Source organism: Gouania willdenowi, chromosome 17 (assembly GCF_900634775.1).
Source record: "Gouania willdenowi chromosome 17, fGouWil2.1, whole genome shotgun sequence".
NCBI classification, from domain to species: Eukaryota; Metazoa; Chordata; class Actinopteri; order Blenniiformes; family Gobiesocidae; genus Gouania; species Gouania willdenowi.
Genome location: NC_041060.1, coordinates 9,521,652 through 10,098,367, shown reverse-complemented (window position 1 = coordinate 10,098,367; position 576,716 = coordinate 9,521,652). Strand labels below are relative to the sequence as shown.

At 37.0% G+C, this 576,716-nt stretch overlaps 17 protein-coding genes and 1 pseudogene across 30 annotated transcripts in view; 9 read left to right on the top strand and 9 right to left on the bottom strand.

The window, feature by feature from the left end:
- Positions 1–59,566: 59,566 nt before the first annotated feature.
- Positions 59,567–63,538, bottom strand: tmem53 (transmembrane protein 53). Its single transcript, XM_028472217.1, has 3 exons — positions 63,294–63,538; positions 62,994–63,097; positions 59,567–60,652 (listed from the first exon to the last, which is right to left on the bottom strand). The coding sequence occupies exons 1-3, from the start codon at positions 63,346–63,348 to the stop codon at positions 59,951–59,953; spliced, it is 861 nt and encodes a 286-aa protein (XP_028328018.1). The 5' UTR covers positions 63,349–63,538; the 3' UTR covers positions 59,567–59,950.
- Positions 63,539–65,371: 1,833 nt separating this feature from the next.
- toe1 (target of EGR1, exonuclease) lies at positions 65,372–73,356 on the bottom strand. The gene is made up of 8 exons (XM_028472202.1): positions 73,058–73,356; positions 72,495–72,535; positions 70,247–70,343; positions 69,988–70,146; positions 69,768–69,881; positions 69,422–69,570; positions 67,727–67,889; positions 65,372–66,352 (listed from the first exon to the last, which is right to left on the bottom strand). Exons 1-8 carry the CDS (start codon positions 73,187–73,189, stop codon positions 65,654–65,656), a joined length of 1,554 nt encoding a protein of 517 aa, XP_028328003.1. The 5' UTR covers positions 73,190–73,356; the 3' UTR covers positions 65,372–65,653.
- A 246-nt stretch (positions 73,357–73,602) lies between these two features.
- LOC114478886 (THAP domain-containing protein 1) lies at positions 73,603–78,360 on the top strand. The gene is made up of 4 exons (XM_028472216.1): positions 73,603–74,020; positions 75,145–75,304; positions 76,511–76,686; positions 77,786–78,360. Exons 1-4 carry the CDS (start codon positions 73,871–73,873, stop codon positions 78,167–78,169), a joined length of 870 nt encoding a protein of 289 aa, XP_028328017.1. The 5' UTR covers positions 73,603–73,870; the 3' UTR covers positions 78,170–78,360.
- A 3,830-nt stretch (positions 78,361–82,190) lies between these two features.
- Positions 82,191–86,529, top strand: selenop2 (selenoprotein P2). 2 transcript variants are annotated; one of them, XM_028472218.1, is made up of 5 exons: positions 82,191–82,300; positions 82,897–83,149; positions 84,834–85,046; positions 85,224–85,332; positions 86,140–86,529. In XM_028472218.1, the coding sequence occupies exons 2-5, from the start codon at positions 82,920–82,922 to the stop codon at positions 86,251–86,253; spliced, it is 666 nt and encodes a 221-aa protein (XP_028328019.1). In that variant the 5' UTR covers positions 82,191–82,300; positions 82,897–82,919; the 3' UTR covers positions 86,254–86,529. The 2 variants fall into 2 exon arrangements, with proteins under 2 accessions (XP_028328019.1, XP_028328020.1); XM_028472219.1 differs by lacking the exon at positions 82,191–82,300 and adding an exon at positions 82,744–82,799.
- A 2,794-nt stretch (positions 86,530–89,323) lies between these two features.
- Positions 89,324–98,723, top strand: elovl8a (ELOVL fatty acid elongase 8a). The gene is made up of 8 exons (XM_028473347.1): positions 89,324–89,329; positions 92,105–92,162; positions 92,252–92,439; positions 94,708–94,788; positions 94,964–95,020; positions 95,141–95,255; positions 95,377–95,504; positions 98,553–98,723. The coding sequence occupies exons 1-8, from the start codon at positions 89,324–89,326 to the stop codon at positions 98,721–98,723; spliced, it is 804 nt and encodes a 267-aa protein (XP_028329148.1).
- A 16,638-nt stretch (positions 98,724–115,361) lies between these two features.
- fabp6 (fatty acid binding protein 6, ileal (gastrotropin)) lies at positions 115,362–116,428 on the top strand. Its single transcript, XM_028472220.1, has 4 exons — positions 115,362–115,522; positions 115,801–115,976; positions 116,082–116,171; positions 116,289–116,428. Exons 1-4 carry the CDS (start codon positions 115,456–115,458, stop codon positions 116,337–116,339), a joined length of 384 nt encoding a protein of 127 aa, XP_028328021.1. The 5' UTR covers positions 115,362–115,455; the 3' UTR covers positions 116,340–116,428.
- A 34,687-nt stretch (positions 116,429–151,115) lies between these two features.
- zswim5 (zinc finger, SWIM-type containing 5) lies at positions 151,116–224,532 on the top strand. Of its 2 annotated transcripts, none has more exons than XM_028472192.1 (16): positions 151,116–151,819; positions 201,205–201,392; positions 202,255–202,423; positions 205,662–205,810; positions 206,500–206,650; positions 208,078–208,254; positions 208,350–208,526; positions 210,797–210,943; positions 211,035–211,172; positions 214,487–214,635; positions 216,162–216,264; positions 216,401–216,536; positions 217,742–217,899; positions 218,011–218,174; positions 218,612–218,693; positions 219,757–224,532. In XM_028472192.1, the coding sequence occupies exons 1-16, from the start codon at positions 151,171–151,173 to the stop codon at positions 220,617–220,619; spliced, it is 3,600 nt and encodes a 1,199-aa protein (XP_028327993.1). In that variant the 5' UTR covers positions 151,116–151,170; the 3' UTR covers positions 220,620–224,532. The 2 variants fall into 2 exon arrangements, with proteins under 2 accessions (XP_028327993.1, XP_028327992.1); XM_028472191.1 differs by having other exon boundaries at positions 214,484–214,635.
- A 10,523-nt stretch (positions 224,533–235,055) lies between these two features.
- urod (uroporphyrinogen decarboxylase) lies at positions 235,056–246,395 on the bottom strand. The gene is made up of 10 exons (XM_028472210.1): positions 246,238–246,395; positions 244,855–244,967; positions 242,847–242,926; positions 241,259–241,321; positions 240,254–240,451; positions 240,018–240,179; positions 239,730–239,864; positions 237,131–237,231; positions 236,184–236,250; positions 235,056–235,238 (listed from the first exon to the last, which is right to left on the bottom strand). Exons 1-10 carry the CDS (start codon positions 246,258–246,260, stop codon positions 235,074–235,076), a joined length of 1,107 nt encoding a protein of 368 aa, XP_028328011.1. The 5' UTR covers positions 246,261–246,395; the 3' UTR covers positions 235,056–235,073.
- A 1,340-nt stretch (positions 246,396–247,735) lies between these two features.
- Positions 247,736–257,533, bottom strand: lyn (LYN proto-oncogene, Src family tyrosine kinase). Of its 2 annotated transcripts, XM_028472367.1 has the most exons (13): positions 257,381–257,533; positions 254,023–254,075; positions 253,549–253,591; positions 252,648–252,753; positions 252,460–252,558; positions 252,266–252,369; positions 252,015–252,164; positions 251,032–251,184; positions 249,814–249,996; positions 249,645–249,721; positions 248,800–248,953; positions 248,262–248,393; positions 247,736–248,127 (listed from the first exon to the last, which is right to left on the bottom strand). In XM_028472367.1, the coding sequence occupies exons 2-13, from the start codon at positions 254,071–254,073 to the stop codon at positions 247,925–247,927; spliced, it is 1,455 nt and encodes a 484-aa protein (XP_028328168.1). In that variant the 5' UTR covers positions 254,074–254,075; positions 257,381–257,533; the 3' UTR covers positions 247,736–247,924. The 2 variants fall into 2 exon arrangements, with proteins under 2 accessions (XP_028328168.1, XP_028328169.1); XM_028472368.1 differs by lacking the exon at positions 252,648–252,753.
- A 4,902-nt stretch (positions 257,534–262,435) lies between these two features.
- pkia (cAMP-dependent protein kinase inhibitor alpha) lies at positions 262,436–267,165 on the bottom strand. Its single transcript, XM_028473151.1, has 3 exons — positions 266,892–267,165; positions 265,846–266,035; positions 262,436–264,080 (listed from the first exon to the last, which is right to left on the bottom strand). Exons 2-3 carry the CDS (start codon positions 266,006–266,008, stop codon positions 264,007–264,009), a joined length of 237 nt encoding a protein of 78 aa, XP_028328952.1. The 5' UTR covers positions 266,009–266,035; positions 266,892–267,165; the 3' UTR covers positions 262,436–264,006.
- A 12,192-nt stretch (positions 267,166–279,357) lies between these two features.
- On the top strand, positions 279,358–482,176 carry ctnnd2b (catenin (cadherin-associated protein), delta 2b). Of its 9 annotated transcripts, none has more exons than XM_028472673.1 (25): positions 279,358–279,610; positions 323,838–323,974; positions 345,543–345,655; positions 374,281–374,315; positions 377,262–377,375; positions 384,612–384,757; positions 384,858–385,028; positions 387,301–387,425; positions 391,566–391,807; positions 393,130–393,261; positions 399,303–399,546; positions 405,322–405,378; positions 422,207–422,339; positions 427,942–428,155; positions 446,408–446,594; positions 453,512–453,629; positions 455,152–455,334; positions 463,160–463,333; positions 464,377–464,527; positions 470,522–470,792; positions 473,392–473,485; positions 473,623–473,749; positions 478,110–478,238; positions 478,563–478,639; positions 480,295–482,176. In XM_028472673.1, exons 2-25 carry the CDS (start codon positions 323,843–323,845, stop codon positions 480,556–480,558), a joined length of 3,633 nt encoding a protein of 1,210 aa, XP_028328474.1. In that variant the 5' UTR covers positions 279,358–279,610; positions 323,838–323,842; the 3' UTR covers positions 480,559–482,176. The 9 variants fall into 9 exon arrangements, with proteins under 9 accessions (XP_028328474.1, XP_028328478.1, XP_028328472.1 ...); XM_028472677.1 differs by having other exon boundaries at positions 387,280–387,425; positions 391,566–391,801; positions 473,401–473,485; XM_028472671.1 differs by having other exon boundaries at positions 387,280–387,425; positions 391,566–391,801.
- A 6,144-nt stretch (positions 482,177–488,320) lies between these two features.
- ankrd33bb (ankyrin repeat domain 33Bb) lies at positions 488,321–495,008 on the bottom strand. The gene is made up of 5 exons (XM_028473391.1): positions 494,518–495,008; positions 492,723–492,852; positions 491,087–491,227; positions 489,366–489,529; positions 488,321–488,977 (listed from the first exon to the last, which is right to left on the bottom strand). Exons 1-5 carry the CDS (start codon positions 495,001–495,003, stop codon positions 488,321–488,323), a joined length of 1,578 nt encoding a protein of 525 aa, XP_028329192.1. The 5' UTR covers positions 495,004–495,008.
- A 2,828-nt stretch (positions 495,009–497,836) lies between these two features.
- On the bottom strand, positions 497,837–518,175 carry atpsckmt (fATP synthase c subunit lysine N-methyltransferase). The gene is made up of 4 exons (XM_028473759.1): positions 517,381–518,175; positions 500,235–500,372; positions 499,364–499,414; positions 497,837–499,236 (listed from the first exon to the last, which is right to left on the bottom strand). Exons 1-4 carry the CDS (start codon positions 517,654–517,656, stop codon positions 499,012–499,014), a joined length of 690 nt encoding a protein of 229 aa, XP_028329560.1. The 5' UTR covers positions 517,657–518,175; the 3' UTR covers positions 497,837–499,011.
- Positions 518,176–520,222: 2,047 nt separating this feature from the next.
- LOC114479592 (neuropilin and tolloid-like protein 1) lies at positions 520,223–534,657 on the bottom strand. The gene is made up of 9 exons (XM_028473346.1): positions 534,600–534,657; positions 533,588–533,722; positions 532,433–532,681; positions 527,940–527,981; positions 527,665–527,792; positions 526,532–526,760; positions 522,507–522,620; positions 522,295–522,439; positions 520,223–520,993 (listed from the first exon to the last, which is right to left on the bottom strand). Exons 1-9 carry the CDS (start codon positions 534,655–534,657, stop codon positions 520,501–520,503), a joined length of 1,593 nt encoding a protein of 530 aa, XP_028329147.1. The 3' UTR covers positions 520,223–520,500.
- LOC114479905 (uncharacterized) lies at positions 521,773–521,890 on the top strand (annotated as a pseudogene).
- Positions 534,658–547,714: 13,057 nt separating the features above from the next.
- Positions 547,715–567,974, bottom strand: crispld1b (cysteine-rich secretory protein LCCL domain containing 1b). 2 transcript variants are annotated; one of them, XM_028473304.1, is made up of 15 exons: positions 567,736–567,974; positions 566,971–567,273; positions 558,834–558,952; positions 557,696–557,828; positions 557,398–557,513; positions 556,056–556,156; positions 554,685–554,858; positions 554,551–554,611; positions 552,860–552,926; positions 552,636–552,766; positions 551,430–551,473; positions 551,265–551,337; positions 551,028–551,097; positions 548,496–548,629; positions 547,715–548,413 (listed from the first exon to the last, which is right to left on the bottom strand). In XM_028473304.1, the coding sequence occupies exons 2-15, from the start codon at positions 567,235–567,237 to the stop codon at positions 548,362–548,364; spliced, it is 1,542 nt and encodes a 513-aa protein (XP_028329105.1). In that variant the 5' UTR covers positions 567,238–567,273; positions 567,736–567,974; the 3' UTR covers positions 547,715–548,361. The 2 variants fall into 2 exon arrangements, with proteins under 2 accessions (XP_028329105.1, XP_028329106.1); XM_028473305.1 differs by lacking the exon at positions 567,736–567,974 and having other exon boundaries at positions 566,971–567,314.
- LOC114479591 (uncharacterized) lies at positions 567,159–575,361 on the top strand. Its single transcript, XM_028473345.1, has 4 exons — positions 567,159–567,263; positions 569,864–570,324; positions 570,772–570,861; positions 575,301–575,361. Exons 2-4 carry the CDS (start codon positions 569,864–569,866, stop codon positions 575,359–575,361), a joined length of 612 nt encoding a protein of 203 aa, XP_028329146.1. The 5' UTR covers positions 567,159–567,263.
- Positions 575,106–576,716, top strand: part of LOC114479061 (solute carrier family 12 member 7-like) — a 39,134-nt gene continuing 37,523 nt past the window's right edge. For both annotated transcript variants that reach the window (XM_028472505.1, XM_028472506.1), the window contains exon 1: positions 575,106–575,856. In XM_028472505.1, the coding sequence (XP_028328306.1) occupies positions 575,703–575,856 (154 nt within the window). In that variant the 5' untranslated portion in view covers positions 575,106–575,702. The remainder of the gene's footprint in view (positions 575,857–576,716) is intronic.

Genomic DNA, 576,716 nt, shown 5'->3' with positions numbered 1-576,716 from the left:
TGTTTGCCGATCTCCGTATGTGTGAGATATGTCTGTGAATGTCCGCATGTCTATATTATATCCATATCTTCTTATATATATCTTCTAAGGCTCTTTTTAAATAGTCTTCGCTCGAGTCCAACGCTTGCGCGGGCGGCCATCTTGTATTATGTCGCCACCAGAGCGTCATCGCGACAGTACGAGCATGCGCAGAACGACTGGAATTAATTTAAAGCGGAAATATACGTATACAAGATCGAGAAAATTTTTCATTTGCACATAAAATCTGAATAAACCAGCCACTTAATTAACATTAAAATTCAATTTGCAATGTACATTTTCATTTGGATTAGACGTTAACAAGGTCAGTTTAAAGAGGATTACATTTTTATTCTGAATTAAAGGGGAAGTAAAGCTCTCATGTAAAGGTGGCCATGGTAGTTTCTCTGAGGCCATAGAGCAGCAGCTGTGTGCAGACTGATAATGTACTGTAAACTTGTCTGTCCTGGATCTATACCTTCACACAGTGGATCTATTCCCGTGCACCAAGATCTGCCATAATAAATGGCTTATCTATACACTTGGTGGATCTATATATCCAGTACATGGCTGGTCGATAGTAATGAATCTGCAGCTCAGCGGACAGACAAAGAGATGTCTCCTCAGAGATCCAGCTACAGGGGTTCTTTACGTCAAACTGACCAACAAAGCAAAAACATACCAATATATTAAGTTAGACCAGCATGGTGAATACAAAGGAGTTGTTCATGTCAGCACTGGATTCTCTGTAATTGTCTGATCGATTCATTATTTGTATCTACCCTCAGCATGTTGGATCAGAAGTGGAACAGCAAAGTGTTTTATGCCAAAGCAACACCCACAAAGCAGAAAACTGGTACAAAAAAAGATAATAATCGCTACTTTCCCATGGGGTCAAGTGTTTTAACATGACAAATGTTGGTGATGGAGCTTTTGCAGAATGGGATGTGCATGTTGTTCTTTTTGCGTAAAATGTCCTTTTATTGTAATATATATATGTATGCCTACACCGACATAAACCAAAGAATAATGAAAACTGAACATACCATAAAACCAATCAAAGGAGCACACAGATAGGGCGGATGAAGGAAAGCACGACAATACAATATTCCGCCAGGCATTGAATAACAGAGGAAAGGCAATCATAAGATTGGGCACACCTGAGTGGAGACAGGAGGGGGTAATGAAAACAACTCACTCTGGCTGTGTACGAAACGGTATACTTCATATACTATGTACTACAAACTCAATGAGTATATAGTGTCTACTATATACTATACGTATGGTTAGGCAGAATAGGATGTTTCCCACTGAAGTTTAGTTCCAAATTTCCCAAGATGCATTTTGAACCTACAAGAACTAAAGTCTACAGCACATTGAGGCTAAATATCTCTGTTAATTCTTCCCCTTTGAAAGTTCTGAATGCATTTCAAGTGAGAAAGTGAGGAGGTAGAATATCAACATGTGGTCATTTGATCCATAAAACTCATTACGACATTTCATGCCGACATTTCGGATATTTTTGGAGACCCGCCATTGTGCAACTGACAAAACTTCTGTTAACTTCAAAACAAGAGCCCTATTTATAAAAGCTTTAAAAACTAATGGAAAACAAGAAGAGATGCTTTTGTTTTAAAATAGGGATGTTTGACTTTTAGCTTGAAGCTGGTTTCAGGACAATGATACGTTCAACTCACAATGCATCATGGGGTGGTTGAGTATGTCCCGATATAGTATATATATTCGGGTATTTCTCGCTTACTCAATCTTTTCATGTGATCTAATGTGAACGTACCACATTGTCATTTTGACGTCAGACTTAGTATGAGTAATATATTAGTATGGTTGAACAGGTTTGGCATTTGATGTAGAGCCTAGATTACTAAATTGGGGTACGCCAATTGTCATTGGATGTACAAAAATAGAGATTAAAAACAGTATGACAACATTGGAAACTAGATTATAGCTAGACCAGCAGTCAGGAGCCTCCATGCATTGCCACAAATGCATTGGCCTACAGTGCATCCGAAAGTATTCAGCGCTTCACTTTTTCTACATTTTGTTATGCTACAGTGTTTTTTCCGAATCGTATTACATTAATCTCTTTCTACACAAAATACCCCATAATGACAATGTGAAAATGTTTTTATTTCGATTTTTGCCAAATTTGTGAAAAACAAAAAACTAAGAAATGTTTTTGTTTAAGTGTGCAGGAGTAGGGGGTACATGGCTTCAGAGGGGGACAGGACTGCCATGCAAGGCGCTAGTCGACCACTGGGAGCAACTTAGGGTTCAGTGTCTTGCCCAAGGACACTTCGACACAGAGTCAGGTACTGGGATCGAACCCCCAACATCTCGATCAGAAGACGACCCTCTACCACCTGAGCCACGGTCGCCAAAGTTTGGGAACCACTGATGTAGAGGATTTACTACTTGACAAAAAAAAAAAGAGCAAATATGCAAAACAATAAAAAGCTTGGATTGTATTTTTCTTTTAACGCTAGACTATTCAACAAAAAAAATAAATTATTCCATTTTTGTATATTACTGAGAACATGTAGTAGCAGTTCAGCATAAATTGTTCACATTTTCCATTTTTTTAAATAAAGAGATACTTTGTTTAAATATGTCCTTGTTGTGAATAACGCAAATGAGTTGCTTGAACATCTTGCAGATGACTTATCTGCCTAATTCATAATAATAGTTTAAAAATATATTATTTAGTAATGCTAAATACTACAACATAAGCAAAGTAGAAGAAAAAAGAAAAAAAAAACAAAATTGCTGCTTTGATTAAGTTGGGTTGCAATGACTTTCTAACCACTGCTGTGGTCAGTCGCTTCACTGACCGACCACACACACACACACACACACACACACACACACACACACACACACACACACACACACACACACACACACACACACACACACACACACACACACACACACACACACACACACACACACACACACACACACACACACACACACACACACACACACACACACACACACACACACACACACACACACACACACACACACACATCCTCACAATCAATACCTATATTAATCATCCAAATTATCTATTTGACAAACCAATTATTAATCTGCAAGACTGAGTCCAATAAAGTGATAATGAATTTAGTGCGAATGCTGTGGACTCCATCCATTCATTAACTGCAGATGGCTGCTCTAATGACAACTCAATGTCTCAAGCATTTTCCCCCATTTTGGTCCAAACTCAAAAACCCAGATATAAACGAACAAGAGGAACGTACACAATATGATAAATGCATACAAGGAAGGGAGTTTAGATACGACGTCCTTCATTCGTCCATTTGCAATTTTTCTTCCTTATATCATCATCATGTTTGCATTTTTTTCTCACTCTGGACTCCGTCCTGTCTTCCACCTCTTTCTCTTTATATTGATGTCCTGGCTCGTCGCTCCAATAGGCGTCTAATCAACAGCAGAGAGGATCAGATCAAAGCGGATAATGGATCTAAAATTCATTTACTCAGGCGAGGCCACTCAGCTAAACATGAGCAAAATGATTTCCAGAAAATATTTGCAGAAGGAAGGATTGATGAGTCTGATGGCTTTCATGAAAGATCCTCTTTGGAAACTTTGCTTGTTAATGCTTATGCAAAAGAAAAAAAAAAGAAAAAAAAAATCCTAGAAACACTGATTTACAGTTGCATAAAAAGTAATCGCGTGTAGATGATTTGCTGGTATCGTCATGCGTCCAATGGTTTTTAAAAGGGGTGCGCCGATACACGGAGTTCAGGCGATAGACTATAATGGGCTAGCGAAAAGACAAAAAAAAACAAAAAAAAAAAAAAAAAAAAAATCCATTTAAAAAAATAACCAGGCTTAAACTCTGGGCATATTTCTTTCATCCTTTAAGTACGACATTTTCAACTCAATAGTTGAACTGAAACCACTCACCCTCAACGAAACAACTTGTGATGTTTTAATAAAAAAATAATCTTGTCGCAAGTTATATCTTCGTTTAGTTTTTATTGCAATGCCATATTTGAAAGCAAGGTTTGAAGTGCTCAAAATGTCATTGTTTATGAACAGCATGGTTTTCCACTCAGACGGTTCATTTACGAGTAATATGGGATCCCCCCCCCCCCCAGTCTAGACGGGGTGAGACGTGTTGAGAGCGCCCCCTCCTCTCTTCCAAATGACCTAAGCCCATCTGTGGGTCAGCCTGGTTGCGCTCCTGGACACCCACCTCTTCCGCCAAGTTAAAAAAAAACCCTGCTTGAATGGATGCGTCGAGGTCCAGGGTGATCTTCCGCTCTAGGTCAGATAATCCATCGTCAAAACATTTAGCTACTAAAAGCAAACAAAGGTATTGTCAATCTTACTAAAAATACAATATTTGTCTTTGAGTAGTAATATTTAAACACAATGTGTGCCTACAATCGGGACATAATCAAAGACAATTTCGAGTGTTTACGGAAAATTCTGATGAATCATGGTCTTCAGTTTCTGTTTGCTTCATGTGTTGGTCATTGTTCACCATTTTCTCTTCTCCATGTTGTGTGACGCCAGCCCCTCTTCCAGCACTCACTACATTTGCATACAAATGAACATCTAAACGGGCTCAATGACATAATTGACTTGCAATTAGAAATTTTCTTGAGCGGGTCACTTTGTCCTGGACAGACCGAGTGCTCAGAACGAGGGACCCAGCGCGCACACACACACGGAGAAGGGGAGAAAAATGGCTGCTAGTTTGCATATTAATAAGAGTCATTAGCTGTCGCTTGGCAATGGCTGACAAGGGGACTTGTTTATGCCCTGGCCCTCGTAGCCCGACTAGGGGAAAGTGTCCACTTCAGCGACCAGCAGCTAATTGTTTTTGAGCATTTTTGTCCAGGCGATCATCATCATCATCACGGGAAATTAGGCTTGCTTCAAAAAGACGACTTGGCTGACGGTGAACTTGGCCTATTACGATAACTCTGTGTATGCTTTTAACTTCTGGTGTTTTACAAGAGGCCCAGCTTTAACTTAGACACACGAGGCACTTTGTCTCATGCCGTTTCAAAGTAATAACCTTTGAATTATAGAAAGCTGTGATGCGTTCAAGGGAGACAACATATTGAATTAATCCCCAACCCAACCTTTTTTATTGTTTAGCTTTTTCTTTCTGTTTTTTTTTATTTCTTAGTACTTTTGTTTGTTGGACTTCTACTTTTTTGGTCATCTTAGGTGTTAGGTTATGTTATTAGATAAACTATTTGACCATTATTCCTGCCTCCACCTCATCCCCTGGCATTTGATCCAACACCTAACCTCCCTGACAATGAAAAGTTGTATAGTTCTCTCCGTGCCAACATGTATCATTTCTTTCAGGTCAACAATCATTTTGAGTATTTTCCTTTCATAATCTCTATCTAAAGCAGGGAATCAAACTCATTTTAATGTAAGGGCCAAATACAAACCAGTTCGATCACAAGCGGGAAAACAAACAATTTGAACATTAATGCGCCCAAGTTTGCATTTTCAGTTATAAATTAAAACAAAGCATGGAAAGCATCAACAACACCTAAGCAATAAGTGACAGATACTTAAATTGATCAATTTTTATTTAATTTGGGGAAATTTGGTGGAACAATTTGAGAAAAATTGGGGAATAAAAATTTTGAGCTCTTTCAACAACAATTTACAACTAAATTATTTGGTAATTTACACAATGATTCATGTATTTGCTGTCATTTTCACTTTCTCCTGCGATCAGATGCTCTGCATGGCCAGATTTGGCCCCCGGGCCTTGAAATTGACACATAATAATAATAGCTTGGATTTATATAGAGCTAGACTCAAAGCGCGTACAGAAACCATTAGTCATTCACAGCAGTCACTCACAGTTATACAGGTGGTGGTAAGCTACAATGTAGCCACAGCTGCCCTGGGGCATACTGACAGAAGCGTGGCTGCCATTTCGCACTTAGTCCCCTCTGACCACCACCAACATCCATGCACAATTCCTACCCATTCATACAAGGCAATGTAGGTAAAGTGCCTTGCCCAAGGACACAACAACAATGACTTGGATAAAGCGGGATTTGAACCCCAACCCTTCTGTTACTGGACGACCCACTCTACCACAAATATATTTCTATCTAATTTAGGTTGGCTGTATTGTGTGTATTATTCAGTGTTAATAGCTTGGAAAAATTAACAATAAACACATAAATGGTCTTTGTTTTCTGTGTTTTTATCGCTTTATTGAAATCTGCATACATTGTAATATTTTCCTGTTGCAAATTTTGGGAGTTGACCGAAGCTACAGTAGTCAAAATACCTTTATTTTGGAGGTATATTTATATTTAAACTGTTTTGGGGCAGGTTTTTTTTTTTTTTTTTACACAAACATTTTAAACATGTCAGTGCAAAGTATCTGAAAATATCTCAGCTAACTCAGATGTTAAATTGAAAATTCACAACATCATAAACCCCTACGTAATTTCAGCTTGTTTATTATTTTGTCTTGTAACTTTTAGATCTATAGGCTTCCTTATTAAAAATCTGTTTCTCCTCATCTTTAAACCACTCTCCAAACACACAGTTGGAGAATTACGCCGCTCTGCAGTGATCCAAAAATGTGGAGTGTGTGACAAAGAGGTGGAGGACAAGAAAATTTAGTACACACTATACACACACACACACACACACACACTCAACAGTGTGTCGTAGTTAGGGTCTTGACAGCTTCAGCACCCCCTTATCGTAAACATAGGGGTGGTGACCGCCTCCTTATGCTTGTTAACATCATCTCCGTCATTCAGCAGACGCGCCACTGTCAGCGCCTCGCTGTGCTGCGACACAATCAGCATTAACCATGACATGCACACACACTTGTGCAGAGACACTACCGCACATGCACTCGCACGTTCGTTCAGAACAATACACTCATGGGCTCGCTGATAGATTTTTCCATGTGTAGTCGCTTTAATTTGCGTGTGTACACACAGGGCGACGCATACTGTAGGTATGGAGATGCACACAAACACTTTTAACATGTACACCCACACACAAGCATGTGCAGTCCAACATGTTTTTCCAGCACCCATGCAATTAGCATTATGCATGTGGGTTCTTTAATGAGCACCTTGTAAAACAGATGACAGTTATGATGCTGCAAACTGCGTTCACACACACACACAAATATGTGTGTACCATCAACAAATATCTAGATTTTGTTGTTTTTAAGATCCCATCAAGCTTGACTAAAACTCATACGCAGTTTTTTTTTTTTTTTTGGGGGGGGCGGTTCAAATATTTTACATGCCACATAGCACAGTGACTTTACAAAATATACGTTAATTCATTTGTTGTAGATTGTGTAATGCATTTAATGTAATGGTAATGGACTTGATTGATAAAGCGTTTTATCCCCACACTGAAGTAGTCTCAAAGCGCTTTACAATATCAACTCATTCACCCACCAATATGAATGAGCTGCCATGCAAGGTGCTGGTCAATTTAGGGCTCAGTGTCTTGCCCACGGACACTTCGACACATAATCTGGTATAGACTGAGATTGAACCCCCAACCTATTGCTTAAAAGACAACCCCGTCTACCACCTGACCCATGATGGTCATATACACAAGGCGCTGTGTTTGAACAGGAGTTTGATGTTGTAAATGGCATCGATGTGAAGTTAGCACTTGCCGATATCGATGCCAGCCTTGTAATGCCATTTCGAGGCCCATCCCGATACTAGTATCGGTATCGGCACAACATCTGGCACAGAATTAGATCCAATACAAAGTAAATACAGGGCCAGTATTGATCATACAGTCCCAACACCAATATTTTTTAATAATTCAAGTAGATGATTCATCAAATATATTTTCTTAGTATTTTGGGGATTTAAAAATATTTTCCCCATACATTGTCAGCTTTGGGTTTCTTTTTCCAATAACACATTGGTTAGTTTTAAGTTCGCTCTTGCAAAGTTTATCAAAAAGAGAAGCAAGCAATCAGTGAAGATGGAACACCCTTGATGCTCTGACATTCACACCACACGGCAGCTAACAGAAGAAAAAAAGGACTGAAACTGATGGAAACCTAAAGCAGTGAAACACTTCAAGGCTCAGTTGATCTAAAGATGCTATCACGTAAAGCTTGTGTATTGCTACCTGGTGTTTACCAGCTGGTGTCCGTGAGTGGCTGAATGTGGTCTCCGGAACAAAGAGAGAGAGAGTACACCACCCGTGTCAGATATGCTGCCCTTTTTGCTAACGGCCTCAGAGGCCACAGAGGCTAACTGCTATCGCTGCCCCCACCTCTGCACCCCAATTGCCCCCACGTTCTTCTATTCACATGCATGCTCATGCACACTGAGGCCTGCTGATCACACAGCAATGGTCATCCTGTACGTCTCCAGCCAGCTAGCGGCAATGTTTTCGCTACAACTGCCAATGCATTTGACCTTTTCTATCCAGGCCTAATCGGGTTGTGGCTCTCTTTATGAAATCAGACGTTAAAGGTCAGCAGGCTGTTTAACATGGGCTTGAGGCCCTGAGCTATGGAATTTGCTTTAGCAGTAAATTACCTTTATTATGTTTGGTCCCTGTGATTCCATACCCTGCCAATGGCAGTGGGTGTGGTGATACATAAAGATAGACCACATGACAACAGATTTTTACTTTGACTTAATCAGTCACCAAAGCTCAACCCTTGACCTTAGAAAAAGCTTCAAACTCTAAGAACAGTTACTGACTGATCTCTGAAAACAAGACGATTCATTGGTACTGATTAGGGTCATTTTAAGGAAGTATAAATGTATAAAATCCATCTGACATGAAGCTTGATCCTTTCAAATATTTTTTTCCATCAAGCATATTTAAAAAGAACAGTTTATTATGGGATTTTATTAAAATTATTTTTTACAACTACCAACTTTATATTGCAGCCTATGCTCTTAAAAACCACATGACAATGCAAAATGGACCTAAAGCCATCTGTGTTATTACAATACCTCAATTAACAAAATTGGGTTCACAACCAGCCAAAGGGAGGTAAGCCACCCAATGTGGCAACTAGAGCCAATTTGATATGGGACTTTACTGATATTAGGGTTTTTAAAAAGCTGATACTGGTTTGGACCAGCTAATATTCAATATATTGATCAATAGCAAATAACAAAATTGATAAACAGAGGATATATACACTTTACATGAAGCCAAATTCTTATATTACCCAAATATGATTAAAAACAAAGCAGCAAAACATTACTAAATGAAAATAGTGTAACTTATCAATGTTACCTGTCTACATAAGGACTGTAAAGCCACGGATAAATAAGAAAAGGCAAACTATGTTACAATTCATGATTTGCATGCCAGAATACAATTTATCCCGATACTAAATGTAAATTGCCATATATCGTAATATCAATAATTATACGTTTCACCATTAAAAGTACAAAACCGTATGACAGAATTTATTTAATTTTGTTTAAACTTGTGAGAACTAGTAAATGGTAACTAGCTGTAATTCAAGTACAAATATCGAACACAATAGGTATGTTTTTCAAACTGTCAAAGCATTTGTCTGCATAATACCAGGTGATAGATAGAGGCAGCCTTGAATGGTCGATTCAGGCTAGGTCAATTTCAAGTAGCCTTTTGTCCTGGGTCTCTCTGCATTAATCCAATAAGGTGGCCTCAACTTCTCCAAGTTGGTATCATTTTCGTGTAAACGATTCAAAAGCAGCTCCTGCTGGCTTTTGAGCTCATTCATCACATGAGTCTGAGTGTTGAAAGCCCTGCCCCATCCTTCAGAAATGACTGGCAGCCTTCCCAAAACAGTTGCCAACGTATTACAGACTTTGCGATAGGTCAGATAGTTGCCAGCTCCAGTCAACAGCATGCCCGCTACCATAATTCCAGTCATGTAGATATCCTCCACGTCTTCCATGGAAAGCATCGACAGTCACAACTCAAAAGTGCAATCATCATCCAAGTTTAAATGCATCGAGGAGTGAGATAGTTTAACAAGGTCTGATGTGATTCACTGACACCTAGTGACTGGGCATTTACGTGCTATGCATGTTTGTACAATTGAATGGTTTTTTTCATTAAAAAAAACATGACTAAAGAAATCGATTTGGATCAATATGATAATTGCATGGTGAAATATTTGCTCAAATGTCAAACAGTAAACACGGATAAATCAAAAAAGCTAAAATATAACTATGAACAATAAACTTTTGCACTTCTCCCAGTGTTGTTATTTTGTAATCATTAGTGCCAATTCAAAAGTGGATAGCTAAAAAGAAACGCAACATATCCATATGATTTGCCTACAACTTTATATCTTCATAAATAAAAAGTATAGCTGTGGTGTGAAAATAGATGCGTGTAGAACACGTGACTTTTTAAAAGTTGTAAAAATGATAAATATATATATGTTTCTGTTACAATGTAAATAAGGATAAACCAACATAGAAAAATTTTAATTTTGGGATATTATTTTGGATATACTAAGGATAATCCAACTCCAAACTTTAACCAAATCACGCTGGCTGGAACACACAAGCTTTGAAAACTACGGCAATGGTAAGAAAGTAAAACTGTCCCACTGATTTACTTGAATGTGTCCATGCGCGTTTGCGCTCATCAGAGAGATGATGAAGATACAGGCAGACAGAATGACCTGAGATGAAGAAAAACAAATCATCTGGATACTGGACGCTGTCTATTCTTGCAGGCCGATCGCTTTCTCCCTCACAGAAGCACGCACACACACACATCATCTCTGATATGTCTTCCTGTCGGTTTGAGGGATGTTCCTGTCAAGGAAAAAAAAAACCCTTGCCTGCTTGTCATGAAACCCTTTGATCCGTCACACAAAGCCAGTTTCTGATCCTTCACCCTTTCATTCCAAGTGATCGTCTGTCAGAAGACGTGTTTGCTTATACGCTGGGCATGTGCGTCGTGGCACGGAGCACGTTTGTGTCACCGATGGACAGAAAAAGCGGCTGTACTGTGGGTGACATCTGTAGCTCCTGGCTACAAACAGATGATGAAGGTGAAACTAATAGGTGCAGACAACAAAGGGGAAGCCATTGGCTGCTCTTATCTATGCTGTGACTATCATCAAACAAAGGCAGATTCTGATTGACTTTATATGACAACATGTAGCGGTAATTAGACGGGTTACGTTTAAGAATAATGACTTGTTTTCTTATGAACAGAAAGATACAGTATAATCCCACTTTGATAGAACATGGTCTCCTTTTTCGTAAAAATGACTATTTCCTGCAATAAAATTTTGGGGTGACCTCCAAAAGTCCATTTAACTCCTAATTATATTAAAGTCCAAAGACATACTAAAACCTGAAAGAAAAAGGGGAAAAACTGCCCGTGGTTTTCTAATAGAATCCTAAGTCATCTCTCACTAAAAGCCTCCTCCAGAAACAATTACAGATAACAAATGAACATTGCCTTTTTCAAACGGAACATGCACACATTCATAACCCCCTAAACCAATTGTAAAAATGGCTCCTTCCCGGGATGAACCACAATTGTTTTCCGACTAATACCATTTTCCTCATCAATCGGCCACTAATGACTGCAGAGCTTTAAAGTTGATGCGAGGGAAGGGTCGGTGGAGCAATACTTTCTTTCAAGCTTGCTGTCAGCAAACTCTGCGACGGGATGCTTCACAGTGAAGGTGAAGTTTATGAGGTTCACCTCCGAGACTCCTATGATCTACAGTGTTTCCTGAATTTTGACTATCTTCAATTGATATGGAAAAAAGATAAGATGTGTTTTTATTTAAAGCTGCTGGAGATGATTTTCTATTCATGAGATAAATCCATAGTGTAGGCCTCAGATCAATAAATCATATAGTAATTGATTGTGTTTGCCCCCAAAATGGCTCCCCAACACATTTTGGCTGTTTTTGGCAAAACAATGTTGGATGTATATCTTGAGGTTATCATGGAAAGATCCAATCTGGCCAAAATTGAATTTCTCACGGAGTGAGGTGATATAATGGGGAATACCGCAAACCATCTAGAACAAAAACGGTATCAAATGAGTTACTGTTCTCCTTGTCTGGTTTAGAAGCACAAGAAATCACGGCAAGAATGAAGTAAAAACACTTCTATGCATTCATCTACGGGACTCCACACTTCCCACAATGCAATGCACAAAACCTGACAGTATTAAAAAAACTGGAGTGTTTAACCTTGCCATTTTCTAGGTTTAAATACAGTAATTTAATATTTTACCTTAAAGTGGTTAATTAAGTTACTGTTTATTGTAAGATGAACTTGTTTCTTTTTGTGGGATTTATTTATTTGATAGTTTGCACTGGGTAAATTCTAAAAGTTGGTGATCCTTCATTAACGGGGCAGGAATGTAGTAGGGGTAAGCACCAGGAAGGTTAGAGCCAACCGAAATATCGTCCATATTAGTATCGGTCGGAGAGTATTTGTCACCCATTATTGTTTTGTCTCTGATGCCTGTGTATATGGCGACCATTTTGGACAATGGCCACCAAAGCTCATGCAGACAAGATTTTGGGTGGCTCCATAGCTCCTATGAACATGATCTAGACCAGTGACGTGCCGTCAGGGTAGGCAAGGTAGGCAGTGCCTACCCAAGGGTGAATTGATATTTTGATAATTTAATTATATATTTTTTTTTTTTTTATAAATTATTTATTTTTCCATTTCCAGTAGCCTACAGTACGTATAAGTTTGAAAGTGTCCGCATTTTGTGTGTTTCATTGCCCAAATTACTAAACAGCACTATTTCCTGGAACAGCTGCATAGTCTTTTTTTTTTTTTTTTCGCTCCACTGTAAGGCAGAGGGAGGCCACGCCCCCTCCCAAAGGCACGTCGCTCTTCTGCCTCCATTCTCATTGCGTGATTTTACGTGTTTGCGCATGCGCAGTCAGGTCCCCAATGTGACATCAATTTACGCTTAAAGGCAGCGTAGAGAGCTGCCTTTTCACGTAACTGCGCTATGCTAAATGCTATAGGTAAGTTCACAGCACATTAGTGAATAGATGACACGTGACTGCTGCTGCTACGTTCTTTAACTAGTGGGCGGGTGACAGCGCTAGAGGTGATAGAGAAACTTTTTTTTTAGGAAAAACAACAGCTTTTGAAAGATGGAGACCAACACCTGAGTTACCAGACTTTCAGCAAAGGTAAGGTCAGAACAAGTTTCATACTTTTCACAGTGAATGGAACAAAAGGAAGGATTGGCTTTGTGGATGCTCCTCACTGAGGCTGTTCTAAGTTGTTGTCATTTTCTCTGTGTTTCCAACACAAACAACAGATGTGCTGCTGTGTCATGAGATATATCTTGTTGGGAGAGTATGGAGGCTATATTAGATAATTGTTTATGTTTCTTTAATGGTGTTTATGATGTTGATTTTGTTAGATGGCTAAATGCTTGTTCATGTGGGTCTTGTTGGGTTTTTTCTTTCTTATTATGAATTTTATATTTTGATAAGCGCATTGAGATGACTGTTGGAAATTTCTTTATACAAATAAAATTGATTTGAATTGAATTAACACTTGACAGCAGAAACATATGAAATTGTCATTGGTGGTCTCAATTTGCAACGTGCCTACCCAACCCTAGTGGTCACGGCACGTCACTGATCTAGACATATGCCATGCTTCTATGTATAAACCCACAATTGTTATATGCTATATTTCACATAGCTGCCTGACTGTAATGGCTCCTAATCAAGCGTGTTTTCATTGTCGAGAGAAAACCCCATGCATGCATCGCGAAAAGATCATCCCAGCACTGTGTGCTTAGCGACAAGCTATTACAACATCTTTTACTGTTTCAATCAGTCTGATCAGTTTGTGAACACTGGCATCAGCCTCAGTGAGGGAGAAGTTTGGCACAAACACCAAATTATCCCATTCATTACTTTATTTACACTTTACAAAAGCATAAGCCCAAGACTTTGACAATAAAAATCTCATTTGCACATGAAACACTCGACACGTGTTAAGCTCAAACTCAGTTATCATTACTAACTCCACCACTTAAGCCTGCTACATAAATACCACTGCAGCAGGCTGTACAGTAAACACACTTAGGAGTGTGCATGGCTTCCATCAAAAATTAACTCCAGTTGCTTTACAATTATACTATGGTGTTAAATATTTAACAGGGAGCTGGATGAGAGCTGTTTGGAGGATCCTGAGTAAACACCAACTTCATCCAGAATAATTACAAACTGCTGAATGCTCTTTTTGCCACGGTGGCTTTTCAGTGGTTTTACTTTGCTCGTCTCACACTCTCTTTCTTTGTGGTTGGTTTGTGGAGCCATCTCTTTCCACACTTTTCTATTTGCATCTCTCCCTTCCTCTCTCAGAAGTGATGGGGCGGAGGAGGAGGAGATGATTTAAGGTAATGAGAGGAGTAAAACATCATTAGTGGAAATTAACTTTTGTCAGCTGAGGTGATCTTGGTGGGGGCGCTTCTGCCACCGGCGGCAGCTCGCATAATGGCAATTTATGCATTAACGTGTGTTATTGTGTGTGTGTGTGTGTTTGGCAATGGCCACCAAGGACGCGTCCAGGCTTAAAGGGCAAGTTCAATTTTTCATCAGACCCGTTTTCAGCCACTTCCCATGTTTGTGAATCCAGGCTTCCTCCCAAACAATCTCTACTAAGAATCTTGAGTGCGATTTGTAGAATTTGTAAAGATTTATTGTATCTACACTGAGGGGCAAATTCCAACCAGTAATTGAGGGTTTTTTTTGTCGGCCTGCATGTTGCGCTGTGATGTCAAGACTCAGAACCAAATAGAAAATGTGGATGTTTCACATTTCCCAAGGTTTGTTGTCGAATATAAAAGAAAAGTAGTGGCATGAAAAATATTAATGGTGGTGGCACTGATCAGGACGCGTGAAGAAGAATGCTTTAGCATTGTCGTTTTCAAAAAGGAGCATTTCTGTTGACATCAGTATCGTTTTTCCCACCGATATTCAAAAACCAATGTGTTGTTGTTTGAGACAATATGTTCAAAATTATTACTTTTTGTATCACTAAAGTTAATTAAGTTTTCTTATTTTGAGCTACAGTAGTACCTTGTTTATCGCGGGGGTTACGTTCTAAAAATAACCCTTAGGGCGAAATCCGAGAAGTTGTCAGCTTTATTTTTTACTATTATTATACATGTTTTAAGGCTGTAAAACCCCTCACCACACACTTTATACACTTTTCTCAGACACAAATTAACATTTATCTCCTGTTTAAACACTCAAAGTTTAAACCTTAGTAGATTTTAAAACATAAATCTGTTTTCAAACATACAGCACTTCAGAGTCACACTGCTAGTGATCAGACATTGATGCCAAACGCATTCAGAGTCTTTGTTGACGATGACGTCAGGCCGTCAACACGGACACCGTTCTGTTCACCTATTCAATCATGGAGTAGAAGCTGTGTGTGACCACCTGGACCTGTATGACACGGCCTTTATAACCAGGACCGGACTAGGAAGGGTTAGGCGTGGAGGAGAATCAGTGAGGAGGTGGTAGTAGCAGGTAAAAGTTCTCTCTGTAGCACTGAGCTAGGATAGCATTAGCCGCTAATCACACCGGCTTTTTTCACTGGTGGTTTATGTTTATGAGAGGAGAAAAAGGAGCACAGCTCCTTGTTTAAGCAGGCAGTGAAACTCATCCAGTTGGATGTGTTGGTGGTGGGTGAACGCAGCATTAGCCAATCAGGACACAGAACACAATGCGCGTTCATACGCTGTAAAAAAAAAAAAAAAATGCATCCAAAATTGCACTGTAAAAAAAAATCCACCAAACGCAGAGGCCGCGAAATGTGAACCGTGTTATAGCGAGGGACAACTAAAATTAGGTGGACATGGAATGGGTCTGTGTATATATCAGTGTCGGTTAGGATCGGATATCGCAAAATTAGTGTTGGACAATATCGGTAGATCGGATATTGCAAAATGCTAGTATCAAACATCCCTATTTAAAATGTAACTATAACCAAGTTTTTAGTTGATGTAGTTAAAGAGCTTGGTGGAAATATTTCTTATGCACTGGCAGCTCAGTCTACGTAGACGGCAACACAAGATGCTCAATTAGAAGAGTTTGCAACATGTTTAGTCTTATATGAGACTAATGTTTTTATATCATGTACTGAGAAAAGGAATTTTGTGTTACAATATGCCTTTTTAATCATTGTGAAATCAACCATGCATTCTTGCCTAATTTAACTGTTTTCTCACTAAAAGAAACAGGTTGATGTCCTGTTCTCAGCGTCCTCTGCCCTCTCTTGCTCCCTCCATCTTTCTTTCGTCCTGGCCCTGGCAGCAGGGCTGAAGATGGTGATGTTTAATGCATGGGGTTTGTGTTGCACTCAGTGCTGGCGAATGGGCTTCAGTCCATTAATTAGTAACAAATGGCTGCTGGAAACAAGACAGGCCCAGCACAGGTCAACCAGCTCTAAGGTCTGAAATGATGTGGATACTGATGCCTGCCCTTGGCCATCTACTGCTTTACAATACCTGGTACACATTCCCACTGTCAAAAAAAACAAATGAGCTGCCAAACATCTGAACGGATGTCACAAGAATTACCTGCAAGGAATTTCCAAACAAGTTAACACTTGTCCCAAACCTTTCAAAAGTGATACCTGTAGACTCCTGTATTAGTGGAACTCTCTATTAACTAATGTATCAACTACTTCCAGGGGATTAGTTGATATTTTTTGATAAAAGCAGGACTAGGTGACCAAGAGACTTTCAGAGCACATGGAGAATTTCAGAAGTTTCAAAACCACACAAATCCTTTAATGAGTCGTGAATGTGGGGGATTCATCACATTACAATATCTGTAGAAGCTAAACTATTAAAATATATGTGCATAGTGAGCATTAATTATTTATTTGCAAGGAATAACACTGTATAACAAATTAGTTAGAAATATATCATTAAAGCTGCTGAAAACAGATTTTTTTTTTAATCAGATAAAGATATTGTTTAAGGCCTCGTGGCTCTAAAAAATATGCAAAATGTTGAGAATTTACCTAAAAAGTTTGTTTTTATCTCCAACATAAACAATGTCTTATTGATATTGCTACACACATTGCATTGTGGGATGTCAAGTCCTGTAAACGGATGCGTAGAAGTGTTTTTCCTATATCCTTACTGAGATTTCTTGTGTTTCTTCACCAGACAAGGAGGACAGTGATTCACTTGACACCATTTTTGTTCTGGTTTGTTCCCACCTTGACATCTCTTCACTGCGATAGACATTCAATTTCGGCCAGATTTAGATCTTTCCATGTAAACCCCAAAATAACAACTGATATTGTTTTGCCGAAAACAGCAGAAATGTGTTAGGTCACTTTGGCAGTGTTTTGGGGGCAAACAAGAAATCACGATAAGAATGAATTAAAAACACTTCCATGCATTTATCTATGAGACTCCACATCCCATAATGCAATGTGTGAAACTTTTCTGACAATGTCAATAAGAGTATTTACGGTGGAGATGAAAACAAACTTTCAGGTGGCAATTTCAACCTTTTTTTTCTCAAGAAAATGATCTATGAGACCTACACTATTTCTTTAACTGACAAAAATCAAATATAAACAGCACTTCCCTTCAGTGAAGGTTAGCAAAGCCAGTGCATCTAACAACCATTGGCACTCTGTACCTCAGGGGCCACAGCATCCCTTTTTAATCCAGGATATATTCTTACTCTGACAAGCTTTGCTGAGGGTATCAGCTATAGTCAGGGTCAGCCTATGGTTTAGGGCAAGGATGTCCAGAACCAAGTCCTGGAGGGGCCACAAATCCGACAGGCGTTATATGTCCCTCAGCTGTGTTGGAGCAGGGACACATCGAAAAGCTGCTGGATACGGATCTGGACACCCCTCACCTAGAGGCCCCAACAAGTTACACTCTATAGCTTTTAGCTCACATTGCAACAGAACAAGGAAAACAATGGCACTGTAGATATTTCTAAAACATCTTAAGTAAGAACTAAAATATATAAGTTTTGAAAGCCAGATTACAAATACTCATACTTTCTTAATTAATTGAGTGGGGTTAAGACCATGACTTATACCTTATTTCTATGTATTTGATTTATTTCCTTTATAGATCAAAAACCTGATAGTTTTGGCACATATTTCACTACCATGAGGCAGATAAACAAACTTAGCCCTGCTCTGTTTTTTAAGTCCCCGCACAAAGGATGTTGCTTAATTAACCGGTAAGAATAAATTATTTGTAATTATCACCATAGGAGCGGCGCAGGGAGAGAAAAAGGCGAGAGGGAGATAAAATCTTGTATGTTAATCAAGGCATGATGAATTGTCCGTGTTCATACAAACACTGCCTCTTCACGAGTCCCCTGTGCATTTCTCACACACCTAAACTGCACAACAGAGTGGGAGGAGAGGATAGAATTAATTCTATGAAGTGAGGTGGCAAGAGAGAGACTGGATGTAGATAAGTGTGTGTTTCATCTGTGTGTGCGCGTGTGTACAAGAAATGTATGGAATTAAGTGCCCAAAGATACGAATGTCCTAATAACACGACTCACTCGGCCAGGAGTCGTACACCATTTTGCGTGCGTGTATCGGAGAACATGAGTAGCTGTGCTATTGTCATCGTGGTTGCGTTGGCCATGACATATCTTAATCTACTTAGTTAGTGGCCAGGGGTCTTTAGCTAACGGATTATCAGCCAGATTTGAGTAATAGACTCCTCATTTGGCTTTAATGCGTTTTGCATAGAGAGCAACCTCCCCTCATCACTCTTTAAGATGAACCGGCTACCCAGCTCCGAGATAAAAAAAAAAAAAGGGTGGGGGGGTAAAGGATATTATTCGGCTTGCAACTGCATAAATCATCACATTTTGCTAATGCAGGCACAGTTAAAAGACTAACAGAGCATTTGTAATCGCCTGGCCTTTCAAAGTTTGGTGCATACAGTGTGCAATACTTTTAACATTCACTTCTTAGATTTAATCATATCAAATTCATAATCTTTCATTTCTAAAATTCGTCACCGGGGCTTTACATTAACACCCACCAAATGCGGGTAAAAATGAACTTTGTTGGGTAACACTGTAGCATAACTTACTAGCCATTTTGGCTGCAAGAATGAAACAAATACCTTTGCGTCTGTTTTTAATGGCAGACTGCAGAAACAATGTTGCAACATTGTTGCCAGATTGTGCTGTTTTCTGCCAAAAAAATATTGAGGGGTTTTGTGTGTGTTTAGACTTTAAAACACTGCTCGTTGTACTAATCCTACATTTCCCATGAACACTATGTCGTGACGCGTCATTCAACAATTGGCTACGTGCTTACGTTAGCGTGACTGTTATGGTTCGTTATCGGAGAAGTCAGACATAATAATGATGTAACATTAGTTCAAAACAAATAAACATGTGAAGATATTTATCTGGTTTATCAAAAAAGGAAGGCTGCTGCTGCTAATTTTTCTAACTTCAGTGTTCCAGGGTTCCATTTTTTTATCTGAGTTAAGTTTGTTTATTAAGTTACGAGAATATACTTTATAAAAGGTTCACTTCTCCGACATATCCAAAGTCCCATATTGCAAGTGTTTTTAAATTAAATGTAATTTTTTTTATTTTACCATTTTAATGTATTTCCGTAATCAACTAAATTAATAAACGATTAAAAAAAAAATCATGAACGCTCAAATCTATTCTGTGGCTCATAATGTAGTTTATTTTCCCTGGAAAAAAAAAAAAAGGCTGGTGGAAAATCTAGATGGCTGGTAACTTTAAGAATCTACTAGTCATGCTGGCTGTTGATCTAAAAAGTAAATTTAAAGCCCTGTTGCTAATTTAAAGCGCTGATGCTACAGGTGTTTGATACATGCATTTAACATTGCAAAAGTTGTTTACATTACAATACGGAAACCATTTTAAAAAATCATCTATTTCCTCCCTATCTCACTGACGCTATATAAATGCAGTGGAACAATGCTGGCATCTATAAAAATGGTATCTTTTTAAGTTTCTTTGACATCTGCTCAGGAAAGGGACTTCCAGCCACTCATTTGTACTGCTACATTCAGATTCTGCATCTATTCTTTTTCCATTCCATCCCTCTCTCTCAACTTCCCATCCGTTAGAAGATCAGCTGTTCCTCAAACCCAACCAAAAGTCAATTATATCTGTGATATACAGGCTGCAACTCATAGACTTTCATATACGTTTGACAGATAAAATTAGAAGATTTGGGGAAAAGGAGTGAAGTATACGCTTTTCTGATCAACAGTAGAAAAAAAAAAAAAAGCGATATCTGCAAGGCTACAATTACTCAGTTCAAGATATTACATATGGCTCACTACTACCCAAAAACCAGTCTGGAAAATCAATGTGAGCGATGCCATACCAGCCCATGTAACCTGAGTCACATGTTCTTTAACAACGTTTGGAGCCATTATTCCACAATTCTATCCAAAGTTCTTTAAATTAACCATTTCTTGGCTTTTTTTGGGCTTCCAGTCATCACTTTGCTCATAGATTCTATTCATGTTTTACATCACTAACAGCTAGGCGTGATGGTTTACTTCTTTGGAAATCTTTTGAAGTGCCTTCAATATCCCTGTGGCTACGAGATTTTTTGTTATTCATCAAACTGGAGAACATTTTCTCAGCTAAAGGAAACATAAAACAATGTGGGCAACAGATGCGATAACCAGACTCAATCCATGCTTTGACTCCACCCAAATTACAAAGACAGTTCAACTGAAAGACTATTGTGAACATGTTACTCGTAGGAATGAGAGACGATTTAATAGCTGCAAAAAAAAAGACTCTAAACGTACACTTGTGGAGGTCAACATGTTTGACAAACTGTGACATAGAGATGAAGGAAGAGCTCCATTCAAGTAACTCCAACTGCTTTGATGAGGTAAAAGGTAAAAAATTGTTCAATCAAAGCATTGACTTACCCGTTCGTAAAGGCTGATAGCAGCATCCAAGTGAGCACACGCTGGTGTTTTTGAAGTCTCCGTTATGTCCCTGCTGGTCTTAGCAATAACGTCATAACATCCAAGGAACTGGATGATATGCAACTAAGCACTAAAACGTCAGATTTAACAGCTATCTCTTCATGAACTCATCCTGACGTGACGTCAACATGCTATGCTAAGGCTAATTGACTGGAATCTCCAAAATGGAGATGCCGACAGGGTGACGTCCATGGTATCATGTGCTGATTGCTCAGCGTTCCAGCCTGATTGGATGATGTCACACACCTGGGCCCAGTGTGTTGAGGTTCCTTCAGGTCCCAGACTCCTTCACTCACTGTCTCACCAACACCCACATGATCTTCACTCATGCACATTTTACACTATGATGTAAATATCTAATTTGGTCCAATCCAGTTTATTTTGATTTTATTTAGCATAATCTGATTTAACTCAATGGAATTTGGTTGAATTTAGCCTAATCTGGTTTAACTATTGATATTTGGTTTCATTGGGACAATCTGGTTTACCTAGATGGAACTGAAGTTAACTTGGTCTAATTCAGACCAACTTGGTTTATTTGATTTATTAACTTGAATGTAAACATTAAAGACCTCTTGAATGTTGGCCATGGTCTTGTCTCCCTTTCTTGTTGTTGTGACCTTTCAAGCCGGGTCATGACACACACACACACACGTCACTACGATGACGAATAAAGTTTACATTATTATTATTACATCAAGGGATATTACACGCTTGACGATTAAAAGGTGATATAAATGAATCCAATGACATTTCTTACTGCAGTTAGTAACAAGGTTTTATTATTCAGCTTTAGACCAAACATTTTTGGTGCATTCATGTGTGTCACTTTATGTCGGAAGTATTTAATGTAAATGTGTTTTGGCTTCATTTTACTTTGAAAGCCTGGTCATGGAGTCTATCTTTCTCGTAGGTGTTGAGGGTCAGGAAATGGATGAATTATGAACGGTAGACAAGACAAAACACTTTAATAAATGGTGATTGGAGTAATTGTAATGCTTTATTATATTTGTGTAATACTGATTTGTCAAACTCATCCAATTCCAGGTTTCAATAACAGCTCAATTTAGACAAAAAAAATATTGAACAACATAATTCCCTCTGTTTAAGTGCAATAAAACTAATTTTAAAGCCCAATTATTTACTGATTTAAATTGTTTCCAAACATGACAGAAACGACACTGGGACCTGTGCATTATGATTCAGAATGGATGTATCTGAAGGCAAATTGTCAATTGAACAATACAAAAATGGTGTCAAGCTGTCAATTCAAGGTAGAAACACTTCTATGCATCCATTCATAGAACTCCACATCCCACAATGCAATGTGCGAAAAAGCCAACAAACCAAGTTATTACAATGAAGCATACACTATAATTTTATCTGATAAAAATCATCTTGGTTAGCAGCTTGAATATTTTTCAGAGAAATTTGCTACATAATTCAAAATCCACTTTCTATCATTGTATTCTATATATTCTATGCCAGGGGTGTCCAACTCATTTTAGTTCAGGGGCCAAATATGGACCAGTTTGATCTCAAGTGGGCCGCAGTTTTTAGGTGGTAAAAAAGAGCAAATTGTGCCCTGGTTTTCAATTTGAGTCCCTGCAGAATCTTCACTTCAGAACTTCTTGATTTTTGTCACCCATGTTTGTGTTGTTTGTGAGAAATTGCCAGATTAAGGAAAAAAATTGAGTTCTTTCCACAATTTGCAATTAAAAATGACTGCATTCTAGTGATACAAGCATGGGAAAACTGCAAGCTCCCATGGAGTTTCACTAAAATTGTGAATCTACAACTGAATTATTTGGTCATTTAAACACTAATAATTGTTTTCTCATTTTTACTGTCTCCTGCGGGCTGAATTGAATGCTCTAAAGGACCAGATTTGGCCACCGGGCCTTGAGTTTGACATTGGTATACTATACAATGTTATTACTCTAATGAAAACAAAAGAGATTAATTCTGCTCTTTCCAAAAATAAACCCTTGTCTTTCTTATAAATTGTGAAACCATGAGTTGTTGGAGGACAGGTTTGACCAACCTGACTGTTATAGTCATGTAATGGCTTTGTAACCCAAAGTCAAACAAAGAGAGAAGGAGGACTCTTACAGGATGTGTCAACACAGACTTGGCACAGAGCATTCAAACACACATATGGATGGATTATATACAACACTTACTGTATTTGCATTTATGAACGTAGTTACAAAACACATAATCTAGCATTTATTTCATCACGTTGCTGTAAAACAAGACGAGAGAGAACTTTCTTCACAGAAATCTTTTTGTAGGAGGAACATTTTCATCTGTGAGTCGACGCAGCTCCGTCTGTCACCTCCTGTGACCTCCAGCGAAGACAGCCCAGTTGGCTTTGATCACACACTTGTTCCTTCACAATGTGCCTCACTCACACACAAACACACACATACGCACACACACACACACACAGGCAGACAGATCAGACCTCTGAATAGCTCAGCCTTCTTCAATATATGCACCATCAGGTTGTGCTTGTAACAAAAGCTCTGCATTAAATTACACGTGTCTGTCTGTGTGTGTGTGTGTGTGTGTGTGTGTGTGTGTGTGTGTGTGTGTGTGTGTGTGTGTGTGTGTGTGTGTGTGTGTGTGTGTGTGTGTGTGAGGAGATCACCTTACAGAAGATTGATGTGGGTGAAATGTTATGATCAAACTGGCTGATACAGAGACCAGAGGATGACAGTCACATATGAGAGAAGGCATTCAGGTTGTTTAAGTGATCCTCAAACAACTTTGAAGATCCTCAAAAAGAGAATGGAGATGACCCCAATGTCTGTGAATGAGTTTAGACTCTTTGATGGCTCTCTGCCGTCAATTCAACTTCATTTATAAAGAGCCAAATAGAACAATAGGTCAACACATAGCGCTCATCACAAAACATCAGAAAATGCCCATAATGCATTGTTTTCTACGATAACTGTTACTGTCAGAATTTTTACATTTCGTCATATCACCAGTCCTTTAATAGAAACTAGTGCAGTGCCCCGTAGGAAGTATGTATTGCTATAGAATAGTGGGAGGGTAAGTAACTTTTTCATGGATGTTCAAATGAGGTTGTGTTTGAAAATGGGACGTCATCGCTGTGGAGGTAGGACTTATGACATCATCACTGTAGTGCTAGGACTGATGACATCATCATTGAGTCCGTCGACTCAGGAGGTTGGGCGTCCAAACAAATGCGACGTTGCACACCCTTGAACCAAGCAGCAGCCATGTTGAAACTCTCAGGTCAGTCTGATCCAGATCCACAGAGATATTTGAGGAACACACACACAGACACACAGAGATTCCTTGCTTTTATAGAAAGATAGGGTAAATATTGAAAGGGATCCTCAACCTAAATGACAATAACAGCTGAATTGAAAGACTTTTACATGTTTAACGCACACGCTCATGGAGGTCGACTTATTTGACAAACTGTAACATTGTGATTACTCAAAAGAAGTGCTCAGTTCATGTAACTCCAACTGGTTTTATGAGGATAAAGGCGTCCCATCATTCCGGTGTTAGCAAAGACTTAGATGTTTTAAGGTGTCGTCCTGAAGGAGGCATGCATTTTCAAAGTCCAATTTCTCATTTCCTAAAAAATGTAAATGCCAACATCTATTCACTGTAATGTCACTGGCCTTCTTAGCAGGAATAACAGAATGTAACTAAGCCCTAAAGGTGCATTCACACAGACAGATGTGGATGGTCAGGAGAACCGGCAATGGTATAAAACAGGGAGGCATTAAAATCACCAGAAGCTCAATAACTTGTTGCTACTCCATTGTTAAATGTTGTGAAAGAACAAACGGAAAAGGAAGAAGTTTCTGCGCACTCTTAGTCGCTCGCTTTGACCCATTGATGAGAGCCTCTTCCCTGGGTTTCAATTTCAGTAAAGGCGCCCTCAAGTGGTTGGCTCATGTAACTGCACCAGAGGCTGTTTGGAGCGGATAGTAGTTGCGGTGTGCACGCAAACCGAGCCAAACCAAGATGATAAAATAATCACCTATCCTTCACCCGTTCGGACCGAGTTCAGGACTAACTAAAGCACCCTAAAAACACTATTTCTATACAGAGTAACACTGGATCAGAAAAACAAAGAGAAATCCAGATATGACATCATGATACATGAACACTGATTGGCTGAAGTCTACAAAATAGCGATGCACACATGGGATGTAATATCATTTTATTTAAAGGCTAAAAGTTCATATAAGTGACTCCAAAGACATTTCTTACACAAATTACTAGTCAAGTTTTATTTGCATTCATGTGTCGAGTTAGCTTCGCTTTAAACCAATTTTATGTCATTATTCAGATTATGTTGTCTTTATTTTAATTTCTTTTTTATGGTGTAGAATGAACTAGTTCTACAGTAAATAATGTAGTTTGCAGTATTCTCTCTCTGTATAAAGAGGGATGAGGGTATTAAATGATATGTCCATTAAGCCAGCACTGACACTGATATTTCAGTAAAGTCTGACCACTACAAAGGACAGTAGAGCCTTTTTGACAGCTCGAGACATTTGAACAACATCCAGTACCATTATATGTACCATTACATGTATTCATGTAAAACAGAAGAAGTTGCTGCTTTGTGTGATTTTTTTGATGTCACTAAATTTTGACTTATTTTCTCATGGTTTACAGTCAGTTTCACAAAATTTAGCTCAGACTCAGATGAAGCAACAAACAAAAAATCATTAAAATGAGAAAGTCTGCACTCGTTTGTTTAACAATTGAAAGAAAAGCCATATTTTTTGTATGTATATAAAAAAAGAATAGGACCAAGGTCCCTGCTGTAATACAAGTTGCCTATCTTTGTTTTAAGTGGTTAAAAACTCATTTTTCTTTTCATTTTCCTTTATATGATACAAATGTTATAATAAAACCTTTTTAGAGTAAAAAAAAAAAACCAACAAAAACATTTCCGCCTCAATATCAACTATAGTGAGTTATGGCGTCCTCTGCTATCCACTCCATCAAGCTCCATTAAAGATAGTTAAACAAATAACTATTTAATCACAAAAATAAAAATGGTATATTCCACTTTTTTGCATTTCTTTATTCCATATATACCTAGAGTGAGATAAAAGAGTTGACTGGATATAAAATCTGATCTGTAAACTTCATTCTTGAACAAAACCAGAAGTCACTGCTGCTCAGTGAGTGTGACAATAACACAAATGGTTACCATGGTTACCTGGCTAACTTTGTCCTTACATTTTTATATAAAGTCAGAGTTAAAGTAAAACTGTTTTTGATGTAGTGTTTACCAACGGCATTACTCTGTAAACGTTTGGTTTTAAATAAGTTAAATATGTCTTAACCGGAAGCTACATCCTCGATGCTAAGGAAGTTAGCAATGTGTAATAAATATGCTCAGTACAGTGTTATCATTGAAATAGTGTCCATTTCAACTGGTGAACTAATATTGATTTCAGTTTACTATGGAAACTGAAGATACTGAAGTCATTATGCATATCTTTATTTCATGTTGTGTATTTTTATTTTTGTTCTGTGTGTTTTGGGAGTAGTCAGCCTTGTGCATCTTTGTTGTCAATTTGTATATTTTTCTATTATTTCATATGTTTTTGTTGTCACATTGTATATTTGTCCTTTATTTACCATTTATTTGTTGTAATTTTGTATATGTTTTTCTATCATTTCATGAGTTTTTGTTGTCATTTTGTTAATTTTTCAAATATTTTGTGCTTTTTTGTTTTCATTTTTGTATACTTTTTTTATTTAAAAAAAAATATATATTTTCTGTATTTATCCTGGGTGTCTGAAATGTTCCGGATCAACATGTACATTAACAAATGTCACATTTATTACATCACAAGCAAATTCTCTAAAAATAATCCAGAATATTGATTTTTTTTAATTTAGTAAATAAACCCCATTTCCCTCTATCCTGTTCAAATGTGTCAAACCACAATAATTTAGAGGAAATAACGTTATTAAAGGAAGTTACACGGGAATGTTTAATGACATTTTTTCATAATTGTGAAAGATAGAGATCAATTGTCTTGTAGCAGAAATTGTTTTTGAAATTATCTTAAAAGCTTTGCATCCTCAGTGAAAGGAACATTTGTTTTTTGTTCAGTCAACCTTTGCACATTTAGATTTTTTTTCAATATTTAATATTTACATTTATTATTTAGATTTAACATTTATACATACATTATATTTTATAAGAAATGTAAAAGATTTAAATGTAAGATTTAGATTTAACATTTAATATTCAGATTTAGCATTTAGATTTAACATTTATATTGAAATGTAGCATTAAAATTTAGATTTAATATTTTGATTTAATACTGACATATTTTTACGGGAAAAGAAAATTTCACAAACACTGCTGGAAACCTGGTCAAAGGCAATATAAATAAATGTTTTTTAAGTATGGTTTGTTGCTAAACTTGCTGCTTATTTTAGTAAAATCTTTACTTTTTTGTCTGTCTGGTTTTTTTTTAGTTATTTCCATTTACAAATGTTTTCCTACTTTTTCTATCTGGAGATACGTGTTCTTTGTGGATTTTTGCAAGACGGAAATATGTGAAATACATTTGATATTTGTACTTTTGAAGTACGGTGTTAAACTGCTGAAGTCAGCATCTAATTTTAAAATCCAAATAAAAAAACTGAGAGGGATACTTTTCATTATTTTATTTTTTTTAATAATGTAAAGCACATTGAATTCCCTACACAAAAACATCTGCCTTGCTTTGCTTTAAGGAAGTTTTATTGTGGTGGGAGAATCTGGAGAAAACAACTCAGTCTGCAGTGGATCTTCTCACATTTTGTGCCGAGCTAAACAGCTGAAGAGTTTTTTTTAAGTAAAACCAGTTTTCACTCCATCTCCCCGTCCTTCGTCTTCTTCTTCTTCTTCTTCTTCTTTGTCCTGTTCCTTCTCTTTCTTGGCTTTCCACTTGTGGTGGCGAGCACTTTGAGTTCAGCGTTTTCCTTCACTAGAAGCTCCATTTCTTGTGTTTTTTTTTCTTTTTCCTCGATCAGAGTGAGATGTTGGGTCTGAAGAACTCCATGCTGAGTGTCCCACTCAGCGTCTTTGTTCCCCAAGGTGGAAATCTGTGTCAGGAGCTCACAGTTCTCATTCGTCAGGGCTATAACTTGTTTTGTTATTTCCTGGCGTTCGTTGGTGAGCTTTTCCTCATGTTCCTTCTGAAGGTCAATCATTTTATCCACTGTGTCTTCCTCCAGAGGAGGAGGAGACAGTGGAACGATCCCATTGTGGTGTTGAACATCTATTAAAGAGAGAAACTCCTTATCTTTCTTTTCCAGCTCAGTGTCTGTTGTCTTCTCCCTTTCTGCTCCATTCAGAGACACATTATCATCAAAGATGCAGTTTAATGCATTCCTAATGTGCTCCAGTCTCCTGTTTCCCTGTTGGAGAGTTTTCTTTAAAGAGAGGATCTCCTGATCTTTCTTCTCCATCTCAATATTCTTCTCCTTCACCCATTCTGCTTCCATCAGGGACACAGTATCCTGATGGTAGATGTTGAGCCTACACACTTCACGCTCCATGTTCTCCACTCTACTGTTGGCCTGCTGGAGAGTTTTCTTTAAAGAGAAGATCTCCTCATCTTTCTTCTCCAGTTCAGTGTTTATCTTCTCCCATTCACACTTCATGTTCTCCACTCCACTGTTGGCCTGTTGGAGAGTTTTCTTTAAAGAGAGGATCTCCTCATCTTTCTTCTCCAGCTCAGTCTTCATCTTCTTCTCCCATTTTGCTTCTATCTGGGACACAGAATCCTGATGGTTGAGGTTGAGAATACGCACTCCATGCTCAATGTGCTCCAGGTCACTGTCGGCCTGTTGGAGAGCTTTCCTTAAAGAGAAAATCTCCTCATTTTTCTTCTTTCGCTCAATGCTCGTCTTCTTCCCCCATTCTGCTTTCACCTGAGACACAGTATCTTGATGGTCCTGGTTGAGCTTACGCACTCTATGCTCAATGTGCTCCAGGTCACTGTCGACCTGTTGGATAGTTTTCTTTAAAGAGAGGTTCTCCTCATCTTTCTTCTCCAGCTCAGTGCTCATCTTCTTCTCCCATGCTCTCATCCGAGACACAATACCATCTAAGATGCTATTGAACTCACACCCAATTTCGCTCATTGAGCTGCTAGACCCGTTCTTCCCTTTTTCCCTCTTACTGCAGACCCCCTGCATTCCACCTCCATCTTTGACCATGTCATCCATGATTCTGATCCAGTCTCCAAACTGTCCTCTTTAAGAAGACTTCTACCAGTCCTTTGTGCAGTCAAGCAGAAAATCTGATACACACTCAATGTGCTGTTGGGTTCTTCCACAAGAATCTCTCCCTTCCTGTTAAAGGATATAAACTCAATGCAGTTTAACTTGTAATGACTTCTATTCTCACCGATTATCAAAGTCACACTGAGCAGGCTTTGATATTTTAGAACATTTATGACTCAAAGTTCCTTTCATCTTTTAGAATACTTGTGACTCAAATTGCCTTTCATGTTTTTAGAACACAAATGCCAGAGGCAGAATGTTCCAAATGTTCCACATGAACAGGGGGATAAAATAAAAGGTTAAGGAGGACAGTACCATTATATGTACCATTACATTTATTCATGTAAAACAGAAGTTGCTGCTTTGTGTGATTTTTTTATGTCACTAAATTTTGACTTATTTTCTCGTGGTTTACAGTCAGTTTCACAAAATTTAGCACAGACTCAGATGAAGCAACAAACAAAAAATCATTAAAATGAGAAAGTCTGCACTCGTCTGTTTAACAATGAGAAGAAAAGCCATATTTTTTGTATGTATATAAAAAAAGAATAGGGCCAAGGTCCCTGCTGTAATAAAAGTTGCCTATCTTTGTTTTAAGTGGTTAAAAACTGTCATTTTCCTTAATATGATACAAATGTTATAATAAAAACTTTTTAGAGTAAAAAAAAAACCAGCAAAAACATTTCTGCCTCAATATCAACTATAGTGAGTTATGGCGTCCTCTGCTATCCACTCCATCAAGCTCCATTAAAGATAGTTAAACGAATAACTATTTAATCACAAAAATAAAAATGGTATATTCCACTTTTTTGCATTTCTTTATTCCATATATACCTAGAGTGAGATAAAAGAGTTCACTGGATATAAAATCTGATCTGTAAACTTCATTCTTGAACAAAACCGGAAGTCACTGCTGCTCAGTGAGGGTGACAATAACAAAAATGGTTACCGTGGTTACCTGGCTAACTTTGTCCTTACATTTTTATATAAAGTCAGAGTTAAAGTAAAACTGTTTTTGATGTAGTGTTTACCAACGGCATTACTCTGTAAACGTTTGGTTTTAAATAAGTTAAATATGTCTTAACCGGAAGCTACATCCTCGATGCTAAGGAAGTTAGCAATGTGGAATAAAGATGCTCAGTACAGTGTTATCATTGAAATAGTGTCCATTTCAACTGGTGAACTAATATTGATTTCAGTTTACTATGGAAACTGAAGATACTGAAGTCTTTATGCATATCTTTATTTCATGTTGTGTATTTTTATTTTTGTTCTGTGTGTTTTGGGAGTAGTCAGCCTTGTGCATCTTTGTTGTCAATTTGTATATTTATCTATTATTTCATTTGTTTTTGTTGTCACATTGTATATTTGTCCTTTATTTATCATTTAATTGTTGTAATTTTGTATATGTTTTTGTATCATTTTATGAGTTTTTGTTGTCATTTTGTTAATTTTTCAATTATTTTGTGCTTTTTTGTTTTTATTTTTGTATACTTTTTTTATTTAAAAAAATATATATATTTTCTGTATTTATCCTGGGTGTCTGTAATGTTCTGGATCAACATGTACATTAACAAATGTCACATTTATTACATCACAAGCAAATTCTCTAAGAATAATCCAGAATATTGATTTTTTTATTTAGTAAATAAACCCCATTTCCCTCTATCCTGTTCAAATGTGTCAAACCACAATAATTTAGAGGAAATAACGTTATTAAAGGAAGTTACACGGGAATGTTAAATGACATTTTTCCATAATTGTGAAAGATAGAGATCAATTGTCTTGTAGCAGAAATTGTTTTTGAAATGATCTTAAAAGCTTTGCATCCTCAGTGAAAGGATCATTTGTTTTTTGTTCAGTCAACCTTTGTACAATTAGATTATTTTTCAATATTTATATTTACATTTAATATTTAGATTTAACATTTATACATGCATTATATTTTATAAAAATAGTAAAAGATTTTAATGTAAGATTTAGATTTAACATTTAATATTCAGATTTAGCATTTAGATTTAACATTTATATTGAAATGTAGCATTTAAATTTAGATTTAATATTTTGATTTAATACTGACATATATTTACGGGAAAAGAAATTTTCACAAACACAGCTGGAAATCTGGTCAAAGGCAATATAAATAAATGTTTTTAAGTATGGTTTGTTGCTAAACTTGCTGCTTATTTTAGTAAAATCTTTACTTTTTTTTCTGTCTGGTTGTTTTTTTAGTTATTTCCATTTACAAATGTTTTCCTACTTTTTCTATCTGGAGATACGTGTTCTTTGTGGATTTTTGCAAGATGGAAATATGTGAAATACATTTGATATTTGTACTTTAGAAGTACGGTGTTGAACTGCTGAAGTCAGCATCTAATTTTAAAATCCAAATAAAAAAATTGAGAGGGATACTTTTCATTATTATATTTTTTTTAATAATGTAAAGCACATTGAATTCCCTACACAAAAACATCTGCCTTGCTTTGCTTTAAGGAAGTTTTATTGTGGTGGGAGAATCTGGAGAAAACAACTCAGTCTGCAGTGGATCTTCTCACAATTTGTGCCGAGCTAAACAGCTGAAGAGTTTTTTTTCAAGTAAAACCAGTTTTCACTCCATCTCCCCGTCCTTCGTCGTCTTCTTCTTCTTCTTTGTCCTGTTCCTTTTCTTTCTTGGCTTTTCACTTGTGGTGGCGAGCACTTTTAGTTCAGCGTTTTCCTTCACTAGAAGCTCCATTTCTTGTGTTTTTTTCTCTTTTTCCTCGATCAGAGTGAGATGTTGGGTCTGAAGAACTCCATACTGAGTGTCCCACTCAGCGTCTTTGTTCCCCAAGGTGGAAATCTGTGTCAGGAGCTCACAGTTCTCATTCGTCAGGGCAATAACTTGTCTTGTTGTTTCCTGGCGTTCGTCGGTGAGCTTTTCCTCATGTTCCTTCTGAAGGTCAATCATTCTATCCACTGTGTCTTCCTCCAGAGGAGGAGGAGACAGTGGAACGATCCCATTGTGGTGTTGAACATCTATTAAAGAGAGAAACTCCTCATTTTTCTTTTCCAGCTCAGTGTCTGTTGTCTTCTCCCTTTCTGCTCCATTCAGAGACACATTATCATCAAAGATGCAGTTTAATGCATTCCTAATGTGCTCCACTCTCCTGTTTCCCTGTTGGAGAGTTTTCTTTAAAGAGAAGATCTCCTGATCTTTCTTCTCCATCTCAATATTCTTCTCCTTCACCCATTCTGCTTCCATCAGGGACACAGTATCCTGATGGTAGCTGTTGAGCCTACACACTTCACGCTCCATGTTCTCCACTCTACTGTTGGCCTGCTGGAGAGTTTTCTTTAAAGAGAAGATCTCCTCATCTTTCTTCTCCAGTTCAGTGTTTATCTTCTCCCATTCACACTTCATGTTCTCCACTCCACTGTCGGCCTGTTGGAGAGTTTTCTTTAAAGAGAGGATCTCCTCATCTTTCTTCTCCAGCTCAGTCTTCATCTTCTTCTCCCATTTTGCTTCTATCTGGGACACAGTATCCTGATGGTTGAGGTTGATAATACGCACTCTATGCTCAATGTGCTCCAGGTCACTGTCGGCCTGTTGGAGAGCTTTCCTTAAAGAGAAAATCTCCTCATTTTTCTTCTTTCGCTCAATGCTCGTCTTCTTCCCCCATTCTGCTTTCACCTGAGACACAGTATGTTGATGGTCCTGGTTGAGCTTACGCACTCTATGCTCAATGTGCTCCAGGTCACTGTCGGCCTGTTGGAGAGTTTTCTTTAAAGAGAGGGTCTCCTCATCTTTCTTCTCCAGCTCAGTGCTCATCTTCTTCTCCCATGCTCTCATCCGAGACACAGTACCATCTAAGATGCTATTGAACTCACACCCAATTTCGCTCATTGAGCTGCTAGACCCGTTCTTCCCTTTTTCCCTCTTACTGCAGACCCCCTGCATTCCACCTCCATCTTCGACCATGTCATCCATGATTCTGATCCAGTCTCCAAACTGTCCTCTTTAAGAAGACTTCTACCAGTCCTTTGTGCAGTCAAGCAGAAAATCTGATACACACTCAATGTGCTGTTGGGTCCTTCCACAAGAATCGCTCCCTTCCTGTTAAAGGATATAAACTCAATGCAGTTTAACTTGTAATGACTTCTATTCTCACCGATTATCAAAGTCACACTGAGCAGGCTTTGATATTTTAGAACATTTATGACTCAAAGTTCCTTTCATCTATTAGAATACTTGTGACTCAAATTGACTTTCATGTTTTTAGAACACAAATGCCAGAGGCAGAATGTTCCAAATGTTCCACATGAACAGGGGGATAAAATAAAGGGTTAAGGAGGACCGTACCATTATATGTACCATTACATTTATTCATGTAAAACCGAAGTTTCTGCTTTGTGTGATTTTTTTTATGTCACTGAATTTTGACTTATTTTCTCATGGTTTACAGTCAGTTTCACAAAATTTAGCTCAGACTCAGATGAAGCAACAAACAAAAAATCATTAAAATGAGAAAGTCTGCACTCGTCTGTTTAACAATGAGAAGAAAATCCATATTTTTTGTATGTATATAAAAAAAGAATAGGGCCAAGGTCCCTGCTGTAATACAAGTTGCCTATCTTTGTTTTAAGTGGTTAAAAACTGTCATTTTTCTTAATATGATACAAATGTTATAATAAAAACTTTTTAGAGTAAAAAAAAACCAACCAAAACATTTCTGCCTCAATATCAACTATAGTGAGTTATGGCGTCCTCTGCTATCCACTCCATCAAGCTCCATTAAAGATAGTTAAACGAATAACTATTTAATCACAAAAATAAAAATGGTATATTCCACTTTTTTGCATTTCTTTATTCCATATATACCTAGAGTGAGATAAAAGAGTTCACTGGATATAAAATCTGATCTGTAAACTTCATTCTTGAACAAAACCAGAAGTCACTGCTGCTCAGTGAGGGTGACAATAACAAAAATGGTTACCATGGTTACCTGGCTAACTTTGTCCTTACATTTTTACATAAAGTCAGAGTTAAAGTAAAACTGTTTTTGATGTAGTGTTTACCAACGGCATTACTCTGTAAACGTTTGGTTTTAAATAAGTTAAATATGTCTTAACCGGAAGCTACATCCTCGATGCTAAGGAAGTTAGCAATGTGGAATAAAGATGCTCAGTACAGTGTTATCATTGAAATAGTGTCCATTTCAACTGGTGAACTAATATTGATTTCAGTTTACTATGGAAACTGAAGATACTGAAGTCATTATGCATATCTTTATTTCATGTTGTGTATTTTTATTTTTGTTCTGTGTGTTTTGGGAGTAGTCAGCCTTGTGCATCTTTGTTGTCAATTTGTATATTTTTCTATTATTTCATGTTTTTGTTGTCAAATTGTATATTTGTCCTTTATTTATCATTTAATTGTTCTAATTTTGTATATGTTTTTCTATCATTTTATGAGTTTTTGTTGTCATTTTGTTAATTTTTCAAATATTTTGTGCTCTTTTGTTTTCATTTTTGTATACTTTTTTTATTTAAAAAAATATATATATTTTCTGTATTTATCCTGGGTGTCTGTAATGTTCCGGATCAACATGTACATTAACAAATTGTGAAAGATAGAGATCAATTGTCTTGTAGCAGAAATTGTTTTTGAAATGATCTTAAAAGCTTTGCATCCTCAGTGAAAGGATCATTTGTTTTTTGTTCAGTCAACCTTTGTACAATTAGATTATTTTTCAATATTTAATATTTACATTTAATATTTAGATTTAACATTTATACATACATTATATTTTATCAGAAATGTAAAAAATTTAAATGTAAGATTTAGATTTAACATTTAATATTCAGATTTAGCATTTAGATTTAACATTTATATTGAAATGTAGCATTTAAATTTAGATTTAATATTTTGATTTAATACTGACATATTTTTACGGGAAAAGAAAATTTCACAAACACTGCTGGAAATCTGGTCAAAGGCAATATAAATAAATGTTTTTTAAGTTTGGTTTGTTGCTAAACTTGCTGCTTATTTTAGTAAAATCATTACTTTTTTTTCTGTCTGGTTGTTTTTTTAGTTATTTCCATTTACAAATGTTTTCCTACTTTTTCTATCTGGAGATACGTGTTCTTTGTGGATTTTTGCAAGACGGAAATATGTGAAATACATTTGATATTTGTACTTTTAAAGTACGGTGTTGAACTGCTGAAGTCAGCATCTAATTTTAAAATCCAAATAAAAAAACTGAGAGGGATACTTTTCATTATTATATTTTTTTTAATAATGTAAAGCACATTGAATTCCCTACACAAAAACATCTGCCTTGCTTTGCTTTAAGGAAGTTTTATTGTGGTGGGAGAATCTGGAGAAAACAACTCAGTCTGCAGTGGATCTTCTCACAATTTGTGCCGAGCTGAAGAGTTTTTTTTCAAGTAAAACCAGTTTTCACTCCATCTCCCCGTCCTTCGTCTTCTTCTTCTTCTTCTTTGTCCTGTTCCTTTTCTTTCTTGGCTTTTCACTTGTGGTGGCGAGCACTTTTAGTTCAGCGTTTTCCTTCACTAGAAGCTCCATTTCTTGTGTTTTTTTCTCTTTTTCCTCGATCAGAGTGAGATGTTGGGTCTGAAGAACTCCATACTGAGTGTCCCACTCAGCGTCTTTGTTCCCCAAGGTGGAAATCTGTGTCAGGAGCTCACAGTTCTCATTCGTCAGGGCTATAACTTGTTTTGTTGTTTCCTGGCGTTCGTCGGTGAGCTTTTCCTCATATTCTTTCTGAAGGTCAATCATTCTATCCACTGTGTCTTCCTCCAGAGGAGGAGGAGACAGTGGAACAATCTCAGTGTGGTGTTGAACATCTATTAAAGAGAGAAACTCCTCATCTTTCTTTTCCAGCTCAGTGTCTGTTGTCTTCTCCCTTTCTGCTCCATTCAGAGACACATTATCATCAAAGATGCAGTTTAATGCATTCCTAATGTGCTCCACTCTCCTGTTTCCCTGTTGGAGAGTTTTCTTTAAAGAGAAGATCTCCTGATCTTTCTTCTCCATCTCAATATTCTTCTCCTTCACCCATTCTGCTTCCATCAGGGACACAGTATCCTGATGGTAGCTGTTGAGCCTACACACTTCACGCTCCATGTTCTCCACTCTACTGTTGGCCTGCTGGAGAGTTTTCTTTAAAGAGAAGATCTCCTCATCTTTCTTCTCCAGTTCAGTGTTTATCTTCTCCCATTCACTCTTCATGTTCTCCACTCCACTGTCGGCCTGTTGAAGAGTTTTCTTTAAAGAGAGGATCTCCTCAACTTTCTTCTCCAGCTCAGTCTTCATCTTCTTCTCCCATTTTGCTTCTATCTGGGACACAGTATCCTGATGGTTGAGGTTGAGAATACGCACTCCATGCTCAATGTGCTCCAGGTCACTGTCGGCCTGTTGGAGAGCTTTCCTTAAAGAGAAAATCTCCTCATTTTTCTTCTTTCGCTCAATGCTCGTCTTCTTCCCCCATTCTGCTTTCACCTGAGACACAGTATCTTGATGGTCCTGGTTGAGCTTACGCACTCTATGCTCAATGTGCTCCAGGTCACTGTCGGCCTGTTGGAGAGTTTTCTTTAAAGAGAGGTTCTCCTCCAGCTCAGTGCTCATCTTCTTCTCCCATGCTCTCATCCGAGACACAGTACCATCTAAGATGTTATTGAACTCACACCCAATTTCGCTCATTGAGCTGCTTGACCCGTTCTTCCCTTTTTCCCTCTTACTGCAGACCCCCTGCATTCCACCTCCATTTTCGACCATGTCATCCATGATTCTGATCCAGTCTCCAAACTGTCCTCTTTAAGAAGACTTCTACCAGTCCTTTGTGCAGTCAAGCAGAAAATCTGATACACACTCAATGTGCTGTTGGGTTCTTCCACAAGAATCGCTCCCTTCCTGTTAAAGGATATAAACTCAATGCAGTTTAACTTGTAATGACTTCTATTCTCACCGATTATCAAAGTCACACTGAGCAGGCTTTGATATTTTAGAACATTTATGACTCAAAGTTCCTTTCATCTTTTAGAATACTTGTGACTCAAATTGACTTTCATGTTTTTAGAACACAAATGCCAGAGGCAGAATGTTCCAAATGTTCCACATAAACAGGGGGATAAAATAAAGGGTTAAGGAGGACCGTACCATTATATGTACCATTACATTTATTCATGTAAAACCAAAGTTTCTGCTTTGTGTGATTTTTTTTATGTCACTAAATTTTGACTTATTTTCTCGTGGTTTACAGTCAGTTTCACAAAATTTAGCTCAGACTCAGATGAAGCAACAAACAAAAAATCATTAAAATGAGAAAGTCTGCACTCGTCTGTTTAACAATGAGAAGAAAATCCATATTTTTTGTATGTATATAAAAAAAGAATAGGGCCAAGGTCCCTGCTGTAATACAAGTTGCCTATCTTTGTTTTAAGTGGTTAAAAACTGTCATTTTCCTTAATATAATACAAATGTTATAATAAAAACTTTTTAGAATAAAAAAAAACCAACAAAAACATTTCTGCCTCAATATCAACTATATTGAGTTATGGCGTCCTCTGCTATCCACTCCATCAAGCTCCATTAAAGATAGTTAAACGAATAACTATTTATTAACAAAAATAAAAATGGTATATTCCACTTTTTTGCATTTCTTTATTCCATATATACCTAGAGTGAGATAAAAGAGTTCACTGGATATAAAATCTGATCTGTAAACTTCATTCTTGAACAAAACCAGAAGTCACTGCTGCTCAGTGAGGGTGACAATAACAAAAATGGTTACCATGGTTACCTGGCTAACTTTGTCCTTACATTTTTATATAAAGTCAGAGTTAAAGTAAAACTGTTTTTGATGTAGTGTTTACCAACGGCATTACTCTGTAAACGTTTGGTTTTAAATAAGTTAAATATGTCTTAACCGGAAGCTACATCCTCGATGCTAAGGAAGTTAGCAATGTGGAATAAAGATGCTCAGTACAGTGTTATCATTGAAATAGTGTCCATTTCAACTGGTGAACTAATATTGATTTCAGTTTACTATGGAAACTGAAGATACTGAAGTCATTATGCATATCTTTATTTCATGTTGTGTATTTTTATTTTTGTTCTGTGTGTTTTGGGAGTAGTCAGCCTTGTGCATCTTTGTTGTCAATTTGTATATTTTTCTATTATTTCATATGTTTTTGTTGTCACATTGTATATTTGTCCTTTATTTATCATTTAATTGTTGTAATTTTGTATATGTTTTTCTATCATTTTATGAGTTTTTGTTGTCATTTTGTTAATTTTTCAATTATTTTGTGCTTTTTTGTTTTCATTTTTGTATACTTTTTTTATTTAAAAAAATACATATATTTTCTGTATTTATCCTGGGTGTCTGTAATGTTCTGGATCAACATGTACATTAACAAATGTCACATTTATTACATCACAAGCAAATTCTCTAAGAATAATCCAGAATATTGATTTTTTTATTTAGTAAATAAACCCCATTTCCCTCTATCCTGTTCAAATGTGTCAAACCACAATAATTTAGAGGAAATAACGTCATTAAAGGAAGTTACACGGGAATGTTAAATGACATTTTTTCATAATTGTGAAAGATAGAGATCAATTGTCTTTTAGCAGAAATTGTTTTTGAAATGATCTTAAAAGCTTTGCATCCTCAGTGAAAGGATCATTTGTTTTTTGTTCAGTCAACCTTTGTACAATTAGATTATTTTTCAATATTTAATATTTACATTTAATATTTAGATTTAACATTTATACATGCATTATATTTTATAAGAATAGTAAAAGATTTTAATGTAAGATTTAGATTTAACATTAAATATTCAGATTTAGCATTTAGATTTAACATTTATATTGAAATGTAGCATTTAAATTTAGATTTAATATTTTGATTTAATACTGACATATTTTTACAAGAAAAGAAAATTTCACAAACACTGCTGGAAATCTGGTCAAAGGCAATATAAATAAATGTTTTTTAAGTATGGTTTGTTGCTAAACTTGCTGCTTATTTTAGTAAAATCTTTACTTTTTTGTCTGTCTGTTTTTTTTTTTTTTTTAGTTATTTCCATTTACAAATGTATTCCTACTTTTTCTATCTGGAGATACGTGTTCTTTGTGGATTTTTGCAAGACGGAAATATGTGAAATACATTTGATATTTGTACTTTTGAAGTACGGTGTTGAACTGCTGAAGTCAGCATCTAATTTTAAAATCCAAATAAAAAAACTGAGAGGGATACTTTTAATTATTTTAATTTTTTTAATAATGTAAAGCACATTGAATTCCCTACACAAAAACATCTGCCTTGCTTTGCTTTAAGGAAGTTTTATTGTGGTGGGAGAATCTGGAGAAAACAACTCAGTCTGCAGTGGATCTTCTCACAATTTGTGCCGAGCTAAACAGCTGAAGAGTTTTTTTTCAAGTAAAACCAGTTTTCACTCCATCTCCCCGTCCTTCGTCTTCTTCTTCTTCTTCTTTGTCCTGTTCCTTCTCTTTCTTGGCTTTTCACTTGTGGTGGCGAGCACTTTTAGTTCAGCGTTTTCCTTCACTAGAAGCTCCATTTCTTGTGTTTTTTTCTCTTTTTCCTCGATCAGAGTGAGATGTTGGGTCTGAAGAACTCCATACTGAGTGTCCCACTCAGCGTCTTTGTTCCCCAAGGTGGAAATCTGTGTCAGGAGCTCACAGTTCTCATTCGTCAGGGCTATAACTTGTTTTGTTGTTTCCTGGCGATCGTCGGTGAGCTTTTCCTCATATTCCTTCTGAAGGTCAATCATTCTATCCACTGTGTCCTTCTCCAGAGGAGGAGGAGACAGTGGAATGATCTCATTGTGGTGTTGAACATCCATTAAAGAGAGAAACTCCTCATTTTTCTTTTCCAGCTCAGTGTCTGTTGTCTTCTCCCTTTCTGCTCCATTCAGAGACACATTATCATCAAAGATGCAGTTTAATGCATTCCTAATGTGCTCCAGTCTCCTGTTTCCCTGTTGGAGAGTGTTCTTTAAAGAGAGGATCTCCTGATCTTTCTTCTCCATCTCAATATTCTTCTCCTTCACCCATTCTGCTTCCATCAGGGACACAGTATCCTGATGGTAGATGTTGAGCCTACACACTTCACGCTCCATGTTCTCCACTCTACTGTTGGCCTGTTGGAGAGTTTTCTTTAAAGAGAAGATCTCCTCATCTTTCTTCTCCAGCTCAGTGTTTATCTTCTCCCATTCACTCTTCATGTTCTCCACTCCACTGTCGGCCTGTTGGAGAGTTTTCTTTAAAGAGAGGATCTCCTCATCTTTCTTTTCCAGCTCAGTCTTCATCTTCTTCTCCCATTTTGCTTCTATCTGGGACACAGTATCCTGATGGTTGAGGTTGAGAACACGCACTCCATGCTCAATGTTCTCCAGGTCACTGTCGGCCTGTTGGAGAGCTTTCCTTAAAGAGAAAATCTCCTAATTTTTCTTCTTTCGCTCGATGCTCGTCTTCTTCCCCCATTCTGCTTTCACCTGAGACACAGTATCTTGATGGTCCTGGTTGAGCTTACGCACTCTATGCTCAATGTGCTCCAGGTCACTGTCGGCCTGTTGGAGAGTTTTCTTTAAAGAGAGGTTCTCCTCATCTTTCTTCTCCAGCTCAGTGCTCATCTTCTTCTCCCATGCTCTCATCCGAGACACAGTACCATCTAAGATGCGATTGAACTCACACCGAATTTCGCTCATTGAGCTGCTAGACCCGTTCTTCCCTTTTTCCCTCTTACTGCAGACCCCCTGCATTCCACCTCCATTTTCGACCATGTCATCCATGATTCTGATCCAGTCTCCAAACTGTCCTCTTTAAGAAGACTTCTACCAGTCCTTTGTGCAGTCAAGCAGAAAATCTGATACACACTCAATGTGCTGTTGGGTCCTTTCACAAGAATCGCTCCCTTCCTGTTAAAGGATATAAACTCAATGCAGTTTAACTTGTAATGACTTCTATTCTCACCGATTATCAAAGTCACACTGTTTTTTTTTTTTTTTTGTTTTTTTTGCATTTGTCATTTTATTGTGAAGGTGAGAAAAGCATTTTGAAAGGTAAGTAAGTAAGTAAGTAAGTAGTTTATTTATAAAGCGCTTTTTGCAGATAAAATCACAAAGTGCTGTACAGAGTTGTGGTAAGAGTACAAGTGCAACACAATAGAATAATAAAACAAGAGTGCATAAATATCATAAGAACAGCAACATTAAAGGACGAATAAAAATTAAAATCCAGTAACTAAAAGCTTTACTGTAAAGTGTAGTCTTCAGCAGTTTTTTAAAAGTGACCACACTGTTGAGCTCCCTGAGAGACTGGTGCAGGTTATTCCAGAGTCTGGGAGCTACAGCCTGGAACGCCAGGTCTCCTCTGGTTTTAAATTTAGTTTTTGGGGTCTTTAGGAGACCCTGACCTGAAGACCGAAGGCATCGCCCTGATGAGTAGGGGCACAACAAGTCCGAAATATATTTAGGGGCCTGACCATGTAATGCTCGGAACGTGAAAACTAATATTTTATATTCTATGCGAAACTTAACTGGAAGCCAGTGCAGAGTAGCAAGAATGGTGGTGATGTGGGATGTTCTAGAAGCACCAGTTAAAAGTCTGACAGCAGCGTTCTGAACGATCTGGAGTCTGTTTAGGGTCGACTTATTAAAACAAGTAAAAACAGAATTACAATAGTCAATACGAGATGATATAAATGCGTGTATGACCAGTTCCAGATCTGATTTTGATAAAAGATGCCTCACTTTAGAGATATTTCTCAGGTGGTAAAAACAGTTTTTAGTCAATTGACGACAATGTCCCTCCAAAGACATGGACTGATCAAAAACAATCCCAAGGTTTCTGAGGCTGGTTTTAACAGATGAGCCCAGATCACCAAGAGAGTTCTTAATCAGAGGATGTTTCTATCAGGAGCAATGATCAGAGTTTATGTTCTGTTTGAGTCATTAAAGGAGCAGTACAACTGGATATCATCAGCATAAAAATGAGAAGACACATTTTTAAAACCACGGATCAACCGACCAAGAGGCATCAGATACAATAAAAACCAAACAGGAACCAGAACAGAGCCCTGGGATACTCCACATGACAGGTTGGACATATTGGACATAACATCGTTAATAGCAACATTAAAGGTTCTTCTATTAATATAAGAGGTAAACCATTGGAGAACAGTACCAGAAAACACATCTCAGATTTGAGTCGATCAACCAGTATACTGTGATCTACTGTATCAAAGGCAGCATCAGATCAAGTGAAACTAAAACTGTGTAACGGTCCAGCTCTTACCATTTCCAGCCTATCTTTGAACGTAGCCACCGTTTGAACTTTTTGAAGCTGCCTTTCTTCTTCTTCTTAGAGGTCAGTTCTCTGAGCTTCTCCTCCAGGTGTTCTATCTTCTCCTGATGCCGTAGCTGACACTGCTGAATCTCCTCCAGGAAGAGGTGGAGCTCCTCCTGGGCACATTTCAGGTTCTCACAGTAATCCTGGAGATGGTGGTCCTCCAGTTCCATCTTCCTCACCTCCATCTGATTTTCCTCCTCAACGTCCTGAAACTTCAGCTCCTGTTGCTGCTGCTGCTTCTTCTCCTGATTTTGATGGTTTTCCGCCAGTGAGAGGGACATCTCTGGCAGTGTGATTCCCTCCTGCTGCAGCTCCTCTTCCTTCTTGATCATCCTCTTCTTGGTTTCCTGATGAATTATGGAGAAATCAAAGACCTGCTTCTGCTGCCACTGATCATCCCTCTCCTTCATCAGTTGTTTGAAGTCCCTCTCCTTCGGTGATTCAAACACAGACTTAAAGAAGTTTGTAAAGCCGCCGAACTCTCTTTTAGAGTCTCGATCTGACTTCGGGACCACGCAACCATGAGCCTTAAAGGTGTTCCTCAGAAGCACCTGTCGCCTCAAACTGAGGGTTTTTTTATGTTGCTTTGGCATTTTAAATGTTTCTTTTCTCTGATTCTCTCCACTGAGCTCTGAACACAATCTGCGGTTTCTGACAAAGAAGATCAAAGGAGCCGTAAAAGCTATGTGATGATGTCTCCAACACTTTGTCAAACACACTGAGCAGGCTTTGATATTTTAGAACATTTATGACTAAAAGTTCCTTTCAACTTTTAGAATACTTGTGACTCAAATTGACTTTCATGTTTTTAGAACACAAATGCCAGAGGCAGAATGTTCCAAATGTTCCACATGAACAGGGGGATAAAATAAAAGGTTAAGGAGGACCGTACCATTATATGTACCATTACATGTATTCATGTAAAACAGAAGAAGTTGCTGCTTTGTGTGATTTTTTTTGATGTCACTAAATTTTGACTTATTTTCTCGTGGTTTACAGTCAGTTTCACAAAATTTAGCTCAGACTCAGATGAAGCAACAAACAAAAAATCATTAAAATGAGAAAGTCTGCACTCGTCTGTTTAACAATGAGAAGAAAAGCCATATTTTTTGTATGTATATAAAAAAAGAATAGGGCCAAGGTCCCTGCTGTAATAAAAGTTGCCTATCTTTGTTTTAAGTGGTTAAAAACTGTCATTTTCCTTAATATGATACAAATGTTATAATAAAAACTTTTTAGAGTAAAAAAAAAAACCAACAAAAACATTTCCGCCTCAATATCAACTATAGTGAGTTATGGCGTCCTCTGCTATCCACTCCATCAAGCTCCATTAAAGATAGTTAAACGAATAACTATTTAATCACAAAAATAAAAATGGTATATTCCACTTTTTTGCATTTCTTTATTCCATATATACCTAGAGTGAGATAAAAGAGTTCACTGGATATAAAATCTGATCTGTAAACTTCATTCTTGAACAAAACCAGAAGTCACTGCTGCTCAGTGAGGGTGACAATAACAAAAATGGTTACCATGGTTACCTGGCTAACTTTGTCCTTACATTTTTATATAAAGTCAGAGTTAAAGTAAAACTGTTTTTGATGTAGTGTTTACCAACGACATTACTCTGTAAACGTTTGGTTTTAAATAAGTTAAATATGTCTTAACCGGAAGCTACATCCTCGATGCTAAGGAAGTTAGCAATGTGGAATAAAGATGCTCAGTACAGTGTTATCATTGAAATAGTGTCCATTTCAACTGGTGAACTAATATTGATTTCAGTTTACTATGGAAACTGAAGATACTGAAGTCATTATGCATGTCTTTATTTCATGTTGTGTATTTTTATTTTTGTTCTGTGTGTTTTGGGAGTAGTCAGCCTTGTGCTTCTTTGTTGTCAATTTGTATATTTTTCTATTATTTCATGTTTTTGTTGTCACATTGTATATTTGTCCTTTATTTATCATTTAATTGTTGTAATTTTGTATATGTTTTTCTATCATTTTATGAGTTTTTGTTGTCATTTTGTTAATTTTTCAATTATTTTGTGCTTTTTTGTTTTCATTTTTGTATACTTTTTTTATTTAAAAAAATATAAATATTTTCTGTGTTTATCCTGGGTGTCTGTAATGATCTGGATCAACATGTACATTAACAAATGTCACATTTGTTACATCACAAGCAAATTCTCTAAGAATAATCCAGAATATTGATTTTTTTATTTAGTAAATAAACCCCATTTCCCTCTATCCTGTTCAAATGTGTCAAACCACAATAATTTAGAGGAAATAACGTCATTAAAGGAAGTTACACGGGAATGTTAAATGACATTTTTTCATAATTGTGAAAGATAGAGATCAATTGTCTTTTAGCAGAAAATGTTTTTGAAATGATCTTAAAAGCTTTGCATCATCAGTGAAAGGATCATTTGTTTTGCACTTGTAGATATTTATTGTGAACTCATTTGTTTTTTGTTCAGTCAACCTTTGCACATTTAGATTTTTTTTCAATATTTCATATTAACATTTAATATGTAGATTTAACATTTCTACATACATTATATTTTCAGAAGAAATGTAAAAGATTTAAATGTAAGATTTAGATTTCAATCAATCAATCAATCAATCTTTATTTGTATAGCGCCAAATCATAACCAATGGTATCTCAAGGCACTTTACAGTAGAGCAGTCTTAAGGACGGACTCTTCATTTTATGGATACATACATATGCATATATACGTATATGCACATACATATGTATCCCACACCCAACATGAATTCATCATGGCGGCAAGGAAAACCTTCTGTTAAGCAGCAGGAACCTTGTGTGGATCCCATTCCTATGATGAACAGCCATCCACGTTATGCTGTGTTGGGTGTGTGCGCTGAGACTGTGTAACTCCACACTAAGGATCCCACGGACCTGCAAGACAAAAGCCAGAAGGAGTACAGGAGCAAACACACAAGGGAAGAAGCAGACATAAAGGGAGTGTTTGAGAGAGGAATGGGACCCTCTCCGGTCCCTCTCTAACCTAAATGACCTCTCTCTTAACGCCCTCTCCAACCTCTCTCCAACCGAGCATGCCAGACCCCCCCCCCGGCAGTCTATGCCTATTGCATCTTAACTATGAGCTGTGAGCTGGTTCCTAACTAAAAGCTTTACCAAAGAGGAATGTTTTGAGCCTAACCTTAAAGGTAGAGAGGGTGTCTGCCCCCCGAACCGTGGTTGGTAGATGGTTCCAGAGAAGTGGGGCCTGATAACTGAGAGCTCTTCCTCCTATACTACTTCTAGAGACAAATGGAACAACGAGTAGTCCAGCATTTTGAGAGCGTAGTGTTCTGGGGGGATTGTATGGCACTACAAGCTCCTTGAGATAGACTGGTGCCTGTCCATTTAGGGCTTTATAAGTGAGAAGAAGAATCTTGAATTCTATTCTATATTTTATGGGAAGCCAATGCAGAGAGGCTAATACAGGAGTAATGTGATCTCTTCTCCTAGTTTTAGTCAGTACACGTGCTGCAGCATTTTGAACCAGCTGAAGTGTCTTAAGCGACTTGCTCGGGCAGCCTGCTAAAAGAGAATTACAATAATCCAGTCTAGAGGTAACAAAAGCATGGACTAGCTTTTCGGCGTCGCCCTGAGACAGGATAGATCTGATTTTAGCAATGTTACGGAGATGAAAGAAGGCAGTTCTTGAAGTTTGTTTTATGTGAGAGTTGAAGGATAAATCCTGATCAAATAGAACCCCAAGGTTTCTAACAGTTGTGCTTCGTGCCAGAGTAATGCCATCTAGGGCAGTTAGGCTAGCATAGGTTTCTCTAAGGTGTCGTGGGCCCAGTACAATGACCTCAGTCTTGTCTGAGTTGAGAAGAAGAAAATTTTGGTCCATCCAGGCCCTAATGTCTTTTAGACAGGCCTCAAGTTTAGATAGCTGATTTGTCTCACCTGGCTTCATTGATACATACAGTTGGGTATCATCAGCATAGCAGTGAAAGTTAACAGAGTATTTTCTCATAACATTACCAAGGGGGATCATATAGATACAGAAGAGGATTGGACCTAGCACAGAGCCCTGAGGAACCCCGTAGCTTACTTTAGTGTACACAGAGGACCTATTATTCACGTGTACAAACTGGTACCTATCAGATAGGTAGGACTTAAACCAGTTTAGGGCAGTCCCTGTGATTCCAAGTAATTTCTCTAATCTCTCTAGTAGAATATAGTGATCTATAGTGTCAAAAGCTGCACTAAGATCTAATAAAACCAGCACTGAGAGTCGTCCTTCATCTGAAGCCCAGAGTAGATCATTAGTTACTTTAACTAAAGCAGTCTCTGTGCTGTGTTGAGCTCTAAAACCTGACTTGAAGTCCTCGAACAGGCTGTTGTTTTGAAGGAAGTCACAGAGCTGAGCCGCCACAACTTTCTCAAGAATCTTTGAAATAAAAGGAAGATTAGATATAGGCCTGTAGTTTGCTAAAGTGCTGGAATCAAGAGTAGGTTTTTTGAGAAGGGGTTTGATTACAGCTACTTTAAAGGACTGTGGCACGTAGCCTATTGATAGGGATATATTTATTGTCTCCAACAAAGATGGGCAGACTAGGGGAATAACTTCTTTAAACAGCTTAGTTGGGATCGGATCTGAAAGGCAGGTCGATGGTTTGGAGGATGAAATAATAGAGTTAAGTTCCTGAAGTCCTATATGTGTGAAACAGTTTAGGTTAGGCTTATTTACATTTAATGGTACAGCAGGCCCAGGTGAAGGCAGGGAGTGGCTAATTTTATCTCTAATCTTATGAATTTTATCGTTAAAAAATGTCAGAAAGTCCTCACAGCTGAGGGCTAGAGGAATCATGGGCTCAATAGAGCTCTGACTTTGTGTTAGCCTGGCTACAGTGCTGAAAAGGTACCTCGGATTATTTTTATTTTCTTCAATTAGTGATTAATATTCAGATTTAGCATATAGATTTAACATTTATATTGAAATGTAGCATTTAAATTTAGATTCAATATTTTGATTTAATACTGACATATTTTTATGGGAAAAGAAAATTTCACAAACACTGCTGGAAATCTGGTCAAAGGCAATATCAATAAATGTTTTTTTAAGTATGGTTTGTTGCTAAACTTAATGCTTATTTTAGTAAAATCTTTACTTTTTTGTCTGTCTGTTTTTTTTTTTTAGTTATTTCCATTTACAAATGTTTTCCTACTTTTTCTATCTGGAGATACGTGTTTGTGGATTTTTGCGAGACGGAAATATGTGAAATACATTTGATATTTGTACTTTTGAAGTACGGTGTTGAACTGCTGAAGTCAGCATCTAATTTTAAAATCCAAATAAAAAAACTGAGAGGGATACTTTTCATTAATTTATTTTTTTTAATAATGTAAAGCACATTGAATTCCCTACACAAAAACATCTGCCTTGCTTTGCTTTAAGGAAGTTTTATTGTGGTGGGAGAATCTGGAGAAAACAACTCAGTCTGCAGTGGATCTTCTCATATTTTGTGCCGAGCTAAACACCTGAAGAGTTTTTTTCAAGTAAAACCAGTTTTCACTCCATCTCCCCGTCCTTCGTCTTCTTCTTCTTCTTCTTTGTCCTGTTCCTTCTCTTTCTTGGCTTTTCACTTGTGGTGGCGAGCACTTTTAGTTCAGCGTTTTCCTTCACTAGAAGCTCCATTTCTTGTGTTTTTTTCTCTTTTTCCTCGATCAGAGTGAGATGTTGGGTCTGAAGAACTCCATACTGAGTGTCCCACTCAGCGTCTTTGTTCCCCAAGGTGGAAATCTGTTTCAGGAGATCACAGTTCTCATTCGTCAGGGCTATAACTTGTTTTGTTGTTTCCTGGTGTTCGTCGGTGAGCTTTTCCTCATGTTCTTTCTGAAGGTCAATCATTCTATCCACTGTGTCCTTCTCCAGAGGAGGAAGAGACAGTGGAACGATCCCATTGTGGTGTTGAACATCCAATAAAGAGAGAAACTCCTCATCTTTCTTTTCCAGCTCAGTGTCTGTTGTCTTCTCCCTTTCTGCTCCATTCAGAGACACATTATCATCAAAGATGCAGTTTAATGCATTCCTAATGTGCTCCACTCTCCTGTTTCCCTGTTGGAGAGTTTTCTTTAAAGAGAGGATCTCCTGATCTTTCTTCTCCATCTCAATATTCTTCTCCTTCACCCATTCTGCCTCCATCAGGGACACAGTATCCTGATGGTAGATGTTGAGCCTACACACTTCACGCTCCATGTTCTCCACTCTACTGTTGGCCTGCTGGAGAGTTTTCTTTAAAGAGAAGATCTCCTCATCTTTCTTCTCCAGCTCAGTGTTTATCTTCTCCCATTCACTCTTCATGTTCTCCACTCCACTGTCGGCCTGTTGGAGAGTTTTCTTTAAAGAGAGGATCTCCTCATCTTTCTTTTCCAGCTCAGTCTTCATCTTCTTCTCCCATTTTGCTTCTATCTGGGACACAGTATCCTGATGGTTGAGGTTGAGAATACGCACTCCATGCTCAATGTGCTCCAGGTCACTGTCGGCCTGTTGGAGAGCTTTCCTTAAAGAGAAAATCTCCTCATTTTTCTTCTTTCGCTCAATGCTCGTCTTCTTCCCCCATTCTGCTTTCACCTGAGACACAGTATCTTGATGGTCCTGGTTGAGCTTACGCACTCTATGCTCAATGTGCTCCAGGTCACTGTCGGCCTGTTGGATAGTTTTCTTTAAAGAGAGGGTCTCCTCATCTTTCTTCTCCAGCTCAGTGCTCATCTTCTTCTCCCATGCTCTCATCCGAGACACAGTACCATCTAAGATGCTATTGAACTCACACCCAATTTCGCTCATTGAGCTGCTAGACCCGTTCTTCCCTTTTTCCCTCTTACTGCAGACCCCCTGCATTCCACCTCCATCTTCGACCATGTCATCCATGATTCTGATCCAGTCTCCAAACTGTCCTCTTTAAGAAGACTTCTACCAGTCCTTTGTGCAGTCAAGCAGAAAATCTGATACACACTCAATGTGCTGTTGGGTCCTTCCACAAGAATCGCTCCCTTCCTGTTAAAGGATATAAACTCAATGCAGTTGAACTTGTAATGACTTCTATTCTCACCGATTATCAAAGTCACACTGAGCAGGCTTTGATATTTTAGAACATTTATGACTCAAAGTTCCTTTCATCTTTTAGAATACTTGTGACTCAAATTGACTTTCATGTTTTTAGAACACAAATGCCAGAGGCAGAATGTTCCAAATGTTCCACATGAACAGGGGGATAAAATAAAATGTTGAGGACCGTACCATTATATGTACCATTACATTTATTCATGTAAAACAGAAGAAGTTGCTGCTTTGTGTGATTTTTTTCATGTCACTAAATTTTGACTTATTTTCTCATGGTTTACAGTCAGTTTCACAAAATTTAGCTCAGACTCAGATGAAGCAACAAACAAAAAATCATTAAAATGAGAAAGTCTGCACTCGTCTGTTTAACAATGAGAAGAAAAGCCATATTTTTTGTATGTATATAAAAAAAGAATAGGGCCAAGGTCCCTGCTGTAATACAAGTTGCCTATCTTTGTTTTAAGTGGTTAAAAACTGTCATTTTCCTTAATATGATACAAATGTTGTAATAAAAACTTTTTAGAGTAAAAAAAAAAACCCAACAAAAACATTTCCGCCTCAATATCAACTATAGTGAGTTATGGCGTCCTCTGCTATCCACTCCATCAAGCTCCATTAAAGATAGCTAAACGAATAACTATTTAATCACAAAAATAAAAATGGTATATTCCACTTTTTTGCATTTCTTTATTCCATATATACCTAGAGTGAGATAAAAGAGTTCACTGGATATAAAATCTGATCTGTAAACTTCATTCTTGAACAAAACCAGAAGTCACTGCTGCTCAGTGAGGGTGACAATAACAAAAATGGTTACCATGGTTACCTGGCTAACTTTGTCCTTACATTTTTACATAAAGTCAAAGTTAAAGTAAAACTGTTTTTGATGTAGTGTTTACCAACGACATTACTCTGTAAACGTTTGGTTATAAATAAGTTAAATATGTCTTAACCGGAAGCTACATCCTCGATGCTAAGGAAGTTAGCAATGTGGAATAAAGATGCTCAGTACAGTGTTATCATTGAAATAGTGTCCATTTCAACTGGTGAACTAATATTGATTTCAGTTTTGTATGTTTGACAGTATTTGTTTGATGCTAATTGAAATCTTGAACCAAGTAACAACTGAAAGAATGAGCCTGTGTTTAGTGTTGAGCAAGAATTAAAACTATATGTCACCCACCATCCCCAAACAGAGCTGGAACTCCTATAAATATTTTACAGTCCATATGTAAGGACTATTTGTTCAAACACTCCAGTCCGTGCTTTATATTATAACTATCATCCATCATTTGCAAAATGTTATATCAACAACTTTAATCTCTGCCCTCCAGCATAAAAAGGGAAGCCAACAACACTATTTAACTTAAACTTTATTTTCAAATGTGCATTCTAGTTTTATAGTTGCATTTTGTGTAAAATTACTGTTTACAGATTGATATGTAAATCAAATGTCAACATTTAAAATAATTGATCTTCATTGATTCATTTAAAATCACTCCAAAAACACACAAATGATGGTGAAATACACAAAATTACTTTTAATATATAAATAAAAAATTACAGTCAACTAATGGAAAGCAAAAATACACAAAACGACAAAAAAAACCACACAAAATTAGAGAAAAATGTACAACAAACTATACAAAATGACAACAAATATAAACAAGATTGCTTCATATGCACACACAAGACAACTACAAATAAATAACTAAAATATATACCAAACAGCAACAGACAAAATGACTCCAAAAAACAAAAGCACGCAAAATGAATCAAAATACATCCAAACTCACAACAAAAATACATAAATGTACAACAAAAATACACAAAATGAGGGAAAAATATACAAACTTCAACAAAAAATTAAAGAGAAATATAAAAACATACAACAAAATTACACAAAATGAATTCAAAAACACAACAAACAACAAAAATACACATAAAACCATTTGTTCTATTCTAAATGACAACATTATTGTTAATAACACAACCCTTGTATCAGACAATCACATTTTTGTGGCCTCCCGTGTGATAACAGTTGCCCATCTCTGCTAAAAACAAAAAAAATGTGTCAGAGTGTGTGTGTGTGTGCGCTATAATATACACTCACCTGTGACAGTATGTAAAACACACAATACACACGAGTATTTGTGTATTGTAAACAAGTGAGAGACACAAGCACAAATAAATAAATTTTGCTAACCTTGACAAACACACACACACAGGCACATACACACACCTACACACACCAACGAAAAAAGACAAAGCAGCCCCAGGCCTACCACTGCCATCATACACAGGACTTGGCCTGTCTGTGTGACACGCACAGTTTGTTTGGTACTTTTAATTTGACAGGGCTCTGAATAGTGACTCTGAAACACACACTCCTTCACACACACACACACACACTGTTTCAGACCCACAGACACACACACACACACACCTTTAATTTGACAGCGCTCTAACAAGAGCCTGCTGCTTGTCAAATGTTCTCCAGTGGCAGCAGGGATCCGCAAAGCCGAGGGGGTTCTGTTCAAGGACATCTATGAAGAAAACACACACACACACACACACACACTCCTTCACTAACCCACACTGGCTTTGAATAGGCTGAGAGAGGCACCACACGATGGGAGAAAGGCTGCACACACGCTGAGGGGCTTCTACACTGCTGTTCATCTCACTCTCCATCTTCCGTCTTTATCTAACATTCCATCGCTTTTGCTTTTTCTTTTTTTTTTTTTAACTCTTTTGCTCTTAAGTAGAGGGCTGAGAGGCTGAGATAGACCAGGGGAGATTTTGATGATGGTTTCCTGTCTGGTCCAACAAGCCGATTCCCTCACACACACACACACACACACAGGCACACATCAATTTCTTCCTCATTCTTCAATCCAAACACCATGAGACCTTTAAAAGTTAGTCAAAGGCTGACGGGACTTTAGTCCTGATCCACTAGATTTCATCTCATTGAAGAGGCTTGTGAGGCGTTTTGTGTGTGTGTGTGTGTGTGTGTGTGTGTGTGTGTGTGTGTGTGTGTGTGTGTGTGCGAGCACTCATGCTGTCATAGACTTGGTTTCCTCAGGACACTTTGCTCATTAGAGGGAAGAGAAGGTTGACTTGAGTGACTCCTCATTGGCTCCCTGCTCAACTTGATCACAAGGTTCATCCCGTGGAGCGAGAGAGAAAAATAATCGAGATTTCCAGACACTGAACAACACAGCGTGACACTGAAGTGTATGTGACTAAGGATGTGCGGGGGCAAGGAGGGGAAAAAGGAGCACAATACAATCACTAAAATTAATACAATACTGCACCAAAAGTTTAAAAGAAACCACGACTTTTCATTCTTCCTCTCAAAGAGAAGTGTCAAAACGTCGAATATGGATGTTCGGGGGCGAAAAAAAGAAAAGTAAAGAAAAAGCACATTACAATGGCTAAAATATTTTTTCATTTAATTTAAAAGAAACCCAATTTTTCAATTAATGATTGATTGATGCCTTTATTTCGAACATGTAAAATGATAAAAGAACAACAGTTTGGAAAACAAAAAATGAAAAATTATGAATTACAACAGCAGAAATAGACCATTGATATGATCTTCTCAACTTACATGTGCAAAAAAAGAGAAAGAACAAGTGTAAACATTGTCAATCCTACCCCTTTACTCACTACTTATTTAGCTTTTTTAAGTACTATTAATAATACAATTAATTACCCATATATGAATCTACATATTCACAAATAGTCCATAGCTAATCATTCTTTTACAGACTTTTAAAGGCCTCTTAAAGAGAACTATTGTGCAGATGTGAACCAGAAAATTACGTCAGACTTTAAAAAAAAGAAAATCTAAAATGTCAAATATTATCCAAAAATCAGACCAAACCAAGGATGTGCAGGGGCAAAAAAAAAGCACAAAACAATCGCGAAATTTAATACAATACTGTACCAAAAGTTTAAAGGAAACCCAACTTTTCATTCTTCCAAACACTTTTAAAAGCCTTTCAAGGAGAACTATTGGGCAGATGTGAACCAGAAAATCACAATATGTCAAACGTAAAAAAAAAGAAAATTCAAAATGTCAAATATTATACAAAAATCAGTCCAAACCGCCGGAGACGAAGGCAAAGAGATTTTGCCATTAGATATCCTATATACACGCGGTGTATCAGTCTGTGTGGGTCTGTCAGATAAAATATTGCACATCCTCATCCGATGAGTTAGAAAGTGCAGGTTCAATGGGTAGCATCCAAAATGTCAACATGTTCCAAAAATACAAACATGCCTCTTCGATTTGGATTGACATTAAAGCAAAGGAAAAATGTTGCAGTAAAAAATGAAGTAAAAAAAAAAGGTATTTGTCGAAACAAAGTTTACGTGATACCCACAAATCTGGAGTTTTTTAAAGGTAAATCCAACACTAATGCAACTCTATGGTGAAAAGATGCTCAAAGGTCTAGTGATGATGAATAGCCAGTGGGATTATTTTAATCTTATAAATCATCGCTAAAAGTCAACGCATAAAACCAAGGTCTATGAAACTATCAGAGCTGGCATGGAAAAACATGGACGATATGTTACCGCATTGCCAAGTGCTACCACTTAATACTATTAATCTTAGTGCACACCCCCAAACCCCTCCACCCCTCATCTCTCACATGCTCCATCTCTGCGTTGGAGAGCTTGTCGTCCTCTAAAAGTATGGATCTTGACCGCAGCCATTTTCATTGGAGAACGGAAAAGGCTAAAGAGAAAGCGCTGACCCCTCTTCACAGCAATTTTCCCCTCATCAACTTGTGAGACTTCATTAACTTCCACAGGGTAATTTCTTCATTCAGCAAGTCTCTGAAAGGAGGGGCGTTATGACGTTTTTCCCCTCATTGGTTCAAACCCAGCTCTTCCCTTTACTGCGTCTCCTTTTAATTTGAAAAACAGCTTTGGGTGTCCTGTAGTGGGTCCATGTTTGGTCTTTAGTACAGTAATACTTTGCTTTGTGTCTTCTCTTGGTATCTATTAGAGGATTTTAATTTATTGTAGCATAACAGAAATAAAAATACAATCCACTACATTTGGAAACCAGGATAATAATATAAAAAACAATAGTTTTTGTTTCCTTTTCATCATCATCATCATCATCAGTTTTTAATGCAATGTTGAATCATTTAAACTACAAGCCAATGCTGCCCTCCAGAGGAAAAAGTGTGTTACTGAAGGGACAAAAACATCTCCAGCAGGTTATTAAAGGCCCTTAAAATGTTTGCAAAACTTGAAATGAAACCATAAAAACTAATGTTTAGCTCAGTGTCTTTCCCCCTTGGGGTCGTGACCCCACGTGGGTTTGCCTGGAATTGAAATGGGGTCACCTTAAATGTCTTGTAATTGAATTTAAAAAAAATACTGAACTTATTTTAATTCTTCTTCTTTTTTGAATAAAAACACCACACTCAATCTCAAACAACTGTATTCTATAATTTCACAATATAAATCTATTTCAAATATAAAAGTTTTTTGTTTTGTTTTTTTAAACATTTGAGACGGTGCATCTTGTCTCTTGTCACTAATCCTGTTTTTTTTTTGTATTTGTAACACAGTATAACAAACATGAAAAACTAATTCTAGAGAAAAATTGTTTGATACAAAGATGGGGTCACGACCCAGAAAAGGTTGGAAACCAATGGTTTAGCTGCATTGAACAAACTCATATTCATTTTTATGGAGGTGGTTTTTTGTTTTGTTTTTCTTTTCTTAAAGCAATCCTTATCAGTCTCTGGAACTAAAATGTCTGAAAGTATCTTATATCCGATTTTTTTTTTATAAAACAATTTGGTTTAAAATAGTTTTTTTGTATCAGCTTTTTTTTAAACAAAGGAAATTTTAACAGGAGTGTGGAATTGGATGAGGCATTACCAACACATTTTAATTATCTCCTATACTATCACAGATTCAAAATGGAACCTGAATTGTTCTCTTTCATAACGTTCTTTTGGATGTTGCACTATGGGATATAATGCATTAATCCGCCACAGGTAGTCCCTTCTCTTATGAGTAGAGGGGGCGGAGAAAACAGTGCCATTCAAAAACCTCTAACTGCTGACACACCTGTTTTCGGCTCGGCTCACAGCTTCACTTGACACCACACCACAGCTGTCGAGCACCGGTTAGCGGCTCGGTTACGACACCGAACTCACTACTCCACGTGGTCGCCAGGCGCTGGGTGTTGGTCCTCGGTTAGCTTAGCGGCTAGGAGCCACATGCCAGCGCTAGCTAATCACTTCTTCCTGCTTGCCTCTGCAGGTGCAGGAACAAAATCCCGGGCCGAGACACACACCAGGTCTGGTCAGGGTGCCTCGGGCTGGAACACGCCCAGCAGGCACTGAATGCCCCCGGTTCCTGCTGCCACTGCGCCGTCTACTCGGTGAAGAGCCTCCGTAGGCGGGTGGTGAGCCAAGTCAGCTCGTCTTCCCCCACTCGGCACTAAGGCTGTTGTGGTGGAGATGGAAGCAGAGACCTGTGCGGAGCCTGCGGTGGGACGCGATGGCTGCAGTGGGACTCGTTTCCAGCTGGGGTTCCCAGCCCAACCTCGTCTTTGTTCCTCCACCAGGGGAGGACATTCTAGACTTGGACTGTGGGAACGACGATAACATCACCTCTGAATTCCTCATTTCAGAGGACAAAGAGGAGAACTACATTTTTGTCACCCTGGCGAAAATGTCGATGGTCGTCGACCTGTGCCTCCGTATTCAGCGCAGCATGGTCCAGGCCACTGGGACAGCGGGAGAGCTCCAGGAGCAGGCCCACTACCTTGACCTGGCGAAGCTGGCGAAAGAGAGGAGCGAAATCCTGAACATGCCTTTCGTTCCAAAGGGGATCTTTGGCTCCGCGCTGGCCTCTATGCAGAGGCTGCAAGGCCAAGAAAAAGGATGACAAGGCCCTCTGCCTCTGCCTACCCAAGGAGTCCCCGATCCTGTCTCCACCTGCTCGCTGCAGGGCATTCCGGATCCTCAAGTCCCTCCCAACCGTCAGGTCGCGGTTCCTTAGGCTGGCCTAGGAAGCCTTCAGCCTCGGCTGCGACCCTGTCGGCGTACCCCGATTTTCCTGACGCAAAGACTGCCTATGGCCACCGTCACGTCCAGGAAGGTAATTACCAAGGACGCCAGCCTGAAGAGCTGGGACGCGGTGCACGAGGGGCGATCTGTAAGAGGTCGCTGGGATGTGAGCCTCCAGCTTTCCCACATCAATTACTTGGAGCTCTCGGCGTGTTTCCTCACGGGCCACCATGTCCTGGTGAGGACGGACAATACCACCGCGGTAGTGTACATCAACCGTCAGGACAGATTGCGCTCCCATCAGTTGCACCTGCTGTCTGCTACCATATCCCATAGTGAAACATTGAAACAAATGAAAAGGGAACTATAGGTTATTTGCATAACCCCAGTTCTCTATCTGAGTGATCTCACCAGACAGCCTTTCTTGCTGGGTGAGTGAGAAGAGGTTTGCTTAGTTGAATGATGCTGTATTCTCCTCCCTCTCTACTTATAGTAGGAGGGACTACCTGTGGCGGATGAATACATTTCACCAGCCAATCAGGATTGGCGTAATGAGATTGGGCTTCTGAGATATGACGCAGGGGCGTATATCCCATTGTGAGACGTCTCACTCATATTACTCAGAGAACCGGGGTTATGCAAATAACCTATAGTTTATATACTGTATATTTATACTGTCATATATGCACTCGATGTGCATCAGTGTGTAGCAGATAAGCTAACGAGCCCCCAACTGCTTGCTCTTCAAAATGTCATATGTCTTCTGGTTGAAAATCTACATTTCTTCTTTTTTTTTGGTCCCTGCAGTGGAAAAGGTATACTAAAGCTGGTGAGACTTACCGTATTTGCAAGAATCTTAAACTTTTTACTTAGATAGTAAGTTTAAGGCCCAAAAATGGAACTAGTGAGAAATCCTGTGACAGTAGCTGGAGACGGCAACACAAATTTAGTTTGACAAAATAAGACACCAAGAACTCCACTTATTGTGGTGGTGGTGGTCAGAGTAGCTACTGAAAGCAAACCAGTCATTAAAAATACAATTATGCCACAGCGTTGTGTTATTTTAATGACCGTGGATCACAGACAAATGCAAAAACAGAGTTGTGTAGCACCTTATCCTGTTCTTTTCTATTTCAGACCAACTGCGACAATAAAAAATAATCAAGTTCATGAATTTAAAAGGACTTGGAATATTATCCAGACAAATGTTTCTGTGAGCATTCTGGTTTATTGAAGGCACATCAGTTAAAAAAAAAACACATTGGTGTGCAGAACATTTACATTCATTGTCAATCGGTTAAGAATTAATTAATTCGTGACAGTAAGTAAATGAAAGAAAAATATTTGGGTAAGGCCTTTTACAGAGAAGATACCATGAATCAGTTTAATCTTAGACATTAGTCTCTATAGTTCTACGATAGAATCAACTATGGGATTCAAACCATAAACATAGTGGATATTGAAAATAATTTAACAGCCTTGCATGTTTTTTTTTTAATTCACTACTACTAACACAATGCATTACATTTCACAGCAATATCTAAATTATTTTTTAAAAAGGATTGAATTTCACTATTTCCAGTGTATATATCATGTTGGTTTTGCTATTGTGATGCGGAACAAGATTAATCCTCCAATTATCCTTGGGGTCAATTTGACCCCATTCATCAAAAAATACTAGTTTGCTTTTTTTTTTTTAATTTTGCTTCATATACAATTGATTAACCATGTAATAATCATAATAAATTTTCAAATAGCTGAACACATATTGCATGCATTGGTGTTTCTCTGGGGTCAATTTGACACCAAGCTGTTTACATCCCTGATGGTGGCGCTGCAGTAAAGGTTATATCATCACCATAACCAATAGGGTTCATACTCTTGTGGTCATTAATGTTGTCAGTAAATTTTAAAAGATTTGTATAAAAACAATTAAAGATAAATTAATTCTAATTTAAAACTTTGGCCTGATGGTGGCGCTATGTATTCAACAAATAAAACAAAGTGCATGGCACAAAAACTTGGTCAACAATTTTCTGAAAATCCTTTTCTAGAGGCAAATATCCCTGGGGTCAGATTGACCCCAAGGGTAAAATGTGTTTTTGAGGATAGTAGGAGAGTTAAACCTTAAAATCACAGGTTTTAGTTAAAAGTAAGTTACAGTGTTTAGTATCACAGGTTAGAAACACACATAATCAGATCTGTGCACGTACTATACCAAAGAGCTTTTCCTGTAAGTTTGGATAACACTGAAGTAGCCAGAGTTGGGGTCAATTACATTTTTAAATGACAATTGCGTCTTCAATTATCCATGTTCAATTACAACTCAATTACGATTACATTGACCAGCATTTTTCCCCAATTACAATTAAAATTAATGTTTTCCCCCAAAAGTCAATTACAATTACGTTCTGAATTACTAAAATGAAATTGTAATTAATCACAATTACTGAGCCTGAAATAAATCCATAAAACGTAACACTCCTTTTGTGTTAGCTTTCTGTTAGCATCTCTTATGATAACGGCTCAGTTTTGACCCATGTCTTAAATCAGCTGTAAAATACACTAAACAATATTATCACCATTATCATTATCTAATTTGTTTCTGATCTCTTGATTACATTGTTAGGCTTCCTAATCAATGAAAATATCCATATTAATATTTTTGGTGTGGGCGTCTGAGCTTTTATTTTTCAAATTTCAAAGTATTTTTAAAAAATTGATCCTCAAGAGAAGTGACAGGTTAATGGGAAAACTTGATCTGAAACATATTTTAATAATTGTTTACGACATATGTGTAACACAGTTCCCCTGGTTTGTGTTTAATTAAATTGTAAATGAGTTTTTATAGAATGTCCATGGCGATTACAAAGTCAATTATATGAACTTAATTACAATTCAATTACGATTATAACAGCAACATATTTTTTACAATTCTAATTACGCCATAATTGTAATTAATTACCAATTATGCGATTACAATTAAAATTGACCCCAATCCTGACACCAAAGACATTAAATTATTGGTTGAAAATGTTTGCAGAACACCCAGTATTATTGACTTTCAACATGTTGTCTCTTCTTGGTTTCAGCCATTTTGAACCCTTCCATGCAAGCGACCAGGAAACAGCGACACTTCAGCGTGTACTGCTCAGGAAAATCCCGGAAATGACCGACGTGGGGACTGGAGATGAAATCGTAGCTGTCCACGGGGACGTTTTTCTTCTTCACCTCCTCGATGAAGAACTCGATGTCACTGTGTCTGATTATCTGGTCTGCCCTTGAGTAGAGGTAGAGGTGGGGCCAGACGGGGGGTTTGTCCCTCACGGCGTCGTAGTGGTTCTTGTGGATGAACTTGGTGAGCGGGTACAGCACGATTCGCAAAAGGAAAACAGTCACGGCGAAAAGCGCGAGGAGGACGTACTTGAGCACCGGGCTGATGTTGGGCCCCAGCGTGGCAGTGAGTGCGCGCAGGGCCCCAAGGACGTTCCCGCTCCCAGGAGCGCTGTCCACCACGGCTCCGACCACGCACAGCGAACTGAACTGTTTGTCGTTGTGCAACATATCGATAATGTAACGATACAACATAAAGCCACCGTTGCTGAAAAGATGAAAGAAAATAGGACAGTTCTCCACCTCGTAGCCATAGAGGATCTCCAGGAGCCTGAGGGCCGTGCTCCTCAGCTCTTTGTAGCCGAACGACTCTGAGATGAAGACCGTCTTCAACGGGGCTGTGTAACGGATGGTGACACATCCCTGAAACAAGGGAATAAAAAGCAAATCAATAATGAAATAGGGGGGGGGGGGGAATGCCTGAGGTGATAGAGTGGAACAAATGTTAAAAATACCAGATGCCACTTTAATCATTTTAACGGATCAATCAAACTTAATTTGATTAATAACTCCCATCACACAGGTTGGTGCAGTTCAAGGTAAGAGGCAGGAACAAAAAAGATACATTACCATGTAACACAATGGTAAGTGACAAAAACAATGATATGTGTTGTTACCATGTGCATTATTTACCAGTATGTGTTTCTAAAGAGGAAAAATTCTGTATTTTGCACATAAATCAAAGTATAAAGGTACAGAAGAATACGTCTCTCTGTGTGTCCTCAACATACAAACACTTCAGTCAATGTTTAAATTATCCAACTAACAACTACCAGCACACAATTTTGTTTAAAAATGAATTTTCCGTAGATTTACATCATTGTATTTGCAACATTTTGCCAAAGAAGTAAAAACATTAAAAGCCAAAATGACGTTTAAAAAACAAACAAACAAAAACAGCGTTTCCAGCACATTATTTTGTGGCGACCCGCAAGAAATAGATTTTTAGTGAGGTTAGTAACATTCCGAACCATAAATGCAACAGTATTAATAAATGGAATAAGAATTTATTTGGTGTTTCAACCTTGGGTTTCTCATTTGTACATTTGTTCTTACGGGTCACTTTCAGTTTGGACAGCAAACAGATAGAATACAACACAAAAAACTAATTGTATTTCTCAAAAAAAAAAAAAAAAAAAAAAAAAAAAAAATCTGAATAGTGAATTAGGACATGGGGGGAAAAAAATCTGATTTTCATCAACAAATTTAACCTAGAATTTTTTTTTTTCTTCTGGTCTGAATTTATTTGAATTAAAAATATTGAAATTTACATTGTATATCACCACTTTGAGAAAAAATATTGAGTTAAGAGTTTTAGTCCATACCGCCCAGCCCTAATTAACATAACATGGTACAGGACTGAATGTGTACAACAGTGTGGAGGTCTAAAAGATGGTTTTCCGGTGCTTTTGTTGCTTTTAATTGATAAAAATCATGAGATTTAAATAGGTAATTATAATTCAAATGAAGTATGACGAGAAAAACAATTCTGGGTTAAATTTACTGACGCATAATGCTACACAGGCACGTGTATTAACAAACAGCTGGACAATATGTTCCACTTTTGGCTGTTTCTCCTATAAGAGACAGCACGTGTGAGTGAGTTCTTTAGTGTGGATGTTTAGGGGAAGGTCTGGGTTAGGACACACTCAGTGATCCATCTAACTGTGCTTTTAATGCAATTCTGAGAAGTAGAGAAAGCAACTACTCCTAATACAAGAATCTTAAACAAAACATAATATATATATAGACGATATTTTTCATTTTCTATAGGCCGTGGGTATTGATACGTATCAATTGTCTGCCAGTCTATTCATACGCAACGCCCTCATTGGCCAGTTTAGGAGACGTGATAGGTGCACCAGGTGACTTAAAGTTCTGTCAGTTTTATTTTATCTCATATTTATGTTTAGCTATCCCAATAACCCTTTTATTTTAGCCCCAACCCTAACCCAGGAAATACCCTAAAATGTTTATTTTTTTTGTATGTGTATTTGTAAAGGTGGAATTTGCCATGTTAAATATGTTAAAATGAATATATATATATGACAAAAGCAGGATTCTAACCTACATTAGAGGAAGGAAGAATCCTTAAAAGTGTGTTTCCGTATCAATAGACACTTCTTTTTCTATATCGGCAAAACAGAAAACTCAATATATCTTGAATCTCGATATATTGCCCAGGTCTGAATGTAAAGCTATGAATTATGTTAGAAAAGCAAACTTCATTTTTAGGTTAAGAATTTACAATTGGATGTCTTAAAAAGGAACTACAGTTATTAGTGTGAGAGAAAATAATCAATTAGAAAGACTTTCAGGTGTGTGTGTGTGTGTGTGTGTGTGTGTGTGTGTGTGTGTGTGTGTGTGTGTGTGTGTGTGTGTGTGTGTGTGTGTGTGTGTGTGTGTGTGTTGGTTTTTCTACCCTGGTGGGGTCCACCTCCTGAAATATCACTCACGCCGCGGGGACCGGCACAGTGAGTGTTAGATGTTTCAAGTGATTTGTGTGTTCCCTTAAATTTTTCATGATTTTAGAAGTTAAAATCAGATCTGTATGACCTTCAGAAAGGGTGGATCCCATAAGACACCATTCTGTCATTGGTCCTCACAGTGTGTGTGTGTGTGTGTGTGTGTGTGTGTGTGTGTGTGTGTGTGTGTGTGTGTGTGTGTGTGTGTGTGTGTGTGTGTGTAAAATAAGGGCAGGGACCTGTTTGTTGTAGATGGAGCTGTACTTTGAGAGCAGCTTGTCTTTACACCCAGCCCAGCCCAGCAGGATCACCACCGGCTCCTTTGTCCTCTGCCAGTGTCTCTCTGTGAACACACCACCATAAACCACATGAATGACCACCACTAACACCACCAGCTTGTTAACACAGTCACAGGCAGCCACAACAGGCCAAACACACGTCACAAACACACATTAAACGGCGTCTTTCGGGAACATTCAGGATGTAATTCAGGCTTCAGGTACACTATGTTGTACAGTAACAATGAAAGAAATGCTCACCAGATGTCCCAGCATCTGGAAACACAATGTTGTAGTCTATCTTATCCGCCGCCATGTTTGCCCTTACAGTATCAGCTGTGCTGTCTGAGCAGTGAGGGACTCATTGGGTCGATGAAACGATGAACGATGCAAAGCGAGCAACACCGGCGTGAGAGTGTATGTGACAAATGGCCACAGCACAGCTCTGGTTTACTGACTGTCGGTGAATGCACCGCCACACACTGTCCGTCCCGCCCACCGACTACGGTGTCATCCTTCTTCTACTACTGTCAGCATAAGGCACCATGAGGTCACAGCGCCCCCCTCAGTAATGACAGCGTAATAACAGTAGACGAATGTTTGTTAGCGGTGTATATCATAGACCAGCGGCTCTGGAGCCTCATGTGGCTCTTTGACTCTTTTGCAATGGCTCCCTGTAGCTTTAAAAAAAATATGTTAAAATAATGAATTGTTATTTCTTACAGAGGGTATTGATGATTAATGACATTAACTTCAAATATGATGATGATGAAACAATTGGTTAACCTAAAAATAACTCACATTGTGCAATAACTCTGCCACCTTCCTACTTCAACTTTCCCTGCACCTGTGGTAAACCTTAAGTTTTAAAGATAACTAAACTAACAAAAAAGACTATTGTGGAAGAAAACAGAGTTTGTATTTGTGTGGGGAAATATGTATGCTTGATATGTTGCAAGAAATGAGCATTTAGCATGTGTTCACCGACATGATCATGTGTTCTCAAATTCAAGTTATTTTTAGTCGCCCTTCAAATCCATTAACTCATAAAAGTGCTTGATATTATTTTAACTGTATAGAATTTTATACACTGCATTGCCTTCATTGAGATGGGTTTTTTTTTTTTTGCGGCTCCGGAAGTACTTTAATCCAGGCAAGATTAGGCAAAATGGCTCCTTTGAGAGTAAAGGTTGCATACCCCTGTCATAGACTGTAAAAAAGAAAAGTGTATATGGAGCTATATTTGTGTTTTTATTATTCAATTAAAAAAAAAAAATCACTTCAATTAAAATGAAACATTTCAATCAATAAAAAGTTTATTTCAATCTGTAATGCTGATTAAAATGTAATTTCCCTGACGGAGACTTCCCAAATGATGACTTAAGTCTATCTAATCTAATCTAAATACATATTTTCAATCAAGGAAAAAGTGTTCAAATGCAAAAAAATATAATATTGAGACCTATATGATTACATCTGAACACTTTTTTTCCTTGATTTTTTTTTTTTTTTTTTGATTGAAACGATTATTTTTTAATTATTGAATAATAAACTTTTTTTTATTGAAAAAGTTTTTTTAGATTGAACTTTTTTTTTTTTTTTTTTAGGGGGGGTTGAATAATAGACACAAATCTACTTCCATACTAGTAACTTTTTTAGATAGAAAAAGGTTTTTTTTAGATTGAAGTAAACTCTTTTTTTATTGATTGAATAAAAGACACAAATCTACCTCCATACTAGTAAAGTTGACTTTTTTTTTTTTTTTTTTTAAACTAGTTACATATTTTAAGTCTATGGAAAGCCGTCTGAGCATAAAAATAAATCATGTACTCAATTTTTGTTTATTAGTGCACAAGTAGACTTTACTAATGAAGCAAAAAGTGTCTTTGGTAAGCCTTGTAAGTTATATACTAATAAGGGGCGGGGAAAAGATAATTCAGGCTTGCCATTGGCTGTCTAAAATATTAGAACCAATCATAATCTCTCCTACCTCATTTGCATTACAGTTTACTAGAAGTACTAGTGAATCTTTTGGCCTAACTAGTAGTAGACTGAAAACAGCCTACGAGTACTACTACTGAGATTTACTAGTGCACACGTTAACCCAAAATGAGTGTTGCCTATTCTAAACTAGAGCACTAGTAGAGCTTTACTATGGTTCAGCCTCATTTTCTATTTAGTGTCTTTAAATATTGATGAGGGAAATGTGTAAAAGAAGCTGGAAAATGTGTTTCCACATCTTACTGTATTAAAAAAATACCTACATAAGGAAAAAAAAGGTACAAACAAAAATATACCGTAAACAAAAAGAAAACACAGCGACTTAGATTCGACAAGACTTTGAAGTATAGTAAGAAAAAAAGAGCAGTGTTTACTTTTATTCAAACAACAAGGTAAGAAGTTCACTGCTATAGTTACAAACTGAAGATAAAAGTATTCACGAAGACACCATTGATTATAAAAAAGAAATCCCACATGAAATAAAATCATTCACAAGCCACTAAAATCTCAAACACTGTCACGCAGATTTACGCATCGTGCAACAAAAACATCCATACTTCAGCCGTCCCTGGAAGAGATGTCGAGTTTGGACACATACTGAATGTTATTCAGAGTTTTCATTACTTTCTTCCGCCCCACACCATCTCCATCTTCTGCACGTGTGCCTTTGATGACTTGGAAAAGCTGCTTTTCACCACATTGAGTGGAGTTGCTTTCCCACTCAGATAAACTTTATTAATGCAGGTTGGAAGCCACGACTGCTCTTTCTCCTCTCCTTCTTTCATTGCATCTCCCTCTCCTTCCTCCTTGATGTGAACACATGAATAGGCAAATATGTAGCCTGTCATGAAGGCGTCAAAGCCAGCGCGATGTGTTCCTGTGTCTGTCTTCTTCTGTTTATCAGGTTTGGTTGACTTCTCCAACCCTCCTCCTGTTCCTGCACCATTGCTGTGTGCGGCGACTGAATGGGTTTCAGTTGGAGAACGTTTAGCCACCGTGCCGTCTTCACAAATCTTATCCAGCTCAGTTTTCAGGCTTTCACTTTCCTCCTCCTGCACCTTATCATGACCTTCTACCACCGACACGCTGTCTGGACACGCTTTATCCTTTTGGTCGCCTGTTCCCGGCTCTGAGTCCACCTCCATGTGTGGGATTTTGTTTTGAGGGGCACCTTCACTGCTGCCTCCACCTTTTTTCTTCTCCCTCTGTCTCTTTCTCTTCTTTTTCTTGTCGTCTTTATGTTTCTCATCTTGGAGGATGACGAGGTCAGTGTCGTGGGATAACGGGCACTGGGTACCATTTAAACACCAGCCGAAAGCCTGCAGAACAACACACGGAGGCATGTACCAACGATTTTTCAAAAATGTTTGCTAAATACTTTACCGAATTTCCTTGACTTAGTTCTGAACCACTTAGATGTATTCAAGACCATTAGAGCGCAAAAATGAGCGCACCTTTCCAGTGTACTAGTCTACATCCAGCACGGCCATTGTTGGTATTTTACGTGCATTTTTAAAAGTTTTTGCCCACCATTACGACCACTGATGCTCCCAGGCTCGTCTCAGCAGCGTACAAACTAACTTATCGAGAGGTTGAATCCGCGTAAATGTGTGAGATCTCGTGATTCCCGTTCAATGATGCTGCCAGTGTCACGGACTGAGTTTACCTCCATACTGAGATTGTCTTACAGTGCTACGTACTGATACGTACCCGTGCTGGAATTGCAATGCGCAATGTCTGATTTTAAAAAATGCTTAAAACATCACATCAGTTGACCTTCAATAAGAAATCGACCAATGATTAAAAAAATACGACAGTCATGATCAGATTGCTGATTTATATGAATACAACATCTTATTATTGTAAAGTCACATTAGGTTAACTGTTAACTGGCGCCCTGTCCAGGGTGTACCCCCGCCCAGCGCCCTATGAGAGCCGGAGATTGGCACCGGCAGACCCCCGCGACCCTGACGGGAATAAGCGGGTATGAAAAACTTGTGCTTCAGTACATTTTAAAAGATGAAAAGTAATTCATTACATTCCGACACCCGACCGTTACTGAGTAAATTATTATATTTTTGTTTGAAAAAGCTCAACGGACATTGTCAAACTACAAAAAATGAAGCGACCAGAAAACAATCAAATGCATCACATCATTGCCGACCAATCAGATTAAACGTAATGCACGCACGGCGCCAAAACAGGATTGAATGATGGTTATTTTCATGAATGTATTTATACTTAGTGCCTGGGTTGTTGTTTTTTCTAGATGAATTGTTGGTGTTATTCTATTTAAAAACCTTTTATTTTATACAGATGCCTTTGTGGAAAATAAATTAGGTCCCAATTGTGCTAGATTTGGTCTCTTCTTTTATAAATTTATACATGAGATGTTTACTGTATGCAAGGGAACCGTGGCTAGATTTATTACCAAAAATAAACATGAGGGGTAAAAATAATGAGTAACTTTTACTTTGAGTACTATTTAATTGAGCTACTTTTTACTTGTACTTGAGTATTTTATGTCTGACTTACTTGTACTTGTACTTGAGTACAATTTCAATCAAGTAACAGAACTTTTACTTGAGTAGAATAGTCAGTACTCTTTACACCTCTGCATGTACATGCACATTGAGTCAGTTTACTGACTGTAATATCAACGTTGTGTTTTTGTTAATATGGCTAAAACCTACAGAAAAGCGCTGGCAGATCTCAGTCTGTTCCTCAGAGAGCGTCACAGCTGGACACTCCCTGTAGTCCACGTAGGTGGACATGGTTCCAGAGTACACACAGAACTCAATGTAAACATGAGGTCCAGTTGCTCCGGAGCTCACACTGCGACTGTTATCCAGCTTACTGGAGAGAGAAGAACACAAATCAATCAATGTGTTAGGCAATACACACTCACTACTACATACACACATACTACTACATACATACACATTAGGGTTGTGCCCAAGACGATATATCGCGATATTTCGTCTTGCGGGACGTTATCGATACACTACCGTTGAATATCGATTTTCTTTTTTAATATATATATATATATATTATCCTTTTTACACAAGTTAAGTACGAAGCACAAGTTAAATGTTCTCAGGTTTTCAAGTTTACAAAGAACAAATGGACATTAGTATTAGCACTGAAATGTATGTGCAGTCTGCAGTGCAGGTTTAAGTTGTACTTTACACATAGTGGTAAGTATATGTTGTTTATTATTATAATGCACAGACTGAAATGTTTATTTTTCATATCCACTTTTCATAAAACATGTTAATTCTGCTTGTTAAGCAGCACTGATATGTGTCCATGTTTACAGAGAAGTTGATAATACCAGCACTGAAATGATTCATTTTGTTTTTAATGATTTAAAGTTAATTTGCACAAACGTCATGAACAATATTTTGGTGAAGCATTATTTTTACATCAGTCTTCCCTTAAAGACTTAAACATAACAAGGACATGTGACTAGTTGTGGTCAGTGTGTGTTAAGAAGAGCCACTGTGCTGTATACATTGTGTTTTACTTGGATGTCATTCATGTGAAATGGATTCAGTGCAGTCAATACGTTCCAAATTTCTTCAGTGACACAGATATGTTTTTTTTTTTTACCCTTCCTTAGGGAGGGCTGGTGATGGTCACAATTATGCAATAAAATAGAGAGAGAGAGAGAGAGAGAGAGAGAGAGACAGAGAAATAAAAGTGACAGAAATATCATAATGTATCGTGGTTGAAATTTCCCTGCGATAAATCGATCATCGCAGAATCGCTGTATTTTGATAATATCGTTATTGTGGGCAAAAATATCAAAATATATATTGTATCGCAAGGTACCTGGCAACACTCAGCTCTAATACACATCCTACTCTACACTATTAAACATTCAATTTGTAAGGCTTTCATTGACTTAATATCACCTGGGTCATTCAGGACATTTCTGACATTTTTACCAATCCTTCCTTAATAAATCAAGCAGTACACTGTACATTTTTAGTTAGATCCGATGAATACTTTATAAGATATGGCCAATTTAGTGAGGCGTGTCTGTGTCAATATTTATGCATCCTTATATCTTATATATATATATTTATATATATTATAGGAAAAAATATCCTTCATTACCATCAAATCAAAATATCTAAAAAATCTGAATCAAAGCATGCTCGTCTCATTGACGATTTACAGTATAAATGTACATTACATTAGAGAAAAATTATGATGTGAAAAAATATGAAGTAATGATAATTTAAAAAAAAAAAAATTGAGCCAATCACATTTCACTTTGCAATGAGTTTGCCTTTAAACTAAAGAGAAAAAAAAGAGAAAATAAAGAACAAATATTTAAATAGCATGACTTTATAAAAGCAATATATACAATCAATGCTCACCTTTTCTTGTAAGCATATTCCAGGTAGGAAGCAGTGAGCCGCAGCTCAAACTCAGAAACATATTTGGTATCGTAAATGCCAGCAGGAAACATCTCAGACAGGTCGGCCGTAAAGGTGGCGAGGCGCTCGGGCAAATGTGCATAGAAGCTCTAGAGGGACAATAAAAAAAACAATAAAACACAATCAACTATATAAGCATGCAGAATGATGTGAGAAATGCTGAATCATGCTAAAGTTTAGTGACTTTTTTGTAGACTTCTGTAAAAACAAGCAAATAAACCCTGCCTTAAAAAGGTTAATAAAGAAAACCAAGCAGCACTGACACACAGAGAGAAGTACTTTGTACCTGGTAAAGGTAAACCATGTCGATGAGGCCATTGTGAAGTATTAAAGGCTTCTTGGCACGGAGAAGCTCAGTGAAAAGGGCCCGAATGTGAACACCACGGTCGTCTAATCCTCCCTTACATTAGAAAAAAACGGGACGAAAAGAGAAAGTTTTAATTTATTGTTTAGTTTTAGGATTTGAAGAAATATAGAAAAAAAACACATTATCGCACCATCATTACCTTATTATTACCCTTGCAATAGGGGATGCCATGGCTGTACTGCTTGTTAAAGTCGAACCCATGCTGCACGAGGAAGTGGACTGACTGGGGCTCGATGATGTACTCCTCTGAACACAGCAGGGTGACGTTATAAACCTGGACCAGGTATGTATCTGCATCCTGGGGGGGGGGGGGGGGGGGGGGGGGGGAGATGGCCCATCTCAGATACAAAAGATCCATGGTTTCTGACCATTGTACAGTATGTTCACATGTACCACACCTTTTGCTCCTGTTTCTTGTAGCATGCGATTCCCAGGGAGATGATGGAGCGTGATCGCGCTGCATGGCAAATAGCTTTGTATCTATCCTCTATAGATCTAACACATGGTGACACAAGCCAAAGCAAAAATACCATCATAAAGAGTTGAGTGCATATAGGCTGGATTTGAAATGGCATTCAATCGTACTACTCGTACTAAGTTTGACATCAAAATTAGTATGTAGAACATTCACATTAGATAGAATGAAAAGATTGAGTATGTGAGAAATACTATATTGTATGTACACTGCATGTTGGGCACACTTCTAGTCATACTCAACCGCCCCATGATGCATTGCTGGGACAGGCTTCAAGCTAAAAATTAAACATTCCCTTTTCAAAACAAAAGCATCTCTTCTTGTCTTCCATTAGTTGTTTTTAACGCTTTTGTAATTGGGCTCTTGTTTTGAAGCTCACCGGAAGTTTTGTCAGTAGCACAATGGAGGATCGGCGAAAATCTCTGAAGTGTCAGCATGAAATGTGTTCCTGCGAGTTTTATGAATCAAATGAGCACATGTTGATATTCTACTTGGTCACTTTCTTGTTTAAAATGTTTTTAAAACTTTCAAAGGTGGTGAATCAACAGAGATATTTAGTCTCAGTGTGATTCAGGTTTTTGTCGGAAGGTTTGAAATGCATCTTGGGAAACATGGATGTATACTGCAGTGGGAACGGTTTTCATCCTATCATAATTATATAATAGTATATAGTAGATTAGGGTGTAAGAAAAAATTGATTCAGCAATATATTGCAATATTTCACTGTGTGATTATCGTATTGATCCAAAAAAATGTCCAAAACCATTGATTGCGCTAACATGCATAGCACGTAAACACGTTGTTTACATATGTGACGCTTGAATATTGGCAATGAATGAACCGCTGTTAAGGCTCGAAAATAGTTGGAAGTGTGTAGAAAGCTTGTCACCTGAGGACACAATCGTTTATTTAAGGAAACTCACTTTAAGTACAGGTGAACGATTGTGGGACCCATGCAGAATTCCCGAACGCGAGTGGTCAACAGATGTGCACTCCTGGTCCGATGTTCAATGGCCAGACATGTATACATATCTGATAGAAAAACTCAGTGTATATACAAAAGAAAACCTAAACGCATTAAGTCTCTAGATGTTTATAACTACTTGTTATGAACGGGCAGGTAGGCGGGCTGCTGTACTCCTGTTACTGAACGTTTCTGTGTATTTCTGCATATTCTGATTAGTTATAACAGATGAAGATGAGTGTCCATCTCGAGATTAAGTCTCCTCCTCACTGTCTCACGTCTGCATATCAGTCCATTTACAGCTTTTTATGGTCACTTTTTACTGGATCCAGACTGAGATAGCGCTGCATCCGCTCACGTGCACCATCGCCTCAGCAGCGATTACGTCAACACGATCATTTCTGAACAGACGTAACGTGATTATTTGGAAACTTTATGCTGTTTAATTCTATCGTAAACTAGCTGATTTTTACTTTATCCGGAATGTTTCAGCGCTCTCACTCTCTCCGTGTGTGTGTGTGTCAGATACGTCAGCTCTCAGCCTCTGTTTGATAGCGCGCAACCATAAGTCTCATCTTTTCTTCTGTAAAATTGTAAAATTCAAGTCCAGGATTGTTGGCACTCCTATTTGTGCAATCAACAACGCAACACGATGGCAATGTGTTGTTTTTATACGAAAAGAAAAGTGTTTCAATCGCGTGCCAATGCTACTACAATGCAGTTCTCCGGTTGTTTTGCACCGAGCCTGCGCGCGCACACACCTAATTTAGTAGAAAGTGTCTAGAGATACGTTAAACGTAGCCATATCCCGGGACTATGGCTTCGTTCACGGACCTTTTTGACATAAGTGTAAAAGGGTAAGCGGGGAAGCTAAAAATAAATATGAGCAAAAATACAAATGACGGAACTTGAAGTCTTGCGGTGCACCTATCACGTGCTGCGTATGCATAGAGTGGCAGACTTGGACACATTGAACGTATCCATAGCCACGGCCATGGAATACGCTAGTATTCATACGTCACATGAAATGGGTCCATTGTATCGTCCGATTCATGGCAACGCACACCCCTAATAGTACACAGTACATACTCATTGAGTTTATAGTGTATAGTACGGAGTGTTCCATTTCAGACACAGTTGATGTTGATGTTAAAATATGCCATTGAAACTAGTCACGTTAAATATTACATTTAAGACTTGGACTCACTCTGCCAGCAACGCTTTTCTATTTCCAAGGCCACTCAGCTCCTGAAACAACACGAAAGACTTACATTACGACCGGAAGTGTGTTAGAACAATGATCAGGTGAAGACATTTCCTTTGTTTAATTTATGTTAATTAGCATGTTATTATACTGCAGTCAGAATGGCCTACAACTCAATAACACATACTTTCAGATTTCATAAAAATGGATGGAAACATCAATCTACTTGCATAAATATAGACACATTAAATAACAAAATATTTCATCAAATAGTTAATATCTGACTTCACGTGTTTGGAAGATGCATTCAAGACATATTAGCTCATAACAAGTGAATCCTAGACTCCCAAGGCAAAGGAAAAAAAAACAATAACACCAATCCTTAATGCAAAAGCTTAAACTTTTTAAATTAAAGACAAATTTCTCAAAATCTCCTGTGATCTTTCATTCATTGTGTGCCACCCTAAGGCGGCGGAAAAAGAGCCTTCGAGTAATAAATGGCTTTCCGCAAACATAAAGCGTGGATAAACTCCAGATTAAGTGATCTGATTCATGCTTATACTCACCGTGTCCACTGCAATAAAAGACGATGTTTTAATGGCAACAACCATAGCTGGCCAAAGCTCTGTAAAGTTGTCATTTTGGACATCAATGACAGGAACTACTAAAGAAGATGGCATGCTCGTCTCGTTTTCCATTTAAGTGCCACTGGCAACATGGGATATTACCAAAAGAAAATATTAGTATTTTATAATCTTGCAGTTGGTTTATGTTGACGAATGATAGGATTAAATCTTGCAAAAATGAACCGAGTGTAGTACTAAGTTAAATTTTCACTGTAAACATTTCAACGTGCTGTTTTAGGGTCCTTTGACAAAGATTGACGAAAGTCTAAGCATTTGCCTGACTGGAAAATGGAATATATTTTTCCACAAATTAAGACAGATAAATTTCATTGAATAAAAACGTTTTCATAGCAGAGTTATTTTTAATTCAACCGGATTTTTTTTTCTTCTTTCGAGCATTTCTCCTCCTTCTTGTATCGATTTAAATCAGGCGTTTATACAGAGGGTGAATGTAAACAAGACGTCACTCAACCAACCTCCGAGTCCGAGAAGCTGTCCGCCATTTTGGCTCAAACAAAGTCACAAACATTCTATTGCCTTAAAGTACTGCAAACTGTTTTTATTGAACCGTGTGGTGAAAACGCGAGGCGTTGCTATGAGGTCTTTCTCTTCATTATTTATGGAAATGCACCCGTTTATTGTTTTTTACGTGAAGAAACTTGTGCGCTGAAAGTAGTGAGTGGAGTCCCATCAAATATCACTGGTCATCATCATTATTATTATTATTAACACTGTTGTTATAAAGTGTGTGCAATGGGAGGCTGTTCCGCTCCAAATTGCTCCAATTCCACCAGCATAGGCAAACAGTTGTTCAGGTTTCCCAAAGATCCTGCACGTAAAAAGAAATGGGTGGTGAATTGTCGACGAGACTTTGAACCAACGCCTCACTCCAGGCTCTGTGAAGTAAGTTTACTCTTAAATTGTCTGTGAAAAAGCAAAATGATGGAGGGGAAACTTTATTTACAACAACAACACTCAGCAAAGAGGTTATAGTGTAATATCTATCGTTCTGTGATGAGAGTTCCTTCTCTCTTGAATGAAGTGCTTTACACACTATTTAACACCAGTGATGACAATAATAAACACTGGACAGAAAAGTGTGTTTTTAACTGTAATAAAAATGTGGAAAATTGTTGCAAACATGGTATTTAGAGAATAATGATTGATCTATTAAAAAGTGCAAAAAAAAAAAAAAAACCCCGAATTGATTACTATAGGCAAAAAACAAGCAATTTCAACAATATTGTGCCCCATTTTTTATGTATAATTGATATATACAGCATATAATAAATGACAGAAATGTCCTTTTTATTTTAATGTGGAAAAAAAATATTTTTTTCCCATTTTTTCATTTATTTTTTATTTTTTTTAGACTTAATTGTGAATAGAAGTGCAAGCCCTGGCGAATATTTTGGGGTTTCATTAAATGTATGGGCTGTGATATTTATTTACAACTGAATTAGTTGGTCTTTTACACAGTAATTCATGTTTTATCTTTCATTTTTTTTTACCTTTTCTTTTTGGGCCAAATCAGATGCTCTAAAGGGCCACATGTGGCCCCCAGACATTAAGTTTAACATGCTCTTTTTAAGCATCCATGCAGCATGAAAATGACAAATAATTCAGTTGTAACTAAAAGAGACTTGTTGTAATTACTGTATACTTGTATTCTTCATGCATATTTATTCATATATTTCATTTTTTATGGTAATGTAATCTTTGTTTTGACTCTGTGTTTACATTTTGATAATTTTATATATCTTGAGTCATGATTATAATTCCTTCCTTCCTTGCTATAATTTCTATCTGGGATTATTAAAGTCTTTCCAAATTCATGAATTCAATGAATCCCCACAATATTTGGCATGGTTTGTTATTTTTAATCTCAAATTTGTGGAAAGAACTTTAAATAGTTGTAAAATTTTGCAATTTTTCATAAACAATTCCACCAAATTCAACAAAAAATTGGTCACAAAACTACTTTTTCATCCGGTCTGTTCTTCTGTCTTTGTGCTTATTTATGGAAGGATCATTTTGAATTGAGTCAATTTGAGGAAATCGCACGCTCTCCTGCTGGTGGAAAGAAGCTGAAGCCCAACGCCATCCCCACTATGTTTAACTTCGGAGAACCTCCTTACCCCGCAGTCACCAGTTCTTACATCCTGTTACCACTGAAACCTGAACCAGGTGCGTGGACAATACCTGTAAACAGCTGATGAATAATGAACACAGGTGACGCTTGATCTGTACACTGTTGTATTAATAGTGTTCATCTCATTCCTGGAGCCGCTACTTCCTGTTTGAATAATAGTTAAAACACTAATAAACACTTTTATGAGGTGAAATTGAGGGTTAAACTGTTGTAATTTCAGTACACACAGTCAGGTGCTGCAAGGTAACACAGAATATAAACATGCGCTCCAAGCTTTTCACAATAAGAGCTCCGGTTATAAGCAATGCTGCAGCTGTGGAATATTTTGGTAATTGAGTAATTCCATCGATTAATCTAGTCATCGGATAAAACAAGCGTTTACTTAATTAAAGCTCAATTTTAGATAAAAAACAGAAAAAAGGACCAACAACTAATATCACCCAATACCAACCACTTTGTTTTCTTCTTAATTTTTCTAAATGACATTTGTTAATTATGTGCATATAATGCAAAGCAGAAAAAAAGGCTTATTTGCTGTGAAAAGATTCCACTAAATGTGGGGTCAACCTAAGATGACAAATTCAAGCATGATTAAAAAAACAAATAAATATATTATTATTGTTTTAAATGAACAAGGCTTTGAGGCAGAGAAAATTAATTAATCTTTTTTTTTTTGGTTTTTTTTGTTTGTAATCATTGCAGCTCTAATATATGTTTTTTTTTTTTTTTTTTTTTTTTCAGACAAATCTTTGATATATTTATTTTTAATTCTCTAACTCACTGGTTCCCAACTGTTTTGGGTCATAACCCCATTTAAAATAATAATAATAATAATAATAATAATAATAATTCTAGAATTTGCTTTTGATTATGTTTGTTATACTGTGTTACAAACACAAAGCAGCTTGCTCCAGCTCACATGTTTTTATGCTGTATTCTGTTTCAACTAGATTTATATTTGAGAAAGTGAAAAAAAAATATAGAATACATTTGTTTAAGATTGTGTGTTGTTTTAATTTGAAAAAGATTAATAATTATAAAAAAAAAACTTTTTTTTTTTTTTTCTAAATCATTGCTTATGTTTTATCAAATATAGACTTTTCAGGTGACCCCACACTGCTGTAACTGCTACCTTTAGTATTGCACAGAACGTTTAGTTTTATACAATATAATATTTGAAACAAATAAGCCTGTAAATGGACTACAAGCTTTATCTTTCTTCTATTTTCCTGTGCGTCTAGTGGAGAAGGAGCAGAGTTTTGGTGACCACGGCTATGCTAGGCGGACTCCGCTACCTGGCCTGGAGGATGACGATGCAGAGCGGACGGCTGAAGATCAGCTGCCGTGCTCCCAGTGCCAGCTGCTGAAGAAACAGCTGGAGCAGGAGATGCAGCACACTGCCAGACTGCAGAAGGAGGTACCACCGCTTCTAGAACACAGTATCTGAATAACATCCACTGTTATCCAGGGAGTTTGTTATTATTTGGGCCATAGTATATCATCATATTAATGATGTAAATCATTGTTTTAATCAGAAATAAAATGGGTTAAACGTGACCAAAAAAAAATGGAGGAAAATGTGCTGAAATGGGATTTTAAAAACCACAGAAATTGGTTAAAATTTGCACATTTGAGTGGTCAAAAACTGACAAAAAAAGTGGTAAAAGGGTTCAAAGAGTCAATATTGGAACAATTCATTTAAACTGGCAGATAATGGGATTGAAAAATTGTGAATGTGGTTAAATTGGCAAAAAAATAAGCATTAAATATGGTGAAAAGAGGTTAAAAGTGACAATAATGGGTCAAAATTTGTGATATTAGGTGAGAAAAGTGGTGGAAAGTGCCAAAAATGTCTTGAGAGTGAAAAAAATGTCTTGAAAGTGGAAAAAAAAAATGTGCAGAAAAAGCGTTGAAATTTGATGAAGTGTCAAAAAAGGGAGTAATGTAGAAAAAATGCATTAAAAGGAGCAAAAACATGGCAAGAAAAAGTGATGAAAACAGGTTGAAATTTGGCAAGTTTGGTGTAGTTGCAGAAAAACAGTAAAAATCAGCAAAAATGGGCTCAAATTGTTAAAAAAAAAAATCTTAATTTCTTGAAGGCATCTGGTGACCCCCTCCCAGTGTCTCACAGGTTGAGAACTACTGCTGTAAATGACTGAATAGTTCAGTTGTAAATTGTTGAAAGAGCTCAAAATTTTTCCAAAAATCCTGCAATTTTTCTCAAATTATTCCACAATATCTCCCCTAATTGAATACAAATTGGTCAAAAAATAATTTAATCAAAGGACATTTAAGGTTATCAGTCTTTAATATTATTCATGCCTTCCATACTTTGTCTAATTTATAGATGGAAGTGCTAAATTATGGCACATTCATGTGGAAATAGTTTGCCTAAAAAACCTGTGAACTGGTCTGTGATTGGTGCTTGAACTAAACTGATTCTGAGACCCCTGTTCTAGAAGATAAACTTTGTGTTTTTTACGTTAATCCTCCTCCTTCGCCTTCATCTCCTTCAGGCAGAAGAGATGAAGAAGCGTCTTTATCGGCTGGACCGGATCGAAAAGGGCCTGCACCACTTCCTGTACGAGGACCAGATCCGGGCCCTTTCCCTCAGCAAACGTTCCCGTCGTGCCGTTTGGTCCCCAGAGACGATAATGAAAGCTCGGAAGATCCGCTGCGCAGTGGGAACGAAGGGCTACGAGTACCTGAGAGAGATCGGGTACCCTTTACCCTCCTACAGGACTCTGTGTAACCGCCTGGAGACCAAGATCATGGTGACGACGGACATTAGCTGTGAGGAGCTAGCAGAGCTCAGCCTGGGACTCATGGCCACATGTGATAGTCCTACTGAAGGTGTCGGAGAGAACGACGAGGAGGAACTGATCCGTGTTTTATCCTGAGCTGATGCACCACAATCCACTGGCTTTGTATGATCGCTTAGCTTTGCTGTCGTGGGATTTACAGTGGTTATGAAGATGCTGTGTGAGTTTATATATTTAAAGGAGCTTTAAATGTAAGGAGATGGTTTTAAAGTCCAGTTTGGTGGTATTTCACTGACTGTTTACATAATAAAAAAAAAAGATGTTTGAAAGCGTCACTCCTGTTTTTAGTGATGAGTTTACTCGCTTTGGTTGTTGTTGTTGTTGTTGTTGCACTTTCCAAAACCTTCACAGCACACATGCACTAGTCACCCACGCACACAACACCATGACTCGTAAAACTCAGGCTGACGACCTCCATTTGTTAGTTATTCTATGATATATTAAGGTTAAAATAAGTAAGCGTGTATTATATATTAAGGTTAAAATAAGTAAGCGTGCCCCGATCTGATATTGATATTTAATATCGGTCCGATATCAGCTAAAAAAAGTATCAGAAAATATTGGCAGACAACCCCCGGTGCTATTTGTACAGTTACCATAGTACAAGTACGTAGCGTCATATATGGTTAGGTTATAACCCAATATCGCAACAATTTTTAGGGTTAGGTTTAGTCTTAGTCACGTGACCTAAACTGGCCAAATAGGGGCGCTGCGTACAGATAGAATGTTGGTATATTGATAGAGCAACTGTACGGATAGCCACTGCCTATAATAATACATGCAAAGATTTGTATTGTACAGAAGTGGATTAGGGACAAAAATGATGAAGAAAATGATTTTGGGCAAATCAGGAATGAAGTTGAAATGTCGAGAACAAAGTTGCGATTAAAGTCAATAGCTAAAAAAGAAAGAAGTATTAAATAAGTAAATCTCCAAAATAAAAGCAGAGTTCCCACAGATCCTTAAAAAGCCTTAATTGTCATTAAAATATCTTAAATCAATGTTTCAAAAGTCTTACATTTACACAAAAATATTAATGTGATTAGTCAGACATTTCAAAATAAATTGTAACATTATTTATTTATTTATTTATTTTAACGTATAATTTGCCGTAACATTGCGCATCATAACAGCGGAACCAACTACAAAAGAGGGACTTTCAACAACATGTGGAAATGTACATTTAACAAAGATTGCCTTATGAATATTTTTGGTAATGGGTTTTTTTTTTGTATTTTTGTTGTTTTACAGATTTCTGACTATTTCTGTAGTCATCTTGTGTGTTTTTAGAGTGATTTTGATTATTTCAGTCTGTTTTAATTTACTGTCATTTTGTGTATTTTTGTGTTTTCACTTTGGGGGCCGCCAATTTGCACGTCTGCACAAGACACTGGTTAAAATGTACCCTAAACCTAAATGTAATTGATGTGGCATTTTTTTTTTCTCCCCCCAATTGTGTTTACTGTGAAGTTGGTCCAAAATTTCATTTCAAATGGCAATAAAATGTCTTAAAAAGTCTTGAATTTCATTTGACTGAAGCTGAAGTAGGAACTCTGAAAACACAGATAAAGATTTACATCCCATGAAATGGGGAAAAGCTGAATTTGCATGAATGTTATGATCAAAATGAACAATTTATACAGGACTATAAAATATTTACAGGAGGAAATCATGTCAATTAGAGCAGAACATAAATTAGAGTTTTTGAATTTTTTACGATGTTTTCAAAACGGCACTAGTGGCTAGATATTCGCACCATGACTCAGCAAATGATATGTTGACACATTAAAAATAACAGAATAAATCACAGACAAGAAGTTTATTTGGTTTTAAAATGTAATGTGAGTGCACATAATACTAAGGTGGCCTATTATGTATATAGTATATGTTTATGCATTTAAACTTTTTAAAAAAAAATTGAATGAAAAGCAGTTGGACAGAAAATGTAGGCATTACATCACTAACACGTATATTGTTTTTAATGGATACGTCAAGGTTGTTTTTCAGGGAACAGTACGGTCACCTTATTGTGAGTCGTCTCATATCACTGCAGCATATCATAGATATATATTTTCTCGACTTTGCATCATAAAGTAAACTGTAGCATTTTAGCAGCGAGCGCAGATCTGCTTTTTGATCAGAAGTTCTCTGACTTTGCGAAATGTAAACACTTTTGTTTATGTCATGGTGGCATTCACCTCTTCACAAGCTGGAGCTTGCACCCACAACGTAGAGTCAATATTAGCTGTGTAAGCACAGTAGTGGATCACAGGTCATCATAACTATACGCAGCCACGCGACATAGGATGGGATGGCATTTATAGACATAAAGTTACAGAAACATAAACGTTAGAGTGAATAAAGGAATGTTTTTGAAGTCTTTAGTTCATTAGAGCAGTGGTTTTTAACCTTTTCAGACCGTGACCCCCAAAATAAAGGTGTTAGAGACCGGGGAGCACCACTGTATCTGAAGCTGGTTGAACACAGACATGAACATTGAAGAATGACGAACAAGTGGAGGCAGACATGGTAAAAGGTGGCCAAAAATGGTCCAAAAATGGCAAAAATGTGGCAAGAAAAGAGTGTAAAGTGACTAAAATGGGCCAAAAGCAGATTAGAGTGACCAGGTGATATATACAGTAATGGCAAAGGGTAGCTTTAATTAGCAAAATGTGGTAAACAATAGTGAAAAAAAGCAAAATGTGGAACAAAAAGAGGCAAAACGTAGGGGAAAAAAGGAAAAAAAGTGGTATTTATTGGGCAAAAGTTAGCTTATTTGGATGAAAAGTGGCCAAATAATTAAAGAAAGGACAAAAATTGGATAAAAGTGTCAAAAAGATCTTGCAAAAATTGAGGAAAATAGGGGGCAAAAGGGATATTTGATGGCAAAAGGAGCTAAAGTCAGAAAAAAAAGTGTCAGAACTTTTGGAAAAGGGGCAAAAAATGGAAGAAAGGAAGTTGCAAAATGGCCAAAGGAAATAGGTAAAAAGGAGTTTAAAAGTTTCACTTTTGAAAGGTTTTCTGGGGGAATATTAATTAAAATTAAGACATACTGTAAAGAGCCACATGTTGAGCATCACTGACTTAATAACAGCTTCTACATGGTGTCACTAATAATGTAGTGGGCTGGTCTGGACAGAAAATGGCTGAATTTTGGTCTATACTGTAGTCATCTTAAAGATGTAAACCTTTGTTTTAATCAGAAATAAAATGGGTGGAAAAATAGCCAAAAATGGCGGAAAAGGTGGTAAAATGGGATTTTAAAAACCACAGAAATTAGTGTAAAGTTGCTAACTAAAGTGGCCAAAAACACACTGGGAAAAGTGGTAAAAAGGGTTCAAAGTGTCAATATTGGCTCTAAAAGTGGCAGAAGTGTGAGGGGAAAGTAGGAACAATTAGTTTAAACTGGTAAATAATAGGAATGACAAATTGTGAATGTGGTTAAACTGCCAAAAATAAGCATGAATTATGATGAAAAGAGGTTCAAAAAGACAATAATGGGTTAACATTTAGCAATGGAAAGGGTTTAAAAGGGTTTAAAAGGTTTTTTAAAAGGGTTTAAAATGTCTGGAAAGTGGAAAAATTTTGAAGAAAAGGCATTGAAATTTGATAGAGAAGTGGCAGAAATGCATTAAAAGTAGCGAAAATATAGCAGGAAAAAGTGATTAAAAGTGGTTTAAATATGGCAAGTTTGGTGTAGTTGCAGAAAAAGAGTAAAAATAATAAAAAATGGGCTGAAATTGTTCAAAAAATATTTTTCGTTTCTTGTAGGCACCTGGTGACGGCGACACCCTCCCAGTGTCACACGACCCCAAGGTTGAGAACCCCTGCATTAGAGAGTGTTAGTTGTTTTTAAGTGTATTAGTCATGATGCATCAGGGCAAGGGTTAAAAATGGGCAAAGGTACCTTTTTTGTTGTGGTTTTTTTTTTTTTTTTTTTAATTCTATTACAAACAATTTTCCTGATTGGAAAAAATAACTCAACAGATGCAACAAATAAATAAATATTTTTGTCGTATGTATTTTTTTTTTTTTTTTACGTGATCAAACTAATGTTATCTGACTTAAAGTGTGCATGTTTTTGTGTAAACTAGTCTTTGCCTCATGGCCTGTTTGATTTGGGGGAAGTGCTTGGTCATTCCACTGGCTTTAAAAACAAAAGGGCTTTACGTGTGTGTGTGTTTGGTGGAACAGAGGGACTCAGAAGAGGTAAGAGACTCACAGCTCAACTAAAAATGCTCTCTAACTTTGCTAATTTGTACTTTGAACAAAATCTCTCTATTAAAACCCATGATTCTCTCTCAGAATGTGAACCTGTCTATCCAGTGGTAATATTAGGCTAAAATTGTGGGTTATTGATTAAATTTGGGTAGATTTGAATGTATTCACGTCTTTGCACATTTGATCAGCCACTGGCAAGAAATAAATGTTCTTTTATTTGCCTCTGTGGTAATTCTGTGTTAGTGCCAGAATGTCTGAGCGGTTCCTCTCTCTGTTTGTGAGGACTTTGCTCTATTGTAAAAAAAAAAAAAAAAATCTCAGCAGATTATCTCCACATGTGATGACACAGAGACAAAAGGGATTTGATCCTTTTTGATTATGGTGAATTTTGGATAAGATTCCATTTGGATTGGACTGAAAGAAAACTGCCAAGATCTTTGTCCTGGGTCTGCTTTGTTTGGATGACGACTAGAACTATTGTTCAATTGTCAGCGCATTAGAATTCACACACTTTTTTTTTGTAAATTAAGATTGAAAAAAAGATCAAAAACTAACTTCTAGCCTTTTTTTGTTGTTGTTGCCAGGTTCTTGTACCCAGTGAGGGACAATGGGCTCTCCTCCCACAGTGCTGAGCCTGTTTGTGGCCCTTCCTGCTCTGCTGTGGGCCTCCCACACCACGCTGTTCCTGGAGGGAGACTCTGATGCTTCAAGGATCTGCAAACCTGCTCCCTACTGGGAAATTGACGGGCAGGCGCCCATGCAAGGGCTGCTGGGTAATGTGGTTGTCGTGGCGCTGCTGAAGGCCACCTGACAGTTGTGCCTCACACAGGCGTCCAAGTAAGAATGAATGACCATGTCATGTGTTAAATGAAATGCCTGGTTTATTAATTGTTCTCCTTATCCAATGGTAGCTTACTTTAGCACAAAAACACAACACTTTCACATGCTCAGTTAAACTGTCTGATGCAGAAATGGGGATTGATCACAGTGGGAGCCACAAATATGTTATCGTCTGATCCAAGGGCCACGTTATGAGAATTCAAATTTCTGCCGTTGTTTGTGTGTTATTGGTGTCATTTAGTACAATTTTCTCTCAGTGTGTTATTGATCCCATTTTATGTGTTTCTGATAATATTTTGTAAATTTGTTTTTGTATATTTCATGTTGTTTGTGGGTTTTTGGTGTCATTTAGTATATTTAGTAAGGATGCAGGAGGCATGCTATAGCTAGACAAATGCTAATGCTAGGTTAGTGCTAATTCTAGCTGAATGCTAATGTTAGATCAATGCTATTACTAGGTTAATGCTAGGCTAATGCTAAAGCTAATGCTAGGTTAGTGCTAATGCTAGTTGAATGCTAATATTAGGTTAGTGCTAATGTTAGGTTATTGCTAAGATTAGGAAAATGCTATATTAGGCTAATGCTAGGCTAATGCTAATGCTAGGTTAGTGCTATTGCTAAGTGAATGCTAATGTTAGGTTAGTGCTAATGCTAGGTTAGTGCTAATGTTAGGTCAATGCTATTACTAGGTTAATACTAGGCTAATGCTAAAACTAATGCTAGGTTAGTGCTAATGCTAGTTGAATGCTAATGTTAGGTTAGTGCTAAAGTTAGGTTATTGCTAATATTAGGATAATGCTATTATTAGGCTAATGCTAGGCTAATGCTAATGATAGGTTAGTGCTAATGCTAAGTGAATGCTATTGTTAGATTGGTACTAATGCTAGGTTAGTGCAAATGTTAGGTTAATGCTAATATTAAGCTAATGCTATTATTAGGCTAATGTTAGGCTAATGCTAGGTTAGTGTTAATGCTAGGCGAATGCCGATGTTAGGTTAGTGCTAATGTTAGGTTAATGTTAATATTAGGTTAATGCTATTACTAGGTTAAATGTTAATGCTAGCTAATGCTATGCTAAGTTAATGTAATGTTAATGCTAGCAAATGCTAATGTAATGCTAATGCTAGCTAATGCTAGCTAATGCTAAGCTAATACAGTTAGATGCGGGCCAGCACCTGCATTCTCACTTGCATTTTCTTCAAGAAAACCCCACAAACATCAAGTAAATACACAAAATAAGAGGGAAAATGTACAAAATAATACAAAAAATCCACAAAGCTATTCTCTTCTAGCTATTCTAGTTATCTCTTATTTTGCATGTTTTTGTTGCCGTTTTTCAGTAATTTTTGACGTCATCTTGAGTATTTTTCTGTCACTTTGTGGGTTTTTGGAGCCAATTTGTCTGTTTACTTTTGGAAGTTGCATGTGGCAGTATCAAACAGGTCCTACACATTCATGACAAACAAGCACTTTTGCAACATGTACTTTTCATTACTCGTGTAGCTACTCTATTTGTTCATAGCGTGCAATAATTTGTTGAACCTCTGGATGACCAATCGGATTCCAAATTAGACAGTTTTACAATACAATAAAGTGGATTAAATTAATGTTTTGGTTTAGTTGTTTGAAGAAAACATCTTCACTCAGTAGCTCTTCCCTTTCCTCTCTTTCTCCACCTCAGCATTGGACGCCTGCGTGACAAGCTGACTCGCAGTAATCTGACTGACGTGTCGTACATGATAGTGAATGATCGAGAGGCTCATTCCAGAACCATGTACTCGGAGCTAAAGAGAAGAGCGCCTGCTGGGGTCCCAGTTTATCAGCAGGCACCCCTTCAAAACGACGTGTGGGACGCTCTGGACGGGGATAAAGATGACTTCCTGATTTATGATCGGTCAAGTTAACCAAGATATTTGTTTTATTTCCAACTAATCAAATTTTCTATGTTAAGTTCTTAACCAAATTTTTGTGAAATATAATTTTTATAAAATGTTTTTTTTTTTTTTATTAAATTCATTTTTTAAAATCATTAAACGAACTATAATTTTCCTCCTGTTTAATCTCTCTTCAGGTGTGGGCTCCTCACCTTCCACATTGTTCTACCACACAGTTTCCTGACGAACCCGTACGTGGAGGCTGCCATCCGAGTCACTTATCTGACAAACATCTGCAACTGCACCGTGAGTATCCATTATGCACCAAACAAAGCACTCAATCAGATGTGTTGATACTGTCCTCGTGAAAGAACTCCTAGGGATTAGGGGTGTCCCGATCCGATATTGATATCGGAGATCGGTCCGATATCAGCCAGGAAACGAATATTGGATTTTGTCAAACTGCATCTAAAATCTCCAATATATACGATATTATATTTATTCAATTATAGAATACTGTAGATATTATGTTGAAGGTTAAAATGTATGCAACCAATTGGTTAACAATAAATGGGTCCGTTTTTCTCATACCTACTGTTGCTGACTATTGTTTTCTGTTTTTCAAGCCTTATCTAACATTCCACGCTGCAAAATAAGTAATAAAAGTATGTATGATTCATGCTGATATCGTATTGGATCGGTATCTGCCAATACTCAGGCCTGCAACATCGGTATCAGAAGTGAAAAAAGGGACATCGGGACATCCCTACGAAGGATACATCAAAGCAATCAGTAGATGCCGCTGAGGAAGACTGACAGTTGGCGAAACGTGTCTGAATAAATGACACCTTAACATATTATTTCAAATAAGAAGACACAATTAACTGGAATTAGATTTGCAGGATAACCATCTGAAAGTGTGCGTCCTTGTGAATCTGCTGCCGTTTGGTGCTCTCAGCTTATGTCATAGCGGTAGTCAAAACATGTAGTCAGAGACCTTGGTGTACGTTATCAGTGTGCTATATCTGGCCTGTTTACGGCATTCTGACCGGAGCTGACCAGGTGATAGATTTCTGTATTCCATCACATCAGTATTACTGTTTTGTTTTTCAGACACACTCGGCTTCATTGAGCGATGGAAACAGCACTGGTGTGAATGGAACAACTCTGGTTAACCAGACAACTTCAGTCACAGCGCCCACTCCTGCTACTCATCATCATCATTAGACCCCAAACCAATCAGACCATCACCATTAGCTTTAGCGTTCATCACCCTGCAAACTGCAGCGATGGCGGCGGGATGTAAGAGGATGCTGAACCCCACCCGTGACTTATCGTACATACATTAATGCAGTGGTTCGCAATCAATTTCATCCCGCGATCCCCAAAATAATGGTCCCAGAGACCGGGGACCCCCACTGTACCTGAAGGTGGTTGAACACAGACATGAAGATTGAAGAACAGTCATGTGTAGACAGGGTCATCTATAAGGGGGGATAAAGAGGAGAGATTTTTGGGGTCCATCCACAAAAGTCAGCAAAATGATGATCCATTGTTTTATGAATCTGTGATAAACACATTTATTTATTTATCTGAATAATATCCACAGTTATCCAGCAAGTTTATTATTATTTGGGCAATAGTATATACAAACCCTTTTCCAAAAAATTAGAATAGCATTGAAAAGTTTCCATATTTCCATTCAAAAAGTTAAACTTTCATAGATTATAGATTGAGGGCCCACAATTTAAAAGATTTCAAGTATTTATTTGTTTATTTTTACATAATTTGGGCTTCCAGCTCATAAAACCCACGAAAACAGGAATTCAAAAAATTAGAATACTGTTAAGAAATCATTTACTTCTCAGTTTATGCAGAACAAAAAAAAGAGAAGAAGGACTGGACTGCTGGACTATTGACTAAGGTCCTCTTTTCTGATGAAAGTAGAGTGTGTCTTTCATTTGGGAATCAAGGTCCAAGGGTTTGGAGGAAGACGGGTGAGGAACAGAACCTAAGCTGCTTGAGGTCCAGTGTGAAATATCCACAGTCAGTCATGATTTGAGGTGCAACGTTCCGTTCTGTTCCTGTCTGTATCTTAAAGATGTAAATCCTTTTAATCAGAAAATACATTGGGTCAACAGTGACCAAAAATGGTGGGAAAGGTGATGAAATGGGTTTTTAAAAACCACAGCAATTGGTTAAAAGTTGCAAATTAGAGTGGCCAAAAATGGATAGTAAAAAACTATCAAAATTGATAAATGTGGTTAAAATGGCAAAAAAAAAAAAAAAAAAAAAAAAAAAAGAAAGCATGAAATATGGTAAAAACAGGTTAAAAGTTAAAATAATGGGTCAACATATGTGACATGAGGTAGGAAAAATGGTGGAAAGCGTTTATATGTGCAGAAAATGTCTTGAAAGTGGGAAAAAATGTGCAGAAAAGGCATTAAAATTTGATGGAAAAGTGGCAGAAATGGGAGTAAAGCAGCAAAACTGCTTTAAAAACAAGCAAAATATGGCAAGAAAAAGTGATGAAAATGGGTTAAAATGTCGCAAGTTGGGTGTAGTTGCAGAATAAGGGTAAAAATAAGCAAAAATTGGCTTAAATTGTTCAAAAAATATTCGGCGACCCCCTCTCAGTGTCTCGCAACCCCCAAATGGGATCCTGACCCCAAGGTTGAGAACCCCTGCACTAATGTGTGCTCCTTCATCTGAATATTCTTCTGTATTTGTATGTACACTGATGTTGTTTTCTCTGATCAGCTGAGTGTGTTTGAAGCATTGCTCAGAGTTGCTTCCAGTAACTCCACACCCTCCCACTCTGTGTGAACCATAGCAAGATGTACTTCTCCAATCTTCTCCCATTTATGAAGTCGACAGTGAGAAAAGCTGCCCTGCAGACGCCTGTGGATGGATGTGAGTGGAGAGATGGGATTTCACTGACTGTTACTGTCATTCTGACGGAGGCAGGAGAGGACGTGAAAAAAGCCTCTGAAGTTTCTGCTTCAAGTCGATTCGCTGTCATCACATGTTGGTTCATATTTAGGTTCTACGAGGAATGTTCTGTCTCACTTTGAATTCTACTAGAATCCCTGTTTCTTTTTTTGTTTTTTGTTTTTTTAGACAATTAATGTAAATTATAATTACTACTAATGATGTATGTCATACTTTTACAAAACTGGGTGATTTATTCTAAGCCCAAAGCCAACCCTTAAGTCACCAATCCAAAAAAATGATAAAGTTGAAGAAAATTTCCTTCTTTTTTTGTTTTATTTTTCTCTAAAAGCAAAACTGTTCAACAATGATCCACAGCTTATGATAATAAATGACATATTGATTTGGATACAAATGCCTCTTTCCTGCCAATACAAACCGTGGTTGCATATCTTCAGATATGAAACTTAAATACTTGCTTAATACACCGCAGAGCTGGGGTCAATTAGAATTAGAATTGGAATTGGTAATTAATTACAATAATGACATATTTCTAATTGTAATCTTGAAAAAATGTGTTGCCGTTGTATTAGTAACTGAATGGTAATTTAGTACATATAATTGACTTTGTACTTGGCATATAAAAACTGCCATTTATAATATAATTTAACACAAAACTTACAGTTCTATAGTTTACACATATGTAGTTAAAATTATTAAAATATGTTTCATATCAGGTTTAGCTTAAATGTTTTATATACATATATTGTGTATTTTACAGCTGATTTAAGACTTGGGTCAAAACAGACCTGTTTTCATAAGAGACGCTAACAAAAAGTGAAAGTTTTATGGGGTTATTCATTAAAATCTCAGTAATTTTGATCAATTGTAAATAAACTGTAGTAATTGAGAACATAATAAAACATAATTGAATGCAGAATTGTAATTGACCCCAACCCTGAGGCATAGTCCAGTAAATTAAGAAAGACACAAGATTAGAAAAGTTTATAAATCTGGATTTTTATTTTATTTGATCTTTCAGAGAATTTTTTTTCCCTCATCTTTTAATTATTTTTATCCTTAATATTTGACTATTATTGCTTACTGCTATATACATTATTATTATTTCATTGTTTTAATTGTGTTGACTCTAAATAGTGCTTATCCTTAGGACTTGAGTAGTCTGTAATGAGTACCATATGGCAGGCTAAAGACACTACTAAAGCATGCATGCACCGTGCACACTCACACAAGCAGAAGACTATGGGTTCATGACCCCAGTGCAGCTTAAAGACATGGCTGAGGCGCAGCATGCAGTGCATGAGCAGCGAGCTGAGAGGACACTTTGAAACAATTCCTCATCACAATGAAGGTAAAGCCGCACTTTATTCTGTTATTCATGAAACTAAAGGATGATGTGGTCAGCTGAGGATAGACCTATGTGCTACAGATGTTACACTGAGCTCGAATTATGTTGTGTTAGGAAATAAAATAAAAATCTCGTTTCAAGTTTAAATCTCTTTTCTGATGTGATTTTATTTTTTTTAGATTTTTTTTAATTATCATTATTGTAGAAGAATAATGAACCTAAAAGATTCAGAGGTTATAAAAGTCTGGCTCCGTCAGGGATTTCCTTCAGTAAATCCTCACAGTGAAACAAGGTGAAGCTTATCTTCTTAGCAGAGTCCACACAGCATGTCGCTTCTACACTGTAAACAATAATACGTTGACCTCACTTAAGATATGTAAATTTGTTGCATTAAAAAAAAGTCTGTTGACTTTAATAAACAACCTTTTCAATCAAAAAAAAGTTTACTTCAATAATAATAATAATAACAAGGCGGTGGCTATCCGTACGGTTGCCAAATCAATATACCAACATTCTATCCGTACGCAGTGCCCCAATTTGGCCAGTTTAGGTCACGTGATACGTCAGTCATTGGCCAGTGACTAAGACTAAACCTAACCCTAACCCTAAAAAGTGTTGCAATATTGAGTTATAACCTAACCCTAACCTTAATCTTAACCCTTACCCTAACCCTAACCCTAAAAAGTGTTGCAATATTACAAACCTAAACCTAAACCCAAATCTAAACCTAAACCTAAACCCAAATCTAAACCTAAACCTAACCCTAAACCTAAACCTAAACCTAACCCTAAACCTAAACCTAATCCTAAACCCAAACCCAAACCCAAACCTAAACCTAAACCTAACCCTAAACCTAAACCTAACCCTAAACCCAAACCCAAACCCAAACCTAAACCTAACCCTAAACCTAAACCTAAACCTAACCCTAAACCTAAACCTACCCCTAAACCCAAACCCAAACCCAAACCCAAACCTAAACATAAACCTAAACCTAAACCCAAACCCAAACCCAAACCTAAACCTAAACCTAAACCTAAACCCAAATCTAAACCTAAACCTAAACCTAAACCTAACCCAAACCTAACCCTAAACCCAAACCTAAACCTAACCCTAAACCTAACCCTAAACCTAATCCTAATCCTAACCCTAAACCTAATCCTAACCTTAAAGATAAACATAACCCTAACCCTAAAACGCTATGTACTTGTACTTCGGTAACCGTACAAATAGACAAATAAAAAAAAAAAAAAATTCTATCACAGGAAAAAAGTGTTCAAATGCAATTATTTGGGTCTTATATATATATATATATATATATATATATATATATATATATATATATATATATATATATATATATATATTACATTTAAACACTTTTTTTCTTTGATTGAAGTAAACTTTTTTTGGATTGAAAATGTTCTTATTTATTTATTTTTTTTAATTGAAGTGATTTATTTTTTAGCACGTCTAAGAAGTTCCTGGGTTCAAGCCCTGGGGTGGACACTTGGGTCCTTTCTGTGTGGAGTTTGCATGTTCTCCCGTGGGTTTCCTCCCACAATCTAAAAACATGACTGTTAGGTGGATTGGAGTCTCTAAATTACCTAGGAGTGAATGTGAATGGTTGTCTGTCTATATGTTGCCCTGCAGTGGACTGGTACCCTGGCCAGGGTGTACCCCCACCTTGCACCCAGTGTGAGCCGGAGATGGGCACCAGCACACCCCTTGAATAAAAAAAAAAAGAAAAAAAAAGGAAAAACAGGAACAAACGGGTCTGAAAATGGATGGTTATAGACAGAATGTGTTGTCACCACTAGGGGGCGCAGAAGCCCAAGTTAAATTCTTTTTTTTTAACCAATTTCCATCTACAGCCCAAAAGGAGCTAAAAGAGGAGCCATCATCAGACAACAGATGGCAGCACTGTTGCATGTTCCTCATCCACCTGTCATCCACACCAGACAGCCATTCATCAAGAGGATTATTAGTTATTATCCATAATCAGGAGATACATTTGGATTAGCCAACATAATCCAGGGATTATAATCCAGATCATCTCCAAGTGACTTAATCAAATTTTGAATTGCGTGTTCTTCCTTTATGAGGAAAGGGACAATTATCATTATGAATGTAGTACGCAGTGATAAAAGAGACAGTTAATGTATCATGGATCACTTTTATGGGATTTATTTATTTATTTATTTATTTTTAATCATGTGATTTGATCAAAGTGCAAATGATGAACATAAATGGATCAGATTAATTCAACTTGGCTGTTTAATTGTGGAATAAAATAAATTAGTTGTTTTACCCACAACACAGTAATACTAATAAGGTCTTTATTTGTGATTAATTGTATGTATGGGTGACTGGTTTTGGTCACCCATATATGGATTTATACACGCATAACATGCATATAAAAATAAATAAATAAATAAATAAATAAATAATAATAATAATAATAATAATAATAATAATAATAATAATAATAATAATAATAACAGTAATGCACTATATAAAACCTATGTATTATTATTATCATTATTATATTATAATAATAATTATTATTATTAAAATTTCTTAAAAGTAGTATTTTCAAGTATCTGTACCATACTTGAGTGTTGTTTTTTATAATAAAATGTGACACATTGTGCATCAGTGTCACTATGTTCAAGATTTTTTTAATTAAATTCAATACTTAAGTAATTTTCCATGGAAATACTTCAGTAGTTTCAATTTTAAACAACTCTTTAATGAATGCTCTATTAAAATGTCTTTCAGGTTCTCACAACGTGGCAGAAATTCCAACTGTTTTACCATGGAATTCTGGGAAATGGGGGTAAGTGCTCTTTTTGTTCTGTATTTGAACTCATTTTATTTTAAAATAAACCCTATAGTTAGATTTTCTTGTCTCTTTTGTTTGTCCAGACAGAAGAACCAACAAGTGGCCCCTGGTTTCGTCTCCTGTGCCAATTATCAGTATCTTCTTGTGTTATCTGCTAATAATATGGGTGGGGCCTAAGCTGATGGCAAAAAGACAGCCAGTTTACCTCAAGCCTGTCCTGATAGTTTACAACTTTGGCATGGTCTGCCTGTCTGCATACATGTTCTATGAGGTAAGATGATCTCAGCATACGATAAAACCATTTTAAGACCATTGTAGTTCATTTTTTATCTGTACTTTAAGAAAATAGAAAAATATTGAAAAAATGAGGCTTCAACTGATGATTCCACAGGGCATTGTCATAGTTTTTGTCAACTTTTTTTTTTTTTTTTAAGTGACAATAAATAAAGTATGACTAATTAAAAAAATACTAAGTCAAAATATATTCATATTTTCATTAACAAATAAAATTGATACTATAATATTGTCCAAAAGGGACAAAATCAATGGGATCATGTGGTCTTATGCATTGATGTCTGTCTGTGTGTATTTACAAACATTAAAACCATCCCATATCAGGTTGATAAAAGGTAAACAAATCTAAAAAAAAAAAAAAAAAATGTGTAAACTCTTATGTTTTATATTTTAGTCAACTATATCGGTAACAGATTGGTTCGAATAGAATTTTAGTTGACTTAAACTAGACTAGTATGGTAACTGAAATGGTCCTTATGACAAAATGTTGCATTTTAGTCAAAAGACTATAAATAAAATTCAATCTAAATGTGTTTCATTTATGTTGAACATGAACACAAACAAACAGTGTTTAGTATTGAAATAAATATATAAATACATTTTTAAAAAAACAAAACAAATCCTAAGTGAAGCCCGTGTCATGTTCGAAAAGCAGGAGTAAATTTGTTGTCAAAAATAACCATGATTTACTGCAATTCTGCTAAGGTTTTTAAAGGAGAATTCGCTAAAGGTTTAGGGGTATTAAAATGTGTGCAAACGTCACTCCACGCGCTAATAAGGAGTACAAACGCCAGGAAATCAGGACTGCACGTCTTCAGCGCGTCAGAATGAGTCCTCAATCCATTTAGCACGTTTCCCTCTGATGAATATGTAAAGTTGGCAGATCTCTTAAGGGGTGCAAAAAAATGAGATGAGGAAATGCAAATAAATGAATGCAGTGGGCACAATGCATTTCATCAAATCTGGAACTATTTGCGGTGATTGTCTTAGCACTGGAAAATAGTGCGACTGACAAGCAGGTGCAAACACACACGCAGAGATCAGCTGCAGCAAATGTTGACACAAAACACAGTGGAGATGGAAAAAAAGGCTCCAGTTAACCTTTCTAGCATAATAAAATAATTAAAATAAAACAATAGTCAATATTAACAGCCACTGAATGAGAAAATAAAGTGTGAGTGAAGTGTGTGTGAGGGAGAGAAAAAGCTGCACACCCGCAGCGGGGCGTGTGTGTAGTCTGGTGACGCTGCGGTGGAGGGTGGATGCTATGGACGCACCGCTTCAGTGACGTTTTGACCGTTAAACTCTGGTGTCGCGTTAATGGAAGGAGCATCAGGACAGAATCAGCTGATCAGATGCGTAATTTACGCAGTGATGGCACAATGTTCACATATGAGAGTGTGGTGACACAGCTCTACTAAGGAGGTCAGACCTGCTGGATGATGGTCAGTGAATCAGCTTCAAATGGTGCTGATCGACTGATTGACAGACTGTGTTGCTGCTGTGTTGATCAATAGCAGATCAATAGGACGTTTCTGTCCAAATCTGCCTGTTTTACGTGGACTGGTCAGAGCAAAGTTACAGGACCTGACGGAGCAGCGACATTACATTATGGGGAAAAATATCTTTAAGTTTTAAAGTTTTTTGTTGCTGTTGATGTTGTTGTTTTATCAAAAATAAATTAAAAACATTTCTGTTCATTTAGTTTTCTACATTATCAAACGTTTGTGCAGCAGACAGAGAAGTCCATCTGTCTCCAATGTAACGTCCTCAAATGTCATTGTGTGCTTCTGTGCACTCACGTCTCCACATTGAATGAGCAAAATGCTAATTTAAAAAGGGCGGTCTGCACCACTTCTGCACGTGCACTAATCATTGCTCCAATCTTAGTGAATTCCTCGCAGCAGGTGAGGAAACTGTCACCAAAGGATTTAGGGACGTGACTGGTTTACCACCCTTTATTTCAGATCTTAGTGAATCCGCCCCATAGTCCTTAGGAATCCTTTAGCACATCAATGTGCAACCTAAAGCTTAAATTTATGGATGAATCTAGAAGCTTAAGTAGTGTTTATCACAAAAGACAGTTCTACTGATAAAATTTGAAAATTTACCTTAACAGTTCATTACTTTTCATCCTCCATTTCTTTTTGTTTCTTTTTTTTTTAAGCAATGACAATTTTAGATAAAAGGTAATTTTGTGTGTCTATAACTAACGTGGCAATAAAAGCAGCTTTTGTCTTTCCAGTTCACAGCCTCCGCCTGGTTGGCCAGATACAGCCTGCTGTGCCAGCCAGTAGATTACAGCAACAGCCCCAACGCTATGAGGGTGTGTGTGCCTACTATTACTATTACTATTACCATACATCCTGCTCTGTTTGCAAGGTTTACAACTGATAGACAGCTTTAGGACATGGGATATTTGGTTTGATCTTGTTTGAGTCTAAAAATACAAGCAAAAAAAAAAAAAAGCAAGCAAACTGACGTCTTTTCTCACACAACAGATGGCAAGAGTTTGCTGGTGGTTCTACTTCTCTAAAGTTATAGAGCTCAGTGATACGGTTTGTAACAAAGCCTTATTATTATTATTATTATTATTATTATTAGACATACTGTGATGTTCCTTTTTCACAAGGTAATTGTTTGCGCTATGCATTGCTTTGTGTCATTGTGTGGCTTAGATATTTTTCATACTGAGGAAAAAGAACAGTCAGCTGACCTTCCTGCACGTCTACCATCACGCCACCATGATCTTCAACTGGTGGGCCGGGGTTAAATATGTGGCGGGAGGCCAGTGTGAGTACAACCCACCATTCTCACTATTAAACCATGACCTTATAGAGAAAACACACTGTGTTATTATTCTACGTGGGGCCGAAAACCAGAAGAAAACTTTATCGTGTAAATGTTTTCACAGCTTTCCTGATCGGTCTGATCAACTCCCTGGTCCATGTGGTGATGTATCTGTACTACGGCCTGGCAGCGCTGGGGCCAAGTATGACCAAGTACCTTTGGTGGAAACGCCACCTCACTTCCTTGCAGCTGGTTAGTGTGAATCACTAAAGCAGGGGTGTCAAATTAATTTGAATTCAGGGGCCAGTGTGACCTCAAGTGGGCCTTAGATTTTAGGTGGGGTAAAAATAAAAAAAAAGAACAACTTTAGCATTATTGTGCCCTAGTTTCTAATATCAGTTCAATTCACTTCAAAAATGCTTGATTTTGTTACCAATTTTTCTGTACTTTTGTGGAATTGTTTGGGAGAATTTGTCCTCATGTTATTCCTCATACAGTATAAACACCCCCAGCCCTGAATGGAATAGGTATGATGATGGATGGAGAGATGGATGGATGACAAATATTTAACCCCTTGTTCTCTCCAGCTGCTAGCATACCAGTATACAGTATTAACAGCTAGCCTCTATTGCAGAGGGGCCACATGATCAGAGGGCCCCATGATCAACATTCATGTCAGCATTTAGAATAATGAGCGATATGAACAATAATGCAGGAAAGAACTAAGAGGTTTTATAGTAATTTTGTGTTTTTTCTGTCATTCTATCTATGTTTGTTGTTGTCTTGCTTGTTGTGAGGCATTTTGTGCATTTTTTCTGTAAAATATATATATTTTTTGGAGTCATATTGTGTATATGAGCTCTGTCATTTTGCGTTTTTTTTGTAGTAATTTTTGTGTATTTGTTTGTTAGTACTGTGGGTTTGCAGAGTCATTTTTGGTGTTTTTCCTGTCTTTTGGTGTAATTTTCTTGTCTATTTCTGTAATTTTGTTTATTTTCCTGAGTAATTTTGTGTATTACTGTTGTTGTTTTGTTCATTTTTGCAGTAGTTCTGTGTGTTTTTGGAGTATCTTCTGTGTTTCTCTCTCGTCTTTAACTGCATTTTCCTGCAATGTTGTAATTCTTTGTGTTTTTTTTTAATGTGTTCTTTCTCTTCTTTTATATATTTTTCTGTCATTTTGTACATTTACTTTGGGGGCCACATAAAATTATACAGAGGGCCCCCGGCAGCCAGTTGCCTATGTCTGCCCTATTGGAACAACCATTATCCGACTGATAAACAAACAACGCATCGTTTGCTGTTTTTACCTTTTCTTCCGTCTTTTTCATGGTTGCAGATTATATAGGTCACTACGAGGCCTCACTGGCATTTAATAATTGTTCTGACCTTTGCATTGACCCCCAAGCCGTCATTAACAGTTGACTTCACAAATGAGTGAACTGAAGCTGAGATATTTGAGATGATGTGGGAGACTGAAGATTGTGTTTCTGTATATGCGTGGGGTGGGTGGGGGCAGGTTGGTTAGCTATACCGAGGGGCCTCTTTTGGTAATTCATTAACACATACATTGAAAAGAGAGACATATAATGACTGGAGTGATACAGACAGTTAGGATGCACAACGTCCATCAAGTTTATTTACCCTGACTGGATCCTGGTGGTTTTTTTTTTTCTCCTGTGGCTCTATGAAACATATGGCTGCTGTGTAATACCATAAAAAAAACCAAGCATGGGAGGGTACAGATGGTCTGTACAACAACATTAGTTTAATTGTTGCAGTTTTTTAATATTATTATTTTTTTTAATACATCTTACACAAAGTTAGATTAGAAATGATAGAAATTATAGAGACAACAATTATTAGGGGGGGCATCTCGATACAACTTTTTCACTTCCGATATGAGTATTAAGTATTGGTCAATAACGAAATCACGTAAATAATTTTATTACTTATTTTCTAGTATGGAATGTTAGAAAAGGCTTCATCATTTCATATTACGCAAAACAGAAAGCTATAGTCAGCAACAACAGGTATGAGGAAAAACTAGTCCATTTATGATCAACCAATGGCTTACGTGAATTTTAACCTCAAATATGAGAATATTCTATAAATAAATAAATAAATAAATAAATAAATAAATAAATAAAATAAAAACAAATTATGTATCAAAGATTTTAGATCCAGGTCGATTATAATCAGATACTCTTTATTTTTCTGATTTCAGACCGATATCCAATATCAATATCTGATCAGGACACCATTAACAATGATCATTATACACAATATATGGAGTGAAATATGACTTTTTTTTTTTTTGTCTAGCATCATTTTGCAGCAAACCTGTTTAACAGTGTTTGAAAACTGAATCTTATTATTGTAGGTAAAATTACCTTTAGTCTTACATTTGTAAATCACATTTTACTGTATAATATTTGCAGAGGAAATGACCCCAAATTAGTTTTGTTGCGTATGGGGCGCTGAGTGTAAAGTTGTGCATGCTAAAAAAAAAAAAAACATGTCAATGTTAAATCTGAATCCAATGTTTAACATGTAAGATTTACATTTAACATTTAGATTGAATCTAAATCTAAATGTTAAATCTAAATTATATATATAAATGTTAAATGTAAATGTCAAACATTTAGATTTAGATTTAACATTGACATTATATTTTCACGAGAAAAAAAAATACCACAAATTCCTCAAATATTGCTGCAAATCTAGTCAAAAGTAACAAACAAATTCACATACGTTTTTTTAAAGGCAGTGGCTCTTCGTACGGTTTCCATATCAATATAGCAACAGTCTGTCCGTACGCAGAGCCCCTTTTTGGCCAATTTAGGTCACATGATAGGTCAGTCATTGGCCAGTTTAAGTTGCGTGACCTAACCTAACCCTAAAAATTGTTGCGATATTGGGTTATAACCTAACCCTAAACCAAACCCTAACCCTATAACGTACTTGAACTTCGGTAACTGCACCAATAGCATCGAGGGCTGTCCGTACGGCAACCGTACAAATAGACAGTTTTTTTTTTAAATGTGGTTTGTCACTAAATGTTGCAAAAAGTTGTCATTTATTTTAGAATGCGCAACTTTAAAATCGGCGCCCATGGTGCACGTGGCTTTGTTTCCAGGAAAGATAACATTTACATGTTTTTCATACATTGTCTATCAAAGTCTAAAGTACGGTCATATTTACCGTCAGGTTTCATTGTTTGTGGTTACTGTCCACATATTCTGCACATAAGTCCTTTTGACATTCCTTATTCCCTCTCTTTTTTTTCCTTCTCCTCACCAGCTCCAGTTTTTCATCGTAACCATCCACACAACCTACAACCTGTTTGCCGACTGTGACTTTCCCGACTCCATGAACACGGTTGTGTTGGCCTACTCCATCAGCCTTATTGTGCTCTTCAGTAACTTTTACTATCGTAGTTACCTTGGCCGAAAAACGACCAAAACTCAATAATGTTGTCGAAAATAAGTGTTTTGAAAAAATTCAAAAATACCAATAATATGAAAAATGTTACTTAGGAAGCTTAAGATAAGGTGACCAAAGGAAATTAAACAGTTATCTTGTAATTTGGTAATTAATTAACTTAAGGTGATACATAAAAAAAGGTAAATAAACACAATGAAAAATTAAGAGAAACCTATTTTATACATTGGTATTTCTAATAAACATTTGTAATCTATTGCTTTTTCAGTTATTTATCCTACAGCCAATCCTCATTAGTCCCCTCCCCCAGTTCCTGTTAGACAATACCTCCTAATCATGATTACTTTTCCCTTCTCCTGTTCCCATTGGCTGGCATTCATAGCATGTAGCTTACCATTGGCCCCATAGACAACACACATTCTACAGTCTATATGTCCTCCTGCATGGGTGGATCATTATTTACCTCACCAGTTGTCCCTCTTGAATCAATTTTACCAACTGAAGGACCCTTGTTCAGTCACGCTCATCCCTCTCCACTCCATCTGTTGGGAAGCAGACATATGATAGAACTGAGAAGTCAACATGTCAGCTTCCATTACTCCCTCTTGTGGACAGATATGTGTTAACTAACTGCCATTAGTGGTTGAGTTACAGCCTAGGTTCCCAAAGTGGGGTACGGGTACCCCCAGGTGTATGCAAATTGTCATAGGGGGGTACCTGAATGAAAATTAAAAACAATGACAACATTGAAAACTAGAATATAAATAGATCAGCTAATGTTAATTCTAGATTAATGCGAATGCTAGGTGAATGTTAATGCTAATGCTAGGCTAATGAAAGGTCAATGTTGATGTTAGGCTAATGCTAATGATGGCTAATTCTATTGCTATGTTAATGTTAATGCTAGGCTAAAGCTAATGCTAGGTTAATTCTAATGCTAGGCTAATGCTATTACTAGGCTAATGCTAGGTCAATGTTAATGTTAAGCAATTGCTAATGCTAGGCTAATTCTAATGCTATGTTGATGTTAATACTAGGTTAATGCTATTGCTAGGTTAATGCTAATGCTAGGCTACGGCTAGATCAATGTTAATGTTAGGCTAATGCTAATGCTAGACTAATTCTATATTGTTATGTTAATGTTAATGCTAGGTTAATGCTATTGCTAGGTTATTGATATTACTAGGTTAATAATGCTAGGCTAATGCTATTTCGAGGTTAATGCTATTGCTAGGCTAATTACAATGCTTAACTAAAGCTATTACTAGGTCAATAATAATGCTAGGCTAATGTTAATGCTAGGCTAATGCTATTGAAGTTACCTAATAAATCCTAATAAAAGTTAACTTTTATTAGGTTATTTATTTCAAGCTCAGTAATTGTCATTAATTTCAGTAATTGAGAGCATAATTGTCATTGACTTTCTAAGGATAAAGCATAATTGTAATTTAATTGTAATTTGGATAAAATGCTGGTAACTGTCATCGTAATTAAATTGTAATTGGACATTGATAATTGAAAACGTAGTTGTAACTGAAAACTGTAATTGACCTCAACCCTGACCCCCAAACATACTAATTTTGACGTCAAACTTAGTATGAGTAGTACGTTAGTATATCGTTTTTTTAATACAATGAAATCCCACGCAGGCCTTTTTATTGTCTCGTGTTCATTGATGTTCCAATATATGTGTAGTAAGTATGGCTACAACTGAAATAACCTGGGGCACACTTGTGTGGCATTATAAGCCATATTTTGCCGCTACCGAGTGCTTAATCAGCTCTCCATCTCAAACACAAGTGTGTTACGAGCACACAATATACGCACACAGCTGATTGCTAGCAGCCCCCTTTTAAAGTCTGATGTCCCTTGGCCTCGCCACAGGCACCGCTCCAGGTTGATTAATGCTGAGTGCCGCGCAGCTCAGGCTTGACTGACTTTCTGGCACATGCTCGCTTTGATCAACTCACAATTTCTGCAATCAAATGATGGGCTTCTTGTTGAGTTGGTTGGTTATGGGCCTTTTGAGATGATGCAAATGCAGAAAGACGTGCCAAAGGGCCTGTACAAACTCGTGATTGACATGCATGTGCACTAACCAAGGTTGTGGTCAATTATAATTGTAATTGCGTAATTGATAGTTATTTACAAATACGGCGTCATTATAATTGTTGCTGTTGTAATCATGAATGAAACATAATTTTTGGGGCGACCGTGGCTCAGTGGTAGAGTGGGTCGTCCAATAACCGAAGGGTTTGGAATTGTGGTTCAAATCCCGCTCTAACCAAGTCATTGTTGTTGTGTCCATGGGCAAGGCACTTTACCCACATTGTCTCGTATGAATGGTATGAATTGTGCATGAATAGTGGTGGAGACATATGCGCGAAACGGCAGCCACGCTTCTGTCAGCTGCGGCTACATTGTAGCTTACCACCACCAGTATTAATGGTGTGAATGAATAATGGTTTCTGCGCTTTGAGTCTCCTCGAAAAAAGCGCTATATAAATCCGAGCCGTTATTATTATTAGTAGTAGTAATTGTGTTTTATGGAATTTTCTGTGGAACTTCATGGAAATTCTACAAAAACTGTTTATGACAGTTTAATTCAACGCAAAACGGGTGAACCGTGTTACAGTTCCATGGCTTACATATAAGTAGTTAACAACTATTAAAATGCCTTTCATATCAACTGTTCCCACTATCTGTCAGTTCGCTTCAGGATCATTTTACCTTTACAGAAAAATTAAAATCGAGCAGTATTCTGACAGAAAAAAGGCTCAGACACCCACATAAAAAATATGAATACCTATGTTTTCATTGATTAGAAAGCCTAACAAGGCAAGCAAGAGATGAGAAACAAATTAAATGATAGATTATGTTTTTTACTGTATTTTACAGTTGATTTAAGACATGGGTCGAAAACCAAAAAAAAGCCGAAAAAATGCCGCTCAACATACTCGTAATTGAGTTGTAATTGAACATGGATAATTGAAGACAGAAATGTAATTGAAAAATGTAATTGACCCCAACCCTGGCACTAACTATCAGGGTCAATACAGACAGGATTCAGCTGAAACACTGAGCTAGCGGCTTGAAAATGCCTAAATTTGTTTTCCTGGGATATATTTGCCAACGATTTTGTGTCCCGTCTCCATGGTTACCCTGCCAGACATTGTTTGGTCTGCAGTCAGCTTGAGGCAGACTGTAATTAATAATCAGGTTAGAGTTAGAGGATATATTGAAGCACGTGAGCTCTCTGAAGCTGCTAATGCTAACTTTTCAGCTGGCCAAAGGGACAGATAGAGATACACACTAACACAAAAACACACACAGGCATAATTGTTGATCGTGGGAGAGGTTTGGAAAGAAGTGGCGGATGAGTGCGCATGAAGGAGAGCCACTTGTTTAATACAGTGAGGGTTAACAAGTAGCAGCATTAATAGTAGCCTACCTGCAGTGAATTTTAAGTGCAAGCTCTATCAAACAATCATGTTTAATACTTGAGGTTTAGTCGGGTAACTTTCTTTAAAAGTCCTTGGGGAGCGTTCAGGGATAGAAAAATTCTGCTCTTTCGGGAGATACAGTGGCCGCCATTTTGCTATTTTAGGTTAACCATATGTCCGGATTTACCCAGACAGTGGTTCTCAACCTTTTCAGCCTGCGACCCCCAAAATAAAGGTTCCAGAGACTGGGGACCGCCACTGTACCTGAAGGTGGTTGAACACAGTCATCAACATTAAAGAACAGTCATGTGTAGACAGGACCATCTATAAGGGGAATAAAGAGGTGCGATTTTGGGGTCCATCCATAAAGTCAGCAAAATTATGATCCATTGTTCTATGAATCTGTGATAATAACATTTATTTATTTACTCAATAATATCCACTGTTATCCAGATAGTGTATTATTATTTACGCCATAGTAAATAGTCATCTTAAAAATGTAAATCCTTGTTTTAATCGGAAATAAAATGGGTTAAAAGTGACCAAAAATGTTAAAATGGGATTTTAAAAAAAAAACAGAAATTAGTTAAAAGTTTCAAATTAGGAGTGAAACAGACAGAAAAAGTGCTAAAAAAAAATATATATATATATATATATATTCAAAGTGTCAATATTGGCTTAAAAGTGGCACAAAACAGTAGGAACACTTAGTTTAAAATGGCGTTGAATTGGCAAAAAAAAAAAAAACGAGGTTAAAAGTGACAATAATGGGTCAACATATGTGACATTAGGTGAGAAAAGTGGTGAAAGGGGTTTATAAGTGCCGTAAATGTTTTGAAAGTGGGAAAAATGTGCAGAAAAGTCTTTGAAGAAGTGACAGAAATGGGAGTAATGTAGCAAAAATGCATTAAAAGGAGCAAAAAATATGGCAAGAAAAAGTGATGAACGTAGGTTGAAATGTCGCAAGTTTGGTGGAGTTACAAAAAAGAGTAAAAAATAAGCAGAAATTGGCTCGAAATATTCTCCCAGTGTCTCGTGACCCCTTGATATAAAAGACCGTAACTCTGAGAAATTCTACCAGTTTCTGAAAGTTAAGGAGTTGTTCTTTACAGCCAATATGGTGTCATTATGGTAATTTTACTCACATGTGACATAATCATTAAAGATGCCGCTTTGTTTTGATGAAATCGTCACACACAAGGAAAAAAGAAAGAGATTAAAAGAGACCAAAATAGCAGTGGATTTAATTGAAAAGGTTATTTATTGATACTAGTGCAGTGCCCGTAGGGAGACATCTGCAGCTTGTTGAGAGAGAGAGAGAGAGGGAGGACTGATGACGTCATCAGTGTAGAGTGATGATGTCATCTTTGTAAATAAGCATTTATGAAAAAATGTATTAACGATATCATTGCAGTCCAAACAAATCCAACGTTGCACACCCTTGAACCAAGCAGCAGCCATGTTGAAAGTGTCATGGCAGTGTCTGATCCTGACCCACAGAGATATTTGAGACACACACACATGCACGTACGCACACGCACACACACACTCCATGCTTTAATGATTATTTACTGTTCTGTAAGCCTTGAGTTTTTTGTTATGGTTTTAATTTCTAGGAGACAATGTTTCTCATCGTTTCAATGATTGAAAGATTTTTAGATTTTTTAAAGTATTTATTATAAAGACAAATTCTTTTTTTTAACTTTATGGTCAACAGTTTAATTATACTTATTAAAAAGTGTCGGATTGGTATCTGCGATGCTGGTCCTGTATTTACTTGGTATTGGATCAATATTTATCAGTTGATGCCACAATAAACTGAGTTCTTTGAGAATGCATCAATTTGTCTTCAATTCATGTTGAGTCTTTTTGTTGTCATCCAGAGCAACCCCATCTGTCGGAGACACCGTCTCCATTTACGGACAATGGGATGAACCCACAGCCACCAGTATCTATGTTATCAGTGTTCCATGGGGGGTCAGCCATTTATCTTGACAGGCAGATAGCTTGATTTATGGGGTTTATTGTTTGTTGTAGGTCAAGCAATCCCACACGTGATGAGGTGGGGTTACTACATGGCATGAGTCCATGGTGGCATTCACTGATTTGATTTCTTGGTGCGTGAATTTCTTTCTTTGAATGTTCAATTTAAAAGTGCAACAGGATTTCCAGTTTTGAATTCAATTTTGCTCCATATTTTATTTTGAAAACCCAATCCCACATTCAAATAGTCAGAATGCACCAATGGCTTCAGAAAGTTGTTTATTATTTATTTTTATTAACATATAACATCAGATTAGCTGATTTTGCGATTGCTGTCCATAAATTATGAGAGTTTAATCATAGTGATTGCATTATATGGAAGCCCATTCCCACCAGTTAAAAAAAAAATAGTTAAAGCAAAATAATAATAATAATAATAATAATAATAATAATAATAATAATAATATTAAATCTAAGTCATAATTATGATATACTAAGTCTCATACTTAGTATTACATAGACTTAAAAAAGTTAAAAAAAATCTCATCTTCACAATATTTAATCTCAGTCATAATTATTATCCCCTAGTTTTGTTTTTTTTTTTTTTACTGGCAGCAATGGGCTTCCATAGCATTAGCCTCAAAAACCTCTCTTCTAATAAAATAATAGGCTACATTACAAATTAGTTACAGTACTAAATGAACTAACCTACTTATTAACCAATACAATGGTCTGTATACATTTCTACACAGTAAACTTTTGACACCCTGGTTGGCTAAAAACTAAAAGTCACTTTACAACAAACTGTGTGAATCCTTTTTGATGCATCTGTTACTTCAGTGTGGATTCTCGTCCTTTTCCACTTCCATGCTGGGACACTTTGGAGGCCAGGAATGACATGCATGAAGAGACTGGGAGTAAAATGTCGAAGAAAAGTGTGAAATTTGCTGATAACATGTTGTGGGTTACCTCCAGAAATGTCCGAGAATCTTTACAAGCTGCACGTGAGCCATTGTGTTTATCTAGAACAGTGGTTCTCAAACTTTTCTTTGGCTCAAGAACCCCCTTTCTCTTACTTTTGAATGCAAGTACCCCCTTTGTCCAACTACAACATTTTGCTCAGAATTCTGTGAAAACAATGACGTAATGAATGAGTGATAACACACATTTTAAATAATGTCATTTTGTAAATAACAGGAATTAAATGGTATCTAATGCATTTTTTATAATTTCCATTCATCTCCCTCCTGACCCTTGTATTTTCAATTCATGTTATGCTTAAAAAAATCATTGCTATCATCATTTTGTGTGTTTTTGGTGTCCTTTTGTGAATTTTGTTGTTGTTTGTTGGTTCTTTTATTCATCCAGTATATTTTTCTCTTATTTTGTGTGTTTTTATTGTTGTTTTTGTGAAAAAGAATTGCTGTCACTGCTTTAAGACAGACAATGAAGTCTATTCTATTCTATTGTTATTTAAATTGTTTTATCTCAGTGTGTGCGTTTTTGGTGTCGTTTGGTTGTTTCTTATGTCATTTTGTATGTTACTGTGTTATTTTAGTGTATTTTGTAGAGAATTTGTGTATTTTTCTCTCACGGAGCGTGTCTTTGTCATCATTTTGTGTGTTGCTGGTAATAATAAGTATTTTTAATATTGTGTGTGACTGACCCTTGTGCTTCATGTTCTAATCAAGATCATTTCTATCATCATTTTGTGTGGGGGTTTTTATTTGTGTCATTTTGTTGTTGTTTCTTTTTATTATTCAGTATATTTTTCTCTTATTTTGTGTGTTTTTGTTGTCATTTTGTGAATTGCTGGTAATATTTGGCATGATTATCATTTTTAACTAAAAATAAACATTATAAAACTCCATATTTTTAGTGCCCTCATTTAGTTTTTTTCCTCTCTCTCTCTTTCTCTCAAGTACCCCCTGTAATGCTATTGCGTACCCCTAGGGGTACACGTACCCACATTTAAGAAACACAGATCTAAACCAAAAGCAGGTACTAGTCACTGGATGTTAACATGTCGCTTCTTCACAATATTTAAGGCCTTTTTGTCTTCTTCTTTTACCTCATTTTCTGCCTCTCCTCTATCACCACCATGCTCTCCACCTCTTTCATGCTCCATATCTACCTCTCCAATAGGCCTATCTCTCTTCACTCTGCTCACCTGCATCTTTCACATTACTCTCTTAAATTTCCCCTTAACTTCCTTCTTCGTCTTCGTCCCCTTAATCCAATCCTGTTCCTCTTGTTGTCCTCCTCCACCCCTCCTTTTCTCCACCACATGCCCTCACCCCTCTTCTCACCCTCTGATGATTGCCAAGCACATTTCATTTGACATAAAGACAAAGGGCTGAGTACACATGTGGTTTCTCCTGTGTAATATGAAATATTAATGCGGGCATAATTTGGCTCTCTGGATGGGGGGGTGGAGGCGGGGCCGCTGGGCTTTTCATAATCACCAGTGACTGCTGTTTGCTTCCCCAAAGGACGGTGAGGCTGTCATGAAGGATTGAGAAACAGTAAAGATAACAACAACAGAATGCTTACTGTTGGAGGCTACCGTGGCCTATTTCTGTCTGGGTGTTTAATGGTTATGTTGGCTCATTGCCCGAGTTACTGAGGCAGCTAGCTCTCCCTGTCAGGCTTTTCAAAGTTAAAGGTGCAATGTGCAGCATTTTCAAACATCAACGGTAATGCTCAAATTAGCCGTGATTGGCAGGAGAATTACCATAGTCAATTGGTTTCGCTAAGCACCAAAGTGAATACAAAGGGCGACACTTGACATTTTCCATGTCACTGAAAAATATGCACCGCTCTTTTTTTTTTTCAATATTGTTGTTGTTTTTTTGCATTGATGCCATCTAAGGCATACGCGGTGAAAAGTTTTCATTACAACTTTCACAAATTAATTTGTATTAATTCATATAATATACAAATATGTTAAGTGCCATAACACACAGTGACTGTACATATTCATTTATTTGTTGTTCTTATGAAAATACAAGTTTTTTTTTTGGCGCTCAAGTCACGTGACTTGGTTCTTCTTCTGTTGCGCAATTCTTCTTCACAATGTAAATGGTGAAGCGACACTGCGCCCAGCAGTTCATGTATGGTACTGCAGCAAAAATTAGGCTGAAAGAAATTTTATCATTAATTTACAACACTAAAGCTGATATCTGGAGTTTCTGAGAAATTTATGTTTATGTATAATTCTTTTGAAATGCAAAAAAATATCTAATTAGTCTTTTACTATGGTCTACTGCCGGTGGTCATTCATATACGTTAATATATATAAGTCCCTAGTTCGTCCTACAGACCCCTATACAAATGGAAACATTGCCAAATGCGCCCAGCCAATAGGCTTCAACTTAGTGTTTTTGAGACTGTCAATCAAAGAAAATGCGGAACTCTGCACGGAAACAAGGCCGTGCGTCACAACAGCAAACAGCTAAATATGATTTTGGCTCTTACCTGACCCATAGACCTATATTAATGTGACCCGATGCAACCTTGTTATGTTCCACGATGCAGAAAAGTAGAGGTGTGGCTTCTGGTAGATTGCAGAGGCAGTGGGAGGAAGTGGAGCTGTTGAGGGCGGGACATCAAGACGTCCTCTCAGAAACTATGAATAGCAGCTTTAAACGACGCATCGAGGCAAATTTTTGTTGTCAACATTATCAATTATGTTACTAATCATTTTTGCATTGTTGTGTGTATTACACACATTGTGGTTGGCGCGAATCTCAAGACGGTCTATATATTTAATTTTTTTTTTTTTTTCTTTTGCCCCTCCTGGCAATTATCTCAAACTCCGCCTATGATCTAAGGTGTAAAATAATAGTGTTTACATTAGTCATGCACAATATTATCAGCCAATATTATTTTAAAATTAAGTATCGGACAACATCGGCCATTCTGCCAATATAATAAACCCATATAATAACAGGCGTTGCTTCCTTGATCAACCCTATATGTAAAAAAACAATAAAGTGCATCGCCAGTTTATATTAAAAAGAATATGGCATAAACTATCACATTTATTAATTTGTATTTGTTTTATTTGTTTATGTTACCGTATGCTTGCAACAGTCTCCAAACCAACTACTACAAAATCAGTTTGTTCAAACGAATGATCTTTCAGTTCCTAATCAGGACAGACGAGGCAGTGTTTTACCAGAAGAAGATTAATTTTCCTACCACAACTTGAGCATCAAAGCCAACACATTTTTCTCAAGAGGACCGGCTTTTTCCACGCCCTATCTCTCACTTGTCATGATATTTTTCTCACACCAGGTGACACAAAGGCAAGTTAACAATTCAGTTTTTTTTTTTTTTTTTTTTTGCATGCATAATTCTCACTGTATATTTTTGCAGTTTTACTTAATTTACACTCGCACACACACACGCAAACACACACACACACGCAGAGACGCTCACAGGCTGCACTTGCATCACTAGTGAATTACCATGCCGTTCCGCGTTATTAAACATGACACTCGGCCCAGATAATGGAGCCTTTCTTCATCTCAATTTGGAAGGCTAATCTTATTGCTTTGATTAGCAGCAGCTTCATTTGCATATCAAGGCCTCCCCTTCTTTAATTCCTCCATTGCAAATCCTCTCTTTATAGCTGTAGATAAAAGGAATCTATCTACACATATCTTTCTTTAGGATCTCTCCCTCTCTTCCCCTTCCTCTCTCTTGTTCTCCATTAACGACTTGTTCATTTGTTCATATTCTAGTTATTTCTCCTTTTGTGTTTGTACTGAATGTTAGCCGTTGGTCCTCTTTATGTCTTCTTTCTTCATGCATATTGGACGATGCCTATCGTAATGCAAGAGCCGTTGGAAGAGCAAAGAATGACTTCATCGGCATGTGATTGGACATTCGGTAATGGCTAGTAATTCTGGTTACTTATTCACTTACTGTCTTCAGACTTTAGCAGTCGTGAAGAATTACGTTTTAACAAAAGTTTAAACTGCGGCCATTAAAATGTAACCAAGGAAGTTACAACACCGTAAACTGGACTAGACTTTGCTCACCAATCATTGCAAAGGGCGGTCGTGTTAGACCTTGACACAGATTGAATTAATAAACTAGAGCTGCTCAAAAAGTTGAGTTAAAAGTAATTGTTTTATACTGACAGAAATCCGTGTTTGATGAATGACTTTGAATAGGACTGTCATGTCCGTGAATGGACTGGGGTTATGTTGATTCTCATGCAGAGAGGGATGTTCCTCTTCGTGTAGTGGTTCAAGTATCACTGGGTCCTGTTCTCAAGTGATGGGATTAGGCTAATGGCCAAACTACAATGAGGCAGGACTGTACTGCACAGGAACTGAGTTAAAAGCAAAGATTCCTGTCAGCCATTAATCTACACCTGTGGTTACACTCAAGGTGGAGAACTTCCCGACAGTGAAAATGTGATGTAGGTGGTTTAAAGCTTTTCACAGAGTTGTACTCTCAAATAGCCAGTCCAGTTTCTACTGAGGAGAGAGAGTGGAAGAGGTTCACGCTTTAGATACGACTGCTTTTCGGCCACCTCCCAGCAAAGAACAGACCCCAGACTTTCCCCTACCATAGCAGATATGAGTAGAAATTTCTCATTCTCTCTCAAACATTTTCTATATTGTCCATTCCCAGCAGGAAGGTGAGATGGAGGCTTGCTGTAATTGACTACAAACCAAACCTACAAATATGCCAGTGTAAAGTTTCTAAGCCCTCAGGAGACGCCATGCAACTGCCTGCCGTTGCTTCAGTACACATTACCTCTGTGACTGCAGAGCCGTGATGTAGTGTTGTAGTTTTTTTCTCTGTCGCATTATTACTCAGTTTTGTCTTGGTCTCGCCGGACTCAGGATTTTCTGTCAAGACAAGTCGAGACCAGCACCGATCAGCTATTCTTCAACTTCATTAATGTGATAATAAGGGAAACCACTTGCTGATTAATTAGTGATGTAATTTGACTTAAAACATTACGGTTGGCTCACGGATTGTTCTGCAGCATTATAAAAACTTTTTCAGTGTCTTATGAGTTGGGACATCAGTCCATCTTATTTCTATTCATAAATACATCTGAACACTTACTTTAGGCCTCATTCAACTGACAAATAAACATCTTGTTTTCAGGTAATTAAAATGATTTTGGACTTATCAGTGGCTTTTGAATACATACAAAGATTTATTTTGGCACAAATTTATTTGAAGAGATTTGACATTCTTGCATGTTGTGTTTAAAAAGAGTTGCGGACACCTTGTTTTTGTCTGTCAAATGTATTGAAAAGAAAACTGAAATTAAAGAGAGAATGCTGTTTAACTGTTCCACCTTGTCATGGTTTTTTAAATTGATTTTTCTGGTCTTTGTCTGGGCACACGGTAGCATAGTGGTTAGCACAACTGCCTCCCAGCCTGGGTTCAATCCCTTTGGTCCTTTCTGTGTGGAGTTTGCATGTTCTCCCCATACAGCATGGGTTTTCTCCAGGTACTCTGGCTTCCTTCCACAGTCCAAAAACATGACTGCTATATTGAGTGGAGTGTGGGTTATCTGTGTGTGTGTTGACCTGCGATGGACTGGCACCCTGTCCAGGGTTTACCCCTGCCTAACACCCAATGAGAGCTGGAGATAGAAACCAGCAGACCCCCGTGACCCTGAAAAAAGGAGCAAGTGGGTCAGAAATTGGATGGATGGATGGATGGATGGATGGACGGTCTTGGTCTTGACTCGGTCTTGATTCCTAAAAGTCTTGGTCTTGTCTTGGTCTCTGGAAAGTCTAGTGGTCAAAAATAAGACTAATAATGATTGGAATCATTTTGACTGACAAACTGACTGAACAAGTTGTTCCCAAACTTGTGGAAATATTTGGCACAGTTAGGGCAAAGTGGGCTGATGCCTGAACTTTTCTGTACAAAAACATGTGTATCTTTGGCCTATTGTTTATTATTATCACCAAACTTACTACAGTTGATGTCGATACATTAGTTCAATTATTTCTGTTTTTGTAGCCTTCCCTACTGAGAATTGGCTTATTAATTGATGCAAATCTCTAGGGTTTTTTGGGGCAGTCTACAGACTTCTGTATTTAAAACATATTTATTTTCACTCAATGTCATATATTTCCAAAATTTCACATTATCTGTAACCACTAAGGGTCCTTCTTCAATCTGAAAAAAAAAATAAAATAAAAAAACAGCCATGTTGGTCATGTAGAAGCTTTGAAACACAATATGTTATGGGTATGTGATTTTCGAAGAAAAGAGGCTTGGGGTAAAAGAGGTTGTTCTAGGGGTGAATTAGTTTGCTCCGAAGAATACGATCAACAATAAAACTGCATTTGAATTAAATCATGATAATCTATAATCCCTGCTGTTGCATTTACCTTCAAATGATGACTACATAGTACAATGGCCTGATACAATACAATATACAAGCACACCCACCTGCTGTAAATGCTGCTTTAAAGCCAAACAGCTAATCAACAAGAGTGGCTCACATTGAGGACAATCCCTCTTCTTCATGTGTGAATTGATTGATACATAATGAAAGAAAAGTGAAGTACAACTGCACAGCCATCTGCCAACAATGAAGACGTGTGTATCAACATGACAGATTCATGTGTGACTGAGTAATTCTGCAGAAAATGCTGAATCGTCACCACTCTCAGCACATTAGACTGGACTAAACTGAAGTCCACTATGAGATGGTAATGAAAATGGTAGGTTTAAATAACTGGAAGAAAAAAAAACCTCTTTCTCTTAGTCACATTTGTGTGAGAGTGAGAGAAAGGACAGAGGAGAGCAATAAAATAGGAGTAAGAGATAGTAGATGTTTTTTATTGGATGTTGGCCAATATCATCAGAATTTTATGTATCTGTAAAAAGCTTCAAGGCCACAATGACGTTTAACGGCTAAGAGATGCTATCAGTACTCTGTGAAAATGGGAGCATTGTGTGAGATCAAAGTTGAGTGTTGGATAAAAAGCTTTTATCTATTCAGGGTCTCTCATATTTGAAAGCCTGAGGTGCTTCAGTCATACAGTCACCCTAATGGACATTTCTTTTTAGCCATTGATTCGCACAGGTTGTATTTTATTGCAGTTGTGTTAACACGAATGAGTACTTTTTCCCTTCAAAGATGTTTGTTTTAAATGTGGATTCACTGTTTGGGATCAGCTCTCAGTAGCATTTTTGGCTGCAGGGAATAAATAGGCTACACAAAACAGCCAATATTTGCAGATGAAATGGATGGGAGCCAATGACACTTTACACAATAGACGAGTATTTGCTGATAACACGGATTGTGATATACATTTCTAAATGTCACGCCATGAAATAGTTAGGCCAACTTAAATAAATCGTTTCAATTGGTAAAACCAAAATAAAATAAGTTCTTTGTCTTGTGCATGAAAATAGAAAACAAATTATTTGCACTGAAAAATCTTTCTAATTACTGTTCTAAAAAATGTGATTGCATGTTTTATGTTAGTATGTTGAGTTTATAAGAAGAATAGTTAAATGAATGCAATAAAAGGGTCATAGAAATAAATATTTTTACCTTTTTCAATAAAGCTTACATTTTTTTTTTACCGACTTTGTTGAGTAATTGTTGCAATGGGTGGGGGGTCCATTCTTCAAACAGGGGCGCAACAGAAAATAGTTTTGAACCACTGGATTAACCCAACTGATTTAATTAACATGAACTGAATTATTTAATGGTTCTCAAATCAATGTTTTCTCAAGGTTTTCATTTTTTCCAACTCAATATTGTATAACTCGAAAGTAAAATCGAGTTCCTTTTCTAACCTGATACTATATTTTTTCTTTCCTTTCTCAAGCTCCATAGCGATGACCGACGGTGGGGTTCAAACCAGCAACCCGCCTGTTTCGATTCTGCTTCTGTAACCATTAAGCCACCACTCCATTTCTACTCTAATACTATGGTTTAATGAAAAATAATTTTTGAAGTAACCTTAAAATGTAATTTTAGCTTGCTTAAAGGTCCCATATCATGTTTATTTTTCACCCATCTCCATTTGTTCTAAGAACCCCAAAAACATTATTTGAGGTTTATTTTCCCAAACTCACCTGTTTTCCAGAGTTTTAGCCTCTGAAAAGTCACTTTCTGAGCAACTCTACACAAACAGGCTGATTTGCGGACTACTTATGCATATTCATGAGTGGGCGTGTCTATAGACGGGACACTGACTTCCGCCTCCGTAGCCTAGCTCATGCTCAATCCGCACATTCGTGGGCATGTCTGTTTACATGTCAATCACAGCAGAGAGCTTCCTGGAGGCGCGGCTTCTCCAGCTCAGTGCCGCATCAAATTCGTCATCAAAGTGGGAACACGTCATCAAAAAGCCCAAGTTAATGAATTAACAACTTAATTTAATTAAAATTGGAGCGAGGTGTTTGGGCTCGCCCTGCAGTAAGAAAGGAGTATGAAGCCCAACTAGCACTTTTATCATGTTCAAAGCACAGAAAAGTCAAATTAGCGTAACATGGGCCCTTTAATAGTTAAAATTACAATGAAAAGGTAATTGATGCAGGTTCACTCAAATGGGAAAAGTAGTTTGTGGATCTTTACTAAAACAGACATTGGAATGAAACTTACTTTGAGTTACTTTAACAAGTGCTGAAGTACAATTGTAACTATGTCTGCAACCAAGTACAGGGAAAAGCGGCGATAGATGACAAGATGAGACTTTACAGACCATTAACTTTATTGTTTTTATTGACTGAATTCACCGTTGTAGTAGTAGTAGTAGTAGTTGCACAAATGTTACAGTCACATTTTAAAACCATTCATTCATCACAAAAACAATTGTCGATGCAAATATCATTGGAATAAACCACGGCGGGAATTGTGCTGATTGTGTGGTTTCCAGGTTCTTAAACAATTTACGAAAACAGTTTGTGAGACAATGAAGAAACCACTTTTTCCAAAAACATGTTGCCATTAAATGATGTGTGGTGAGCACATCATCTCAGGGCTAATACAGAGAATCAATCACAGAATCATACTGCACTTTTGGATTCGTGTAGCACCAAAAAACCCACAACTCACATCTTTATTCTAACTTTATGGTCATCAATAAACGTATAATAACTGCCAAGGTTCTGCCAACGGTTAATAATTTACAAATCTCCTTGACTCTGTACTATAGTGACATATTGGCAATGCCAGCGCCAACTCCTGTAAAAGGAAATCCAATGTCACGTTCAAATGGCATTAAAAAAATCACCCACAAATTCACATAAAATGACAATTTGTAAATGTGGCTGAGTTCTGACAAACTATTAGAAGTTGTCCTTCTGTTTACTAACCACAACCAGTCAAGGCAGGTTCAGATGGCTGCCACCTCTGAACCTGGTTCTGCTGGAAATTTCTTCCTGTTAAAAGGGAGTTGTTTCATCCCACTGTCGTTAAATGCTTGTTCATGTGGATCTTGTTGGGTTTTATCTTTCTTATTAGAAATTATATATTTTGATAAGCGCATTGAGATGACTTTGTTGTAAATTACGCTATACAAATAAAGTTGAATTGAATTGAATTGAATCATAACTATTTCAATTGAAGTCTTGTTTTATCAAACTAAATGACATTAAAATTTTAGTCGAATAAATCTGTTAATAATATACAGGAAAACAAGTCTATAAAATTTTTAAACTTTTCAATTACCATTTATCAACCTGATATGCTGGGTATGTATGAATGTTCTGACTGGATTGTGTCCCATGCGATGGACTGGAGCCCTGTTCAGGGTGTACCCCCACCTTGCACCCAGTGTGAGCCTGAGATAAGCACCGGCAGACCCCTGTGACCCTAAAAAACAGGAACAAGCGGGTCTGAAAATGGGTGGATGGATGGGGTGTAAAATCCTTTTTTCTTTTAGATCAGAACAAAGTCGTTCTGAAGATTAAATGTCCATAAATTTGTGTTTAAAACAAAGATCTTTATCAGATTATTCACACGTGCACTGGTAAAAATAAGAGGGCACTGCTATAAATCTGTTAAAGGAGAGTTCAGCGACCTTGAGGTTAGCCATTGGCTCGCTACTATGAGCAGTCAGCTTTTTACCCACTGACTGTGAACTCTGTAAACGTCAGTTTATGCACTTTATTACCTTCTCCCCAGTAGTGCGTTTTGCTCATCATCTTCAGCTTTAATTGCCCTCTTGTGTCACCGCATGTAAATGAATAAAGTGGCGAGAGCAGGTAGGGTATATAAACAGGCAGCAGTGGCGCTCACAGTACCTCGTGCTTCCCTCAGCTTGCCTCATAAGCTTCTTCCTCTGCAGCTCCGTGTCTTCCACTAACCAATACCAAGAAAAATGGCCTTTGCCGGAAAATGGGAAACTGAAAGCCAGGAGGGATACGACGCGTTCTGCAAGCTCCTTGGTGAGAACAAATACCAAATCGGAAAACACAAACTTGGTTTTGGTTTTTTGTCTGTTGTTGTTTTGTCCATTGGTGTCTCATCCGTTGGTGTCTCGTCCATTGGTTTTGTGTCTGTTGGTTTTTTGTCCATTAGTGTTTCGTCCGTTGGTTTTTTTGTTCATTGCCGTTGCGTCTGCTGGCGTTGCGCCTGCTGGTGTTGCGTCTGTTGGCGTTTCGTCTCTTAGCTTTCTGGAAGACTAGTGTTTTTTTCTTTACATCATTCAACTGTCCCACTTTAGGCATCCCAGACGACATCATCGAGAAAGGCCGTGACTACAAGCTGGTCACAGAAGTCACCCAGAGCGGCAACGATTTTACCTGGACGCAGCTCTACCCCGCCAACGCAAAGGTCACCAACAAGTTCACCATTAACAAGGAATGTGACATGGAGACCATCGGGGGAAAGAAATTCAAGGTAGGCAATGAATGAATAGAAAAGCCAGAGCCAAATTAAACGTGAAGAGGAGATGTGGAGTAAGATAGAACAGCATAACTTTTAATGACAGATTATGTTCTACAGGCCACAGTCTCTATGGAGGGAGACAAGCTGAGCGTGACTTTCCCCAACTACCATCACACCTGTGAGGTCAGCGGAGGCAAGCTTATTGAGGTAGGCCACATATATTCAGAGTTTTACTGCAATAAAACATGAAAATACTATTATTATATTATGTTTCGTATAAGACGCATTGCCATGGTTCGTCTGACTTTCATTGTCCTTCTCTAGGTCTCCAAAGCAGGATCTGTTGGTCTAACGAGAACCAGCAGGAAGATCTAAGAAGTGCTAACTGAACTTTTCACTCTTGGAAGAGTTACATCAGAAACTGCAGCCCTGGCAAATAAAAAAAAAACATTACGCAAACACGACCTTCTGTGACTCTGGTATTACTTTATTTTTTAATTAACCTTTCACAAATTCAAGAAAAGTGAGAAGTTATTTTGCAAAAACAGAGATTATTGTATGTTGTAGCTGGAAAAAGGCTGGATTATTAAAATACTTCTTATAATCCTTTTTCTTCATAACGGAGAAACAAAATCATATGGATTTTTTCCGTAAATAATTTAAATAATGGAATTGCAGGTCTTTCAAAAAACTCTATATCAAAGAGCAGAAGTGGAGCAATGGGGGGGAGAGTGGTTTTAAAGGCCACCATTGATTAATCTACACCATTTTTTTTCCATGTGTCTTGACTGCTGTATTATATATATAAAAGATCATGTAAAATAATCTAAAAGGGCTTCATATTGTTAAAAAATATTTAAGATATTCTTACAGTATAACTCTCATTTGACATTGGTTAATTAATGCTATTATAATGCCACTGTTGGTAGATTAATATAGTGTTACAAGTCTGTCTCAGGGCCTGGCTTCACACTCTTTGGGTTTTAAACAGCAAAAACATGTTTTATGTCATATTTGATCAGGTCACATGATTAAACATGGGCAACTGGTGGGCTGGGGGCCACATGTGGTCCTCATTTTGTTTTTCCCTCAAAAGTAAATGTACGATACAAAAAAAACGTCAAATACATCCAAAAAAGACAATAAAACTACACAAAAAGTATTACAAAAATAGACAAAAATTACTTTGAAATCAAAATTTGGCAAAAAAAAAAAAAAAAAAAATACACACAAAAGCACACGAAAGGATGTCAAAAATACACAAATTGATAACAAAATTACAGAACAATTCTCCAAAAACCCAAAAGATGACTACAAAATTATAGAGAAAGATATACACAACTACATCAAAAATACACAGAAATAACTCCAAAAACACAAAACACACCAAATTACTCAAAACACAAAATACACCAAATTACTCATAACACAAAACAACAACAAAAATACATAAAATGAGCCTAAAAACAAACAAAACGACAGCAAAAACATACAAAAACCATGAATCATTCCTGTATTACAGTTTTTCTCAGTCGCTTTGGTGCTTTTCTCACGTCATTATTAACATTTGCACAGCAGTTAGTGCAGTTCTCAGAACAATTAGTGCAAACTGCAAAACCTAGTGGATAACCTGCAAAAGCACGTCACTTGCTCAAAATGGAAAGTCCATTCCTCAAAAGCAAGTATTTATGTCAATGAAACTGCTAGTGTCATCAAAATGAGAAGTCTTGATATCATCGTTTATGAACAAGATATATAGTCAAATGGTTTTGTCATGTTTTCATTATGACAGTGTATTTTCTCAGTGTTTTCCAATGAAAAAAAAAAAAAAAAAAGATCAGAACTCGGCGACACTACCCAAAAATGCTCAAGACAGCACTATACGCTACTTGTACAGTCATTTGAAAACTACAGTAAAGATACACATTGCTGTAGTTAGGGGAGTAAATGATTACAAGACACTGAATACGTACGTTTCACATTTTTACTGTATATGTTTGTTGCAATTCTACAACATTGTGCCGAAGAAAAATGCACTACAGTCATTTATTTAGATCAAAGATAAGAAACCCTTATGGTAAATGTGAACAATATACTGTATCAGTACATAATGTAACTGAACATAGGTAAATCATTCTGGCACATCCAGACGTTCCTGTCTGTCTGGCCACATATTTTCATCTACCTCACAACGGATATCATCCCTTGTTCAATTTAGGAGACTTTTCCAGGAAAAAATGTACAAAGAAAGGTATAAAATTAGCTTGGCAGTATTTGATAACTAGTTCAACAGTTTTGTATGGAATGACTCAAGCAATGAAATAAAGACTATTAGTTTTTATTGGGAACCACTATTCAGCATCCACAAGTATAGCTCATGCTGACTGACATGACGTCGGCAAATGAAAATTTTATAAAACAGCAGAGAATTGTGTGAAAGCAACTGATACGTGTCCAAAATTTGTTCAGAGGGAGGAGAAATTGCTACTAGGATGTGCACAAATGACTAAATGTTGTGGAGGTTGAACTAATAGTTATGAAAATTTGCATTGTGATCTGAGAAAAGCACCAAAGTGACTGAGAAAAACTGTATTGCTTCAAACGGTCATTTTCCTAAATGCTGCATATCTCAGTGACCTTATTCAGGATAGAGCAGATTTAAAATAGAAGAGACTATAAAATATTTGCTATCATTTCCTGTGCTTTCTCCTCATAATTGTCTAACGTGAACATTGCTCGTAGCACGATGCATCAAAACTCGATCCTGCAAAGTATGTCAAAACTCCTGCCCATCAGGGACTATTTCCTTTACAACAGTAAGTGGGGGAGAGATTATATTGTGGGTGTGAAGTAGCATACAACTATTAATTAAGCCGAGCTAAGAAAAACCTATCACTTACCACCTGTAGTTGAGCTCAGCTGTGCCGCATTCATTGCTGCCAGCGGTGGTCACAGGCTATATTACAGCAATCACTCATATCTGAATATCTTCCAGACACAAAACCAAGGGAGGCTTTATGAGAGGCAGTGACAATCAATCACTGTGTGCTGACTGATATAGGCTAACTATTGCTGGCTATAGCCATGGTGCTTTCTATGGACATTCATGGCTTCCAGAAGGAAGACAACAACCACTTTTGTCTTGTATTATTATTTTTTATTTTTTATCATTATTGCCAATGAGTAGCATGTTCTTTTTTATATTATTATTATTCATTTTAGAGTATCATGTATTTTTTCTATGATTGAAAACAAGCGCAGTTACTGTATATCATCAATTAATGGTTGGTTATAAACAGTGGTGGACAGTAACGAAGTGAAGTACAGTACTTAATTACTATTTTCTAATATCGATATCGATATTTTTGGGGGATAATTATTATTTTCACTCAACTAAATTTGAAAGACAAATATAGAATAGAAATAGTGACCAATTGGAACATTAATAGAGGAAAGCTGTTTGTGTTTTGGGAGTGATTTTGGTTGTTTTCATAGTAGTTTTACGTTAACTTTTATTTTGTGTTTTTTGTTTTTGTTGCCATTTTTTGTGTTTTTTGGAGTCATTTTGTCTGTTTTTCTGGTCATTTGGGGAAAATTTGTTTCCATTGTGTGTGTTTGTTTATACAGTATATATATTTATATATATATATATAATTTTGAGTATTTTTCTTGTAGCTTTCTCTATTTTGGTTGTGCTCTTATAAGGTTTTGTTTAAATTGCATGTGTTGAATAAAAAATGATTTTGTGTATTTTTCTGGTTGCTTTTTGTGTATTTTGGTTGTCATATGGGTTTTTGTGTTTTCCTGCCATTTTGTGTGTTTTTCAGTGATTTGGTTTATTTTTTCAAAGTTTTTGTGTTTTGGGTATTTTCATAGTCGTTTTATGTATTTTTCATCATTTTGTGTTTTGTTTTGTTTTTTGTAGCCATTTTAAGTGTTTTTGGAGTCTTATTGTTTTTTTTTTTTAGTCATTTCGTGTATTTTTCTTGTAGCTTTCTGTATTTTGGTTGTCATTGTATGGGTTTTTTGAGGGATTTTGCATATTTTTGTTGTTGCTTTGCGTATTTTTTCTATCATTTTTTGTATTTTTCTGCTAGTTTTTTTTTTTTTTTGTAGTAACTTTGTTTTATTTGTTTTGGGGGCCACACATAACTAGGTCGAGGGCCGTATGTGAGCCCCAGGACTGTATTTCAGACAAATGTATCTGTTACACGTTAAATGCTTCATGGCAGTGTTTTCTGCTTTCTAATCATTGTTTTAAAACTACTTCTTTCATGAACTGCAGACCCTTTAGGTTTCATTTCCGCTGATGTTTCCATCGTACATTCATAAATGTAGACGAGAGGTTCTGCGTATCTTCAGCGATTATTCGATAAAAGAATCATTTTTTCTCAGTTAGCAGATATCTGCACAACCTATGAACCCATGACTTTTCATGATGTAAAAACTGTCCAAGTTACATAAATATCCTTTTCCAACCCGACACTTGACCTTGGATCCTTTTCCCTACACTTTTCTCTCTTCTCTGCCCTCTGTTCTTGGAATGCACCATTTTGTCCATGCGTGTCTCTCTTCTCACTTTCTTTTGTCCTCTTTTCACATCCTCCCGTTCGTGTCTTTCTCCCTTTCTATCCTATTACTCCATGGCTCCCAGCCAAGCAAACAATCAGTTAATTAACCAGCTCATTCCCAGGATCATTCTAGCTGCTCTCAAAGGAGCACCATAAAGGCCCTTGTGTCTCTAAATTTACAGCTTCATTAAGTGGACTGGAGTAAGGTACAAATCTTTGGTGTAAAATTGGCAGACTAGAGCCCTGAGTGCGTATGCGTGTAAAGTGTGGGTGCTGGCCTCGACTCGAGAGCTGGTGACTCAATAGATTCCTAATGAAAACAAAATCTGTGTTTTTTGCCTCTGAGGTGGCAATTGTTTTGGTGTAATAATGAGACATCCTCGCTCGCTGGCACAGATGCAATCAGGATCTCGCACTCCTGCAAAATTAGGGTTGGAAGGCAACAAGCAAGGTGGCAGTGGAGCAGTGTTTGTGTAGCTTAGCACTATTGCAATCACTCTGCAATATCACTTCCTTTGTCCTCACAGACAAACAGGCCTAATTGGCTATTTCCGAGGGCCACTGGTTCTGATTGGCCATTCTGCTTTTTTTTCTGATTGGCCTCCATTCCGTCAAGAAAAGGAATTGTTAACTTGTCGGCATCCGCTTCAGCTTTTGTGATGAGCACTTTTAGGTGTACGGAGTAGAAATCCCAGAATTAACTTGGGTTTAGAGTTACCCAATAGCTAGGAATATTGAACTGATCATTACTCTCATTACAAACACCAGAATAATAAAGGATAGAAAACCATTACTCTTTAGTGTTTGGAATAACAGTGTTTAAAATAACGACGTTAGGTCACAGTGTTTTTTTTTTTCAGTAACGGGTTAATCAAACTAATTACTTTTTACGCTGTTACAACGCCGTTAACGTTACTGAACGTTAAATGTGGTGTATTACATGCACTGATTGAGTAAACTGTTATCTGACAGCAACCCTGGCTCCATACGCAGCTGTAGTGAGGAGGTGGGTTAAAAACAAGGTGAGCGATTACGATTGGCTAAGGCGGCGTCATGTTTCATGGTAGCCAATCAGAGCCAGGGTTTGTACACATGTGCCAGCACACACACACACACACACACACACACCCAGCAGATTGGATGAAGCAGCAGAGATGGTGAGCGTGGAGCAGTCCGATGAAAAGTTGTCATTTTTAAGGTGGAGATACAAACACTACTTTAAATCAATTGTGGTCCAAGACAAGAACGTGCATGTGAAGTGTTCATTATATCCAGGAGTGCAGACTTTGTCGACATCTGTTGTAAACAACTCAAATTTAATGAAGCACCTCACGACGACACACGCATCTAAAAAATCTGAAAACTTTTTTTTTCAACAGTAACGCAAATAGTTACTTTCCTTGGTAATGAGTAACTTTTATTATAGAGTAATTTAATTACTAACTTGGTTCCATTTTGGTACAAGTAGTGAGTAACTATAACTAATTACTTTTTAAAGTAACGTTCCCAACACTGCAAACTAATGTATAAACAAAACTGCTACTGAATAATGTCTGATAGAAGTCTAGTCAGCAGCCAACTACTTATTAAAAACTTCAGCTTCTGGAATATACATTCTACACCATTTTTGGGTTTCTGGCTTCAAAAACAAACATCGTTGAGAAGGAACAACAACAAAACACAAAATCCTTGCACAATATGGTGATCTCTGATGCTCGGGCTGGAGTAAATCCGGTCTAAACTTCCGATGATTTGATCGGGATAGCGGGAGATTGTGAAAGTGAGGGACAACAGTGTTCAGAGAGTTAAATCTGCCAAAAAGAGTGTTTTGGGTATTCAAGTGAGACGTGGCTTTCAGAGAGTGAGAACCATTTCATTCATTCCCTACGGAGAGATGACTTGATTTTAATGTGACTGCGGAGGGCATGAGGAAGTTGAAGAAAGGAATTGTACCTGTTTATTTCACATGGAATTGGCACAAATTCAAATTCCAGGACCAAGAGTGTGGGAACAGCGTCCTCGGAGAGTCCCGGACTCAGAGATGGAGAATGAAATAGCTTGGGATCATGATGAGCAAGGGCACACAATTTGGTAGACGTGAACAAAACTCTACGTCTCCAGGTTAAGCAGCTACAACAACAGTCGGAAGTCCTCAAACTTCGTTTGCATCTTGCAAAACTTTCATGGCATTTTGGACTTTAATTGGAACTGCTTTGATCCCCAAGATGGTTCGCATAACCAGCGCCAAGACAACCTCGGCCAGCGTCAGCACAGTCCAGCACCAACAACGGTAGGCAACAAATATGGTAACATTTGCTGGTGTCTCCTTACCTCTTCTGGACCAGCCATGAGCAATGTGTGTGTGTGTGTGTGTGCGTGCGTGTGGTGGGCATTTGGAAGCACATTTTAACCTTGCAAAGCATATTAAACAGCTTTTTTGTATGATAAGTGCTTGATAAATAAAGTATTATTACTGATACTATATAGTTAGTAATATATACATATAGTATAACTATTTACATTAACTATAGTAGTTAACTATTATTACTATTAGCATGACGTGCATATTTAGAGTTGTAGGCCAAAGAACATCGGCATCTCACTTGCCCTGATGTAAGCAACCAGACACTCGTGAAAGAGGAAGTAGAACGGAAGTGGAGTTGTGCACAGAGTGAATGACCTTATGGAAATGGAAAAGTATTTTTGTAATTTTGTACATGCAGTATTGTTCATGAGTGAGGGAAGGATGGAGCGACAGGCGTATTGGTGCGCCGTCTGCAGTGATGTGGAGTCTGCACCAATCCGTCGTGGTGAAGAAGGAGCTGAGCCAAAAGGCGAAGCTCTTGATTTACAGGTGGATCTACATTTCTATCTTCACCTATGGTCATGAGCTTTGGGTAGTGACACAAAGAACAAGATCGTGGGTAGAAGCGGCCAAAATGAGTTTCCTCCGCAGGGTGGCTGGGCTCTCCCTCAGTCATACGGGATGGGCTTGGAGTAGAGCCGATGCTCCTACGCATTGAGGAGAGCCAGATGAAGTGGCTCAGGCACCTAATTAGGATGCTCTCTGAACGGCACGTCCCTCCGGAAGGAGACCCCGAGGAAGACCCAGGACACGCTGGAGGGACGATGTCTCTCGGCTGGCCTGGCAACGTCTCGGGATCCCCTCAAAGGAGCTGGAAGAAATAGCCAGAGAAAGGGAAGTCTGGGCCTCCCTGCTAGGGATGCTGCACCCGGCAACAGATAAGCGGAAGAGGATGAATGGATGGATGTTTTAATCATATAATATTACATATATGAAATAAAGGTACATTTGTTCAATAAAATAAAATTACACTTATTGTAAATCCTGGTTTTTGATAAAGGTTTCATTAGGACTAGAATTAGTTTTTTCTCTCAAATTGAACAATAAAACTAAAAACAAAGTAAGTTTGAAAAACGATCCCCTAACTACAGGCACATTCACATACAGTACGTACGTACATATGATTGGTGAGACATTCATTCCTTCATAGAAGCTTCCTCCTCTTGCTCTGTAGCTCAGGACTGGGCCTCACTTTAGGGGACAGAAGACAGCTTTGTTTCCACATCATGCCTCACATTCCCCAGACTTGACCTGGTTCCTTTACACGCTGGCTTTGTGGGGAATGGATGCAGAAAGCATCCGTCCACCCAAGCATCCATACACCCAAACACTGACAAGCTGACTTCTTGTACCCCCAATGGACTAGAACAAGGCCTCTCTCTGGGGGACAGTAGTCAGCTTTGTTCCCCCGTCCCATACCTCGCATTCCCCAGACCTGCCCTGGGTCCCCCCTCAAGGCACAGGGCACTGGGAGGAGCCGGACTCTCTGTACAGCCCCATTTCCCTTCTTCTTCGTTTTGATATTATTGCTCTGTGAGAGCTTTCCACACTATTAACATCGTCACAGTTTTCTTTTTGACTGACCCCTTATACCAGAGGTGGGCAACTTCTATCCCAGCGGGGGCCACAAAAATGTGTTTCATTCATCAAAGGGCCACATTATGTTCTTTCATGTCAACATGTAGAATAATGGCCAATCTGAGCATTAACACAGGAAAGAACAAATAGTTTTTATAGTAATTTTGGGTGTTTTTCTGTCGTTCTGTGTATGTGTGTTGTTGTTTTGGTTGTTATGTGTCATTTTGTGCTTTTGTCTTGTCCTTTTGTGTATTTCTTCTTTAAAATTAATGTTTTTTGGAGTCATATTGTGTTGTGATTTTGCTTGTTTGCTAGTATTGTGGGTTTGCAAAGTCATTTTTTGAGTTTTTATTGTCTTTTTTTGGGTATTTTGTTTTCATTTTGTGTAATATTGTATATATTTTTAAGTCATTTTGTGTATTTTGTTGTTGTTTTGCGTTATTTGGAGTAATTGTGTGTATTACTATTATTGTTTTCTTCATTTTTGTAGAAGCATTGTGTGTTCTGGGAGTATTTTCTTAGTTTTTCTTATCTTTTTTTTTTCATTTTCCTGCAATGTTGTAATTCTTTGTATGTTTTAATGCATATTTGCTTATGTTTTGTGTATTTTTCTGTCATTCTGTGTATTTTTGTTGAAGTCTTGCTTGTCTGCTAGTACTGTGGGTTTGCAGAGTGATTTTTTTGAGTTTTTCTTCTTTTGTTGTCATTTTCTGTAATTTTGCATATCTTTTTTAAGTCATTTTGTGTATTTTGTTGTCGTTTCGTGATATTTGGAGTAATTTTGTGTTTAACTGTTGTTGTTTTGTAGTAGTTTTCTGTCTTTCTTGTCTTTTACTGTATTTTCCTGCAATGTTGTAATTTCTTGTATTTTTTAATGTATTCTTGCTTTTGTTTTGTGAATGTTTCTGTCACTTTGTATGTTTACTTTAGAGGCCGCATGAAAATAGACCGCTCCGGGCCGTCAGTTGCCCATGTCTGCCCTATACTTTCTTTCAGTTTAAAAAAAAAAAGACTGTTATCAACGATATTCCTCCTCTCTCCTTGTCAAACAGACCAGCAGAAAAATTCAAACACTAATAACCAAGCACGAAACCTTGAGACGGCTCGAGATCAGCTATAACTGTACATTCCCCAACTCCCGCTTTTAGACGTCTGATCAACACGAAACACAAAAAAAACCTGACCTCATGCCAGTGACTGGCTGTACCTACGGCCCACTCCTATTCATAAAGGAGAAAGATGGAGGCGTAGGCCATAATTAAAGATGGCGGCCCTGCTGTCACACAATGGTTGTGCACAGAGACGGCTTTTATTGCATGTATTTTTCTCAACAGGAGAGTGGGCAGTCCACCCTCTCTGAGCATTTAATTGGTTTAACAGCTGGAGAGGAGGTGGAGGAGAAGGAGAGACGAGGCGGCCGGGGTCCGACAGTGAAGCAGAAACAAAGACACACACGAAAATATGTGAGTCATCGTCGGGGCTTTCATTTAAACTGTGTCCGAGACTGATATTTTGTCAGCATCGGATTGATTTTAGATTTTATGTCACTGCAAAAATTATTCATTCGCAGCCCTGTCACATCAGATCTGCATACGGTTTTCATTATTCTGCATCCAAATTCAAACACAAGAAAAAAGAAGCTTAGCGTGGGCTGGTTTGGCATGGCAGGTAATATGCTCCCCTGCAGCATCACTGATATATTACCATTTACAACCAATAATTTAGCAGAGATTAAACAAAGAAGCAACAATCATTTTGGTTCTGTGTGTGTATGTGTGTGTCAGACTGTGTGAATATAGATGCTGACAAGTGTCTTTGTCTGGCCTTTGCCTGCAAATGAAAAGTAGAAATGAGCCTTGGGGCAAGGTGAGGCCATGACGCTCCTCCTGAGAGTTTGACTAATGGAGATACACTGTTGGGCTCCCGTACGGACCCTCAGGGCCACAGTTGGGGATTGAAAATGTAATCCACTGCATACATTACAACGTGGAGGCAGGACTTTGCTAGTCTGACTGTGTCAACAACATGTTACCACAAAACCTTATACGGCCCCGCGTCTGAAGCGATGATTCAACTTGTGTTTACGGTAAATTGAAAAAAAATTGTAATGATTCAGACATCAAGATAAACATGATCTATGGGTACATATGGAGGTAGATTTGTGTCTTTATTATTCAATCAATTTTTTGGTTGTCAATTCATTTATTTTATTTAAAGGGCTCATGTTAAGCTAAATCTACTTTTCTGTGCTTTAAACATGATAAAGTGCTATTTAGGCTTCATACACATGCCCAAAGTGTTTTTTTCATTGATTCCCTCAATCGTTAGTTAGAGGGTGATTTGTTCCTTTCTTACTGCAGGGTGAGCCCAAACACCTCGCTCCAATTTGATGACGCGTTCCCACTTTGATGATGGATTTGACGCGGCACTGAGTTGGAGAAGCCACGCCTCCAGGAAGCTCTCTGCCGTGACTGGCACGTAAACAGACACGCCCACGAAGGTGAGCATGTCAGCGTCCTTCACGCAGTGCAATGTATGTATTTTCTACAGTCTATATATGTACCGGTGAACGCCCCGCCCCCACGCTCTGTCTCGTGTTTATAAAGCAGCATTGATCGGCTACGGAGTGGGTGGGAGGAGGGCGGGCCGTCCTCTGGCCCTACGTCACCATGTGGGGAGGAGGAAGTCAGTGTCCCGTCTATGGACACGCCCACTCATGAATATGCATAAGTAGGACGCAAATCAGCCTGTTTGTGTAGAGTTGCTCAGAAAGTGACTTTTCAGAGGCTAAAACTCTTGAAAACAGACGTGTTTGGGAAAATAAACCTCAAATACTATGTTTTTGGGGTTCTTAGAACAAATGGAGATGGGTGAAAAATAGCATGACATGGGACCTTTAAGTGACTTTTTTGATTGAAGTAAAGTTTTTTTATCTAAGTGACTTTATCTATTCATGGGATTTTTTTTTTTTTTGATTGAAAATAGTTTTTAAAGCATTGCCCCCAAAGTGGTCAAAAGGTTAAATTTTAGTTTTCCCAAATTCATCTGAAAAAATACAATTCTTAACGGTGCAATATGTGGAAATATTGTGAATTTCCAACTTTTAAATATGTCTGAAATACCTAAAATCTAAATTCGAGTGTTGAGAAACATGCCCTTAGCTGTCATGCCATAGTTATATATACATGAAAAAATATTTCCGGCCTGGCCAACCTGTAGTACCTTTTTTCCACTGTTAGGGTGGAAGAGCCATCCCTGAGAGTGCCACCCGCCATAAAGCACACGAAGAAGACGCCGTCCCTGAACAAGGCCATCTCGGGCATATATTGTCAACTACCTGGATTTCACCAAGCCCACACACAGCGGAAGACCTTAAATCTTAGAGAAGTTTGTAGAGTTAGGTGGTACTAACTACATGGGGCAGCATCACCCCATGTATCCTATATAATCCCATAACACTACAGGCTGCGGCTGTAGAGGCTCGCGTTAGCAACGGATATCGGCAGATAACTCAGTCACTTTTAATCAGTTCACAGTAAACCTGCAGCGTAGTTACTGTAAAATAGTATACAATCGCTAGGCAATCTTAGATTTAGGCAAAACAAAGAGTTATATGAGACGACTCTGGACCTCCTACGGAGCCGGCTACATTAAGCGGCATGTGAAGCAGCGGAGCCTCGTACCAGCGGTGTCTGCCAGTGGAGGAGACGTAAGTGGTGTGATCAGAAGCAGGTGAGGGGCTAGCAACCAAGCTAAAAGCTAATCCTCAGAGAACGTCGCTTCCTTCCATCCAGTGTTCTAATGTCCGCTCCCTGGAGAACAAACTGGACTACCTGAAGCTGCATTTAAATGCAAGACGGGAGATTAAGGCTGCTGTGTTTGTATATACAGTAGTCCCTCGTTTATAGCGGGGGTTACGTTCTAAAAATAACCCACAATAGGCGAAATCCGCGAAGTCGTCAGCTTTATTTTTCACAATTATTATACATGTTTTAAGGCTGTAAAACCCCTCACCACACACTTTACACACTTTTCTCAAACAGGAATTAACATTTCTCTCTTGTTTAAACACTCTCAAAGTTCAAACCTTTGTAGATTTTAAAACATAAACCTGTTTTCAAACATACAGCACTTTGCACTCAGAGTCTTTGTTGACGATGACGTCAGGCCGTCAACACGGACACCGGTCTGTTCACCCATTCAACCATGGAGTAGAAGCTGTGTGTGACCACCTGGACCTGTATGACACGGCCTTTAGAACCATGACCGGACTAGGAAGGATTAGGCGTGGAGGAGAATCAGTGAGGAGGTGGTAGTAGCAGGTAAAAGTTCTCTCTGTTGCACTGAGCTAGGATAGCATTAGCCGCTAATCACACCGGCTTTTTTCACTGGTGGTTTATGTTTATGAGAGGAGAAAAAGGAGCACAGCTCCTCGTGTCAGCAGGCAGTGAAACTCACCCAGTTGGATGTGATGGTGGTGAGTGAACGCAGCATTAGCCAATCAGGATGCAGAACACAATGCGCGTTCATACACTGTAAAAAAAAAAAGCATCCAAAATTGCACTGTAAAAAAAATCCGCGAAACACCGAGGCCGCGAAAGGTGAACCACTTTATAGCGAGGGACAACTCTACATAAATAACAGCTGGTGCAACATCAGTGAGCTAGTCGCATGTCACTGCTCTCCTGATGTAGAACTACTGACTATAAAATGCAGACATTGTTCTCCTTGATTTGTTATAACTTTTGGCAGTCTATAAAACTCCACATGTTCATGTTTTTCACGGTCTGACCGATTGGTACAGTCAAAAACACGGCAATCTAGTAACGGTTTGTCAATATGCCACCTGGTGGTGGCAGAAATTTCTTGCGATTTCCACATAATGCACCTTTAATATAATGTACATAATATACAAATATTTTAGTTGCCTTTAAACACAGTGACAGTACAAAATATTTATCTACCTCAGGTGTGTAGTATAAGTTTTCAATGAAATGTTCCCAAACGTTTGAGACTTTAGGTTGGTTCTTTTTCTGTTCATGTATGGTACTACAGCAAAAATGAAACGCTGTCCTAATTTGATCATGAATTTACAACATTAAACAACGTGTTAAGGCTTTTTTTTTTTTCTTTACAACTTTGATTGTTGGAACTGTATTATATTTGCATTCTTATTCTTATTATTATTCATCTTATTTTGTATTTTTACTACTGTAATGTGTGTGTATTTAATCCTTATTTAATTAACAGTATTTTACTTAATTATGTAAAATTTAAGGTTGGTGCAATGCTCGAGACGGTCTATATATCAAAATATATTTTTTCTTGTGTGTCCCCTGGCAAGAATCTCAAACTCTGCCTATGTTTAAAGGTGTAATAATGTCCTTTTAATGACGCTTTCTGTCCACTAGCATAGCCCACCTGCTATAACATGAATGATGGGATGGCAATTCTGTGCAAAAGTGAAATTAACTTTTTTCATTTTGAAGAAGAAAAGGAGAATGTGACTGATCCTACCATTACTTTGCAACAATACAATGTATTTATAAAAATACATTGTATAACTAAAGTAACCCCTTATTTCTTAGTCGAATTGTCCAGTGTGTGTGAGAGTATCCGATTTGGTTTGCACGCGATCAAAACTTTGTTTTTAAACGTTTGTTTTTCCAACCTAAGTCTGCTCAACAACAACAAAAAAAGAGCTTCATTTTGCTGATCTGCATTGCTAATCCGCTTTGTTTATGTGCCGTCATTGATCTTGTTGTTAATTCCCTCAATACACTTATTCCTCTTAGATCATGCAAATGAAAGTGATAAATAATACACGCAAACACACACACACACACACACACATACACACAACTTTTGCAATGTCTTCTCAGTGTCTTGGAGAAGTCATTTGGGCAATAGAGTGTCTGATGAGAACATAAGGCTGCTGCGTGTCACACGCACATGCACACGCACACACACACCAAATCATCCCATATCACCATCAACAACATCTTAGAAACACACATACACACACACACACGCACACAAATACACCCACACACACTCCAATCACAACCCAATGAGCCTGTACTGAGAGAGAAATGGGCTGAAAAAAAAAAAAAAAAGGGAATGGAGGGGGATGAAGCATGGGATGGGAGACAGACTGATTACTGCAGCTCTGAAGTAATGCCCCCAATTTTATATAACGCCTTCATTTGGTGGGGCCCATTTTGTGGAGTGAAAGGAGCTGAGCGCATGGTGGAAATCAAACAGCAAAAAAAAAAAAGAAAAAAAAAAAACACATTTGGTCCTTTTGTGCTCTGTTTCAGATTTTTACATTTGGGTTCCTCTCGCTACAAAACTTTAACCTCAATCAATTGACTTATCATGGCCGTTACTTTCATTGCTGTAATTACAGGTTTCTTTCTTCCACTTCTGTTCACAAAGTCATTTATTTGGGTGCTGTTGAAAAGAATGAACGTGCCTTTACAGAATGAGTTTCCCACGCAGGCTTTGTAGGAAGTTTGAGAAAGTGTTACTGGTGACACTTCTTTTGCTGTGGAACAAGGGTTATTGGAATATTTCAGGGTTGAAACTGTAGTACGGAATAAGTGACAGTGATTTAGTTTGAATGACATTGTATAACCATTGCTTAGATCAGGGGTTCTGAACCTTGGGGTCGGGACATCATTTGGGGCCGTGAGACACTGGGAAGGGGTCGTCAGACGCCTTAAAGAAACCAAAACTATTTGAGCCCCTTTTTGCTATTTTTTTTTTTTTTTATTTTTCTGCAATTATTTAACCTATTTTTATCACTTTTTCTTGCCATATTTTTGCATCTTTTAATGCATTTTCGCTGCATTCCTCTGATTCCTACCACTTCACCATCAAAATTCAACAGTTCTACAGCTCTAGGATACATTATCTTTGTTTCTTGCTCTATTGTGTTTCATATGAATAGGCCTAGACTTTAAATATTTACGATATCTTTATCATAACTTACCAGAACTTTAAGTTTGTCTGCTTTTGTGATTCTGACGATCATTGTTACTTATTGTACTGCGCCATGAGCCTTCACTGTGCATATTATATTAAGTTGTTAGTCATTATGCTATACCACATCACCCTCCACTGGATAAGTAATCGGCTGCAATAAACTATATTTTTTTTGCATTTTAGAATGCTAGTCATACGTCTGCCGTTATTGTGGTGAAAGTAACTCAAAAGCAGTGTAACGCATTACAATTCAGAGACAGTAATATTGTAATGTAACTAATTACTTTTAAATGACAGTAACTACCATTGGGTAATGTATTACATTTTGAAAATAACTTGCCAAACACTGTTTATAGGTATTATGTTGTTGTTTCTGTGTTTGTTCTGCACATTGCAAAGGAAAAAAGGGAAATAAAGACGACTTTATCAGCAGAGAAGTAATAAGTCATTCAGTGTCTGTGGACCAAAAAAAATTGTTAAATCACCATATGAATTGTTTCCTTGTTGTGTTTAAGGCGGTTTGCTATGTTTTCGCCTGACTTGTTATTGTAGTCAAAAGTTTTAAATCGTAATGCCTGCAAAATTATCACTTGCATCTGCTATGTATTCTTCTGTAAGATGTTTGATTCTTCTTCTGTTGTCCCCCCCGCTATCTCATGTCTTTTTTCTTGTAAGACAAGTACGATATCATCTGATTACAGCTTTTCCAATTTCCCAGATGAAAGTACGGAGATACAGATGTGAATTCTTCACTCTCTTTATATTTATGTCACATTCACTGTCATTTATTAGAAGTAAAATGTTGTTGTTTCTGTGTTTGTCCTGCACATCGCAAAGAAAAAAAGGGAAAATAAAGACGACTTTCAGCAGAAAAGTAATAATAACATGTCTTTCTGTGTCTGTGGACCAAAAAAAAAAAATGAAATAAAAAAAATGGTTAAAGTGCCATATTGAGGATAGATTCTGGTTGGAGTCACACTACAGGATGAGGGACACTGGAAGATGTTTTCAGTGTGATTGAAGTCTAACGCATCATCTAACAATGTTGAGTTTTAACTACACTACATCCTCTATATTCCAGGTTCCCAAAGTGGGGTACACAAATTGTCATAGGGGGTACGTGAATAGAAATGAAAAAACAATGATTTTCTACTTTGTGTGATTTATACGTCGAGTAAAGCATGTAAGGCGCCAGCAATATCCAAGCAATAAGTGATATATCAGTCCCTGCAGGATTTTCTCTGTCACATTTCATACATTTTGAGACCAATTTTTGTTTAATTTGTGGAAATGATGTTAAATAATTGCAGGAAAATTGACTTCTTTGAAAAAAATTGAATTTAAAATGACTGCAGTCATGGGGAAAAAAAAAAACAATGGGAAAATTGCGATTCTCCAAATATTGAGGAATATACATTGAATCGGTGTATTTAGATATATGAGATATCTGAGCTGATTTATCTAAGTAAGTACATTTTATTTCTATAGCACTTTTCACAGATAAAATCACAAAGTGCTGTACAGGCACAAATGAAATTAAAACAACAGTAGCAACATCACAAAAGGATAATAAAACACAAGATCATTTAAACAACAGTAGGAACATCATAAAAGGTTAATAAAAAATTAAAAGCAATTTAACCAAAAGCATTTCTACAACTGAATTATTTGGTAATCTGGACTTTATCTTCTTATTGAACTCAAATTAAACATAAAATGATGTTGCCTTCAAGGCAATAAAAATGATAAATATAAGAAATAATATTATAGTAAACATTTGTATTATTAATACTAATATATAATGATTATATTATTATTAAAGAAAAATAATAAAGTTGAAATTAGAAAAAAAAAACAAGAATAAATAAAAATAATTAACCTGCCTGTGTTATATATAAGACATTTACCACAAAAGGAGCTTCTTTGAATATGTCCCCTTTAAAAAGGCATTTAAACTTTAAAAACAGGTCATTGCGCACACGTGTCATTTTACTGACGGACTTGTGAAATGACTGAGAATATTTTTTTTATTATCTTGGAAATAAATTCTTAAATTTTCCACATACCCCCTGCAATGTGCTCATGTATCCCTGGGGGTACGCGTACCCCTGGTTGGGAAACACTGGTCTGAAGGCCAGATTCTTTTGCTGTAGGGCTACATTGTATATGACATTACATTAACACGTTTTAGGTGTGCAGGAGTAGGGGGTACATGGCTTCAGGTTAAACGTCTGAAGGGGTACGCGAGTGTGAAAAGTTTGGGAACCACTGGTCTCTATAGGAATAGTAAAAAAAGGCAGGCAACATGTCAGCAGCATTAGCATTTGTCCTGTGTCACATCACCATCACCTGTCCTTCTTTCCTTTTTTTTTTTGTTTTACTGCTTCTCCCCTCCTTTTTTAGTCCCATAGTTTGTTTTGTAGGCCTTTTTCCTGCTAAATGCCCCACTGGGGACTGTGCCTCCACAAAGACCTGACACCCAGAGTGAAGACGAAAAGAACTGCAAAAAGAAAAAAAAAAGGGTGGGGGGAGAAAATGGTGGGTTAGAGGTCACGGGGGAAGAGAAGAAGATGAGTAAGAGAGCAAACTGAGAGTGAGGGGACGACTTAAGAAAAGCAGGGATACTGAGAAAAGTAGTAAAATAAGAGGAGGAGAGAGATAGTGGTGAAAGAGATAGAACAAGAGGAGGAGAAGGGAGGCATGGGAGAGGGGATAATGGGGAAAGGAGACAAAGATGTGAAGAAGAGAAGGGGGGGATTGGATATGACACAAAAGAGTTTCAAGCAGAGGAGAAAAGGTGGAGATGAGAAAAGGAGAAGAGACAGAGTTGATGAAAAGAAATCAAGCTTTGAATAAGGGAGGGAGGAAGAAGGGTCTGTTGCCTGGAGCCTGTGTGAGTGTGTATTGTGAGGGATGGAGGGTCATAAGTAGCTGCTAAAAGGCTTGTGCCACCTATTCTGGAGGAGGAGCCCTTCAGGAAACATCTCATCAACTGTGTGCGTACGTGTGTGCTAGTGTGTGTTAGTGTGTGTGAGAGATTTGGAGAGGAAGCATTTTTCGATCATAAACAGCTCTTGTGAGTTTGCCACAGATTAGGTGATTAGACAATTTTATCTCTACCCACGAAAGAGATGCACAAACCCCACGGGGGTCAGACCACAGCTTGTTATCACCTCAGTCCTAATCACCACCTTTGTGTCAGGTTGACAAAACGTGCTGGTCTGATCTAGTTCTATCTCACTCTCTCTTACAGGCTCGCACAGAATCAGATTATTCGGACTTTTTCCCGGTAACCTAATGCCTGGAGTGTTGTTTAAATGAGAAAGCGTGGTGTCCTAAATAAATGAGGTAAAGGTATTAGGAAAAATCAGCTGCAGGGCGCGTTTGCACCACTGAATCCTGGCTCACTTTACCAACTCTGGGATTTGCTTACCCATAAGGCCATTTTGTTTTCCTTTTGTGAACACGCAACTGTACTCCAGCACAAATAAGCGGTCTGTAAACAAAGAGTACACCAACACAGTAATATGTCAACATCCATGTTTGTATGTGCAGTTTAACACATGCATGTGTGTGGTTTATGGACAGTTATGGGCAGTAACGCGTTAGAAGTAACGAGTTACTGTAATCCCGGGGTGGAACAGTGATTTTTTTTGAAGAGATGTCCACTCTCCTCAGAACTTACATACTTGGATGTGCTTCCGCATAGTTAGTTTCCATTAAAATCCTACATGTCCCATGATTCCTAGCTGTTTTCTGTAGTCCTTGTTCTCCTGGGACATGTTTTAAAGGTGTTGCTACTGTCGTAGCTCGTCTGCCAGTCTCTCTCCTGCTCTGTTTCACCAGGAGGGTGAAATACAGGTTAGTGTTACATTTAATGCGGGTCGATATAATGCCAAGCAGTGTTTTGTGTGACACCAACTATGCGGAGAAGTGAGCGCGGTCATAAAATCTGAGCTTTGCATTTAATTGGCCTGGCGGACTCTGTTTTGCGGGTGTCCGCCCGAGTATGTGTGAGCCTTTAGGGTAGGGCAACCATCGACTCACAGTTTAGTTTATTAAATTAATTTACTAAAACCATGATAAAGCTATTATTAAGTCAGTGATACTCAACATGTGGCTCTTTACAGTATGTCTTAATTTGAATTGTTATTACCCCAGAAAATGTTAAAAGAGGGAATCTTGTTAACCCCTTTTTACCTTCATTGGTCCCACCCTTTTTTTCTTTTTTTTAAAGATTTCAGCTTCCTTTTGCCAATAAATATCCCCTTTTCCTAATTTTTGTAAATTTTTTTTAGTTCTTTTTGACAGATCCAATTTTTGTTGATTCTTTAACCATTTTTTTTGCCACTTTTCATCCAAATAAGCTACCTTTTACCCAATAAATAACACTTGTTTCCTACAGCGTGGTTTTTTAAAAAGTTAAGCAAGCGAGTGGTGATTATGTATTTACTAGTCCAGTGGAAAAGGGTCACACAAAGATTACAATAAAAAAAATTTAAAAAATGGTACAAACAGCACATTAAGGTCCTTGACTTACTGAGTGGAAGTGCTTTTTACTTCACATTGACACTGTGTACCAACATTTACAGATTGCACCTGTGACGCACTGCTTGTGTTGATTTCAATAAATGAAAAGTCAAAATTTTACTCTTTATCACAAAGTTCACATATTATCTGGCCTCTTGTTAAATTCCCAAACCATAAAAACATGCCATTCATTATTTATTTGTACTTTAATGACCTGGTCCTCAACAATCGATGAGTTACTGAGCAGTGTTAGCTTCTGTGCTAACATTACACTGACATTTTAACAGCTTATCATGTTAGACTAGTTAGTCTTATGCAGTAAAATATACACAAAATGTTATGAACTCACATCTTCAACGTTGGTGCTTGACTCACAAAGTGTTTGCAACACGTCACACTTTATCCAGAGTTTATAAGATAAGCTGGCTCTGAACAGGCCTGTGTTTTCAAAGTAGTCCCCCATGAAATAGGAATGTCCTTTGGTCATAACCAGCAAAGATAAAATCCAGCGACTGGGTCCTGAGAAGCTCAGCTGAGGAGAATAAAAATAAACTCTGCGTAGCTCATCTTGCCTATACCATGTATTTGTATTTGTTTATTCATTCAAGGGACAATGCATATTAAAAACAAGAGAATGCTAAAAAAAAAAAAAAACAAAACAAAAAAACATGTATCTGTAAATATGGAGGATTGTAGCCAAAGCTAATTTCCATCCTCAGTCCCCCTGCTGGACCAAAATCCAGCCACCTTACCAACACATCAACAATATCCAAGCTCATTCTCATAAACTCTTAAATGTTGGTATTCAATTTTAAAATGACAAACATGTATATTCACTCACACTACACAAACACTGCATACTCACACACAATATTAAAACAATCATCTATTTAAACAACTAAAATACCAAATATAATTGCAGTTCCCGGCTCCTGTGTAAAGTGCAGTCACATGATTGTGATGTTTTGGTTCAGTTGTGTGGACAAATTTTGATTGTCCAACATCCAAGATTTCCGTGTTCCATGTTTGATAGGCGCGGTATGAGAATACGGTGGAATTTTTGGATTGGATTTTACACTCACCTCTGGAGCTTGCTCTGGGTTTGTTTTAGGGCTGGGTGGTTTATCGGTTTATACCAAATACTTGTATATATTTTTACAACTGCGCCGCGTTTCAGACCGGACACTTTTCAACGTTGCACTTCTAAACAGGAAGGTGAACAGTAGCGCTCTGGCGTTAGTTGTGGTGTAAATCATACGTGTGAATGGATCAGAAAGACACAATTGAAAGCTCTGAAGCTGCATGTGAGCATGTGCCTGAGTGCGCATGCCTCTGCTACAGGAGAACAACACTCACGGACGCACGGTTAGCTTAGCATGCCTGCAGTTCGGCAGGAATACACAAAAAAAGAGAGCAAGGAATCGCAATTTGAAATTCCTATAATGCGAAAATAAGTCCTGGTGGAGCTGCAAACTAACACTACCTTATTCACCGTAAGAAACCACCACATCACTGAGTATGAAGCATTTAAAGCTAGAAATCAAGCTAATTCTAAAGCTCAGCTAGCGCGACAAAGAGCCATTGGGCTGCTGTTGCAAACTTGTATTACTACAAGTGTGGAATTATTCTAGCATATTCACTCATCATGACAGTAAAATAGACCATCCTAAGTCAATCTACTGCAGTAATTCCTTTCTCAACCAGTAGAAAATGCTGTGAACACCTGATTATGTATGAAAAAAAGAAATACCATCATATACCGTGAAACCGTTAGAATTTTGAAAAATACCGTCATATACATTTTTGGTCATACCGCCCAGCCCGAGTCTGTTTTAATTGTTTTTAGTGACAAATTCCTGTAGTGGAGCAGGGGCCAGTCCATGAAGAATTTTGTATATTAGGGTAGAGTCCGCAAATGTAATCATGTTTTCCCAGCTTAGTATACTGTATTTCTTTAAGATTATACAGTGATTACGAGTTTTTGTGGACTGTTTGTCGACGGTTTTGATTGGTTTCAGAGTATTTTTCCTGTGGATCCCAACTTGTCATGCAGTATGTCATTTGAGAAACAATCATTGCATTGAAATACAGTTTTGCTGCCTCTGGTGTTAGATTGTCTCTTATGAGCTTAAAGTTATCTAAGTTGAATTTCATTTTATTAGTTGTAGTTTTTACTTGCTGTTTGAAGTCGAGTCTCAAGTCAACAGTTTTTCCTAGGTATTTCAATTTAGTGACCATTTCAATTGATGTACCATTTATCAGTACAGAGGGGTTATCTTCTGTTTACTCCCAAAGTAAATAGTGAGAGCGGAGCTTACCTCCCTGTTTGTGGGGCAGAGGGAGGAGCAGTAGGAGGAGTTATTCCACTTGTGATGTCATAAACGGAGCAAACACGAACTCAGCCGAAACTGTTGGCAAGCAACAGCAAGGTAAGAAGATTAACTAAAGGATTACACACTGTGTCTGTTTAAAAGAAATGTTTAAGTCAATATTATAAAAGAAGACATGATGAACAGAATTAATTTCAACTCAAACTTCCCTGTCTAGGCACACATTTAACAAAATGAAGCGCAAACAGAGGATGCTGGAATCATACATTTTCACTTTTGGAGCCTCATAATGAGGCTATAGAGATACATATTACAGTTAGAAAATCATTAAAAAATGGAATTTGTACATTACGAGATCTTTAAAAGAAAATCAAGTGTAAAAAAATTCCCCCTATGAGTATCTTTGAGTCTATGAGGATTATTTGACTTTTGTTTTTTAGATTTAATTCAATTTTAACCAGCTCCATCACCCAAAGCTGCTTAAGGACGCTCCCTGTTCAGCATGGTGCTACTTTTATTCATTACAAGTACGTGGGCGAGACAGCAATTGATTAACTTGATTACCCAGTGCAGCTTTCCCACCTCTGTTTAAAACAAAAACACCAAACAGATGTTAGAGAAAGGTCAACATTAGCTTCCTGATTATTATCTGACATGCTATCTTTTAAACAAGAATAACACAAGTTAAGCCGGATGCAGAAAAATGGTGATGGACCAAATGAAGTAGGCAACAAAACAGAGGAACTGATTGTATTGAATGGATTATTTCAAAGGAATGGACCCTAATGCTGGTGTTTTTGGCAGCTGCAGGGGATGGGGGTACAGAGCCAATGTCAATTCCACAAGAATGTGAGGAAACAAAAAGAGACCTTTATGATAACAGAAACATTTTCAGAAACATTGCATCTATTTGAACCCAGATTTATTGTGATCCGAATGCACTTTTATTGGGAAAAACCTTGATTAATCACAGACTTTGTTTATTGCTGTGAACCAGGTCTCTAAAGAAGAAAACCAAAGATCTCACCAACATTTGTTTCATTTTACTGAGCTGTAGTTTGGAAAACAAGTTGGAATGTGACCTAACACAATACGACTTCACACAGAAACGTGCGATGCATAGGAGAAGGAGCCTGCAGCAGAAGAAAAAAAGAAAAACAAATAATGATGGTATGAAAAGATGGCTATTTTTTGCTCCATCGTCCCATAGCGATGAACAGCTTAAGTGCGGAGTTTATGATGAGGAAACACCTTTGCAGAGCCGTCAAGCTTTTGCTTACCAAGTACGAAAGGCATGTGTGTATGTGTATGTGGCAATGCCAGCAGAGCTCACATAAATACACACTCACACACACACACACACACACATTGGATGTCTATAGGATGCCTTCACACTGTGGTGAACCTGCGTATTTCACAAATCTATTTCTATTATCTCTTCTCCGTCTCCCCCGGAGAGTGTATATGTGAGGATATTGCCCTTGCAGCTATGGATACCTGCTGAGTTTCAGCATAAAACAAAGAGAACACCTACACACAAGTATGTCAACATGCATGTTTGTACGTGCACTTTAACGCATGCTTTTGTGTGGTTTATAGAAGATGCCTAATTAAATTAAAGAGGTTTTTCTATCTCGTTTGATTAATAATACATCAACGTGTACAGTGGGGACTGGTCAATTATTTTTAAAGCTTGATCAGCATTGTGGTGTATTGGTTACCATTTTTCATTTTGTCTGGATTTCCTGAAGCTTGGGTAGGTTCCAGGTTCTCCAGTTTCTGCCCAAACTGTATATTGGATAAACTGGAGTCTCTAAATTGAAAGTATGAATGTGATATTATTTCTTTGTGTCTTGAATCCTTTCAAAAGTGTTTGCTGGTGTTGTATGCCTACTCTCAACTGGTATTGGCTGCAGCAGATACATGTGACCAAGTTGTATGGAAAGGGCAGATATAATGGAACAGCGATTCTCAACTGGTGGGTCGAGACCCAACAGTGGGTCTCGGACATGTACTGTGTGGGTCGCGGACATCTGGTCATAAAATAAATACATACTTAATATCTCTCATGTTGGACTTGTCTTTTATTTTGACAGAAGCTTTTCTTTTGACAGGCATACTGTAAAATACATGTTGCCCAGGAAAATATATTGATTTATGTTTTTAAAAGAACATATACGTTGTTTTCAACAGCTATTTTTGAAAAACTAAATTCGGTTGGTTGAATTAAAAAAAAAAAAAAAAGTGGTTCGCAATTTAATGACCGTAGCAAAATGTGGGTCCCAGGGTGCCAACAGTTGAAAACACCTGTAATAGAAGATATCAAAAGAAATGAATGTCCATTATAATCAGGTTTACAGAATATTCATTAGAAGGATGAATGAAGTATGCCTTTTGGAATGAAGACCAGCATCCTCAAGCCTGATGTCATGGATTTCAACTAGAAGAAAGATCCAGATTCACAAGTTGGACTTTACCACTTCCCCTGGAGTGGCCAATCAAAAGGATGATGTGATGCAAACACTCAGCTAACTTGTTGGAGTAAAGACTATGGAAAGCTGTTTGAGCATAAATTTGACAATTTTGGTTTACCAGAGCGCAAGTAGACTTTACTGGTGAAGTGAAAAGTGTCACTACTACTACTAGGAGAGCAAAACCCATCACTAGTAGCTCTTGTGATGTAAAAGGGGTCACAAGTAAGCATCATATGCTAATAAAGGGGCAGGGAAAGCAAATTCAGACTTGGTCCCTCCTACTTAATTTGCATTAGGTTTACTACTTGTACACTCAAAATCTTACTAGTAATACTAGTAGGCTGTTTTTATTCTATTAGTAGTACGAGTGAATCCAAAAGATTAACTGGTAGTACTAGTAGACCTAATGCAAGTTTTGAGTATGAGAGATTATAACCAAATCCATCATTTTGCTGACTTCATGGATGGACCCAGAAAAGCTCTCCTCTTTATTCCCCCTTAAGATGACCCTGTCTCCACATGACTGTTCTTCAATGTCCATGTCTGTGTTCAACCACCTTCAGGTACAGTGGGGGTCCCTGGTCTCTGAAACCTTTATTTTGGGGGTCGCGGGCTGAAAAGGTTGAGAACCACTGGTCTAGAGGAACTCCACTGCATTACACTGACAAGGCCAGTTGGGATGTACATTTTCATCCTTTGCACGTGTAATTTTATATCCTCATTGGTTCCAATCATACCCGAGCCTCTCTAACCATGGAGCATGTCCACCGTAACTGAAAAGGTCATTACAGATGCTTCTTTATGTTCCCTGTACGCTGCCTTTGTTAATGCATTTGTATGTGCTCCAGCCAGGGATGTCTTGAACCCTTTACAGCACTTCCCAATACTCAGTGAGATTGAGAGGAATTACACACAATGGATCCACTTTCCCCTTTGGAGTCAGGGGGGGAGAAATAGTGAAGAGCAAGACAGAGAAACAACACGATATTGAAGAAAAAAAGAATGGCTAATACTAGAGAAGAAAGGGAAGGAGAGTGTCCGGCTGCAGAGCCAAGAAAGAGTGATTGTCTATTGACTTGATGAGAGAGGATGCATCATTATATAATTGTAAATCCCAGATAGATAGGATGTAATAGGACATTCTCTCCTCCTACTGCTTCTTTGGTAATTTATCCGTCTCTCTTCACATCCCTTTTCTACCTCTCTTTCACCCTGTCACCCATCAATCTTTTTCCAATTACCTGCACTGTCTATCCACAAATCCATCATAATCATTTCCATGGAAACAGGTTGCATCCTCCATTGGCTTTGCCCTATTGTTCAATATAATTGCACACCAAAAATAAGTCTTTGGAAGAGAGAATGGGGATACACAAGTGAAGCACAGATCTGGATATTGTCTCTTTTTTCAGCCACCAGCTACGCACTCTCCCCACGTCCCCAAAGAGTCATCTTCACAGCCGATTGTCTGCTTTATTTTGACCATGGCGCCCAATCGTCACACGTTTTATTAACCGTTATGCTTGAATTGGCTTCATCTTTGGGCTGATGAAATGTTCTCATGGCTCACGCAATTGTCAGTAATTGTGAAAATGGGGAAAATAGAAGTGCTAATGGAAGGTCAGTGAAGAACAAAAATGAGATCTATTTGTTATAAATTAATGGGAAACAAAGCTGTCCAAATCTCTATTAAGATAGTCTTACATAACTTGTAATGTCGTAATTGTAAATTAATGAGCACAGAAATGTGGGCAGGCGGGGTCAGTATTAAGCACACATTTTTATTTATTTTTTTTTTTTTTTTAAAGGATTTTTTGGGCTCTAGTGGCCTTTATATGACAGTTGCTCGACAGGAAGGGGATCAGAGAGAGCAGGGAATGACACGCAGCAAAGGGTCCCAAGCTGGGAATCGAACCTGGGACCGGCTGCAGGTGAGGAACTACAGCCTCCGTACATGGGGCGGGCGCTCAACCCACTGAGCTACACACCACCCCGCATTTTTATTATTTTTAATTTTTTTTTTTTTTTTAAACCAATAGAAGACTAAACTAAAGAATATTTTTACAGATTTACTCTATATACTCTGATGGAAATTTGTATTTAATCTACTTTTGATAGACTTTACGAGGTTAACTTTGAATTCTCCGAAGGCCATGATTATAAGTGGAAAACAAATACATATACTGTATATATAGATATATATATATATATATATATATATACTCAACACAGTATTACATAAATGTATTTTTTATTATTGTTTTACATTTGCTTTCTGAAACAAATTGCATTTACATGTTTTTTTCCAATGTTTCAATTCAATGTATTACTGAGCTCTTGAGCTCTACAAGATACCTCAACTTTTCTTTATTGAATGAAAACCTTGACTTGCCTTGAGCAGAATAAGTTGATACACAATATATAAAGATGGATGTTTAATGGATCTTTCAAGCTTTTTTTTGTGCATTTTAAACGTCCAAATAATCAAATTTCAGTCATTTTTGGTGACTGACAACCTCATGTTAAACATATTAACACTGTGGGATTTTGACAAGTTGGATGATGAAAGTACAAAGACTTTGCAATAATATTACCCTGTGAAAGAGCTACACAGATGGCCATGTGTCAGAAATCATTATACGTAAAGCAGAGATGAGCAACATTCATCACAGCGTGGGCCACAAATATGTGATTTTTCCAATCTGAGGGCCAAATTATCAACAATCTGAGCATTAATACAGAAAACAACAAAGGTTTTGGGTGTCTGTTGTTTTTTTTGTATTTTTTCTCTCCTTTATGTTGTTTTGTGTGCTTTTCTGTCATTTTTCTATATTTCTGTTTTTGTTCAATGCATTGCTGTTGTTTTGTGTGTTTTTAATGTTGTTTCGTGTGTTTTTGGAGTCATTTTTTCATTGTCGTTGTCATTGTGCATCTTTTTCTGTCATTCTATATAGTTTTGTTGTTTGGTGTGTTAGGAGTTATTTTGTGTGTTTCCAAGTAATATTTGTAGTTGTTTTGTATATTTTTCATTAATTCATTTGCAGTTATCTTGTGTGTTTTATGTTGTTGTTATTTTACGTATTTTTCTGTAGTTTTGTACGTTTTTTTGGAGTCATTTTGTTGTTGTTTTTTTTTGTTGTTGCTGTTTTTTCTGTATTTATTTTGTTTGTTTTTGGAGTAATCTTGCTCATTAACTTTGGGGACCACCCAAAATTAGACTGAGGGCTGCCCGCAGTGGCCCCACTGGCAGTTGTCTATGTCTGCCGTAGAGTGACAGAGCAAACTTTGGTTCCCTTTAACCAAGACAGAAATTATGCAATGCAACGCTGTTACACACAGTTTCGCCCTCTAGGTTCCTTTTCTTTGGTTTTGCCAATAGTGCTTTCACACTGCAATAATCATGGCCATGGAGACTTCTCAGTAGGTCCTGGGATGGCCTTTGGGTGGGACTCACTCTATCCTCCTGCCTTTGGTGCTTAACCTCGCGATGGTGAATTCTTTACCAAGTGACAAGAACTAGTGACATAAACAAACAAAAGAACTTTAGGCATACTTCCTCTTCTGACCAGTTCAGAAGTGGCGGTTCTTCAATGATTTTGTGAGAACAAAGAGTCTTCCCGATTAAAGACATCTGTTTACTATTATTGGTGCGAAACGGAGACAAGTTTGAATTTGGGCAAGCTGGGTTACCTTGGCATATTTTCAGATGACAGATTAAAACCTAGCGGTGGGACAATACATTGAGTTCACGATAGGATATGACAGCCACTAATGGGCTCACAAACTGGAGAAGGTTTGTAACAGGGCGTAGCATTCGTAGCATTTGTGGAGGTTTTTGACATGTCAAAAATTCTTCCACGAATACTACAAATGTGACCACATTCGTGGAGTTTGTAGCAGCGCGTCAACATTTGTGTTTGGAACGCAACAGAGGGGTATTTCATCAAACCCAGCTCAGCGTTAAGTCCAGGTTTAACCTGAGAGTCCGGCTCCGTTATGCCGGGTTCTAACTGGAGCGGCGGTTTCATCAACGAGACAACACCTTGGTAACCATAGTAACACAGTCCGTGGGTCAAACCTGCTCCCGACCAGGTTTAAGCAGCAGGCTTGGAAGACCACTTTAAAACACTCAACTCTACAAAAGGAAAAAGAAGTCAAAAAGACTTCTGTTATACTTTTTTCTTTTTTTATACCATTTTAATAGGGTGTTTTAAAAGGAAATTAAACAGAATATCATGGTAAATTATATACAAGTGACGATAGAATCATTATCTTATTACGTGTTTAATGTGTCCCGTACTTTTTAAAGAGATGACCACAGTCTCCATGTGTTTAAACCATCAGTAATAAACAGGAATACTGCTTGGTATAAATGTCCATTTATTGATCAGAAATGAATCATGAGAAAGCTCTGGGTATACAGAGAGGGAGGGGCTTTTCTGGGACAGTCACAGGGCAGAGCACTAAGGCTCCCCAATGACGAAAATACACTATTGCGTTTCGGAATGTGCGCTCAGTGCACGCACCTCCCGTGCACGCTGCTCACCTGCAGTGTTGGATGTGACGTCACACAGCACCGCTGAGCTGCTCCCTTTGTTCATTTAAATGTAATGTTTAGTGCTGAGTTCAACAAACTATTCATAAAAATACCCACAAGTCCCATAAATAAAATTACATATTATTTAATTGTAATTTACAGCATCGTCTTATATTAAACACTGACAGGTGTTTAAAAAAACTTATCAAACTCACATGATCAGTGTGTGATCACATGCTTCAGTTGTTTTTTATGATACATTGACTAAATAACACCATGGTCAACCCTTTACTACTTTTAAAATGTTCAAACCACAGAAACTTTTTTTTTTTTTTTACGTGTCCGTCCTTTATTCTCACTGCTCAGTAACAGACGACGTCACTTCCTGTTGGTCTCAGCATTGGTTTCTATTGGCTGCTTGTTCATCGTAAAAGCTGCAACGCATGCGCCCTCACGTCTCTAATCATTAAACCTGTGATCAATCTCGTGGGTCTAATGAAGATGTGTATTTTAAGCTAAACACTGTCAGCTGGCTTGGCTCAGCTGGGGAGCTCCAAGCTGAGAAGAGTGGATGGAGTGGGAAAAGCCAGCTTGGTCACAGACGGCTTGGCTAAACCAGGTTTAAACCGTAGGCCTGGCTCTATAAGGAACACTTTGATGAAATACCCCCCACTCCCAGGGCATGAAAGCAATCGAAATGTACTGTATATGTGACTTCATTTCTCACCATCTCAAGATGCCACAGCTGAAGAACACATCAAAGTCCAGGACCAGACAGCAGCCAGCACCCTCTACATCTACTCCTCCACCTCCTCCTGCTGCTCCTCAGAAGGAGAGTGACTCAGATGGACTAGAAGTGCAGCTGTGTGCTACATGTGCTCTGTAACACTTCCTGTTTTCACTTTGGACTGAACCATTTCCATGCAAACACTGGGGGGAACAGTCTGTAGGATAAGCTGCTCCACCTCTGTTGGAGAGACTTGGCTGGGCCTCTTTGCTCTTTTTCCTTCAAAATAAACAAACATTATATATATATATATAAATATATATATATATATATATAAATATATATATATATATATATATAAATATATATATATATATATATATATATATATATATATATATATATATATAAATAATAGCTTATCAAGTCACTGTTACTTAAATAAGATCATAGATATATTTTAATTAAACATTAAATGAGGTAATGATCAACATTGTCATCACTGATATACCAAGCATTTATAGATACATTTTATTTATAACAGAATGCAAAACAACTTCTGTCATGTTCATATCAGATGGTTTGGCTGCACTTGTTTCTGCAGGATCATTATCACCATCATCACCATCTTCTCCTGCTCCCTGAGCACTATCTGTTCCCCCGACCTGTCCTTCTCCATCACTCATCTGATTGTTTACCTCTGAGTGACAGCAAACACAATATATGAAACACATTACTATAGATTTTAAATCACTATACTAGATTTAGATCCCCCACTAGAAGAAGCCCTGTGATGCATAAAGGCCTGAATATTAACCTGGTATATATTTCTATATGTCTGCACTGATAAACAAACCTCCAGTCTCTGATGGTTGACCATACTCTGTGGTCCTGTCTTCCTCAACCCTCTACCCCATGTTGCTGCTTGTGTCTCGCGGTGAAACAAAGGGGTCGATGAAGGACATGACCACAGGGTATTTCCACAGTTTGGATGTTCCTGCAGCTGACCCACTACGGTTCTCCTGACTTTTTTTTCCTCTCATAACCCATAAGTGAAAATAGCTGGTGTTAGCGGCTAATGCTATCATTAGCTAATGCTATCCTCACTCACTGCCGACTTTCAAAGATGAAAACTACAGAGAACATTTACCTGCTGCTCCACCTCCTCGATGATTCTCCTCCACACCAAATCCTTCCTTGTCCTGGTCCCGGTTAAAATAACAGGCCGTGTCATACAGCTCCCGGTGGTCACACACCGCTACGATTAGCTTCTCCTCAATGGTTGAACGGGTGAAAATACTGGTTTCCGTGTTGCCTGCCTGACGTCATTGCCAACAAGGACTCTGATTGGCGTTCGCGCCTGCGCGTCACGCGAAACTGCCGCTGGAGTTCAATATTTTCAACTCAAGCGAACGGCGAATAACGCGAAAATCGGGAGCGCGCTTGCCGCAGCATTCGCGTTCAACGCGCGAAACAGTTCGCGCCGCCCCACTGGCGAATAATTCGCCTCCCAGCGCGTCTAAACCATTGACTTTGCATGTAATCTGTTCGCTTGTGCCGCAGAAACCGCGTTTGGTGTGAACGTAGCATAACAGCAGCCTGATGACCTGATGGAGGAATATGGAGCACAGTGGAGCTATGTGAGCTTTCCAGGATGTGATGATGGGATGAATTTGGGTGTGTGTTGAGCAGTGATTCTCACACCCACCAGTTGCACAAAAGTTGGATAAATACATTCAGGATGAAAAAGAATGTGTGGTTAGACAAAGTTTGGTCTTGATAAATTGGTTGCACGTTTGCCAAGGCAGGATAAAGAGATGAGGCTTAAAGCAGAACAAAGTCACTTTTTCACCTTAATAAATCCTTCTCATAGTCCCTGTGAGGGTAATACAAGTGTTTACATGGTGATTGGGGGGTCTTCCATCTCTGCGGTCTCCGGCCAGAAAACCGGACTTCCAACTTTCCTGCCTCCGACCCGGTGGCAAGACGTCGCAATTTAATGACCGTGGCAAAATGTGGGTCCCAGGGTGAGACCAGTTGGGAACCCCTGATGTAGAGCACACTATGTAAAATCATGGACCAGATTTACAAATTGGTTTTTAACCACTATAAGAAAATAAGGAAGCAATAACATCATACACTCCAAACTTTGTATTTTATGTCACTATATTTATCCATAGATACATCACAAAACCATTAAAAGAGGGTTTTCTTTGAGCTTCTTCTGTTCTTTAAGGCTTACTGGTTTAAAATGCCTAAGGTTGGGGGGGAAAATGCATTTTTTTTTCTGTTTTTAATAATCTTACCATAAAACATTGTCACAATTTAAATAGATATACTTGATTTACACCCTAATGTACTTACAGTACAGGTAGAAAACAGCTTTGCTTAGGCTTCAATCATACTTTTAAACCTTTACTATCCTGCTGTGGAAGAGAGACCCTTTCAAATGAATGTGTATTTGCTGAGCTGGGGGTGATTGATATATATATATGGGGCACATAATGGTGTGAATTCAATTAGCAGAACAATGACTTTGTTATTCAATAGGAGAAGCCGGGATCATATTCTATGCTGTTGTGTAAAATGCTGAAGGCCCCACGCCTCCCCTCTTCTAAAGGTGGTGTGAAGTGAGATGTGGGGTGTTGTTTATTGGTTTATAGAACAGCTAATGAGACTGTAACACATTAGAACAAACAGAGCTGAGAGCATCCACAGGAGAAACTTCAACATGTATATTCCATTTATGGTTTTATGTTTGGTTTTCGTTTGAAGTTATAGGATTACGTATTACTTTATTTTTTTGTATGAGTAAAAAAAAAAAGAATGTTTTGACACGTGTGCAGAATTGTAAGTTTTATATCGAACCTGATGCTGATTGGAGACTGGAGTGTTTTGTTATTGTGATGGTAGTGACGTCAGCATTTGCACCCTCCCATCAACCCACCAACCCCCCCCCCCCCCCCCGTCCCCTCCCCCCATTCTCTCTCTCCCTCAGTCTATTTCTCCCTCTCTCACCCTCCTATTGTGGCTCGTGCTCAGCTTTATGAAGTCACAATAACATACACCCAACCAGACAGGAAACCAGACACGTAAATTATAAAATAAAAGACAAACGCGTCTGTGCTTCATTTGAGAATTTGTATAATTAACACCACATCATACTATTTTTTTTTTTTTTTTAAAGGCTTGACAAACAAACGCTTTTCACATGCCTAAGAAATACATTATTCTCGTGTTTTTTTTTTTTCTCACCATATGTTTTATACATATAAAATAATAATAATAATAATAATAATAATAATAATAATAATAATCCCAATACTCAACTACCGTACATAATAGATAATATTCAGTTCTGTATTTATTTGCACTAATCATACATTCAGCCTATTTGTATCATGCCATTATATATTTGGGGGGGGAAAAATAGGTTATAAATAAGATTTTTTTAGAAGACTTTTGAATGACCTGAAAATGATTTTTAGTGGGAGTTTATTATTTTAAGTATCAAGTATACAGCAATACAGGTCACGTGAAAACAGAAAGTTACAACAGTTCTAAGTGAAGACTTTTGGGAACTCGTGTTTTTCTGTTTACTCAATGTTCAAAGACGTATTTCAGGAAAGGCCCATCCTGTGAGGTTTCAAACAGTAGTTTTCTATTTATTTGTTTTTTGGTTTTTTTTAATTATTATTAAATATTTTACTTTTTGCAAATGGTTTGCATTTGAACAAAGTTTGAATCTAACCCATGATGAAAAAAGGTGTTATGTTTTGCTTTTCTTGCCATAAACCCCAAAAGCATCTAAAAATATAGGTAAAGGTGGGTAAATATATATTTGTGACAACAAGATATTGAAATGTGACAAGATGTATTGTCGAGGCCTATGGGTAGTATCGCAAGCTTTGTTTTTATTTTGTATATTCCTATTGAGTCAGTTTTCTACATATGTCAGGATTTAAAGTCAAATAAAAGCATGATTACTTTTTCCAAATGCATTTTTCTGTCATTTTTCCTTTCAAAAAAATATTGTATCACTATTGTATCACTAGCAACTAGCATATTATGGTCTACCGTATTGTATCGTGAACTCAGCGTATTGTCCCTCCCTAGTCAATGCTATATATTTACAGGGTAAGGACTTTATTTATCTGTTTCAGAATCATAACCAGAATCAGAAGAGAACTTTATTAATTCCTGAGGGGTTATTAGAAAAGCAAAGAGCGGCAAATAAAACAAAAAAAAAAAAAAAAAAAAAAGCAATAATACACACAAGCAGAAAACAAGAGCAAGATGACACAAAGAGGTTGTAAAGCAAACTGAATGACAAGGTGCAACAATGGCTATTTGTGCCAAATGCTTATGAATAAGTAAAAAAATATAAAAAACAAAAGATTACATTAATTAATAAAAAATAAACATGTATGTATTGTATACAGCTGGGCGATATGGACCAAAATTCATATCTCAATATTTTTACTCAAAATGGCGTTATACGATATAAATCTCAATATTTTTAACTCAATAAAGTCTTACTAGAAAAACAATTCTAGGTTAAATTTGATGATGCTTCATGCCTCACAGGCACATTTATTAAGAATCAACTGCACAATTTGTGCCACTTTCTGGCTTTTTCTCCTCTAAGAGACAGCACAATTTTCAATATCGCCAAAATAGAAAACTCGATATATCTTGAATCTCGATATATTGCCCAGCTCTAGTGCAAATTAATGATAAGGTGCAAGAATGGCCACGAGAGTGCCATTTTTTCTAGGAATAAGTAAAAAAATATATAAATAATAATCATAATAATAATGAATAATAAAAAGGGATATATACATACAGTATGTAAACAGATTAACAGTCGTAGAATAATTAGTTAGGTTTGTAGTAAAAATGTGGTAACACTAGCTATAGGACGTAATCATACTTTTTAATTTTTTTCTGGTCATAAATTTTTGTTGAATTTGGGCTGGATTAAATATTCCAAAACAGGCTATTTGGTTTTATTTTGATGGTTACTACCCGGAAGTGTAATCTGGTATTCTCTGTAGTTTGACAAAGGCAGCTCAGCGTGTGTCTGTTTGCTTGGGTGAGTGAGTGCATGTGCGGTTGTAAGTGTGTGTGTGAGTGTGTATGTGTGTATCGTCGGCTTCCTGCTACCGCTCGGTGTCCACACACTATCCGTCTCATCAGTGTTGAACGGCTCGCCATGGCGGAAGGACGCAGGGACCAGCCGTCCCATCCTCTTCTCTCCGCGCCCCCGGCCAGCAAGCGACCCTGCCTTCGCCCCGCTCCCCGAGGTCCCGGTCCGGGGCCTGGGTACGGCAGCGGTCTGCCCAACTCCCGGTACCGCTCCCCGGAGTCCCTGCTGGACTGCGCTGCGAAGGCAGTGGCAGAAAAGTGGGCCTTCGAGAGAGTGGAGGAACGCTTCGAGCGGATCCCGGAGCCCGTCCAGCGTCGCATCGTTTACTGGTCGTTCCCCCGTAACGAAAAGGAGATATGCATGTACTCTTCGTTCCAGTGCCGGGTCGCCGGCGAGGAAGGTCCGTCTACGGCCACGACTGGAGCTGGGAGTGCAGGGACTGGGGGTTCCACGACCGGCGGTGGCGGCGGTGGTGGTGGAGGATCCACCGCTGCTACGGCGGCTACAGTGGGGACTCCCGGAGCAGTGGGAACCGGGGACGGACTGCCTTTCCGCCGGGGTATCAGGCTGCTGGAGACCGGCTGTGTGGAAAACGTTTTACAAGTCGGTGAGTGAAACCGATAATGGTGTTTATTGAAGAGTTTGGCTCATTTCCTCACTGTACTGCTGCTGTTCGGTCGGTCTCTGGGTCTCTGCCCTGTGGATGATTGATGGAAGTTTTCCTGCCATCGTAGAAAGTATGCAAAGCGTCTCCTTTACGTTCCAACACGACTCACTATCATCTGTTTACTCGTGTTTAGTCTACTTTATCCAACCACAAGGTATTTCCCGTCGAGTTTTGACTTTTTATTAGCAGAGAAAGAAAGAAAAAGTGTCTGCTTTCTTGGTGGAGCGGCTGCTGTTTAAAAATTAAAGGGCTTTCTTTCCTATTGTGGCTTTAACGCTGCGTCTTTGCCCCAATTATTTAACGTTATATTCGGGCACAGAATCGCATTGTTTGGTGTTCTAACCCACGTTTGGGTACTTTTGTGTGTTTTTCCCCACTGTGTTAACCTGGTGCTGAGGCAGGGGTTTGACAGGCGCCGATACAAAAGGATTCATCGTTAAAACGTCGCGTTTTTTCCTCCTTCTTCTTTTCTTTTAAATTATTACATCTTTACGTGCTTATGTCGTTATTTCACCGCTGGATGTTTGAGAATTTAATTTGAACCCAGCCTAAGCTGCGATTAGGTTTTACTTTTGATTAATCAAAAAATATTATTAGTAATAATAAAACCCTCTGTGTTTGTTTATTTGCTGGTGGTGGTGGTGGTGGTGGTGGTGGTCCGAGCGGACAAAGAGCGCAGTCACCCCCCCAGCTTGCTGCTGCTGCTGCTATACTATTAGTCTTGTCTGTTTATACTAACACAGTTAACCATTTAGTGGCTGAGAATGCAATATTAAAGTTTATTTATTCGTGTCCGCACAGCCCCTTTGCTGCACAAAAGCTTTCCATTCGCAGTGATCGATAAGCGTCTCGCATTTCCAGCTCTGCAGAGAAGAGCCTGTTTCCAAACAAAGGGCCATTCCGCACAGCTCCTCCATCCCCGCTCTGCGCTCTCATTCTCCTCCTCCTCCTGCCGCCTCTGGGCTCTACTGCTCGGTCACACAACCAACCAAGCTCCAGGGGGAAGTTCACGGCACCAAGCGGATTGACAAATCTGAAAAACAGCCCTTTATGGCCAACGGGAGGATCTGTTTTTTTTGTTTTTTTTTTTTCCTTTTCTTATTTTTTCCTGAAGCCATATGGTGCAGGAGCCACTGGAGCTTGTCAGAGCGTTTCATGTTACCTCCAGTATTGGTGGTGGTGCTGGGGATGGATGGATGGATGGGGGGATGCTGCAAACCGGCTTTGCTCTTCTTTTACTAGACTGTTGTATCTCATTACACCGTGTAAATGCTCATCGATTCCACTATTTACATGAAGAAACTTGAAACTCGTAGATTGATTTCTGAAAGCTGCTACAGGTTTATCTTTACTTTCATTGAGTTTTCAAGGTATTGCACGAGGCATTTTTGTGGGAATTTTAAAGTTGCAAATGACCATCGTTTGAGTATAAAGTTTCCCAAAGTTGACCAATCTCTCTACATCAGTTTACCCTCTCTGGTTTTCTTTCCATTTCATTGTTTCTCCCTAATCAGATGTCCTTACGGGCTTTTAAACATCCCTAAATCATGATAAACATGCTTTATACAGTTAGTTGACTTAACTTTTGTTATTAATGTTATATTTCTCCGGTGTATTTGCATCAAACACGCTGAAAACATGCAAGATTTTGCGTGCGATTTCATGTCCGTCCGTTTGCTAAAGTTGAGGCACAACATTATTTGAATGCTGCCAGTTAATGCGGCGCTGAACAATATTTTATTTTTCTCAGTTAATGCTAAAGACATAGGCTGTGTTCGAAATGGCATACTCCATACTATGTACTGCAAACTTAATGAGTATATACTGTACACTATACCGTATGGTTAGGAGGATTAGGATAATGACCGTTCCCACTGAAGCATACATCCAAGTTGGATTTGAACCTACGATAGATTATCATCATGTGGTCATTTGATCCATAAAACTTGTGGAAACACATTCCATGCCGACATTTTGGAGACCCGCCATTTTGCTACTGACAAAACTTACTTTTAACTTAAAAACAAAAGCCCAATTTACAAAAGGGTTAAAAATTTTTTTTATGGAAGACAAGAAGATTTGCTTCTGTTTTGAAAAGGAGATGTTTGATTTTTAGCTTGAAGCCGGTCCCAGGAGGATTTTACATTCCGCTCGCAATTCATCATGGGATGGTTGAATATGAGTAGTGTGCCCACCGTGCATAATTAGGAAATGTCCCATGATGGTATACATCTGGGTATTTCTCGCATGCTCAGTCTTTGCATACTATCTAATGTGAACGCACTACATCTCCACTGTAAACACGCTCTTATTGACGTTAGAAAATGTTCACGCATTGCACTGTGGGATGTGGAGTCTCACAGACTGATCATTGGCTTGACACCAAGTTTGTTCCTGGTATTCTTTGCACTTCACAAGGTGTTCAAGTTCAGCCGGATTCGGATCTTTGTGTGTAAGCACCAAAATAAACATTCAGCATTGTTTTGCCGCAACTTTCAGTTCGTGAAAACACCAGAAATGTGTAGGGAAGTCACTTTGGCAGCATTTTTTTGGGGCAAACAAGAAATAAACGTAAGAACAAAGTAGCTGCAATTTCAACTACAAGGTTTTTGATTCATATATGTATGAGGCCTATGTATCTAACGTGTTTACTTTTTTCACATTTTACTTTATCAACCTAGTTGCACCAATAACCTACCACTAACCTACTACCCTCTTTTTGTGAAGGTAGTTGAAATGGAAGTTGAATTATTTATCTTGTGAAGTAACTTTTTTAATAACCGACAACTTACGAAAACCTGTTCCAAAGTTGCTGCAGGGTTTGAAGTTTGCTAGTTATTCAGGTCGGTGTGTTTCTCGTCAAAATTAACATTCGCCTCTCAGCCAAGAAACATGAAAATATTTGAATATAATGTTGGACTAAAAGAATTTACACTTCCATAAAATGATTAATATCTGAAATTGCTGAAAGTAGCGACTGTATTCAAGCAGACGTATTGACTTAAGAACAATACCCTGGAACAAAACCTTTAAAAGTGCATTCATTGATTCAGAAACCTGCTTTCGGCTGGATAGTTATGGTTGAATTCCAAACGGTCAAAACAAAAAGGCATACACCTGTGGGCGAACACTTCCAGTCTTACCTGCCTTTCTTGTGAAAGTGAACCGTTTCCAATCTCTCCCCACAAGGTCACCCAGGGGCAGGCAGGCACATGGTTTTGTCTTTCTGTCAACAAAACACAAGACGGGCTCAATAGTGCCGTGACATCAAGATAAGACTTGGCTTGCTCTTCAGTTTTGTGGGCCATGGGAACCAGTTAAAGTGGAAGGTTTAGTGACTGGCTTAACAGTAGAATTTCTTTTTTCAATCACTTTATTATTATAGTAAGGCTGGAATTAGGTTTGACACCCAAACTGTCCTTAAAGACTGTGTTTTACAGCTTGTAGATGGCTTTCACCTCTCATGGCTTAATGAAATGAGCATAGAATAGTGGCAACTCGTGTTTTTAGGCGAGCTTGATGGACGAGCCTCATGTACTTTGTAACATGAACCAGCTGGGGAATGAGGCTGATCTGCGTGCTGACACATGCACGGTTTGAAGCATGGTATCTGAAGGAATCGCAGACTGGTACTCTACTTTTGAACCTCCTAGTCTGAATATTAATAGTTGGGAGAAGCAACAACTTGACACCAGAATAAGCAACTTCAATAAAGTCACAAATCTAGAGGTATTTCTTAGACCTTTTAGATCTCAAACGGATGTAGGCCATAGTATGTTTACATGTACCTTGTGTCGAAGGATATTTCCTCTAGTTTTGGATTGTGTCATATGTAGAGGCTCTGATTTTTCTTTACAAGATTTACCAAATTTGACCAATGTCTGCATCAGTTTACCCTTTCCGGTTTTGTTTCCATTTCACTGTCTGTCCCTAACCAGATATCGTTACAGGCTTTCAAACTTCCCAAAACTGTGCCAGTCATGCTTTATACAATTAGTAGAGTTTACTATTGTTAATAATTTAATATTTCTATGCTTTATTTGCACCAAACGCGCAGAAAACATGCATAATTTTGTGTGCGGTTTAACGTCCGTTTGCTAAAGTTGGAACATATTAGACCACCCGTGTTTGTAAATGTTAAATATTGTGCCAAAATTTATCGTTGAGGGTTTAGCCCATGTCATATAGATTTTTCCCTTTCAGGAGGTGAACTTTGTTACATTGCGTTATATTTTGCGCGAGAGTTGACCTTTCCGTTTCTCTAATCACCTGTTTACTGTGAAGAATTGTTTGTAAATGCATAATATTGTCCCAAGACATGCATGTGAGGGTATATGTCATGTCATATTGCAATTTCTATTAGATTAAAGGTAATTAAAATGTGTTCATAACAATGTGGCCATTTCAGCAGAAAGTGAATTACGTTTTGTCTGAGCCGCTAAGTACTGTATATCATCGCAATATTTCATTACTCAACAAATACGTATGGCGCGATCTCCATCACCATGCGAAAGAGAAATGGAGAAATTGATTATTAGGTGATGGCGTTGACTGCTACATCTTTTGTTTCATCAGCCTCTGTGCAAAGGTCTTTTAAAAACCGTCAAACGCTGACAGGTGAATGTGCCGATCGACATTCACCGATAAACAACTCATTGGCCCATGTGCTCCTAATAATTTACTCTGCAATTCAAGACATAATTGGAAAAATCAAAGCGAAGCGTGCTTGTTTGTGTAACTCCTCACCCCCATGCACCTCCCTTTATACAATGCATATACACACACATATGTCCTCCAAAAGCCTACTGTGCCAGGGCCTTTATAAAGTCCTCAGAGAGCGGGAGGAAGGGATATATGTGCACGGAGGGAGGGGAAACTGGGTTTCTTTAGCTTTGAGTCAAGGTTTGGGATTATTGGGTCATGCTTTGTTATCCAGCTGCAGAAAAACCCCTTGTTCACAGACGTGGGGAGGGGGAGCAGGGTTGTGTGTGTGGATGTTACTTGTCCCTGTGATATTACATAAAGCTGTAATTGGTCCCTGATGCGTTTTGAAGCACCGTGACTCTGATAAAGTGAGACTTAAAAGTTAAAAAGATTATACTTTAAGGAATCGGCAATAGGTGGAAAAACACAGTCTGGGGTACGGAATGTTTTAGATTTTCTAAAAACCATACAGTAATCAAGGTTTGACGTTTTTCAAGCTTTGAAAGTTGTCCAACTGTTTACATTTTGTTTCAGGGCTCATACTCCTGTTATATAAACCTTCACGTGCCTAATCTACCATCTTTATTTCAATAATATGATGATTATGTGCACTGGTATCACTATGTTAACTATGTCCATATCTGTCTTTTCTTACATTTTAAATGTGACGTATCTGTCTGTGACAGAAGTGTGGTAGTTTTATCAGACAGGGGGGAAGCTGGAAAGAGTCAGTCATGCTGCTGTCGAAAAGGAAAGAGGTCAGACGGTTGACGATGACGACACTATGAGTGTGCGACTCAGCAGTATTCCCACACCATCTGGAAGTTTTTTTTTTTGATGTTTTTACGGGTAGCCATGAGGCATGAGTAAGCCACATGTGAATGAGGCAAAGGCAGAGTTGACATCTGAGCTGATTCATTCATTTTGGGTTACCTCTACAAGTCCTATCGTCTATATTAGCTGTTCTTTATTAAATGTTTTAAACTGCCTATATTTCTTGACAAGCATGAAAAAACATTTTAAAGTTGTGTTTCCTCACATGAATATCTTCATATGATTTGCTGGGGAGCTTTTCTTTCGTTTAATATATGTAAAATTAGCTATTTCTATTTAATCCCTTTTATAAACTAACTCTTTGTCTTTACCATTTTTTTGTTGCACCTTTTTCACTGATCTTGGTTTTCAGATCTTATTTGAGAGCCATTGTTGGCACACCATTTCACTAGCTGCATTTCTATTTCTATTAGCGCAATAAAAACTGATAATGGAAACACCTGAATTTCGGGAAAACACTCAAATATTGCTAAAACGTTTTTACAGTTTCATGAGAAGGTTTTTCCGATGTTTTGATATTGAAATGTATCGCAAAAACGTGATAGAAACACTTTTTCCGCAATTACACATCACAGAACGTCACATATCTGGTCACATGAAAGCTACTTGCTAATTGTGCTAATACAACCTTTAGTTATTGGCTAATTTGGCATTAAATTTTATATTGACATCAGATGTAATATTTTCTCCCTTATTTTTCTAACTAAAACATTGAAGGATTAAAGGCAAGTAAATGCCAATAATCGAAAGCTTTTACTTGCATGCATGCTAACACTTCTTTATTTTTAAATGGTGCCTTTTGTAACTTGTGAGTGCTTTAACCTTCACTGCTGGAGTAATTGTTGCTCGGTTCTTTAAGTACATTTTGTGTTTTATTTTTTTATTTTGTCGTATAAATTAATAGCATTTGAAGTTCTTCTTTGGCCATGTAGCACTCAAATTAGCATAAACACACTTATGTGGCCTGTTTGTAGCCCTTCCTCAGAGCACAAATCACACAGTTCATATTTAATCAGTGTAATTGATTTCAATCCTGCAACTCTCGAACAGAGAAAATCAGTAAAACAAATCATCCCCCACTCTCTTTTAGCACCCTGAAAGGCTCATAAAAGATGAGGCCATTGGGGAGATGGTCTGTTGTTTCGCTCATCAAAGGCTATTCCTTTGGCGAGAGCACCTGTTAGCCCACCTAGGCTTGATTAGATAACCATTGATGAGAGGGTCTTATTTGAGATGCTCCTCACTCAGCTATCCTTGTTACTGCTGGAAAACATACTGTACGCTACATTTGAGAGCTAACCTGAATCCCATTACAAAATAAATCAAAATAAACTATTTCAACTATTGTCATTTGATACTTGCTCATTTTTCCTCTTTTGAGGAAACCAACAGAGATGTGAGAAACTGACATAATGTAAATGGCAATTGATTATGTCGAAATTGATATTCGCAAGGACTTTGAGTTTTTTTCTTTCTTTTTGTTTGTTAATACAAGTATGAGTTTCTGTCATGCTTTTGGCAGTTCAACATGGATCACTAAAGACTAGGGCTAGGATGATATGATTGGTGATTCAATTTTAATACGACACTTGGGTACCAGTTTGATTTATATTGCTATACTGTTTGTTTATCTTGATTTTAATTTCCATATTTTCTTTATCCATAAACAAAAGTTGATTCCTACGCTTATAAAAACAATTTGCGAGTCATAGTTCCTAAAAACTATGCATATCACAAGTCAATCAGTCAGTCTGATAGAGCTACACTAAATGTAGTGTTAACCTATGATGACATATGCAGGTATGTTAAAAAATGTATATGTAGTTATTAAAAAGTAATTCTGGGGAGAAATATTGATTTTCCATATTATTACACACAAAAATTGCAATATTTTCCCCACCCCTTCTAAAGACCATTTAAAACACCCTTCAATCCACCTTTTCAGAATTCTAAATGACCTGCTAGAGCTCAAAAGTGCAATGACACAACTTTAATTTATAACCCGTGCAGTTAAAAGATGTCATTCTACTTGACAAACCACACATTGGACATTTATTGGTGATAAGGAAGACTATAATTTTTATATACGAGAAAGACATGGTGTAGGCCTCATAAATCAAAGATCATTTGATCGGAAAAAAAAAAAGCTAGAAAATTTGTTTTGATCTCAACTGTAAACACACGTATTGACGTTGATCAAAGTTTCTTCATTCTTAGCGGATTTCTTGTGTTTGCCCAAAACATACTGCCAAAGTGACTTCCCAACACATTACTAGTGTTTTTACGGACTGAAAAAAATGGCCAATGTTTATTTTGGGGCTTTTAGAGCGAAAATAGTGTCAGGTGAATCACCTTCCTCCCCATCTTGTAAAGAAACACAAGAAATCACTGCAAGAATACAGCAAAAACAAGTCTTTTTTTTGCATCCTTATATTCACAAATTGTTGCAATCAATTAGATATCAGTCAAGTACAAGATTTATTTTATTTTCTGCTTCCCCAATGGGTTTTCTCTCTTTTAAGATTAAGAAGTCTCTTACGAACTGGAACTTTAAATAAAGATGTGTTGAGAAACTTTCATTGTCATCCGATGTATTCGGCATATCTGCACATTTTGTTCAAATTCAATGGCAAAAGTTGTTTTATCTACAGCTTCTAAATTTGACAGTTGAGCGCTGATTCATAAATCTCCCATGTTGCATTCTGTCTCATGTTTTGTTTAGTTGTTATCATGACATGCTTTCTTTTCTAACTGGGCCTCAGGTGTTTCTTGCTATTTGAATTTGATTTTCAGTTTTGCCATTTGGCATTGTTTGCTCAGCTATGTCTCTTTAACAACAGCCTTTTTCTTCCAGTTGTATAACAGTAAAAACACATGTGTATGAGGGTTGTGTGGTATGTTTGTAAAATAAAACAGAGCAAACACTTCTTTTTTTTTTTTTTTACTACTCCTGTCCTGTTATCTAACGCCCTTATCTCGTGTTTTTGTACTTCTGCACACTTTCAGTGCTCGTACCTTGGTAGTGTTGTGTGCAATCATCGACTAAGATCAATGCTGGCCTTGTCCTTTTAGCTCCTGCGCTATTCAGTTAGTGCACTGTTCCACACCTGTCTTTTATTGGCATACAATGTGCACAAGTGTTGTTGCAGACATTTGGCTCCCATGATTCCTTCCATTGCTCAGAGAGAGGCAGGACTTTCAAAGCTAGGACCTATAATGTCCTTGTTTGGTTGTAATTGCCTAACAAATGTTAGGGAGAAAGGGCAGAAGTGGGAAGACATGGACGGAAAGGGGGGGTCATTTGAAATGCAAAGCAGACCCAAATCAAAACCTGCTCCATGATCAACTTGTTTCACCATCATAAGCACTAGAAAAAGCCTTTATTCTCTTCCCTGTATTGTTAATGTAATGCAATCCCAGTGGCATTGAACGTGGCAGGAGGGGAAATCCAGGAAGATTTTGAGTGGGGGGAGGATAGAAGTGACAGGTAGCATTGTCTGGTGAACTAAACAAAGTAAAAAACAATCCTGGGGTTGAGGTTATTTGTTGAGGATTATCTTTATAAAAGTTGTTTACACGCCGTTGTAAGCCATGTCATTTAAAATAAGTTCAGGCTTGAAAATGAAACTTTACCCTGAGAACATCTGGATTTTAAACACTTTCTCTTCCTTTTTTTTTTAACTCTGTGAGGGAAAAAAAACATCTTTTTTCTTGTTCACGTGAGCCTGCTATTGATTACTTGATGGTTGGATTGGAGTCAGTCAAGTAGAAATCTAATTAAAGGTGCATGGCTTCCTTTATATAGGGTGCAGGACATTTTTTGGCTTTTGACAAGGCATCATCATGATGTTATGTACTTTTTTCCTTTGTAAAACTTTATGGGAAGTTAGTCAACTTTTTTTTAACACCACGATTGTGATTATAGTAGTAGGCCACAGGCCAGACAAGCCCCCCCCCCACCAAACAAAAAAAAGAAAAAAGAAAGCTTTATAAAATTGGTATCACAAGAAAGCCTAAGACCTCTAGTTTACTAAATCAATAACAGTAAAAAATCTTGGGATGCACTATATGAAATGAACCTTTTTGTTGACCTACCCTAAACAAAACAAAATGTTCGATTGCAAAGTCCGTATAATTCATGTAATAATAATAATAATAAAATGATAATAAAGGCTTGGATTTATATAGCAATTTTTTCAAGGAGACTCAAAGCGCATACAGAAACTATTATTTATTCACACCAGTCATACAGGTGGTGGTAAGCTACAATGTAGCCACAGCTACCCTGGGGCAGACATTTTGCCCCTCTGACCACCGCCAACATTCATGCAAAAATCATTCATACGAGGCAATGTGGGTAAAGTGCCTTGCCCAAGGACACAATGACAATGACTCGGATAGAGCGGGATTCGAACCCCCAACCCTTTGATTATTGGATGGCCCACTCTAACACTGAGCCATGTTGTAGATATCAAGTCATAGAATACACAATGTTTGACATAATTTGACGTATGATACACCAAATCAAAGGTTATTCAATACCAAATCAAGAACATATGTAATATTTGAAGAGGTTTACTAGTTTAAGTGATGATACACCTTGAACATTTTGGCATTGCAAAAAAGTTTTCTTTGTGGTTCCCGATTTTCTCTAAAGATTCACAGCAAGCAATCAAGCGGAAAGAATGGAATCTAAGCTTGGTGCCAGTTTGGTGTCGATATTCCAATTGTTAGGGTAACTTTAATATGTTTTTTTTTCCATGACAGACAACACAGCAATGTCTGTTGGAGCTACTCTTGATGTATCTGGAGTTGTTATCGCAACTTCTGTTGCACATTGCAGCCAAAGCCTGCAGTTATCCTGCATTCTTAACACTCGGGACCTGCTGAATATTACTCAGTCGGGAGCAGGAAATTACAAAATTACACCAGCGATAGGATGGATAATGCTGCTACTACCAGCCTGCGATGCCTTCCTGACGAGCGGTTACTTAATACCCGTGGCTACTTCACAAGTACTTATGATGAACATTACGTGACTAAATCTCTAGTAGTGTTATACATAATATTTTGAGTGGGCTTGCAATTATAGTTCATAAGGGGTCAAATTTTTTTGTTTCGTTTGTTTGTTCAGAATATAACTCATTTTACTGCGATTTAAAATATAACCCATGCCTGGTTTGCATATATTGAATGTGCAAAATGAGAATAAAAAATGCACTATGCATATCAACAGCTGGGAAGCGATGCCATACAGTACAATGATCATAGCTCTTATCTTTACATCAGCATTCTTTTGAACACTGTACTTCTAATCAGAATACTTCTATATGGACCCATTTTAGTTCATCCAATCCTTCCTTGGTCCCTATGCTAATGCGCTCCACATTTCCTTTAAAGGGGTGAAATTGGTGCTTTATTGTGTTGCCCATTTTGACTTGGAAAGGCTAGCTCTAGATCACAGATCTCAGGCGCTGATATAGTCACTGGCCTTTTTTCCCCTTCTCTTCCTGTGAATACACACTCTCAGTTGTGTATTGCAGCGGGCACTTTTATCCTATGTGCGTTTCCAATCCAAAGCCCTTTTCAACAACAGTGCTATTACTGCCAGCCAGACGAGCAACTGCCCATAAGAGTCTGTTTTGTGTGAGCTTTCCATTACAGTTGGATTAGAAACTATTTCCATACATTTGGCTCACTGATCTGAGGAAATGGAAGTCAACAACCACGCTGAATATCTTCTTTTTTTTTCACCATGTGTGGAGCTTATTGTTGCCATGGTCTACAGATGTGATCCGTCTCACTGTAGATCTATTATATTCCCTTTAGAGGATTTTTTTTCCCTCTGCCTGCTTTATTTAAAAGGTAATTTTGATTCATCTGCATTGACCCTTTCAAATTGTCTATCTTCCTGATTGTGAGGCTTTGCCTAGCTCTGATGGCGGTGCGCTTTTGATCGTTCTCTTTCTCTGCTGGATTTTCTCTGTCCAAATGTGTCGATTAGAATTTAAATGAAGCACTTAGGCCTAAAACTACAAATAATTATATCACTCAAAGAACAGGTTAGTTATTACGGTGATCCAGACTGCCGTTGTCCATTAGCGAATGGGCCTGGACCTCCTGTTGGCTAAAAATGCCTCTTTTCACTTTGTGATTCTGTAAATTGTGCAGCACGCTACTTTTACAGCCAAAGGCTACACGCTCAAATGATTTTTGAAGGCGGCTAAGCTCTCTTTAACTGTTATCACATTACGCCACTTTCCTTTATTGAAAGTGGTGTTTTAGTAGTTTTTTTCTGTTAATGTTTGTGTATGAAGGTGCATTCACACACCAAACGCGACTTCAGCGACTATAGTTGCTTAAATTGCCCGTGATGAGTTGCTTGAACATTGTCGCACTTTTTATTCGCTTCATCTAAGATATCAACTAGTGACATATGAAGAAACTCATTGCCGATTGGATGTTGAACACAGCGTTACTCGAAGTGAAAAGTTTGAGTGACTTCCAGAGACTCAGATTGCGCGATTGAGTCACTGGAATTGCGTTAGTTGCGTCGCTTGAAGGGAGGTCGGTTGACGTTGCATCATTTACATTGATTTTGAATGTAATATAACTCGCTTTCATTGTTAACGCACCTTTATTGGTAGGGATATAACGATTAATCGCAAGGCAGTTAAAAATCGATTCATAGGTATCACGTTTGATATCGATTTTCTGAAAATTTAATCGCAGTCCTTTTTTAACCAGCAGAGGGCGCTATCCGGAAGTGTTGGCGGCGGGCGGAGTCTGCTAATACTTTTTTTCTGGCCGCCTTCTACTCTTAAATATATTCATAAATGATTCCTTAACCCTTTAGCACCGAAAGAATATCTGTAATATTACATGAATATCTGTAAAAGTCACGTTTTTCTATTAGCTCTGTTTGCTAGCATAGCATCTCTTCTTCACTGCAAGATATCTGCATGCCAACCGACCACTGGGTTACCAGCGCCCTCTGCTGGTCCAAACGAATATCTGACGTAAATCAGTGCAATCACGTTTTTTTTTTTTTTAAGTCCAATTGTTAAGGCACAAAATACATTTTCAGTTGCACTTTTAAAAAGAAAAAGAACTATTATGCAGTTTTGCATTGTTTATTATAGAACCAGAATTTAAATTAATAAGCTTCTTCTTCATTTGTATCATTCTTTTATTTAATTCAAGATTTATTTTTAGTTAAATTGCATTGTTTTGAATAGTTTATCAAGGAATTCTTTTGACAATGAAAAATAAAAGGAAAATAATACAGTATTTTCTATTATAAAAAAAATAAAGGAATATTTTTCAATCATCATTTGTCTACAGTCCCATTTTGTAAAATAAATCGTGAGAGAATCGTATCGTGAACCCAGTATCGTGAATCGAATCGTATCGGGAGTTGAGTGAATTGTTACATCCCCATTTATTGGTTATTCTAATAGTGCTTCAAAAGGCTTGTCTGTTAAATGTTTAGTAGTTGTAAACAGTTGTAATTATAATGTATAAAAAGTTATGTTTAAACACGCTATTGTCTTTTCTTAGCTTTGTCGTCTTTTTAACCAATTCTTTTTTCCAACCAAAGACAATGAAGTGCTAACCAAAGCCTAATCTACTGTATGTTAAATATTAATATGTCTAATGGAAATCAATTTACTTTGCAAAACAAAAACCCAACTGGTCGTGTTTAGAATGGTGTTTTATTTGACAGTGCACCACGCAAAACAATCCCCCTCAATTTAGAAAAGTCACTCTATGCCTGTATGAATGGTGACACTAAATAAGAACTTATCATTATCTGTTTTAGAAGGAAAAAGTTCAACTTTATAGAAAAATGTAATTTGACAGTTTGATGAACATAACACTTTTTTTTTTTATATTTATATTTGAATTAGTCACTATTTACTTGTTCCTGCAAGTTTTAAAAAAAATGAAAAAATTGTATTTCATACCATTTTATGCTTGTAAAGGTGAAATTTGCAAATATTGTATTGTTTAGTATCAGGATATATCATATCGTGACATGAAAATTGTGAATCATATCATCAGATTCATGGAACAGCTGATCAACTGTCATATTTTGGTCAGGCAACTGGGGTGTGATGAATGGAGGAGACTAATAGATTGGAGACAGACCGAAGGTGAATTTGGAGAGTAAAAATACGGAGATAAAATTGTCAAAGTTTTGTGTTTGTATAGCTATGTATTTAGCGGTAAGCCTCAAATGGTTGGTCGGCAGTGCATGGACAATATCTTTGTCAGTGATATAACTGTGCACCTTGTAAGCTATAGCATGTTTAACTGCCTGCTCTTCATTAGATTAAAGAAGTTAATAGCTTTTGCTACTTTGCTAGCCTGACTAGACATTTGTACGTCTGTCTGGCCTCCCCAGCCTTCCATTGAGTCTAACTGGCCCATCTGTCCTGTGAGTGGCAGTTGGGTCATGCCGTTCTATTGATCGGCTCTTATTCTATCTAGGCATGCTCAGGGCAGACAGAAACAGATACATAATCCTATCAGGCAGGATCATGAAGTATGCCTACTCAGCAGCTGCTAATTGAACACACAGCCATAAAATTAATCACTGGATCTTATCTTCTTATTGATGTTGTTTGGCTTTGTTTCCCACAGTATATCCCTCCACTCCTTTTCTGTCTATAGCTGCCTTGGCCTTCCTTGTTCCTTTCTGTCTAATAACTGCACTTTGTGTGGGTGTCCTTAGTGGACGGCCCGCTATGGCCCATTAGGCCGCTGTCTCCCCGACAAATGAACGTTAAGATGACTTGAGCGAGAGGAGGAGGAGGAGAAAGACTCAAAGGTTGATAGAGGGAGAGGAAGAAAAAGAGGCCTGGGATGGATGAAATTGAAGGCTAGGAAGAGGCGACTAGATAGAGGAGAGGTAGAATAGAAAAAGGAGGAGAGGGGGAGTGTGAGAAGGAGGAGGCGTGAAGGTAGTAAGAAGAGGGGAGGAAGAGGAGGAGTGTTCAAAGTCAGTGTAAGGAGTACATAACCAACCTGTCACCTCTGGCTTTCCCCTCCCCCCGTCACACACAAACACACACGCACACACACACACACACACACACACACACACACACACTCCACAGTCACAAAAAAGCCAAAGGGGAGGGAGGGACCTCATTAGGCTCTCAGCAGTCCATCACACACGGGCGGGGGGGTTGGGGGAGAGACTACAGCGCTCAGTAGATGGGGATGCCCACGGAAAAGGAGGGAGCAGTGGGGACAAATGGAATTGAATTGATAGGAGCAGTCAAGTGCAGCAAGACACACACACACACACACACACACACACACACACACACACACACACACACACACACACACACAGAGAGAGACAGGATGGAGGGGGTGAGCTCCCCCCATCCACACACACACACACACACACACACACACACACACACACAACTTACAACCTCTCCATGCAACATGATTAATGTGGTCAACAGCCGTGAGGATCAGCCTGGTTTAGACCTCTCACCCTCTTACGCACACACACTAGTGTACACACACACACACAAATGTCCTTCTCTGCCACCGCCTTCATTCACATAACCTCTTCACCCTAACCAGCCATGTCTCTACTCGCACCCAAACAAAGATGGAGGAGACCTAGCAAACAGTAGCCTACACAGTATTTGCAGCGCTACCATGCTTTTTTCTAAAAGGGTTTTTTGGGATTAAACACTAAAGTGCTTTTCTGGTTTTATGCTTTAAAGTGCTTTTTAGTTATTAACGTTTTTTCCCTTACTATTACCGACTTGATCCATGCATTTTTAAAGTCCCTGGGTCTCTGAATTGTATATTGGTTGTGCAGATATTACAAGTTTGCAAGAAAAGTTCATTTGGTTTTCACTAGGATCATTATAGAGCTTTGAAATTTGTTTAACCAACCAACTATATTAAATTAAAAATTAAATTAATTACAGACATTATCATTATTTAAGCTAATCTCATTACAATATTTGACACTAGAAGCAACTTTTTTCCATTTTAAATGAACTTTGGTACATGACTAATCGCAATTAACACGTTAAAGTGCCAGCCCCAATAGACGCCTATTTTATTCAAAATAATTCATATATAAATTATTTCATTTGCCTGTCTTTGTCTACAGCTTTAACCACAGCAAGTAAAATTCAACAGATTGATCCATTAAAAAAAAAAAGGATTATATTTTGTTCCTAATGCATCCATTTCAGTCATTACTTTTCTAAGGTGACCTGACGGCGTTTGAACCCAAACCACTTAAAGTATCGGTTCAGATGAGCTCAGTAAAATGTCCATCCCTAGGAGCGTGTAAAAGGTTACTGAATGTCCTTTTTATGGCTGTGAATGATTTCCTCTTCTAATGCAATAGCCCCGTGTGTGTTTCCTTGTGTGTGTTTCCGTGTGTGTGTGTCCAGACGTGTGCGTGTATTAGTTAACACAGGGTGTCTGGTAGCTGTCATGGTGTAACAGGATTAGGTGCCTTCTTCACACCCTTACCCTACGTCACTATTGAAGTGTGTGGGTGTGTGACAGCCATTGGTGGGTCTTTAGGAGGGGGTTGAGGGGTAGGGGGGGCTTGTATGTTTTATGACTTTTAAGCTAGAAATCTTAAATTAAGAATCATTTTTGGATTTAGTTTATCGTCAAAAAATTGCATTTGATTTAAAGGTCAATGTATATTTACTAGCTGCGAGTTTAAATTAACTTTCTGCTTTGACTTTATGTTTTTTCAGGTTTATTTTGTGTCTCAACCTTGATGGGACTTAACTGTTGCTGATTGCGACAAACTCTCAATGCTCAACCTGAAGTCCTACTTCTTTTGCTTTCTTTTTGTCTCACACGCACATTCCTCCACGTGGCGTGTACGTCGGTGTCTTTGTTCATTTTAAAGTCTATTTTCACCTAGTTAAAATTTCTGCCTCAAAAAAGAGAGCACATGCCACGTTAAGCAATTTTTCTGCCAAGGAAAGCAAAATGGAGTTTTGTGTGCGAGTGTGTGTGTGTATGTGTGTACATATATCTCTCTATAATGTGAGTGTGTATGCACAAAGCAGCGTTACAAGTTATCAGTTGGATGAAACACTGCCGCTGTAACAAAAGAATTAAAGCTACGCGTATGAAAGGAGCAATTAAACCGTATCTTATCTCATCTGCTTTTAACACCAAAAACCATTTTTTGCATTATTTGAGTTTTTCTTCTTCTTTCTGCTCTTCTCTAAAGTCATTCTGAGGTTCTCGGCAAACACCTGCTGAATTGAACATGTTGAATAGTTTTTTGTTTTTGTTTTGTTTTTTTCTATTATTGTAGTTAAACTGTTTGCCATGAAGTCAAATTCCTTTAAATCATGTTAAGTTCAAAACTTTAGAAGAATGCAGGAACCCGATCTACCCGCTCTATAAAACAGGAAGTTGCACCCATACTCATCTTCATGGTAGAGTATGATTTGGTAGATAAAACATGATGTCTATGATTATTATTATTTCAATTGTAAAAAATTCTGTTACTGTTTTTCAAAGGTAAAGAAAAAAAAACAAAACAATAAAAAAAATTATTCTCCTGCTGCTACGCTATGTTGTTGGATTCACCTTTTTATATCATTTACAGGATAAAGAAAATAATATGTTTGTATTGCATTGTTTGCTGCATTTTCTCTTTTTTATTTAGCCACGGTGAATGGACTTTCACTTTTCTTTCATTGTCCTTTATACTTTTTTTTAAAAGGAGAAAAAAACAGCACTAAAAGGTGTATTATAGCTATTACCTCTAATCATCTTTCATCTATTCATTCTGACCGGTGGTATCCAGAAAAACACGAATGAGAGAAAAGAGCAGAGATGCAGCAGTGGGGGGAAATGGTTTGTGTGATTGAAGAGCATTTGTCAGGATAATTCTATCTGATTGGAGTCTTGATCTCCTAGCGGTCACTGGGAGTGCCAGAGCCGCCACTTAGCAAAAGACTTTGGTGTCTTTTGTCCTCAGAGCCGTCCCACCCTGGGCTCCTTTGGTGAGTCTAACCACAGGGTTTTGTGTTTGACATAAAAAGGGCGACAAATGAGGACAAAAATGCGGTAAAAAAGATGAAGAGTTCTTATTTTCTTTTGGTCTATATAGTAAAAAAGAAGTTTTCTCTAAAGTTTGCAGATTTATGTCCAATTAGTTTTTACTAAGTTTCAGACAGACTTTGCTTTGCCAATTCGCCTTGGCTCGTTGGCATCTTTTTGAGTAAGGATTTATTTTTTTAAAAACATTAGCTTAGACATTGCCTGAGTTTTGATATTTGACTTTGTAAATGTATTTGTTTTTCATTTGGTTTACAATTGCAGTTGCAAGACAGATCACAGCTATTTCATTGGAGGAAATTCAATTTGAAAATCACCATTTTGCAATTACGATTAAGGCCAAACTATATCAAAGGTTGAACTTGCCACTCGAAAGTTTGTTTTGATCGTCACTGTCACTTGGATGTTGTGGTAACACAAGCAAACGCCACAGCCAGTGCGCGCATGTCTGGATACGGTCAACGTGTCTGCGGTCTGGACGTGTTTCAATATGTCTGAGCACTAATGCCTCTTCTAAGCAGAGGTTGAGACAGTCCACAAAGTGAAAACAAAGTATTCTGCTTCATGTTTACATGGAAATAGTAACTCAGAATTGAGGTTTATATGGAAAACCAGTTTATTCAACTTTATTCAATTCTGCTTTAGGTGTGGGGTTGGAAGGGTTCTGATTGGACAGGGGACGAACGTGACGTGTCACGTCTATCGGGAAAACATAGAACAAACCTTTTATTGTCGGCTCCAACATAGAAGACCACACATGAGAACTGTTTTCACTTTTATTTTGATTGTAGTTTTGAAGCAGCTGCTCGACAATAACACACTTTGGTCCATGGAGTGGAAGTGAGATATGAGCTAATCACCGGTAAATAAAGCCCAGTAAAACTCCGGAAAACAATCACCAGGAATATATAGTTGCTCTCTGGTGAAGATGGTAGCTCTAACAACCGGTACAATGATAAACTTGGTGATATTACAGCCTGTGAATGCAGTACGGGGCTGCATTTACTCTGCCTCCGGTTCTTAGTGCCAGCCGTCCGCTTAAGCCTGTTCAGTTTACCGAGGTCCGTGTGTGTTTAATAAGTTTGTGTGGAAGTCCGCATGTTGATGCTTCTGTTCATCCACTCTTTTCATTATATCCATGCCTTCGAAGGCTCTGATTAAATAAATAGTCTCAGCTCGTGTTCGGGCAGCATCGCAGCAAGTTGCGCTTGCGCAGAGCGACCGGAATTAACTTAAAGGGGAATTAAGTGTTTACAAGATAAAGGAGTTATCTAATTCGGAATTAAAATCAGAATAAACCAGCCACCTAATTCCGATTCAAGTTTAATTCGGAATTAAATTAGCACTAGGAATTAAGCATTTAGAAGGTCAGTTTAAATAGGAATGAACTTTTATTCTACTTTAAAGAGGAATTAAATCTCCGATGTAAACGTGGTCAATGAAAGGTACAGTCTCAAGTGCGATATATTTCTCTGTGTCACATCTACCCCATAGCAGCCTGACACATATCCAATAAAATCCAAACTACTTAATTGTTTAGAGAGAACATATTCAATTTGATTATCTTTCACCAACCCAGTCAGTTATACGTCAGTACATTATTATTTGATGTAACATTAGTTAAACATTTTGTTTTGTGTTTTATTTTATATTGTGCATTGTTGGAATGTCAGTGCTACATAAATATTTTCAGTGTTTCAGTTTTTAGCCTTGGTTTCTTCAGCTTTGGTTTTTGGTTTTGGCTGATAATTTTAATTCCGGTGCATTCCTAGAGTTATTTCTTGCAGTTTCATTTTAGTGTGACAACTTTAGATGTTGCTGAAGCGAGAACTGAGATTTTCAGTCTTCTCTCATACCAACACCATTCAGTACTTGTTTTCAGTGGCACAAGCAGGCATTCCCTTGGTTTTCGGGGTCATGAGATCAGAAGTCCTTCTGCATCAGCTGCCTCGGTTTGCTTCATAACTTGAAGCAACTTTTAAGATACAGGGAACGTTTCATTGGGGAAACCAGTTTTTTTCTTTTTCCCATGCAGTGTGTGCTGTTACTGTGGCAAATCCCAAACACGATCAGAGGGTCCACGGTTGTTCAGCTGCTGCTCATTGTATAGTTTGTTTCAACCATGTTTCTCAGACCGAATGAAACTAATCCGAGTGAAAAGGTCGTCCATCTCATCGCCTTCAATGCTGACATGTGATGTGAGGATGAAGCACAATGCGAATGAACAAAAAGAAATGAAAGCAACCCACTGCTGTGGTTTTATATTGGGTTTCTATGCATGCTATTTAGAAGGACCTTTAGTTGTCTGACTCTGTGTATTGAATCTCTGAGGTGAAACCAGGCAGGTTTTTACTGTGTTGCCAGGTGACTGATTCAGCAGACCCAATAGCACATGGCTAGCTGACTGTGAGTAGAAGGCTGAAGAATGCTTTTGATATCAAATCGCACAAAGCCAGGAAAGAGTCATTTTCCATAAAAGCCAGAGAAAGGCCATGCAGGACTTGCCAAGTCCAGCTCTAAATGCTACTGGCACTCGCTGAAAACCAGTTACAATATTAGTATGTGAGGATACCATTCCCTGGGCAACAAGATACGGAAATGACTCTTAAGAGATGTGATAGCTTTTGAACTCCAACGGTGTTGCCCGTCTGGCCGTCCAGACGAAAGACAAAAGGCTCACATTTCAACGTATGGAAGAGAGCTTTTAAGACATTTACTTTTAACACTGCTTTGTTTCTTTTAAAAAATAATAATTTACAGTTTTCTGTTGGATTGCTGTGAACAGTGGGGGTGTGATATTGTGGTAGGAGTAGCAAAGTGTGTCAATGTCTTTTGTATTTTGTGGGATTTTGTCCAATGCATAAATATCTGGCTTTTAGTATAAATTGTTGTTGGAGACCACCGCATTTGGGGTTTAGTTTAATGTGCAATACAACCAGGCAAGGTGTCTTTCTTTTTGTCTTCAAAATTGGCAACAAATATTTAAGTTCATACTTGAATTCACCGTGAAATACACATCGGTAAAGACAACCCCCCCCCCCCAAAAAAAAAAAAAAAAACATGCCATGTTTTCATGGTGACAAGTGTGCTTTTTTGGAAAATCACCATCGTATGAAATAGATTTCAATAGACACTAATACATTCTTGCTTTTCCTTCAGGCCTGTTTTTCTCGTTCTTGTCACATCTTCTTCTGCTCCCTGCAGTATTGTGTCATGGCTGTCAACTTAAGGGGGAGTTCCCCCCATTTGTCTGCCTCTTCTCCCTCAGGTCCTCATTCTGAAAGCACCACCTTTGTCTGTGTCTGTGTGTGTCTGTGTCTGTGTGTGTGTGTGTGTGCGTGCGTGTGTGTGTGCGCGCGCATGGACATGGACAGACGAGTGTGGCATTTTTTTCTATTGAGTTCAAAGCACATACAGGGAGGGTGTTTGACACTAGAAACTACTATTGGATGTCAGCATTTCAATCTCTAACACACACTCACACACACACACACACACACTCACATACACAGAATATGCATTCCCAGCCTTGATCCAAAGTTCCACCCTCTGGGTTTTAAGTGACCCAGGCTACTTTATTCATACAGAGAGACAGGTTTAGAGCTTAGTGCTTTCATGAGGCGCACACGCTGCAATCTGGTCACTCCGACTGTGCTTGTTTGTATAAAGTAACGCCTCTATTGTCATAAAAAACAATTTAGTTTTTTGTAAATATTCCAAAATGTCTCACTATCCCTAACATCTCTTTACTCCTTTTGACTTTCTTTGTATGTTAGATAATACTCCTGATGGTCTCAAAGGATAAGTGCACATAAGCTACTCCTTCACTAGTGTATTTATAAAAATATGCAAAGCCACCTCATTTTGTATTAATTTTGCTAATCGATAGATAGAAGATAGAATCCTTTATTGTCATTCCACAAGAACAATGGAATTGCACATTCCCCTCCCAACAACATTCAACTACACTCTCAAAGATTCACGCCAAATGGACACAATCATAATTAAAAAAACAACATAAGGTATGGTAAAATTCTAATCAAAAGCGCAGAAATAATTAAGGTGTTGTTTACTAAAATTATCCAGTAAGACAAGACGAGGTGCTATATAGGTGTGTTGTATTCAAATGCTGTTGAGAAGATCAAAATTGTGCAAGATGCTGTTGATTTATACAGTCTAAAGAACCAAAAAAAAAGTACAACTTATTTTATCCTGGTTCTGGAGGTGTACAAAGACAGATAGACCAGAGAGTGACTTAGGTTTCCTCTTGCATGGCATGCCTAACAACATTTATGAATATTAAATCCACCCTAAAATGTATTATTAAAAAGTATAATAAAGCAACATACTGAACTAGAAAAACAGCAACAACCCCTGAATAACTGCTCGAAAATTTTTCCTTTTTTTTATGGAGTTTGTCATCTTCCAAGCATCACATATTAAACTCAAGGGAGTCTGATAGGATAAAACTTTAATGGACCCTTAGGGGAAAGTAAGTCTGATCGCAGTTTTTGCCTCCGTCTCATCCGACATGATTCTACATTTAGTAATCATTAGAGGTTTTTGTCTTGGGAGAAAAAAAATAGCAGTTACAGTTAGTCAATGTCAAACGAACTCGTACAGTCTCAGCTCGTTTTGGTCTGCAGCTAGCAGAGAACTGTGAGCTCACTAGCCTCCACACGGAGCTGTCTTCTCAAGCTCTTTTCATGAATTAATTTCTTATTAGAAGGGGGATAACAGGATTAGTACTCCAAGCATCCAGGAGTCAGAGGGGAGGGAAGGCGATGGGTGGGGGTGGGGGGTGGGGGGTGGGGGCTTTAACCCTTAGTCCTCCTGCAGACAACGGCTGATGTGTGTGGAAAGGAATCTATATGTTTGTGTGACTTTTAGATTACTTGTGCCCTTGCCAGATTGGAGGAATGACACTTCCAACTAAGAAAAGTCCCCGAACACACACACACACACACACACACACACACTCTTACATACACAAAAACTATACAGTTTACAGTGTCCAGCTTTGGTCTTTGTTCTGATTTGTGTCCATTCATCCACTGTGTTCTTTTGACTGCTGACTTCACACAGGGCTATGTAGAAAAGGCCAAATGCCAGGGTGTAGAAGACTAACATGTATTCATAACAGTCTCAGATGGAACAACTTGGCAAAGTCTTTTATAGAAGTGTGATAAACAGAGATCAATCATTTTTTGTTGTGTATTAAACCGAGGCCTTGTGCAGATGATAATGTTACAGCCCGAACAGATAACTAGAATCAGGCGCCCTTGATCTTTCTTACAAGGCAATATAACTGTTTAAACAGAGTTTCTAAGGTTGGATTTTTGATTAAACATTTACATATTTTGAATTCTTCATTGTATATCAGTCCAGTGAAGTGACCCTATGGCATTATTTTATTTTGAAGAATAACACATGTTGATTAGTTCTTTATTGCAGAGGCATTCTGTTTTGTTGTCATGCTGTTTTACTATTAACTGTAAAAAATATATATATACATGCTCAGCATTGTGGTATGTTCTGCTTTAAGCTGCAAAGAAAACTATAACAGCATGCATTTAATGTGAGAACTGCCTTGCCCACAACAAGTATTTTCATCACTTTTCGATATTCTACACAGAAGCTGCACAGTTGAGTCATATTTACAGCCTCTGAGGACTAAAGAGTTGGGGCTACATTTAGTACATAAAACACTGAGTAGTTGTAGTTGAGGGTTTTCAAGTTGAAGAAATCTGTGAAACAAATGCAATGTTACAATACAAACCGTTAGATATTGTTTTGATATGTTTTTTAAAATGTATATATAGAGCAATGTTATATTGAAACATTTTGAGATTTTATTATTTAGCAACATTACCACACAAATGTACCAAAAATTGCTATCATTGAGTACCAATAACGATTCCCAGGTACCGAGTATTAGTACTGTATTGAAATGTGAAAGGTAGCCGGTTTTGGCAGGTGTCTGACACAAAGGTTATTGGAAAAAGATTTCCAAGGAGGCAGAACATTCAGAAACAGTTAAAAGTGCTTCTCTTTATTATCACATTATTGAAGTTGAAGAAAGAAAAGACAGATCTGTACTTGTCTTGACCGGACTTGACGGAAAATCTGGAGACCCTCCAGTCTGAGTAAAAATGCCCCAACAAAGATGAGAATAGCCCAAGACCATCAAAATGTCATCTTGAGACCAAGACTGGTCTCTAGTAGTACAACATTAGAATTGGGAGAGACAGAACACCAGGATCAGCCATTAATATTGAGAGGTTTGGGTAAATGAAATGAAGAGTTCTGAAAATTGATAGATGTAAAGTTATGAAACTGAATAGAAATTATTTGTGGTCCAAGACAAAAGTAGTGTGACAAAGCTACTATTCATGCTATTCCACAATTGCCATACAAGGAGCAGGTAGCACTGCTTCGATTGTATTTGTTCAGTAGTGTTTTGTCTTTTACAGTACCCCCCTCCTCCCAAACTCAGGCTTCCTCCATTTCACCCACCCTCCTTTCCTTCCTCTGTTGAGACGGTCTTTATTGCCCTCTCTCACTCTTGCTGTGGAGTGACTGCATGGCAACATGCGTCCCAGGAATCCAAGCATGCACCGCATTCCTCCGCACACACAGACACACACTCTCACAACTAACCGGTGCTCTGCCAGCTACGCAGGTCATTGTATTTGGCACGTGGCCACTTTCTCCCCTACGCCGCTCACACAGAGACACATGCGGTCTTACACACACAAATACACACTCGCCCCCTGCCTGACTCCTGCCTTGGCAGACAGTTCCTGCTGAGTAAGGAGGCCCTTCTTCTCTCCGTTTTCTAGTGCTCTCTCTTCCCCTCCCAGCCCCACATCTATCAGCCCAGCATTCACTCACTTCTTTCATCTTTACACAGTAGGCCCATTTTGTCTTTTCCTACTCATTCAACACGTTCTAACCCTTCTTAAAGTTAAAGCAAACCAGACACTCCCATTTTACTCAAGTGTTCTGGATGCCAGCTTTAGAAGAAAAAACTCAAAAACTTTTGCCGTCAGCCATGTTGCAGTATTGCTCGGCCCCCCCCACTCGCATGCTTATGAATTGACACACTGTATCTGGGTATGAAGATTACCTTTGGTCATTAGTCATATCTTTATTCTCCTGGAGGCAGTAAAGTCTCAACAAATAAAAAAGTAGAGGTGGGGCATTGAGGATTCAGAAAGGTACATTTAGCCTTAAGCTAGAGATGATGCTTCACAATGGCAGATGATATGGGGCCAGCCCCTTACTGTGACTCATGTAAAGGTTGTGTAAAGACAACGCTCTGTGTTCACTCAATGTGAGCTGAGTCTAGTGTTGAGTTACTTGCTAACCACCAGGATATATCTTGCAATCAATAGTATGCTGTGTGTTTTTTTAGGGTTTATTTGCAATGATAGTCAGGCTAACACAACTCACTCAGTATTGCTTTGAATGACTTGCACAATGGCGATTTGATTCTTGCTCTATTAAGCCAGTTTCTGTCCTATTTGAATTAAGACATAATAATTGTGGTACAAATGTTCTTTTTCTTGTGAGAAAGACTTTTCAATAATCCTTTGAAATTCAGGGCCCTTAACTCTACATTCCCCTATCGCATTGGTCCTTTTCCTCCTATCAGGGAGTTTTTCTTAGACTTTGTTGCACAGTCACATTTTTGTTCTGTGTTATTTGTAACTATCCTTGATGTCTGCAAGTGCACTAGTAGTTCTTTAGAAATCCTATATGTGGTTTCAGTTGAGGGTCTCAGCCTAGCCCAAATAAAACCCTATCTTCCTCTTATTGTGGTAAAACAAGCCTCATTCAGATGTTTCTGTTTCCTACTCTTTGAATGCTTCCAAAGGATCCTGTTGTTTTTATCCCAGTTCTACTACTTTTTACTAGAATCTGAAAAACACAACTCATTTGAACTGACGAGCATCTTTCCAGGTACACTTTATTTCATTTTCCTGAAAAGACAGTTGAAAGTTTTTGTTAGTGCGTTTCTGTATGCGCTTGCACGTCTGCTTGTGTATTTATGCATTTCATTGTCATGCCAAGGACAAGCAGGTTTGTCCCGTGCCAAGAGGTGCCAAGCCAGCTGGCTGTCGCTCATGCTTTTGTTTTGTGCTGTGCTCTGTATTCAGTCCATGACACACATTGTTGTGAAGAGCCTTTCACTTGTTCTCCCTCCCCTTGTCCCCTTTGTGCATTTTTATGTGTGTGTTCTTTACGCCGATAACCTTCATGTGACAAGAAAACCAGAAATGCTAGTAGATCAGTGGAGACTATTAGAAAACTAGATTCTGCCGTATGTGATCATGTAATCATTGGTCATCTGGTGTTTAACTTTGGATGTTCTGTAACGCTGGTTGTCATATGTTTGTCTCGCTAATGAGGTGAAGGGGCACTGCTTTGGCAAGATGGCTGCTGGTGTCGTGAATAAGCATGTGCTTTCAACTTTTTTCCTAAGTGCTGTTTCAATGAGCTACGAACACTTTAAAGCTCTTTGAAAGGAATTTTCCATGTGGCGTTTTTCTAATAAAAAATTAATTCTATATATTTTTTTACTGAAAATATACATCTTAATGATCCACCATTGATATTTTCTACACATAGTTTATCGAGTGTTTTACAAGCATAACTAGTCACCGATTAACGCTATCATGTTTGGACTTTGCGTATCCACTAAAGTGGGAATGTTGCTATCCTGAGCTCCTTTGTGCCACCCAAAGAATGTACGACTGTAGCGTTAAGGTCCAGTGCCACGCTCAATTTAAGGAGCTGTTCTATTTGTTGGTTGTTCAGACTTCTACTTGATCAAAATTTCACCAATTTTATTCATTTCCGCACCAGATTTAAACTTCCCGAAATCATGCCAGACAAACTTAAACAGGTTGTTGAGTTAACTATTGTTATTAACTGAATGCTCACACAGTTTGTACATTATTCTACAAACAAAATCTGTGTTTTACAGTGTAGTTTGTAAAAGGCTGATTATACTTGTATATTTTTTTTTATATTTGTATTAAATTTGCATTCATATTTGCACTTGTATTCAGTCCTTGTTTATTAATCAATCCTTATTCTTGTTTTAATCATAGACTGTAAAAAGAATGGACGGGATGAGCTCCCTGGTGGAGTGAAGCTTTTATTTTTAGAGTTCCCCCTGCTGACTGGCTGCAGTATCGGTCATAAACCCCGCCTCCTCAATGTTAACAGATGGGATGTGGGTCAAACTGTAAAGTTAAAATACTCGTCACATAATTTTTTTCCAAACCTAAACTCTGCTGTGATCATTAGTTATTATCACCCTACATTGTGTTTAAGTGCTCATTTTTCTGTGAAGTTTGTTTTAAATAAGTTATTTGAGATTGAAAAACGGGATTTTTACGTCATATATGATGACGATTGACAGCCGCGGGTCTTGCATAGCTCTCTTTGTGAATAGCAGTTACGTCGTGAAGGAAAGCCGAGATGCGTGATTTTCTTCATTTTTAACTAGATTACGTTTAGATATTTGAGTTGAAATATGTCATGGTTTTGTATTAACCTCTATGATCTGAATAAGCCGTCGGTAGAATTTCCAGCGGGAAAGATACTTAATGTTCTTGGCGTAGCTGGGCTTGCGTAAGTCATCAGGGCAATACGCTAAATGGGCAGGGCGTGTTGACAGGGCTCCTCCTGCCGGACCCTGCTGTGCAGACTCTGGTTCCAAATTACGTCAAATTTGCAAGATGGAAGCGCCCCTAAGTACCGTATTTTGGCCTCAAGAGCGTTGAGTGGGTACAGCTACAGTGCGCGCCCACTGGGTTTAATATAATCCTTGTCTTGCTCTGTTTATAATTTTCTTCTTCTTCTATTTTTTCATGTATGAATCTTTTGTTAATTTCTTTTCACATTGTTATAAATTCTACTTAGAGCTACTGTAACAACAGTAATTTCCCCTGGGGTTTATTAAAGTTTTTCTGTTTGTGATTTTGTGTGAGATTTTATGTCGGCCTAAAGTGCTTAAGTTGCTACATACTGTAATCACCTGTTTTAGGTGGAACGTTGCATGTAAATATGTGATATTGTGTCAAAATATGTTGGTGAGGATTTAGTCCATTTCACGTATATATTTCCTTTTCAGGATGATATTGGGTCATATTACATCATATTTTGCACGCATTTTGACATTTCCTTCTTTTGCCCACCCATTTACGGTGAGAAATGGCCTGTAAATGCATGACATCTTCCCTAAGCATGCTTGTAAGGGTAAGTTCTCTGTCATATTGAAATGTCTGCTTGATGTTGATTAAAAATTAATAAATCATAAAAAATAATTTTAAAATACTAATAACAATATTGCCATTTCCGTTTCAGGAAGTGAATTCCATTTTTTTGTCTGTTTTCTACGTTCACAGAAAATCAAGTCTCACTTTGACTGTAAATTGGCATATTTGTTGTTTGGTGAATAAGTTCGTGTTAGTTTAAACTGTTATGCAGGAGACATGTTCATTTTATTTTGCATTGAAACTACTGTTTAAGTATTCATGCCAAAAAGACAGAAGAACCTGACAGACTTGAACAGCAGTGGCACAAGAGGGCGTCTCAAAATCAGTTGATTGGCTGGCTCCTCATGTGGCAGCCCATCAGAGTATATGTGTCCTTTCATCAATATACATGAGTTAAGTGCCACCTTGCAACCACCCTCCACCCTATGTTCTCCTGCTGCCTCATGTGTCCAAAGCTGCTTTTAAATCTACATAATTTGGGCTGAAGTGCCTTTTGAATGCCCTTCTCTGTAAGAACACTTTCCATCACTGTTGTAGTTATAAAAGCAAAAATTGTTGCAGTGGTGACATTTTGGTCAATTTCAACAAGCGCATAGTCACGGCAGTTTTTTTAAGACATGTTTTACTTTTTCGTGTTCACCAGTGTAACCTAATGCCTTCTCAATTTTCTCTGTTTTTAGAGGTCAATGTTTATTATTGACCTATGATTGCAAGTAGGGAAACCAATGTTTTCGTGGTCAGTTTCATTTGCAGTTTATTTTCAGTTTCTCTTTGTCAATCAACCTTGCTTAAGTAGAGCATAATTTTCTTCATGAAAGCCATTAACGCAACCATTAGCAGCAGCAACACAGACAACAATGCCATACTTTGAGTGTACCATCTGGCAAGATGGGAGCTACGATTGGAAACGTAGCAACTGGCTTTGTTTTGTCCGGCTCACTGCAGTACTCGAAATATTACCAGAAAAACCACTCAGACATTCAAGGCTTATGGGATAATGCTGGTTGCTTCTTTACATGTTTCTGCATGTTAGGTTTTTTTTTTTTTTTTACCTCCCATCGCGATACCACTCATACCCTCAATGACGCATCTCATGACGATTTAATATCGCGGTATCTTGTTGCACGATATATCGTCCCACCATTTTTATTACAGATTTTTGCAAAATTAAAGCTATATTGCTAAATGTTGACAAAGTATAATTGCGCTTAAAAGGTGTTTCCATTGAATGTTGTTTTGGGCAACTCCCGTGAAATTTCGCTGCAGAAAGACGGATCCTCAGAACCTTCTTATAATACTCGGTACTCTTTCGTTGTTTCACGTCTAATGTGGCAGTAATAATTTTAAAGTATAATGCTAAGAAATGCTCCGTCTCCTCTTCTGTTTACGCGTATCGCACCATCTTTTCTCGGAGAGCAGTGGTCATGTGACCAGGTACGTCACGTTCTGTGACGTATATTTGCAGAAAAAGTGTTTCCATGGCGCTTTTGTGACACATTTCAAGATCAAAACGTCTGAAATACCTCTTCATGAAAGCGCAAAAACCTTTCAGCGATATTTGAGTGTTTTTTTTTTTTTTTTTTTTCTTTTTTTTTGCAATTCCAGTGTTTCCATTTCCAGTTTGTATTGCCCTATTTAAATTTTGTGCATTTCCAAGGATAATGAAAACACGCCTTTTGACAACTTTGGCACTATTGGATCATGATTGTGTGTGTGTAGTGACTCCATTAGATCCGTTATGGTACATTAAAGAACACTGCATTGTTCTGTAGCAAATTATAGCACCATTAGGTTCAATGCAAAATTAGGACAATATGCACTAAGTCCTTAATTTAGTTTTCTCACAAATCGTCTGTGAGAGCTTGGTGAACTGTAAAAGAATGTTGTTCAGTTTGCTTTTAAGTTTCACAATAGCTGTTTTCAGTGCTACAGGGGAAATACCAGGAAGTAAGGGAGTGACGGATACATACCAGTGCTTAATTTTCCTGACAGCTGAATGCCCCTCAAATGTTGGTTAAATGGGGAAAACGTTCAAGTTTGTGGGTTTAGATTGCATTTTTTTTAAAGTAATATCAATCAGGTTTTAGGCCAAATGTAACACTTTAGAAGATAGTTTACTGCTTGTTTTTTTATATATATTCAAACAATTCTTAGCCATCTTTCAGCTCTGAGTGAGAAGCAATGCCAGCAACAGACGAGGGTCAACATATACTGTATATAGTACATTATAATAACTATGCCATATTTTACCTTTATTATTTACTCGTTCAATAAAGGTTTAATTTTTGACCCATTTTGTTAAAATTTTGTCCAGCCTGGGGGTCAGGTCTAAAAATGTCAGGCTGGTGAGGTTAACAAATTTTAAATATTTGGTTTTTGGGAGGGGGTCGCCATATTTGAGCCAATTTTTGCTTAATTTTTTACCTTTTTTCTGCAACTTCACCACACTTTTCATATTTTAACCTATTTTCATCACTTTTTATTGCCATATTTTTTTTCTCCTTTTAATGCATTTTTGCTACATTACTCCAATTTCTGCAACTTCTTCATCACATTTCAATGCCTTTTCTGCACACTTTTTCCACTTTCAAGACATTTTCACCACTTGTATTTCTTCCCACCACTTTTTCCATCTAATGTCACATCAGTTGACCCATTATTGTAACTTTCAACCTCTTTTCACCTTATTTCATGCTTATTTTTGTCAATTTAACCACCATTATTTGCCTGTTTAAACTAATTGTTTAAATTATTGGTCACTTTTAGCCCATTTTGTTCTGATTAAAATAAGGATTTCTATATTTAAGATGGCCCAAATAATAATAAACTTCCAAAGGTTTTTGCCTGAGGAGGTTCTGCTATGTTTAATGTCACACACACATCTGAACCGTGAACTCCCAATGGCTGTTGGTACTCGTCTTTCTTTGACACCATAGAAGGAACAAGAGGCCTTTGGGTTATTGTTGGTTTAGTCTTAAGCCCACCCGGCCTTGTGTGAAACCGTGTCTATTGTCAAGGACTGTGATTTGTGTACATTTTTGTATGGTGATACTGCTAGAAAGTGTAGCCTCCTATCGCTCCTACAATACTACCCCATCGGAAAATGACTTCAGCTAGCCACGATGAAGAAAGTGGCTGATGGATGGAGAAATACATTCAGAGAAATGGTTTATTTCAATGTGAATTGATGGAGAATGGGGACTAGAAGAAAAGAGCAATTGAATGTGTGAATTGAGCAAGTGAGAGAATGGTCTGCCTGCCATTGTGTGCGTCTTAGTGCATGTCGTAAAGGTCTGTCTCCCTCTCTCACCCTGTGCGTGCGTGTGTGCGTGCGTGTGTGTGAATGAATGTCTGGTGATTGGAAACCTTCTTTTGTAAATGTTAGTCTGTGCGGGAGAGCATTGTGGTGCATTGTTTACCAGCCTCCTCCTTTTTGTTCGGCCATGTTTGTGCGTGTGCATGAGTGTGCAGGAAGCCACTACGCGACGTCCTTGTGTGACAGTTGACAACGTTATCAAATGATTGCTCTCTTGGCTCGTCTGACTGCATGTCATAGTTACCAGAATTTTTGCTTGTGTGTTTGTGGGCATGACTGGTTTCGTTTCCCGTGTGTTTGCTAATAGTCAAAACATAATTTCTGGCAACATTCTTGTGGTGTTTTTTGAGTTTGCCACTTCTTATTTTTTGGACCGAGAAGAACACATTTAGGTAATCATAAATATTATAATTTTTTCCAGAGTTTTCTATTATTAATTTTACTAGTGCAGTGCCCGTTGGAAGCACTGTATGTATTCATATAGTGTGAGCGTAGAGTTGTCAATTATGGCCAAATGAGTATGTGTTTGAAGGTTGGATGTACAAAGAGATACATATTCAGTGCTTTCTAGTGTTATAAAGGGGTATATTTGCAGGTGCAAAGTAAAATAGCGTGTGCAATTTACCTGGTTTAATTCTATGCAACATGCGCAAGCCATGTGTTTGTTGTTTTTTTTTTTACTCATTTTTATATTTTTTTGTTTGGTGTGTTATTTAATGTATGTTTTTTGGAGTCATTGTCTGTACTTTTGTACCTTTCTGTTGTCTTTTTGTGCATTTTTTGTATAATTATTGTTTTTTGTTGTCGTTGTATTGTGATTCTGGAGTCATTTTGTCAAGTCCAATGCGTGAGAGTCGAGAGGAAAAAAAAAACGGACCCGGAAGTACCACGACGTGATCGAAATTGGGTGTTTTGCAACACACTCTATAACTTTAAGCAGTCCAAAAATGTTTTTAATATTGACCTTCTTTTGTGGACTGGAGGAGGGTCTTCTACTGATTATTAAAGGTTGTAAATGAACAGATTGGTGCACTAGTGCCCCCTCACGCTGAGGTCAAAAGCTGAATAGGTTTCATTTCTGGGTAAACATGAATGTGTCCTCCGGGCTAAATAGAATTAAAATAAACATTTTGCAACACCAATTAAGTCCAAAATAACGGTTGCACACACTCGGGGTATGTGGAAGCTGTTTCAGGTCGAACATACACTGCGTCGGAGAGAAATTCGTTCCACAAACACACACACGCACGCAGAATTTCCTTGATTTATTAGAGAGATATTCGAACGAGCTTGGATACAACTATTTATAGGTCTGATACTGAGAACATTACTTTTGGTTAAAAAAACTTTGCACTTTTAAGCAAAAATGGTAGTACAGTATGTCTTTCTCAGGAACAATTCTTTCGATCACAACATTGATACGCTAGTTACCAGAGTACTTTTGTTTATTTTTCATTTATTTATTTGGCACACATTACAAAAACACTTAAGGTGCAAGGAGGAACGGAAGCTCAAAGGGCTTGTATAGGAGCTCCACCCCTTTCAATAACTGCAAACAATTTAAAACAAAGGCGAACAAACAAACACTTGTAAAATCATGAGACAAAATGCACAATTAAACTTTGCTTTATGAAGAAAACTAAAGTATAAACAAAGTTCACAAAAAATGTCAAAAGACAAATGAAAATATTGAACAAAATTTTGAATGTTTTGTGCTGTTCCGTCTAAACAGTACAAAGGTACGTCGGTTAGGTTTCAGAGAACAAGTTGATGCATATCTGCTTTTTGGAAAGAGGTAATGATTGAATGTTATTGAGGGGCCAGTGGCATGAGCAGGTACGGAAATTGATCTGCATTGTAACGATTTATCAGACCTAAAGTTCCCTTTTATACTGATGGGGCATTTATTCATATTTCTTCATTTGAAATTGCTTGGGAAGCTTTTTTTTCCTCCACAATGGCCATATTTAAATGCAAGTTTAAAGTTATAGCCTCTTTAAACTGACCTTGTCAACATTTAATTACTAATGAAAATGGTAATTCCAGATTGAACTTAAATCTGAATTAGATGGCTGGTTTATTCCAATTTTTATTAAAAATTCAATAATTCCTCAATCTTGTAAATGCCCAATACCGCTTAAGTTAATTCGGGTCATTCTGCACATGCTCGACTTGTCAGGATGACGTGCTGGTGATGACATAATCCAAGATGACTGCCCGGACTCGAGCTGGGACTATTTATTTAATAGGAGCCTGAGAAGACATGGATATAATGAAAAGAGTGGATTGTCAGAAGCATAAACATGCAGACTTTCACACGGACTTATTACACACACGGACATCGGCAAATGGAACAGGCTTCATCAACATGAAGTCTTGCGCCCACAGAGCTTCATTAATGACGCACGGATCATTATAAAGTTAATTTTTCACTCATCGTCCTGTGGAGTGGAGGTAGAGCAGCTGTTGCACTAACCCAGGGGTCTGCAACCTTTATTCTCAAAGGAGCCATTTTGCCTCGTCTCACCTGGATTAAAGTCCTTCCTGAGCCGAGAAAAAATGCCTTCTCAATGTTTGGTAACACATTATCGTTTTGGTCAACACATACTAATTGCTCATTTCTTGTAACATATCAAGCATGTATGATAAGCCGGCACATTGGTAGTTAATTAAATATTTCCCCACACAAATAAAATCTTTATTTTCTTCCAGACTAGTGTTTTTGTTGGTTTAGTTATCTTACCAGGCTTTTAAAACTTAAGGTTAGCCACAGGTGCAAGGAAAATTGATGGTCTATAGATGTTTTAGGAGGTGAAGTAGGGAGGTGGCAGAGTTATTGCACAATGCGATTTATTTTTAGTTTGACAAATTGTTATACTGTATTGTGATTTTTTTTTTTGGTGTCAATGTTATTGATCATTATTACCCTCTGTTCGAAATAAAAAATCATTATTTTAGTATTTTTAATAGCTATAGGGAACCATACTCCTTTTTCCTCCTTTAACTCCGCGGTACAAACGTGAAACCGTGTGTTATTGTCGAGCTGCTGCTTCAAAACTAGAATCAAAATAAAAGTGAAAACAGTTCTCATTCTGTGGTCTTCAATGTTGTTGTCAAAAAGAAAAGGTTTGTTGTGTGTTTTATCCCAATAGACGCGATACGTCACATTCGCCTCTTGTCCAATCAGAAACCTCCTCAACCCCCAGACCTAAAGTGGAATTGAATAAAGTCAAATAAATGGGTTTTCCATGAAAACCTCAATTCTGAATTACTGTTTCCATGTAAACACAAAGCAGAACACTTTAATTCCGAATAATTTATTTCAGAGTAACCAATTCCGAATTAACAAACATCATGTAACCGTGGCCATTGAGGCACCAATGGCAACAAGCAGGTAAGGGAATCACCAGAACCAATTTCGTTGAAGTTGGAGTTCTGATCTGCTTTGTAACAATTTACCAAACCCAAAGTTCCCTTTGTACTGATGGGAGTTTCTTTACATTTTTTCATTTGAATTTGGTTAGGAAGCCTTTTATTCCACATTATGTGATGAATCTCTAGGTTTACCAGTTCCTTCTACCCCTGCCTTCCTCTGTTCACCCCTTCCGAGGCTCCTCCATTCTTTTTCCTCTTGCTGCCTCCACAAGGCCTCCTGGCTGCTGTCGTTCTGCCAGCCGCCTCTCACGTATTGTGGGCTAACAATGGCAGGCAAGGCCCCAGCCTCAAGGCCTGAAGCCTGGGTCTTGAAGGGGGTGTTTGGGTGGGTAGTAGTGCTCAAGGAGAAGGGGTGTGCTTGCCCATAAAAGCCTGTGACTGTATGGGGGCAGACAGTAGGAGAGAGAAGCCAAGAAAAAGCAGGTCACACCCAGATTAAAATTCAATGTGTGTGATTGCCTGCCTGTGTCTGGCCTTGGTCCATGGTTGGTTTCTGATTTTCAGGATGCCCCACTGATCTGGCTAATATGGTAAAACACAAAGAAATAGAATAAGGAAGTGATCAGAATGTGGGAGGTGAAATAGACACATTAATCAAAGGCTCTGGGCCCTATCTCTGCCTTGCTTCAGCTGTTGTAGTTCAGCACACCTTCGGGGTGTGTGCATGTATTTTAGGGGGTCTTCTTAATGGGGCAGAAGTAGCGTCATAATGCATGCAAGACAAAGCTGGTTTGGTGATGCATGCTTCCTTTGTGTTGCAGTTGCATTTAGGGATGGGGGTAGTCCAAGCAATCCACACACATGCATGCACACAATCCAATCTCCCTCTGTTTTGGGCCCCATCCCCATATGGTGGCTTGGCTTGATGAGCGCTTGATGAAGTCAACCAGAAGTCCCCCCCTCTCCACACATCCCAACCCCACCCCTCTGTGAATTTGTGTGTGCACAAATCTGTAATTGCTTTTCAAGCTAATGGATAAATGAGAGTTTCACTCTCGCAAATCTATTGAATACACATGTGAGAAATTGAGGAAAGGGGCCATGTGTGCGTCATCAGCTTGTATACTAGCATGCAAGCTGTTTCCATTATATTTTCATTATTCATCTTCCATGGGTGATTGTGCAAGGTGAACAGTGATCAGGTTTGGTGTGGGGGGAGGCTAATCAGTGGGTGAAAAGGTTTTGAAACTCAGACAAGCAGACATGCATAGAGAAAAACAAATGTTATGACCTTTGCATTGGACAAAACATCTTTCAGAATAAAGAAAGACAAATCAGGAGGTTTCACAATAAAAAGCGTGTACCTACGCTCACATTTGGAGTCCTGCTGTGCCTGCAAGGATCGAAAAGAGTCTGAAATTTAATGTAGTTTGATTGGAATCACTTTTAGAATAGTGGGTTTTCAACTGGATTAAAAACCACACCATACAGTACAGACATTCATTTAGCTTGACTTTTAGAAAAGCCACTTAGTTAATAATTTCACCCCAAATGTTAACTTCTAAATTTAGAATTAGATTATGGATCAAATTAAAGATCCAAGTCAGAAAATGTTTTTGAAATAGTGTTAACATACTGTGTCCCAAGCCTGTTTCAGTCGCTACAAAACAACAAATAGTTGTCTATTTATGCACACAATGTTTATTTTTTTTTGCTAATTTCACAGTATTGTGACTTAAACCCTTACTTCTGAGGATGTCATGTGCTTCAAAAGGTCAATTTTCACTTTTCTTCAAGTTATTTGTGTTGCATCTTCAGAAGATAATCAAGCAGCTTTCATCCATTTATTGGCTTCTGTCTGTGCATATACAAAAGCACTCATCAATGACGCTGTCTGCATTTCAAATGTTCAGCTTTGTGCACAAGCTGCAAATATTCTGCTTTTGTGTGACGCTCCACTGTGTGCGTGTTTGCGTGTGCGAGTGCGCGTGTGTGTCAGTCTTTAGTTTTCATGTTTTTAGTGTTTGCTACCATAAAGTGTTGATTCTGCCAACTCATAATAGAGTCGTTTTTGTCTATTGAAATAAATATAGGCTTCTTAAATGCATACTTATCTTGCCTCACAGACTTGCACACACATGCACACTAACCAAAAGGGCATTGTGATGCCAGCCCTTGTTTTTTTTCTAAAACGGTTGCTTGCATAGGACAGATGGTTGCGTCTGTAACTTTTGATGCCGCCATTCGGAAGAGCAAACCATGGAGAAGGCCATGGTTGCTTTAAGAAAAGGGCAAAGTGCAAGTAAAACTAAGAAGGGAGGGACAAAAGACCAATGGTGAGAGTGAGAATATATGTTAGGGAAAGTTAAGCAAATTACCATTGTGTGTCAAACTTGCATCCAATATAACCTTTGGATTGAAGAAATCTAGCAAGGTTTGACACATACAATATGAGTTGAACAATAGTTTGCATGATCACCGTCACTGAAAGTGTGCATTAAAATGTATTTGGTAAGCGGATGTGTTGGTAATTGGGGGGCAACTCCAGTGCAGTGACCTTTTCTGCTGTCGGCTTAGCTTATGAACTTAAATGTTGGTATGTCGTATCTTATCTACTTGTCCTTATCAAGTGGGCGTCCTGTTCCGGGGGTAAATGCGCGGCATTTAGAGGTTATTTTTGTGCTGTCTTAATGTCCATGGCCATAAAGGCCAAAATGTGGAAACCCAATTCATCACGCACACAGTGCTTCTTCTGTTAGGAGTGATTGATCAGCCCAGTTTCCCGATTTGATTCAATTCTGCCAATTATTGAACCCCAGATTCGATTACGAACCAATTTTCAATGATTATCGGTTTGATTTTGATCTTAAATTTGACATCAGTTAGCTGCTGAATATTTTGACTTCTCTTTTGAGTCACACCTGACGGCATCTTCAATATTGTGTATTGTCATAAAAAAAACAATTTGCATGTCACGATACAATATATCCTGATACTAAACAATACAATATACATCGTGATATATTGCCATGGTACGAAATACAATTTATTTAATTATTTTTTAAACTTGTGAGAATAAGTAAATGGTAACTAACTGTAATTCAAGTAAAAATATCAAAAACAAGTGGTATATGTATCAAATAGGGATGTCCTGGTACAACTTTTTTATTTCCGATAAGATACCGATATTGCAGCCTTGTGTATCGGCCGATACCTTTATTGATCCGATATCAGCGTGAATCATACATGCTTTTTTTAAAAAATTTCTTTAATAAAAAAAAAAAAATTACTTATTTAATTGTGTGGAATGTTAGAAAAGGCTTGATCAAGTGATCACTCAAACAGAGAACAATAGTCAGCAACAGTAGGTTTGATAAAAACTGACCCATTTATTATTAACCAATTGGTTACATACATTTTAACCTTCAACATCTACAGTATCTACAGTATTCTACAATTGAATAAAATAGAATAATAAAAAATGTATTAAAAAAAAAACAAAATCGGAAATTCGGAAGTTTTAATCCAATATCTGATATTCGTTTTCAGGCTGATATCGGACCGATATCGAAATCGGATCAAAACACCCCTAGTATCAAACTGTCATATTACATTTTTCCAAAACGTTGAACTTTCTCCAACAGATTCTGATTTTGTTAAGTTCTTTAATTATTTCTTTAAAAAGTAACCACATACATGTATAAAAGTGCCCATTATGTTTTATCAAAATAAAGTGCAATCAACTTCCAAACTAAAATGCATTGAGTTATGAGGTAGTTTAACAAGGTCTGATGTGATTCACTGACACCTGGTGACCAGGCGTTTACATGCTATGCATATGTTAGCGCAATTTAATGTTTTTACGTTAAAATAAATGAATAAATAAAATTGATTTGGACATTTTTTTTTTTTTTTAAAGGATTCGATATCCGCGTGGTAAAATGTTGCAATATATTGCCAAATTGATATTTTTTTTTACACTCCATTAAAAAAATAAAATAAATTGCCACCCCTAGTTTCTATGTCAAATAATATATTATGTCTTTAAAAAGTATGGTAGATTCAGAATATTACATATCAAAGTATTTAGTTCAGGCTTTTTAACGAGCAAGATTTAGCATTTGTCTTTGGTGAGTTTTATTGGTCAGGTTTGCTCCTAAATAAGCACCGCTGATAATGTTGAAAGAAGATATTTAAAACCTGCAGGACTGTGGTCCTTCAATGCCACGCTTTTTAGAAATGCCACGTCGGGAAGGTTTGAGTAGATACTAGTCTATCTGCCTCTTTGGTCAGCTGTATACAGAGTGTAACAAACAAAAAGGGGCGGGGATGTCTCACTAATTTTTCTTCTTTGCCCTCAGGCATACTTCCACTCTGTTTCCCGCTGAGTATCTCATTTGCATATTCATATCTGCCTGGGAGACTTTTGTGTGTTCGTTTTCTGTGGGAATTACCACAAGTGTAATTGTTTTTCTATGGGACATCACATAGTGCGGAATTAAGCATTTGTTCAAGTAATGAAAAAAATTCTCAACTCTCAGCTGTTGTTCAGTGGGAGGCAGCTTTGTAAAAAAAAAAAAAAAAGTGGTATTCACAAGTTGATTGAAAAGGTTTGACACCCCTCGGTTCCTTTATGCGTATGTTCTTTTTCCTAAAAACCAAAGGAAACTGGAGAGCTGAGTTTTCTGCATGACAACGAATGATTGTCACCTGATTCGTTGAGTGTCTCGCTGATTGTTTACAGCCTGATAAATGACTTTTTTGTGTCTGTTGGCGTCCTCCGACAAGGCCAACACACTTTAATGCGGGCACTGAAGACTTTGCCTCCCCTTTTTGAAATGTAGCCTTGAGTAGCAGAGCACTTTAGTATAGAAAATGAACAACAGCTTACGTGTAGGACTCATCCCTTGCATTCTCCCTTTGTACGGATTTTTTTTGTTTGTTGGCGCGTTCATGGTTCAGATCCGGCTTTCTCCTTGCACAGCTGAAAAGAGTAATTATGAATTTTTCCAATGCAGGTAACCTTCATTCTAGTGTTGATCGCATTCACATTGGTATGAATCAAGCAAGTGACTCTTCAATAACAGCATTATGGCTCGTCGTTTAAAAGGGTGCTCGCGATACAGCTGTACAGGTTTTATGTTGGTAAAAAATGGGTACCTGTGTGTGTGTGTGTGTGTGTGTGTGTGTGTGTGTTAGGGTGGTTCACAATATGATAGTAAAAATGTTGCCAGATTGCATTTTGCCTCATTCCTATTGACATTTTGAACATCTGTACCAAAAATTGAGCCAATATAACATCAGCAAAAAAGATGATACTTTTTCATCATTTGTGAAAAAGTATCACAAATGATACTTTGTGATTGCACATTCAACTAAAGAATGTGCAACTTTCACACATATCAGAAACAAGAACGATATAAAGGCAAGTAATGGTCATGGATAGTTTATACCTGTATTTCTACTAAATGAGTAAGAACATTAGAACAGTTCAAACACTATTCCTGAAAATAGAAAAAAGGTCAACATTGTAAAAAAGTGCAGAAATAGACATTACTTTTGCTATAGATGCTTATAACGTAAATTGGAAAAAAACAATCTGGCAAAATTAGGTGCCAATTAATATTGTGAATCACCCTAGTGTGTGTCAAATATCCATTTCCATGTTATTTCTGCGTCAATTTACACATTTCCGTTTCGTATCTGTTTCATCAACTTTCCCCTAATCAGATTTCACAACAGGCTATTAAACTTCCCAAAATTGTGCCAAACATGCTTAATAAGGTTAATGGAGTTAATTATTGTCATTAATCTTATATTTATACACAGCACAAATGCACCAATACAAGCACCAACTGAAGATTTTGCGTGAGATTTGATATCCGTTTGCTGCACTTGCTAAAGCTAGACATTAAATACTTAAAATGACTAAAAACTCAGACAAAACTACACAAAATGGCAAAAACCTTTGTTCTTTCCTGTGTTAATGCACAGATTGGTCGTTATTCTTCATATTGGCATGAACGTTGATAATGTGGCCCTCGGACCAGACGGTCACATTTTTGTCATATTCCATCAGACTTTACGTGAGAATTAACTTCTGTTTGTCTGACCGTTTACGGAGTCAAATTGTGTGTAAATGGTGATTCTTTTTCTAAAATATGCATTTGTCCTATTGCAATTTCAATTTCAGATCTTGTTTAAAAAAATTGATTTAATATTGGCATTTCATTTTCAGGAAGTTAATTCTGTATTTTCCATCCATTTTCTGCAATAACAGAAAAGCAGAGGCTCTATGTGTGCATCATAATCAAACCAGGGTTAACAAACACAAGATGACTCCATAAACAGCCACATTTACAGAGAAGTGCACAAAAAGACATCAAAAACACACAAAAATCACTACAAATACACACAAAAAAAACTTGAAAAATATACATAATGACTGCACACACACATGAAAGGACATCTGAAATACATAAGATACCAAAACACACAAATAAGCACCACAAAATGACTCCAACACTTCTGTCTTCATGCTCCTGAATTTGTGATTGATCCATGTCTACTTTTATATCACATTGACATTTTTGTTAAATATATCTTTGACCTATGACAGTAATCCCCCTTGTATTTACCACTGAGCTGAATTTTTATTTTCCCTTTTTAAACATTTTTGCTTTGTGCAGTCGATTCGGCGTCACAGGGCTGATGCGTCAGCTGATTTCCGCCTGTGTCAGGCATATCACACCGCCGCTTTCCCCTCCTTTCTTATTTTCTTCAGTGACACATCAACTGAAAGGAACTTGATTAAACCTCTTTCTCTCCCTCCTCTGTTTCTGTATTTCTTTTTTTTTTTTTGCCCCCCACACCTCCCCTCCGTCCATTTGTCACCCCTTTTCTCTTCCACCATTGAAACAGAATGGAGCAAATCAGGGAATCAATTTGATGTAATCATGACAAATGGGTCCCTGTGGTTACCAAGGATTATTTTTCTTCTTGTGTATGTGCTTGGAAAAGCACTACTGGGAAATCACAAATGAATCAATCATCTGTTATCGCATCAGCAAACGCAGGAGGGATGGATGGATGGAAAGATGGATCGCCGTGTGATGAATGGATAGAAGGAAGGAAAGATGGAGGGATAGGCACGGCAGGGATGGGAGAAGTTTTCTCCGCAGCTACTATGAATGCGCGCACGCATGTATGTATGCATGTCTGCTGTGCACAGATAGATGGCTGATTGAATACCGAGCTAAGTAGGGGTGTGTGGGAGTGAATGGGGGTAAGGAGGGTGGGTGGTGCGTGGGGGGGTTGCTGTGTTAACCTTGGAGCTGTCAGAGCAGATGGGAGATGGGAAGGGCCACAGGCAGCGGGGATACATTGGCTGCTAAAATAGGGTGAATCCTCATCTACACTTGGATGGGGGGGTGGGTGGGGGACAGAGGGGTAGTTTTAAGAAGAAAAAAAAAGTGGCAGTGAACTTTTATTCCAGCATGAATTTAATGCTGAAACATATTTATTAAAGGAATTCATGTGTCATAACAGTGTTTAGAATGGTAATTAGGAAACCAAGAGATGGCAGACGACTGTTCAAGTATTTCATGGCACCATTTAGAATTCATAGATATAAATCCGATACGATACCGATATTGCAGGCCTGAGTATTGATCGATGTCAATATTGATCCGATACGATATCAACACGAATTATACATACTTGTATTACTTCTTTTGTAGTGTGGAATGTTAGAAAAGGCTTGATTAAGGGCGACCGTGGCTCAGATGGTAGTGGGTCGTCTTCTGATCGAGAGGTTGGAGGTTCGATCCCAGTACCTGACTATGTGTCGAAGTGGCCTTGGGCAAGACACTGAACCCTAAGTTGCTCCCAGTGATCGACTAGCACCTTGCATGGCAGTCCTGTCCCACTGGTGTGTGAATGTGAGAGTGATTGGGTCAATGAGCTGATATGTAAAGTGCTTTGAGACTGCTTCAGTGTGGTGATAAAGCGCTATATAAAATCAAGTCCATTTACCATTATTTAAAAAAAAAAAAAATAGACCCATTTATTATAAACCAATGGATTACATATAATGAACCTTTTAGAATAAGAATACTCTATGATTGAATACAAGAAATTAACAAATAAAATAGAAGATATTGAAAAAAAAGAAATCCAAAAAACCAATATATTATATTGGAGATGGTAGATGCAGTCCGATAAAATCCGATATTCATTTTCTGGCTGATATTGGTCCGATATCCAATATCAATATCGGATTGGGACACCCCTAATTTGGAGTCATTTTGTGTATCACTGTTGTCGTTTTTTCATTTTTGTAGTAGTTTTGTCTTTCACTGTATTTTTCTGTAATATTGAATTTTTTGGTATACTTTAGTGTTTGTTTATGCTTATTTTCTGTCATTTTGTGCGTTTACTTTGGGGGCCATACAAAATCAGACCGAGGGCTGCATCTGGCCCCCAGGCCGCCAGTTGCCCTTGTCTGCAATAGACGATAATGGGCTTATGATAATAACTACATAATACAATGTTTTGGGAAAGGAAAAGCCAAAAAAAGATGAGTTACAAAAATAACCATACTTGCATACTAAAAAAATGAAAACAAACGAGTGTGTATTACATTGTGTGGATTTTTTTTAATTATTTTTTATTATTTGACCCCCCTCGCAATACCACTGGTACCCTCGCCGATGCATCTGTTTTCCTTTTAGCTATGCATGTTTCATTGTTGCAATTAAATGAATACATTTATTTTATTGGCTAATTGTGACCATCACTAGCCCTCGCTAATAAACGTGAACAAAATCTTTATTAAAGGGAGAATATAAAAAAAGAAGGCACTGTTGTACCTTGGTGAGGGGGAAAGGAACAGGGAAGAGGGAGTCAGGGTAGGACAAGGGATAAGGTGGGGAAGAGTTGGCTATTTGAAGGTGAGAGTGCAATGTGATGTTATAGTTGTGGCATGTGACGATACATCTTGAGTCTGACATTTTAATGTTTGTAATATCTTGTCGTTTTTTTTAATTTCCACATCTAATGTTCTTTGCAAGAGTCTAACAAACAATACCAAATCAATTTACCAACTTGATTCATCAAATTTGGTCTAATTGCTTAAAAAAAAAAAAAGAATAGTGACTTAAAAAATAGCCTCTTAAAACACATATATCAAACCATTATAATGTGAATAAAATGTTTTATTAAAGGGTTAAAATTATATAATATATATAAATTAATTATATATATAAAGTTCTATAACCTTTTATTATAATGTTAATTTTGCATATTCCATGTTGACCACTAGGTCAACATACAGTTTTAATCTAACTGCCAAGAAAATGTTCCCATTTGCCTCATGGGGTCACCGGGTTCAGTGTAGTTTTTTAGTTGCTAAGCCTGATGGGTATTTTACTGTATCATTTGATTTAGAACACAATTTGAACTGTAACATAGATATGTTATTTATTCCCTACTATCATAGATCTGCATGGGTGTCAGACTCAGAATAAGCAAGAAGCTTTTGACCAAGTGTCCCATAGCTACAATGCAGTGGGGAAAGTGGATGAATGGAATCAAGATGGCCTCCTCCACAACCCCAATGTCTGATGGGTAGAGGTGGGCGGGGTTTGTCTGTCAAACTATGATGAGGTTTTGGTTGAATAAGTCAATGGTCTATTTGTGTGTGAGCGAGCGTGCACTCTTTGGCTCTTTGCCAGGCTCCATCTCCCCAGCTGATTAGGGGTTAATGGTCTATGAGCAATGAGTGTGATCGTCGTCCTGATTGGCTGGCAGAACTCTGTGTGGGCGGGGTTGCCATCAAGTAACAGATGGCGTACAACAGGGAAGGAGGCGGGTGCAAGTGCGTGTGTGCACATGTATACATGGAGTATTAAGAGGGGGTTGTGGTAATACAATTGAGAAATGTTCAATGGTGGTCTGCGTCTCTCTAGGCCAGAGATGAACAACAGAAATGTGATTGTTTGATCCGACGGACACATTATTCACCTCAGTATTTAGAATGAGGACCAATCTGAGATTTAATAAATGAAAGAACAACAGCTTTGTGTATTTGTTGGTGTTTTATGTATTTTTTGTTTTTGTTTTGTGTTTTTTCTGTTGTTTTTTTCTTGTTATTTTCAGTTTTTGTTATATTTTTTGTATATATATTTTTTGTTATTCATTTTTTGTCACTGTGTATTTTTTGTAGTTTTGCTGTTTTTGTGTAATTATGCTGTTTTTTTGGTGTTTTGTGTGTTTTTCGTTGCTGTTTTGTGTACATTTTCTGTTATTTCTGTGCATTTTGGACATTTTTTGTTGTTTCTGTCATTATTTATTTTATAGTTTGATCTGTTATGATTCATTTTGTGTTTTTTTTTTTGTCATTTTGTGCATTTTTGTTATTATTTTATGTATTCATGTATTCAAGCTTTTTTTTGTTTGTGTTCTTTTGTGATTTTTTGTGTTTTTGTTATTTTATATATGTTTTATTCATTTGTAGTTGCCTTGTTTGTTTTTCAAGTCTTTTTTGTAGTTTTGCTGTTTTTGAGTGTTTATGCTGTTTTTTGTGTATGTGTTGTCCTGTGATTTTGTGTGTTTTTGACGTAATTTACGTGTTTACTTTGTGGGCTGCACAAAATTAAACCAAGGGCTACTAACTGCTCATGTCTGCTCTCGTCCTTTTTCTCTTAAACACGTTATGTGTAAATACACTTTAACACATACAGGTTCATGTGACTTTGACTAGTGTCAAGAAAAAACTGAAAAATATCTGATTGTTGAACCAGTCCCATTGCTATAGTGCGCGTGTATGTGTGTTGTTATAAACATTGGCGAGACTAGTAGTGATATCCACTATAAGTATCAATGAGCCACTAACAGCGCTTCATCTTTGCAGTGTTGCCATTAAGAACAAAAGCAGACAGGCTTGGAAAAGGTTGTTTTGTTCGTTGTGTTTGTGTTCTCGCTGCCTGTCTGATGCAGCATCTTTTTTATCAAGTGTCATTGCCTTCCCATCTGCTGAAGACACACTGTCTCCCTTTGCCTTGATACTACACATACTGAGAAGCACTCTTGAGTGTAGCAAAAAAAAGAAAACAAAAAGAGAACTTTTACACCAAGCAATGCTTTTTGATAGAAAAAGTGGATTAAAGTATGGAGTGCCACAAGGTTCTGATGTTGACCCCTTTCTATTTAACTGTGGGTTTGTTTATGTTTTGAGACATTTACCAATATATGCTAACGCAGCATGGTTCACTACTTCTTTGAATGGATAATTATTTTTTAAGTTATATTCTACTGACTTTTTTATTTTGGCAAGTATTTGTTACTTGGGAAAAGGTCTGTCACCAAAAAAAAAAAACGTGTACGAATACACAAAAAGAGCAAAACAATGAAATAAAAAAAGAGACTAAAAAAACATTACAAACAAATAACAAAAAATTACACAAAATGACAACAAAAACAGATAAAATGTTTTGACTTCAGCAGACTCCTCTGTAGAAGACTGGCAGTTGACAGTCAAAACATGTCCGAAGATCAAAGTACATTTTCGGAAAAACAGTTGTCTGAATAAATGTAACCTTAACATATTATTCAAAAAGAACTGAAAAAGAACTTCCTGGAATTATTACACGAAAGTAAAGGAAACATCAAAGCATTCAGCAGATGCCTCTGAAGAAGACTGGCAGTTGACAGTCAAAATATGTCAGGAGATCAAAGTACATTTCCTGAAAAACAGTTGTCTGAATAAATGAAACGTGAGTATACTAGATTGGATCTGTCACAAGTGAGGGTTTACATGATGGTCACCAAGAATGATGATGCCGTTGTGTTGCTAACAGTGCTTAAAGAAACAGAGCAGCCGTACTGCTCTAATGCTGAAACCTGGCAGAAGATAGAGGGGAGAGGTGCCAGACACGCAGACTGTGATCTGTGTGTCTGAGCCATTTTAGACTTGATTGAAAGTGAAAAGAGCAGCGGTGTCACCATCACATTCATCCCTGTGCCCTGAGCAACAATAGGCTTTAACCTAAGAAACACAGACGCCGAGAGAAAAGAAAGTTATATACAAAGCCTGGAGAGAGAGAGAGATAGAGAAGCATCCCCAGCTGTGGGAAAGACTTAATATCATCTGCCTGCCATCGAAAAAATTCCCTACTCTCAATTGCTAAACTGGATTTTAGAGACAAGTGCAGAGATGACTGATAACTGACAAGGCATTATTTAGACAGCTACGAGGGAAGATGGCTCTGAAATGTTCCCTCGATGCATTTAAGAAACGCGCTCTCCTGCCTTTTGCCTGATCCTTGGCTTTCCACTGAGAATGGTTACAAAACAAAAAAACAAAAATGGTTTTCCTTTTTGCTAAACTGTAGTTCAGGCAAATTGTCTTTACAGGTATAACCATTATGAAGACGGGGAGGAAAGGACTGGAAAGCCATTTCTGACATTTACAATATTATAGCGCTGCAGGACACATTGATTGTTGGGCAGGCTGACTCAGTGGGAGGGAGAGAATTTAACAATTTGGAGGACTCTTGTCTATCACTCACAGATGCATTAAAGCCTCGCGCTCTCTTCCTCTTTGCTGTCTGTCTTCACAGTGTTCTTCCTGTCGCACTCAGATGGCCTTTTTCTTTTCTTTTTCTTTTTTTTTTAACTCATCTTACGCCTTGATTAATCAATCACTACTTGTCTTAGTTGACAGCATTATCTTCGAGGTTGGTTTTTTGGCATGTGACGGCACGCTGCAATGTTGATGTGTTGAGTTGGCACCAGTCGAGCTGGGTCAGATTGTTCGTATGTTAGCCAAGTGATCAATTGGTGGTTGACATGTGGCTACGATGGCTGCCGAGTTAGCTGTTGCTATGGTAATTAGTTGTTGGGTTTTTCAGGCTGTTTAGCTATGTACAGATTTTCAAAAAGTACTTTCAGATGCATACTACTGAACAGATCAGATATTGGTCTCAGATATTGGTCTGAAATCGGCAAAAACAAACGATTATTGGATTGTATCTGCCTGCATCTAAAATCTCATTTGTTTTTTTTTTTTACTTTTTGGGGTTATTTTTCAGGTTCTTATTGTGTATTGGTTTATGTTTCATTTATTTAATTGATTTGTAGAATATTCTTATGTTTAAGGTTAAAATGTCTATAACCATTGGTTGATAATAGATGGGTCAGTTTTTATCACTTTATCACTTAATCAAGCCTTTTCTAACACTCCTCACTACAAATCAAACAATAGAATTATCTAGAATTTGTGCCGATATCGCATTAGATTGATATTGGTATTAGCCAGTACTCAAGGCAACAATATTGGTATCGTATCAAAAGTGGTAAAGGTTGTAGCGCGACTCCTCTAGCAGATATTTGTTGTTTAATGTGGTTGTTTTGTTCTTAGTTATTCTTGTATTTTTTTGTTTTTACGGATCTTGTCTCTCTTTTCTCATCATTTTGTAACTATTTATTAAATAGACTAAATTGACATACAGTAACTACCCATTTGCAAGAAGTTGTAGTCAAAGGTCACGCAAACCAAACTTATTGCTCAAAGCCCCTTTTTTATGTTTGTTGTGAAACAATATTTTTTGTTTTTAAAGTGCATTAAGTCACCTGGCACACACTACCATGATGACTGCTCATCAACATTTATGCACTTGTGAAATTGAAATGTGATGTTGTAAATGCTTGTAATAATTACGATATTGTGAGATACACACAATCCACCGTTTGTATTGTGTATACGATCCCCATCAAAAGACAAGGTCTGGAAAAACATGTTGAGTGCAACAATGTGGAGGAAAATGGTAATGATGGTTATGTTATGTAAAGGTTATTTTATTTTACATAACTCGGACTTGAGAACTCCGCTCATTCCTTTCAGGTTTACACTCTTTGATATTATTCTACGGACACGGGGGCCAAAATAAGGTTCTGTATGTTTTCCTTCTCAGTTGTTCAGTTCACGTAGCTCACAATGTTCTTGCATTGAAGGAGTATTTGGCCACTTTTGGTTCCAGGCCGCTAACAAAAGTGCCACAAGTTCATCCTTTTCCTATTCTAAAAGCTGTAAACCCTCGTTGTTGACCATTTTGGTCAACCACGAGCTCTTAAAATTGTCAATAGTTTGCGTTTCTCTCGTGTCTGCGTGTCTTTCGTGCTTGTATTTTGGTTACCGTGACCTACGACCCAATTCCACAATACAGCACACAGCTGAGATGTGTCTATTGTTACTATTAGTGTATAAAGCAGTTTGTAGTGGATTGGATCAAACTTCGGTGGACTTTACCCTTTTAATGGATATTAAATGGGTTTGTTTAAGCAGGAAAGGGTAAAAAAGAAATTCAATTTAATTTATTTCTCTAAATACATAATACACACAAATATGCAGACATTTGTGGGGGAGGCAGCACTGGGACTGTCAGATGGCACATGGCCCTGTTGGCAGAGTCTCGTTAGCATGTGTGGGGAAAAGCTGTACTGTATGTTGATAGAGGATCAAGATACCACAGAAGCTGCTTCCTCCTCATTTCTTTCCCCTTAATGTTCCTTTATTAAAACGTCTTTGTAAGGGAACAAAGGAAGCTCCTAAAACTTGGAAAAAATGTTGAGCGATATTGGAAAATATTGGTTTCTTTTGTTACAATTCCGTGTCATGTTTTAGCTCTCACCCACTGACTCTTCACATGTGTTTCTTCCAGGGTTTCACCTCAGTGGTACAGTAACCGAACCCGCCACATCGTCAGAGCCAGAGGTCACACACAAGGTCGCCATCAGCTTCGACCGATGCAAGATCACCTCTGTCACCTGTGGCTGTGGGAATCGAGACATTTTCTACTGTGCGCATGTGGTGGCACTGTCTCTCTATCGAATTCGCAAACCTGAACAGGTAAAACTCATCACACGTCATAAATAATAGAGGTATCTGCCAGTGAAATGTTGATTCTATTAATAATTACTGGTAATATTAATTTGTTTTAAATTTGTTTGAATCTGATGATACGATAAGCACAATTTGCATGTCACGATGCGATATATCCCAATACTAATCAATATGATATTAATTGTGATATATTGCGATATATCGTCAATAATTATGTCAATTATGCCAATAAATTACAAATTTCACCTTTACAAGTACAAAATGGTATGAAATCCAATTTATTTCATTTTTTTAAACTTGCAAGAACAAATAAATGGTAATTAATTGTAATTCAAGTACAAATATCAATAACAAGTGGTATATTTATCAAACTGTCAAATAATTTTTTTTTTTTTCGAAAAGTTTAACTTTAGCTTCTACAACAGATTTTGATTCTGTTAAGACCTTAAATTCTTTAAAAAATTATATTAATAATAACACATCTATAAAAGTGCCCAGCATGTTTTATAAAAATAAAGCGCTATCAACTTCCAAGCTAAAATTCATTGAGGAGGTTAGTAGTTTAATTAGGTCTGATGTGGTTTACTGACACCTAGTGACTGGGCGTTTACGTGCTATGCATATATTGGCACAATTAAATGTTTTTTTTCATTAAAAAACATGATTAAAAAACAATTTGGACATTTTTTGGATCGATACGATAATCACACGATGAAATATTGCGACATAATCTTACATTCTTAGTATTATCTTAGATCACCCGATTACATCACAACAGTTCAAATCCATAAAGCAGCAATAAATATTTTTTGGCTAAATCTTCACAATTCAACTATTATTCACGTCCCTTGTTTCGTGTTGGCTGCAGGTTAAGCTACGGCTGCCTATCTCAGAGACGTTGTTCCAGATGAACCGAGATCAGCTGCAGAAGCTCGTCCAGTATCTGATCACGGCTCACCACACCGAGGTGCTGCCCACGGCGCAGAAGCTGGCCGACGAGATCCTGTCCTCCAACTCTGAAATCAACCAGGTTCACGGTAAGACGCCCAATGGTTTTGTTTCTTCTGCAATCGATAGCCAACGCTCAAAAGCTGGCAACGGACTTTCCTGATGTTGGACAAACATCGGTCACACTTTACTTGAAGTTTTATACATAAAGGCTGACATTAGACTATCATTATTATGATATGACACCTGTCATTGGCATGAATAAGGTGTCATAAAGGCTATCATTAACTTTTGTTCATTACTCTAACCCAGACATGGGTTTTGTGCACAATTGAGCACAATTTTGTGCGGCCCCCCAAATGCACAAACTGACAATGAAAACATTTTTAAAAACCAAACATACAAAATTACAAAGGACCACACATAGGGGCAACAAAAATAAACAAATGTACTCCAAAATTCAGAAGACAGCTACAGTAATAACAGAAAAACAAAGAAATCGAGAATGAAAAATGACCCCAAAAACAAAATCACTCATAACCTACAAAACAACAACAAGCAATACACAGAATGACTTCAAAAACATCCAAAATGACCAAACAAATGCAAATAACAACTCCAATAATATACAAAACATACACAAAATCAAAGGAAAATGTGCATCCTTATGTTAATGCTCCCTAATTTTAACCCTAACCCTACCCAACCCTAATCCTAATCATAACTGCACTTAACCCCAATAGATCCCTCCATCTAACCCCAAAAATGCCAACATATCTCCAAAGGTGTCATAATTTAGCGAAAGGTGTCATAATTTAGCAAACGACACTTAATGACAGCCTTCATAACACCTTATTCATGCTAATGACAGATAATGGCAGCATAATGTCAGCTTTATGTATAAAACTTCAAGTAAAGTGTTACCCAAACATCTCATGTTAAAAATAAGGGCAATAAGAGAGTAAAGCATGTCAACTTTTTTTTTTTTTTTTTTTGTATCTGTGGAGGTGCTGTTCAATTCATTGCAGTGGTATCTTCACAGCAACAGGCCAGACTTGAAAGTCGCCAGACTTAAAATAAGCAGCATGTCTGCCTGCAGCCTGTCGTACGGGCCTCTAATTACTCCAGCAAAGCAGCGAGGCCGGCTTCAAATAGCTTATTTGATTTTCTCAGTTGCAACGGTGCCGTCACTACGTCCTCCCACTGGAAGGGTAGGTTGGAGAAAAGCAGAGAAAAAGGGAAGGGAATGATTAAATGGATGCACAAGGAGGTGAGGAGAGAGATGTAAGAGGAGAACAGGAACAGGCAGGGAAAAGGGCACTTAGGGAAATGGGGAAGGAGGAGAAAAGTGCAGGAAGATGAAAGGCCCCCCCGAAAAGGAAAACACCAAAAAAAAAAAAACAGCTTTCCATCAGGGAAACGCCACACTAGACACATCCTCTCACCAAACAAACAAAAACCAAAAAATCTTTATCTCGCTGTCCATTTCATCCTCCACGCTAGTTGTTGACATTCTCCAGCTCTCCTGACCAGGAAGCTGCTCTGTGTGACAAAGGGGATCATGGGGGTTGGAGTTCAGTTGATCCAGGAGAGAGGCTTTGCTTTGATGGAGGAATGTTACAGCGCTCTCCTGCCCAGTTGGAAACGGACCTTTTTTTTCTGGGCTTTATTCTCTCCCTTCCTTTAAGATCAAAGCAGAGTTTCCTTTAGGCAAATGTTAACATTTCTCTGAGTGTTTTGTGAGAGTCTCTCTGAGCTGAATAGCCGAAAAAAATACATTTATTTATATATTATTTATATATTCTGTTAGTGCAACATCGTAGAGGTGCACTCAAAACAAAAAGCTGTACGTGTGGTGAGGGTCCAGTGTACTGTGATTACTTCCTCTCTGTTAGCACAGGGACGTATCAACCTGACAGGAAGTCAGTGATGGACTGAACAAACGGGGCATGATTTTCACTGGCCTGCCCCTCTGTGTAAACTATGTCCCTGGGTCATCGTCTGTTTTATTATATTCTCAGATTGTATGTTAAGAATATAAAGCAATTTAAGCCCTACGAAAAATCTCCATGTCACTGAAAACGTATTTTAACTTAATAAAATATACTTTTAAAAGAGGAAGTTTAAGGCAGTGGTTCCCAAAATGTGGGGGGCTTCAGCACCGGAGGTTCAAGAAAGCTCTCTCCAAAAATTGGAGGGGCCTTTATTAATTGTTATTATTATTATTATTATTATTATAAAATTTGTGATTGAACGTCTTATGTTATTTTTATGGGTTTTGAAGAAGAATAGTTTTACTTTTTTTTTAAATAAAAGTTTTTGACCAATTTTGTTGAAAATGTTTTATTCTTATTCAAATGGTGTGTGCTCCAAGTCGAAAATATTATTTTTCCCCTTTTTTTCTCTCTCTCTTCTCTCAATTGTATTATAATATCTATTTTGTGTATATACTGTATATATATGTATATATTTTATTTCCCCCACATGTCTATTATTAACTCTTTATTGTCTCCTCCCCTCACCCAGTAATAGCACAATACCATTATTATAATTATTGTAATATCTCTATCACGCGCGCGCGCACACACACACACACACACACACACACACACACACACACACACACACACACACACACACACGCACACACACACACACACACACACAATGTATAAGATTTGTGAATACTGTGGTAACCTGTCAGCATTTTTTCTTTCCTTTTTTTTTTCTGTAATTGTATCTGTCTTTGTGTTGGATGTGGCAAATAATAATATCAATAATAATAATAATAATAATAATAATAATAATAATAATAAAGATTTTAAAAATAAAATAAAAGTTACATTTTTGTCCAATTTTGTTAGAATATTTTTGGAATGGCGGGCTAAACATTTTTTATTCTTTTTCAAAGGGGGGGTGCAACAGAAAAAGATTGAAAACCACTGGTCTAATATAAGAATATACTTTATTAACCTAATAAGTTAAAAATAATGTGTACATGTTTTAGTACAACATGGAATCACCGCAGAAGCTGGTTGACAGTTCAAATTGTCACCACCTAAACCGTAACACCGGACTTCCAAGGACTAGTAGGTAAAAGCACCCCCCCCCAGTTACGCTCTGATTGGCTGAGCCTTCTGATCAGCACCTTCTTAAGCCAATTGCAAATCATGTATGAAAAAAATCCATAATTTTTTGTCAAAATCTGCCTTTTATTTAATTTCATTTTCCAAAACTGGCAGAGTATTATTATCCAAGCCCTCTACCAATGGTGTCGCTTTCTATATGCCTTTCATTTAATGTGTGTATGTGTGTGTGTGTGTTCAGGTGCTCCAGACCCAACTGCAGGCGCCAGCATTGACGATGACAACTGCTGGCATCTGGATGAAGATCAAGTCAGGGAGCAAGTGAAACAGTTCCTGTCTCAGGGTGGATACTACGGCTCTGGGAAGCAGCTCAACTCCATGTTTGCAAAGGTTCACATTGTTACCTTTTTCAAACATGGACATTACTGTCATGTTTAGCTTTATTTATATGGTTTGAAAGGTCACAGATATTTTAGTTTTTTGTTTCATTCCCTAATTTAGTCATTTATTAGCTTTATTTTTTTAAACAATAATTTAATTGAACTTTTTAAATCTTTTTTTTCTCATACAAACAATAAGTATTCAAACAAAGACAAATATATAACAAATACACAAATGGTTAGAATAAAATTCTTAACATACAGCAGCTAAAAACAATGTGTTGTTCAAGAAAATCTTATAATTGTTTCCATACAAATTTCTCTGTTTTACCTCTGATATAAGTGAGTTTCTCCAACACACCCTAACCCTTCGTTACCCTAACCCCTAACCCTGACCCCACTAGATCCATCCACGTAAAATGACTCCAAAAACGCACAAAATGACTCATAACATACAAACATGTCATCATTTAGCAAACGACAATTAATGACAGCCTTCATTACACTTTATTCATGCTAATGACTGATCATTTCAGCCTTATGGAAAAAACTTCAAGTAAAGTGTTCCTGCACTTTTAACTTCACATATTCAGAAATTGATTGCTTTCTAAAATCCTTGTACCTTTGGACGCTCCCAAACACAATTTATCAGCTTTTCTCATTCATTTCTATTCGTTTCTTCTTTTTTTTTTTCTCCAGGTGCGGGAGATGCTTCGAATGCGAGACTCCAACGGAGCCCGGATGCTAACCCTGATAACGGAGCAGTTCATGGCGGACCCCCGCCTGTCTCTGTGGAGACAACAAGGCACGGGGATGACGGACAAGTGTCGGCAGCTCTGGGACGAGCTGGGTAAGAACAATTCAAGCAATGTCATACGTGTATGTTTATGAGTTTTTCTAGATTTTCCTATTAGCGTGACAGTTGTTTCACCAGCCTGTCACTCGACAAACACAGTCACCTTGTTGAGTAAAGCTGGGAGTATAAGCAGCTATTAGGTTATCCACTCAGCTGGTGCTCCTTCCTGCTCGGGTTCCTCTCCTAGGCTCCTCCCCCCCCCCGCCCCAGCACAGAGTGAATGATAGAGGCTGCCGATCAATAAGGCTGCTCAGCTTCTCTGCAATCAATCTCACCATTTAGGAGGTCAATAAGACCACTTCCCAGGTGAGCGAGGGGAGATCATGACACAGTCTCAGGCAGAAATAACAGACAGGGAGCTCTGCGTTTGCAGCGTGATAAGTTTTTCTCTTAGACGCAGACATCTGACACTTAACACGTGTGAAGATTATGGACGTTAAAAAGCTGAATGGATGTGGGGGGGGCAACGTGCTATCTGTTCAGATTGTTTACTTAGTTTAAAATCTACAAATCTATGAACTCTGTATTAGATTTTATGATGTATGTTCATTAAAAATGTGATTTACTAGAAAATGAATCTCAGGTTAAATCAGTGGTTCCCAACCTTTTTCAGCACCCCCCCCCCCCAATTGAAATTTGGACTATATTAAAATAATTAGTTATTTTTGAGATTTGAAGAACAGTAATGAAGCTCTATTGATAAAGTGCAAAGAATAAAAACCTCTCAGCCCCCCCATCGCAACAATATGTATATATAGTACATTATATATAATGCATATACTGTATAATATATGAGTATATTGTATTGTATATTCATATATTTTGTTTTTGATCAAAAACGTTACAAAATTGACCTTTTTTGAAAAAAAATAATAATAATAATAATTTGAATATTGTTCTTCAAACATCATAAAAATAACCGCTGATAACTAAGCAGTGGGTTATTTATCTTATTATGGACTTTATATTTTGTTAAGCGCACTGAGATGACTTTGTTGTAATTTGCCCTATATATAAATAAAGTTGAGTTAATAATTTTAGATCAGTAATAAAGCTATTTATTAATAAAGTGCAAAGAGAAAAACTTACAGAGGCAGGCCAGCTTTACAACTACACAGATGACTTTCTTACACTCACTGTTACATTTACGATTATCATTAACTTTATTTTTCAAATTTTATGAGTTATTAGAAATGCATAAACCTTTAACGTTCCCATTAGTATAGCTGAATTAGTCTGCACGAGAATGTTTGCTTATTCAGTAGTTTAAACACAACATGAAACATTAAATACTTATGTTTGTAAACTTTTTATATTCTGGCTGGAATTGTATTAAAAGGTGCTGGAGAAGATAACTTTTAAACATTTTAAATGAAAATCTTCTTTTGCCTGTTGCCCTCTGACCATTCTCATATCCCCAGGTGCATTGTGGGTGTGCGTGGTGCTGAACCCTCACTGTAAGAGCGAGGAGAAGAGCGGCTGGCTGAAGCAGCTGAAGAAGTGGGGCGACCTGGACATCTGCCCGCTGGAGGACGGCAACTACGGTGGCGAGCTTCCAAACATCACCAACGCTCTGCCTCAGAGCAACCTGGCACAGGGTCAGCACGACAACACACACACACGCATAAATACAAGTGTAGGCCTTTATTTTTGGTGATCATCTCTGACTTTTCTGTGCGTCTCGTCGTTTCAGACTCTCTGTCCAGGCCGAGGCGGACCGTGTTCAGTCGAGCTGTTGAAGCGTGCGACCTCCACTGGCAGGACAGCCACCTGCAGAGGATCATCAGCAGTGACCACTACATGTCCCCATCCTACCAGAGAGAAGGAGAGAGCCTCCTGTTCAACCCACAGGGCCTACCGCTGTGGCTAGGTACAGCGTTATCACTCATCATCGCCTAGAAACACAATCATCTTCACCTGTTGACATGTGTGCAGCAGCTGCACCGTGCATTTACTGTTTATTTTTAATCTGTTTTTATTACACTTACTGTATAAACTGCATGAGACACACTTCTTCATAGTTGTCTAGAACAGGACCAACACTGGAAGGGAGTCGCCACATGCCTTTAAGAAACTAAGAATATTTTCTTTTAACAATTTGAGCCCATTTTTGCTTATTTTTACCCTTTTTCTGCAACGACACCAAACTGGCCATATTTTAACCTATTTTCATCACTTTTTCCTGCCATATTTTTACTCCTTTTAATGCATTTTTGCTCCATTACTCCCATTTCTGCCATTTCTCCATCAAATATTAATGCCTTTTTTGCACATTTTTCCCACTTTCAAGATATTTCCAGCACTTATAAACCCTTTCCACCACTTTTCCCACTTAATATCACATGTTGACCTATTATTGTCACTTTTAACTTCTATTCACCATATTTCATGGTTATTTTTTGCCAATTTAACTACACTCATGATTTGTCATGTCCATTATTTGCCAGTTTAAACTAATTGTTCCAATTTTAACACTTTTTTCCAATTTTTCTGTCTGTTTTTGCCCACTCTAATTTGCAACTTTTAACCAATTTCTGTGGTTTTTAAAATCTCATTTTACCACCTTATTCACATTTTTTGGTTACTTTTAACCCATTTTATTTCTGAGTAAAACAAAGATTTACATCTTTAGGATGACTATATATTATATAATAAATAATAATAAACTTCCTGGATAACAGTGGATATGATTCAGATAAATAAATAAATGTGGTACTCTAGAAAAGCTTGGATTTCCAAATGATGTACTGCTTTTATGCGACCGTCGCATACCCTTTAATTCCACTAAGAGATGACACACACACACTCACACACACTCAGGCAAAGCCCCCATGCCCGCTCACTCACACACCGTCAGTAATTCTGCTGATATTGAGGGCAGTATCTGCAGTAAGCAGCTTCCAGCTAAGATCTGTCAGATTCTGCACACATACCAGCATTCTGCTGAGACTGCAGAATACTGATACTGTGTGCACGTGTGTGTGTGCGCGTGTGCGTGTGTGTCTGTCCTTCAGGGTTGGGGTCAGATACGGTACATTTTTCAGTTACAATTACATTTCTAATGATCCATGTTCGATTACAATGAGAGTTAGCAGCATTTTTTCCAATTACAATTAAATTACAATTATTTTTTTATCCTCAGAAAGTCCTTTACAATTACGTTCTCAGTTACTAAAGTTAAATTAAATGAATCACAATTACTTAGCCTGAAATAAATATCCTAATAAAGGCTAACCTTCCTCTTGTGTTAGCATTCTGTTAGCATCTCTTATGATAACGGGTCCTAAATCAGCTGTAAAATACACTAAAAACGAATATCTATCATCTAATTTATTTCTCATTTATTGGTTACCTTGTTAGGTTTCCTAATCAATAAAAATATAGTTTTTAATATTTTTGGTGTGGACATCTGAGCCTTTTTTTGTGTCAGTATACCCCTCTATTATATATTTTTTTTAATGGTAAAATGTGGGAAAGTTTGATATGAAACATATTTTAATAATTAACTACATGTGTAGAATTGTACATAGAACTGTGTTTTTTCTTCCCACTGTAGCTGATGTATGTTCATGTGAATTTGTTTGGAATTTTATATTTTGATGGCGCTTTAAGATGACTATTGTTGTAATTTACCCTAGATAAATAAAGTTAATTTGAATTGCATTAACATAGTTCCCCAATTGTGCATTGAATTATAATTTAATGGCAGTCACAATTACAAAGTTAATTATCTAAACTCCATTACAATTTAATTACAATTACAACAGCAAAATTAAATAATTTTGAAATGGGACTATGAATGCAAATTAGCATTTAGCTAAATCTGTTGTATTTACAACTTTGGCTGTACATTAATACACACTGTCCTACTCAAATAAACAAATAAATTAAAAAAATTACAATTATAATTACGCAATTACAATTGACCCCAATCCCTGGTGTCATTACTAATGTCGTCATACAGAATGTTTCTTACTTTTGTCTGCATGTGTATCTTGGCTTTGAGGGATTTTTTATTTGTAACAGAAGTGCATGTTGGACCAGTTGAATCACGTCATTTAGGTGTGTGTGCGTGCGTGCGTGCGTGCGTGTGTGTGTGTGCCTGTGTGTGTCTTATCTAACTTTGTCACTCACACACAGACCACGTTCCAACGGCCTGCGCTCGCGTCGACGCCCTGCGTTCCCACGGCTACTCCCGGGAAGCGCTGCGATTAGCCGTGGCTATCATCAACACGCTCCGCCTCCAGCAGCAGAGACAGATGGATATCTACAAACACCAAAAGAAAGGTTATCACCGTGGATACATTTAGTTTGTTTGAATAAGGTCGTAAAGTGATGCTTACCTCTTCTTCTTCTGCGATCTTGTGTTTGCTCTCAGAGCTTCTCCAGAGGGGCGTCACCTCCACCACTAATCTGGAGGGCTGGGTGGGTCATCCTCTGGACCCCATCGGGTGCCTGTTTATCACACTCACGGAAACATGCAGGGTGGATGACGACAACAGCATGGACACAGGAGGTGCTGAAACATTTCTTTTGTTAGTAACTGCATTTGAATGAAGGAAACTAGAAGCAAGGGATGTAAAACACACTTTTTTATTATGGTATTCGTCATATTTTGCTCATGAAACAATTCATAGACATCGGTAATTGACTTTTTGTGATCTTTAAAGGGCCTCGAATGATCTTCTACTAATCTGCATTTGCCATTTTTATTTTTATTTTTTTACATGAGAAACAGGCAGTGCCCTCGGACTGATTTTTGTGCAGCCCCCAATTGAAACGAATAAATTGACTCCAAAAATACATAAAATAACGTACAAAAAAATCTACACAATGATAACAATAACACAGCTAAAATAACCAAAATCACACAAAATGAAAATGAAAAATACACAAAACTAACAGAGCAATATATTAAAAAAATACCCAAATTGACTATAAAAACCTAAAATGACAAAGAAAATACACAAAATGACAAAATAAACACAACAGAAAATTATTATTACTCCAAAATGACAACAATAATACAAAGAACACAACTAGAATAATCTAAACTACTCCAAAATCACACAGGATGATATTTTCTGTATGCCCAGATTGGTCCTTATTTTAAATGCTGACGTGAGTGTTGATAATGTGGCGCTTGGATCAGACTCATTTCTGTGAAGTTGCTCATCTCTGATGTTAAAAATACCACAAACCTTAGGAGCTAAATATGTTCACGCCTTATTTACTGTAACTCAGATGGAGAAAGCTACAATATATTTGCTTTTCTGTGCAATGCACCTATTACCCATTTAAATTTAGCAATAATTGGCTATTTTCTTTCTTCAGTGTTCAACAAACCTGCCTCTTTGCCTTTGTGCAGCTTATCTGTTATGCTCGTTGGTTTGTACGCCACCTTGTGTACCCACTGCCTTCTTGCCTCGACAGCGAATTAGCCAAAGAGCTTATTAGCTCGACACGAGATGCATTTCCTGACACACTCGACCAGCTGAGACTGTGTAATCCTGAGTAGAGGTGATCAGTCCCAGGAGCGGTGAATCATCATCACACAACACACTCCACTTCCTATATATGAAGCACCAGCAGCTATTGTGTTTCAGAGAGCCATAAACCAGCAACGCATCAATGGGCTCAAGTGAAACACCCGCACTTATCTGTGCGTGTGCGTGTGTGTGTGTGTGTGTCTGTGTGTGGTAGGGACACAATTTATCAACATTTGCATTTTTCTTTTCTTTCCCTTTTTTTTTTTTTTAGCACCTGTGCTCAATGAAACAAAGCAGAATAGGGTTGTAGTGTCTCATTGTTACCAGGCTACAGGGAACTATTGTAAATTTGAACAATGCTGACCACTGGCACAATGTCCTTCTGTGTGTGCGTGTGCGTGCGCGTGCGTGCGTGCGCACTTGTGTCTGCTGAAAGAAAGTGAACAAAAGGATCGATTGTGTTAAGGACATTTTGGAAATTTGAGGATTGTGGTAATATATTTTCTATGTATCCAGGCTTCCCGGGTTTTTTTCCCAGTGGAAAACAGCTGGAAACATCTGTTACAAAAGGGGGGGGGGCGGGTCTTGAATGCATCTTAAATCTGCCAATCAGTTGGCTGCTCATGAGTCAAACTTCTAGAGAAGGAGCTCAGTCAGTCAGTCAGTCAGTCAGTCAGTCAGAGACGGTGATCCACAGCTTTCCACGCAGCCATCCAAAGTCTCTCCCACTCACTGCACACACACAGATCCCTGAAATAAACAGGATTTAAGGGGGATCTGTTGCTCCAAGGGGATTTAAAGAGAAGAGCGGTGGGGCGGGGAAACCAAAGAGAACAAATGGACACCAATCAACAGCTGAGGCTCTCGAGGCATCTGTTCACTGTTATAGCTGTCAGGCATTCAAGTATGGCAGAGCCAGCCATCTTAGATTAGTCAGTCCACCATGTATGTATGGTGGATACATGTTGGAGAGCACAACAAAGAGTTTCCTGGTTTTTGGAGTGCGTTTTGCTCTGATTTTATGTGTCATTTTGTGTATTTTTGTTGTCGTTTAGTGTATTTTTTTCATTATATGTGTTTTCAGAGTGATTTTGTGTTTTTTGTTGTCATTTTGTGGGGGAGTTTTGAGTCATTTTTTTATTGTTTTTGTTGTCAATTTGTGTATTTTTGTTGTCATTTTTTATGTCTCATTTCATTTGTTCTTGGAGTTATTTTGTGTATTTTTTCTCACATTTTGATGTGGTTTTTGGAGTTATTTTGTGTATTTTTGTTGTCTTTTAGTGTATTTTTCTCACACTGTGTTTTTGAGTCATTCTGTGTATTTCTGCTGTCATTTTGTGGTGTTTTTTTAAGTTGTTTTCGTTTGTTTTTGGTGTCTGTATTTCTGTTGTTTTTTGTTTTTTTTAATCTCTCCTATTTTGTGTGTTTTTGTTGTCATTTTGTGTATTTCTTCCTTTTGTTGTTTTTATTTTTTATTTTATGTTTTCATTAGTAATTCTGTGTTATTGTTGTTTGAAGTCATTTTTGTTTGTTTTTATTGTCAGTTTGTGTATTTTTGTTGTCATTTTGAATATCTCTTATCTTAAGTATTTTTTTAGTTATTTTGTGTATTTTTGTTGTTATTTTGTGTTTTTGAACTCATTTTTGTGTGTTTATGTTGTATTTTTTGTATATCTCTGTTGTCGTTCTGTGTATCTGCTTCTCACTTTGCTTTTTTTAGGATTAGTTTTGTGTAATTTTGTTGTTGTTTTGTACATTCTTTTCTCATTTTATGTGTTTTTGGAGTTATTTTGTTGTCTTTTTGTGTGTTGTTCCATCATTTTGTGTGTATATCTCAGTCATGATGTGCGTTCACCTTGGGGGCCGCTCACATTTAGACTGGGGGCTGCATGTGGGTCCCAGGCCGTCAGTTGCTCATGTTTGTTGGAGAGAGATATTACACATAGATGTTACTACCTTTTCTTTTGTTTTGTTTTTTGGTTGTTAATTGAGTGTATTTTTGTCAGTTTGTGTTCCTTTTTATAGAAGTAACTTCTACTTTTTAAGTTTCTGGTACATTGTAATTGTTGATGCTGTATGTTATAGTTTGTGTTAAGCTCCTCCCCTTGGTCAAGTTGTTACAATGGGATTAACTATGGGCACTGGGTTCAGGAGGATCAGCACAATCTGTAATTACTGATAAGTAATGAAACACAATGTCAGTCCATTTGAAATCAGTTGTTATCAGAAGCTGAGAAAACACACAACAGATTGTTTCCCCAAAGGAAAGTTCCAAATGTTATAAAAATGTTTGAATGAAACAAAAATGTGAGGCCGAATCTTCCTTCCTTTTTGTCAGAAGGCGACCCCAGACCTCCAATTTACCACCATGTGCCGGTGTGGGGCAGCCCTGATGGTGGTGAGTCCTACCTGACTCTGGCCCTGGAGGTGGCATTGATGGGAATGGGCCAGCAGAGGATCATGCCTGAAGGTCTATACGCCCAGGACAAGGTCAGTCATCGACTTTTTCTTTAGTGCTTTTTTTTTTTAACCCTTTAGACGTCCAATAATTGGCTGTTTTTTTTTCTTTTCAATGTATTACATGTTCTACCGGTGTAGTATCGGTTTAAAATGAAGAAAAACACACAACTGAAAAAACTTTTTTGAGATTTAGTTGGAAGAAAACAATGAAAGCTTACATTAAAACAGATTTTTCAACAAAATGTATCAAATTGAGGAACGTATACAAACTATTTACAATCAAATAAAATGTTCCCATGTTTCTAAATGTGCAAAAACAGGCCATTTTATGTTAAAGCAATGCAGAAAGAAACAAAATCATCACAGCATTTTCATTTCCTGAAAAACAAGCGGAAAAGTCCCCGTACTTAAATTCAGTGTGAACCAGAATAAATCCAAGGAACATTTCTTTGTGCAAATGTTAATCTGCTTTAGACGGCTTAACACGGCTACCTCAGACCTTTCTTAATGTCAGCGGACTTAGCACCAATATTAATACTATGAGCAAGCGTATTGAAAACCAATCAGGAATTTTGAAGGGAACTTCTACTAAACAAAATTATTATTTTTTTCCAGATTAGAATACATTTCTGTTACGTGTATACGCTGCAATGCAAAAGCTTTTCAATTACCTGACTGGTAATGTCTGAAAATTAAAAATCCCTTCTCAGGAGGGCATTAAAACTGCAGAGTTAAGATCAGACACAGATTGTCTGTACTTCAACAGAGTACATTCTTATAGTTTGTGTCCGTTTAAAGGGATCCTCCACTGTTTTTCAAAATATGGCCTTACTAGAAGATCTATGCCCATGAAAATGCATTATTTTGGACCATATTTGTTTTATTAACTTTTAAAAATTGTACTACTTTACCGTTTTAGAGCCTGTGTTCGGCCATCTTGACTGATGATGTCACACGGCTCAATTTGCCTGTAAAAGTCCCATTGTTTCAGCCTGTTTTTCAGATTTTTATGTCAAAATGCCAATTTGTGCCGCTTTGGTTGCTCTCGATAATCAGGAAAACTTAACGATGTCAATGTCAATCCCCTCTTTTGTTTAAGGAAAGAAGTAAAAAAAAAAAAAAAACATTTGTGACATCAGAGAGTCAGCTGGCATTGTTTAAGGGAAAGTAAAAGTCACTTAGGAGAGCTCTTCTTCTCTGCTTCATTGTCCACTGTGAAACCGCAGAGTTGAAACTGTCATAGATTATTTTCTACTGTTCTAAGACGGTAAAGTAGTCCCATTTTTAAAAGGTAATGAAACAAATATGGTGCATGAATCTTCTAATAGGGACATTTCAAAGGTTTTAGGCCACGTTTGTAAAAACACTAAAAAAAAAAAGTGAAGAATCCTTTTAAGATTTCCTACATTTAATAAAGTATTTTTTTTTGCACAGAAAAAAAGTTGTTTAGCTTTATAATCCTTACACGCCACATTTACTTATAATATGTTAATCTAGTAAAGTCTTGATGATTTGCATTTAATGTTCAGACGAATTGAATTGTTTCCTTGGTTTAGGTGTGTCGTAATGAGGAGCAGATTGTTGCCAAACTGCAGGAGCTGGAGCTGGATGACTTCCTGGTTCAGACCCTACGGAAACAAGCCGTACAGCTTCTAGATGGTATTCAAACACTTTGCAAATGTATTTGTTAAAGTTATTTGTATTGTCTGTGATTAATAAACCTTTTCTATAGCAGAAGTAACATCACACTGAATTACTTATTATAAAGCTTTTTTTTTGGCCTTTTCACCTCCAGCTGGTCCGTTCAGTGGTCTGGGTGAGGTCATCCACAGAGAAAGCGTTCCCATGCACACCTTCGCCAAGTACCTTTTTTCCGCCCTCCTGCCTCATGATGCAGATCTGGCGTATAAAGTGGCCCTTCGCGCTATGAGGTCAGCCCTACTGTCTACATGACAACTGTACAGACTTTGATACATACTGTGTGCTCTGAAAAATGATGTGATGTTTTTATCATGTCTATTTCATAACAGTGTTATGATGTTATTTATTATCATTTATTACATTATATTACATTTTATATATTTATTTATTTTATTACCTTTTTTTTTTAACAGGTCTCACATGTAAATGACTGTATGCATATTTTGGGCCTCCCGTAGTGCAGTTTGCATTTACAAACTGGCAATAAATTATAATATATATTCTATATTAAACCAGTGTTTGTTTAAGCTGTAAGATAGTTTGAGAGGGAGGAGCTCACATTCTTATAGGGTAGGGTAGGAGGCGTGTATTATGTCCATGGTAGGAGGAGAGAGGATTGGCAGGAGGAGGAGTTTCCGGTCGGTGATGTAAGCAACCGGGGAAAATCCAACTCACCCGTTTGGAGCTGACTTTTTACAAAATGTGGAATAACAAGGGAGGGAGGAGACAGAACTTTTTCAACGTTGGCTCTCTGAATGAGGCTAAAGGGATGTTCATCACTGTAGCAAAACCATTATGAAGTGAAATTTTCATCATACCTCCCCTTTAAGATATCTGGAACTGAGATATGTAGTATTTTACCAAATCACTAATGCATGAGTGTCCTAATCAAGGCCTACACTACATTTTTTTGGGCTACCGTTTTAGCTCATGTATTGCCAATTTTTGCTTGCCCTAAATAATCAGGAAAAGTGAAAGATGTCGATGTAAACTTTTTTTTGTTTACGAAAAGAGGATAAAAACTGAAAAAAATTGTCATTTTGACTAAAATGCCGCGAAATGATCTAAAATAGGATACAGTGGGATGTTTACAGGTAAATGGGGTTATGTGACGTCATTGATCACGTGATTTCAAGATGGAGGAACACAGGTTCTAAAACTGTAAAGTAGTCCCATTTTAAAGGTTAATGAAACAAATATGGTGCAAAATAAAGGCATAAATCTTCTAATACGTGCATTTCAAAGGTTTTAGGCCACATTTGTAAAAACAGTGGAGGATCCATGTTGCGTCTGTCAGTATTCTTTTGTGTCTTTGTCAATGGTTTATAAACTACTGGTGCTAATGGTGATGATGGTGATCATACTGATTGATAATGAGCTTGTCCTGTAAGTCCAAAGCTGACTTTGTATTATTTAATTTCTCTCTCTGGTTCAGACTCCCTGTGCTGGAGTCCTCAGCAGCCTCTGGTGACGTGGGCCACTCTCATCACGGCATTTCCATCGTTCCCAGCAGATACCCTCGCTGGTTCACACTGGGCCACCTGGAGTCGCAACAATGTGAGCTAGCATCCACAATGCTCACCGCTGCTAAAGGTAAAGCCTGTCTGAAAAAACTAAAGAAAACGTTGCTGTTTTTTTTTTTTTTTTTTTTTTTGCTTCTAAATCTATAGTTGTGTGTTTTTTATTTTTTTGCTCTATCCTCAGGTGACATGCTAAGACTGCGTACAGTCCTGGAGGCCATCCAGAAAAACATCCACTCCTCTTCCTTAATCTTTAAACTAGCACAGGATGCCTTTAAAATAGCTACACCAGCCGACAGTCCGCCTGACATGACCCTGCTCAACGTGGCACTGGAGCTGGGACTGCAGGTGTGTGTGTGTGTGTGTATATATATATATATATATATACTGTATATGTGTGTGTGTGCATTTTTACAGGCCAACTACGAGTGTAAGTCAGTAATTTTCATGAATCACTTCACCACAGAAAAGTAAATCCTGGCACCGTTTCCTCAGTCTAAACATGCACTAGTTATTTTTACAGAGCTACAAATTAACAGAGAAAACATCACACTGCACCTTACTGCTGTTGTGGAGGAGAAACCACTAAAGTAAACTTGATGGTTTCTATTCCAATACACAAGGACCAAAAAGCCTTCAATTATTCAAGCAGCACTTTTTTTTTTTTTTTTTATTGCGGCTTCGTTCACCCCATGTTCAGTTCGCTGTTCAAACACCAGCGCTTTTAACTGGATAATATTTGTCCTCAGAAAATAACAGAAGCTTTTCTTTGGTGTCTTTTACAGGTGATGAGGATGACTCTGTCCACGCTGAACTGGAGGAGGAGGGAAATGGTTCGCTGGTTGGTTACCTGTGCCACGGAAGTCGGTATGTGAAGCTAAGATCCAGCCTGGAAAACTGGATTTATTTTTTAATTAAGATTATTATTCTTTATTAGCTGTGAACCTATAAGAGTTTTTCATTGCAGTGCTTTAACAATACTTGGTCACTCATTTAAAATTTGTCTAACATAAGCTACACAAGTATTAGTTAATTTAATGAATGTCACAAAAAAAACACACAAATGATTAAAAGCTGCAAAATTGCAAAAGTGGTATTATTTTCATTTTGTTTTGTCATTTAAAAACAATCTGTTGCTTGCAGTGTTGCTTGTTTTAAAAGCATTTTCTTCGGAAAATTGAAAGCATAAATTTAAAGGTTTTTCTTACTTAACAAAGAAGACTTTGTTTATACAACAATGATCTGCTGTAAATTGTAATATTTTTTTTCCGCTTTCATTTTGATAATCAGTTCAGATCATAAGCTTCAATTTTGGACATTGTTTTCAAATAGATCAGTTTTCAGGAAAACCAAACAGGGTTCTCACCAGGAATATTTCACATGTATAACCCTCTGATGGCCAAATTTTGTGAAGTAAAGTTTTTTGTATGTTTTTTTTTTTCCACTCGTTTTTCTTTTTGTGTTTTTGAAGTCATTTTGTCAGTTTTTGAAGTTAGTTTTTTTTCTGTTAGTTTTAGTTATTTGGTTTGTTTTTGGAGTTAATTGTTAAGATTACTGCATCACCACTCAAACTGTAACATTTTGTGTGTTTTTGGAGTCATTTTGTGGGTTTTTTGAGTTATATTGTCAGATTTTTTAGTTATTTTGTCTGTCCTTACATAGGGGATCAAAATCACAATGTAGGGGGCCCCTACACTCAACAGCGCTGGCAAGAATGAATATCCCATTTAAATGGCATGAAAATATAACATTTAAAAAAAAAAAACATGCACAAGTTGAGAATAAAGAAAATACGTTTCAGGTTTTGTTTCTTTTTATGCCTTAAAATTCTAGCTCTAATTTATACAACAAATATTAAAAAAAAAACTAAACGGGTACTATTGTTATGCTTTTATGTGCATTAAAAAGTTGTCCCTGTTCCTTGAATCAGGTCTGCGAGCGTTGGTGAGCATCTTACAGAGCTGGTACACCCTCTTCACGCCCACCGAGGCCACCAGCATTGTAGCCGCCACCGTCATGTCCCACAACACCATCCTCCGCCTTAGCCTGGACTACCCCCAGCGGGAGGAGCTGGCCAGCTGTGCGAGGACCCTGGCTCTACAGTGCGCCATGAAGGACCCCCAGAACTGCGCTCTGTCGGCTCTGACTCTCTGCGAGAAGGACCACATCGCCTTCGAGACGGCCTATCAGATCGTCATTGACGCCGCGTCGACGGGGATGACGTACTCGCAGTTATTTACCATTGCCAGATACATGGAGCACAGAGGGTACCCCCTGCGCTCGTTTAAGCTAGCATCCCTCGCCATGACACACCTGAACCTCGCCTACAACCAGGACACACACCCAGCTATTAACGACGTGCTGTGGGCGTGTGCGCTCAGCCACTCTTTAGGTAAAAACGAGCTTGCCGCCATCATCCCCCTGGTGGTGAAGAGTGTGCACTGCGCCACCGTGCTTTCCGATATCTTGCGACGGTGCACCATGACGGCGCCGGGGCTCGCCGGCATCCCAGGGCGAAGGAACTCCGGCAAGCTCATGTCAACGGACAAGGCGCCACTGCGGCAGCTGCTGGACGCAACGATCTCTGCCTACATCAACACCACGCACTCACGGCTGACGCACATCAGCCCGCGGCATTACGGAGAGTTCATCGAGTTCCTGAGCAAAGCGCGCGTGACTTTTCTGCTGGCCCAGGACGGCCACATCCAGTTTGACCAGTTCATAGACAACCTAAAACAGATCTACAAGGGCAAGAAAAAACTCATGATGTTAGTCCGAGAGCGCTTTGGCTGACCTCACCCACCCCACCCTTCCCCCATAAGGACCCACTTCTTAGGAAGTCGTTAAACCTATTTTTTGTTTCTATTTAATTTTTTGCATTCTTTGTATTTTTTATATTTTCCGTTGAGCCATTTGTTGACTGTCTCAATTTTTTTTGTCGTGTTTTTTTTGGTGTTTTGTTTCTAGAATGTGAACCAGGAAGTGCAGTATATTGCTCTACTTCGCTGAGACTGCAAAAATGTGGGGGAGAAACAACTTGAAATGTCAAAAGAAAAAAAGGATTTTCCATTCTCTTAATGCTAACTTAGCTATGAAAAAGTCATACAAATGTGATAACGAAATGCAAAACAAAAAAAAAACACCATTGATTTCCAGCGGCACATGACGATAAGAATACCAAATGTTTTTTTTTTTTTTTTTTTGTTTTTTTTGATGGAGTGTAACACTTTAAGACTGAAGATGCTTTCAGCTGTGGTTAAGTAGTTTTCAAGGTGGAAAAAACCTAGTGAGGTGCAGAACACACATGGTGTTAACATTATACCTTGACTGTATTATTTGCCAGGTTTGACTTCCCTTTTAGAAATGGCCACTTATTTAGTTCAGTGTAGCAATCTAAGCCACATGTCTATGTTCTCTGGAGCTTTCCAAAAAAGACTTGTAACACCTCATAGACTAATGATTTTAGATCTAAAATTCAGAAAGAAACTAATATTTTAACCCTCGTAAATATCTGATTCTGTACTCCTGTGTGATGTATAAAGAACGTCCATTTTGTTCTGACCTTCACAGAGAACCAAGCACTGCTATTCATCCCTCTGTGACCCAAAGGATATGAATGTAAGAGTGCAGTGTTGGCTTTTCACAGGATAGATCCAGATTTAGTCAACAAGTGAAAGAAGTGGAGCCTATTTGGCATTCTTACCCCTTAGTGGCATCTTTGTGCATTCTGTTGGAACGTTTTTCACCTTCTAGGACGTGGCTGATTATTCCAACCTGCCACTCGCTCAGAATACCTTTTCTATCACAAGATTTTACTACAGATCTTTAGAAATTTTTAAATATATATATGTAATAATTGTTGTTAATTTGTGGGTAAACCAAGACTCAAAGTTTCTGTTGCTTATACATTAAAAAGCAACAAAAAAGTGACTTGAAAGCTCAAGCAATTTGGTGTAATTTGAGAAATTTTATGAAAATTTAGATATTTTTTAAGTTTATGGGTCTTTCGGTTTAATCGCTTACTCTTTTAGCAGAATTTAGCAGGCTTGATAGTTTATTGCCGCAAAAGGCAATAAAACTGTGCTACTTCAAATTCTTGCTAATCAGAGTTAGCAATTAGCTAAACGTACAATGGGTTAGCAGCTCGACTGTTGTTGTTGCTAGCAGCCTAAAGAGAACAGATCAAATCTAGCTTGAATTTGTATTGTGAACTGACTTAATTCAGTTCATTCGACACTGAATACCATCAGCTCATTTGTGAATTAGCAACTTTGTGCTAACTAGCATGCTAACATGCTAAAAATGCAAGTAATTGACTTCAAATCTAGGCTTACACCAGACTAGCAACTTTTCTCTTTGTGGCTAGCTGCTTACATTACATTTTAAATTTAATTTAGCTTGATAGTTTATTACCTCTTTTTTTCTGAAACAGTTAGCAGCTAGCTAATTGTTGTTGCTAGCAGCCTAAAGAGAACGGATGAAATCTAGCTTGAATTTGTGATGTGAACTGAATTCTGTCATTTGACACTGAATACTGTTAGATCATTTGTGCATTAGCAACTTTGTGCTAGCTAGCACGTTAACATGCAAAAAAGAGACAAGTGATTGGAGATAAGTTAAATAATTTAACTTGGACTTCAAATCTAGACTAAAATCAGATTAGCTATCTATCTCTTTGTGGCTAGTTGCTAACATTAACATATTTATTTGTTAATGTTAGGCTAGGCTAACAGCAGACTAGCAACGTATCTATTTGTGGCGAGCTGCTGACATTAACATCTTTCTCTGTCTTGTGATGGAAAAGGGTGCAAAGTCATCCATAAATTCCTCTGTGTGGCTTTCTTTCTTTAAGGGTTGTTGGCAAAAAAAGTGCAAATGCTAAAGTCTGTTGCCCTGGCAAAGGAAGGGATTCTACCCGGCTGCAAAGTTTTGTTAATGGCAAAATAAACCTAGCTAGCTAGCTTGAAAATACACTAGTCGAAACTAAACGTAATCATATAAGCACTTGAAACAAATACCTCTTCTTGTGTACGTTCCTCCCTGCTTCAGCATTTATTTATTGTTTGTTAAAATACATTGTATGACTGAGTCAAAATCGCAGACACACGTGCTAAAGGAAAGGTTATGCTACAATGGAAGACGTGGTGAAAATCAGACTGGTTTGGACTGGAGCTGTTATATATTGTCTGCCAATACATTCCATGAGAACTACCTTCACCCACTACCTGGGCAGTCAGTCACAACTCTGGGCCTTTTTTTTTATTTGTTTGTTGTTTGTTTTTTTAAATTGAAGAAATGCAGAACGGAAAAAAGAAAAGTGAGCAAAATAAAGAAAAGAGGCTAAACTGTTCTCAGGGACATCACTTAAAAGAAACAAAACAAAAGTAGTAGCATTAAGCATTTAAGATATTGTAAATATGAAAGTGTCAATTCAGAAAATTGTAAAGTTATAATTATTTATGATAAGTATGTTCATGTGTTTTGTTTTAACCTTTTTTTTTTTTATGTTTCTTGACGGGGTGTACATTTTTGTTTTTTGTAAGATCAAAGACTTCAAAGGCAATTCTCAGGTGCTCCCGTGTATGTTTCTTTCACTTTCTTTACTTTGCATTGTTTATGTTGTTTTTTTTTCTTGTTTTTTTTTTTTTTCCTTTGCAAAGAAAGGAAATCTGTTTTCCAAAAGGAGGCGTGCTCTTCGGAGGTGAAGAACATGAGGAAGAAGGCATTTGTTTGTTAACAGATTTGTGCTAAACTTGACTATGCAGAACCACTTGGATGGTCTTGTCGCCTTGCGGGAAAAAAAAATTTGCGAGGAGGAGGAAAACGGAGCAGTAGTTCGACAAGACCCAGCATGCTTTGTATACGGACAGCGTGCGCAGTTGCCGCCGTGCGACTGCTGCGACATTTAAAAGATAAATATAAAGTAAAAAAAAATAATAATAATGGAAAATTGCCTTTCTGTCTGATCAATGTACAAAGGTTATTTTTTTTTTTTGCTTCTTCTCTTTGTTGATTTTGTCGAATCAGGACTCAAAGCCTTCAGTGTCTTCTTAGAAGTGTCGTGTCGAGACCAAGCGATACGCAAACAGCCGAGTCCGAAACTGTATGAACAAAAGTGACGGCCTGTGGATGTCTTTTTGTGTTCACTCTCTCATTGTACATTTGTTTTTGTTTTTTTACTTTGATGTTTTATTTCTCTCCTTTAACACTCAATCAATCATGTCAATCTGTCGCAATGAAAAAGGTGCAAAGTTTTGTCACAATGAGGATTAAAATGGTTAAATAACGCTCTCTGAAAGTGGAATGTCACTATTACACCACTGAACATCAAAGCAAAAAGGCTCCTCCCCTTCGTTTGATCCCTATCAACTACTTCCTGTTTTTAATTTCCTTATGGTTTGTAGGTGATATACTGTACGCTGTAGAGGTTCTAGTTCACCCACAATTGTCCCTGTTTTGTTTTTTTTTTCTTTTTGTCACTTTCTTACTCGAGGGAAATTTTAAAGTGTTTGTTGCCTCTTTGTGCTACTGATGATTAAAAAGGTATTTCCAGTATTTGTTGCCACAGAAGTATCATAGCTTATCATCAACACTTTTTTTTTGTATATTTTTTTTGTGTGCGTGTGTGTGCAACTTCTTGAGCTACTGTCTATAAAGCAAGAATTTATTACTATTTATGTAACGCTACTACCATTTTATATTGATTTGTGTTGGAATCAGTGCTTTTCTATAAATAAAGTGTGAAACACAACACGGGGACTTTCTGGTTGTTTTTTTTCAGTTTTTGTAAAGGTTTGTTTTAAACTAAGCAGTTTGAAAAATACGTAAAAGGATTAGGGCCAAGTTTGATGTCGAAAGTCAAGAGAAAAAAGGCGAAATTTTGAGATTAAAGTTGAAAATTCGAGATGAAAATTAAAATTTCGAGATTAAAGTTGAAATTTTGAGAATAAAGGTTAAATATAATGTCGAGATTAAAGTCGAAAAGATGAGATTAAAGTCAAACCTTAAAAAGTAAACTCAAAGTACAAATATTGTGATAAAAGTCGAAGGCTTGCTAATGAAGTCAAATCTAGTGCTTTTATAACAATATTGAATTTTTAGTTCATTTTAGAAATTTTTGATTTAATCTCATCTTTTTTACTTTAATCTCAACATTAAATTTCAGCTTAATTCTCGAAATTTAAACTTTAATCTCGACATTTCAACTTTATTCTTGATTTGCCCGAAATAATTTTCTCCATCAAAATTTTTTTTTTCGACTTTAATCTCGTCATTATATTTCAATTTTATTCTTGAAATTTCAACTTTAATCTCTGTTTTGATCTGCGTAATAATTCCAGTAAGTTGTTTTTGTCTTCTTTTTGAATATTATGTTAAGGTTTCATTTATTCAGAAAACTGTTTATCAGGAAATTTACTTTGAGCTCCTCACATGTTTCGACTTTCAACTGCTAGTCTTTGTTCAGAGGCGACTGCTGATTGCTTTGATGTTTCCTTGACTTCCGCGTAATCATTAATTTGCACAAAGTCATTTTCGCCATCAAAATTGGCCATAATCCTCTTTTTCATAGAAAAAGGATGTTTCATTATTGCAGTTTTTACACATTAGATTTTAATTTAGGTAATAAATAACTTATTTTGATAATGAATTGACTGAAGAACTTTTGGAACTTATTTCCTGCCTGATATATTTCACGTATAATATATATATCTCACTAAAACAGACCACCAGTGACCCACGGTTGGTTCAGATTTCCATTTCTCAGCTGGTGAAGCTCCTTCATTTCATCCCTTCTAACCGATTGGAATTGGTGATAAATGAAGCACACGGAGGCTGCTTTAGTTTCATCAATCTTTCACTCATTTGTCTCTAATCAGAATATTTTTCTTCCATCCCTCCTCCACCGCTTCATTCTCATTCATTACGGATTCCTGCAGAGCTGTATGAGCAGACAATCAGAGCTTGAAGAAGTGCTAAGTGTGTGTGTGCGTGTGAATATAGATTGATTGGCCAATGATAAATGAGCAGATTTATATTAATTATCCAGACGGATGGATGGAGGAGTGATTGCTGCATGCTCCATCCTTTTTTTTTTTTTTGCACCTTAATGTAATCTGTCTCCCCCCCACCCCAACTCTTACCTCGAAACACACAAACACATTCATTTTACCTCCACTTCACGCTTGCTTGTTTTCCTGGTGACTGAACCGTCACAGCTCGTCTTCGTCAACACACACTAACAAACACATACTCCACATCTCTACGTACAACTTTGAGTTTAGTTTGGTTCGTGCAATTCTCTTAAAGCTAATGGGTAAATTGTTGACCTCAATCGAAGGTATTTCTTCCATAAAATGGGAGAATTTGCTCAATTAATGGCTTTATTGACTAATGAATGGTCAGGTAGGTTGGACTTGTGGGATTTGGAATCCTACTGTGTTTTTAGTGTTTCTTTACTCGACAAGAAAGACGTTAGCTGTGTTTGAAAAGGCGTACTACGCACTACAAACTCAATGAGTACATACTGTCTACTATAGACTATAAGTATGGTTAGGACAATTGGGATGATGACCGTTCCCACTGAAGTATACTTCCAAGTTTCCTAAGATTCATTTAGAACCTATAACGACAAAAACCTGAAGCAGACTGATGCTAAATATCTCTGTAAATTCACCACCTTTGAAAGTCCTGAAAACATTTTAAGTGAGAAAGTGACCAAGTATAGTAGGAATCGACCAATACTGATATGGATTTTTTTTTTTTTTTTTTTTAGAGCCAATACCGATTTTTTTCCCATCAGCCTGAGCCGATAACCAATACGGACTTTTGCTCCCTCAATTTACATCATAAAAGTTACACAATGCTAATCACAAATGGTTCAATTCTCATTTTTTTAAAAAGTAACATTTATTGAAATGAACAAAGGTGAGGTTGAACGACAAGTAAAAAATATTTCTGCTCTCTGTAAATAATGTGGATCGGCGAACGCGGCAGCCCGCATCTGCCTATGCCGATACACGTAAAAAACGCAAAAATCGGCCGATGTATCGTTCTATCACTAGCAAGAAAAATATGAACATGTGCTCATTTGATGCATAAAACTCATGGAAACACATTTAACGCTAACATTTTGGAGATTTTTGGAGACCCGCCATTGTGCAACTGACTTTACTTCCGGTTACTTTCAAAACAAGAGCCCTATTTACAAAAGCGTTAAAAACTAATGGAAGACAAGAAGAGATGTTTTTGTTTTGAAAAGGGAATGTTTGACTTTTAGCTTAAAGCTGGTTCCAGGACCATTTTACATTCCACTCGCAATGCATCATGGGGCGGTTGAGTAAGACCACCGTGCACACTTAGGAAATGTCCTGATATAGTGTACACCCAGGTATTTCTCACGTACTCAATCTTTCCATACTATCTAATGAACGCACTATACTCATTTTGACGTCTCAGTTAGTATGAGTTGTACTTTAGTACGACATTTTGAGCACAGCCAGTGATTCGCTTGATGCCATTTTTTGTTCTGTTTTGTTTATGGTGTTTCTGTACAATTTGTCTTTGAGTGTTTACGTAGAAAGCCACAATATCATCAGCTTCCATTGTTTTGGCACAACTTACAATCCGTGAAAACTCCAGAAGAGTGTTTTGAGGGTCACACTGGCATCAGTGGATGAGTACAACTTTTGGATGAAATACACATACAGTTTAATATGATAAGATTTCATTTACTCAGAACTATTTTAAAGGAAATTTACTTTGATCACCTGACATGTTTCGACTGCCAACCGCCAGTCTTCTTCAAAGGCGTCTGCTGATCGCTTTGATGTTTCCTTGACTTCCAAGTAATTCCAGCAAGTTCTTTTTATTTTCCAATTGTGTGGACACGAACATTGGTGGAGCTTGGTGGAGCAATTGACGAACCAACCTGACATAACTGGGTCAAATTTCATATACTGTAGATCGGTCAATGACAAACCATATGAATGTTTGTTTTGCCAATAATGAGATATAGGGATTTTTTCATTTCTAAAACTGATCCAGAATCAGTTTATTAATCTGGATCCCCTTCAAAATGTAATGGAATCTTGAATATGAACGTCTTCGTTAAAGCTATGATTCATAAAGTATTTAATGAGAAAAAAAAAGAGCTGATTTCTCCGACATCTGCCGCCAGGAATCATAAAAGTAACCTGATGAATCAAAACTCTTGGATTGACCTTGAAAGTCTTTAAAGGACACGACTGTGTCATCAGTAAAAAAACTGACTTTCAGTGTTGAGCATCTCAAGGTCCTCCTCAAAGTTTTCACCCTGTGACTCCGCCCCCTTCAACACAAGCAGTATTCTAATAACACCTATCAGTCTCTGTCACAGCGGGCTCTGTGTGTGTGTGTGTGTGTGTGTGTGTGTGTGTGTGTGTTGGGGGAGGTGGTCACTGATAAAGCGCTGATAGTGTCCATCCATGGTAGATGATGTACAGCCTGCTGTCTCTCTAGGCAGATTGGATTTTCAGGCCTGCTGATTTGCTGAGAGATGCAGCCTGGACCTCCTTCATAGACACACACGTAACACGCACACACACACACGTAACACACACACACAGAGATCCACAAACACACACCCAGCTGTTCACACATCCATACAAAAATAAGCACATGAAAGCTGCTCAACACTCCCCACTTGCACACACACACACACAAAATATAAATACACACAGTGACATTGTTCACATACACACACACACAGAGAAAGACACACAAGCATGGGTGCAAACACAAAGACACACATTTATGTTTTATTCTCTGCCAAAGCCTCAGAGTACGAGCGTGTGGAAATTGATCTCCATTTCTAAAGAGCACAGACTCATTGTTGCATTGTGTCCTACACACACACACACACACACACACACACACACACACACACACACACACACACACACACACACACACACACACACACACACACACACACGTTGACTGCATAGCTGTCACCCAGTCCCAGCCTCTTCAGTCTTATACCTGTCAACAATCGGTGGCGAGTTTGAGTTGTGTCCTTGCTATTTACACAATGTGGGTTCACTGCAAAGCATGGACATGTGTGTGCGTGTGTGTGTGTGTGTGTGTGTGTGCGCTTGTCTAAGCAATAGCCTGATCACAAAGGACAACGATGATAGAGCAGCTCTGTTATTGTCTCCCTCATCAGCAGCTTTGAGCTGTTTTTCTTCTTCTTGTATATGTTAATGATGGTTTGATGTGCACGTTTCTTTTATCTTTTAATTTGAGGTGAAGTACATCCTCTAACAAAGGAAACACTAAACTGTGGAAGGGATTCAATAAGGATGAGGGTTTTTAAGCTTTGAAAAACATTACATGCATGTACAAACGCTTTATGATTAATATCGTTTTTTATGAAGGATATTTAGGGATTTTTGTAAATAAAGGACATTAAATAAAGACTAAATAGTTTTTTTTTTTAAAAAAAAAAACCAATTAATTCATAACACTATATTTAAAAGAGGCGATTAATATTTACTGTTCATCAAAGTTTGATTTGGCGATGGAAAAAAGCCTGCGTGTTTTATTTTTTTATTAATCTTTTTTTGTAATAAGCTTTATAAGAGAATGTGAATATTATAGCACTGCATCCCCAGTTCTATTTATTTATTTATTTAAAATGTTACAAAACAATATCCAATATTTGGGGGGGAAAACAACAATAATTTTATGCATTTATTTTTTCATTACTTATTTAAATTCAACATGTGGAAAAAAAACCATTTGTTTAAGGCGTATTTAAGGCATGTTTAAGGTGTGTTTAAGACATGTTTAGGGCATGTTTAAGGCATGTTTATGGCATGTTTAAGGTGTGTTTAAGGCATGTTTAAGGTGTGTTTAAGACGTATTTAAGATGTCTTTAAGGCATGTTTAGGGCATGTTTAAGGCATGTTTATGGCATGTTTAAGGTGTGTTTAAGGCATGTTTAAGGTGTGTTTAAGGCATGTTTAGGGCATGTTTAAGGCATGTTTATGGCATGTTTAAGGTGTGTTTAAGGCATGTTTAAGGTGTGTTTAAGGCATGTTTAAGGCATGTTTAGGGCATGTTTATGGCGTGTTTAAGGTGTGTTTAAGGCATGTTTAGGGCATGTTTAAGGCATGTTTATGGCACATTTAAGGTGTGTTTAAGGCATGTTTAAGGTGTGTTTAAGACGTATTTAAGTCATGTTTAGGGCGTGTTTATGGCTTGTTTAAGGTGTGTTTAGGGCATGTTTATGGCGTGTTTAAGGCATGTTTAAGGTTTGTTTAACTTCAGTTTAAGGCGTGTTTAAGGCATGTTTAAGGCATGTTTAGGGCATGGTTATGGCATGTTTAAGGCATGTTTAAGGTTTGTTTAACTTCAGTTTAAGGCGTGTTTAAGGCATGTTTAAGGCATGTTTAGGGCATGGTTATGGCATGTTTAAGGCGTGTTTAAGATGTGTTTAAGATGTGTTTAATGCATGTTTATGACATGTTTAAGTTCAGTTTAAGGTGTGTTTAAGGCATGTTTAAGGCGTGTTTAACCCTGTAAGGCCCACTATGAATTATTCTTGAGGCGTGTCCACTCAGAGAGCTTCATTATGGTCACATGATGTTTGCTATAATTCTGTGTACAGCTACAACAACAGCAGTGATTTCAGTAGCAACAACAACAACAAACGGATTTAGCTGAATCAGCTTAGCTCTGAGCCTCGCAGAGAAAAAACACAAATTTTGGATTAACTGATCTGTTCTTAGAGCGGCTGTAATGATCACTGTAATAATAATGCATCAACACAGGGACACAAAACGCAGCTTTGTTTCTTCCTTTTACCAGATTGAGCTTTCACGTTAGTAGGAAACACCTCAGGGCTGCTGAGATTTCACTGCCTTTTATGCATTCTTTTTTTTTTTTAACCTTCTTGGGACGCGATGTAAATATCAAACAGATCTGTAATAAACATTCAACACGTCCTCCTAGAATACCACATCTTAAGAAAAATCCAACCTTTTGTTAAACAAAATAATTCAAATATCATATGAAGGCAAAACATTGACTCACGAACAAACACGAGTGGTTTGCCAATAAGGAGAGAAAAAATCACAAATGAATGCGTTTTGTTTTGAAAATAAGAAAGGTACCTAACAAACAAATACATTATGCTTCAGACAAGAACACAGCATGTTCACAATGAATTAAATAAATTTTTATAATTACAAAACATTCCCTTCAAATACACAAGAAAAAAAATCTTAAACAGAAATCTGTCACGTGACTTTTGACTGAATTTTTTTCCACTTCGCAGATTCCCACGTAAATGTACCATTGTGTACTTGAAGGATATGTTTTTTGTTTTTTTTTGTCATTTAACACAATTCCTTGTTTGTGTAAAACATAATATATGTGTTTGATAGGTACATTTCTTATTTGCAAAACAAAAGGCATTAGTTAATAGGGGTGAGACGATACACTGAATCCTATCAGTGTTTCTAACATATAAAACGCTGCCGCACACAATTATTACCTCATCGTCTCCAAGCACTTTATGAGTTATTCACATTCACTCCGTCACGATTCTAGCGCCATAAGATGAGTCACTGCTGCCAGGAAATGTAGGGAACCTGAAAGCCAACGATCATGTAGTTTGGCCAGATTGGATGGTTTAAAACTCCATTTTACTGGTAGAAATAACCAGGGAGGAGAAATGGTTGTTAAATTTCTGTAATAACAGTAAATGGGGGGATTAAAGGGGAATGTGTGACAGATTTCTGCTCTTTTCACTTTGAGGAAATGAGTTTTTCTTTTTCACTGATTTTCAATAAAAAATTAAAAAAAACAACGTTAGATTTTCAAACTAAGTGAAATTTTAACAGAGAAATGGCTTATCAGTTTAAAAAAAAGCCCTTTCAGAGAAAAATACAGCAGTAAATCACAATGAAAGCCAGTCATGACGTGTGGAAAAATGTAAATGTGGGTGATTTTAATGACTTTTAAAAACCAAACTGACTATCAAGTCACGTGATTAGTACAGTTTAAAGTGTTCTTTTTGTTGAAAAAATAAAAGAAAGAAAAATCCAAGCAGGCATAAACAAATGCATGAAGAGTTTAAGTTTTATATACTGTATATATTTAATGCATTTTGTTTCGCAAATAAGAAAGGTACCAATCAAACAAATACAACATGCTTCAGAAAGAACACAGCATGTTTGAAAACATAGAAACATTTCTTCAGTTACAAAAAAACATCTTTTAAATACTAAAAAAAAAATGTGAAAAAATTCTTCAACAGAAATCTGTCAGTTGTTTGACGTTTACATCGCATACCAAGAAGGTAAAAAAACACACAAAAGGGAGTCACAACAAGTCTTCTTCAGATGCGTCTGTTGATGGCTTTGATGTGTCCTTGACTTAGGCGTAACAATAATTTTGCTTTTTTGAATAATATAATAATTTGACATATCAAAGGGATCAGCAGATGCCTCTGAAAAAGGCTGACAGCTGACAGTCTAAACATGTCAGGAGATCAAAGTAAATTACCCGAGAAAATAATTTGTCTGAATAAATGAAACCCTAACATATTATTTAAAAAGAACTTTCTCAAATTATTACGCGGAAGTCAAGGAAACATCAATGTGATCATCAGACGCCTCTGAAGAAGACTGGCAGATTTGTTTTGACTCCCTTTTGTGTGTTTTTTTCCTTTCTTGGTATGCAATGTAAATGTCAAATAGCTCCATAAAGAGTGTTGCCACAGCACTCACAAACTAATGTATTTTGTTTTGCAAATAAGAAAGGTACCTATCAAACAAATACAACATGCTTCAGAAAGAACACAGCATGTCTGCAAACAGAGAAACATTTCTTCAGTTACAAAAAAAAACAAAACAAAAAAAAAAAATATGAAAAAATTCTTCAACAGAAATCTGTCAAATTTTTAACCTCACAGATCCCCACGTAATGTAATTTTTTTTAATAGAAAATATTTTTTTGGTTTTTCCGAGTTTTTTTTAATACATACAAGAAATTCAGAAAAAAATAAAAAAATATTTCCTATAGAAACCTAACTTATTAATTCAGCAAAAACAAAAAATAGTTTCCTAAAAAACAGAAAAGCAGGGCAACATTTTTTATTTATTTATTTTTACCTCATAAATTCAGAAAAACCCAAAATACCCAAAAATATTTCCCTTTAAAAAAATTATATCATAAATTCAGAAGAAAAAAAACCATTTTCTACAAAAACAGAAAAAGTGGGCACAATTTTTTTTAATTAACTTATTTTTATCTCGTCAATTCAGAAAAACCTAAACTTTTTTTTTCTTCCGTGAATGCAAAACGCTTCTGTAGAAGTAACTTTTCTCTGCCAGTGTGTGCTTTTAAATGAAATAATCCAATTTAAAATGGATAAACAAAACCAGCATCAAGCATCTGCCTCTTCTCTGCACATCAATCAACAGAATTAACATTTAAACACTTCACGCTGGGATCCAGCAAAGCATTTCACCACCTGTGACCTTCAACAGTAAAAGGACAAAATGATTTTTCTCACATGAAAAAAATACTTATAAAAGCTTTATTTTCCCATTTTCTGTGGTAATAAAATATCAATTGGGCTGAAAATATTTGCTTCTTATGAAGGCTTTTAAACTAAGTGACGCAAATGTTCATCGGCTCAGATTAGAAACATCATCTCTAATGCTTTATATTCCGCTTGATTCTGTTTTAATACCAATGTCATTCAACACAGCACTTGTGAATCAGACCTAATTCCATCTAAACACGTAGTAATAATAATAATAATGATAATAATTCACTCCCTGAGCAGATAAACATATTTAGAGATGAAGAGGAAATCTTTTCTCAGGAAACTAACATGTTGTTTTTCCTGGAAAGCTGCACTCGGTTGGAATGTTTCTGACATTTCTGCTCTTTAATTCCAGAAGGTTTGTTTCGGTTTTCCCTAAGGAAATGTACTTTGATCTTCTGATATTTTTTGTAATTGAAGAAATGTTTCTTTGTCAGCAAACATTTCTGTTATTTTCTGAAAGATGATGTATTTATTTGATAGGTACCTTTCTTATTTGCAAAACAAAATGCATTAGTTTGTGAATGCTGTGGCATTCTGGAGTTCAAGAATTGATGCATTAAAACATGTTGAACACTTTTTATGGAGCTATTTGACATTTACATTGCATACCAAGAAGGGAAAAACACACACAAAAGGGAGTCAAAACAAATCTGCCAGTCTTCTTCAGAGGCGTCTCATGATCGCGTTTTTGTGTCCTTGACGTCCGCGTAATAATTCCAGAAAGTTATTTTTGAATAATATGTTCAGGTTTCATTTATTCAGACTTTTTTTCTCGGAAAATTTACTTTGATCTCCTGACATGTTTCGATTGTCAACTGTCAGTCTTCTACAGAGGCGTTCGCTGATCGCTTTGATGTGTCCTTGACTTCTGTGTAATTATTATATTATTCAAAAAGAAAACAAAAATTTCTTTCTGGAATTATTATTACGCGGAAGTCAAGGACACATCAAAGCCATCAGCAGACACCTCTGAAAAAGACTGGCAGACTCCCTTTTGTGTGTGTTTTTTACCTCCTTGGTATGCCATGTAATTGTCAAACGGCTCAATAAGTGTTCAACATGTCCTCCTTGAACTCCAGAATGCCACTGTATTCACAAACCGATGCATTTTGTTTTGCAAATAAGAAAGGTACCTATCAAAAAAATACATCATGCTTCACCAAACAACACAGCATGTTTGCAGACAAAGAAATATTTCTTCAATTACAAAAAAATATCCTTTAAATGCAAAAAAAAAAAATCCTTCATGTACAAAAGATTTAAAAAAAAAAAATTGTCATTGAAGACGTTTCCTTGAATGAGTAAAAAATGCTGCATTTTTTTTTTTATAGGTTCAGTTCTTATTTGCATTGGCTTGCAAAAACGTCACAATGTTTAAAAATGCAGTTGGAAAAGTAACCTCATTTTATTTTATACTGTGATTATTTTTTTAAACTCAAAAGTAATAGATATATTTAAAACTAAACTAAACAAAAAAAACCTCATGTCAGGAGATGAAAGTAAATTTTCTTTATTTTTAGGCTCAAAAAAACAAACCAAGGAAACAATTAAGCATTTTTTTTTACATTAACAGTGTCATGATTTCCTTAACTATCCCAAACAGTTAAAAAAAACAAAAAAACAAATCATTATAAGGCTGCAAATCTTTATTTCTGTTCGATCATTTGCTTTGAGTGTTTGTGAACAGCTTGGACGAAGGCTCCCACGTGTTCTGGGTCCATGTCGGGGTAGAGGCCGTGGCCCAGGTTGGCGATGTAGCCTCTGGTGCCGAAACCCTCCAACATTTTGTGAACGATGTCCGAGATTCTTTCCTGTGGAATGAAACAATCGCAACACGTGAGGACAAGTGTCTCATTTCATGTGTTATTAATTCTCAATGGTTAGATTAGTGTTGATCCTGCTAAAGTGCTTCATTTTAACCCTCCTATTATCCTCAAATATGACGAACACATTTTACCTTTGGGGTCAATCTGACCCCAGGGATATCAGATATATATCAACTCTGCACCTGTAGGTGTGGGGATGTAAACACAGAAGCTGCTGTACAAAATCTAAATAGCGCAATAAAAACTGATAATGGGAAACACCCAAATTTTAAAAAAAACTCTCAAAATCGCAAAAAACTTTTTACGCTTACATGAAAAGGTATTTCAGACGTTTCGATGAATTGAAATGTGTCGTAAAAGCACCATGGAAACACTTTTTCCACAAATACACGTCACAGAACATGACGTACCTGGTCACATGACCACTTCTCTAAACATGACGTGGTACTGTATGTGTAGACAGAAGAGAGCAGGACATTTCTTAGCATTATATTTAAAAAAAAATATTACTGCCACATTAGACATGAAACAACAAAAGAATACAAAGTGTTTGGAGCGTCCGTCTTCCTGCGTTGAGGTCTCTTTAATGGAAACAAGCTCAAAACACAGTTATACTTTGTCGACATTTAGAAATATCGCTTTTATTTTGCTCAAATCTGTAATGGAAACCCGGCTTAGTGACACGTTTTACACAACTAAAACAGCTTGGGGTCAAAATGACCCCAGAGGAACACCAATGCGTTCAATATGTGGTCAGCACGTTCAAAAAATATCATCATGATAATTTTATGTTTAATCAATTGGAAAAGTCATGAAATATGAAGCAAAAAAATAGAAATAAAGTCAACTATTATTTTTGAATGATAAATATTGAATGGGGTCAAATTGACCCCAAAAATAATAGGAAGGTTAAACAACAGAACGTGTTACCTTTGGGGCGTAGAGAGCACAAGGGTCCATGTTTCCCTGCAGGCTGACCTTCCCTCCTGTGCGCTCCCTCAACACAAACACACTAATAGTTAATAATCACACAACAGGTGAAGCATTAGACAAGTGGAGCAGGAAACGTTTAAACCAGAAGGGAAACAGGAAACAGGAAGCATCAGCAAATGCTTAACCTGATGCTGCAAAATGTGACTCAACTGATATATTTTTTGTTTTTGTTTAAGGAATAGAGGTTTAAAAGGTGGGTCACGACAAACAATTTAATGTCATAACTCCTTTCTGAGATCCTTAACACTAAACAAAACACCTGCACACAAAGAAAGTAATCATGAGAATGTAAAAATGGGGCAAAAATGACAAAAAGCATTAAATTATTAGACTGCATTAGAACAAAATGTAACTAAAGTGCAAAAATAATACATTTCCTTTTTGGTTTTCTTAAGCTTTTTTTTTTTTTTGCCACAGATTGCAAAAAATGTTCCTTTATTTCCTGTATTTCTGACTAGTTCACTATTAGTCATTAACTAACACTTTTAAATGTGGTTTTAATGCAGGTGATTAGTTTAATTTCATTTAACTTCATGAAATATGTTAGTTGCATTATGAAACGTGATGTTACTTGTTAGTTTATTTCATATGCACACTGAATTTCCTGTTTTTTTTATTTACTGCAATTTGTTTTTCATGCAGGTAATTAGTTTTTTGATTTATTTTTTATTATTAAATCTTGTTCCATTAGTTAAATACATTTGAAAATGTGTTATTTGTCAGGATTATGTGGAGAATCACTGGGTTAGCTGCATGCTTTTCTGCTGTCTCACTGTAAACTAATGATTCTTTATGATGTGGTCACATGGTGCAGCACAGACACAGGGAGTCTGACTTGGTTGAACGTTAACAGAACTCATCGCCAGGCATGTTGATTGTGTTACCGAGCAGAACGTGGGTCAATAGTCCAGTCCAGTCCAACCACCTCATAATGAGACTGGGACAGATCCTCCACGCCGTAGTGAGCGTCTTTAGCAAACACAATCTGAAACACACACACACACACACGTGTTTATTTTATTTACTCAACATTTTTGTCGACAATATGACCAATTTAAAAATAAAAAAATAAAAAAAATATATATATATAAATGTGAACAAAAACTAAATCCTACGACGGTGTATTATGGCCACATTAAAATGAAAAGAAATCTGAACACTACCAGATTAAAATTGTAATATTTTGAGAATAAAGTCACGATTTCATTAGATTAAAGTCATAATTTTATGAAAATAAAGCCGTATTTAAAAAAATAAATAAATAATGGTATAGCGCTCAGAATTCCCAGTTGCAGTGAATGCAACGTATGTTTGAAACCCAATAAAGAGAAATACAGGTATAATCTCACTAAATGCTCCACATTCTTTATAAAACACACGAGTGACCGGTTTATATTTCATTTTATTTACTTTATTCTCGAAACACTGCAACTTTAATCTTGGAATATTATGATTTTAATCTATGATTTTCATCATCTAATATTATGATTTTAATATTATGAAATTATGATTTTATTAAGATACGACTTTATTCTCATAGAATTACAGTTTTATTCTCAAAATATTGCAACTTTAATCTTGTAAAATTGCGGTTTTGTTAAGATACAACTTCATTCTCATACAATTACAACTTTATTATGACTTTAATCTTTTTTTTTATTTTATTTAATGTGGCCCTAATCCTGTGGTCCTGATATCTAAATATATTTTTCATTATATTTTTGTCAACTAATAAAATCTAAACTATAATGTTCACATGTGACCGACTCCAATCAGAATGAAGTTTCTTTTTTGGTCGGTTGGTTTGTTACATGGAAGAAGCCTTAATACCATTATTACACATCAGGTTGATAAAAATACAACTCTTATACTTTTTATTTTAACTATAACTGATATAATGACTAAAGTTTCACTTAAACTTAGTTGCATTTTAGTTAAAAAACTAAAAGTAAAAGTGTCAAAATTAACACAGACAAAAATGTGGAAAAGAGAAACAGTTGCTAAAAGTGATTCTTTGGTAAAATGCTGCCACCTGCTGGTGATACAATAAATCGTCCCCATTAAAGGATCAAACATACAGATAAATATATAACTTATTGCAACAATATCCAAATGATTAACAAATCTAAAAACAAAAATAAACTAAGTGAATGAATAGATTTCCTAGAGAGAATAAATAAAGTGGCTGTAGTTAAACAGGCTGATTAAAGAGTGGCTGTTTATGCGTCGTCTCATTAAACATTTATTTGCAGAGGGAAAAGAGATTTAGTGGTTTAAAGGTCCAACCTGTTCTAATGATGGTGCAGTGGATGAAGCAGTCATGATTAAAGGTCAATAAATTACAGCCAGAGGATCAACGTGTGAAAATGGACTTTTAGGAAACCTTGTTACAGCCTGAAATCTAACAACCACCAGAATAGTTCTAAAAAATAAAAGTGATAAAACCTAAAATTTTACAACTGATTAATAATGCAATAAAAGTGCTTTGCCCAGAATGTAGAATTAATCATTTATGAATTAAAAGGATTTATTGTTTCAATGTATTGAGTAGTATCATACACAAATGAGTACATATATATATATATATATATATATATTTATATTATATATTATCATATCGATCCAAAAAAATGTCCAAATCAAAACGTTTAATTAATTTAATTAAATTAATTAATTCAAACATTTAATAGAACGTAAACACCCAGTCACAAGGTGTCAGTGAACAACATCAGACCTTTTTAAACTAACTCACTGCATTTTAGCTCGGAAGTTCATTTCACTTTATTTTCATAAAACATACTGGGAACTTTTATAGATGTGGTTACTTTAAATATTTATGTATATATTTAAGAACTTAACAAAATCAGAATCTGTTGTAGAAGCAAAAGTTAAACTTTTTAGAAAAATGTAATGATAAAAATACCACTTATTTTTGATATCGGTACTTGATATACAGTTACCATTTACTTGTTCTCGCAAGTTTAAAAAAATGGAATAAATTATATTTAATCCCATTTTGTACTTGTAAAAGTGAAATTTGTAATTACTGATATTGTGATGTATATATTGTGATATATATCGTATCAGAACTCAAATACTGTGAAACGTATCGTATTGCACATCTCTAATATATATATATATATATATATATATATATATTAGAGTCTTTGATATTTTTGGAAACTTTTTTCCTCACTTTCATACATATACTGTATAAAAAGGCAAAAAGTGTTCATGTTTTGGGCTCAGCATCTTGTTACATTACTGACCAGTTATTACATTTTGGGTTTTATATAAAAAAGAAGAAGAAAAAAAGGTCGTTACATATCAGGCTGTAACAAAGTCGTTGTACAGATCATTCCTCACATTTTCCTACTCATAAAAAAGCCTTAATTGATGAAAAAAACATTGAGGTAAAATGTATTATCTTGTACTTTATGAAAAGCCATTTTAACAGGTTTTTTTTTCTTCAGCGTGTCTCACCATGGGCACGTCCTGTCCATCCTCCTTCAGCTTGTCTTTGACTCTCCGAGCGATGTCCCTCAGGTACAGCAGAGAGAACTCTTTAAACTCTGCAGGTCCCAGAATCCCAGCGTGAGACTCAAACACCTGCAGAGCCTGGATGGCAAAGAGAAATCAAAGGAAAGAGCTTTCATTCAAATTACCTGGAATAAAAAAATAATAGAAAACACCATCCATGGAGGTGGAATGCTGAGAAAAACACTTGATTTTTTATGATACAGAGAAAGAAAATGGAGAAGTGAAGCTAACCTGTGCTCCAGCAGCCACCTGTCCCAGCAGGTATTCCACGATCACATCCGTTAGCATCCTCAGTAGCATGTGGCTAGCCTCTGGATGCTGGTACAGCCAACGCTTGGCCTTAGAGTGAGTGTTGGAGCCTCCGCCTTCGATCATGTAGGACATGAGCGTCCACTGTAGAGGAACATGTGATCACATCTATCTATACGCAGACACACGTATCATCAACGTTAGGGATGGTCGCTAACCGGAGCTCCAGTGAAGCCGATCAGCGGTACTTTTCCCTCCAGCTTGTGTCGGGTCAGAGTGATGGCTCTGAACACGTAGCCCAGCTCTGTGTTTACGTCCACTTTGACCCTCAGCCTCTGCAGGTCCTCGGGATCCTTCAGAGGATCCGGGAATGTCGGCCCTTTGCCTGGAACCATTTGCACATCCATTCCCATGGCCTAGAGGAAGAAGCACTTTGTTAGGATACTAATAAACACAGAGGACAGTCAAGCATCAGAATATGGGTCGCATACGAGTCCAAACTTAGATTCAATCACTAATAAATGTAAGTAGGGGTGTCCCCATCCGATATTGATATCAGTCCAATATCAGCTAGAAAACAAATATCGGATTTTATCGGACTGCATCTAAAATCTCTGATATAAGTGCACCAATAATCATTTTCCGCTCCAGCACTTCTATCCATAAGTGATTCCAGTTCACTTATCGACCTGTCCATCTTGTGCACTTCCTTCAAATTTGTAAATTGAATTAAAATAATAGCTTAATAAAAATAATCATGGACCTGGTTAGTGAATGGTGTAACTCATAAATGTACCTTTTCAAAGTGAGAACTCACACTGTAATTTTCACACTGAATTGTTTGCACTTTAAAAGTATAATTTGTCTTTATTTGGTTTATTTAGGTTATTTTTCATGGTTTTATAATTTATTTTATTCAACTGTAGAATACTGTAGATATTATGTTGAAGGTTAACATGTATGTAACCAATTGGTTAATAATAAATGGGTCAGTTTTTCTCATACCTACTATTGCTGACTATTGTTCTCTGAGTAACATCACTTGATCAAACCTTTTCTAACAATCCACACTACAAAATAAGTAATACAAGTATCTATGATCAGTGCTGATATTGTATCGGATCGGTATCGGCCAATACTCAAGTTGCAGTATCGGCTCGGGACATCCCTAAATGTAAGATTGAACATTTTTCAGTAACGAGTATAAAAACAGAAAGTCTGACCTGTGGGACGACCAGGATGTCTGAGAAGATGATGGCAGCATCGAAGGAAAATCGTCTTAAAGGCTGATCAGGAAAAAGTATAAAAAAATATTTTCATTAAAGGGTAGCTGTAGTGAAAATGTATCCAACAAAAAATGGGTTTAATCTATGTCCAATAAACAACATATGTGCACCGTTTTATACAAAAAAAAAACACATTAAAAGGACTTATTAGAACGATTTTATACTTCGGGGCATAAACTATGAAAAGTGGCCATTTTGGACAGGATATGACACACTTTAGTTGATCGGCCCGGCCTGTCGCTTTAAAGAAATGGTGCATTGTGGGAGATGTAGTTTTTTCTGTTATCTTTTGGTGTGAAGCAGCCATGTGCATCCTCTCCATGACCTTTCTCACCAACTACCTGCTTCTTGTGTGCCTCCCTACACCCACTCAGCATGCAGAATTAGCTGCTGTTAGCAGCAGAAACGGGCCATGGCTGAGTAGTTAGGTGTTGGAAGTGCACAAATATGAAACATGAAAGGATATGTGACGGGGTGATGTGCCAGTACCTCCAAGGATCAGAACCTGACCGTGCCCTAAAGAAAAAGTAAGTTCTCCTGACAGTTCATCATGAGCCACCAGGAAATAAGAGGGAACAAACTGGTGGGGTGTGATTAATGTCCCCTGTAAGCAGAAACGTAGTAGTGCTCTGAACAAAGACGTTAAGCTTTGCATGCAGATTCCTCTCATAGCAGCTCGCCTTGAAGCGATCATTGTATCCGGAAAAGTTTTAGGAGTCTATCTCGTATTGATAGTATGGAGCATTATTTGGCTTAGAGACACAAAAGAAATGTTTCTGTGGGGTTTTTTCTCTTGTTGTTATAGCAACTAGAGCTGGGCAATATATCGTGATTCAAGATACATCGAGTTTTCTATTTTGACGATATAGGAAATGACAATATCGCCTATTTCGAGATGCATCTATATATACAGTATTTTTTTTTATTTGTTTTTATTCATACAATTACAAGTATTTACTATTATTCGTAGAGTTTACAATTTTTCCAAATTTCTGAGATATATATTTTATAGCTCATTTTGTATTAAAATACTCATTTTAGGAGTCCTAACCCAGACCTTCCCCTAAACAAGCAACACTACAGAACTCACTCACACGTGCTGTCCCTTATAGGGAAAAAAACCCTAAAAATGGCACATATTGTGCTGCTGTTTGTTAATTTTTCATCAGCAAATTTAACTCAGAATTGGTTTCCTGGTGAGACTTTATTGAGTTAAAAATATTGAGATTAATATTGTATATTGTCATTTTGAGAAAAAAATAATGAGATGAGTTTTGGTCCATATCACCCAGCCCTAATAGCAACCATGAGCTTTACTCCCCAATGTATAAAGTCTTACTACAAAAGTCCTTTAAATGTGCACATATTTAGTTTATTAGTAATACATTGAACAAATGTTATCTTATATACGGTACATTTCCACTACAAGTACCCTTTAAAAGTCTTTTGTAATCATTTAAAGAAGGTGTATCATTAATTCCAGCCTCTCCGTCATTGACTGAATGGATCTAATGTGAGGTTTTACCTGTAGTGTGAGCTCACAGCAGGCCTCGGGGGATCGACAGGTCTCAAAGAAGTCCTTACCCGCTCTGGACTCACGAAACTCTGCAGTAAGAGACACAACATGCCACTATTTCAACTTCCTGTAGATCATGGCCGTCCAATTTCGGTCAAAAGTTGGCCCGCAAACCATGCGTTTTGGCCCACTGCCCATATTTGAAATAGTTTTTTTTAATTTTTTTTTGATATTTTTCAAAATAATGTGTAACATAGTACAGTGATTTATAAGAAAAAAATCTAAAACTTCCTGTAAAGCGACTGAGTTTTCTTTGTAAAGCGCTATGTAAAACTGATTAATTAACTGTTACTAAAGCTACATTATTTTTCTCGAGTTTTTATGGATTTTTCAAAGCAGGGACAATGTAGCGTTTTGATCGTGTAGGCGGGGTATGTTGTGTCCCATTTTGTTGAATTTGTATTGGGACTAAATGTCTTTGAAGACATTTAGACGTTTCATAATTTTATGCCATGAAACACAATAAAGAAAAGTGTTCTTCAATTTCAAAACTACTTTTAAGTGTTTATTTGGCACAGTTTTGTCATATTTACTTTCATGCACTGGAACATGAATGTTTAATTTTGGCCCGCGGCCCTCGACTGCGATTACATTTTGGCCCTCCAATGAAAATAGTCTGGGCAACCCTGCTTTAGATTATTAAATATTAGGGGTTTGTATTGCCCGGCATCTGGCGATACGATTCATATCCCGATACAAAGGTAACGATACGATACGATATATCCCAATATTAAAGTATAAGGTGATTAAGAAACAACTAATGTGTAAATGTGTACACCTTCATGTGAACATTATGTATGAAATATATTTTATTGGCATACTTAAAAATAAAAACAAACAATCTGCCTGTGGCTTTTAAACCAACTTTGACTTTAGTGCAACTTAACTGAGTTACAATGTCTAGAACAACAAATAAATAGAGAAAGTTAGTATTTTCTTTTTAGATTTTATTGAAAAAACACAAGCTGGTCAACAAGCCCAGGTGTTACAATGTCTCCTGCAGTGGAAAAGACTTTCCTGGTCAAATAAAGGTAAAAATAAATAAATAAAATCAATATGGATGCGTTTTGAATCGATCCGAGAATCGCGCAACGTAATATCGCGATTAGGGATGTAAAGATTAATCGTGAGGCAGTTAAAAATCCATTCAAATGTGTCACAGTTCACAACGATACTCTGAAATTGAATCGCAGTACTTTTTATTTAATAACAGCAAAGGGCGCTATCTATTTAGAAAATTAAAGTCAGGACGCACCACCGTGTTTTAAATGAGAAGTGTGGAAGCATTTTGGCTTCCCCAAGACAAAATGAAAGAGGTGAGAAAGAAAGAACATGTGAAATCCAAGCTAAGAGGGAGAGAGAATGAAAGCCATAGTTTGTTTATTTTCATTATTTCTTTGATATGGGATTTGTTTTAAAGTCCAAGGCACAAAACACATTTTCAGTTGCACTTTGAAAAAGTAAATTAACTATTGTGCAGTTTTGCATAGTTTACTGTAGAGCCAGAATTTAAATTAATAGGCTTCTTCTTCATTTGTACTATTTATTTATTGATTTCATTCAGGATTTATTTTTAATTAAATTGCATTGTTTTGCATAGTTTATCAAGGGATTCTTTTGACAATGAAAGATAAAAGAAAATAGAACTGGATTTTTTTTATATCCAAAGAAAAAAATAAATAATACGTTTTCAGTCATCATTTGTCTCCAGTCTCATTTTGTAAAATAAATCGTGAACCCAGTATCGTGAATCGAATCCTATCGGGAGTTGAGTGAATAGTTACATCCCTAATTGCCAAATCAACACCCCTATTAGTTATTGTTCTGGGAGTTTTTTTTATTTTTATTTTGTTCAATGGCTCCCCAACATTTTTAGTGCCTTGTTGGCTTTTTTTTTTGGATGAAATTCATTGTCATTGGACTAAAAACACAGACACACTGCTCAGTATTCTCTCACCTGGTAAATATCTTCCTGCTTGTCTCATGCACCACACCGGCACATGCTGGGTTTCTTCTCCTCGCGCCGCTCGTAGGAATGTGTCATTTTTTAGTTGAGGAAAGTCTTTGGGGCTACGAGCAAAACACAACAGCAATGAATTCACTTTTCTTTTCTTTTTTCCATCAATCACGCTTTGCATGGCTGATAGTTTGAAACAGTGAGGATAGATTTGGACGATACAATGGCATGCCTGAGTTATCTTAAATATAGGCACTGCTCCGCCTCTTTTCCCTGCAATCATGTCACGTATCGAACAGAGAAGCTGTCCCTGACTCACAGATTAAGTCTGTGGTCTTATCATCCCCCTGCAGGGGTGAAGACGGTTTGAATGGACAACACAGCCTGACTTTTACTGGAAAGAAACTATTTCAGTTTAAAATAATGCTTTTTTCTTTTTAATTGAAGAAAAACTGATACTTTCAAATGCTACATGATGTTTCCCAAGCCACTGTAAAGCCCATTGTATATGTGAGATATGCCAGCTATCATATAATACAATTTTCCCAATCTTATTTTATTTATGAATTAATAATTACGGAGCTTCCTACATATAATTTCTGTATTTTAAATAAACAAATAAAAAATATCTGAGAATCAAATACAAAGTATTATTATTTACCACATATTAAAAATGTGAATAAAATGAAGAGAAAAAAAGGATAAGGGCTAAAAACCTTTATTTTTTTATTTTTAAATAATAATACAGTTTTCTTTTTTCTTTTTTTTTTTTTGGTTCATGTTTTTGTACAGGGCTTTTATACTGCCTTATGTTATTCTGTGTTCAGGTCATGATAACCTTTTTTTTTTAGTGTGTTATAAAACGTATGTACGCTGTGTGTGTTACTGTTTTAACTTTTTTTTTTTTTAATTATTAGTTTTAAATAAGTTATGCTCAAAAAGCGAAGTCCTGGTTCATTCAGATAAAGAGACAAATTTGAAAGTTAAAAGAAATAACTTAAACTAGTATTTCCTTATTGTGTGAAAAACATTCATATCAATTTTAATAGACAGAAAATACCTTCTTTGTGCTTGAAATATGAGCAGAATTAATCAGTAGGTTCACATATTACATTATAAACACTAATATATAATTAACCAACTGACTTTAACAACACATTAGATGTAAAAAAAAATATATATGAAAATTGTGCGTGTGTTTTTTAAAAGAGGTTTCGTAATAGAAAATGAAGCAGAAACACATAAGATAACAGTGCGTGATATATGCGCACATGCGCTTATTAAACGCTTATACAACATTATCAAACGGCTTTCATATCGTAGCTGCATCGATCGTTAGCGGCAAAAAAGTCACTTATTATCCGCTCAGTAATTGTTACTCACAGGATAAAGTCGCTCTTACTCATCTCGGCAGGCTGGAAACACGATGATTAAAGCACTTTGTGTGTGTTTATGTGTGACTTCACCTGCAGCTTCTACTGCTGTCATTTAAAGGAAGTCTCACTGAGGGGCGCGGCCATATTGGAAGACCACGTGACCACAACAGGAAACGTGCTGAAACTTCAAAATAAAGAGAGGGCTGCCAAATGGAGCCAAAACAAAGCAAATCAACGCCACTTTCAAATCGAAATAACCAAGTATTTTCACACAATTGAAACCACTGCAAACAATAAGGCCATAAATATTTACAAAACATTCAAGAAATAGATCAACACGGGCACATAAGCCATCCCTTATGATTATTTCGTTTATTATTCTTTTGTTGTCTGTACCTTTTATTGTCTTAATATTCCTTTGTAGTTGTATGTTCATTTCTGTGTTACATTGGGTTGTATTTTACTTAAATGATAAATAAATGAAAATAAAGAGAAGGCTGTTTTTTTTTTGGGGATCATGGTAAACTCTCCAATATTATCTAATAACTTAGTGGCTTAGTTACTGTGAATTAAATGTGGTTTAATTTCTTGGAATATTTGCTTTATGTATGAAAACCTGTCAGAGTATATTGATATTTGTTGACAAGGAATTCATGATGTGTATTGTTCATTTTGAATTCATCCAAAATGCAAAAGGCTGTTTCCACCACACAAAAAAAATTCTATGGCAAGTCATAATTATGAGTTAGTAAAGTCATACTTATGAGACAGAAAGTCATAATTATAAGAAAGAAAGTCATGATTCCGAGAAAACATACGGAAATGTGACAGAATAATTTTGCATTAGACTTATTTATGTACTTCCGCTTTTTTCTACACTATGTACCATGTCTTGAATTCTAAAAACTGAATACACAACTAAATAATGCATTTAGAATTAATTTTTATTCAAAGTGTAATTAAAAATGGATAACAGTCAGTGTCAGTATAGACTGCTGCAAATACTCAGTTTGTATCTCATAATTATAACTTTCTATCTCATAATTATGACTTTTTATTTCATAAATATGACTTTACTAACTCATAATTCTGAAGTTGCCGTGGTGATTTTTATTTATCTTTTTAGTGGCGTAAACAGGCTTCCATATGAATGTGGAAAAGGGAAGGGAAAAACACAGCCACAACAGTAGCAAAATATCAAAACATTATAATTGAAGAAGAAGAAGAAGAAGAAGAAGAAGAAGAAGAAGAAGAAGAAGAAGAAGAAGAAGAAGAAGAAAAACCCATAAAATAAAGAAAAAAAACCTTTACAAAAGGTTGTATTAAACATAATCTTTATGATCCAATCCATTGAGAAGATATCTCACTGAAAGTTGGTAAGCAACTCATGGTAAATACTTTTATCTGCATGTAATATGTAGCAGTTCTTTACGAAATGAGCACAAGTTCAGAAAAGTTATGTATGTACAGTCAGAGTATGTGTTTATTCATTCTTGCATACTGTACCTCTGAAAACACTTAGATGAGCTGCAAAAAACAGCCAGTGTTTACCCATAAATGACAATTTCAGCATCTTTTAAGCGGTTCAATGATACGATATGCAAAATATATTATGTGTACAAAACATATCATGAAAGACAACATCATTCATTTGAATTTGTTTGAAGTATAAAGTCCATCTGCCATCTTTCCTCCTACATCTGTTGCTGGTACTGTCCCTCAGAGGCAGTGTAAAAGTCATCCAGAATGCTCTGCATGTATTCAAAGGTGGGCCGGTCCTCAGGTCGGTCCTTCCAGCAGGACAACATGATCTCATACAGCTTTGAGGGACATGTGTCTGGCCGAGGCATTCTGTAGCCATTCTGCACCGAGGATATCACCTCTCCTTTGGTCAAACCTGGAAACAACGCAACAATGCTTTTACGATAAAAACCAAAACTCACGAACTCAAACTGCTATATTACTATATATTCTACAATAACATCATTTATCCTGTTTAATAATGACAAAATGAGAGGTCAGCCTGTTTACCAGGATAAGGGATTCTTCCGTAAGTGATGATTTCATAGAGCAAAACTCCAAACGACCACATGTCTGACTTGATGGTGAAAGTGCCGTAGTTAATGGCCTCTGGAGCCGTCCATTTAATAGGGAATTTAGCACCTGCCGGAAAAAAAAGGACAACAATTTTGGTTAATTTGTGGACGCTAAAGATGCACCAGCTAATGTGTGGTATTAGAACCGTTAGCTACAGTGTGAACGTTTCTCCTTTTCAACCAAAACCGGATGAAAAATTCAAGAAAAATAGAAAATATTCTCTTTAGTGTTTACTATTTTAAAGATTATTAGAGAGTGCTAGAGCTTGATGCTAACAGCTAGCTTCGAGTTGTTATGTGTTGTCTTTCTCCGGTGAGAATGACCCAATGAAGTGAAACCAAAATAGAACTCCTCAAATAAAAAAATAAAAAATGGACTACATTTGCAACTACCGGTAACTGTAATGAGTGTGTATTTGTTTGACTTTGAGAGTGACCCAATTTCAACACATGCACTCTTAAACACTGACTACCTTCTCTGGCTTTGTACTCGTCCTCTTCTATTACTCTTGCCAAGCCGAAATCTGCTATTTTGCAGAGCAGACTCTCAGACACCAGGACGTTAGCTGCCCTCAGGTCTCTGTGAATGTAATTCTTCTTTTCTATGTACACCATGCCTTCTGCTATCTGCAACAGAAGCAAACACTCATCTGCTAGTGCAATACCAAGCTATTATAAAAGGTCAAAGTTGAGACGTGCAATTAGATTTTCTATTTATAAGAAAAAAGGTCAATAAATGATTCTACAATTTCATTTAAAAAAAAATAAAAAAAAGTATTTAAGTTATATACCAGACATAGACAACTCATGTCTGGTGGCCACATATGGCCCTTGGTCTAATTTTGTTGGGCCCCCCAAAACAAATCCCCAAAAATTGTATTTCAAGAAGTTAGAAGGAATATAAAGCCTAACATAATACACAAAATAACTGCACAATAAATGCACAAAAACACACAAAAAATTCCAAAATGACTTGTGAAACACCAAATGACAGGAAAATACAGAAAACAACAACCAAAATACAGAAAGTGACCCCAAAAACGCGGAAATCGACAACATAAATGCAGAAAATGACAAAAAAAAAATACACAAAATTACAACAAGATTACACAAAGTGACTAAAACTGACAAAACCACAGATAAAGACAAAAAAAAAAGATTACCCCCCCCGTTGCCCATCTCTGTTATATACTATAATATGAAATGCATATTTTTATGATTGTCCTTTCTTTAACGTTTTGGGTATTTTTTTGCTTAGTTTTTCAGTTAAGATAAGAGTGAGCAGTGAGTTCACTAAAATGATTGATATGAAAACCACCTGTGCTGAGAAGTCGATGAGCTTAGGGAGTTGTAGTCTGCATCCTGAGTCAGTCTTTAAGAAGTCTAGAAGGCTTCCTGGACATTGAAACAAGAAAGAAAACATCTGCACTTTAAAAGGCACTGAGGCATTCAGTCAAGACGTGAGCGCATCTTAACGTGAACTTTACCATTTGCCATGAATTCAGTGACGATATAGATGGGCTCTGATTCAGTGACCACAGCGTAGAGCCGCACCAGCCTATTATGCTGCAAGGTCCGCATCACGTTGGCTTCCTCCATGAAAGCTTCTACTGTCATGGTTCCTGCCTTCAGAGTTTTCACTGCTACTTTATTTTTATTATTGTAGTACGCTGAGCATGCAAGGAGAGGGAAGAAGTGTTATTTCATTTCAATGGGGGTCATTATCAGATTTAAAGTGAGCAATAACTAGCAGAAGGTCAATCGTAGACAGAAACCTACTTCTAGAAATCCTAAAGGTGATTTTAATGTTATTGCATGAAGGATTATTAAACTGTTGGAAGATGTGGAGAATAATTATTCTTTGGTTGACCTGGAGCCTGTGAAGTTGTTGGGTGGAAAGAGGCGGATTTGGTGATGATCCGGCCAGCAAGGTGACAAGGCTGTGGACGAGTGTGGCGGTGGTTTGGGGAGTGAGGGAGGGGCGGAGAGGAGTGATGGAGCGAAGGTGGAAATAAGCAGACCGGGTGATGTTATTGATACAGGATTGGAATGATTGCGTATGTCAAGGATGACACCCAGACTCTTGAGCTGAGGGGAGGGGTAAACTGAGGTACCATCAATGCAAAGTGAGAAGTTGTTGACTTTGGAAAGAGTGGACTTGGTGCCGATTAGAATAAATTTGGTTTTGTTACTGTTTAATTTAAGAAAGTTTATCATGAACCATGATTTTATTTCAGAGGCAGAAAGTGTGGGAGGGTGGTGGGAGAGAGGAATTGGGTTTGCAGCAGAGGTAGAGCTGGGTGTCATCAGCGTAACAGTGGAAAGGGATATGGAATTTGCGGAGTATATGGCCAAGGGGGAGGAGGTATAGGTGATGAAAAGGAGGGGCCCCAGAGCAGAGCCCTGGGACACACCTGTGGTGATTCGGAAGGGATCAGGTGTGAATGACTTGAGCTGAACAATCTGAGTGCAACCTGTGAGGTAGGAGTGGAAGCACTGAAGCGCGTGTGTGAGTGATGCCAATGGAGGAAAGTCTACTGAGCAAGATGGGGTGTCAGATGGTGTCAAGGACCTCCACAAGTGTGCGTTTAAAGTCCTTCTGATGACATTTGCAGCTCCTAAATCATCTCTTGTTGTTACTCATGAAATACTCTTTCGTTGAGCTGTCTTTGTCATTTGGGTGGAGCGTCTGTCAACTCACTCACCCATCCAGACTTCTCCAAACTGCCCTGCTCCAAGCTTTGTCACCATCCTAATAGACTCTTTGGAAATCTCCCAGGCGTTTTTATCCCAGGGCTTCTGAGCTTCTGGTTTGACACATGGACGTTCCAGTTTACGACACAGGCCATCTGCTTTGTCTGCAGGACAAAGAAACACACATAGAAAGAAGAATCTTGCGTCAACCCTCCTCGTTTCCTACTTAAGATAACATATTCTACAATCAGTGGTTCACAAAAGTTCTGACTCCAACATTTTGCTCAGAATTCTGTGAAACAACAACTATAGAACATAATGATGGAATGAATGAGTGAAACATATTTTAAAGAATCTCATTTTGTAAGTGGAATAAAACTGTATTTAGTCCCTCCGTAATAAATCTATTTCTATATTTTTTTTTTCATTGCCTGTCACTCCCTCATGATGTGGAACCAAGACTGATCCTTGTATTTTCAGTTCTAATCAAGATCAATTCTGTCATTATTTTGTGTGTTTCTGGTGTCATTTTGTGTGTTTTGTCGTTGTTTGTCTGATCTTTTTATTATTTAGTATATTTTCTCTTATTTTCTGTGTTTTTGTGTGTTTCTCTTTCATTTTTGTGTATTTTGTAGTGATCTTGTGTATATTTTTTTAAAATCTCATTTAGTGTGTCTTTGTTGTCGTTTTGTGTGTTACTGGTAATAACATTTTTCTCTCTTAGTGCGTGAGTTTTTGGTCATTTTGTGTATTTTGTTGTTGTTTGTCTGTTGTTTTCATTATTCAGTATATTTTTCTCTTACTTTGTGTGTTTTTGTTGTAGTTTTGTAAGTTCTGATGGTAATATTTAGTACGATTGTTATATTCAACTAAAAATAAACATTATAAAACCCCATATTTTTAATGTTTTCATTTGTTAATTTTCCTCTCTCTCTGTAGTGCCATTGCGTACCCCCATTTGAGAAAAGCTTCTCTGAGATGGCCACATACTCACTGTGGTAGTGTTTGATCAGGCTGCTAATGTCAGAGAAGGAGATTTTTGGCGATATGTAGTAACCACCATCATCCAACGTCCTGATCTTATAATGTTTGACTGAATCTGTCCCCTGGGGGTCCTTGTCTCGCAAGGACATGGCGTAACCGCCTTTTTGAAAAAGCAAGGAAACCAAAAACACAGAGAAGGAAATATGGATGGTTAGAGAATACACTAGGTCTCTGTTACTGTTACTCCTGGCATTTATTTACCTTTAGAGGTATCACTTTCCCTGATAAGATAAGAACCTGGTTGGTTTACTGGTGCTAGTAGTTGCCTCTCTGCATCCTTCCTTGTGATGTTTTTAAAAAACCAACTGCAACAAGAGCAAATGCAACAATATGCAACAGATACAATATCAAATGTTGGTAAAAATGGACGATTATTTTAAAATGTCACCGCGCACTCTTCTGTCTCCATGGTTTCATCTTCAGCCACGTAGTTGAACGGGATGAAACCCACCATTTTGGTCTCCAGAGATTGTGCTTTCCACCATTCACCATGACTGCAATCAAAGATGGAAAATGACTGTTAGTGTGAACAATGGCCACCGTTTTAGCGTTTCAGCAAATTCCATGAATACACGACACTCACTCCTCCAAGACGTTCATCTTTTCTCCCTTCTTGAATCCCAAATCACCAGGGTGTACTGGTTCATAAGGGTAAAGCCCAAGCACTGTTTTACCAACCACAGAATGCTCTGTGACGGAAAACATTCTATTAGGAAACAGATTCACACTTGTCTTTTTGTTTGTTTGTTTTTTCTGATACAAAACTCAAATGCTTGAAATACATGAAGTAATTATGAATATAGAAATTTATGTGACACCAAAATGAGCCGTAAACAAGCATGCACATATTCACATTATATAGCCTGAAACTCTAAGGAAAACTACAGAACTAATGACCAATCTGAGCATTAATACAGGAAACCTTTTGTGAATCATTTATATATGTATATATATATATATATATATATATATATGTTTTATGTATTTGTTATGTATTTGTTTTCATTTTGTTTTTGTAGTCCTATTTGGCTTGTGTTTTTGATGTCATTTTGTGTTTTTTTTTTAGTCCTCTTTGTTGGTTTTTTGTTGTCACTTTTTTGTGTTTTTGTTTTGTCATTTTATATGTTTTGTTGCAATTTTTTTTTTAATTCTTAAAATATTCTATAATTTAAAAAAAAAAGTTTTTGTTGTCATTTTTTGTGTTTTTGTTGTCATTTTGTGTGTGTGTTTTTTTTTAGTCCTCTTTGTTGGTTTGTGTGTTTTTGATGTCATTTTGTGTTTTTTTTTTTTCCTCCTTGTTGTATTTTTCTGTCAGTTTGTGCATTTACTTTGGGGGACACACAAAATTTGGCCGAGGGCCACATGTGGTCCCCAGGCCACCAGTTGCCATGTTTGTTCCATGTCAACAACAAGAATAAAACCTCAAAGTGACTAAAATCTTAGTTTTGTGAATCCTTGATGAGAAAAAAGAAATTATAATTCACCTTCAATTCTTGGACAATCTTGGCCAGTCAACGTCGAGGTATTCTGCAAAGACAAATAGTAATTAAAAAGCTTTATCAATTGTATTGATTGTTGTTGTTTTGTTTTTGTTTTGTTTTTAAGAGATATGTCTCATTTGGGTGCTGCTTTAAGGGTTACTATTAAAGAAAAAATATTGAGTCATATTTTCCTTAAAAACAGGAAGGAAAAGCACTTGTGAAACATACCATCGTCTTTGCAGACTTTAAAAAACACCCTTAGTAAACTAAAAGTGTAACTATTCTAGCTAGTTATCATTCATTTAAATAGATTAAAATTGCGTGCATAATTTTCAACAAACCAAGATCAAAACCTGCTTTAATTTCAGGTAAACTAATCAATGTTCCTTTAATCTGTAAATCCAATGGATTGCTGATCCAACCTACTGCTTTGTTTTGCTTGTGTTGTTGGTCACTGACACGCTGCTGGTTACGTACCTTTTCCTCCACTCTGTCTGTCTTTAAACATGACGTCATGCAGCCCATCATTTCTGCAGGGGAAGCAAGAAAAGGGAAATAATGACTGTTTCACACTAGATCTCACACACACACACGCATCCTCTGTATTAAACCAACACCTCTGTCTCGGCCTATTGAAGACATTTCACATATTATAACAAAAGTGAATATTAGACAACAACTTAAAGTAGAATTTATGTGGAAGAAGTAGTTTAGTGGTGAACACATTAGCATCACAGCATTTGGCTCTGGACGTACATTTGGATTCTTCACGTGAGGAACTGATCAAAGAGAGTAAACAAATTATAATTCGTAAAGTTATTTTTTAATTCAATTCAATTCAACTGTATTTGTATAGCGCAATTTACAAAAAAGTAATGCGCTTAAAACAGGAAGAAATCTCCAGCAGAACCAGGTTCAGAGGTGGCAGCCATCTGTGTCGACCGTTTACGGACGAGCCCATGTCTGCTCTCGAGATCAGATTGTTTTATCATTTTTATTAGATAGTAATTACTGAAAATGTCCTTTAAAACCAATTTGTTACCATCTACTGTTTAAATACGCGGACATCCGATGTGTTCATGATTTGCCTTCAAAATAAAATCCCAATATGTGATTTTCTCACAAAAAAAACAAAACAAAACAAAAAAACTGTGTTCCGACATTTTGGATTTGTTGTTTTCTTTGTCATTTCAAATCAATTATCCAACTGTGCTTCTTTTTGGGCCATTTTTGTGATTTTTTGAAATAATTTGCAAGACTAATTTTTGTTATTTGAACATGTGAAAGTTTATCAAGTTATTTATTGCAGTGGACATTAGTTTAGATGATATACCCAGGTGTGATAGTATATTTAAGTGCTTCCTGTTCATTTTGGAAAGTTTCAGAAACTGTTCCTTTTTTTGTGGCTACTTAACTCCAGTATAAAAGCGTAAAGCAGCTAACTGTATAAAATAAAACTCTTTTTTTATTTTTTATTTAAAAAAAAAAAACTATCTGCAATCTGTTTTTGCTTTTATTGTAACCACAATTTGGCGCCTATAATCTAATTGCAATTTTTTCCTCAATATTGCGATTTAATATGTGATTATTCTTTCAAGGGCCTCTTGTCATGTATTTTTCAATGAACACAAGCAATAAATCAATGTGTTTCATAATAAACAATTTCAGATTTATCTAAACTTTAAATAAATATAAAATAATATACATTTTAAAGCACAAGAAGCAAACAAATCTGTGGCTTTTCCTCCTCAACATATCTAACTTCACATTTCATGAAACATGTAAACATGTGGACTGCACTTCTTAAACAGAAAAAAAATTGCAGCCTTTGAGAAAATCTCGTTTTTATGACATTGCTATAATATCGCAAATGCAATTAAGCGTTCAACCCTAGTCTCTATATCTCCAGGAGTAAATAACTTGTTGAAAAAGTCATTGTTTATATGTGTTGTGATGGATGGATGGTTCCATATTTAGAGCCCATCTCCGCATCAGTTTACACATGTATTTCCATTTTATTGGCTTTCCATAATCAGATGATATTTTTAAGAATCTCTTTCTTTCATTAATGGAATGAAACAGTATTTAGTGACTTCTGAATAGATTTATTTCTATAGTTTTTATCATTTCCGGTCATCTCCCTCCTGGTGTGAGACCAACACTGATCTTTGTATTTTCAGTTCATGTTCTAATCAAGATCATTATTATGATGATCATTTTTAACTGAAAATAAATTATAAACCCTTGTATTTTTAATGCTTTTATTTGTTAATTTTCCTCTCTCTCTCTCTCTCTCTCTCTCTCTCTGTAGTACCCCCTGTAGTGCCATCATGTACCCTATAGGGGTACACATACCTTCATTTAAGAAATACTGATGTAAAGCACATTGAAATGCCTTGTGTATTTTCACTTGCATTGTTTTATTTCTTTGTTTGTCTGTTTGTAGTTTTTACATCAAAAGTAGCTTTTTTTTACTAAATCTTTAACCAAAGGTAGACCGATCCGGTTTCACGGTCTGCGTTTACCTCCGTACTGAGATTATAACCCTAACCCTAACCATAACCTAATCCAATAAACAAATAATCACTTTGAAAACAGAAATAAACAAAAATGAATTATTATTCATTTTTTTAGCAAAAATTCATTTTCCGGTAGTGAGTAAGTCAATCCCAGTACGTTGCGCTCTCAGTACATGACAGCGGGTTAACGTACTGATTCTGGATCAGTTTAAAAAATAAAAACAAATCCCTACCGCTCCTTTTTGGCAACATTTCAAAAATCCAAATCTCTAATATGTTAAGATTTAATTCATTCGGACAACTTTTTTTTCAAAGGAAAATTTACTTTGATGTACTCCTCTTCAAAGTAAATTTCAAAGTAAATTTCCTGAAAAAAGTTGTCTGAATAAATGAAACCTTAATATATTATTTTAAAAAAAAGAAGGCACAATGAACTTGCTGGAATTAATCCATATCTCTATGTTTGTAATTGAGCAAAATTAAATTACACTTAGTTATGATAGATCTACACATATAGCACATTTCATCCAGATTTTTACAAAAACATGGGAGTGCTCATGGGCATCCAATTTTTTTTCTTCTTTCATTTAAACAAACTTACTGTGTTGTTTTAATACTCATGTCACAGATGTAACCACAACTTAAAATGTCATCTTCTATTTTACTTTTGGCAGTGGCTATCCATACAGTTGTTCTATCAATATACAGAAATTCTATTCGTACGCAGTCCCCCTATTTGGCCAGTTTAGGTCACGTTACTAAGACTAAACCTTACCCTATAAACCTAACCCTAACCCTAAAAATTGTTGCGATATTGGGTTATAACCTAACCCTAACCCTATAACTTAACCCTAAACCTAACCCTAAACCATAACCCCAACCCTAAACCATAACCCCAACCCTAAAATGCTACGTACGTGTACTTCTGTAACCATACCAATGGCACCGAGGGCAACAGTACAGACACTTTCTTTACTTTTCTTCTGTAGATTCATGTTTTCCTGCTTTCAAGTTCAATCCCATTGATGTAATGGCTAGTGACGCCATGTCAAAGCAATGAGGTCGTGAGTTCAATCAGCTGATCTCATATCTCATCATTCATCAAATGTTTTACAGCCTTTTCTCAGTATTTGACTCTCCATGAAACTAAAAGTAACATCTCGTGATAACAATGCGACAATATAGAAAACCTGACAACACATTGATCGAGTCACACAAGCTTACAATAATGATCTCATAATAAAGTTAGCACTTTGATATCTGTCCTAAAGACAGCTACCAATGGATATAAGGTCAGACAATGTTGAAATACTTACATTTTTTGACAGCGTAACTCCACTTTGTAAAAATAAAACCACTTCCGTCCTCACTGTTCTCTTCTCTGGAGTTTCTTCATCAGAGCGGCTGAAACTCACACATTTGTTCAAACATTGCTTTCAGTTTACTTTGGATCTCACACTATCAGGACAGACTGCTGGGACAGAATGAGGAACTAAGCACAAAGAGAGAAGGATTTTTGTCTTAAACTTCCTGAGTCTGAGGTCTAAAGATTTCATTTATGATTGATCAGCAACAAATTCACAAAACATTCACGTTTAATGTAACGGAAGCAATTTATTTCATATACATATATCAGTTATTTATGAAATTTTTTTTTTATTTATATATATATCATAATAATGTTGGTAATCATGGCAAATATATTCTTTTACATAATAAATAATTATTATTTGGTAAAAGCAAATGATGCAGTTTCAACTTGTATATTTACTGAATATAGTAAAATATTTAATGATGCAAATTTAACAGGAAATGTGTTGATTCTATAGAGGAACAGATGAAAGAGAGTAAACAAATTATAATTCATAGTTATTTTTATTAGATACTAATGACTGAAAAGGTCCTTTAAAACCAATTTGTTACCATCTACTGTTTAAATACACAGACATCCGATGTGTTAATGATTCGCCTTCAAAATAAAATCCCAAAATTATATTTTCTTACAAAACAAAAACTGTGTTCCGACATTTTGGATTTTGTTGTTATCTTTGTCATTTCAAATCAATTATCCAACTGCGCTTCTTTTTGGCCATTTTTGTGATTTTTTTAAATAAGTTGCAATGGCTACATTTTGTTATTTGAACATGTGAAAGTTTATTGAGTTATTTATTGCAGTGGACATTAGTTTGCTTCCTGTTAATGTTAATTTTGGAAAGTTTCAGAAACTGTTCCTTTTTTTGTGGCAACTTAACTCCAGTAAAAGCGTAAAGCAACTAACTGTATATAACAAAGCTCTTTTTTTAATTTAAAAAAAACAAAACAAATAAACAAACAAAAAAAACTGTATCTGCAAACTGTATTTTCTTTTCTTTTAACCACAATTTGGCGCCTATAGGCAACATTTTTTGGCCAAGTTCCTTCTTTGTATCACAGTAAATTGGACATCCTCACACAACACCCTGAAAATATTTGTATTTGACAAATTTCTTATAATTTTTTAATACGAGAACTAGAGATGTAACGATTAATCGTAAGGCAGTTAAAAATCGATTCATAGGTATCACGGTTCACATCGATACTCTGACAATTGAATCGCAGTACTTTTTTTTTATATATCCTTCTCGTCTAAAAATGTAGGCGGCGGGCGGAATCTCCTACTACTTTTTTTCTCGCCGCCATCTACGCTTAAACATGTTCATAAATTATTCTTTACCCCTTTAGCACTGCATGCCAACCGACCACTGGGTTACCAGTGCCCTCTGCTGGTCCAAACAAATATCTGACGTAAATACAGTGCAGACTCTTTTTTTTAAAAAGTCCAATTGTTAAGGCACAAAATACATTTTCAGTTGCACTTTTAAAAAGAAAAGGAACTATTATGTAGTTTTGCATTGTTTACTATAGAACCAGAATTTAATTAATAGGCTTCTTCTTCATTTGTATTATTCCTTTATTTAGTTCATTCAATATTTATTTTTAGTTAAATTGCATTGTTTTGAAAAGTTTATCAAGGGTATTTTTGACAATTAAATATGAAAGGAAAATAGTACAGTATTTTCTATTTTTTTTTCCCCAAAAAAATAAAGGAATATTTGTCAACAGTCCAATTTTGTAAAATAAATCGTGAGAGAATAAATGAATTGATTGATTCAACAAAACAAAACCTCTGACTATGTCTCTCTGTGTGAAATCTCGAGAGTTAGCTCAAAATTCTAACAGTAGCGTAGTTAAATTAATGTGGCCTTGTTTTTGCATATTACCAAAATGCAGTGTTGTGTTCAAGACCACACTATCCGAGACAAAGACTTGCCCGAGACCAGAATGCACCGAGACCAAGACAAAACCAAGACTTTCGGGAGCCGAGACCGAGTCAAGACCAAGACCGAGACAAGCCGAGACCGAGACCAAGACCATAAACATTTTTTTTTTCTTTTTTTTTAATTAAAAAAAATAAAATAAAATTGTGACAAGGTTTGACAGTTAAATAACATTCTCTCTTTAGTTTCAGTTTCTTTTAAATACATTTGACGAACAAAATATCGCCTGCAAAAAATACTACTACTGCTACTGATAAATTCACAATTATTCTACATATTTGAAAACAAGATTTTTATTTCAGTTGAATGTACAGCAAATGTTTAAAAGTATTTCCTCATGGTTCGCGAAACCAAATTTCACAACCAACAACTTAGCGGACACGTTTAGCTCCCGCCTTTCTCTCCTGCTTTTGTGTGTGTGTGTGTCACACACGTCACTCAGTCACATTAAGGAGGGTTGCGGTCATTATACGGGGTGGATTAATGCATGAATAAAGGATATTTTTATCCCGTTCTTCTCCTTGTTATTATCACATTATAAAAAAACATTTAAAAATAGCAGAAATTAGTGCTGGTCTTGAGGGAAAATCCCGAGTCCGAGACAAGACCGAGACCTTTAAAATTTGGTCTTGAGACCAAGACCGGTCTCGACTACTACAACACTACCAAATAGTGCACACACTAGTTTAAATATAAGAGATATAACGTAAGAATAAGAAAATATAAGCAAGTTGTAGGTAAAACATTCCATTAATAAGGACACACTTAGTCATTCTGCACAGGCACAAACACAGAAGCACTTTTTTCCCCTCTTTATCTTTTATTATTTTACTGTTTTTGGACACAAGCAGTAGAAAATATGCTTACTACACGTGTGTATAGGCAGAATCATGCACTTGCCTTTTCCTACATGCTAACCATAAAACAGCAGGGCTTCACACAGTGTTCTTCATGTGTTTCACTAATAAAACAAACACAAGGCAGTTTTTACAACTTGGGACACCTGAATGAGAGAGGATTACAAAATAAAAGCAGTGGTTTTTAGCCTCACAGGGAAGAATAAGTTAAACTATCGGTAGAAGTTTATTGATATATATATATATTAAAAAAAGCATGCATGACGGCCTGTATAGGAGAATATGTACCACCTTGTTGTTATTAGACTTTAGTGTTAAAGACAGAAACGTTCACAGAGATCGTAATGGAAGCTCCACTGAGTATTGCATATCTACACTGAAACACAAGGTGCAGATTTGGAATGAAATTGAGAAAAATAAAAGATCTCATATGAATGTGTTTGTTTATCCTATAGTTCAGGAAATATGGGTTTTTTTAATACTCCAAAAGGTATTAAATGATTATATCCATTCAGTGAAAGCCTACGGAAGCGTATTGCATTCACTCGAAGATTAAAAAAATCAGTTTTTTTCTGAATAATTATTATTTTTGGTTTGTTTTTCGTGCTAATTTAGCCCTGTTTTCCGGACAATTATTTTCTGAGCTTACAGGGCATTTGAAACAACAGATACATTTATTTCTTTATTAGGAGCAAACATGGCCGACTTCTTTAATTTGATGAAAATGTAATTTCAACTTGGTTTGAGACACTGAGAGATACAATTACAATTAGTCTATCGACTTCACGCAGGCACAAAAAAAACCCAGAAAAAATTACCCCAAAAAACAGAAAAAGAATTACTCTGGAAAACAGAAATAAATTAGTCTGAAAAACTGAGAAAAAAAAATGCTCTGAAAAACAGAAAAACAAAAAATAGCCCCAAAAACAAACCAAAAAAAATTAAGAAAAAGTCAAGTGTATGCAATATGCTTCTGTAAAAGCCTGATTAGGAGAATAACTTTTAATTTAAACGTTTAAACTGATTAAAGTCACATTTCGGCCATATGTAAAGTTACAATGCGGCAGAACATTTCTGGTAAATCTCCACAGGAACTAAAGGTTGGGAATGTAGGGAATAATCAAAAATATTAACTTTTAATGGAAATATCTATTGCAATTAACTGGAAATTGGGAGTAATTCTAAATAACATGATCACATCACAAAATAATGCAATTAAAAAACAGAACATTTCAACTAGGGTTGCAAAATTCTGCAAATTTTCAAAGTTGGAAACATTTCATGGGAATTAACAGAAAATCTTAGAAAAATTAAAGGTTGGTCCTTAACAGGGATGATAAATATATTTTAGCATCATCTAAAACACGTGTGTCAAACTCGAGGCCCGGGGGTCAATTCAAGCCCTTTAGAGCATTAAATTTGGCCCGCTCGAGAAAGTAAAAATGACAGAAAAACATTTTGTAAATTATCAACCAATTAAATTGTAGATATCTCAGACCCTCCAAATGACGTGACAGCAGTCGTTTTTAATCTCAATTGTTGAAAGAACTCTCAATTTTTCCCAAATCTGGCAATTTTTTTTAAAATATTGCACGAAATTTCCCCAAATTCCTAAAATCAGGGAAATTTAAGTGAAGTTTCTGCAGGGACTGATATACTCGCATGGAAGTGGAAACCAGGGCACATTAAAGGTGCAGTCTGCAACTCTTCTAAAAGGGACTTTTTGTCATATTTGCTAAAGCTGCCACTATGTAAGGACAGCTTTACATCAAACTAGTAGTTTGTGTGAAAAAAACAGGCTCATTGAGCCCCGCCCCCTGCTGCTCCTGCAGCCTTTGGCAGAACCAATCAGAGCCAGGATTATGGACTGTCTGACAGCTGTTGCTCATAGTCCCCGCCCCTTTCCAGGGGCTGAAGCGCCGTCTTTTTTTACAGTGTATGGTCTGGAGGAGTAGAAGATGGAATTGATGACTTTTCTGCTTGAAAAGTAATTACTGCTGCTTGATTTACGTTATGTTTGATTTGTAATTGTTACACTAGAACTCTGTGGTGCATGTGTTTGTTTGTGTGCATGCAGCAGCCTCCATATGGGCTGCTGTAAGTGACACCACTGTGTTGTTGCTGCTGAGGTGTGTGCACATTGAGAGAGGAAGCGCTGCAGTAATATGCTTTTACAGAGCATGTTATATTACTGTGATGTTGCTGTCGGGCTAACGTTAGCTTGTTAGCTCCTCTGAGGGAGGGACTTCGGAAAGTTTGGAGGCAGCGCAAGAGAGCAGTGGGGAGGGAGGGGGAGAGAGGGATCTGAGAGTTGCGGACCGCATCTTTAATATCGAATTTGCTTTATAAAAACATCTAAAATCTGTGGTCCACTTAAGATCAAACTGGACCGTATTCAGCCCCTGATCTAAAATAAAATATCATCAGTTTGTTTTCTCTCAAAGTTATTCCCAATTTCAGGGTAATTCCCCCAAAATATTTCACTTCAAGAGTTTATATTTTCATGTGAAATAGTTTCACATTTTCCGCCCTTTTGCAACCTTAGCCATAAACCTGTTTCATCGCAACAAATCCTGAATTTCACAGCATGTGAGGAATGTGTTTTTAATGTGAACCACAGTGAAGTTTTGTACGTTTTCTTTTTAAAGTTAAAGAAAAACAGCTTTTCAAAAGGATTAAGTGAGTTTGTTTTGGTTAAAAGCTCCACCTCTACTTTGTTTCTGTCATATTTACTATTAAACATAGAGCGGGTAATTTGTCTAGTTTTAATTCTGATATGTTGCAAACACACAAAATTTTTTGTTTTTTTTGCAGTGACAGTGATGTTAGACTGAATATTTAAATATTGAAAAGCAAAGAAACAATGATCACATTATGAAATAAAGGACAATTAGGTTGCTTTTCCAAAGATAAACAATGAAAAAAAAAATGAACATGATTTTTAATTAATAAAATTTGTAAGGAATCGATTTACAAAATAAAAAAATAAAAAATGTAAATCAGTCAAGACAAATTTTGGCACATTTTACTGTTACTGTAACACAGAACAAACTAGTTATTAGGTGATGAACAGTCAAAATGCAGCTTTATATTGGATGCAAAGTCTAAGTAAGTGTATATATTTTATAATGAGTCAACAAAATCAAAATGATTTCTAAAATGTCAAACTATTGCTGTATGGAGTTACTAGAATGACATTATTACAAAAATAGGAAAAATAAAAAAAGTAGAAATATTTTTTTTTTTAAAGATGCAACCCCGGCTGTTTCTTTGTTTTTATATACCCCATAGTAACTATAAATATACAGATCCTTTACAAGTGTTAGGGTTAGTAGTATGCCATCACACTGCCTGAAAAAAAAGCTTGTTTTTGTTCTAACTTTTTTGCCATGTTTTCATTTTTAAAGGAAGCTCAAGCCATTACTTGGCATCACTATCTCTACACAAGCTCCTCCCACTGTGACCCACAGGATGTTTTAACGGCTCATACTACAAACGACCCCCTACAACTGCCCCAGTTAGTGGCCTGTTATTTTTTTCAGAAACAGAGTCCTGTAATCATATGTATTGATCACATCTCAGCACGTCTGTCTATAGTGGATTTCTAAGGGTTTGTTGTCCTGTATTTAGTAGTGTTTTACAGTGAGTGTGCTGTGCTACCCTTCAGCTACGGACCCATTTAGGGTCATCTCAAACACATCCATCCTAACAGTGGCTGTGATTGGTCCAGCAGCGTCCCATTGGTAGATGGGAAATGTCGGTGGTTTTTTAGCTGTTCCTCTGCCCTGCGTCTCTCTGAGCGGAGGAAGACGAGCTCCGACTTTCGTCAGAGTCGGCGTCATCTGGAGAAATAAAAGACATAAAGAAATCAGTCGTGTAGAAAATATGAATGCATTTTTATCGCTGTTGTTTCTCTGTTTTTTTTTTAAACTTTTGATACAATACCGATATTGCAGCCTTGAGTCTTGGTCGATACCGATATCAATCTGATGCGATATCGACATGGGTCAAACACACTTTTATTTTGTGGTGAGGATCGGTAAAAAAAAAAAAAAAAGTTGATTAAGTGATTAGGGATGTAACGATTCACTCAACTCCCGATACAATTCAATTCACGATAAGATTCTGACACGATTTATTTTACAAAATTAGACTGTAGACAAAAAAAATATATATATATATATATATATATTTTTTTTTTTCTCTTTTATCTTTCATTGTCAAAAGAATCCCTTGATGAACCATTCAAAACAATGCAATTTAATTTAAAATAAATCCTAAATGAAATAAATAAAGAAAGAGTACAAATTAATTTAAATTATAGCTCTACAGTAAACTATGCAAAACTGCATAATAGTTCCTTTTCTTTTTAAAAGTGAAACTGAAAATGTAAAACAAATCCCATATGAAAGAAATAATGAAAATAAACAAACTATGGCTTTCATTCTCTCTCCCTCTTAGCTTGAATTTCACATGTTCTTTCTTTCTCACCTCTTCCATTTTGTCTTGGGGAAGCCAAAATGCTTCCACACTTCTCATTTAAAACACGGTGGTGCGTCCTGAATTTAATATTCTAAATAGCTAGCGCCCTTTGCTGTTATAAAAAAAAAAAAAAAAAGTACTGCGATTCAATTTCAGAGTATTGTTGTGAACTGTGAGACCTTTGATTAGATTTTTAACTGCCTCACGATTAATCTTTACATCCCTAAGTGATATTAACCCAAACAGAGAACAATAGTCTCCAACAGTAGAAATGAGAAAAAAACTGACCCATTTGATATTGTAACCAATGGGTTATATGTATTTTAACCTTAAACTTAAGAATATTCTACAATTGAAAATAAATAAATTAGAAGACCCTGAGAAATATATATATCGTTTTTTTTGTGTGCAAAATAACCACTAGTTTAACTTAAGCATAAAAATATTCTCTAATTAAATTATATATATATATATAATTAAAAGAGCCTGAAAAATAATCTCATTAAGTCAAATAAAAACTGGACATTTTAATTTAAAATAACTACTATCTTAATTTAAACTTACAAATATTCTCCAACTGAATAAAGATGAATAGAAAATAAATTAGAAGACCCTGAAAAATAACCTCAATAAACCAAACAAGAAACATTTTTGTATTTTTTTTAAGTGCAAAATAACTAATATAACTAATAACTAACAATAGTTTAACTTAAACATAACAATATTCTCCAACTGAATAAAAACTAAATGGAAATAAATTTTAAAAACTCTGAAAAACCAGAACAAATTCTACTTTTAAACTGCAAAATGAAAAAGTCAAGTTGACTTGTGAATTTTTTTTTATTGTCACTATTTACTTCTGTCAGCCGCTGCATATAGAGGTGCAGAGCGGAGTCTGTATGAGAGATTTTATTTTATTTTATTATTTTTTTTGCTGTTATCGGACAGATTTATTTGTTCACTTTTTACGTCTTTCTAAGAATCCAAACCACTGCATGTCCGTCTTTTCTCCTTTGCTCTTTTGGAGAATGGTGAAACAGTGTCACACACGTGGTAAAGTTTGGTGTTTAGTGGTTAAAATGGTTGTATACATAAAGTGGGTGGTGTATAGTGCAGTTAGACCACCTGCTCCCCCCGTGTTGATGTGCAGCTGGGACAGAGACAGGGTGAGGGGCATCTCCCGGCCCTCGGGGTCGGTGGGACTCTGCAGGATGTCGTGCAGGGCGTTCCTACGTCCTGTCCGGCCCGAGGCGATGAAGTCTGCGTACGTGGTCTCAACATCAGACATCGCTCATGCATAGTTCACACAGCACACCTGAAAATAATAAATCACATGGGTTGTTGGGCTGGGCGATATGGACCAAAACTCATATCTCAGCATTTTTTTCCTCTAAATGACGATATAAATCTCCATAATTTTAATTGAAATGAAGTCTGACAAGGGTTAAATTTGCTGATGCACACGTTTATTAACAAACAGCTGCACAATATGTGCCACTTTTGGCTCTTTCTCATTTAAGGGACAGCATGTGTGAGTGAGTTCTGTAGTGTGGTTTGTTTCAAGGATGTCTGAGTTAGGACACACTCAACAATCCATCAAACTCTGCTTTTCCTGCTGTTCTGAGAAGTAGCGAAAGCATTAACTCCTAAAACAAGTGTTTTATTACAAAAAAAGCTATTATTTTATACATACAATATAAACTGTATATATATCAATATAGGCGATATTGCAATTTTCTATATCATCAAAATAGAAAACTGGATATATCTTAATTTTTGATGTATTTTAATTCCCGATATATCGCCCAGCCCTAATGGTTCAGGCTCCATAGGATTGAATTACAGATACAACTTAAAATCAAACAGATTTAAATTGAATTTTTTTTACATATTTAATTGAATAACTATTTTACACCTTACCTCATAATCTATAATTGCTGCATTTTGCATTGTTTCTTTAAAATCTGAACCGTTAAAAAAAACTCATTAGTAAATCATCCTTAATATTGTTTTATTATTCCACGTTAAGAGAAGGAATCTGATAACCCAGTGTTACACAAACCCCTTTATTCGACAGTGATGCATAAAACAAGGTTCAGTGAAAATCTATAGCCCTTTATGAAACATAATATTAGATTATAGTGATTTATAGGGATTAATCCCATCCTTACCTTCAGTGACAGCTCAGTGGAGCTACATTGTGCTTGAAGCAGCGCAGCAGGCCCACATCATATCTCACGATCCAACCGAGCTAAAAACCCACCAAACCAGAGGATTTACCCAATATGACGACTTTAAAATACAACACAGAGCAGGGGGAAGCCACTACGTCTCATTCAATGAAGGTACGGTTAAATTCCAGGACGTGTCAAGTGGCTAAATTTGAGGAAAATGATCATATCGCTTGGAGAAGTCTTCAATCTGTTCTCCATGGCCGTCGCATCTTCCTCCTTCACAGCCAATCAGTGGCGAGATATTCACATCTGAGCGCTGATTGGACGACGGACACAAAAGGATGAGAGCCGAGTTGTTTTTGATGCGTTCAGGGAACCTCGGATAAAGCTGAATACATATAGAAACATTTTCTATCAATTTCTACGAATCATTTTAGATCCCAAATAAAAGCTTTGCATTAAAAAGATAACAGAATCTATCAAGAAAGTAAAATCAAATTATTTTTTTAACATCTTTGCTATTTGATTACACTGTACTGTCATCAGACCAGGTCCACATTCTGGACACAGTGTAATTTGGCAGTATGACGTTAAATAGGATTAGTTTAGGTGTTTTTGATTATTTTATTTGTCAGCTTGTTTAATTTCTAATGAGTTCAGAAGCTCAATGTGATGCTATAAACGTCATATGGCCGCAGGAGGGCGCTATGTACACAAACAAAACTCAATAATGTCCTTTTTTTTTTTTTTTTTTGCCAAAGAGAAAACTAGTATTTAGGATCTTTTTTTAATACTAGTTTATTTGCTTATAATAAAAGAAAATGTAACTATATCTATTCGATTTGATTTTTAAATCTATTTTTAAAATATAAATATTAGAGTTAAACATTTTTCTGAAAATGTCAGCACTACTTTAACATTATAAGTTTATTCAGTGACTGTGTTCAATGATGTAAGTTATGTTTATTTGTTGAACCATATGTTTCCACTTTTCTCCCCCTCTTTAGCCTCCTGCTAAGAACACATCAATAAAGATGCTCCAATCGATCGGGAACGATTGGGAAAACCAATCAATCGAAAGCAGGCAAATTGTTTTACAATCTTCCAGAGACATTAGGCGTATAGCCTGTAACAGTAAGATTAAGTTACATATTACAATTATAGATTCAGACCTGTTTCACTTTTGGGTTTAGTAAAGCTAGAGAAAAGTAAGTCGTTTTTTAGTAATAAAAAAATCCTTTTTGTATTGAATCACATTTTGATTGATTTTATTTCATATTATTTTAGAGAGCTAACGACACATTTGTTGACAGTTCATTGATGTCAGTGAAAAAAGCTCAAGTTTAATTTTTGCTAATAAATACAACTTAGCAATTCAACATTTAGTCTACAATGTTGTCTAGAGCAGATGTTCTCAACCTTGGGGTCAGGACCCCATTTAGGGTTGCAAGACACTGGGAGGGGGTCGCCAGAAGCCTTCAAGAAACTTTTTTTTTTTTTTTTTTTTAACAATTTGAGCCCATTTTTGCTTATTTTGACCTTTTTTTGCAACTACACCAAACTTGCCATATTTTAACCTATTTTCATCACTTTTTCTTGCCATATTTTGCTTCTTTTAAAGCATTTTTGCTACATTACTCCCATTTCTGCCATTTCTTCGTCAAATTTCAATGCCTTTTCAGCTATTTTTTTTTTCCACTTTCAAGACATTTTTGGCACTTATACATTTTTTCCACCACCTTTTCCACCTAATATCACATATTTTGACCCATTATTATCACTTTTGACTTCTTTTCACCTCGTTTCACCATATTTCATGCTTTTTTTTGCCAATCTAACCATATCCATGATTTGTTATTTACCAGTTTAAACTAATTGTTCCTACTTTATAAAATTACATTATTTAATTTCTGTGTTTTTTAAAATCCCATTTCACTACCTTTTCTGTAATTTTTGGTCACTTTTAACTCATTTCATTTCAGATTAAAACAATAATTTATATCTTTAAAATGACGATATACTATAGCCCAAATAATACTAAACTTCCTGGATAACAGTGGATATTATTCAGATAAATAAATAAATGATTCATAGAACAATGGACCATCATTTTGCTGACTTTATGGATGGGCCCCAAAAAAACTCGCCCCTTTATTCTCCCTTATAGATGGCCCTGTCTACACATGTCTGTTCTTCAATGTTCATGTCTGTGTTCAACCACCTGCAGGTAGAGTGGGGGTCCCCGGTCTTTGGCACCTTTATTTTGGGGGTCACGGGCTGAAAAAGGTTGCGAAATAATAAGCATTGGAGCTGAATCCTATAAATAAGTCTTCCTCCTGCATATCCTAAAACACTCTAAACACAGTAAAGAAAAGAAAGTAATATTACACTGTGTTGCCCTGGAAACGTACTTGTGACTTGTCAAGGTCTTGGAAGGACACATTTGAAAGGCTTTGAAAGGAGTCTGACTCGTGAGAAAATGCTGAGATCACATCCCTCCTGCCAGCCTCACAAGCTGTGCAGCTCTTCTTTATGTGCCATGGGTTTTTGTGACAGGAGTCACATAGACTGGCTCTGACTGCTCATAACCCCTTGAATACAGATTTTTACAGATCCTGTCGGTTAATGCATTGTGCTACGATTACAGTGCTAAAAGAAATGGTGGCAAGCAAGGAAGATTTTCTAACTTGTCACATAAAACAAGGCTGTGTTTACAATTAGAGTAGGCTGACAATTGTTCTTCCACTCACCCGGTTCTCTGTGTAATATGAGTGAGATGTCTCACTATGGGATGTAAGCCTCCGGGTCATATTTCAGCAGCCCAATCTCATTACACCAATCCTGATTGGCTGGTGAAATGTATTCATCTGCCGCAGGTAGTCCCTCCTACTATAAGTAGAGGGGGCGGAGAATGCAACTGGCGCCCTGTCCAGGGTGTACCCCTGCCCAGCGCCCTATGAGAGCCGGAGATTTTCGCCGGCAGACCCCCGCGACCCTGTTAAACGGGAATAAGCGGGTATGAAGATGGATGGATGGATGGGGCGGAGAATGCAGCGCCATTCAAATAAGCAAATTTCTTCTCACTCACCCAGCAAGAAGGGCTGTCTGGTGAGACATCTCACTCATATTACTCAGAGAATCAGGGTTATGTAAATAACCTATAGTTCTCTTTCATTTCGATGTCTCAGTATAGGATATGGTATCTCCCTTATTGCAGACAAGCTTATCACGCGTTACACCAGCCTGCAGGAGAACCGCCCGTGCCACGCATGAAGCAGAGACATCCAGCTGGTAAAACCGGACATAAGTGAGGGGCGAGTACCATCTCCTGAATAGACACCCCTGAAGAAGGCCCAGGATGTGGCTAAACCCCGAGTTGAATGTGCACTCAAGCAAACAGGCGGCTGCAGACCCTGACTCGTACAAGCCAAAGCAATCACTTCCATCACCCAGTGTGACACACGTTGCCTAGTAACAGGCGTCCCTCTATGGGGCGGAGCCCAGGAGATGAAGAGCTAATCTCTCCTCCTGATACTCCCTGTCATATCCACATAGGCGCACCGGACTTGGCGGGCAGGCTCGGTTTCCGGGGGGACACGACAAACGGTCGCGGGAGCAGGTGTGCTGCGACCAGTGGTTCCACCGGGGCAATGAGGAGCAGGACCAGGCTCTCCATAGCTTCACAGTTGAAAGAAGAAGAACTCAGCACCGAGCTCCTGCTGCTGAAAGGCCGGTCCTTCCAGGAACGTGCCACCTTGTCCAGCAGCTCCGGGAAGACAGGGAGCTGTTGCTTTGCCGAACCCCAGGTCACAGGGAACCGCTTCCCCATGTAATGGTACCGACAGGTGCCATGAGGGGGTAGATAGGGTCCCTGCTCCAACAAGCTGGGAATTTATTAAAACATCATAAAAGGGGTTCGACAGAGAGTTGACTGTTCTTGGGACAGGAAACAGAAGAGAAAAAAGACCCAGGAAGTCATGCTGCTGGTTATCAGAAGACCAGCAATTGGTGAAGAGGTCGGGGCGGGGTCCAAACCCACCCCTGGACACTGAGCTGTAGGTGAAAAAGCACTGGAAGAGCAACAAAGTCTGACAGAAGAACAAGGGAGTCAGTTAGAGAAACATGTCTCTACATCTGGAAGGAAGCAGAGAACTGAAGATTTACATATCAGGGTTATTGATTATGTTAATACATCTAGTCATCTGCGTGGGATGATAAGAAAGAAGAAATTGACTGATGTCCAGGTCATTTGCAACATCAGCATTAAAAGATCTATGCTGACAGAACCGACCCCAACTCCATTGTTTAACAATATTTTTCCACTGTTTCACCAACTGCATCAACACGTCGCTAGAAACAGGTTATGTGCCACAGGCTTTTAAGACAGCAGTAATTAAACCTCTCCTTAAAAAGCCTACCGTTGATCTAAGTGATGTGTCCAACCATAAGCTAATGGCCAACCTTCCTTTTTTTTCCAAAATTCTTGAAAAATTTAATTAATGGCGAATATTTGGAAAAACAAATGGGCCAATGCATTTAGATCTACTGCATTGTTATTATTGGGGATAGAAGTTGAACCTACTTCCAAGACTTTTAAGTGTGAATGATCATGGTACCAACTGGTATCGACTGAAAAAGAATTGAAAGCTAGATACAACATGTAGTTGATTAAATTGGAGTGTCAAAATAAAAAAAAACTAAGTATTAAAACTAATCTAAACATAATCTAGCATTGTCTTATTGTCCTTTCATCAATAAAATAAAAATAAAAAGATCTGAAACTTTGTTTTATGTATAATTTAAACATTTTTGTGTGTTTTTCGAGAAGACAGGGTGACTGTGCTGTTTTAGCTTCATGTTGCAGGTGTCTATGGCTGCTAATGGGAAAAAGGGGGCTGATCAATGGAATCTGCAGTCTTCCACAAACATTAGACTTTTCACACTTTGGCAGACAAAGCTTCCTTCTACCCTGAGCTTGCCTCTTTGATTTTACAAATGAAGGTTAACCTTCAAAGGGAGGAATTATTTCACAGGCTGCTAGCTCAGAAAAAGACTGCAGATTACACCTCAGTGAAGGTAGTCTTCATCTTTTATTTCCCACAGAAGATGGAGGTGAGGTGTAATCTAAGTGGACCAGGAACTACAGGGCAGCTTATCAAAGCAGGATCATTTAATCAGATATGAAATATAAAAGTACATCAATTATGCTTTAATTGCAGTATGGTCTTTGAATGATACATGAGAAGATAACAAATCTACCACTACTACTACTACATTGACTTCCTAAATTTACTGGAGATTCTGAAGGATTTTACCATTTATTTGTTTGATGTCAAAAGGAAATTGAGAATGTCAGATGTCCAAACTCCTGTCAGATAACATCTAAGTTGTGATACAAGCAGTAACATGAAGAGTTTGGAGGGATACTTTAACTAAACAGGATTTAAGGAGAGTGTGTTTGTTTTTACTGCTGAAACTGAAAGTGGTAGAATCCAGTTTGTGTCCCGTTCAGGTCCCTGTTATGGACTGGAATAATTTCCAAAGTGTATTTTGCATAGAATATGACTTTAACAGGATTTACTGTATGTAATCATCCTGTTTATTTGACTCTGTTTCTCAAAAGAATGTAGCACCAGAACGTAGGATATTCTGTGTCTGATTTGAAAATTTCATATGACATTTTTTCGTTGCCCCATGTACCCCTTAGCCTTTATTTCTTATCGCAAGTACCCCTTAGCTCATGTTATACACAAGAATCATATTATTATTTGTGTCTGCAGGCTCGTCTAAACTCTTTCCGGTTTCTCGTCCAACATGTACCTTGAATTTAGCCCTTTTTATTCATTCATTTCTGATGTTTTGCTCGTTTTTGGTGTACATTAAAGAGTTGTGCCACAAATTATTATTGATGGATGAGGAAAAAAGTCTATAATGTTTGAAAAAAAAAAAAAAAACCAACAACAGACACATGTTGCTGTGTACCTTCTGCGAGGTGTTCAAGTACCCCTAGCTATATACATTATTTGAGTATGGTACTTCAAAGTTCTGCATTTGTGGATAGACTACCATAGAGCTGAAGATCTTTGCCTGAACCCGACGAGCCAGTTTGGGTTCAGGTCGGGTTCAGTCTTAGTTTCTATCATTTTACAAGGGCTCGGGTCAGATTAAGACTCTGTGCAGTGAACAAGGACTTAGATGATGTGGTTCCATTAAAGCGAGAAAGGTGCAGAATTGGATGCTGAGAAAGTGAATCAAAGGCTGGCCTCTGGAAAATGAATAAACTATGTTTTAAAATGTCTTGAGCTGTGTGCGTGCACAGATTTGAATAGAGTCAAGCTGTAACAAGCCGGTTACATTTCTAGTCTGATGCAGAAAAAATCAACACAGTATGTACAAAAAACTTATTTTAACGCCTTTTCCTTGACCAGGGGGAGCAGTGCTACGCTATTGTGAGGAAGTGAAAAGGGAAAGCCATGAAGTAGCCATGGGTCAGTATTTGGTGAGCTGTGGAGTTGCATTCAAAGTGTAATGAGAGGGTGATAAAACATTCTGTTATGGTTTGTGTTTAGCTTTTGTGGCCCTCTATTAGTTCTTCAAGTCTTTGTTAATTCTATTTATTTGCAGTTCTAGTTCTTGTCTCATGTTTTAACTTTTGTGTCTTTGTGTTCCCCGGTCTTCCTGCTCGTGTCTCCTCCTCCCAGTGATGTCAGTGTGTTTGGGTTGTGAGTGATTAGCTGACTCATGTTTTACACCCAGGTGTTGCCCGTTCCCATCAAGCCTCCTTCACTAAATAGATCAGAATGTCTGCTGGTTCATTGTTGAGGTGACCCTCCTTGTTGGCTGTGGTGTTTTTGTCCAGCTGCTTTTAGTTTTTCTTATGTTTCCTTTGGTTTTCTTGGATTTGGGTTTTGGTTAATTCTATAATAAGCATGGACTGGTTTTATGAACTCAATGCCCGCCTGCCTGCTGCCTCCATCCTGTTCTGGACTTGGGTCCTCCACCACCACACCCACCCAGCGTGACAATATCAATAAGTCATGTTGTTGAAAGAGGTGAGACCTTTTTTTCTGTCTTTGATTTCATTAAGTATGTTACTTTTCTTGTTAATAAAAACCCTCAAAATGTTTCCTATATGTCTTTTTTTTTTTTTTTTTTAATGTTGCCACCTCCTCCTCGACTAAAAAGTCATGGAGTTAAATACAGTGGTTAAAACACTATCAATAATAAATGCCTAGTGGAGATTAACTGAGGATCGTCACCAGTCTGAGAGGAGTTAAACATTCACATCTTAACTCCTGACATTTTTGACATACTAACAAGCTATACACTACACACACTCAATGAGTATATATGGTTTACTATTTACTATTAGTATGGTGACCGTTCGCACTGAAGATGCATTTCAAACTGACAAAAACCTGAAGCACACTGAGGCTAACTATGTCTGTGGATTCACCATCTTTGAAAGTTCTGAAAGCATTTTAAGCAAAAAAAAAATAATTACCAAGCAGAAAATCAACATGTGGTCATTTGATCCATAAAACTTGAAGAAACACATTTCATGCCTACTTTTCTCAGACCCGTCATTGTGTTACTGTGCATACTTGAGAAATGTCCCTATATAGTACACATCCGGGTATTTCTCACACACTCAATGTTTGCATACTATCTAGTGTGAACGCACTTACAACGTACTCATTTTGACGTCAGACTCAGTGTGAGTAGTACGTTAAAATGCGATTTCAAAAACAGCCACTGTGAGCAAGATTTAGTTTGCAAATGATGCATAATGAGGAATAAAATCCTTTCGGCTAATTTAACAACAAAGTTGCAGTCGGTCTCATTGGGAAGGCATGTGGATTGTCGAGGGACATGTTGAAAATGCATAAATAATGGAGTGTTTTAATGTGTCGTTAACTCACCGCGTAATTTATTCAATCTTACGAGCGTTGATGTTTGGGTGAAGGCACATAGAGGCACTCGCTGCAGCAGGTGGGAAGATATGGTTTCTTTGAGATACAGTATCGCCTATTGAAGATAATTCCTGAGCTAAAGGTCAATCCCTTTCTGCTTGACACGGGGGTTTGAATCCTACAAAGCCCAACGGGAGACTTTCTTCTTTTATCCTCTTCACCTGCTCACTGGTTCAACTTGTAAGGCAGGAGAAATGTGTTTCGTATTTGGGGGGGAAAACAAGCATCAAAGAACAAAAAAAACCCACAGAGGATGTCTATTTTATGCCCAGACACCTATAGAAAATATATCATTTCTTAAAGAAAAACAGTTTTTATTACCAACCCTCTCCAACTTTCAATGCAAGTATTCTATCATGATTCAAATGAGTGATGTAACAGATCATTTAAGTCCTGAATGCTGAACTTTATACAATAACTCAATGCTATGGCTTCTGAGTGTATGGGGGAGTGTATATAAGCAAGTATACAAGACAGAGACTCCACTTCATTTGTATACAATAATATATTATTAAAAATGTCTTTCTGAGCACTGAAGGACACTTTACAAAGATTTATTGGGTCTTCAGTATGTTGATCCTATGATTAGTTCTGCTTTTCTTTGCATGTTTACTGCATTTCTGTCATTTGGATTAGTCATGCAGGTCTTTGACCTCCTTGTTGTTGTTTTTGGAGTGATTGTTTCCTCGTCTGGTCATGCATGTATGAAAGATCATTTTGGGTTTTTTTTTTTTTTTTAAATTTACAATTTTTATGTATTGATTATAGGTGTGTACTTCATATTAATTAGGTTAGGGTTGTTAGGGTTTGTGTATGTAAACACTAAAGATAGGACAATATGTCAGGCAACAAGATATTGCAATGTTCAAACATCACAAGATGTATCGTAAGGGAGGTTTCATAAAACAAAAATGGTTTATTGTTTACTTTCATGTATTTTTAAAAATTATATTCTTGAGTTTAAATGAGATTGAGGCGGTAGGCAGGCGTAGCATGGGGAGGAGATATTCAAAGGAAGAATTGTAAAGGGTAGGGAAGAGTTGATTTATTTTAAAGTGAGATGTGAAGTTGTAGTTGTGCTTATTGTGTTGTGTAATCAAGCCAGTCTGGTGACAAGTGTGAAGCTTAGGTATAATGGTGGTGGCTGTGGACAGATGGAAGGAGTGAGTGGAAATACCTAAAACAGGTATTTGGGATCAATGTGTCTAAGATTAAGCCTACGTTTTATCCCACAGCCCAAGGCATTACAGTGCATCGTAGACCAATGTATGTGCAAGAACCGCTACTGCAAACCCAGGCACTGCCACGGGCCCGAAGATGCAGCCTGGCCGGCAGAGAGAGCGGGGGCCAAGGAGCCCCAGGCCACCCTCTCACGGTAGAGCAGCCCCCCCAGACGCCCCCAAGATCCCAAGCCGAGAGGTAGCCACTGCCCCCCACATACACACCCGAGAAAGCTAAAAGTAGCACTTGGAGCAGCCTGCCCAGGGACGACAACCACATCCCCAGCCGCCTAGGGCAACAAGGGGATGCTGCAAGTCCCCCCGCCGGCCCCCAGGCGCACCGACCGAGCATCCCAGATCACCTTTTATTGATGCCGCCCACGCAATGAACTTTAGTTATTGCTAAAGTCAGCCCTGGGCCCGCACACCGTGGGGACTGCCCCCAAGGCTACCAGGAAACGAGACAAGCACCCAGCCTCACCCACCCGAAGGGAAGAGGCACCCCCTCGCCCCGCCGACACCGCCCAGAAAGACCCAGCGAAGAGTTCCCCAATGGAGAGGCACTTCCCTATCCCCTGTGTGAATGTGTTTAGTGAAAGTATGAGTGCAATTAAAAGAGATGGGATAGAGGGGAGCGGTGCTCCTTATCCAACCTTTGTGTATGTGGTTCTACAGCTCCAGAGGGTGGAGATTGTGGTCATACCCTCCGGGGTGGTGTAATTAAAATTGGAGGGATTGGTAGGGCAACTTGAGGTGGGAGTGCTGCCCCCGCGCCACTAGTAGCACAGGCGGCGGCCTCCTCCACCATCCAGCTCCCCAATGGTTGGGCATGGGTGTGTGGTGCACCAAGTGAGTGAGCCAGACCAGCTGGGAGTGAAGTGTCCATGTAGAAGGCCTGCTTGGTGTGAGCCCGGCCCGTCTGTAGGGCGGGCCACCGGAGAGGGTAGATGGCGCAGACGGGCACGCAGCACCGCAGGCCCCAGGGACGTGCCAAGCAGCACAGCTGAAGACCCACTCCGCGGCACCCCCTGAACCACGCCGGCCCCCAGCGGTCCGGGTGGCGACCCATGAAGTTAACCGGAAGTATTGTCAGTATCACAATGGCAAATCTCAGAAGTGTCGGCATGAAATGTTTGAGTTTTACAGATCAAATGACCACATGTTGATATTCCACTACTCGGTCACTTTCTCGCTTAAAATATTTTCAAAACTTTCATAGGTGGCAAATCAAATGAGATATTTAACACCAGTGTGCTTCAGTTTTTTGTTGTAGATTAAAAATGCATCTTGGGAAACTTGGAAGTATACTTCAGTGGAAACGGTCATCATACTAGTGTACAGTACAGATGAGTATGCCATTTCGAACACAGCCTGTGTGTCCAAACACTGATTGAATTAGTAAGGGAGGCTTGATTAGTAATGGGCCACACCTGTGTGCGAAACATAAGGCAGCTAATCACACTGACATCACTGGGAGGAGACACTAGCAGGAAGATCTGGGAACACAAGAGTTAAAACATGAACTAAGACTCACAGAAACAACAAAAAAAGGCTTAAGACAAACAAAACCAAAACCGACCCTGACAAAGAGTATTTTTGTCCTTTTTTTTCTTCACAAAAACATTGCATCTGTATCATGAGCTCATTATGGTTTATCGTATCGTGAACTAAGTGTATTGTCCCATCTCTAGTGCAGGGGTTCTTAACCTTGGTGTTGGGATCATTTTTGCTTTTTTTTTTTAACCCTTTTTCTGCAATTTCACTTTTCTTGCAACTCTTTTACACCTTTAAATGCATTTTTGCTACATTACACTCATTTCTGCCACTTTATTACATTTCAATGCTCTATATTTTTTTTCTACTTTCAAGACAAATTCACACTTTTAAACCCTTTCCACCACTATTCCCACCTAATGTTGCATATGTTGACCCATTATTGTCACTTTTAACTTCCATTCACATTTTGTCATGCCTATTATTTGCTGGTTAAAACTGATTGTTCCAATACTAACACTCTGAAGACCGTTTTACTACTATTCTGTCCATTTCAAGCCACTCTAATTTGCAATTTTTAACCAATTTCTGTGATTTTTAAAATTCCATTTCACCACCTTTTTTGGTCACTTTTAACCAATTTTGTTTCTGATTTAAAACAAGGATTCACATCTTTAAGATGTCTATGTACTATGGCGCAAATAATGATAACCTTCCTGGATAACAGTGGATATTATTCACATAGATGAATAGATTCATGTAACGGATCATAATTTTGCTGACTTTATGGATGGACCCCAAAAATCTCTCCTTTATTTCCCCTTATAGATGGCTTTGTCTCTTCATGACTGTTCTTCAATGTTCATGTCTGTGTTCAACCACCTTCAAGTACAGTGGGGGTCCCCGGTCTCTGCAACCCCCCCAAAAAAAGGTTTCAGTCTGAGAAGGTTGTGAATCGATGCTCTAGTGCAGGGGTCACCAACATGGTGCCTTCCCTCATGGACCATGTGGGGTGCCCTCATGAGCTCACCAATGAGCACCATCTAAAATCTGATTTACTTTCCAGGATTCAAACTCTCAAAAACAGAAGACAGATGTAGTTGGTACTTAGTAGAGTTAAATACTGCATCAACTTATAAAGTTTTAGTATTAAATTCATCTTTAAATGTTGTCAGTGTTAACATGTAGTGCACGTTTTCACTGAAACATTGTTACCAATGGTTTTAAGTGTTGCAGACACTGTCTACAGGTTGTGGTATGTTATGTAAAATATAATTTTAAAAATGCAAGGTGGATTAAATTTTTTTTCTTTACAAATGTCACATTTATATGACTATTAAAAGTTGTTTGTTAGTAGCTCGTAAAATGGGAAGATGATACTTTTCTATGAAATGTAATGAAAATGAAACAATTGCATAAATTAGAAGAGTTTTAGTATTAGAAGCGTTTCATGTTGGAACTAAAACATTTCCTTCCTTTTTAAGTTACTGCTAGCCTTCCTTATTATTTTACCCTCTAATCAAAGTGAAACTGAACATTTGGTTTTTAAGTGCTTTTCAAACTGGTAGCCCTTCAGATATACAGTACCTATGAAGTAGCACAGTTTCAGAAAGGTTGGTGACCCCTGCTTTAGTGAATACTGAAGAAATGACCAATAAATAGAGGTGTGTGTGAATCTAATGCTGCTGTTCCTCTCATCACCAGTGGGTGTCGCTGCTGAAGCTGGTACCCAAACCATCTGTCAGGGAGAGAGAGAGAGAGAGAGAGAGAGGCTCCTGTGCGCAGTGCTCCGGCCCGGCCGCTCCCTCCGTCCTCTCCACAGCTGGATGGATGTCGCTGCCTCGCCTTCTTCTTCCTCTACACAGCATCCCCAGCAACTGGACCTGACTGGTAACCGGGGTGCGATGACTGCTGCTAACCCGCTCTGCATGCTCTGAATTCCGGGGAGAGGGAATACACGCGTCGGCCGGAGGGGTGCGAAGAGGGACGAAGGGGAGGCTCTGCATCCCTCCGAGGGGATTTATTTACAGTAAGAGAGAGAGAGAGCAATGTCATCATCACACATCCTGTCTGTGGGAGATGAATAGTGTGTGTGTGTGTGCGTGCGCGTGTGCGTGTGTTTATTCTGTGTGCGCGTGCCAGATGTGATTGCTTGGTTCTGTGTCAGTTTATCACGAGGTGTGTAGTGCACGCGCTATGTGCTGCTGCTGCTTTGGCATTGATCATGAGATGAAAATGGAAATCTCCAATGTTACACATCTCCATCCATCCATCCATCCATCCAGTGGGGTGGGGGGGGATGAGTCTGATGCTTAAACGGTTTCCACTTTATGACTGACCTAAATTTGGTGGACTATAGGCTACATTAGGTTACAAGGTGAGTCCTTTGTGCTGCAGAGCTGTGGTGCTGGTTTTTGGTCTGTAGTTGTTTCCCTTCAGCCTTCAGTAGAACATGTGATCAGTGACAAACATCTCCTCACTGTGTGCCCTCTCTGATCTGCTCAGGGCTGCTTCCTTCTTCCCACTGAGACTGGAGTCATGAATCTCATTCATCACAAAACAAAGCGATGTTTGCTCATGTTGATTGTGTGTGGATGGCTGTTCTCTTTCCTCCCTCTTTTTTGTGTGCTGAATTAGCCTTTACAGCACATGTGTGGGGCCAAATCCGGCCCTTTAGACCAGTATTTTTAAGGGGTACTCAATGGTACTACAGGGGTTACTTGAGGTAGAGAGTGGCAAATTAACAAATGGTGTCATTCTTGGTCCTACCCCAGGCGTGAGATGACCCTAGATCAGGGGTGCCCAATCCTGGTCCTCAAGAGCCCCTATCTAGTATGTTGAAATGACCAGGATCGTTATCAGGCTTCTGCAGAGCTTGATGGTGAGTTAATCATTTGAATCAGGTGTGTTGGAAGAGGGAAACATCTAAAACATGCTGGATAGAGGCCCTTGAGGACCAGGATTGGGCACCCCTGCCCTATCTATAGATGATAAAAACTATAGAAATATATCTATTCACGAGCCACTAAATCTGGGTTTTTCAACCTTGGGGTTGGGACCCCATGTTTGGTTGCCTGGAGTTTAAACGAGGTCACCAAAAAAATTATAATAGATTTTTTTTTTTTTTTTTAATTCTTTAAAATATAAACCACGATCTTTAAACTGTATTTATATACATTCACTTTGTGAAATACACATCTAGTTCAACCAAAAATGCAGTAAGAAAAAGTATCTGAGCTCAAACATGATCAAAAACTAATTGTAGAATAAAAATGTCTTTGGGGTCACCAGAAATTATTGGTATCAAAATGGGGTCACGATCCAAAAAAAGGTTTGGAACAACTGCACTAAATACTGTTTTTACTCATTTACAAAATGACATTCTTTAAAATGCGTTATCACTATGCAAAGCAAATTTATTTTCATAGCGCATTTCATACACAAGGCAACTCAATGTGCTTTACATGATCAAAAAGTGCAACAGAAAACATTTTAAAGTACATTAAAATCAGCAGCTAAAACATTTAAAATCAGCAACAAACACATTACATCAACAACATGAACAAAAATCTCTGTCTCAATCATACGCAGTAGAGAAAGAGTGCTTTTAACTTTGATTTAAAAATGTTCACATTCGATGCTGACTCCAGTTTGTTCCACTTCTTTGCAGCATAACAACTAAACACAGCATCGCTGTGAACTCTGGTCTCCACTATCTGACCTGTGTCCATAGATCTGAGAGACCTGCTGGGTTCATACCTGACTAACATGTCACTGATGTATTCTGGATCAAACCCATTCACAGATTTCTACACCAGCAGCAGAACTTTAAAGTCTATTCTGAGGCTGACTGGGAGCCAGTGTAAAGACTTTAAAACTGGAGTCATGTGTTCTGACCTCTTTGTTCTGGTTAAGACCCGAGCTGCAGCGTTCTGAACCAGCTGTAGCTGTTTGATGCTCTTTTGGGGGATTCCTGTCAGAAGACCATTACAATAGTCCAGTCTGCTGGAGATAAAAGCATGGACCAGTTTCTCCTGATCTTTCTGAGTCATTAAACCTTTCACTGTGGAGATGTTCTTTAGGTGGTAGAAGCTGTTTTTGTGATAGATTTGATCTGACTGCTGAATGTAAGATCTGAGTCAATCAGAACACCAAGGTTTTTGACTTGGTCTTTAGCTTTTAAAGATCGAGACTCAAGATACTTGCTGACATCAGTCCTCTTTTCACTACTACCAAAAACAATCACCTCCATCTTATCATGATTTAGCTGAAGAAATTTTCACTCATCCAGTAGTTTACTTTTTCTAAACAGTCACACCTCAATGACACTATAGTCATCTGGGTTCAGTGATTAGATATAGTTGTCATCTGCTTCGCTCTGATACTCAACCTTGTTGACAGTTCTGTAAAATGTGTCCTAACGAAGCATATAAAGGCTAAACAGAAGGGGAACAAGAACAGAGCCCTGAGGAACCCCACAGGACATTGGTAATCTGTCAGATTCAAAGTTTCCAATGATTTACAAGTAGGACTTAAAACATTGCAAAACGGAAAAAGTAATGCAATCTGCACAACAAAATTGTATGATCCACAGTGTTGAATGCAGCACTTAGATCCAATGGTGAGAACAGATACTTTTCCTGAATCAGTGTTCAACATTATGTCATTGATCACTTTGATCATATACTTTGTTGAATGTTAAGAATTGACTCAGTTGGTTGAAGACAACCTTCTCAATGATCTTTGTCATGAATGGAAGGTTGCTGATTGGTCTATAGTTAGCCAGTATAGAGACATCCAGTGTTCTCTTTTTTAACAGAGGTTTCACAGCAGCTACTTTCAGGGATGTTGGTTCGGTGTCTGACTGGAATGAGCAGTTAATTATCTGACACGAATCAGTGACAATTGACTTCACAACACTTTTAAAGAAGTTTGAAGGTATTGTGTCAAGGCAACACGTTGATGGATTTAGCTGCTTTACAGTTTCCTCGATTGTTGACTCATCTCTCAGTGGTTGAAGCTGTTCCAAGCTTTTTGTTACTTTGCTGGTTTGTTATGATGTTTGACCTTTTTTTATTGAAATATACAGCAAATTCATTGCATTTTCCAGTTGACAGTAATTCAGGGGCTATCTGATCTGGGGGGGGTTGTCAGCTTTTAAATTGCAGAAAACAAAGTGCGTTGACGTTTTTAGCAATAATTTCAGAAAAGTATTGCTGCCTCGCTTTGAACAAGCTATCATTAAATTTATGCAGATTCTGCATTATCTGAGTCCTCCTCCAAGGTGTTTTCTGTGTCTGATTTTGATTGGAGCCACCACATCTGACATTACAGACTTTTGTATTAAACTCATCCAAGAGATTATCAACTGTCTCAGCACTCAAGGTTGGTGTCATCGCTATGGCTTCCATAAACTGTGCACGTGTTGTCATTTATGTACCTTTTCTAGTTCATTCCATTTTTCTGTCTTGGTTATTGGCGTGTTGCAATCAACTTGAATAGGTGCATATCGCCACCTACTGTACAGGAGTGATTCCATCATTATGCTCTATAGTTGTTTTTTTAAATAGTTTTCAAAGCTAAATTTTGCAGTCCAACAAAGAGGTTACTTCGATTCTGAAATAAGAGAAACGGGTACTTAGGCCAAAAAAGTTCTTAAACCACTACTTTAGATGAGTGGTTCTCAAACTTTTTTCACCAATTACCACCATAGAAAATACTTGGCTCTCCAATTACCACCATAATGACCAACATTAAGTTACATTAAACCAACATTAAAAAACAGTAGCGTAGTAGGCCTCAGTATTCATTAAAAACGAGGCAGAGATTTTATTTAACAAGTATTTAATATTGTTGGCCATTGTAACAGTACAGACAGTTTGAACAATAACACTGCTTAAAATAAAATATAGGAAAATAAAACACTACTTAAATAATGAATCAAATATATTAATTGGCGTACCACTAGATGAAGCCCACGTACCACTAGTGGTTCTCGTACCACAGTTTGAGAAAAACAGAAAACAAGCATTAATTATTGTCCAAATTACGAAATTAGCTTGGATACTTAAATACACAAATTCAATGAAACTCCACAATATTTGGTGGATCACTATTTTCCCATGCTTTTTCACGACTTAACAATTTTAAGTTCAAAATGACTACAAAGAACTCAATTTTCCTGCAATTATATCACATAACTTCTGCAAATTAACTACAAATCTGCCACAAAATCAATGAAATTTAAAAGAGAAAATCCTGCAGGGACTAATATCTGTCACATATTGCTTCTTGGATATTGTTGACGGCTTACATACTTTATGATTTATATGTAGTGTTGAGTACAAACTTGGGGGACATTATTGTTGAAATTGCTCGTTTTCCCGCCTAAAATCTGCGGCCCACTTAAGCTCAAACTACTTCGTATTTGGCTCCTGCTTTATGCATTTCAAACTAAGATGTAATGTTTGAGTGATCGCGCCAATGAGCAGCCGACTCTCTCATCCATCTTTTATATCTATAATCCTGATTGGCAGCCAACGACTATATCACATGTCCACCACATGCTCACTTAAAACACTCATCTTTAGGAGTGTAAGATGAACCTGAAGTCATTGCACAATATCTTGCACAAGACCTGGACCAAGATGGTTCAAGCAAAATATATAAATAAATAACCTAAATAATTACTACATTACTTCTCCTCATAGTAGTGAACATCTGTCACACTATCTATTAAATGTGAAATGCGTTTATATTGAATGTGAATATCTGCATCGAAACTTTTTCCACAAAGGACCAAACATAATGTAAAGTAGTACCTATAAATCAAATATTAGCCTGTGATATGACCAAAGCTTCTGTTTTGTGCATTTTTTCTTAAACCTCGTGTTCTCTTACTGTTGGTCTTTGCCAGAACATTTACTGTATATCAGTACTCACGTTACTGTAGTTGATTTGCGGCTATTTATACTTTTTGAGTACGACAAAAACCGGAATCACACCGAGGCTAAATATCTCTATTGATTCGCCTCCTTTCAAAGTTCTGAAAGCATTTTAAGCGAGAAAGTGACCAAGTAGAATATCAACATGTGGTCATTTGATCCATAAAACTCGCAGAAACGCATTTCATTCTGACATTTCGAAGACCTGCCATTGTGCTACTGACAAAACTTAGTTTACTTCAAAAGTTCCAGTTAACTTGGAAAACAAGAGCGTTAAACTACTGGTAGACAAGGAGATACTTTTGTTTTGAAAAAGAGATGTTTGTTTTTTAGCTTGAAGTTGGTCCCTAGCAATGCATCATGGGGCGGTGAGCCCACGGTGCCTTTTTAAAAAAATGCCCCGATATATTATACGTCTAGGTATTTCTCGCATACTCAATTTTTCAATACTATCCAAAGTGAGCGCCCTACATACTCAGTTTTACGTCAAACTTAGTATGTTAGTATGCCATTTCAAACACAGCACATGTGTAAAACTGCTGTTTTTTGATAGAGATGATCAGATTGTGATTGGCTCTGAAATTTGGTGAAGATACTCTGATCCAAATAAGGAACATCACTGGGTGAACTTTCTTCTCAGATCAGTTTTATTTGCTGTATAACCTGCTTTAGTTATGGCAGCTCTACCTAGTGTCGTCTTACGTTCGGGGCAATACTTGTTGCATATTTAATACAATTATAACTAATTAACAACAGACACCGGGTTGCATTTGGTCTGCGCGTCGTAGTTTGGACACCCCGTTATGGAAGATGGAGCAACGATTTGGTTGTTGGCACTGGCTCTGTTATGGACCCAATGTTTCTAACAGTACACTGCAACTAATGTTTTACATTTTAAAATGAATTCATTGATTTGTTTTCTTGTATCCATCTGAGAAATCGTAACAAAGCATACTGTGAATATATTAGCTAGAGGACTGTTTGTTCAAAAGATGCATACACTGAATATTAAACGTGACAGGAATTTGTGCAACTTTGGCAAACTTGTTAGTTTCTTTGGACTTTATGTTTTACATGGAAGGTTTTTACCACATTTATAACCATTAACTTGCTCCTCAGTGACCAGCTGACTTAATACTTTCATAAAGAGTCATTTTCATGTCAGCTCTTTTCTCATGTGGCCTCTCGGCCTGAAGACATCGGCATCTGTTCGTTTGCTCTATTATTCTGGACTGCCAGCTTGTGTTTACGGACTGCGACTCGCTAGTTTTACAACATCTTAAAGTGATGGGCTAAACAAACAGGGCCCCATTGACTACTGTTCTCTATTTTAATATGTAATTAAACAGCATCTTTTCTCTAAATATTGATGTTTTAGGTGCACACCGTGAGATCAACAAAGCTTTAAGAGTAACATCCGTAATACAATTGTAATCCAGGCCTCTCCAAGCCCTCTCCTCCCAATCAATTTCTCTAATTGCCAAAGATTCATAGTGGGATGGTAGAGTGACCCCGATAACTGTGTCCCTGGTGGAATTTCTGGAAAGTGATGAACTCTGCTATGGTTCAGAGAACAAGAAGCATGTTATCATCCAAAGACTTAGCTCAGCTCCCCAAGCCTCACCTGCTTCATTAAGTTCTCATATTCAGCTGATGATGTACTGTATGTGTTGTGGACAAACATTAAATACTTCCAAATGGTGATCCAAGACATAGAAACAGATTTAATAAAAGTAGCAACCTGTATTGTTGGATAGTGTTTGCAAGGGTTCTCAACCTTGAGGTTGTGAGACACTGAGAGGGGGTCACCATATGCCTGTAAGAAACTCAGAATATTTTCTTTTAACAATTTGAGCCCATTTTTGCTTGTTTTGTCCCATCATCACGACTACACCAAACTTGCCATATTTTAACCTGTTTTCATCACTTTTTCTTGCCACGTTTTTGCTCCTTTTAATGGATTTTTTTTTTCTACATTACTCCCATTTTTGCCACTTCTTAATCAAATTTCAATGCCTTTTCAACACATTTTTCTACTTTCAAGACATTTTCCGCACTTATAATCCCTTTCCACCACTTCTCCCTCCTAATGTTGCATATATGTTGACCCCTTATTGTCAATTTTGACCTCTTTTCACCATATTTCATGCTTATTTTTGCCACGTTTACCACAATCATGATTTGTCATTAGTTTAAACTAATTGTTCTAATAATGACTGTGGTAGGATGACTGGCAGCTGAGGGGACGGACAGACTTGAGAGCAGAATTCAGTTTAAACTTTTTCTATTTATTTTTCTTCTTTGTCACATATTTACAGTGAATCCCCAAAACGGTAAACCAAAAACTGAGCAAACACAAAAGAAAAGGGCATTGGGATGCCAGGCTACATTTCACAAATCCTGAACATAGAAGCTCTGTTTGTTTTGCTGTCAGCTTTAACAGTTCAGCTCACTCATGGCTCCTCCCTCCAGCCTGTCTGTACCTGTAACTCCTCCCACAGGCAAACCAAACCCAATCTAAAGTCAGTTAACTCCATAACAAAATAATTTCTGAAACAACATACAAAACATGAATTATCCAAGCATCCATAATGAATTAATGTTAATTCATTCACCTTCAATGTTTTAATAATCCATAACAAACAAAAATTACACAAACACACCTGTACAAATGGTTTGTCCCAACAACAGCCCACCAAACACCCCTATTTACATGACTTGGTTTAGTCCCTCTGGTTTCCTACAAACCTGGAAGTGCTGCTGTCAAAATGGTGGTGAGTTAGCTGCTAACAAACAAATGCTGGTGCCGTTGAAGTTGTTTGACCGGTAACATGGTTATTGAAGAGGGTGCACAAGCATAATGAAACTAGAACAATGATATAATAGACAGATGAATGGAAAGATGATGGCAGTAGCAACAAGTCAACAGATGTTAAGCTGCCGGCATTAGCTCACTGGGCTCACTCCGTAACCATGACACTTTAAACCTTTTTTTTTTTTTTCTTCCTTACTCACTTTTTCTCTTCGTTTTTGCAACTTTTAACCAATTTCCGTATTTTTAAAAATCCCATTTCACGACCCTTTCCAGGATTTTTGGTCACTTTTAGCCCATTTTATTTTGGATTAAAAAATCTTCGACAACTATGTACTATGGCCCAATTAATAATAAACTTCCTGGATAACGGTGGATATTCAGAGAAATAAATAAATGTTATCACAGATTCATAGAATAATCATTTTGCTGACTTTATGGATGGACCCAAAAAAGCTCTCCCCTTTATTCCCCCTTATAGATGGCCCTGTATCTACATAATATCACATATGTTGACCCATTATTATCACTTTAACCTCTTTTCACCATATTTTATGCTCATTTTTGCCAATCTAACCATATCCACGATTTGTTATTTGCCCGGTTTAAACTAATTGTTCCTACTTTATAAAATTACATTATTTAATTTCTGTGTTTTTTAAAATCCCATTTATACCTTTTCTGTAATTTTTGGTCACTTAACTCATTTCATTTCAGATTAAAACAATAATTTGTCTTTAAAATGACGATATACTATAGCCCAAATAATACTAAACTTCCTGGATAACAGTGGATATTATTCAGATAAATAAATAAATGATTCATAGAACAATGGGCCCCAAAAAACTCTCCCCTTTATTCCCCCTTATAGATGGCCCTGTCTACACATGACGGTTCTTCAATATTCATATCTGTGTTCAACCACCTTCAGGTACAGTGGGGGTCCCTGGTCTCTGGCACCTTTATTTTGGGGGGTCGCAGGCTGAAAAGATTGAGAACCACTGGTTTAGTGTATTATTTTACTAAGACCTTATAAGTAGCTCATTGTTCGCACAATGTCCAAAACTATAGAAACTTGCATCAAATATCATCAAGTACAGTAACAGTGGTTCAAAGGTACAGCAAATTTCCAAGTGTCTTGCACCAACAACCATCATAACAGCGAAGCAGTGCTGAGATTAAAGAAGAAACCCCTGGAAGAAAAGCATCCATTTCTGCTGGTTTCTACTAAACCACTAGGGATATTACAAACACCCTATATACCGCATATAGGAGGCTGCCAAATACTTAATTAGTATGAAACATCTTATGACCTACTTGTATAGTGGCATTAGCATGCTTTGGTAACTTCAAAGTTAATGTTTTTAATATGAGCGCTTGTTATTTTATTTAAACTGTTCCAATCTTTGCCATGGAAGACTGCACAAATGAAATGGCATAAAAATGTAACTTGGGAGATGCTGATGCTAGTGATTATAATTATGTAAAACCAATGAAAACATTATGTTTGTATATGATTAGTCTATGGTGCTCAGCTACTCCCCCATTTACTATTATGGCCAATAGTAAGGCTGTAAATGACCAGTTTTGTGACATAACCATATTGATTTTTTGGACAACGGTACGATATTTGCAGAGGTCACAAAGACATTTGATTCAGGGACCTTTGATCAATTAAAGCACATCTGTCAAACTCATAGCCCGGGGACCAAATCCGGCCTTTTGGAGTATCCAATTTGGCCCGCAGGAGAAAGTAAAAATGACTGTGTAAATTAAACTCAACGATATTTGCAGGTGCTCAGTTTTCCCAGTACTTACTGTATATTACATGATTGTAGTTATTTTTAATGTTAAACTGTTAAAAAATTGTAATATTTCCCCAAAATAAATAGAAAGTGGTCACAAAATCTAGGAAAATTAAAGTGAAGATCCTGTTGGGACTAATATCTCCTTTTTCTTGGATATTGTCAGTTACTTAACCATTTTGTAGTTTATGCACCGGTATTTGTAGAAGTGAAAATTATTCCACAATAACGTTGAAATTACTCGTTTTCCTGCTTAAAATCTGTTGCCCACTTGAGATCAAACTGCTCCCTATTTTGCCTGAACTAAAATGAATTTGAGACCCCTGAATTAAAGACAATATTGTTTACTCATTTAAAGCATTATAACTAAAGCTAGAAAAAAAAATGTTTTAATTTTATGGCTAAAACTTTTAAATGAAAATCATTATTTTGACCAAAAAGGCGTATCCCAATGAAAACGATGTTGATCGATTTGAGTTTCCATTGATTCAAACTGTGTATTACCATTGGTGGACACGATTAGCACGAATGTTCTTGTGTTTCTAAACAACCTCAGTGGTAACGTGAAAAAGAGAAAATGACAATCAGGGTCTGTGATAGGCTTTGCCGGAATAAAAAACATGTACTATCATTGTGTGAGTCAGCCTTGAGTTGTCCTACGATAATCTCTGATGATAACCTTGTTCTGAGATGTGCATGATGAGAGAGAGAGAGCGAGAGTGGGGAATGAGAGCAAAACTAGGACTGGGTTGCCAGATCATTGTGTTCAATCATGGCAGCATCTGATTCATATCACTGCAGGCAACCCCTCCCTTCTTCACTGAATAGATGGGAAGATGGGTTGCCTGGTCAACAAGCTTTCTATTCTGTGCACCACTGAGAACAGCAGTACAATGTAGAGGTTTTCTCATGCATAAAAAAAGAATTGTATTTACAACACTATCAAAACACCTTTTTGTGATATATAAAAAAAACACAAATGATAAGGCAAGGCAAATTTATTTGTATAGCATCAGATCTGAGTCAATCAGAACACCAAGGTTTTTGACTTGGTCTTTAGCTTTCAAAGATCGAGACTTAAGAGACTCGCTGACAGCAGTCCTCTTGTTACCGAAGACCATCACCTCCATCTTATGATTTAGTTGAAGGAAGTTTTCACTCATTCAGCCTTTTAGTTTTTCAAAGCGGTCACTTAACACCTCTATAGGACCATAGTCATCTGGGTTCAGTGATGGATATAGTTATCTGTGTAGCTCTGATAATCAACCTTACAGTTGTGTAAAATTTGTATTCAAGGAAGCATATAAAGGCTAGACAGAAGGGGTCCAAGAACAGAGCCCTGAGGAACCTCACAGGACATTGGTAACCTGTCAGATTCAAAGTTTCCAATGTTTACAAAATAACTTTGCTCCTCCAAGTAGGACTTAAACCATTGCATTACTTTTCCATTTAGTCCAATCCAATCCTTGCAATAAATTTGTATGGTCCAATAAAGAACTAATGTTAATTTAGACAGAATGAACATAATTTATTTGCATAAACAATGTACGAGAAATAGTTTTATTGATGCTTGTCTTAAATGTGACAAAATATCATATTTCCTTGTCTCCACTCGAAAAATTACATTTTTTTTTAAATTTATTTCGGCCTCTGAAACCTTTGCATGTAAACACTAAGCAAACAAAATACAAAAGGAAAAAGAAAATGCCATAACTAAATGAATAGAAATGAATGTACAGTATATATATATAACCCTTGTAAATAATTGCATCTATTTTTTATGAATACACATATTTTAAATAAATTGAATTATAACCAATGTACACACACCAATCTGTGTCTATACAATATAAGAATACAACATGTATAACACCAATATATAGTGATTTTTCTATGCTTACTTGAACATGAGCACACATGCTCTTTTGTCTGCTATCCCATTCTTGCATACTGGGAAGGCCATGGACCCTGAATGTGTTTCCAGTCAATTACTGGGATAACATACAGAAACAGATTCACCTTCACTCTGTGGAAACCATCAATAATGTGCAGAATAAGTTGCTGCATCGCAGAAAAATGATTCTTGGAGCTAGAATTAAGGTCACTGTTAAATCTACAAACTATTCCTCCGCATTTACAGCTGGGACACACCTCAACATATGTGTATTATAGAAAAAAGGGACAAAGAAGGCTTTTTCATCACAGAAACTAGTAGAATTCCTCTGTTGTGAATTGAAGACGAAGTTAGCCTACATGTTTACTCGAAGGTCCTGGTGTTGGCAACTCAAAATCTGAAACAATTTCATTGCTAATAGTTTTAGTCAACAGGCAAACTGCTGATTCTGAAGGCCTCGAGGCAGATTTTATCAACAGATGGAGAATGGTTAGTCATGTACAGCTCTCTTTAAAAAAAAAACAAAAAAAAAAAACATCATTGTTTATTGATTTCCCAGCAGCCTTTTCTCTCAGCTTTGCCCTCTGCCCTAAGTAAGCTAGGATAAACCCTATAGAGGTCAATAAACTAGATCAAAACCAAACATTTACTCAGGATGGGTTGTTGTTGTTGAATGATTTGAAATGAGAGCAAGACTGGGAAGCTTGTCAAAAACTTAACGTAACTCATTTTGCATGCATTTGTACAATAGATTGGGGTGACCATATTTAGTTTTCCAAAAAAGAGGACACTTGGACCAACCTCGGCATACTCAAAGTAAAATACTAGCTCCAAAAAAGCAGAAAAACATTGCTTCATTCAGAAATTAAACTTATCTTACCTCAAACTTCCTATATTCTAAGTTTCTCCCTGTGGTTCTTTCATTTTTAAACCCCTCTCTGAACTACCATGGAGGTTTTATCATTCGGGAGGGTCTTCCTGTTAAATTTCTTTCATTAAATCGACCAGTATTTGGTCTCTTTCAATCCATCTTGGACTTTAGTCTTTCTATTCTCTCTGCTGTGTCAAAACGAAGCGTCATCTTTATGATTCCGTCATTTGTGCATAAAATTACTTTCATGATCCTGACTTTAAATAGCAACTCTTTAGCTTTCAGAAACTGGTAGAATTTCTCAGATAGAGCAAATATTTGCAGAGTTACAGTCAGGGTCCCTGGGAAACCCAGACGTTTTCACGAGTTTTTAAAATCTGGCTGGACGTTCCAGACAAGACATGAGAAGAGGACATTTTTGGGTAATTCCAGACGTATGGTCATCTTTCCATAGATGCTCCGACCTTCTGCAATGTCACTTTAGTTTCTAGCTAAGATACTACTTCCTGTAATGAATTTGCAATGAACCTAGCACATGTAAAAAGACTTGCTAGCATAATGCTCTCATCGATGTGGTGGACGTCTGTTGTTTACACTTCGACTGGACACCCATCTTAGTTGAGTTAGCATCACCATCACAACCCTCCCCTTTCTCCCCTGTATCTCCCCATTGTGGGTCCAGCTGAATCACTAATGGATGATGGCAAGCAGCAGATGCACTTCGTCTCCCTGTTTCAAGCTCTGAGTGGTTTTCCTTCTCCTCCTGCCTTTAAAAGTACAGAGGATCAGATCCATAGCTTTATGGAGAAAGCAACGACTGTTTTTCAAATACATAGTTTTTCAGCTGAGCGCAAACTTAACCAGTACTAAAAAACCTTCGAACCTTCCCCCGACAACAATGCTCATGTGCCAATTGTAGGGGAAAGTGTAGTATTGATTTCTGTATGCTCTCCTAAATAATGACATTTTGTTTAATTTAGCCACCTTATTGAGCTGGCCTGGGTGTGCTGAGACAATAGGCCACAGCGCAATTTTAATCACTGCATTCCATTAGCAAATTAATGAGTAATGGATGAATGAGAGGTAGATTTTTATCCCCGGTATGAGCCAAGTTGAGGCCAAAGCTGTCAGCATTGTTTCAGTGAATTCACAATCCCCTCGGTGTCTGGCAAAGCCAGACCCCGCCTGTCTCTCTGTTAAAAGGGAGACAATAATACTCTTCCTAATCCACCTCTCACTGCACCGCTCACCCGATCAATCCCCCATGGAGAGGAGCATTGCCAATTTGTGGTCGTCATGGCAATGTAGACTCTTTGCTGTGATGTCAGGCAGGTGTAGTGTTGCTACTTGGGCTTGAAACAAGTTTGACCCTTTTGTCAAGGATAATGAGCTGTCATGGTAGTGACTCTTCGTCTATGAGTTCAGGTCAACACAGTCTAGAAACCAATTAGCTTGGAGAGTAAGGAAAACTTATTATGGGATAGTTTCCCTTTATTTGGTCGATTGGTGCTTTTTGTTTGTTCATTACATCCCGCAGGTGCTAGATTGAGAATATGAACCATATCAAAACTTTATGTATGCATAGAATATTCCCAACAGCGTCTTTTGTGCTATAGTTGGTTAGTTAACAACAAAAATGGTTCAGATCATGTTTGTCAGTGAAACAAACAAATAAAAGACTGCAAATGTGTAATTTAGATATATGTAAGTAGTGGTTCCCAACCTTTTTCTGGTCATGACCCCATTTTTGATATCACAAATTTCTGGTGACCCCAGAGACTGAATTAGTTTTTGCTCACGTTTGTTATAGTGTTATGAAATTTATATATAGATTTATAGTTGAAAAATGTAAGTATAAGAATACAGTTGTTTGATACATAGTTGCACGGTACCCACGCTACCCAGCGGTGCCACATTGTAACGGTTCCTACTACACTAGATATTCTACACGTCGGTCCTACCGTGGATTGCTATACTACCGGTGCCAGTTTACGCTACATAGCAGCCGCCTCTACTGTCCTCTTGGCTTCTCAGTGCATGCTACTCCCTTGTAAACAAACCCACATGGCAACTACTGTAACCGAACTACACAGCTGCGGAATGATTGGCTGTTTGCCTGTTACTGATGACGTCCTGGGATATGATGGGCTGTTTTTGCACACTGGGTCCGCCCGCGTGTTTCTGCCTGCAAGAACAAACTCCATGAAGACAGCTCCACTGTGATGGAAATGAACTTCAAAACTGCGTTGTCAGTGGCATCACTAATTTTTCCAAAAAAAAAAAAAAACTCCAAAAGTCACATTTGGAACTATTTTGGCTTTAAAAAAGGCACAGACGGTAAAGCAATAGACGATGGCCATCCGCTGTGCAGACGTTGCCACCAAGCTATAGGAGCCAAAGGAGGGAACACATCCAACCTCCTAAAACACCTGCTGTCGTCACCCAGATTTGTCGAATACCAGGTGAGTATGTCCTGTTTATTTTTTCATTGGCTAATATTAGGCTATATGCTCCGTGTACAGGCTGAGGAATGAAGAGTTAAAGGATGTCAAAGCATAAAGCATCTAGAAAATGCGTAAGAATATAGTTTTCACAGGGAATCAGTTCCTGTTTGTTGTATTTTGTCCTCTATGGTTTACAATGTTGGAGAAGAAGCATTATTGTCAAATAGACTTCTTTTTTTTAAAAGACAGTGGATTTGTTGATTATTTATATTAGCTAAACATAAATGTAATGTTTGAATATAATGTTCAAAGGAAACTGAATGATAATTTAATTTCAACCATATAAAAATCTAGCTTCATTTATTTGTTTTATTGCTTATGTGCTTTTGTTCATGTACTCTTGTTGACCCAGTTATAAACTAAAACCATTAGGACTATTAAGGTAATTCATGTTATGTATTTACCATCACTTATTTCAGAGAGAGCCATCCAATCCAAAAGGGAAGCAATCCATGGCCAAGACCATACCTGAAATGTATGAGTAAAAAAATAAAATATATGCCAACTTCAAAGGAAGCCACAACGTTGAACAGAGCAGTGGCTGAATTCACACTGTGCAAATGGTAACAGAGAGCTGGGAGATGGGTGCATGGTGCATGGGGTGCTCTGAGATTAACAGTGACCGCAATGCTGCAAACCTACTGGAAACCCTGGATGAAACGATGGAAGACTGGATTATGGACAACAAGATGCAAGATGTCCGCTATCACAACTGACACTGCATCAAACCACATAACAGCCTTTTCACAAAGATATACCTGGATACCATTGGACATAATCTCAATTTGGTCACTGACAAAGCGCCTGCTATCGACAGGGTGTCATCCTCCTTATGCAGACTACGGAAAACTGTCTCTGCTTTTTCCTGCTCACCAAAGATGTCCAGGCTAAAGGATGACCAATACACAGCAAATTCAACATGAGCTTGATGTCTCCGCTGATCTTTGTCATTCTGGCATGTGATGGACATAACATTCTGAGACTCTGCCACTCTTCTCCCAATATGCACGAAATTACTTGTGCATTTCAGCATCCAGCTGTGCCTCTGAATGGGTGTTGCTTTCGACTTAATCATAAAACAGTGAAAATACTATCAATTGCATGCGCGGTTTTACACTTTTAACCAGAAACAAATTTTAAAAAGGCAATTTATTATTACTGTAATTTCCGTTAGCTGCACAAAATGAGAACAGAAATACACAAAATGACAATTGCGCAAAACGGCAACAAAAAATCAAACCAAACAACTATAAATACACACAATATTAAACAAAAAATATGTATAAAACAATACACACAATGAATCTGGAAAAAAAAATACACAACGCACTATTTCCCTTTTTCTTGCACAGATTGGTCATCACATATGACATGGGCAAACAGGAGCGGAGAGGACTGTGGGTCGCCACTAAGGCAGTGCCCCGTATCTTAGATGAGAAGTGAATGTTGATGATTTGCTGTGATAAAATTTGCCCATCTTCGTCAATGACGGACACATTTTAACTAGTAGAAGTAGTCAATAAAATGTTTGGTCAAATTCAATTATGCACACACTGGTATCTGCACTTATCACTTTTCTTTTATTAGTTCTTTATTCTTACACATTTGGTATTAGACCTTTTCAGATGTTTTAATAAATGCATGATGCATGGATTTGGTAGGAATTCCTCTGATGCACATGGTAGAGTTGACTTGAGAGGAAAGGACAGCAGTTGCGGTACCTGTCACTTCCTGTATTTGTTCCATTCAGATGTCTTGGGTCAGTGGTGCAATCCTACATCCATCGGCACACACAAGCGTTTGTTTCTAGACCAGAACCCAGGTGTTTGTCTTAGTTCTCTACCAAAGTTCAAAGGTCAACACAAACCACAGTGACAGAACAATCACATCCAATCTTAGTTTATCCAACATGTACTTCTACCAATTCTGGGCAAAATGTTCCCTTCCCCCCGTTTTTCCTTCCTGAATAAAAAGGCTTAATGTTTTTTTTTTTTTATTTTTAATTTTTGTTTTTGTACTTTCTCTGCACATGCTGTCGAAGGTCAACACTACAAGAAGTGCCATCTTCTAAAGACAGCAATGCATGTTTTGTTATTGCAATTAAATAAATGCATTTATTTTATTGCATAATTGTGACCATCAGCCCTCCCTAAGGAAGGGCAAGAAACGCTTTATTATAGGGAGGATATAAAAAGAGAGGGCAGTGTTACACCGAGGTGAGGGGGAAGGGAACAGGGAAGAGGGAGTCAGGGTAGGGTAAGCCCGAGCAGTAGCTACCCCCAGAGCCATCCCTATCTCGGACCCACCCGGCCCTGGGCCACAAACCCCGCCACCCTAGGCCACCCCCAATCTAACCCTCCCAGCACGGTACCCCCCCCCATGTTAATGTAGATATTTATTTTTGCCTTCTGGTCTTTCTAGTGTTTGACGCTGTGGGTTTTGAAGCATCGTTGGCTGAAGCCTGATAGCAGCTTTTTTGTTCTCACTCTTATGTGTAAGTGGCTCTTACACAATTATAATGGAGGTTTTTAATCCATAATGCTGCAGAATGAGAGACCTTGTTACCCAGGCAGCTTTTCAAACTAAAAGGTAAAAAAGATGACATTCTGTGGTCGGGCTCTCGTTCATCACTTATCACCTTAATGAGAATAATTCACTCTGCTTTTTCCTTTTCCACTTGTGCTTCTTTGGAGCTGGCAGAGGATAAATCTATACAAACCTCATGACTGGAAATAGGAAGAGGGGTTTCATTTTAGTATTAATTCAGGCAGCCGATTACCGGTTATTTTCTGCTAAATTTCCCTTCAGAAATGGCCTTTTTCCTGTTATCATTGGGTTGTATTTGCTTTTTGGTATTTCAAAAATCTTTATTAAATCACAATTTACCATCACTACGGACTGGAATCCTGGGTGTTTCATGAAGGTGGGATGATGCACTGAATTCACGATAAAATACAATGCGATAATGGACATGCAATGACGATAAATATTTACCTTATACTGAAAGACTGAAAATTAAACATGCTTAATTTACTTTTATACTTACTCTGCTATTAGGGGTCATTATTCAGCCCAATTTCTAGATTGTATTCCAAATAATGAAGTCTCAATTTGATTACAAACTGTTTTTTTTTCTTTTTTTTTTATCATCAACTATGAGCCACTATTGATCTTCATCAGTCAGCTGCTGAATTATTTGACTTCTCTTTTGAGCAACACCTCACAGTACCTTCAATATTGGATAATTAAATCAAAATATCCAAATTAGGAGCACTTGCGTGGTTTGTATTAATTTAAATTTTTTTTTTAAATTCATCACTTTGAATAATACAATGTAATGAATAGTTTATTGATTTTTTTTTTTTTTTACGACCTCTACTGGGTACGGCCATTGAAACTAATAGGAATATAAAAAAACATTAAAAACTAACCATAATAATCTGGTGTGTAGTAGAAATTTTACTATCACGATATCATGTCACCTTTAGTGTTTCATTATTTTCCTTGAACATGTCATTTGAACCACCATGTTTATAAACCATGTATATGTGAAGGCTTTTTACTTCTACTTGAATGTGTTTAGTAAACTGTGGTTCGTTGCCAGATCGGGTTAAAAGGATCCAGAACATGAACATTTGCCTGATACGTATCCAAAATGAGTGTAAAATGGGCTCTATATTAATAAATTCTGAACTCAGTAAAGAACAATTCAAGTTTGAATACAAACGAGCTAGTTCATAAGGACACGTGATGCTATTCTACTGTACTTAAATTATTTTACACTTTAAAATGGCCATGAGTATTGGCAAGGATGTGGCAATACGATGCATATCACGATACTTGGGTCACAATACGATATTATCACGATATATTGCGATATTCTACCCAGTTAATATCAAAATTAAACAGAGATGGAAAAATCACGTTGCTGAATATGTTCATCTGAAGATATTGATCATTCAGAGGATAAATTGAGTCAAAACTATTTGCTTCATAACATTCTATGTGTTTGTATTTTTGCGCATTTTCAAATGCAGTGTTACACAATGCCATCATAAAATCGATTTTTTGTTTTTTTTTGTTGTTTTTTTTAACACCCCTACTTTAAAATGACTTTTTGTGACTTGAGCTTTTGATCATTGATAATGCTTTTTAATTATTACTTAGTTTGCAGGTTTCTCTTTAAGTGGGTTTGTGTTGTGGATGTACTCGAGCAGCAGGAAAAACAAAAAAGTGTGACTGGCCTTGCTTTGTCCAGCTTTAATGCCTTTGTCATTCACTGAACTCCAACTCATCCAGCCTCCTGGCAGCCACTAAGCCCTTCTTTATTTTTAGGGTTTGCTCAGCACTATGGTGACCCAATCAGGCTGATTGTATTGTTCATTTGTTGTCTTTGTACTTGCAGCTGTGAGGTTTTTTTTCCTCCAACTCCCTCGCACAATTTACTAATGTTCAGTCCTGAGTTGACAAATGTTGTTTGTGTTTCATTGTGCGCCAAGAAATCACACATTGGTGAGATTTATCTAATAAGACATAGTGATATTGATGACAAATAACTGTATGGCAGCATCCAATTCCTCTGAAACTACTGTAATCCTTTTCTTTATCTGCAAACATGTGATGGACCCTACATCAACCAGATATTATTGTCTAGATTATCTTGAAAGTAGATACAGATGGTTGAACAATAGCTAGAATGTATGTAGTATCCCATCGAGGAAAAACCATCAACTTTATCCTAAATGTGATGTGATGAAATCATCTTTTTAAATGGGTGGATGCAAATGTTTAGTATCTTATCTAGCAGTAGTATTTTCTGCTCTCAGACTGTCCTATGCCAGCAGAAAATATTATAGTAGTAGGTAAATTGCATTTAAACGTGTATTTGTCATAGGGATTTCCCGATACAACTTTTTCACTTCCGATACGATACTGATATTGCAGCCTTGCGTGTTGGCCGATACCGATATCGATGTGATCCGTTATCAGCACGAATCATACATACTTTTAATACTTATTTTGTAGTGTGGAATGTTGGAAAAGGCTTGATCAAGTGATGTTACTCAGAACAATAGCCAGCAACAGTATGTACGAGAAAAACTGACCTATTTATTATTAACCAATTGGTTACATAATTTTAACCTTCAACATATCTACAGTATTCTACAATTGAATTAATATAATATATATCAGAGATTTTTGATGCAGTTTGATAAAATCCGATGTTCGTTTTCTGGCTGATATCGGACCGATATCAATATCGGATCGGGATACCCCTAATTTATCATGTAAATACATGATAGCATAAAGTCAAATTTGCAAGTTTTTCATGCGAGAACTGCTCGGCACTTTGTACGTTTTAGTAACCTTTATTGAGATGCAAAATGGGAAAAAAAAAGAGGACAAAATTCTAAATATTTAGCAGAGAATTTGATTGTTTTCACTGTTTAAATTAGTTGAAGGAGTGAAGATATGGTTACCTACCTGGATGGGTGGCTGATATATTATTATACTTGCTTTAACCTCAGCAAACATGTTACCAAAACCCACATTTTTGTCAATTTTTACAAAACTTTAAACAATGGCTGCTGTCCTTGCCGGTTTCCTTAAGTGTTCTGTGATTTAAAAAAAAAAATGAAGAGTCAACTGATGAGTCATCAACAGTTTCGGACAATTGAGTGATTGCTAACTTTTCAGTGCTCTATTGTTATTAGCTTGTTGGCTAGCTTCTTGTTGTATGACTAAAACAGTTTTCAGACCAATCATATTTTGATTTCCAAAGAGGACATTTGGGCTGACCTCGGCATACTTGAAATGTACCCCGCGTTTTCTTGAATCTACCTTCTACTGACAAAATACAATATAATAAATAAGTTATTGTCCATAAGGTATAAAAAATAATTTCTTTAAAACATTGACTTAAAAAAATCAGAAATCAGTGGTGACTCAAGTCAATCACCTTTATTATGCATTATAATAATCTCACATAAACCTACTTAAAAATCTCTCAATCAATGAAACAATGAGAAACATTTCCTCCTAGAAATGAAAACCATAACAAAAAACTCAAGGCTTACAGAACATTTTCACTTCAATAAATAACCTTTTCAATTAAATCCACCACTATTTTGGTCTTTTAATCTTTTTCTTTCTCTTGGACTTTGGTTCTCTTTCTCTTTAACTCATGTGTGACGATTTCGTCAAAACAAAACAGGTTCTTGTAATGATTCAGTCACGTGTGAGTAAAATTAACTGCAATAAACCACAATGGCTTTGAAAAGCAACTCTAGCATTCAGAAACTGGTGGAATTTCTGAGACAGAGCAAATATTAGCAGAGTTACAGTCATTTGAATTCATGTGTTCCCTGGGAAACCTGGTCAATTTAATTAATTTGTGAAATATCCCCAGACAGGCTGGAAAAAACGTGAAAAGTGGATGTATGGTCATTCTAAAGTAGGCTAACATTAGGACTGAGCTACAGAAAAACGTTTCCTTATCTGCTTCTCTTCGGTATTTATGCTTCGGAAACATTAAATTGAGTCGTTGGCAGGGAAAATATGAAATATTATTGGGGTTATTTAAAGTCTCGTCATTGTTAAAGAAACCCACCAATGAAGACGGAAGATGTCTGATGCGTTTTATATCCGCCGCGAACCAGCAATCCGTCACTGCCTTTTAAATGTGAGACGTTTTCCCACACGTTTTAAGACCTGATCAAGTGAAGCAAAAAAAATGGCCTTGGTATTTTTGACAGCTCATTACTGAAAATGTCACAAGCTGCTTCTTTAAGACGGTGACAACACTGAGAAATAATTTTTCTCACTCTTTTAAGTTGGAACATTAAGAATTTGTCCAGTCGAGTAGAGCATCTTCCTGATGACTCAGCATTGTGTTACTCAGAGATGGAGGGAGTATTGGATGAGGGTCAAATCCCTGTGAAATTTCCACTCAGTTGCGTGACATACTGCACTCCATGTGCTTTATTTTGTGACTAAGAGGTGGGAATTCCTTATTTGCTCATCTCTCAGCAATAACATATTATTTACTTTAGGTTGAAGTTTAAAGTCATTTTCTGTAGCGATGTCCTGTAAATATTTCCATAGATGTATTTAAATGGTCATGGCTATGGTTTTTGTTGCTTCTAATAACTTATATATATATTATAACCCATATTCTCTGATATTGCACACATACTAAATATGTTCCCCAATCATTTCCTTAAAAAATGACTTTGTTGCACCTTTTTCCCATCCTCAGCTATTCTTTTAATTTGTTTCACACTTTGCTATTCTCATTTTTACCTTATACCCATGAAAATGATTAATGATGGAGGCAGAAAGCAACAAAGGCTAATAAATTGTTAAAAACTATCATTATAAAGAAGAAACTGATTACCTGCATATTTATTTATTTATTTAACTAATAAACAAAACAAAAAGGACAGAAAAAAGTTTAAATGGTAAAATGTTTAAGTTTGCTATGAAATACAACATACAGTAGAAGCAAATGTGACTGTGATGAGTTAGACGAGAGAAAGAAGGGAAAGGCATATGTTGATTCCAGGGTTTTGGTTTTTAGAAATCAGTTAAGGCAGAATTGTCAAACTTAAGGCCCGGGGGCCAAATCCGGCCATTTAGAGCATCAAATTTGGCCCGCTGAAGAAAGTAAGAATGACAGAAAACATCAATGACTGTGTAAATTATGTAATAATCCAGTTGTAGGTATCGCAAATTCACCAACTCCACAAATATTTTTCCAGACTTGCATTTTTCTTTTGTTTATATCACATGAATGCAGTCAAATATAATTGCAAATGTTGGAAAAAAAACTAAATAAATTCTCACCAACAATTCCACAAAATTCCTCTAAATTACACAAATTGGTAATAAAATCAATAATTTTGTAAGTAAATTGAATTGATATTAACGGGCACAATAATGTTAAAGTTGCTCTTTTTCCCCACAGCTAAAATCTACGGCCCACGTAAGGTCAAACTGGTCCATAATTGGCCCCTGGACTAAAGTGGGTTTGACATCCATGATTTAAGTCCTTGAGATGGATAAACAAAATGTTTTATTTAACTTTGAGATGTGCAATTAGCTATTTCTGTCTTTTTTTTGGTCAATGAATCTAAACTTATAACTCTATTAGTGTAAACATAATCTAAATCCCAGTGTTTAGAACCCGAGAAGCCTTTTAAAAGATAAAGTAAAATCTTAGTTTTTTTTTACAAGATAACAACCAAAACAACTTATTATATGGCACCTCAACATTATTTACCAGTAGATTATTGCATTTTTAATTTCTAGTCGACCGTGACAATATTTGATGTAGCTGGAGATGCATTGTGCTTTTCTTTCTACTTCCACTGCCCTATATAAAGGCAATTGTGTCCTTGCAGCTCCAAACATGTGACTCGGGCTTGGTCTTTTGGGACGACACAGGGGGAGAGAGGAAGAAAAATATTAGACGGCAGCAAATAGAGTGGAGAAGAGAAAACAAGTGAAGAAGGCAAGAAAGGGTTTTATGCATGCAGTGAACATTCTTCATCGGTGACTGTTAGAGCCAGTGACACATGAAATATGAGAGACAGCAGCACTCCTCACTATTTATAGCACAGTAAGAGAGAAAGAAACCACACTACGTTCACTCCAGGGCAAAGCGGGCTTTAATTCTTTCCATTTTATGAAGACACACACCAAAAAAAATAAGAAGGAAATTGAGCCTAGTTTTAATTATATTTTTGTACAACTGGAAAATACCAAGTTTGAAAGTGAAAATCCATTTCAATTGTGAGGTTGTTTGGAAAGTCTTTGCGTTTAAATAATCTTGCCTGCAAGATGGATTCTCCTGTTGTTCACAAACACCAGAATCCATCTTGTGCTGCTTTCGCTTTTGCTTTGCAGTGTTGTGGTTTAGGGTGAGATATCCGGGCGTGACGAAGGCAAAAGCGCCGAAGCAAAACTGGCGCATGCGCAGTTACGGGGAGAGGAGCTAGCTTGGCTATCACTATTAGCATTGCTCCAAATGAAAACACAAAGAGGTCGACGCAGGAGGATGAATGCGTGGAAGCTGCTATGAACTCCAGAATTTCATTTGTGAAAGAGCAACAGCGAGAGGCGCTTTGTGCATTTTTGGACGGTAAAGACGACGAAGCAGAGCCTTGATGTTGTAGCAGCGTCTCTGCGGCGCACGCAGAATGAAGACATCATTTGTTACCGTGTGATTGGCTAAAACAAATGATGGTGGACAGGCTTTTCGCCCAATCAGCTTCAAGCATTCTGTTCATGTCCCTCTCTGGTTCCGAAAGGATTCGGTTTGAGTTTAACAGATGTACAATAAAAAAGAAAAATGCTATAGTTGTTGGCGTATTTCATTTTTTAAAAACATTTTTGACCGTCTGTAAGTCAGCACTGTTTGATACAAGCAGTTAAATAGGCAGTACAACCAGCCTGATGTTACGGTGATGATAACTAGACCGTAACGCAGTGGTTTCCCACCTTTATTGGATCTTGACCACATTTTTATATCACAAATATCTGACAACTCCAAAGATTTTTTTCTAGAATTAGTTTTTGATCATGTTTGTTATACGGTGTAACAAATACAGGACAGCCAGGATTTGTCAGGTCAGATATTTATAAAACTGGATTTTTTTTCTTCCTTTTTATCTTTATCATATTTTCTTCTGCATTTTATTTGAACTACATTTGTACTTGAGAAAGGAAAAGTATAGAATTCAGTTGTTTAAGATGATGCCTTATTTTAAAGAGGAATAATAGTTAAAACAATTTTGAAATATATTTAATTTGTAATGATCAGTACCCCACATGGGGTCACAACCCCAAGGTTGAAAAACGCTATCATAACAATTTGACGATTTAAACTGACTAAAACAATAAAGGAAACAAGTCGATTCAAATGATCTGAGTCGATGTTTCGTTTAATTCATGATACAGGAACCAGTGGGTTTGATTTTCGTACCCGCCGCACGACCCTGACATCTTCTATTGAAGCACCGCTGGCCCTTTTATCCACTATAGAACTGTTGCCATGGTTACAGGTACTCCGTAAAAATATATCAAAGTTCACCAAAAAGAAAAGTGTGGGATCATTATACACCGAACACTGTGTGGCGTGTTTATTGTAATGCAGTTTTCATAGCAGTAGCTTGACTGGAGGATCTATTCAAAGCAGCTGAGTTATGTTTAGGGTTAGGTTTATTATTTGCAAATCATTATTTTAAATTAATAATATTGCATTGGATTTTATATAGCGCTTTATCATTAGACACTCAAAGCACTTAATTAAGGCAGAGATATAGATGTAAATATGGGTTGAAAGCCGTAAGTTTGTCCATTTAATTGCTTTTAAAATTAAAAATGCCACTAAATGAACGCTCCGAGGCATAGAATCACAATTACCCTCTGTGATTTGAATCCATAATAATATAAAGTTTGATATGTTGATATATGAATTACAACGAAAATGTAAACTTCAAAATGTATTATCAATAACCACTGAGAAAATGAAGTTCATGTGCAAAAAAGACATGCAGACATGGTAAAATAAATAAATAAAAAATAAATTAAGTCCTGCTTAATGTTTAAAGGAAGCTGTATATATATATTTTTTTCTTCCATTAACTTATTTTGTGGTTGGATACGTCCTCAACAGATATTGGCGTTAAAACCCACGCTGCAAGTATTACATTACTACAGCTGAAAAATGTTACATTTTATTTGTTGTTTTACGTTTTTATGGTTAAGTTTTTTTTTTTTTTTTTAATCTCAGTTTGTATCTAACTGCAATGTATAGTGAAACACCATGGTTGGGTTTATTTAAGCAATGTTTATTTTTAGAAGTAATGTCTATTTAACTGGTCTTGTGAAATTATTTTGTTAGATTCTTATATTAGTTTTGTGCAATAAAAAGATTGTGAAGTTATTAAAACTCCAAAATGTGATTTCTCTTATATAATCAATTCTTTAATGAAATCTATAGATCAATTGATTACTAAAGGAATTATTTACTGCAGACCTAAAGATAACCATTAAAAAAATGATCTATGCCGTTTAGAATATCAATGAAAATATATTACATTATTCTGTGTCAAGATAAGGACTGTCGTATAAAATCTAAAAAACATCATTTACTTATTAATGCTGAAATATGTTATGGCTGGTGACTTTTAAAAAGCAAAAACCTGCTCACAGTTTTGCAGTTGCTTATTTGCGAGAGTTTTTGAAGAAGTTAAAGCTTCTTGATGTTTCAGCATTCACCACAATGCTCTAAGTTGCGTAACCCTGCCAAAGCTGCTGTTTGATGTCACTGTTTCGAAGGCTTGAACTGGAGCTTTAGCCACGGTCCGAGCCAGAGGCCGAGGGCTGATGTGCCGCTTTGATGCTGCCTTCCATAAGCAATTTCTTCAGTGATGTCATTTTCTTTTGAGAGAAGCCCTTCAAAGTCAGTCTCATGTTTTATGCATGACACTACAGTAGATATCCAGCGTGTCAGTAGCGTTCTGAGGTGGTAATGGCAATACTCACTATGCTCAGAATAATGAAAAGCCTTTGTACTGATGGATTTTTCAGAGACGTAATATTTTTTCTACGGTCAACTACGGTTTTCTCCTCTTACATTTATGAGTGTAATACGATCATATCACACAACGAGGGCAGGTTTTAAAGAAAACGGGCATTAAAAAGTATCATTAACAACTATAGAAAAGAATGTCTTGTATTGTCTGTCTTTTCTTTTGTTGGCAAGGTGATAAAAAAAAATGTGTATTTGCAGAAGTGATGTTTTGCTTATGTGTTTAAAATCAATTTCCGTATCTAAAGCAAAAACTCAACATGTCACTTAACCATAGATTTTTCATAGCGTTATATTTGTGAAAAGCGCTATAGAAATAAAATGTACTTACTTACTATACTGAGACTATATGAATGATTTGGGGAAAAAAAAAAAAAAAAAAACGTGAACTAAAACTCAAAATATATTGACATTTTTGTCAACTGATAAAAACTGAAATATGGGACAAAATCCAATCAAAGCCCATGTGATCACGTGGTCTCACGCATTGATCACAACACATTTGCCTGTTATTATGCAAAGATTAATACAATCCATTATCAGGTTGATTAATGGTATTCAAATCTTTATTAAAATGCATAAACTCTTATGCTTTATATTTTAGTCGACCATATCTGAAACAGATTTAGTTGACTAAAACTAGACTATAACTGAAATAGTCCTGATGACTAAATTACACATTTGCTGTCAGAATTAAACGTTTAGAAGGCAGCATTTTTTTGTTCTGTGAATTATTTTCTAATTTAATGTATTCCCTCTGCAACCTCTACCTCACTTTTTAATTTCCCAGAATTGAATGTGTATCCAATGAATCCCAGAGCTCGTAAACGGCTTTGTCACTGTGCCTGTGCCTCCCAACACTTTGCATGGCAGGAAGAGGGCAGCGCACGTTTTAATTTGTCTCTGCAACATGTTTGTCAGCGTCACCATAACCCCTATAATCACACCATGTAGAAAAGTGCTCGTGAACACAGCTCACCCAGAGAGTCTGTTGGAAAATATGTATAATTCATGATACTGCTTGTATTTTTAGCTCCTCCAGCTTGTTGTTTGGAGACAGATGTAGTGTTAAATGAGGGGCCACTTTGTAACAAAGAAAATGCACTCCTTCACTTTCCTTTCATACTAATTTGATCAATGCTGCCGGATTTTAAGCTGAAAAAGGCGAGGAAAGAGTAATGAGTTTAGATCCACATTATTCCGACTTCTCTCAAGGTTTACTTGGAGATCTGCATTATACTTGCAGCAGTGCCTTTTTAGATTAAGCTCTGTCAAAATTGTTAAGGCATGATGTAAGTTTTGTTATTTTTAGGAAACCTAGAAATGCATTACCTGCTTTTTATTTGGAGATAAACATGTAGAAAGTAGCTCTGCTGTAATGTCTGTACATGTTTTGGTGGATATTATCACTGGTTGTAACTCAAGGACAAAAACGACAACAAATGTAAATGTTTTATAGGTGCTAATTTGCAGCTTTGTGATTGATGATAATAATAATAATACATTTTATTTAAAAGCACGTTCCAAGACACTCAAAGACACTTTACAGCATAAAAACAAGAGCATTGATAGAAGAAAATATGACATAGAGAAAAGAAATGAGTGAGTGGTCTGTTTTATTTATTAGATATTATCTGAAGGAGTGAAAAAGCAACAAGTTGGGTGTTTAATAATTGTATTGATCATAAAAGTGTTCTCACAGTTTGATGTGCTAACTTGTAGCACTACATATGGACCTGATGTTTTATTTCATTTGCATTTTCTATTATTTGTAGATTGACTAAAGTACACATCAGTTTTTGGTCCTGCGTGTATTGGCTCTGCAATACTCTGGTGTTCTGTTTTTGCATCAATTCCATCCATCCATTTCCCGACCCACTTGCTCCTTTATTCAGGGTCGCGGGGGTCTGCTGGTGCCTACCTGCTGCTCTCATTGGGTGTTAGGCAGGGGTACACCCTGGACAGGGCACCAGTATGTTGCAAACCTGTGTGATGCAAAGAAACGACTGTTCTCTGAACATCTGCAGCTTTTGTTTATTACCTTGCAAATACAAGAAAAACGTCTTCTGGCACTTTTCTCCAGGTATTTTAGGAAACACAAGCTTGGCCTTGGATAACCTTGAAGACGAGCCGCACTCAGAGGCGATACTTGAGACATTGTCTACTTCTATTGCTTTCTAGTTAGATGCAAAATCTTGCTCAATCGTTTGTGTTGGCCGGTTCTCAGAGATGTTTGATTATGATTCATCACACTGTAATGGGATTGTTAATCAGTTTAATGAATGGAGTTCATCGGAGTGATGATCAATTTGAGTGTTAGTCATACATCCTTGTAACAGGGAATGACTCGAGCAAGTAAGTTGAACTTTTTACATTCAAACAATGACATTGGCAACTTTGTAATGATGCTGAAATTCATTACTGTAATATGCTTTAGTTCACATTGACGCAAGATCAACACCCACTCTGAAGACGGAGCATTCTGAAGGGATTTACAGTAAAGTGGCATTCGTGTGAAATGGATTTATGAAGATTATTTTTCTTATTTGAGGAACTTTATGGTTGGGCAGGACGGTGTTGTAGTGTAGGACACTTCTGTTGTTTCAGTGTGAAGTTTGCATGTTCTCCCTGTACTTACAGTATGTAGGTTTTCTCCCACCAGCCAAAAACATAGATGAATAAATTCATTTTTTGTAAAGGTTTATGTTACAAATCACTTTCCTATTGCTTCAATATGAAAGAGGATGTTGATTTATATTTAATACGGGCTTAGATTAGTTTAATTTGTTATAGTAAAAATCATAAAATTGACAGATTTTTTTTTTTCTTTTCTTATCAGTAGGTCAAAGACGTCACAAGAAAGCCACTGAAATAATAAATGATCAAAAGACATTTATTTTGTATCCTTGGGTGCAGTGAACTAGTTTCAAACTGAAAACAGGAGTTTAATTAGATATTTTTTGCTTTTGCGTTGTTTTTTTTTTTTTGTTTGTTTGTTTTGTAGCCTTGTAAGTTTTGGCTTTTTCATCCACAATATTTCCACCCAAAGTGTGGTCTAAAGCTAATGCATCTCAGAATTGTCAGAAGAAATGGACAGAAACTTAGTTGTAAAGTTTTTCACCAATGTGCACTGGTTTGTAAAGATGGTCATTTTCAGAATATCTGCCATTACTCTAAAACAACTCCTGAAACTCCAGTGATTTCAGGCATGATTAAAAGATATTTAGTTTTTTTTTCCGCCCCCTAATTAGTGAACAACATCTTGCACACATTTCTTGGCATTTCAGTTGAGACGTAGCATCTTGTGTTAAAAGTCCGTGTTTAATCCTAAGGGTGGTACAAGCTAAGGGCACATCTCAGGGAGGATTTAAAAAAAAAAAAAAAGAAAGCCCCTGTAAAGAGCTAATGTGTTCCTTTTTGGTATTTTTGTCATGTGCCTCTAGCCGTGCAGTTTCCTAGTCTGGGGACTCTCCCTTACCCAAAAGTAACCTTCCTCCAGGGACCATGAATACCAACACATTTAGGATTTTTTTCCCCTAACAAACCTCCAGTGTTTTGCTCTTTTAATTTGAACCCTTTTGATACCGTTTCAACATTTTTTTCAACACTTTATGATGAAACTCTTTGCATTTTCGTTTTACTGTCACTATTAAACTGTATTTTTTCAACTGGAAATATGTCATTAAAGATAATAAAGCATATCTTATTTAGAATATAGTGGTGTTGCATATTTCCCACGTTACAAAGTTGATGTGAAAGATTCATCTGTTGTTTGTCTAATTTGTCAATTAAGTCGGAAGCCTTGTCAATTTTTAAAGACTATCATTATGCTGATCCATCATTTACCTACCGCTGTCCAAAACACACGCTCTTCTTCTCTTGTAATTAGCGACAAATATGCAAAGCAGGTCGGACGGAAGATAAATTGAACACCTGTAATTTGGACGCCGTCTGCTGCTGCTCGTGCCAGTCACGATAAAAACAAACCAACGATTACACCCTCATTCACTCCTATGACTGAGTCAGTGTATGTTTTTGGATTTGGGCAGGAACACGTGCATGTACATGAGGAAAAACCCTCACATTCGATTTCAATCACGATTCACTGTTGCTAATTCAATTCAAGGACGATGTTTGTTAATTAAGAGCGATTCAATCCAAAACGACTCAGGGACTTTAAATCGATTTCGTAGCTTTTTAGCCAAAATACAAATTTAACCAAATGCCTGGATACTGGACAGTGCAGGTGAGCTTTCCTTTCCTGGACACAAACAAGTAAACCGCTTTTAATAGCAAGTTATTTCACGTTTTATTTGAATAAAGTCCAACTAATGCTACAGTTTAAATCAACAGGATGTTAACTTTTCTGCTCTCACTTTCAATACTCCATACGTTTTCAATAAAAATACATATTAGGTTTGGTTGTCTGCTTACGTGCACCGCGTGACGTTGCAGACAGTCGACGGCTAACATTAACGTTTTAATATTAAAAGTGATTTTAAAACACATCTATATAAAGTCTGTCGTGCTTAACTCCATTGCGTTATTTCCTTGTATGGATACAATTAATTGATTACCTTTCAAAAACGATTTTAGATTGATTAATGTCATCCCGAAGGTCAACTTGGCTGAGCACAGAGCGATGTAGTTGGATCGTAGGAATATAAATCGATAATCGTGACACCTTTACATGCACGAAAACTCTCAAGTGTCGTCGTCAGGAAAATAATCCAGGGGCTCTTGATGATAAAGTTGGTGAATAAACTTTGGATCAAAAGTTCTGTACTTGACCCACTACTTAGTCTCTCTCTCTCTGGTTCTCTTCTGAATAAGGATGTGTAGTGAATGAATGTGGGCTGTAAAAATCAAAGCAATTTAATTTAAAAGGCATTCTATGCATTGAATGGAGCAGTTGATGTAAATTGTGTGGATTCTATTTTGTGCATGAAATTATTTAGATTGAATTTAAAACAAATAAACATTTAATCTCACACAATTGTTCAAAATATAAAATGGTGTGACGAGCTCGAGTTTTTGTTTGCTGGCAATAGCAGTAAAATACAGACGAGCATTTCCATGCAAGTCAAGTTAGTTAATTTCTAAAGCGCGTTAAAAACAACAGATTGTACAAACTCAAAAAGCCTGTGATGTGATTTACAAACTGAGACTTTTGGGGGTAGTCTAATAAGGAAAGGAAGGTGAAAGTGAGCATTAATCCTAAAAGATATATAGGGCCTCTGATTTTGGAAACGTCGCTTTACCTATGGGGCCATTATCGTCACAAAACTATTTATGTGCGAAATACAATCCGTGTGTCTGTACCTTGATCTGTGTGTGCGTGTTAAAATTTGTGTGTAGAATTAGAATTTGTAAACAAAGTTGTCTGTGTGTAATCCAATCTGTGTCTGTATTAAAAATCCGTATGCGTGGGTCATCAAACCGGGACATTCTATTGGCCGTCTCTATGCACGGGACTTTTGGAACACATTTGGCGTGTACGATCTGTAACTTTTGAATACTTTTTAATCCCGTGCAATACCGCTAGAAACCAGCAGTTGTTGCTGGTACCAAGTGACAGACCCTCCAATTGGAGGCACCGGGAGAAAATTAGATTGGCCCAAAACATGGATGTAAATCATTTCTGTCTCATGTTGGAGCCTGATTTGAAATAAAGTCAGATTCCATGTCAGAAGGATTTTTCTGTTTTGTTGGGCTGCCAATGGAAAGCCAACGAAGAAAGGCTTGGATTGGTGTGATGAACTTCCAATTTTGGCTAGAAATTAAGAGTTGTGCTTCAGCATTTTAAGCAAATGTGTAAAAGTGAAGCCTTGCCAACACCAGAATACAGTGAAATATGGTTATCAAGCCATGAGGAAATAAATGCATGTCAATGTCAATAATAAATATTATTTAAAGGTGCCTTTCAAGGTACCCAAGGTCACCGTACAGAAAAACAGGTTAAAATCCAGTAGCAAAGAAAAAATAAGGTGGACAATAATGGAAGTTCAGTGGAATAATGTCAATCAGAGGGAGAAGGTAAGTTTAAACAAAAAAAAGGGGGGGTGAGTTACAGAGCTGGGCAGCAGAGCGACTGAAATCTCTGCCCTCCATGGTGATGAGGCGCGCTGAGGGGACACTGAGATGGATGGAAGAGGATGATCTGAGTGAGCGAGAGGGTGTGACAATGTGGATGAGGTTGGAGAGGTATGGGGGAGCCAGATTGTGGATGGCCTTAAAAGTGAGTAGAAGTATTTTGTTATGTATGTGATATGGATGACCAGTGGAGATGCTGGAGGACGGGTGTGATATGGTGAGTAACAGGGGTCCTGGTCGTGATCCTAGCTGCTGAGTTCTGGACGAGTTGAACTTTATGAAGGGTTTTGTTGGGGAGACCGAACAGGAGGGAATTCTAATAATCCAGACGGAAGGTGACCAGACTGAAGTATGGCAGCAGTATGAGGTGTGAGATGAGCAGAGGCGGTTTATATTGCGAGGTGAAAGTGTGCAGACCGTGTGATATTGATATGAGAAGTGAGTACTTTCGAGGATAACACCCAGACTCTTGACCTGTTGAGAGGAAGAGATGGAGTTGTCAATCGTTATAAAGAAACTGTCAGCTTTGATTAAAGTGGATTTTGTATCGATTAATAAAACTTCTGTTTTATCACTGTTTAATATCAGAAAATTGGATGTGAACCATGATTTTTATTTTAATGAGTAAGGGAGGAATGAGGAAGCGAGACATTAGGCTTGGTGGCGATGTAGAGCTGGGTGTCATCTGCATAGCAATGGAAATTAATGAGGTAAGGTGAAAAATATGGCCGAGAGGGAGTAAGTAGATGATAAAAAAAGAAGGGGCCCCAGGACAAAGCCCTGGGGAACACCTGTAGTGACTGGGAGTGGGTGGGATGTAAATAATTTTAGTTGAATGTACTGAGTGCAGATTTAAACCAGTTGGGGGCGGTGCGTGGGATGCCAATAGAGAGAAGTCTGTCGAGGGCGGTGTGTGAAATGGTATGAAAGGCCGCACTCACATCAAGCAGGATGAGGATGGAGAGGAGACCAGAATCGGCAGCCAGGAGGAGATTGTTGGTGATTTTGAGTAGGGCTGTTTCAGTGCTATGGCATGGGCGGAAGCCAGACTGGAACTGTTCATAAAGATTATTTCAGGAGAGGTGAGTATGAAGCTGTGAGGCAATGGTTTTTTTGAGTAATTTACAGAGGAATGACAGGTTGGATATAGGTCGTAGGTTATTGACATTATTGGGATCTGAACTGGGTTATTTAAGTATCGGTGTGACAGCAGTTGTTTTTAGTGAGGAAGGGACAGTTCCAGTGGAATGAGGAATGTATAATGTGTGTAATGAGGGGAGCCAGAGTGGACACAGAGGCTTTAACAAGAATAGTTGGACGGGGGTCTAACTAGCAGGTTGATATTTTGGATTTAGCAATGAGTTCAGCGATGTCGCAGACAGAAGGTAAAGTGAAAACAAGGAGTGGCTGAGAGGGGAGAAAAAGAGAACTGTGGGCAAATTTTCATGAGCTGGGTTTGAAAGGAGCTGTTGATGGATATTATTGATTGTGGTGGGAAAAAAAATATATTGGGGTATTGTGGAACATGGTGGAATACAGAGAACAGTGCTTTTGAATTCTGAATATAACCCTCAAATCACTTGACATTTGGTATGAAGCTCAAAGTGGAATAAACTAGAGTTGCAGTCACAAACTTAGTTAATGGACCCACGGCTATACAAAGCGATTAAAGAAAACCATGGACATGAATATGAACACAAAGTCAAAACTACATTGTTAATACAAGTAGGTTTACGGGCTAAGATTTTTAGTAATCCGACAATAGATATTTTGTGGACGCAGGGTCGAGACTAAAGGACGAAGAGAGGATTGGCAAAGACAGACAAAGCACAACATTGCGGTGAGTTTTAATGAGCCAACAGGGACATCCCGTCAAATAGTTTCATTTCAGAGGGGGATGCACTAATACACAAGCACTCGCATGGTTTAATGGTTTTTGTAAACAAGTGTATGCACAGAGGACAAAGTACAGGAAGTAATTTATTCAAACACACAATAGAGGAATATCATTCCTACAGTGGATGCGATTGGCTGCCGATCTGTGATGAATTCTGTCTTTTCTAAAACATGCCTGTCTCAGACCATGGCTGATGAGCTTAAAGGGTCAAAAGATTAAGCTGAATATTCCCCCTGTCAGACATGTCAATCATAGCTTGGTGAGCTGCATTTACAATGTTACAGCAGGAGCAGAGATTAATGCTTTGAAATGGAGGGCTAAATACCCCTGCCTTACAACCCAGAAATATATAGACCTAAAACCCCAAGATTATACTGCAGTAAAATAAAGCCTTAAGGCCTAATCCATATTCAAAGTCTTGTCTGTAGCTGTGTTGCGGGGGCCTCAATAACCTAGTTCCGACGACTGCTGTTCAGGGGAAAGCTGCTTTTGTACTGGCCAGTTGTGTGATGAGGGTTTGAACACGGTCTGTTGAGTTGACCTATATTTGGCAGGATGCCCTTTCTATACAGTTAAAACCACAGAGCGATGCTTCGGTTTTGTTTTTGCGAGCACATCGGGTTCCTACACGGGCAGCTTCCTTGTTTTTTTTCCAGATTCGGTTCTGTGATGAAGCAGAGGCGTTGGGTTGGATGTGCTGTCAAGTGAAAAACATTCATGCATAGGGACCCCAAAGGCTTATCTGACAGAGTTTCCCTAATGTCAGTACAGCTTCTCAGCAACAATGTAACATCTTAAACGCGTCTGTTTTGGATTTTATCTGCAATATTAATGGATGCAGTCAGGGTTGGGGTCAAATACATTTTTCAGTTACAATTACATTTTAAATTACCCATGGTCAATCACAATTACAGTGACCAGAATTTTTTCCAATTAGTTAAATTAAGATGATTTTTTTACAACTACCTTCTCAAATACTAAAGTTTAATTGCAATTAATCGCAATTACTGAGCTTGATATAAATAACTTTTTAAACGTAACCTTAATCTTGTGTTAGCTTTCTGTTAGCATCTCTTATGATAACGAGTCAGTTTGACGCATGTCTTGTATCAGCTGTAAAATAAACTAAAAACAAATATCGATCATCTAATTTATTTCCTATCTATTGATTACATTATTATGTTTTTTAATCAATAAAGAAATAGGTTTGAATATTTTTGGTGTGGGCATCTGAGCCTTTTTGTGTCAGTATACCCCTTGATTTATATATTTTTTAAATGGTAAACTGTAAGAAAGCTTGATATACGTATTTAAATAATTAACTATATATGTGTAAAACTGTACATAGAGATGTAACATGGTTCCCCAGTGTTTTTATTCATTTTACAGCCCAAATCATCATAAAAAAAAAACTTTTATCCCACCATTTTTACTTTATTTGTTAATTTGACTTTTTAGGGTTTTTATTTTTCCTTCCTGAACTGATTTATTTTCTCTTACTGTGCTAACCTAAAGGTGCACATTCAAATCTATAGTTTGACTCGACAAGTATAGCTACATTTATTAACTCTAAAACTGAAAAAAATAACCTCCATTCACTCAATGCTGTTTTGTCATGGTGCATAACGTTTAATCTGCGGTTATGATGGGATGCATTTGATTGCTAAACAAATAATAATAATTAACTCAGTAATGGTTGGGTGTAGAAATGTATTGAATTACTTCACTTCTTTTAAAATGTACTTCTGTACAAGTAAAATTACTGATCTAGAAATTAGTTAAAAGAAGTACAAGTACCCAGAATAGACAATAATTCAAGAATGATCCATAAACTTAATGAGAATAAGCTCTATGTTTAGACTAATGTACGTCACTATAAAAAGACGAGGGGAATATGGAAATTGAGTCACACTGATGTCCTGCTGATGCTCGAGTGGCTCATCTTCTCTATATTAAAACCTAAAAATGATAGTGTGAGTCATGCATTAATGTATAAGTCATACTCATGCTAAGTCTATACGACAGCAGAGAAGGCTGGATCAAAGAAAACTGTCCCAGTGTAGTGGAAAACATGCAGCCTCTGTTGAATCACAGCATAAAGAAATCTAAGGATCCTCGTCTCTAAGGTCAGTGGTTTTATTGTGAAAGAATGTATTCATTAATCATATAAAATCGGTTCACAGGCGCTATTTCATTTGATTAAAACTTAAGTGTTTATAGGCACATCGTGGACTTTTTGACCTAAAGAGTTGACCCATATGAGTTATTTTAAATGATTCCTCAGGCCAATATACAATGCTTGACAGTATCAATGCTCAGAGCGGGGCTTCCCTCTTGAAATACCAACTATGTAAGTTTGGAGAGACAGACTGTCTTTGGTCAGGTCATGTGACCTGGACAATGCTTGGAGAACGTTTCACTTTACTACAGTCACGTGACCTCAGGCTTGGATATACAGTACATAGTTCCCACGTGACATCACAACATACGGGTATTTCCTGCTCTGGCACCATTGCTGTGGACAAATGAAATGAGTTTAGCCTCTGTTTGCAGCCAAAACAGCACAATATGGTAGTTTTGTGTTGGGTTAATGGGTGCACTAATAGCGATAGTTCGGTTAAACGTGGCTTCTTTCGTAAGGGAAGTTGGGAAGTCAGATCCGCAACTTCGGGATAAGGATTGGCTCTAAAGGTTGGGTTGGTCAGGCTAGGGTGCGAAGAAGGGCTGCGTCTATGGGCTGGAGTATGGTCTGGCAGAGCAGCCCCCACCGCCGCACTCTTCTCCCCACCGCCAGAGTCGGCCCCCTTTGTCGGGGGTCAAAGCGGAGGGGTTGCCCGTCCCCTGTCCCCCTCGACCACGGTCGCCGCGCCGGCCCTCGGCGAAGGAGGCTGACAACCGCTGGGCCTCGGGCAGCGGGCATAGGAGGACGGCGGCAGCGGTTGTTCGCAGCCCAGCCCCGCTTCGCACCCCAGCCCGACCGACCCAGCCCTTAGAGCCAATCCTTATCCCGAAGTTACAGGTCAACTACTGTCTGCATACACAATCAACAGACGAGGGAGGCCGGCCTGACTGACTGTAGATTTTTGCCACAGTGCAGCGGTGCTCGTGGCTACTAGGGGTGCTTGAGTGAAAGTTAGCGGTCTCGGACCCCTAGTGGCCAAAAGTTACACAACGTGCCTTTAAGCTTTGCAAATTCAAACAATCAAGTATACAACTTTGCTAGCCCTTGCCATGTCCGGCAGTATGATTCTCACTGGGTTCAGATCCCGGACGAGCGCCCAAGTTATGTTTGGGGCTTGTCCAAATTATAGCCTCTACGTCACAACACATTTAGTACATTTGAACTGTCAAGCATTGATAGTGGATGTCAATGCTTTACCTCTATCTGGATCTCCCATGTTTTGTATTTCTATCTCTTTGAAAATTTAAAATGTAATGTTTATTTGTGAAGTATGTTTACTGTACAATTTCTAGTCAAATGATGTGGCAAAGAGGAAAAAAGAAATTAAGAGCCATTTATTTATAACCAATATGTTGCATACATTTTAACCTTAAATATAAGAATATTCTACAATAAATGAATACCCCAAAAAATACCTCAATAAATCTAATTGTAAATCTGTGTATTTTTTTAATATATAATAAAGGTTCTCTAGATATTGTTTTTATTTTATTTATTTATTTTTGAACATGCAACAACTAAAACAATGCATATAAAATAAAAGGAATGTCACAAAACAAGTTAATTTCGAAAACAAGTAAAAAACACAAAGTAATAAGATTTAAATAAAACATTTACACGTTCAAAAAAGGAGTATGAAGTCTGACCTATTTAATCCTACCCCTCTTATAACCAGTATAACCAATTTATCTATGAGCTACTTAGATTTACATACACCCATATATACTTATATATACACACAAACACACACAAGTATGTGTATGTAGTAATACATGTAATTATTATTTTGTTTTTGGCTTTTTTTCTGGAGGGAAGCCATCTGCATCAAATATTTTGTTTATTGTAATATTGTTTCTTGTATTATTGCATTTGATTGAAATAATACAGTATATCATATACTACCCATATGCAAGTTATAATTAGATTTTAGGCTACCTATAGACATATGAATATTACTATACCCATACCAAAAAAAACATGTCTTTTCAATTATTTTCACATATTCTTACAATGTTTTATTTATTTATTGGAGGATAAACCCCTTGAGATGGAATATCTCGTTTTCGAGGGGGTCCTTTCAGTTGTAAAATCACAAAAAATGAGAGGATTGACATGCTACTTGAAAACAACCCTCGCGCTACAGAAAAGATGGGCCTTGCATGCAGAGTGCATTGATACCGTGACTTGTTTTTACTTTGTCATTGATTACATGTTTTGTTTTGTTTTTTTTCTTGTCCAACAAAATAAATTAAATTTGCAACAATTAATTTTCACAACCACAAAAGTGTGAAAATGTCCAAGAGGCTAAACTTTACTGCTGCATGAGTATTGAACATATTATTAAAAAAAAAATGTAATAGGGATGAAGACTTTGTAGAATGGCTGGAATGAGACAAACACACGTGTTATAGAATGTGTTGAATGCAGCAGTGTTGCAGTAGCGTGTTTAGCAGTCACAGAGCATCCTCGCCTGTATCAGATTGGAACTCTGCTGCGATGGCTCAGGTGCATGGGAGCATTGTAGGTTCAAAATTCCAAACGGCAACCTTTGCCTTCATTCATTTTTCTGTCATCCTTCACTGGATGCTGTCTAATAAAGCAGAAATGTGCTCAAAGGATGAGGAGACACCAAAACAGGTCAAGTGAAGCGAGGTGGGCAGAAAAAGGGGGAGGCAAGGAGGAGAAAATGGTTCCAGGGGCTTAAAGAAAATGAAAAAAGGAATTTAAAATGGGAAGAAATTTAAGGATATGGTGTAAACAGCAATGGTGCACGGGACAAGTTTGATACAGCATAAATTTAGGACAAATCCTACATACAGTATAAACAGAACGTATAAAACAAAGACTTTTTGTAAATATTGTAACTCTTTTTCTGGTGATACTTAACTTAAAGTTTTATACTTAAGGCTGACATTACGCTGTCATTAGCATGACTAAGGTGTTATTACGCTGTCATTAGAATGACTAAGGTGTTATTACGCTGTCATTAAGTGTCGTTTGTTAAATTATGACACCTTTGGAGCTATGTTGGCATTGTTAGGGTTAGGTGGAGAGATCTAGTGGGGTTAGGTGGGATTAGAGGTTAGGTTAACGAAGGGCGGTGGCAACAGGATGACTATACTATCAAAAACACCTTTAATTTCTTTTAGTCTTTTTTTAAAGTAAAAAAGAAAAAAAAAACTAAAAGGAAAGATACAAAATAAGGGTTAGAGCAACAAAGGGTTAGGGTTAGGAGTTGGGGATAGGGTTAGAGTAACTAAGGGTTAGGGTTAGATAAGGTTAGAGTAACGACGTGTTTGGGGTTGGGGTCAGAGCTACAGTAGGTAGGGTTAATGCTGCGTTCACACTGAATGCGTCTTCTTCAGCACCGGACGCATCTGCCACACGAAACGTACCGCATTGTCCAGAGGATCAAAAAATGTCCCCATTGGCTTTATACGCACATCTGAAGCGAAGCCCCACCCGCCAGCAACACATCCAACTCGGTGAGTTTCACTACCTGCTGAAGCGAGGAGCTGCGCTCTTTTTCTCCTCTCATAAACATAAACCACCAGTGGGTGCCAGTGTGATCAGCGGCTAATGCTATCCTAGCTCAGTGCCAACTTTCAAAGATGAAAACTACAGAGAGAACTTTTACCTGCTACTACCACCACCTCGCTGATTCTCCTTCACGCCAAATCCTTCTCAGTCCGGTCCTGGTCATAAAGGCCGTGTCATACAGCTCCAAGTGGTCACACACAGCTTCTACTCCATGGGTGAACAGACCGGTGTCCGTGTTGACGGCCTGACGTCATTGTCAACAAAGACTCTGATTGGCTTTCATCATGCGAAACAGTCGCAGAAGTTCAATATTTTCGACTCTTGCTAATATGCGTAAAATCGGGAGCGCGCTCGCACGGCCAACGCTCTGGAAAGATTTCGCATCTAGGACGCATTTATCCATTGACTTTGTATATGATCTGGACGTATGGATATTTTGTGACGCATCCAGTGTGAACGCAGCATAAGGTTAGGGATGAGGTTAAATTAGGGTAATGACTAATGACAAATAATGACGGTGTAATGTCAGCCTTATGTATAAAACGTCAAGTGAAGTGTTGTCTTTCTTCCTGATTCCTTGATCCCAATTCAGTTTTTCATCCACCTCTAAATCTTCCTCCTGCGGTCCCAACAAAAGCTTTTCCTCTTGTTAAACTTCAATACTTGGGGTTTGTGTTCCCAGCTGCCAGTGTGTGTGTTTGTGTATGTGTGTTTTGTGTGCACACAGTTATTCCGACAAGCCTTTCATCAGAGAGGAAAGCTGCCTGATGCAGCCGTTACACCGGCTCTGTGCTACATCAGGATTACACGCCACATGTGAGGCCTGTGTCCTCCTATGCTCGGTCAAATACAGGATGACACATGGCATCCAGCACGGAGCGTGTTTGTGCGACTTTCTGTGCCAGCCACTCTGATGCAATGCAAGGACTTTAAAAACCAGGAGGAGTGTGAGGAAAAGAAATGTTCAAGTAAATCTGCATCGTCAAACTCGTTTGTAGTTATTATGGTTAGAAAAGTGTTTTTTTTTTTTTATTCTTCTTTATGAATGTGGGAGGAAAAATCCTTCATGGAATACTTTAGAGTTATGGAAGTCATATGTTCACTAGCAGTTTATTAGTTTATTTGTCTGTTAACAGGATTATGTCCAAAGTACTAAATGGATTTTGACAAAATTTCAACCAAAGGTAGACCTTATGCCATCGAAGATTCCATTAGATTTTGGAGGGGATGCGGATCAATATACTGATTCTGGATCTGTTTTAAAAAATGGAAAAATAGAGTGTTATTGGTTTGTAATTGACGAATCTTTATGAAAACTGACTTATGTCGGGTTGGTTCCTCAATTACTCCACGGATTTTCATCTGGATCGGATCCGGATTGTGCATTTGACTAAAAAATGGGGGTGCCCATACATTTGGACTGACAGTATCGTTATTCACAGGTATGGACATTTCTCCCTTGGCTTTAAAGCACATGTGTCAGACACTAAGGCCCATGGGGCAAATTCGGCCCTTCAGTACATCCGATTGGCCCGCAGGAGAAAGTGAAAATGACAGAGAAAACATGAATCATTGTGTAAATTACCAAATAAATCAGTTGTACGTCGTGGTTAAAAGAACTCTAAACTTTTCCAAAATCCTGCAACTTTTCTCAAATGATTCCACTAAATATCCCCAAATTTAAAACAAATCAAAATTGGTCAAAAAATAATTCAGTCATAAGGACATTTAAGTATCTATCACTGAGTACTTAGATATTGTTGATGCCTTCCATACTTGTGATCAAACTGGTCTGTATTTGACCCTTGAACTAAAATGACTTTGACACTAAGGCTGCAACAACGAATCGGTAAAATAGATAAAAATTGATGATTAAAAGCATTGGCAACGAATTTCATCATTGATTCGTTGCGTCGTGCGATTAATGTGTCACTGACCGTGACGCGCAGCCGTTTGGAAGATTAAGCTTCACTACAATGATCCGTACCTTTAATCCAGGTCACACTCTGCCCTCAAGGACACGTTTTACAAAACTCATGGAGAGAAAATAAAAGACATTAAAGGAACTAATGCAACTAATACAAACACTGCTGATATATGGACACGTGTAGCCAATGAAGTCTACCTTAGGGTGACCTGCTGCTACTAGATTCAGTGGGACGAATAAAGAGGCTGAAATTAAAAATGTGGTGTTTTTTTAATCCGATTAATTGATTGATTTATTGACTGATCAATCGATTATGAAAATAATCGTTTGTTGCAGCTACATTTTACACCCCTGCTTTAAAGTGTGAATAATCATGGTATTATGATCAGAATCACTGATCCAGATAACTGCCAATATCTGGCAAAGAGGGTTTTTGGTGCTTGGCGAAAGTTTGTGCTCTCTGATTGCTCTTTTTTCTATTTTTTTATTTATTTTCACTTAATGTGGATGGGAAAATGAGGCAGCTCTTGGTAACCCATCGGTTAAAATATTTCATTTGCACGTCCAAGTCATCCTTCCTTCAGTCTCTTGCTCCTTGCTTTTAAACAATAAAGCAGTTTTTTTAAGCAGATGAGTTGGAGGAAGTTTAACGCAACAGACCGTAAAATGTCATCTAACATTGTTTTTCTGTTTGGGTCTTTTCAGTTTTTTTTTAACCGATGAAAATACAAAATGAAAGTTTTTTTTTTCCTTCCTATTTTTTACTCTCAGGTTGGTGTTACATGGCCAAACGTAAAATACTTTGTGATTGTTGACATCCATTGTGAAAGCAGCTATTTCTGTCTCCAAAGGAGCGTATGTTTGTGTCTTATGGAGTTCACTGCTCATTGTGGGAGAAGTTATTTACTCTTGTTGCAATATATGACCCCAGGTACAAACGACTCGAGCTGCATCTGTAGCGCACCAGATGTGCACTTTGTGTTTTTTTTTTTTTTTTTTTTACTCGAGCCCATAACACTTGAACACATGTTTACAATGCAGCTCATTTTCATCCTGTTGGAAGTTTCGGAATGATGTAACTGATAAAGGTACATTTATGGTCCTCCTGCTGCTTCTGTTTCCACAATGGCGGACATTTCATACTTCTGTAATTTAAACGTTTGTTTTTACTTGCTGCTTAATTTCAACAGAAGATGTAGTATATTTAAGTCTGGCTGGAAAATCTAGATACAGTAACTTAATCATTAAGACATGTTTTTGTTTTTGGTGTGGATTGTGTAATGGTTGGATTATGTTGGTATGTCATAAATTCCATCTATTTTCCTTATGTTTGAAGTTCCTGGTTCTTGTTTTCCAGGAGGTATGCCAGTGACAAAGATTTGACTGTGGATCAATGTTATGCGTCATTTTTATTCTGTAAATTTCCACAGGCCAAAGATGCTCCTTTAGTTTATCAGAAAACTTTAGAAATTTTCCAGTGGGCAGTTGCAGTGAAGCGGCTAGGGATTATCTGGGGGCTCGTCCAGGAACCCTCCAGCCACAGGTCTACTCTGCATCTCTATATTTTAATGTTTCATCAGCCAAGAGTAGGAAACTGTGGTTTTACTTTTTGTATTCTTCATAAAGAGCTAACTGACATGACAACGTTGTATATCGTGAAAATGGATGATGTGAAAATGTTGGTACGGTGTCATAAGTTCCATCTATTTTCTGTATGTTTAATGAAAAAAATAAAACCGAATTAAACTAAACTAAGCAAAAAATAATAAGAGTTCCTGGTTCTCTTGTTTTCCCGGAGGTATGCCAGTAAAAAAGATTTGACTGGAGCAAGGCTGTGTGTCATTTTTATTATGTATCAGAGAAAAATTTCAACTGGCCAAAGGTGCTCCTTTAGTGTGTCAGAAAACTCCTAGGGATTAATTGGTGACTCCTCCAGGAACCCTCTAGCTACAGGTCTAGGATTTACGTTTTGCATTGTTCATAAAGAGCTAAGGGCGTCAGGATAACTGACATGACTTTGCTGTATTTTAGATGGAAAATATGAAATAACATATTGTGAAAATGGATGGGTTATGTTGCTACTTGTCTCATGTTCCATTAACTTTCCTTATATTTAATAAAAATTGCAAAAAACTGAAATCAATTAAACTAAGTGAAAATAATAAGAGTTCCTGGTTCTCTTGTTTTCCAGGAGGTATGCCAGTACCTCAGGTGGCCTTGGACACTGCCAGCGCTGCCACCATGTTGAGCCCCGTCCTTAACGCCTCCAACGGAGATGGCTCCGAGTCTGAAACCACCTCCGCCATCCTCGCCTCTGTTAAAGAACAGGTTAGAAGCCCGTGTTTGTTATTTACGAGTGTGTGTGTGCGTGCGTGTGTGTGTATGTGCATGTAACACATTTGAAGGGTTGTCACAGTAATGAAATATGAACACTAGAGAGTTGTAAGGATAATTCCTTTGGCCCTCTCAGGGCGAAACGCGGCGCCAGTAAACAATAAACAGTTTGATGGAGTGCCCATCTGAGCTAATGTGTCAGAAACGTGTCGCCACATTTTGATCTGTTAGCAGAGAGCCGGGGGCTACAGCTGCTCAGTGTAATTTTCAAAATACCCTAATGTGGTGGGATGCATCATTCCCCCACATTTTGTCAAAGTCTGAGCAGCTTTGTCAGAAATAGGGTGTGTGAAACAAGGCCAAGACCAGGACACTTGGATTCCCCTTGTTTTCGGGGTGACAGTACTGTTACTTGATTAAAATTGTACACAAGTACAAGTAAGTCATACATAAAATACTCAACTACAAGTAAAAAGTAGCTCAATTACCAGTGAACAGTACTCAAAGTAAAAGTTACTGGTTACTTTCACCCCCCACATTTTTTTTTGGTAATACATTTTGCCACGGTTCCCTTTCATACAGTAAACATCTCATGTATGAACTTAAAAAGGAGGAGACAAAATCTTGCACATTTGGAACTTAATTTAGTTTCCTCAAAGGCATCTGTATAAAATATGAGGTTTGAAAAATGTAGAATTATTTTTAACATTAAATAAAACCAATGAATTCGATTCAAAATTTAAAAAAAATTCTCAGACTCTAAGTATAGCTACATTTATGAACTCTAAATGCCAAATGTGCCATGTGGGTAACAACATAATAGGTAGAAACCCCAACCAGAACTGAAGAAAGTGGCTAGGCGTTGATAAGAAATGGCACGACTAAGAACATATGTATTATGTTCAATATGCCTTTATAAACTGCTGACCTGAAATCACTACAGTGTTGTGGTTTAAGGTACCAATTTTTTAAATAATTTACTCTGTATGGTTGGGTGTATAAATGTATCAAATTACGTATTTTAAAACATACTTAAAAACAAGTAAAATTACTTATTTAGAAGTATACTCAAAAAAGGACAAGTACCCATAAAAGCAACTCATTTACAGTAACTTTAGGACTTTCACTCTAGCAAATATTTGACTGTGGAGCAAGGTTATGTGTGTCATTTATGTATCAGAGAAAATTTCAACTGGCCAAAGGTGCTTTTTTTTGTTTATCAGAAAACTTAGAAATTCTTCAGCAGTCGCAGTGAAGCGGCTCGGGATCATTTGGGGGCTCGTCCAGGAACCCTCCAGCCAAAGATCTACTCTGCATCTCTAAATTTTAACATTAAATCGAGCAACAGTAGGAAACTGTGGTTTTACCTTTTGCATTCTTCGAAAAGGGCTAATGGCGGCAGTTTAACTGACATTGCTGTATTTTAGATAGAAAATTTGAAATAGCGTGTGAAAAACCAAAGGAAAAGCTTTGTTTTTGTAGTCTGACCACTGACTGAGGTTTTACTGTGCATAATGAGTGTAAATCCATCCAGTCGTTGTCCAGATGAATTAATCTGGATGTAAATATTGGACAGATGGACCCGAGAAGCCATCGTGCTACTGTATATTTAAACCCACTTTCAAACAGCTTACTCTTAAACAGGATAATCTGCGTACAGTGAAATCTAAACAGATTATGTGTGATGTATGGGTGAGATCTCATTATGTGCTAATCTAAAAAGGGAAATTCCTCTAAAGGGTATAAAAGAGAACACAATTTGTTAAACTGATGATGAGAATACGAGTGTTAGTAGAGTTGGATTTGCAAAGCCTGTCCCTGCAGAAATACAACCCACCCTGATGTTATTTATACTGCAGCGTCGGTAATGCAAGCGACGGCCCTGAAAAATGTATGTGGAGAATAAAAAATGTTACCAAGAGTTGAGCTTTTTTCTTTTTCTTTATCAATCCAACAGCTTGGGCAGAGTGCTGTGCTACTCCAGTAGAGTGCTCCTCTGCAATGACAGCAGAGAGCATGATGTGAATGTTTACTGTTCGCCACTGGACTGCAGAGATATGCAGAGGCTAAAGATAGTAGATAGAGAAAATGCTGAAAGTGGAGGGGGAAAAAAAAATGCATCCTCCATGTTTTAGACTAAAAACCTTTCTGCAAGGTACTACAATATTCTAATGGACCGTCCCAGTCCAAGTGGGTCACTTATACTTAAATATCTGTGTCTTAGTTTTTACCCTACACCATGGAAATTGTTCTGGAAATGTTGATTGTAATATTCAAATGAGAATTTCTCATTTCTAATTGGAAATGCTAATAAAATAGCATTTCTAAATAGCAATTTGAAGTCAGCTGAGAGAAACTATCACAAACCGTCATGTTATAGGGTCATTCCATGTGATTTCACAAATGGCCCACTCACAATTTAATTCTGAAATTGTTACCAATTGTTCCGTAATTATTCAATACACACACTGTGCATTTTTTGTTTGATCGGATTAATACTTTTGGAGTTATGGCCAGTTTAGTAAGGGTTGATTTTCGCTCGTCCTTAATATTCCATTTCCAGCTTCCAATATCTCAGGAGCTACTTCACATAGGAAACTGAAATTTGGTATAGCAACACAGCTCCACCTACTCTATCAGAGTATATAAAAAGATCTGCTATACAGTCTATCTAGTGGACATGCCAGCCCCTAAAATTTGGAAAAAGGTTTGTTGGGTGTTGGACCTTGAACAGATTCGGGCCTTAAGTAAACAACTTTACATATGCCTCAGCTCCCTGTAATTTGATCAGCTTTGAGCTATGTACATACAGGTACATCTAAAAAAAAAATTAATATCATGACACAGAGTGAAATATTTCAAGTCCTTATTTCTTGAAATGTTGATGATTATGGCTTACAGATAATGAAAACCCGAAATTCAGTGTCTCTGAAAATTAGGACATTACATAAGATCAATAAAAAAGGATAATTTAAACAAAAATGTATAACTTCTGAAAAGTATGTTCATTTCTATTCACTCAGTACTTGGTTAGGCCTCCTTTTGCATGAATTACTGCATCAATGCGGCGTGGCATGGAGGCGATCAACCTGTGGCACTGCTCAGGCGTAATGGAAGCCCAGGTTGCTTTGATAGCAGCCTTCAGGTCATCTGCATTGTTGGGTCTGGTGTGTTTCACCTTCCTCTTGACAATACCCCATAAATTCATTATGGGGTTCAGGTCAGGGCAGTTTGCTGGCCAATCAAGCACAGTAACACCATGGTCATTGAACCAGCTTTTGGTACCTTTGGCAGTGTGGGCAGGTCCTGCTGGAAAATGAAACCAACATCTCCATAAAGCTTGTCAGCAGAAGGAAGCATGAAGTGCTGTAAAAAATTTTTGGTAGACGACTGTGGACTTCAGAAAACACAGTGGACTGACTGTTGCTCAGTGGTCCAAAGTCCTTTTTTCAGATGAAAGTTCATTTTGCATATGATTTGTGAAATCAAAGTCCCAGAGTCTGGTGGAAGAGTGGAGAGGCTCAGAATCCACGTTGCTTGAAGTCCAGTGTGAAGTTTCCGCAGTTGTCGGCTTCCATTATGCCTGAGCAGTGCTACAGGTCGATCGTCTCCGTGCCACGCCGCATTGATGCAGTAATTCATGCAAAAGGAGGCCCAACCAAGAATTGAGTGTATAGAAATTAACATAAATTTCAGAAGCCTTACATTTTTGTTTTACTTATCCTTTTTTTATTGATCTTATGTCATATTAAATTTTTACAAGACATTGGATTTTGTGTTTTCATTATCTGTAAGCCATAATCACCAAAATTACAAGAAATAAAAGCTTGAAATATTTCACTCTGTGTCATGAGCCTATAACATATATGGGTTTGACTTTCTGAAATGACTCTTAAGTGACAAAAAATAAAGTTTCATGATATTCTCATTTTTTGAGATCTACCTGTAGACTGTTTGAATCCCTAATGATTTGTCAGATATATGCATTGGTTCTTGGGTGACAGGCTCTTGAAATCCAAAAAAATTGCTTTTCTTTTTTTTTTACTATTTTCATTGGCCCAAAACTGTTTGTGGGAATGTCAGAACAAATCTGATCTGTTTTAATTCATAGTATAAATGTTACTCTTTATTGGGATATGAATTTTTTTTTCTTTATGCAACTTTGGCGCTATTTCACCACTCGCCAATATTGAAAATCCTTTTACATGAGGTCATTTTAGATTGGCACCGTGTCTTATAATCATTTATTCTTTATTAATTTTTTGCTAGTAACAACGACCCACGAAGATCGACACACAACCCCCTCACTGAATTGTCCATATCTCAAAAACTATTCATGCGATCAAACTAAAAATCTGTGTGTATTTAAATTATTATGGAACTATTGGTACAAATTTCTGAATTTTTTTTTTTAGACCAAAGTGCATGATGAAGGTTTTGTATTGGTGCAAATATCCTCACAACACACTTGGAGACACACAGAATCAGCGTTTCCTCTGCAGATACCTTCCTTTAAACTACATGAGAGTAATTAGTGATCTGACACTTTATCACATCCGTCAGCTTTTGTCCCGCTGTCATTCATCTTCTCTGCTGTCAACATGTCTGTTAATGGACCAGCGTGGTGTGACATCTCAAAGAGCTTCATTCCAACATGAGTCGGGACTTGTATGAAACATATTGGATGTGTTGTTCCCAGTGAATGACAGATCAAGTAAATGTTGTGCGGCCAACTGATGGGCTGTTTTTACAGCTTTTTGGGTTTCTGACAAGCCATTCAGTGACAAAAATGGGAGAAAGTTAGTGTAACTTGAGATTGGCTCTTTTTGTGCTGACTCATGGATCATTGTGTTTCCTACTGTTTGTTTATCTGCTCAAAACTTCCTCCAACTAATGCAAACAGGAAGATAATTGCTATATTTTTCTCCTCATAATAGGGTTTGTTTTCTTAAGGATTTGAAATCGTATATATGTTTGAATTGAAAAAAATCAAAGTTATCAGCAGATGCCTCTGATGAAGACTGGCAGTTGACAGTCGAAATATGTCAGGAGATCAAAGGGGATTTCCTAAGGAACAGTTGTCTGAATAATAGAGTTTCATCCTCAAGGCATTTGCTTTACTTTATTAAAAGCTTATTGGACATCAAAGCTTTGTAGAATATACTGTATACTGCCTTTGATTACATTTTTAACAGGATATACTCAACTGAAAGACTATTCAGTGAAAACCAAATGATTTAGAAGCTGCATATGCAATAAAAAAGCACTTTAAACACATGTTTGTGGAGGCTGACATGTTTGACAAATTGAGACTGAGTTACTCCAGGAAGTGCCCCATTCTCATAACTCCAACTTGTTTTATGAGGTGCAAGGCAGATTTATTGTTAATGTGCTTTACGTGTTTAAAAAAAGAAACATTTTAGGCCTCAGATGTAGTGTAGACTTGATTGTTTATTTCCTGTTTCGTTAGAGGCCATGCGTGGGCTGATGGTAGCATCCAAACGCAGAGCTTACTGTTATTTTCAAAGTCATACTGTATTTCTTCCTTCCTGGTAGGTGGAGCTTCACAATCCGTCCACCGTAGTGTTCCTTGTCCGCTGAGGAATAACAAAGTCCGCAACTAGCAAAAAGCTAGCGGAAGTGTAACAGTGCAACTACAGTAGCTGCTTGCATCAATTCCTGTTAGAAAAGGGCTTCTTTGGGGCTAGGAAGAAGTTTGATAAGAGCAGAAATTTTAGTGAAGAAATTTCTCATTCAGCCTTTTGAAAAGGAGAAATGTGAAATTTCTGGGTGAATGTTTTATTGTGGTTTCTCTTCTGTCCCTCACACCGGACAGCCTGAAGGCCATTTCAGAAGTGTGGCTGCACAACCCAAGGTTTCCTTTTCAAGCCATATAATATAAGTCAAACTATGGTTCCACATGAATATAAAAATGTATGAAATGAATAAATAACAAAATCAAGAAAAACAACAACATTGCTTTATTGAGTAACAGAAGAACCGTGCGTTATAATAGCCTCTAGTGAGAAAAAAATCTACCTTAAGCTCACTCTTAATGATTCTTTACCTTTTGTTGTCAGTGTTTTTACAGAAACTTAGAACATAATGAGACATTTGTCCTTCTCATTGAGCTGCTATCTTTATTGTTCATTAAAAATTAATTAACATTTGTTTAGCATCAGCTAACTCATTAATATATTCAATTTACTTCTTCAGTTTTATGATAGCTATAGCCTACATTAGTAAAAAATGTTTTCAAACAGGATTAAATATTTATTCTATTTTACTTCATGCAAGGAGGCTTTCTGTAGAAAAAAAAAAATGAGAAAAAAAAGTCAGGAGAGCATAATAAAAGGATTGGTTTCACTAAAAAGTAAAGTGTGTTGCCTGCAAGGTATACAATTAAAAGTGCTTTGTTTTAAGCAACTACCTCGACTATCGAAAATTTGACATTTTATTGTATTTCTACAGGTTGCTTTATGAAAATGAGCGTCATATCACTTAGCTAATTCCGCTACATTGTCCGTTACTAATGGCTCTACTACCTGTGGTATTAACAAGTCTATTATTATTGGAAAACAAAGGTTTTGTGTGTCAGATTAAGTCGACATTTATAACTTTCAACATTAGTGAATCCCAGGGAAATATTTAATAGCATTAGCTGTGAAGTCTTTAGTCTGACAGAAATACTGGATTGGTACCCATTCAAAGAACACAAAGCATTGATGAAAATCTCATATTTGAGGCAAAATGCTTGTACATTATTAACATGGATTTTAGCTAAATACTTTAAGCTAACATACATTCCTTCTTTTCATACAGTTATAGGAGATGAGGTTGTATTTTTATTTTGGTTAAATAATCAGTAATAAAACTGTATTTGATTAAACATTTGATTTCATACTTCCATTTTTGAAAAATGTTATATATATTTAAAAAAAAAAAAACAAGTTGTACAACCCATAACAACCTCATTGATTTGAACTCTTTTATTATCATCGTTGCTATGAAACCACGTGAATGTAATAGATTTGTTTTTGACACTCTTGATATATAGAATTTTTAGATATTTAACATGTCAAATCCTTCTAAATTAATAGTTTACATAGGATTACAGTGGGTATAGAGGATGAACGGTTTGGATTAAATCACAGTGGTAAAAACCCATTAAAGAAGGGGAAAACATAGGACAATTACCTTATCTTTTATCCATAGATAAATATTGGAGGTAGGCATCATTTTGTTGAAACTATCAAATCGTTTATACTCACGTCAGGTTGGATTTCATTGTAGGAAAGAAAAAAAAATCAGCCTTTTTAAAGCAAACTTTTCCCCCCCATCAACACACACACACATTTTCACTTTGCAGAAGTCATTCTTATTTAATAATAATACCAAGAAACCAGACTCAAAGAAAATCCAATCAAAAGACTTTGCAATGCACCAGTCATTTATGTGTAGTTTGAGTTCTGCCTCCGTTTCTCCGTATCAACACAGATTGGAAAGCAAGTACTTAACACTCGGAGTACTTTGGGCTTCTTTTGGCTGCAATTCCACTATTGACTCACAGTTGTGGCTTTTTTCTTCTTGGAAAAGAAAATATGAAACAAGGCTTTTTTATGATCTTGACTAAGTCTTTTAAATCTTTGTTCTTCAGCTCATTTTAAAATCCATTCATTCATCCAGTTCCTCAAACTGCCTTAGCCAGATTAAGGTCATGGGACTTTCAAAGCGAAAGGAGACACATTGTCATTCCATCACAGTTTGAAACCAGCTGGTCCCTTTCAGAGAAAATTTATACAAACAAATGCACACCATCAAAAAATGTAACCTAAGATACATTAAAAACAACAGCTTGGGGCTGGGCGATAAAATTTTTTTTATTTTTTTTTTAATTCACTTAAAAATGACTGCAGACATTAGATATATTGTCAAAAGTGCAACTTTATTGCTGTGATTGTCCTCAAGAGTTAAAATGCATAGAATAATCCTAAAATAATAAGTAAATGAGGTTCTGTCATTCAACAATTTCAAGCTTTAACCCAGGTTTAAGCAAAAGTGCAACAGCAATTTCACAGTAGCTTAAATTTTCTGGTTAAGAAATCAGATAACTACATATTTTATAACATTACAATTAAAAAAATAAACTCTTCCCTTAGCATCTCAGTATAGTGCGAATAAAATATTACATGGCCTACTCAAAGGGTAAACAAATGTAAACAAAGAGGGGGCTGGCTCACATCAGAAGGCGAAAAAGTCAGAAAAAACTGTGGTGGGGAAAAAAAAAAAAGTTTAAATTTTAATTCGAAATTGCTAACTAAAAATCATTTTTTTCTACAAAAATCCGATTAATCGATTAAATTGTTTTTTGCCCAGCACTACAACAGCTTTATTGTAGCTTTTAACCCTCCTAATATTCTCAAATATCACTAACACATTGTACCCTTAGGGTCAATCTGACCCCAGGGATATTTGCCTCCAGAAAATGCTTTTCAGAAAATTGTTGACCAAGTTTTTTTTGTCAGATCCTATGTTTTTTTGTTGAATACATACAGTAAATAATCCCTTGATGATGAAACCTCTACCTATTCTCATCAAACCAAACTTCTAAAATATAATTAATTTATCTTGAATAGTTTTTAATTCATGACCACTAGAGTATGAACCCTATTGGTTGTGGTGGTGATATGACTTTTCCTGCAGCGCCACCATCAGGTCAAACTCTCAGTTTTTGAGTTGACGTATCTTAAAAATATTTCATGTATCAACTCTGCACCTGCAGGCGTGGAGATGTACGCTCACACACAGTTTTCACCGCTAAAACAGCTTGGGGTCAAATTGACCCCAGAGCAACACCAATGCGTGCAACATGTGCTCGAACACATTGAAAAAATATCATTATGATGATTTTATGCTTAATCAAGTGTACCCATCAAATTTGGAAAAGTCATGAAATATGAAGCGAAACAAAGCCAACTATTATTTTTTTGAACAATGAACATTGAATGGGGTCAAATTGGCCCCAATAATAAATATTAAATATTGATTAAACCTTTTCTTTATACATGTTGTTGACTTTTGAAAGGGGAACTAAAAATGTCAAAATATCAATAACCACCCCATTTCTGCAGATAAAACAGCTTATACCTAAACAGCTGTTCTTTATGGTGTTTCAGTGTGATTAAAGCACCAATGTCTAGAAATCTTCAGACATCTCTATTCCTTTAGGTGTTTACTTCATGTCATGGCTTTAAGCTTTCATCATCCCCAAGAGCTTTCATTTGCCACACAGTTTGAATAAACAATTTCACAGTGATGTCGGCTGAGCGACTTTTCTATTTAGCAGCACAAATACCTCCAAAACATGGCAATTAATCAGAATGTGTTGGGATTTTTATATTTGCATGAGGCAAGCTTTAAAAAAAAAAAAAAAAAAATGGAAACAGAAAACTGCACAAATAAGACAAATACGTACTGTATGTTTGGTTATCTTTTTAATATTTAATCTTCTTGCTTCCTTGGTCTCTGCCTTTCTATTAAACATAAATATCTCACACTGGCATGTTTTCTACTGCCGTCAGGAAAACTTTGTTACCAAGTTTATATCCTTAAAAAAAAAAAAAAGGTTCCACTCTGAAACTTCAGCCTGAAATGGTAGTGAACCCTGTGTGTATTCACACAATGACATTTTCCCAGTAAAGTGGCGTGTCAGATTTAAACATCTAAATGCCAGGCGGACACCATGGTGCACAATTAGACCGCGAGAGAGCGAGTGAGGCTATAGCTTTGTCCACTTTCCAGATTCAATGACGCTTATTCCGCGCACCTACCAACCATTCTACAGTCATTTATTTGACTTCACTAATTGCATTAATGGTATTTCCAGGGGTCAGTGCAGCCCTGTAAAGGTGATGATGGTGCACTAACTCTGTGTCTGCCCACCCTTTGTATCCATTAAATGGCTCTGAAGAAAGCTGAATCTTTACTAATGCAATCAGTTGACAAGCACTTGATTGTGTAACCTGCTCATTAAAACCGAGTTAATTGTTGTACTTTGCTCTGAAGTGCTTATCAAGGTATGATTGCTCACTCACGCACACACACTTACTGCTAATGTAATGGCTGTAAATCTTCATTTGTGAAGATTCCATAATGGTCAGCGTGGAAAAGAGTTTGAAAATAATGTAAATTTTTGTTAATTGAGAAGTAAGGTTGGGCATCGTTTGAATCTGAACGGTTCTGATTCCTCGTTTCGATTCCGATTCCTTTAGTTTACATGTTTTAAATGAGCTAGCTAACCAGAGGCCTTTCTTGAATTTCAACGATTACGGTTCCAATTCCTTGTTTCCGTTCCGGTTCCTAATTATTCCAGATTCCGATTCTTTTAGGAGGCATGGTCAAAAAAGTTTACGTTTTAAATGAGTTACCTAACCAGAGGTCTTTCTCCATAAATTTGAATCCAATAACTTACTTTTTATGAATGAGGGGGTGGATGGGGGACCGCTGAGTTACGTAGTAACGCAAACACTTCAGGTGGATTCTTCTTTGTTATTGTGCAGCAGCTTCTTCTTCTTCCGTGAGGCGGACTGAGTAAATGACAGTAGGAATCGAAATTTAGAAATTTGAACAATTCCGTTAGAAACGGAAAGTTGGTCCCGGGACCAATCGATGCTCGATGCCCAAAAAAAAGTCAGACTTGTTACTGTTTTATAGAAATAACATTAACTAAGCAGGCAATGAGTAACGGTGTAAGAAAAATAGTTTCTGTGATATATCGCAATATTTTTTTTAACAAAAAAAACATTTAATTGTGCTAACATATGCGTACATTTTTTTTAAGTATTTGAGAACTTAACAGAAATCAGAATATTTCATATAAGCTTTTTTGAAAAATTGAATTTGACAATTTGATAAACATACCATTTGTTTTTGATATTGGTACTTGAGTTGCAGTTAGTTTCTATTTACTTCTTGCAAGTTCCATTTTTTCTAATTGTATTCCATGCTATTTTGTACTCGTAAAGGTGAAATATGTAATTATTGATGTTGTCATTATACCGTATTGTTTAGTATCTGATATATCGTCTCGTGACATGCAAATCGTGAATCGTATTGTCCGATTCATGACAAGGCACACCCCTGTGAGGCCCTTTAAGGTTGATCTACCTCCATCAATAAAAAGTAATAATTGTATGTTGGTTTTTGTTTTTACATTATAGTGCTCATGACACCATTTTCATGTTGATGCCAAATGCAAGAATGCGCATTAAATATGTTAGAATAAAATACAATAGAAATTCAGTTGAATTGTTGCAACACGATAAAAAACTACACAGTGCGAAACAAAATAAATACCAACATAGATAATAGTGCAAAAACTGTATAACAGACATAAACTAAAAACAACTGAATCAAAATTCTAATTAAAAATCAGCAAATATGCTAATGACAATTGAAGGAATTTTACGTTACATGTCAATCTTAACATTAAAGTCTGGATTTTTACGTTGCTTTTTGCTCATTGCTTCTCAGAGAATGACCATATATGGGTTACGATGCATCAAAAGGTACCAGCACGGCCTCCTTCACCATCAGCTCAGCGCTGATGGCTCACTCTGAGAATGCCTACTGAGTTAGATAGCATCTTCATTATTATCATTACACAAAGCACTCTCAAATACTCCTCCATACTGTGTAGCAGCTAATTGTAAGAAGACTTCTGCAAATTGAGTTTTTTTTTTTTTTTAATTTACACAGACATCATTATGTTGGGCAACTAATTCATTACAACACCTATACAAGACAGTAGTCATAGACAGGTGTGGTGATTAGGCGTTTCTGAATCACTTGTTTATGGTGATTCTTTACTAGTAAATGAAAAAACTGACTTATGTATTCATTATGGGGTCTATTCTCCCATCTGGACTTAAGATATGTATCCATATTAGAAACGCTGATGGTCAATCCTTTAGCGTGCCTGTGTGACTCCCACCATCCCCTTGACACTGTAAGTTTGCATCCATTATTTCTGGAAGTCTCTTCTGCAATATTATGAGTGCGTGTGGCTTAAAATGTAACTAAGTTCATATTTCTAGTGCAATATAATGATTCACCTTATCGGAGCGCTGCACTTATTCCAGGTTCAGAAGCGCGTCAGAGGAAAAGAACCTAAGCAGATGTGAGAATGCGCACAAGGCCAGATTTGAATGGGAACCTTCACATTTTAGGGCTGCTCCACACAGAGTGCGTAACTGGGATGGAGGCGCGCAGCGACCGACTAAAGTACAGGGGCAGAATAGTGCAAAGCCAAAAACGGTGCCGCTGCGCTGCTTTTTTGACTGACGTGCGTGGAAGAATTGACCCCTATGTAAATATTTTCATCTTTTTTTTTTTTTTACATATTTTGTGTGATGAGCTGCACACTTTAAGAAATATTTACCTATTTCAGGGGAGTGAGTAAATCTAATGGTAAAATGTGTATTTATCTGTTACAATGAGGAGAACTGATGACAATCTGTATTATATTATTATATTTAAGTAAGAACATGCAATTCAGGCTTTAGATATTGGGCAGAGGTGTCCTATCTGTTTATTTGAGCTTCTGATGATACACGCCGAAGCCTGGATGAATATAGAGGATAAAGTTACTGAAATGACGTGACAAAATTTAGGAGTGAAAAAGTGTGCTTATTTCCATCTACAGAGTTGTGGTAACTACAGAGGTATTAAGTAGATCTGTCATATAGCATGAAGCTGTGGGCAGGAGTAGTTGAGGCTCAGATAGGAAGCAAGGTGAAGATCAGTGAGAAGCAATTTAGATTCATGTCAGGAAGGAGCGCTACAGATGCAGTCTTTGCATTGAGAATGCTAATGGAGAAGTACAGAGAAGGTTAAACGGAGCTACACTGTGTCTGTGTAGATTTGGAGAAAGTATGTCAGAGCGGTACGGGACAAGTATGAGGGAAGTCAGCGGTGAGGTGTGCTGTGTGGGCGACAGAGGCTTTGAAAGTGGAGGTGGGACTTACTATGGTCTTCATGAACTATGATGTGTTTGCAGATGACTTGTGGTGAAACGTAGGTTGATGAGAAGCTGGAGGAGTAAAGATTTGATTTCGTTTTAGTCATAGTCTTTGGTCTAAACTTGGTTTTAGTCAACATTTAGCCATCAGGACATTTTCAGTTATATTCTGGTTTTAGACAACTAAATTGGTTACAGATATAACTAACTAACTAACTAACTCGGGCTCCTGTGGTGAGGGCGGTCTCCCGCCCCCTTGCGTTGAGCCAACCAGGTGAACCACTTTCTTCCAAAGCTGGCGGTCCCTTGCCAGCAGATCTGCGTCCTCCACGATGGCAGCTCCAGATATCAGCATTAAGTGGCTTAATTTACCCGTAAGCGACTAAATGTGGAGTTTCTGTAGTGTGTATTAAACGACATCACACCTTTGAAACTGTACAATAAACAGATTCATACCTTACACAACCTCATTATTAACACCAAACTGCAAAAACAGAAACAGAAAGATTTACCAATGGTTCGTCCTTTGTTCGGTCTGCCTGCAGCCAACAACAATGAAAACTCCAATGCAAATTTGAATGTAGAAAAAAAAAAAAGGAGCAAACTAATGCTTTGCATGGGTACAATTCCTTTGCTGCCGAGTCATAGCAGTGTCACAGTGAAAGAGAGAACTTGTACAAGCAGCAGCACAAACCTCAACAAAACTCTTTCAAAGAGAAGAGCTATTGATGTTTTTTCTGAACAAACCACATTAGAGGCAAAGATTACTACATGCTGGTGGACAAAATGATCCTGCTTGCTTCTGGGTAAGCATTGGTTTGTTAACTTTGTGTCAATGGCTTTAGCTTTCATGTAAGAAGAAGAAAGACTTTACATTTTTTGGGTCTTTTCGTCGGGAATATTTACCACTAATTATCAGACCAACTAATCTTAATGCTAGTTTGTTAGAAAAGTTGTCACTTAGAGCCTAATACAACAATTTATGGTTTGTAATGGTGAATTTTAGTTTTTAGCAGCCAAAAAAAAAGCCTATTTTATGACATTTGACAGGTATTAATATTGTGCTACTGACTTGGTTCGTCTTTGTTCGTTTCCAGTGTTAAAGGTCAGATAAATTGGATTGCAGACCCAGTGGTGAGCAAACTGACATTGAACTGCTAGTGTTAAAATAGTGAAGTTTCTCTTGTGTTCAAACCTGAGAATCATTCAGAGAGACAGAGTCAGAGGCTTTGTTCTGCTTGAATCAGAATCAGAATCAACTTTATTGGCCAGGGGTGAATGAATACACACGAGGAATTTCTTTTGGTGACCTGTGCTCTCTCAGGTAGTGTAACATTAAATAATAACAATCAACTAGAATAAAGAAAAAATAAATTAAATAAAGAAAAATAAATTTAAAAAAAAGTATAAACATAAATATAAGAGTAGTTAGACTAATATGTGCAAACTAAATAAAACTAACAAGATAATAATAATAGTAATAATAACAATAATAATGAAATAAAATAAAAATACAATAATAATAATAATAAGATAATAGTGCGGTGGTGCATTGATGAGTAGTGCAGGTGAACATTTAAATGAAAAAAATATGTCCATGAACATTTCGCAGTGACAGGTTGTTCCAGGGTTGATATGTTTAGTTCCAGGTTATTTCACAGTAACAGAAACAGAATCAATCAGTTGTTTTATTAATGGATTTTAAATGAACAGAAATTGATCAACAAGAATATCAAGTTGATGGGAAAACAAGCACTCATCTCACACAGCTGTGGTCTGAAGTAGATGCATTGTCCAAACCAACAGGCCCGGGGTCGGCTCACTCCAGCACCGAATGTAGTTCTTCTCAACATTATATCCAGCAGTTATTATCTGGTTTCTCCTCCTTTTGCCATGGCTGACCATGTGTCTTCTTTTGTTATGACGCATATGACATTTGTGATTGTCAGAACCAAAACATTAGCTCATCGAGAGATAAAGACATACAGTATATACAGTACATTGTTTCAGCAGGAATTCAAAAGTTTATATCTAACATTTGTTTTTAATTAGAAGATGTTTTACATCTAGAAATCCAACGATCAGTTGTTGCAGTTAATTAGAGATGACATTTACTGCTGATTTAAATCAATACAATTATTGATTTAAATAATGAGATTATTGATTGATTTATTATCTATCATTGAGGGGTGTAATGTGTCTGCTCATTTGATTTATTTGGTATATGTCTATGAGTTGTATTAAGTTTAGTATTTAAAAAAGAAGGCAGACTTTTTATTCTTTTTTGTTTTTTGCATTTTGGTCTCAAACTGTCAATCAATTTATTACAGATGAACAGAAAATGACTCGGCAACAATATCAAGTCAATAGGAGAAACATGCACTCATCTAATGCACAGTTGTGGGCGTCAGGGTCGGCTCACTTCTGGGCCTCCAATGTAGTTTTCTCATCATTTTTATTTTATTTTATCTATTGATTCTCCTCCCGTGGCTGCACATGGCTCGGACACGTGTCTTCTTTTGTTATGATATTAGACATTTGTGATTGTCAGGGTCAAACATGAGCTCATCAAAGATAAAGGCATACAGTAGGTCAAAGCATAGATTTCAAAAGTTGATATCTAGCAGTATTTTTAATTATTTAGAAGATGTGTTACATTTATAAATCAAATGATCAGTTATTATAGTTGGTTAAAGATGACATTTAATGCTGAGATAAATCAATACAAATTATGTTCAAGATTATTGATTTATTCATCATCATTATTCATCATTTAGAAATCTATTGTCTGTATATGTATTTGAGTTGTTTGAGGTGTATTAAGTTTAATATTTAAAATATAATTATTCTTATTTGTTGATGATTTAGATTTTGTTCATTTTTTTGGTCATTTTTAGTGTTAATCTGAGAGTCCTAATTATTTCTATCACATTTGTCTCTTTGCTTACGTACTTGCTTGTGTTATTGATAGATTTAGATGAAGTTGAAATCAGATGTTCTAAAACAGTTTGTTAGGGTTAGAGAAAGCTGACCTGAATATATTTTATTGTGGGTAAATAAGAGCGATTGGACATTTAGTGATAGTATGTTAAAAAAGAAACCATGAGTAATGATCCACATTCAATATATAATTAGAGTATGTCTTAAAGAAATGATAAATGAATAATATTTCATGTCAACAATGGTCAAATAAATTGGATTGCACATCCGTTGGTGAGCAAACTGACATTGACATTTGTGGTTTGAATGCAACTTTTGAATAATCTAAATTGTTTAACCAATTTCAACTTTTTAACTCCTGGTTGTCTGCAGGTATTGATTTTAATTAGTAGCTTTAGTTCCGTAGTTTTGGGCTCATGGATTAGAAGGAAGCCAAAACGCATTAGTTGTAATTATCTGCATGTGCATCTTCTTCGCTGCTTCCTGTTTCCTCTCAATTCTTGGCTTCTGTTGTCTCCGCCCTCTTGCCTTTCAGTGATGGTGGATGAGGGGTATTGAGGTTGGTTGCAGATGGTCAATGCAGAATGAGATGGAGTGGAGGGGGAGTAGGTGGGGTGTGGATGAGTGAGAGACTGGCGAGCGGCGGGCTTTTTTGGCAGGGTCAGGCTGGTGGGAGGGCCCATTGTGATGCAATGTTGCATAAATAATGCCACGGGGCTTCTAAAAGCCCTGTTGCCATGGGGACCTTTGTGCCTCAGTGAACACTGTGTGTGTGTGTGTTATGTGTGTGTGTGTATATGCTTTGTGGTGGAGAGAAGGGAGAGAGACTCATGCAGAAGTAGAGGGAAGGGGGCTAGCTCTGGAGTCAGCTCAAGTGACACTTGTGGTCTTTCTTTCTTACCTGCGTCTTTCTTTCCCTCTCTTTGTAACTTGCTGTGTCCTGACCTGGGACAGATGAATGTTTGGAGGGGGAACGGGTGTTGTTTGTCGCCAAATAATGTGAGACAGTACAAGTTTTTGCGTCTATTTGCGAAGCATGGTCCATGTGAAGGTACGTGTTTAAAGTTTGATTGCTATATAAACTACTTCTTCCACTGGTTTTTGTGTTTTTATACTAGTTCTGCCTTTGTTGTCGTTTAACCCCAGAATAAATTCCAGCACAGTCTTTGCCACTTGCTCGCAGTAACAGGTGTCTGTCTGTCAGCTTTAGGTTGGAGGGAGTAGGGAAGGGGGGAGCCGTCGCTTTTGTGTTTGGTCGTTTTGAGATTTTAACATCGGTCGCTATCAAGCTAGTCAGTCAGTTTGTGTTTCAACTAAATCAGGAAACGGGACACGTGACCTTTCTTTCTTCTCCTGATGCAGAGAGAGAAGGTTTGTTTTTTCCAAGTTTCTATTGTGCATGTGTATGTTTGTCTATAAAGGTTATGGAGTTTTCTTGCACCTTGATCTGCATCCTTTTCTAAAGCTAACAAATAATCATGTTTACTTTGTGTTTTTAATTGGTCCCACAAGCAATAAATACTAAGTTATAAGGGTGAAGAATAAACCGATTTTTATCATGTTTTTTTAGTGAAAAAAACATTTTACTGTGCCAACATATGCATAGCACGTAAACACCCGATCACTATGTACATTTTAGCTTGGAAGTTGATTGCAATTTATTGTCATAAAACATACCTTTTATAGATGTATGTGGTTACTAAAAAAAATAAATTAAAAAAAAAAAAGAACTAAACAGGAGCAGAATCTGTTGTAGAAGCAATAGTTACTTTTTTGAAAAATGTAATTTGAAACATACCACTTGGATTGGATACTGGTACTTGAATTACAGTTATTTACCATTTACTTGTTCTCGCAAGTAAAAAAAAAAATTGTATTTCATACATAAGATATTACATGATATATCATATTGTGACACGCAAATTACATATTGTATTCATAATATGCACCTCTAAAAAAAAAATATATATATATATATATATATATATATATATATATATATATATATATATATATATGAGGGTATCGAAATATTTCACCATGCAATTATTGTATCGATCCAAAAAATATCCAAATCTATTTTTCTAATCATGTTTTTAACAGCAAATATTTTATTGTGCTAACATCCATAGCACGTAAACGCCCAGTCATTAGGTGCATTTTAGTTTGGACGTTAATTTGTCAATTTATTTCATAAAACATACCTAGCACTTTTATTGATATGTATGTCATTACGTTTTTAAAAATCAGAATCTGTTGTAGAAACAATAGTTTTTTGAAAAATGTAATTTGACAGTTTGATAAACATACCACTTGTTTTTGATACGTGCATTACCGTTAGTTACCATTTGCTTGTTCTTGCAAGTTTAGAAAAAAGAAATTAATTGTATTTCATTCCATTTTATACTTATAAATTATAAAGGGAAATTTGCAATTATTGATATTGCGATGTATATCGTATTGTTTAGTATAGGGATATTTTGGGATGTGTCGTATTGAAGGGTATCGCAATATTCCACCGCGCAATTATCGTATCGATCCAAAAAATGTCCAAATCAAATTTTATAATCATGTTTTTTTAACGAAAAGAACAATTTATTGTGCCATCATGTGCATAGCATGTAAACACACGGTCACTAGGTGCATTTTAGCATGGAAGTTGTATCTATTGATATTGCGATGTATCGCGATGCATGTAGTATTGTTTAGAATCAGGATATTTCGGGATATATTGTATTGTGACACGCAAATTGGGAATCGTATCGTCAGATTCGTGGTAATGCACTCCACTAATCCAGTGTATATATCACTACACTCAATACGGCCCATTCAGCATGTGTTACTTTCTTCCTGTCGGCTGTGTACACACATCCACGTATCATGGTGTTGCAGTAGTGCATCCAGGGATGAGTGTGCGCGTTGTGGGTCTCATACTTCCCTCAGCTACTCAGAGTGTGGCTTTAGAACATACATGACATCAGTCTGCAACGCAGCACTTAACTGACTGTGTCACAGGGTCAATAGAAGACTAAAGCAACCTTGGGCGTGCGTGCGTGCGTGCGTGTGTGTGTGTGTGTGTGTGTGTGTGTGTGTCACACATCAGCAGCATGGCCTATTTGCTGTGCACAATTGTTGTGTGGCTGCACATATGCAAAGCAGAATCAATGTAAACTCGCTTGTGTTTGTACGGCAATTGAAGGACATTGCATTTCAATATGTGGCAAACAGGGTTTACATATTTGACTTCTGTATGTGCCAAGTCGTCCGTGATAAGAAAATTGATTATGTCCAATTAATGAAGCGGTTGTATTAGGATTTTTCTAATTATTGCATAATTGATGCATCAAAATCCATTTGAGTAATTATAGAGGCATCTAGGCATCGTCCGCATTTAAGCTCCACATCTGTTTAGTAAGAACCAGAAAATATCCAGTTGGAAAGTGAAAAGTTTGTTTTCCTTGCAGTCTTTGCTAACATAATCTAATTTCACAAACTTTTTTATTTATTTTTTTTATTTTTTTCCAACATTCTCCCCCATTATCTGGATACAGATCTGATTAGGATGCAAATTTTTTCTCCTGCAGTTGTTATTCAATCTCAGCAAGCGCTCCCAGAATGTTATTATTTCACACCTGCTGCTGCTCAGTAGACATGGCAGCAGTAGAAGATAGAGGCAGTTTTTGTTTTGAATATATCTTGAATTGTGTCGATTGGCATCCAGATTTCTACAACTGATCTATGGATCTCGTGGAAAATGCAAAAGAAATGCAATTTTTAGGCCGGGCAACCGGACTCCAAACGACGCTCACTTTGTTGTTGTTGTTGTTGTGTACGCTAGTTCAAATCGCTACTTCTCTGTTATTCGTGAACGGATCGGGCTGAAATTTGGTAGATATAGTCTATGGATGTGTACTCATCAACGCTCAGATCCCGATTTTTGATGGGGGGCCCCATTTTTCAAATGACTACTATTCTATGAGCATATGTCAAGAGTCTCCCAGAGACCTTCTTTTACTCGGTGGAACCGAGTCATTTGACTGAATTTTCGGGAACGTGGTATGTGCTATTCGGCGTGGAGACGTTCCACGGGCCCGGGCCATGGTTTAGCCGAACTTAAAGCTTCTGGAGGACGACGTTGTTTTCACAGTTAAAAGGATCTTCCATTGTTTTCGCAAGTTTGGCCTAAAAACTAATAAATGTACTTATTAGAACATGTGTCAAACTCCAGTCCTGGGGGCCAAATCCAGCCTTCTACACCATCCAATTCGGCCCTCAGGGGAAAGTAGAAATAGACATGAATGATCGTGTAAATTACCAAATTATTCAGTTGTAGATCTCCCAGGCCTTCTACATACTTTATGTATCATTTATATGTCGAAGTGCAAACTTGGGGACATAAGTTTTATAGTTCTGTGCTTAAGAAAATGCCTTATATTAGGCAGCATATTCATTTTATTGTCCTTTAAAGATAAGCCTTACTTAGAGTTTAGGAGTTTGTCGGCCACCATCTTGAATTGGTGTCCCATTGACTCCAATGTGTTTGTGGCTTTTTACATTAACATTGGGTATTAAAATTGGACAACAGCGTGCAAAAATGTTTTATCATTTCTAATGAAATAATTCAGGTTGGTCTTAGTGCCTCTTTTTCAACCTTGGGGTCGGGACCCCATGTTGGGTCGCCTGGAATTTAAATGGGGCCACCTGAAATGTTTAGTATTTGATAAAAAAAAAATACTGATTAGAAATACATTTTTAAAATTGGTTTTAATTATTATTCTTTTTCAAATTAAAAACAATTCAATTCAACTTTACTTATGAAATTACAACAATAGTCACATCGTAGCACTTTTTCAAATATAAATTTAAGAAAAAACCCAACAAATCCACATGAATCCACAATTTTAAACAACTGTATTATATAATAATAAGAGTAATAATTCTTAAAAAATATCTGAGCTGACACAACTTGTCACTAATCCTGACTGCTCTGTATTTGTAATACAGTAGAACAAAAAGTAATTCTAGAATCTTTAGAGTCGCCATACAATTCTTGGTATCAAAACGGGATCACAATCCCAAAAAAAGGTTGGGAACCACTGGTTTAGTGGGTTTGTGTAAATAATCATTCAGCTTTAGTTTGTTTGAGTGAATTTACAGTAGCTGCTCCTGCTGGTGCCATCGTGGTGTAGGGAGAACATGCACACTCCACACAGAAGGTCTCTAGTGCCTTGCCTGTAATCAAACCAAAGTATAAACCACTGCGCTAACAGATTAGCATTCTTTTGTAATACAAATAAAGCATATAAACATGACTTTCCCTGAGTTTTTTTTCGTAGAAGCAGATAATTATTCATTTGGTAACACTGTTTTGCATCATGTTAAATTCTCTGTGAATAGACGACGGTGTGAAAACTGGTAGACACACCAATATCCTCCCGCTTTGTCCACTCGCAGCCTCAGAAGTGTCTTTCGCAACAACTGAAAACGTGTTAAAACGAGACGTGCCAAACTCGACTGTCATTGTGACAGACGAGCAGTAAATAAATTGACAGACTGTCGTGACACACTGTCATTCTGTCTGAAATGCCGCTGTCCCTTTTTCAGGAGTTGCAGTTTGAACGTCTGACCAGGGAGCTGGAAGCTGAGCGACAGATTGTGGCCAGTCAGCTGGAGAGATGCAAACTTGGCTCTGAGACCGGAAGCATGACTAGCATCAGGTGTGTAAATCTGTGTGTAAGTGTGTGTGTGTGCACGTATGAATACGCGTGTACTTTGCTTTGGTATGTGTCACACCTGTCAGATGTTGTCGTGCACACGCCACACACTGAAACACCTGCCTGGGCCAGCTGGGTCCTCGCAGGTGACGGACTTTACACATATTCACACTGGGAGATGAGAATCAGAATCACATAGAAACGCACTGGCTTGGCTTAGTTACTGTGTTTATTGCTTTCAGAAATTGGAGACATTTACTGTATCTATGGATGTTATTAGTAGGGTTGACCCGATTCTAATACGATCCCGATATTGTAGCCTTTAGTATTGGCCGATGGATCATAGATACTTTATTTAGTTTTGTAGTATAGCATGTTAGAAATGGTTTGATCAAGTAATATTAACAATAGTCAGCAACAGTAGGTATTAGGGCTGAACGATTAATTGCATTTGCGATATTATCGCAATATCATAAAACGTGATCACAAAGGCTGCAATTTTTGTTGTTGTTGTTGTTGTTGTTTCGTGTCCTGTTAAGTTTAGAGTGTTTAAGAAGTACAGTCCACATGTTTACATGTTTCATGAAACATGAAGTTAGTGAGATATGTTGAAGAGCTAAAGCTTTATTGTTGTAATCTGTGCTTTAAAATGTACAATTTATATTTATCTGAAGTTTACATAAATCTGAAATTGTTTATTATGAAACAGGTTGATTTATTGTTTGTGTTCATTGAAAAATACATGACAAGAGGCCCTTGAAAAAATAATCACATATTAAATTGGAATATTGAGGGGAAAAAAAATCGCAAATAGATTATTTTCCATAATTGTTCAGCCCTAGTAGGTATAAGAAAAACTAACCCATTCATTAACCAATGGGTTACATACATTTTCACAAAAAAATAAATGAGAAGACTTTGAAAAAAATAACTTCAATAAATCCAATAAAAAAAACGTATTATATTAGAGATTTTAAATACAGGCCGATGTAATCCAATACTCATTTTTCTTTTTTTGTTTTGTTATTTTTGCTGATACTAGACTGATATCCAATATCAGCATCAGATCAGGACACCTCTATTTATCTGCCACCATTGCAAGTCATTACATAGTGAACCCATCTAGAATTAACAATACACGTTTAAATGATTCCTTAGCATGTTTATTTAGCCTTTGATAATGGTTTGTTTTTTCTTTTGGTTGTTGTTTGATAAATGACAAATGTGTTTGTGAGATGTGAAAATTACAATAAAAGTTAATGGGTAGTAACTTGAGACCTTTGAGTCGAGTTACCACAGCAACTGTTTGAACTTGAGAGAAATGCAATGTCAGTCTGACTCTGCTTTTTAATAGTTGATTATTTATCTGAATCCTTATTAGAGGTTGTCCCAGTGTCACTTTAACGCTGCCAAGATATTGGTCAAAGTGACAAAATATAGATATCTTAGTAAAAATGATTTATAAATATTATGGTAACAAAGCAAATGTATGTTGTCATTTTTCATTTTGGAGTCTTTTTTTGTGTCTGTTTTTGTGTGTGTTTTTTTTTAATTCGTTTTGTGAATGTCTCATTTTGTATATTTTTTTTTCTCATTTTTTGTTGTTTTTTTGGTGGCATTTTGTAGTTATTTTGTATAGTTAATTTTCCGCATTTTTTGCTGTAGTTTTAAGTATTTTTGTGACCAATTTGTGTGTCATTTTGCTGTCCTTTTGGGGTTTTTTATTCTTTTCTTATGAGGTTTGAGTCATTTTGTGTATTTTTGCAGTCCTTTTTGTTTTTTCGAGCCATTTTATGTATAATTGTTGTAATTATGTAATTTTGGAGTCTTTTTTGTGTCTACTTGATGCCATTTTCTGTTGTTGTTTTGTAAATTTCTGTCAGTTTGTATATTTTTCCCTTACTCTGTAATTTCTTTTGTTTTTTGAAGTGATTTTGTGCTAGAAATATGCATCTCTCGCAGGCTTCTAATGCGATGTTCCATCATTTCAACTTTTCACGTAATCAGAAGGCAAAAACAGTGCACATTGTGCAGCATTTGTATTCTTATCTGCTGCTAATTGAGTTTAGACCCAGGCCTGGTATCTGCACTATGTCTAAAGCACACATTCCAACAGCCCCAATGTAAAATCTGTCTACCAAGATCAGTCGTAGTAATTGGCTGAGCCTGCCACTTATGGCGACGGAACACAGTTTAAGCCTCTGTCTTCTTTCCTACGTCTCAACCCTCGTCTGATTATGTCATCTTTCCTATCAGTGACTGTTGTGTTCAATCCATCTGTTTTAAACCGAGCACTGATCTGCCTGGGTTGTGGATCTCTTTTTAACTCTGGGGTGGACCAAAAACTGGACTAATTATTTTAACAATCTCACAGAGATGGAGGCATTTTTGGGGTATTTTGTGATTGTTTTGTGTATTTCTCTCATTTTCTGCATTTTTAGTTGTAGTCTTGAATATTTTAATGATCGATTTGTGTATTTGAAGTCATTTCGTGTATTTTAATGTCATGTTTTTCTTCTTGTTTTGTGAGTTTTGACTCTTTTTGTGTGTTTTTGCTGTCATTTTGTGTTTTTAAAGTCATTTTGTGTATAATTGTTGTAATTTTGTCTTTCTTTATGTCTATTTGAGGAGCACTGGGGTGGACCAGAAAAAGGCAGGACACATTTTAAATTTCCTGGACAAATGACTTTGTGTGCATGCTTATTCAACGATCTCACATAGATGGAGGCATTTAAACAACAACAGGCAACTGAATGGAGGAAGACATTTAACACCCTTTTTTGTCTGTCATTCTGTATATTTTACCCTCCGTTTTATGTTTTTGTCATTTTTTGTGTTTTTTGGTGTCATTTTTGAGGTTGTTTTGTGTATTTATCTCTCATTTTCTGCATTTTTCATTGCAGTCTGAAGTCATTTTGTGCGCTTTTGCTGTCATATTGTGTTTTTAGAGTCATTTTGTGTATAATTGTTGTAATTTTTTGTTTAGTCTTTTTCAGTCTATTTGAGCACAGATCTGCCTGGATTGTAGATCTCTTTTTAATTCTGGGGTGGACCAAAAAAAGACAGGACATGTTTTAAATTTCCTGGACTAATGACTTAGTGTGCATCCTTGTTCAATGATCTCACAGAGATGGAGGCATTTAAACACCAACATGGAACTGAATAGAGGAAGACATTTAACACCCTTTTTTGTGTCTGTCTTTTTTTTTTTACCCCCCATTTTGTGTTTTTTGGTGTCATCTTTTGTGTTTTTTGGTGTGGTTTTGTGGTTGTTTAGTGTATATATGTCTCATTTTCTGATTTTTTTTTTTTTTTTTTGTTGTAATTTTGGATATTTTTGTGAAAGCTTTACGTTTTTCAAGTCATTTGGTGTATTTCCCTGTCTGTTTTTTTTTTTTTCTTGTTTTGTGAATTAGATTTTTTTTGTGTGTGTTTTTGCTGTCATTTTTTATTGTCTTGTGTATTTTTGTCATCAATTTGTCTTTTTGTAGTCCTTTTGTGTATTTTGCTGACATTTTGAGTTTTGAGTCATTTTGTGGTGTTTTGGTGTTTCCTGGATTGTGGATCTATTTTAAATTCTGGGCTGGACCAAAAAAAAAAGACAGGGCACATTTTCAATTTCCTGGACTAATTACTTAGTGTACATGCTTATTCGACGATCTCACAGAGATGGAGGCATTTAAACAACAACAACATGGAAGTAACTGGAGGAAGACACTTAACGTCCTCACTTCATCCAGCAGCCGTGCACAGATAGAAGTCATGCTTCTACTTTTCTGCCTCATTTAAATGTGTTTATTATTTAGTAAGCAGCAGCAGAGCGGTTTGTATATTACATACACTCACAATACTTTTTATTCTTTTATAGGCCACCACTGAGTTTGGCAGAGACAAAACAGCTACACGATTTGGCAAACTGATACAGGTCTGCAATGAGCTGGAGGTTTTATATCGTACACAAAGCATATGGAGCGGATGCTTTGATTATTTCAGACTACAGTTGCTTTCTTTCAGGGTATTTTTTTTAAACCATGGCTTGTTCTGAAGAAAGTAAAGATTTAAAGATAAAACTAATGTTCAGGTTACTTAGCGGCTGTACCTGAGGTTTAATTGCCATATAAAATGTTATAACATTTCCTGATATTTATTTAAAAAGTAGTAATTGGCTCTAAACTTTACATAGCCTTTAGCTTAAAATAATTATTGCTCAACTTTGTAGCTCAAGTTAAATGAAGTTGCCCTGTAAAGCCCCCCCCCCCCCCCCCCAAATAGCTTCTAGTTACGTCTTAATATTCAGAAACAGATTGATTGTGCTTTAGCAGTCAAGTTATTACAAACTCATTAAATATAGGGAGTGAGAATAAAGGTATGTTTCATTTTCTTCTTTAAACAAAAAACTACAAAAAATGCGTATTATTATTATTGCATCATATGCCCTAACCAAGACGTGGGCAAATGGTGGCCAGGGGGCCACATGCAGCCCTAGGTCTAATCTTGTGTGGCCCTCAAAAGCAAACACACACATAAAAAGACTCCAAAACACACAAAATGTCAAAATACACAAGACGTATCCAAAAATTCATTGAAAAAAGACAAATATACAAAAAGTAAAAAAAAAAAGAAAACTACAACAAAAACATAAAATGAGAGAGATATACCAGAAAAAACGCAAAATTACAACAAAAATACAACATCACTGAAAAGATTTACTAAATAATTCCAAGAACACACCAACAACAAAAAAAAAAAAAAAAAATCTATATATATATATATATATATATATATATATATATATATATATATAAAAATGACAATCATAATTTTTCGATTGTGTAGGTTCTGAATGCTGACATAATGTAGCCCTCGGTTCGGACAGTCACATTTTTATGTGTAATGAGCTTTGGAGCTATTATTTAGCATTCATGTATTATTAAACAGGCCCATATTTTTCAAGAAGTTTGACAGAATTACATTTTAAATCTCAATCTGAGCTTCATTCGTTTGTTGTTGCTAAATGTGGAGATTTTAAATTGTGGTTTAAGGACCCTGCTACAGATTTTCAGCATTAAACACTGGTGTTAGCGCTCCCACTAGCTCAGACTGTTGGAAAATAGTCTGAGTCTATTCCCCCGTTGACACTGTCGTTGGTTTACAGGTTTAATCTAAATCTGTTGGCATTGATGCACCATGTTGGATAAATGTGTGCTAATCCAAAAATAAAAAGCAGTAAAAAACCAAAAACTACACTGAAAATCTACTGTTAAATAGGTTAAGAAGCTAAACCTATAAGCAGCAAGCAAGGCCATCTTTCAACTTTTTATGTATTAGCTTTGTTTTATTGTAAAATCTTCGTTGTTGTTGTTGCATCATTTAGCAAAATAGAGGAAAAAAAGAGGCGTGTAAAATGTCTTTGTTTGCTCAATGGTAAATAGTGTTGACTTTAATCACCTTAGCGTTGATTTCTCAGATAAAGAGCAACAATCTTTTCCTAATTTTATGGAAACTTGTTCAGACAGTGAAAGAAAATCAAATAAATTCTGAATTAAAGAATGTTGCTTGTTTAAAAGTCTGCTTCCTTTTGTGCACAGAAGACAAAGACTTTGAGGAGTGGTAATGATTTCCTCAGCTTTGTCTTTGTTTTTAGGCTTTAATCAGTCACCACAGGTCACAGTGTGCGCCCCGGCATATGCTGCTTGTTATACTGTGTGTGTGTGTTTGTGACTGTGTAAGCTGTTTTTCCATCCAAGCCATCAATTTATATTCTCTACAGGTTCTGATAGTGCTGCATCACACAAAAACATCCTATCTTTCATGCTTCTCCTGTCTCCCTGTATTGTAATTGTGTTAGACACAGTCGCCTTTCAAGCATTTTAATTCATATCCTCCATCTAACGTCAAATCAAAATGTGTATTTGCTACATGATGTTTGCTCAGGATTGTACCCAAACCGCTGGAGGAGAAGCTTAAAACATTTTATTTACAAATGTTATCGATAATGAGTGCTAAATTCTCCAGGTGTTCAAAAGTAACAGATTTAACTTGTTTCCATGAACCAATATTCTATAAGTTATTAAAAAAAAAATACAAGATATGGAATTTTCTGGTTTAAAAATCCTGTCTTATTATTGAAGGGACATTTGTTTTACTTTCAGTAGCATTTACCTTTTTACTTTTATCCAAGTAACTTAGATTTTTTTATTTAATTTAACTATCTATACTTTTACTTGAGTACTGAAGACTAGTGCTTTTGCTACCTCTGGGTGCAAAACAATGCATCAAATGTGTCAATACAACTTTTTCTTTACAACTTTGCTTTTAATTTGACATTACACACTATATAGGGGTGTGCATTGCCATGACCCTGACGATACAATTCACGATTTGCATGTCACAACACGATATAATCCGATACTAAACAATACAAAATGGTATGAAGTACAATTTGTTTCATTTTTTTTTAATCTTGCGAGAACAAGTAAATGATAAACAACCGTAATTCAAGTACTAATATCAAAAACAAGAGGTATGTTTAACACACTGTGAAATTAAATTTTTCGAAGAAGTTTAACATTTGCCTCTACAACAGATTCTGATTCTGTTAAGTTCTTAAATTCTCAAAAAAAAAGTAAGAAAAATCGTGCTATGCATATGTTAGCGCAATTAAATGTTTTTTTTTTAATTAAAATGTGGACATTTTTTGGATCAATATGATAAAGGCATGATAAAATATTGCGATATATCATTGAAATTATTTTTTGTTGCACCTTAATGCTGCATTCACACCGAATGCGTCAAGAAATGTTCGTGCGACCAGATTACATACAAAGTCAATGGATAGACACGGCCCAGAGACGTAGTCTTTATTCTGCGGCGGTGCGTTGGCTGTGTGAGCGCACTCCCGATTTTTTGTCATATTCGCAAGAGTTGAAAACATTGAACTCCTGTTACTGTTTTGCATGAAAACCAATCAGAGTCTTTGTTGACGATGACGTCAGGCCGTCAACACAGACACCGGTCTGTTCACCCATTCAACCATGGAGTAGAAGCTGTGTGTGACCACCTGGAGCTGTATGACACGGCCTTTATAACCGGGACCGGACTAGGAAGGATTAGGCGTGGAGGAGAATCAGCGAAGAGGTGGTAGTAGCAGGTAAAAGTTATCTCTGTAGCACTGAGCTAGGATAGCATTAGCCGCTAATCACACCGCTTTTTTTCACTGGTGGTTTATGTTTATGAGAGGAGAAAAAGGAGCACAGCTCCTTGCTTCAGCAGGCAGTGAAACTCACCCAGTTGGATGTGTTGCTGGTGGGCGGGGCTTTGCTTCAAACGTGCATTTGAACGCTAATGGGAAAATTTTGGGATCCTGCGGAATGTTTCGTGCGGCAGACGCGTCCGGTGCCGCAGAAGACGCATCCAGTGTGAACGCAGCATTAATATACTGTGAGTATTTTCTTTAAGTGCCTGTTTTCCCCTCACATCATAGTTTCTATTGATGTAATATCTGTAGTTTTCACTATCCAACCTTTTCTGACTTCTGTTGAACTGTTGGCTTTCCACTTCTAGACATAAATTCTTTGCTCAAGCCATGCAGGTAATGGTCGTTATTGTCGGCCTTGAAGCTGAATTTGGTTTAATTCGTTGAACAAGTCGAAAACATCAATCAGATTTCAATGTTGCTCAGAGCAAAGACTTGAAATGGTTCGTTGACTCAGCTACATCTGATGTTCGCAATGTCTCAGCGTCCAAAAAAATAAAACAATACAGAAAAAATGGGTCTGAAAACAAGAGTGGGCTCTGCTCTTGTGTGTATTCTCTGTGGTTCTCTTTGGCTACAGTCCCGTTATTTAATTGACCAAGCTGACTTGTGCATGTACACAGAAGCTACAGATAACTGCACTCTGGTGGCAAAGATATGGATAGTCACTTCCCAGGTCTCTTTTTCCACCTCTTTTAACTGCACTTATTTGCCAAGGATATTGGATCCAAAAGTGCTTGCCTGTCTGGCTCTGATGTGGTGAGCATGTATGTGTGCGTGCATGAGCATTTGGCTGTAACTAAATCACCTGGTGAGAGCCAGCATCGTTCATCTGGTGAGAAAATGTGACCTGCCTAGTGAGTCCATCAAGGGCTTATATTAGCCTGAAGCTGTCAGGGTTTTCTTTATCCAGCTCCAGGTTACAGTGCTGTGGAGGAGTGCTGTGAGTTCATAGAGTTTGTTCTAAGAGTGGGACGATACTAAGAATGTGCCTTATGTTATTGTTTATGATATATAGACAAAAACATTCCCACTGGTAAGTATGTCATCCCACAATAGAAACTAAGGATAGACCGATACAGATTTTTTTAGGGCCGATACAGGTTTTTTTTCCCATCAGCCTTAGTCGATGACTGATACGGACTGCCGATTTTCTTGAGCTGATATTTGGAGCCGATATTGCTTTTACTCCTTCAATTTACATCATAATGTAAGATGATAACCAATGGTATGAGTCTCAATTTTTAAGAAAGGAACATTTATTGAAATTAACAAAGGTGAGGTAAAATGACAACAAGTAAAAAATATTTAACAAACATTAAAAACAGGAGATGTAGAACAAGAACAAGTAAAAAAAATCGACGGATCGGCGACGCAGCAACCCGCTTCGGCCCATGCAGATACACGTAAAAAACACAAATATCGGGCTGCCGATGTATTGGTCTAATAATAATGCATCAATTTTATATAGCGCTTTATCATAGACACTCAAAGTCGCTTTACAGAATTAAGGGATTACACTTTCACTACTATTGTAGCCACAGCTGTCCTGGGACAGACTGGCGGAAGCGAGGCTGCCATAGTGTGCCATCGGCCCCTCCGACCACCACCAACACTCACTCACAGACTACATTCATACTAGGCAATGTGGGTGAAGTGCCTTGCCCAAGGACACAATGACAGATACCACTGGGGTGACTGCCAGCCCACTCTGACACCTGGAATTCTCAGTGGTCTCCCATCCACCTTCTAACCAGGACCAGACCTGCTTAGCTTCCGATATCTAACAGGATCGGGTAATGACAGACAGATCAATAATAGAAACGATAAATTCCCATTGATGACGTATGTAGGCGCGCGACACACTCGAATGACGTAGGAAAGTGTGAGCAGTGTTGGAAATTAGCAAGGGCCACGGGCCATACCATCAATTTAGCCAAGAATGCCCCTAAAAACCTTGTTCTACCGCACAAAATTGTCCCCAAATTTTTTCAATTGAATTTGTTTGTAAAGAACCTGTTTACAATTTAAGCTGGAAAGTGTTTTCTATATTATTTTAAATTTTCTAGAAGCTGTAGGTCTATTAATCTTCTGTTTGCATTGGTGTTTTTAAGATTTTGTTAAGTTAAATAAACCCATAGTTTCCCTACATCTGTCTTCTTCTTTCTGTAAAAGCTGCCGTACTACTTACGATCTTCTCTCTGAAAAAGAAAAGATGTGCTTTTCCTTCATTAACGATGGTAGAAGCTACTGTGAATCTTAATCTATAAAAGTATCTAACTACGTTTTGTTTCATGGCCTCCAATCATTTAAAAAAATGTCACTTGCTACTTGAAATTAATTTGTGTAGTTTAGTTGCCTTTGTCATTGCTTTGGTGATAGATTAAAAATAAAAAAAATATTAGGCTTTATTTATTGTAATTTTGATCATTACCATGACAAATACCAGATATAATCGGGATACATTTTTCAGTCTATATTGCCCATCCCTAGACGATACACTGAATTTATGACACAATATGTTTGACGATAATAGGCTTGCGATAACGATTTCGAACAAACTCATGTCATTAAATGGTAACTGTGGCACAAAAAAGGTTCAATACACATGCTTGTGTAATGAATAAAAAAGATAAGCACTACAAAAAATACCAGAAAAATCAGGTTTAGGAAGCCACGACATCACGCCAAAAATAGCAGCTCCTCATTGACTGTATTTTAAGGTATAAATTCATACAAAAAAGTACTTCAAATGTAAATAAATCCGTACATATTTTGTTTATTGGTTATACATTAAACACATTTAAAGTTAGATACATTTCAGCTATAGGATGCTTTTAAAGTCAGTCCGACAATCTTGGCACTAGTATAAATACAGAAAAGGAAGTAAAGGGCTCCATCTCTTAGCCAAAGTTATTGCTATTGGATTAAAAGCCTTTTTTATAGCCCTGAAGTATAAAAATACATCACCTTTAATAGTACTATCCGTGTTGCAGAGGATGCATGTGATGAAGTTAATTTTTAAACCTCTAATAATCCCGGGAGGACTGAGTGCTTGACAAAGACAGTGGCCACTTGTTTGACTTCCTGCTATTGATCTGAGGAACAAGAGAACAAGGAAGGCGAGGTAAAAGTTGCATCTGCTGTGCGCCGTGATCCATACTGAACTTTAGCTATTGATCTGTTATAGTGACTGTTTAGAAAAGGAAGAAAAAAGATGGTAGCATCTACAAGTTTTAAAGCTAGTGCCGTTTATGTTTGCTGTAATAGCTCGGCTTTTATCCGCTCAATACTAAATAAATGTTCATGTAGTAAGGTCATGGTTTGAGCAAATAAGGACAATCCTCTTTGGCTTCTTACTTAAAGGTGGTGCAGTTATTCAAACTGACATTTGTTTGGAAAACTAAACTCAACCTAACAATTGGATAGTTCCCTGTGTCCTCTGTGGTATACAGTGTTGCTACAGGAGTTTTATTGGTGCACATGGCTTTGACCACATAGTCAATCTAATAAAGAACTTGAATCTCAGAGATAGAGATTAGCGGCCTCTATAAAGACAGAGATCTAAAACTTTATTAAGCTAAGTCATAACCAAGCCCCAAAGTTCAACATTTATTTAATGAAGTTCCTTAGTTAAACATGTTTAACTAAGGTTTTGTAAACCAAAGCAATGGTAGGCTACCACTCTTAAATGGAGTCAGTTGGACCTGAAGATATTGGATCTTGGTTGCTTCAATGCCTTCCAAAGCTAAAGAATGCTACATATACAGTATATATATATATATATATATACATATATATATATATATAACTATATATCCTTTCCAAAAAATTAGAATATCGTGGAAAAGTAGTTTAATTTCCATTCAAAAAGTTAAACTTTCATAGATTATAGATTCAGGGCACACAATTTAAATGATTTCAAATATTTATTTGTTTATTTTTACATAATTTGGGCTTCCAGCTCATAAAACCCAATACTGTGAAGAAATCACCATTTAAGGACTTGACTATTGGCCAGTGGTCCATGGTCCTCTTTTCAGATGAAAGTAAAGAGTGCCTTTGATTCTGGAATCAAGGTCCAAGGGTTTGGAGGAAGACGGGTGAGGAACAGAACCCAAGCTGCTTGAGGTCCAGTGTGACGTATCCACAGTCAGTCATGTTTTAGGGTGCAATGTTCTGCTCTGTTCCTCACCCGTCTTCCTCCAGACCCTTGGACCAAATGATGTAAAAATAAACAAATACTTCAAATCTTTTAAATTGTGGGCCCTGAATCTATAATCTATGAAAGTTTAACTTATTGAATGGAATAATGAAAATCAAACAAGTTTTCCATGATATTCAAATTTTTTAGAAAGGGTTTGTATATACCAATCACAAACCTGGCTGTGTCAATGATACAGATATATAATTACATGAACGGTCGCCCTCAAATTGAAGACTAAAGGGGAGTAACAACAAGTCAGCAACATTTTAGGCTTGGCCAGGATGCTCTAATGTGTAAAATGAAACATTAATTGATGTCAAAATGTGAATAATTAAAAAATAATAATAGTAATTTGCCTTCATTTGATCTATAGCGGGAGATAATCTGTGTATGAAGCTATTGCCTGTAATACATGTCTGCATGAATAAATACAAATAATGAATGAATAAATAAATAAATGAATTAAATGAAAAATTAAAAAGAGGAGAAAAAAAGAAAAGTATCTGGATGGTTAGATTTTGATTTAATGCTTTTCAAATGCTGAAGGTCCACCTACAGTACAAACATGTCACTTCACTCTACAGCCTTATACTGACATCACAAATACAAACTACTTTTATTGACATATATTTATAAGGAAACCTGTGACTATATATACAAGTACACATCTAAGATATTGATGTATCACAGTTCATTGAGTATTAATGATAAAAGGTTGAGAGACTATATCGTCTACACACAGGGTAGAATGGATGGAGGTGAGTGTCACCCAAACTGGCAGATGACATTTGGAAGACGGTAGAGAGTCACGCTTCCATGGTACATACCGTTTAGTTTGGAGACGGTGGCTCTGTCACAGAGAGCAGAGGCTGAGCTGAAGGTGGCATGGATACAGGTGACAAGGTTTTCATTCTGTGTGACAAGGATAGACAGATTTCAAATGAACACATCAGTGGAAAAGCTAAGATGAGCAGCTGATGGATAAGGTTAGAGAGGGCAAATGGAAACGTATGCAGTGGTGAGATAGTGGTTTGTGTTGATGATTCATGAGAAAGAAGTACATGTTGTAAGAACCCAGCAAGGAGACCTCCTTTCTTTCATTAGATTTGGTTGTTGTAACAAGTCTTAGACTTTGATAACATAAACACATAATGGCCCTCATTTATCAACCATTCGTACATTTAGATCTGAACATATGATGTGCGTTGACCATATTAGCGCAAGCTCCAGTATTTATCATTTTGACGTGTTTGTCATCGTACGCTACGATCAGATCTCACGTCTGGTCTAAGCTCGTGTAGACAAATCTCAGTGTATGGATTTGTGGTATAGCGTAGCAAAATCCGACTGAGACCAAAAATAAAGTATTAAACAAACCTTAGCTGTCAATTAAGCATATGCAGATACATATTCAGAACAGATCTGAATGGATTATTAAAACAAATTAAACAAAATAAAACAATTTTTAAAAAAGCCCACGTTATTACTGATACCACTTTTTTGGATTTCCTTTCACGGAATAATGTATAACCGTTCATCCAGTCTTGTATAACCGTTCATCCAGTCGTACACACATGGGATGCGCTGCTATGCTCCGTCTTGGAGAATGATGTGCTCTACAGAGGAAATAAGACCTCATTCAGTTTTAAAAGTAAGTAGTTTCTTAAACTGCAGTAATCGGTAATGTGATTATTTATAGGTGAAAATGGCTGAAGGTACAATAAACACAAACAAGAGACAACAATTAGTCATTTTTAAGGCTTTTAATGTGATATTTATTGCCTAAAGCATGCGGACTGAGGCCGATTATAACGTCCTATCCATATTTGTCTCCAGGATTTCTGTTGGGAAGTTGCTGGCAGCGCACACAGGGGGGCAGACATCACCTGCTCAGTAACTGATCCTCTTCCAGAGAATGTTTAAATGCACTCCTTTATGTTCAGTTTTCACAACGTCAAAAAGCACATCTTTGTTTTGTTCTACCTCAGATGTGAGGATGCCGATTTTCATCTTGGAAATCTTATTTTCTTGTTTGACCTCAGTGGGCGGGGCCTCTGAAACAGGAAGACATAAAATGTTAATGATGATCAAATTCAGCCGCCGGATTTATCAACACCTGATAATTTGTACGCTGGGATTGGTCAAATACGAATGTTTAATGAATCACACGCTGGTCCTGTCGTGCGACCAAATATGCACTCAGATTTGCAACCGTTTTCATCCAAGGTTGATAAATGAGGACCACTGTGTTCAGATCTATCTAGTTTTTATTCACGTTTCTACCATAGTTTTTTACAATTAGAAATCAATTGTATTAGAACCTAGATCTGAGAAAGACGAATGAATTCCAACATGAGATTAAAACCTGAGGGAGGAACACATAGCAGAATGAGAACAGAGGGTTGAAAGGAGGACAGGGTAGGAAAGGGGGAGTTGAGTAGAATGCAGAATTGGAGATGAGGAGAGGAGGGGGAGATGAATGGGAGGGACTGAGGGAATTACAAGATGATTTTAGAGGCAACTAAGACAGGAGCGTTGGTGGATGTTGATGTCGGGCTACATTCTCATGCTAAGCCCTCTTAACCTGCTGTTCCTCCAACTCACACAAACGCACACTTAGCGTGAGTCACTCAGACACCCAGACACACTTAATGAGACTAATGTTGGCCACCATCACTGAGAGGCTAGCTCAATGTTTGCTTGATTGCGTGTGAGCGTGCCTGTGTTTTTATCAATGACTCCCAGGGTTACCGTTGTCATCTTTGACTATCTAATAATTGATCCACCAGTGGAAAAGAGACAAGACTATTCAACTCAAGCTCCAACAAAAATGAATCAATGTATGCTCATTATGTAGCTGTCCTGGTATTTAATCCTAAAATGGACAAATGTCTCTGTTTATTACAGTAATGAATTAAACCCTACTATTCCAACTTCCTGAATTTGAAATTGGAAATAGAAAAATGTTGAAGGGAACCTGTAGAATAAAAGGTGAAATTAGTGGTTTTCATTTCACCTTCATTGTTTTATTTGCATAGCTATGTGTCTTAATGTTCCAGCACTGTCTTGAAGGGCCACAGCACAATGGGGCAACGATAACAGAAACGTAGGAGTACTATTTTTTGTTAGAAATGGCAAAACAAAAATGATGATCGGTAAAGCAGTCTTTAGCCTCTGGATCATCTGCAGTCAAGTAAAGACGGGTACAGCCTGCCTTCGTTAGCCACACCTGCAGATAATCAGCTAATCTTGTCTTGGAGGGAAAAACTAAAAGAGAACTGACTGAGACACACAAAGTGTTAACATTTTAATCAAACAATTTCAATTTGCCATATTTTGTTTTGAAAATATAAGAGCGACTGCCCTATAGGCCCCGCCCCTCCTATAAAAACTAGCACCTGTCTACTTTGGTCAGACAGAACAAGGTTGGATTGAGAGAATTGTGAATAGAGAGCTATAGTTATTATTAAGTAGGTAGTTAGCATAGCTGAGATTGATATTTATAGATTTTATAATATACATAGTTCCCACAGGCCACGTGACCTCCTCGGAGACGCCATCTTTGAGGACAAGCTTAGAGGCACGCTTGTAATGTTTACCTGCTTCGCTGCATTCTACTCCACAAATGACGGTTAAATAGTCTGACAAAACCAACACAGATGGCCAGTGAACCACCCAAAAAGCGGTACAAAGATGGTTTAGATAAACAAACGAGACACAGATACGACAGCAAGACGGAATTCATCAGTATCGATCCGTACCAAGTTTGTCAAACCAAAATAGAGCTGACCACAAATACCTTTCTGCTATAATGTACATAGACATTCTAAACTAGTTCATTTGTTCCAAAAGTGCTTATACTATGGAAGAGTGCAGGCTTTTCAAATGTTGTACGCCTCGAGGCTTTCAAATCACTCGAGGCGTACAACCAGTTTGTGACCAAGCCCCCTCTGCCCGGCACTGGACACCGCCCCGTGCATGCCAGGTCGCCCGTCCGCTCCGACCCCAGGCAAAGGGAGTCGACAACGGCGGTGAGGCCAGGGAGTAGGGGAGAGCTTCAAGGAGGGAAGGGTGGCGGTTGCTGCTCCTCCAGCTCCGCTTCGCACCCTAGCCCGACAGACCCAGCCCTGAGAGCCAATCCTTATTCCGAAGTGGTGATTAGTGCACCATTAACCCAACACAATACTACCATATTGTACTCTTTTGGCTGTAAACAGAGGCTAAACTCATTTCAGCTGCTCACAGCAATGACACCGGTTCAGGAAATGCCCGTACGTCATGTGGGAACTCTGTCTAGACTGGGCGTATCTTAACTGCTCCAGGAGCCCCGCCCATAATCATGGCAATATTTTTTTTTACTTTCAGCCTAGAAAAATGTCAGCTAAAGCCTTGGGGTTTAGTTACTTTTTAAGGCTGGCACACAGATATGTGGAACAAATCCGAAGCGATCCTGGCCACATCAAAGAAAGTTTAATTTTTCAGGACTGATCCAGGGTGGTCCCGGAAGTATGTATATATCCTGCCAGTTCTTGGTGGTCTGGGAATACTCAGGCCAATAGGACCAATGCAAAAACTCACACAAATAATGGTAAAAATCCTGTGATACCAGCTGAAATAAATACTAAACTGTTGTTTCCTTTTGTGTGTGGCAACTATGACAACTAATAGGTATAAAAAAATTAAAAAAAAAACTTTGACAAAATATTATTTAATTTTTTAATACCTTATCTCGTATAGCTCGCCAAATCCCACCCTGTAATGACTGACATGCAGTAGGATTTCACTGCACAGAATTGGTGGCTTCAGTCAATTATACCAATGTCCTCTACAAATCTAAACATCACAAATAAATGTTTGTGCACTTTGCATGATGTGAACTGCTATCTCTCTACATCTTTAAATTGCATTTCATTAAAAAGTCAGCTACACCAGCACAATTTAATGTTTAACAGTTTGTCAGCCATTATGGCGGCAAACTAATGTTGTTCTTTATTTATCTTTGGAAGCCTGCCATTCAGTAAATAGTCTTGACTTATTAGGATCAATCCAGATAAGAAGACCTGCAACACAACTTCTGAATGGAATGGAATGTGTTCGTGTGTCTGTGTGTGCCAGAGCGAATGTGAGTATGCAACAGGCAAAGTCCAAAGCCAGGAAATAGATTAGACATCTAGCTAGCAATAAAGTAAATAACCTTAGCTTCTGCTTGTCCATTCGAAAAGAGGAAGAAAAAAATCAATACTGTGTTATAAAGGCTTAAACAGTGAGGCTAAACACTGACGCTCAGACAGGCTGTGAAGGGTGGGGCAATTCTGAACAGAAGCTGTCCACATCGCAGCATCAGAGACATTATTTCCCTGTTGGAGAAGTAGCAGTAAATAGTTCTGATTTACTGCATTAGCCATGGAAACATTTCACTTCCTGAAATTTCCATTTTATGCCATTAAAACCACAAGATAAATGCAAAAAAGTGAGCATGTCACTGTCTATTACCTGAATAATTTACAACAAAGACCTCAGTCGACTGAAATACACAACTTAAAATGCAGTGGAGGGAAAAAAATGCCTCACTTTCTAATAACTGGATTTGAACAGATATTCCAAAGGGAGGATTTTGTTTATTTACAGTCCCTCTTATTTATTAGTCTCGACAGAGGCAATATTTTGGTCGAGGTATAGCTGGAGCAGCTTGTGCACTGCTTGCAAAAACCCCCACCCAAAAAAACAGGGTACTAAAAGACAACTTTATCACAGCTGATCGTAATAGCGTTGCTCTCAAGAAATATTTATTTTGTGACTGATTGATGGTTAACACTGTTGTAAGGCTTCTGAGTTACAGTATGGCTGGGCGATATGGACCAAAACTTGTAGCTCTATATTTTTTTCTCAAAATAGCGATAAACAATATAAATCTTGATAATTTTAATTCAAATAAAGTCTGACCAGAAAGGGAATTCTGGGTTAAATTTGCTGATGCGAAATGCCACACAGGCTCATTCATTAACAGTCGATTTTGTTGATCAGTTAAGGCTTGATCTGGGTCAGGCTTCTATGTTGTAAAATAGACATTGTTGGTCATAAATGTTCAATGTTGAATAATCACAGGTGGCCATATTGGATTTTTCCAATATGGCGATGCCAGTCAAGGTTACTGTCAAATAGGAATCATATTTAGCATTCCTGAGGTCCAGAACCTTATAAATGTGTTTTTGATTTTAATTGTGACTTGTGGTTGACTAGTAACAGAAAAACCTGTTTTTGGTTGGCCACCATTTTATATTGTCCAACCGACCCCATTGAGAATTGACTCCGGCTCCCACCAGATTTGAATTCTGCCAGTCAAACACTGCAAGTATGCCAAATTTGCACAATTCTTCCCCTAACAGACCAGAGTACTATAAAAGACAGCACGTGTGAGTGAATTCTTGAGTGTGGATGTTCAGGTGAAGGTTTGGGTTTGGACGCACTCAGAAATCCATCTAACTGTGCTGTTCATGCGGTTTCCGGTTTTAGTGGAAACAGCGACTCCTAAAATGATTATTTTAAAACAAAATAAGCTATCATATATACATTGATATAGGAAATATTGTGATTTTCCGTATCTCCAAAATAGAAATCTCGATATATCTTGATATATCGCCCAGCCCTGTTCTAAATACATATCATCTATCAGCTGAGAGTCAGGCCTACAGTATCTCTGGCAATGTTAAACATGTCTAGGTTCTACATGTGGTGTTTCTGGACAGACTGACTGCTTTCACACAGTGAACCAACATGTCTTCCTTCTAGCTTCTCATTTAACGTCTGGCCCATTGTCAAAATGGCCGTCTCCCACATTAGCACATGGCCAATTTACTGGGTCGCACGAGGCTTCCGTATCCCTCCTCCTCTTCCTCTACTGACTTTCTCCCTCTGTAACAATTTGTTTAGAGCATGTGGATGAGGTAACAGAATTGCCGAGTCTCACGTCATCCTGCTGTGCTTTAATCACTCGCTTCAAAGAGTCTTGTGTTTCTCCCTTATGACAGCAGAGGGAAGGGAAGAAAAACCTGAGGTCAATTTGTCCTCATTCTTTGGAATCAAAGCAAAAGGGAATTGATTTCTGCTTTTTCTCTTTATAGTCATTTATTTGACTGTTAAATATATGGTCCTTTTTTCAGTGGTTAATGAGATTAGCATGAATGGTATGTCAGGATTGGGACTGGTTAAAAAAAAAAGTTATACTTTTAAACTGGAAAGATCGGAACACAATCCTGGCTCTGATTGGTTCTTTTTGCTCAGTTGTGGTGCATTCTGGCAATCTGCCAAAGGCTGTCGGAGCAGCAAGGGGGGGCTCAATGATCCTGTTTTTTTCACACAAACTACTAGTTTCATGTAAGGCTGTCCTTACATAGTGACAGCTTTAGCAAATATGACAAAAAGTCACTTTTGTAAGTGTTACGGACTGCACCTTTAATAATGCAAGTGAGAGGGGAACAAATACCAAAAGGAAAAAGTAACCCATACTAGAAACACACACTATAGGAATAAAAGAGTAACAAAAACAACCCTAGAACTAGAATAAAACAATGATTGAAACAAAAATAGAAACTAAATGAAAAAGAGCACAACCAGGGTTTGAGCCCACAATCTGTAAACAGGAAAATACTGAAAGCACCACATAAAGAACAAAATCAGTTCTAAACACAGTGATCACAAGACCTAACAATTTTACGGCGCTTCAGCTAACAGATAGTGAGTGGCCTCATTTATTTTCAGCTACATGGTTATAATTAGTATATATAGTCCCACCCACACTTGTCTATCAATCCTTTATTAAACAGTTTGAGAGCTGAGGGGGGGCCAAAGAGATCCTATAATGCTCTTTATGACAGCGGACATCTGTTCACCATCTCCTTGATTCTTCCCAGACCCACTTCACAAAATCACTTCCCACTGCCCTGTCCTCCTCATGCCATCCAACAATTCTGCACATGATCTGACCCAGTCCTGCTTGAAGTTATATAAAGCAAACAGTAAGGGAAACAGCACAGTTTCAACCTTAACACTGGACAGAATACGACCTACCCCGACATGCTGTGGTCTGTTGCTCATGTGGCTCAGGGCCGACCACGGCTCAGTGGCAAAGTGGGTCGTCCAATAACCGAAGGGTTGTGGATTCGAATCCTGCTCTATCCAAGTCATTGACATTGTGTCCTTGGCCAAGACACTTTACCCACATTTCCTCGTATGAATGAAATTAATTGTGCATGAATGTTGGTGGTGGATCTTGTTGGATTTTTACTTTCTGTTTATGGATTTTATATTTTGATAAGTGCATTGATTAATGACTTTCTTGTAATTTGCGCTATACAAATAATGGTGAATTGAATTAAATTGGTCAGAGGGGCCGTAGGTGCGAAATGGCAGCCGCGCTTCTGTCAGTATGCCCCAGGGCAGCTGTGGCTACATTGTAGCTTAGCACCTTCTTTGAGTTACTTGAAAAAAGTGCTATATACATTTAAGCCAGTATTATTATTATTATTATTATTATTATTATTATTATTATTATTATTATTATTATAACATGTAAACAGCGATCCATGAGGTTTTAGGAGAGTCCAGCCTATTCCTCTATAACGGACATAGGCAACTGGCGGCCCAGGGGCCACATTTGGTCCCCAGTCTAATTTTGTGTGGCCCCCACAAGGAATATAAAGGCCAACATAATGCACAAAATAACTCCCAAAACACACAAATAGACAGCAAAATGTACTAAGTACACGAAAACACACAAGAAATTCCCAAAATGACAACAAAGACACACACACCAACCACTTATACAAACAAAATGACTATGAAAACAAAACATTACAGAATAGCTCCAAAGACACACAAACTGTCAACAAAATTACAGAAAGTGAACCCGAAAATGCACAAATGGACAACAAATGCAGAAAATGACCAAAAAATACACAGAATTACTACAAGAACACAAAAAATAATAAAAACACACATTGACCAAAAACTGACAAAACCATAAAGACAAAAACAAGACAAAACCATACAGACAAAAAAAAGACAAAACCTTTTCCCCTCCCCCGTATTAATGTTCAGATCAAACATTATTCTAATGCTGACACAAATGTTGATAATGTGGCCCTCGGATCAGATGCGGTCCCATTTTTGTGGCCCTCGATGTGATAGTTGACCATCCCTGCTCTACTGCTTCTCCCTCAGCAGCACTGGCTAGACGCTGTGGTATCCATCCAGGTAAGCCTGAGCTCATTGTAATGTAATTGCAAGCTGTGGTTTTGACCAGCAGCAAATAAATAGTAGCAGTTTTTTTCTCCCTGTTTTTGGTCTTTAAGATAATCTCTATAGAGGTCTTAACCATTGACAATTTCAATTAGCTACTGGCCATGATGAATGTACAGTAATAACTTTTTTTTTTTTTTTTTTTGCTTGTGAAGCATCTTCTTGCCCAGAACCCAAAGCATTTCAGCTAAGCATTGAACTGATCCCAAAGCTGTCAGGAATAGGTAATTACTTCTCTGAGACTCCTGCAAGAGGTCAGAGATTGAGATTAGCCACATCAGTTTCATGATTCATTGCCTTCTTCGAAGCTCAAGTGGGCAGAGGTTCAGACCTTGAGTTGAAGAATTTCCTATCATGCCATTATGCCGTTCAGCCATGTAGTATAAGCTACATGGCTTATACTCCATGAGGATGGGTTGGAGTATTTGGTTGTCTCCAGAGACTGACATTTTCAACTCGCTAATTTTCCTCACTCTTGAGATATGAGATGCTGCTGAACCTGGACAAAGCAGCAACAATTAGCTTTTGTTGCAAAATAATGTATAATTAGGTGGAAATTGTGTGACCGGGCAAGATAAAGTGCATAGTTTCCGAGCACATTGGGGTCCTCCATCTTTCTACTCCGGCTGTAATTAAAGGTCGGCAGTCCTTACTTGATATGCCTGGGTTTGTTCCCATGGCTGTCTGATAGCTAGGCTGCCTAAAAGGCATCAACTGGCAGTGGGAACAGTTTACAGCATCCCTGGACACAGAGTTTCCTGCAGAAAGCATGTGTGTTTATCTGTTTTCTCATGAAGTCTATGATACGAATTTTACCCAAAATGCAGCAATCAAGCGGAATATCAAGTACGCTACACGATTGCATTGAATGATAGATTAAAGAACTGTACCCTGTTTTTTTTTTTTTTTTTTGCATTGACATTAGGTTACTCAGCTCTTCGCAGAAACTAGTGCCCTTAAGACTGCAAAGTGAGACACTGTGGACTAAAATGACATTTTGCTTACAGGGACACATGTTGGGCTATTTGAAGAAATTGGACTTTGTTGTTCTGGCTGTCTGGTGAAAATATATGGCACATCGTTCCCATGAGAGGAGGGAGAAAAAAAAACGGTGACATTTCTGTACTGTTCACTTCAGCAAACCATCCTCTTGTCATTCCCTAATGCTGTGAGTGCAAACCTGCAGAAACACTGACATTTCTTTCTCTACCAGTGTAGGTCAAAGTTTGGAATGTATACGGCTATTGTATGTCCTTTATCCATTTGCAAAGGGGATATTTTTCATGTGTTAGGACTTCCAATGCTATCAGGTACTACTTTGCTATCTCTCTCTTAAACTCATTGATGGGCGACTGTGGTCAACTCAATGAAAAATACCGATATTAGTAGGAATGTAATGGTGAATGGTAAAGGTAGGACGATATATCGCACAACAAGATATTGCAATATTAAAACGTCAAGATGTATCATGGAGGATGCGAGTGGTATCGTGAAATTGTTATGTTTGTTGAAAAGGTCATAGCCAGATTAAGTATTTAAATATGGGTTTTTGTCCAACTGCAATTTGTTTTTGATTTCTTTCCTTTCAAAAAATAGAATGTTGTATCACAAGCTCATTATCGTCTGTCGTCCTGTAACGTGACCTCTGTTTATCGTCCCACCTTTATCAAATTGCTATGTTTAACAGAAGCTTCTCACAGGTCTGTTTTAGTCCTTGTTGGGTGAATATGGTTCCCCTGTATTTTTTACTGGCTGTGATTAGTTTAGCAACATTTAGCATCACACGAATGATGGAAAGTGCATTTGTCATGATTGTCTTATGTTGGTATATTACAAAAAAAACCCCAATGCCGTTCTTAATATATATCGTCGATGGTGTAATGATGCTGTCTTCTTGACCCAGGTACAGTAGCTATCAACCCACCATGCTCTTGTTTATTGGGCTTGTGTGAAGATATTTAGCATTTGAGTTCTTCCACCTTTTTACTTGGACTTTTGCCATTTTCCTTATGGTAGCAAAGCTTTTCTAAGGGTATTACGGCTTATCCTCCCATTTCAAACTCATCATGGTTTAATAATGGATGGCACGACATTTTTGTAATGGTTGTCAAACCCAAGTCTCTAAAGGTTATAGCTCTGTAATAAGCTGGCAAACTGCCAACGCTGTTTGTGGACTCTAGCCCAATAATAGTGAGGAGCAACTTCCTTTTGTTTTCTTCAAGTAAAGATGTTGGAAAAAGGACATGGAAAAGAAAAACACTTGTGCTATAAACCGAAGGCATTTGTATTCATCATTTTAGCAGTTTTTTTTTTTTTAGTTTTTTTTTTTAAGCATTCTTTAGCCAAACTTGTTAAAGTATTTGGATGATACTTTTCTCCCTTTGACTTACAGACAGAAGGGTCCGTTTTCCTAATGCTATTATCTCATCTTAACAAGGTCTGTTGTTGCTGCTTGAATATAATTGCTGGAGGCCTTTTTAAGATAATCCAATATTGTTGCTGAACAGTTTTCTACTCAACACATTGTCCTTTATTTCAGATTACATTATGTTAGATTACGTAATGTTTTTAGTTTTTTGTAGTTTTTTTATACAAAAGCAATAAAGGATCAGTATATTTCTTTGGCATTTAGAAACCCTGCTCATCGAGAATCACCATCAACCTCACAAGCAAGCCGACTTGGCATAAGTCGCCAGACTCATGTTCTGTCCACACAAAACTTGGCCACACAGACTGAGTTATATCATCGGAGGTGAAGAAGTGTCATGACATGACCTGTAGGCAGCCAAGCTGTCAATTAGTCTTCTCCAGCTCTACTAATTACAACCTTGCATTTCACCGAGGCACCGATGAGGGGAAAAAATAAAGCACTTCGTGGGCCAGCAGTTCAATGAGCTGTTTCTGATCACGAGAGCTAATTAAATATATCTGCTTACCAGGAGGTCAATGAGTGGGAGAGGAGCAAGAAAACTGTAGATCAGGTTTATACACAAAATAACTGTGACTCAACCTGTAGTAGAGGCTACACTGGTAATCACCCATCACACACATGGATATCTTAATACTTATTGCCGTGGTTGCCCCTTTGTCTTATTTCAGAATCCATTTGGCCGACTACAACATTTTTCTGAGAAAAATATTTAAAAACAACTAGAGCAGTGGATGTCAGTCTTGGGGACACACTTGGAGGGGTCAACTTCAGCCAATTTTTGCTTATTTTTTTACACTTTTTCCTCAACTACGCACAACTTACTGTATTTTAACCTGTTTTCAACATGTTTTAATGCATTTTTGATACATTACTCATATTTCTGCCTCTTCTCCAACAAATTTCAATGTCTTTTCTCCATAGTTTTTCACATTTTTGCCACTTTTCCCACGTAATGTTGCATATGTTGTCACTTTCAACCTAATTTCACCATATTGCATGCTTATTTTTGCAGATTTAACCACATTCATGATTTGTCATGCCCATTATTTGCCAGTTTAAACTACTTGTTCCTACTAATTTGCAACTTTTAACCAATTTCTTCAATGTTCATGTCTATGTTCAACCACCTTCAGGTACAGTGGGGGTCCCTCTGGCACCTTTATTTTGTGGGTCTCAAGCTGAAAAGGTTGAGAACCACTGAACTAGAGCATTATGATGTAATAAGCGAGTGATAACACACATTTTAAAGAATCTAATTTTGTAAATAAGTGGAAAGAAACGATATTTAGTGCAGTGGTTCCCACTAGGATGCCATTAGGTGTTTCATGGATGTTCACACATCCATTTGTACTTTTTCAACATGTACAATATAACTGTCATTGATTTTGAGTGAAATTTCTCAGGTTACTGAATAATTTTTGCAAAATCTACAAACCAACTCCTGACACTTTTACTGCTCTATCATAGCCTAATGGCTTTTAATGGGAGTGTAAAAGTTCAATAAAGAAACTTTTTTCTTTTATGCTTTAATTTCCTGTCACTCCTTAATTTGTTGAGTAAAATGTGATCATAGTTAATGAGTTAACCCTGAAACTTGGCAGTCATACTCTTGAACCTAGATCTAATGTTTGATGCTTATGAACTTGCTCCGTCTTGTTCTTTCTGCTCTTATCATTGCTTCATTCGTTTTGCTTTTATTATTGATGTGAATACCTTTGGCACATCCTGACATCCACCACATTTATTTGACACTTTGTTGACTTTTTCATTTGACGCTATCACAGAGTGGCTTGTTTCCTCGTGGTCAGTGTGAGCACTCGGTTTAGTCTTTCCTCTGCCACATCATGGCAAATAAAAAACACCAACCTCAGCTGTTTAAGAGAGAACATTTCTGACATTAACAGTGAATGCAGTGAAGACGAGTGTGAAGATAACATTGACCCGGCCTGTGCCTGAATCTAAACTGTTGATACTAATCCTATTCTTTGGACTTCCTTTTGGATTACAGTATATGAATAGCATTTGGTGTGTTTTGATTGAAAGCATAAATTTTAGACATGTTACAAGTGTTTTTTCAACCTTGGGGTCATGACCTCATGTGGGGTCGCTTGGAAATCAAATGGGGTTTTCATTTTCATTATCTACATGGACATCAACATAACAAAATAACGTCCCCAAATACCCCGTTAAGCCCTTAAAGAAGGAACGAATATTAGTATAAAATAATATAAATAGAAAAACACTTGTGATATAAATAGAATGTATATGGAAAATAATACAAATATACAATGATATACAAAACAGTAGTGACAGTAATAGCTTTCTGCCCTTTCCTGCACGGAAAGGGCAGAAAGCTCAAAGACTTAAAACATAATTATTATTTTTTCAAATTGAAATATTACGTATACATTCTCTAACAACCATTTACGATACTTTCACTTTCTCAAATATAAATCTGGTTCAAATAAAAAGCAGGATGCAAATATCTGAGCTGGTGCATATTGTCACATGTGAGAAAAAGCTATTGTTATTGTTCCAACCACTAATGAACATTTGTGACTTCTGTAACTAGTTTTCTTTTTGATTCAAAGACAGTTTTAAAACAAAGTTTAGGAATTGAAATAAACAGGTGATAATCTGCTAAGGGCAGTGATTACACACTACTTTAAACTTTGTGTAACTTATTCACTACTTTTTAAAGACAAAATCGATTCTACCGCTGTTCACATGTCTCATTATTGCCTTGGATTCCTGCCAGCGGCCGTGACTTTCGCCTGGTGTTTTATTGCTCTACTGAGCTCAGAGTTTCCTCATCTTGAGCTTTAGGACCTGCTGCCTCGCAGGTTTTTAAAAAGTTTCCCTATGCCTTCACACCCATTATAAATGGCCGTGCCTATATCAAGCGTTGCACGATAAGGAGTAATTTGTTTGTTTTAAGTATGGAATGGAATGATCTGAGACATTGTTGGCCATTGGGTGGAGAAACAAAGTATGGTGGTAGGGCTATTAAACAGAAAACAATCTTTTTTTAGTTCATGTGGATGTAGTTAAGGTAATTATTAATTTTAATTACATTTTGATACAATTACTCCTTTGTATATATACAGATCTATTTTCCCTTTCAAATGATTCATACTTACTGCAATGCTATACAGAGTTTAATGTTGTTAATAGTCCATTGGCGGAGGAATTGATTTTTGTATTACAGATTGTAATCTAATGCAGTGGTTCTCAATCTTTTTGGTCCCGCGTACCTGCTTCCAGTGACGTGTCGTCAGGGTAGGCAAGGTAGGCAGTGCCTACCCAAGGGTGAATTGATATTTTGATAATTTGTTTTAATTATAATATATAATTATAAATTATTTATTTTTTCTTTTACAATAGCCTACAGTACCTACTGTATAAGTTTGAAAGTGTCCACATTTTGTGCTTTTAATAGCCCAAATTACTAAACAGTGATAATTCCTGGAACAGCTGCACAGTCTCATTCCGCTGTACGGCAGAGGGAGGCCACGCCCCCTCCCAAAGGCATGTTGCTCCTCTACCTCCGTTTCCATTGCGTGTTTTTACGTGTTTGCGCATGCGCAGTCATGTCCCCAAGATGACAACCATTGACGTCCAAAGGCAGCGTAGAGAGCTGCCTTTGGACGTAACCACGCAATGCTAAATGCTATACGTAAGTTCACAGTATATTAGTGAATAGATGCCATGTGACCGCTGCTGCTACGTTCTCTAGCTAGTGGGCGGGAAAACACTACAGGCAGGGTGACAGCGCTAGATAAAGAAACTTTTTTTTTAGGAAAAACGACAGCTTTTAAAAGATGGGAGACCAACACCTGAGTTACCAGAGCTTCAGCAAAGTAAGATGGTACAAAAGGAATGATTGACTTTGTGGATGCTCCTCACTGAGGCTGTTCCGAGTTGTTGTTGGCTTTTTCTCCGTGTTTCTGTGTTTCCAACACATGCGCTGCCGTTTCATGAGATACTGTATATCTTGTTGGGACAGTATGGAGGCTATATTGAATAATTGTTTGTTTTTTTAATGGTGTTTTACGATGTTGATTTTGTTAGATGGCTAAATGCTTGTTCATGTGGGTCTTGTTGGGTTTTTTCTTTCTTATTATGAATTTTATTATTTGATAAGCGCATTGAATGACTTTGTTGGAAATTGCTTTATACAAATAAAATTGATTTGAATTGAATTAACACTTGCCAACAAAAAAATATGAAATTGTCATTGGTGGTCTCGATTTGCAACGTGCCTACCCAACCCTAGTGGTCACGGCACGTCACTGCCCACTTCCATAGGTGGAGTTAGAGATTCTTGCCGGAGGAAGGGCAAAAGAAAGACTGTACTGAGATTCGCGCCAACCACAATTTGTATAACATGTACAATAATGCAAAAATTAGTAACATAATTGATAATGTTGACTACAGAAGCTTGCATTGACGCATTGTTTAATGTTGTAAATTAATGATAAAATCAGGCCGATGGCTGCTTTCTGCTTCCTTTCACTTTCTGTGCCAAAAAAAACCCCTTGTATTTTGAAAAGAACAACAAATGAATTAATGTGTATTTTTCACAGTCACTGTGTTTTATGGCACTTAAAATATGTGTACGTTATGTACATAATATTAAGAATTGAATTTGGGAAAATTTATCAAAATATTTGACTACTAGGTGGGGCACTGCCCCCCACCTGGCCAATTCTGCATATGCCCCCTTCTCATTTTTTGTCAATTCATTTCAACCCCCTCTTCATATCATAGTAGACTCTCAATAACTTCATATGCTTTTTAATTTAACAGCGTGCTCTCTTAAACCCCTAAATGTGTCTCAAACATTGGTTCCCTAAGGCTTAATCTACAAATTCAAAACAATGAGTGGAATTTAGTTAAACTTCAACTTTTAAGTGATTACTTCAATAGTAATTACATTAGTTTTTATACAATATAGCTAATTATTGTCTCCTATTGTCAGAAGTGTGATAAAATAGCCTCTACAGCATAACATAATCCTGTTTCAATATAGGCCTATTACAAGAAAATGTAGTATTTTATTGAGCAATAGTACTGTTAGTTTGTGGTGAATTTGTCCAAAAAATAGCCTAAACAAGGAGCTAGAAACATTTCCCGGTTATTTTTAAATTAGTTGTTAAATCTTTCTGAGTACCTGTTTAAGAACCACTGATCTAATGACACATTTTTAAAACCATAATGTTCTATGGGCTAAGCAGTGTGCTACACCTGTGTGGATATGATGGGAAACCTACACAATCTTTAACACACACACACACACACACACACACACACACACACACACACACACACACACACACACACACACACTAATTTGGGTCTCTCAGCTGCCTAGTTTCTTTATTCCACTCTTTTTCTATCTCTAACGTTGTTTTTCTCCTGTTGCTTCTCTCTTGCAGTTCAGCAGATGAGAAATTTCGCTGGAACAACCAAGGTAATAATTTCTCTTAAACACATAAATTCTCTTCAGTTTGGTTCCATGCGTTGCCTATTGCTGATCGTGTTTATGCATTTGGTAGTGAGAGAAAACACACCCTTTGTTTGTTATACTGAAGCATTTTTTTTTTACAAATGCTATGTTGTTTAATTTATTCAGACAACTGTTCCTTAGGAGATCCACTTTGATCTCTTGATATGTTTTGACTGACAACTGCCAGTCTTCGCCAGAGGCGTCTGCTGATCTCTTTGATGCTTATTTTGAGGTTTCCTTGATTTCCGCATAGTAATTCCAGCAAAATGATAATCTAAGTAATTTTTCCTTGTAATTTCTTGCTGGAATTAATATGCGGAAGTCAAGGAAACTTCCAAAGAAACTTCCAAAGAAACTTCCAAGGAAACTTCCAAGGAAACTTCCAAGGAAACTTCCAAGGAAACTTCAAAGGAAACTTCAAAGGAAACTTCAAAGGAAACTTCAAAGGAAACATCAAAGCGATCAGCAAGATGCTTCTGACAAAGACTGGATTTCCCAAGGAACTGTTGTCTGAATAAATAAAATCAACATATTTTTCAAAATAAAGACATATGTAATATGACTTCCAAGATAATGTCGATACAAAAAATACATTAAATGATAAAAACCAGATAGTAGTACATAGTTTTTGGGGCCTTTTGACAAATTCATTAAAACATGAGTTAGTTAAGTTGTTTTGAGAAAGGGGTTCAAAACAACCAAAATCACTTTTTTCACTACTTTAAAAAAAAAAAAGGAAAAAAAAAACAAAATTAAAAAAAATATTACATTTGTGTTCAACAGATGTATTCATATGTTTTTCTCTCTCAGTGAATGTGCCCCCAAGGCACATTACTAAATCGACATGAATGGCTATTTTCCCTCTCAATTTGTCCTTGTAGTTTCATTTTTATTCATAATACCAAAATGTGCTATGTTTTTTTTTTTTTTTTAAAGCTGCTTTGAAATTCTCATTTGGATTAACGACTGGAATAAATAAGATAAATGCCACAGATAGCGAAAAAGGTTTTACCCATCACATGAACATCATCAGTCTGCCATTTGTTTGTGAGAAGTCAATAAAACGAGCCTCCTAAATCCACTCACGAAGGCCTCTACTATTACCATTCCTTCTCATCTAGAGAGGAGACTAATGTTGCTCCTACTCATTTGGAAGCTTTTATCTCATTGGCACACCACTCCAGCTCTGACACACTGGGAGTGTTATCATCCTCTTATTGACTGGGAAATGCTCAGGTTGTTAGATGGAGTTTGAACATCATCCCTAATCAAATGTGAGGTTTCTTCTTTTTTTGAGCATTTAAAATGGTAATTTTATTACACTTTTAGGGTGCATTCATACTGACTGATTCTAGAGCATTTAAAATGCACATCAACGCTCTAGGATTTGTTTTCTCGGATAGTCGGTGTGAACACTCAATATGAAGTTTAGAGCGGATCAAACAGGTGAATTCTAGAGTCATAGTTTCTACTGTTCTCGAAGCATTTCCAATCAAAGCCTAGAACGATTAGGAGCGGTGTGAACACAACCGCTCTCGGAGCAGATCAAACACAGGAAGTATTCAGATTAAGATAAATTCAGTTTACAGTCATACCCTCCCTTTTCTACTAAAATGACAAGACAAATGCAACATTCATGGTAGCACATAGACAATTACAGGATCAAATACAATGGACCCATGTGGAAGATGCATTAAAAGCAAAGATAGCAATAGAACACCCTAAGACTCTAATTTAGCCAAAACCAGACAGTTACAGCTACTTCTCAGCATTTAGCAGCGTGATAGCTGAGGAGATCAAATAGTTAAAGGATCTGTTGGTTTTCTTTGGGGGTGCATAATAGCGCCGCCCAGAGGGCATGAGACTAAAGTCAGAGTACGGTGACGTCGAGCGTACGGCATTGTGGGTGGTCAGGAATAACTGAGGACGATGCAAAACAGGGCTTTACAACCACCAAAAGCACAGCAATGTGTTGCTGCTCCATTGTTGAATGTTGTGAAAGAACAAACAGAAAATGCAGAAGTTTCTATGCACTCTTAAGCGCTCACTTTGACCCATAGATGAGAGCCTACTATGTAACTGCACCAGAGGCTGTTTGGAGCAGATCAGAATTTGCGCTCTGAACGCAAACCGAGCCAAACCAAGGTGATAAAATTATCACCTATCCTCCGCCCATTTGGACCGAGTCCGGAACTAAACAAGTGTGAAAGCACCCTGACTTAAAAGCTATATCATCTCAGACAGCGATTCTCATCTGGTGGGTCGGGACCCAAAAGTGGATTGCGGACCTGTACTGGTTGGGTCGTGGACAGCTGGTCAAAAATGAAAAAAAAATACCTAATGTCTCTCATGTTGCACTTGACTTTTATTTTGAAAGAAACATTTCTTTCTTTTGACAGGCATGCTGTGATATGCATGTTGCACAGGAAAATATTTAGATTTGTTTTTAAAAAGATTATATATGTGTTTTCAACAGGTATTTTTTAAAAACAAAATTTGGTTGGTTAAATAAAAAATAAAAAAAGTGGGTCGCGATTTAATGACCATGGCAAAATGTGGGTCCCAGGGTGAGACCAGTGGAGAATCCCTCATCTAAGAAATTCTGCTTGGATATGAATATAATAAAAAGCGTGTCAACAATATTAGCTCTAGCACAACTAAAAAGATACAGAGTTCTTTCAACCTTCACTTAACCCTGATCCTGAATTGTCTCTCAACCAAACAAAATGATTTTTTTAGTCTTCCTTTCTCATTTGCGTATAAAAGATTGGCTAAAACAATGTACATTTTTAGTGCCTTAAAATGACCACATTCCATCTGATCTGATTGATGCACCATAGAAAAGAATAAAACATGAACATGTTGAAGAGAATGTCTTGTGTCACACCATTGTTCTGTTGTCCTGTGCAGATGGGCAGAAGGACATTGAAGAGGAGCTGACGACAGGCCTGGAGTTGGTCGACTCGTGCATCCGATCGCTCCAGGAATCTGGAATCTTAGACTCACAGGAAACCACGGGAGACAGTAAGATGAAAAATTGATGAAAATATTGTTCTGAGTGATATTTGTGTTTAGAAAAAAAAAAGGTTTTATTAGTCTTCTTTTCAGCAGGTAGGTGGAGATAGATTTTGTAAAAAGCAATCATTCTCTCCACTTTGTGATGAATAGAAATTTATATTTGTCTCTGTTAAAGCTTAAATTTCCAATTTCATCTGAAATTCAATTACCATTATTTTTATTTTTTGTTTCGTTTCATAATGTTGATGATGGCTAATCGTGTTCATGCACTGAATACATAACTATTAGCCATTTAGTCATAAATCCACAAGTTTCATACTAAGCTATTTAGCACCAGTGAGGATTTGAAACTATGATTTATATTTAAAATGTTAAAAAAACAAGTTCTGATAAACTACGGCCAGGCCCGCGGAACATCTGTGTGCCGAATAGCACGTACCACGTTCCCTAGAATTCAGTAAAATGACTCGGTTCCACCGAGTAAAACAAATGAAATTTACATTGAATTACCTTTGAAACGATATATCACACAACTATGTTCCGATAAATTTAGAAATCACCGGAAAAGGGGGTGGGCCCCCGTCAACCCCCCCTTCAAAAAGGTCTCAGAGAGGCTCTTGACATCCGCTCATAGAATATCCATGTCAAATTACAGCCCGATTCAACGAGCATTAGGGCCTAGGGCCCCTAATCAAATTGCGCAAGGCATAATCGTAATCTACGTTGAATTACCTTGTTAACGATATGTCACATGACTATGTTCCCATAAATTTGGAAATGACTGGAAATACCCCATTAAAAAAAAAAAAGGGCTCAGAGCGTCTCATCATATTCATTAATAGAGTATTGTTACGCTCCGAGTGCTCAAAAGGCACCCGGACAGCAACAGACGGTCAAATGCAACAAAGACGGGTCAGTTTTTAACAATTTATTCATCTTAACACAAGGACGAACACTTCCCGGGTGGGGAAGGTGAGGGCTGGAAGGTTTGTCCCAAATAAATGAAACAAACAAAGCAAACCAGGCCCTATCAAACTTTACTACTGTAATGTGAAAAGGAACAAACAAAAATCCTGACTAACTAACTAAAGAAGAGGCCAAAACGTACATGGGGTGGCACCAACCACTTACCTAGTGTTTCTAGACATAAAAATTCCTAGGTGTGTAAAATGTGGGAGGTACTTCGTCTTACCTAACCCTACACCTTACCACCACACCGAGAACAAAACAAAAGTGAAGGCTACCACGTAGCACAGCTCTCTCCAGACTGCTCAGCAATACTTCCTCTAAAGTCTCCCTCCTCTGAAGACTTCCCCTCTGCAAGTGTGCTGATGGAGCCCTTATATGCTGCAGGGCTACTAAGGTGAGCACAGCAGCAGCCAGCTGATTAGCCTGCTAAAACAAAAGAGGAGGATCACAATAGTGCGAAGTTTACATGCACGTAACAAGTATTCATTCCAAACTGTATTCCAATCTAATGAGGAGTAGTCATTTGAAAAAATGGGGCCCCCTGGCGCCCTCGTGACATCTACGGGGTAATGGGCCCCATTTATTTATTGGTATGTGCCAATTATTTGGTACCACCAACCGTCGTAATATTTGACTGGCAAATAAATAGGAAATCGACTTTCGTTTTTTTTTTTCTTCTTTTGGGCCCCCCCTAGGCCCAAAATCAAAAATTGGGCTCCGAGGGTCGATGCGTACGCATCCATAAATTATATCTCGATTCGTTCACGAATAACAGAGTAGTAGCGATTTTAACTAGTGTACACAAGATGAAGGAGAAGAAGAAAGAAAAAAAAAAGAAATCACAAGAGGACTCTATTACGTTCCGAGCAACTTCACATGCTTTTTTTTTCCTTCTTTTTTTCACTCCACTCTCATCCCCCTGCTCTGTCCAGGGAATGATATCCATGTCTTTTTCACTACGTGACCCCTCGTGGGAGAGAGCTAGCTGTCAGGAGGAATGCAGCGTGGTGCTAGTGGTTTGATATGCTAATCCTCTCACTGAGGTGTCAGCTGGCCTGCTGTTCACATAGGAGACCAGGGAGAGCACACACACACCACACGCACACTATCATGCAAGTCCTGCACACACTTATCCTCATGCCTATAGTCCGTAAATGCATATTATGCTGTTTAATCATCGAGTAACTTGAATAAAAAAACACAGAGAATGCTGTTTGTGTTGCTTGCTAATGATGCAGATTGTCACGCACAACAACCCTGAGCAGCAAAGCAGAGATTTTAATTTAGTTTATTATTCACCACATTATAACATCTCGTATATTGCCCATAGAAATTAGGAAAAAAAAGATTAGTTGATTTCCAAAAAGATAAAACGGAAATGAAAGGAAGAAACGTAAGCAGAGTGCGGTGCTCAGGGGAAATATTAAATGGTTTCTCCCTCACAGCGTGTACGACATGGGGTGAAAACATGGTGGTTCCTGTCTTTATGTGCATGAGTTTGCATTTCATGCATTTGCTAAAGAGATTTTTTTTTTTCCTTGCTAATGATTTATTGTGGCATTCACAAAGAAAAACTGATTTCCTTCCACAGTTTAATAACAAACTATATAGTGTTAACTATTACCAATCAAATGTTAATCTAATTATGATATAGTATGTCAGAGGTGGGTAACTTTTATCACAGCAAAATGTGATTCTCTAATCTGAGGTTAGAGATATAATTTTTTTTATCTTATTTGTTGCCTTGAATGTTTTTGGAGTAATTTTGTATTTTTTTTTTGTTTTGTGTATTTTTGTGTCATTCTGTATATTTTTGTTTTGTGTTTTGAGTCATTTGGTGTATTTTTATTATAGTATTTATGTATTTTTTATGGAATTCTGTATGTCTTAGGGAGTCATTTTGTGTATTTTTTGCTTTTTTTTTTTGTTTACTTGTGCTTTAGTGGTTTTTTTGAGTTATTTACTATGGGGGGGGCACCCAACCTAGAGTGAGGGCAGCCAGTTATTCAGGAATATTAGATACTACACTTTAGCCACAGCCTGTACACACACTTGGGAGGAAATGATGACTCTAAGCAAACCGATATAACTCTGGTTCTTCTCAGTTACTTTAATACTAAACTCATCCCACACTAATTGATCCGTTACTACAAAAGAAAAGTAATACATTAACTTCTATAAATATTACTCGAATACGTGTTTTTAATTCTTGCTTGAATAAAATTATTTAATGGAAAAAGATTATACATGCTCATATAGAGATGTGCACACATGCTATACATGTTCTATCTGCTGCAGCTGTGCTGCACATGCCTTTACTTAGGTTGTTGGTTACATTAGTGTGACAGAGCAGCAAAGTGTCTTCATGCTTCATGCTGATGATGATGCTAGTGCAGATGTTTATGTGGATGCTGATGTGTGTGTGCATTAGACTGCATATGCACACTGCTACTTATTGAGCACAAGGTTTATAGTGTATAGGCTGTGCGCAATGCCGCCACTGAAAAAATTGAGAACTGGTAAATGTGATTCTCTGATCTGAGGGTCGACATTCATATCAGCATTTTTAATAAAAACTGAACATTAATACAGGTAAGAACAAATGTTTGTCTTTTGTTGTCATTTTGTGTATTTTTAGTTGTCATTTAGTATATTTTTCTGTCATTCTGTATATTTTTGTTGTTTTGTGTTTGAGTCATTTTGAGTCAAACAAACAGCTACGTATTGAGCATAAGGTTTAAAGTATATAGGCTGTACACGATGTCACCGTTTAAACAATGAGAACTGATAAAATATTAAAATGTGACAAAATTACTCCAAAAACACACAAGTTGAATAACTGAAAAATGTAAAAAAAAAAAAGGACAAAATTACACAAAAATGACCCTAAACCACACACAACACAACAACTAAGGCAGAAAACATGGCTAAAACATTTGACTCATGTAATACAAAACTGGATTTCCTCTTATGGGGCCAACTTCCGGGATTTATATTGTGTGTGCTGTACTACGACGCTGGCTAACTTCCTACCAGGCTGAATCACCATGGTAACTTAGGCTAAACGCATAAGATCTGAGCAAGTACAAAAGTCCCACCTCCTGACCAATCAGTTCTCTTGGAAAATGACCTGATCACATTAATGTGACAGCAGCAAAGTGTCTTCATGCTTCATGCTAATGATGCCTGTTAATGCAGATGTTTATCCATGTGTGTGCATTAGACTGCATGCACACACAACTACTTATTGAGCATAAGGTTTAAAGTGTATAGGCTGTATGCAATGTCGCCATTTAAGTAATCGAGAACTGATAAAATATTCAAATATGTCAATTGGGAATGGGATGGAAAGGAAAAAAAGCTCTTAGTCTGTACTTTTTGCATGTTGGACAAAAACTAAAGATTTGATCTGAAGCAAGTGCATCTAGGTCATACAACCGCATCCATGCAGGTGCATGCTGACATGTTGCGTGTTCATCCATGTGTGAGTTCACTGAAGTTGGAACACATCCTAAAATGTCTAAGTAGATACTCCTTTATATTCCGTCTGAGAAGCAGGAACGCACACTAGAATTCAGTGGAGCTTTCAACGTTTGCCATTATAGTGATGATACATTTATGAAGCTCTTTACTTCCCCAGAGGCTTTCCTGCTCATATGAAACACACTTAAAGTGGCTTACAACTCTGGCTTTGTAAACACACATAGAGATTCTATTTTTTTTAGTTTTTAAAATCATTTGAAAGTGCCCTGAGGTAATAATTATGTCTTAAAATGTCTTATTTTACATGTCTGGATCATGGATGATTTTATGTCTTTTTTTTTTTTTTTTTGCCCGAGACTATCCTTTACTGGACAATGAAGCTTTGACCTAGTAAACTCAACCCATCTTCCTGAGCTTAATATCACATTTTAAATAATGCACAATCACCAGCCTCGGGGGAAACAGCAGGAGCCACATTTGCTGGTGTTTAGGGTGACTTTTCACTTCGGTCCAGCTTTTACTTTTCAGTGTTTTTATTCACAGTGACTCTTTTTGCCATCAGCTGCTGACTTTATCTGTTCCATGCTGTGGATACTGATCACTGAACGCAGCAACTGCTTTCTTTTTCCTCTTCTTTTTTTTTTTAAAGATCTTAAGAAAGAAGTTTATTTTCTCTCCTCTGCGGCTTCTGGATGGAATTTCAAACCGCTGGCAAAAAATAAAAAGACTTAGGACTTAGATCAGAGAGGCAGTTTGCATTGATGGAGGACATCTCAAGAAGTCTTTGAGATAAAAATAGAAGATCAACAGAATTAATGTTCAAAACTCATGTCTAAAAAGTGATGATTTCACTTTTTAGTTATTCCTAGATATTTTTTTTGCAGAGGTGGTAAAGTATACTGATATATCCTACTCAAGCAGAAGTACTGTTACATGATTGAAATTGTAATTCATATATAAAATACTCAAGTGCAAGTAAAAAGTAGCTCAATTAAATAGTACTCAAAGTAAAAGTTACTGACTTATAGAGCAACCCAAAGCAGCACAAGTTGTCATTTTAACTGACAAAGCTGCTAAATGATATTGAATGCTTCACCTCCTATAGAACTCCGTGGGCTGAAAGGGGCGATTGGTGTCATCAATGATGTCATTTCAACATGGCGGCGCACAGACTCGAAAACTGTGAAGTAGTCCTATTTTAAAAAGTAAAAAAAAAACAAATATGGTGCAAAAGAATGCGTTTTGTTAGGTGTAGATCTTCTAATAAGGACATTTCAAAGGTTTTAGGCCACATTAGTAAAAACAGTAGAGAATCCCTTTAAAACATTTTTAAGTGCAAGTAAAATTACTTGGAAATATACTCCAAAAAATTTAGGGACCCATAAAAGCAACTCAATTACAGTAGCATGAGTTACTTTCACCTCTGAACTGCAGTATTACAACATTATTTCATCCATGCTAAACATTGTGACAGATTTCTTAATATTTGCTTGAAATCGAAAAAAAAAAAACGATATTTGCTTTTCTATTGTTTGCCCCTATTGTAACAGTTTTATCTTCCTCGCCTTTAAATTATAGACAAAGTATGGAGTAGACACAGAAAATAGGGGGGAAAAAAGATCAGAGCAAAAGAGAAAAATGTAGTCAAGAAAATATTTTAAATGGACGCCAAGAACAGAGTGCAGTTTAGGGGTCGCTGAGCATGAGAGGAAGAAAGCAGCGAGAGTCAGGAATAACATAGTGGCTAAAAAGCAAATGGGTGTCTTAAAAGAGAAAGACAAGACCTGCTGTTTCATTCTTTTTGAGCCAGCTTCACTTTGTTTTTACTCTGCACTTCAAGGTCTGCTTCACACTGACATATTCACTGTGAATGGATTCATTCTATCACAGTATGAGAGAGGTGACCTGATTCCTGTCGACTATCAATATTCAAATAACGGGTAAAACCGTTGATATGGTTAATAGAATAGAATAGAATAGCCTTTTATTATCATTACATAACATGCAATGAGATAGAGCTCCCCATAAAAATACAATCATAAGAATAAACAATGTATATACAATATAATAGATTTTTAAAAAGTTCACATACACTCATATCAGTATTAACATAATACTGTGCCAGCGTATTGCATAGAAACTCTTGCATATTTCCCAGTATATTGCACCAGTCAGATAATATTACATAACAGTGTATGGTATTGTAAATTTAGTGCATATGAGAGTTCAGAGTGGTTATGCCTTTCGGAAAGAAACTGTTCTTGTTAAAACAGGTAAGGGAGGAAGTTGTCGTCCTTGAAATCAGAAAGGACTTTTGTAAAATACATTTTATTTTAAGTTCATCTTTGAATTGATTTTTATAGTGTACAGTGACTGTAGATGTGCTGTAAATCATGGACACGCTCACTCACGAATATGCATAAGTAGGCCGCAAATCAGCCTGTTTGTGTAAAGTTGCTCAGAAAGTGACTTTTCAGAGGCTAAAACAGGAGAGTTTGGGAAAATAAACCTCAAATACTAAGTTTTTGGGGTTCTTAGAACAAATGGAGATGGGTGAAAAATAGCATGACATGGGAACTTTAAGTAGGAATTAAACCAACCTAGCGCCATTTCTTTAATCCCAAAAACACTTTCCAGTCTCTGCAGCAATAAATGGTGATCCACTGTATCGAAGGCTGCACTGAGATATAAGAGCGCCAGAACTGAGACCAACCCTCTGCCTGAAGCTAAGAGGATATTTATTCAACCATTAACTTGTCATGTTTGTTGTTGTTTTTTCCCTCTCATTAGGACAAGGACTGCTGTCCCAGAGTGCTTTGCAACTCAACAGTCAGGATGCCTATGCAGCAGCCGGTTACCATAGTAACCACGGGTTAGCGCTGAGTGAATCAGGTCGCAGTGGGCAGGTTGGAGGGGCAGTTCACAGCTACAACCAGGTGAGTTCCCATCCAACTCTTAATAAACTTTGCTCTTTTCCTGTATCACGTTTTCTGTTTTCTTAACGCCATTTTTGTTTTCCACCTCCATCTTTTCCAGGTGACGTCCAGCCGTGCTGCTGCTGCCCAGTTAGCAGGCTCCCCCTCCCAGTCCCAGAGAGACTCGTTTGCCCAGCAGGCCTTCGGCAGTGCCTTCCAAATGTCCAACGAGGTGGGATCTGCACCTGCAGGACCGCCCATGTATTACTCATGTGCCACTTTGCCCGCTCAGGTACAAATCGCCGATGGACTCACTTTGATGTTTCAGCTCGCATCAAATGGACACTCACTGAAATAACGTCTGTCGTAGGAACGATAAACACTAAGAAAGAACACCATGTCAAACTCAAAGTAACAATGACAGAGAAAACATGAATTACTGTAAATTACCAACTACTTCCATTGATTGATGTCTCTGCCCCTCTAAACACACAAATTTAAGCACATTTTACAATATTTGCAGGGTTTAGTTTTCCCATGATTGTATCACATGATGGCAGCCATTTTTATTCTCAAATTGTCCAAAAACAATCCTGCAAAATATCCCCAAATAAAATAAAACACGCTATAAAAAATCGAGGAAATCTGGAGAGAATTTAAGTTTATTAAGGACATTGTCGGTGCCGGACATATTTTACACATTATTTATATAAAAGTGAAAACTAGGGCGCAGTAATGTTGAAATTGCACATTTTCCCGCCTGTAATCTGCAGCCCACTTCAGCTCAAACTGGTCCCAATTTGGCCCCTGAACTAAAATGAGTTTGACAACCCTGCTCTATCAGATAGTAACACAAGCTGCCATGACTTTAAAAACACACAAACACCAACAAAATATACAGTAAATCATAAATGATGTATATAAATTTGTTCACAAATGCACAAGACAACTACAAATATATAACTTAAAAATGTACAAAAAAAACACAATGACCCTAAATCACACACAAAACAACAAGCGCTGACCAATTGACTGAAAAAAAAAAAAATGACAACAGACATAAAAATGAGTCAGAACGCACAAAACAACAAAAATATGCAGATGTCCTGCAATATTTCTACAAAATTTCCCCAAATAAAAAAGATTGAGGAAATCTAGAAAACCCCTGAACTAAAATAAGTTTGGCATCCTCAACCTTTTCAGCCCATGACCCCCAAAATAAAGGTGCCAGAGACTGGGGACCCCCACATTTGCTTGTTTTTCTGAATAATATCCACTCTCATCCAGGAAGTTTCATTATTTGTGCCATTGTATATAGACATCTTAAAGATATAAATCCTTGTTTTAATCAGAAAGAAAATGGGTTAAAATGGTGGAAAAAGTGGTAAAATGTGATTTTAAAAACCACAGAAATGTGTTAAAAGTTGCAAATTAGAGGGCCAAAAACTGACAGAAAAAATTGTAAAAAGGGTTCAAAGTGTCAACATTGGCACAGAATAGGAACATTTAGTTTAAACTGGCAAATAATGGGTATGAAAAATTGTGAATGTGGTTAAATTGGCAAAAATAAGCATGACATATGGTGAAAGAGGTTAAAAGTGACAATAATGGGTCAAAATATGCAACATTAGGTTGGAAAAGTGGTTGAAATGTTTTATAAGTGCCGAGAAAGTCTTGAAAGTGGACGAAATGGGCAGAAAAGGCATTGAAATTTGATGAAAAAGTGGCAGAAATGGGAGTAATGTAGCAAAATGTATTAAAAGGAGCAAAAACACAGCAAGAAAAAGTGATGTAAATAGGTAAAAAATATAGTAATTTTGGTGTCGTTGCTGAAAAAGGGTAAAAATAAGCAAATTTGGCTCAAAATTGTTCAAAAAATATCCTTGGCAGGGCGTCTGGTCACTCCCCTCCCAGTGTCTTGTGACCCCAAGGTTGAGAATCCCTGCTGTATCAGATAGTATTGCTAGCTATCGTGAATCATCTTAAATACTGAGCAAATGGTTCTCTGTGTCAGTTTAGATTATTATTTTTTGACAAACCAATATATACTCATATTGTTTCCTTTTAAGTGCACAGTTGCGTGCATTACCACTGCTGTCACATACGTTGTAATAAACCCCCTGTTTTATTGCAAAACTTCATAATTCATTTCTCTGCATTTGCAGTGATAAACATATAACACTGAAGAACAATGCACATTATTATGATGGTTTTGGTAAATCAGAATCATTATTTGACTTCACTTTATCTAAATTCATGCTTCAGTACCTCATGGAGCTCCAGTTGGCATCTTGTTGCTCGAAGCCATATTTTAAGTTCCTTTGGCTCTGAAAGTAACGAGTCATTCTTTCATGTTTCGACTGAACTCCTCCAGCTCTTCATCAGGAGGACGTTATCACAGATTAGACTTTCTGCTCTCTGGTTTCTCACGCTCTGGGGGAGTTGTTCGTCGCTTTGAAAATAATGACACGAGTAAAAGGAGAAGATGAATATTTAAAGTGAGTGACATTTGACTTTAATGAAGTACAAATCTTGTATTACAGCGTGTGAGCTCCCCTCTGCAGGCGGTGGGATCCCCGACCAAGCTGCAGCGCCTGGGGTCTGCCTCCAACGACATGCCCAGCTACGCCACGCTGCAGAGGGTGTCCTCGCCTAAACAGTCCCCCAGCCGACTCGCCAAGTCCTACAGGTTGGTTCACGCCTAAGGGTTTGGGTCAATTACATTTCATCATTACAATTACGTCTTTAATTATCCATGTTCAATTACAACTCCATTACGATTATGGTGACCTGCATTTTTTCCAATTACAATTCATATTCAAATGATTATTTTTTTCCGTCAAAGTCAATCACAATTACATTCTCAATTATGAAAGTTCAACTACATTAATCCCAATTACTGAGCATGAAATAAATAACCCCATGAAATGTAACTTTCCTCTTGTGTTAGCTTTCTGTTAGCATCTCTTAAGATTAATGGGTCAGTCTTTACCCATGTCTTAAATCAAGCTGTAAAATACACTAAAAAATAATTACATTTGTTTCTCATCTCTTGGTTACTTTGTTCAGCTTCCTTATCCATGAAAATATTGGTATTCTTGTCATTTCCGGACTATAAACCGCTACTTTTTCTTACGCTTTGAACCCTGCGGCTTAAACAATGACGTGGCTAAATTGTGGATTTTTCCCGGTTTTATAAGCTTCATGTCGCCACAAAATTGAGCTCCGTCACATTAGACTAGGTGGAACAATGAAATTGTTGACATTAAATTGTTCTTGTTCATACTATATCATTCTGATCACTCATTTTGTCATGATACACACTGTCTCGTCATAGCAACGACGCAGAGAAATGTTGTCAGAGAGAGAGAGAGCCCGCTACAGCAGCAGCAGCAGCGTGGATGAAGTAAAACATTTGTTCAGGTTTGATGGGTGCTCTGGACGCTTCCGTAAGGAGGACGGACAGACGTCTACAGCAAAAGTCAGCCAGTTTGTAATAGTAGCATAACAGCATGAAGTTACCAAATCACCACGTTGGATTTGGTCAGAAGCGATCGCGTCCGTATTCTGACTCATAGTCCGACTCGCTGTGATCGATCCGTGGTAGTTCACGGTAAGAAGAGCAGATGAAGCGGTGTATCAGTGATGGTTCCAGTAAAAAGTGACCATAAAAAGCTGTAAATGGGGCAGTGAGGAGGAGACTTCATGTAGTAAACGAAACTTTGCAGTTGAAACACGGACACTTCTGTGAAACCTAACATGAGTACAGCAGCCCTCCTACCTGCCTGTTCTGATTGGCCGAGTTGTCTGAAGGGCACCCTCATCAGCCCATAGGGTGCGGCCTATGTTAGGCTGCAACATTCGTGTGGATTTTTCTTAAAAAATTGCTAAATTATTGTAATGCGGCCAATAAAAAGTGCGTTTTATAGCCCGGAAATTATGGTAATATTTTTGATGTGGCCTTTTTTCTGTCATTATACCCTTAGATTACATTTTTTTCTAATATGGTTAAATTATCCTCAAGATTCACTGACAGGTAGCAGATTACTGTTTATATGATATTTCTATTGCTTATTTATATTTATATATATAACCTCTATTATTGTTTAGTTTATCTCCTTCATTGAAGTATTTCTCGGGTGTTGCGTTCTGTTGTCTTTTTTTCTTGCACTTTATCTGAGCTGTAATGACAGTAACTCTCTCCACTGCTGGATCAGTAAAGCTACTCTTTACTAAAAGTTGATATGAAACATATTTTAATAATTGTTACGTATGTGTAAGACGTAGAACTGGAACATGGTTTCTGTTTTGCATTTCATTGAATTAACAGTTTTTATAGAATTTTTATGATAGTCATTAAATACAATTACAAAGTTGATGATCTGAACTCAATTACAATTCAATCACAATTACAACAGCAACAGAATTTGACCAATTCGTGCTCTTTAAACTCAGCGTTTAAAGACGATCACGTTGGATTTTTACTCGTCCCAAAGCTGAAATAAACACATGTGAGTCATCGATCAGGCTTCTAATGACTCAACACTTACCTCATAACCTTACCTTTAAATCAAGCCTTCTATTATGTAGCACTTTAATGCAGGGTTTCATTAGTCCCACAGGCCAACATGTGAAACAAAGGTTATTTTCTTATTTTTTACTACCCGTTGTGGTTTTTAACAATACGTTTTCTGCGAAATGAGACCAAAGTTTTTAAAGATTACAGAACTGAATGAAACCATGAAATAAATGGGAGCTTGGCTGTCTGGGAAGACAGGTTTTATGTCTTGGCGATTTCTCTGGATTATCTTGTAAAGGCAAGATGGAAAGTAGCACCGCAATACTAATAAATAACCAACAATCTACAGACATTTGCTTTTTTATTGTGACTCGGTTGAAGTAGAGATTTATTTTGGCCCTAGAGTAATGTTGTTAAATTTAAAAAGGTTCAATAAATGGATATGAAGAAGTCCTTTCATAGAGGGAAAAAATAGCAGTAGTAAAAAAAAAATAAAAAAAAACAGCAATTCTTTTACTACTGACCCTTATTATGGATGATTTTCAGTTTTTGAGGTAAAAAGGTTACGGCCGTATTTTATCAACCCATAGAGAAAAGAGAAGTACCGTTACCATGGTAACAATAGTCATGTTAGGTATTCATGAAATAAATCCCCTGTGGCTTGAAATCAGGTCGATATATACAGTATATAAAAAAAGAGGAAAATTATTGTTGTAATACTATATCGTGTTTTTCCTCTGAGTTTATAATCCATGGCTGTCAGCAGTCAAACCGAGACGACCTTTTTTTCCAAGTGCAACACATAAATACCTCAAGATAAAAATCGTGGGTGTTTTATGCATGATTTTTCCGTCAGTAGAGATAGACCAATTGCAAATGTATGTGTGTTTTTTTTCCACATTTACCTTTATCTCGATGGAAATATTGCCACAGTGTATAGAGTTAGCTCCATATTACACCTGGTTGTAATACTTAATATACTGAAAGGTATGACGATGTATAAAAATTGGCCTTATTCATGCTATTGGTCTTTTTTTATTTTATATTCCTATTGATTGGTTATTGTTGGTATTCCCACAGTTAAAATCAAATACATTTTCCAAACTACATTATAAAATGTTCATCTTCCCCTCCCAAAATATTGTATCGTTATCTTGTATCGTATCATATCATGATATTGTCTATCGTCCCACCCCTAATATACAGTGACTGTCTATTCAATCTCAATCAGAGAAAATAGATGGTTAGGACTAATATTTGCATTGTTTCTAAACTGTTTAAACAATATTCCGAGGCAAAATTCCCACTTTTGCTCCAGTCTTTATACAATGTGTAATATTTATTTTACTCCCAGCACTTGTTAATGTGTTCTTGAGATACAGTATATTATAGTTACCTCCACCAAGGAGGTACCCGTAACATTTTCATAAATGTTTATTTATTTGTTGGTTTGATTCCATGAAATGTTTGAGCGGATCCTGGATCAAAATACTGATTCTGGATTTGTTTCAAAAATCAAAAAAAAAAAATCCCTTTCTTTCATCATTGGCGATATTTCAAAAATTCAGATCTCTGTTCACAACTGGCTGATCTTTATGAAATTTCACTTTGTTGTGTAGTCTTATTAGTTTTATCCGCATGAGATTCAGATTGTACGTTTCATTGCAATTTTTCCAAAAAATTGAGGTGCCCATACATTTGGATCTGCTGCACGTGTCAAACTCAAGGCCAGGGGGCCAAATCCGGCCCGATAGATCATCCAATTTGGCCCTCAGGAGAGTAAAAATGACAGAAAACCTAAGTTATTGTGTAAATGACTAAATAATCCAGTTGTAGATGGCACAAATTCAGCAACTCCACAATATTTTTCGGGGCTTGGATTTTTCCTTTGTTTATATCACATGAATGCAGTCATTTTTAAATACAAATTGTGGAAATAACTCTCAATTTTTTCACAAATCTTGCAATTTCTCACAAACAATTCCACAAAATTCCTCTAAATTGTAGAAAGATTGGAAACAAAATCAAGAAATTTTTTAAGTGAATTGAACTAATATTAAAAATAGGACACCTAAAATCTACGGACCACTTAAGGTGAAACTGGTCCATATTTGGTCCCTGAACTAAAACAAGTTTGACACCCCTGATCTACTATATGTTTATTAATGAAGATAAAAGTCTTTAAAGTGTGAATGATCATGATATAGTGATCAGAATCACTGATCCAGATTACTGCCAAAATTGTTGGTTTGCACCCTCTAGTTTAAATTATTTGAAATAAATCCTCTTTTTTTTTTTTTTTTCCTGCAGCACCTCATCGCCAATCAACATGGTTGCGTCTGGTGCCCCCGGCTCCCCGCTCTCCATTGCAGCTTCCCCGGGAGGAAACCACACGTCGTCGCCCATCCACCAGCTGAGCTCGGCGGTGGGAAGCTATGCCACCCTGTCGCCCAAACGTATGCTGCATCACATTGGAGGAGAGACCTACAAGATCTCCCACGAGCTCTACGCCAACGCAACCCTGAAAAGGCCTGGGAGCCTGGCAGGTAGAGGTCAAGATCAGTTCTTTACTACTTTTTATGTGTCCGTTTCAAATCTTATCAAGACATTGGTTATCACTGTGTTTCATTGGTTGTTTCAGCAATGTCACGTTTTCATAACACTGTGTTTTGATGTCATTTCCAGACCCATATGGTTAAAAAAAAAAAAAAAAAAAATTCTCATTTCACGCTTGGTATGTGGCCAAATGTAATGTATTTGATTATTAAAGACACATTTGTAAATATAAATATCTGCAAGTAGTATGATTCACATGGATTTGGAATATAGTGGCTATATTGCAACTTTAGATGTGTTAGAAAATCTTAATAGTGTTTAAGATCAGCTTTTAGTTGTTATTCTCTAGAGAAGTGGAACAAACTACACATTCCTATGTGAACATTGATAAGTTAAGAGATTTTTAACAATTTTAATGTCGATATAATGGATTTTATGTTTTTATTGCTGATTTCAAAGTCTGTTTATTGTTGTTATGTATTTATCATTTTTTAATGTTCAGTAAAGCACATTGCATTGCCTTGTGCAGAAGTGAAAGTAATGGATTACAAGCACTCAAGTTACTATACTGGAGTTTGCTTGTAATTTTGAATAAAAGTAATTAATCCCTAAATTTCCCTTCAGGGATTAATAAAGTATTAAAAAAAAATTTCTAAATCAGTCATTTTACTTGTACTTAAGTATGTTTTAAAAAAAAGTAATGTCATTCGTTACATTTCTACACCCGACGGTCACTGAGTAAATTGTAATTTTTTCTTTCAAAATGATCAACGAACATTGTGAAACTACAATAAATTAAATGACCAGTCAACAATCACAGATGATCAACCAGATTAAACGTAATGCACCGCGCCAAAACAGTGTTTTCTCCTTTTTAGAGTTCATAAATGTACCTACTTGGTTTAAAAAACAATTGTACATTTTGACAAATCTTTTAATTTATACACATACCTTTGTGGAAAATAGATTAGGCTCCAATTGATCTCGTCCTTTTTAAGTTTATACATGAGATGTTTTACTGTATGTAAGGGAACCGTGGCAAGATTTATTACTAATAATAAACATGGGGGGTATTTGAGTATTATTTAATTAAATTATGTTTTACTTGTACTTGAGTATTTTATCCATGACTTACTTGTACTTGAGTACAATTTCAATCAAGTAACAGTACTTTACAGCTCTAGCCTTGTGTATGAAATGTGCTTTGCCTTTATTACACACATATATAACTTTTGCTTGTGTCTCTCTGTATATATCCTTTACAAACCAATGTATAACTGGTTTTTGTTGTTAACCTCCACCACTATGTGTCCCTTAGGTTCCAGAGGCTCCTACAGCAGCCAGCACAGTCACCTGGGCTCTGAGCTGCGACCCCTGCAGTCCCCCGAGCACCACATCGACCCTATCTACGAAGACCGAGTCTACACTAAACCCAACCTTAGAGGACAAGGTGAGCAGGCAGGAGGATTTAGCAAATCTGTCATTACAACGTCACTTCCGGTACATTCTTAGCGTGCTAGCACCATAGCAACAGCATAAAGCAAGATTAATGTTGCCAAAACAACCAACCTACGGATCCTATACATAAACCGAATGGAGACTATGTAAGTTAAAGGTACATTTCTCACTAGAAATGTCATCAAAACACAGATAAAGCCATGAGCTCTCTTAATATTGCTGTTCACAAAGGGGTTGACACGTGCGCAAATGACGTGTAGGTGTAGGAACACATTAAAATGTGAAGGGATATAAATAAAAAATATTGATAAAACAAAGGAAGAAAGTAATTACAACATCCAATCGGCCCGTGTGTGGATATTTATCTGCTTTTGGTTTGACGTTTATTGGCCGGTTGTTATAGCAACCACAGAAGAATGTTCATTGTAGCGGAAAAAATACAGCTCGTTTACATAAACCAAATGAATACTATGAAAGTTAAGGGTACATTTCTCACTAGAAATGTCATCAAAACAATTCTAATGCCACAATATATCTTGAAATAAGGCAATTTGCCACTAAAATATACAAGATTTCCACCGTTGTTTTTCACGAGTCAGCAGTGACGTGACCTGACTTCTGCCCGTTGAATTTCGTGCAGTTAATGCAGGACAAATACATCGTGCTGTTGTTGCTCGAAGACATCACTTTATTTTGTGCTCTAATAGCACAAAATAATAGATTTACTGTCATGGTTCTAATGCACGAAAATCTGTGAGACTGGGTTTGTAATTATGATATTTACAAATACAGTCCGCAAAACTTCATTCCTAAAAGCGAGAGCGAGCGATTTGCGTTTGGACTCCAAGCTTTTTTCATCAAATATGTAAACCATGTGTTGAACTCGGGGCCCAGGGGCCAAATCTAGCCCTTTGGAACATCCAAAATCGGCCCCCAGGGGAAAGTATAAATGACTGAGAAAACAGGAATCATTGTGTAAATGACCAACTAATTGAGTTGTGGATACCTCAGTAGGGTTGCAAAGGGGCGTAAAATATCTGGCACATTTCCACGGGAACTTGTGTGCGTGAATTTTGGCAATATCAAAAAAAATACAAACTTTTCATCGCAATTATTTATTGAAATTAAGCAGAAATTGGGAGTAACTTTAAATCCCTGTATCATTTCCAAACATAAATATTGGTATCCATGCAAAAATAAATACACTTTAAAATGAAAATTTCAACACATTTATTTGGAAGTAGAACTTTATATTTATCCAATTGGCGTTTCATTGAATTTGTCATGAATTCAATGAAACTCTACAATATTTGCCAGTGTTGGCAGTTTTCCCGCGCTTGTATAACACGATGGAAGTCATTTCTACTCACAAATTGTTGGAAGAAATCAACATTTTTCCCAAAATCCTGCTCAATCCTCAAAATAATTGACACATTTTTTCCAAATTTAATAAATATTGTCACCTATTGCTTGGATACTGTCGGTGCCTTGTACACTACAGGCATACTTTCATTTATACATGGAAATGAAAAGTAGCACTAATGTTGAAATTGTTCAATTCAGACTTGTCCATATTTGGGCCCTGAATAAAAATGAGTTTGACACCCCTCATACAAACATAGGCTTATAGAGTGCATTAAATGTTTTCGGGGTCACGTTTAATAGTTAATCATAATATATCAATGTTTAAAAGCCTCCACATTTTAAAATGAATACATACATAAGCTATAGTCTTCCTTGCTTGTCTTATTACAAAATGGCAACCACGGCTGAAGTACGAGAGTCTGCACCGCTGTAATTAAGAGACCACGCCATCAATTTTGTAAACAATCTCCATTACAATGGCCATAAATTTTAACAACCTGAGCATAGCAGTCGTGACTCTCCAAGCTCCCAACAGAGGTGTCTTAAAGAAGAAAGAAATAGGCCCAATGATCTCATCAAGGTCACCTCAGATAGCACATTAATTTCCCAGACTCTGTGGACATTTAGAAGACGTCTTTAATAGAGTTGTCTGAAGGGAACAGTACGATCATCGCAGTGGGTGTGCAGAAGAAATTATATGGAACTAAGGATCGTGATCAAATATTGAAGTATTTTCAAAAGAAAAGCTAAATCAACAAGGCAGAAATGCTACAAATGTGATTCTGTTCATTAATAGATCATTTGTACGCATCCCATTTTGTTTTAAGCTGCTTTTTTTTCCAAGTATCGCTATCGTTTTTGTTTTTTATAAGCAACATTTAGCGTAATGCCTGGAAACCCTATTAACAATTGAATGAAAGAAAAGATTTTAAAATAACATTCGACTACAGTAAAAAACACATTTGGAATCAATTGAGTGAAAATAATACCATGTTTTGGAGAATAAGGTGTGGTAGATGATTGATGGTCCAAGGTTCAGAGATGTGGTTTTACAGCAGTTCAATACTGCAAACTTAGAACAAACTGAAGTTCAGTTGGGAACTTGGTTAAAAAAACCTAAAACGAACCTGAACAGGAATCACACATTGATTTTATATATATATATATATATATATATATATATATATATATACTGTATCGAGACCTAAAACCTGACAACCGTATGGACTAAGGGTGTAAAAAAAATTGGTTTGGTGACATACTGCAATATTTCCAAAAAATGCACTTCATTTATATGTATGTATGTATGTATATATATATATATGTATGTATGTATGTATGTATATATGTATGTATATATGTATGTATATATATATATATATATATATATATATATATATATATATATATATATATATATATATATGATTTAAAAACTTAACAGAATCAGAATCTGTTGTAGAAGCAAAAGTTTGATAAACATGCCACACTTGTTTTTTTTTTTTATATTCATCCTTGAATTACAGTTAGTTACTACAGAAGAGTATTAGTGCCACAGAAGAAAAAAATTTGGAGCCTAAACAAAAACAAAAACGTTCAGTACTTCACAAAAAAAGGTGAAAATCAAAGTCGCGATTTTTTTTTTTTTTTTTTACAGAAAAAAAGTCGATAATCAAAGTCAAGATTTTTTTTTTATTTTGGGTTAGGGTTAGGTAAAAAAACAAAAGTCGAAAATCAATGTGGACATTTTTTAGGGCCACTGAAGAAAAGAAAAAAAAAAAAATAATTTATGCACTTCAAGACAAAAGTTGAAAATCAATGTTAACTTTTTTTTCATTATGCTGACTGATGGTGCAAAATGCCTGCCTTTGAGGAACTGGTTAAACTATACTTTAGAATAACTACGGATCACTGTTACGTCAATGTGCAAAAACTACGACTCTGCTTACGTGCTTCCTCGTTAGTATGATGGTCAGTATCCCCACTTGTCACGCGGGAGACCGGGGTTAACTTCCCCGATGGGAAGATTACATCATTATTTGTACTGTGCTTTTTTTTTTTTTTTTTTATTTATAGAACATGTCATTTGTTTGGATTACCTTACCAGGAACTAACAGTGTTTTAGTCTGAGTCAGTCTGCCATGGTAATTATATTTTTGCAAATGCAATTTGAAAATCTGCTAAACGGTGACTTGGATGTCCAATTGTGTCCTGGTTTACAAAATCCTTAATGGGTAGGATAATGGTCAGCATAATGAAAAAAAAAAAAGTTGACATCGATTTTTTTTTTTTCTCCAGTGGCCCTAAAAAATCTTGACATTGATAAAATTGAATAAATTGTATTTCATACTATTTTGTACTTGTAAAAGTGAATTTTGTAACTGATGTGTATCATATTGTTTAGTATCGGGATACTCAAACACATAATTTAGTAAGCAAAGTCAAAAACCTCCAATGTCTTGACAAACACCACAAGATGAAGAAAGCAGACGTCCTTGTCTCCTCTCTATGTTTAAGCATATTATTTTAATAGTTTGAATTTGATCTTAAATTACGCCCTAATATACATAAGAAACACTCCTTCTGCTCATGTAGCGCTATTAACCAGATCAGGTGGGCAAATCCAATTGAGGTCTCGATGTCTCTCAGTCACAGACCATTTATTAATTAGTTTCAAGGCTGGAAATTAATCTCTATTAATCCCACGAGCGTTAGCTTGGCTGCTCTGAAATCAAAGCCAATCACCCATATCCTAAATTGTTGACGCTGTGCTTGCTTAATTTTGCTTTAACAATAAAAAAAAAAATTGCCAGAAAAGGAGAAATTCACAGCAAGAAACAGACTTTTTGCACATTGCTATCATTTCATTCCAAAGTAAACTGTTTCAAACAAACAGGATTGAGGTCAGTCCACACATAACGGCTCCCCGTATGCAATGGTGGGCCATATTAATGCATCAAACGACTCGCTTGCCAACCCCTGCTGCGTGCATGAGTATGTGAGTCACGACTGCTGCAAAACGTCACATCATTGCAATGTCGGTCTTGACTTCTTCTTTTTTTCTTTTATCTTTTTTTTTAAAACCGATTGCATTTCAAGGTCACTTTGAATAGTTTGGAGATGAACAGAAATGTTAGCAAGCAGCACACACAATGGTTACTGCAATTCCTCACTCAGCGTGTTTCCTGGGAAATGGCCGTTGCTGTTCTTTATAAGTCGTACCATTACAAGAGCTCAGTGCGAGACCAATGCATATTGTATTTTAAAACTGTCTGCAGCAATGCATAAATCCCAACGAGAGCTAATATTGGAGTCACTTGTAAAACCTGTGTTGTGCACTAAACTACATGTGGTTTAAGGATGGCTTGTTAGAGCCTGATATGTAGCAGCGACCCGAAATGCAGCGAGACCCGAATTGTTGGGTGAAAATAAAATAAAACTTGAAATATAATAAATGGTCAATAATGCAACAAAAGTGCTGAGCCCCAATTTTTTTTTGCATTTTTTATGTATATATAACGTTTTTTATGTTTGTATATACAGGTCCTGGTCATGTAGTTAGAAAATCATGAAAAATGCATACATTCATTTCACACAGACTGACATTTTTCAAGTGTTTATTTCTTTTAATGTTGATAAATATAACTGACAACTAATGAAATTGATGTACAAGTTTCACTTTTTGAATGGAATTACTGAAATAAATCAACTTTTTCATGATACTCTGATTATATGACCAGCATCTGTATGTGTATATATATATATATATATATGTGTGTATATATATATATATGAAGGTAAGAAAAATGTCAAGGTTCTCCAAAAGGCTTTAATAATATAGATACACATATTCATGCATACACATCTGTGTATAGTATACGACTCTACATTGAAGCAGTAAGCCCTTTAATCTATAATTCATTGACTCACTCTATAATTTAATAAAATGATTACTCTATTAGGGGAAAAATGGTTCACCTGACTGTAATAACAAAAAAAAAGTGTTCACGTTTCGGGCTCAGCATTTTGTAGTTGTAACATTTTGGGTTCTATTAAACATTTAGGGCTCAGCACTTTTATGACATTGTTGACCAGTTATTACATTTTGGCTTTTATTACATTTTCTTTTTAGTAACAATTGGGGTGTTGTTACATTGCGTGTCGTAACAGATCAGGCTCTACCATGGCTGAACACACACATTTGCTCCTCCACAATAAAAGATCTTATAGCATTTTATTGTGAGCTGTTAATCTCAGCTGTTAATGTTGGTGTCTATATCTTTAAATGAGATATTTCCACTGTTTTGTGGACCTTTTTGTCTCACTGTGCATTGATACGTCTGCATCTTTGTTTCATGAGTAGTAGTAAGATGTTTTGGTGAGTTTACATTTTGTCCCTGATTTTGAGTTTGTTGTTTTGTTTCTGACTTTATTTCTGTTTGTTTTCTTCTTCTTTTGTACGTGTTTTTTTTTTTTTTTTACGTTTGTGCTCCTGTTGTGGCTTTGCTTCATTCCTTTAATGTGTCGGCAACTTGTGTTTGGTGGTAATTCCATGGCTCCCTTAATAACCGCCCCGACTTGGCCTTAATCAAACCCCAGTGGTGAACCAGTTGTACCAAGATGTCCTCAACTATTTGCTCTGTCCCTACGCTCCTTATCCTGTTTTAGCGCCGCCTTCCCCCGGTGTCGACCCGATCCCTTTGCAGCGAACAGGAAGCCAGAGCACCACCGCTACCTTCCAGAGGGGGAGCTTTGCCACAGGAGGAGGGGCAGCGGACTTTACCAACCCATACCGCACTCTTCAGTTCTGCCCGTCCACTGAGTCGCCTTACAGCAAGTCGGGTCCCGCCCTTCCACCTGAGGTGGCCCTGGGTCGGTCTCCGTCAGTGGACAGCATCCAAAAGGACCCAAGGTGAGGAAAAGATCAAATGGTTCTGTAGACTTGTTGATGAATAATTTTGTTCACCTTTCCACTCTCACAAATCGTACTGAGGACCAGATTCAACCCCAAATAATTAGAAACGTATATGTTAAAGTGCACCACAGTATCCAGGCTTCTCACCAGGAGTTTTCCACAGCATAGGTGGATCGTGAGGCTCACGCTACTGTTGTAGGGGGGTCTGGGTGGAAATTTAGAATTGAATAACCCTCTGACAGTCACATTTTGTGATGTAAAGCTAACGTTTGTTTTGTTTTTTTAGGGTTAGGGTAACTGCCTTACTTTAAAACCAAAAGTTATTTGTTGAATTAGTAAAGGTTCATGATGAATGGAGTTAGAGAGTTACTCATGCTTGGTTTAGGTTCTCCACTAATAATCACTCACAGATACGGTATACTGTAGACAAGAATTAGCATTTTATTCAAAAGATTGACTCCAAGCTTTTCAACGTTAAACTTTAAACTCATTTATTTTGAGATTATGAAGCAAACCGTTTATATTGGACGGGTTACAAAGTGGAAGATACACACAGTAGAGCTTTAATCGAGCCTAAAAAGAAGACCTCAGCCCAACAGAACACGGCTCGAACCCGTCCGACCAGAATGTAGCCGATGTCTCTTTAAGCCCGAACCAGTTTCAACCAAACAGTATTCACGTCGCGCATGTAGAATGATTCATTGCGAGTTACAAACGTGACGAGCAGCTTCACATGCGCTACATGCTACGTCTGGTTGAAGAACACAGTTTATATTGGACAGTGATTGTGGGTTACCAAGTAGAGGATGCACACAGGGCACATTGGGGGCAGCTAAGTCTCTGCAGGGGTTCTCGGGGTCCTTAAGTAAAGACGGGAGCATCTGAAACAAAACGCCTGTAGGAAATAGACGGTGCGGCTGATGTATGCGTTTTTTGGTTATGCAGATTAAAAAGGAAGTTTAAACAACACGGGCACACCTGGAAGTCGAAGTGTGCAACAATTATTACAAAGGTATCGATTAAAAAAAGGAAAAAAACAAACAGAAAATCCCCCCTGTGCTGGTTGAAACACACCATAGGGGGGCAACATTACACCGTAGGGGATCAAAATGACATTGTAGGGGCCCCAATGCTGAACTGTGCTGGTGAGAACCCTGGTATCTTCTTTAGGGGTGGGGCCTGGTGATACATGGCAGCACACCAGTGGTTGTGGCTTATAGAATCTGGTCCTCAGTATGACGCTACATTTCTCACTCTGTCCTCACTGATTTGCCTGGTGTTGGAGGTTGTTTACGCTGCTGAATGAATGCCTGTGCAGACTTCTTTCTTCAATTTAGAAGTTTGCACTTTAGTTTAGTGCCTCTCTCTGTCAGCGGCAATCAGTCACATTCTTATGAGGCAGGTAGACAGGGCTGATGTTGAAAACAGTCTGCATAAACAGCAGGAGTGTGGGTTGGTTAGAGAGAAAACCCTTTGGAAAAGATAGAGGTTTTTTTCATACTTTTCACCTCTAAAATTAACTTTTTATTTGTTTAATAGATTTTTGTTGACTTGACTAATGATCTAGAGATTGGGAAGAGAGAGTAAAGCTGAAATATTTCCTATTGTAATGTAATATTTGAAGAGTTAACCAGTTGACACAGTTTTTTTTTGTTGCCATTGCATCTTCTCCCATTGTTTTCAGTGTCTGTTGTGTCACCCTCAAGCTCTGGCATTACTGTTGTTGCACTTCAACACATCAGCATCACTTTTCACTTTACACTCAGGTAGACTGCACCGCATTTAACCTTTAATTTACAACATGCACACTCATACTTTGTGTGTGGTTTTGGGTTTAGTTACTTTTTAAAGAAAGCATATATTGCTAGATATTCATTATACAGTAAAAAAAAAAAAACTGATTGTGCAGTCCTTTAACTCACTGACATTCATTTCCTTACGTCAAAAAATCCCATTCAAAAAGGCCTGGAAATGTCACTTTGATAGAGGAAGATATTTTGAATATAGCAATGAGAGGTAAATAATGATATAGGCTTTTCACAGAGAACTTTAGGTAGATAAAGAAAAGTTTTTTGTCGATGAATTTCAGGAAAGTGAAAAAACCATGCAGCAGTTTATGGGTTTTTTTCATTTTACCTTTAAAGTTTAGGTTGTCGACCAAACTTTACATTTTAAAGTTCTTGATTTTTACGATTGGAAATGTATTATTGATCTAATATATTGTATGATTATCTAAAAATGTATTTATTGTTCCTGAACATTGTCCCAGATTTTCACAAAGGGTTTTCTCTTCCTCTCTAGGTTCAGTAATTCAGTGCTTTTCATCACCTTCTTCACCAAATAGCCACTTTGGGTTGTGGCAATTCAAATGTCGCATTTTCAAAAGCAAAATTTTATTCTTAGAATGAATTACTGTAGGTTACTTTTGTATTTCAATGAAATAGCATAGGGAAAGTACAAATCAGATAAAACATGAATCGTTTTGTAAATATGTTGTAGATATCTACAAATTCAACAAAGCGCCACAATTTTCCTGTGCCTATATCACATGACTGCAGTCCTGTTTAATCACAAATTGTCAAAATAGCTTTACATTTTTCTTAAATCCTGCAATTTCACACACAGAACTACACAAAATGTTTCTAAATTACACGAAAATTGGTCCCAAAATCAATACATTTGGAAGTGAAGGTCCTGCAGGGACTGATATGTCATTTATTGTTTAGATAATGTAGGTGCCTTTCATACTGTTTATACCATTTACACGTGGAAGTGCAAATTAAGGCAGATTAATGTTGAAATTGCTTATTTTTTTAATGGCCCACTCGAGATTAAACTGCTCTGTATTTGGCTGATGAGCAATAACAGGTTTGACCCCCCCCCCCCCACATACAGTCTCTAAATAAGGTCACAGGTCATGTTGGTGAGGCATAAAAAAAAAAAGCACTGGAGCCTTTTTCTGTAATAAAAGACGCCCGTCTGCATTCAAACCGCTCTGATTCTCTCCTTTGTCTCCCGTTTGTTATTATGAATAATGTGCAACATCACGTGCATCTGTATTACAGTGCATAATAGTTTGCACCGCAGTCAGCGGATGAACAAAAGGCTGTGCAGAAAACACTCAGGGGAGGTGTGTGTGTGTGTATGCGTGTGCGTGCGTGTGTGTTTTCTCATTGTGACAAACTGTATTTGTTGTTTCACCTGCCTTGTGAAGAACCTTTCATGGCCCCACGCTACGATGACACCGCCCACATTAGTTGGAGGTGGAAAGGCTGGTTTCACCAATGAAACACGGCCAAAATGTCTGTGCAACAAAAATGTTGTCCTGCTGTGTTGTTGGGTGGAAAACCACAAAAGCAGTAACTAAAACCAGACGTTTAAGTACACAACCAGACATCTGCGGATCAACTAAATTAGAGGAAAAGATGCAATTTCTTTAAATGAAGAGGGACTCAACTTAAACACAACAGGAAAAAAAAAACATCTGTTGTTTCACTAACTAAAAAGGGGACATATGGCTCTGATGTGACTGTTACACACTTATACAATCTGTTAACTACGGGAGAGGATTAGGGCCAATTTTGATGGGGAAAATATTTTTGGGCAAATCCAGAATCAAGTCGAAATTTCAAGAATAAAGTTGAAATATAATGTCAAGATTAAAGTCAAAAAGACAAGATTAAAGTGGAACTTTTGAAAATTCATTCCAAATACAATATTGTGATAAAAGTCGAAGAATTGCTATTAAAGTCAAATCTACTGAAGCTGACTAGGACCAAGTCACCATATACGACAACAGTCTCTATCCAAACTAATCCTAATCTGTTTCTGTAGCTCCTTTATAGCCACAGACGGGACTCAATGCTCCACCTCTTCCACACTTGGCTGTTTTTTTATTCTGAAAATATTAAGTTTTTGGCAATTTTTTTTATCAAAGCCCTTAAAAAGATTACAACGCCATGTTTATGAGCTAAAAAAGAAAGTAACTCTTTGTTATTAAACCCAACTTTTAAGTATAGATTAACGTATTCATTGATACACGGCATTTTGTAGATGACCGTGATCTGCTTTTGTCATGAGAGGTGTCCTGATCCGATATAGATATCGGATATCGGTCCGATATCAGCCAGAATACGCGTTTTTGTCCCCGCCTTCAGTTGTTCCCACCAAATACTGACAGTAAAAAAATGAACCGAACTGAACTTGAATTGTTGACTATTGTTCTCTGTTTGAGTAACATCACTTGATCAAGCCTTTTCTAACATTCCACACTACAAAATAAGTAATAAAAGTATGTATGATTCGTGCCAATATCATATCGGATTGGTATCGGCCAATACGCAAGTTGTATCGGGACATCCCTAGTTGTCATATGGTGAATTGGCCCTTGCCGGCTCCCGTAGATTGGACTTCATTAGCAGACCTTCAACTTTTTATCACAATATTGCATTTTGAGTCCATTTTCAAAATTTTGACTTTAAAATCTAGTCTTTTCGTTTAAATGGTCGGACTGTCAACTTCAGTTTCTACATTTTGACTTTATTCTCGACATTTTGACTTTTATTTTTGATTTGTCCAAAATTATTTTCTTCATCAAATTTGGATTTCATCCACTTCTGTAGACCTGTTAAGTACAGCGTTTATTTCTTTTTAATTTTTTTACCAGATATACTGTACGTCATTGAGAACAAGTTCTCATTTGCACCACTCAAAATGCCCAAATGAAATAAAACTGAACATCTTTAGATTTTGTTGTAATGTAGGTTGTTATAGATAAAAAGGGGGCGGAGTTAGAGAACCCCTTCTTGCCAAGCGCTGTATGAATTGAATATTAAAAAAAAATGAATAAAACATCAAGTTAGTGAGCAAATATTTAACTCAGGGAAGATATCCACACTCTTGATTAATAAGTTTTAATTTAAGGCAGTTTTAGCCATATTGTTGCAGCTACTGTGCAAACATTCTATCACATTATCACGAGGATTAAAATATTCTCAAAATTTCAACTTTAATCTCGACATTTCGTCCAAAATTATTTTCTCCATCAAAATTGGTCCTAATCCACTTCCGTAGCTATCCAAATGTACCTATGTGCATATTTCTGCACCCATGTAATTCATAAGAATAAAACTCAGGTGTAAATTCAGTCTTTTTGTGGGATTTATTGACTCTACATAGTTTCACACCAAATTTTTCATTATTTTTTTTAAATAGCTTTCATGCAAAAGGAGCTTTACCTTTTTTTTTCCTTATATAAAAAACAAGATCAAACCTTTAAAATAACTTTGAAATTCAAACACAACAAAATACACACTGATTTATACTGTACATCACATGCTTGGCATTGCTTGTCAGTTTTACACTATTTACTTGCAACTAAGTCCTGCTTTCTCCGGATAAAGTCCGTCACCGTCAATTATCTCATCTTCTGTCATTTTCCTGCCAACTTGACTAATAGGGCATAAAAGTAGAGATTGCTGTTGTGTGGGAAAAAGAAGAGAACAGACGTAGCTTTTCTTTCCCCATCCATCCAAAAACCTCCTCTCCACACTCAGCCATCTCACCTCCATTCTACTTTGCATGTCTGTCATTCAGCACCTGCTCCTCCTTCATTGCCTGAAAGCCACATGTTGAGAGAGAAAGATGAGCTTCTATTTACTAACCGTCACTATTGGTTTTTTTTGAATAATATCTTGCCAGAAAGCCAACATATACCTCTCTCTCTCTTTTTTTTTTCTTCTTCTTCTCTCTGCCTGTCCCCCCCTTCGATAGGTACGACCCCGAATTCCTTGTGTGGAATCAAAATCAAGCCGAGCAAAGAATGACAAAGTAATCCAACTCTTTATTCATACTTACATTCTGTCTATCTATATCTATCTATATCTATATCTATATCACCTCTCTGTCTCATTCACTGAATCTCTCCATCCTCTCTATTTGACACTGATAGAAGATGCAGATGGGAAATGTTAGTATGAAAACATGTCAAATTCATGCTATTCACACCTTTAGTTTTTATTAAATAGTCGCAGCTTTATTGATTTTTTTTTTTTTTTTGTTTTGTTTTTTTGGACGTGTGCACATAATACTTCACGTTATATTATACCTTTCTGTTTACCTTATAATTGGCTTCTAGATATATTGGGTTTGTTGTTTTGACCGTAAGTATTCCTCGTTCTCTCCATTGGCTTTTCAACCCATTTCTCCCGCTCGATGTGTTTTTTTTTTTTTGTTGTTTGTCATTTGTTCAGCCGTCTTCATTGTTTACGTGTCCAGTGGGTTTCTAATGGGAGTGCTTTGTGTTTGACTTGTCCTGGGAGGATTTTTTGCCCTTGGTTTTATTTTGTTTTCTAGGATGCGATGCTATAAAAGATGTCCTTTTCCATCAAAATCCACCTTTTCTATCCTAAAAGTAATGACATTCGTAAACACAATAACTTTCAAGCTTAAGCTGTAAATGTACTGCTCATCTCATTAATATTGTCTCTGTTCGTACAAAGCATTTTTTATTAGTAGTGGGACTTTTTTCTTTAACCCTCCTATTGTCGTTGGGGGTCATTCTGACCCCATCCAATGTTTATCATTCAAAAAAAAAATAGTTGACTCATATTTCATGACTTTTCCTAATTTGCTGGACACATTATGCACAGATTGGTGTTATATCTGGGGTCAATTTGACCCCAAGCTGTTTTAGCTGTGTCATCATCCTTTTATTTCAGACTCAGGAGTCAATTTTAAAAACATAGACACAATTAGTATTCACAAGATAAAAGCACATACAAACAAAACAGATGAAAACAGTTATTATGAAAGACAGTAACTAGTTATTTTTGTCATATATTACAGTAATATATTCCTTTTTGAAGTAACTCAGTAGTGTAACTCATTACAAAAGTGAAAAGTGGTAGTAAATTACTAGTTACAATTAAAGAAACTCAAGTTACATGCATATTTAATGTAAGTGCATATTTGCTTTGTTTTCTCACTGTTTGCAATTATTTGAGGAAAGAAAAGATGATCATTGACGTTAAATATAACTTATGGGGAACTTATGTTACTGTTGAAAAGAAGTTGCTTTATGTCAAAGAATTCAGATTTTTTTAGATGCGTGTGTCATTGTGAGGAGCTTCATTAAATTTGAGTTGCTTACAACAGATGCCAACAAAGTCTTCACTCCTGGATATAATGAACACTTCACATGCACGTTCTTGCCTTTGACCACAATTAATTTAAAGTAGTGTTTGTATCGTCACCTTTAAAAATAAAAACTTTTCATCGGACTGCTCCACGCTCGCCATCTCTGCTGCTTCATCTAATCTGTAGTGGTTGTGTGTGTGTGGCGCGTGTGCTGGCACATGTGTAAAAACACTGGCTCTGATTGGCTACCACGAAACATGACGCCGCCTTAGCCAATCGTTAGCTAATCGCTCACCTTGTTTTTAACACCACCTCCTCACTACTTTTGGATAACAGTTTATTCAATCATTGCATGTAACACACCACATTTAACCTTCAGTAATGTTAACGGTGTTGGAACAGTGTAAAAAGTAATTAGATTACCCCGTTACTGAAAAAAAAAAACTGCCGTGTTTTTAAATGCCGTTATTCCAAACACTGGTGACCTTACATTGAGATTTGGACAAAAACTATTCATATAAATTAAATCCTGATGGTGGCGCTAGAGAACAGGTCAAGGTGTCATTATCAAGGGGTTATTTATGTATTCAACAAATAAACAAAGTGCCTGTTTCACAAACATTTCTGAAAAGGAGGCAAATACCCTGGGGGTCAGATTGACCCCAAGGGTAAAATGTGTTAGTGATATTTGAGGTTAACATGACGGTTAAAAACATTACACGAACTGACAACATCTGCATTGCCATGGTAACATTATTTGATGAGAAGAAAAAATGAAAAACACAGATGGAACTAAAATAGCACCGTAGTCGAAGAAAGAGAAGCATAATGTTATTATTACGCTATTTTCACTCTCACAGTTAGAAACAGATTGATTTAAATGACATACTGCTGTTTTATTACTGGAGAGCTGATAGACATAATGAGGTTCCAGATTCCAAAGGAAAGTGTAAATGAAAGTGAATGGAAGGATGAAAAAGAGCAGAAGATGATTTGTCATTCTGGTCTTTAACCTGGAAAAGCCTCGATCTAATGTGGTTAAGGTCATATTGAAGCAATTCAGACACTTTAGAATTAGTTCATCTAAACACAGGCTTGTATCTTTGCTTGGAGTAAATTGTTGGAAACAAATGTTGATAGTTTTCTGTGAAGGATTTAATGCAAAAAAATCATTAATTTAATTTACCCAGTAATTATAATTTCTATGTATTTAATGACCAAGTTAAGAGTTAACCTACAATAAACAACATGGACTCAACAAACAAAACAGCACTAGTCATCATTTATTATGGTTTTTTCCTGTTACTAATGCATAAAACTGAAAGTTTTTTTTTTTTTTTTTATTGTCTATATACAGTATATATACCTCACTGGCATTTAAAAATCAAAGTTTCTTTCCCTTTGATTCAAATTTTCCTCCTTTCTTTTTTTCATCATTCCTTTCTTTCTTTTTTTCTTTTACGCTGCAGGTTTTCTCCACCTGTCAGTCTCAGTATTTCTGTCTGTTTCATGGGGATTGAGTCATCAGATGCATCTTTATTTCCCCGAATGACAGTCCTCAGCAGTACAGCACGCACGCACGCGCGCACACGCACGCACGCACGCGCACGCACGCACATTAATCTGCTCTGAGCTCATGCTCTGGTTTCAAATCGCTGTCTTTTCTCAAAAATTCCTTACTCACAGGAAATCCTTTTGGCTCAGTAACAGCAGTGAGCATCAGTCTGTTCAGGAGCAAAACACCAGCGCGTACCGCACATCGCCATCATTTAGAAACACATCATTCATCTGTAGATGTTGTTGTTCTTATTCTAAATGTATTAGTTTTTTCTGCACCCTGGCATCTTGTATTGTATTGTGGTGTGGATATTTGGTCTGTGGGTGACATCATTGCCTGTGCGCGCACACGCGCACACACACAGAGACAGAGAGAGAGAGAGAGACAGGAGTCGTAGTGAGATAGCCCACCTGGTTGCTTAGGAACAAAGAGTGGATTGACAGTTTTGTCAGTACTTTGTCCCAGTTCAATGCGTCTCCAAATGAAATGTTCCGTTCCCTCGAGCTGCCTCAGTTAGACAAACAGAGGTGCACATACACGCTTTGTGAAAAGAAATGCATATGTTAATATTCCACTATGTTGCATAGGAATTAAAGTCTCTTTGTTGGAAGTTTTGCTTTGTCATTGAGCTGTGAAAAAGTTCTCAGTCTGCCTGTGTTGTCAGAGTAATGGTCTTTTTCTTTCTTTACATTTCTAAAGTAAATATTCAATTGTAATTGAAAAATAATTGAATATTAAATTTATCTTGATTTCACACATAAAAATATGCTTTAATATACAGTACATACAGTCTACTTTTGTAAAAAATAGCTTTCAAAAATTGTAGCACTGGTTCATGGGCTATACATCATGTGGAAAACTCACGGCCCGGGGGCCAAATTTGGCTCTTTGGAACAACCAAATCGGCCCGTAGGAGAAAGTTCTCCTACACGAATCTTTGTGTCAATGAAACTTAACAATATTTCCAGTTTACATGGTGCTTATATTGCATGATTGCAGTCATTTTTTCTGTTAAACTGTTGGAAAAAAAACCAAATTCATACAAAATCATTAATTTTTCCCCAAATTACGACATAATGTTTCCCTTTATTAAATAGAAATTGGTCACAAAATCTAAGAAATGAAAAGTAAACATCCTGTTGGGACTGATATCTGTCACTTATTGCTTGGATATTGTCGGTTTCTTACATATTTTGTATTCTATGTATATGTAGAAGTGCAAACTAGGGCACAATAATGTTGTAATTACTCGTTTTCCCGATAAAAAATCTGCAGCCCACTTAGGATCAAACTGCTCCGTATTTGGCCCCTGTACTAAAATGAGTTTGACACCCCCTGGTTATACCATAAATATTTTATACTATGTTTATAAATTAATGAGTCACTTATAGTTCCTTTTTTCATCTCATCTCAAAAGCTTTTTATCAGGTAAGGCAGGGCAAATGTATTTGTATAGTGCATTTCATACACAAGGCAATAATTTTGCTTTACATGATTAAAAAATACAACTGAAAACATTAAACAGTTTAAAAATCAACAATACAAACATTAAGAACATTAACACTTTATTTTATTTTATTTTTTTCTCAAGGCTGCCTTTTCTCGAGTGACATTAAGTCTAGTTTTGCACTATTAAAAGAGAAATTAATCTACGTAAATGTTTTTGATCACAGGTGTCAAACTCAAGGTCCGGGGGCCAAATTCGGCCATTTAGACCATCCAATTCGGCCCGCAGAAGAAAGTTGCAAAATATTATCTAAATTACCAAATAATTCAGTTGTAGATGTCTAGGATATCTAAATACGCAAATTCAGTAAAACTCCACAATATTTGGAGGATCCCATTTTCCCCATGCTTTTATTACATGACCTTTTATTACATGACTGCAGTCGTTTAAAGTCTGAAATTATCCAAAGAACTCAATTTTCCTGAAATTATTTCACATAATTTTCCCAAATCGAATAAAAATTTGGTCAGAAAATCAATGAAATTTAAAAGATAAAATCCTGCAGGGACTGACATCTATCACTTACTGCTGGGATATTGTCAGTGCCTTACATTATGTATGATTTATACGGCGTATAAAGTACAAACTCGGTGACATTTAAGGTTGAAATTGCTCTTTTTCTCCGCCTATAATCTGCTGCCCACTTATGATCAAACTACTTTATATTTGGCCTCTAAACTAAAATGAATTTGACACCCCTGTTTTAGATATTTACATTATTACAATATATGTAACATACCTCTCGATTCTTGTTTACTAAATATTCATTGTATTAATATTACATTATCTGGAAGAAATGAATCTTTTAAAGCCTATACTGCTGAACTAACTGATTTTTGCCAGTCTTCTAGTGCTGCTACACTCTTTAAATGTGTTCCATATCATGCTCTAACAGTGCAAGCAGTCGCCGCGTGAACACTTTTGCCCCCGAGTTCACAGATGGCTCGGTGGTATTTGCTCACCCTGCCGCGATGTTGTCAAGCAGCGTTTAGTATCGGGAGCGCATTAACCTCCTGTGTTTCCTTCTCCTCTCCAGGAGACAAACACAAGCAGGGATAAAGAGACGCTGTGGGGAAAGATGTAAACTGCCAGGATAAAGTTAGGAAAGGAATGAACCGTTATAGTACAGATCTGTGGGACACGGGAGAGAAAAAAACACAATGGTTTAATTTTAACTCTTGGTCTCTTTTTCTAGCGTCAGACTGATTCTTCTGCGACAAACGTGTCAAACTCAAGGCCCCGGGGCCAAATCCGGCCCTTTAGAGTAGTGTTCCTCAAATGGGGGTACTAGGGTTACACGATGTCACTACAGGGGGTACATGAGAGACAGAGAGAGAGGAAAGTTAACCAACGGAAACATTCAAAATATGGGGTTTTATAAGGTTTATTCTTAGTTAAAAATGATAATCTTACTAAATATTGCCAGCCAGTCACAAAACAACAAAGAAAACACACAAAATAAGAGAAAAATATATTGAATAATAAAAAGAAACGACAAAATAAACAAAATGACACCAAAAACACAAGCACTAAGAAAAATACATACTATACTTACTAAAAATACAGGAAAAATAACATAGAAACATGCAAAACGACATAAAAACACTAAACGACACACACTGAGAGAGAATAATTTAAATAATACCAACCACACACAAAAACTACAAGAAAAGCACACTAAATAATAAAAAGAACGGACAAACCATAACAAAATACACAAAATGACACCAAAAACACAAGCACTAAGAAAAATACTTACTATACATATTCAAAATACACAAAAATAACATAGAAACATACAAAATTAAATAAAAATAACTAAACAACACCAAAAACAGACACACTGAGAGAGAATGATTTAAATAATACCAACCACACACAAAAACTACAAGAAAAACACACAAAATAAGAGAAACATATATTGAACAATAAAAAGAACGGACAAACAAAATATGCAAAATGACACCAAAAACAAGAAAAACACTTACTATACATATTCTAAATATGCAAGATCACTACAAAAATACACCAAAATACACACAAAATAAGAGAAAAATATACTGATGAATAAAAAAGGACAAACTACAAAATGTAAAAAATGACACCAAAAACAAAGAAAATGACACAAAAAACACATAATGATGATAGAAATTATCCTGATTTAAAACAGTAACTGAAAATACAAGAGTACGTCTTGTTCACACCAGGAGGAAGATGACCATAAATGATAAAAACAACAGAAATAAATATATTCATGAGGCACTAAATGATGTTTAATTCCACTTATTTACAAAATAAGGTTCTTTAAAATGTGTGTTATCACTCATTCATCCATCATTATGTTCTTTAGTTTTTTTTGTTGTAGAAAAGGGTACAAGAGCCAAAAAAAGTTTGAGAACCACTGGTTTAGAACATCCAATTCAGCCTGCAGCTGCAAACAAACAAAACAAGTCAGAAACCATTAATCATTGTGGAATGAAACTCTACAATATTCGCTAATATTTTCTCCATGCATTTATCATGTGATGGCAGTCATTTTTATTCTCAAATTATTAAAATAACAAAATGTTTCCAAAATCCTGCAATTTTCTTCAAATTATTCCACAAAATTTCCCCAAATGACATAAAAATGTGTCACAAAATCAAATAAACTGAAAGTAAAGATCCACCAGGAACTGATATCTGACACTTATTGATTTGATATTATCAGTGCAGTGCATATTTTATCATTTATTTATACGTGGAAATGCAAACTCGAGCACAATAATGATTAAATTACTCATTTTTCTGCGTCCCACTTAAGATAAACCGTTCGTTATTTGGCCCCTGAACTAAAATGAGTTTGACACCCCTGTTTTACGACATAACATATTTCGAGTTTGATGAGTTTATTGCATCATTGGCGTTATTCAGTTTGTACATGTATTATAAATATGTGCATTAATTTGCCTGCAGACATTTACTGCTGAAATCCTCTGGCTGAATTTGATAAGCAGTGACGTACTGCTTTGTCTCTAGGGCTGCAACTATTCTCAGATCTGGTTCTCTCTCTCTTTCTGTCTGTCCATGTCTTACCTGTCTGCATGTCTTTATGTTTCTCACCTTTTTATAGCTTCTGTTGTTGGTGTAGAAAAGCTTTTTTGGAGCTTTTTATATACTGTATATGTCACATGCTCCACTGAGGCTCTGTTCGCTCATTCAGGCAAATGTTAAGGGTTCTCTTGGTTGGTTTAACGCTGCCTTTTATGTGCATTACAACTTTAAATAAGACGCTTTTATTGGATAAAAATTCAAAGATCAAGAGAAGATCAGACATGGACAACTGGTGGCCCAGGAGCCACATGCGGTCCTTGGTTCTAATTGTGTTTGCCCCCCAAAGAAACTGCACAAAAATGATAAAAATAAACAATAAAATAACAAAAACACACAAAATGACTTCAAAGTCATACAAAATGGTACCACAACCACAAAAACGGCAATGAAAACACACAAAATACCTCCAAAAGCATAAGAAACAAGAGTGAAAACACACAAAATGACTCCAATATTGTACAAAATGGGAACCAAAAACACCAAACACAGAGCAGCCATAAAAACCCACAAAATGCCTCCAAAAACACAAGAAAAAAGAATAAAAACACAAAAATGACTACAAAATCATTCAAAATGGAAATTAAAAAAACAAACAAAAAACAGCCATAAAATCCACAAAATGCCTCTAAAAACACATGAAACTACAACAAAAACTCACACAATGACCCTAGAACAACAAAAAATACACATAACGGCAACAAAAACATACAAAATATTCCGTAGACACATTATAATGTTCTAAAATGATGGGAAAATATAGAAAACAAAAACAAACAGTTCTTTCTTTGCTGTATTAATACTCGTTATTTTAAATGCTGACATGAATTTTAATGACTCTCTGATCAGACCAGCATGTTTTTCTGAGATGAGAGTTGTCCAACATTCATGGAATAACAACCATTGATAAGTCACTGGTAATTTAAACAACTAAATGTGCACAACGCGCTCCACAAATTATTTGAATTGTAACATTAGCCAGATTATTTTAATGTTTACATCTAATGGCATTTTTAAAGACAAAACTAGTCCAATTGCACTCAAGAGAAATCTTACAGGTAAAATAACTAATTTGGCAATTAAAGTTTGTTTTTTTCTAGTTAGCATTGACATAGGTTCACACCATCTTAATGCTGACTGAACAGTTTATGAGATATCAGTAAAGAAAGTGGGATGAAGTGCTGCAGTTTAAGTTTTAGAATATGAACCCATCAATGTTTGCAGAATTCAGTGGAGACATTCTTCATTGGACTGTCCATTGTCTGTTTGGCTGAATCTTTACTTTCAGCTGCATGCAGCATGTAGACGCACCATTGGGCACAAGTTGCAAAAGGCACAAAATGACAGAAAATATACGAAACAAAAACAAAAATTTACCAAAACACAGTAAAAGACGAGAGAAAAACACAGAGAATACTCCAGAAATGCACAAAACTGCGACAAAAATAAACAAAACGACAACAGTAGTACAGAAAATGACTCCAAATGACTCAAAACTAGAACAAAAATACACAAAATGACTCAAAAAACATGCAAAAAGAAAAAAAAAAAAACTACTGAAAATGACAATGAAAGTACACAGAAAGACAAGAAAAACACAAAAAATGAATGCAAACCCACAGTACTACAAAGAAACAAACAAAACAACAGAAACACACGGAATTGACAGCATAAAAGGGAAAATGACACCACAAATACATATAAATACACAAATACACAAAAGGACAACATAAATCCAAAAAAACACTTATAATAAGCAAAACAACTTCAAATATACACAAAATGACAAAAAAAAAACAAGATCTTGGATCAATCCACAAACGGTAAATTTAAACAGGAACGTAGAGCTACAGTATTGATGGTTATACATTATGTTGACCTGTTTAACCTGACTTACACTTCATTACAAAGTGTTGTTAAGTTCATCACTAGTGGCCCACCTCCTTATCACATTGTCTATTTAAAGATATAAACCCACACACTGTCCACACTAATGTGACGGCTCACTCAGCCATAGCTCGCCCAATTAACCCAGAAGGTGACCCACACAAGGTCACGTCAACTCCAGTCCCGTTTAAAAGGCAGCACATGCCAAAGAACAGCATTATTGTGGGGCGCCATTTGTTAAGTTGCGCATGCTAAAATAAACTGCAACATTTAGCAACAAACCACGTTTAAATAACATATTTGAATATATTTATGTAACTTTTGACCAGATTTGCAGCAATATTTTTGAAAATTGTGATACTTAACTTTTTTCGTAAAAATATGTTCAATTTAAATATAAATGTTAAATGTAATTGTTAAATCTAAATGTAAATGGTAAATCTAAATCTAAATGTTACAACTAAATACTAAATGGTAAATCTAAATGTCAAGGATGAACTTTTATTTTGGTAATTCCAGTAATAGCTAAATATTTAGTTTCACCCGTGGCATTAAGATTTAGATTCAACATTTAGATTTAGATTTAACATTTAGATTAAGCATTTATATTTAGATTTAGCATTTAGATTTAGCATTTAGATTTAGCATTTAGATTTAGCATTTAGATTTAGCATTTAGATTTAACATTTAGATTTAGATGTAGATTTACTATTAAGATTTAGATGTAGATTTAACATTTAGATTTAGGTGTAGATTTAGATGTAGATTTAGATTTATCATTTAGATTTATCATTTAGATTTAGATGTAGATTTAACATTTAGATTTAGGTGTAGATTTAGATGTAGATTTAGATTTATCATTTAGATTTATCATTTAGATTTAACCTTAGTTAAAAAGTAAAGTAAATATCACAAATTTCAGAAATATTGCCTTTGAATCTGGTCAAAAAAAAAAAATTCACATTAGTTTTTTAAATGTGGTTTGTTGCTAAATGTTGCAAAAAGTTTTAGCATGTGCAACTTTACAATCGGCAACCCATACATTATGTGCCTCTGCATGTGTAAATGTACGTGGCTGAAGGGAGAAAACAACAGAGAAACTGAGGTGCAAGAGTGCGAAGAAAATGGGAAAATTGTTCGCAAGGCAAAGAAACAAAAGAAATACTTCATTCTTGAGTCTCTTCAATTTTCAGGTTTTTCAAACACAGGGTTTATCCCATCGACCTACTGTGAAACTTAGAGACAAAAGCTTTTCTAATCCTGGCTCTTCTGCTCTTGCCTTTGATGGCTAGCTGTGTGTGTGTGTGTGTTTGATTACTATATTGGTGCACAGAAGTGTGTGTGTGTGCGCGTGGACTTTTAATTAAGGCTGTATGCTGTCCGCACCAAATAATGTGTGTAATTCTGCCAATGCTTGTGTGTGTATGTAACCGTGGACATGTTTATGTTAGATTAGTGAAGTGAAATCATCTCCGTAGGGATGTTCCACTTCTGCTGCATAGAGAATAAGAAACAAACATCAAAGAGAAACAGGCTCTACACAACAGCAGCGTAAACGTGACTCCTTCCTTTCAGCGACTTCTCACGCCCGTCCAATCAATGTGTGAAAAGTCTGCGACACTCAAGCAACAAACACGTGAATGCATGCATTTCGACAGAGTACAGTTAAATGGAGTATCACAAAAATTGTCATCCAGGGGAAATTCACTAAAGTGAATCGTACGGAAAGAATAAAACAGACATGGGCAACTGGTGGTCCTATTTTATGAAGCCCTTAGAAAAATACACAAAACAAAAGCAAGAATACATTAAAAAAATACAAATAATTACAATATTGCATGAAACTACTCCAAAAATGAACAGTAATACACAGAATTACTCCTAATAACAAATAAACAACAAAAATACCCCAAATTACTCAAAAAAAATATACAAAATTACGGAAAATGATGACAAAAGTACACAAAAAGACAAGAAAAACACAAAAAAATGACTCGGCAAACCCACAGTACTGGCAAACAAGCAAAATGACAACACAAGTACACAAAAAACAACAGAAATGCTTCATAACGAGCAAGTAAACAACAATCATACACAGAATGAGAAAGAAACACACAAAATGACTATAAAAACTCTTTGTTCTTCCTTGTGTTAGATTGGTCATTATTCCAACTGTGGCATGAATGTGGATAATGTGGCCCTTTGATCAAACAATACATTTTTGTGGCCCCTGTTGTGATAGAAGTTGCCCACCTCTGGAATAAAGCATAGCCCTGCATACAGATGTTGTGCTAGTCTTTGATCTTCTTTTAAAAACCATAATACCATAACCAGAGGTGTAAATAGTTCTGATACTGTATATTCTGCTCAAGTAGAAGTACTGTTACTTGATTGAAATTGCACTGAAGTACAAGTAAGTCATACAAAAATACCTCAGTACAAGTAAAAAGTAGGTTCATTACAACTCAAAGTAAAAGTCACTTTCACCCACCATGTTTATTTTTGCTAATAAATCTTGCATACAGTAAACATGTCATGTATAAACTTAAAAAGCACAACTAGAACTGAATTTATTTTCCACAAAAGCATCTGTATAAAATAAATGGTTTTTCAAAATATAGAATTATTTTTCAAATAAAAAAACACCAATTCAAAATGTAAACAAATTATCATGCTCTAAGTATAGCTGCATTATGAACTCTAAAACAGTAAAAATGCTGTCTTGGCACCGTGCATTATGTTTAATCTGGTTTGTTATGATTATTGTCTGGTCGATTCATTTTTTGTATACCTTCACAATGTCCGTTGATCATTTCATAACAAAAAATAATAATTTACTCAGTAACGGTTGAGTGTAGAAAATGTAATGAATTACTTTACTTCTTTTAAAACGTACTTGAGTACAATAAAATTTCAGATTTAGAAATATACTCAAAAAAGTACCCACAAAAGTGACGCAATTACAGTAAAGGTCGTTGTTTTGTTGTTGTTCTTGCTGCATCTGGCGACAGATTATCTAATCCAATATGATCGGACTCTTTCTCCGTCATCCAATCCCATCTCTGAGTGCTCACTGTGGCTTTTAATCTCACATCCATTCTTTCAAACAATAATCTGCATTTCTACTTTAACGTGCACGTCCTTAGGAGTGTGTGTGTGTGCCTGTGTGTGTGTGTGCGTTTGCCTAAGGCATGCCGTAAGGCAGAAGCTGAGCTGGAGCCCTGGTTACAGGTCAAAGCTGGAGCAGTTATATCGAGTTCTCCTCATAGCAGATAAAAGCCTTTGCAGTGACCACACCTGTCTCTGAGCACAATCCAACATTAATATGAGTGAATATGAATAGAGACAGTTATTTTAATTGTGACGTGGTAATGTACAGGAAACAGGAGTTTAACAGAGATGATGAGTTATGATAATTTAAAGAATTATCTTCTCAGTAGGGGTGTAACAATTCGTTTTAGCGACGATTAAAATCACGATTCTCTGTTGCCGTGTCAATTCAAGAACAATATTGGTTTTTTTGCCAAAATAATAATGTAACTAGTGTGACTGAACTAAATACCTGAATACTGTACAGTGCTGGTGAAGTTTCATAGATAATTATGGACGTAAACAAACAACTAAAAAACATTTAATGGGAAATGTATTCATATTTTATTTGAATAAAGTCCAACCGACACTTCAGTTTAAATGAATAGGATATTAACTTTTCTGCTCTCGTTTTCAATACTCAGTATGTTTTCAATACAAAAATATGTATTTATGTATATTTTTCAACAAAAAGTAATACAATATTAACAAAGTGCAATATAAATCCATTCATCAATCTAATGGATGAATTGATACACCCTTAGTTCTTACTCTCTCACCTACTCCTCGCATATTATTATTGTGTTGATGCTTATTTTATTTTATTTTTTAAATATAACTATTAAAGACAAAATGTGGGGCTCATGGATAATAAATCAAAGCTATTCCTTCTGAAAAATTACATAATTTACTCTCAAAGGTTGAAATTGACGCTTGCAAGATTTTTTTTTCACTGCATTTTTGGACAAATGGTCATGTGACTTAAACCTTGGAAAAGTTTTACTTATTGAATTTTGGAAATGGGAATTCTTTTTAAGAATGAAAAGATGAGACAGAAGTGGAAACGTGCCTTTGATAAGGGATTGTACTTCACTCCTAGTGTGATGAAGCTGTATTATATTAAACAATATCAGACCTGTACATAATATTTTGTCTTTCTTTCTTATAGTTAGGCTTATGATAAGATAGAGCAAGATGAAGCATGAATTGATTTTAAAGAGGTTTTTTAATCTTTAGTTACGGTTATAAACTCCCTAAATACTCATAGGAAACTCATTGGATAAAATCATCGCTTAGTAAATTACTCAGATTCTGACGTGGATTTAGTCATGGAATGTGAGGAAAACAGCAAAATGATGACAATGACGGACAGTAGGAAAGTTCTGACCTTTGCGGATGTAAAATCGGGTTTTATATCATTGTGATATTATGCAATAATCAGCTGATTGAACAAAATATGTGCCTTAGCAGCAAAATACTCCTACATTATTTTCTAAATGTATATCAGCTATCTTTAAAATGCCGTCACCAGGTCAGCAGGTTATCCTCACTAAATTGCCGGTGTCGTCATGTTTATCCCTGGGGCTGCACCTTCTTATCACCATGTTTAGATAAAGACATCAACCAATATAACTAGATAGCTTGCTTAGCAATAACTGGGATAATTAACCCAGAAAGCAACTGTAGTCTTGTTTATTGAGGGGCAGCCATTGGATGTGTCTAACAATAGCGTTCTGTGACTCTGCGCGTGTGCGTGCGTGTGCCTAAAGGGAGGCTGTACAAGCAGGTAATTAGGATGCCAGAGTTGGCTTTTAAGCATAAAAACATGGCTGATGGTTGTTGAAAATCCACTCATTGGCTGTGTTGAAAATGTCATACTAACGTACTACTCACAGCTTGACGTCAAAATGAGTATGTAGTGCGTTCACATTAGATAGTATGGAAAGATTGAGTATGCAAGAAATACCCAGATGTATAGTATATCGGGACATTTTTGAAGTATGCACGGTGGAAACACTAGTCATAGTCAACCGCCCCATGATGCATTGTAAAATTGGCAAGCTGAAAATCCAATATCCCCTTTTCAAAACAACAGCAGTTTTTTAACGCTTTTGTAAACCGAACCCTTAATTCCCAGCGTTGCTCAATGGCGGCCATCTTACCTCAGACAACTGACGTTCTGACATACTGACGCGCTCGACGGTAGCTGTTGGAAGGTGAGTGATCAGCTTAAACAAAAATACCCTGAACTCAATGAAATATTGACGGATTTACTAACGGTTTGCCTTATTACAAACCTTATTATACCTAGGTATGACATAGGATGCTTGTACGTGTTGAAAATGCCGCTTGGCGTTTGAAAATTGAGAAAGTTCGGATTATTTAAATAGTACATGCACCATTGACATCGATGTAATGAGTGGGGCCAGCTGTCTGAGGTAAGATGGCCACCACATTGCTACGTCACTCCCCATTCTCTAACAGCGCGGGTAAGTCATCTAGAGCAGTGATTCTCAACTGGTGGGTCACAAACAGTTGGTCAAATAGAAATAAATACTTCGTCTCTCATGTTGGACTTGTCTTTTATTTTGAAAGAAACTTTTTTTTTTGACAGGCATGCTGTAAAATAGCGCGCATTTTGCTCAGGAAAATGTATAGATTTATGTTTCAAACGAGCGAATGTGTGTTTTCAACAGCGATGTTTGAAAAACGTGGGTCACGATTTATTGGCTGTGGAAAAATGTGGGTCTCGGGGTGAGACCAGTTGAGAACCCCTGATCTAGAGTTTATATATATCTATGGTGGTTTGCCCCGCCCAATAAAATATGTCACAATGTTTACAAACAATCAAAGGGTCTGTGGGGCGCTTGTTTTGAAGTCAACTAGAAGTGATGTCAATAGCACAGTGGCGGGTCTCCAAAAATCTCTGTGTTTCTGTGAGTTTTATGGATCAAATGACCACATTTTACCCTTGGGGTCAATCTGACCCCAGGGATATTTGCCTCCAAAAAGTTTTTGTGTCAGACACTTTCTTTATGTGTTGAATACATAAATAACCCCTTGATAATGAAACCATGACCTGTTCTCTAGCTCCACCACCAGGCCAAACTTTTAGATTAAGAATTAATTTATATTGAATAGTTTTCATCCAAATCTTCTCAAATTTACCACAAGAGTATGAACCCTATTGGTTGTGGTGTTTATGATCTTTCCTGCGTCCAACTCTTTTCTAATTTAGGGTGCACATTCATCACTCTCACAGAATTAACCATACTGATTGATGTTGGTCTTTCCATCTTTGGAAGGGATTGTGTCTGCTTAAGTGGAAAAAAAAAAAATGAATTCAACTCTTATTTTTTAAATGACGAACATTGAATGGGGTCAAATTGACCCCAAGGATAATAGGAGGGTGAAAATGCTTTCAGAACTTTCAAAAGTGATATTTAGCCTCAGTGTGCTTCTAGTTTTTGTCGTTGTAGGTTTGAAATTCAGTTCAATTCAACTTTACTCATTTTGCACAAATTACAACAATAGTCATCTCAAAACGCTTATCAAAATATAAGAAAAAACAGGAAACTTGGAAGTGTACTTCAGTGGGAACTGTCATTATCGGCCATCATCCTAACCATACTAACAGTATATATAGCAGACAGTATATACACATTGAGTTTGTAGTGTATGGTACGTGTGCCATTTGCGAACACAACCTTAGATGTTATAATTTCTGTAGGTTGTACTTATTAAAATCATGGCTATATTTTACTTTTTCTGCAAATATTGACGAGGCTACAGAAAGAGTTGCAGACGTACATACTGTAGAGTTCCCCGTCAATAAGCTGGCTTTAGCCCCTCTCCAAACTTTTCTATAGGATGCTGCACCTTCATGTTGACATATTACACAAGTCGAGAAAGTTGGTGCAATGAACCAAACCGTCCTGCAGGCCTAGGATAGATGAAGAAGGGAAACCAAAAAAAAAAAAAATGGCTGAGAATGTTGCTAAAATTAATATATTTTTGTCAGATTTATAACATAGGAAGCCCAGTGCCATTATTTATCCATTAATTTCTGCTTGGCGTGTTATTTTAAATAAAAAATGACTTCTACCAAAATCTGTGGATTAAATGTGTTGTTTTTCTTCTTTTATTCATCTCCAATACCCATCCCTGTGTCACTCGCTTATTTTTTTGTCTGTTTTCTTTTTTTTTTTTATATCCTTTCTTATCCTCTGTTGAGCGTTTTAAATCAGGATCACACCAGGGAAGCACGCTCCCTGGTAGTAGCAGCAGTAACAGGTTCAGCTGAACATCATTCACATCTCAGTCTTTGCTCTCATCAAAGTAAACAATGCTTTGTGTGTGTGTGCGTGTGCGTGTGTGCGTCTCTGCAGGGAGTTTGGCTGGAGGGATCCCGAGCTGCCAGAGGTGATCCAGATGTTGCAGCATCAGTTCCCGTCGGTGCAGTCCAACGCCGCCGCCTACCTCCAGCACCTCTGCTTTGGAGACAACAAGATTAAATCTGAGGTATTGGTTTTAGAGAGACTTCCCTCCAGAGGACAATCTTTCAAACACGGGGAACTAAAAATCATGTACATGAGAGGTATCCGTTTACTCAAGATTACACTGAGAAATACAAGCTTTAATTTTCCTCGACCAAGGTTTACAGAACGCTAAGGCGTCCCTTAGTCACGCTCCGTCACAGCAATGGAGAACAAGACGAATTGAAGGCACTTTAGGCTACGTTCAGACTGCAGGCTAATGCCACCCAAATCAGATGTTTTTTTTTTTTTTTTTTTTTGCCCATATTTGAGCTGTATACAATCCCACCCTGGCCATTTCCATGTGCACCTAAATCCAATATGTATCTGATAGTTTACAATGTGACTGCTGTCTGAAGGTTGTATTTATCAAACCTCGACATCATTGAAATGCGATAAATGTCACAATTCTGCATCCCAGGAGGAGCAGCGTGGGAAAAAACTATCTTTTAAATCTTTTTAATATTAGTTTGTGTTGTGGTGCTGACTTTGGTTATAAAGAAGCTTAATCATTGCCCCACACACACATGCAGAGACAAGATACCTCCATATTGACTTCTGTAAACACAGTGTGTGCCTTCGTGATCATGTATTACCTCCTTTTGTGCTTCCAGGTCACTACAGGGTCACATTGAGTTCAAACTAGTGTTTCTCAAATGGGGGTACGGGATGGCACTATAAGGGGTACTTGAGAGAGAGAGTGGAAAATTACAAAAGCATTTGAAATATGGGGTTTTATATTGTTTCTTTTTTGTTAAAAATGATAATCATAATAATGATGATGGAAATGATCCAGATTAAAACATGAACTGAAAATACAAAGGTCAGTCTCAGTGCCACACCTGGCCTGAAATGAACGGAAATGATAAAAACTATAGTAATAAATTTACTAAGGCGCCGCTAAATGCTGTTTCATTTTACTTATTGACAAAGTCAGATTATTTCAAATGTCTGTTGTCACTGATTCATTACATCATTAAGCTCAATAGTTGTTTTTTCACAGTATTCTGAGCAAAATGTTGTAGTCGACAAAGGGGGTACTTGGGTTCAGAAATAAGAGAAAGGGGTACTTGAGTTAAATCAAAGTTTGAGAAACACTGCTCTAAACCAGTGGTTCCCAAACTTGTTCTGCTGCCCCTTTGAAGAATAAAAATATCTCAGGCTCCCCTTTTCACGACAAAAAAGGTAAAAAAAAAATAAAAAAAATAGGTTAAAAAAAACTGAGCTTTTTTTTTAATCTCATAAAATAACATAAAATTTGCAATTACATATTTTAGAACAGTAATAAAGCTCTTTATTATTAAAGTACAATATTTTTCATGAGCATGTTTTAGTAAAGACATTCTAGAGCCCCCCACCCCCAGTCATGACGTCAGGGACGCCCCCCATCTTGGGAACCACCACTGTTCTAAACTGATAGAAGTCGCATGTAATGTGTAATATGAACTAAAATGAAGAAATAAATCTGATTTCTCCCCAAAAAAAATCAGAATTGTGCTAACTGAACGTAGCCGTAGACTACTACTGGAACGGTTAAGATGCCAAAGGGAATTCCGATCCAAAATATGAGGCGTCGGATTAAACATGCGAAAGAGTGCTAATGCTAAATGTGTTGCATTCTGTCACACTGCACAGTAAAGTAGCTGCAGTAATTGCTCCACATTTGTTCATGAATATCAGTGTCAATACTATTGCAGTTAAATCTGCATTAATCAGTGATTTTTTAAAAAAAAATTTTTTTAAGTGCATACTCACCCAGTTTGTATACAGTACATAAATGCATTTAGATGCAGAAGATTCATTTTCATCTTGTTCCTTAAACTTATTCCTAAAAGTTAGTTTTTTATCTCGATATACAAATCTAACAGTTCTGGAATCTTAATAGCTAGTACTTACAGCTTTTATCAACTTATCTTTTGATTAATTGTTCCTGATGTGCACCAATACAGTGTGTGTGCAGTTTGAAGTGATAACATGCAGGTAACATGTTGTTCAAATGCATTAACTGAAGTGTTTCCACTAATTACTTTTCAGGTTTCATGTTTTCAAAGCCATCTCTTTCTCATCATTGCAGCTTATATAATTGAACAAACGAAGTGATAGCGCTTCATGCTGATACATGAGCTGATAGCTGTCGCTTTCCCAGAATATCAGCTCATATAAGAATAACACATGATAAAAGACAGTTTTGAGGCTTTTGGAACGTTTTTGCTAAAGTGTGACACTCGTTGTTGAGTTTCTCGTCCTCTGCTGTTAAATAAATAACCTGGAACGCTCATGAAAACAAAATACATGTCCTTTTTGTTAAACTGTATGACCAAAATCCCCACAGACTGGTGGTTGAGGCCCTCCTCCGCTTTAAAGGGAAACTCCTTCCCACGTGACTCCACCTGCACTCCACAAATCAGACAGCATTAACTCCTCATTACGCCCACTTAACCCAGCTCTAAATTGTAGCCTCGTGTTTGCTCTCTGTCCTCCTCTGCTTCGGTGCCATCATCAGTCAGTGTCTCGCACGGAACTGCTCCATAGGTCTCTTCAATGTCAACTTAGTTCAGCTCAATTTCACTTTATTAACCCAGAGGGAGACGATGGATTTTTCAGCAAAAGTTCTTAGCAATCCACCGACAGACAACATAAACAAAGTGAGTGAGACGGACGGATGAGTAAGTCATCTGGTGAGGCCACTTACGTGTTTGGAGAGGAGTGTTAAATGTGCCTCTTTTCCCCCAAAATATGCAGCAATACACTGTATGACAGGGATTGGCAATTTTTATCACAGTGGGGCCACAGAAATGTGATTGTCTGATCTGAAAATCACATAATCAACAATTATGTCAGCATTTAGAATCATGATCGATGAGCAGTAATAGAGAAAGGGTTTGTGTTTTTGTTGTTGTTTTGTATATTTTTCTCTCATTTTGAGTTTTTGTGTTGGTTTTGTACTTTGTGTAAGTAATTTTGTGTATAAAAAAAGTAAATGTAAAAAATAAAAAAAAAACAAAAATGAAGTAATTTTTTGGTATAAAAAAGTAAAACAAATTATATTGTGTATAAAACTTTAAAAAAATGTAATTTGTGTTATTTGCTGTTAATTGTGTTTTTGGATTACGTTTTCGTTTATTTTTATTTTCCTTTTGCGCTTTTTTTTTTTCTAAACTTTGTATGATTTTTGGAATAATGTTTGGTTATTTTTGCTGTTTGGTTTATTTTTGTCATTTTTTTGTTTTTTTCTTCTGGGGTCTCACCAAATAAGACCAAGGGCCGCATGTGGCCACCAGTTGCCTATATCTGCTGTATGACATCATATCGAAGTAAATTGGATAACTTCAATCTTTTTTATTTATTTACTTAATTTGTATTATCCTTTTATTACTTTATATACTTTATCATTTTAAACCAGGAGTTCCCATGAGGCCAATACTGCAATAGGTTGGTTTCAATCACGTGTAATGATATAATCTTACCGACATCTGTTGATGTCATATTTCAGTCTGTGTGTAAGATGTCACCTAAGTAATCTAATGACCTGTATAATAAAGTTTCGGTCTTTATTTGAAGGACCAGAGGCTTGATTCATTAGCGCTGCTGCTGCTTTGTATCTGTGCCATTTCTAAAATGTCATCATTGTTTTTATAGAGAGCACCAAGTCTGCCCTACATTGTGTCTTTGTCTAGACAGAGAGAAGCAGGGAGGGCTGCACTAACACACACACACACACACACACACACACACACACACACACACACACACACTAATGTGCCATCACTGATCATACCCTTTTAAAGCATTTTAGCACTGATAAATGTTTAAATGAAAAATTTCAATTATGATAAAATGAATCTTCTCAACTTGTTGTAGATGGAGAGCCAATTAGCTTCACTGTACTAGTGAAGATCTACCTGTCACTAGTAATACTAGTAAGCATTATATGCTAATAATATTAAGATATTACAACCAATCAGGAAGCTGGGTTTGGTTATACTCCCTCCTAATTAATTTGCATGGATCTAATGTTAATAATCTTCTTATACTAGAGAGTTTGAGTGTACAGTACTGGTAATAGTAGTTAACAAAAATGTAGTTTTACTATTTGTAAAGGTTTTTGGTACATTGCTTTACTAGTAAAGTAAAATCATCTACAAGAAGGCAATTTTATGTTACTAATAGCAGTTACTAATTTTTTTTATTTTTTTTTTCAATATATTGGTAATGTGTACTCACGCACTAGTGTTTACTTGTAGGGATGTAACGATGCAACTTTTTCGTTTTCAATATGATACCGCTATTGCAGCCTTGCGTATCGGCCAATACCGATATTGATCCGATACGATATCAGCATGAATCATACATACTTTTATTACTTTTTTTAATATAAAAAATAATACTTAATTTGTAGTGTTAAATGTTAGAAAATGCTTGATTAAGTGATGCTACTCAGAGTTTACAGTCAGCAAATTCTAACCTTCAACATAATATCTACAATATTCTACAATTGAATAAAATAAATAAAAAATGAATTGCATAAATAATTATAATAATTAAAAATTGGAAATTTGAATCGACACCCCTATGTACTTGTACTACTAGTACACTCAAAATATCTCACTAGTAGAACTCGTGGACTGATTTTAATCTACTGGTAATACTAGTAATGCCAAAAGATTCACAAGTTGTACTGGTAGGTCTAATGCAAATAAAGTAGGAGGGATTAAAACCAAATCCAGCTCCCTGATTGTTTGGAATATTTTCTGAAAGCCAATGGCAGGCCTAAACCCCTTATTATCATATAATGCTTACTAGTAAGACATTTTTGCTTCACTAGTAAAGTCTACTTCCGAAATTGAGCACTCGTAGGGTTGATATCACTGGCAACAGATTTCTACTAGTGAGATTTTGAGTGTACTAGTAAACAAAAATGGTGTTCTACTTGTAGACGTTTTTGGCGCACAAGTGTGTGAGTAGTGTTGCATCTGGTGGTGTGGATGGTGATGACAAAAAAGGTGGTGTGGAAGAAATCTTCATGACAACTGAATTGCAAATATTATGACATTTATTGTACGGAGTCCAAAAACAGTGGTGTCACAAACTGCTGATAGCTGATCTCTGCCAACTATAAGGCATTTCCCAGCAAGCTAGTGCCTATAGACAAGAGAAAGGTCATCCTACAGGGTCATATCTCTAACCTTAGCTCATCACCATATATGGAATCACCTTGCTGTAGAAATAGTTTGAGAAAAAGACAACCTATCAATCAGTGAAATAGGGAGCTTGTTGTTTGACCCCCAAGTTTAAATATATCTCAATGGTACACTGACTCAAAAATGAAGGCCTCTAAGCTCTTCACTGTGATGAACCTTTTAATATCAAGATGTTAAATACTTTGATACACTTCAGTAGACCTCACTAGTGAAGCAAAATTGTCTACTGGTTGAATTTTTAGTAGTACTAGTAAGACAAAAGAAGTGTACTTTCGCACTAGTAAACCACAATTAGTACATGTACTCCAAATTTCAATACTCGTAGAGCTATTGGTTGATATTACTGATACTGTCTCCTTGCTCATTGTTTTTTTTTTTTTTTTCCAGATCCGCCGACAGGGTGGTATCCAGCTGCTGGTGGACCTGTTGGACCACCGGATGACAGACGTGCACCGCAGTGCTTGTGGAGCACTGAGGAATCTGGTTTACGGCAAAGCCAATGATGACAACAAGATCGCCCTGAAAAACTGCGGAGGGATTCCAGCTCTGGTCCGACTGCTGCGCAAAACCACAGACGTAGAGATCCGAGAGCTGCTCACAGGTAATACAGATCTAATCAGTTTAATTTTCTCTTTCAACCTCACCAGGACTTCTGGTCTGAGTCTGTGTGGTCAGCGTAGGCTTGAAGTAGGTGCACGAGCACATGCGCGACCAAAATAATCAACGCGCACAAGAAAAAATAATTAAATGCAAATTTGCACTCCTAAGAGTTTGGGATAGTCTGCTTCTGATTGAGGGCTGATTTTTTTTTTTTATGGAGTGGGTGGGGCTACAGGCACCAAAGAGTGCAGAACAGAAGTGAAAGAAACAAGTTATTCAGGGCCAACGTGGTGGAGGTGAGGGAAATGAGTGAAAGAAAACAGAGCAAAATTTGGTTCCATTTTAATGTGATGGACTCGAGCCATCTAAACATTTAAAATCACAAAGTGTCTACTAAACAGACATGAGTTCATCCATCAGTGACATTAACTGGACCTTTTATGTTTTATGATTTATTATCGTAGCACTGTTGGATGTTAAGTATACAAATTAAGCATCATGATTAATAAATATTTGATATAATATATATTAAAAGCTTAAAAAGCTCTCATTTAAGTGGGTTTTCGGCGTTGGAAAAGCAGTTATTTATACATTTAGTTTCAGTCATTTCCTTTGAAAGCTTCATATTCTCTGGGGCTTTAAAGAGCAGACATCATGTTGTGCTGCTTCTATTTATTTTCAGTTTAAATTAAAGTAAAATCTCACATTATCCACGCATCTCTCCTGAGAGGTGGATTACGAGGCGCGCCCCTGAGGACCACAACACGGGCTCCAACCTGAAACGTCACTTGACTCGTATCCACAGCTGGTTTGTATTCACTGGCACTAACGAACACTTTCTCTGTCATGAAAAATGAATTGAAAGTGTTCAGAGTTGATTAATTTGATGCTCTCAGCCATGCTGAGGTTGAAACCTTGAATAGATTAAAGGATTAAAAGCGATTCATTTCCAGTGCTGTTCACCATGTTTACTGTACACTTCCTTGCAATTTACTTTTAGATTGGTATTCACACTGATCACAGTAAGAAGGCTCTCACCTCTGGCCTGGGGTGTTGGAGAGAAGACGGAGCTAAAAGAGTAGCAGCACGTAATATTTCTAGTGATATGCGGCCGTTTAGACTAATTTAGCTGAATTTGTTATAAGCGATAAAAAAAAATAAAAATCGAATCAAACACAATATTTCACTTGTCGGAACACAAGCCAAAGAAATGAAGTCGGCTGGAATAGTAGAAGGTCTACTCTGAATTCTTCCTATTTTTTGTTTAACATGAGGTTGAATGTTGGTCTTTCCACCTTTTTGTGGTAACGGAGTGGAGTGGAAAACATGAAAGTTGGTCACAACCATCACACACTGAGGTACAACTCAATGGTTCCTGTTGTAATACCTAATGTCCTTCATTGCCTTTTAAAACATCAAAAAGTTGTTCTCGGGTTTCCATGGATACGGTTGATAAAAGGAAAAGTGCTGAAAATTGTCAATTGAACCTGAATTAAAAAAATAAAAATAGCAAAACTAGAAAGCTCAGATTTTTATGCTTTATTAAGCAATACACACTTAATATTTCAGTGGGTAAAAGTTTTCATGAAAAGAAGTGTTAAAAAGTATCAGAACCGGACATATTTTTTTTTCCAAATGTGCCAATATGTCTGTTTATTTTTTTTAAATTTGTTTGTTTTTTTTTATGTTCAATGTAAATTTGTACATTTTTTACTCACTATTCCTTCAAAATGTATGTTTGATTAATCTATTATAGGATTCAAGCTCCAGCCAGAGACTTTCAATTACAGGAATATTAATAAATTGTCATTTAAATGAAGTTAAAATGACTGGATAACAAAAAAAAGTCATTACATTTATTTTCGAACTAAACATCACAAGACGGTGACGATGTTTTCATCATTTTTATACGGTTTGAGTAGCAGAAAACTGACAGCTCTTTCTTTAGGGGTCAGGAAGATTTATGGTGAATATAAGTATAGGCAGGAAATTAAAATTAGAATGAGAAAGGCTTTATCATTGAATTGACAGTGGGACTACCAGAAGCTATTTTTTATTAAGTACGATATATAAGATTATATGCTTTAAAATTAGATTCAGCAAATATATATGTAGGAATAGTAATGTCAATATATCTTGATCACTTGAATTTAACGTAATCGTTGTACTGTTAATATTGAACAAAAGTTGTTATGCAAAGTTCATCCACAGAGAGCAATATTTTTTGAAGAATGACAAGATTTGGATTTAAGCTATGAATTGTCAGTCTTAAATCACTTCTATTTGCAGAATGGCACTTTCTGCATTTTAAATTGGAAGAATTTGGATTATTTGTTATTTTTTTACTTTATATCATATATTCCTGATTTAAAAGATCATACACAGTGTAAGTATGCAAGTATTCCCCAAGTTCAAAAGTAACTAAACCCACAGTTTTTGTTGAAATGCCACTAGGGGGGAAATTTTAAAAATGGCTTGATTTTGGGCGGAGCTCCTGGAGCTACTTAATACTCAATATACCTCTCTATTCACAATTCTCTCAGTCCAACCTACTCACCACCGAGTCCACAGGTGCTAGTTCTTATAGGAGGGGGCGGAGCCAACATTTGCTTGTTTGTGTCGCACGATGGTTCAATGATGTCACAGAATCTCGTTCTCAGCCAATAGCAAAATTCATTTGTAATAGCCGGGTTTAAATCCATAGAGGACAGTTACTCTTACATTTTACTAAATACACCAAATTGAATTTTTTTTTTTTTTTTGTTATCCTCAGCTCATTATCATATGGAATAATAATGGGGAATAAAGGGGAGAGATTTTTGGGGTCTATCCATAAAGTCAACAAAATGATGGTCCATTGTTCTATGAATCTGTCATAACCACATTTCTTTATATATCTGAATAATGACCACTGTTATCCAGGAAGTTTATTATTATTTGCACCATAGTATATAGTCATATTCCTTCCATCCATCCAACCATTACCAGACCCGCTTTGTCCTATTTCAGGGTAGCGGGGTATATAGTGTTTTGTCAGAAATAAAAAGGGTTAAAAGTGACCAAAAATAGTTGAATATGTGGTTAAATTGGCAAACATAAGCATAAAATATGGTGAAAAGAGGTTAAAAGTGATTATAATGGGTCAACATATGCGACATTAGGTGGGAAAAGTGGTGGAAAGGGTTTACAAGTGCCTAAAATGTCTTGAAAGTGGAAAAAAATGTGCCGAAAGGCATTGAAATTTGATGGCTGAAATGGGAGTAATGTAGCAAAAAAGCATTCAAAGGAGCAAAAATATGGCAAAAAAAGTGGTTAAAATAGTTTAAAATATAGAAAGTTTGGTGTAGTTGCAGAAAAAGAATGGAAATTAGCAAAAATGGGCTGAAATTGTTCAAAAACTATTCTTAGTTTCTTGAAGGCATGTGGCGACCCCCTCCCAGTGTCTCATTACCCCTGAAACCTAAGCTTGAGAACCTTTGGTCTACTCTATCGTATTGTGAAACCTGACTTATTGTCCCACTTGTAGTGATTACATTTAAAGGGGACATATTATACCAATTTTTTTAACTTTTAAAACGGTTCACTGTGGTCTAAATGACCTATCTGTGCTGGGGTTTGATCAAAACATAACATGAATCAAGCAACAGAAGAGGTTTAATACCCTATATAGAGCGCTCCGTTTTGGGGGGTGTCCCTGGAGTACACTTCCTCAACATTACTGGGGCAAAATTGAAGGGGTTAAAGTCTTGAATAAGGCTACATTCTGGGTGAACTCATCCTTTAGTAACTCCATAAGTTGATCAACTGTAAAAGTGGCGCTGTCTATGATAAGTGCTGTAAATGTAAGACCGGAGAAGTGATCAGCCCTCTCTCTCTCCACTGTCACCAGCGCAGTTTAGCTTGTGATGTCACAAACTTAGAAAATTTGAAACTGCACTTTTCTCTGTGTTGTAAGACTTACACAGACCACAAACAAAGGACTGGATGGATTTATTTCACATTTTGTGTGTTGGTGGACACTCAAGTTACCTCATATGTGTTTAAAAATAAAAAAAAGTGAATTTTTCATAATATGTCCCTTTTAAGTTTTAGTAACATATACAGTACCTACCACATTTACTTACCATATTGCTGAGTGATGCAAACACTGACACACAAGTCAAATATCCCCGACAAAGTGGTCAGAGATTCTCAAAGTGAATATGACTAATCATGCTTATCATTGTCAGACAAGTATCAAACTCAACCAAAATATCCTGTACAGGCCTCTGACATTCCATGTTCATGAAGGAAGTATTTTAAGCAGTATTTGTGTTGATGGGACACAGCTGTTGGTTCTAAATGGAAACTCTACCAGCGAAGTAAAATTAAGTGTCCTCGAGATTCTCACATTTGATGCTCTGTATGACAAACAAGTGTACTGAATCTGGAAAATAGGGGTTTGGGTTTAGCAGAGATGGAAAATAAAAGGGGTTTTGTATGCTGCGAGAGTCTTAAAGAAGATTACCATATAAATTAGAGCCGCAATTCAAGGCACGGAGCACAGAAATCCCTCCTGTCACAAATTAATCAGCTGAACGACCGACCGGACGCAGACACACCGTGCTCTCCTCTACTCTCTTTTCCTCTCTCCAAGACCCAAAGGAAATTACTCTCACCCCATCTCTCTCTCTCTCTCTGCTCATCTCGTCTTCTTTTCCTTTAGCCTGCAAACAGGCGCATCTCACCCGTGGGGGATGATGGGGGGGGTGCGACACTTTGATAAAAACAAAAATTAATTCATTGTTGAAAACGTATTGGTCCATTTAAATTGATTGCATGGTGATCAAGCCAATCACAGCCAGCCATTTGACGAAGCCACTGTTCCAAAAAAAAGTAAACAAAGAGTTAACAGTGATGAGTAAAGTGACATAAAAATGAGTACCGTGTGGTAAAAAATTGTCCAAAAGTGGCAAAATGTGGCAAGAGTGATAAGTGACTAAAATGGTTCAAAAGCAGTCAAGAGTGGCAAAAAAACAAACAACAAAAGGAAACGGATGGTATGTAATGGCAAGAGGGAGATTAAATGAGCAAAATGTTGCAAACAATAGTGAAAAAGGGCCAAAATGTGGAACAAACAGAGGCAAAATGTAAGGAAAAAAGGAAACAAGTGTTATTTATCAGGCAAAAGGGAGCTTATTTGGATGAAAAGTGGCAAAGTACAGTTAAAGAATCGACAAAAATTTGAGAAAAGTGGCTAAGATGGACAAAAATCAGGAAAAAGGGATATTTATTGGCAAAAGGAATGAATTAATTTAATAAATTAAATTGGTAGTCAACGGTTGCCCTACCCTCAGAACACCCTCACTTTTTAAATGACTGCTCAATATTCCAACACTTCTCACCCTCGCTGACTCTTCTTCTCAAACCAGTGAGCATTTTGAATCAGGATCACAGCAGGGAGTCAACCCGCCGTTTTACCTTTGCCGCATGTTCACAAATAAAAGGACACACGCGCACGCACGCACACACGCACACACACACACACACACACACACACACACACACACACACACACACACACACACACACACACACACACACACAATCCTCACTTGTGCACTTTGCCTGATGACACAATAAGTAGCAAGGTTGTTGTTCTCAGCTGAATAGTTTCTCTCCCTACGAAGTACTCAGAAGGCTTATTTCTCTTTGCAGATAAAAATGTTTATCAGGGGATGATGCTAATACACAACAGCTTTTGCTGCACATGCTTAAGAGTCATATGAATTGTGCATGTTTGCTAATTCCAGCAAGTTCATTTTTCTTCTTTTTTTTAAATAATATTTTAAGGTTTCATTTTTTCAGACAACTTTTTTCAGGAAGGGCATTTCAAATCACATTTTCTGATTTCCTGAGATCAAAGGACATTTCTAAAGATATTTCCTTTGATCTCTGGGAATCAGGAAATTTGCTTTGATCTCCTGACGTGTTTTGACTTTCTAAAGATATTTCCTTTGATCTCAGAAAATCAGGAAATTTCCGTTGAAATCTCCTTTGATATCCTGACAAGTTTCGGACTGTCAGTCTTCCTCAAAGGCATCTGCTGATCGCTTTGATTTGTTCTAATGAGTTTTTTCTGGGCGTGGCCAACTTGACAGTTCTGTTATGCTAGCCATTCTCCCTGTAGCACGAGGTGTAGGAGAGTGAAAATGTTCCATAAACCCTGTTGATGTTGAAGCTCCGCTTGTAACTGTGTAATTGATAATTAATTACAATTATGGTGTATTTATAATTGCAACTGTAATTGGAAACAATCTGCTGCTGTTGTCATCGTGATTGAATTGTAATCGAGTTGTAATTGGCATGGAAATTCTAAAAAGAAAACTCTAATTTACATTTTAATTAAAGGCAACTTTTCCCTCTACTTTTCAGTTCTCTTGAGGATCATTTGACCATTTAAAAAACAATTTAAATCTGTGGTACACTGACAGAAAAAAGGCTCAGACACCCCCACACCAAAAAATATTAATACCAATAATTTTATTGATTAGGAATCCTAACAAGGTAACCAAGAGATGACAAACAAATTGGATGATATGATTTATTTTTAGTGTATTTTACAGCTGATTTAAGACATTGGTCAAAACTGACCCGTTATAAGAGATGCTAACAGAAAGCTAACACAAATTTAAGGTTGTGGGGTTATTTTTTTAAACAATCAATAATTGTAATTAATTGTAATTGAACTTTAGTAATTAAGATTGCAATTGTAATTGACTTTCAGAGGGAAAACAATAATTGTAATTTTAACAGTAATTTGAAAAAAATGCCGATCACTATAGTCATAAAATTGAGTTGTAATTTCATGGATAATGGAGGACGTAATTGTATTTGAAAAATGTAGAACACTTAAGCACACATTAAAGCGATCAGTCACGAGATTAAAGTACATTTCCTGAAAAAAGTTGTCAAAAGAAATGAAACCTTAACATATAAGTGCATGTTTGTTATTCAACTCCAGACGCTGTAAAAAAAAAAAAAAAAAGTTCTCTGTCCTTGTCGAGGACAAATAAATAATATGCCTCATGATGAATATAAGACGAAGGTCTTTTATTCGTGTTGTCGATAGTTTTAGTAGTGATCACAGGTATTAAAAAGTGAGAAGTGTTTCTCTAGTGTGCCTCTATCAACTGTGGGTGATTAAAAAAAAAAAATATAGAAAATAATCAGTCATCATTCAGCTTTGTCGCTCATCCCTAAATGACTGATTATGTTTTTATAAATGCTAAATTAAATGAGAAATCCCACATTTCTGCAACAAACACTAGACTCAATAAAGCCAAATGTAAAGATTTGACTATCCACGTGGTTTGAATCTCAGAGAGCTGGACCTTTTTAAAGCTTCTTTGTTCCCTTTTACTGTCATGGTAGCGTCAGTAGCTGCAATAAGGTTTGTCATTCCACAGTAACTCCTTCTCTCAGTCACAGCAGCACATGTCATTGTGAGCGACCGGTTGAGGCCACACACGCTGGTGTCAGCTCTTCAGCAGCAGATGTGAGAGTAGTCAAACTCGAGGGGAACGCTGTGCAGTGGGGATGTCAGGTTGAAGAGGAACAAGAAAACAAATTTACAAAAGTGAAGTATTATTCTAAATCTGTGAATAATGGCTTTCCAAAAAAAAAAACATTACAATGCTTAATAGAGTATTTTACCAAACCCCAAGAGACAGGTGAGGATTGCATTGTATTAGCTAAAAATGGATATGGATATGTTGTTTAATAAAGTAGTTTTTTTTACATGAAGAAAATGTCAAACTTAACATATTTAAAAACAAAAGCCTAAGGCTTTTTCATTAAAAAAAATCAAAAATTAATTCTGAAATATCAATGCATGTCTTTGGTCCGTTGACGTCTGCACGTTTAGAAGCTCAAGATACTGCAACTTCTGCAAACAAGCTTATCACAGTGATGGATGGGTGGATGGATGGAAGGATGGATGTAATACTTAATAATGAATAGGGGTGTTGAAAAAATTGATTCGACGATATTAATTTGCACGATTCTCGGATCGATTCTGAATGCATCCATATCATTTTTTTTTATTTAAAAAAAGAAAAAATACATATATTATTTTTTTTACCTTTATTTAACCAGGAAAGTCTTTTCCACTGCAGGAGACATTGTAACTGCACAAAGAAGTGCACTGAAACCTGGGCATGTTGACCAGCTTGTGTTTTTTTTAATAAAATCTAAAAAGAAAGTACAAACATTCTGCATTTATTTGTTGTTTTAGGCATATACCTCAGTTAAGTTGCACTAAAGTCATGTTGCACTAAAGTCAAAGTTAGTTTAAAAGCCACAGGCAGATTGTGTGTAATTTTATTTTAAGTGTTTGGCACATGGCATGTTAAAGCCAATGTTTTGATTGTAAAATATGCCAATAAAATATATTTCATACATAATGTTCTCATGAAGGTGTACACATTTACAGATTAGTTGTTTCTTAAGTTACACACACATATATATATATATATGTATATATGTATATATATATATATATATATATATATATATATATATATATATATATATATATATATATATATATATAAATTGCAATAATTGCCTCATACTTTAATATCGGGATATATCGTATCGTGTTGTAACCTATGTATCGGGATACGAATCGTATCGCCAGATGCCAGGCAATACACACCCCTAATAATAAATATTGATTATTATGGAAAAGGTCACAGGAAATCGTATGGTCAACATTAATAAAGAAAACTACAGCATAACATAATACATTTAAGGAAAAAAAATACACAAACAAAAACACAGTTGTAAAACCTATAAGGTTATGTTAGCCCCTGTGATCTACAATTAATTTTTGATTTCTTTTCAAATTATTATCATTTTATTTATTTTTTATTCTTTTTATGCGCATTTTTTGTCCTCCAAATGAATAACATACACATAAAGCTAAAAACCCACGCCCATCTCTAACATCAATATGCTTTATATATGTATATGTACACTACCGGTCAAATGTTTTAGAACACCTTTAATTTTTCCAGTTATTTATTGCAGTTCAAGTTGCGCGAGTCCAATGAATAGCTTGAAATGGTACAAAGGTAAGGTACTGAACAGCCAGAGGTAAAAAAAACTCAACTCAAATTGCTTATTTGTTCTATGTTTTCATTTCAGAGTTCAATGACACAAAAAAACTGAATCATTTTCAGTAAAAAACTGGAGAAAGTGTGGTGTTCTAAAACTTTTGACCAGTAGTGTATATGTATGTACACATATATATATATATATATATATATATATATATATATATACTGTATATACACATATACTGTATATACATGCTCATATACACATTGTTAACAAATCCTGTGTCATTCTGGATTTCATATAGAAAAAAGTCTAAAACAAAGCATAATCAAGAAAAATGCATTGACAGTTCAGGTTATTAGTTCTTACTTTATCCAAATGGATCACTGAAACCATCTTGTTTAACCAATGCCTGGAGTTGGTGTCTTTCATTCTTTGAGAATCAGTCTTTTTTAGAAGAACTGTGCGCATTAAAAGAGCTCATTGAACATCTAAAGGGATTACCGTACAACAATTTGAAGCTCTGAAAATAGCTAGATCCCTATCGGGGATTAGAGTCATTTGATAAACCTCTGATAAATAGGCACATATTTTTATCCAAAACTGGTGAATTATTATGTATTGTAATATTATCATTTTATTGATTTTTTGTTTATGTGATGTGAACATCACAACTAAATTGGACAAACCAGAATGTTTTCACACATGAGGTCACCTTGTCCACAGGAGGCTTTTAAAATGATTTTTAAAAAAATCAAAGTACCATAATAACAAAAATACAAGTGAAAAATGCAGTGTGGAGTAACATTACAACAGTAGAGGAGAAGCAGTTTTCATAATATTTACATCATTAAACTAAATACAAGCTGCTAGCTCCAATAAAAAGGATTTTGTGGGAATAATGATGAAGACCACACATAACGTTTCATGTAGATTTTCACTCATAAAATGGTTGTTTCATAAGGGACAACATTTCTGAGCTGGTTCACAATTAGCTGCTAGGCAACTGGCTCATGTATTAACTCTGATCTTAAGAGCTGGGTTTTTTGTTTTTTTTTTAGATATATATATATATATATATATATTTTTTTTTTTTTTTTTTTTTTTTTTTATTGCAGCAATATGACAGCAGCATCTGATTTATGTGTCAAGTTGTTTAAAGAACTTGTTATCCTTGTACAAGTTGTGTCTCTTTGCTCAAAGACACTGTTTTTCTCAAAGCCAAATCACTTGATGTTGTAGCAGAATAAGAACAACCAGGCAAGATGCATTATTTTTAAGGTCGACAGTTGGGGGGAAAAAAAATAAAACAACTAAAAAAAGCTGTCACGAATGTCTCTGAAAATGCTTACAATAAATAATAATAATTATTATATGTCTCAGACAAAATACACTCAAGTTCAATGTGAAACAGAGTCACTTTTCCTCCTGAGTCGATAGATTTGGAATAGTCATATTCAGAAAAAGGAACACCTGACACTGTTTATGCTTTAATTATTTAGATTACAGTGCAGCACATTCTTTAGCCTGAAGAATAAAAAATTACACTCTTTGTTGTTGTACAATAAGAACAAGTATCCCTCCCATCTGTTGTCATAGACATACTCCATACTATACACTACAAACTCAATCAGTATATCCTGTTTGTCTCCTATAGACTATAAGTACAGTATATGGTTAGGATGATTAGGATGATGACCGTACCCACTAAAGTATACTTCCAATTTTCACAAGAAGCATTTTGAACCTACAATGACAAAAACCTGAATCACACTGAGGCTAAATATCTTACATTTTAACATTTTAAGAGAGAAAGTGACCAAGCAGTAATATCAACATGTGGTCATTTGATCCATAAAACTCACGGAAACACATTTCATGCCGACATTTTGGAGATTTTCGTAGACTTGCAATTGTGCTACTGACATCATTTCAAAACAAGAGCCTTGATTGCAAAAGCGTTAAAAAAAAAAAACTAAGTAGAGATGCTTTTGTTTTGAAAAGGGGATATTTGATTTTTTAGCTTGAAAACTAAAATAAACTTTGAAATCTAAAATAAACAACAATTAATTGTTTTTTTTTTTTTTTTTTTGCAAAAATTCATTTTCCGGTAGTGCGCATGCGCATATACAATCTCAGTACGCCGCAAACTCAGTACATGACACCGGTCCCAAGACAATGTTACGTTCACATTGCATCATGGGGCAGTTGAGTATAACTGTCCTGATATAGTATACATCTGGATATTTCTTGCATACTCAATCTTTCCATACTATCCAATGTGAACGCAGTACATACTCATTTTGACGCCAGCCTTAGTATGAGTAGTACGATGACACAGCCTTAGAATTCCTAAAATCCTCTTGGAATTAATATGTATAACTTCCCTTCCACAATGAAAGTATATAAAGTAAAGTCAATGATTTATTTAAGGTATCACTCTATGTAGAACCACAAATAACATTTACATTTAGCTAAAGAAATCTAACTATCTATTCTGAGACAAAGAGACACACTGCAGTGTTGCAGCAGATGGAAATATGACGGGGGAATACAAAACAAAAATTAAAAACATGCTGCAAATAAAAGATGGAAATGGCTTTAGGAACACAGAGAGAAAGGCGGCACAATAATTTACTTTGCATCTACTGTACGTAACAGAGCATTTAAAACCTCCCACTGCCACTCATGATGTAAGGCTGAGGTAATTAGCCACACACTCATGACTGGAGGTGTGTGTGTGTGTGTGTGTGCAGATGTGCAACACACAGGCGTCTTCTACATGTGCGACACTGGACATGACCCATTGTACTGTATATTTCATTTGTTAGCCCATAACTAACATCCAAGATAAGATCCATCTGTCTCTAACCTCGGGAGCATCACGTCATATTTTGCACAGGCGGTTTTTGATGCTTAAAATAATCCATTTCTTCCCTGCAGCTGCAGGGTGACGTCAGTTATTACATTTTGCCTGTCACTCGTTAATAACAGTGATTTACTGTGCAGTTTGGTAAGTGATATTTTTAGGCATGATACAATGTTGTGATCGATAACGATCTAGAGCCTTTTCTAGTGGCAGACTGAGCCATTCCTTTCAAATATATACTGTACATGCTAGTCTCCCTGGAAATGGCTCACTCAGTACAGCTTCTAATTATAAAGAAGCTGAAGCCAAAAAAAATAAATAAATAAATAGATAACTTGAATTAATCTGAATGCACATTTATTTGGTGGCCTTTTTTTCTCTGTTTTTAGTAAAAGTTATCAAACAGTCCAACGATCATGCATGTTTACATGATACAGCTCACGTGTGGCAAAGAGAAATAAATGCTGTTACACAAACGCTTTAGCCACAGGACATTTGTTGCATTATTCAGTGGATTTAATTAGATTTTACGAGGCATGTTTTGTTATCTTCACTACCAAGAACAAGACTTGTCCTGTTTTTTTTGTTGTTTTTTTTTTTACTGTTCCCTTACTCAGAAAACATGACTGAAGCAACAGTAAGTGATAAATACTGTTTGCCGAGGTTGATCGAAATGTGAGTGCAGATGACCTAGATGAAGTACATTTTCGATGTCCACTTTAAAAGCAGAGTTCTGTAGCAACTGAAGCCCTGTTTACCGCCATTATGAGCAGTGTTCCTCTACCTGAGGCAGCAGACTATGGCAGACAGACCGACTGTACCTAATCATTCAATATCAACCAATAAGCAAACAGTTTAACATGGACACATTTAGGGCAGCCTCCTCATTTACATTTATATTTTGTTGCTTCCTAAACCTGCCAAAATGATGAATAAAAGAATAAAAGTCAAAATCAAAAAAGAACAAAAATACAAAAAAAAATTTTAATATGTATAAAATAATGGTTAAATGAATATAAAATACAATTTAAAAAAAATTGTCTTTTTATTTATGAATCTATATTTAACTTTTGGATAATATTTTTGTTTTTATTTTTGCATGTAAGTATTTAATGATGCATTTGTATTTTGATTTTAACTTTTGTATTTCTCCCACTTATATTTTCTTTATTTGTATAGAAATAACATTTGATGATTAACGCTAATGTTTTGAATATCATCCTGGAGCTCTGTAACACATTTGCACACATTTTTGGTGAAACATTGATTTTTTTTCTTCATGAAATTCAAATGAATGGCCTTTTAAAAAGATTATAAAAACTCATTATTCTCAAAAACGAGTTTGACAAAATGGCAAAGTGCCTCTGTTGAGGTTGAAGTAAGACGTAGCACTGAGAACGCCCTTGGACTTGCTCTGCTAATTACTGCCATAGTGTTGGACGCCCGTCCCTCTGACCACTAACGCACCCCTCACCTCACACACACGGGTCAAACGGCGGTTGGGGGGTTAAGGCCCATTTGTCGAGGAGGCTTAGACGCAAACACTCACAAAAGAAATTTATGCAAACTTGCATAGACAGATAACAGAAGCTGTAATTATGCCGACCGAGAGTAAACAACATGAATCTGAGGGGACGACGCCTCACTCAAAAACACAGTGATCCAAGGGCAGGATGTTAAACCACCAATACTGCTGTAATTACATCCATAAAGAAGCTGCGGAGATAACTGGGCTAAATTCTCTCTCTGATTCCAAACCAATTATTAGGTATGCACATAGATTAGGACGCAGATACTCAGCAGGATGAAGGTCAACACAAATGATCATGTGACGCCTGGCCCCTGAAGGTTGTAATAATTAGGTTTTTATGAGAGTGCATTTATGAGTTTGTGCAAGGACTCAGGAATGAAATCGTCCGATAACCAAAGTGTAGGCATGGCTTTTCTCTGCCTGTCCTTTTTCAATGGTTCAAACTCGGTGAATGTGTGTTGGGGGGGGGGGATGGGGGCGTTTGTTGTCCATCTGCTCGTGTGTGCGCGTGTGAGACGACTGACAAAAAGAGTGGACAGTAATTGGTAGACAAGAGAGAAGTCATCTCATTTCCTCGGTTGGCTGATCGCTGTATGTTGGATTCAGGTGAGGATTAAAAACAGGGAGAGGAGGGAAAGTGATTTAGTGCTGTCTGTACTTCACTTTTCTCTCTTTCTTTTTTCAAAAAGCTCTCAGTTAATTACAACAGCACGGCGAGGACCCGAAGCAATAAATTACAGGTTTGGTTTTAAGGAGTTGAAATGACACAAGATATGCATCTCTGTAATTAAAGACGCCTTCTGCTCGTTGGATGAATATTGAGATCTTGGTCTGCTGGTTTACACATTATGTTTGTATTTCTCTGAGTTAACTTTGATGAATTGAATCTAATGATGTAGAACGCAGGTCAGAGTTTGTCACACGATCAAATACAGACACAACATACTGTGCCCACCATAACCATTCCCTCCAGTATAGAAATGCAAATCAAACAAGACAAACTGCATTTCTTAAAGAAAATGTAAGTGAGGATGAATAAGTTGAACCCCTCGACATCATTATAACCCCTATAACACTGAGTATAAACTCTCAGTCAGAATAACCCCTCAGAGTCAGTATAACTCATTGGAGTCAAATTAACCCCTCAGTCAGATTAACACCTCAGAGTCAGTAGAACTCCATAGAGTCAGATTAACCCCTCAGAGTCAGTATAACTCCATAGAGTCAGATTAACCCCTCAGAGTCAGTGTAACTCCATAGAGTCAGATTAGCCCCTCAGAGTCAGTATAACTCATTGGAGTCAAATTAACCCCTCAGAGTCAGTATAACTCCATATAGTCAGATTAACCCCTCGGAGTCAGTATATCTCATCAAAGTCAAAATGACCCCTCGGAGTCAGTATAACCCTTCAGAGTCAGTATAACTCCATATAGTCAGATTAACCCCTCGGAGTCAGTTTAACCCCTCAGAGTCAGAATAACCCCTCGGAGTAAGTATAACCCTTCAGAGTCAGTATAACTCCATATAGTCAGATTAACCCCTCGGAGTCAGTTTAACCCCTCAGAGTCAGAATAACCCCTCGGAGTAAGTATAACCCTTCAGAGTCAGTATAACTCCATATAGTCAGATTAACCCCTCGGAGTCAGTTTAACCCCTCAGAGTCAGAATAACCCCTCGGAGTAAATATAACCCTTCAGAGCCAGTATAACTCCATGGAGTCAGTATACCTCATTGAAATCAGTATAACCCCTCGGAGTCAGTATATCTCATCAAAGTCAAAATGACCCCTCGGAGTCAGTATAACAAATCAGAGTGGTCATAATACATTGGATTTAGTATAACTCATCAGTCAGAATGACCCCTTGGAGTCAGTATAACTCATCAGTCAGAATGACCCCTCTGAGTCGGCATATCATGACTAACAGCAAGGGGCGCTGTGGGAACTGTCCTATCATGTCACTGCTCCAGTAAGTTTGAATCATAGACTGTAAAAAGAATGGACGACGTACGCACACTCACAGGGAAGTGAAGCTTTTATTTTTAGAGCTCCTCCTGCTGACTGGCGTCAGTATAGGTGATAAACCCCGCCTCCTCAATGATAACGGATGGGATGTTGGTCAAACTGTAAAGTTAAAATACTCGTCACATAATTTTTTTCCAAACATTGTGTTCATGTGCTCATTTTTCTGTGACGTTTGTTTTAAATTAGTTATTTGAGGTTGAAAAACGGGATTTGACGTCATACATGATGATGATTGACAGCCTCGGATCTTGCGTAGCTTTCTTTGTGAATTACGTCGTGAAGGAAAGCCAAGACGCCATTAAACTTTTTGTCTTTTTTGAGCTACTAGTACTAGTACTAACCTCTATGATCTGATCATCTGAACAAGACGTCGGTGGAATTTCCAGTGGGGAAGATACTTATGTTCTTTGCGTAGCTGGGCTATGTAAGTCATCAGGACAGTATGCTAAATGGGCGGGGTGTGTTACCAGGACTCCTCCCACTGGACCCTACTGCACAGACTCACAGGCTCCAAATGCCGTCAAATTTGCAAGATGACAGTGCCCCTAAGCGCCGTATTTCGGCTTCAAGAACGTTACGTCGAGTGGGAACAGCTACATTGCGCGCTCACTGGTTTGAATAGGAATTATTTTAATGTAATTTTGCCAATTCATGAAAAAACTTAAATTTACGTTAGTGCCAGAACCTAGCAGGTTAGTATCCTGTACACTGGGGTACCATGGTTGGTAAAATTGGACTAAATGTAGGGGACGACTTATCGGATAAATATCTACTCAGAAGTACTCAGAAAACAACATTGAGGAAGAAATTCAAATAAACTTTATTCGCTCATTTCTGCATAGCTTTGATTTTCTTCTTCATTTCTCTTCCGCTGTGGGACCGAGCTGTGAATCTTTTAGCAGATTATCAAGCAACACAAATTCTGTCTTGGGTGCTTTTTAGGAAGTGAGCGTGGTATGGTAAATCCTCTTATCCACACACACAGTCTTGATACTTGTTTGGGTTGGACTGACATGTTTTCACTCTAATTTTCATTTTTTTCCCCATCATTAAAGAACCCAATGACATGGCATGATTTTTGGGTAAACTTAGCAAAATGGCACAAAAAGATCACTTTAATGGCGTCACCAACCTCTACACCAAAAATCATCTGTTGATGAAAAGATTTGTATGATTCTACTACAATGTAGAACAAAGTACCCACGTCATATTCTAAAAGCTTCTCTCCATCAATAGTAAAGTCCAACTTTATCTAACGTCTTTTTCCTCTGTTGTCTTCTTTTGTTAATTGTTATGGTGGTTATTGTGTGTGCTACCTTTCCCCTCCTGGAAACAGTATTGTGTTGAAAACAACTCCTTTTAAAAAAAAGAACAATTCCGTTTTATAGCTACAAGCTTAGAAAGAAAGAAAGAAACAGTGTACATTTCTTTTGGAAGTGGTGACTCAAAGTCCAATATTGACTTTCTGTTCAGCTCTTTCTGAGTGTTTAGCAGAAAATGCTTCTTTGTGTACAGTACACTAGCCGTCTGTTTGTGGGCTAGATGTTGTTGTGATGTTAAAGCAGGACACATGTATTTGGACAGATGTTTCCATTCCTTTTAACATTTTCTGTTCACATTGTATAGATACTGCATACTTTCTTTGCTTTGGAAAATCAATGGCGCTGGTACCTGATTGGTTCTCCATCCTCATTTATAACTTTCATCTTGAACAAATATTTATATTTTTGGTTCATGGTTATTTTTCATCAGCCATGTGGAACGGTTAAAGCTTCTCACGCCAAAATAACTTATATGTTTCTACCCTTTTCTACCCTACCCCCATTTGGAGTCGTGAGACACTGGGAGGGGGTCGCCAGATACCTTCAAAAAACAGAATATTTTCAGAACAATTTGAGGCCATTTTGGCTTTTCGCTTTTTCTGCAACTTCACCAAATTTGCCATATTTTAACCCATTTTCATCACTTTTTGCTCCTTTTAATGCATTTTTGCTTCATTATTCCCATTTCTGCCACTTTTCTATCAAATTTCAATGTCTTTTCTGAACATTTTTTTCCACTTTCAAGACATTTTCTGCACTTATAAACCCTTTGCACTACTTTTCCCACCTAATGTTGCACAGGTTGACCCAAGTTTAACTTCTTTTCACCATAATTCATGTTTATTCTTGCCAGTTTAACCACATTCATGATTTGTCATGTATGTTATTTGTTATGTAATTATTCCTAATAATTGTTTTAATATTGACACTTTGAACCCTTTTTTACCACTTTATTCTCTGTTTTTGGCTACTGTAATTTGCAACTTCTTTTTGTGATCAAAACTTGAGCTTCATTTGTGTTAAAGTTACATCAGAATTATCATTAGGGAGACAAAATGCAGGATTAGGTCATTTGCAATTTTTAAATCTCTATCTCTATCATTTTTAAAATCCCATTTCAACACCTATTCCATCATTTTTGTCACTTTTAACCCATTTTATTTCTGATTAAAACAAGGATTTACATCTTTAAGATGAGTATATACTATGGTGCAAATGTTAATAAACTTCCTAGATAACAGTGGATATTAGCCCCCCATGTTCTGGCACCTTTATTTTGTGGGTCGGGGCTGAAAAGGATGAGAACCACTGCCGAAGATGACTCTGACTATCTTTTTTTTTTTTTATTTCACCCTCCACCATCCTGTTTACTCCATTTTTTTTAATTCCAATGCCGTCTTCTGCAGGTGTTCTGTGGAACCTGTCATCATGCGATGCCCTGAAAATGCCCATCATCCAGGACGCCCTGGCCGTGCTGACCAATGCCGTAATCATTCCACACTCTGGTTGGGACACCTCACCCCACACACAGGACGACCGCAAGCTACACCTTCATTCCTCCCAGGTCCTCCGCAACGCCACAGGATGTCTGCGGTCAGTGTCATTCTCCTATTTTTTTAATTTAAATTGTAATATGTAAATGCGCGGAAAGAGGAAAAAAAACACAGTGTGTCATTTTGACTTATTCTAGTGTTATTTTTAACACTCCACACACAGAGGAAACTGATAGACTTGCTGCATTTAAAAATGACTCACAGTTTGGCGTCAGAGCTGCTGTGGCTTCTCATTTTCTCACTGGAAGTAGTACAACTGTGACCAATATATTTCCTCATTCCTTTGACAACGATTGTCTCGATCTTTTATAATGTGACTTTTTAAAAAATAAAAAACAAGTATATCTTCGACTAACAGCTTGTTTTTTAGCGTGTTAACTCAGAGAGGAACAATTACCAAACGCAAACATCAAGTCATCAAATAATCCAACACACATACTGTATATAGACCCTGAGACAAGCCATGTAAATGAAAAATATGCCGCACCACCTTTATTCAGCCTTAATTAAGAACGTAACATTATACTATATTAAAAAATATATGGTTTCTTTCAGCAACATATTTAGATTTGACGTTTTGTCTGTTTTAATTCACGTCCCACTGTGTTTGGATTGCTGAACTGACATAAATTCATGGTGATATGCATTAAATGAAATACATCTAGGAAGGGTTTGCTCCAGCAATGGAATATATAATATACTATAATATAATATAATATAATATAATGTAATATAATTAAATGACTTTATTTTTTTTATTTTTTATGCTACATCACAAGAAAAATAAGAAACCTAAAAGAGAAGTTGGTGCTTTTACTGTAGCAACAATAAATTACAGATCTTTACTTCTAAATTCCTTCATTTTGTAACAAATTTTTGGGTAATTTTTATGCAAATTTTGTGTAATTATTTGTGATAAATTGCAGGATTTTAGAACGATTTTAGAGGTTTTTGTTTTTTTTTCACAACTTGTGATTAAAAATGACTGCAGTCGTGTGATAAAAGCACTGGAAGATTGCAAATGTTGCAGTTTTATTGAAAATATGAATTTGGAGGGACTGAGGTGTCAACTACTGAAATGTCTCATTTTCATTTTCTCCTAAATTCTAAAAACTTTCTCCAAATTCAATGCTCTAAAGCAGACATAGGCAACAGGCGGCCCAGGGGCCAGATGTGGCCCTTGGTCAGTTTGTGCGGCCCCCAACATTAAAGTACCACATAAAAATACGCAAAACAAAAGCAACAATACATTAAATAAAAGCAAAAATACACAAATGTGCTGCCAAAACACTCAGAACGATGATAAAATCATAAAATAACAGAATAATAAACGAAACGATAATCAAAACATTAAAAGCTACTTAAAACACACAAAAGGATCACAACATGGCGACAAAAATATTAGAAAAATACACAAAACAACAAGCAAAAATACAAAAGGGCACACACGAAAAAAATCCAAAATTAATGAGAAAAACGACAACAAAAGTATCAGAAAAATTATACAAAATGACTATAAAACAACTGAAAAATAGACAATGTCTTTGTTCTTTTGTGTATTCTTTCTCAGTTGCTCATCTCTGCTCTAAAGGGCTGGATTTGGCCCCAGGGCCTTAAGTTTGACACGTGTGTTAAAATATTGAATATTTCTAGGAGCAGCCCTGTTTATAACAAATGGAATTAAATTTATCAAATAAGGTATATATGCATTTTAACATGTGTATTTGTGTTCCTTGTAGATTATAGAAGAATTAAGGGAGAAAAAAAAACTTCTCCGGGCACGTACGATAAAGTTTTTCAATTTTGTTTTTGTAGGTTTTTTCTATAACTGTGAGTTCTAGCAGGCCTGCATAATAACAGCTCAGTGGCTGACTCACTACTCATACATGGTTCAAATGCAGACGTGTTTGATTTGGGTTTTATTTTTCATCTATACCAAACACTGAAGCTTTGAAAAATACAGAACGTGTCTTGTGAACAAAACCTTGTCATGTTGCTGTACAAAAATGTCTTCTATCTGTCCCTAAAAATAATGGAAAAATAAATAAATAAAACAGGATTACTAATGATAATCAGTAATAATAAATAATAATTACTTCATTTATCTCTGTGTATATGTGCCTGCCAGGGTTGGGGTCAGTAATAATTGTAATCGTGCAATTGATGATTAATTAGAATTATGGTGCAGTTGTAATTGTAATTTTAAAAATCTGTTGCTGTTATCATAATTAAATTGTAATTGATTTCAGATAATTGCGATGAAAATTCGATACAAATTGTCAATTATAATTAAACGCAAACCTGTTGAACCATGTTACAATTGTATGTACAGTTCTACACATATGTAGTTTACAATTATTAAAATATGTTTCATATGAAACTTTACCTATATTTTCTTTGTGTAGGAAGCCTGACAAGGTAACCAATAGATTGGAAAGAAATTTGAAGCTAAGTAATTGTTTTTAGTGTGTTTTACAGCTGATTTAGGACCCGTTATCATTAGAGATGCTAAAAGTAAGCTAACACAAGAGATAGGTTAACTTTTTAATGCGTACACATCCATAGATTATACCTAGCAAATTTCAGCCCGATCCGTTCATGAATAACAGAGAAGTAGCAATTTTAATAATAAGAAGAAGAAAAACAACAACAACAATAAAGTGAGTGGCGTTTTGAGTCCGGTAGCTTGGCCTAAAAATGTAACTGGAACCAACCCTGGTGCCTGGGTTAATTCTCTTTTTCTTTTTCTTTTTTTTTTCTGGGAATCCTTTCTAAATTAGAACTAGTGGCACGTTATATAAAGAAAAGCTATATTAGCTTCTATTATTCTGGGTGTGTGTAAAAAAAAAAAAGGACACTTGATTTCAGTGATGCGTGTGTGTGCGTGTGTGTGTGCGTGTGTGTGTGCGTGTGCGTGTGCGTGAGTGTGCGTGTGCATGCGCTGCAGGCAGATAGCTGTGTGTGGATCAGCTTTCCAAACTGGAAGGGCTAATTCATCTTTCTCATTCCTCGTTAGGGAATGCTGGGAGTCTGATTAAAGATTGAATATTTCATGGCGGGTTCGGTACATAGCCGGCCACCTGCTCTCTCTTTTTTAGTCTCTTTCCCCAATTCAATCTCCCATTATCAGGCTCACACTGCACACTTTCTATCTCCCTTTGTTTTCTCCCTACCCCCTCTCCTCCTCCTTCGTCTCCATCGTGTCCCATTACATCATTTGTTCCTGCCTCCATCATATTAGCTCTCCTTTCACCCTTTCATCTTCCGTCTGCCTGGATGTCTGACACTTTCACACAAACGTGTTTTTTTTTTTTTTTAACATCACTATAGTAAGCTTATCCAGGGGGCTTCTTTCATCCTCTACTGTGCACAACAGCATATCCGAGTAATGCATTAGGTCATCATTTCCTTCCCTCTGGTTGTGTGGATAGAAATACATTCATATGAGTGTTAATTGTAGACTTGCTATCCCTGACAAAACACTTATAATGAGGTGACTACAACTCTGTGTCCAGTTTGCTTGGGGCAGCAATAACCATCATCATTATCATCAAACATTAACTGTTTTTTATGGCCTGCTGAGCGTCAAATAAACTCAACAATAAGTAAATGATGTATATTAACAATGAGGTTTTCTTTATGAAAATAGAAAAACTATATTGTGTAAATATTTGCAATATTTTTTCTTGAGTTTTGTCAGCAAGAACATTTTTATGCAAAACTGAGCACAGGTCAATTTAAAACGACGTTAAAACCACATTGTAATGGACAGATGGAATATGAAGTTACACATGCTTTTATTTTTTTATTTACATAAAACAATAATATTGACAAAAATGGACACAAGTGTTTAGCTATATTTTGACTTGTGACTATTACCTTCAAAATCCTATTTATGCCGTCCTTATGTCTGTTAATGTGGATGATTGTTAGCAGGATATCTCAAAGTTCTAAACAAATTTAAATGAATTTTTGGTATGCTTGTTGATAACGTCAAAAGGAAAAACGAGTTTGATTTTGGAGATGATCCGGCAGGTACTGTAGATACAGTATCCAGAAGAAATGAGTATGTAGTGTGTTTACATTAGATAGTATGGAAAGATTGAGTATGCAAGAAATACACGTGTGTATACTATATCCGGACATTTTTAAAGTATGCACGGTGAGCACACTAGTCATACTTAACCTCCCCATGATACATTGCGAGCGGAACATATTCTACCTGGTCACTTTCTCACTTAAAAGGTTTTCAGAACTTTCAAAGATGGTGGATCAACAGATATTTAGCCTCAGTGTGCTACTTGGGAAACTTTGAAGTATACTTCAGTGGGAACGGTCATCATCCTAATCGTACTTATAGAAGATAGTACAGTAGATACTCATTGAGTTTGTAGTGCATAGTATGGAGTAGGGCTGGGCGATTTTGCCTAAAAAAAAAATCCAAGATTTTTTTAAAGTAAAAAATTGGATTTTTTTTTCTTTTTTCAATGCACTTAAAAATGACTGCAGACAATAGATATATTGTCAAAAGTGCAACTTTTGCTGTGATTGTCCTCAAGAGTTAAAATGCATAGAACAGTAGAACAGTTCCAAAATAAAAAAAAAACTATTTCAAGCTTTAACCCAGGTTTAAGCAAAAGTGTAACAGCAACTTCACAGTAACTACATATTTTATAATCTATAACATTACGTCTTCCCTTAACATCTCAGCATAATGTGAATAAAAAAAATGAAACACGCCTGTGACACACACAAAGCCTACTCAAAGGGTAAACAAATGTAAACAAAGAGGGGACTGGCTCACATCGCGCTACGGTAACCCACAAAGACAGAACGCGAAAAAGTCAGAAAAAACTGCGGTGGGAAAAAAAATCAAAATTTTAAAAATTGAAAAGAATAATTAAAAAAATAAATGTTCGACAAATTTGATAAATCGATTTTTTTTCCCCAGCCTTAGTATGGAGTGTGCCATTTCAAACACAGCCCCACAGTGTTGGCCAACAGTAGATTCAAATCAATGACCCTCCAGTTACAAGCTCGCTTCCTTGACCATTAGGCCAGCAGAACATAACCATAACACCAGACATTTTTGGGTGGAAATGGAAAACCTTGTTATATTAGTTTCTGTCTCTAGGCCCTATAATGTGTAGCATGTGTAGCATAGCGCTAAATGTAGCCTACGCTTACAGCAGTTTCCTGTTAGCGCTCACTCTGTCTAACATTCTTATTTTTGTCCTTTGCCAAATGTTGAGACTTTTGATGAATTGAACTAAATCTGAAAAGAATAATTTTTAAACTAATTGCTCCCATCCATGTGCATAGTAAGATATGAATGTGTTTCTAGTGTTTGATGAAGTGTGACCCAGCAGGAGTCATGAACAGCAGTTTTTTTTTTTTTTAATTGTTGATGATGTAGAGTCAAACTGAATCTAAATAGCTGCGCTGCTTTTGACTAAACGTGTCTCGAGTGTTCCTTTGAATGTCATAATTTGCTCTTCCAAAAACTCAATTCAAATCCACCTGCTTTTATTAAAAAAATAAATAAAAATAAAAAACGTCTAATAGTCGTTACCCAAGAAATGACATTTTCATCTGTGCACCTTGTCTTTCTGGCAGTGTGTTTCACTTTTAGCTGGCTTTTCATTTGAGACCTCACCTTTAAGCCTCAACACATTTTCCTTCCTGTGTAATGTGCGTCTTTTTCCTGTCATTATTTAGATTATTCGCACTGGAAGATCATAATGAGAGATAATCTGCAACCCTGTTGCATTGCAATAGAGCACTTCAGAGGGATTCATTATTCCTAATTGACTCTGGTTAATTAAATCCAATCCTTTCTGCAGGTTGTTGCCAAAATAAATATATTGTGAAGGAAAACTGTTGAAAAAATGCTCATTGATTTGAGGCTCATGTCTAGACCACAACAGCTGCTCATCAATATATTTTGTGCTGTCTTTCTTTTTTATGGCATTGTTTCATTTACAAATCCTACCTAACAAGTAAGATAACTATCAGAACAAATTATTCTATATTGTTATATATATATATATATATAAAACAATATATAAATACATAAAGATAACATATTGACAACAAAAAAAAACTCAAAATTACAGAAAAATACACAAAAGGACAACAAAAAACTAAAAAAAGAACTGAACAATATATCAAACGACAACAGAATTACACAAAATTACGCAAAAGTGCATTTTTAGTCATGACTGAAAAACAAATTATTTTCAGAATAATTCAAAAAAGGACAACAACAATACACAAAAAAAATACCAAAATATATCAAATGACTACAGAAATAGACAGAATTAACCTAAAGGTCCACAAAAGATGACTTCAAATACACAAAATTAGAAGAGAAATCTACAGAATGACAACAAAACACAACCCTGTTAAAAATGGATGGATGGATGGACAACAAAACACACAAAATGACTGAGAAACAAATGAAGTGCAGAAAAACATAAAAGGACAACAAAACTATTACAACCAACTCTATATGAAAATATCTAAAATTACAACAAGAAATGCAAAAAAAAAGACACAAAAATATATCAGAGGTCATCAGAAATACACAAAATTAACCAGAACTAAAAATACACAAAAGTGACAGAGACGTTTAGAAAAATACACAAAATAACTGAAAAACAAATGAATTTCAGAAAAATACAAAAAAGAACAACAAAAATACACAAAGATACCAAAATATATCGAATGACTACAGAAATAGACTAAAAGAACCAAAAGTTGCACCAAAGATGACTCAAAATACACAAAAACAGAAGAGAAATTCACAAAATCACTGAAAAACTAAATGAATTTAAAAAAATATATAAAAGGACAGCAAAACTATCCGCATCAACTCTTGTGTTTTCAGTCTAAACCAGTGTTTGAAAAGTGGCTCAGTGGTGTTCACTGTGCAGTGTGTAAATGTGTGTGCGACAGGAACGTGAGCTCTGCAGGTGAGGAGGCCCGCAGGAGGATGAGGGAGTGCGAGGGCTTGACGGACGCTCTGCTTTACGTCATCCAAACCGCTCTGGGAAGCAGCGAAATCGACAGTAAGGTACGATGCTCCCACGCTGCCGGAGTAGCCTTTTGCACACTTGTTTAAAAATATACACTCCTACACACACACACACACACAGTTAGAATTTAATTAAGACATGGTGTGTGTGCTTCAATGTTTCTGTGTGCATGATTGTTGCACAAATCAAAGACGGCCTTTGTTGTTTGCTTCGCCAACACGTGTCTCGTGATGATTTGTATTTTTGTCATTTACATATATTTACATGAGCGATATGCAAATGGGGTTAGTTTCCCGCCACTATGAGCCTTATTTACAGTGTTTGTGCCTAATGAGGATGATGTCCAGCTATGGACAGCATCCTTATTAGTACATCAACATGCTAATTCTCCATCAGTGAACAAACATGCTAAAGAAGGATGTTTCGCTTAATTGAACTCATAATCAGAGCAGTGAAACCATACAGCTCAGCCATAGGTGCTATGCAACCTCCTCAACTTGTCAGTCTTTCAGTGCATTGTATCCATTTTAACCCAGATGGCCAGTGACACAGAAACATCGGTTGCAAACGCGTGCATGCTTGCTGTTGTGTGCACGTGTATGCACATGCTTGTGCGCGAGGCCTTGGTACATACAGTATATACAGTAGATGTGTGTTGGGAGGCTCTGGTTGTTAGGTCTGTGCAAATCTATAGTTCATAAATAATGAAAAAAAGAATGTATTTGGGTTGATTTGGTGGTGGTGTTTCGTTCTTGTCTATTCTTATGTTTTAGTTTCAATTTGGCACATTTTTTTGTAAAAATGTAAAAGTGACTGCCCTCTATGGGTTCAAACCCGACTATTACAATGCATTTTTGCTATTGGCTGAGAATGGACGTTGACACTTTGGTGGCGTTTTACATCACTAACCATTACTTTTGGCTCCGCCCAGAGGTGTAAAGGGTATTGACATATTCTACTCAAGTAGATGTACAAGTAAGTCAAACATAAAATATTCAAGAACAAGTAAAAAGTAGCTCAATTAAATAGTACTCAAAGTAAAAGTTACGAGTTACTTTCACCCCCACACATTTTTTACTTATTTATTTATGAGAATGAAGGTTTGTGATGTTTTTGTGGCTTCTTATGTCACGAACCACAACTGTTGGCTCCGCCCCTTCTATAAAAACTACCACCTGTGGACTCTGCAATCTGTGGCGTGTATTGACTAGTCGTGTCTTAACTGCTTGAGGAGCCCCGCCCACGATCAAGGCATTTTTTACATTTCCAGCTTAGTGTTATGTTACTTTTTAACATGAGGATTTTAAGTTTTTTATTTGCAAAAATGTGTTTAAGTGCAGGATGTGGTACTGGAAATCCATCTTTAACAATAGATTGTGTGTTGGTTTCTGTACGTGTATTAAAACAGTGGCGTGTTTGTATTTGTATAGGCAGAGTGTGTTTCATTCAGAGTGTGTGTTTGTACTTAATGCATTCTGCCTGCTGTCCTCTTATTGTCTTCTTCATAACTCCTTTTCATTCCCTCTGCTGTGTTTCCTCTCTGCTTCTTCCCTCCTGCAGACTGTGGAGAACTGTGTGTGCATCTTGAGGAACTTGTCGTACCGGCTGGCAGCAGAAACATCTCACAGCCAGCAGGGGGGCTCGGAGGAGCTGGACGGCCTGTTGTGCGACACAGGCGGAAAGGATGCTGAAAGCTCCGGCTGCTGGGGAAAGAAGAAGAAGAAAAAGAAGGGACACGACCAGGTGAGACGCTGTTGGAGGACACATTTCAGGAGCTCTAATTGGCCCGATGATCATTAGTGAGGATGTGGGAGGCTTTCTCACTATTGTTATCAGTTTTTTCTTCCGTCGGTCGTTAACACCTCCTACACCGGTTTATGCTTGTACTTTTATAATTTGTAATAGGGGTGTGCCAAAATATTGATGCAACGATATATCCCGATATTTCGTTTTGCGGAACGTTATCGATTCACTCCTGCCGAATATCGGTTTATTTGATTTGATTTTTTACGCAAGTTAAATACTAAGCACAAGTTAAATGTTCTCAGATTTTCAAATTGATATTAGTATTAGCACTGAAATGTATGTGCTGTCTGCACTGTAGGTTTAAGTTTAACTTTACACAGGTAAGTATACGCTAAAATGTGTGCCCAGGTTTTCATAGACCACCCAGTTGTTTATATTATAATGCACTGACTGAAATGTGTATTTTTCATATGCAGTGAAATTTTCAAGTTTTCGAGGACATTGGACTAGTTGTGGTCAGTGTGTGTTAAGAAGAGCCACTGTGACACAGATATCATAATAAATCTATATATAGGTCATCGCAGAAAAAGTGATATCGTTATCGTGGGTAAAAAAATAAAATAAATAAATACAAAATATCGTGACGTATCGCAAGGTACCTGGCGATACCCAGCCCTAATATGTAACATTTAAACTTTTTGAGTCAAGAAATTTTTTGTGAAACTACATTGACTTTTCAGCTCTGATCCATATTTAGAGTGGACAGCTTGTTAAGCTAGAGTGGAGCTGCTCCAGTTTTTACCTTCAAATCATTGCAAACAAATTACAAACTGTTCAACCTTTAACATGTTCAGCTAATACGTTCAACCCTTTTCAACCTTATTGCTATTGTTAAGCTATTGCTCGGTTAATGCTTAGCTAATGCTAGGATAATGCTAATGCTTGATTAATGCTAAGTTAGTGCTAATGCTAGGTTAATTCTGTTACTAGGTTAATGTTAATGCTAGGTTTGTGCTAATACTTGGATAATCCTATTGCAAGGGGAATGCTAATGCTTAGTTAATTTTAAAGCTAGAATAATGGTAATGCTAGGCTAGTGCCATTGTTGGGCTAATGCTAAAGCTAGGCAAATGCTAATGCTAGGTTCGTGCTAATGCTAGATTAATATTAATGCTAAGTTAGTGGTAATGTTAGGTTAATGCTAATGCAAGATTAATGTTAATGCTATTGTTAGGCTAATGCTGGGTTATTGCTATTGCTAGGCTATTGGTAATTCTAGGCGAATGCTAATATTAGGTTAATGCTATTGTTATCCCAATGCTATTGCTTGGTTAGTGCTATTGCTTGGCTAATGGTAATTCTAGGCGAATGCTAGGTTAATGCTAATATTAGTTTAATGCTATTGTTATCCCAATGCTAATGCTAGGTTTATGCTCTTGCTAGGCTATTGGTAATTCTAGGCGAATGCTAGGTTAGTGCTAATATTAGGTTAATGCTAATATTAGGTTAATGCTATTGTTATCCCAATGCTAATGCTTGGTTAGTGCTAATGCTAGGTTGATGCTATTGTTAGGTTAATGCTAGGGTTATTGGACAGGATGCAGCCCTCCTCATCTAGGCCCAGGTTGTAAACTGTTGTGTTCTCAAATTTTTGCGAACGTTGTCCTGTGTGTCTCTTGGTTCCACACTTCTGACACCATATGTTATGGGTCACAAATAAACTCTGGCAAAGTCTGAAAGTTCTAGTTTTTTAGTTTATTCAAAGTGGGCAAATAATGACAAAAAAGTGAAGATCCTGGGCTATTTACAAAAAAAAAAGAAAAGAAAAAGAACATCTCAATGTTTACTGGAAAAAACAATATCTTCCTCCAACCATGAGTTTGGCCTGCAGATGTCACCTACACTGCAACCAAGCATAGACTGATTTCCCAAGCCCCTCCCACTCACCTTACATAATGGGGGAAAATCAATTTTTATAATAAAGTATTGTATTGATTAAATTAATACAACTGTTTCTTATCATATAAAACAAGATGTCATTCCTTCACTGAATGATGCACATAAGGCAGTGTAATTTAAAGAAAACAAATTATGTCTATGGACAGCTGACCACACACATCGTATAAGATCAGGTACCGTACATGCGCCTCTGTTTGGGCGTTGACTAAGTGAGTGACAGCGTATCAAGCAGCAGGATCCTGTGTGTACTCAGGATCTCACTGTTAGACTGAATGAGGCGACATGCAGGTACCTGGAGGCTCGATAAAGTGTCTGTGTATGTTTTGTCGCGGGTCCCTCTCTTGCACTGCACCGGCCCCCCCGTGGTGCCTCACTATGCACGCAGCCTGTGCCTTAAGCAGTCGAGGCAGGGAGGAGAGCGCAGTGCATAGGCATGACTCCATCACAGCTAGGTTAGTGCTATTCCTAGGTTAAAGCTGATATCCGGAGTTTATGAGAGGACGTCTCAATGTCCCGCCCTCAACAGCTCCACTTCCTCCCCCTGCCTCTGCAATCTATCAGAAGCCACGCCTCTACTTTTCTGCATGTGCAACCATAACAAGGTTGCATCGGGTCACATTAATATAGGTCTATGGGTCAGGTAAGAGACAAAATTATATCTACCTGTTTGCTGTTGTGATGCGATGCGGCCTTGTTTCCATGCACAGTTACGCATTCACTGAAGGAACAGGAAGTCAAAGCCCATTGGCTGTGCGTAGTCGATGATCGTTTCCATTTGTATAGAGGTCTATAGGACGAAGGAGGGACATATATACATTAATGTATATGAATGACCATTGGCAGTAGACCATAGTAAAAGACTAGTTAGGTATTTTTTCACATTTCAAAAGAATCATACATAAACATATATTTCTCAGAAACTCCGGATATTAGCTTTAAAGATATTGCAAGGTTCATGTTAATGCTATTGCTAAGTTAGTGTTAATGCTAGGCTAATGCTATTGCTAGGTTAATGCTATTGTTATGTTAATGCTAATGCTTGCTAACGTTAATGCTAGCTAATGCTAAGCTAATGCAGTGCAACGTGGGCCAGCATCAGCATCCTCACTTGCATTTTCTTCAGGAAATGCAACTATTCTAGTTACAACTTGTCCATGATACAAGTACTGTTCATGTGATGTAACGGCAGGCATAATTTGCCTTCCTTTGAGCATAAACTACACATTTTATGCAATGACTCTGTGCTCTTTTCAAGTTCTGCAACATTTCCTTCGTTCATCTTCCGCTCACCAGTACTGCATTAATATTTATGAACGTTCAAACTGCTTTCTTTGATATTCATGATGAGTGAGCAAAGGCTGTTTTTCATCTGCCTCTGACATTCACCCGCCACCTGAAGAACCCGGGGTCACATTTGTATTTATATTCATATTATCAACATCATTTTCTCCCTTTGTGACATTACTAAAGCACTTAAACATTATGTCACACAGCAGGTGTAATTTAAAGCTTCTGTGTCTCGTGAAGTTGTGTTTGACTTTGAGTTTGCTTGAGCCTGGTACCTGTAGTCATGCTGGTTTAGCAGTTCTCTCTGTCTGAGGTTTGTGAGTTTCTGGCCATTTGTTAGCAGTGGGCTAGAGTTTAATCTAATGCTTGCGAGTAAAATTCACTACAGGTACGATTTAAAATGATAGCTGTGGCCATTATTGTTGGATTTTGCGCCCCCTGGTGGCATTTACACATACAAATGAACAAATCAGAACACGTGGCAATCGTATATGTAGCAAAAGTCACGAATATTCCTTCATTGAGAAGATTCTTAAAATATATATAAAATATATAAGGAATAGCAATTTTCCATTAATTTCATATAATGTTGAGGAAGAAAAACTATATATATATATATTTATACACACATATCGTCATCAGGACATAAATCTACCTATATTGTGATAAAAAAAAAAAAAATTCTCCATACTGCACAGCACTAGTTTAATCCTTCATTTATTTCAGTTTAAAATAACGGAGACTTTTTCTTTTTAACGGAAGACTTGGCAGAACCTAAATGGCAGCCATGGAGAAGGCTTCAACCTCTTGTCATGCTAATAAGCAATCAGCATCACATTCTGGTTGAGTGGATGACATCTTTTTTACTACTTCTTCTAGTGAAGCTGCGAGGATTGAAAACCTCACACTTCCAGGTGGATCATTGTGGGTGAATTGCTCATTAGCCTCTCCAGGGTTTTTCATTTTTTTTTTTTTAGCAAAAGTACAGATTGAACCTAAAAAATCCCAGCATGGCCTTTTACTTGGTTCTGTCTACATTGTGTATCCAGGCAGGGAGGTGGGGAACTACATCACATGAACCTGAAACAACATTATTCACGGAATAATTCTGAATCTTTTCAAAAAGCCCCTCACACTGACACTCTCCCCAAAGCCCCGTGGCTGAGTACGGGAACTCCTCTCCGGTGCAGCTGCGGGTGATTAGCATGAAGTAGCATTTCAGGCAAAATGTGCATGAGAGGGCGAGGCTCCTTCAGCTGTGGGATAATTACCGAGAAAGAAAGAGAAAAGGAGGACAGGTTTACACAGAGGAGATGAACTAATGTGCCAAAAGTTTTCTTTGTCGTTATTTGGATGTGAGCGAGATTTTCTTGCTTATTGGTGTGTTTTTGGAACTTACAGTAGTTGATTATTGTTTAGGATGCACATCTTTACGCTCAGGCATATAGCTTGTAGTCTTTCCTCAGTTACTCAACACCAAACTAACTTTGTAAACCTTGCTTCTTCTTGTATTATGTGCCAGCTCAGTCTCACGAAAACCGTAGCAATGACACAAATTGGACTTAAATGAACATTTTGTGTTTGGCAACACAATTTTCTCCTATTTTACGTGGTGCAGAAAACAATATTTAGTAATGCACTAAAATAATAGTTCCATGTTCCAAATGTTGTTGCACTGCATGGTAGGGATTGCAAAGCAATGCATTTTAATGGGAGTTATCACCTCAACCATAACCCTTCTTGCTTTAACCCTAACCATAACACTAAACCAAAACCTTAATGAAATGTTGTAATAAGATGCAAGCAAGAATTGAGGCTTTTTTTAAAGCGTTTCGATCATTAATTTATTTTAATGTGATGTTTATTGCCTAAAGCGTGCGGACTGAGGCCGATATAAACGTCATATCCGTGTGTGTCTCCAGGACCGCTGTTGTGAAGCTGTTTTCAGCGCACACAGGGGGGCAGACGTCACCTGCTTGGTAATTGGTCCTCTTCCACAGTGTGTTTAAATGCGCTTTTTAAATTCCAGTTTTCACACTGTCAGAAAGCACATTTTTGGTTTGCTCCACCTTGGACGTGAGGATGCCAATTTTCATTTTTGGAAAAGCTTCCTTTCTCTCAGTGGGAGGGCGTAAGAAGTTAATGATTATCGAATTCAGCCGCCGGGTTTATCAACACCCAATCATTTATAACCTTGAATTGGTCGAATACAAATGTTTCATGAATCACACTTTGGTGCTGTCGTACAACCAACTGTGCACTCAAATTTGCACCCGTTTTTAAGCAAGATTAATAAATGAGGGCCAATGAGTTATAAAATTGTGTCGCGCAACACGAAAGAAAAATCGTGGTGGCACACACGAAAAAGTGAAACTAGTATTTGTGTGCAAGTGAGTATTGTTTTCTGCAACACGAATTGCAAAAATTGTCTAAAATTTAAAAATCAATTCTGAAATAAAAAAATGAAATACAATTTAATTTAAAAAACTGTTTCTAAAAGTTTTCGAACAGCTACCAGATACATCATTTATTCCACAAAATCCAGAGGGTCATGTCTTGAGAGATATCCTACTATTTCTGTTCAATGTGTACTGTCATCTTTTGTATAGCCAACATTTTGTAATATTAATAGCAATAATTAATTGTCAGAGCAGAACATTGGCAAAATTTAAGGATGTTATCACAGATTGTGATTTTATGGGGGGAATTCTCTTTAAAAAAAAAAAATGGCAGCTTTAAAAACGATAATATAAAATAAGATAAGTATCTCATGAGGAAAAAAAGGTACAACTGTAGAGCAGATTCATATGGGAGGACTGAAAGATTGAAAGATGACACTTGTTTTTCATAACTTGTTATTTTTTCTAAAAAGGTTTTAATACAGTGTGGGTCTTTGATTTCTGTCAGTTACAAACAAAAAGCCTGCTGACTTTTAGCTTCACGCTGATGATTTTTATGCTCAGTGACATTTGTAGCCGGAGGTCTTCTGTTTCTGGGTTGTCTGTTCCATCCTCATTAACATAATATCTCACCACACGCCTTTAGAACATTTGTCACATCCACATGCACTCACCTTAAGTCATGAATGAACTGATTACATGTCAACGTCTGAATTTTAAGTTTGTTTAGACGGGGGCGATTAAACGTCAGTTTGCATCTGTTGAATTATAGCTTTCGGCCGAATTCACACCCTTGGTATATACTTAAGATAATTCATTAGCATCTGCTTGTTAACAGTGTGAATTTATGACTTTGTGTGGTAAAAAAACGTTTTTAACCCTTCAACAATGTATCTGCTATGTTTAAGTAAAGGAGCACATAATGAAAGGGTGTATGATGCGTGGCTTTATTCTCTACTTTGTCAAATATGGCCATTTTTTTCAAAATAAAAGACCTGGAAAACTCGGTCCACAGACCAAATGGTCCACGAAGCATTACCGCCCAGTGTTTTAGGGTCTCCAATTCACCTAACTAACATTTGTTTTAGTAGAACATGTAAACTAGGCAGCAATCCTTTGCACCTCTTGCCATCAGACGGTTTTGCTAACCTCTGGTACACCAAGTTATCAATTTGATGGTTTCTAAAACGAGATGCAAATTTTGAATAAAATCAATGAAGGAAGGAATTGCACAAACTGGTTTATGATCCAGATTTTCCAAAAAAATACTGAGATAATGTGCACGAAGAAGTTTAATCATTTGCGTTAAAAGATATTTAAGTTATAGACAAAATTCTGGATGCATATTCTTAATTGTTACAACACTTGTGAAACTAAAATGAATGTGGAATTAGTGGTGAGAAAAATAATCTGATGAATTAGAGACTTTGTAATTAATTATCTCAATTAATCCAAAGTAATCACATAATATTTGACATGAGAAGCAACGTTTTTTAATTTAAATGGATTTTGGGATGTGACACAATCAATAAAACAATAAATGAGCTTTAACAACTAAATTGTGAATTATTAATTTGTATAAATTTATATAAGCTAAATTCATGCATTTCTGGATTTTTTATATGCATTCTAAAACAAATTAGTTTTTGTGTATTGAAATTTAAAAAAACAGCCCATTCCGGAGAAGTGGAAACTGAACAGTGCAAACACGGCAACGACTTCATCTCTGGTTCTCCAGTTGTAGTTTGTGCATCAGTATTATGGGTATACTGGGAATTCATGCAATGAGAAAGGTTCCGCGCTGCTTGAAGTGCAAAAAAAAAAAAGCGATTAACAGTTTTTGTGCATTATTTTTCAGTAATTAATTAACCACAATGAAAGTCCCAGCCCTGTTTTTCATTTGAAAAAGCTCTGTGTAATAATGGAAGGATCTATAATTTTTCAATAAATATAAATGGAGTACTTTCTCTAATATTATTTTTCTAGGTAATGCATGTGAAAATGACAGATTTCAACTTAAAGGACAAACGCACCTCTCGGCCAATCCGATGAATACAACCATGTTATCACGTGCTGCTCTTGCCTGATGGGACCGTGCTGGCTCTCCACTGCTGTCAAACCTGGCTTCACACTGAATTCAAAACGCTTTTCTTTTCTAAACCTCTCATCTTCCACAGTGGGATGGCGTCGGCCCGTTTCCAGACTTGGCAGAGCCCCCCAAGGGCATCCAGATGTTATGGCACCCCACCATAGTCAAGCCCTACCTCACTCTGCTGTCTGAGTGCTCCAACCCAGACACCCTGGAGGGTGCAGCTGGGGCTCTGCAGAACCTGGCTGCTGGCAGCTGGAAGGTACCATCTCTGTGCTACTCTGATACTGAAGGGCCATCAACCACAGGGTTAGGAGATGTTTAATGGATGCCAAAACCTGCTGAAGGGAAAGCAAACATTTACTCATGGTTCTTTAAGATAAAGTTTCCCCGACTGATGGTGACAGAGTTTATTGTACCTCACTTATTAAAGATACCAAAAATACTACAAAAATAAACATTGAAACCTCTAAAGCAGACATGGGCAACTTTTATTACAGCAACGGCAACAAAAGTGGAATTGTCTGATCCGTGGGCCACATTATCAACATCTATGTCAGCATTTAGAAAAATTATCAGTTTAAGGTTTTTTGTTCTCATTTTGTGTGTTTTTAGATTAATTTTATGTTTTTTTTTATTGTTCGTTCTTGTTTTGTGAATCCTTTGTGTGGTTTTTGTTGCAACTGTGTTTATTTTTCTGTGTAATTTGGGGTATTTTTTGATTTATTTTGTGCCTTATGATTCATTTTGAATATTTTTAGAGTGTCATTTCTATTTGTATGTGTTTTTGTAGCCATCTTCTGTATTTTTATTGTTCTTTTATGTTTTGAGAGTCATTTCTGTGTTTTTCTTGTAATTTTGTCTATTTTTTGTGTGTTTCTATGTAGGTCCTATTTCATATGTAATTTGGTGTGTTATTTTGTGCGTTATGAGTCATTTTGTGTATTTTTGTTGTCATTTTGTGTCCTTGGAGTCTAATTTGTATTTTTGTAGTTGTTTTCTTTGTTTTCAGAGTAAGTGTGTCAGGGTTTCCTTTATTGAATTTGTAGGTTTCGAGTCATTTTGGGAATTTGTGGTGTTGTTTTTTGTATTTTTATGTTATTCTGTGCGTTTCTGTGGCCCCTGGGCAGCCAGTTGCCCAAGTCTGCTCTAAAGCACATCACAAAATGAATAATTGAAATGGCTTTGATCAATCCAGGAATGGTAAATGTGATAGAATGAATCAATATCAATGTCATGTCATAAATACAGTATACCCTTGGCGATTTTCTTCCTATTTCTGACTTCCTCTTGTTTTTTTCCCAGTGGTCGGTGTATATCCGTGCTGCAGTGCGTAAAGAGAAAGGTCTGCCCATCCTGGTGGAGTTGCTGCGGATCGACAATGACCGGGTGGTGTGTGCTGTAGCTACTGCTCTGAGAAATATGGCTCTGGACATCAGGAACAAGGAACTTATTGGTGAGTTTCTCAGTCTGGTAATGGTAAATGGTAAATGGACTTGATTTATATAGCGCTTTATCCCCACACTGAAGCAGTCTCAAAGCGCTTTACATATCAGCTCATTCACCCACTCGCATTCACACACCAATGGGACAGGACTGTCGCTAGTCGACCACTGGGAGCAACTTAGGGTTCAGTGTCTTGCCCAAGGACACTTCGACACATAGTCAGGTACTGGGATCGAACCCCCAACCTCTCGATCAGAAGACGACCCTGAGCCACGATCGCCCACAGTCTCACAAAGTCACTCAAAGGAACACAATTTTTTTTATTTTTTTTTATTTTCGAAAAAACAAAAAAAGTGCTTTTTTTTAATTCTTGTGAAAATGTAATAGTCAATAAATAAACAACCTGCAGAAAATACTGTATATTGGTGTTAAGCAGGATTGTATGCACAGTAGCTCCAACACCGTGGCTAAAAGGGCCTTAAATTAAAAACAAATATTGATAGAGTATGGATATCTTCCTTGAGTTCAATATTTGCTCACTAACTTGATGATATATTATATTTTTTATTATCAATTCATACAGAGCTTGGCAAGAAGGGGTTCTCTTACTCTGTCCCTTTTTACCTGGAACAACCAATTTACAACAAGATCTAAAGATGTTCGGTTATTTCATTTGGGCATTTTAAGCAAATTTGAAGTGCTTCCTGGTCGTCATTCTCAATACATTTTCTGATAAAAATGGGAAATAAACAAATGCTGCACTTAACATGTCAATGGAAGCAAATTAGTAAATAATAAAATAATTTTGGGCAAATCAAGAATGAAGTCGAGAAATGTCGAGAATAAAGTGAAAATATAATGTTGAGATTAGAGTAGAAAAGACAAGATTAAACTTGAAATTTGTAAAATAAAATCTAACTTTTGTCATGTTTTATTCTCCTTCTGTATATTAATACATCTTACATTTTAGGTTGAATTCTGGAATCTGGTCAGGAACATCAGATGAAAACTAGCCTATTTTGGTTAACTCATTTACAGCATGTCTGTTCATTGATGTGCATTGTCCCTTTAAAATAATCAATAAATGAACTCACAATATAATATTGTGATAAAAGTCGAATTGGCCCTAGTCCGCTTCCGTAGATTTGACTTCATTAGCAAACCTTTGACTTTTATCACAATAATATATTGTAACTATGGTTCCTTCTGAGAACCAGTTTTCAGTAATCCAATTCCTAGGAATCGTTTGTTTGCTTGCCTGTCAATTTCGCTTATCGGTTCCTTTTGCGTCACAAATACGTAACGATAAACTCCTCCAGGTCCTGTATATTGTGTTTATGCTTGCACCAAGTGAAGCTCCTTGCACCATATAGTTGTTTTCTTCCGAAAACAACAAACTTCCACAAGGACACACACCTCGGAGCCAGTTTATGTCCTCATAACAAGTAATCAGACCCGGGAGGTGGACTGGTACTGATCGTCTTTAGTTTGCTCACACACACACGCACGGCTGATGATGTCACATGTAACAACGGGGACGGCGTCTCTGAAGGTCCATTTATAGAAATGTAAACAAAGGCTAAACTAAAGCTTTACCGTTTAAATACATAACAATAAGTGTAGCTGTACTTTTGGTTAATATGTTTTTTTTTTACAGAAGAATTATTTGTTTTATGTCTGAATTCATTTTGGATCAAGTTGTTCAAGTTCAAAAGGAGCACTGTAAATGTTCTCAAATGTTTGTAGCCAAAATGTGTCTTATGTTGTAATAATAATAATAATCCATCAATTTTATATAGCACTTTTGTATATATTATCCAGTGAAAACAATCTATACCTGGTGGATTGAAAGAGAGCTGATATTCCTGCAGGAAATTAAAGAGACAAAGATCATGTGATAAAAAGTTAAAGCAAACAAATCCATTTGTATTATTTAATTCCCTCACCCAATGAGAATCGATAAGAGTATCGATAATTTTTATTAATTCCCATCCCTATTTGTAACTTTATTCTCGAAATTTCAACCACAATCTCGACATTCCAACTTTGTTTTTGATTTGCCCAAAATGATTTTCTTCATCAAAATTGGCCCTAATACTCTTCCGTACATGTCTGTTCATCACTTTTAAATGTTGTGTTTTAAATTGTTAATGTATTGTCCGAAACAGGTTTCTCTTGAAAATGAGACCTTGTTGTCTCAATGTGACTATACCTGTAAATAAATACATACATTTATTATTCATAACAGGTTTTTTAGACTATTGTATGTTTTGGTTTTGATAGTAATATTTCCTTAAAATATGAATTTGGTAGTAATTGGTTTTGTGAGCACGCGCTCCTTCCTTTCATGCAGTTATAACAGCCGTTTGGTTTCTAAGCGGGCGGCACACTGCTGTAAATGATCGCTACATGTTCCCTTTTTTAGGCCGAGTAGTGTCTGTAATGCACTCTTGCTTTTCTGCTGCTGGTCCCCATGGCAACAACCGCATGCCTCTTTCCACTTACTCCATCTGACGCTGTAGGCTTTGACTAAAACTGCACGTCTGCTTTGAGAGAGAGTGCTGTACACATGTATCTGTGGACAGGGTTTGCCTAGTTGATGCCCCCCCACATGCTACCCCTCGGGGGTTATTTTAAAAGGTCACAGTGACGTGCCCAAAGTTGTGCTGTGTTAACACGAGCAAACTGCATTAGGGACACATACATAGTGTTGTGTAGCTGAGCCTTTAGGGCATGTGAGCAGCAGATATCAACACTCTCTGCTTTGACTGGCTCGTTCACTGTGGGCGTGATTTCTGCAATACCTTTGCTTTGTGAGTTAGATTCTGATGCTAAGTCTGTCTACTCATGCAACTGACTTACTGCCTTCATTTTGAAGGGAATCTTTATATCATTTAAATACCAGAGGCGAATGTAACAGATATGGGTACTTTTACTTTTTTGAGTATATTCATATATAAATCCGTAATTTTATTTATACTTATACTTTTACCCCCTGGCAAGAATGTCAAACTCCGTCTATGCTTTATTGCTAAAATCGAACGAGCCACAGTGTACAGCAGCACACACATTGTAAGGATGCACAGACCCTCTCTGCCCCCCCCCCCCCCCCCCCCCTCCCTCCCCCCTCTTGGGTCACAGCCCAATCAGATTGAGGGACAAAGGGCAGAGCAGACAAAGATTTCCCGACAGCAGCACTTAGGTGTCATGGGAAATGTAGTCAGTTTGTGCGTCTCCATTGGCCCCTGACAGCCACTCTCACTCAGAGTGTATCTCTGCTCCAGTAAGGCTGTTATATTTAGTTTTGAGAAAGAAAACAATCCATTTATGACCTGGCACGGCCTTCGCTGACACAAAAATGTCAGAAAGTAGCTTTAAATTTGTTCACAGAATTCAGGGCAATCAACCAAACGGAACAATAGAGAATTGTTTTCAATTAAATGATGCAAACATGTTCCACTTCTTTGGATGCTGCCTACTAGGGATGTCCCGATACAACTTTTTTCACTTCCGATACAGTAATAATATTGCAGCCTTGAGTATTGGTCGATACCGATATTGATCCAATACAATATCAGCATGAATCATACATACTTGTATTACTTATTTTGTAGTATGGAATGTTAGAAAAGGCTTGATCAAGTGATGTTACTCAGAGAACAATAGTCAACAATTCAAGTTGACTTCAGTTATTTTTTACTGTCAGTATATGGTTGGAACAACTGGGGGCGGGGACCAAAACAACAAAAACTTAGCGGAGCACTTATATCGGAGATTTTAGATGCAGTCCGATAAAATCCGATATTCATTTTCTGGCTGATATCGGACCAATATCCGATGACAGTATCTGATGGGAGACCCCTACTGTCTACATTAAATAGCCGTTAGGAAGTTGCTAATAAAAAACAGTGGCAGTTTTTTCAACTTTTAGAGAGTTTTTTTCCCCGAAAAACGTTTTTTCTTAAATCACGGACTATTGAAGGACTCCCACCCAAAAGGACTACTGGTGCTATCATCTAGGGTTTGCTTCTTCAACAGTCTGTGATAACTCGCTAACTTCAGCCATCAGAACATTGTGGCGCACTTTTAAAGGCAGAGTTAGGCTGTATTCAAAATTGCATACTTACGTACTACTCATACTAAGTCTGACGTCAAAATGAGTATGTAGTGTGTTCACATTAAATAGTATGGAAAGATTGAGTATGTGAGAAATACTATATTGGGACATTTTTTAAGTATACATGGTGGGCAGGGGGCACAATAGTCAAAGTCAACCGCCCCATGATGCATTGCGAGCGGATTGTAAAATCGTCCTGGGACCGGATTCAAGCTAAAAATCAAACATCTACTTTTCAAAACAAAAGCATCTCTTTTTGTCTTCCATTAGTTTTTATCGTTCTTGTGAATAGGGCTCTTGTTTTGAAGTTAACCAGAAGTTTTGACAGTAGCACAATGGTCAGTCTGAGAAAATCTCTGAAATGTCGACATGAAATGTGTTTTCAGCATGTTTTATAGATCAAATGACCACATGTTGATATTCTACTTGGTCACATTCACGCTTAAAATATTTTCAGAATTTTCAAAGGTGGCAAATCAACAGATATTTAGCCTCAGTGTGCTTCAGGTTTTTGTCATTTGAAGTTTGAAATATATCTTGGAAAACTTGGAAGTATACTAACCATACTGTATATACTATAAGTCTACTGTAGTAGACAGTATATACTCATTGAATCTGTAGTGCACAGTACTGAGTACTTAGGAAAGCTCTTCTTCTCTGCTTCATTGTTTACTACGAAACCGCAGAGTTGGAACTGTCGCCCCCTGCCGTCACGGATGTTTTTTTTTTTTTGTGTCACAATTGTTTTTATTCTCTTTCCGTAAACAAAAGAGGTCTACATCGACATCTTTAACTTTTCCAGATTATTTAGAGCAACCAAAAGCAGCACAAGTTAACATTTTGACCAAAAATGCTGCTAAATGATCTAAAAAAAAACAGGCTGAATGCTTCACTCCAATAGACTCCTTAATGTTGATGATTTTAATTGATTTTACTGAAGATTTTAATTGATTTTACTGATGTTTTTAAATGTTCTTATTGATTTTAAACAATTGAATGTTTTATCATGTAAAGCACATTGAGTTGCCTTGTGTATGAAATGCGCTATACAAATAAATTTGCCTTGCCTTACCTTAATGGCCCACGTCACGAGTGACGTCACAACTCTAGGTGGAGGCAAAAACAGGAAACGCCACTGGCTAAAAACTATGGAAGCTAGTAATGTTATAGCTTTAGAATGTCGTCTTGTGTGTTTGGGTGCCAGAATAGGAGGAATAACGTTAGTGGACTTAAATTAAAATTTTATAGGATTCCAGCGGTCACTCGTGCTCAGAAAAACAAAGACAATTGTGGTTTTGCCTCCAGGCTAAGCCCCGCCCAACAAAATACGTCACAGTGTTTACAAACAATCAAAGGGTCTATAGGATACAATTGGATGTTTACAAGCAGTGGGGCCATGTGACATCATCAGTCACGTGATTTCAAGATGGAGGAACACAGGCTCTTAAACTGTAAAGTGGCCCCATTTTTAAAAGGCAATAAAATGAATAAAGTGCATAATAACGCATTTTAAGATTTGTCTCCGTCTCTGAAGAATGCTGATGTAAACACATGAAACTGTAGATAATATAACTATTTTTGACGTTTGTGTTTTGCTGACTGATTTCAGTACATTTTATATTTTATATTTAATCGCTCCATGTTTATTATACCGTTTAAGATTTGTTTTATAAATATTTTCTCCTAGGAATCATTTAAATTCTTAATTATAGAGCATTACTGGCCCTTTTTCTCTCTTTTCTGCAATAAAAGTGAAAATAAAATCCCCTCACTGTAGACTGCTGTAAATAAACTCTTACTATTGTTTGTTTTCCCCTTCCCTGCCTGCGTTATTTTTTTGACTATACACCCACATCCACCCACACTGTCACTGTTTCCCTACCACAGGTAAATATGCCATGAGGGACCTGGTTCACCGTTTGCCTGGAGGCAGCAACAACAACAACAGCAGCAGCAGCAGTGGAGGAGGAGGAGGGGGTGCAGGCAGCAACGGGAACAGCAGCAGCTTGGTGGGAAAGACCATGTCGGACGACACCATCACAGCTATATGCTGCGCTCTGCACGAGGTCATCACCAAGAACATGGAGAACACCAAGGCCCTGAGGGACGCCGGAGGCATCGAAAAGCTCATCGGCGTCGCCCGCAGCAAGGGAGACAAGTAAGGAGAATGGGGAGATGCTTTCAGGCTATAGGTGACTATATGTGCAAGAACTACAGACCTTTACTTACACTCTTCCACACTAGCCTGCTCCGTTTACAAGTTGTTGGAACCAATCACAACTTACCGGGGGATAAAGGCGGGGCTACTTTAGACATGTAGTGAATCCAGTCTAACGCAGAAAAAGTTATTTAGAGAATCCAATGAAAACTGTGTTTAGAAATGGTTTGAGGAAACCCACAAAGTACTCAGTAAATAAAGCTTAGGGAGAACATGCAAACTCCTTATTGAGAGATTAGGTCCACATGTGCTCAAGCATGATGTCTGAGCTGTAAACGTTGTGACCTATACATATGTTAGACATTTTAACTACATTCAGAGCTCATATATTGTATATTTTTACTAAATTCTGAGTACGTGTTGTATTTTTTTTAACTAAATTCAGAGTAAATATGTTTTTGATTTTTTTTTTCACTAAATTCAGAGTGCATATTTGTTTGTTTTTTTCACTAAATTCAATGTACATATGTTTGTTTTTTTTGTTTTTTGTTTTTTCTAATTTCAGAGTACATGTTTCTTTTAATTTTCTACTAAATTCAGGGTACATATGTTTTTAATATATATATTTTTTTTTTTTTACTAAAATCAGACTACATATTTTTTTGTATTTACTAAGTTCAGAGTACATGTTTTTTTTTTTTTTTTTAATTTTCTAAAATCAGAGTACATGTGTTTTAATACTTTTTTTTTTACTAAAATCACAGTACATGTTATTTTATTTTTAAATCAGTGTATTTTTTAAAGAATAAAATAAACAATACTATACAGTTTATATTTTTTAAAAAATTGTCCCATTTGATATAAAGTAATTAAAGATTTTAATTCAGATTAGTTCCAGAATCCTTCAATTGTTTCCAGTTTTCTTTTTGCTCACCGAGTTGTCATTTTTCTCTAAGAAAACCTCACACATTTCTAAACCTACAGCTAAGAGAAAACATTATTTAGGGACAAAAAGTAGCAGGTGAATAAAAATGGTGCATATTTGGAGAAACTGTCTTCTTGTTTTTGAGCCATGGGTCATAAAGCAAGATTCTGACAGAAGTGTGTTCCTTTATATACTTTTTCCTCTATTTATATACACACAATGCATATTAAACATCAGTTTTAATCAGTAATGTGTAGGTATAGAAAGATAATAAATAGGCTGCACAGACCAAGCAGAGAGAAGTATTTTGGTGAAGATTACAACATACTCCATCTATTTGTTTTTTTCAGCCTTTTACATGTTCTGTTCAGCACTCACGCAGCTATTCTAGCAGATATGATCTAAAGTTAATAAGCGAGAGTCGGTGGCTGTCCCAAAGTTTGTTTTATGTTGAACACTTTTTTTGCTTTAGACTGGAGCCCAAAGTACAAAGCTTCATGGAAACAGCTGCTGAGCTGTCATATTGGGTCAGTCAACTGTATGTCACCTGGAGCAATTGTGGGCAAACAACAAAAAAATTATTTATTTATTTTTCATGTAATTTTTTCCGCGTGGCAACACAATCTCCTTATATTTTCTGTGCTGTTGGAAACTATTATGTTTTCGTGCTGCTTGACATAAAAAGATTTTTTTATTTGTTTTATTACAATGGTTCAAAGTGTCAATATTGGAAAAATGTGGTTAAATTGACAAAATTAAGCATGATAGAAGGTGAAAAGAGGTTAAAAGTGAAAATAATGGGTCAACATATGTGACATTTGTTGGGAAAATGAGTGGAAAGGGTTTATAAGTGCATGTAAATGTCTTAAAAGTGGAAAAATATGCAAAAAGGGCATTACAATTTGATGGAGAAGTGGCAGAAATGGGATTAATGTAGCATAAAAGTATGAAAATATGGCCAGAAAAAGTGATGAAAATGGGTTAAAACATGGTGAGTTGGTGTAGTTGCAGAAAAAGGGTAAAAATGGGCTCAAATTGTTCAAAAAATATTCTTGAAAGCATCTGACAACCCCCTCTGTGTCTCGCGACCCCAAGGTTGAGAACCCCTGATTTAGAGAATGTTACCCAAACTATTTAATGCCAGTGATTCAAAGTCTTCAGCTACCAGTTTTTAGTTCCTATATTTATATATATATATATATATATATATATATATATTCACCACTGCTATTGTTGTAACTTTGTAGATTGGACTTTTAATGTTCTTTTTCTTCTTCAAACCTAATCATGCATTCAATAACTTTATTGCTTTTCAAACCTTTATTTGATTTTCTTTGCCTTTCAAAACAGATGTTAATGTATATTGTTTTCATTCCGGCAATAACGTAAAAAAAAAGTTAAAAAATAGTGGTTAAATTTTCCATACATCAATGACGCCACATGAGCCAAATCAACTAGCAGCCATAAGTGAGTCTTGGAGAAAACGAGGTGAAATATTGTCCCACCAATAAGGTGTAAAACAATAATGCATTTTTTTTTCCTGCTGTATGAGAATTAGGGTGTAAGTGTTTCTAGTTGATGTGCTTTCTTCACTTACTGTACTTGTAGTTTTTCTCTGCTTGGTTTAAAGCAGTCAAGCTTTACACTGCTTCTTGTGTTTTTTCTTCTCTGCTGAATTCCCAGACATAGTCCCAAAGTGGTGAAGGCAGCCTCTCAAGTCCTGAACAGCATGTGGCAGTACAGAGACTTACGCAGCCTCTACAAAAAGGTATGAACTTCAAGGTGTAGTCACTGAAAGTGTCCGTCAGGTTTTTTTTTTTTTCCTTTTTTAAAAGCACTTTTTAAAAACGCTGATAGAAGAGTACGACGAGGAACTCACTGTCTCATCTTTTTTCTAATCCCCAGGATGGATATTCCCAATACCATTTTGTCGGCTCCTCATCCACGATAGAACGGGACCGACAGCGACCTTACTCCTCCTCTCGCACCCCGTCCATCTCTCCCGTACGGACCTCACCCAATAATCGATCAGGTGAGGAAACCCCCCCCACCCCACCTCACCTCACCCACCCTTGTCTTTCCCTGCATCATCCATCACTCTTCCCACCAGAGGAGCCCAAACACACAAACATCAGTCAAACAAAGCACAAGTCTTCTTCAGCCTTCACACCAGACTGACTACAGACAAATTACTCGGCTGTCAGGGTAAACCCTTCAGCCATGCTTCTTAAAAAGTTTCCCATCTTTCTCCTGTTGGAGTTGGTTTGACTAATATGAGTGCTCCAAGGCTGCAGTGTTTTCCTGTTTGTTTGTGTTTTTGCTGAGCTCCTTTCACTTTTTACTGTACTACTTTGGCCACGTTTACATGAGAGCTTTAATTCCCCTTTAATTCAGAATAAAAGTTAACTCCTCTTTAAACTGACCTTGTAAACACCTAATTGCAACGTAAAACGGTCATTCCGAATTATATTGTATACCAGGGGTGTCAAACTCATTTTAGTTCAAGGGTCAAATATGAAGTAGTTTGATCTTAAGTGGGCCACAGATTTTAGGCGCCAAAACGAGCAATTTCCACGTTAATGTCACCAAGTTTGCACTTTACACACCGTAAAAATTGTACATAAAGGCAATAAGTTACAGATATTAGTCCCTGCTGGATTTTCTTTTAAATTTAATTGATTTTGTGGCCATTTTTTATTCAATTGGGTGAAATTATGTGAAATAATTTCAGGAAAATTTAGTTCTTTGAAATATTTCAGATTTAAAATGACTGCAGTCATGTGATTAAAGTAAAGGGAAATTGGGATCCTTTAAATATTGTTTAAATTTGTGTATTTAGATATCTGAGATATCTACAGCTGAATTATTTGGTCATTTAGACAATAATTTACATTTTTCCTGTCTTTCTAACTTTACGAATTGGATGGTCTTGAGTTTGACACGTGTTGTATACGTTTAATTCCACTTCAAATGAATTCCAGTTGTTCTGCGCATGCTCGTCCTGTCGCAATGACGCACTGGTGACGGCATAATCCAAGATGGCCGCCCAGTCATAATAAAAGTGAAAGTAGTACTTATGTGGTCATTTATGTTGCATTCGAAAAGAAAAGGTTTGTTTTGTGTTTGTTTTGTGTCCAATCAGCAACCTTCCCAACCCCCAAACCTAAAGCGGAATTATGTAATTTGGAATAATGAATTCCGAATTGAAAAACATCATGTAATGTAGTTTCATATAGTTTTCTCAAACACAGTTTCTTTCACAGAAGCTGTAAATATAACTTGTTTTAATGAACAAGTTATATTTAGAAACTGTCAGCAAAGTAGTGAAAACAGTTTTCTCTTTTAGCTTTTCTTTTATTGCCTAGAAACAAGGTCTTTTGTAAATATTACATTTTGGCTGTCAGTGTGCCGATACAAAACTGGGAGTGTTTGGGTCTTTGATCACTTCTGTTTTATGTAGCACAAGGGAGACAAAAAGACAGATGCACTCAAGCAAACAGGCAGTTATAGTCATTAGTGTCACTGTGACAGACAGCTGACTCGTGTCGTAAAGGATGAAAAAATATGGCAATGGATTAAAAGTCAAGTTCCTCCATAATGGCTAACCGGATTGAATTTATTGTCTTTGCAATGGCTGCCCTTCCATCTTTTAATGCTTGGACGATTTAACATATTCAACATATTCAGAGTTAAGATTTGTATATTTTAACTCCGCTCAACAGTAGAATTCGAAGATCCAAGTATGTAGATGTCGGAAGGCCCCTTGTGGAAATATGAAGGTTTGAGTTACACAACGGACCACACACACACATGGTCACAGTTACAGCTGCTCAAGACGACATAGTTTAGCTCTCCTAAATCAATAAAGTTGAAACCCTGAATTGCCCTGAATCACAATGAAATGCACCATACAAATACATTTGTTTTGCCTTGGCTTGCCTAATGATCAGAACGAAGATCATTTGGTTGTAAAAAAGGTGTCAAATGGCAAAATTGCTTCTCAAAAGTTTGTTTTGGTCTCCACTGTAAAGCCTCTCTTATTGGCATTTCCAGGAAAGTTTTGCACATTGCATTATGGGATGTGGAGTGTTTAAGTGTTTTGACTTCATTCTTACTGTTGTTTCTTGTGTTTCTTCTCCAGACACTGTTTTTGTTCTAGTTTGTTCCAGGTATTCCCCCTGATACCACCTCACTCTGCAAGACATTACATTTTGGCCAGATTCAGATCTTTCCTTTTAAGCCCCAAAACAAACATTCACCATTATTTTGCCACAATTTTCAGTCAGTGAAAACACCAGAAATGGGAAGTCACTTTAGCAGAGATTTTGGGGTAAACATAAGAAATCACGGTAAGAACCAAGTGAAAACACTTTTATTCATTAGTGGTAGTTAACCAGCCCAATTTCCAGTTTTGATTCGATTCTAATTATTGAAGTTTTGATTCGATTACAAACTGATTTTCCATTATTAACAATTATCGATTCAATTTTTGGTTATAGCTAATTATTGGTATTCCATTTCATTAATATTACTGAATATTTTGAGTAGCACCTCATGATGCCTTCAATATTGTAGCTGAAATATCCAAATTACAGATTTTTTTTGTTATCTGGTTATTACAAAAAAATTGAAAAATGTAATAATCGATTATTTGGAAATTTAAGACAACTCATAAAAGTCAATAGTAAAATCGTGATTAATCAGTATTGATTTTTTTTTTAACCACACCTACTATGCATCTCTATACTGAACTCCACATCCCACAATGCGATGTACGAAGTGTTTACAGTGGTGATAAAAACTAATTTTCGAGTGACAATTTCAACCTTTTACATGTTTTTTTTTTTTTCTTTCTCAAGCAAATGATGTTTGATTTATTGATCTATGAAGCCTACACTGTGGGGCGGATTCACTAAGATCTGAAATAAAGGGTGGTAAACCAGTTGCGCCCCTAAATCCTTTGGTGATGCAGTTTCCTCACTTGCTGTGAGGAATTCACTAAGATTGCAGCAATGATTAGTGCACGTGCAGAAGTGGTGGAGACAGCCCTCTTTAAATGAGCATTTTGCTTGTTCAATCATGAGTGCACAGAAGCACACAATGACATTTGAGGAAGTTAAATTGGAGACAGATGGACTTCTGTCTTCTGCACAAACATTTAATAATGTAGAAAACTAAATAAGCAAATAAAAATGTTTAAAAAAAAAAAAAAAAACTGCAACTTTAAAACCTAATGATATTTTTCCCCCTAATTTAATGTGGCTGCTCTGTCAGGTCCTGTAGCTTTGCTCTGATCAGTCCATGAAAAAGAGGCAGATTTGGACAGAAACGTCCTATTGATCTGTTGACACCATTGATCTGAGTTAATGCAGCAACACGGTCTGTCAATCAGTCGATCAGCACCATTTGAAGCTGATTCACTGACCATCATCCAGCAGGTCTGAGCTCCTGAGTAGAGCTGTGTCACCACACTCTCATATGTGAACATTGTGCCATCACTGCATAAAATACGCATCTGATCAGCTGATTCTGGCCTGATGCTCCTTCCATCAACGTGACACCAGAGTTGTCAAAACATCAGTGGAGTGGAGCGGTGCGTCCACAGCGACATTTATGCAGCTCCGCGAACAGCAGCGACACCAGACTCCACACACGCCCCGCCGCGGGTGTGCAGCTTTTTCTCTCCTTCACACACACTTTACTCACACTTTATTTTCTCATTTAGTGGCTGTTAATATTGACTATTGTTTTATTTTAATTATTTTCTTATACTAGAAAGATTAACTGCAGCCCATATTTTACATCTCCACTGTGTTTTGTGTCAACATTTACTGCAGCAGATCTCTGCGTGTGTGTTTGCACCTGCTTGTCAGTCGCACTATTTTTCGGTGCTAAAACAATCGCCGCAAACAGTTCCAGATTTCATGAATTGCATTGCGCCCACTGCATTAATTTATTTGCATTTCCTCCTCCCATTTTTATGAGATCCGCCTACTTTACATCTTCATCAGAGAGAAACGCGCTAAATGGATTGAGGACTCATTCTGATTCACTGAAGATGCCCAGTCCTGATTTCCTGGAGTTTATACTCCTTATTAGCGCGTGGAGTGACATTTACACACGTTTTAATACCCCTAAACCTTTAGTGAATCCACCCCTATGTCCTTGTCTCATTTATAAAAGTAGTCTCAAACAATTTTAGGTGTTTGATGAAATAACTTGTTATGGGGCGTGCATCGGTAGTCAGACAGTAAGAAACAAAAGAGCTGAAAGTGTCACTTTGTTTTGTCTGCTCCCTCCTTTATAATCTCCACCTTGTTTATTGATCAAAGCTTGATGGATTGAATGTTAAAGATATTCCCTGTGTATAAGTGCCATGTGCTTTTGTGCAGCAAGTGCTCCGGCCTCCCCCAGGGAGATGATGGCGCTGAAGGAGAGAAAAGCAGACTATGAATTGACTGGTAATGCCGGTTACCATGGTAACAAGGGTGAGCACACATCCCGGAAGGACGCGATGGCGGGTACGAAATTCACGTCTGACACTGAAATACTTGGAAAACAAATGCATGTAGCAGGTGTCATTTCATGGGATCCAGCCAACGTTTCCCAATGTGTGACAGTCATGACAATTACCTTACATTTAAAGCTGTGGCTTTGGGTTTGCCCGTTTTTCCTTTGTGTCTGCACAAAGATATGCAAGCCTCACACTCAATGTTTTATGATAGCCAGAGATGTTGTTATTCTATAGCAAAAGTGTTTTTTATTGTTTGCACTTAAGCATTTGTATAAATAAAGCATTTACCACAACCGTTTATAATACGAGCTCATCCTTACTGTGTCTACAGGTCAAATCTCTGGTGGGTCTTCAACACTACTCAGAGGAGCGTATGTGTCCCCGACTGATGACCTAAAGTACAACCAGGTATGATTAATGAGTGTTTCATTGCAGTATTTACTGTATGAACAAAGAGAGATAAAAGACATTTGCACAAGCAGAAACAAATGATCAACTTTTTGCAACAAGTTTTTACAAAAGCTCAACTTTATTTTTCCAGCCATAATCATCAACTACTAAATAGCTTACCATTTAAACAAAATGTAAAGTAACCTGTTTTTCTAGAATAAACTCCTACTATTAAACTAATATAAGAAGTAAACCTGCACAGAACTAAAAAAAGAAAATTGAATTTCTTGGGCTTGATGTAATGTGATTTAAAAAGTAGGAACAACTAGTTTAAACTGGCAAAAATAAGCATTAAATATGGTGAAAAGAGGGTAAGTGACATATGGGTCAGCATATGCGACATTAGGTGGGAAAAGCAACCGGCACTCTAATTTTGTAAGGTCCCCCGAATCCAAAAACATAAATGATAGAAAAATACACAAAACACCATCAAAATACACAAAATGGCAACATAAATACCCAGAAATGACTCCAAAAACTTAATTGGATAATAAAGATGCACAAAACTACTTGCAAAGCTCCTAAAACACACTGAATGACTCTAAAAAGCACAAACGACATTAATAAAAAAAACACAAATCAACAAGGAACACACACACACGAGAAAAAAAAATATATAAAACGACGACAAAAACAGACAAACCCCATAGTTGCTCCAATTATTAATGCTCATGAGTCTTTAATCTAAATGCTGAAATGAATCAGATACAATTACATTTTTGCTGCCCGAGAGTTATCGCAGTTGCCCAACTTTGCTTTAGGGCGTTCATCAGAAAAAAGGACATTGCAAAACTATTAATCTGTTTTTACAGCTTAGTTTTCTGTATCTTTCTACAATACTGTGTGATCTGTTTGGACAATGAACCAGAACAAGTGGTGAGGAACACATTGGAAACACAAGTTATTGTAGTGTGTGATCTTTTGCTTCAATTTTGCATATAATTGTCATTGGCTTGTGGACAATGAAGAAGAATCATTAGCAGATGTAAATGTAATCAGTCTATTATCATGTCTAGACATAATCTGTATACAACGCACATTTGAATCGCACTTGTGAATTGGGCGTGTGTTTATTATGAAACCATCATCGAAGGAAAAAGGGTTAGAGCACATGTGTGAAATTCAAGACCCGGGAGCCAAATCTGTTCCTTTGGAGCTTCCAATTCGACCCCAGGAGAAAGTTAAATGGGCAGAGAAAACAAGAATCGTTGTGTAAATAAAACTCAACAGTATTTGCACAGTTGAAAAAACTCAAAATTCTTACAAAATCCTTCAATTTTTTTTCAAAATATGACATATTTGCCTTAATTAAACAGAAATCGGTCACAAAATCTTGGAAATTTAAGGTGAAGATTGTGTTGGAACTGATGTCTATCACTTATTTCTTGGATATTGCCATTTTCTCACATATTTTATATTTTATTTATACGTAAAAGTGCAAACTAGGGCATAATAAAGTTGAAATAACTCATTTTCCAGCCTAAAATTTGTGGCCCACCTGAGATGAAACTGCTCCATATTTGGCCCCTGAACTAAAATGAGTTTGACACCCCTGGGTTAGAGCAATCAAAGCTTAAGGACCATTAGTAATGAGTGTAAAATCTTTTTTGCAGATCTCTTCCCAAGGACTGCCGTCAGAGCCTTATCCACCTTTCCAAAACCCTCCTCCCATCGACAACGGGAATTACGAAGATCAGGCCTTCTACGAAAACCAGGTCCACGCGGGAGGGCGCCCCCCACAGGGTGATTTAAACATGCACCTTCAGGGCCTTAAGTCCACCGGCAACTATGTGGACTTCTACTCTGCCTCAAGGCCGTACAGTGAGCTCAACTACGAGACCAACCACTATCCGGCCTCTCCGGACTCCTGGGTCTGAGAGGAGATTGGGTTGTCGGAGGAAGAGGAGGGGATGGATAAAAGGAGTGAGACAAGGGTTAGTAGAAGAGGAGTGTGAGAAATAAGAAGCAGAATGTGTCCCTCCCTCCCTCCTCCTCCTCCCTTGTAGTTCCTGTGTAGCACCGTAGATAGCAGCAGAGCGGTCAGCGACTCCTTCTGGGACATCTGAGAGGAACCATGAGGACCGGGAGCAAACAGAGGAGCGGACCACGCATGTGCATGCACACCAACAACTGAACTGACACAAACTGTTTCATTCTGTGTTTAGTTTGTGATCAACAACCGGTGGAGAAGCAGACAACAGGACCTCCCGCTCTCACTGGCCTCCGGATAAAGAACTTTAAGAAACTATCGAGAGAGGAAACGAGGAAAAAAACGATGAAGAGGAAAAAGCTGGGTGGCAAAAGTTGGGAACGACTTTGATGGACGACGAAAGAGGAAAGGGGATCTGCAACGTGAAGGGAACGTGTCAATGAAAGCTGTAATTAATTGTGGCGTAAACGTGGCTTTTTAGTAACATGAAGCACAAGATGCAGAGCTGTGGGACACGTACAGTAGGACATCCGTCACACAAACCTTTTGTTCCTCTGCGACTTCCGCGTGGTGTAATCCTCCTCCAGGCGACGAATGCTTCTGAACTTTGTCATTTGTAAAATTCTCTTTTTTTTTTCTTCTTTTCTCTTGGGTTTTATTTGTGTTTCTACTTTTTTAAAATTCTGGTTGTATAGTCTTTGATGTACATTTACGGGGATGCATTGTGTACTTGTACATTGCACTATTTTCTGTGTCATGTCAGGCCTTTCACCATTGGCTAAGCATCACTTACCTGCTACTTTCACAAAGCCCCCACCCCCCTCCGTCGCTGAAAACACACAATAACTACACCAGGACTCTAAAAATCTCATATCACTGATGTATTGTGTTGTTGTGTCACTGGATTTTAAATTTGCTGCACTTTGTTCACTGCCCTACAGATAGTATAGTGTACACCTGCCAGAACAAAACAAAAAAAAAAGAGATGTCGGAACAGTTTCAAGCAAGTTTTAGTATTTGAGCGACTGTCTTTTCACATTAACGCCACAGAAAGGGTTTTTTTAACCACCCTTCCTTTGAGTGACATGTGCTAATTGTGTATATAACTGTGCCAAACTGGAGTTTCTATACCCTATCATCGAAGGTGTATCGAAGGGTCCAAGTTGAGCCGATTTCAGTGGAACTTACTCGCTCGTTCTTACAATCCCAATTTGTAAATGCTTTGGTTTTTCTAGAAACATCTTTTACTGGGATAAAAACCTGAACTGCTTCATCAAGAAAAAAAAAACAAAGGAAACACCCAGCAGGAGGAGGGACTGTGACCAGGTATAAAGCCTCACTTTCTCCACAGCTGTACAAAATTCTGTTGATTTCTGTGCTGTAAAATAATCAATGTCAAAGAGGGGGAAAAAACAACCTGAGAGACGATTGGCAGTTTTAACTTCATGGTAGACAAAAACTGTTAATAGAGTATGGATATATATTATATAAATATAAATATATACTTTTTATGTGCAGATGTGGATGTCACTTATAGCAGCAACAATATGAGTGGAAAACTTGTTTTGAGGAAAAAACTAAAAAAAAAGAAGAAGAAAAAAAAAAAAAACAGCTACCGTACATGTCGGAATTATGTTCACCATCTTTTCTGGTCAACACACTAAAAGTTGTCGACTTTGTGTAAGTAATGTTGCTATGTGGCGTAGAGTAGACCAGGGCGCAGGGATCCATGTTGTCACTGAAGCTGTTTTAAAAGGTGCTACATCTGTGAAAAGTATTTTCAACATGTCTGCTCACATAAAAACAACCCCCACCCAGGGGTGGACTGGGACAAAAATCCAGCCCTGGCATTTCCTGTCCAAACCAGCCCAATACGTTATCAGCGACACCATGTAGAAGCCTTTATTAAGTCAGTGATGCTCAACATGTGGCTCTTATTGTCTTAAATTTAATTATTCCCCCAGAAAACCTTAAAAGGGGAGACTTTTAAACCCATTTTTACCTATTTCCTTTGGTCATTTTGCAACTTCCTTTGCTACACTTTTTTTCAGATTTTAGCTAATTTTAGCAAATATCTCTTTTTTTCCTATTTTTTTTTTTATCATTTTGGCCAGTTCTTTTTGACACTTTTGTCCATTTTTGAAGTTATTTTTGACACTTTTATCCATTTTTTGTCCTTTATTTATTTCTTGGCTACTTTTCATCCAAGTAGGCTATACATAGCACTTGTTTCCTTTTTTCCCCTTCATTTTACCTCTTTTTGTTCCACATGTTGCCCTTTTTCACTATTGTTTGCCACATTTTGTCCATTTCTGCTACCCTTCGTTATTACATACCAACTGGTTCCTCTTTATTTGCCCATTTTTCTGAAACTCTTGACTGCTTTTGGCCCATTTTACACTTTTTTTCACTTTACACTTTTTTCTTACCATGTTTTTGTTGCTTTTGGACCATTTTTGGCCACCTGTTACCATGTCTGTTTCCACTCACTCGTAAAAAAAAAAAAAAAAAATGTAGCGGACTGGACCGGCCCTCTCCGGGTCGACGTCCCTGGTATGCTGGTTGGCCAGTCCACCCTTGCCCCTACACCATCCCCCTCCCTTGGTACACACACTTCCTTCTGCTGCACTGGTAACAAGAGACTATGGAGGCCTGAGTTCACGTGCATGAACCCACAGACACAAATAACCATCCTCCACCTCATCAATTGGTCTGACTATGATGAAACTTGCACCCACTGGTGCTTATTGGTCTGATATTTTGTTCATACTATTTCTTTACTTTTTTTTTTTTTTTTTTTTTACTGAGGGATGGTTAATTTGTCAATGCCGACGACTGACCCTGGTTTCCCCTACTCACCGCTGTTTAGATCCTAGAGGTCATCAAAAACCGACTCATGACACGCCAACAATCATACACACACAACACTGGATGAAAATCGAGGTGCACTGTATTTGTTTGTATGCATCTGGAAACTGACAACGTTCTGTACGTCCTTGTGATCATTAGGCAGAAGAAAAAAACCTGACTATAGGACCTGTATGGAGATAGAAATCGTCAGTGACCGTTTTTGTTGCTAGACCAAATGTGTTTTCAAAAGAGAATTGTGATTCTTTCTATTGCCTCAAACAGATTGCAAATGCTCCAAAAATATAAATGAACCATCAAAGAGCTTCTGATTGTGGGTGTTTTGTTTGTTCCACTGTCAGAAACACTGATCATCGAATGCGTGGTCTCTGCCGCATATACCACAGCCCGTTGAGTCCCTACTTTTCAGACAGTTTTTGCATGCCTTGAGGTCAGAACGATTCAAACACTTATTCACATTGAAGTAAACATGTCATTGTAAGAAAAAGTGCATAATTTAGGGTTGGTACAACGATGAAGTATTTTTGTTTCATGGATCATGTCTCCAGAATGTGCATCTTGTCTCCAATTTAACACAACACAAAAGAAATCTCAGTGTTGGAAACTTTACAACAGAGAATTGATCTTTTGGTGCTGAGTTTGCCTGTCCTCCCCTGAGTATGCATTGCATTTTCTCTCATAGTCATAAAGAAATTATTCACATCTGAGTTTCTATAGTGTAACGCTACTGGCGACGATAACTAAAATTTTTTAACTGTAGCTGTATTTCATCCAAAAGTTGTCATTGATACCATTTCTGGTGTTTTCACGGTTTGAAACAATGGCGGATTTGTTAATATTTTGGCTTTCCACGGAAACACCCAAATACAACCAAAATTTAAGGTCTCGTGGGGTGACGTCTTAATACAGGGAACACCATAAACAAAGCAGAACAAAATTGGCGTCAAGCGAATCACTGTCTTCCTTGTTTGGCAAAGAAACACAAGAAATCACAGTAAAAATGAATTAAAAACATTTTGAAATGTTTCCACTTTGATGCCATCTTCACGTTGTTCTACAAGACACCAAATCCCACAGTGCAATGGGCAAAACTTTTCCGAAGTTAATGTCACATGACCATTTGTCAACATTGTTTTTGAGATAGTAAAAAAATCTTGCGAGCAGTAATTTCAACCTTCGACATTTGTAATTCAAACGGCTCTATCGAGGTTTTCTGTTCCGGATGTAAAGACATCTTTCATTTTGACTCCCTTGTTCATCTGTCTGGCTCTGTTGATCTTCTGGTGCTTTTTCACCTACAGTTCAGAGCCTAGGGGTGGGAGTTTGATCCCCCCCACTTGTTCCCCATTTGCTGGTCCTCTGATAGCCAGCAGCATGACTTCCTGGACCTTTGTTCTCTTCTATTTCCTGTTCCAAGAATCATTGTCTTCACCTATATATCAACTGCCTTTCATAATGCTGTGTGTGTGTGACTAAGTTACACATTTACCAAGTCTAGTTCCTAAATAATGATTCTACACATGCATTCAGGTGTACAGAATCTAACAGGCTGCACTGAAAGATGGACAGACCTTTAAAAAAAACTGACTTTCAGGTGAACTTATGGCCACCCTAGTCAGTAACAGTGACTAAATGACCCATCCATCCCGTCTACTGCCGCAGTCTATCACCAGGGTCACAATATGTTGGACTCTCTCCTAGCTTAACTGCTAGTCCATAACGGACAAAGGGGAAAAACACACTTCAGATTAGTTTGTAGGTCGTAGCTTTTTATCATTGCTTGGATATTTTCAACCTTCATTTCACCAAGTAATCTAAAGATATGTGAGGACCAGGTCTTTTTTTTATTTTTAGAAACCTAGCCTGACCAAAGCGTCAAACACACTCACAACCACGGCTCACATTTCAGATTCTTGTTGAACATAGCTGCTAGCTTAATATTTTATTTAGCTTGTTCTTGGACCTCATAATGATATAGTTTTTCCTTTTCTGAAAAGTCGTTGACCTTTCTGAACCATCATATGGTCATTGAGTTGTTGGACTATTGTGATAGAACAAACAATTGCCAGCTATATAACTTTTTGTTGACAGTAGGTTGGATTCATTTAAGATTTAAATGTGAAGACCAAAACAAAAAACAGCATTACAAAGATCACCAGTCAACTTGGCTTATAGCCTCTAAAAAGAGACTAAATACAGATGTAGCAAACTATTTCATGTTACATGAGGTACCACAGATTACACTAAGGTTTTTTAAAAGGGAATAAAGCGCGCTCTAGTGGTTATTAGGATACCTACACTCTTGGTCATAATGGCAGCCATTTTATTCTCAGAGGCTTTTTCTGCATGACTCTGTGCAGATGAATCTGAGGATAGAGGTCCTCTAGGGTCATATCTTATTAGATTTTCCTCTGGCTGCATTACAGAGAACGACAGCAAAAGCAGCTCGAGAAAGTTGCTGATAATGAAATATCCAAAAAATTGTTTAAAATTTGATTTTTCGGATGGATTTGAAACTTTTCAATTGTAATAATTTTCTGTGCATATAAATGTCTATTTTTCATACTGGTCAGAAGACAAAGTTGTTGAGTTTTTCCATTTAAGTGGCTATTATATGAGCTGCCATGCTGGATTCCCTCTTGATCCTGAACATGACCGTATTCCAGGAAAACACCTTATTTTAAGTTACAAAGCCTAAAGCGTTTCAATGTTGTTTACAATGTTTTAAGCTAAAGGTGGGCTCAGAATGTCTCACACGAAAACCAAAGCTATATGACGTATTGTATGAGATTGTGACATTAACAAAACATGAGTTCAATACTTTGTTTCTTAACACTTTAAATCCCAGAGAACACATATTATATATATTAAGGAAAGTAATTCATTTTAGGGTACATCACTGTCGCATCACATGACATTTTTTGGGCACGGCCAATTAATTGAGATGAAAAAACACTAAAATCACTTGATTCCAAGAATTCCAAGAAAAAAAACATACTTTGTTTAAAAAACTGCATTATAGATATTCTTATTTTTTCTATTATAAAATTGTTGAACTGTTGAAAACCCCTATACGTCTTTGGCCCGTATGCAATTTAATTCACTTTTGCAGGTTGCACTTCTGTACTGAACCAACTTTTCCATATCAGGGTTTCACATTTTTCAGAAAGTGCAGCAGCCACTCTGTAGTTATGACATGCACTTGTGAGAAGGACTAACTGCATTAAGGGAATAGTGTGTAGTTGATTTGGATAGAAAACTGAAAGCACTCAGATCAGTTTGTTAGAAAATGCTTTAGCCTAGTGTCAATTTTTGTTGGCTTCAGTAGCAAACTCAATTTCTTTGATGTACATGGAAAATTGGATGAGACATTGATAGCACATTTTTTTTTTTTTCATTTCAGAATTTTAGGCTCAGTTTAACTTCCACATGGCCTTTTAAATATAGGCAATCAACTTGTAATACGCCAATTATTGATATTAGAATACCTCCATTTGCTAATATTTCTGTATCATTAAAAATAAATGCAGAAGTAGAGGTCAGACTCTCACTGAAAGTAACTGATAGTTGTTTCCTGACAGAAGACAATCTCATTATTTTGAAGGTGACTAAGTCACAGTGTGGCTCTAAGCTGTTTATTTTTGGCTTTTCTTCTCCGAGTCTTTCCAAAGCCTTTCCAAAGCCTGTGTGAGCTGGCTCTTTATCTCAGCTGTCTCAATGCTGCCCTGAAACTCCGCCCCTTCTGGAAACCATGACGAACTCTTTTGTAGTTTGAATTTCGTAGTGTTTCACTTTGAAGATTTGCTGCAGCGACAAAACCAACAACTATCATCCATCCCTTTTCTGACCCGCTTGTTCCTGTTTTTCAGCGTCGCGGGCCGACAACTACCAAGTGGATGTTGTATTTTGTGCTTAGCATTTGACTTTTTGTTGTTCTTTCGCCAAATTTCCCCATGCTGGATCATTATTTGTGTGTTGTTGCACCAACAATACTTAGCTACAGGTTGTTGTTTTTGTGTGTGGTGTGTACATTGAAGAAAGATTTAATAATCTTCTTTTTTTTTATTACAGATTCAAGAACTTTCTCATCGCTTTTGAGTTGCAAACATTTTTCACCAGCAGCTCCAGGGCACTTTGTCTAAACTGCACTCACACCAATGATACCAGCCTGAGTTTATCTGCCATCTGTCATAAAAAGGATTAATAGTACACAATAAAAGCTAGCAACAGGCTAAAATCTAATATGCCGATATCCTCACAGGAATCACTGAGGCTGTATATGAGTACAATCCGCAACATTTGAGATCCGTCTTCTGCACCGCAAAAAGTGTACTCGATAAGATTAAAGATCTTAAATTTAAGGCAATACTGTGCATGCTCTCTTTTTTTTTCTTCTTTTTTGCCTGATTACAAGTGCCTTTTACCATGTAGTTCAAGATATTTTTGCTTGTTTTAAAAAATCCTGGTAAGACTTGATTTAAGTAAAATCAGGTACATATTACTCAAAAAGAGCAAAAATGTACAGAACAGGAGAATTTGGGATTACCAAGACATTTTAAAACAAGTAAAAAAGATCTTGAAGTAAGTAAAATACTCTCCTACAAAACGGGTAAGAAGAAATATCTTATCTGGCAAAACCGAGAAGCATTAATTGCCTTTATTTATTCATCTTGTTGAGCTTTCCCTTTTTGCGTTGTGTATTTCCCACCTTGCATACAAACAATAAAAGTAATTAAGAAATAAATATGATCAAGGCCATTATTCCAAACAGGTTGGCAGTCTTACGTTCAAATATTCATGAAAAAAAACTAATTTGATGTAGTCCAGTTTGCTCCTCCATCTTACCTCCTCCTTATCAGAGGAAGCAATCGCTTCCTCTCCTCGTCTTGCTTTCTCTCTATTCTCTTCATTTTGTAATCCCACTTGGGGATCTGCAGTTGGTTCCGATCTTTACATCGTTTGAGTTGTTCTGGTATAAAACTTGGAGCCGGGGCTTTGCAAAGCCTCACTTTAGGCACAATAAGCCCTGGCCGTACGCTGCTTCTTCTCATCATGTTCAGTGGCAGCAGGCTGGCTCGTCTTATAGCCACTGTGGACGCAGAGGCCATGTCGCTGAGCAGCTGAGGCTGCAGACTAGCCCTGCGATCCCTTGTTTTCGGAATCAGGAGAACTCGTGAGTTCTGGAAGAGTCTCTTGTAGTTATTCAGTCTGTCTGGTCCCAAGAGCTTCAGCTCAGCCACTCGTTGTCTCCGAAGAATTTCCTGAACCGCGGCTCGACGCTTCCCAATGCACGGCGGGCTGCCGGGGGATACCGTTCTACAAGCTGTGGCAATCAAAGGACTGGTGATAGCTGTAGTGACCCGGACCATGTGTTCTAGAACGCCATCGTCCGTTGGATTTATTTTGTTGTTGAGATAAAACCGATAATGGCAGCAGGACAAAAGGTTGATCAAACGCCTCCAGCAGGTCCTTGGTTCTTGGGCTTGGGACACCAGCTCCTGAAGGAGATCAGAGAATGTGGGTAAAATAATTTCCCCACTGAACCTGCACAGAGTCTACACCTAAAGATGGTGTGCTGTAAAGTAACGTATTATACGATTGGTATCTAGGAAGATTCATTTTGTCTTCTTTTTGAATACTATGTTAAGTTGAGGTTTCATTTTCGGAGTGAAACTTCAAAGGAAGCATCATAGGCGTTCAGCAGAACTCCTCTAACGAAGACTGGCAGTTGACAGTCAACATGTCAGGAGAAATAAACTTCCTTAAAAACCTTGTCTGAATAAATGAAACCTTAACTTAACATACAATTAGGATCTAATAGTACAGAACCTAGAAATACTAAAATATAAGAAAAAAGTTATTCTTGAGTTGAAAGAATGGTCAAACCTCTAGCATTGGCCACTCCAGAGAGAAAGAGTCACAGAATTGCTCAGCACAGGGCCTGGATATCAGCTGGTCTATCATACAGGCGGTGTCGTATCGACCCGTGAACAAAGCCCACTCCCTGGGAGTCATTTTCCGTCCATAGTCCTTTGCCTGAATATCACCTCCTAGAAACGTAAACCCACACAGGCACAAGACAGGAGTGTAAAAAGTGTTAATAATGGCAGAAAACCAACCATGAATATGTTTTTGATTTAGACTCAAGAATGAACTTTAGAACAGGAGCGTCATGGGTTTGTGGCCCCTCCTAACTCCAACAGTCCAAAAAGTATGCATGTTTAACTGTTGTAGCAGTTTTAATGAATGAGATGGAGTCAAGCTTTAGGGTTGCTGGTCAGATGCGGACACAGGGTTTATAATGTCAAAGGGTTTGGGGCAAACGTAGGATTAAGAGGTTAACCAGCTTTCAGTGAATCAGTCTGCTGTTCAGTGATCTCCCTGCTATCTATACTGCTGATATTGGTAGTCAAAACATGGCTGAGCCTCCTCACAGTGACCTTAATGTGTGCCATCAGTGTGCGATGGTATCTGGCCTGCTTAGGGCAGTCTGACCAGAACCGACCAGGAGAGAGTTCTGTAATTACATATCAACAACTGTTCTAAAATAACAAACTGTATCATTTGTAAAATCTTTTGATTTCTTTGACATTTGTTTGACTTTTTTATGGAAATCTTAACAAGCAACATCTCCAAGGTGGTAATATTTTCACAGGGGCTTATTAGTTTGTTTGTCTTTTAGCATGATTACGTCAAAAGTACTGAATGAGTTTTGACAAGATTTTAACTAGAGATATACCTCATGATTTGAAAAATGTAATTATATTTTGGAGGGGATCTGGATCAATACACTGATTCTGGATCGGTTTCAAAAATCGAACGATTCCACGTCTCTTTCAGTTTGCGAAATTTAAAAAATGAATATCTCGGTTCGTAATTTACCAATCTTAATAAAATTTGACTGAGTTATGTCAGGTTGGTTCCTCAATTACCTCAACAAAGTTTCATCCGGATTTCACATTTCATTGCAATTTTTCGAAAAAATGGGGGTACCCATTTATTTTGACCGTTTTCAATGGGGATAGAAATTTCTTACAAGCCTGAGCAGCTGTGGCTACAATGTAACTTACCACCACCAGTATGACTGATGGGGATGAATAATGGTTTCTGTTAAACACTTTGAGTGTCATGAAAAGTATATCGAAGCCATCATAATTATCATTATTACTATTAATGATCATGGTACCATGATCAGGATTACTGATCCAAACAACTAATAATATCTGTTAGACAAAATTTGGAGTTTGTTGGTTTGCGATCTGTGAACGCTCTTGTTGTAGGTTATTTTCAGGTGATATTTGTTTATGTTACACAGCCCAGTCTCACGGGAATTGAGAAACGGTCACGAAAAAGGACAGTGATATCAATTTTTTTATGTAATTTTTTGATTTTCTTGTATTTTTCATTTTGCAGGGAACCATTTTTTCCATGCCCCTTGACACGTAATATCTGTATGGCATGAAGTTGTATCAAAAATGCGGAAATCGTACTGGCACACGCGAAAACAGAAACATTAATTTTTGTGACAGTGTCACGTTTACCTGTGAGATTGTGTTGTCACCCCACACTACCGGGTACAAAGCTGAAAGAAGGTCGTTGGTCGTTACCTGCTAGCATTAGCGCTCTGACACACTCGGCCCGGCCTTGCATGGCAGCTTTCATCAAAGCTGTAAAACCGTGACAGTTTCTTCTCTCTATATCCAAACCTGGGAAGTAGTTCAGCAGGTAGTTAGAGATCATGGAATGACCTGCAGAAAGAGAAAGAAAGCAAGTTTATCCTCTGACACAGCCTTTTCTATTTGTGACGTATGAGAAATTAAACAATTTAATTATAGGTGATGTGGGAAGCATGATGGATTGCAAAAAGGAAAGTAACCCCTGACACCTGAACTCTAGCTGGACACATTCTGTTGTAAAGCATTGTGGACTCATATATTCTTGTCATCTATTGTACTCCCACACCAAGGCTGTTGTGCAGTATTTTTGCACAGATCGATACTGTTTTTAATGAAGCAGAAAATGAAGAGCAGCCTGCTGCTATTCATCAAAGGCCAAAGGGAGCCATTCATCATCGTTAGCAGACGTTGGACACATGTACCTGCAGTGCTATGAAATTACTTATTTTCTTATGCTGGTGAATGAGTGAAGAGCCGACAACACCAAAAATATGGCACAGGTTTTAACGTGGACTCAATATACATCTTTCATTTTGCTACAGGGAACTTTTTTTATTATTATTAGTGAGAATGCAAGAGGCATCCTCACTAATAATAGTCCATCGGCCGTTAACTCCTCCTGCGCCTATTGTCCGATTTTGACAAATAAGCTATCAAAATGTTCAGAAATTTCTCGAGATTTACGCGTGTACCTTTATAATTTGTAAACTTTTTGAGTTATTAATTTTTTTGTGAAACTGCAAATAAATGCGAGGTTATTGCTAATGCTAGGCTAATGTTAAAGCTAGCCTATGCTCCGGAAATGCTAGGTTAGTGCTATTGCTCGGCTAATGCTAGGTTAATGCTAATGCTAGGTGAGTGCTATTGCTTGGTTAATGCTAATGCTAGGTTAGTGTTAATGCTAACACTAGTCTAATGCTAATGTTAGGCTGAAGCTAGTTCATTTTGTGCTAATGCTAGTTACTGCTAAGCTAATATAGTGCAACGCGGGCTAGCACCTGCATCCTTGTGTATTTTTTTTTCAGGAAATGCAAATATTCTATTTTATTATTGAATCTAAAAGTTTACTCAAGGACTCTAAGAATCTAGGAAATAAAACATTGTGAACCAACTTAAAAGCCACCAGCAAATGAGAAAAACATGGGAAATGACAGTCTCAACTGATTTATACATCACTGTATATGGATTACACATCAAAATCAAATGGATATACAACTCATTATTCCTATAAGACAAAATAAGAAAAACTAGCTAACACAATATTCACAGATAAGTACCAAAACTTGCATAACAAAGTTCACCAAAAAGTTCTTAGTGGTGATTTGCACACCTATCTAATCCACCAAGTTAGTGTGGAAGAAAAAGCAAATAAATATTTTAAAAAGAAATTCAGTGTGACATACATCTGTTTGCAATTTGTTCCAAGCAGCCAGACACAAAGTTGCTCCATGTAGCACGAAAAAAAAGTGATAAAACCATGCCGCCACGCACAAAAAACTACGGCACGTTATTTTTGTGATATTTTCACGATCCTCGTGACACTGGGCTGAACCTGAGACGTGTTTACCTGCTTGTGCTGCAGTAATGAGAGCCGTGTTTCCCTCGTTGTCTTGCCAGTTAACATCTAGATATGGACAATGAGAGAGGGCCATGACCACATCCACGTAGCCATAGTAACACGCCACCATGAGGCACGACTGAAAGATAGAAAGTGGAGAACATGGGAGTCGTATTCTTCTTAATGAGTGAATAATTTCAGAAACCTCAGTCTGTAATATTGAGGCTTTCTCTGTGGGCAGGCAGTTGAATTTTATATTTTTCTTATTTTTTTTTTTTGTTGCTGTAATATCTTTTTGAGATCATTTTGAATACCTGCTTACCTCGATCAGTTAGACCAGATAAAAGCACAGTAGCGGATTCAAGCTAACTCAGAGTGAAAGCACGGACAAGTCACCAGTTTATTATAGATACGCAAATGTTTACTGTGAGCCAATACATCCTAAAATAGTTTTATTATTATTGAATAACTCAACTAGGAAGTGTTGTAAAGATCATCATTAAAATGTTCATGTTTAGGGGAGTAGAGTTAGAATGTGTGCAATTTTGGTTAGATATTGTATAAAGGTATGATGATTTTTCTTTTATTGATTATCGGAATATTTATTATTATTTAAAAAAAAAAAAAAAAAAAAAAAGATTTCCGCTGCATATTTTCTATAAACCCATGTTTGATCAATGTACTGTGACTAAAGGAGAAACACACTGGAGAAGAGAGAAGAGCTGGACAAAGTGGCCAGGGAGAAGGAAGTCTGGGCTTCCCTGCTGAGGATGCGCTCTCCGCGACCCCGACTACAGGTAAGCGGGAGAAGATGGATGGATAAATGAGAAAAAGGTTTTAAAACATTGATTAGAGAACTATTGATAAATTAATGTTAAAATGAGAAATAATCAAACTAAATGAAATTAAATCTACAGTCATTTTAAAATGAGTCTAATTCCCAAAACAATGTGATTTTGTGAATTTTGTTTCACTGATTTTTTTTTTTTTTTTTTTTTTTTTTTTTGGACACATTGGATGTTTTGTGTTAACATTAGTGGTTTCAATATAAATAATTTCCTATTGTTTCTTGAGGAGATAAACTTTCAAACTTAACTAATGTTCAGCTCTGGCTAACATGTACCATGTGGCACCAAAGGTTGATACTTTCCAATGACTCCAAGCCAATCCCTGCTGTGTTCGTTCCAGATCTCTTACCCATGGTGTTAAGGTCAATAACTTAGTGAGCCCTTTAAAAGCTGAGCTGTTCCTTGACATCGTCCCATGTCCACTTTATTCTCCATCTGTTACTGGAGGCTTAGAGGACTGCTCCAAAACCCCCTGATTTTAAACAAGGGGCTTCTGCTTGTGGGAAGGAATTCAACAATCTGATCTTGTGTCCCTTTGTCATTACACTTTTAATAGTTTTTTGGGTTTTTTTTGTTTGTATGTCACTGCTGAGAATGAATTTTGTATATGTGTAGATTATACGTGATCATTTAAAAAAATTTTAGAATACATGCTCAAAGTTGTAAAATAATAAGTTAAGGGTTGGACTTTTCAAATTACTGAATATTTCACAAATTTACATACAACATAATCTTGTGTGGCCTCACAAGGTAAATGCGCAATTTGTTTTCTCAATCGAATGCCTTAATTGTGTTCGTTGACTTGTCATCCTGCATTTGATACCATGAGCTAAAATTAAAAAAAAAGACATTTGCCAAAAGTTTGAAACAATTTAACGGACAACTGTCAAATAACTAAGGCTCGATTGCTTCGCAAAAAGGGTGAAAAGCAGAAAATTGAGAACAAAAACACATACTCGTCTATTCCTGTCAGTTTCTCTCACTTCCTCCTCGGTCACACCCTGCCTGATCATAATTTTGGTGATGATGGTGTTGTTGTTCCAGCAGGCCTTGAAGAAAGAGATTCGCTCAGGGCTTTCGGGGCTTGGCGGGCGGTAAAGGTCACGAATAACTATACTGGCGGGTGGATAAAAAGAATCATCGGAGGCGATGCTCCGTGTGTCGGATCGGTCGGGCAGAGCATCAAAGTCCAACTCCTCAAACTCTTGGTAGATATCGTCCTCATCTTCCCAATAGTTTCTGGTGTAATCAGCTTCAGATTCCTCGTCATTTTCATCTTCTGAGACCTCCCACTCATCCCCATCTTCATCAGGCTTAGTGATGGACATGATGGGTGGATCCATGACTTTTGTTTTGGTTCTGAACTCAATGTGCCCACCGCCCTGGGCAACCCCATTCTCCTGAACCTTTGAACCTTCAGCTTTTCCTTCCTTTAACACCATTTAAATTCCACCTTGCCTCCATATAATTCTAAATCCTAGAGCAATGGATCCACGCTGAAAGTATTTTCAGTTCAGGTCATCCTTTTGTCACCAGCTTCCTTCATTCTGCATGCTCGCTAGATGGATGAATCCTATAACAGGCTCTTAACCCATTAAGTCTCATTTAGTAGTTTGACCAAACTCCAGGTTCAATAGAGGTCACAGAGAAACCAAGTGGACACCAAAGTGCTGTAATTGGTTCATTATTGCCGAAAGAGACATGAAAGCTGAGATCCCAACCAATTCCATTAGAATACTAAATGTTCTGATGCCATTGCTTTGAATGGTAGAGACCGAAAAGAAAGTGTCGAAAGTTTCCATGTTGAAATACCAAAATATCCACTGCCTTCGAAGCCCTTTGCCTTGTCCACGTGCCTCCATGCACAGACTCCAACTTCACCATCCAACACATTGTGCAAAAGAATCCAACGCGTCAATCTACGTCCTAAACTCCCGATCTCCAACTCGTCCTCCAGCTGTCCTGCTGTGAAAACCAGAGCACTGAGAAATAAATCTGGGGTTTTCCCTCTAACAGAACAATCAAGGTTTCTTTGATGATGTCCAACAAGGAGATGAGAGGCGGTCTGCTTGTACTCGTAGTGCTGCATGATAATCCTTTTAGGCTTTCTCCCTCTAGCTTTAGTCACTTTGTTCCTGTCCTCAGCGACTCCAGAGCTAAAATGTTTGTTAGATAGAAGAAACATAATAACTCATGTAAATATATATATATATAAAGTGAGCACTGTATTGTGTCCATGTACTTTCTGGAAATGTGTAGAATTTTAAGAATGTGGATAATAGATATAATTGTAAATATATATATAAATAGAAAAAAGTAAGAGCATTAGCGACACACAACAAATGAAAGGAAACTAGTAATCTTAAATGGACTTTTGTTAGAATTAGCAGCACATGGTTCCCCTTTGTTATCCTCATTAGTGAATTACTGTCATTAGTCAAGTTGGCCCCGCCCCCTCTGCTGCTGCCATGGTAAATTGGATTTCATCCTCGTGTGACTTCATAATGCACATAGACTAACAGAGACTGTGATCACCATGATTCAATTCAGTGATCAAATGATGAATAAAGAACCTCAAGTGCAACGTGCAGCTTGAAGGTTTTTTTTATCGGATTGTTTTAGCAGTTACAAGCAGAGTCTTTAAACTGTTACTCATATAATTTAATATAATATAATACTAATAAAAGATTGTCTCAGTCTGAACATTGAAGAACAGTCATGTGTAGACAGGACCATCTATAAGGGGGAATAAAAGGGAGACATTTATGGGGCCCATCCATAAAGTCAGCAAAATGATGGTGCATTGTTAATTATTTGTGCCATAGTCATCTTAAGATTCAAATCCTTGTTTTTTTCAGAAATAAAATTGGTTAAATGTGACCAAAAATGGTGAAAAAGGTGGTGAAATTGTTTTTTAAAAAACCTAGAAATTGGTTAAAAGTTGCAAATTAGAGTGGTCAAAAATAGGCAGAAAAAGTGGTAAAAAGGGTTTTACGGTGTAACTATTAGCTTAAAAGTAGAAACATATAGTTTAAACTAGCAAATAATGGGCATAAAGTGTGAATGTGGTTAAATTGGCAAAAATTAGCATGAAATATGATTAAAAGATGTTAAAAGTGACAATAATGGGTCAACATATGCAACATTAGGTGGGAATAGTGGTGGAAAGGTTTTATAAGTGCCGAAAATGTCTTGAACGTGGAAAAATATGTAAATTGAAATTTGATGGAGAAATGGCACAAATGGGAGTATTGTAGCAAACATTAATTAACAGGAGCAAAAATATGGCAAGAAAAAGTGATGGAAAATAGGTTAAAATATGGCAAGTTTGGTGTAGTTGCAGAACAAAAATAAAAAAAATAAGCAAAAATGGGCCCAAATTGTTAAAAAAAAAAAAAATTCTTAGTTTCTTAAAGGTATCTGGCGACGCCCCTCCCAGTGTTTTGCGACCCCAAGGTTGAGAACCCCTGCTCTATGGGATGATGTCCTCCTGGACGCACAGATTTAACACAAAAATGATCTCAAACTAATACATTCCCACTTTTATGAAATACTTTAATCTTATGAAATTTGAATCTAAATCTGAAAAGTACTGATTGACTATAAGTATTAATTTTAGAGGGGAAAAGGTGATTTCACATTTACATTTTATGGACAATTTTTTTGGCAATTCATAAGAAATGAATCATGATTTGCAATCCATGATAAAATAAACTCATTGTGTATGAGGACTAAGAGGCAAAGATTAGGCTTTAAATGTCACTTTGCATCTTTACTGCTAAGAATGAACAGAAAAGGGAATTGGATGAAATGAAAATAAGCATTTTGTTTCCTTGAACATTCCAAATATATATAAAAGTCAAACAATGTCTTTAGATTTCCTGAGGCCAATTTCTCGCAACCAAACACATGAAAAATGAATATTGAAACATTAGCTGGTGTGTTAAGGAGAAGAGGATGTGCAGTTGAATAGTCTTTATTGCATTATCACCACAAGATGGCGCAGGGAGACCTCTCATTGGTCAATAATCCGCATTTTTAAGTAAAAATACAAAAAAACTAAAACATCTTCAATCAAAAAACACCTTTTTGAACAAAGAAAAAAGGGCTTAAATGCAAATAAATATTTGACAACCTAAAACTTGCATTTGAACACTTTTTCTTCGATTGAAAATGTTTAATTTATTTATTGATATTTTTTTCTACTAAAGTACTCTTTTTTGGATTTGGGCCATGTTATGGGTAGGACATTTGTGTCTTCATTATTCAATTCAATTATTTATTTGTATTTACTTATCAATTTTTTTTTTTTTTTTTTTCTTCAATCAGAAAAATATATTGTCAACACTTCACTTCAATTCATTATATATATATATATATATATACTGTATATATATAGCAAAGAAAAATATGTCAACAAGCAATTTTTGGGTGTCAGAAATGTATTTGCGCATTCAAATACATTTTTGATTGAAGTGTTTTTTTTTTAATTAAAGCAACATTTTTCTTTGAATCATAAAGACATATATCTGCTTGCATACAGCTAATGAGCAGGGCACATAAGTCTGAAAGTAAACATCTTATGAGCAATGGGTTCATGAATTCAACAAGTTTGAAAGGAAATTGGTATTGTTGTAATAACTGGTCTGATCCATCAGGTAAGCATCTGGTGTACAAGTTCAATCAATAAAATGTTGGGGGTTCAGCAGACATAGCAGTGTTGTATTTGGATGGACATTTAATTTTTTTAAAGTCCTAATACATAAACAGTCTAGCTCTTGAAAATTAAAAATTAGATTTAATCTCCTGATTCACTTGATTTCATTCAAATCAAGCAGATAGTTTGTAATAACCTGCACCACATTGGGTTAAACAGGGACAGTATTCTGTAGGCGTTTGCTTTTTCTTACTCAATGTACACAATAATGGTGCTCAAATTTCCTATGAAACACAGAGGCAGGGTTTGTGATACAAAGCCTCCTCATATGAATGGGGAACAGTGACCAGCGAGAGCGGCATTACACTAAAGTCCAAAAAATGTAATTAAACCATTTATTTTAATCTAAAAACAAACTCTGTATGAGTCATTAGAAGCAATCAATGATAGAGTATAAAAATACATTCAAGCATTCTTAGATATACACCTCTTGTCGACATTTTAATATTCTTTACACATTGTCTTAAAGTTTAATTCACAAATATTTACATTCAGAAATCCAGCCTCTTGTATGGGAGGTTGACTAAAAGAAAATGTTTTCAAAATAGTCGGAATATTGACAATTCTGTCAAGTTTAGTTTTCCATTTGCTAATACAGTTATTTTACTATTAAGCTCATACTCAATTCTCTTTTTACCCACATGATAAAGTCAAGGATGCACCAAAAATAAGTTCCGGCAAACACGTATTATTGCAAGACAAGTTTACAAGTAAAGAATGAGGCAGACTCCGATTAGTCCTCTTTGCATTCAGGTGTGTGTTTGTGGTCCACCGGTGTGTTTCTTTTTGTTCTGCGTCCTAGTTGTGATTTAAAATTCTTGGCATCGTAGACCCACACCGTGTCGATGCCTTCCCCGGCCGTATGTTCAGGGATCCATGTCGGGAAGGGGAAGCGACAGGCCACGACCTTGGCCGTACTCGGCAGTTCACTCTCCAGCTTCAGCTCCAGCTGGTTCATCTAAAAAGACATTGTAGGAATAAATAATGACTGAGAGTTGAATATTAATATCAGAGCAAACTGCGTATTATTCATTGCGTGTTTATTCATGTGTAAAAATAACAACTGTTTGGGTTCAGGAACTCACCATTTGAGGAACTCCAAAAATGACCACATTGGAGTACTGAGCAAAACTGACCTGTGACAGACATCAGAATTAGTCTGATTTGATCTCATTTCCACACATATTGTGTACAACAGTGGTCTCCAACCTTTTCAAGCCCAAGATCCCTGACCCCCACCTTGGTGACGGCAAGATCTACCCAATGAAGTGTAAAAAAAAAACCAAAGCAAACGGAGTTTACTTCCACTTTCACGCTTTTTATTCAGGCTAACTTTATTTGAATTACATGAAATGCTTTGGTCCAACATTGAAAGAAAATAAACCCAAAATGCTATCTGTAACTAGCTTATTAAAGGGGGGGGGGTCATAGGTCGAGAGGGATATAAACGTAAACAAGCTAGTTTACTCTGCTGATATTTCCAACCTAACAGCATTTGTTTGTAATGTTATTTCAGAGATTGTCAGTGTTTTAACAGTGTTTATGTTATTAATATTACACATATTCAGACTAGAGGAGTTGTCCATCTAAACGGGCAGCTATTATTTTTTTACAACGTCGTGTTAGGCCGCTAAGGGGTCTTGACCCACGGAATGTACGAGCGATAATATTCTCTGTCGCACCCCGCAAATGTTCAGCGCTCATGAGGAAAATACCATCTCATCACATGGTTTATCCTTTACATCAGTGAAATAAAACTAATGAACAGTTCATCACTCTTGTCATGCTGTGGCTGTGTGTTCTCCGACCAGAGCAACTGTGTGGATGAGGTGTCCCAGCAATCACACACTTTCATACACGGGAGAAGCGATCAACAGGGAATGTTTCAGAGAGCGACGGGTTGGCGACCACTGGTGTACAATATAGACAACTTATCGCACACTTCTCGTACTGTACCTTCCATAAATCTGAGATGTGAAAGGCGGCAGAGTGATGGACTCCTTCCCTCCAGGCCTTACAGCGAGAATACCAAACCAACCAGGGGTTCAACTCAAACCCAGATGCCTTAAATCCATGTTTAGCTGCTGCAATCACCTGCAAGCACCAAGAAAGTTACACAATCAACCAGCAAAAGTTTCAGATGGTGAAGTAAGGGTGTGATTGATATATCGTGCAACAAGATAACATTTCTAGATCTATCGTAGATGGTACGGAAGCGGATTAGGGCCACTTTTGATGGCGAAAATAATTTTGGCCAAATCAAGAATAAAGTCAAAATGTCGAGATTGAAGTTGAAATTTCGAGAATAAAGTTGAAACATAATGTCGAGATGAACTGAGCATCTTTATTCCACATTGCTAACTTCCTTAGCATCGAGGATGTAGCTTCCGGTTAAGACATATTTAACTTATTTAAAACCAAACGTTTACAGAGTAATGTCGTTGGTAAACACTACATCAAAAACAGTTTTACTTTAACTCTGACTTCATATAAAAATGTAAGGACAAAGTTAGCCAGGTAACCATGGTAACCATTTTTGTTATTGTCACCCTCACTGAGCAGCAGTGACTTCTGGTTTTGTTCAAGAATGAAGTTTACAGATCAGATTTTATATCCAGTGAACTCTTTTATCTCACTCTAGGTATATATGGAATAAAGAAATGCAAAAAAGGGGAATATACCATTTTTATTTTTGTTAATAAATAGTTATTCGTTTAACTATCTTTAATGGAGCTTGATGGAGTGGATAGCAGAGGACGCCATAACTCACTATAGTTGATATTGAGGCGGAAATGTTTTTGTTGGTTTTTTTTTTACTCTAAAAAGTTTTTATTATAACATTTGTATCATATTAAGGAAAATGACAGTTTTTAACCACTTAAAACAAAAATAGGCAACTTGTATTACAGCAGGGACCTTGGCCCTATTCTTTTTTTATATACATACAAAAAAATATGGCTTTTCTTCTCATTGTTAAACAGACGAGTGCAGACTTTCTCATTTTAATGATTTTTTGTTTGTTGCTTCATCTGAGTCTGAGCTAAATTTTGTGAAACTGACTGTAAACCACGAGAAAATAAGTCAAAATTTAGTGACACAAAAAAAAAAAAAATCACACAAAGCAGCAACTTCTTCTGTTTTACATGAATAAATGTAATGGTACGGTCCTCCTTAACATTTTATTTTTCCCCCTGTTCATGTGGAACATTTGGAACATTCTGCCTCTGGCATTTGTGTTCTAAAAACATGAAAGTCAATTTGAGTCACAAGTATTCTAAAAGATGAAAGGAACTTTGAGTCATAAATGTTCTAAAATATCAAAGCCTGCTCAGTGTGACTTTGATAATCGGTGAGAATAGAAGTCATTACAAGTTAAACTGTATTGAGTTTATATCCTTTAACAGGAAGGGAGCGATTCTTGTGGAAGAACCCAACAGCACATTGAGTGTGTATCAGATTTTCTGCTTGACTGCACAAAGGACTGGTAGAAGTCTTCTTCAAGAGGAAAGTTTGGAGACTGGATCAGAATCATGGATGACATGGTCGAAAATGGAGGTGGAATACAGGGGGTCTGCAGTAAGAGGGAAAAAGGGAAGAACGGGTCTAGCAGCTCAATGAGCGAATATCGGTGTGAGTTCAATAGCATCTTAGATGGTACTGTGTCTCGGATGAGAGCATGGGAGAAGAAGATGAGCACTGAGCTGGAGAAGAAAGATGAGGAGAACCTCTCTTTAAAGAAAACTCTCCAACAGGCCGACAGTGACCTGGAGCACATTGAGCATAGAGTGCGTAAGCTCAACCAGGACCATCAAGATACTGTGTCTCAGGTAAAAGCAGAATGGGGGAAGAAGACGAGCATTGAGCGAAAGAAGAAAAATGAGGAGATTTTCTCTTTAAGGAAAGCTCTCCAACAGGCCGACAGTGACCTGGAGCACATTGAGCATGGAGTGCGTATTCTAAACCTCAACCATCAGGATACTGTGTCCCAGATAGAAGCAAAATGGGAGAAGAAGATGAAGACTGAGCTGGAGAAGAAAGATGAGGAGATCCTCTCTTTAAAGAAAACTCTCCAACAGTCCGACAGTGGAGTGGAGAACATGAAGTGTGAATGGGAGAAGATAAACACTGAACTGGAGAAGAAAGATGAGGAGATCTTCTCTTTAAAGAAAACTCTCCAACAGGCCAACAGTAAAGTGGAGAACATGGAGCGTGAAGTGTGTAGGCTCAACAGCTACCATCAGGATACTGTGTCCCTGATGGAAGCAGAATGGGTGAAGGAGAAGAATATTGAGATGGAGAAGAAAGATCAGGAGATCTTCTCTTTAAAGAAAACTCTCCAACAGGGAAACAGGAGACTGGAGCACATTAGGAATGCATTAAACTGCATCTTTGATGATAATGTGTCTCTGAATGGAGCAGAAAGGGAGAAGACAACAGACACTGAGCTGGAAAAGAAAGATGAGGAGATCCTCTCTTTAATGGATGTTCAACATCACAATGGGATCGTTCCACTGTCTCCTCCTCCTCTGGAGGAAGACACAGTGGATAGAATGATTGACCTTCAGAAAGAACATCAGGAAAAGCTCACCGACGAACGCCAGGAAACAACAAAACAAGTTATAGCCCTGACGAATGAGAACTGTGAGCTCCTGACACAGATTTCCACCTTGGGGAACAAAGACGCTGAGTGGGACACTCAGTATGGAGTTCTTCAGACCCAACATCTCACTCTGATCGAGGAAAAAGAGAAAAAAACACAAGAAATGGAGCTTCTAATGAAGGAAAACGCTGAACTAAAAGTGCTCGCCACCACAAGTGAAAAACCAAGAAAGAGAAGGAACAGGACAAAGAAGAAGAAGAAGAAGACGAAGGACGGGGAGATGGAGTGAAAACTGGTTTTACTTGAAAAAAACTCTTCAGCTGTTTAGCTCGGCACAAAATGTGAGAAGATCCACTGCAGACTGAGTTGTTTTCTCCAGATTCTCCCACCACAATAAAACTTCCTTAAAGCAAAGCAAAGCAGATGTTTTTGTGTAGGGAATTCAATGTGCTTTACATTATTAAAAAAAATAAAATAATGAAAAGTATCCCTCTCAGTTTTTTTATTTGGATTTTAAAATTAGATGCTGACTTCAGCAGTTCAACACCGTACTTCAAAAGTACAAATATCAAATGTATTTCACATATTTCCGTCTTGCAAAAATCCACAAAGAACACGTATCTCCAGATAGAAAAAGTAGGAAAACATTTGTAAATGGTGGCCTAGTGGTTAAGGACGCTGGGCTTGTAATCGGAGGGTTGCCGGTTCAAGCCCCCGGTTCAAGCCTCACCGGGGCCTCACCGGGGCCGTCACTGTGGGATGTTGAGCAAGTCCCTTAACCCCGAACTGCTCCCCAGGCGCCGCAAAATGGCTGCCGATTGCTCCTCAGGGATGGGTTAAGTGCAGAAGACAAATTCCAATAATGTACTAACATTACATGGCCAATTAAAGGCGAAAGCCCGATTTAATCTTTAATCTTTTAATCTTAATCTAATCTTTAACTAAAAAAAGAAACCAGACAGACAAAAAAGTAAAGATTTTACTAAAGTAAGCATTAAGTTTAGCAACAAACCATACTTAAAAAAAACATTTATTTATATTGCCTTTGACCAGATTTCCAGCAGTGTTTGTGAAATTTTCTTTTCCCGTAAAAATATGTCAGTATTAAATCAAAATATTAAATCTAAATTTAAATGCTACATTTCAATATAAATGTTAAATCTAAATGCTAAATCTGAATATTAAATGTTAAATCTAAATCTTACATTTAAATCTTTTACATTTCTTATAAAATATAATGTATATGTATAAATGTTAAATCTAAATATTAAATGTAAATATTAAATATTGAAATTAAATCTAAATGTGCAAAGGTTGACTGAACAAAAAACAAATGTTCCTTTCACTGAGGATGCAAAGCTTTTAAGATCATTTCAAAAACAATTTCTGCTACAAGACAATTGATCTCTATCTTTCACAATTATGAAAAAATGTCATTTAACATTCCCGTGTAACTTCCTTTAATGACGTTATTTCCTCTAAATTATTGTGGTTTGACACATTTGAACAGGATATAGGGAAATGGGGTTTATTTACTAAATAAAAAAATCAATATTCTGGATTATTTTTAGAGAATTTGCTTGTAATGTAATAAATGTGACATTTGTTAATGTATATGTTGATCAAGAACATTACAGACACCCAGGATAAATACAGAAAATATTTTTTTTTTTAAATAAAAAAAAGTATACAAAAATGAAAACAAAAAAGCACAAAATAATTGAAAAAATAACAAAATGACAACAAAAACTCATAAAATGATAGAAAAACATATACAAAATTACAACAATTAAATGATAAATAAAGGACAAATATACAATGTGACAACAAAAACATATGAAATAATAGAAAAATATACAAATTGACAACAAAGATGCAAAAGGCTGACTACTCCCAAAACACACAGAACAAAAATAAAAATACACAACATGAAATAAAGATATGCATAATGACTTCAGTATCTTCAGTTTCCATAGTAAACTGAAATCAATATTAGTTCACCAGTTGAAATGGACACTATTTCAATGATAACACTGTACTGAGCATCTTTATTCCACATTGCTAACTTCCTTAGCATCGAGGATGTAGCTTCCGGTAAAGACATATTTAACTTATTTAAAACCAAACGTTTACAGAGTAATGCCGTTGGTAAACACTACATCAAAAACAGTTTTACTTTAACTCTGACTTCATATAAAAATGTAAGGACAAAGTTAGCCAGGTAACCATGGTAACCATTTTTGTTATTGTCACCCTCACTGAGCAGCAGTGACTTCTGGTTTTGTTCAAGAATGAAGTTTACAGATCAGATTTTATATCCAGTGAACTCTTTTATCTCACTCTAGGTATATATGGAATAAAGAAATGCAAAAAAGTGGAATATACCATTTTTATTTTTGTGATTAAATAGTTATTCGTTTAGCTATATTTAATGGAGCTTGATGGAGTGGATAGCAGAGGACGCCATAACTCACTATAGTTGATATTGAGGCGGAAATGTTTTTGTTGGTTTTTTTTTTACTCTAAAAAGTTTTTATTATAACATTTGTATCATATTAAGGAAAATGACAGTTTTTAACCACTTAAAACAAAGATAGGCAACTTGTATTACAGCAGGGACCTTGGCCCTGTTCTTTTTTTATATACATACAAAAAATATGGCTTTTCTTCTCATTGTTAAACAGACGAGTGCAGACTTTCTCATTTTAATGATTTTTTGTTTGTTGCTTCATCTGAGTCTGAGCTAAATTTTGTGAAACTGACTGTAAACCATGAGAAAATAAGTTAAAATTTAGTGACATAAAAAAAAATCACACAAAGCAGCAACTTCTTCTGTTTTACATGAATAAATGTAATGGTACATATAATGGTACGGTCCTCCTTAACATTTTATTTTCCCCCCTGTTCATGTGGAACATTTGGAACATTCTGCCTCTGGCATTTGTGTTCTAAAAACATGAAAGTCAATTTGAGTCACAAGTATTCTAAAAGATGAAAGGAACTTTGAGTAATAAATGTTCTAAAACATCAAAGCCTGCTCAGTGTGACTTTGATAATCGGTGAGAATAGAAGTCATTACACGTTAAACTGCATTGAGTTTATATCCTTTAACAGGAAGGGAGCGATTCTTGTGGAAGAACCCAACAGCACATTGAGTGTGTATCAGATTTTCTGCTTGACTGCACAAAGGACTGGTAGAAGTCTTCTTAAAGAGGACAGTTTGGAGACTGGATCAGAATCATGGATGACATGGTCGAAAATGGAGGTGGAATACAGGGGGTCTGCAGTAAGAGGGAAAAAGGGAAGAACGGGTCTAGCAGCTCAATGAGCGAATATCGGTGTGAGTTCAATAGCATCTTAGATGGTACTGTGTCTCGGATGAGAGCATGGGAGAAGAAGATGAGCACTGAGCTGGAGAAGAAAGATGAGGAGAACCTCTCTTTAAAGAAAACTCTCCAACAGGCCGACAGTGACCTGGAGCACATTGAGCATAGAGTGCGTAAGCTCAACCAGGACCATCAAGATACTGTGTCTCAGGTGAAAGCAGAATGGGGGAAGAAGACGAGCATTGAGCGAAAGAAGAAAAATGAGGAGATTTTCTCTTTAAGGAAAGCTCTCCAACAGGCCGACAGTGACCTGGAGCACATTGAGCATGGAGTGCGTATTCTCAACCTCAACCATCAGGATACTGTGTCCCAGATAGAAGCAAAATGGGAGAAGAAGATGAAGACTGAGCTGGAGAAGAAAGATGAGGAGATCCTCTCTTTAAAGAAAACTCTCCAACAGTCCGACAGTGGAGTGGAGAACATGAAGTGTGAATGGGAGAAGATAAACACTGAACTGGAGAAGAAAGATGAGGAGATCTTCTCTTTAAAGAAAACTCTCCAGCAGGCCAACAGTAAAGTGGAGAACATGGAGCGTGAAGTGTGTAGGCTCAACAGCTACCATCAGGATACTGTGTCCCTGATGGAAGCAGAATGGGTGAAGGAGAAGAATATTGAGATGGAGAAGAAAGATCAGGAGATCTTCTCTTTAAAGAAAACTCTCCAACAGGGAAACAGGAGACTGGAGCACATTAGGAATGCATTAAACTGCATCTTTGATGATAATGTGTCTCTGAATGGAGCAGAAAGGGAGAAGACAACAGACACTGAGCTGGAAAAGAAAGATGAGGAGTTTCTCTCTTTATTGGATGTTCAACACCACAATGGGATCGTTCCACTGTCTCCTCCTCCTCTGGAGGAAGACACAGTGGATAGAATGATTGACCTTCAGAAAGAACATCAGGAAAAGCTCACCGATGAACGCCAGGAAACAACAAAACAAGTTATAGCCCTGACGAATGAGAACTGTGAGCTCCTGACACAGATTTCCACCTTGGGGAACAAAGACGCTGAGTGGGACACTCAGTATGGAGTTCTTCAGACCCAACATCTCACTCTGATCGAGGAAAAAGAGAAAAAAACACAAGAAATGGAGCTTCTAGTGAAGGAAAACGCTGAACTAAAAGTGCTCGCCACCACAAGTGAAAAGCCAAGAAAGAGAAGGAACAGGACAAAGAAGAAGAAGAAGAAGACGAAGGACGGGGAGATGGAGTGAAAACTGGTTTTACTTGAAAAAAACTCTTCAGGTGTTTAGCTCGGCACAAAATGTGAGAAGATCCACTGCAGACTGAGTTGTTTTCTCCAGATTCTCCCACCACAATAAAACTTCCTTAAAGCAAAGCAAGGCAGATGTTTTTTTGTAGGGAATTCAATGTGCTTTACATTATTAAAAAAAAATAAAATAATGAAAAGTATCCCTCTCAGTTTTTTTATTTGGATTTTAAAATTAGATGCTGACTTCAGCAGTTCAACACCGTACTTCAAAAGTACAAATATCAAATGTATTTCACATATTTCCGTCTTGCAAAAATCCACAAAGAACACGTATCTCCAGATAGAAAAAGTAGGAAAACATTTGTAAATGGAAATAACTAAAAAAAAAACCAGACAGACAAAAAAGTAAAGATTTTACTAAAATAAGCATTAAGTTTAGCAACAAACCATACTTAAAAAAACATTTATTTATATTGCCTTTGACCAGATTTCCAGCAGTGTTTGTGAAATTTTCTTTTCCCGTAAAAATATGTCAGTATTAAATCAAAATATTAAATCTAAATTTAAATGCTACATTTCAATATAAATGTTAAATCTAAATGCTAAATCTGAATATTAAATGTTAAATCTAAATCTTACATTTAAATCTTTTACATTTCTTATAAAATATAATGTATATGTATAAATGTTAAATCTAAATATTAAATGTAAATATTAAATATTGAAATTAAATCTAAATGTGCAAAGGTTGACTGAACAAAAAACAAATGATCCTTTCACTGAGGATGCAAAGCTTTTAAGATCATTTCAAAAACAATTTCTGCTACAAGACAATTGATCTCTATCTTTTACAATTATGAAAAAATGTCATTAAACATTCCCGTGTAACTTCCTTTAATGACGTTATTTCCTCTAAATTATTGTGGTTTGACACATTTGAACAGGATAGAGGGAAATGGGGTTTATTTACTAAATAAAAAAATCAATATTCTGGATTATTTTTAGAGAATTTGCTTGTAATGTAATAAATGTGACATTTGTTAATGTATATGTTGATCAAGAACATTACAGACACCCAGGATAAATACAGAAAATATTTTTTTTTTTAAATAAAAAAAAGTATACAAAAATGAAAACAAAAAAGCACAAAATAATTGAAAAAATAACAAAATGACAACAAAAACTCATAAAATGATAGAAAAACATATACAAAATTACAACAATTAAATGATAAATAAAGGACAAATATACAATGTGACAACAAAAACATATGAAATAATAGAAAAATATACAAATTGACAACAAAGATGCAAAAGGCTGACTACTCCCAAAACACACGGAACAAAAATAAAAATACACAACATGAAATAAAGATATGCATAATGACTTCAGTATCTTCAGTTTCCATAGTAAACTGAAATCAATATTAGTTCACCAGTTGAAATGGACACTATTTCAATGATAACACTGTACTGAGCATCTTTATTCCACATTGCTAACTTCCTTAGCATCGAGGATGTAGCTTCCGGTTAAGACATATTTAACTTATTTATAACCAAACGTTTACAGAGTAATGCCGTTGGTAAACACTACATCAAAAACAGTTTTACTTTAACTCTGACTTCATATAAAAATGTAAGGACAAAGTTAGCCAGGTAACCATGGTAACCATTTTTGTTATTGTCACCCTCACTGAGCAGCAGTGACTTCTGGTTTTGTTCAAGAATGAAGTTTACAGATCAGATTTTATATCCAGTGAACTCTTTTATCTCACTCTAGGTGTATATGGAATAAAGAAATGCAAAAAAGTGGAATATACCATTTTTATTTTTGTGATTAAATAGTTATTCGTTTAACTATCTTTAATGGAGCTTGATGGAGTGGATAGCAGAGGACGCCATAACTCACTATAGTTGATATTGAGGCGGAAATGTTTTTGTTGGTTTTTTTTTTACTCTAAAAAGTTTTTATTATAACATTTGTATCATATTAAGGAAAATGACAGTTAAAACAAAGATAGGCAACTTGTATTACAGCAGGGACCTTGGCCCTGTTCTTTTTTTATATACATACAAAAAATATGGCTTTTCTTCTCATTGTTAAACAGACGAGTGCAGACTTTCTCATTTTAATGATTTTTTGTTTGTTGCTTCATCTGAGTCTGAGCTAAATTTTGTGAAACTGACTGTAAACCATGAGAAAATAAGTTAAAATTTAGTGACATAAAAAAAATCACACAAAGCAGCAACTTCTTCTGTTTTACATGAATAAATGTAATGGTACATATAATGGTACGGTCCTCCTTAACATTTTATTTTCCCCCCTGTTCATGTGGAACATTTGGAACATTCTGCCTCTGGCATTTGTGTTCTAAAAACATGAAAGTCAATTTGAGTCACAAGTATTCTAAAAGATGAAAGGAACTTTGAGTCATAAATGTTCTAAAATATCAAAGCCTGCTCAGTGTGACTTTGATAATCGGTGAGAATAGAAGTCATTATAAGTTAAACTGCATTGAGTTTATATCCTTTAACAGGAAGGGAGCGATTCTTGTGGAAGAACCCAACAGCACATTGAGTGTGTATCAGATTTTCTGCTTGACTGCACAAAGGACTGGTAGAAGTCTTCTTAAAGAGGAAAGTTTGGAGACTGGATCAGAATCATGGATGACATGGTTGAAAATGGAGGTGGAATACAGGGGGTCTGCAGTAAGAGGGAAAAAGGGAAGAACGGGTCTAGCAGCTCAATGAGCGAATATCGGTGTGAGTTCAATAGCATCTTAGATGGTACTGTGTCTCGGATGAGAGCATGGGAGAAGAAGATGAGCACTGAGCTGGAGAAGAAAGATGAGGAGAACCTCTCTTTAAAGAAAACTCTCCAACAGGCCGACAGTGACCTGGAGCACATTGAGCATAGAGTGCGTAAGCTCAACCAGGACCATCAAGATACTGTGTCTCAGGTGAAAGCAGAATGGGGGAAGAAGACGAGCATTGAGCGAAAGAAGAAAAATGAGGAGATTTTCTCTTTAAGGAAAGCTCTCCAACAGGCCGACAGTGACCTGGAGAACATTGAGCATGGAGTGCGTATTATCAACCTCAACCATCAGGATACTGTGTCCCAGATAGAAGCAAAATGGGAGAAGAAGATGAAGACTGAGCTGGAGAAGAAAGATGAGGAGATCCTCTCTTTAAAGAAAACTCTCCAACAGGCCGACAGTGGAGTGGAGAACATGAAGAGTGAATGGGAGAAGATAAACACTGAACTGGAGAAGAAAGATGAGGAGATCTTCTCTTTAAAGAAAACTCTCCAGCAGGCCAACAGTAGAGTGGAGAACATGGAGCGTGAAGTGTGTAGGCTCAACATCTCCCATCAGGATACTGTGTCCCTGATGGAAGCAGAATGGGTGAAGGAGAAGAATATTGAGATGGAGAAGAAAGATCAGGAGATCTTCTCTTTAAAGAAAACTCTCCAACAGGGAAACAGGAGACTGGAGCACATTAGGAATGCATTAAACTGCATCTTTGATGATAATGTGTCTCTGAATGGAGCAGAAAGGGAGAAGACAACAGACACTGAGCTGGAAAAGAAAGATGAGGAGTTTCTCTCTTTATTGGATGTTCAACACCACAATGGGATCGTTCCACTGTCTCCTCCTCCTCTGGAGGAAGACACAGTGGATAGAATGATTGACCTTCAGAAAGAATATCAGGAAAAGCTCACCGACGAACGCCAGGAAACAACAAAACAAGTTATAGCCCTGACGAATGAGAACTGTGAGCTCCTGACACAGATTTCCACCTTGGGGAACAAAGACGCTGAGTGGGACACTCAGTATGGAGTTCTTCAGACCCAACATCTCACTCTGATCGAGGAAAAAGAGAAAAAAACACAAGAAATGGAGCTTCTAGTGAAGGAAAACGCTGAACTAAAAGTGCTCGCCACCACAAGTGAAAAGCCAAGAAAGAGAAGGAACAGGACAAAGAAGAAGAAGAAGAGACGGAAGGACGGGGAGATGGAGTGAAAACTGGTTTTACTTGAAAAAAACTCTTCAGGTGTTTAGCTCGGCACAAAATGTGAGAAGATCCACTGCAGACTGAGTTGTTTTCTCCAGATTCTCCCACCACAATAAAACTTCCTTAAAGCAAAGCAAAGCAGATGTTTTTGTGTAGGGAATTCAATGTGCTTTACATTATTAAAAAAAAATAAAATAATGAAAAGTATCCCTCTCAGTTTTTTTATTTGGATTTTAAAATTAGATGCTGACTTCAGCAGTTCAACACCGTACTTCAAAAGTACAAATATCAAATGTATTTCACATATTTCCGTCTTGCAAAAATCCACAAAGAACACGTATCTCCAGATAGAAAAAGTAGGAAAACATTTGTAAATGGAAATAACTAAAAAAAAAAACCAGACAGACAAAAAAGTAAAGATTTTACTAAAATAAGCAGCAAGTTTAGCAACAAACCAAACTTAAAAAACATTTATTGATATTGCCTTTGACCAGATTTCCAGCAGTGTTTGTGAAATTTTCTTTTCCCGTAAAAATATGTCAGTATTAAATCAAAATATTAAATCTAAATTTAAATGCTACATTTCAATATAAATGTTAAATCTAAATGCTAAATCTGAATATTAAATGTTAAATCTAAATCTTACATTTAAATCTTTTACATTTCTTATAAAATATAATGTATATGTATAAATGTTAAATCTAAATATTAAATGTAAATATTAAATATTGAAATTAAATCTAAATGTGCAAAGGTTGACTGAACAAAAAACAAATGTTCCTTTCACTGAGGATGCAAAGCTTTTAAGATCATTTCAAAAACAATTTCTGCTACAAGACAATTGATCTCTATCTTTTACAATTATGAAAAAATGTCATTTAACATTCCCGTGTAACTTCCTTTAATGACGTTATTTCCTCTAAAATATTGTGGTTTGACACATTTGAATAGGATAGAGGGAAATGGGGTTTATTTACTAAATAAAAAAATCAATATTCTGGATTATTTTTAGAGAATTTGCTTGTAATGGAATAAATGTGACATTTGTTAATGTATATGTTGATCAAGAACATTACAGACACCCAGGATAAATACAGAAAATATTTTTTTTTTTTAAATAAAAAAAAGTATACAAAAATGAAAACAAAAAAGCACAAAATAATTGAAAAAATAACAAAATGACAACAAAAACTCATAAAATGATAGAAAAACATATACAAAATTACAACAATTAAATGATAAATAAAGGACAAATATACAATGTGACAACAAAAACATATGAAATAATAGAAAAATATACAAATTGACAACAAAGATGCAAAAGGCTGACTACTCCCAAAACACACAGAACAAAAATAAAAATACACAACATGAAATAAAGATATGCATAATGACTTCAGTATCTTCAGTTTCCATAGTAAACTGAAATCAATATTAGTTCACCAGTTGAAATGGACACTATTTCAATGATAACACTGTACTGAGCATCTTTATTCCACATTGCTAACTTCCTTAGCATCGAGGATGTAGCTTCCGGTTAAGACATATTTAACTTATTTAAAACCAAACGTTTACAGAGTAATGCCGTTGGTAAACACTACATCAAAAACAGTTTTACTTTAACTCTGACTTCATATAAAAATGTAAGGACAAAGTTAGCCAGGTAACCATGGTAACCATTTTTGTTATTGTCACCCTCACTGAGCAGCAGTGACTTCTGGTTTTGTTCAAGAATGAAGTTTACAGATCAGATTTTATATCCAGTGAACTCTTTTATCTCACTCTAGGTATATATGGAATAAAGAAATGCAAAAAAGTGGAATATACCATTTTATTTTTGTGATTAAATAGTTATTCGTTTAGCTATATTTAATGGAGCTTGATGGAGTGGATAGCAGAGGACGCCATAACTCACTATAGTTGATATTGAGGCGGAAATGTTTTTGTTGGTTTTTTTTTTACTCTAAAAAGTTTTTATTATAACATTTGTATCATATTAAGGAAAATGACAGTTTTTAACCACTTAAAACAAAGATAGGCAACTTGTATTACAGCAGGGACCTTGGCCCTATTCTTTTTTTATATACATACAAAAAATATGGCTTTTCTTCTCATTGTTAAACAGACGAGTGCAGACTTTCTCATTTTAATGATTTTTTGTTTGTTGCTTCATCTGAGTCTGAGCTAAATTTTGTGAAACTGACTGTAAACCATGAGAAAATAAGTTAAAATTTAGTGACATAAAAAAAAATCACACAAAGCAGCAACTTCTTCTTTTTTACATGAATAAATGTAATGGTACATATAATGGTACAGTCCTCCTTAACATTTTATTTTCCCCCCTGTTCATGTGGAACATTTGGAACATTCTGCCTCTGGCATTTGTGTTCTAAAAACATGAAAGTCAATTTGAGTCACAAGTATTCTAAAAGATGAAAGGAACTTTGAGTAATAAATGTTCTAAAACATCAAAGCCTGCTCAGTGTGACTTTGATAATCGGTGAGAATAGAAGTCATTACAAGTTAAACTGCATTGAGTTTATATCCTTTAACAGGAAGGGAGCGATTCTTGTGGAAGAACCCAACAGCACATTGAGTGTGTATCAGATTTTCTGCTTGACTGCACAAAGGACTGGTAGAAGTCTTCTTAAAGAGGAAAGTTTGGAGACTGGATCAGAATCATGGATGACATGGTTGAAAATGGAGGTGGAATGCAGGGGGTCTGCAGTAAGAGGGAAAAAGGGAAGAACGGGTCTAGCAGCTCAATGAGCGAATATCGGTGTGAGTTCAATAGCATCTTAGATGGTACTGTGTCTCGGATGAGAGCATTTGAGAAGAAGATGAGCACTGAGCTGGAGAAGAAAGATGAGGAGAACCTCTCTTTAAAGAAAACTCTCCAACAGGCCGACAGTGACCTGGAGCACATTGAGCATAGAGTGCGTAAGCTCAACCAGGACCATCAAGATACTGTGTCTCAGGTAAAAGCAGAATGGGGGAAGAAGACGAGCATTGAGCGAAAGAAGAAAAATGAGGAGATTTTCTCTTTAAGGAAAGCTCTCCAACAGGCCGACAGTGACCTGGAGAACATTGAGCATGGAGTGCGTATTATCAACCTCAACCATCAGGATACTGTGTCCCAGATAGAAGCAAAATGGGAGAAGAAGATGAAGACTGAGCTGGAGAAGAAAGATGAGGAGATCCTCACTTTAAAGAAAACTCTCCAACAGGCCGACAGTGGAGTGGAGAACATGAAGAGTGAATGGGAGAAGATAAACACTGAACTGGAGAAGAAAGATGAGGAGATCTTCTCTTTAAAGAAAACTCTCCAGCAGGCCAACAGTAGAGTGGAGAACATGGAGCGTGAAGTGTGTAGGCTCAACATCTACCATCAGGATACTGTGTCCCTGATGGAAGCAGAATGGGTGAAGGAGAAGAATATTGAGATGGAGAAGAAAGATCAGGAGATCCTCTCTTTAAAGAAAACTCTCCAACAGGGAAACAGGAGAGTGGAGCACATTAGGAATGCATTAAACTGCATCTTTGATGATAATGTGTCTCTGAATGGAGCAGAAAGGGAGAAGACAACAGACACTGAGCTGGAAAAGAAAGATGAGGAGATCCTCTCTTTAATGGATGTTCAACATCACAATGGGATCGTTCCACTGTCTCCTCCTCCTCTGGAGGAAGACACAGTGGATAGAATGATTGACCTTCAGAAGGAACATGAGGAAAAGCTCACCGACGAACGCCAGGAAACAACAAAACAAGTTATAGCCCTGACGAATGAGAACTGTGAGCTCCTGACACAGATTTCCACCTTGGGGAACAAAGACGCTGAGTGGGACACTCAGTATGGAGTTCTTCAGACCCAACATCTCACTCTGATCGAGGAAAAAGAGAAAAAAACACAAGAAATGGAGCTTCTAGTGAAGGAAAACGCTGAACTAAAAGTGCTCGCCACCACAAGTGAAAAGCCAAGAAAGAGAAGGAACAGGACAAAGAAGAAGAAGAAGAAGACGAAGGACGGGGAGATGGAGTGAAAACTGGTTTTACTTGAAAAAAAACTCTTCAGCTGTTTAGCTCGGCACAAAATGTGAGAAGATCCACTGCAGACTGAGTTGTTTTCTCCAGATTCTCCCACCACAATAAAACTTCCTTAAAGCAAAGCAAGGCAGATGTTTTTGTGTAGGGAATTCAATGTGCTTTACATTATTAAAAAAAATAAAATAATGAAAAGTATCCCTCTCAGTTTTTTTATTTGGATTTTAAAATTAGATGCTAACTTCAGCAGTTCAACACCGTACTTCAAAAGTACAAATATCAAATGTATTTCACATATTTCCATCTTGCAAAAATCCACAAAGAACACGTATCTCCAGATAGAAAAAGTCGGAAAACATCATTGTCGAAATTTTAAAAAAATAAACTTAAAATACAATATTGTGATAAAAGTTGAAGGTTTGCTATTGAAGTCAAATCAGACTAGAGTCAATTCACCAAATACAACAACAGTCTCCATTAAAACTGGCCTTAATCTGGTTCCGTAGCTCCTCGATAGCTACAGACTGGACTGAATGCTCCACCTTTTCTAAAGTTGACTGGTTTTTCCTTCTCAACAGATTAAGTTTTTGGCAATTTATCTTCAAAGTCCTTAAAGAGATTACAACGCTGTGTTTATGAGCTACAAAAATAAGTAATCCCTTTGTTATTAAACCAAACTTTGAAGTATAATTTAACGCATTCATCGATACACAGCATGTTTTAGATCTGCTGTTTGTTGTCATATGGAAAATTGGCTATTGTCAGCTTCCGTAGATTTGACTTCATTTAGCAAACCTTAAACTTTTATCACAATATTGTATTTTAAGTTCATTTTCAAAATTTTGACTTTAATCTCGACTTCATTCTCGACATTTCTACTTTACTTTCTCCATCATATTTGTCCCTAATCTGCTTCCGTACAATGGTATGAGTGCTATCGTGACATTGCATTGAATTATCAATCTCTGTTTTCAGGTTCTATATCAGATTTGTCACACTCAAGGCCCGGGGACCAAATCCAGCCCTTTAAAGCATCAAATTTGGCCCCACAAGAAAAGTAACAATGACAGAGAAAACATGAATTGTTGTGTAAATTACCAACTAATTCCGTTCTAGATATCTCTGTCCCTCCAAACACAATATTTACAGAACTTAGAGTTTTCCCATGATTATAACACATGACGGAAGTAATTTTTTTTAATCTCAAATTGCTAAAAGCACTCCCATTTCCGATATTCTACCCAGTTAATATCAAAATTAAACGTAGAGATGGAAAATCATGTTGCTGTATATGTTCATCAAAAGATATTGATCATTCAGAGGACAAATTGAGTCAAAACTATTTGCTTCAAAACATCCCATTTATTATTTATTATTAGTGTTTTTGCAGTATTTTCACTGAAAAAAAGAAAATGCAGTTTTTGACGCATTGATGACGCGCTAGTGGTGTGTGGTCCCTGCGCGTATAGTGCGCGTCATAGAAATGTAACGATACCTCGAGGCACAATTTTTGCCTTGAGGAAATTTTGTAATCGAGTTTATCGAGTAACTCGATGAATCGTTTCAGCACTACATTCAAAACATTGTAACCACTTTAAGTGAGAACATAAATAAGTTTAAAAAGTTTAAAAAAAACACTGATCTGAACAGATCATATGAAAATAAAATGTCTGTGCATACATATTGCATATGTGCAAAAATAAATATATATCATACTTTCACTGACCTGAAAAGTATGAGGAAAATAAAGTGCGAAAAAAAAAATCGATTAAAAATCGGCACCCAAAAATCGCGATATATCGTGACATCGAATTATTTATTTTTTTCACAACCCTACCGTTGATACTTACTATCCTTCCATCTCCACTTCCGATGTCCACCAGCGTCCCTGCTCGTGGCCGTAGTGCGTTTAGGACGTTCTCCACCTGGGCAGTGGTCGCAGGTACAAACGGAAGGCAGATCTTTCTCAGAGCAGGAGCAACAAACGGTGCGGTCACCGCGTACAGGGCGACTACAGTCCCTCCAACTACACCTGTGATCACCAGACCCAGGCGGTTTCTACTCTTTGGACGCGAAACGTCCTCAGTATTCTGTCCTGAGTCCAGCAAAAACTCCTCTTGTACCATGATAAGTGTTTTTTTTTTCTGATGTCTTGACTTCAGTGACAGCGGGTGTGAGAAACTAACTGGAGTCCAATGCAGGTGGTGACTGCTTCCGGTTATAACTTGCGACAAGCCACTGCCATAAATTAAAAAAATATATATTTTTTTTTTACATGAATACGTTTAGCAAACAGTCTATTATATTTACTATTCTTTAGAAACATTCATCCAATTAGATATTTTGCGAAAACCCTTTCCGCTGTTCAACAAAAACAAGGTAGCCGGAAGTCGATCAGCAATTAAAACGTGCACAAGGTTAACCAGAACACCAGCGCTCTGCTAAAGCTAGCCACTTTTCAAGGTGAATACGAAAAACGTAATGTTCTACCAAATTATTTACTGAGTCTTACTGATGCGTATTATTAAATACGATACAAGCGGATATTCATCAAAACTTAAGCGCCAATAAATAGCATAAACGCTTATTTGACCGCGCTATCTTCAATAGTTTGGTGTAACACCGCTAAGGGTCCGAGTGGCTGACATTGGCGGCTCAGCATAGTTCCTCTCTCAATACTGTTTTTAAAAAATGTGTTCAGCAATCCAATGAAGGCTATAAATTAAACTATTTAAACATACATTTTACATTCCAATATTTTTAATGCAATAAACATCCCATGGATTTGCTTTGTCTGCCACAAACTATGTTTAAGTTTGTGAATTAGTGACAAAAGATGCAATGGAATTTAGGTACCTGGTAACTTTTCCAAGTAAGAGTAATCTAAATACATTTTACATTACTTGTTTTCCTTGAGCATGTTTTTCCTTAGTGTTAATTTTTCCGGACAAAAGCATTGATTTTAGGCTTGTTGAAGGCTCTAAATAAGATGCAGAGATAAAGATATCTGTTTTAAATGCTTGCTGGTGGCTTTCTCACTGACACTGCTAAATTGAGATACAAACTATTGTGTAATTTTCCCTTTCCTCAATATTTCGCTGGTAATAAAATAAATAAAATGACTTCCCCTTGAGAGCACTTTAATCACTACGTGAGTTGTCCAAAAACATAACAGGCCTACACTATCAAATAGGAGTGTGACGATATCTTGATACTGCGATATATCACGATATTTTTCCGCAGAGTCGATATTATTGATTTTTTTATTATTATTATTATTTTTTCCAAAACCTTTTCACTAAAATGTGCAGGTAAGTCTTCACAGTAATGTTGTCACTGTTTGTTGAAGGAACCAATATTTTGTTTACTGGAATATTGCACTATAATGGTGTCACTGGTAAGAAAGACCCTATTTTTGTTTACAGAAAGCACTATTGAAGATACTTATTTGTTTACATTGGTATGTTGACACTTATTTACAGAAATGTTGCACTAAAATAGTGTCACTGTTCATAGGACACTTATTCAATTTATTGTCTTTCAGAGACATGAAATAAAAATTGTATTTTTTCACTTAATCTTTTTTTTTTTCTTGTTATGTCATAGATTATCATAGCTTGATTTCTGACCAATATATCCATAATCCCAGTATCGTCATATCGTGAGATAATCGTGATCGTGAGCTTTGTATTGCGTATCGTATCGCGAGGTACCCAGATGTTCCCAGCCCTACTATCTTATAGTATATATTTTATACGATTAGGATGATGATGACTCGTGATGACGACACTTCTGCATTGGCAGTTATTTGGTATTCAGTTTCTTGGCCAAAGAAGATAATACACATGGACCGGTAACGATCTGCATCAGGAGACAGAACGTAAATCATCTACATGGCTCAGGCGGTAGAGAAAACAATACTGTCGGAAGTGCAGAACAAAGAGCACAAAACACACATCTGGAACATATTGTATTCAACTAAGTAATTATTCACAATCTATCATGAACTACCAATCTGAAACTCTTAAATGTAAATACATAGGCAAAGATTCACACCAAAATACATTTTGCCTGCAAATAGACATAATGTTTTGTTACAGCACAGTCTTTTACACCTCTAATAATGTTATAGACCCTAGGTTCCCAAAGTGGAGTATGGGGTACGCAAATTTCATTGGGGGTAAAATAGCGTGACAAAATTGGAAAGTAGAATATAAGTAGACCAGCAGTCAGGAGCCTCCATGCATTGCCACAAATTACACATTGGCCTCTGTAAGACTGCCCTCTCATCAAACAATCTCATCAAAAAATCACACATATGGCGAGAGTTGCATTGCTGTGCGCTAGCCAAACGTGCTAGATGCTCATGTACTTGTGTAAAAGTGTTTTTTTTTTTTTTTTTTTTTTTTTTTTTTTTTAGCTTTGACAAAACAAAACACAGAAAAAAAGACGTTCTGTAGAACAATTTAAGACTTGGACTCTCTCAAATTCAGCCTAACATTGCAGATTAAAGTTGTAGCGAGTTGTATTTCAAAGTTTCAGGGTGAATAATATGTTGTAATACTGCTATATGTTTCTTTCTCCAAAATAAAAGAGATTGTTTTTCACTGAAAATGCAAGTAGACTAGTTAATTAAATAAAGCAAGTGATAATTCTATAATTATCAATAATAATATTATCATTATTCTTTTTTGTTATATATTATTCCTCAACATGATAGGTAAAATTCAGAGACAGATTTCACTGTTGGGATATATTGTACATGACATTAGATTATTGTGGTTTTTTAAGTGTGCAGGAGTTGGGGGTACATGGCTTTAGGTTAAATGTCTGAAGGGGTACTGACTGTGAAAAGTTTGGGAACCACTGTTGTAGACAAATGTTCGGACTAAGATGTAAGAGTTTGTGAAGCTTTGATAATTAACATCAACAATTCCAGACTCAAGGTTTCCTGAAGAAGAAGGTTTGAATCAGAAGTCATTGGACAGTGTACGATGGACACTCGACACACCATGGTGGACCTGTTGGTGCATGTGGTGCTGACTGGTGTTGGGACCATTATCAACCACATAATCCTCTTCATCGTGCCTCCCGTAGCCCTCGGCCCCATCCTGAGAGTAGCTGTGCTTCATCACCACGATGCTCCGACGACCAGTCGGCGTGGTGTGGGAAAGATGCGGCGACTGCTGGCCCCCCACCATGGCCTGAGGCCCTCCGTCAGGGGCGATGGTGGCGTCCCTCATGCTCAGGTTGCTGCGGCTGCCGTGCACGCTTCCGTGCTGCGAGCCGCAGTGGTGCTCACGTATGCATTTGCTTTCAGAGCGTCTGAGTTTGTAAAACTTGTCAAAGTCGTCGGCCATGTTGGGATCGGCGAGGTCAGTGGATGGAGCACGGCGAAGGGTGCACAGCTCGTAGTGAGGGGGCTCGAAACCAGGATGGAAGACGTCGGGGTCGAAGTCATCTCTGGATACAAAGGAAGGAAAGGTCGATTAAACACAATAACTCACTTTATGTTAAGCACAAAAGAGTCATTCCATGTCATTTCAACACATTTTCAAGACATCCCACACACTTTGGTCTAAAAAAAAAGGTCTGAAATGTTTAATGACCCACCCAGGAAATTATGGTTGAATAGCCATTGAAAAGACATCTTTGCCATACGCCTATAAACAATGCCAAAATATGGTAGAAAGGTGAAAAACTGTCTTTTTCTGGTCAGAGTACTATGCACCTGAGATTAATTTTATTCATTAATTAATGAATTAAAAATGTTACATCTTGCCTTCTCAATCAATATTACCTAATTATGGAAACCTTTGGTGTCATATTGTATCAGAATCAGATTTGTATTTTTGGTTTATGTTTGTGGGCTGTTATGTTTGAAATTGTTACAATACCTTTTCTTATTTTTTTTTTTTTTTTTAATATAATAAATAAAATGCTAAAAAACTGTCCAGGTACTTTCCCCAAATGAGATGTCCTACCTGTCTCCAATGACTATTTTTGGGTCATATTTGGACCAAAAGTGCTAAATCTGGACCAAGTTGGACGATCTAATGACAAATAAATTTCAACGACTATATTGAGACTAAATTTGGACACATTTTTTTTTATATTCCCACATGCAGTTATCGGCCAATGAAAGCAGTCAAACAGAAGTATTTTTTCGCATTTCAAGAGAATGTCACCCAAGAACTAATGCATGTATTTGACTAATCATTACTGATTTAAACAGTATGTTTAATGGTGGCCATACCAGCCTCTCATTGCCCGATCCCGTTAGATCTCGGAAGCTAAGCAGGTCTGGGCCTGGTTAGTAGTTGAATGGGAAACCACTGAGAATTCCAGGTGCCACAGTGGGGTGGCAGTCACCCCAGTGGTATCTGTCATTGTACCCTTGGGCAAGGCACTTCACCTACATTGCCTAGTATGAATGTAGTGTGTGACTGAGTGTTGGTGGTGGTCGGAGGGGCCGATGGCGCACTATGGCAGCCTCGCTTCCGCCAGTCTGCCCCAGGGCAGCTGTGGCTACAATAGTAGTTTACCACCACTAAGTGTGGAGTGAAAGAATAATGCCTTAATTCTGTAAAGCGACTTTGAGTGTCTATGATAAAGCGCTATATAAAACTGATGCATTATTATGTATGTAGCTCAAAGCTGACCAAATTACAGGGAGCTGAGACATATACAAAGTTATTTACTGAAGGCCCAAATATGTTTGAGCCGGAAACCAAGACAAACTTTTTCCAGAATTTTGCGTCTACCTGCGGATGATGTATTTTTTCCGAGGCTGTTTGGCCTGGATGATGCCAGAGATGATGAGCAGGATGATGACCAGACCACAAGTCACTCCAATAATGGTGAGGTTGGTGTTATCCAGTGTATCCAGGATGCTGGCTTTCCTTTTTTCTAGATGGCAAAAGAACATAAGTAACAGCTTTTGCAGCTACAGGTTGGCAGTGTGACTTTATTTGACCTTTGCAGTGATTCTCGTCCCAGGGATAAACACAGTTCTGGATGCCATTGCAAACCAGGGTGTTATTGATGCACATGTTGCTGTGGCAGAAGAAAGTGTTTTCCTCACATGGAGCTGAAAAATAAAATTAGGCAGTTTCTTTTTTCATCAGATAAAGACAGTGTTGACCAGGGGTGCACAATACGTCGATGGCCGCAAGACCTCATAAATGAATCAGAACGGCACAGTCACGTTTACCAGGAATGAAAGTAACCAAAGCAAAAACCAAAGAAATTAAACCTATTCAGCTTCTGACATCAGTTTGAGGGGGCGCTAGTGCACTAATCTGTTCATTACTAGAGGCCTTAGAGATCAAATCAAAAATAAATTGACTAGGGCGGAAAAAAAAAAAAACGGTTAAATTACGACTCTAAACTTTTGTTTTAAGCTCCACAGTTTTTTGACATTGGCTTTGTTTGAAATCGCATACTAACGTACTACTCATACTAAGCCTGACGTCAAAATTAGTATGTACTGTAGTACGTTTTCATTAGATAATATGAAAAGATTGAGAATACTGGTGAAATATCTGGATGTATAATATATCGAGACAGTTTTGAAGTATGCACGGTGGGCACACTAGTCATACTCAACCGCCCCATAATGCATTGCGAGTGGAACGTAAAATTGTTTTGTGACCGGCTTCAAGCTAAAAGTCAAACACCCCTTTTTCTAACAACAAAAGCGTCCCTTATTGTCTCCCATTAGTTTTTAATGCTTTTGTAAATAGGGCTCTTGTTTTAAAGTTAACCAGAAGTTTTGTCAGTAGCACAATGGAGGGTCTCCGAAAATCTCTGAAATGTCGACATGAAATGTGGTGGAGCCGTATTTCAGCAGAGGGCGCTCTAGGAGTGGCTCTGCCTAAAAGTTCTAAAAAGGAAGCATTAATCCGGACAAACGGTTTTTACTTATATTAGTGGCTCTTCTGATGTTGGATTAACGCATGCTGAACATGTTGAACGGGGGGCGTGTTTTGCTATTTTTCATACGCCTGCAATATCTACATCATTGTGTTATTTTTGTCATTTTCATCTGCATATTTACAATAAATGGATCGGCATATCCGACCGGACTTCAAAGCCTTTGGTATTTCACTTTTTATTATTTATCTACAATAGTATTCTCTCTAACCACAGCACGCGTTAACATCAGAAGCGCCACTGCAAAATGTGTATATGTGAGTTTTTTGGATCAAATGAGCACATTGATATTGTACTTTCTCACTTGAGCAATATCAAAACACGCAGGCGACGGTGCCTGGATGTTTCGCCTAATAATCTCCCTGGTTTTTTGATCGATGTTGATCTGGAAGTAGATCGAAAAAAAAAAACATCATGAAAAACAATGGAAATAAACATGAAACAAGAGAAAAAAGTTACTTATGGCTTTTATTTTGTCTGCAAAGGAGTGGAAAATGCAGACTTTTTAAAAAAATTCATTGTCAGAGGCTGAGTTCAAAGTCTGACGTCAAATTGAGTATGAAGTGCATTCACATTAGATAGTGTGCAAAGATTGAGTATGTGAGAAATATCCGGATGTATACTATATCGGGACATTTCCTAAGTATGCACGGTGGGCACACTACTCATACTCAACTATCCCATGATGCATTGCGAGCGGAACGTAAAATTGTCCTGGAACTAAAAATACTAAAAATAAAACATTCTCCTTTTCAAAACAAAAGCATTTCTTCTTGTCTTCCATTTGTTTTTAACGCTTTTGTAAAGAGATCTCTTGTTTTGAAGTTCACTGAAAGTAAAGTCAGTAGCACAATGGAGGGTCTCCGAAAATCTTGGAAATATCGGCATGAGAAATGACCACATGTTGATATTCTACTTGGTCACTTTCTCGCTTATAATGTTTTCAGAACTTTCAAAGGTGGAGAATCAACAGATATTTAGCCTCAGTGTGCTTCAGGTTTTTGTCATTGTAGGTTCGAAATGCATCTTGGGAAACTTGGAAGTATACTTTAGTGGGAACAGTTATGATCCTAATCCTCTTAACCATACTTATAGTATATACTCATTGAGTTTGTAGTGCATACTACGGAGTATGCCATTTTGAACACAGCCATTGTTGGAAAAGTTTTGCGCATTGAATTGTGGGATGTGGAGTCAAGGAGACGAAAGCATACTTCATTCCGATAGTAAGGTGAATACCAAGAACAAACTAGAATAAAAATGGTGTCAAGCAATAAATCACAGTAAGAATTAGAGAACTCAGAGAGCGCAGACCTCCGCCAAGTACAGCACGAGTACCGGGCGGGACATACACACAATGCACTTTCCTACCACTACTACATTACCCATAAACCACTGCGCTTAAAGGAGCAGGCTCAGACACAGCTCCTATTTTTTTGATATTTTCTAATTATCGGTAATTTAGAACATCACCAAAATCCAATCACCTCTTCCTTGTCCCATTATTACCATTTCCTGAAAATGTCATCAAAATCCGTTTATAACCTTTCACGTTATCTTGCTAACAGACAGACAGACAGACAGACAGACAGACAGACAGACAGACAGACAGATAAAACATAAAACGGGTAAAACATAACCTTCCACTCTGCGCTTCACACTTGGCGGAGGTAATGAAGGAAAATCACCTCTATGCATCTGCTGATGGGACTCCACACCCCACAATGCAATGCACAAAAGTTTTAACAAACAATAGTTTACAATGGAGATTAAAACAAACTTTTGAGCAGCAATTTCAACCTTTTACATCTTTTTTTTGGTACATTTTAGTGTTTATCCTTTGATTCGTGTGAGGCAATAACATTTCCACCAGATGTTAATCCCAGTCTCATCATTGTGAATAACACCAGACAGCCCAGATAAATCCATTGTTTAATCTCAGTGGGATTAAGACTTTAATCATTACTAATTAAAGTTTTTGGCTATACTTGGAGGTAGGCCAATAAGCTTAAAATACATTAAAAAGACAACGTCGGCTCATAGGGTCGTCATCCTGTAGTTTTTCTTGTAAAAGCCAATGAGTTTAGAACGAAATAAAAAGACGCAGCAAGTTTAGTCTTTATTTTTTTGCTTCGCATTGAAAGAAGCATGTAAATAATTTGGATGACAAGAGTTTGAAGATGGTAAAAGTCACTCACAGGGACCAGAAAAAAAGTCAAATTTCACAAAGATTGGTTGAATTTTTTGAAAATTTGCCAATGATAAATTATTAAATGTTTTGATTTTTGAAACTGATCCAGAATCAGTGTATTCTCCAAAATTGAATGGAATCTTCTATGGCAGCGGGTCGTGCTTCTCAATGTGTGTGAGGTATGACAGGTGTGGCGCGACAAACAGGAGAATGCCTTTCTCCATTGAAAATAAGATCATTAACACTAAACAAAACGCCTACACACGTAATAATAAATAGCCTAAAAATTAAAAGAGCATTAAATTATTAGACTGCATTAGATATGGGCCGTTAACAAAATGTAACTTGGAACTAAAGTGCAAAAATAATGGTTTACGTCGGCTTGTATTTCACATGGAGCAGAACGGTTAACAAACTTTCAATAGCTGACTTAAAAATGTAACTCCTTATTTGTTTTCTGAAGTTTTTTGGCACAGATTTTGAACAATATTTCTTTATTTCCTGTATTTTTGACTGCTGCACCTTCACATTAGTTTTTTTCATGCAGGTAATTTCCGTAGTTTAATTTAGTTTTTGATTTATTATGAAATATGTTGTTACTTGTTCCCTGTTCATTCAATAAATTGAAAATATTATTTGTCAGGATTATTTGGAGGACAATGGGCCTTTATTCCAAGTGAGGAATACCCAAAAACATTTTGAGAACCACATAAGGTCTTTCTTTGGTTAAAATCACAAATCCATTAGGTACTTTTCATGTAATTCTGCTTACAAAAATATTTTATAACTTCATGTGCTTAAACAATGGATAAACAACTCTTCATCCTTTACCATTTTTCCTAAAGTAAACGTCAAAATGCTTTACGTTCTCTCACGTGCATGGAAGGTAGTGAAGAGAATCCTAAATCTGCTCTTCCTGCTTCCTTCATCCGCCCACAGCCTCACGACGCCCACGGACGACACCAGCATCACATCGTTGGCTACCGTAGAGCAGAACTTGTTCTTCAGATGCTCCACTGAGCTGCTGCCGTCGTAGATGCCCACGAAGTTACGCTTGCACTCATTGGAGTTGTGCATCTCGTACTCCAGGAAGCGCAGGTAGATCTGTGTGAGGGGCAGAAGCTCCAGCTTTGGCCTTGTTTTATTATGATCTGCTTGTTATATTTGGGTCATTTCATGTAATTTCAACACATTTTTATGAAATTCAGGACAATCCCCCTTGAAGTTGTAGGCCAATAAAAATGGTTAAAAAATGCATTTTTTTCAGAATTCATATTCATATTTATTCTAAAAGCATGTACGTTGACCTCAGTCAAGTTAAAACATTTTTTTTAATAATTTATCAAAAGATTTACATTTAAAAAAGATTAAAGATGTATACATTTATCAATTTACAAGAAAAAAAAAACTGAAGATAATTAATCTGTAAATGAAATTTCAGAATAAAATAGAAATTCAATTGAAATAATAATGTTAAATGTAGCTTAAATACAAAATTTTACTTTGCAATGCCTGGGTTTAATGTAAATAGTAATTTAATGGAAATTAACTCGCTCTTTGTCTCAAAACAATCCACAAAATGTTATCTTCAAAGACAAGAGCTTGACTAATACAAGTGCATGAGATTAGATGCCATTTTTTGTAAATAATGTTAGGAATGGGTTTTAAATTTTTTTTATAAATTTTCTAAAGTTCTTGCACTGTAAATTTACCAGGAGCTAGTAGGACTGACACGTTAGTTTTTATTCTGAATGGATTTGTAAACAAAGGAATAAATCAAATAGTAAATGTTACATGCTGAAGTAGTAAAATAACATATATTATTTTGGAGTATTTAAACAAAATGTGTCTATTGCTATATCATTATTTCATGATTTTGTGAGTGTTTTCTATTTATTTATATTTTTAAGTGCTGTTAAATTGCTTTGTTGTTATAATACCACGTTACAAGTATGGCCTTGACCTCACCCTCTCACCTTCACTGTGTGATTTAACTGTGTATACAAACCTTTGATTTTGGTGGAGCCTTGATGGTCCACCTGCAGTCCACAGCCTCCGTCTGCAGAGCTCGAGTTTCTTTCGCTATCTGTGTTGATTCCACAAATCCCTCCGAACCGCTAAGTTCAAATTCACAATCTGCCAAGAAAGAGAGAGATGACGTAATATCAGTCCCTCAAAAAATATGTCAAGCAGATACGTGCTTAAAGTATTCTCCAATTTTAATTCAAGAATGAAATTATTTGATTTTAAGAATACAAGATCATTTTTAACATCAGTACTCACATGGTAGTGCTGGAAGTACCCCAAGTTCTTTAAACTCTGGATCTAAAAGGGGGAAAAAAAATTATTTTTTTCTATATTTTTTTCTATTTTTTCTGTCTAAAAACAATCGGTAATGTTATACAATTTGGCTTTCACTTATCTTCACTTTGGCTAAGTGCTTCACTTTAGCTTCCACGCTAGCTCCACTTTAGCTTCCACGTTAGCTCCCACGTTAGCTTCACTTTAGCTTCCACGTTAGCTCCACTTTAACTTCCACGTTAGCTTCACTTTAGCTTCCACGTTAGCTCCACTTTAGCTCCCACGTTAGCTCCACGTTAGCTTCCACATTAGCTTCACTTTAGATTCCACGTTAGCTTCACTTTTTCTTCCACGTTAGCTTTACTTTAGTTTTCATGTTAGCTTCACTTTGGCTTTCACGTTAGCTTCACTTTAACTTCCATCTTAGTTTTACTTTAGCTTTCGCGTTAGCTTACTTTAGCATCCACATTACCTTCACTTTAGCTTCCACGTTAGCTTCACTTTAACTCTCACGTTAGCCATACTTAAGCTTTCACGTTAGCTTTACTTTAGCTTCACTTTAGGTTTCACATTAGCTTTACTATAGCTCCCACATTAGCTTCACTTTAGCTTCCACGTTAGCTTTACTTTAGTTTTCATGTTAACTTCACTTTAGCTTTCACGTTAGCTTCACTTTAACTTCCATATTAGCTTTACTTTAACTTTTGCGTTAGCTTACTTTAGCATCCACATTAGCTTCACTTTAGCGTCCACGTTAGCTTCACTTTAACTCTTACGTTAGCCATACTTAAGCTTTCACGTTAGCTTTACTTTAGCTTCACTTCAGGTTTCACATTAGCTTTACTATAGCTCCCACATTAGCTTCACTTTAGCTTCCATGTTAGCTTCACTTTAGTTTCCACTTTATGTTCTGCCTTAGCTTTACTTTAGCTTTTATGTTAGCTTCACTTTAGCTTTCATGTTAACTTCACTCTAACTTCCACATTAGCTTTACTTTAGCTTTCACGTTAGCTTTATTTTAGCTTCCAAATTAGCTTCACTTTAGTTTCCACATTAGCTTCACTTGAGCTTCCAAGTTAGCTTCACTTTAACTTTCACGTTAGCTTCACTTTAACTCTCACATTAGCTTCACTTTAGCTTTCATGTTAACTTCACTTTAACTTCCACATTAGCTTTACTTTAGCTTCCAAATTAGCTTCACTTTAGCTTCCATGTTAGCTTCACTTGAGCTTCCAAGTTAGCTTCACTTTAACTTTCACGGTAGCTTCACTTTAACTCTCACGTTAGCTTCACTTTAGCTTTAATGTTAGCGTCACTTTAGCTTTCACGTTAGCTTAATTTAAGCCTTCACGTTAGCTTTTCTTTAGTTTCCACTTTAGCTTCACTTTAGCTTGCGCTTTACTGACAAAGTGAAAGCATAGAATGCAGTTGTTTAAGAGTGTGTTGTTTTCATTAAAAAAAAGAATTATAATAAAAGAAAAATTAAAAAATGTATTTCGATTTTTCATAAATTTCAGGCAACTGCAGGTTGAAAAACACTGTTCTACTGGCTTTCTGTATTTAGAAATGTATGCACAACAGACATAAAAGAGTGGATTATAAACAAAATTTGTCTCTTGAGATTTGGAGGTTAAGTACAGAGCAAACAAATAAAAGCAAAATAAGAATAACATTATTCAAGGCATGATGCAAAAAATAAAATAAAATCACTGCTGGACGGAGTTTGCATAATCCTTCGATTGTGCCCTCAATCCAACATCCCTTCAAAACCAATGCCCTTCATCGAGGAGGAAAACAGAAGGGACCAGATAGTACGTTCTAAACCTTTGTGCTGATGAATCTGTGATGTGGATTATAAATCCTGATGTATCAGATTAGTTTAGGACAGATTAGACTCCACAAGCAGTTACAACCTGTCTTGTGCTTTGCCTCTAACTTTCTCAGAAGCACGCATGTTCATGATGCTTTTCATTCATGAATATTAAGGAAAAAAAATACTGACCGATACAAAATGGAACTGAGGAATTTCCAAAGGAATAATGCACTATACATGCTTTTATGTAACATATAATTAACAATTTATATATAGACGATGTAGCATAGTAGACATATTGTTAGAATGCCAGGTGTGAGAATGCACTGAGGCTCAAATCTATAGGGACACGTAATGATAACGTAATCCTTTTATGTTTCCTACTTCTTTGGTCAGATTATTTACATCAATTCCCCCGTGTTCATACATGCGTGTGTGAGTGCATGTGCCATGACAATGGTTTATTGTCTCGAGAAGAATAAAAAAAAAAAAAGATATCAGATGAAATAAAATAAAATATAATCCAGGTAAATCCTTTTTTCAATTGTTTTTGACTGAAAATGTGTGATATGCACAAAAATGGTTTCATAGTATTCATGTGGATTTCACTTAAGGAGATTATTTGGTTGTTGTTGAGATGCTTTATTGATCAACATATCCTCTATTATTATTATTATTATTATTATTATTATTATTATTATTATTATATTTTAGTTTTTTGTTTTTCAATTCAATTCAACTTTATTTATAGAGCGCCAATTACAACAATAGTGATCTAGTAGCGCTTGTAAAAAATATAATTTAGGTTTGAATAATATGCTTTAATTGTTACGGTTTCAAAATGCGTCATTTGTAGCAAAAAAGAAGAAAAAGTAAGTAAGAAAAAACTATAAGAAAGAAGGGTATCATTGGGTTTGCTAAAAATTATTTAGTTAATTAATTAATCGACTGTCCCGCTTATTCCTGTTCACTTCTACTGGCAATCGTGAGACTCTGATTAACCTAACATACATGTTTTTGGATGGTTGGGAGGAGACCATATAGTACCCAGAATAACCCCACTCAAGCATGGGGAGAACATGCAAACTCCAAATAGAAACAATCCAAAAATAAATCCAGAATATTTCAAAAAAACATATAAATTGGTTCCAAGTGCGATTATTATGTCTATCTGTATCATCATTTTGACATGAGATAAATTCAAGTGTTCCTGGTTAAACATTCTCGCATGAAGAAAACATACTTATGGAGAAATAACTTCTAAAAATTGTTTTTTGTTCTATTTTAAAAAAATCCATTCAGTTTCCACTTTGCATAGAATTACACAGGACATTAAAATGTGGCATTAAGTCTCATGAAATTTAATGCAAATACACAGAACAAAATCTCCTGATCTGCAGATAAACTATCAAAGTAAAAGGTCATTTTACTTCACCTTCAAAAAAAGCAAATAATAGTACAGATTTCATTAGTTTTTTATAGATTTCATAGTTTCTCGACAAGTAAAACGTTTTAGTAAATAAGTAATTAATTCATTTATAAAGTGCTTTTTGCAAATAAAATCACAAAGTGCTATACAGAGCTGTGGAGAAATGAATACAAGTGCAACAATACAAGTTTTAATTCTTGATATGTCTTCATCACGTGAGGAAATAAAGTTGTGAGTTGACGGAGAGGTGGATAAATACAGACAGAAGAAAGCTGATTAATCTTTGTCCCTTATCTCTGTAGGTGCCCTATAAAATGTTGATAAACCCTCTGCTTCAGACTCTCTTAATCTGCTGCTGCGGCTCAACGCTGACGAGCCATATTGCCTGAAAGACAAGCTTTCATTAACTTCTGTTGTGTGTGTGTGTGTGTGTATTGGGGCTTGACCTGAGTTTAAATGATGTGTTTTTATTTTAAAAGGCAAATCGAATTTACGAACAAGACCAACCTCCACCAAGCACCAAAAATGTATATCTCCATTAATAACAATACAGAAGGTCCAAATGTATGGGCACCCCCCATGTTTTTGAAAAATCGCAATGAAATGCACAATCCAGATCCGATCCGCATGAAACTCAGTGGAGTAATTGAAGAAACAATCCAACATAACTGAGTCAGATTTCAAAGATCGATCAATTACAAACCAATATATACATTTTAGAAATTTTGCTATTGGTGAGAGATAGGGATTTTTTTGGTTTTTCAAAACTGATCCATAATCAGTATATTGATCCAGATCCCCTAAAAAAAACTTAAAGGAACCTTCCATGGCATAAGGTCTATCTTTATTTTGTCAACATCTGTTACTTTTGATGTAATCCAGACAAAATAAACAAGTTAAAATCTTACCCTTACCTTTGAGGAGCTACTTTGAAAGAAAGTTGAGGGTTTGTTTTAATACTTTTTGTTAATTTTTTGTGAGTTCATGGATGAAAAGGCCAGCCAAAGAAACACTGAGTTATTTTTCTACATTCCCCATTCCACTATCAGCTGGCATAAAATCATTTAGTCATTGTAAAGAGCAAAATCTGTATATTTTGAGGTTACTTAAATTGGCTCTAATTTATGGGGATCTTGAGTCCTGAAGCCAGGCCAGTGTCCGTAGAGGCAGAATTTGGGGCAATCAATGTTTTCTCATCCTTTATTTACCAATGAAAGAATTGCACTCACTCACCCTGTGTGAAGTTGTAACGGGCAGAAAACCCAATGGCCTCCAGTTCACCATCAGCCACAAACTTGATGTACAGGTACCTCCCACTGGAGCGGACGTATGCAGGGCTTTCCTGTCCACAATAACGTCCGATGATGGGTGAGAAACCAAAGGGCCCATCACGCACTTCAATGTGATCAAACTTGCAATCCCAGGAAGGCTCGATTGAGTACTTCTCATTAAAGAAAAGATCAATGCACTGTCGGGGAGAGGCTGCAGTGGGGCAAAGAAGAAGATAAGAGGGTTAGAGATAAAAGCAGGGGGTGAACATTGTTTGAAATCGCATACTAACGTACTACTATTACCAAGTCTGACGTCAAAATTAGTTTGAAGTATGTTAACATCAGATAGTATGGAATGATTGAGTACGCGAGAAATACCCGGTTGTATACTATATCGGGACATTTTTGAAGTATGCATGGAAGGCACACTAGTCATACTCAACCTCCCCATGATGCATTGCGAGCGAAATGTAAAATTGTTCTGGGACTGGCTTCAAGCAAAGAATCAAACATCCCTTTTTCAAAACAAAAGCATCTCTTCTCGTCTTCCATTCGTTTTTAACACTTTTGTAAATAAGGCTCTTGTTTTGAAGTTAACCGGAAGTTTTGTCAGATGCACAATGGCAAGCCTTCAAAAATCTCCGAATTGTCGGCATGAAATGTGTTTCCGCGAGTTTTTTGGATCAAATGACCACATGTTGATATTCTACTTGGTCACCTACTTGCTTAAAATACTTTCAGAACTTTCAAAGGTGGAGAATCAACAGAGATATTTAACCTCGAGATGCAGGTTTTTGTTGTTGTAGGTCGAAATGCATCTTGGGAAACTAAGAAGTATACTTCAGTGGAAACGGTCATCATCCTAATCCTCCTAACCATACTTTAGTATATAGTAGACAGTATATACTCATTGAGTGTGTAGTGCATAGAACGGAATATGCCATTTCAAACACAACCTAAAAGTCCCTTTGAAGAGCTCTTCCTCTCTGCTTCATTGTCTACTACAAAACCACAACTGTCGCCCCCTACAGTCACAGATGGGTTTTTTTTTAGGTCACGACTGTTACTCATTATACTCATTGAGTTTGTAGTACATATTATGGAGTGTGCCATTCACCCTCAATAATGTAGATACACTCGCGCTCTGGCGGGTATTTCTCAGGGTAGTTTGGTGAAGTGAAGTATCCTCCATCAGGCTCCTTTATCCATGTCCCACACAGCCCGGCTGGAGTCACACCTGAGTTGTTTTTCACTGAATAGAGACAGCAAGAGGAATAAGCACAGATTTATATATCGGGTATTCTTTGGTAATATTCAATCTTATACACACCTTTGGCTACATACAGTACAGTACATGGTTAAATGAATAATAAAGTTAAACAGAAAAATAACTAAACAGAAAAAATAACACAGATTGTGAGTGTGATTTCCCTGGCGACTTTGTCTCGAAATGAGAAGATAAACATCTTTATCCATTGCCACTAAATCAAATACAATGACATATATTCTAACAACTATTCAAAAAGCTGTTCTGTGTTTCTCAAATGAGTTACTGCAGAGGTTCCCAACCCATTTTGTTATTACAAATGTCCTGTACCCTAGAATTAGTTTTTGATCATGGTTATTAAAATGTGTTACAAATACAGAGTAGACAGGATTAGGGCACAAAGTGACAAGTGCACCACCTCAAATATTTTTATACTACATTATATTTGAAATAGATTTATATTTGAGAAAGTTTAAGTATAGGATACAGTTATTTGATATTTATTCTGTGTGAAGTGTATTTGAAATATAATAATATTTCAAAAAAGTGAATTTTTTTTTTAGAGTTTTTTGGTTTGTTTTTACTGGACATTTCAGGTGACCCCAAGGTTGAAAAACACTGAGATAGTTGTATACCTTGACCTTTTTTCTTAGTTTCTGTGGCACCAGATAACATCTGAGCTGACATGAGACTTACTGCGAGAGCTAGAAAAAAACAAAGGAAACAGGTGATTTTCCTTAATATGCATGTATATTTTACAGGACAATACAAGAAAAAGAAAAAAATTGGGGTTACCATTTCTAATCAAAGTGACGACTCAAGAAAGCCTCACAATAAATGATAATACCTTGGGTAAACTCACCAGTGTGCAGCAGAAATTTGTGCACCATGTCTGTTCCCTGGGTGTAACAGATGCCCATAAGTTTATACACACCATGTAAAGAAGCCCATGAATGCACCAGATTCACTGCAGCACGTTCATCTCTCTACATCTCTCTGTCCTCTCCGACAGCTCAAAGGATTAAAAACTGCCCCGACCATCACAAACCTTTATAGTTTTGCTCCACCTTTAGGCGCCATTAATCCTCTCCCAAGATTATTAAGCAGCACCAGTTTGAAAATTGATACCATTTCTAGATTTTTCAGAAGTCAGTATCTTGCAACAAAATTAAAAAAAGATATTAAAACTTAAGACATATATAATATGGGTTCTTTCTTGATTTTTTTTCCCCCAGTTCACCTTGTGTGCAAGACCACTTGATAAACACCTTACATATTCACTTCCACACATATTCACTATATTGAATTAATATGATGTGTTTTTGGATTGTGCGAGGAAGTCAGTGCACCAAGAGAAAACCCGCACAAGATATAAGAATAGAAAAGTACCAGATACTACACTCTGGAGTCAAACCCTGACTGCTGTGAGGGAAAAGTGCTAACTATGGTATTACATCCCCACGCTGCCCTCTACAGATCAGGAAAAGCAATTATTTATTACACTTTCTTTATTTGTTTCAATACTTTGTGTTTAAGGAATCAATTCATATACATTTTTAGTTTTACCCTAGCTTTGTTTAGACCTATTTTGTTATTATTATCAAAAGAGTTTTTGGGAGGGTTATTGACTTGCTGTATGCACTTTGATAATATTTGGCCTGGACAGATTTGTTGACCATTTTCCCTGTTGTGGTTGAGATAATTTGCAGAAATTATATTTTACAATTTTAGTAGTTTGCATTGATTTGTTAAAGATCAAGAAATTAGTAATTAATCTACATGTTAACAGTCTTTTTAACAAATGTACAGAACTTAAAATTATCATTACTATATTTTTAATTATATTTTATTATTGTTTTAACTAAAAAAAAAAAAAAAAAAAAAAAAAAACGCTCACCCGTTGTTATCAAATAATCTTAGATAATCATCTGATTGTCTAATTACTGTATTTTTCTTGGCTATCCTAAACAATAATAAAGTGTTTATGTTACGCTGCACACTTAAAAAAAAACATAATAATGTGTTTTTCAACCATATGGAGTTGCCTGGAATTCAAATAAGGTCCCCTGAAATATTTAGTGATTTATATTTTACAAAAAAAACTTTTAAAACGTTTGAATTATTGCTCTTTTTCAAATTATAACACACACACACAAAAAAATCTTAGATAACTGTATTCTATGCTTTCACTCTCTCAAATATAAATCCAGTTCAAAATAAAATGCATCTTGTCACTTTTTGCAATAATCCTGCATGGCAACAACAAACATTATCAAAAGCTAATTCAAGAAAAGAAAAGAAAAAAAGTCTCTGAAGACGCCAAAAATGGGGTCACGACCCAAAAAAAGGTTGGAAACCACTGATGTAATGTGACATAATATAATGGAGATTGGTAAAGCAATGTAGCTCTTGTCATATTTGTGATTTTTTGTCACCACATCAGCTAATGTGTAATTTGTTGCAATGCATGTAGGCTCCTGACTGCTGGTCGATTTATATTCTAGTTTCTGATTTATTTATTTAAATTCATGTACCCCCTATGACAATTTGCGTACACCTGGGGGTACCCGTACCCCACTTTGGGAACCTAGAATTTAGTAGATAGTAAAAGGTCAGTTTTGAAAAAAAAAAAAAAATGAGCAGAGATTATTAGATACAATTTCTATGGTACCTATTCCCCCCTTTTAATTAAATATTTATTCAAAACATATAGTTAGTTAGTTGGTTAGGTGGTTGATTAGTTAGTCAAGTACCAGCCAAGAATCACTGAGCATATTAACAAACTCTTCCTTCTCCTTCCTGGACAAAACTGTTATTTTATGCTTGTCTGATGGCTGCAGTGTGAGTGTGGTGTGAGGAAATGCAAAAGCCAGAGAGTTAGAGGTGAAATCAAATGCCTTGAGCAAACAGTACAAAGGTCAGTGCTGACGCAGGCATGGGTACAGACTAACCTCCCCAAAGATGATAATCTTAAATGGTTATAGATTCTATTTGTAGCATTTTTTTTTACCTGTTTACTAACTCCCCCCAATCCAAAGCCAGGTAGCAGTGCAAACATGCCACAGCATGCTGGTGCAGGGTTTGAATAAACTGTTAGGTCATCACTCTTTGTATGACACATTTCAACTGCTCGTGCAGAGCTGTCCACCTGTTAATCATGTCGGAACCGTGGGTAAATCTATGGCTCATGTGTTCAACTCTATGCCCGGGGCAGAATCCGGCCCTTTAGAGTATCCAATTCGAGAAAATGACAGAAAACATGAATTATTGTGTGAATGAAAGTCAGCAATATTTGCAAGGCTCACAGTTTTCCCAGTGCTTATAATATTGCATGATTGTAGTCATTTTTAATGTTAAAAATTCAAAATCCTTACATATTACGACATAATATTTCCCTTAATTAAATAGAAATCACAAAAAATGAAGATCCTGTTGGGACTGATATCTATCACTTATTACTTGAATATTGTCAGTTTCTTACATATTTAGTATTTTACGTATACGGAGAAGTGAAAACTATGGCACAATAATTTTGAAATTACTCATAAAAGAAAAAAGAAAAAATGTAATTAAATATTTAGACCGTCTTGAGATTTGCGGCAACCACAATGTGTGTAACATCTACAGTAATAGAAAAATGCTTAGTAACAATTGATCATGTTGACTCCAAAAATTTAATGTCATAAATGAATAATAAAATTATGTCGGCTGCCGCTTTCTGCTTCATTTTTGCTGCAGTACCATACATGAACTACTGGATGCAGTGTTGCTTCACCATTTACATTGTGAAGAAGAGTTGCGCAACACAAGAAGAACCAACCTAAAGTCTCAAAAGTTTGGGACCATTTCACTGAAAGCTTACACTACAACAAATGCATAAAACAATCTACAACAAATTGATTCATATATATATATATATATATATATATATATATATATATATATATAAATATATATATATATTGTACTGTCACTGTGTTTTATGGCACTTATGTACATTATATTGAGAATTGTATTCTTTCGAATGAATTTCGGAAAACTGTAATGAAAACTTTTGACCACCGGGGGGAGGGCAATCCTCCTCCTGAAGCCCTTCGCAAACACTGCGTATGTCCTACGTCATTTTAAAGATATGATTTGATATGTGTTCGTAAGAATTCTGATTACAGTTCCTGGGAATTCCACACTCATGGGTGTCCACCAAAAGTCTCACATTTTGTTTGATTTTAGTTTTAGCTACGTGGCTTCGTCTGACTTTACCTCAACATGCTAAATGCTAAGGGCTAAACAGTGTTAACATGACAGCCATTAAAATATAAATTTAAGGTCAAACATACATGTCTTTCAAACAGAGCTGTAGCTACTCATCTTTTGCTAAAATAATGCTTGTCATAAATACTTTTGTGAATTACCATAGTAAGAGTCAGGATGTAGATGTGGTCTTATTATCCTAAAAAACCAAACCCTAAATGTTAGGTTTTAATTACATAATAAATCTGGTATTTTTAGCTAAGCTGGAGACTGTGTACCAGCATTGAGGATCTCATAGTGCTTCCCTTGTCCCTATCCCACACCTTTTTCAGGGACATGCCCACTCACTTTATATGCATCCAAGAAATCCCACCCAGTGGCATTTTCCATATTCTACTACACTATCTCAAAGTTATTATACTTTCTAAAGTAAATCATAATTTCACTACTATAATGTTTTTGCCTATGTGTACAGTACTTGTCCCACTGTAAGTAACTGGGGGAGGGGGAGCCGAAGGAGCCTCACAACTATTCTGGACACAAATGGAAAATTTTACCGAAGGGACCAACAGCGTTGATCACAGGGCCAGAAGAAATCCTGTGGGACTGTGGGAAACGGTGACCCTCAGCCACACTCTACTGGCACCAGAGACATCCATCTGAGCTGCCAACAAAACTGTGTGAGCAGGAGAGATGCTAAGCCCATAATTTGAGTTTCGGATCAGTCCGTATGTGTGTGTGTGTGTTTAGTGGGAAGTGGGAAGTGAAACTTGGACATATCCAGAGAAATTTTGAAAAGTGTTATCAGGAAGAGCAGAAGTAGACTAAAAAGACTGAAAAAAGAATAGAGCCAGGTTTATTGCTCTAGCTGTTAGCAGTGATAGCTGCTACATCTGTACAACAGAGTGTTTGGATGCGAAGTCGGAGTCAACAATGGTGGGATAAGGACATGGAATTATGACATTTTGGCATGGTGATGACGTAGGAGTCAGATAGAAAGCGCCTCGGCCGTCCAGACTGTAGTTGCATTGCAAAAAATTGGATATGTATTGTCGGATTTAGGACCACATATGAAAGTGACCTGGGTTGGATTTTAAAAAATCTAAATTGTGCTGTTCAGATTGTCTTTAAAAGATCGGATACAGGTCTTATATGGGCAAAAAGATCAGATTTGGGTCACATTTGTCTGTGTGAACGTAGCCCATAGTTTGTGTTGTGGACCGGTGTGCAAAGCTGCAACTTAAATTGCAACTTATTTTAAGTCAAAATTTAGTCATCAGGACTATTTCACTTATAGTTGAGTCAAGATTTGGTTGACTAAGTCTGTTACAGATATAGTCGACTAAAATCAAAAGCATAAAAGTTTTTTTTCCTTTAATTCATTCAGTGCCATTGACGTAATATTACATCAATTACGTCTTTTCACGGAGATTACTAAAAAACTCCCTGGCGGAGGTCCCTCATCAATATCTAAGCTGTAGTGTGACGTAGTGACCAACTGGTGCCCTGAAGGTGGCAGCGGCGCACCTTTGGATGATAGATTAGCCACTGATACTTCCATTAGCTAAGAAGGAAGAAGCAGGGACGAGGGAGATTATGGCGCTATGAAGTGATATTGTGAAGTATCCAGCAGCTCACAGCACCCCATACTAACACAGAACATGTTTGGATCTGAGTAGATTATTGATAATGTTGCAATCGTGAGATAAAACCATCAACTCACTGGGCCAAATGGGTCATCTCTGCGTGTTGGGAGGAAGAGGAAGTTACTTACTGTATACAGTAAGCCTGTGAGCCAGATAGCAAAATAATAAGTGACATGTAGGTGGCAGCAGCGCACCTTTGGATAAAAGATCACCCGTGATGGGTGGAGCTCAGAGGGAGAGGACAGGAGTTTACGAGACAGAAAATGGCGCTACGAGAGTTGATGCTGAAGTTCCCAGCAGCTCATTGCAGCTCATACTCGACCAGAGCATGTGTAGAACTAAGTGAACTATTGAGAGTGTGGCGATGGTGACAGAAAATGATCAAAAAACGGGGCAAGCGGTGAATGGAGAATGACTGGGGAGAGACGAGGAATGCCAAAATGCAATAAAAAAAAAATCCATTCAACTCTGACAAAGATCGCAAAATAATAATAATTTTGCCATCTAAATCCCAGTCTCAGTGTTATTTTTGTAGTTTTATAGAAGGAAACCAACTTGGTGTTGACTTAGACTTGAAAACAAATGACTCGTCACTTAACTCGAACTTGAATCTATCGATTCAGGAAGACTTGACTTCCAACCCTTCCATTACAAAAGAGTTTATAACATACAATTATTATTAATAATAAGTTTGCTCAAACCGCTGCTGGACAGCACTCTGCCATCTGAAGGCAAACTGGACTTTGATTAACGGGTCCACCTTTAAACAAACTGAAAACCAATCAGAAAGAAGCTCAGTCCGTTGAGACATGAGTTGGAAACCGGTTGGTGGCCGGTTCAAGTCCCAATGCGGACGTTGTTGGAAGTTGTTCTGGTAGCTGGAGAGGTGCCAGGGCACTTCTCGAGCACTGTCGAGGTGCCCTTGAGCAAGGCACCAAACACTAACACTGCTCTGGTGTGCTTCCTTCATTGTGGAAGTAGCCCCACTCTGACATCTCTCCATTGATGCATGATCCTGTTTGTGCATGTGTGATTCGGGCCTGTGTGTGTGAGAAGCATGTCCCAAAAAAAATAAAGTGTAACATAATTTCCCTTCAAGGATTAATAAAGTAATTAAAATTAAATTAAATTAAGCAGCTGAAAATCTAAAGCTGGGCTGTGACGTGCACATGATATCCTTGGAATTTAATGATTATACCATGAATAATAATTGATTGGGAAAAATCATTCTACGTACAAGTGTGATTATAGTGTTTTTGGTTAACAGAGGAACTGTGGAAATTTTAAAATCTAAAAAGATGCTGGATTAATTTGTTCATAAAAGCATTATGTTATATTATATCACTATTATTTGACAAATATTTACTCGACTTGAATATTGTTGAGGATTTTTGACTTGGACTTGAATGGTTTTGACTCGAGACTTTAGTGACTTAACTTGAGACTTACTTGAGACTTGAGAAGTAATGACTTGTTCTTACCTCCGCCTTCCACTCAACAAAAGTAGTTTTGATTGGATACCTCCCAAAAAAAAAAACTTTGTTCTGATTGGATTGTTTCCCATGTGAACATTATAACTGAGTATTTATTAATTGACAAAAATATCACTATATTTGAATATTGTTTTCATTCATATGTTGTTTTTTAAAAACAGTCTCGTTATTGTCACTTAAAACAATGTAGTTGACGAAAACTATAACAGAAATGTTTAGTGAACAAAATGAACACCGTTGTGGACCTTGGGATACTTGGTGACAAACACATGGGAGGATTGTATGAACTGTGATAACCAGTGGACAAGTAGAGAATTTCACTGAACGTATTTGTCGAGTGAAAGAAGATGTTTGCTTTAACGCTGTTGACATCCATATTTCAGTCACCTGTCATCGCCCACTCGCTCTCTGGCTGTGGGCAAACCTTTGGCTCAGGCTTTTTTCTCTGTAGGCGTAAAGTGAAAACACTCTTGTCTTAGATACTGATTTAGCTCAAGCAAACAGGTGAAACTTTGCCATGAAGTTTAGCAATGCCTTCCATCATGAAGAGTGTTGGCGTAAATCCAAGCTGTGGCTTTTCAGACTGGAACGGGCTTGTTCTTGAGTGTGCGCCGGTTCTGGATCTTAGATTCACCTAATACAACCAAATATCCTTCACACGTATATTGAGTCATGAGAAAGTCTTCCACAGATATAAATACTCAACCAACAGAAAAACCCTGCAGTGGGAAGATGATTACTATGTTTTCTATCAAAAACACAGCTGCTTACTATATTAAAATAATACCTAACTTCTAATTCTATGAACGGTTGAGGGCGGAGAGGACGAGATCCGACCACACTTAAACACACACCTCATTCTGTCCCGCAGTGATTGTTAGCCCACATGCATGGTGTGTGTCCACCCAAGAATCAACCACTAACCAGAGCCCAGTAGTGAAGCCTGAGAGTGATCGTGCAAGTCATATTTATAATGTACCTCACTTTGGCACATGTACAACTGCACATTTGCCTTCGGAGGTGCACACATGCCTGCATAAACACGCACACCGGTACGTTTTAGGCATGGCCAGCTGTTTCCAGAATTCAAACACATCGAGAAAACCCTCAAGATTGCTATGTTCCCTTGACATTTATATTTTACAAACCAACACACAGAATCTAAATGGTTTTATTGCTAAAACTGGCAACTCAGGAGTATGTTGTTATACTTACACAAACACAAGGCTGCGCTTTTTACTCAATTGCAAGGAGAAAAAAGATTGCCTCTGAGGTGCAATTAGTCATATTTTAAGACAGGTAAGATGTAGAGATATGTAGCCTGCAAGTGCAGAGTATAGACGCAAAGTAGAGTGACTCAGTTCAGTTTAGTTTGGGGCTGAGTACGTAGTAAAAGACTATTAAAGTATTCAGTTATTGCAGGATTGTAGGTAGATATAGATAGATAGATAGATACTTTAGTCATTCCCAGAAGGGGAAATTGAAGTGCCCAGTAGCATACAGTATATACAGCATACATTCCACACACATACTCATACATAAATAAATAAAAGGTTAAAAAGTTACTAACAATAGTAATAACAGTGCACATTATCAGGACCCATTGAGAAAAAGGGACATTAGCCCAACGCTAAAAAATGCCATATTATTTTCTAATCTTTATCTCTAATCTGATAAATCCATGTCAGTTTTACTTTGTAGAATATACAGTATGTACAGTATGTGTCGTGAGCAAGTGTCCCCTTTTTGACTTTTTGGAAAATAGACTATCCAGGTGGTAGTGGTGTTTGGGGGGCAATTATTGTGTTAAATCTTTGTGTTAATGGGTTATACACAATAAAGTTAAACCTTTTGAACCATTGAAACCATTTGAAATAATGCGCTCTGAAGAATTTTATTACATACTGTATAATGTACAAAACAAGAACTTAACTTGAAAGATTTGGCTTGATTTATTAATATTAGTTCCAATAGCTGACAGTGTTATGTGAACAAATGCATATAGTTTAGATTATTAAGGTCATAAACAGAAAAGAATAAAGCTCACCTTTGTATGCAACCACATAGTCCTAAGTAAAACCTTAACTGTCAGTCTGTTCAATTGACTGGAAACCTTTGCCATAATGGTGTGTTTGAATAAATGAGTGGCTTTTGGTTTGACCCAACCATCAGTTGGATTGACTGATGGAGTAATTACTTGCAAACCCGACCACTTGAACAGACTTCTTTTGACTGGCACAATGGCCGACTAACTGCACGGCTCTTGTTGTGACTGACAGGCTTGGTAACTGTTCACAGCAGTTGGCAGAGGTTGTTTGCCAATGGTCGCCTCCGCAGCAAGGTGATGTGAATTTCAGCATTGCTATGAGGCTTCTATTTGTTTATTTTTTCTATGAAACCTGGAACAAACCCAGTAAGGACCCTTAATTTAGATTGTTTATGTCCATTTATGTATATTGCATATAGCAGTGGTTGTCAAACTTTTTTTTTTAGCTCAAGTAGTACCCCCTTTCTCTTATTTCAGAATCCAAGTGCCCACTTTGTCCGACAACAACATTTTGCTCAGAACACTATAAAAAAAAAAAAACAACTTTGGAGCATTATGATGGATTGAATGAGTGATAATACACATTTTAAAGAATCTAACTGTGTAAATAAGTAGAATATAACAGTATTTAGTGCCTCCTAAATAGATTTCTGACTCTTGTGTTTTAACACGGTTCCCGCGGATCCTTAAAAAGTGTTAAAAAGCATTAAATTCATGAATCCAAAAACAAGTCCTTAATTGCCATTAAAATATCTTCAATGTTTCAAAAGTGTTACATTTTAACACATAATAAGCATGATTGTAATTAGTCTAACGTCTCAAAATAAATGGTAACATTTGTTTTTTGAAAAATGTATAAATATGGGAAAATATAAATTTAATTAAAAATTGCCTGTCGAACAAAGATTTTTCTTCATTTTAATTGGCTTTTGTGTTTTTGTTATTTTATAGATTTCTGTCTATTTCTCTAGTCATCTTGTGTGTTAGGAGGGATTTTTTTTTACATATTTAGTCAGTTCTTTTGTATATTTTTCTGTCATTTTGTGTATTTTAGTGTGTTTACTTTGGGGGCCTCCAGTTGCACATCTGCACTAGACACGAGAAAAAAATTAACCTAACTCTATATAATCCATGTGGTGTATTTTTTCCTAAATTATGTTTACTCTGAAGTTGGGATTCAATTTAATTTCAAATGACAATAAAAAGTCTTCAGTTTACGCATGCACGCAGACCTTTCTTGCTTTTATAGGTAGATATTATGATTATCATTTTTAAAATAAACATAAACCCAATATTTTCATGCGGTAATATATATATTGTTTTCATTGGATTTATTAAGGTTATTCTTCATGGACTTCATGGAAAACATAAAAATAAAACAATGTTTTATTGTTTTTGAATACATTTTGTCTATTTTTTTGTCAATATGGCAAATTTGTGTTGCTTTTTTGCGTGTTTTTTTGAGTCAATATGTGTGTTTGTTGTATGTTTTGTGTAATTGTTGTCATTTTGAGTATTTTTCTCTCACTTTGTGCCATTTTGTTGGCATTTTGTGTGTTTTTGAAGTGATTTTATATATGTTGTTGTTTTTGTTGTCATTTTGTGTTCAAACCCTGTCTTATTATTAAAGGGACATTTGTTTTTACTTTTTTACTTAAGTACATTTAGAAGAATTTACTTTTATACTTTTACTCAAATAAGGGAGCAACTTCAATACTTTTACTTTTACCAGAGTCATTTTTTATTTAAGTATCTATACTTTTACTTGAGTACTGAAGACTTTTGCCACCTCTGGTGTCTTTACACACTTTATGTGCGGAGGTGACTGACATGCACCGTTTTTCTTGATCAACACCTCTCTGCCATTTCAGGAGGAAGAGTGGAAATGCACCCTGGGAAGTTGAGTGGTTCAGATTACAAAACACAAAGCTGGCTTTTGTAATGCAGTGGAGTACGCAGGTTGGGAAACACAACATGCCATGTGACATCAATCTTATGAGTGATTGGAAATGGGATATCGTAGTTTACGTAATCATGTCATTATACAACTAGCTGTTTTTTTTTAAGTATGCTGTGTTTTTTTGTTCAGCTGCATTGCATTATACAGGATCCTGCACCTTAAAAAACAAATTTTATTCAACCATTCTATTTTTTTTTGCATTTTGCATGAAACACGTGAAGGATACGAGCCAGATAAAATCTCCTCCTCAGACCTGAAACAAGCATCTCTCTCTTCCTGTTTCCTGAGTTCCTGGAAACACCCTGAGCCTCTTAGAAAGAAATCCTATCCTGAATGTTTGATCTGCAGCCTACCTTGAAACACTTTTTTTTTTTTTTTTTTTTAAATCTTTCAGTTATCTGGAAGCTGCGGCGACCGATGTCAAAATAGTGCGGCCGCTTGACCGTAAGTCTGCAACCATATGTCCTCAAAAAACTGAAAAACAAGTGTAATGTAATACAAAGTAAACCCAGGAGTAGATTTTAAGCCTGTAATTTGAGAATAGTGGGATTGAACCGCTGGCAGCTTTTGTGACCTGAAATACAGATTTTCGGTGACTTTAACTTTGAGGTGAAAAATATAGAGTTTTAAAGTAAAGTAGAAAGACACAGACCATTATTAAACATGTTAAGTAGTGTTTACTTTATTTCTGCCATGCGCGTACCTGGCCAGCCAGGGTCCAAATTTATAAATGTATAAACAAAAGCAGGTAAATGCAGTATAGACTGTCACACAAAGCATATGTACAAACATCAACACAATGCAAATATGGTGAAATTAGTCCTTCATGATAATACATTTTAAAGTGGCAATAAATGTTGGGCATTATCCCCTAGGTAAAGCTCCTTTAAAGCTGCTGGAGACAATCATTTTTTTATCAGATAAAAACATAGAGTAGGCCATACCGGTTCAATAAATTGAAAAGCGTTTGCTCTGAGAAAAAAAGTTGTAAAAATTGCCGGAAAAGTTTTGCGCATTGCCTTGTGGGATATGGAGTACCGTAGACGGATGCATACATTTTTTTTTTACTTCATTCTTGCTGTAATTCCTTGTGTTTGCACCAAGAAACTGATTTCCAACACATTTCTGGTGTTTTCACGGATTGGAAGTTGTGGCCAAAATAATGGCGGATGTGTATTCTGAATTGAGTTTCACAAAGTGAGGCAATATCACGTGGTATACCGGGAATAAACTAGAACAGAAATGGTGTCAAGCTTATCACTGTAAAAAAAAAAAATCACTTTAAGAATGAAGTTATTATTATTTATATTTTTCCACCTTGTCTGCACATGCTGTCAAAGGTCAACCCTACATGTAGTGCAATCTTTTCACGACAGCTATGCATGTTTTATTATTGCAATGAAATAAATACAATCATTTTATTGCATAGTTGTGACTAGGGTGTTGTAAAAAAAAAATCGATTTGGCGATATATCGCGATATTACGTTGCGCGATTCTCGGATTGTTTAAAAACGCATCCATATCAATTTTCTTTTTATTTTTTATTTTTTTTTTACCTTCATTTAACCAGGAAAGTCTTTTCCACTGCAGGAGACATTGTAACACCTGGGCATGTTGACCAGCTTGTGTTTTTTCAATAAAATCTAAAAAGAAAGTACAAACTTTCTGCATTTATTTGTTGTTCTAGACATATACCTCAGTTAAGTTGCACTAAAAGTCAAAGTTGGTTTAAAAGCCACATGCAGATTGTATGTTTTTTATTTATTTTTATTTTAAGTTGTTGGCACATGGCATGTTAAATCATGGCATAAAATATATTTCATACATAATGTTCTCATGAAGGTGTACACATTTACACCTAGTAGTTGTTTCTTAAGTCATATATTTATAAAAAAATCGCAATAATCACCTTAGACTTTAATATCGTGGTATATCGTATCGTGACCTATGTATTGGGATACGAATGGTATCGCCAGAGTCAATACACACCCCTAGTTGTGACCATCACAAGCTCTCCATGAGGAAGGGATAGAAACACTTTATTAAAGGGTGGATATAAAAAAGATGGGGAAGTGTTATACTAAATTGAGGGGGAAAGGAACGGGGGGAGGGAGTCAGGGTAGGACAATGGAAGGGGTGGGTAACTGTTAACTGTTTTGATTCTGCTGAGAGTGCAATGTGATGTTGCAGCTGTGCATATTGTGTCGTGGCTTGTAATCAATTAAGCCAGTCTGGTGACAAATGTGGAGGATAAATGAATGAAGTTAAAAGACTTTTATGCATCCTTCTACGGGGCCCCATATCCCACAACGTAATGTGCAAAATTTTTCTGACAATGTCAATAAAAGTGTTTACAGTGAAAATAAAAAAAAACAAAAAACTTTCGAGCGGCAATTTCAACCTTTTACATCTTTTTTTTTTCCGAGCAAATGATCTTCAATTCATTGACCTATGAGGCCTATGCAATGTCTTCATCTAATAAAAAAAAAAATATATATATATATATATATATATATATATACTGTATAATCTCCAGCAGCTTTAACTTTTACAGCATTAACAATGTTTGAAAAAATACATAATAAATGCACCAGTTTATAGCTTTTCAATTATATTTACAACATTATGTACAAGAAATATGCAGTTAATATTTCAACTGTGCATGTTGTTCCATTAATGCGGTAGTTCCCAAATTTTACTACCCCTTTGTAGAAACTCTGGGGACCCTCCCATCACGACAAAATGTAAAAAATAAAAGAAATAATAACAACATTTTAAAAACTGGTAAAAGTTTTGAAAAAAAACTAAAACATTTGCAATCACATCTTTTAGAACAGTAATAAAACTCTTTATTAATGAAGTGCAAAGAATGCTCAAGGTTCCCCATCTCCCCTCTCGTGCCCCACAGTTTGGGAACCACTGCATTAATGTATATTTTGACTGCCAATAAATAAACCAAATTTTAATATGTTGACCACATTTTATTTATTTTCAAATCTTTCTGTACAGCAGACTGCTGAGGCGGACTTCACTGGAGGTTATGTCCAGTGAGTTTAGGTTTTTATGATCGTGATTAATGTTGGTGGAGAAGCCTCGTGTTTGGATGTGAGACCCTTTCAGTGTCAGGAAAATAAAAGCATATCTATTGTGATATGTGGATTTATGGGTGTGTGAGGTGACTGTGTTGGATTGGATGGATGATACTTTATCTGAGGAGAGTGGTCTCTCAAATGACTGCAAACACTCTGAAGGCTTTTCCTCCTGAAGGGTTCATGAGGCTGGAGGAAAGAGGAGAGTTTGAGTGAACAGAGAGTTTGAACATGGAGTGTGAATGTTTTTAATAAAATGTCATAGTCGTACGTCTCTGATGCGATGCTGTTCTGATGACTGCCACTGTAATTCCGCCTTCTGTCTACTGGCATGACATCCAGATACCCTCCAGACTCGTTCTGGATCACTCCTGCATGGATGGCAGCTCTGCAGATGCTGGATCTCTGGAAAGAGGGAAAAATATATAGATTTACTGAGAAGATGATTTAATTCTCCCAAAATAAAAATGTAAACATCCTCACAATAAGGTCACATTAATTTTTTTTATTTCAACATCGCTGTTTCAAGACTGCTCAATCAAGGAGCAGGGAGGAGAGACTCAAGGTAGGAAACATAAAGGGTGGGGAAGAATAGATTATTTTACAGTGAGGGTGAGATGTGAAGTTGTAGAACATATTGTGCTTATTATGTTGTGTATTCAAGCCAGTATAGTGACAAGTTTGAAGCTTAGCTATAAAGTTGGTGGCTGTGAACAGGGGGAATGAGTGAGTGGTAGTACCTAAAGCAGGTATTTGGGATCAACGTGTCTAAAGTTAAGCCCAGTATGAGTTTTATCCCACATCCCAAGGCGTGCCAGTGCATCGTAGACCAGTATATGTGCAAAAACCGCTACCGCAAACCCAGGAACTGCCCCGGGCCCGCAGATGCAGCCAGGCCAGCAGAAAGAGCGGGGACCAGGGAGCCCCAGGCCACCCCCCCACGGCCGAGCAGCCCCCCAGACACCCCCAAGATCCCAGGACAGGAGAGGCAGCCACCGCCCCCCACACACACATCCGAGGAAGCCCCAAGCAGCCGAGCACCCAGCGCATCCTGCATCCCGCGACCGACCCCAACCCCAAGGCCCCCCGCCAGCATCCCACGCCCCCCACCCACCCACACCCAAGTACCCAACCCCCGAGAGAGACCCTCGCCCGAGACCCCAGCAGAGGAGCTAAGGCCCACGCTCAGCAGACGGCCAGAGCCGCGGCCGCCCGCCGGTGGGCCCAGAGCCTCGCTTCTGTCAGTCTGCCCAAGGGCAGCTGTGGCTACAATAGTAGCTTACCACCACTAAGTGTGGAGTGAAAGAATAAAGCCTTGATTCTGTAAAGCATCTTTGAGTGTCCAAAAAAGCACTATATAAAACTGATGTATTATAATAATTATTATTATTTATAATTATGTTTTGCAAAATGGGGTCCTGACCCAAAGGTTGAGAACCCCTGCACTAGTGTTAACTGTGTTGGGGCAGAATAATTAGTTATGCTTAATAATATAATTACTTATATATTTTAATCCTTAAGCCTTGGGGTGTAACTTTCCATTGTGTGATTTTCATGTCTTAAACCTTGCTGGGTCAAACTGCCTTGTCAAAAGCACACAATATCTCCCCAAAACAATAAACGCACAAGGACGCATAGGCACTCTGTGTGTGTACTCACATGCTCACACAGTCACATGTCACATAGCACACCCCATACACATTCATTCACACACACAAACACAAACGCACACTCCTCCGTCTCTAAGACAACCGACAGATAACAGAACTGGTTGTTTAGACCCAAAAGAACAAACTGTCTTTCTTTTTTTCACCCTCTGTCCTCACCTCCTCCCTCTGCCTCTGCCTCTGTCTCAATCTCGGGGGGGGGAGGAGGGAGGGGGGAACTAAGGGGAGATATACGTGGCTTTAATATTGTGTCTCGTCACTCTGTCTTTGGATCGCCTGGCCAGGGGGTCACCATTTTTGTTTCCACTTTGTATTCTTTTATTTAGTTTAGAATAAACTATTTTTTATATAAAATCATCAATGCTTCTCCTGGACTCCATCATTCAACCAGAGCAATGAATCATGTCTTCAAATGAGGTCAACCGTAAATTCAGCCGTAACAACTGTGAAGTGTATCTTTATGTGAACATGTTGATGAGCAACAGGAACAGTGCTTACTACTTAACTAGGTCTATAGTAAATAATAATGCATAGTAAATAATCACTCGGCTTTCCATAGTCTTTTAAATCACTTTTTAGTTCATTTTTGCCTTTCTTTTTCACTTGAACTAAACTCGAGATGAAATGGTCAATAATCATGTTTAGATCACAGAATTAATCAATTTTAAATCCTATATTAATGTAGTTTTTAGATTTCATTGGATTGTTATATTGTATTTACTTTGGGATTTGTGAGTTTCAGTGTCATCGAACATAAAAACAGTTTCTTTTCTCAACTGCTCCCACTTAAAACTGAAATATTAAAATCACTTTTGTTGTAACAAAGTTGGTGGCTGACTATTTCTACAGTTTTCTGTAGTTTTAGGTAGATGTGCGTTATCGACAGGATTTAGGATTTTGATGCTGAACTTGAATTAATATATATCTTATTTATGTGTGTCATCTGTTTTGTTTGTTTGTGTTTTCAAAATCCCCATCAAATTATTTTAAAATGACATTATTACACTGGTTTTGATGATGCTAGAAAGCTCTGCTATTGACATAAAATATACCTGCACCTCATGTTGGCTATTCCTTTGCAAAAAATTCAACAGGAAAAAAAAAGAAATAAAGAGCACAAAGTGGCAAGAACTTACATCAAAGTAATACTTTGTCCCAGTGACTCGGGCTTGACTCTCGTGCAAACAGTTTCTGGGACAATACAGCCTGTAACAAGACCCAGAGTTGGAACAGCAAACACAGGCCCAGCTCAAAATATGCGTGCCAAATTGTAACTTAGTTTTTTCTGGCTCAAGTCAATTGTTGCTATAACAGGCACAACACTACAGCCCTTTTACTTGAAACGACTGTGTGCACAAAAGCGCCATTGTTACCTGGGGCAGTGTCGAACTGGTTTCTTGAAGGGGCAAAGAAGGGCGACCGTGGTATCGCATCTAACAGCCTTGACTGGGAGAGAATTTAGACAGAAAAACAAAATAACCCAACATGCAGTTTTGTACTGAATTGACAGGATTTCTTTGGTGAGGAGTCTTTCCTACCAGGCACTGTGTCTACTTTGAAAGAATTTGCGCTTCTGCTTTTACTGTGAAGGCACACAAAACTGTGAGCGGGCACTGCCATTTGAATATCATTGTCAATTAGTAGAAAAATTATATTCATAGGCTGTGTTCGAAATTATATACTACCGTACTACTCATACCAAGTCTGACTTCGAAATGAGTATGTAGTGTGTTCACATTAGATAGTACGGAAAGATCGAGTATTCGAGAAATGCCCAGATATATACTGTATCAGGACATTTATGAAGTATGCACAGTGGGCACACTCTTCATACTCAACCGCCCCATGACGCACTGTGAGCGAAAGGTAAAATCATCCTGGGACCGGCTTTAAGCTAAAAATCAAACATCCCCTTTTCAAAATAAAAGCATCTCTTCTTGTCTTCCATAATTTTTTCAAGCTTATGTAAATAGAGCTCTTGTCGTAGCACAACGGCAGGTCTCTGAAAATTTCCAAAATGTTGACATGAAATGTGTTTCCGCCAGTTTTATGGATCAAATGACCACATGTTGATATTAATAATAAAATAATAATAAACTTTATTTATATAGCACTTTTACAAAGTGCTTTCCAAAGGTCTATTCATTAGAAAATAGATATAAAGATTTGGTCAGAGATTAAAACAGATAAATACAAGTTACTAAAAATCAGGGTTTGTTTGGCCACAGAGTCAGCAGGCCTGATCTCTTCGCGCATGGTCTCAAGGTACGTGCAGATGTATACAATAATAAAAGCTCTGTGAGGTAAGTTGGGGATTAAACATAATCAATAAAATCTTAAAATCAATCCTAAAACATACAGGGAGCCAGTGTAAAAATGCTTAAACAGGGGTAATATGGTCATATTTCTTGTTTTTTATTAAAAATGGACAATTTGCAAATAGTTTCTATTCTACTTTATTCCTTTCTCACTTAAAATGCTTTTAGAACATTCAAAGGTGGCAAATCAACAGAGATATTTAGCCTCGGTGTGCTTCAGGTTTTTGTTGTCAGAGGTTCGAAATGCATCTTGGGAAACTTGGAAATATATACTTCAGTGGGAACGGTCATCATCCTAATCCTCCTAACCATACTTATCGTGTATAGTAGACAGTATGTGCTCATTGAGTCTGTATATGTATAGTACGGAGTATACCATTTCGAACACAGCCATAGTTTGCAAAGTATAGACAGAGTAAATCTTACCTTATGGATTGAATACCATTCTTGGGTGACTTTGTAAAATGTTGTTTTCTGCCCAGTCTGGTAACATCCAGCCACCCTCCATCATTATCAATAATGCCTGAGTGTAAAGCGGCTCCACATACGCTGGATTGCTGAAAAAAAAAATTCACCAAGAAAAGATGTTAATGTTATTTTTATCAAAACGGACACCATCACATTCACAAGTATTGATAATAATCATCTACCATGTCATAATATCCTGTTCCAACTACTTTTCCAGGTCTGTCCAGGCAGCCGGGTGGACACTCATATCTATACAACATAAACAAAGATGGTAAGAACACACACGCAAACACACGTCCTCCTTATTTTGTCATTCCAGATAATGACTTTCGGTAACACTTTCCTTGACGTTTTAAAGGCTGACATTACGCTGTCATTATTATGATATGATACCTGTCATTAGCATGAATAAGGTGTCATTAAGTGTCGTTCATTACCCTAACCAGGGTTGGGGTCAATTACAATTGTAATAATTGATAATTGATTACAATTATGGCATTATTCTAATTTTAACTTTAAAAATATGTTGCTGTTGTAATGGGAGTTAAATTGTAATTGAGTTTAGATAATTGACTTTGTAATTGTAATTAACTGCCAAGAAAATTCTATCAAAATTGTCACTAAAAGTTCTACACATTTGTAGTTATCAATTATTAAAATGTGTTTCATATCAAGCTTTCCCTTATTTTATCATTTAAAACAACATCATTGAAATCGATGGGTATATAGTAATTGAGAACGTATTTATAATTGACTATCTAAAGATTAAAAAAATTTGAAATTTATATTTAATTAGAAAAAACGCTGGTCACTGTAATCATTATTGAATTGGGTAATTGAAAACTGTATTAAATTATTAAAAACTGAAAAATGTAATTGACCCTAACCCCCCTAATTTTTTAGTCTTTTTATGCTCATAGGTGGTGAAGCGCTCAATTATTGCCTATTGCCTAGAACAGATTGTGATACATTTTGTACTGCTGTTCCGGGCACAAATTTCCCGCGCAGTTCTGCAGACGTGAAGTCAAATGAGGCTGATGGTGACGTCAAATGACGCTAGTGCGCGTTCTGGACGGCTTGAAGAGGTAGCCCAATACCGGAAATAAAGAAGAATGAAAAGAAGACGGCTTGGAGACAAACACGGTGGACGAAACTACTTTTGGGTTCCACAGATGCATGCAGAGGCATGTGCACAGGTCTTGCAGTAAACCGTCACATGAATGGCGAGTGAATGCAGAGCGGGCCGCATTTTCTCGTCCGAGTTCCACCCAACAGTGGAAACCTCATTTTTATTGTTAAAAAAAAAAAGAGGTTAATAAAAATTGTGTTTTTATTAACAAACATCTATTAATGTCAACATCAGATTAGCGCACGTGTAACAAGCGAAAGTGAAACAAACAGGGGTGCAGTGCACTCAAGAGACCCATCAGATCTTTTTACATAATCCATGTATCAAAGATAAGGATAATCCATGTTATTGGGCAGAAAAAGCAATGTTTCAACGGTGTATTCCTTTATAATTGTCCTCCCTTGCTCCATCCTCCCTGCACTGGGATCCTGCTCTCACTGTTAGTGTTAAAGCTGCATTCTTCAGGGTTGTGGCTGCTGCAGCAGGAAAGGAAGAACGCTGCGTGCAAACAACACTTTGACCGAACACGACCACCAGTTCTAAATATCTGTCCAAACCCGACCCGTCCGGTGTCATCTGGTCCCGTCGGGCTTCGGTCTGGTATCCATCCTCTAGTTAGGTGTCACTATGGAGTCTGATTTTTAGATCCTGCCCTATGCTCCTTCATGACACCTTATTCATGCTAATGACAGATAATGACAACGTAATGTCAGTGTTACAGATTTTTGTAATATAGAACTCTACCTGTTACAGGTCGTTCCCTTGCACTGGTCCCTCAGCTTGGTGTCACATTCCACCTGTTGGGCTTAAATAAACCTGTTTAGTTCCTGTGTCGAAAACGGTAAAGATGAATTAGTGATAATGTGAGTCATCCTTACACATCTGCTCTGTGCTGACAAGCGGGTTCGTCTCTGCGTTGTCATTGGACGATGGGTACGGGGACTGGGCTCTGGGTTCAGGCTCGCGGTCCCTCACTGGTTCTGGTTCTGGTTCAGGTTCAATGTAGTTGCTCTCTTCAATCTCAGGAGCCGGACGCCTTTCAACACCCCCATCTAAGACGGGGATCAAGGTAGAATGAAACAAAATTTATCTTCTAATTTTTTTTTCGCACCATTTTTGATATCAAACTCTTTAATAAAAATAAAAAAAATTGTATTTATGTCCTTCAAAGAAACCTAAAACTCTCTGTGAAGGGTGTAAGAAAAAAATTATTCTGCGATATATCGCGATATTTGACCGCACGATTATTGTATTGATCGGAAAAATATCCATATAGATTTAATGATGTTTTTTTTATGAAAAAAAAGTTTTATTGCAAAAACCTATGCATAGCATGTAAATGCCTGTTCACTCGGTGGCAGTGAACCACATCAGACCTGGTTAAACTATCTCACTCCTCAATGCATTTTAGCTGGAAGCTGAATGCAGTTTTTATAAAACATACTGAGCACTTTTATAGATTTATGTGGTTACTTTTTTTTTTTTTAATTTAGAAGCAAAAGTTTAACTTTTTTGAAAAACGTAATTTGACTGTTTGATAAACATACCACATGTTTTTGACATTGGTACTTGAATTGCAGTTAGATACCATTCACTTGTTCTCGCAAGTAAAAAAAAAAAATCACAAAAAAAATTAGATTAATTGTATTTCAGACAATTTTGTTCTTGCAAAGGTGAATTTTGTGATTATTGATATTGCGATATATCGCAATGTATATCGTATCATTGAGTATCAGGATATATCGTATCGTGAACTACTGTGTGATCCTGATCAGAATAAGACAGAAAATCCATGCAGGGCCGTCTTTCCCGACAGGCAACACAGGCGGCCGCCTAGGTCGCCATCTGCTGGAGGGGCAAAAATTGCACCCCCAATTTTTTTAAACATTTTTTTTTTAAATAATGATTTAAAAAGGTATAATAAACATGAAACACACCCTTTACAATCACTGTACATGTTTTCTCTTAATTAAATATTAATAAAAAAAAATCTGTAGCACGCATGTATACATGCTAATCTTCTGCCCGTATTTATATTTATTTTATTTTAATTTTTGTTCTATTCTATATAATTCTCTTGGGTTGTTTGCACATTGTGTTCTTTGGTTTTAAGATTTGTGTTACTGACTAGTAAAACTAAACAGGAAAGTAAAGCCTGCCCTGGACGTTATACATATCCTACGTGAGGTGCGTAAAAAATCAAGTACAGATGATTGTTGACAAGTATTTAGTGTAATTAATTAACCCACCTCTGTAGCAGAGGTTGTCTCTGCAGCCCCCACCATAGCTGGCTGGACAGGCAGAGCAGGGCGTTCCATATTTATATGGCGCGTGACCCCACCAGTTACCCCTAAAGAGACAAAGAAAAAAACGATTACCTTCAACTTCAAACTCTGCCCATGTAGATACTTTATTAGTCTTTATTTTCTCTGTGCTCTATTCTTTAGCTCAGTGTTTCTCAAATGGGGGTACGTGTACCCCTAGGGGTAAATGATGGCACTACAGGGGGTACTTGAGAGAGAGAGAGAGAGAGGTAAATAAACAAATGGTGTCAGTCTTAGTCACACCTCAGGCTTAATATGACCAGAAATGATAAAAACTATAGAAATAAATCTATTCAGGAGTCACCAAAACAGTGTTTTTCAGCCTTGGGGTCGAGACCCCATGTGGGGCCACCTAAAATTTCAGAAAAATTCAAAAAGATTCTTTAATCTTTTTTATTTTATTAAAACAAAACACAAACAACTGTATTTCTATACTTTCACTTTGTGAATCTAGTTCAACTAAAATGCAGAAAAATAAATATCTGAGCTCAAACATGATGAAAAACCAATTCCAGAAAAAAAATGTCTTTGGGGTCACCAGAAATTCTTGATATTAAAATGGGGTCACAGTTCAAAAAAGGTTGGGAACCACTGCACTAAATAATGTTTCTTTCCACTTACATACAAAATGAGATTATGTGGGTTTTCACTAGTTCATTCAATCATTTTGCTCTATAGTTGTTTTTCAAAAGTTGTGGTTGGACATACAGTAGGGGGTACTTGGACTCAGAAATAAGAAAGGGGGTACTTGAGCCAAAAAAGTTTGAGAACCACTGCTCTAGCTCACGTGTCAAACTCAAGGTACGGGGGCAAAATCCGGCCCGGCACTCAAACATGAACCATTGTGTAAATTACACTATAAATTAAAAATTTCAGGGGCTCAGTTTTCCCAGTGCTCATATAACATAATGGCCGTAATTTTTAATGTAATCCTTACAAAATCTCTTAGTTTTCCTCAAATTATTACATAACATTGTCCTTCATTAAATAGAAATTGGTCACAAATGTTGGAAATTTAAAGTGAAGTTCCTAGTTGGGACTGATATCTGTCACTTATTGCTTTGATATTGTCGGTTTCTTACATATTTAGTGTTTTATTTATACGTACAAGTACAAACTAGGGCACAATAATGTTGAAGTTACTCACTTTTCCTGCATAAAATCTGTGGCCTTCTTGAGATCAAACCGCTCCGTATTTGCCCCCCTGAACTGATATGTTTGACACCCCTGCTTTAGCTGAAGATTTGTTTTTTTCGTGAAAACTTACGGAGGAGAGTAGTTGCAGACCAGATAGACGGCCTTAGCCCAGATCATTCCCCACACGTTCATGTTGTAACACACATTGATAGCACAACCAATACGATTGCTGGTTGCCCACACCAGCTGAAATCACGGTCAAGAAAAAAAGACACATTTGAGGGGGTAGAACAGCCTAAGTAATAATCAAGCAACAAGATCATTTCTCTGTGCAGGTGCCATTAAACATGCAACCAAGCAGCTTTTAATTGGAAAATTTAACCTGAATTTGATCCTCCAAGGGAAATGTGTCTAAATGGTACACCAACCTGAGTGTAATGAGTGCAAACAGGTCCAGAACATCTTAACGGACAGTGTGGGTTACACTCCTGAGCGTAGGGGTATGAGTAATGTCTCACTTCATCATACCAGGCCTGGACATGGTAGGTTGGCGGACGATCCCTAAGGAAAGATGTAACCATTTTGTGTGTAGATAATAACAATAATATATGCATAAACTTCAAACATGTTCAGAGACAGAGAGACTTATTAGTAGTGAATGTTATTTGGAAGTTATAGGTTTTTTTTTTTTTTTTTTTTTTGCTGACTCTAAAGTAACAAAAATGAAGTATTTTTCACTTATATTAATTTAACGTAAATTTTCCGAAGACATAAACTACCACATTTTAAATTCGTATTAATATAATTATCTTATATTTAATTATTGAAATGACTTCAACTAAACATGTTATTTTCAACGCCTTTTTGTGATTCATTTTTACACTGAGATTATCTTGTGATGATCTTCAGTGACAGCATTGGAAATTGCTATTATCAACAACATTGAAATGGAAACATAGAAATAACTTTTGTATGTTGTAGCAATAGAGAAAATTGTTGGCAAAGTATATCGAGTTGATACAGGATTTATTTATTCTTAATGTATTTTTCACAAAGGCATCTCTATAAAATAAAAGGTTTTGTCAAAATGTACAATTATTTTTAAAATAAAATAACACCATTGATTTAATTTGAAATAAAAACATTTCTCAGGTTTTAAGTATACATACAATTATAAACTGCAGAAAATAATGGTCATTCAATGCTGTTTTGGTGCTGTGCATTATGTTTAATTTGAATGGTTGGCTATGATGTGATGCATTGATTGTTGTCTGGTTATTTCATTTTTTGTAGTTTCACAATGTCTAATAATTTTAAAACAAATAATAATAAGTTACTTAGCAAACAAATGACTTTACTTCTTTTAAAACGTACTAAAGTAAAAGTAAAAATACTGATTTAGAAATGTACTCAAAAAAGTACAAGTACCCATAAAAGCAACTCAATTACAGTAACTTGAGTACTTGTAATCCATTACTTTCACCTCTAGTATTGTATGTGTATATATATATTTTTTTTTTAGATAAATTAAAAACAAAAATAACAAAACCTTTTCTGATATTATACCTGCCCCAATGTGCTCCGAGGTTTTGACCGATCTGCGTCAACATGTGGCTCGGTCCATGCTCCCATCTGCAGGAATATGCCCAGTGTTCGGCACTCCGCTCCAGCTCATAATCCCACATCTGAGGAGCACACACACACACACACACACACACACACACACTTTTAATTATTGGGTTGACATTGAAAGTCAGCTGAGGTAAAAACATAAAAACTTTCTCTTGTATCTCCCAATGTAAATGCTTAAATCCTGCTTTCTGAACACCAGTTTGGCTTTTGACGGATGTCCACAAGCCTGAAACTCTGCTCTTAATCACCTCCTTGATTTAGGTAAACTAAGTGGCCACTTACCATAGCTGTGGATTTAACTGCTCCTCATTACAACTTGTACTGATATCTCCTCATTTTTTTTCAAGGCAACTAACCTAACACAAATTCCTCAGAAAATCCACCTGAAACTAACCATACACGCTCAAGGCAAAGTCAACCTGAAAAATGACCCTACTCTTAACTTGAAAGTGCTGCGGTTGTAAGCATGGCCCTCGCAAATTTTACACCGTATAGTCAAAACTAGGCCTCTCCTATTAAACACACACGTTGACTCTGTTACAGACGGTCACATACATGAGAGCTCACCACATCAACTTGCAGCTTTCTGCTACTATTCCCTCGTGTTGTTTCAAAGCTTGTTTCCAGTAAGTTTGGCTCCCATTAAACAATATTAGGGGCTAAAAACGATGATAAAGCTTAACAACAAAGACACCCACTGTTTGGGGTCTTGATGCTATCTTAACGTGATCTAGCGTAAATGCTGGATTTAAAAAAAAAAAAAGAAAGCAGACTTTGAGGTTGAGTAAACGTTAATGTAGTGTTGACTGTGAAGAAAGAGAATGGATGCCGTGTGGTCAGCTGTTGACACGATGTTTAGTTGCAGTATGACACGTGTCAAACTCGAGACTCGGGGGGCCAAATCCGGCCGTTTAGAGCAGTGGTTCTCAAACTTCTTTGGCTCAATTGCCCCTTTGTCCGACTACAACATTTTGCTCAAAATTCTGTACTATAGATCATAATGATGGAATGAATGAGTGATAACGCACATTTTGAAGAATTTCATTTTGTAAATAAGTGAATGAAACAGTATTTAGTGCCTCCTGAAGAGGTTTATTTCTTTAGTTTTTATCATTTATGGTCATCTCCCTGCAGATGTGGGACCAAGACTGATTCTTGTATTTGCAGATCAGGGTCTAATCAAGATTTATTTATTTATTTTATTTATTTATTCAGTTTATTTCTGCATTCACAGAAGTTTTGTTATTCCTCTTTTTTTTTCTTTTTTTTTTTTTTTTGTTTTGTTTTGTCCATGCTGAAAAAGGAGACGAGAAGCTGTTTGCTTATCCAAGTCCCGTCCCCTGTTCAAGATCATTTCTATCATCATTTTGTGTTTTTTGGTGTTGTTTGTCTGTTCTTTTTATTATTCTGTGTGTGTGTGTTTGTGTGTGTGTGTGTGTGTGTGTGTGTTTTTCTTTCTTAGTGTGTATTTTTGGTGTCAATTTGTGTATTTTGTTGTTGTTTGTCGATGCTTTTTGTTATTCAGTATATTTTTTCTCTTCCTCTTATTTTGTATGTTTTTGCTGTTGTCTTGTGAGTCTCAAAATAATTCAGTTGAAGATAAGTCAGTCTCTCGAAAATCACACATTTAATGAAATTCCTCAAAACATTTATAGGGCTTACAGTTTTCCCCAAGCTTATATCACATTATGTGATGTGTACGGTGGTTGGAAAGTGTCAGGCAAATGCATTTACAGAATTGAATACAAACGGTTCACAACACAAATGCAAAAGGGCCACAACACGAATGCAAAAGGGCCACAACGGAAGAGTTTCCAACGTACTGGTATTACAGACGGACACGTTCCTGATGGATAATGTTATTGAGGAAGGAAGGAGGGTAGAGAGTTTTTTTGATAATGATTGAATTTCAAGGAGTAGTTCTATCCCAGCCACCATAGATGTGTCATTTTTAGCACAAAGAAAAAAGAACAAAAAGGAGAAAAAAAAGAAATTTTAAAAATCCTGCAATTTCTCAAAAAAATGCTTTATATTACACAAAAATTGGTCCGCAAGGACTGATATCTGTCACCTAATTTTTGGATATTGTTGTTGCTTTACATATTTTACACATCATGTATATGTGGAAGTGGAAACTCCGACATATTAGTATTAAAAATGCTTCTTTTTTTTGGCCTAAAATCTGCGGCCCACTGGAGATCTAACTTGTCCTTATTTGGCCCCTGAACTAAGCTGACTTCAACACCTCTGCAATAAGCCTTTACCAATGAGTACAATAATGATCAAATGGGGTTGAAACTCTGTTTCACCACCTTAATGCAGGCCATATGTTTGGGGTGAGGTAAACGCACATTACACACACAATTGCCCATTAAGAGGGGTGCTGCAAACATTGGGGCTTACATGGAACGTGGAATTTAGATTTCAACATTGCCAAAGAAAAAGATGTTGTACATGCTCTGTAGAATTCCCATTTATGATTTTTTTAGTGAAAGTTCAGAAAAAATTGTTTTATGCAACTGGAGTTAGCCCAAGTAAAAAAAAGAAGAATTTAAAATTAAACAACGCAATATTTCAAACCACATACTACACCTCAGAGGGACTGAGGGTCTAAGCTCCACTCGTCCAGCTTTTTCTCCACAGAGTTCTCCCTGAAATTTACACTAGTTTCCTCTCAATCTTCCAAAAAAAATTCTATGCACATTGTTTGCTCTATCAACCCCAAGATTGTGTGGGCCAGATGGTAAGCTTTGCAAGGTCAGATGTGCCTCATTGGCTGCCAGTGGTTAAGTGCTGTACATCAGGGGTTCTCGACCCACATTTTGCCACGGTCATTAATTCGCAACCCACTGTATATCTTTTGAGATTTAAATGACTCACTCAGTCTGACTGATGTTTGTATTCATCCCATGCAGATACTGTATAGCTATATAGGCTAAACATATATATTTTTAAAAATCTCCACTTTTATTTCAAAACTTCACATAATGATTGCTTCACAAAATTGATGAATAGCAATAGTAGTTTAATTTTAGCATATTAATTTGGCCAGAGTTTATACACAACAAAATAATTGTTGCAAAACCATGCATTTTATCTGTAACAAAATAGATTAGCAATCTGGGGTAAAACAACACTTTGGCTTAAGGTTGGAACATTTTGTATTGTATTTCTCATTTAAAAGATGGATTTACTTAGTTATTCATCAGTACCTCTGGCCATAAACCTGCACAAAGCATGTCATGAGGATGGATATGCTCCATTAAAATCTTGTAGGACCAACTTTGTTGCTAATAAAATGCTAACCCTACTCATAGACCTCTACAAATATGCGGAGTTTGAGATCCTTGCCAGGGGGGCAAAATAAAAAATAAATTAAATATATAGACCGTCTCGAGATTCACGTCAACCACAATGTGTGTAACATATACAAGAATGCAAAAGTGATGAGTAACATAATTGATAACGTTGACCTCAACAATTTGCATCGACACGCTGTTTAATGTTGTAAATTCATGATAAAATCAGGCCAGCGGCCGCTTTCGGCTTCATTTTTGCTGCAGTACCATAACATGAACTGCTGGGTGCAAGTGTCACTTCACCATTTACATTGTGGAGAGGAATTGCACAACAGAAGAAAAACCAACCTAAACATTGGTTGTATGACTCGAGTGCCAAAGAACAACAAATTAATTAATATGTATTTTACACAGTCACTGTTAAATGGCACTTAAAATATTTGTATATTATAAGAAGTGTATTTTATTCTAAAACTTTTGACAGTGCTCCCCCTGCCCCCAGCAAACTCTTCGTATGCTGCTACAGTCAACTTTAATCCCTGTTTGTCACTACTACCTCAATGATAGGAGTTAATTGAAATTGTCTGGTTCTCACGTTCTTTTGAGGTATAAGAAGAATAACAAGAGCATGAGGGGCCTAACAGCTGAATAGGTTTTCCTGAGCTGAGAGGAAGACAACCCTGCCAACCAACCTTTACAAAAAGGGTCACCGCAACAGCTTCAAATCTCCCTTTTGCATTCCAAAACGCATTAAGTTTCAAAAATACAGATCTTTACCCAGCCATCTGCCAGGACCACCTCTGCTACGGAGCTAAGTGCAAGGTGTGGATTCCCAGACCACTGGATTTAAAATGAATGCTTGAGGTACAGCTTTAAGAAGAAAACTATAGAAGAATAAACATTAAGTCTTACTTTGTTTTCCTTTCTTTTTCAAAGTATGCAAATCTCCCTCACTTCACGCCATGCAACCCTGTCCAGACCATGAAATGTGGCCATGATTGTAGTAACCTTAAGTAAGATCTTTGTATTTCAAGTACACCAAGTGACGTGTTTTACATTAGCTGACACAAACAGAGCCTTTAAGGTATTTGCTGAGTTGTTTTTCTTTATTCTTTTTTTCTGACATTTAGAGGTAGAAACTGCTACAAAGGTGCAGCCCCGTTGGCCTTGAGTTTTTGCAGTCTGCAAACCAAACAAAACATTCATGAGTTTTCAGTTTTACCACATCATTATCATCAGTAATAGAATCCTTAAATGAGGAGACACTGGATTAGTATGCCAAACATACATTTTAAATCTGTGGCACCTCAAATGACATGCATGAAGGATCACATAAAAGATAGCATTGGTCTTGGGATGAGAATTAAGAGATGTGGGGAAAATGTAAAGGAAGAAACGCAAAGGCTGCTGACAAGGTTCGTGAGCATATGGCAGTGAGAAGTAGAAGTGGAGTGTGGAGAGGCTGGACAGAAAGAGATGAAGGGGGTGACTGATGGTTGAGGTAGAGGGTAGGATAACACTGCGAGGGTGAAAGTTGAATCTGCGCCAGGGTCAGCAAGGGCGGGTGAGTATAGGATCCAGCCAGACCATGGCTTTGGCTCACAAATCTACTTTTCCCTTTCCTTCCCTTATCTGATATCTTTAGCTGAAAGAGCAGCAAAAGGCAGAGTGAGAAAAGAAATGTTTAACTGAAACTTTCATCAGAAATTGTTGGGTGCTGAAGAATTTCTCGCAAATAATTATGGAGTGGTTAGGTTTATAACTAGGAGTGGCAAATACTGGCTATAGTTGAATATACATTAATACAATTCTCCTAAACCAGAATATGTAAAAAAAAATAGTAACATTTTAAGAATAGTGGACCAGATGAGCTTATTCATAAAATGTTGAACCTCCAAGGTACTTAGCGTACTGATGGTGGTACGATAATATCCACTGTTATCTAGGAAGTTTATTGTTATTTGGGCCATAGTATATAGTCAGCAAATCCTTGTTTTATACAGAAATAAAATGAGTTAAAAGTGACCGAAAATGGTGGAAAAGGTAGTGAAATGGGATTTTAAAAACCACAGAAATTGGTTTAAATTTGCAAATTAGAGTGGCCAAAAATAAACAGAAAAAGTGTTTAAATTGTCTATTGGAACAATTAATTTAGTTGGCAAATAATGGGCACAACAAATGGTGAACGTGGTTAAATTGGCAAAAAATATAGCAAGAAAAGTGATGGAAATAGGTTAAAATGTGGCAAGTTTGATGTAGTTGCAGAAAAAGGGTAAAAATAAGAAAAAATGGGCTCAAATTATCCAAAAAAAGGCATGTGTGGACCCCCTCTCAGTGTCTCGCGAGCCCAAGGTTGAGAACCCCTGCGCCAAGTACCACCATTGGTACATAGGTTTTTGTTTTTGTTTTCTGGTAGCTTGAAGTAGATAGAACAAAGATTTACACACTCTAATACAATAGGTGTCGTATTCAAGTTGGTTGCAACACGCCATTAACCAAGAACAACAACAGATAAGCTGTAAAACACACATTCATAGGCCCAGTCAAGCTTAAAGAAAATCCAACAGTTAGAGCCTAAATTGACAGCTTCACCCATACTGGTCTTAAATAATGGAATAATGCAACTCTTTCTGCAGTGTTTGTGAAGCAATGCCTGGGTCAACAAAAAACAACAACAACTCTATGGTAGTAAAGTTGTGGGGTTGTTTGGAAACTTTTGAAATGTAATAAAGAAGTCACCTGATGGATCAATTGTGATTGATAATTGTCCATAGTATAGGAAAACATTGCACATTTCTATACAGTTTCATACAGCAACAGAAAGTAAATGACTTTTGCTCACATTTTTGCTGTGCGCAGACTCAGGTTTCTAATTGATTGAATGCTTGACCAAAATAATCGGGTGAAAATGCAACATCATTAACTAAAATATTTTCAAATGAGGATGCAGGTGCTGGCCTGTGTCACACTGCATTAGCTTAGCGTTAACATTAGCATTGACATTAGTAGTAGCCATCATTAGCATTAGCTAACATTAGCTTTAGTATTAGCTAGCAAGAGCATTAGCTAGCGTTAGATTCAGTTAGCATTAGCATTAACATAGGGCGACCGTGGCTCAGGTGGTAGAGGGTCGTCTTCTGATCGAGAGGTTGTGGGTTCGATCCCAGTACCTGACTATGTGTCGAAGTGTCCTTGGGCAAGACACTGAACCCTACGTTGCTCCCAGTGGTCGACTAGCGCCTTGCGTGGCAGTCCTGTCCCACTGGTGTGTGAATGTGAGAGTGATTGGGTGAATGAGCTGATGTGTAAAGCGCTTTGAGACTGCTTTAGTGTGGTGATAAAGCGCTATATAAATCAAGTCCATTTACCATTTACATAGTATTAGCTAGCGTTAGATTCAGTTAGCATTAGCCTAGCATTAGCGTCAACATAGCATTGGCATTAATCTAGCATTAATGTTAACCTAGCATTAGCTAAGCATTAGTAGTGCATTAGCGTTGAAATGGGTTGAAGCCTAGGTAGTAGCTGAACACGTTAAAGGCTGAATGGTCAAAATCGGTTGAAAAATGGCTCGGGATGAAGGGCTTGAAAGTGGAAAAAGCTGAAATTTCCAACAGAAATGAATGGGAAAGAAAAACAAAAAACAAAAAGGGCATCCTCACTAATGAGACAAGGTAATCCTCAGCCCAAATTCCTGATTTGATTATGATTATTAGTCTCGATTCGATTACAAATGCATTTTTGATTGATAACTATTGTCAATTCCATTGTCGATTATTACTGATTATAGCTCTTCTATTTAGCATCCGTCAGCTGCTAAATATTTGGAATTCTCTTTGAGGAACACCTCACAGCACCTTCAATATTGTATAGTGGCATTGAAATATCCAAATTAAGAAGACTCCCCTTGTTTTGTAAATGTAAATAATAAATCTTTGGAAATGTAATGGGTATCAATAATAAAATCGTGATTACTCAATATTTTTTCACCACCCACATAATTAGTACCTATGAATGTGGGATACTATTACTGTTCTCCAACCTATTGAGCTCAAAGATCACTCACCTCTATCAGTGATTACTCTAGCAAAAGTAGTTTTTTCTATTTCTGTCGTTTAACAATGAAGAAAGGTGGGTGACACTTTACTTGAAGTTTTATACATAAGGCTGACATTACGCTGTCATTAGCATGATCAAAGTGTCATGAAGGCTGTAATTGGCCACGTTTACATGGGAGCTTTAATTCCTCTTTAATTCAGATTAAAAGTTCAATCCTCTTTAAACTGACCCTTAAACATTTTATTCGTAATACAAATGTGATTCCGAATTTAACTTAAATCCAAATTAGGTGCTGGTTTATTCTGATTTTAATTCGGAATTAAGATTCAAGATATTTATTGTCATATGCACAGTAAAACCAGACAGTTGCACCACACAATGAAAATCTTATTTTGCGAGTCCTCCCTTTCACAAGTAATTCCTCTATCTTGTAAACACTTAATTCCGCTTTAGATTAATTCCGGTCATTCTGCGCATGACACCATATTCATGCTAATGACAGATGTCATGTCATAATAATGACAGTGTAATGTCAGCCTTCATGTATAAAACTTCGAGTAAAGTGTTACCAAAAGGTTTAATGTAAATCTGGGATCAAAATCATGATTATTTCGTAATAAATGCTGGCTTGTCCATTTATTAATCATCGTGTTTGAAAGTGCTGCAAACAAAAGCCATACATGCACTTGCAGTAATGCATTAATGAAACTTGCCATGTACTCCATGTTGGAGGCAGGAGGGTGAACCTGACCCCGCAGTTTGTTGTGCAGGTCCAGGATGAGGTGCATGTCTCCCTCACTGATGGCCCGCTTTCCTCTTGACCTGACTTTCCACCAATGATCATCCTTGTTCCGGTACTTTTCCAGGATGGACTCGAGCCGTGTGGAGTTGGTGAGGATCATGGCCAAGACGCTCTGGGTCAAGCACAGGAGCAGGCTTGCAGCTCTGATCCAGCCGCAGAAAGGGCAAGACGACCTCATGGCGTGCAGGAGAGTGAATACGAGGGGTAATTTTGTCTACAGAACAGAGACAGTTGCAAATCAGCCCGTAAGCATCAATAGTTTCAGTCAGGAAATCCACTCAACTCAGCATAATTTAGTCAATAGGTCTTTGTTACAAACTGTGAGATCCTAACTTTCATGCCAAATGTTAAGACTTGTATATTAGTGTTGATGTAAAACAACTCATTTTAAGCCCTCATGCACAGGAACACATTTAAATCCCACAGGCACATTGAATCTGACCTCTGTTTCAGTTGAATAATGCTTTAATTATAGGGGACTTGACTTCAAACATTCAATCTAATGCAGTTTTCATGGAACCTGAGAGTGCAAGTGCAGGTCACTGCATCCAGACTAACAGTGGCAGCAGTGATAAACTCACTTTAATACGTTATACCTAATACAGAAGACAAATTTCCGTGCGTGGTGACATTTTAGCCAAGAGATTTTATGTAACATAGAAAAGTATGTTCTTACCTTAAAATTACAATTAAGGGTTTCCCAGATGTGATTTTCCAGATGCAGATTGTTGAGGAAAGGGAGGCACTTTTTTAATCCTAGGAGCCTTTAAATCCATCCATCACAGAAATGTGAGTAGCTCGCAGTCAGACGGCGTTCAGGCTGTGCATTTACACACAAACTCACACACTCAGCTCACTACCATCCGTGGGGACCTGTTGAATTCCTCAGCTCTGCTCAGTGCACTGCAGCCTGCCCAGCACTACTGCTCATTTTGTGTTTATATGTCAAATTTGCATTGAGCTGCACGCAGGAGAGATGGGCCACACCCTCCTCATGCACACACACACACACACACACACACACACACACACACACACACACACACACACACACACACACACACACACACACACACACACACACACACACACACACGAGGTCCAGGGACAGTGAACTAATGGGACCATGGACATTACGGCTAACTCATTAACACATTTTGTTGATTTTATTTGTGGAAGCCATCAACCATTTACTGCATAAGAATAGTCTTCATACTCCATGACCAAAAAGCATGTGTAATGTAACTCCCTATAATAATAAAATAGAAGCCTATGTGAAATGCTGAAACTGTCAATATAATCAGGTTATTACGTAATAATTTTTACCTGAATCGAGGTTTATTCACTAAATCAATTGGACTGCAGGGAAATGTCATTTCATTTTTTTCCTGTTTGATAAAGAGTAATGAAACCCCCCCCAAAAAAAACACTTTTTTTTTCTGGTGAAACCAAATGTAGTTGGTGTGAAGTAGTGCTGATTAATTCTTGTCCAACTCTTGACATTTTAGTCAAAGCATTTCAATTTGGCATTGTTGTTGTTCAAATTGGTAAATCTTTACTTTAAAGTTTTATACATTACAGTGTAATTATTTAGACATGACACTTGTCATTAGCATGAATAAGGTGTCATGAAGGCTGTCATTATGTGTCGTTTGTAAGCCTAACCCTAACACTTTGTTACCCTAACCTTAACCCTACCAAACCCCACTAGATCCCTCCATCTAATTCGACAAAAAAATTTGACATAGCTCCAAGCCTCCAAAGGTGTCATAATTTAGCAAACAACACTAATGACAGCCTTATGTATAAAAATTCAAGTAAATTGTTACGTAAAAATGTAAGGTTCACTTCCCTCTATGGGTTGAAATCCAGCTATTACAATGTTTTGCTATTGGCTGAGAATACCGGTAGTTGTTTGGGACCTTGTGGTGGTGTCTTAAGTCGCGAACCACCACTGTTGGCGTCGCCTTTTCAATAAGAACTAGCACCTGTTGACTACGTGCATTATTTTACCAATCTGCCTTCAAATGATACATGCATCAGTGAAGCTAAGCTAACGCTGCATTGGTGGACGTGAGGGAAGCCTCTGCACCGAAACAGCGGCTGGATTTTAACAGACTGACTGTTGTCCGGGGACAGATCAACACGTATGTTGTTGTAAATGTGCAGCCTGTCGCTACTGTGGAGTCACTGCTAACAGCAACTCATTAGCCTGATATCTTTTGCATTGTGTAGCTGAGAAAAATGCTGTGAATTTGTTTTTCCACATTTATTTTTACAAGAATTTTCAACAGAAGATTGTGCACCTGGAATACACACAGCTTACTTTACTTTACTGTGCTAAGTTTGAAAAATTTGAGTTTTAATTTTTGAGCAGTGGTTTTGTTATATGCACATCATTTATGGTTGTTTTATAGCAGTTTTTGTAAAGCAGAGTTGGTCAAAATTTATTACAAAAGTTAATTCAGATTTCTTTAATTTATTTATTTTAGAAGGTTTTTTGTGTTTATGTTTTGATACAACACTAATATGAATCTGTACGGACACAAATGACCCAAAAAATAATACAATTCTTTCATTCTAAGTCATTCAAAAGTTACTTTTTCCAGTAATGCGTTATGTTTTGGTCATCCAAAACCTCTGGGTTTTGTTTGACTGGCTTGGCCTTGTTGTTTCAGACTTTGTTCCGAATTATAGATTAATGAATAGCTAGGATATGTTTGAGCATAGTTTGAATACACAGAGTAAGCAGTGGTGTTCAGGTTCAGTAGGACTACTCTTGTAAAGATCCTGATCTTGTTAAGATGGGGAACATGCAGTGCCCTGCTGAAGATGCTGCACATCTGGCCTTAATCGCTCGGGATATCTGCCCCTTCCCAAACTACAATCCCAATCCTCTTTACCTAAACTTGCTGTCGACCAACTCATCACTACACCTAAAGAACCACTACACAGCAGTTCAGTCCTCCTTGACTGAGAAGCAGCTGGATCTCTTCACCCAGGGCCTGAGAACTACGTTTGGAAGGGAGGGCAGAGTCACACTTGGTGGGGTTGGGGTGGTGGCTCTATCCTTGGCTCTGTTCTTTGATATCCTTTCAAAGCAGGTCAAAGCGCAGTATGTGCCAGAGTCTGGGATTATTTCTGATTTGTTTCTCAAAGATCCCAGAGGTTACTATCCACCACAAGTGTACACGCTCAGCGAATACCTGAGACTGGTACCCTACATTGCCAACAACCCTACCAGGATGAGAGAGGAGACAGAGAGGTTGGTACTAATGATGCACAATTCCCACAATCTTATGTTTGTGTTGGTATTACAAAAGGCACAATACAATATCTGTCAGTAAAACTGAACATGGGCCACTTGACGACTTTCTGTTGGTGTTAGCAATGTAGTTTTATGTAAACTGGACACATTACACTTGACTAAAAATCAACATGAATACTGAAAAGCAAAAATCTCTAAAAGAATGTTGCATTCGGCATGAATGAGATTACTGTACGTGATTTGGCATTGTTGGCATTTTATTATTTTAAACTAACTAAAGCCAAACAGAACAATACTATTAATCATAGTCACAGCTCACAAATGCATCTAATAATCTTAAAGTAGGGCAATATTTATAAGAATACACTGATGTTGCCGTAGGACACCCTTATTTTGCTTTGATAAATTTTGAATATAATAATTTATTCTGGTTTTATTCTTTAGGTATTTGAATCGGCTCATAGCAGAACAACAGAACCTGGAATTCAAGGAAAGAAAAGAAGACGTCATAGGGATCAACAGAATGTGTGTTATGTATCTGCAGAAGCACATGATAGTTCATCTCCTCCGTATCACTAACTCTACTGTGAAAGATGGAGCGCTTCGACAGATGCTACAGGATTCAGTCCAAGAGAATTCTATATTGATTGCATATATGTCTCCCGCTGAGCCCAGTCAATCTAAACTGGAGAGTCCTCTAATGGGAGGTCAATTTAAACCTCCTGTAATGGGAGGATATTTTGTTCCCAAATATGAGACCAGTCAATCTAAACACAGTAAAAAAAGAAAGAGAGGGTTTGTGATACCGTCTCTGGAAAGCAATGCTACATTGAACTTTAACTGCAACCCAGAGAGAGCCAGCGAGAGGTTTTGGGCTGAAGTGCAAAAATCAAATGTGTCTCTTGAAGCTTTTAGCAGATGCCAACTGCCAATATATATTCCCAAGACATTCATGCACTTTGTTGCTGGAATTACGTGGCTGAAATCTTCATTGAGTCTTTTCTTTGATTTCAGTGAGGATTATTTTAACATTCTGGTAGCACAAAGCGAGGCTTTTGACTTGAAAAGTAATGCACTCAAAGAATGGTCCAAATAGCTTGATGTCAATTCTACTTAAATTTGCCACAGTTTATGAAATTAACTGTGCTTTGTTATTATTTTAGTTATTAGATCCTTATTAAACCCAATAATATTAGAATACTGTTTGATTTTTTTTTTTTTTGTTAATAAAAATTACCAAAGAGATTATGCCTCTCTGTGACCATAAAAATGTGGAACATCTAAAAAAGAATTAGTGTCAATTTTGAGAACATTTGCATTCAAAAACCAACACCATCCTCTGCTGGTGGAGTATGCACACATCAATGTCACATGAAGGACTTTAATAGTGATGTACAAATGTGTGTTTATGTGTAAGAAAACCAAATAATAAAGTGGTTCAATGAGTGTAAGTTTCTTTTTCACCATTTAACACCTATACCGGAATAGTCTAAGTCTGATATTCAACATTATAGATTCAGAAAACAAAAGAAAAAAAAAAATAACAAACAAATGGCAGCTTCTACCTCTTGCTTATATTTCAAACATGCACTCCAAATGTTGTTCATAACAAGGCCAAAAGCATCCCCACTTCAGTTATTCAAATGGTAATTAATTGAATCTAGGTGAACATTTTTGAAAAAGTGAGCTCAGGTGCATCAGCAAAAGGAAAAACAATGTTAATGATTATATTATATTGGAACTAATGAATTGGGAAAAAAAACAATCATTGGAAAAATAATCTCAAATAAACTAACTGTAAACTAAAGTACATAAATTTGAATAATTCTGTCTATTTTTTTTATCTGAAAATAGTTTTTTTCCTTTAGAAAAAAGTAGAACAAAAATATGTACACAAAGAATTTGTAAAAAAAAAAAAAAAGAATTATAATTGTATTTGCGTAATTGATAATTAATTACAATTATGGCGTAATTATACTTGTAATTGTAATTTCAAAAATCTGTTGACATTGTAATTGTAAATGCCATTAAAATTCTATAAACTTTTTCAATTATAATTTAACGTAAAACTGAAGAACCATGTTATATAAATATATATAATCAGTTCTATATAAAGTTCTACTCATATGTAGTTAACAATTACTGAAATATGTTTCATATCAAGCTTTCCCACATCTCACCATTTTCAAAATAATTCAGTCTAGGGGTATAGTGATACAAAAAAGGCTCAGATCAGATGTCCACACCAAAAATATTAAAACCTATATTTTCATTGATTAGGAAGCATAACAAGGTAACCAATAGACAGGAAATAAATGAGATGATAGATAATAGTTTTAGTGTATTTTACAGCTGATTTAGGATGTTATCATAAGAGATGGAACAGGAAGCTAACACAAGAGGAAGGTTCACTTTTATTAGGTTATTTACATCAGGCTCAGTAATTGTGATTAATTGTAATTGAGAATGTAATTGTAATTGACTTTCTGAGGATAAAAAGTTATTGTAATTGAATTGTAATTGGAAAAAAATGCTGGTCACTGTAATTGTAATTGAATTGTAATTAAACATGGATAATTGACAATGTAATTATAACTGAAAAATGTAATTGACCCCAACCCTGTTTGTTGGTATGACTTCAATTATTCTCTCAGTGTGTGTTTCCAGTGTGATTTGGTTGTTTATTATGTCGTGTTGTATGTTTCTATAGTATTTGTGTGTATTTTGTATTGATATTGTGTATTTTTCTCTCACTTAGTATATCTTTGTTGTCGTTTTGTGTGGTGTTTTTGGTAATGGTGAGTATTTTTCTCTCTTAGTGCGTGTGTTTTTGGTGTAATTTTGTGTATTCTGTTGTTGTTTGTCTGTTATTCAGTATGTTTTTCTCTTATTTTGTGTGTTTTTGTTGTCGCTTTGTGACAATAATATTTATTATTAATATCATTTTTAACAAAATAAACATAAAACCCCATATTTGTAATGCTTTCATTTGTTAATTTTCCCCTTTTTCTCTCTCTCTGTCTCTCTCAAGTACCCCCCATAGTGCCATTGCGTACTCCTAGGGGTACATGTCCCCCCATTTGAGAAACACTCCTCTAAAGGGCCGGATTTGGCCCCTGGCCTTGAGTTTGACACATGTAGTTTAGCTCAAAAAACCTAAACTGCAGTTGTAGCCAAAAGCCAAAATCAACTGTTTACCCTCAATATTTATTCTGTAATAAATTAAATAATTATCACGTTTTAAGAAATGCCTTTTTTTATTTTCAACATGCTTTTGATTATTAAAAAAAAAAACATTTAAATATGAATAAAAAAAATATGAATACATAAATAACAAATATTTTCCAAGGAAAAAGAAAACAATCTGTGTTAAATAGGTTTTAGTCTATTACTATACAGATATTTCTCTTTGTTTTTATGACGTGTGAGCTTCCCTTTCCCTTGTCGTCACTGCTGACAATCAGAGAATACAGGGAAAGGAAAGTTGTTGCCGTTCAAGGTTTCCAAGTTGTTTCCTTTTGTCGTTTGGTACAATGACTGAAGAGAGCTATAGCGTGGGAGTGGGTGCTTGTGTTTTTTGTTTGTTTTTTTTTTTTTATTAATTTTTTGAATTAGAAACATATAGAAAAATATAATGACAACATCAATATCATAACAAAAATAAATAAATAAACAAACAGTGATATTTATACCTCCCAAAACTTAGGGATCAGAGTGCACCCCGGTGAAAAAAAAATGTGTCAAGTGTACTAAACTGTAGCATACTTTTGTGTATACTTAAAGCCACACTAATCATCACTATACTTCAAGTGTGTCTATGATTAGTTAACTTAAAACGTGCTATTTTGGAACAACTAATTTTGTACTAAATATATTTTAATTGTAATTAAATTGTAAAAAAAAGTCCAACTGGAAGTGTATTTTGTGTATTTTTACATGCTGAAGTGGAACAACTTAAATTGTCTTTGGTATATATAAGTATATATGACTTTAAATGTACAAATTTATGCTAAATTGCTAAATTAATAAATGGGATGAAATGCATGTTCACAGTAATACTATTGGACACTTTCCAAATATTTTTTTATGAATAAACAAGGTACAAGATAAGTTCATAATTAGACTCAAATGTAACCTAAAACACGTGCAGACCTAATATCAGAGTAATGATATTAAAATGTGTACTTCTTAAATATGCTCTCAGTGTGTGATAAAATACCAAAAATGTGTGTAAAACTGAATTTCAAATAACACTTTAAAAATCACACATACATTTATTTCGGTCAAACATATTCTTTATAAAGTGTAATAGAGTACAATTGTTTTGAAGAGTGTTAAAAGTGTTTCCGTGAAAGTGTGTTGTTAGTATACTTTTTATATATTTACAAAAAGTACAATTTGTGTAATTACATTTTCAATCTACTAGTGAACAATTTAATATACTTAAAATACAATGAAGTTAATTTTTCCTTCACCAAGGCACTTCAGCATTATCTGAGAGTATTGACAGACATAATTTAACTGTAGTGCAAGATTGTAAAATATTCTAAAAACTAAAATGACAAAATAAATATAAAAATACACAAAAATAAGTGGGTAAAAAAAATAAAACAAAGGTTATCCATTACAACAATATTAAAAAAAAAAAACCCAAACAAACAAAAAGAGTTTAGCATCATTATGAGCGCGTGCGTGTGTGTGTGCGCGCACACACCGGAAACATCTGCTACTGCTACTACTGTACCCACAATGCAATGCGGGGGATAGGCACCGCCCTTTTTCCTTCCAGCTCAGGTAAATAAAGTCAGGAAGTGCCATCCTAGGAGGAAAGAGAGGACCATATTAAACCTTAAATTCAACAAAGAGAGACTTTTGGGGGAGTTTTTTTCCCTGAAGAAGGCGCTGGTGTTCACTGGAATACATCTCGTAATTCCATGAAGTTTGTTTTCTTTGCTTTTTGGTTTTTGCTAAAGTGCCAGTGGAGGAACGAGCACTGAAAAGGGGGAGGAGCTTCAGGGCTTCTTGCAATGGTAATCAGAGGGTCACATGGGGCAATAGACCGGGCCGTGGGGGGAAACAAGAGAAAGAGAGGGGAAAAGGAGGAAGAGGAAACTGGGTGAGAGAAAGAAGACACTTCTGAAGGACTTTGTCCAGCCCCGTGTGCATGTGCAGGAGGCGGGACTTTCACTCTGTGTTTAGAGGACACTGGATCTGAATACAAAGAGAAAGTTGTATTTTGAAGTGATCTTTGTTTTGGTTTTTCTACACTTGTGTTTTTGTTTTTGTTCCCCCTCTTCCAGAGTGGATTCATTAGACACCCTTGGGATACTCTTTCACTTCAGCTGCCAAGTGTTTGTGTTGGATTTTAACTCAAGATGCCCACAAACTTCACTGTGGTTCCAGTGGAAGATGTAAAGGCCAGTGGGAGTGGTGAAGCCACAGCAGAAGGAAGCAGCAAACCCATCAGTTTGGGCAAAATCTTCAGAGAAAATGATGATGATGTAGACACATTGCAAGGACCTGACTCAGGTAAGAGCAAAATGTCTGCTTTGACTTGTTAATAAAAGTGCTTGTCTATTTAAGGAGGAGTGTATTTTATAATATAAAGTTTTGTTTTTGTTTTTATTGAACAAGTACAGATACAAACACAAAGGCACATTTTCACATTAATACAGATTCTAGAGAAAGTTTAAAGAAAAAAGAAACAATTGGCTAAACAATGTACTTACAATCAAACAACATATTGGGTTATTGAAATAAATCACGGTATTATTTCATAAATGTAACATGTCTAAAGGCATTTCTGCCATAAAGAAATGGCAAAAAGTTTAAGCCCATTCCTCCTGTTGGTATAATTAGGCTTAGATTTAAAGAAACAACATTTATGAATATATTATTTAGCTAACAAAACAATATTATTCACACTAAAATCATCTTATCATTAACAAACAAGCCAAATTTCACATCCGATACAGTGAACACATTACGTTGAATCCCTTTTGATAGAGGTCAATCGATATGGGATTTTCAAAGGCCGATACAGATACCGATTTAAAAAAAAAAAAAAAAATTGGCAGATGGCCGATATCTAAAGCTGGTATACTTTTTTTTTTAAAAGCACATTTATTATGAAAGACACTTGAAACACTGACTCATGTGATATAAATGTATATATTAGAAATTAAATTAAATACACCAATAGAACTCTTAACATTTATTGAACTTTAAATATACTCGCGCACAACCAAGTAAAACAAAAAGTCCAGGACGGGTAAGTAGCAGTAAAGCACAACAGCAATATACAGTATTCAATATGCAAGTAGTAAATTATTTCAAGCTTCTTTCTTAACTTAAAGTATCTAGTAATTAAGTTCACAAAATATTTAAAT

What these genes read in the sequence shown, in the direction of transcription:
- tmem53 (XM_028472217.1), bottom strand. Translation starts at nt 63,348, where the DNA reads ATGGCGGCGGATAAGATAGACTACAACATTGTGTTTCCAGATGCTGGG. An exon ending in TCCAGATGCTGGGACATCTG is followed by an intron (nt 63,098 to 63,293) that starts GTGAGCATTTCT and finishes GTGTGTTCACAG; the next exon opens with AGAGACACTGGCAGAGGACA. An exon ending in GCTCCATCTACAACAAACAG is followed by an intron (nt 60,653 to 62,993) that starts GTCCCTGCCCTT and finishes CCCTTGTTTCAG; the next exon opens with GGATGTGTCACCATCCGTTA.
- toe1 (XM_028472202.1), bottom strand. Translation starts at nt 73,189, where the DNA reads ATGGAAAACGAGACGAGCATGCCATCTTCTTTAGTAGTTCCTGTCATT. An exon ending in AGAAAAGCGTTGCTGGCAGA is followed by an intron (nt 70,344 to 72,494) that starts GTGAGTCCAAGT and finishes ACCATGTGTTAG; the next exon opens with ATCTATAGAGGATAGATACA. An exon ending in ATTGCAAGGGTAATAATAAG is followed by an intron (nt 69,882 to 69,987) that starts GTAATGATGGTG and finishes TTCTAATGTAAG; the next exon opens with GGAGGATTAGACGACCGTGG.
- LOC114478886 (XM_028472216.1), top strand. Translation starts at nt 73,871, where the DNA reads ATGGGAGGCTGTTCCGCTCCAAATTGCTCCAATTCCACCAGCATAGGC. An exon ending in CTCACTCCAGGCTCTGTGAA is followed by an intron (nt 74,021 to 75,144) that starts GTAAGTTTACTC and finishes TATTTATGGAAG; the next exon opens with GATCATTTTGAATTGAGTCA. An exon ending in ACCACTGAAACCTGAACCAG is followed by an intron (nt 75,305 to 76,510) that starts GTGCGTGGACAA and finishes CTGTGCGTCTAG; the next exon opens with TGGAGAAGGAGCAGAGTTTT.
- elovl8a (XM_028473347.1), top strand. An exon ending in CTGCATACATGTTCTATGAG is followed by an intron (nt 92,440 to 94,707) that starts GTAAGATGATCT and finishes TTGTCTTTCCAG; the next exon opens with TTCACAGCCTCCGCCTGGTT. An exon ending in ACAGCCCCAACGCTATGAGG is followed by an intron (nt 94,789 to 94,963) that starts GTGTGTGTGCCT and finishes CTCACACAACAG; the next exon opens with ATGGCAAGAGTTTGCTGGTG.
- fabp6 (XM_028472220.1), top strand. Translation starts at nt 115,456, where the DNA reads ATGGCCTTTGCCGGAAAATGGGAAACTGAAAGCCAGGAGGGATACGAC. An exon ending in CGCGTTCTGCAAGCTCCTTG is followed by an intron (nt 115,523 to 115,800) that starts GTGAGAACAAAT and finishes GTCCCACTTTAG; the next exon opens with GCATCCCAGACGACATCATC. An exon ending in TCGGGGGAAAGAAATTCAAG is followed by an intron (nt 115,977 to 116,081) that starts GTAGGCAATGAA and finishes TATGTTCTACAG; the next exon opens with GCCACAGTCTCTATGGAGGG.
- zswim5 (XM_028472191.1), top strand. Translation starts at nt 151,171, where the DNA reads ATGTGCGGTTGTAAGTGTGTGTGTGAGTGTGTATGTGTGTATCGTCGG. An exon ending in GAATTCGCAAACCTGAACAG is followed by an intron (nt 201,393 to 202,254) that starts GTAAAACTCATC and finishes TGTTGGCTGCAG; the next exon opens with GTTAAGCTACGGCTGCCTAT. An exon ending in GTGGCCCTTCGCGCTATGAG is followed by an intron (nt 216,537 to 217,741) that starts GTCAGCCCTACT and finishes TCTCTGGTTCAG; the next exon opens with ACTCCCTGTGCTGGAGTCCT.
- urod (XM_028472210.1), bottom strand. Translation starts at nt 246,260, where the DNA reads ATGAGTAAGAGCGACTTTATCCT. An exon ending in AGCAGGAAGATATTTACCAG is followed by an intron (nt 242,927 to 244,854) that starts GTGAGAGAATAC and finishes CTCTTACTGCAG; the next exon opens with AGTTTCGTGAGTCCAGAGCG. An exon ending in ACATCCTGGTCGTCCCACAG is followed by an intron (nt 240,452 to 241,258) that starts GTCAGACTTTCT and finishes TTCTTCCTCTAG; the next exon opens with GCCATGGGAATGGATGTGCA.
- lyn (XM_028472367.1), bottom strand. Translation starts at nt 254,073, where the DNA reads ATGATGGGCTGCATGACGTCATGTTTAAAGACAGACAGAGTGGAGGAA. An exon ending in CACTGAATTCATGGCAAATG is followed by an intron (nt 249,722 to 249,813) that starts GTAAAGTTCACG and finishes TTCAATGTCCAG; the next exon opens with GAAGCCTTCTAGACTTCTTA. An exon ending in TCATCGACTTCTCAGCACAG is followed by an intron (nt 248,954 to 249,644) that starts GTGGTTTTCATA and finishes CTTCTGTTGCAG; the next exon opens with ATAGCAGAAGGCATGGTGTA.
- pkia (XM_028473151.1), bottom strand. Translation starts at nt 266,008, where the DNA reads ATGTCTGATGTTGAGACCACGTACGCAGACTTCATCGCCTCGGGCCGG. An exon ending in CATCAACACGGGGGGAGCAG is followed by an intron (nt 264,081 to 265,845) that starts GTGGTCTAACTG and finishes TTATTTCTCCAG; the next exon opens with ATGACGCCGACTCTGACGAA.
- ctnnd2b (XM_028472670.1), top strand. Translation starts at nt 323,843, where the DNA reads ATGCCAGTACCTCAGGTGGCCTTGGACACTGCCAGCGCTGCCACCATG. An exon ending in AAAAGAAGGGACACGACCAG is followed by an intron (nt 455,335 to 463,159) that starts GTGAGACGCTGT and finishes CATCTTCCACAG; the next exon opens with TGGGATGGCGTCGGCCCGTT. An exon ending in CTCACCCAATAATCGATCAG is followed by an intron (nt 473,750 to 478,109) that starts GTGAGGAAACCC and finishes GCTTTTGTGCAG; the next exon opens with CAAGTGCTCCGGCCTCCCCC.
- ankrd33bb (XM_028473391.1), bottom strand. Translation starts at nt 495,003, where the DNA reads ATGGTGTTAAAGGAAGGAAAAGCTGAAGGTTCAAAGGTTCAGGAGAAT. An exon ending in AAACTGACAGGAATAGACGA is followed by an intron (nt 492,853 to 494,517) that starts GTATGTGTTTTT and finishes TCTATCTTTCAG; the next exon opens with TCGTGCCTCATGGTGGCGTG. An exon ending in CAGAGCGCTAATGCTAGCAG is followed by an intron (nt 489,530 to 491,086) that starts GTAACGACCAAC and finishes TTACGTTTCTAG; the next exon opens with GAGGTGATATTCAGGCAAAG.
- atpsckmt (XM_028473759.1), bottom strand. Translation starts at nt 517,656, where the DNA reads ATGGTACAAGAGGAGTTTTTGCTGGACTCAGGACAGAATACTGAGGAC. An exon ending in ACATCTCAGATTTATGGAAG is followed by an intron (nt 499,415 to 500,234) that starts GTACAGTACGAG and finishes TGTCTGTCACAG; the next exon opens with GTCAGTTTTGCTCAGTACTC. An exon ending in TTTTTGGAGTTCCTCAAATG is followed by an intron (nt 499,237 to 499,363) that starts GTGAGTTCCTGA and finishes ATGTCTTTTTAG; the next exon opens with ATGAACCAGCTGGAGCTGAA.
- LOC114479592 (XM_028473346.1), bottom strand. Translation starts at nt 534,657, where the DNA reads ATGGGCATCTGTTACACCCAGGGAACAGACATGGTGCACAAATTTCTG. An exon ending in CCGTTACAACTTCACACAGG is followed by an intron (nt 527,982 to 532,432) that starts GTGAGTGAGTGC and finishes TCCCCCTTTTAG; the next exon opens with ATCCAGAGTTTAAAGAACTT. An exon ending in CTTCACTACCTTCCATGCAC is followed by an intron (nt 522,621 to 526,531) that starts GTGAGAGAACGT and finishes TTTATTTTTCAG; the next exon opens with CTCCATGTGAGGAAAACACT.
- crispld1b (XM_028473304.1), bottom strand. Translation starts at nt 567,237, where the DNA reads ATGAGGTCGTCTTGCCCTTTCTGCGGCTGGATCAGAGCTGCAAGCCTG. An exon ending in GTCTGCAACTACTCTCCTCC is followed by an intron (nt 556,157 to 557,397) that starts GTAAGTTTTCAC and finishes TTGTCTCTTTAG; the next exon opens with GGGTAACTGGTGGGGTCACG. An exon ending in AACAGCATCGCATCAGAGAC is followed by an intron (nt 548,414 to 548,495) that starts GTACGACTATGA and finishes TCTTTCCTCCAG; the next exon opens with CCTCATGAACCCTTCAGGAG.
- LOC114479591 (XM_028473345.1), top strand. Translation starts at nt 569,864, where the DNA reads ATGGGGAACATGCAGTGCCCTGCTGAAGATGCTGCACATCTGGCCTTA. An exon ending in ATGAGAGAGGAGACAGAGAG is followed by an intron (nt 570,325 to 570,771) that starts GTTGGTACTAAT and finishes TTTATTCTTTAG; the next exon opens with GTATTTGAATCGGCTCATAG. An exon ending in ATCAACAGAATGTGTGTTAT is followed by an intron (nt 570,862 to 575,300) that starts GTATCTGCAGAA and finishes TTTTTGCTAAAG; the next exon opens with TGCCAGTGGAGGAACGAGCA.